The sequence below is a fragment of the Anastrepha ludens genome, chromosome 2 (genome assembly GCF_028408465.1).
Source record: "Anastrepha ludens isolate Willacy chromosome 2, idAnaLude1.1, whole genome shotgun sequence".
In the NCBI taxonomy this organism is placed as follows: Eukaryota; Metazoa; Arthropoda; class Insecta; order Diptera; family Tephritidae; genus Anastrepha; species Anastrepha ludens.
The window spans coordinates 154669894-155246609 of NC_071498.1; the positions used below are offsets into that span (position 1 = coordinate 154669894).

Here is a 576716-nt window from a genome sequence, read left to right on the forward strand (position 1 = left end):
CTGAAGAGCCAAAACCCTGTTGACAAGTCACATACCTTTTTTTTTTAATAATATGTAACAAAAAATATATAACAAAAAATATGTAACAAAAAAAATTGTTTTTGTATACTATATGCTGTCAATTATAACATAGTACCTTAATACCTCTTATCATTTTACAATAATTATACATATCTTGCTTCGTCCGATGTGGTTTAGGGGTTTTCTTTGATACAAAGCTTAATTTTATCACGCATTTAAATTATGCCATCTCCAATTCTCTTGCTATGCTCGCTTTTGTTAGACGTCACTCAGCGCACTTCACAGACCCATATACTCTTAAGATTATATGTACACTCCGTTTGTTCGGTCCAAATTATAATAGATTATGTTGCTTTTATTAGGAGACCTTATCATGCAGTCCATATACATAAATCGAGTGGAGAGGTTCAAAAATTTTTTGTGAGTTTCGCACTACATTCACTCAATTTCTCAGACCCGAAACCATCATCATACGAATCTCGTTGTCGTTTGATTAGTCTCTTTCCATTAAGTGACAGAGGTACTTTTGAGGCCGTATCATTTATCTTTGATCCCATTAATGGCAAAATTGATTGCCCGGTCCTTCGAGAAAGAATGCCGTTAAATGTTCCTTGCAGTAATTTTCGCCGTTGTAAGATTTTTCGCGTTGGTTTTAGTGGGACATTATAAAGGTTGGTTAAATTTCAAGGGCCGGTGTTGAATGTGAACCACACCTAAACGTCAAACTGTTTTTTGCATTTCATTTGACATTTTTTAATTTCAGACTACTTTAATTTGAATCATGGAAAGATACATAATCGAAGAACGCGTTAAAGTTATTCAGGCTTATTATGAAAACGGGCGTTCTAATCAAAATGCATATCGCGCACTTCGTGAAGAAAATCATCTTCAGTGATGAGGCATATTTTCACCTCAGTGGATTCGTCAATAAGCAGAATTGCCGCATTTGAGCGAATGATAATCCAAGATTGATTGCCGAAAAACCAATGCACCCACAAAGAGTGACTGTTTGGTGCGGTTTATGGGCCGGCGGCAACATTGGGCCATATTTTTTCCAAAATGAGGCCGGTCAGGCAGTTACTGTGAATAGTGTTCGCTATCGTGAGATGATAACGAACGTTTTTTGGCCCGAATTGGAAGATATGGATGTAGACGATATGTGGTTCCAACAGGGCAGTGCCACTTGTCACACAGCTAACGAAACAATGACTCTTTTGCGCGAAAAATGTGATGGCCGAATAATCTCAATTGACCGCCAAGATCATGTGATTTGACACCGTTGGACTTCTTTCTTTGGGGTTATTTGAGAAAAAAGGTGTACGCCGATAAGGCAGCAACAATTCAAGAGCTAAAGGATGAGATAATTCGGCACATTAACGGCAAAGAACGGCAATTATGCCTCAGGGTCATCGAAAATTTGGACCATCGAATGGAGGTGTGCCGCCGAGGTCGTGGCGGCCATTTGGCAAATATTTTGTTCCATACGTAATGGAGCCATATCAATAGCATCATAATAAAGAGAAATAATAATAATTTCTTTAAAAAATTGTATTTTATTCAAAATCAACACCAGCCCTTGAAACTTAACCACCCTTTATAATGCCAATGCGCTACTCGTTGAAACATTGTCTGAGCTTAATTATCTCTCAACCTTTTGGTATTTGGACCTTCCTGGGGCCATACAAGTATTTCAAATGCAATTCAAAAATTACTTTCTATGCAAGAAATCAAAATAATACCTTTTAAATATTTGTTATTTTAGTTTCATAATTATTAAGTTCGTTAAAATTTAATTGTAACTTGTATATATTTTTAGCAATTTAATGGTTTCTTATGTTGGTAATCAAATTTTACTACACTTTTTAATATTAAATATTCTAAATTTGTATTTTAGTTCTGAATTTATATCTTAAATTTTGTTAGACATTAATGAATAAATAAATATAATTGAAGCTCACACGCCTTTGTTGGGTATTTGGCGCTTTTCTCCTATTTGTGGTAGGGACCTACAGCTTTACCTCTTTTTTTTCAATTTCAAACGTTTATTAACAAAATGTAACAATTTGTGGATGCCGTGCCAAAAAAATTGGCCATCTTTGGCCGCAAACGAATCATCGAGCCATTTTTTGGCTTCTTCGTGAGAATTAAGAGTGGGTGGCCCATCGATGCAAACAAATGATAGTCGGAAGGCGCCAAGTCTGTTGAGTACGCTGCATGCACCAGCGGTTCCCATTCTTACGTCTCCACCAATTCCCGCGAAAAATTACTTTGTGACGCCGATCGGCATATTCTGGGCGTTTTCGGTGTATAGCACTGTTCAAATCGGCCAACTGTCGTTGTTAGCGGCACCGTCAACTGTTTCACCTGGTTTTAATAGCTTGTACAAAATCATATCACTCTGATCCCAGAAAACACACAGCATTGCCTTGCGGCCGAAGCGATTTTGTTTGGCCGTTGTTTTGGGCTTGTGGCCGGGCGGATCATATGATCGTTACGCTCGGAATTGGAGAAATACACCCATTTTTCATCGCCCATAACGATTCGATTCATAAAAGACTTCCTTTTGAACCGGGAGAAGCGTTTTTCTTCAATTGATAACAGAAAATCAACGATGCCCGCAAATCATAGTTTGAAGGCACGAAATTCGACATTTTTAAGAGCGACAAAAATGCATTGATGTATGAAACGTAACAAACAATGAACTAAAGCTTGTTGACAGATGACAGACGAAAAAAACAACACATGAGGGAAGGTTTAAAAATACTCCTAGCAACATCTATGATAGCCCATAGCTGAAAGTCTCGTTTCATATGTATATACTGCCTCCGAAAGGTAGATGGTTTTTTATGAAGTTGGAGTTTTGCCATGGCCTGCTGAAAGACAAAGGCTATTAAAAGAAACTATTTCTAAAATTTGTTGTTTCGCGCACTGAGTTTCGAACCCCTGCACTACTGAATGGCAATCATGCACCTACCCATTCTACTATGAATTTGGTTTGAGTAATTGTGCACTTGGCGTGAAAAAAATGCACTCGCCGTTTGAAACAAATATAATAAAATCAATAAAATACTTTTTTTCTTATTACTTTTTCTACTCCTTGGCTCTCTGTTATTTATCTACAGCCATTGCTCTCAGCTGCTTGGTTAAATCACAATTTGTTATTTTAGGCATTCCGAAAAACCAGTAGATCTGCATTCATATTTCAGTTCCGCTTAAAATTTTACCAAAGTCAACAAAACTGGCTGCTGTGCAGTGCATTAATTGGTAACTAACAACTGGTTACTCCAGTTTAAACGCACATCAGTCGCTGACAGTTGACCCAATTTCAGCTGCAACTGCAGTTTCATCTTTGGCACTTGTCTCTGCTATTTGACTTGAAAATCCGCGGTCTTGGTCATGGCTAATTTTTTGCTGTTTACCTCTTTGTGAACAGGATTTTCAACACACCAACATACAATAATGCATTTGTCCATATATACATATACGTATACACATGTATGTATTTACATATGTATGCATGTTTGTATACTGCGATTATAATCTTCTCTTACGTTAACGGATAGTTTATAAAGTGATGATACTTTCCAATAAACACATATTTAGTCACGAGTGGTCAGTTTCTTCCACAGACATACAAATACAATTGACTTTTATAGCCCACTCTTACATGAAAGTACGTTGATCTGGTAATGGACATAGATAACAAACATATTTAAATATACATTAATGTGCATTTCATCCAGGGCTTATGTTCAATACTTTCTGTTCGCCATTTTAACGAAATGAGTTACTGACGACAGCGTGAGCTCTGACTTTAACTCTATCTGTCACCTCTGGCTTTAGTGTCATGTCAAGCTTAAAACTAAGTTTTATCGGTACTTTGTTCCCATTTCGAAAATTTCGCTATCTGCAGTAAAAAATATCCATCAACACAATTTTGCTGGAAAATATTTTTCATTTATATTTTTATACCAGCGCATTTGTGCCTGGTAAACAGCACAAAAGAATCAAGATACATATAGACATACACTCGTACCTATGTAGCAAAATGCACATAATAATGAGAGGAACCGATTCAGCCATGTCTATCCGTTTGGCCGTCCGTGCGTACTGTAACTCGAGCAAAAATTAATATATGGTTTTGGAGAAACAGAAATCCATTATTTTTGTGTAAAATGTTTATGCAAATGCTTTAAGGAGTTAGAGGTAGCCAGATGCCCGAAAAAATGATGACTTTCAATATTTTTTTTTTCTCCAGAAGTTTCTTGCGGTGATCATCATAAGTCCTTGGAGATTCATTTAAAATCAATCGGTCAAGAGAAATTAGTTTTATTAATAGATAATCTTCTGCCTGATAGAAACTTTTTTTTTCAAAATTAACAATATGGCGGCATCAGGAAATATTTTTCAGATTTTCAAGAAAAAAACTAACAATTAATTAACGAAATTAAAAAAAACCCCTTCAATCAGGCACGTATTTTTATGTTTTTTACTGCATAAATTTTATTGAAATCTACCAAGCGGTTTTTAAGTTACAGTGATCACCAGTTCAAAAACCATAGAAATATGCATTTAAGGTTTTGCCATCGAGCCCCGGAACGCCCGAGCGCCCTTTGTTGATTGTTAAATAACTCGAAAAGTATTTGTCGGATTCACTTCAGAGTTTCACACATTATTTTTAAGAAACTATACTTTAAGAAAATGCAAAAAATACAATTTTTTGAAAATTCTGACTACCCCCTAACCCCTTAAAACTGTTTTATGGAGAGAAAGAGAGAGAAAAAAAATATATATATAAATAAATTCACACCCTCTGCAGAGAATACAAATAGACAAAATTTACAAAAAACGGGGAAGGGGCGACCGGTGTAGGTAAACGCCGGACACAAACCGTGGCAACAACGCGCACTACTCCGAGCGTTTATCACCCGCACAAACGCAGCGATAACAGGACCGCAGCAACGGCACAAATTACCTCAAGGCAACACCAATAAATCTGACGCCGGAATGGATAGTACTTTATAGTACGCATAAGCACTAGACAGGAAACGAAAATAAGCGGCAAAAGGTAGGCACCAAAACAAAAAAAAAAACGCCAAAGAAATTGGGACCAAAAACGCGCCAAATAGTAGGCACCAAGGAAATACAATGCCAAAAAGTAGGCACCAAAAATATAACTCCTACAAGTTTGCACCAACAAAGAAACTTTAAATTGTTTGTTTGATACTTTATGAGATATTGACCATTTTTTATTTTTTCCCCCTAACTAATATTTGACGGCGCACCCACCATCCGCCCTAAAGAGTTTATTTTTCCGGACGTATTGAAACCTGGTCTCAGCGGCTGCCGGGGCCGAATGGATTGGACAAATGATTGGGAAAGATGTATGCAATAGCGGTCGCATGTAGGCAGGCAAGGGAACACCTATGAGTGAATTTCTGCTACAAAAAAGATACTCATAAAAAGCAATTGGCCGTTCGGAAGAGGCATAAAACAGTAGGTCCCTCCATTTGTGAAAAAACCATCAATTCGTACTCTACTTTGGTATTAGAGAAATAAAAGTTGTGACCATTTTTCGCTTTATTCGTCCATCCATTAAAATACATAGTTTACATTATGTAAATATTTCCAAGCACAAGAAGTATTTGCTAGTTGCTAGTTGCTAGTGCTATATGCTTTCTGATGCTGGCAATCTCTTTGCTAATTTTTTTATTTCAGGCAATACGGATTTTGAGTTTCCTTATGTAGATATCCTGCCTCATTTAGATACTTCCATGAACTTTGGGAAATTAAATTCCACTGAGGAGGATGTCATTGTTGGCATAAATCAGCTTAAGCAGTCCACTAGTACCGATGTTGATGGTCTATCGGTTATTCTAATTAAAAGTTGTCCAGCTTTGATTACGCCTTTAAGCACATATTCATTTTTAAATTAAAACTCATCAAAATTTTGGGGAAAAAATAATATCTTGTTGTTAAAAAATTTTGAAAAATTGCTTAAAATATATTCCGTTTTGTTTTATGGGAAGTTTTATACAAAAAATGTTTGATTTTTAAATAAGAACTAAACAATTTTGGGAAAAAAATAATATTTTGTTTTTAAAAATTGATAGAAATATCTTCAGACTTTTTTTTTAATTTTGATTTTTAAATTACAACTAAAAAAATGTTGTGAAAAACAATATTATTTAGTTGTTAAAAAATTAAAAAAAAAATTGTCTGAGATATATTCTCTTTTGTTTTTTTGAAAGTTTTATAACATTTGTGATTCTTAAATAAAAACTAGAAAAAAATTTTGGAAAAAAATAATGTTTTGTTGTTAAAAAATTTTGAAAAAAATTCCTAGAAATATCTTCGGCTTTATTTGGGCGTTTTTATAAAAAAAAATTGTAATTTTATATAAAAATTAAAAATATTTGGAAAAAAATTATAGTTTCTTAATAAAAAAATTTCAAGAAAATTGGTTGAAATATATTCCGTATTGTTTTTCGCAAGTTTTATAAAAAAAATTTTGGAGTTTTAAATGAAAACTGAAAAACTCCCAAATTGTTTTTCAGTTTTCAAAAGATTTATTTTTTTCTTAAAAAATTACTTGAAATATCTTCAGTTTCATTTGGACATTTTTTATAAAAAAATAGACTTTTACATTGAAAAAAAAAACATTTGGGAAAAAATAATTTTTTTTGTTTTTTGTTAAAAAAATTTCTTTGGCCTCGGACTTTTTCTTATTTTTTTTTCTATTAGTATCTGAAATTATGCTTGTCCTTCCTCTTAGTTTCACAATATAATGCCGACAAAAAATTGGATGATTAATTTTGCGCCACCTTAACCACATAGAATTCATAAGCCTTGTTTTCGCAGACGTATTTTACTTGTTAACAAAAAATAAATATAAATAAAAATAAAATAAATAAAAAAAGTGAAGAAATCTGCGATGTTTCCATTTTTATTAGAAGCAGGGCAAACGTTAGTTGTGGTTGCTTGCAGTCACAAGCACTTTTTTACCGTAGCAATGCAGGCCGAGTATGGCTCGAATCTAAATAAGGATAAAAACCCACGTATACATTTATATTCGAACGACGTTCTTGCCGCCCGCTACAAAAACAGCCAACGAGGTGTGTCAGTTCTAAATAAAGTCTAATACATAAACTATGCAACTAAAAGGCTGGTATCCAGGTCTCGTGAATAAATTTGTAAGCTGGCCTCTATTTCGCTTACTTCTATTACGAATTTTTACTAATTTAAATTTAATATAAAATACAAAATAATGTAATTTCTCTCTATTATCTACTATTTACAGAAAATTGTGAAGTAAAAAAAACGCAACAATAAAACCAAACAGCACAATAACCCAGTAACCCCTGCTGATGGAATATTGGTTGCACAATAAAATCAAGCCACTCCAACGCAATCAACAACGCCGCGGATAACAGCTAATATATCAGCGATAATGCGGTATATAAATACATACATACACACACATATGTACGTGCAATTTATACGAACTCTTATACGAACACACATTTTAAGCCGTTAGACTTATAGCAAAAACAGGAAACTATTTACGCGAAAGCAGCAAACCTGAAAGCTACCGGTAAGTTGAGTGTGGGTACGCAGCGGCAACGGATTCTGTCAACGTAGCGAAAACACGAAATAAGCAAAATTCCAGACAAGTTTATTCCGGCCAAAACAAACAAACGCTTACTCACAGCCGAAGAGACAGCTGTTGCCGCAAGGTGAATACGCAGCCGCCAAAGCTGAGTAGTTAAGGAGTTTGTTGAAAAAGTCAAAGCAACGTGCAACCCAAGCCATTTTCGTTCAACGTGCAACACGCGAGTCGAACTTAACGAAGTTGGTGAATTACTAGTAAGAGCATTAGAGTGATAAAGTGAAAGAGAGAGGGAGAGAGAGCGAGAGTGAGAGAGAGAGTGAGCGTGAAAGAGGATGAGAAAAAGAGAAATTGCCAATTGAACGCACGAAACTTTGTCAGCGAGAGCAGCGTGCAATTTGATCAAACGAAATTTAGCTGCAGCTTTGACAGCTGTTGTAAAGACAGCAACAAGCGAAAACATCTCATGTCACAGCTTCATTGCAGCTAACATGCGGACAGCAGCAATAGCATACTTGTATGTATGTGTGTATGTGGCGAACTAAATCAGCAACCAACTATTTAGTCTTCAAGCAGTAGCTGCAAATTCAGCTGCTCCAACCAGCCGACTCACAAAATGCCGCAGCCAAGTATTAGTTATTGTTTTTGTTACACAAATTGTTGTGACTAGCATTGCTTTTAGGCCACATAGCGCACAACCGCAAACAGAAATATGCGCGCCATGATCTCTACGCGTTCAGTTGCCGGATGACAACGCATGCGCACGCACACGCCAACGCTACCAAGCAGCACAGACTTTTTTAAGTTGGAATTTTGAAAGCACTACGTGTACTACTTGCTTATGTATAAGTAACTTAATAACGGCATCAACTAGCAGTTGGCCTGTTATGCGCCGGTATGCTAAGGTGTAAGAAACGAAAAGTGTTAAATTGTGAAAGTCAAAAAACGGCGAAAAGGTGACAAAAATCAGTGAAGCAACCAGTGATACAAAAAAAAAATCTTAATACACAAACAAAATTTAATAAACGCAAACGGGCGTGCACTTAATTAGCGGCAAGTGTTTGAGAGAATTTTGGCTGTTGTTATTTTTATTTATTTTTTTTTTTTGCTGCTCGTTCACCTTCTAGGCTCAGCTACGAAAAGTTTAAGCGAACAACATCTAAACTACAATAGCAACAACAGCATTCATATTTATGGCACAGCAGTGAATTTCGAAGAATGTGCTAACTGATAGCTATAAAAAAGTATCGAATTTGTAAAAGCGCAAACGTAAAAAGAAAGTAATGAATTCCGTACGACTTTTTCAAGTACACGAAAGCGACAATTGATGGTATGCTGAATAAACGGCAAACAAATTGTGTATACAAAAAAAGTGTTGGCATCCAAGCAGGCGTTTTGTGTTACTTTGTATTGCTTTTTCCCTTTTTTTTTTTGTCTTTTTTTTTGTCACTATGGCTAGCGCTTTAACGCGCATGCGGTGAAATTATTCGAAAAGTGGGTAATATTTTGACACACTCACCCACAATCAACGAACGGCCTTTGTGCGCGCACCAAAGTGAATAGTTAATAGTTGGTTTATAATTATTTTTCTTCTTCTTTTCTTGTCGGTTTCTTTGTTGAAAAGCTGTACAAAATGCGTCTTTTATAAAGTGTTTCGTTGGTTATTGTGTGAAGGTAAACAAAAGCTTAATCTTATTAGACTGGCCATGAAAATATTTCTATGGCCGAATTGTGTGTCCAGAAGGTTTGAAAAATGAGGCAAAATGTTTATGTGACGCCTTTCAATGTTTTCTCCTACCAAATAATTATACCCAATTGAACCATTCTCACTGATAAACTCTTTTAACTGGTCATTAAATTTACAGCGCGCTATAATCTGCATTTGTTGTTTATTGTAACGCACAAAAGACTTAGGCAGCGAACTTGGCAGCGAAGTACCCAGTAAAAGTAGAATGGAAAGATAACTTTTCTTGATTGATTCATTAAAGAGATCTTAGTTCCGGTGGAAGCAACATTTTTACGACAAGTAACTTTGTAATGCCTTCCAAGTTTAGAAAGAACTCTATAAATATTCTCTACTTTTTCTTAAGCAATTTATAAGTGCATTAAGTGATTTTTAAGAGCTTGAGAACATAAAATGAAAGTAGGCAGGGGAAATGGTTGATGTACCACTCCATAAGTAGTGCCATTTCGATACTATTATGAGACCTCCAACAGGGCTGTTGATTAAATGGCGAAGATTGATTTAGGTTGCGCCACTGCCACAGCCATAACTCAAAATCATTTATTTTATTTAGTAAAAAAAAAAATATTCAAAAACATAATTGGAGGATTAATTTTGCGCCAACTTGAACTTATAATACGGAGCACAACTGAGCAAGAGCACATCAAATATAGTAAGTGTCAGCCTGTTTGCAAATTTTTTAGCGAACATAAAGAAGAAATTTGTTGATTTTGGAGGAATTTTAAATTTATTTGTCATATAACAGCTGAGTCAAGTGATCCAAATTTTTTGAACATAGTCATTTGTTCTTCTAAAAATTGGTTTATTTGTAGCGTTGAATATCGCAAGAAGAAAACTTGAAAAATTTTTAAAAAATTTTAATAATTTTGAGATTTATTCAATGTTGAAAATTCCTTGACAGGTACAGAGTTCTTTAACGGTTTTCTTAGGCATTTTTATAAAAATATTTTGCATTTTTAAATAAAAACTAAAACAAAATTTTGGAAAAAAAATTATATTTTGTTGTTAAAAAATTTTGAAAAAATTGCTACAAATATCTTCGGTTTTATTTGGGCGTTTTTATACAGAAAATGTTGATTTTTAAATAAAGACTAAAGAAAATTTGGGAAAAAAATAATATTTTGTTGTTAAAAAATTGAAGAAATATCCTTCGGGCGTTTTTTAAAAAAATATTTTGATTTTTAAATTAAAACAAACAAAAATTTTGGGAGAAAAATAATATTTTATTTGTAAAAAATGTTAAAAAAAATTGTTTGGAACATCTACGGTTTTATTTGGGCGTTTTATAAAAAACATTTTCATTTTTAAATAAAAACTAAAAAAAATTTTGGAAAAAAATTGTATTTTGTGGTTAAAAAAATCTGAAAAAAATTGCTTGAAATATATTCCGTTTTGTTTTTTGGGAAGTTTTATAAAACAAAATTTTGGATTTATAAATAAAAACTTAAAAACTATTTTGGCAAAATAATTATTATATTTTGTTGTTAAAAAATTGCTTGAAATATTCAGTTTTATTAGTTCATTTTTTATAAAAAAAAAATTTTTTGGTCTCGGATTTTAAAAACTTTTTTTTTCTTTCAGTATCTGTATCAGTATTTTTTTCTATTAGTATCTGAAAAATTTCACAATGCAATCCCTAAAAAAATTGGATGATTAGTTTTGCGCCACCTTAAACATACAGAATTATTGGACTGAAGTTTTTTATTATAATCTGATAAATAGTTTCATGGCATTTATTTTTTGAAAATGATAGCCGGCATATGCCCCTGTGTTACAACCCGGCTAATTTGGTAGCAAATATTTAGATAAGAAAAGGCCAATAGACTTGCTCAACATCTCACGAGAGAACGCCTCGAAGGACATGGCTTGTGCCATCGGTGGCCATTGGCTGCTAGGCAGGCACTCTTCTAGGCTAGGAATATTTTCTCATGAATACCGCAGAAGTTGTAGAGACGAGGAAGAAGCAGTAGAACACTTCCTCAGTAATTACCCAGCCTTGGCTAGGAGAAGATAATTAGGAAAATACTAAGTCGAAGGGAGTTGGCTATTTTTAAAACCACCTAAACCTAATCTAACCTAAAATGTTCGCCACGACTACAAGTTACATCCTCCATTCGATCAGTCGAATTTTTGACTGCTTTTTCCAATAAATCTAGCCCTATGACGTCAATGGTGACTTGAATATTCCAATAAAACGATTCTTAATCGTGATGTTTGGCAAGTTGTGCCGTCTTCTTGGAAGCAAATGTTATAAATCTTTAGCTGACGAATTTTTGGAAATGAAAATTCAGTCAGCATGGCACGATGGCTTTCGTTAGTCACTGTAAGGGTAACTCATTTCGAAAGAAATAAGGACTGCCGATGACTTCAGCGTGTAAACCGCTCGTAAAATGGATGAATTGCTCTTGTGAACTTCGCGAACAGCTTTATTATAAAATGTTTTATTCTTTCAAAGTAAATTTCCACAGTTTAGAAGTATTGTTCCGGCATTACGCGATTCATGATGACTTGACAAATCTTACTGAATAGAAATACCAACACAGTTTGCCAGCGATGGCGCAAAATGAATCAGCCTATCCGAAGAATGTCAGCCATATTTGACACTTGTGAATTAGACAGCTGCAGTGTACAAGGAATGGAGCGAGAAATGGTCACAATAGAGGATAAGGTTAGGTTAAGTTAGCCTGGTTGGCATTAAGCCACGCATAGACCTTTTGGTCCCTAGTGGTACCAAATGGAGACCGACTTCTATGAATTCTGAAAGTAGACATCATGTAGAATGTCAACGCTTTTGGCGAATCTAAGCAGAGCTGGAAGATCCGCTTTTGAGACGGACCCTCAAACAATGGGGCTCTCAAGCATTTTAAACGCGTTTTTAATAATGCCGCAAAAATGCACAGAAGCTAAAGTTCTAAAGTTTCCTCTACCTCATCTCTGTATTTCCTGCATTTGTCCGTGTTAGCAATTCCTATCTTGTACGCATGTGCAGCCAACAGATTATGACCGGTTAGCATACCTATAATAGTTCTGCAGTCCTTTCGCGTAAGTACGCATCAGTTACGGAGTCAGAACGGAGTCAGTTTTTGTCGTTAGTTCTACACATAACTTTTGCTGTTTTGCATGTGGTCAAATTAGTAAATAATGCTTTGTGACCAGGTACCTAATAGATATGCAGCCTACTGTTTGCGGCTAACCTTTCTATGGCCTCCCTGCTCCGTTGAACATGTTTGGACTTGATACAAGATGAGCTTATTGTTTTTATTGCTGCTTGACTGTCCACGTATATATTAATTATTGAGTTCTTTCTTGTTCTTGTGTAGGCTAGCTCCTCCGCTTTCCGCTTGGAAAATTCTGCTGCCAGCTTGATAGGCTGTCTTGTCCCTAGTTTTGAGCAGCAAATGCCCACTTCCACCTCATCTAGAGTTTTAGAGCCGTCTGTGTAGATGTGAAAAGTACTATGACCAGGCTGCATGCCTTTGTGCCATCCCTCCTCTTCAATTGTAGTACGAAATCTTTGCTCCCAACTAAAGTACGGAGTTATGTAGTCTGTGCACCCTGAACTCCACTTTCCTATTGAGCTGGGTCCGAAGGTTCTATAGGTGAATACAGGTATAATACAATAGGTGGCATGCTGAGTATCATTTCCAGCGCCGCCATTGGAGTGGTTTTCATCTCTCCTATCGCGAGTCGATGCATCCTTACCAGTGGCATTAAGTATGTCAGTTTTACAATAAAGATTTATTTTATTCAAAAATATTTTTTTTTTTTTGTATTTAGTCAAAAAGTTATTCACATTTAAAACTGGATAAATAATTTTGCCACCTTTTATATATATAAATATATAATTGGCGCGTTCGCCCTTTTTGGGTGTTGGTCGAACTTCTCAACTAAATTCGAAAGTACTTCTTGATAAGGCACTCATTATTTAAATTATTTAAAATTTTAAAATTTAATACATAAATTCCCCAATTAACTTTCAGTAAACATTTTTTTTTTAAATTAATTACAAAAATTTTTTTCTATAAGCTGAACTCAAGGCCAGATTTTAAACAGAGCACAAAATTGTATATTGTTTCATTCAATTTTTACAACCATTTGCCCTTCCCTAAGGGTGACTAATGTATCTTTCATTTAGGAATGTTAATATGCCATTCCAGCTCAAAGTATTTTGGAAAGCCATCGCACTTTATTGAGAAGAAAGAGGTTGGAATACTGAGTATCCATTACGTTTAAGAAGTTTTACAGTCAGAGAGTACAAATGCTATGGATTGAATGCCTTATTAGATATTCAACGATCGGCTCGGAAAAATTACTGAAAATGTCTAGAAAAGTGCCTTTGAAGGTCAAACCTTTTGGATGTCTGGTTTATTCGCCCAGGTAGATCTGAACAGTCGCCTATGCCATTAACAACACTGAAAATAAACGAAAGTGAAAGGACTGCCCTTCTCTTTTCAAGAGATTCTCGATTAAATAGCTTTAGCCGAGAATTATAGGATGGAACAGGCGGCTCAAATCGAAGGAAATGTATTGCTTGTTAAAGAAAACAATTTTCTATCAATCGAGAGTTGGTCGTAAGATCTCCAAATGATAACAGCGTGCTCGAGGTGAGAACGAGTAAGAGACGTAAACAACAGTTTATAAGTATAAAATAAAAATAAATAATTGGCGCGTACACTTCTGTTCGGTGTTTGACCGAGCTCCTCCTCCTATTTGTGGTGTGCGTCTTGATGTTGTTCCACAAATGGAGGGACCTACAGTTTCAAGCCGACTCCGAACGGCAGATATTTTTATGAGGAGCTTTTTCATGGCAGAAATACACTCGGAGGTTTGCCATTGCCTGCCGAGGGGCGACCGCTATTAAAAAAATGTTTTTATTAATTTTGCTTTCACCGAGATTCGAACCAACGACCTCTCTGTGAATTCTGAATGGTAATCACGCACCAACCCATTCGGCTACGGCGGCCGGATCAGAAATTTCAGTTGTGTGGCAACTGAAGGAAAATTTTGTATCGAATAACACTCCAAGAATCTTAAACTCTGGCACACTTTGTAGTACAACATTTGAAATTGTGTAGGATGCGCTAAAAATGCACTGACACCTCGAAATGTTAAATGAAAACATTTTTTAATATTTAAGGACAGACGCGATCTTCTGCACCAACGATGAAGATTGTTCAAGTCGAGTTGAAGCTTCTGAGCATCCACTGAGTCCTTAACAGATGAGAAGAGTTTTAAATCATCCGCGAAGGGCAACAAATTATAAAAAGTAAAACATGTGCTTATGTCATTGAAAAAATTACAAAAAGAAGTGGCCCCAAGATGCTCCCTTGGGGTACTCCTGAAGTGGCAACAAAGTGGTTCAATAAAACTCCATCAATTTGTACCACACACCATCTGCCCATCAGATATGACTTAAGCCATTGCAGAAAGGTGGAGTGAAAGCCTAAGCAAGCCAACTTATTTACTAAAATCTCATGCGACACTTTGTCAAATGCCTTAGAGAAGTCAGTGTAGACGCAATCAACATGGAGCCCTTTAAAAAGCGATGAAATAAAAAATTCGCTAAAAACAGCAAGATTAATAGCTGTAGAACAGCCAGTTACAAAACCATGTTGGTTTGGTAAGAAAATAAATTGTTGTCCTTTACAATGCTTTCAAACAGTTTAGAGATGACTGAACAATTCTTAAGCAAAATAGTTGAAAGACCATCAGCAGCTGTCTGTTTCGACGGTTTGAGAGAAAAAAATTAGATATGAGGATATCTCGGATGAAAAGTCAGCGGATACCTCATCAACTGAAACATAATTAGACATAAAAAAGTCTACAAATAAGTTAGCTACTTCAGCAGGTGTACTTGCTAATTTATTATCTAACATCATCGAAGCAGGTATACTCGAACTCGGCTTTTTAGATTTTACAAAATTCCAAAATGTCTTCGGATTATCTTTGATGTGCCGCTCAGTATTAAATACATAGTTTTTGAAAAACAGATCATCTAAGGACTTAAAATAACAAATTCTTTGTTGCTTTAAATTTCTTCCTTGGTATTTATTCTTAAGATATTTTAATTTCTTGATTTGCTTATATATCCGAGTATATAACTTTATCCAGTAAATTCTCATGTATGTAGAGGGAGCAAAACAAATTTTTGAGACTAACTTCGACTAAAGGATAATACCTTTACCAGGGCTGCTCTTTAACTATGGTTAAAAAGAAAATTATGATGGAGACTTTGGCTCCCACGTCACTTGGGATCATTTCACACGCATTCACACACTCATCCAATCAGTCGTTGCTCAAACGGTAACGAGGCGAACACTAGTGAAGGTTGCGTTGATTTTTTTCGTATATCACCAATACAATCTAATTTTTTTCGTAAACCATTCGCTGGCACAACCCCAGTTACGTGAGCTGACTCGTTTAAATCTCGGACACACCTCTAAAAATATTTTCACCACGGGCTTATTATTCACCACGGCCTTATATTTTCCAGAATATTATAAATAACGCATTCCTAAATGCCGAAAATGAAGACTTGAAACCGATGGTCAAGAAATAATAGCTATTCGTATTTTATTTAGTGCAATTTTCCTCAGAAATACCAGAAGTTATTAATACATTTTTTTTTTGTTTTCTTAATTGTTTTTCGGTGGAATTCCACACTACCAGTGATTAAGTGATTATTTTAATTCTCCCATACTTTGTAGCCTGAAAGAAAGAGTACAACCGGATACTTAAGCTGATGGCAAAGATCTGGACGAAGTAGAAAGTAGTTAAATGTTGAACTAGACTCTATCATTAAAGTATTAGAAAATCTAATAATAAAATAAATGCAAGAAATTCCATAGTGAAGTAAATATTATTGAAGCGAAAATACCAACAAAAATCGACAAATGCAGCAAAACCACAAACAGCTTCAAAAGTTGAAGCAACCACGAAACCAAGAACAGCAGCAAAAAGAACAAATTCACTACAGCCAAGAAGGATTGCTGGCAGCCGCGATGGTGAAAACCACCGATGCAAAAGTGGAAATAACAGCCACAGCAAAAAATACATACCATAGATCAATCATAACGCCAAATTGGTTGGAAAATGCAGCACACGACACCAACAAGGCCTACAGCATCGGCAACAACAGCAGCAACAAAAATAGTCACACATCTGCTGCTACCTTCAACCACAAGCATTGCGTGCGAAATCGGCACAGTAGGGCAGCGCAAGCAAACAACTCATCTGCCACAAGAACATTTCGAACAGCTGCTACAGTCGTCACCACACATTACCAGCGCATGCGAATGATGCTTAATAGCTGTCACTTGTTCGCCGGACGATGTCCAATGGCGCTGCTAATCGCCATCGTGCTGGCGATTGAATTTGTGACGCCAGTCATAATGGTGGACTTGTATGAAAGTACGACGCCAATGCAGCCAAGTAGCAATCATGGCAACAGTACACTGTACTCTGCCTCCAACGAGCATGGCAGCCAGATGGCAGCAATTAACACCAGCAAATGGCAAGCATTAGATGCGACAAGCAATAGCAGTTATAGCTGGAGCAATCATAGTCAAAGTGGCCAAGGTAGCTACAACGGCAGTGACAGCGGCCGCAATAATGACGGCGATTCGATTTTCATGCGTTTCGCGAGACGTTTCTCCACCGGCAACGATTTATGGGATGACATTATACGCGATTGTTATATTCAACCAACCTTTAGTTGCTTCCAGAAGAATGTTTTTACCTATTTGAATGGTGCGCTTGACGCACACGATGTGAACGTGACGCAGCGGCTGAAATTCTATCGCAATCAAGTGGATTATGCGGATATGCAACATGAACCAACGGAGGCGGCAGCAGCAAAGGATGGCAGCTCGGATGAACAAAGTTCTGTGCTGTCCGATGACGAGCATTTGCTCACCAACGAGATTCCACATGAGGAAGGCCGGGCGGCAACAGGTAAGGGATATTTTCTTAATATTACATGTTAATAGCGGAGCTGTTCTTTCAGATGAGTTTTATTATGCTAAAAAGAGAGCTTGGAATGTTTACTTTAAAATCCGTCGTTGCGGAAGAGTGCATTCAAGATCTTGATTGGATCGGTGTAGGATTTAAGCGAACCGCTTAATATTCTAGTTCTAGGGTTTTAAACTGATTATTAGGCCTTATTTATACAAGATGGCGCCAAATTAATCATCTAACTTTGTTATTCAATAACTTTTTTACTAAATGAACAAAATGATTTTTAGTGATGGAATTGTTTATTTCGATCTTTACGCGTTGCATGACTTGTCTGTTTGTCTACTGCAGCTGTCTAGGTCCCAAGTGTCAATTATGATTGACGAACGATGCCATTTCCATAAATTATTAATCCTCTTATAGGATGATTAATTTTGCGCCACCTTGTATAAATAAGGCCTAATAATTAGATAAATAATTTATTTAAAAAAAAACCGAAAATGAAATTTCACCTGTCCATAAAAAAGATATGTCTTTCGGCCGCGGTAGCCGAATGGGTTGGTGCGTGACTACCATTCGGAATTCACAGAGAGAACGTCGGTTCGAATCTCGGTGAAATACCAAAATTAAGAAAAACATTTTTCAAATAGCGGTCGTCCCTCGGCAGGCAATGGTGAACCTCCGCGTGTATTTCTGCCCTGAAAAAGCTCCTCATAAAAATATTTGCCGTTCGGAGTCGACTTGAAACTGTAGGTCCCTCCGTTTGTGGAACAACATCAAGACACACACCACAAATAGGAGGAGGAGCTCGGCCAAACACCCAAAAAAGGTGTACGCGCCAATTATATACATAAAAATATCATTTAACATACAAATTTGAAGCTTTCTAAAAAAATTCGAAGCATCTGCTTGGTTAATAAAATATTTCTATGGAGCATAATTCAAAAAACGTATCGAAATTAAAAAAAAAAATAAGAAAAAATTAAAGATTTGGTAAACAAATACCGAAATTTTAAATAAGTTTAAAGAAAAATTAACAAAAGCCTATTTCTTTAAATTTCTTTAAAAATTTTCGAAAGAAATTTTAAGAACAGAATTAAAGAAAAATTAATAAAAACATTTCAATATTTGTTTGGTAAAAAATTCCGTAATTTTAGAAAATTCAAAGAAAAATTAAGAAGAATGTCTTAAAAAAAGTTAAAAACAAAAACATACCGAAAAAAAAAAATGTAAATAATTTCTTTACGAAAAAAATACTGAAATTTGGAAAAATTAAAAAAAATGCATTCCCAAAATAATACCGAAATTTTGAAAATAAAAAAAGTTAAAAAAAAATACCGAAAATTTAAAAAATGTAAGTAATTTCTTTGCGAAAAAATACCGAAATTTGGAAAAATTAAACAAAAATACATTCCCAAAATAATACCGAAACCTTGAAAAATTAAAAACAAATTCTTTTCATAATACAATGCCGAAATTTGGAACAATTTAGAGAAAAATTATAAAAAAAATATCTATACAAAAACACATACCTAAATTTTTAAGAATCCAAAGAAAAACTGCAAAAAAATGTCTTTACCAAAAAACTAACGAAATTTTTAAAAATTTAAAGAAAACTTAAATAACGAAATTTTTTACCAAAATTCTTTAAATCAAAAAAACATTAACAAAAAAAATTTTTTTATCAAACAATATACCGAAAAGCTTAAATTAGAAAATTTTAAAGTTAAGTTAAGTTAAATACCGAAATTTTGAAGAATTTAAAGAAAATTAAGAAAAAAATTTTGTCTACCAAAAAACTTTTTCAATTCATTTGTTTTCTAACTTTTCATTCACTTTTTCAAAATTTCAGTGTTTTCTACCAAAAAAATTTCATTTTGTTTTAATTTTTCTTAAAATTTTCTTTTGAATTTCTTTACCAAATGAATGTTTAGTTTTTTTTTTATTTGTCTTTAAATCTTTTCTTTATTTTTCTTTTGAAACATTTTTTCGTTTTTATTAATTTTTCTTTAAATTTTTAAAAATACAGACATTTTAAAAAATTTAAGGAAAAATTAAAAAAAAATTCCTTACGAAACTAATAGCGAAATATTGAAAATTTTAAAGAAAAATTCTTTACCCAAAAAAAAATACCGAAATTCTGAAAAATTTTAAAAAAATTTAAAGAAAAATTATAAAAACAAATTCTTCACCAAAAAAATTTTTAATTTTCTTTTTAATTTTTCTTTAAATTTTTTAAAATTTTGTAACAAAATATTTACGATTTATTTAATTTTTCTTAAAATATTGTTTTTAATTAGTTCACCAAAAATTTTGTTCATGTTTTTTAATTTCCCTTTATTTTTTTTCTTAATTTTTCTTTCAAAACAATTTTTTCATAAACATTCGCAAAAACACGTTTCTTTAAATTTTGTTTAAATTTTCGATATTTTTGTACGTTTAAGTTTTTCGAATTTTTTTTTAATTTTTTATCGGAAAATATCAAGGCAAAATTATGTTGAAAAGGTAATAGCAGTAGAGCAAAAGCAATAAGATCAATGTATTTTCTCTTGAACTGACAATTATTTGATTTACAATTCAAGAAAAGAAGACTTACACGAAGAATGAAAAATGTGTAACTTATTAATATTTCCTCCCCCACTTTTACGCAATTTATTCCACTGTACAGGAGAGTATATTTGTGGAACAAAATCAAGACGTACACCAAAAATAGGAGGAGCACCTCAGCCAAACACCTAACAGCCAATTGATTTATTTGTTTTAGTAGAGCATTTCAACAAATTTCATCAAAATCGAAGCAATAAAGTTTTTTGGCGCTTCGGCGCTTCAAAAGATCAAATAGCTGAAGCTTCACGCCTTGTCAGTTTGATCTTGATAAGGTTGTAGTCCAAAATTTTCATGGAAAGCACGTCACAGCGTGGACTGTGAGAGTAATGATTTCGGTCAATGTGTGGGACTGACTTATTGGTCTTAGTCGCACTTAACAATGTGTTGTCTAACAGGAGCAGAAATACTGTCGAGGGACGACCACTTTTAGAAAAAACATAATACTTTGGGATAATTCGCGCCCATCTTCAGCTCACTAATGTGGGCCGAGGCTAACTAAGTTAGTGTTGAAATAGATAAAATAACTGCCCGAATATTAATAATTAAACCAACAGAGGTATAATTTTAGTGTTCATCATAAGTTTTACACTGCATGCGTGGATTCCTTTTATATATAATATATAAAAATAAACCTCTTTTTTGCACCCTTCAACTTCTATAAAAATTTAAATAACAAGAAAAGGTCTTGTTCTTCTTGATTGGCGCGTTAACTGTTTACGTGACTTTGGCCGAGTTTAAAGTGGACAGTGGGTTCTTTCTCATGTTAACCGGTTCCAGTTGGGCACACCAAGTGAAGCCAGATCCTTCTCCACCTGATCTTTCCAACGCAAAGGAGGCCTTCCTCTTTCTCTGCTACCACCAGCTTGCGCATAATCTTTCTCTCAAACACTCCAAGCGTCGCTTCATCGGATGTTGTCATCGTCCACGTTCTGCGCCATACGTTAAGAGAGCCTTGTAGAGGGCTAGGTTTGTTCGTCGAGAGAGGACTTTACTACTCAATTGCCTACTTAGTCCAAAGTAGCACTTGCTGGTAAGAGAGATTCTCCGTTGGATTTCAAAACTGGCTTCGATGTTAATGCTGGTTCCTAGATAAACAAAGTCTAGGGGTGGGTCTTCTTTTTATCTTTTTAATATTGCAGCAACTTTATTTCGTATGGATGTAAAAAAAAAATAATGTAGTGTTGTTTTTCGAGATATGAATTAAATTCCACTGGAACGACAAACTCAACAACTGTGCCACAGCGCGTTTCTTACCCAAACACTCTCGAAAGTTGTCATGCATTAGCCCATTCGGCTTCAGCGGTCTAAAAATATAATATTTTAATTAGAAACGCGGCACTATTAGTAAATCATCTCCTGTAACCATAGCCATCCTAGTAAAGAAATCCAAAGTTCAGTTATGGTCAGTGTCTCCCTAAATTAGGATCTCTCTTATCTGGGTTCGTAGTCAAAAGAGGAAGAAAAAGAATTTTATTGTACTAAGATTTTTTATTCTTTTAATTAAGAGGAGGTTGTCCGATGAAGACTTGCCGCTTAAAACTTGCACTAGTTTTCCTACAATTTCATGAGCGATGTTACTGCCTACACGAAAATTTTCAAAAAATTCAGATTAAAACTTAGATGAAAATTTCTTGAATTGTTTTAAATTTTGTGTAAAACTTTAAAACTTGAGTTAAATGGCTTTAGTTATAGAATGAGCAATATTTACGAAGAAATTACAAACGAATTCTGCCACGAAAAACATTGTAAATAATAGAAAAAAATCATCATGCAAACACTTTTACACGCCTCCCTTCTTCTTCTTCTTAGCGTCACAGTCCTTGGTGAACCACTGCTTGCTTCACAACTTCTTGCTTTAGTTTGAGAAATAAGCAACTTTTATTAAACAATTAACAATAATTGAATTAGTTAACTTCGTGATAATTTTCATTCGGTTTCGTCTAAACTTACGTCTATTCGCTTCTTTTTTTCTAACAAATAGTCAACTAAGTTTTAAGATTACATCACAATTTCATTGGCAGCACTTGCGTAATTTTAAATGGTCTTACCCGCTAAGTATTTCTTTCATTTCCATAATACACACATAATATCGTACATGCATACATACATACACACATAAATACTTGAAGTAACACAGTGCGAATAGCAGCTAATTAAATAAAAGAAATTTAATTGCAAAAATGTCATTTACTATTTGCACACATCTCTATTACGGCCGACGCAATATTTATCTGTCGTTGTGTAATATAGAAATAAAATATAAACATCAGACGACGTTCACGACATGTCCGCTCCATCAATTACTTTAAAGTACTTAAATGAACTCATTTGGTTAGTAAACAAATCGCGGTGAGTGTATAATGAAAGTTTTAACTTGCAGCAATAAACAAAACGAAGCACAAAAACAACAATTAAAATCTTGTAACCACAAATGAATAACTCACTAAATTTGCTTGGCTGACTTTACCACAAAAAAAAGCAAAAAGAAGAAATAAATTGAGCACCAAATAAAAAAGTTAAATGCCTCATCATTGGCAAGATTGAAGAAGCGCGACGAAATCAAAGAGCAATTACCTAAGTGAGGCCTTAGAAAACTCCGTATAACTACTTATACGTCAAAGCATGCACACATATTATTATATGTATATATACGCTGCAGTGAAACAGCCAAATAGTTAGAAATAATACTAGCTTACATCTAGAATTTGCTGACTGAAATCGAACTAGTCCAAAAAAGACAGAAAAAGTCCAGACTTGTACCGATTGCAAAACGATTTATTTGCGCCTATTTTAGTTGACTTTAACACTTTTTGACTTTTATTGTACAAGGTGAAGTCCAAAATAAATAAGACTGAGCTTTGTTCTGATAACTTCGAGTTTATTTATTCAAAATATCCCCCTTTGGCCTCGATATATAGTTTTGCGCGATCTAAAAGCTTTTCGAAAGAGTGTTTCAGGTTATTGACCGGAATCCGGAATGTCCTTTATGATGTCGGTACAAGCCTTTTGGATGGCCTCTACGTACGCAAAACCTTTTCCTTTCATGGCCAAATGCAATTTCCCGAATAGGTAGAAGTCATAGGAAGCCAAATCAGGCGAATACGGTGAGTGATTGATGGTTAAATCAGCCACAAGAGTGGATCGTTGAGATGGTGCATTATCACGCAATAATGGCCAGCTTCCTCCTTCGCAGTACTCAGGGCGAATTCGACGAATGTGATGCAACAAACGCTCCAAAACGCCAAGGCAGGGATACAAAATTGCATTGAAGGTTTGGCCTGTTGGCACGAAATCCTTGTGGACATTCCCTTGGAATCGTAAAAACAAATAAGCATCGACTTGATTTTTGACTTCCCCAAACACGAGTTTTTGGGTGGTGGCTCGTCTGGGGCCTTCCATTCGGCACTTTGATGCTTAGTTTCAGGTTCATGTTGAAAACACCTCGTTTCATCACCAGTTACAATGTTGTAAAGGAAGTTCGCGTGTTTTCTCGCCTCTATAATGAGGTCTTTCGAATGTTGCATTCTGAGCAATTTTTGGTCCTCAGTTACCTTTCGTAAGCCCAAATGATCAGTTAAAATGCGATAAATCGATGTTTTGGAGATATTCAACTCCGATTCCATGAATTTCAACTATGATTTCGGTTCATTTTTGATAAATTTACGAACAATTTCGATGGAGTTTTTTGTAATCACTGATTTCGGGCGGCCCGTATGTACCTTGTCATTTATGTCCTCACAACCATCTCTCAAACGTGTAACCCACTCATGAACTCTGGCACGAGATAGACAATCATCGCCATAAACTTTTTTCATCAATTCATATGTTTCGGTAAACGTTTCCCCGATTTTAAAACAAAATTGGATATCAGCTCTTTGTTCGAAACTCGTTTTTGTAGCGATGACACAATCACTCAGACACTTTAGACTCAATAACTTCGCTTCCGCTGAATCGAATGTCACCAAGCTTTCACTGGAAGTCTACTAGTGATGTAACTTCCAACGCACTAACACAATAAATAGATGGCGCCATCAAAAACATTTTTATGACGCCAGTCTTGTTTATTTTGGACTTCACCTTGTATGTTGTAAATCATTAAAGTGAGTACATTTTTAATTATATTGTAACAAAAAAAAGTATTTAAAAATATTGGGAAACACCCTGCAGGGTAGCATAATAAGGTTTTAAATTTTAAAGTGTATTCCTATCCAACGAGCGTAAGAGTGGGGAGTGTTCAGCGTTAGCTTCTTTACTAGTGAGGGCTATTTGGTCACAATGTTCGAGTGGACGGATGAACAATGTGGGTGCGCAATCGAAGTGTAATTCAAGGCCACTGATTCATGTGCAACTGCTCGTCGTAGATTTTGTTCGCTATTGTAGATTGCACCTCTTTAAAATTCTAATTGGGCAAGCGCTTAATTCTAACAACTACAATTTGCCTAAAAATGTTTACAACACATTGTTAGAACGATTTCGTTATTAGTCACATAAAGAATTGAGCTCACTTTTAAAACATTAGCAGACGCTTCACAGTACCAATATGACGGTTTGGTGTCAGTTGTTGCATTGTCCAACAGTGGAATAATTGGACCACATTTTTTGAAAATTATCGAGGGCAAACAGTTTTTTTTAAACTCGGCCAGAATCGCTTAAGCAGTTATCGCGCCAATCAAGAAGAAGAAATTTGAACGAACTATATTTTTTTAATAATATAATTTAAACTAAAAAAATAAATGCACAAGTAGACGAAATATGCCAATAAAACTTTTCGAAATTGTGCTTTATGTTATATGGAAGAAAATTCTCAACATCCTATGATCGCAAAAAAGCGGTTCAGAAACCAGCTGGATTCTTGAACGACTTCAAACTTACACTTTATTATTCTAGAATTGAATGGGGTATAAAAAAACATGACTTGAAGTTTTATAAAGATTCTGATTAAAAAGTTGGAAATTTGCATAAAATTTTGTTTTTTTAAATACGAAAAAGTTTTGTGAATTTTTTAGAAAATGTGGAGCACAGAGTTAAATAACTTTTATTTTTGAATGTAGTAAACTTTTATAACAAAAAAATTATAATAAATAAACGTTGAATACACAAAAAATAGCTAAAATTTGGAAATTCGTTGCGTTCCTAATATTTCGAACAGAAGTTTATAAGAACAATTATTTTCTGCCAATAACAAGAGCACATCCTTCCTTCAGCACTCACTCATGACTTCAGCAAGTAGGCGCCACGTCGCACATGGCCAAAGAGACCTTAGCCGGAAATGGTTGTAAGGGTCAGGCCATTTGGAATCGGACCAGCTCCTTAGGAGGGAGCAATTGTAGGTCTTCCTCCTCTAGAAGGTACGAGCCTAGAATTCTGTGTCTCCTGTGGCCTAATACCTCACAGTTGGTGATTAAGTGTTCCATAGACTCCTCTTCATCACAGCAGAACCTGCATGATCTTGTACTAGATAATCCTATTGTTATTAAAGTGTTAAGGTGTTTATTGCAGGCAAAGTGATCTGTAAGTGCTCCACAGAGTAATCTGAGACCTTTTTATCTAGGGTTAGAGCAGATTTTGCTCTGTTTGCACTGAAGTTCAAAAACGTTTTGGAGTAATTAAGGGCGCTTACGCCGTTCAAGTGTTCCTTGATATTAGTTTGGGCCCATTTTTTTATTTCCTGTTTTATATTATTTTTGTTGAAGCCGAAAAATGGGGTTGGTCCAATAAATAGCCACTTTTTGGCATAAAAGTCCTTGGTGATACTGCGTTATTTCTTCCCTAACAAACTGATAAGCTCTTTCAGTGACATATTCTGGCTACCGAGGTTGCGCGATGTGAACCATACGGAATTTTTTCTTGTGGGGGTTATCTCAAAGTAAAGACTATGTTTGTTTCCTGCAGCCATCTCTGCACTTAAATAAAATATAGTTTGCGAGCTTAATGACATCCCCACATCACTTCTTCAGTGAGTGGCACGGAGTACGGAGCCCAGAAATAATTAAACAAAAAAAAAATTAAGTTCGCACTTATTTTCTTTGTATGAAATTCTTAATAATTTTTTTTTCTAATTTAGCTTCTAATGCCTAATTCTGCCACTGACCCCCTGTATTCTTTATTGCACTTGAAATATTATGCTTTTGTTAAAATATAATGAAAAATGATTCTATTTAATCTTACGAAGATACAAATTTTTAAATATTTATGTATATATCATCATCATCGCTTCCTGTTTCTCGCACTGGAGCATAGGGCCTCAGTAAAACACCTCCAACTGATTCTATTTTTTGCAAGGAGCTTGATTTCGTTCCATGTTTTTCCTGACGTTTCAACTTCCTTCTGGACAGTTCTAATCCAAGATATTTTTGGGCGGCCAACCTTGCGAGCACCTTGTGGATTCCAATCCAGTGCTTGACGACAAATTTCATTTGCGTCCTTGCGAAACGTATGCCTAATCCACCTCCACTTTCGTAGTTTTATCATGTTAGCTACCGGCTGGATTCTGCACTTCGCGCACAGATGGTCGCTACTTATGGTGTTGGGCCACCAGATCTTCAATATCCTGCGTAAACATTTGTTCACACAGATTTCAATTTGTTTTCGACCCAATTATTTGTGAGCCAGGTTTGCGATCCATACAATAGTACATTTGTCTTAAAGATCTATAATTTTGTATATACGCAGGGGTTGCTCGAAGAGCAGATAGATCGGAGCTGTGCATACGCGCCGTTCGCTTTATTCATTTTGGTGATAACGTCTAGTTTCGCAATGTCTTCAGCGGCAATGATACTTCATAAGTAGGTAAAGGTGTCAAAATTCTCAAACATATATTTCCTTTCCATCAACACTTTGGCAATCTGAGGCTAATATTCTTAACAAATCTAAGGTTACTAAATAAAATTGTGTGATATTACAAATTATACTTAATAAAAAGGAGTTTATCTCTCAAATTAGTGGCATTCAAATTAATCTCAAACTAGTGACATTGGCCCTTAAATGGACCAGTATTTTCATTGTCCATTTTTCAATTAGTATGCGACTGGTATGTTTCAGATCGCAATCGAAATCCGTAAATTGGCATCTCGCAGAGCATGCGCTTATTAAAAATACCAGCTACTTTTAAAAAAGTCAATTATCAGACTAGTTGGGTCTGCGCCTCGTACTAGTCGCGGGATAGTTTACAACTAATACCGTTCACTACAGGGTGTAAACTAAAGTAAAATCTCTTAATCATTTCTTCGATATTTGTTCACTTGGGATTTCCACATAAATTTGGTTTCGGACTGGCCAAGCAATCAGCCATCTACATTTGCACACACACACATACACATACAAATTATGTGCGTAGCACTACTGACAGTCATGCCTACGTCGATGTGTACGTGCATACGCAGATTAGTGAAAGTTTTGCAGCTAAAAGTGAATTTCTGCTCATAAGAAGCTGCTGCAGCAAACAGACAACAGCAACGGCGCTTAGAAGATAATGAAGAAGCTGAAGATGAAAACGAAAAACCAAAACAAAAAAAAAAATAAATAAACAAATTAATGCGAATCACGAATAATGCGTTTGAGTGAAGAAACTAGTAAAGAAGATCAACGTCGATCAGCACGTAAAAGCCTTCACATTCACACTTAGCAAACAGCCTTCCAAACACTAATGTGGCTGCTTGCATATATACCATATAAATGCATGTGTGTGTGTGTGTAGTTATGTGAATGAAGTTGAAATCAAGTGCTTTTATGTGACGCAGATAAAAGCAGGCAGCGTAATAGTATTAGCATAAATTACAATAACAACAACAACTATATACTGAGAGTGAATTTTAGATTAAAACGAAAGTGATTTTGATAATACGAAAGTGAATTGAATGCAGCTTAAAATAGTTTGTTAAATATTAAGTGATAAGCAACAACTATTTCATCTTCGATTCATTCTCTGTTGACGCTAAACCAACCAGAGCGGTCAATTGATCGCTTTTGAGACTTTAATCAAAATTATTCAATTCCAAGTTTTTATTTTTCATGAACTTACTGCATGATTTTTTTTAGAATAAAGGGTGGTTAAGTTTCAAGGGCGGTTTTGATTTTGAATAAAATACAATTTCTTTAGGAAATTATTGTCATTTTTCTTTATTATGATAATATTGGTATGGCTCAATTACGTATAAAACAAAATATCGGCTAAATAGCTGCCGCGACCTCGGCGACACACCTCCATCCGATGGTCCAAAATGACGCTGAGGCATAATTGAGGTTCTATGCCGTTAATGTGCCGAATTATCTCATCCTTTAGCTCTTCAATTGTTTTGCTGGCTTATCGACGTTAACCTTTTCTTTCAAATAACCCCAAAGAAAGAAGTCAAATCACATAATCTTGGCGGCCAATTGACATCGCCGCGACGTGAGATTATTCGGCCATCAAATTTTTCGCGCAAAAGAGCCATTGTTTCGTTAGCTATGAGACAAGTGGCACCGTCCTGTTGGAACCACATATCGTCCACATCCATATCTTTCAATTTGGGTCATAAAAAGTTCGTTATCATCTCACGATAGCGAACACTATTCACAGTAACTGCCTGACCGGCCTCATTTTTTTAAAAATACGGCCCAATGATGCCGCCGGCCCATAAACCGCACCAAACAGTCACTATTTGTGGGTGCATTGGTTTTTCGGCAATCACTCTTGGATTATTGTTCTCCCAAATGCGGCAATTCTGCTTACTGACGAATCCACTGAGGTGAGAATGTGCCTCATCACTGAGGACGATTTTCTTCGATATGCATTTTGATTTGAACACCCGTTTTCATAATAAGCCTGAATAACTTTTACGCGTTGCTCGATTGTGTATCTTTCCATGGTTCAAATTGAATTAGTCTGAAATTGAAAAACGTTAAATGAAATGCAGAAAAAACTTGATGTTTAGATGTGTTTTACATTCAACATCGGCCCTTACAATTTAACCACCCTTTATATAAATAGCTGCTTAATTTTTCAATATAAATAGATTTCTCTTCTTCTTTCGTTTTTCCTAATTATAATATGAACTTGCGTGAATTTTCGTTAATACTTGACCAGGGATGATGAATCATATAAAAATGTCCGAAGCACGTCGAGTTTTAGGCTCCAAATGGAATATACCTTTAGAAGAGTTAGATGCTTTCATTGCAATTTTATATGCACTTGGTAGAATCAGAAATGGAGCCCTGCATTTTTTCAGGAACAATGAACAGAAATCGTTTCAAAGAAATTATGCGATTTATTCGTTTTGATAATATAGAAAAGGCGGGCTCCCCGCGTCTGCAGACTGACAAATTTGGAATGAAATGCATTTATAGAAAATAGTCAAAACTGCTACAAACCAGGTGCAAGCATCACTGTTGCTGAGCAGCTATTTGCGACAAAATCAAAATGCCGATTTACGCAAAATATGCCCAATAAACCCAAAAAGTACGGAATCAAGCACAACAGCACAAAATCTAAATCTAATATATGGCCTGTACAGGTGTTTTTCAACATTCTGTATTTAGCTGCTATAAATGCTTGGATTTTATATAAGCAAACAACTAGAGAAAGATATCACGATAAGAATTTTTATTTGCCTCCGAATACGCTGTTGCTGCAGACACACACAGACTAGAAAGATATATCAAAGACTTAATATAGTACCAGCAAAAGAAATTCGTATGATGTTATTCAATAACATAAAACACCTTGATCAAAAAGTTCAGGGAATACATTCATGTATGTCAGTTTGGTCCAGGTATTAAACAATTTCTATTTTCTGTATAACCACCAGAGTCGCCTTCGATTATTCTATTACTTCTTTCGGCTGTTAAAACGCCGAAGTGGTTCCCCGTAGTGGTTTTTTGACTTGATCAAAGAGAAAATATTGCATGGAGGACAATTCGATTTCTGCTGGTTGGTCTTCCTTTCTTTCTTTTCTTGGATAATGATGAAACTGTGTGCCACGGAGCAAAATCCATGAGTTGTTTTCCCACAAATCCTTTCTTTTTGGCGAATCACTTCACGTAAACGTACAATACCGTTGTAACAAAAATTGTAACCACGACTTAAAAAGTCGTTGTTTTTTTTGTCTTGGTTCATTCGGAGTTCTCCACAGACTCGCCTGATGTCTGGATGACATTTCGTATTCATAAGCCGACGTTTGAAAATCATGAATTTGGCGATATCAACGCGAACCTATATTTACATGCAATTCAAGTCCTATGGGACCAACTTTGCTCTAACATGCCGGAAACCCAAATCATTAACTTAATGCCCTGAACAGATCCATAAGCAAAGTTCAAATATTGATGGTTCATTTACGGTTATTGATCAACTTTTATTTCACTTTATTGATGTTTCTATCACTTTTCGATGTCGGCGGCCTGCTCTTAAATGGCTGTTTTCTTTAGAGTATCATTATCGAAACAGATTTCCAGCATTTCAAAGATTTTCGCACCATTGAATCCATTTTTAACGCAAAATTTAATACAAACTCGTTGTTGCAAAGTGAGATCCATTTTTAAAACTGTAGAAATAGAAAACACTTACAGAGGTAGATTTACTCAAGCCGGCTGCAAAAGCCAAGCAATGGCGATAAATGGTAGGACTGTTAATCACAGAATTGGCAATCTAACAAGGAAAATAGAACTCAAATCAGTTGGCTTAGAGCGTCACCTGGCGATTGCCTTGGAAACTCTGCGTAAAATTATGACGAGTGAAAAATTGAACGAATTTCTATACGCGAATTAGTGTTCCAATGGCCCAGCATCGAATCTTTTTAAATCAATTGGTTACCAGTTAAGAGAAATGGATTTTATAAAACAATAATTTATCTCAAGAAAACATAGTGGATGAAGTAAGTTGAAGCTCCTCAAACAAAACCAATATCAAGATTGATGCAAAAGAAGATGCCTCTGCGTGTTTGTTAAAATCAGAAGAGAATATTTATAGGGGGATATCTATAGTCAACACTTAATAAAATATTTGAGCCAGTAATATGTTTCAAGTGACCAGAATTTAACAGCAAAAGAAGCATGGGATAGCGTTATGACAATGAAAAGACACATAAAACCTTGTTGGCAGCCTCGAAATTAGAATGCTTCTCTCTTATTTGGAGATCTCAACATCAAGAGTACAACAATCGGGTGGAATTGATTCAGAAAGCATTTATGAGGCACGCTCGGTAGTCCCTTGATTTCTCCAAGCCGTTAACGTCATGTTTAACAGGTTTTCAGTTGATCAGCTATTCTTTCAATCAGATGCTAAATTTTGTTTATGGCTCCTTTACTTTTCCATTTAGTACCTTGCGAATATTTCATCTCTAATACCAACTGTGAAGAAATCTGATTTGTTGTATGTAAAATTAGCAAGAAAGACGTTGTCAAAATTTAACTCGATTTTTGAGCCACTTCAAGCTAGCATATGAAAAAATGTCCATTTCAGGTAAAATAAACAGTTGACCTAAGACAGTGCAAGTACGCCTTCAACTTACTAAATGTTGGAAAATTTCTTTACGTGTCTTTATATAAAGATGCTGAGAATGAATTTAAGTATTAATTTCGAAGTAATTGGCGTGAGTGCAAAAATATCTCCAAAAGATGTTTATAAAGGGTCTTTCGAGAGACACGTCTAGATGTTGTTTCAAAATAAAATATGTAAAAATTGACTGGCCGTGCACAAAAAAGGCATCGATGGAGTTTCACCAGACATCTTGAGGACCTGGACTTCGCCAATGATATTTACCTCCTCTCTCACAAACTCACTGACATGTACGTGAAGGCGAACAGACTAGTCAAGCTGGCACGCACTGTCGGACTCGAGGTCAACATCGCCCAGACCAAAGCTATGACAGTCTGTCGTACGGGAATTTAAATATTCAAGGACTCGCCCACATGTCATTGCATTGAGTTCAACGATCCCAACCCGAATATTGTGTTTCAGCTCTGGAATCGTCGTGGGCTTATTTACATAGACTTTGCTAAAAAAAACAACAAAATGCAGTTTAGTGGAGTTACCTCGCATGATAGATCTGGAACTAGTCAGCGTATGTCACCATTACGTGAAATTAGTCGACCGGGAAACTTAGATTGCAATAAGGCAATGTTTTCTCGAACTACATGACTTGTGACTCTTTCCTGTTGGTGAAAATAAAAATCATCTCTGTCTATTTCTTCAAGCTCAAGCGACAAAAAATCTTCAATAAATTGTCTATAGCGAAGTCTATTGACAGTGTGGGGCATTGCCTGCAATTGCATGTACGCACTGTACAACGCATTGATACATCAATCGCAGCGTGTGTGCTGGGCGTAAGGATTGTTGATACAACAAAAGCAGCGTGTATACGTTGCTTTCGTATTTTTGTTTTGAATTATTACTTTTTCGGTTTGGGTCTTGATAAGAGCTTCTTTTTTCGCAACGAATGTTTTTAATAACTGATAACTAAAAATAAGAGAAAAACAATTAAAACTAATAATCGTGGATTGTCGACTCATTCGGCTGATTATTTCCACCAAAAAATTATGAATTTTCCGATATGTTGTTTTTAAAGGGCAACTATTTTCAGAATAGTTGCAATAATTTTAACGCATTGTTCCATAAAAAAATGTACCGTCTCGGAATAATTCACCACTAACATCTAGGCATCTTCACGTGTGGCTTCTCTTCAGTTGTGCGAATAAATCATTTGCTTTTTATTAAAGATTTCCTTGGAGAAGAGCACTCTACTGAGTCTATGTGGCTTCGTTGGTTGGGTCATATAGCCCGAATATAAATAAACGCTCCGGCTCTGAAAGTATTCCATGCCGTACCAGCTGGTGGTAGCAGAAGAAGAGGAAGGCGTCCCCTGCGTTGGAAAGATCAGGGGAAGAAGAACTTAGCTTCACTTGATGTGTCCAACTGGCGCCGGTTAGTACGAGAAAGAAAAGATTCACGCGCTTTGTTAAATTCAGCCAAAATAGCGTAAGCGGTTATCGCACTAATCAAGAAGAAGAAGATCTAGGCGTCACTTTTGATAGACCCCTTACTTGTTTGCATATACTTTGAAAATTGTCTTTTTTACAAGCAGAAATTCAGCAATGAATTGTTATGCCATGAATAATTGCACCTTAGCACTCAGTTTGTTCACTCCCAGCAAAGATGTGTCATTTGCTGACATGCGTTTTTAATTTGCGAAAAACTCACATAGATTCATATGCATAGAAACTTTTTTTTTATTTCAATTTTTTTTCTTTTTTTTTTTTGATAACAGTAATCCGTTACATCTTTTGCAAACAATCAATTAAAAGTCACAAATTTTCTCTTTTAAATCCATTCAAGCAAACTTTAATAAAGACGTCCATAAACATACATACACTAGTTTACTTTTACGTTTCTCGCTTACTCACACATACATATGCAAATGCAAATAGGTGGCACTTGATTTCTGAATTTAGCAGCATTCAGATGTCAGTCACCAGTTGTGAATTGACTACGAACTTTAACTTTTACTTTTCGCCGAACGCGTCATCTACAATCGCCAATTAGAACTAACACTTACACACAAAAGTGCATGTGTATGTGTTTAGAAACTATCTATGCTCGCTCGCTCTTGCTTTATTGCCACGCCAAATTAAGTTTTCAAGTGCACCTCTGTTGTAGGCAACAACAAATGTTTGCCCTCAAGTGAGTGAACTTGTTGTTGCTTTCGCACCGAAAGTAAATCGAACTTTCATGTTGAGCCGCCCATACCGGTCAAATTGCAAGCAAACTAATTGCCGCTCTGCTGTACGAGTGGTGCTTAGCTGGTTAACTTAATTGCTGCAGCCAAGAAATAAATACAATAACGAGATACGCTCGAAGTAGGAAACATTAAGAAGAAAGGTTTACCACCAAGTAAAAGTACTTTAATGCTTTCCGCTTAGAGATCAAATATTTGAAAGAAAGTGTTGCCCGATGGGTGGAGAACAAGAGCAAAAAAAGGCAATTTCATGGAGCAATGGAATGCGTGCAAACCAACACCGCCGAAGTTAATTGAATTGGCAGAATAGATAAATCAGAAGACATAAAAAGACTTTCATTACACATTTTTATTTACATTTGCATGCATATATAAGTAAACATACATCCTTTGTTAGGTATTTGACCGAGGTTCTCCAACAGTTTGCCTCGTGCGTCTTGATGTTTTTCCGCAAATGAAATGCCCAATAATTTTATGCCTACTCCGAATAGACTTAATTCTAATTCCTAATTTCAAGGCGGATCTATACAAGGTGACTTCACTAAAGCAGCTGATTTGTTGTTTTTTTTTTTCTTTTTCTTGCGACTTCCTAGCGTCCTTCCTTTCCTTTTGGTTGTTGCCTTATTTGTTTGTTAACATTCTCAATGAAATTTTGGCAATCAAGCAGTCAATCTGCAAAAACAAAATTATGTATAAGGTGCCTTTCATAATCATAAGACACCCCTAATTTTTGCAAAGTATTTTAAATTATAGATTTCAGAGAAAAATAAAAATTTTACACATCGGTTAAAGTAACAAAAGTTATCTGCTTCATTACAGATTTTAGAACTTTTTTTAATACATAAAGAAAATTTTTAGCAAAAACGCAGTTCCAAGCATTTCAAACCGGCCTTAAAAACCGCGCTGTTAGTTCTGCTTTCTCCAAACTGGATAAAGAAGCAAAGCGAATGGGTCTGGTGGTGAACGAGGACAAAACGAAGTACCTCCTGTCTTCAAACAAACAGTCGGCGCTCTCGCGTATCGGCACCCACGTCACTCTTGACAATTATAATTTTGAGGTTGTAAAAGACTTCGTGCATTTAGGAACCAGCATTAACACTGATAACAATGTCAGTCTTGAAATCCAACGTAGAATCTCTCTGGCCAACAAGTGCTACTTTGGACTAAGTAGGCAACTGAGCAGTAGAGGACTTTACTAACTCTAAACTCGACGAACTAAACTAACTCTCTACAAGGCTCTCATCATGCCCGTCCTATCGTATGGCGCGGAAGCTTGGACGATGAGAACATTAGCTGAAGCGACGCTTGGAGTGTTTGAGAGAAAGATTCTGCATAAGATTTTTGGACCTTTGCACGTTGGCAGCGGCGAATATCGCGGGCGATGGAACCATGAGCTGTATTAGGTTTACGACGACATAGACATAGCGCAGCGAATAAAGATCCAGCGCCTCCGTTGGCTGGGTCATGTTGCCCGAATGGATACAAACGCTCCGGCTCTGAAAGTACTCGATGTGGTACCAGCTGGCGGTAGCAGAGGAAGAGGGTGGCCTCCACTGTGTTGGAGAGATCAGGTGGAGATGGACTTGGGTTCACTTTGTGTGTCCAACTGGCACCGGTTAGCATGAGAAAGAAACGACTGCGGCGCTTTGTAAGCGCGTAAGCGGTTATCGCGCCAACTAAGACGAAGAAGAAGGCGTTTCAAAATGATAAAACACGGTTTAAATAAAGTGATCGCTTAACAAAAGTATAGTTTTTTCTAATTTTTTTTTCTGTCGTCTAGAATATTTTAATATTCTATGGAAGCACCATTTGCTTTAGGGACACAAATTAACTTTTTTTTACCTCTAGAGAAGCCCATTCTGCCTTAATTGCCGCTTTAAGCTCGCTGGCGTTGTCAAATTGGCGATTGTTAGTGTAAACTCTTTTGACCCCAAATGTTTTCTATTGGGTTTAGATCCGGAGAGCACGCCGGCCAGTCTATAGTTTCTATGGATCAAATACTGCCTTGCTTTCCTGCTTACGTGGATTCGGGCGTTGTCTTGCTGAAAAACGAAGTCCACTTCCCGATTATCCTGAATGAAAGAAAGGATACTATTTTTCAAAACGTTTTTGTAGTCTCTATTATTCATTTGCGATGATGTAAACTGTATATGAAGAGCTGCTTTCGATGTAAATGTACTTCAAACCATAACAGAATTTCCACCGTAGTTGCGCTTGGAAAATAAGAGGGGACTCTTGTACAAATCTAATAATTTAAAAACCATCGGGTCCATCAAAGTTCCATTTTTTTTTCATCCAAAAATATAACCTTTTTAAAAAATAATATGAAATTGATGGTTTCCTAGATGGTGTCTAGGTGTTTTTCTGCAAACTGAAGACGCGCCAGCTTGTGCCGTGGCAAAAGGGTGGGTCCTTTTCTTATTTTCGATAATTTTAAAATATTGCATCTCTGTAATGTGTGCCAAATTTTTGTTGTTGAAACCTTATTTTGAACAACAGCGCCCAAGTTGGTGCAAGACTTAGTCGAGTTAGAAGATTTTCTTATGATTGCTCGCTGTTATCAACTTGATAGTGATCATTATCTTCCAACTCCAACTCTTCCAAAATCTTATAATTTTCAGGACTCCGTAAAAAATTCCGGATAGCACAACGACCTCTGCTTGTTTTTATTGCTGGCCAACATTTTTCCACGCTCCTCTTGTTTATAGTATTTTTATAATATTTTGAACCCCTCAGCTTTTTCGGTTAAATTGAATAAAATTATAATTAAAGTCATCCAAAACAATAATCATCTCCTTCAATCTCTTCAGAAGCTTATTTTCGACTAGTGTCTTGTCATTATGAAACGCCGAAAAGACTAGCACAAGGGCAGCTTCTTGGAAAAAGATAACGGTTCTACAAAATAGAGTGAGCTTTCGCACCAGAAACAATTGACTTGAGACTTAAGACTTCGTCTATAACAGTTAAAATGACGCCAAATAAAAGCTACTCCGGAAAGTAAAAGCGAGCTTATGGTAGTTCAAAAATTGTATACCAAAGGTGTCTTATGATTATGAAACGCACCTTATATAAATGTTGTTATTGCTCACCCTCTATGAATTCGCCTCACCTTGTAGTGCACTTTTAATTGTATGTTGATCTGTACGCTGATCGATTGCATGGCGCCGTGGTGGAAGAGTGCGTTCAAGATCAAATTTCAATTATGAAAATTTGTTTCTGCATAAGAATTTAAATATAATTTTAAAGAAAAATGTCTAGCCTTCATTTGGTCACAATTAAAAATCATAATGAAAAATCTTGAAAATGGAGAAAAATTGAAAAAATCTTTACTAACGAATTTTTTAATTTATTTTTTTTATTCTTTTGCCAATAAAAAATTGTTTAATTTACATAATTTAAAAAAAATTTACCAAAACAAAAAAAGTATAATTTTAAAGAAAAATTTCTAGCTTTCATTTGGTCTCAATTAAAAAACAAAGTGAAAAATCTTGAAAATAGAGAAAAATTTAAAACATTTGAAAAAATGTTTACCAACAATTTTTTAAATTTTTTTTTTCTATTATTTTCCAGAAAAATTGTTTAATTTTTGTAATTAAAAAAAAGAATAATTTACCAAAACAAAAGTATTGACTTTTGTTTTTGGGCGGAAGCTACCAAGCAATTAACACTTACCGCACTCAACTCACCCTCTACTTGCTAGCGCATTCCGCTACTCATCAAGCGAAAATTTTCTATGTGAAAGCAATAAAAATTTAGCTATTTTCCAGTGGCTATTTTTATAGCTGCTTACTCACGAAATATTAAGTGGAAATATTTTTTTTATAATATTTGGCATACTTCAAGCGGAATGCTTTGAAAAGCATTGGAATTTCATAACAGTTTGAAAAAGCGAAAATAATGCACTGTTGTCAAATCAAATTCAAATTTGGATTCAAGGGAATTTATTTGTTTTATGCACTACTCGGCATGTGGTTGGTGAATCGAAAGCAGACCTTTTTTGCCAAGTTAATGCTATGTACGCGCCAATCTATACTCGTACACCTTCATTTAGGCAATTAAACTTTTAATTGAGTTATTGACTTTGGTGTTCAAATGCACTAAATTAAGCTAACTTAAAACGCCTGCCGTGGCCGAATGGGTTGATACGTAACTACTATTCAAAAGAGCGTAGCTTCGAGACCGCGGGCATGAAATAGCACATGATAATACGAGTAAAAGATTTTTCTAATAGCAGTCGCTCCTCGGCAGGCAATGGCAAGATTCCGTGAGTATTTCTGTAGTGAAAAGCCTGCCTTAAAAAAAACCATCTGCGGTAGCATAAAGCTGACGCTCCCACCATTTGTGCCAAAAAAAGACGCACTCCACAAATAGGCGGCCAAAGCACCATTTAACACTTTAATAGAAAAAATATGTTAACTAACCGATTATGAGGCATATCTGAACTTATTTACTACAATATAAAAAAAATGTTACTCAATGAACGAAAAAGACGAAGCTCCTTCAACCGATCATACGCCTTTTTACAGGAAAACTATTTCGTCTCTGAAATATTGACTCTATGGCCGCCAAGAGATGAAGAAAAATAGAGTTAAGCGCTTCCACCACGTTAAAAAATACGCCCCAATTTTCTAGAGGACAATTTGGATCTTTTGAAATGAAACTTCTTAGGCGTCGATGGACGAGCGAGAATGGAGAGTAAAATTTCAAGACCATGCAACGTTTTGGGCATTTTCGTTGCGCGAGAGAGAAAACATACATAACGTAGAGGAAAAGGAGAGATAGAGATATACCTTATATATATCTTAGATACACTTTAGGCTATTTTTCCTTGTGGTTGCTAATTTCTAGTGAGAATTGGCGCTTGTTTGTTCGTGCAAACTTGTAGGAAATATATTCTGATGCCTACTTTTGGCGTTATATTTCCTTGGAGCCTACTGTTTGGGGCGTTTTTTGGTCCCATTTTTTTTTTTTTTTGGTACTTCCGTTTTAGCGCTTTTTTCCGTTTCATGGCTAGTGCTTGTGCGTACTATAAAGTGCTACCCATTCCGGGGTCGGATTTATTGGTATTGCCTTGCGGTAATTTGTGCCGTTGCTGTGGTCCTGTTATCGCTGCGTTTGTGCGGGTGATAAACGCTCGGAGTAGTGCGCGTTGTTGCCACGGTTTGTGTTCGGCGTTTACCTACACCGGTAGACCCCGTTCTCCGTTTTTTGTAAATTTTGTCTGCTTGTATTCTCTGGAAATGTTGTGAATTTATTTAGATACATATTCGGTTTGTCTCTCTCTCTCTCTCTCTCTCTCTCTCTCTCTCTCTCTCTCTCTCTCTCTCTCTCTCTCTCTCTCTCTCTCATTCTCTCTCGGGCTTCTCCCTCTTCCTTTGTCTGCCTTGAAAGATTCACTTCTGTTATGTGTACTACGCTACACGCCCTTTTTTTCTTTTTAAAGTTTCTTTGGAAAGGCTAGTTGGATTCCCAGTTTTCTAAAGGACAAATTTTTCTGGGTCGTTGTTTTTCTTCTTAAAGTTTCATAGGAAAGGCTGATTGGATTTGCCAAAAGATATTTTAAGAACATTTTTGACGGATCTAGAGAAATCTTCTTCTGGGTATCACAATGGGCTTCTATGGTGACCCAGTGAATAAAATTAAATAAATTAATGAAATTAAAATTAAATAAAAAATTTAATTAAAAAAATAGCCCATGTAATCTTACCGAACCCACAACATATTTTTGATATGAAAATTAATCACCAGTTACTTACTATCCTTCCTTTATCTGACGAGTCACAGCAATTCATATTTTATGCTTCTGTGCGGCTCTAATTTTAGAATTAGTGTTACTTTTTATTAGGATTCACAACAAATTTATAGAAACGTTTTTCCTACTTTATTTATTTCAATCAATTTAAATTTATCAAAAATTCTCTCCCGCAGCTACCGACACTTCTGAAACCCCTATCGAAGAAGTTACCAATGCACTCTACAGTAAAAGTGTGAAATTCGCTATGACCCACGATCTGGAAGTCAAATTGCCAGAGGTGATGTTCGACGGTGCTACCTTTCGTATTTCTCCGCGCTCATTCGAAGGCAACGGCATTATTGCAAAACTGGAGTTGATACCGAAACAGGAAGTGGAAGCGCGTTTGGCTGGAAAAATTATTATGAAAAAAATACGTAAGTTTCTTATCCACACCAAAAAACGAAAAAAAATTGAGAAAATTAATAATTCTTGACTCCTTGTAAAATAGAGGTGGAGATTAGAAATTTGAATTTATAATTTTTATGTGCAAAAATTGCGAAGTGTGAACTCAATGCGCAACAAAAATGTGTTTTGGCATAATGATTTTATGGATTTCCCATTGCATTTTTAGAATGCACTTATGCTCCAAAGGTCTAGAACACTTCGTTTACACAATTTCATTCAATTTCGAAAATAATACGAATTCGCAGAAATATCATTAACTTCCACCTCCCTCTTTCAATGCGACAAAATAATACAACCAAATCTAACTTAATTTTATAAATTTCGGGTTGTAGGCTAGATTTGTAAAAAAATGACTCATACTGATACAGAAACTGCAGATACCAAATAGTGTGGCATCTCAGTAATCTCATTTGCTCTCTAGCTTCAGATCGAAATTTCGTATTTTTTAACGCACAAATTTAGGGAAGAAAAAACGAAGCTTTAAAATATAATATATCATGATATTAATCAAAATATGGTGCGAGCAATTAAATTAATTTTTCTTATTGATGTATATTTTACCTATGAATACTTGCATGCAAATTTAGAAATTAACTTCTTGGAAAGCATTTGAAGCTCACTTCTCACATAAAATACGATTTAATTGAAATTTCAAATGTCTTATTATGTTTTAATATCGTCCTTATACATATTTTGTCCCTCAAACCCCGCAGATTAAATTTCCAAGTAATTCTAATTAATTATATTTCATTTTCAGAGAAATTCTTGCGCAGCAAATTATTGCTTTCATTCCTGGCACTCGTCCTCATTATAAAAATCATCAAAATTAAATTGTTCTGGCTGTTGCCGTTGGTGATAGGTATTGGCGCGGCCAAAAAGTTATTGCTGAAATTCCTGCTCTTCCTCTTCCCAGCGCTGTCACATCTTTTCAAATTGTGCTCCTACTATCAACAAACATATCATTCGACCAAATATCATCATCACCATCACCTAATCAACCATCATCACACGGTAAGTAAATTAGTATGGGATTCACGAAAAAAAAGACAACAAAGCACCATTACAGAGTACGAGAGTGTGAGAGTGCATGAGACAGTAGGCGACGAGTTCAATTGAATAGAAATTAAAAAAAAAAACAGCGTAACTGCCAAGCAGTGGGTGTTTGAAGTAATTGACCTGCAAGGAAAACAACAAATGGCAATAATATTGTATATATGTAGTTGGCAACTAGTTACATTTACACCGCGCTTTGACCGGTTACATGTACAGCAGTAGAATAAAGACTTGAATCACACATTTACTACATATTTCGACTTTAAATTATTTTGTGAAAAATAAAAACAATTCTAAAGTAAATCAGATCAAGATTCTATATTTACTCTTCATTTATTTGGTATAAGTAAATTGGAATACGCTGCTGTTATCTCGAGATCGTGTCATACTATTCATATACATAAATCGTTTGGAGAGAGTGCAGAAAATATTCCAAGTTTTTAATTTGCACTCCTTAAATTTTTTTGAACCGCTCAATCCTATAATTCTAATTCCTAATTAATTGGCTTATTAACATTAAATAACAGACGATCTCTTTTGGCTTTTTCAGGTCTTCTCGCCATGATTTCGGGTAAAATCGACTTCTCCTCCCTTCTTGGGTTAAATTGATTTTGGATTAATTGATTGATTTTAATGTGCCTTGTAGAAATTTTCGCAGTTTCGATACTTTTTATATAAAGGCTTATATAGGTTAAATTAGGTTAGCCAGGTTGCTTGTCCAAGACAAGACCCTCGGTAGCCATAAGGCCCATTTTGATACATGCATTTGATTTCCATCCCTTAACTAAGTTACTTAAATCACTTGGATCTTTTTAAGAAGGAAACTAGGCCCACCAGTGAGACATTTTGCAAATTTCCCAGGTCTTCAATGAAATAAGCACCAAGATATTTAGCACGGCTTCTCTTAAGTGCAGGACATTCACAGAGGAGGTTTTGTACCGACTCAATTTCTTCGTCATCTTCACAACTCCTACAGAGGTCATTGTGAGATACACCCATTCTACTGGCTAAAGTGCCAATAGTGCAGTGGTCCTTTATAACACCTGTGAGGACGCTGGTAGTTGATCTGTTGAATCCATGCAGACATTTTGTCCTTTTAAGATTCTGTTTTGGCCAAAGCTGCAGGGTCTCCAGTTAGTAGTCAGATTCCACCTTCTATTGGTTTCCGCGTTTAAGCTGAAGTCAATCGCAGTGCATAGCTCATTTAGAGGAATGTTTATGGCTTCTACTACCCGCTGAATGTCAAGCTCAGACTCTTTCCTGGCACACTCATCCGCTCTTTCATTTCCCTCCGCTCCAAAGTGGACAGAGACCCAAACAAATTGCAGTATTGAGTTGTTGGATAAACGAGAGTGACCTCCTGCATTTTGTAACCCATTTTGAATTGATGCTCGCTGAGGCCAGTGCCTTGACAGCTGCTTGACATAAATAAATAAAACCAATAAATAAAACCAAGATTACACGAAAACATGAGTCGATGTATTATATTTCCCTAATTACGGGTAAAACAATCATTTTTTTTTTTTTGCATCTTTCTCTCTTTTTGTTCTTCACTTTTCGCCATCTTTTGAAATTATGACTTTCTGGTTTACACCGTATGAAGGAGCGTCTCAAACTCTATTAGAATGGGCAAAAACTGGGAAACTCTTAATATCCTCTTTCATAGAGCTTTTTTGAGCCGTTTTCTGTGTAAAAGGGAAATGAAAAGTTTTTTACCATTTTCATTACCATTTCACACTTTCGATTCGGGTTCCGTGAAAAAATTAAAGGAAACATAAAAAAGTTTTCACATGAAAATAATAAAGGAGAATGAATCGAGATGTTTTCGCTTTTTCATTTCACACTCGTTAAATTGAAAGCAACTCTCAAAATATTTTCTTACGAAAAATTTCAAATCATTGACAATTTGTATTTGAAGAAATGGAGAAGGAGATCCCTGGCAAGAGTATAAATGCGAGTAAAATTGCGTGGCCACAAAACTATATAGCCGAAAGGTTTCTAAAAATTTTGATTAAAAAATGTAAAATTTTGCGCAAAGTTTTAAACTAGGATTTGTATGGTTTTTGTTGTAGAATAAACTCTTCCTTTTTAAACAGTTAACGGAAAAAAGTGTACACGAAAAATTTTGTAAATATTGTAAAAGAGAGCACTGGACCATTTTGGCTGGGAGCCAGTGTATGCAAATACTCGTATCTAAGATTAATATTTCTTACCAAAGAAAAACAATTTATTTTAAGTATTTTTATTTTAAGTTCAAATATTTTGGTACAATTAAATGAACTTTAAACAACAGTTTCAAACATTTTTGTTTGAGAAAAATTTAATTTTGTAATTGAATGTTATTAGTAAAAGCATCTGCAAAAATTTGCAATCTTTGTATTTTTGCAATTTTCAAAATATCACTACTTGAAATATTAGTAGGGAAACGAATATGTCCTTTAGGTTCCTCAAAGTCCTCTAAATGGGCCTCAAAGTCCTCTAAATAATAATAAAAATGGGTTTTGTTCATTGCGAAGTTAGCGTCTCAACACTTTCAACAAATTCCTATAAATATTAAATTCAAAATAGGACTACATTTAGTAAAAATCATTTTCTTAGCTTTCTTTATCATGAACTCTTTGCTCTAAATCAAGCAAAATAATTATTCGCGAATTATTTTCTTTAATTTTCCTCTAGCTTTACATTTGTTTCGAAATTTGAGTATCACACTTGCAAAAGTTTTATGCCTACAGTTGCAACGGAACACTTTCTTGATGGCACAAACGAGAATCGCAAAATAATCGTTTGAGAAAAGACAGAGTGAAAAGTGTTTATATAAACGAAAACGAAAACTTTTTTTTAATTCACGTTGACAAAGAACAGAATTCACACCCAGGTCACATTTATAAACTGAGAGCAACTTTGATGCTCGTCAATTATGCCCCGGCAATGTTCATCTCCCTTTTCAAGTAAGCAGTTCTGATCAGCCCGTGGTTCACATCGCACTATGGGCTGGCATCAAGGAAAAGCGGCCATAAATCGAAATCAAAACATTTTTTCGTGAAACTTGGTATATAAATGTTTTTGGGGTCGCTGATGTCGAATCTGAAATCAGATTTTAGAAATTCAATATGGCGGATCCAATATGGCGACCGAAAATTTAAAAAATCCATATTTTTATACAAATATTTGCATACATGGGTTTTCGAGGTCGCTGATTTCGAATCTGGACTCAGGATTTAAAAATTCAATATGGCGGATCCAATATGGCGACCGAAATTTTAAAAAATCAATTTTTTTATACAAATATTTGCATACAGGGGTTTTCGAGGTCGCTGATTTCGAATCTGGACTCAGAATTTAAAAATTCAATATGGCGGATCCAATATGGCGGCCGAAATTAAAAAAAATCAATTTTTTATACAAATATTTGCATAAAGGGGTTTTCGAGGTCGCTGATTTCGAATCTGGACTCAGAATTTGAAAAATCTTTATACCAAGCGCCTAAGTTGAAAATTCCAGCACTTTCATAAGCCTGTTATTAGCCTGCAAAGTTTGGTGAACATTTGCAGTTTCCAGAGCCTACCACGAGGAGGTTACAGGTTTAGAAGACTCCACTTTTATTTTTTTTTTATTTTTTTTAATTTTTTTTTTATTTTTTTTTATTTTTTCTTTATTTTTTAAATTTTTTTTTACGGTTTTTTGGTTTTTTTTTATTAAAACGATTTTTTTTTAAGATTTTTTTATTTTATATTTTTCTTAATTTGAAAATTAAAGATATTTTAGGAAAATAAAATTGATTTCAACTGAAAATATTTTTTTTTGCTTTTTTAAGATTTTTTTTTTTTAATTTTTTTATATTTTTATATTTTTTTTATGATTTACTTTTTTTTTATCTCTTTTGAGGAGTGGCCGTTACTCTTCACTTTGCGGAACCTCTGGTAATGCGAGTAATGCAATTACTGCAGATGGAAGAGGCAATTTTTTTCGTTTTTGTAGTCGTGAACTCAAGCTATGAGACGCTATTAGTGGATCTGAGGAATCCATAGAACGCAAGAACATATCTTGCATTGTAGCTTCTCGACTACATTTCCGACTGTGCCGCTCACGGTAACACTTATAATTTTTATTGCGGGCTTCAGAAGCTTCTTCTGCAAACATTCCTACAGGTAAAATACTATTTTCTATAATCGCAGAGCCGTGAATTAATATTTTATGAACCGTCGCAGGCATAAAATACCAATTGTAGTTCGCAACATAAATTCTTGCAGTCTGATGGCACAGTATATTGAATTTATTAGGATCTATCGGCAGATGGCAGGATAAAGCCATTAATATTATTGAAAAGTTGGTTACTAATTCTGTATTCAACTCTAAACAATTTGCAAAGACTTCTGAATTTTGAAAAGCCCGACGAGCTGAATTGCCATCATTACTGTTTCCGCAACCTCTATCCTTGGGCATGTCCACTTTCAATCCCAATTTCTTCCACAAAATATCTTGTATTTCTGCTTTTCTGCGCGAATATTCTTTTTTATCAACTTCGTTTGAGACTCTCCACTTTCTTATATTTTTCCTGTATGAAATATTTAAACAGCATTCCAAAATTTTAATCCAAGCGTGCAATGGACTTATGCCATGCTGCAGGGAGCCAGTAATTGGTAAGAAAACATCTGTCGCAATATTGGAAAGATCATTGAATTGTTTTGGTGTCGCGTGGCAAATTGGACATGACTGTGATGATGTTGTGTCAGTAAGTGCATTTAAAACTTTACCATCTATTAGAGTCATATGCAAAGAAAAATGTAAACGTATACGAAAATGTTGTACCTCAATTTCCAAGCACTCGAGCTTATTAATTTGTTCGTCCATTATTTGCTTTTGTGATTTAATAATTTCAGTAGTTTCTTTTATCCATTTAAGTGAAATTGGGCGACAAAATTTTTCAGATTGAGAAATAGCGTTGTTCCACAAAATGGTCCCATTTGACGTTACTAATCTTAAAGGAATGCATGTACAAGCAAGTAAATTTGTATCAACTTTTTCTACACTTGATTCAGAATAAGGTTGTTTGAATGATGGAAATCCACTGGTTCCATCAAACCCCCAAGAAAAAATAAAAACAGCTTCAATGTCGCAAAAATTAGACTTCTGTGCATATAAAAGTACTACTTCTTGCTGCAACTCGGCAATTCTTCTGGCAGTATGATTTAAAAGCGCTTGAAGATCGCACTTAGCTTCATTCTCATTTATTTGAATGAATTCTTTTAGAGGTCTACATTGCTCTTTAGCTTCCTTTAATCGATCGTAAGGAGGCCAAACATCAGCTCCGCTTAATTTTGTTGCTAACCTTATATTTGTATAAACTGATTTTGAAAGCCCATTATCGATCAAAAAAGCCAGAGCTTCTTCAGGAGATTTCACAATAAGTGAAAGCGTGGCTTTACTGGATTGCTTTATTTTCACGCAATACTCTGGGTTTTCTATGATTTTCTTCAAAACCGAACTTAATTCGCACTCCTGAGACTTTATTGCAGCTTGTCGTGCCGCCAATAATATTTTTAGAGGATCGTTTTCACATTGCTGGCTTATTTTTGCAATTGCCCGCCGCTTCGATCGATCTGACATTTTTTCAAATTCAACACATGGGCGACCACGTTTCAAGGAAGAAGAATCGGAACTAGACTTTATTCTTAATTCTGGAATGAGAAACTGTGAATTAATCCATTCGACATTTTTCTCTGTAAATGATTTATTATTTTTTTTGGTTTTTTTGTATTTAACCTTTCTTTTAGAAATAAGAGACGCAACCATCTTAACTAAACGCTTAAGATCCTCAGAATGTACCTTATTTTCTTCAATTAGTAATTTATTTAAAATATATTTTACACCGCTTCCTTTTTCAGCATCATTGGCATCTAAAATTTCCTTCTTCGTGAATGTCGCCATTATAATGAAACAGCTTTGATTAAATTGCATTTAACAATGAGCCGACCAACTAAGTTTCGAATTTTCTGAAATTTATTTTTGATTTAATGCCTACTATGTTGTTAGAAGCAAAATTCTAGACATTTAAAAAAACCTTCCCCCAATCAGAATTACGTTCTCCCAACGATTTTTTTAATTTATCATGGCTACTTTGTTACTTTTGTAATGTAAACAAAAAAAACATTTCTATTGGCTGTGTAACGATTTTTTAAAAATATTTTTAATATATCAAAAATGACTCAAATCTGTCAATTCAGTAAAACGTTATGGGCATTTGAACATAGACACAGTACAAAAGCTGTTCAGAGCGCACATACGTTTTTACCGTTATCTCTGAAAATACTAAAAAGCGCACATTTGCGCATTAATAGGTAATAATAGATACTTCAAAGAATATTTTCATATTGAAATTTTGTTAATATCATGGAGTGCCAAAAGTTGCCAGCATTCGACGGCTAAAACTTTTTGGTAAAAAACAACATTTTAAGAATAAAATTAATTTTTTTTCGTCAAGTTCCTTTATTTCAAAGCTTTTTCAGTATAATCTGTGTTGGAATATTCTAACTGAATACAAAAACGTAAAATTTACCAAAAATATTTTGAGCGATATTCGAATTTCGCACTGTTTTTAACTATATGACCAAGTGCAAAAAAAGCCGAAGTATGAATGGTTATCGCCCTTTAATGGCAAAACTACTAAACGAAATTCTCTGAAATTTTGCTCATAGCTGCTCTAAAGTGTATAGATATCAAAAATATACTCCATTGGTCCCAGTTCCAAAACCGACTTTTGGCCACCTTTCTTGATGCCAGCCCATAGTGCATCGTTGCGCAATCGCTGCTTCTAAGGTTTCCAAAGTCTCTTTGCCCTTTTTTGGCATCGCCTTGTAAACTGAAGATGTTGAACTCCATGAGCTCGGTTCGCTTGAGAACCATGCTCCGGAAGCGCCCTTATCTTATGCAATTGGATATAATTTATTAAAAAATACAAGTCAGTATTCTACAACAAAGTTCATTCCAAGCTGTGATGATACTCGTATGTCTCATATAAATTTACCAAGCGCATTATGTAATCATTATCCCGAAATCACTAGATCGACACCAGTTTTGTATCAAAAGTTTTCGCTGCAGGGTTATGTAAGAGAATTTGGTGTGTGGGTGTGCGCATCACAGGTGAATGAACGACGTGTCATGCCAATTTCACAATTTCAGAGTGTGAATACAAACATTTGCACGACGTGCAGTAGTTTTTCGGTGGCAAAAAAACGAGCATTAAATTTAAAAAATCGGATGATGCAGTTGTAAGGACAAATGGCTGACTAGAATTGTTTTCTCCGAAAATGAATATCTCTTAGTGAAGTTGTATTTATTTATTTACAATACATAAAATTAGCTTACAACATAAATCTTATAATTATGTAAAATTGTGTTAGGCGTACATATTTCCTTTCTTAAATGTAGATAAATTTTATTTTAGATCCTATGATATAGGTTGGTTCTGTTAAGGAATTTAGTTATTAGGGATATTAATTCAATAGACGCGACCGAAGGCGTGAAATTAGGGTTGTTTTAGTAAATATTTGTTCTGTATAGGTGGCATGCCGTGGTCAGAAGAAGACGAGTAACTGTGGCTATGATATCTGTGTTGCAAGTAACGTACCAGTATATTGGGTTTGTATTAATCATAAGATGGTCGTGCGTTATTTTCGTGTGCACTAACCGAAGCCGTTCGAATTTTATAATATCTAGTCATGTAGGTTTTTTTTATAGTTTTTTGTACGAAGTCTGTTATATGAGTCTCTCTGTAGTTAATGTTTTTGTACCAGGCATTGGTTAGGTTTCATTCCAGGCGTTTTTTTGTTGTAGTAGTGTGGTTTAATATGATTTGTGATATCGAATAAGTTGAAGTTGTCTGTCCTAGTTATTGGACTTTGATGAGCTTGTTTGGCGAATTTGTCGGCGAGGTTGTTCCCAACAATTTTATAAAATATTGTGTCCAGACACGCATATTAAAATAATTTTTGGGTGGTATTGTGCGATAATATTTCTGATGTTAATACCTTTAATCATATCGGCTATGGAATTAATAGCGGAGAGTGAGTCTGACCAAACATATGTAGTAGCAGCCTTTTTCCTCTAAGGCTTTACTAGGTGTATTGCTTATGGCTTATATGGCAATAATTTTGACTGAAAATTTATTTATTTATTTATTTAAGTCTACGATTGCAAGAACCTTACAAAATATTCTTACAGGCTAACATTAATCTAATTTAAATCAATCTTAAAGTTAGGACAAATATAAAGTACCTGAGCTAAGACAAAATACTAGTGATGTGGTGCAGAGAAAAGCATTCATAAATATTTAACAAAGACAGTCCTGATTGCGTGAAATCAAAATCGCAAGTTCCTGATATGGGAGCGTCTTCTAGAAAAAGCAATTTTAAAGAGTTCCGAATGGCGAAGAATTATAGAGTGAATGTTAAAAGCGATATTTTCCAAAAGATAGGAGCAGTCAATGGAGCCAATTATGGTGCTAAAATGAATCTTCTGTCCTCAAATGTAGGAAGGCAAATTAGTTGGCATCGGGAATTGTAAGAAGGTAGTGGTGAAAATATTGTAGAGCGGGAAGCAAATTTTAGAAAAAATTTTTGAACTCGCTCAAAGCGGTTAGATGGAATTTTTGTGTACGACCCCCAAATAAATGCGGCATATTCCAATCTTGACCTACCCAACGCACCGCACAATACACAGATTTAAGTAGGGGTTCATAAACGCTTGACACTTTTGGCGGATAAAAGCTAAAATCGAATAGCGAGAAAATATAACTGGCATGGCTATTAGTGTCAGCTGGAAACAAATACAACACCAAAATTCTGTACTTGGTTCACAGATTGTAAGACAGAGCGAAGTGTTGGTAATCTTTCTAAAAGTTACATGAAAGCATCAACTGATTTTTGCTGCACCATTCATTAACTCTGGTAGTTATGTCGGATTGAAGGTTAATTGAGTCACGTAAATCTGTGATGGTTGCAAAAATTTTAAGGTAAAGCAAGAAATTGGCAAATTTGAGGCATAAGCAATGCCATTGATGAAAATAACAAAAACGAAGGGCCCAAGAAGGCTACCTTGTGGGACACCTTAGGACGCGCCTATCGGTTAAGTTAGATTTAATCCAGGACAAGAATGTTGAATGAAAACCAAAAGAGGTCAATTTCAACAAAAGCAATCGATATGATAATTTGTCAAAAGTCAGTGACGAACATGTCAAAAGTCAGTGACAAACATGTCAAAATTTTAAGAAGTCAGTATAGATAGTATTCACCTAAGACTTATTTTCAAAATCATTTGTGACCGTTACACAATTGGCGATTGATTTGTAGAAATTAGGTTTTTAACGGCAAAGGACAATTTACAATTTATAATAATCTCAAATAATTTGAAGGCTGAAGATAGCTTTGAGATAATTCCGTGCATCATTTTAGTTGGCACTTTTAAAGACAGACGTAACAGATGTTTGTTTCCAATCGTCAGCAAATATACCTGAGGACAGAGAGTAATGAAAAAATAGGGGTAAGAAGCTCAACTTGGCATGAGCAAGTTTTAACAAAAAAGCTAAAAGGCCATCTACATACAGAACTATAATATGGAATAATTGGATTTTGGAGAAGTTACCAAAATATTGCCCAGCGAAAACAAAAATTAATCATTATTTTCGATTAAATTTTTTTCTAAATAAAAAAAAAATATTTTGAGTAATGGAAATTTTCATTTTAATCCTTACTTTAACGCTACACTGCTTGCCATCTTTTACTCTGCAGCTGTCTAGTTGATTGTCATTTGCAAAAATCATAAATCTTCCGATGGGATGATAAGACGTAAGGCTCGTGAACAAGTTTTTTGGAACTAGATAATGTAGTTCAAGAAATGATAATTGATTAATAAAATATTTCTGTACTTTTGGCTGTTTTTGTCTACTTGAAAATTTTTAGGAATTTTTACCAAGGGAACAAAGGTATTTCCTTACCTATTTCAGCCAAAATTTTGGAAGCTAACCCAGCTATCGATTTTGAACATTTTTTTCTTTACTATATTAATTAGTGAAATATCATTTGTTTTTTTAAAGCACCGTTATACATTGGGAAGTAGGCGCGGTTGTTGCCCGATTTCGCCCATTTTTAATACAGTCGGTACCTTTCATAAGATTAACTTATGCACCGAGTTTCGTTAAGATATCTTCTTTTTTCTGCTTAAATTAAAATATATATTTAAAAAAGTTTTACTATATTATAAATGCAAGGGAAAATTTTTTTAACTGGCTTAAGCTTTACATGTAGACAACACTTCAGTATACTTCTATATTTGCCAACAAATTCCTGAAGTTATACCACTGTGCGGCGTTTGACGTTTTCTGCTGCTGACGTAGTAAGCTGCTCGGGCGCTTCAGGCAGTAAGATGGTTCAGTCTTTTTCAATTCATTATGAATGTATACATATATGCACACATACATACATACACACATATTTACTAGCATACATGCATTCACTTATAAGTTAGTATCGAGTCACATTAGAATTTTAATAAAATTTGAATTGGTAAATTTGTAAATTGAAGCAAATTCAATTAAGAAAACGTAAAAATACGGAAAATCAACATATACAAATTCTTTATTTTTTGAAAAAATATTTATCTTGTTCACTCATTGCATTATTTATTCTCCATACATAAACCCTGGAACGTTAAATTGGCACTCCACATGCATACAAAAGGCACAACTCTTAGTCAACCACGAACGAGTGCATGCCTTGCAGTAACAGCTGAAGCCTTGTCATTGAGCCTATTGAACCTATTAGGAATTCAGCTTATTTACAGAGTTTTACTTACTCATTTTAAAATGAAATAAGATTTAGTTGATTTCATGAAAACAAGATTTAGTTAATTTTCAGTACTTCAAAGAGAATGAGTGATTGGATTTTGCAAAAAGAAAATTTATAAGGATAGTGGAAGATGAAAATTCGTTTGATGCACATACAGGCTATGCTTTTTATTTTTATTGAAAGCTACTTATATAAAAAATGTATCAAATTCAATTAAATATTTTTATGTGGGATGAACATAGGCAAATTTCAGCCAAATCGGCTGATCCATTTGAGTGATTTAAATTGTTTTCGATTTTTTTAAAAATTAATTTTCGCGTAAAATTGTATAAGCTGATGCTTGGCAAATCCTAATCTTATTAATAAATAATGCTTTCAAAGCCTTGCAGTAAAATGTCAGCATACAAGCTACCGTTTTTAATAAAACAAAGTTATTTTTGTTAGCGATTTTTATTTCTTCCCTTTTACGAAGTGTTTCCTCTGCCAGTTTGCCAAGAAGTAAATTATTATATTATACTATTAACATCATTTAGGAAACCAAGAGGTACACATTTAATCTTCTATTTTACCCTATCCATTCTGTTGTCACTGCTGGCGCCAACGCCTCCGCCTCTGTCGCAGTTTAATATTGCAATTTAAGTCTCATTCACTTGCAATTTAATCGCAATGTTTGATCATCTGCCTTTATTGCTGATGCAGCAGTTCCTATTATTTCTCTGGAATTATTTTGTGTGAGTGCTTTTGGCAACTGCCTTTACTGTTGATGCAGCACATAAGCAGGTGCTGTTTTTATTATTTTTTAGAATTACGGAAAAGTGAGCTTCAAGCTGGTGTTAACTTACATAGAGGTTGCGTTCGGCGTGCCCTCAAACTCGAGAGTAAAACTAATTAACTTTTATTTTGAACAAAATTGAATGAAACTTCACGAATAGTTTTCACGCTCAAATGCGCACCATAAATAAAGGGTTTTTCCTATATGAGGTGTTATTTTGACAAAAGATCAATGGTTTCGTTGCCTTTGTGGTACGTAGCGTCGTCTTGTTGAAAATAAACATTGTCCAGATCAATACCATCCAATGTCGGGCATAAAAAATCGTTAGTCATCTCTCGATAGCCCAATCCATTCACCGTAACTTTTTTTCCAGCTTCATTTTCGAGAAAGTTTGGTCCAATGACTCCGCCGGACCATAACCCGCAACAAAGAGTCACACGTTGAGGATGGAGAGGCTTTTCAACAATAACTCTTGGATTTTCTGAGTCCCAGATCTGACAATTTTGCTTGTTGACGAAGCCAGCGAGGTGGAAATGGGTCTCATCACTCAAGATGATTTTTCGATGGAATTCCAAATCATTTGTATGCATTTCAACGACTCAATCAGCAAAGACACAACGTTGTAGATGATCGGCCGGCTTGAGTTCTTGTGTTATATATGCAAAATACGGGGTAATGACGTTTGTGGAATGCCTGGAAAAACCTGGGTTTTCTTCAACACTTTCAGCTACAACAGCAATATTTTCGGTTGTTCTTGAGCGACGTGCACAGGTTTTATTCTTCACATCACTAACTTGTCCCAACAGCTCGAATTTTTTCACCAATTCCTGTATTGCGGTCCGACAGCGTGCTTCACGAAAATGTTTGAGTTTTGCGAACCGTCTCTGCCAAATTTTCACCATTTTTATAATGAATTTTAATAATTTCAATGCGAAAATAGCGGGCTATTTCAAATAGCACCTGTTGTTGGAAATCCCTTTAGTAATCCGCGGGAGTATGGTGTAGGGACTTAGGCGGCCATAAGCTCGGTTTTCTACGTCCGGTTCTTACTTATGGTGCTGAAAGCTGGACACTGAAAGTTTATGATATAAACCAGCTATTGCGATTTGAAAGAACCATAATGAGAAAAATCTACGCTCCTACTCGGCTTGAAAACGGCACGTATCGCATCTGTTACAACAACGAAATTAAAAACCTTATTGGTGGTGAAAATGTAATACATTTAATAAAACGCAGCGGATTAGATGGATTGGCCACATCATAAGAATGTTGAACGAAAGAGTCCAAAAAAGGGAGCTTACTTTGCGTCCAATTTCAGGAAGAAGGAGAGGCCGACCAAGAAAGAGATGACTTGATGACGTCAAGGCAGACTTAAAAGCGATGAACGTTCGTAATTTGAGTAATGAGGCAAGAGAGAGACTGAATGGGAGGAGGATTGTTGATAAAGCTATGGTCCAACACAGACTGTGAAGCTAAGAGAGAGAGAGTGAGTTCAGTGTTACGTGAGCTTGGAAATTTTCAGACATCCAATCTTGTGTCGCCAACGCTTTGTCTGAAGGAGCAGAGCCTTGCTGAAAGATAAAACGGGATGTCACTGAGTGCAGCATCAATCCAGGGTTTCACTGTTGTCTCTAGAACCTCAATATTAGCAATAGAACTCACTCGAAATTCTTGAGTAAAGAAGTGTCGTGGCGGTGCGACCTGTCCTTTGTTGCTCACAATATCTAATATCATAACAGTGGCTGGAAACTTCGTAGGCATAACAACAGGAACCTATGTAGGATTCGAACACAGCCATCTGCCATTCTGGTCCTTTCTGCGATTGGTTGTCGTTGTTGTTGTAGCAGTAACTTTGCCCTGTCAGTGTAGTGTAATCACCGGTCGTCTTCGTCTAGCTCATCTAACCGTAGGCCCAGGAAACATGCTGTATCGACAGGTTGGGTCCAGAGGTAGAAGGGTGTTAGATGGGTGGGTTGGATGAGGTATGTGAAAAGGTGGTTAGTATCGTGCGAGGTGCCTTCACATGCCGGACATATGTTTAGTAGTAGTAGTAGTATAACCTGCTACAGTATCCAGAACGTAATTTTGCCAAGGTTACGCGGGACTCTCATTGAAGTTGGAGCTCTGCGTCTGCAATGGGTGATGGTTGGACTCCGAAGACGTCATTCGGGGGTCGGGCACTTAAGAAGGTAGTAAGAGTCTCCCGATGAATGTCGTCTGTATTGTCCGGATCTCTTATCTGTTTTGTCCTGGATCTCGTCCGCGTAGTTAAGGAAGTGCCTCCTAATATGCCTGGGAGGTTGCTTGGGCTCAAGCAGGTGTCTTCATGAGTGTATCCTACGGTAACACCCTAACAGGAACTGCTTGGTGAGCAACTTATTATGCCCCTTTAGAGGGGGCATATGGGCCTCATCATGCAGATGTTGTATTGGAGACATCAGTAGACATCCTGTCGCAGTCCTAATGGCAGTGTTCTGACAAGTCTAAAGCTTCGTCCACTGCAAATCACTGGTTCCAGGCGACCAGACAGATGCAGCATAGTTTAGAACCGGCCGGCCTATTGCCTTAAATGTCGATAGCAACATTTCTTTGTCTTTGCCCCAAGTGCTGCCGGCAAGCGATTTGAAGACCTTGTTGTGACTGTTGGCTTTAGCGGTAATAGTGGTCGTATGCGCTGAGAAGGAGACCAAACTATCGAAGGTAACTCCCAAGATTTTCAGATTGTTAACAGTCGATTGGTATGTCATTGATTTTTGCCTTTAATTGCCGTTTGACCTCCTTTATCCAGGTGGTGAAGAGGATCGCCGCGGACTTTTTGGCGGAAAATTGTAGGTTCCTCGCAGTAAAGAAACGATGTCTATTTGTCTTGCTCAAAATTTGTTTCGTCAGAAAAAAATAGCATCTCACGAGTTTTAGAATGTTGAATTTTTTTAGTAGGCGGTTTCGATCGCATAACTCGCTGTTCTCGTGTTTGCTCCGACATAAAATGTCTTTTGCGCATAACGTAGGATTCTTACCAGAGATTTTCATGGACAACTCAACGGATAAAACACTGAAAAACATTAAGCTCCCTCGCAAGGACCCTTATTGATTTTGAAAGGTCTTCGATTGTTTCCAATTCATGGCGATGCTTATGAACGCATGCAGGGGCGCACTTAAGAAATTTATATACGTCTAAATCGATTTGTATGCATTTAGCGACGATAATTGCATCTGATCTTCATTTCCTGAGTTAATTTGTAGTACTCATTGTCTTATCTGAAAAATTGTAAAATGAAAAATAACACTGCGTTACAAAAACGAGCTTTTTTTCTGTCCTATGAACCAAATATACTTTTTCGGAAAGGGGAGAAAAAATAAAAATATACGTGTATCGGCGATTTTCATGTACACGTCAGAATTTTTTTTTTATGTATAAAATATAGAGCTCGTAGTCCACCTGAGTGAAAAACTTTGGATCACTTTTTACCCTTTTTCCGTGATCCAATCGCGCTGAATTTCTGCAGGCAGACTCGTGGAAATGTTTTTATTATGTAAAATTAAAAAAAAAAATTTTATCTATTCTCAGATTTTCTAGATTTTTTTTTTTTTCTAAATTTTCGGCATAACTTGAAGGGACTCCAAATTTTTAAACACCTTATTAGCCTTTAATTTATTGTTTCATACAAGACACTTTGTGCCGTTTGTGTGCTTGTTCCAGTTCCGGAAGTTCCGATTATCTGACAGTTGCGGTACTAGGAGACGTATACTTGACAATTGTTTTAAGTTCTATTGCGCGAAAACGTCTTTCTGTATATTTCATCTTACGAAAAATGCAGTGCCCGACTCGAAATAACTTTTGTTACGTTTGTGGCTTATTCGCGCCAAGTAAAAGTTTTAAAAATATTACGAAAACAGTGGTTAATTCGTTTCAGAAAATATTAATGACTGCTTATGTGCCTTACTTGTGATATACTCCGGAAGTCGTGTGCGACTATTGCTATAGAAATATTAATGTCGCTAAAGATTCATTTCCTTCACAATCATTTAGATTGTTTCCCTGGTGATTTAGGAGCTTGTAGCGATGAACATGGCGAAAGGTTCCATCAGGACATTGCGTCTATTGAAAAGCGCTTTAAAGGACAAGACATTACGCATATGCTTGGCGAATACTGTTGGTCTATTTGTCGCGATACTGACACAAATGCTTACAAACGCAAAAATAAAAGGCCTAAGTTTCTTTAAAAGCATTACAATTTTTAATGTAACAATTTTTAATTTTAATATTGTATAATAAAACTAATAAAAAAATTCGGGGTTTTATGTCTCCATTGTAATGCGGAGTGAAATACCTTTCTTTTGATACCCACATCGGCACATCTCACGCAATTTTTTTTTTTAATTTCGAACAGGTGGCAACCCTGTGAAACATTGTCAGTGGCGACACCTAGGTGAAAAGTCTAGAAATGTGATACACTATCTGTGTGCCCAATTTCATTCAAATCCCTTAAGCTAATCCTGAGATCGTGTGGCTATACAGATATGCATACAAGAATTGCTCGTTTAAAGTTATAAATACAAAAAAAAAATTGTGACGTGTACATGAAAATCGCCGATACACGTGTATTTTTATTTTTTATCCCCTTTCCGAAAAAGTATATTATATTTGGTTCATAGGACAGAATGTGTGTAACGCGGTGTAATGGTTTCGGGAAGTTGCAACCGCATGTATGCATGTATTCAAAAACCGTACACCCCCTGTATATATATACATTTGATTGGATTTATAATTCTTATTTTCTTCTCGCAAAATTTCTAGTGCCGACATGGCTTTCACTTATTTTATTTTATTGTTTTCATCAATTCACCTTAAACCACTTTCTGGTAGCTGTCAAATATATCATATACATATGTATGTAAGTATGTATGAATGTGCGTACATAATCAGCAATTCATGTCATCAGAGTCTGCGAAAAATCAGAGAGATTCACTTTTCATTGCCAAAGTTTGTTCCTTGGTATCACAAATATACTAAATACATTTCTGTCCATATGCTATACCTACACATGTACGTATGTATGTATGTATGCGTTTTTGCCATAATAATAGGACTATGAATAAGTTCGTTTCGGTTTTACAACAGATGGCGTAACTTGATTATTATTCCATCGATCCACATTTCCAAACATTCATTGGAGAGCTACTGTCGTAAGGCACAAACGTCAGTATAAGTTTTTTATTTGAAGCGTAAACAACAATATTTTTACCACACTTGAAAATGTCGAATTTCGTGCCAAATAATGTGTTTTTGCGGGGAATTCTTCTTCATTATTTTAATATGAAGAAAAAAGCAGCCGAAAGTCATCGTATCTTGGTGGAAGTTTATGGTGAGCATGCTCTATCTGAGCGAACGTGCCAGAAGTGGTTTGCACGCTTTAAAAGTGGTGATTTTGGCTTGGCCATTGGGTGCCGTATGAATTGAAGCCAAGAGACGTTGAACGCCGTTTTATGGCATGCGAACAACTGCTTCAACGGCACAAAAGAAAGGGTTTTTTGCATCGAATTGTGACTGGCGATGAAAAGTGGGTCCATTACGACAATCCAAAACGTCGGGCAACGTATGGATACCCTGGCCATGCTTCAACATCGACGTCGGCGCAGAATATTCATGGCCTGAAGGTTATGCTGTGTATCTGGTGGGACCAGCTGGGTGTTGTGTATTATGAGCTACTGAAACCGAATGAAACGATTACGGGGGATGTCTACCGACGACAATTGATGCGTTTGAGCCGAGCACTGCGAGAAAAACGGCCGCAATACGCCGATAGACACGACAAAGTTATTTTGCAACATGACAATGCTCGGCCACATGTTGCACAAGTGGTCAAAACATACTTAGAAACGCTCAAATGGGATGTCCTACCCCACCCGCTGTATAGTCCAGACCTTGCGCCATCCGATTACTATCTCTTCCGATCGATGCAACATGGCCTGGCTGACCAGCACTTCCGTAATTACGATGAAGTCAAAAAATGGATCGATTCGTGGATTGCGGCAAAACCGACCGAATTTTTCACAAAGGGAATCCGTGAATTGCCAGAAAGATGGGAAAAAGTAGTAGTAAGCGATGGACAATATTTTGAATATTAAATTTGTAACCATTTTACGTCAATAAAGTTTCAAATTTCGAAAAAAAACCGCACGAACTTATTCATAGTCCTATTATTACTTTGAGTTTAGCTCGCGAGAACTTTAGCACGACATCTGTATGTATGCAGGTATTTGAATCAATGTATGAATATGTTTACATAAACACCAAGGCAACACATGTGAAGAAGATGCCACTGTAATGGAAAATTATTTGATTAAAAACAAAAGCAATGCTTGATTTAAAGCATTCCTAAAACAGACTATATTCTTAAGCGTAAATTCTTAAGCACATAAAGATTATTCTGAATATTTGTGTTTGCGAATTTTTAATAGCTCGGAAGGCAGTGGCAAATTGAATGAATTTCTGCCATGAAAAAGCTCCTCATAAATAAAATACCTGCCGTTTGGAGTCGGCTTGAAAGTGTTGGTCTCTCCCTTTGTGGAATAACATCAAGACGCACGCCACAAATAGGAGGAGGAGCTCGGCTAAACAGCTGACGGAAGTGTACGCGCCAATAAAAAATTAAGTTTTTAAAAATGAGAAGTGCACAAAAATGAAAGGTGCACATAGTTTTGTTTTCCAAATAGACTGACTTCAGTTATTTATTGTAGTGTAATATACAGGCTCCGGCCCTCGAAGTGTAACCAAATAAAAAGGTCATAAATTTCGTTTGGAAATTTTTTTTATTCAAATCAAAGTAAAAAATGTGTGAAAATAATACAAAATTGAGAATCAATTCACTTTTGCTCGATATGACCATCTTTTGACTATGGCCTTGATACGGTCTAGAAACGAATCGCAAGCTGCCCGAATGTGACTTGCATTTATTTTGACCCATTCGCGGGCAATGGTGTTTTTCAGCGCCTTGAGACTGAACCTTTGAGCTCGGACCTTTCTCTTCAAAATATCCCAAAGAGAATAATCTATCGGATTCGCGCCTGGTGAATTTGAGAGCCATTGTGTGGACGTTATAAAGTTCGAAACGTTGTTTTTTAGCTATTCTTGGTTCACTCGAGCTTTGTGAGTCGGTGCCGAGTCCTGTTGAAACGTTCATGGTCTGCTAGCGAAATGTTTGGTGCCCATGGCCTCGAAGCAACCTGCAGAATACATTCCCGATAATATTTCGCATTTACCTTGACGCCAGGCTCGATGAAAACGATTGGAGAGCGCCCATCTGCGGTTACAATGGCCCAAACCATTATCTAGGGCAGAGCTACCGCCATACTCGCTAGCGGCGAATCTTACTCGATAAGTTTGTTTATGCTTTCGCATGCAAATTGTTCGTCAAATTAATCGAACATAGAGATAGCGAGCTGGGAAATGGCGAAAGGAAGAAGCCCGTACATACTTACTTATATGGCCTGATCAAGGATCACAACCAGTTACCGGATCAAATCTCGCTAGGCGTCTCTGCTTTTCGCGCGCCTTCTCCAATTTTTTACACCAAGCGATGATAGGGATCCCTCAACTTTATCTTTCCATCGGAGGTATGGTCTTCCCCTACGTCATTGCCTTCTAGCTAGCCATCCGAACACCTTCTTTGCTGGAGCTTCTGCATACATACGCTCGACGTGGCCCAGCCAGCGTAAGCGCTGAAGTTATTGCCAACATGAATAGGATAGATTTCCGAAGAATCTTTCTCTCGAATACGCCAAAGCTGTTGCACCCATACGCTAGACGTGGCCTAGCCAGCGCAAGCTGTTACATCCGTCCACGACACGACCCCTGCTTCAGCACGGAGTAGCACGGACAAGATGAGCATCTTGTAAAGTGTTAGTTTTGTCGCGCGAGAGGGGTCTCTGCCACGCATTTGCTTACTGAGATCATAGTAACACCTATTAGCAAGCGTGATCCGTTTGTTTTTCTCCGGGCTGACATCGTTTGTTGCTGTGACGGCCGTACCAAGACATATGTATAAATTCTTGTCCGAGGAAATTCTGGATCCAAAACGCCTCTTATCTTTGCTAGTGAACAGCATATGCATACTTCGGCTTGCCCTCGTTAACCGCTAGACCCTCTCTTTTTGACTCTCTTTCGATAGCGGGAAATGCTGCGGTAACATCTTGCTTGCAGTTCCCTATGATGTCGATATCATCAGTATATGCATGGAGTTTCACACTTTTGGTGAAAATAGTGCCATTTTCGATGAACACCGGCTCTCTGTAGTACCCCTTCCATTAGGAGCTTGAAGAGGTCGCACAATAATGGATCGCCTTGTCTGAAACCTCGCTTGGCATTGAAATGTGCTGCCTTGACAGAGCTACATGTCTGGAACATCGAAACAAAATCATTTCGTGAGAAAATATTCTATGTTATTTTCGCTCAAATATCAAATGTGATACATTTTTATGGTCAGAAACCACAATCTGTTTTCTACAACTCCGGTGTTTCGCAACGAGTACTCTCCCTCACGTGCTTCTATACTCTCTCACTCTCTTTACTTACTATTCGGAAAGCCGAAAGAAACTTGCAATTGACCAGACCAGGGCAATCAAAACGGTCAGAAATACCTGGATTTTGGATGGAATTTGCCCTCGTCTTTTTAGGTTTTAGAGATGCACTATTCCGTTGATTATTTGTTCGTTTCGATGTGTTATTCATGGAGTCCGCGTAGGGCGCTGTTAACATTTTGAAAACTCACGCACATGATTTTTGAACTTGCAAACCTACCTTTTGTTCTACAAAATTCAGCATGGAATGTAGCAAAACTCGTAGATTAAACAAAGCCATGAATTTATAAAAACAACTGTATGCAATTTTATAGTCCAGTAAATTTTAGAATAATAGCAAATGTGAAGTATTTCAAAATTTGCATTGATTTTTGGTAATATTTGTGCTAAGGCTCTTATGTATTATATTTTCTTCCGTATTACGCACGCATTGAATGGATTTCATATTGAATGTACGAGTATAAGTACACTGTATACACAGACGAAAAGCTTTAAGCCTCCATTCAGTGTGGCAATCGTTTAAAGACTACTAAAGGTTGAGAGATATTCAATTTATTATTACTGTTATTTTGTCTTTAACTCCTATTGGAGCGTCTTTTAAACTTTGCTGAAATATAAACAAAAGCTTATACTACTTCTTGGCTAGTTAAAATTATTTATTGCCGCATACCTACAATTCAATCCATCAAGATTATTTACTGTTGCTAAAATAAGTACACTCTAATCTAATGAAATTTGCATATGTGAATTTAGACTTTATATTTAGATTCTCTTCTATTGTAATACTCAACATTTGTTCAACGTTAGTTCTTGCTGAAGTACTACAAGTAAATATTTCTTATACTCGTATATGATTGCAAATGGTTGTTGGCATGCAAACCGTGCTGGAAAATCCACTAGTACCGCACTGTAGGTAAAATGGTAAGAGTGCCACAGGCACCTTTCAAGTAGCACTTACGTGCCGTTTTGATACTATCATGTGGACCCATTACCTGTGCAAAGAAAAATTATTGAGAAGAGAAAACCTTCTACAACCATCCAGTGCTGTTGATGTAGTGGAGGAGAGAAAAGGGATCTACGCTGGAGAATGTCTTCAAGTCATCCCCAAAGGGCACGCTAAGGAATCTCAAGCGCTTAGCAGCCAGAGCCGGACATTTGCAGAGAAAGTGTTCAACAGTCTCGGTAGGATCCCCACACAGTGATGGTAAATGTAGAGAAAATTCCCTACATGTAGGGGGTTTTGTCGAAAAATGTGGGTGTAGGGAAAAGAAGGACAGAAATTTTTAAATTCTGTAAATGTAGGGAATTTTCAAGAAGGACAGAAAAAATTTTAAATTAGCGGGAAAATTAAAAAAAAATCATTTAAAATAAAAATCCGCAGTAAAATTTCCTGCCAGTATTTTTTTCCTTATGGCAGCATGTTTTTAAAACGTTAATACGGCAACATTGCTATTTTTTTCTTCGTTAACGCTAACGCGATTTTTTCTTCGAAATAGTTAGTTGTCCCGCGTTTTCTGGTGCCTTTCACTTTTAAGTAAATTTGCAATTATTTTAGTTTTAGCTTTTTTTATATTAAAAGTCTTCGACGGACTCTTCGGAGCAACAGTAGGAGAAAAATTCAAGTATCGGAAACAAAAGTTCAATAACAAGTAGCTTGACGACAAGAATTTTAGTGAAAGCTGTGGCTAACGATTCATTCAAAAGCAAATGCGCTGAGTGCGACAAAGTTTTGAACTGCGGCAATTCTGATTTGCAGAAGCACGCCGAAACAAAAATGCACCAAAGAAATATGAAGAAAATAAAAGACACCTAAAATAAACAGTTTTATTTAAGAAAAAGCCGAGTAAACCAAATGGTTCCAGAAATTTCGAAATTAGTCTTAGCATGTTCTTCGCTGCGCATAATGTCGCGCTGCAAGTGGTGGACCATTTAATAGAATAAAAAAATAGAAACTCTGTATTGTTTTAAACAGAACTTAATTTAATGAAAAAGTGTAATTTTTAGTCTTTTTGCTGAATATTTCTTTATAAATGTGTTTATAATATAACAAATATGTGTATTTATATATATTTGAAATACAATTTTTTTATATTATAAAGTGTTAAAACAGCACCAAGTCCAAAACTTAAGCAAACAATTCAATTTTGACGTTGCAAGTACCTCATTTTAGTGTAAACACAGGAGAAAAAAGTGTACGGAATTTTGTAGGGAACATTCTTTGAAGCTTAGGGAAAAGCAGGGAATTTTTTTGGGCTGTGTAAGGATTTTTCAAAAAATCATTTACCATCACTATCCCCACAGCTTCTGCAATAAGGATTGTACGGAATTTCAAGCTCCTCTGCATGAGTACCGATCACCCAGTGACCAGTGAACACCGCAATGAGTTTAGAAATCGAATGGCGGGGGATTCCCATCACCTTAAGCGTTCTATTTCTATCGTATTGGGGACACAGTATTTTCGAAATTCACGATGAGACAGACCTCCATCTGTCTTGCGCTTTTCTTAGAAAGAAGTTGTGTAGTTTCCCTTTAACAACGGACAAAGGGACACCGATGTCCGAGAGGGGGACAGCTGAAGCCGGTTCTGTCGGCCCCTTCCTGGCAAGCTCGTCGGCAATTTCATTTCTCTCTATATTCCTGTGCCCAGGAACCCAGATAAGGGAGATGTTTCCTGCTCGATCGAGATGTGTGAGTTCCTCCTTACAGAAGTTCCCCAGAAGAGAGCTGCAATACGGCGACGACAGTGTCTTTATCGCATAGGAAAAAATATTAATGTCTCCCTCCCAATAGCGATCTTGAAGCATCGCGAAGACCTCTGCTTGAAAAACGCTGCTCGTTTCCGGTAGTTTGAAGAAGACCGAAATGCTGGCTGATTTAGAGAAAACCCCCGCTCACACTCCAGATTACATTTTGGATCCGTCAGTGAAAACAGAGGTACCTATATCCGTGCCGACTCTCCCCTCCTTCCAGTCTTGCCTGGTCGGAAAGATAGCCCTAGCACAACCCTCTAGCGTTTCTAGTAAATTTAGAACAAAGACTAGTGGGCATTCTTGCTCTAAGAATTGGGTGAATCTTTTCACGGCGATGTTCAAGGAAGGTTCATACATTTTTCGAAATTTCCGAGTCATTGTTGGATCCTCGGATCGTACGTGTCTTCCATCTATAACAACATGATCAATCTGGTTTCGCATTTTTCGGTCCACTTAGCTTGGTGTATTTTCTTATGGTGGAATCTCGTGCTGCAGACTACCATATTTCGGGCCCCGGTGAAGTCAATCACCTTCTGTCCGTTACCGGTTGTTTCGTTATACAGGCTGAATTTTCCAACTGTGGGACCAAAAATTGCCTCCTTTCCCACCCTGGCGTTGAAGTCGCCAAGCACGATTTTTATGTCGTGGCGGGGGCAGCGCTCATAGGAACGTTCCAGGCGCTCATAGTAGGAATCTTTGGTCGCTTCGTCCTTCTCTGCCGTCAGGGAGTGGGCGCAAATGAGCGAGATGTCAAAAAAATGGGCTTTGATGCGGAGTATTGCGAGACGCTCGTCCACCGGAGTGAAAGACAGTACTTGGTGACGAAGTCTCTCTTCCACCACAAATCCGACACCGAATTTGCGCTATTTTACATGGCAGCGGTAGTAGACGACGCAAGATCCTATAGTTTTTTTGCCTTGCCCCGTCCATCGCATCTCTTGGATGTCAGTGATGTCAGCCTTTACTCTCACGACGACATCAACCAGCCGGGCAGAGGCACCTTCCCCATTAAGGGACCGGACATTCCAGGTGCATGCCCTCAAATCGTAGTCCTTAGTTCGTTTGCAGGGGTCGTCATCAGTGTAGGAAAGTTCTCATCCGAGGCTTTGTACATGTTTTCATTGGGGGGATTTTTAAGTGGTCTCAAACCCAGCGCACAACCAGCTATCCTAGGATGCTTCGCCTTCTCACGTCGGCGCACTCCCGAACGGTTGCTCGCAAGCTACCCAGAGGATACTTGGGCTAATCTCAGAAGTTGTGAGCTGAACCATTTGCAGAAGAATCGTCCTGGTCACTGCCAAGTAAATGGCGATCAGTAACTTTCCCCACTTGCGTGGACTTCAACATTTGGAACTCCTCCAACTCCTTCAACTATTATTACCAATATTCCAGTACATTTCAATATGCCTATATTCCACTCATTGCCGTTAGGTTCAGTGAACAAAGTTATTAAACACCCTAGTAAGCTAGTCCACAAAGCCATAAATAGAGAATTACTAGCCAAATTAAAGCCCAAACAATAAGTTAGAACAAATATTTTCATGCAGACATCGAAAGAAACATAACCACAGCTCGCACACTTCAAATGGATTATGTAGAAAATCCAAGAAGAGCAAGTACTTGAAGCCATCGTAGACATAAATAGCGCACTTTGAAAAAATTGAAATTGAATGTTGTTTTGTGGATATGAGGGAATAGGAAGAATTTACTTATACAATGGATGGCACATGGAGATGACATACAAATAACCCAAAAGCACTTTGGAAATTCCAGTCAAATACCGACAAATGTATGTGCAAATGCATTGTAACGGCACAACTTCATGCGAGCGCAATTACAAGCAAATGTCTGCCTAGTACAAGAATGTTAAACAAATTTAGTAAGAAAAATATCATATTTTTTATGCACGACTATGCGACTGCGAAAAGAAAAAAAAGAAGTTTAATTGTATTTTCAGCAAAGAAAAGAGATTGAAAACAATAAGGGATTGAAAAAAACTTTCGAAATTTCTATTGAAACAAATCTTTCCGACTGGAATTCGCCTATTTAACATTTATATATGGTAATGTGATGCTTGCTAGCCAGGTTTCTTTGTAGTAGACATCTTGTAATACGTCTGCGTTTTTTGCGAATCTAAGTAAACTTTGGAGCTCTATCCCCGAGAGGTTTTCTAACTTCTCATATTGTAAAGCTTTTTAATCTGGTTCTAGCTAATGCAGAACAGGAACATAGAAGGTGTTCTAGCGTTTCCCTCTCTTCTAGTTCATTGCAAAATCTGCAGCTATCGTGGTTTGTGATTCCTATCTTGTATGCGAGCGCCGCTAGAAAATACCTCCGATAGTTCTGCTTTCCTTTCTAGACAGGGCTACTATGAATCGGACGTATTTATCTGCACATGATTTTCGCGGTTCTGCAGGTGGCTAGATTATTCCACCTCCCGTCTATACGTATTTTCATATTCGCAACGATGCCATTGTAAATTATATTTAAAGGCTTCAGTGTGTCATGTCATTTTCTTATTCAAATGGTATGTGAACAGCGCTTTTGGCAATCTCATCTACAATTTCGTTTCCTGCAATGCCCTTATGTCCGGGTACCCAATAGATATGCAACCGTCTGTCTGCGGCTAATCTCTCTATGGCTTCCCTGCTTTTTAGAGCATTTTTAGATGAAATTGCATATGAGTTTATTGCCTCTATCGCAGCTTGGCTGTCAACGGATATATTTATTTTGGAGTTGATTGATGTGTTTGCGATTGCTACTTCTGCAGCCTTTCCTATCGCAAAGACTTCTACTTGAAAGATACTATAGTGGTCAGGAAGCTTAAATGGCTGTCTGATGCCTAGCTCTGCGCAATAGTCTAGTCATCTTAATTTTTATAAATATTTGATTGAAAAATAAAGTTAAAATTTGGACGCTTATTTTTGACCAACACAAGTAAACGTCAGAAATTAACCTTCTTTCACCAAACAAATAAAACCCAGGTTTTAGCTTTATTTTTGACGGAAGAAATAAAAGCCAGATTTAAACTTTTTTTCAGCCAAAAAAATAAAAGCCCGATTTTAACTTTTATTTTTGATAAACAAAATAAAAACTTGACCTTAACTTATATGTTTGACTGGAAAAATGAAAGTCAAATTTTAACTTTTTTTTGGACCAACAAAACTAAAACTTAAATTTTAATTTTTAACATTTTTTAACAAAAACATAAAACTTAAATTGTAACTTTTTTACACCAAAAGCATAAAAGTCAAATTTTAACTTTTTTTGGACCAAAAAAAATAAAACTCATTTTAATTTTTAACGTTTTTTAACAAAAAAAATAAAAATCGGACTTCAACTAAAATTTTTGACACAAAAACTAAATGTAGAATTATAATTTTTTTCACCAAAAAAATAAAAGTTAAATTCTAACATATTTTGACAAAAACTCAAATTTTAACTTTTTTTGGATCAAAACAAAATACAGCTCAAATTTTAATTTTTAACATTTTTTAACACAAAAAATGAAACTCAAATTGTAACTTTTACACCAAAAACATAGAAGTCAAATTTTAACTTTTTTGGACCACAAAAAATACAGCTCAAATTTGAATTTTTAAGATTTTTTAACAAAAACATAAAAATCAGACTTCAACTAAAATGTTTGACCCAAAAACTAAATGTAAAATTATAATTTTTTTCACCAAAGAAATAAAAGTTAAATTTCAAAAATTTTTTAACAAAAAATTAAAAATCAAATTTTAACTTTTTTACACCAAAAACATAACTCTTTTTAGTCAAAAAAATTAAAGCCAGCTTTTAACTTTTTTCAACCACAAAAAAAAATTAAAGATTGCCCAACTTTCCAACTCTTTTGACTGAAGAAAAAAAGGGCCAGATTTTAACTTTTTTCCACCCGAAAAATAAAAGTCAGATTTTAACCGAAGAAATAAAAGTTACATTTCAACTTTTTTTCACCACTAAAAATCGTACTTAAGCTAACTAAATGTAGAGTTTCAATTTTTTTTAATCAACAAATTTAAAAGTTAACGAAAAAATAAAAGTCAAATTTTAATTTCGTTCTACCAAAAAAGAAAAGGCAGATCTTAACTCTTTTTTAACAAAAAAATTATGTTTGACCGAGTTTTAACTTTAATTTTTGACAGAAGAAATAAAAGACAACTTTTAACTTTTGTTTTTTTTTTTTCGAAGAAAAAATAAAATTTTAATTTTAACTTTTATTAAATTAATTTAATTTTAAACTTTTATGTTTGACTGAAGAACGAAAATTTAAATTTTAACTTTTATTTTTGCCCGAAAAAATTAAATAAAATTTTAGGATTAAAATTTCAACTTTTTTTTTTGTTTAGAGACCGATAAAATAAAAGCCCAATTTTAACTTTTTTTTGTAACTGAAAACATATCGGTAAAACATACAATTATTTATGGCTTTTTCAACAAAAGCCTCACAATTACACTTCCTAACAGAAAACACCTGCGATTCTACTTAGATGAGCTATTCTACTTTGAGATTTCATAAATTTAACTGAATTTTTTAATTTACTGATTATTTTCATATTTTTTCACTATTTGTTGTACTAATTTCTTTGTTCTTCAATACTTTCTACTCTACAGGTTGTTCCCGCTTGGCATGCGCCCGAACACCATTCACTACCGGAAATCATTTATACCAATCCACCAAAGGGCCACCCTTCGGCTTATCTACATGGCGCGCCGATACATGAAACCTATGGTCCCTACTCGCTAGAGCATAATGAGGGTAATTGGGAGAACTCCGGACCAGGGCTGGGCACAGAGTGAGTGAAATTTTGAAAGAGATTTATAAAGAACGAAGTCTATTTACTTATTTTTTAAGAACAATTAATAAAAAGTAGTAAGAAAGAGGTATCGAAAAAATATTTAGTATAATGTTTTTAATACGAGGTGTGTTAAAAAAATGAGGCAAATTTTAATTTTTCTCAAAAAATATTCATTTATTCAGCAATTTCTATTGGATATCCTTTAAAGTAGTCCCCCTCAGATATAATACACTTGTGCCAGCGTTTTTCCAATCCTGGAAGCTGTTGTGATATGCACTTTTTGGTATGTCCTTGAGCTCTTTCAGCGATTCCGAAGTTTTAGCTCCTCAATCGTCGCAAAACGCCGTCCTTTCATGGGTCTCTTCAATCTTGAGAAAACAAGAAAAAGTCGCAAGGGGCCAAATCTGGTGAATACATTGTCTGAGGCATGATAACGGTTTTGCTTTTGGCCAAATAATCTGTCAAACGCAAAGATGAGTGAGCAGGTGCATTATAATGATGCAAATGCCATGCATTTTTTTCCACAATTCCGGCCGTTTTTTCTTATTTCTTCACGCAAACGGCGCATAGCTTCCTTCTTGTTTACCGTACGCCCTTGTGGTAAGAACTCCTGATGCACTACGCTATGATAATCGAAGAAAACAGTGAGCAAAACCTTGACATTTGACCGAACTTGGCATACTTTTTTTGTTCTTGGCTCTCCTGGACTTATCCATTGGGACGATAGGGTATTGGTTTCGATGTCATAATCATATGCCCATGATTCGTCACTAGTGACCACTATGACCCTTTTAAGCAAATTAAATCGTTGCGTAGTTGTTTTTGGTTAAAATTCAGCAATTTTTAAACGAACTTCGTTGCCATACGTTTCACGCCCAAAATTTCTTAAAAATTTTGCATGTCATAAGCCAACCGATATGCCGGCATCCCGACATCCTCAGCAACTTCTCTAATTGTGATTCGGTTGTTGATGTGCTGGGGCGTCCAGAGCGAGCGTCGTCCTAGTTAGTGTTGTGCGGGGTATCTTCACATGCCGGGCATATGTTTGGTATGTCGGGGTCCATTCTGGCTAAGTAGGAGTTTAACCTGCTACAATATCCAGAACGTAGTTGTGCCAGTGCCGTGCCTCACGAGGAAGCTGGAGCTCTTCGTCTGCAATAGGTGCTGGTTTGTCTCCGATTACGGCATTCACAGGGCGGGAGCTTAAGAAGGTGGTGACGGTCTCCCGGTGAATGTCATTTATTGACTGTCTAACTACTGTCTGGTCCTGTAGGTTTCTGTCAGTTTTGTCGTGAATCTCGTCTGCATAGTTTAAAAGGTGTCTCCTGACGTGCCTAGGAGGCAGCTCTGGCTCAAGCAGGTGTCTGCAAGGGTGAAACCTACGGTAGCACCCCAGCAGGAACTGCTTGCTGAGCAGTTTATTGTGCTCCATTACAGAAAGCATTTGTGCCTCATTGTGAAGGTGTTGAATAGGGGACATCAGGAGGTCGCTGTCCGAATGGCAGTATTTTGGCATGCCTGCAGCTTTATCCACTGCATGTCACTAGTTCCAGGCGACCAGACAGGTGCAGCATAGTTTAGAACCGGCCGACCAATTGTCGATAGCAACAGTTCTTTGTCTTTGAGGACCTTGTTGCGATTTTGGACCTTAGGGGCAATTGCGGTTGTATGCGCTGAAAAGGAGAGCAAACTGTCAAAGGTTACACCCAAAATTTTGGGGTTGTTTACCGTCGGAATTAATGTGTCATCAACTTTTACCCTGAGGGACAGTTTGACCTCTTTTGTCCAGGTGGTAAAGAGGGTCGCCGTGGATTTAGCGGGGGAAAATTGGAGATTCCGCGCAGCGAAAAAGCGAGAAAGGTCGGTAAGGTAGCTGTTCACTTTGGAGCACAGACCATCGTTGTCATTTCCCGACGCCATTATCATGCAGTCGTCAGCGTATGAGACCAGACTCCCTCTGGTGGTTGGGAGAGCTTCGAGATGTAGAAGTTGAACAGCACGGGTGAAAGAACCCTCCTGTGGCACACCTTGCTTAATCTTCCTCTGCTTTGATATTTGGTCTCGAAAAATCACTGACGAGTGACGACCGCTCAGGTAGTTTGCGGACACCTCCCTGGCGGGAGTGATAAATATCATCTAGTAGCGTGAAATGGTATCGAAAGCTTTCTTTAGGTCCAACGCTACTAGGACAGTCCTCTCGCAGGGGCGGTTTTGGTTAAGCCCGCGCTTTATCTGGGCGTTTATGGTGGTACACGCAAAACAATTGTCTTCTTAATGCCTCTCACAAGCAAGACGAGTGTACCAACATAGAAGAAAATAATAATCGAAATTCGTACGTAGCTGGGGAAATTTGAAAATTCACCTTATTTTTGAACGCACCTCGCATATAGAAAAGTTTTTAGTTAGAGAAAAATCTTATTTCATTCATCAAATTTCTACATTTTAAGTTATTAAACAGCAAAATATGAAAAATTGAAAAAAATATTAAAAACTAGTAATTAAAAAACAAAAATTTCTCCATCTTGTGCCATAAACACGATACACGTAACACGAAATCTACACATACACATAAACAAACGAAAAATAACAATTGAAAAACTCCTACACAAAACCTAACCATAAGTTTTTCCCTCCATTTCTAAACTGTAAACTAATAATTATCCATTAATATGTATTTCGATGTGTATATTTATGAATAAAAAATAAAAAAATTAAATTGTATTCTCTCTATACTGTTTACCTTTTTTTTATAAAACGATCCATCACTGCGACTCACTCTCACGCTACCACCCATCCACATACATGCAATACACTACACTCCGCTCTGTTTACTCTTCTCTTTTCTCATTGCATGCTCATGTCGCAGTTATATTGGTGAAATAAATCGAGTGGCGCAAGTCGATGAGAATCCAAATTATTTCAAGCCAAATGCCAACAACGATGCGAATGAGATACTTGTTTGGGGTTTGGGCACAACACAACCAACAATTTCTCAACTCCAACAACAACAACAACAACATAAGCAACATCAGCAAAGGTATCGGCCGGTAACACAGCAGCAACAGCAATCACCCACACAACAACAGCAACAACAGCGACCGCCATCACTTGTACAGCAACAAAAAATGCAATTACAACAGCAACAACAGCTAGTACAACAAAAACTGAAAACACAACAGAAACAACAACAAACACATAACCTTCAGAAACCCCACGCCACTAGTCATAGTTTTAATCCATTTTTCAATGGTGAAAATATTTCGAAACAAAGGTGAACTGATGTAATTAAAGTGAAATGAAAGTAATGAAGACTAATTAACCCTTCAATGCATGAGCTCTTGCTAGTACCACTGAAAATTCTACTATACAAATTTTATGTCTCCGAACTCGAATCAGTTGGTACTTTTCCATCCGAATGCCTCTGCTCTAGTCCTTCAAATGCTTACACAACTAAACAGTAGTCGAATTTAGCACTTAATTAAAAATTTATACTAAAAGTTTATTCACGCTCTCTAGAAATACCTAAACTAGCCTAACATTTAAATGAATTCAATTAACATTTCTGCTTTTCAAGCTGACTACTACCACATTGCTTTAGCTGCTCTATCAACCTATAAAAACGTCGAAGCTGCAGAAGATAGTGATTTATAATTTTTCACATTGAAGCTCATATCAGAAGAATCCTTTATTATTTCGGAGGAATTCTGCACTCAATAAATAAATCTCCTACCCCAAAACCAAAGTTCCTGTCGTAATTGCACGTATGGCACTCGAACTCCTGCTAAGATAAGACATCATCAGACGGTTCTTGTTCAAAGAAATTCTGAACTTTGTCTTTCTACAGGTTTTTTTAGCTATTTTGGACCATTGTCGCTTTAAATTAACGTTAATCAAAATATAATGCTCGCCTTAACGACTAAAAAAGTGCAAATTAAGCCTAAAACTGAATTAATTAAAGTGTCCCTTTACTTTTGTAAAACACGGCTTGTAAAAATGTCAAAATTTTTCGATAAATGCGTTGCTTCTTGGTCTAGAAGTCGAATTACACTCTATAGGGTTAGATTAGATTAGATTAGATTAGATTAGATTAGATTAGATTAGATTAGATTAGATTAGATTAGATTAGATTAGATTAGATTAGATTAGATTAGATTAGATTAGATTAGATTAGATTAGATTAGATTAGATTAGATTAGATTAGATTAGATTAGATTAGATTAGATTAGATTAGATTAGATTAGATTAGATTAGATTAGATTAGATTAGATTAGATTAGATTAGATTAGATTAGATTAGATTAGATTAGATTAGATTAGATTAGATTAGATTAGATTAGATTAGATTAGATTAGATTAGATTAGATTAGATTAGATTAGATTAGATTAGATTAGATTAGATTAGATTAGATTAGATTAGATTAGATTAGATTAGATTAGATTAGATTTAAGGAGGGTGGACAAGTCCAAGCACTCAATCAGGAGGCCATTGTACTAAGCCCGGATAGATATCAGTAGAAGGAATAGAGATAGGAAAGATAAAAGGTGGAAGGTAGAAACGGATAAATTAGTTTGAGGCAACTCTTCCACAAATCTCTTGGATTCATTGATGAATCTTAAGAGATCCGGAAGGGGAAGAGTATGAGCCTTATCTATACCCAGTATATCGGAACCCAATATCCAAAGCCTGATTCTGGAAAACGCCGGACAGCTACAGAGAAAATCCTCTGTAGTGTCGTCATCCTCAAGACAGGATAGGCATATCGAGCTGTCGACGACCCCCATGGGCAGGCGTTGTGCCCTATACCCTTACACTCACCAGTACTTTTAGGTCCTTCTTTCTGAGTTTTAGGAGAAAGGCGCGCTTCCTGTTTGGTTCTTTCACAAAGCACTTCGCTACTCTGCACGAGTTCAACCCAGACTAACGTTCTCTATGGGTAGATCTCATAAAGTCGTCAATCCATAGTTGAATTGAAACATAGAAAGGGTTCAGGGCCCAGTGGGATACTTGCAAAGCCCTCATTAGCCAGTTTATCAGCCAACTCGTTCCCTGTAATATTACAATGTCCAGGCACCCAAATAAGACTAACTTTGTTGATTTTTGCACCACTGATCAGTTTTGTCTTACATTCACCGACTAATTTCGAAAAGCAGCGTAGGCTTGCAAGGGCTTTCAGCAGCTTCGAGGATTAGCAAAAGCACTGGCACAAGAGTGTTAAATATACAATATCTGAAGCGGATAAAGCAGCTACTCGTATTAACATAAATAAAAAAAACTAAAAAGCAAATAAAAGGTCACCTTACTTTTCAAAGACATCTCGTATATGTATTTTTTTTTTTTTTTTTGTTATTTTATGTGCCTTAAACAGTTTAAATTTCTCTTAATTTGAAATTCATATTCAAGGATAACGCAAACAGCAGGACCAGTATAAAATTACTGCAGCCCTCAAACATTTCACTGCAAAGTAGCTTAGGCAATTTGAGTTCTGCTCCTATACCTTAGAGATTCCCATACCACTTTGGCATTTACATAGAAACTCCAAAAAATACAATAACAAAAGTAAACAAAAAACAAAAACAAGAACAATAACTAACACGACTACATACACAGGACAATTACCTACATTTGTGTTTGTGTCTAATCTGAAATTAACCAAATTGCTTGCCTTCCCCACATCATCAAACGTCAATCACCAACATAAAATCACTAATACGAAAAAACCATGTATCTCCACGTATTCACATCCTATCCAATAACAAAGCTACTTCATTCCTCAGAGCCCGATACATCTATGTACATTTTTTTCTCAGGCTTCTTATTTTGTGGAGGGAATTACATTTTTGCAGAATATTAATTTTTAATCTATTTGATTTTCTTTATTATGTGCAGCATATTTGGTACAAAATTCAAAAATCCGTTACAAGCACAATCTGCGCCAAATCCGGTTTACGCACCACCACCACCGCCACCACCATCGCATCAACACCAGCAGCAGCCGTCAGCTGAGGCGCTAACCGCAGCCGCACATATAGCAGCTCAATATGATCCGGCGCGCAATAGTCTCGCACAGCAACAGCAAAAACAGGACCAACTTAAGCAGCAACAGTTGCAGCAATTATTACAACAACAAGAACAGCAACAAATGTCGGTAAGTGAACCATGGAGGAAAAGTCGAACAGCAACTTTTTTGCGGGGAATTCAAACCAAACTGGGTAGGAGCTTGGCAATCACTAACTGATTGAAAGGAAGTCAAAAAGGAGTTAGGTTAGGTAAGGAATTTCGGCCCTTACGAGGGCCCACTTGGAGAAATATTCAAAATTCATCCGTTGGGATACCAAACAGGAGGGGACGGAGGGAATGGAGAAGGAAAAGAACAGGGCAAGTGGAAAAAAATGGGCTTTAAATTAGAAGATGACGACCAACAGCGGTTATTTACTTTTGTATTAACCGCCTCAAGCTACTGATGAATTTCGCTATGTGTGATATTTAAAAAAAGTGAGAACCCAGATATCTAAATTTTTAGCTCGATGAGAGCAGGGCAGCTTAGAAGAAGGAGCTGAGATACTTCCACCTCGTCCTCCAGACAGCTTCTGCAGAAAGATCTTGAAGCAATCCCAAGTCTTACCATATGGGCACCTAACGCACAGAATTCGAGAGCTGCGGCTTCTTAGCTTTAAAAGTTCTCTCGAGCGCCCCCGATCTACCCGTGGTCAGAAGGATCTCGCGACTTTTGCGCACTACAAAAAATAGTTACTTTAAAGAGCTGATTTCCTTCGGCAAAAGTAAAAACACATTTTCGTCTAAGAAGTTACTGATAAACCCATTTTAATCGGCCCTTCAGTGACCGGTAGCGCGCAATCCAAGTCAGGTTAAAGACTATTTGCATTACCCGTTAGCTGGAGTTAGCTTCCACATATTTTGAAAAATTGTATTTATGCTTCCGCTGTAGTCGAATCGGCCAACAACAAATGATACAAAAAGTTTTTTTAAACGCGGTCGTACCTCAACGGGCAATGACAAACCTCTGAGAGTATTTCTGCCACGAAAAATTCCTCATAAGAACCCATCTACTATTCGAGGTGGCATAAAACTGTAGGGCCTTCATTTGTAGAGCTCCATTTACACCACAACTAGGAGAAAGGAGAGTAGCTCGGCCAAATAACCAACAACGGATGTAAGCATCAACTAATTTATGGTAAACAAAAATTTAAATATGAATGGCAAAATAAATTATTTAATTTAAAGTGAAATATGACAGTCAAATTTGCGTGACCGTATCATAAATTTTCAAGGTCCTGAGATAAAATATCAGCTTAGCAGTAAATGGCAAGCTCTTCTGGTCGATCTACCATATCTCTCTTCGAAAGACATTTGTCCCATAGCAAAGCGCATTCAAGGCTCTGACGTTGTGCAGGTAACATTTTTCTGATCTGGGCAGGAATATAGATACAAATGAAGGAAATAGATAAATTGGCTGATTTAGAGAACACCCCTGCTCCGACTCCCGATTCCATCTTGAAGCCATCAGTGGGGACAGAGATACCAGCTTCGATGCAGATTTTTCCCCCAATTCAGTTTACAAAAACGAGAACAAATGTTCTTACTTAATAAGAATAATCTTAATATTCGTGCATCTAAAAGTGACAACTGAGTAAGCCAAATTCTAAAGTTGAATTCTATATGTTTATAGGTATGTATGTAAGCCTTGCAGTCACTTTTCAATATAGAAGAAACGCTGCAGAAAGATGTTCGATAGGAAATAGGGCGTCAAGTACAAGGTTGGCTAAGATTGACTTCAATCATATCAGTTTTTTTCTTTATGCAGAAAAATGCGGGAATATACTAAAGAAGCTGTTAAAGAATGTAACCAATCTTGTAACCAATCTTAATTTAAGGAAGGTACATAATAAAGTATTAATACCACTGGCCATAGTTCATATTCGAAGGACACTATTTTTACCAAAGGCCAGTCTAATACTGCAGGGAAACTTCAGCTTGAAGTTGGGAAGTGTGCTATTCTATCTCAAGGCTTAAGAATAATAAAAATTGAATAATTTTAAAATTTATTCAATGTTGAAACCTTTTGGTAATGGAGTTCTTTAAAGTAAAATATCTCTCTATATTTAATTTAAAAAAAATGTTTGTGTAATTTTAAAGGATAGGAGAAGGATTTTACCTTCTAAAAAACATTTTAGAAAATGATATCTAATATTACATTATTATTATGAATATAGGATCTTATCTTCTTTTTTTCTTAAAATTGGTACATTTGTTGGCTTAAGTATAATAAAATAAATTTTCTAAATTTGTTTTTGTAACTTTTAAGAATAGAATATATTTTTTTAAATAGAATATATTATTTACAAAACAAAATAATGAACAAAATAGCTATTTAAAAAAAAAATATTCTATTTCCAAGTTCCAATTTAAAAAAAAATTCCAAAACATTTCCAACAAAAAAAACTTTTTTTTTAATTTTAACAATAGAGTATATTTAAAATATAATGGTGCATTTGAAAATTTCATTTTAAGTAAACTTTTTTTGAAATTAATTTTTGAAAATTTTTTTACGAAACAAAAAAATTTGTTTATCTGTTCAAAATGGATCTAGGATCTTAGTTTTTTTCTGAAAATTTGTTACATTTGTTGGCTTAGGAATAAACAATTTTTCTAAATTTGTGTTTGTAACTTTGAAGACTAGAGAATATTTAAGAACTTTTAAGAATAGAAATATTAAATATTATTTAAAAAAAAAATAGCTTTTTAAAAAAATATATTCTATTTCCAAATTCCAATTTAAAAAAAATCCAAAACATGTTCCAAAAAGATTTCAACAAACAAATTTTTGTTTTAATTTTAACACATTATACTAAAAAAAAAAATTATGTACTAAAAAAAATGGTGCGTTTGGATTTTTTTTTAAGTAAACTTTTTTTAATTAATTTTTGAAAAATTTTTTCCAAAACAAAATTTTTTTTTTGTTTGTTCAAAATAGATCTCGGATCTTAATTTTTTCTCAAAAATTGGTACATTTGTAAGCTTAAGTATGGGTAAGGCTTTCTCAAGTGGGCATCAAAATTACCAAAGTGAATATTTTGCGATGAAATTCGGCCAGGACTGAGTTCTAGCATCCAGAAGCACACTCAGAAAATTTTGTTGTAAAATTCTAAATAGTTTTTTTTTTTATTAACTATCGAAGTTTTTTGCAGCGCTTGAATAATTATCACATTTCTCGTAAAGTAAGTATCCGATTACAACGATTTTTCAACTGCAGACTGATAAAGGATGATATTTTCCAAAAACGTTATTTTTGTTCCGAAACTTGATGTTTTTTTGTTGTAAATAATTTTTTTTAATAAAGAATTAAAAATTTAACTAATTTCTGCGCCTCTGGGATGAAAATTTTTTAAGGATATTAACGCAATAAACATCTGTGCATTTATGTATGGAAAAAAATGCGTGCAATTCGAAAAGGATTAATTACAATTAATTTTTTTGTGCCAGAATGCGCGCTTCGACTTACGCGGACGCGCACGAACACACAAACGGCGACTCGCGGGCGGCTTGTGAAAAACCGTGTTGCGGACACGTCTCAACGCGATATGCTTCCGTAAGATCAGTTTGGTCGACATTGTCATTAGTTGTGTCTAGTCTCCTTCCGACTGCTGTGGTGATGTGTTTCGGTGATAATAAAAACTGTGATATTATATAAATCGCGTACGTCAATGTGTACAAAACTAAGTATAGACTAATATAATGCCACTTGCAAATCGTTGTTATATAAATTTTTCTAAATTAAATTTTTCTAAATTTGTTTTTGAAACTTTTAAGAATAGACATTTTTTTTAAATAGAATATATAATTAAAAAAAATAATATTTAAAAAGAAAAAGCTATTTAAAAAATATATATTTTCCAAATTCCAATTTTTCAAAAGAAAATGTTCCAAAACATATTCCAAAACATATTCCAAACATTTCCAACATAAAAATTTTTATTTTAAACAATAGAATATATTTAAAAAAATTTTTGGAAAATTTTTGTACATTTAAATAATTTTATCTTTTGTTGGTAGATTAATTTTGGTAATTGACTCTTTGAATCTTTTGGAACGTAAAGTACTAAGTTATATTCATATTCGTAAGGGTCTTAATAAAGTTGGACTAATAGGAATTCCTCAGCCGTTTTGTGATGCAATTAAGTTATTTGCCAAGGAACAAACTTATACTCTTTTATCATATAATATTTCTTATTATTTTTCTCCTATTTTTTCATTATTTATTTCTTTAATTATTTGAGATTTTTTCTTATTTTTTACTAATTGATGAGTGAGACTCCCATAACTTTTCGAGTTATATTTCAATATACTAATTTTTAAATAAACCGAATTTCAAGTTAAAGTTCACTTACATACATCACCTCACATAAATAACAAAGCTCAGTACGAATTGCTCTCACTTCAGTGACAGAGCCTCGCACGGTATTTGTATGTTAATCTCAAACCAAACTTGAGCTTCCATTTCACATTCCACACGTGTCGTGCCGTACGTTCTTTCACATTTACATCCAACCGCAGTTGGTATTTGTGTGCAATAAATCCCTCAAATTGAGAAATGTTTGCGCACACACCGGTATTCATTTCCTGGATTGTTCCTTTGCTGTTTTGTTTGTTATCTCAGCAAGTAATTTATGCAGCTGCATGCAAATAAAACAACAACAATGTATAAAGTTTGTGTAGGCAATATAACGGTAACGATTGTACTGAAAGACTGAATTTTCGGGTACCGAAGTATATATGTATGTATGCATATATGTACATATATTCCTGTGGCCAGAACTGAGAGCGTACTGTGTATTCTCTCGTTCAGCTGGCCAGGGCGTATACGTAATGCCATTTAAGATTTATCGAAAATAAGTAAATACGACTATGTCTCCACCTTGCATCACCTGAATTACGGCAAGAGTGACAATACGCGGCAATCGAATCGCTTGCTGGTGTTAAGCAAAACAAAAATAAAACGCTTATGATTGAGTGTAAGTGGTTAGCAAATAAGGTTTTGGTCATGCGTTTGATATTTTCTTCCCATCATCACTTTTTCCACGTAACTGTTATTTAAAATATATATACAAATACAGATATACGCATGCCAAAGTATTAGTGTTTTGAAAGCAATCATTTGTCATTCTAAGCCTAGCTCCAATTTGCCTCTCTCATAGGAGCGCGAAAAATTAGGAAAATCGATTTTCACAAGTTTCGCTTAAGGTAACTTTTTCAACAGTAAAGTACTATAAATTGGTACCATTATATTGTTCAGCAGCTGACTGACGTCTTATAAAATTTTTGTATGACTACAGCTATAACTCTGGCATTTTATTTCAAATACAAGTTGAGTTTATAAAGTGCGATATCACCCACACTACATAAAACACTGCTTGACTTATTTTCGATAATTTTATCATTATAATTTTTTCCATGCAAATAGAAATATGTATAACTTCTACTGACGCCAGAAACTAGACTGCATAAAAATTCAGCGCTTTTGCATTTATATTTTTCTGTGCCAAAATTAACTTCTTTTCGCACTAACCCTTTTTCCAGTTTGATTTTATACAGAAATTTCGTTCATTGTGTTGCAAATGTTGTTGTTAACAGAAAGTAATGATGTTGTACAATTATATTACTTCTGCTGTTTTCCTCAAATGACAGCAAAATATTTAATAACAACAATTCAGATGAAAAATATTTATTTAGAATATACTCACATCCAGGGCAATCCATTATTTCAATCACAATCCACTACAATTCTATGTATTTTAATTGGTATTTAATGTACATATTTTCTTCTCGGACAATAAGCAATCCACAGGAGTTAATAAAAACGAAATATTCAGGAGTTAATAAATTTTGTAAATAAACTTCTATCACTGCCAAAAGAAAAAGATTTAGGAATTAATACTTTTAGGAATTCAGGAATTCCGTTTTAATTATTTTTTGTTTCAAATTAATAAGAGCTATGTGGGAAAAATTAATGTTGTTATGCCTTTTTGCTGCAGAATTTTATGCGAGTGAATGCAATGATATTAATATTTATTATTAAAAATTTATTAATTTATTATTAAAAACTAATTGGTATGCTAATGAATGCTGACACAAATCTGATCTCTCTGTTTAACGTACAAACTGATTACGTTATAATTAATTTTCCAACAAAGTTTCCGACGTAAATTGAAAATAAGAACTTAGATTTATTAAAATGCGAAAATAATTAATAAATCAATGTCAGATTCCATGCAGCCCATAGCAAAAACAGAAGCAAAAACTCATGTAGATGTGCAGAATTGAGTTTTTAGCAGGCTGGGTGGCCTTGCGATCGAAATACTTTGAAAAAAAAGATTTGTTCTCCGATTTGGTTCAAATAAAAAATATATTTTAATTCCATGAAATGAAATATTTTTTCCAAAAAAATATCTTCTAGGACGCACTGGGGTCGAGATGTGTCGAAACCTCGAATGATCAGATTTGGCACACATAAAGTTTTGTATGAGTATTAGTCACAATTTTTTTTTTTGCAGAAAAATTGATTACGTGGCGTTAGAATCGCGGTATTTCAAAATTTGGCTAACCTTTAACTGTTACTACGAAAAAATTGCTTTCTACACATTTCTTAGAACAATTTTTGCATACGATCACAAAGTAATCCTGTGATTTTTTAAAGTATTTCATTTTCCCATTGGCGCCATTTTCGTGTGGCGCCAGAAAAGGAAGAAAAAAATAAATCTTAACTATGTGGCAGCAACACTCATTCAGCAGTTCATTAATCTTTACTGACATTCAGGAGCAGATATTCTCTTCAAACACATACAAATATTACTTTTTGCTCTGCTTCCAATTTACTTTACTTTTTCGACAAAATATTTTTATACGAGTATTTTTATTTTTTTGGCGAAGTCAATGAGTTGCAAGAGAATGAAGCTGAAATGTATTCGTTGTGCACAGATTCCGCTTTAAAATTATTTGCGGCAGAAGTTGAGTGGAATTTGTTGAATTTATTAAATTGTTGTTACTATTGAGGAGAACATGCGTGGTAAATTTTTAGTTCGTACGTTGCTGTTAATTATTTAAGGTGGGTGATTTAAATTTAAAGGAAATTTAAAGATATTTTGATGTACATAAATCTTACTTTAACCCTTTGCACTCGAATTACTCTTCCCAGACACTGCCAATGTTTGGCGTTGCACACAAAGTACGCCTCTCAGACACGCCAATAACAGCCTGCAGTGAACTTTAATAGCGGTTGATTTAATGTTTCGTTGATTTCAGCATTTATCATAGTTAGTTTGTTGCTCACCATGGCGGAAAATGTGATGGAAGAAGCGTTATTTTAAGATGGCAGTGATGGCTGAATTTCGAGTGGATGAATTTGAAAGTGATTCTGATGATAGAAAAAAAAATTATTGCAATATTCTAGTGAAAGTGATGAAAAAGTGCCAGAAAAATTAGATATTGCGATTAGCGAAAAACGTCCATTTAGTAATTGGCAACAAGTCATTGACCATCAACATTACTACTGAACAATTTGATTTTTTAACTGGCTACAAAACATGGGCTCCTCAGATACATAATTTAAATGAACCATTTGATTACTTTAGTTTTTTTTTTTACAAGAAGCAGACAAGTTTATATGCACAACATTAGTACAAAAACTATTACTGACCGTTCTACCTGGAAGAACTGGAAAGATGTAGCTGTGGAGGAAATGCTAGCAGTCATTGGTGTCTTATTGAATATAACGGTAGGATAATCACCGACCCTGTCAGAAAGCAAATAGATTAATGAAACCAACGCAAGGTAAGAGTCTTGTCGAGGCCCTATGCTACCGAGTGGAGTGAACAGGCAAAAAAAAAATTGAATATCGGAACTATGCCTACGTAAAATATGCAGGAGTATTGGTCAAAAGAACTTCAAACACAACTTCCTTTCTATGGACAAATATTCCATCGAGAACGATTTTTTTTAATTTTTTGGGCGTTACACTGAAGGTGAATGCTCCAGAGGCACGTGATCCGAAATCAAGGATGCGGAAAGTGAGCAGCTTTATAGAATATTTTGTGCCTAGTACAAATATCTACACAGACGAAGCTGCAAAATCTGTTTTATAACTTATAATCCTAAACAGCCAACTAAATAGGGTATGCCCATTTGTTATAGCTGATTCAAATATCGGATATATTATATATTGTAATATTGTAATTTTTTTTTTATTTTTTTTTTTTTGTTTTCAACACATTTTTTTTCTTAAGGGGTTAGGGGTGCCAGAGGTCCGAAAAAATGATGATCTTCAATATTTTTTTGTTTGCTAGTCAATTGCTTTATTTTACAAAAATAAAAACATGGCATTAATACATCAAGTTTCGACTTGACTTTAGCAAAATTTAAAAAAGAAAAATTAATAATTGTAAAAGCTATCGCTGTTTGTGTGGAGCCCGTTTCTTCAGAAGTCCCTTGCGGTGATCATCACAAGTCCTTGGAGATTCATCTAAAATCAATCGGACAGGCGAAATTAGTTTTATTAATAGATAATCTTGTGCCTGATCGAAGCTTTTTTATTTCAAAATTACTAATATGGCGGCCTTAGGAAATATTTTCCTCGCTGTTAGTCTTGGTTTGGCCACCGTTTCAGATGGTTATAATATTAATTGGTGGGAAAAGAATTCAATTATTTTTGAGTAAAATATTTGAGTAAAATGTACTATTTAATGGCCGATCTTTAGCTCTTGGGCTATGCTACTACTAACATGCCGGTCAACTTCGATTATTTCTGTGATTTTATCGACATTTTCTTAAGCATGAAAAATGCCTGAACGGAATTGACGAAACCAAGATTTAACGTAATTAGCTATAACAGTATCGGCAGCATAAATACCATTCACAATTTCAGTGGCCTGGCTTGCGTTTTTGCCTTTGCCGAATTTTCTCTTTGTTGATTTGCATTGGTAACACCCTGTAACTCACAGCTGAATGGAACAAACAAAAACAGCAAACGCATTTTTTTAGTGGGAAATGTGACCTTGACAACGAGCAAAAACTTTAGATTGTTTGATCGCTACTTTACGAGATATGAATTACTACAGCCATCTACTGAGAAAATAATGTAGGAAATGAGCAACACCGTCACGGGAAAAAATATCAAAAATCAAAATTTTGAGAAGAGAAAATTTTGAGCCACTTCAAACTTATACTTTTTTATATTAAAACTGAATGGGCTATAGAACTGCATACACAATATTTTTTCAAATTCTGATTAAAAGGTTTTAAATTTTGATAGAAATGTGTCGAAATTTTATAAATTTTGTGTGAAGTCTGAAACTTTGATTTTTACGATATTTGTTGTGCACAGTTTTTTTTACTTTTATAAAAAACTAGCTGTACGCGGCGCGCTTTGCTACGCTAACAACTAAAATAAATTTAAGAAAAATAACTGTAAAGAAAAATCAGTATACAAATATTCAATTCATTCTAAGCCATTTTATTGATTTTGTTTATTTCGAAAAAATTGTGACATTACAAAGTTTAGTTTCAATTCGAAGTTTATTGAAGTGCTGTGGAATACACAATATTTCTTGTTTTTCCATCTGGTGCGTAGAGGAATAAATCAGAAGGTTTTCCGACACGTGAGCAAGCCACATAGAGCTGTCCATGTGAGACGCATGGATTCTCCAAATTTAATCCACACACTTGTAACGATTGTCCTTGTGCTTTGTTAATAGTCATTGCGAGAGCGAGACGCACCGGGAACTGTAAACGTTTGAATTCGAATGGCATATCTGTCAGGATCATTGGGATATGTGGCAACAGTACGTCTTCACCTTTGAATTTTCCAGTCAAAATTGTTGCCTCGATAGCATTGTACATCATTTCCTTGACTAAGAGTCTGGTTCCGTTGCAAAGTCGTGGTTGATTTATGTTTCGAAGAAGAATGATGAGTACGCCAATTTTCAATGTACATAAGAACGTGCGGCGGCATGCCTGGCAAATCAAGCGAATTCAAGAATTCAGTTGGATAGTTGACAACCTCGTCTTGATTCTCCACAGTATCGATGGACTTATATGTTGTCGTTTCACTGGGTATTCCATGCTGAATGGTGAAGTTGATGGTATTCACATCGATGTTTTTGGCGGCTAATATAGCACGCGTACTGAGCCACTGATGGTTTTTGTAGTTTTGTGCAATGTTTGGGAAAACTTTTTGCACCAATTCGTCGATGCTTTCTGTGATCTTACAGAAGATTGCTGGCAGGGTGATACATTGTGTAGATTCATCAATTTCCATTCGCCCATTCGCCCATTTCCAATATCCAATAATTGTTTTTCTAAATTTCCAGCCGATGCATCCCGTTATAGTTGTACACGCATGTTACTTTGTTATCTTCCGTTTGCTTGAAAACCAACACATAACTCAGAACCTTCTCCCACAAAAGGAGAAAACAAATGAAGCAACTGTCAAAAATTGCTTTAAGATTGGAAATACGAATAAGAAGAGCAAAGCGTGTCGCCAGTACAGGAGACAAATTCCCTTCTCTCTTCCGCGGCCGTCCTTCACCCCCGAACAAAATGTTTCCCTTCCAGTCGTCTCCTCGTGTAAATGGGCACTTAGTTTTCAAAGTCAATTACTGTAAATGACGCCATAGAACTGATGATTTAAGACATGCATTAAGTTCATCAGCGAGTGTTGAAATGTGGAATAATGGGCAGTGTTTGTCGAAAATCACCAGACAATAAAAAGAGTGCGCCACCGAAGATCCGTTTGTATGCTCTGAAATATCGCAGTGTACGATCAAGCGCTTCCAATGTTTTCTTGTGAGACATTCTACATTCGTCCCACATGATAATTTGACTCGTTTGGAGTACTTTTCTCATTCCAGAGTTTTTGCTGATATTGCATGTTGGTGCCTCAGTGTTTTGCAAATTCATCGGCAGTTTCAATGCTGAATGCGCTGTTCGGCCACCATCCAAAAGAGTTGCCGCAATTCCAGATGATGCAATAGCCAGTGCAATATTATTTTGTAAGCGTATGGTTGCCAAAATTAGTGAAAGAAGAAGAGCATTGCCTTTACCACCGGGCGCACCTAAGAAAAATAGTGCACCGCGTTTTGTTCTGTGATTGCACGCATAATTCTGCAAACGCAATGCGTTGTTCTAGAATCAACTGCGGAAAATTTGTTCTAACGAATGTCCCCAGTTCGTCAGAATCATAGTGTGTTTCTCGTTGCATATCACGATCGAAAAGGTTGTTTGCAGGTCGGTTTGAAGCAGGCATTCCCAGTTGCGCCAGTGCCTTGTTTGCGATTGTCAAATATATGTATTCAATCAAAATCTATGTTACATCTATGAACATGTCATATTCGTTTGCTCTGTGTAAAAATACATGGTCATACTGACCAATCGGTTCAACGGGGCAGAAGTTACTACTCTGCAGCGCCACCTGGTGGCGAGTGGCATCAATGGGCATATTCTACAAACCTTCTCCGTGGAAAAATACATATATATATAAAAATTTTTAAATATAATAATCAGTCCACTAGTTTTTGAGTTCATCGATGACATAACATTCATTTTTATATACACATAAAGATTAAAAGCAATTTAAAAGACGCAAAAAATGTAGGCAAAACTGGTCAAAATAAACTGGCATATCCTTTTGGTTGATTCTGCCTTCCAAAAGACCCAGGAAATTTCTGCTATTATTCCCTTGTTCACTTTTGCGTAAAAGGATATTTCCATTTGCTGAATTTGATTTTTTTAGGGTTTCTTCAAAACAACCGCCACAGGGCTACTTCCATTGAGAATGTATTTTATGTACAGAGTGAACGATATGAAGTGTTACCAACTTCACACTGCTTGTATCTGCTCATCAGCTCATGACATCAACGTCAAAATTGTTCTAATGACAGTTCAATATATTGTTTATAAGCCATCAAAAGCATTTGCGTCTTAGTTTTTTTGAATTTTTTTTTCTGTGATGGCATTCAAACGTAATAGTGTGATTGCGTTATATTTGTCTGGAAAATCATAACCAGCCATTGTTCGTGAGCTCAGTTACCTCAAAGTGAATAAAATGTTTCTGTATCGCACTATAAAACGTTACAATGATACTGGTAGTATTGCAAAACGCTGTGGAGGTGAACCAAAAAAAACCGCAACAACGCCAGAAATGGTTCGGAAAGTGAAGGCTCGAGTTGAACGAAATTTACGTCCTTCCACTTCGATGGCCAAAGAACTAAAAATATCGCAAGACAGCATTCGACGCATATTGAAAAATGAGCTCAAGGTCAAGGCTTACAAATTCCAAAAAGGGCACGATCTCTCACCCCAGCAAAACAAGTTCGGTGCGAAAAAGCAAAGGAGTTGATGCGATTGCACGAACGTGGCGAATTTCCTAACATTGTGTTTTCTGCTAAAAAGTTCAGTTCATAAACACTCAAAACGATCGTGTTTACTTGACCGAACGCTCATACGAGAATTTGAGCCTTCGTGTGGCTACTTGAAGCAATTTACGATCGCAAGTAATGGTTTGGGCCGCTGATGGACGCTCTCCAATCGTTTTTATCGAGCCTGGTGTCAAAGTGAATGCGACTTATTTATTATCGGGAAAATATTTTAGAAGCTGCTTTAGAGCCGTGGCCGCGCAAACATTTCGGTCGTAGACCATGGACGTTCCAACAGGACTCGGCACCGGCTCATAAAGCTTGTGTGAACCAAGAATGGTTAAAAAATCATGTTCCACACTACATTTCGTCCACACAATGGCTTTCGAACCCGACAGACGCAAATCCGATGGACTATTCCATCTGGTCCATTTTGGAGAGCAAGGTGAGGACTAAAAAATATGCCAGTATGGATACGCTGAAAAAAGCGATTATATGAGAATAGGACAAAATACCTCAAGATCACATTCGTGCAGCATGCAACTCATTTTATGACCGTTTGAAGGCTATAGTCAAGGCAAAAGGTGGTCATATCGAGCTAAAGTGAATACATATATATTAAAATTGTAATCATTTTTGAACAAATTTGTCTTTGAAATCAATAAAAACTAATTTCACACAAAAAAGTTGTGGTGTTTTGAATAGGTAGCACTTCATATCGTTCACCCTTTAATATATATAAATGCATTGTGTGCCATTAGCAGAATTTCTTAGAATACAATTTTTCGCACATAACTAAACTTCGCATCTAGATTCTTCAGCAATTTCAAATTTATAAAGGGCAAGCAATTAGTTTCGCTTTTACTCCCTTCAAACCTACTAACAGCCATAAAAGTGGGCAGCAAAATGCGACGTAGCACTTCACAGTCGAGATACGGGTTGACAATTATGTCCCTTGCAACTAACTCAAAGTGTCAAAAGTAGTTGAAGTGGCACGCACACCTGTCCAGCTCACATGTCTGCTAATTGTCGATGCCATACATTTCCCTGCAACAGTTATGGTAGTGCAAAATGTGCTATTGACACTTTCGTGGCTGTAAATGCATTTTCCATGTACTTCACCTAGATTTGTTGTGTAAATTTCAATGGCTGTCAGTTTGTCACTCGTTGCTACTACTGAGTCAATTTGCTATGTTCCTCAATTTCTAATTTCATACTTTTACGACTTGGATTTTCTATTTTAGTTTATCCATTGTCAATATGTCAGTTGGTACAATAGTTGTAATTTCTTTTGCTCGTCTACGATGGTCGCTTGTTCGTTGTTGAAATGTCGGCATATTTGTTTTGTAGTTTTCTACACATACATATGTATGTGTGTGTATATGTTGTTTACTAAGTAATCAGTTAACTGGGCTATTTGCATTTTCACTTGAAGTTCATACCCATCGCTAATGGTGATAAATATTTACCAGTATTTGTAGAAGGTGTCATTTTGGGTATTTGAGTATATGTGCATGTGAGTGTGTAAATAAATAAATCGGTTTATAAATAGTACGCAGATATTTGGATTGCAAGGGAGCAAACACATTTTTCTTTGCTTTAGCTACTGTCCCTCCAAAGAAGCAGCTTTAATTTATGTTTAAAAGAAATCAATACGCAAGAGTGACTCAGTAATGCGCCGAAAATGAAAGTAAAGTAAATTTCCTTTTTCAGTGTTAGCTCGCTTCATTCTATAGCTCGCAAAAAATATATATGTAGCTCCTCCACATTTTGATAAGTTTTGACTACTAATTTATTTTTCATTGCAAATTATTTAATTTATTTTGTATAATTTTTTCTGTATTTTAATAATTTTATTTTATATTTCATAATTTAAATTATGTTTAAAAAAAACATAGTTTGTTCTGTAATAAACGCCAACTTTCAAACTTTATTCAAGATTTATAAAAAATCGACACATTTCATCACCAAGATTTCAAAATATTTAATCAGAAGTTAGAAACAAAAACTGGGTACGCAGTTCCCTAAATTAGCCTATTAAATTTGAGTTTAATAAAGAGAAGTTTGAAATGGAGCTTTTTCCCCAAACTAATTATAACTATGATATTACCAAGAGAAGTAGCATTGACCTCACAATTACATATATTGTGCCACTTCATAGACTCTGAGCCCAATTTTCTCAATGTATTTGTCCTATTTTATTGAGTTTTAGTTCCTCTTCAGGTAAAATATGCCCGGGCATTGAACAAAACGAATACCAACCATCCAACAGCCATCGAATTCCCCTGATATGGCTCCATGTGATTTTTTGATTTTTTGATTTTTTCTATTTTATCAAATAAAAAACCACTACGGGGAATCACTTCGGCGTTTTAATAGCCGAAAAAAGTAATAGGAAAATCAAAGACGGCCCTGATGGCTATACCGAAATAGAGTTCCAGTAATGTTTGTTGAGTTGAATCAAACGCCGGCGTAAGTGCGTTATAGTTGATGGAGCGTACTTTCATCATCATCATTGTTGGCTGGACAACCCTGGTCGGGTCTTCGGCTGCTGTAGCATATGCCTTCAACTGTCTCGGTTTCATGCCTGTGTCCTCCATGCCCAAAATCCTGCGTATTCTTCTACGCCCGTCATTCCATCTAAGCGTGGGTGGCGCCTTCTTCTTAAGAGAACTTTAAAGGCGATAATATCACTCATATTTTGAATTTTCTGAATATATTCCAGGAACTTTTTGATGAAGAAAATAGGCAACATCGAATTTTCATTTTTTAACTTCATTTCGGAATAAAGATTTTAAATATTCTAGTATTTGTATATGTACATACTCGTATATAGTTTTCAATGCTCAACTCGCTCGCCCCCTCTGGTCTAACCAGGCCAGGCCCTTAACAGAAAGTACTTTGTTTAGTTCTCGCACAAATACCTTCACGAGAATGCTATAAAACGTTTGTTAATCATATAAAAAGCAAAAAAAATACTTAAATATTCACATTTATAGTGATTCTTCGAAATTTTTCTGAAAAGCTTGAAAAATTGTCCACATTAATCAGATAAAAAAGAATAAAAAATAGCTAAAAATCCACAAAATAACGTAGCCAGTGGCCTTCTCAAAACGCCCAATGACTTGACATTTATGTTAACCCTTTTACGGAACGCAATTAATCTATAATAACCGATTTGCCAAAAATAAATAGCTGCAAGATATTCAAAGAAAATTACAGTCTTTATTCAAAAATTTAGCAACGGCAGCAGCAGAAAAAAAGGGACACAAAATCGACGGAAGCGATGCCTATATTGCGGGTCATTAATGAACGGAAGTCAGTTTAGGTGTATATTTATTATGATGGACTTTTCAGCAGCCTCAAGGCGATTGGCCTGCTGCATCTTTCCCCACTTTCCCCACGTTTTTCGCATTAATCACTTGAAGGGCTTGGCGAACAAAGGAGTATTAAACATTTAGCAAACAGCACAAAACAGCAATGTTAGCTTTAGCAGCTCGTAAGTGAGTAAGCAACAACCATTAAGCGGCGCACGAGCAAATTAAAAAGTATGCTAACTTACGTATATGTAAATATGCATAGGTCTATGTAAACATATAAAGGAGAGCGCTAATTGCTGCATAAAAACACTTTGCACTTGAAATCATAAAGCACGTGGCATAAATACTTATGCACTCGTTTGCGCATGTATGGGGTGATTCGATAAGAACACAGAATCAGATTTTATTTTATATGTAAATAAAAGATAAGGAAATTTTGCGAAATGATTTTTTTTTTTGTCTATGGCAATTATATATATGAAACATATTATCCGAAAATACACGACCCTTTGACAAGACAGGAAGCGCACAACACAATTTTCCATAACTTTTTGGCATACCTCGGTCTCTAAGCCATTTATAACGCATTTCTGTCGTTCTTCAGCTCTAGCATCGTTTTAAGCTTCCTGGCGTAGTCTATACTTTTACGTAGTTCCAAAGAAAGAAATCCAATTGTGTCAAGTCGCAAGATCTCAGCAGTCATTAGACCTCGTTAACTCATGAGGTATTGGGTCTTTGGGAACTTCGTTCACTATAGAGCCAGTGTTTCAGGCGCTGCATGGCAAGTGGCAACGGGCTATTGAAGCCCCATGCAAGCCGTCCAAAAAAAATTATCTCAAATTGCCAGGCACTCGTAAGTGGCGATTGCACTCCACATCCTCTGGATTTCTACAACTCCAACAAACAATGCCTTCTGTTCAACTTGGAAAAAGAGGAAACCCATTGGGACTTGTATACTTGAGCTGGATTTTCTGGGAAGTCTTGCCTTAGACTCTTTCCTCGTCTCGGACAGATTAAGACTCTGATTTGCAAGACATTGTTGGGATTTTCAATATGCACCAAAATATTTCAAGTTGTTCGTTATCAGCATAAAAGCCTTGATTGCAGTTTGACTGCCTACAAGGCAGGCTAGTGCTGATGGGGCGAGGTCAATCGGTTCCTTGTCAGCTTTGTCACCTATAAAATGTCCTTTGACTCTTTTCGTTTTATCAGCTGCCTGGCAAAGATAAATTTGCTAGCCCCGTAAATGAAGGGCGACAGAAATTACATAAAAAGAATACAATTTTGTTCATCTATTAAAGTGGCCCAGACCCCGTTCCCTTACCAAACTTAAAGATAGAGCTGGGTTGGATTTAACGTATGTGCCTTCCTTCTGGCGGCAAATGGCCGAGATGCCTCAATCTTCTCCGCACTGTAGCATTGCTTTCAAGGAAAAGGTGCATTGGAGTATTCTGGGATCAGAAACGATAAGAGGCAGTGGACCATGTCTCGATCATATGCAGATGACTGCGCCGTCTGCAATGGCCTGAGCATTCTTAGTTTATCCTTGTGAAGAGGTTTTTTTTATTTTGTAACTAAATGCTCTCATTTAGTTGGTCTCTAACTAAACACGGAAAGCCTGAGTTGGTTTAAAAGATAAATTAAAACTTGATATTTACATAGCTTCTAAACAAGTTAATGAACTAATGCGTAATAATGTGTATATGTATATGTGTATGTTTGTATGTTTGTAAGTATCCCCGTATAAGTTCGCCATATTTACCTCCTGACCCTACCCTTAACTAAAGCTTTAAGTGCTTTTCGTAGAGAAGTCACCATTTGCTCGCATGCGGGTCAGCAGCGTTAGAACAACAAGACAAAGCAATAAAAAAAAACAAAAACAACCGCTTGCAACGGTAATGGTGCGCTAAGTAATTAAGTGAAGCAGTACATAATAGATGTCATTATCATTGTTATTATTGTTATTCGTGCCTTTGCGTTTGCTTTAGCCGCGGAGCATTCGAGTGCACTCAACGTCAGTTAGCAGTAACGTATTTTTCAATTATATTTGTATGTGTTTATCTTATCTGTCTTGCCGATGCTTGCGCTTTTCTTGTCCTTTTACATTAGTGTTGTCACACCAACAATAACAACAATAATAATAATAATCCATGATCAACCCAAGCGCCAAGCGCCAAGCCCCACTCAGCGAAAGTGTGTCACAGTGTGAAGGCAAACATGTCGGCAAACGGTTAGTGGCTCCATGTTGATGCCACATAGCTGCGCATAATACACAATGCTACACCTAACATCAACAGCAGCAGCAACTGCAGCGACCGTTGCAATCATCCAAGCTGCACCGCACATCACGCGACTGCCACTCAACTGTGCAAAAGCGCGACGACGCCATTTAAATGCATATGAAAAGCATCCACGTCTGGTGCCTCATCTTCATCTGCATCATTTATACACAAAAAAATGGTAATATTTTTAGTATGGCTCCATGGCTGCTTGCTGCAGTAACCGATGTGGCAAGCGAAATTCGCTATCTGTCGCCGCAATCTGCAGAAGTGCGTGACTTTACATTAGTTTCGTCTATTCTACCTGAGTAGCTCTGCATCTAAACGCTCACGTATGCTTTTATTTTCTACTAAACATTTCGTTTTCTTGTTAAATTTTGTCAGCTTGTCACTTAGGCTTAGTTGAAATTTGTTGAAAGGGAGACTAGAGTATTGTGTCAATTGCGGACCGCAAATTACCGGAATAATAGACTCAATACAAGAGAATTGGTTTTATAATGGTATTATAGAGTTAAAGTACGAATTTAAGCGAGAGGCCCCATATTTTACCAATAGCGCCCTCGCATCCATACAAGACGACTGTTGCCTTCCTTATGCGCTCCTCAATGTTGGGCCTCCACGTTAGCTTTCTGTCAAGGATTAGACTTAAATATTTCACCTTTTCAGAAAGCATTAACGAAGCGTCCCCTATTGAAGGGAGTAGAACTCTGGGTATTTTATATTTCCTCGTAAATAAGACTAATTCCGTCTTGAGAAAATTTATCAATAGGCCGCAGTCCAACGGACAAATAACAACTGCGGTTAGATCGGGTTCAGAGAGATCTGAAAATTTGTCTACGTTTTGCGCTCCAAGTTTTAAACTTTTCAAAATTTTTACCCGCGTACCGCTCTCGATGTTTGTTGATTGACTTAAAAACACTTGCCAGCAGAAGATCCATGCTATTGTGTTCATTTATTATCAGAACCATTACTGGAACTATTGGTTGTCTTTCCCTTCTTAATTAAATTTAATTAAAAATTCCTAATAAGAATCTTCGACAGTATGAAACCTTAAAAATTGGCTTCTTGGGAACTAATTATGGGGTGATTGCTCCGATTTCTAGGATTTCTATTAGTGATTAAGTTTTCCATGGACTCCTCTTCACCAAACAGGCAAGGTACATTGCTTGCAGTACGGCAATAAGGCAGTGCACTTTAAGCAAGTGGTCAAACACAGACTATGGCCACGGCTTCCCGGACAGGTGGACTATACAGTCCCGCCTATACTTGCCATTACAACGTTCATGATCCTCCTACTTTCGAGGGAACAGGACGAGGTATGACAAAGCGAGTCTATCCATGTATACACAGATGATTCAACGCTCGAGGGCAGGGTAGGCGGAGGTGTACATATATTCCAAGCATCTGGGGATCTGCTTCAGTTTTCGGCTTCCCAGTGTGATGCAATACCTGGAGAGGATACCTACATTTTCACTGATAGCGAGACGGCCCTAAAATCCCTCACAAAACAGTCGACAACCCTCTTCTCGTAACGAGATGGCAGAGTCATTTCCCCTAATGATAGCGTGGCTTCCTAGCCATTTTTAGCGTAACTGCAGAGCCGACGAACTAGCGAAAATCGGTACTAAATTCACTGATGAGTCCATAGACAATGATATAGGTATACCCTCGCAAACATGTAAACTACTTATCTTTGAAGAAATTGTAAGAGCAGCGAATAAAAGATGGCGTAATGCAAAATCGCCCGACAGTTGTGGTCGACTCTCAATGCTAAAAGCACGGAACTTCTATCAAGAAGAGATCAGCACAGTCTTAACACACTAACTTCAGTTATTACGGGGCATTGCCGAATCGGTAGGCACGCCCAGAAAATGGGTAAGCAAACACATGACTTCTGCAGAAGTTGTCTAGACAATGAAGAAGAAGACCCTATTCCTCATCTTCTGTGTCACTGTCCTGCTCTATCCAAACGTAGACTCGCCATTTTGTGTAGACAACCCTTTAATGAAGTGGAAGATCTCGGCTCTGTCGGAATTAAGGGTCTTGCAAAATTTTTGAAAAGTGCACACTGGTTTTAGGAGAGATAAGGACAAGCTCTCCATTTGGCATCACAACGGGTCATGAGCCTGAGTGTGGCCCACAGTGGGCAATCGCTTCAACCTAACCTAACCAAGTCCTAATGTATTGAAAGATTAGTTACAGGCAAAGTGAACTGTAAGTGCTCCCCAGAGTAATATAAGGCACTTTTTGTATAGGGTTAGAGCACATTTTGCGCTGTTGGTATTCAAGTTCAGAAACTTTTTGGAATGATTGAGGCCGTTTGTGCCGTTCCGGTATTCCCTGGTTTTTATTTGAATCCATTCTTTGGTTTCCTGTCTTAGTTTGTTTTTGTTAAAGCCGTAATATGGGGTTGGTCCAATAAATAACGCTTCGTCCCCTTTTTTGTCATAAAAATCTGCCTTCTCGTTCCCTTCGTGTCCTGGTACCCAAATCAGGAAGACCTGATTGAGAGTCGCCAGTTTGTTGAGTGCATTCTTACAGACTATAAAGACTTTTGAATTCAAGGTAAAACTATTTAGAAATTTGAGGAGTGGTTGACTGTCCGAAAGTATTGTACTCTCGTTTGTACTTTTTTGAACCCTCTTTTGGATATCATTTATCACCGCTGCTTTGGCTATTGATCGTTGACGAGCTCCTACAGACTCTCGACGATCTCGGATATGAAGTTCAGGGCTTTGCTGACGATCTAGTCATCGTGGTTAGAGGTTAGAGACAAATTTGACTCTACTTTAACTGATCGCATGCAACTAGCTCTCGACATTACGCAAAACTGGTGTCGGAAGAAAGGACTTTCGTCAAATCCGAACAAAACATGTGTGGTACCCTTCACCCGAAAAAGAAAATTAAGTCTTCGTACCCTTAAGCTAGGGACACCGACTTAACTCCATCTGGGGACATGAAATATCTGGGAGTAGTCCTTGATAAAACCTTAACCTGGAAAAATCATTTCTCGTACATCATAAATTAAGCCTTAAGAGCAATATACGTATGTCAAAGGCTTTACGGTAAAACATGGGGTCTGCGGCCAAAGACGATAGCATGGTCTTATAAGGTAATAATAGTGCCAATGATCACCAATGCCTCTTTGGTATGGTGGCCAAAAGTAGACTAAAACCAGAATAGCCTATCTCAGCGTAAGGGGAACAATGCGAACCTGTCCCACAGCGGCTGTAGGAATGGTCACTGGTCTCATTCCACTATATCTTGTAGCCAAAGGGACGGCAATCAGTGCAGCTCTAAGGCTTTCTAATCTATTTCATCTCAAAGAAGGCAATAGTACAGGATATGAAAGAACTTTGGGTTCAATCCTGAACTCTCCTGACAAGACAAGATGGAAAGAAAACTAGAATTCTCCAAAGAATTCAAAGTGGGCATTAGTGACCGCTCAGGGTGAAGAAACAATGAAATATCCTTAAAACAGGGCGCACAAGTGTGGTTTACTGATGGGTGCAAAATGAAAGACGGTAGTGCTGGAGCGAAGTCGTCAAACCAAATTTCAAAAAAGCAATTGCTGTGGGAAAAACCAATTTTCCAGGCGGAAGTCCCCGCCTTAGAGCTGTGTGCCAGAGAATGACTACGGAGACGCACGTGAGTTACCTACTCTCTTACTTCTAAGAGTAAGATCATTAGAGAGATCAGAGAACTTCCGTTAGTAAGTTTAAATATTACTCTAGCTGTAAGTAAGTTTGTAAGTTTGTAACATAAAAATTGTAATATTAGCTCTTAAGTTTTAGTTTTAGTAGACACTTCTGTTTAAACAGTTGATTTTAGTGACTAATAAAAAGTATTAATAAAAACGGGAATATTTAAAACATATTCCGTTTGTTGGTTTTAGTGACTAATAAAGACTATTAAAACTTAAAAAGGAATATTTAAAACATATTCCGTTAGTCGTGCGGTGCCAATATTACCATTCTCTCTGACAGTCAAGCAGCTCTAAAATCACTGGATAGCATCTCATTCCAAGCAAGGTTAGTTTGGGATTGTTTTAAAATCTCAACACCCTAGCATCAAGATACTTTGTTACATTGATGTGGGTGCCGGGACATGAGGGTCACGAAGGGAATGAAATTGCAGAAACTTTAGCGAAAACACATAACACGTTCTATGCGACTGCCCTGCAATGGCACGACGCAGACTAAATTACCTCGGAAATGGGGCTATAGATCCAAACCTCTTGGTAGAAATTAAGCCCACAGCAGTTTTAGAATTTATTAACAGCCTAAAACTGTTTGAGTAGGCTACATGACTGCACAATAGATCTCTTCAGGTTGCAGTGCACAAACAGCTAATCAATAATAATATCATAACAATAAAACCGCCTTTGGACTACCCTTTCAAGTAAGTAAAGCACCTCAATTTGTTATATGGGTATGCCCGTTTCGAGGCTGAATACCAACTATGCATTTTTACGGGCATCATTTAGGCATCTCATACCTATCCCTTCAGACTTACGCGGGAATTAGATTAGATAATGGCTTGCAATGTTGTCTTTAGTGAGCCACATTACTGGCTTAACCTTCAAGCGAATATCGCCAAATTTCTCCTTTCAATATTATCTTCTCTTACCACAGCTAGCACAGCATTTCAACGTCTATGATAGTTTCCGTCACTAATTTATTTATTTTTTATTTATTTATATATTTATTTAATTACATGAAATATAATTATAAGTAATCATATTATAAAGCCAAAGCAACTAGCAGCAGAGGGTACGAGTCTGATTCAAAAATTCACTTTTCAATAGAGAACTTAAGGCAATGGGCTTATAAAATGTAATTTTTGTGTGTCAAGAGAATTTTTTCGCTCAGTTTCTTTTTCAATTCATTCTTTTAGAATATGTACATAAATTGTTCCATCACCCCAAAATATACCATAAAATCCATATTGACAGCTTACTGATACTCTTTCCCCTCCATTTATGTCTCTTTCAGCCGGAGTTAGCCGCACAAATAAAGGAGGCGCTACGCATACAGGCCGAGCAGCGTATAATCTCTCAACAGCAACAAATACTTGAAAAGCAGCCTTTTGTACAGGATGGACAGGTATGAGTGTTAAATTTAAAAGCTGTACCAAAAGTCTAATTGAAACTTTACTAGAAATTTAAACTTTACTACAAATTTAGGTGTTTTGTGTAGAGCTAAAGCTCTAGTTTGATTGACATAGTTGTCATAGTTTTTTGCAAAATAAAAAATTTTCAACTACTTTTTTGCAATTGTTTCTACATGAAGTCGCTCGTGTAAGTAATGACGATCATTTTGAACCCAGGATTATTAAAATCGGTTCATTTTTGACTAAGTTATGGGCATTTAAAAAAAAAAATTTCTTATATAATTAAAAAAAATCGAGTTTGAGCCGAAAAACCAAATTTCCGATAACTCTTGAAAAAAAATTTTTTCGAGCGAACAAAAAAATACGTATCTCATTATTTTGACCAGAGAGCAACATATTTAAGTTACATCGAAATCGAAGAACATGACCCGAATAGCCCGGTTGAATTGAAATGGAAAGCATCTGTAGTAAAATTTCGAGGCTATCAGTTTTTGTGGAATGTTTTAAACCGCCAGCTTCCTTTTTTATGTGTCAATTTATATGCCATTTTAGAAAAAGTTCTACGGGTTTTTCCGTACCCTTTTCTACGGCTGTAAAAGGTGATCAATTATTTAAATTGAAATTGAAGTTTTTTATTGAAATAAAATAAATTTTAAATTTATTTAAATTTAAATAAACTAACAATAATTCAAATTGATTAGGCAATCTTTACTATTTTTTTGTAGAACCATTCATGACATTTATTTTTGTTTTAAGACAATCCCTTTCAAATGTCGGCCGCAACTACGCCGTAATTCGGTCATCCGTAAAGATGAACTTTAAATGACTCGCAGGAGGGCTTCATTTGATATCTCGTGAACAATTTTAGCGGTGGCCTGGTGGCTAACCGACTGGTCCGAGACGAGAGCTAAATTGCTCACCGAAATGAAGACGTAGTAAATCCATTGTTTCACGGGCTGCATGGCAAGTAGCGCCGTCTTGTTGAAACCAATTGTCTTGAAGATCACGGGCTTCGATTCCCGGCATCAAAAAGTCGTTTACCAATTCGTGATAGCATTTTCCATTCACTGTTACTTTGGCACCAGCCTCGTCTTTGAAAAAATATGGGCCGATGATTTCTGCAGCCCATAGGCCACATCAAACGGTTGTTTTCAATGGGTGTAATGGCTGTTCTTTAATGGCTTCGCGTTGCTCTTCATCCCAAATGCGGCAATTTTGCTTATTGACGTAGACTGGTAAAATACTAATTTTTTATAGACCAAAAATGGACCTCATCGCTTAACAAAATTCGGTTCCCAAAAGGCGCATCTACGGCGAGTTTTTGAAGAGCCCAACGACTGAAATTAAGGCGCTTTGAAAGATCGGCTGGCTTGGACTATATGCATTGTATTTTATACACTTTCAAAACCAGCACCTTTGCATGAAAGCGCCGCAGTAGTGTCATAAGATAGGCCAGGTTTTTGAGATCGGCGCCGAATCCATTTTTCCGAGTCTTCGGAAAACTCTCATTTACAGCCGCAATATCTCTTCACTTCGGACTGTACGTAGTCTAATCAGTAGAGTTTCTTCCAATAATGTAAAATGATTTTCAATTTTGACGACGGAAGGCCGGTAGTACGGTTATGTACACTATACATAGGCTCGAGCGCGCGATGAGCACAAAAAGCATGATTCAATGATAAAAGGTTTGCTCAGTAAGCAGCTTTCTCATTCTGTCTTGACAAATCGGCTCCCTTAGCAAGACAATGGATTGCAAGCTCTAGAAATTTTGAGTAAAAGTGGAGGAAAAGTAAAATTTGTAGAAAAAACATTTCATTTTCAAAATGGTCTGCTTACAAGCAACAAGTCGCTAAAGAGTTTTCATCGGTATGTTCAGGACTAGGGTAGTATGATATGAAATACATACCGTTTAAGTCAGAACATAATAGAGTAATTGACGCAATCCGAGATCGGATGTGGTGATTTAGACGGAATTCATATTTTGCAAAGACTAGCATTTCCCAAAGAGTTACAACAGGGAGAATAATTGGATAGTCCCGAGGCGATCGGTAACATTGCATACTTCATTATAAAAAAGTTGCCATTGACGGAACTTGTTTATAATGAGCCCACCTTCCCCTGGATGGACGAAGTGTCCAGAGGAGGCTTAGCAAAACACAGTACCAGCATGAAAAACCTTCTTATAAAAAACCATCTGCAGGAATCGGCTCAAAACTGTAGGTCCTTCCATTTGTGGAAGAACAAGAAGACGCGCGCTACAAATAGGGGGAGGATCTCGGCCAAACACCTAGCAGAATTGTACGTGCCAATTATTTATTTCTTTTTAACAAAATAGTTGCATATTGGCGAAGCTGCGCAACTTCGCGATCGGTTTTAAATTTAACAATTAATTCACAAAATAAAATCTTGGATTAGGTGAAATACAATAATTTCTTGTTTTAATATTAGACTTGGCAATTTCCGCTAATAACTTCTATTTATACCATTTTTTACATTCAAATATTAATTAAAATTTATTTTTTAAACTGTTCGCAGTTTGTTTCCATTTAAGTAAGAAAATACTTTTTTGCTACCATTTTTACCAAAAAGGATTTAATTTGTTCCACTTTATTCACCTTCTTAAATACAACCTTTTGTAAGGGAGTGTCAAAAATCTATTGTCACTAGTGAACAAACCTTTAATAATTGAATCATGCACAAAAAGTGCATCCAATCTGATTACTTTTTATTTGTCAAAAATTTCCGTACAGCTTATCGAACAGTCAATTCAAGCGTTTACTTGTAATTAACAAAAAATACTCGCCTACTCATAAATAGTGTTTTATTAGAAGAAATGTATAGTACTTTATCATGTACCAGTTATTTCTTTTTTTCTTCCTAATATGCAAAATACAGCATTGAGATGTGAGCATCAAATTCCTACTTGGGTGTTGTTTAGCTAGGTCACCAGCTTGACCTAACCAAATCTAACTGAACAATCCTTAGCAACCAATAAATGTTCGCATAAAATTTTTATTGCATCAACTGTATATTAAGTCGTTTATGACACAAATACTTTCAGGCATTCACTTTTTAAACAGTTCAACAGACGCTTCGATGGCCACATTTGCACCTAACCGGCCCGACGTTATTTTTTCTAGAAAATAATGCAATGTCTTGTTGTTGTCAATAACAAGATGTATTTAATAAAATTCTAGGCAATTACATGGAATATCAACAGAATAGCTTTAAAATTTCTATTAAAAATTTGCCGGCCAGACACAGCCGCCAAACGGTGGATTAACTGCATGTCTGTCCTCAATTGCTATTTAATTTCCTTACGCTCTGTGTACTTTAACTTCCACTTATGGAGTAAATAAAATAAAAAAAGCTTTTGTAATTAATTAAATTAAAATTTTATTTCGCTTATGTTTACACTTTCCAGCCAATCATGCCAAAGAATTATGATCCCTTCTACAGTCCGATTCTATTGAAAATTGAAAAAATCATTGAGCAACTTGGTGTCACAGATGATCTCTGTAAGGAGCGGCTCATCTGCAGCATGTACAAGGATCCGGAGCGTTATAGTCCGCATAGTAATTTCGTATCAGCTGAACTGAGTCGGTAAGTAAACAAGATGGTGCTTAATGAGGAAGTAAATTTTTTCGATTTAACAGTATGCTTCGCAGGAAATGAAAAATTTATTTGCATTGAATCCGATTTTCCGCATTGAATTCACGATTTTCAGGACTTCCCTAGTGCTTAATAACTACTATATATATACATATATATGGTTATTCAATAGGTGCGCTTCAACTTTTTTCCGATAGGGAGGGCGAACGACGCAATATTTTGTCATTTGTAAACTTCATTAGTATACATTTCATCATGGAACGCTATACACTTGAGCAACGATTGCAAATCGTGCAAATTTTTTATGAAAATAATCGTTCTGTTGCGGCTACTTTAAGAGCCGGCGACGATTTGTGAGCTCAGAGCCAATATTGAACGCGAAATTGCTGGAATTTCGGCCGATTTATGCAAAAGAGTGGTCGAAAATTGGGTTCAACGATTGGACTTCGTAAAACGTGCACGCGGTGGTCATGCAAAAGAAATCGAATTTCATACTTAAATGTATATGTTCAAACTCGATAATAAAAAAAAAATTAGTTAAAAAAGTCAAACCGTTTGTGTTTTATTCAAAAAAGTTCAAAAGTTGAAGCGCTCTTACTGAAAACCCCTATACTTTCCCAGATGAAACATAGGGCCTCAATAAACAAGTTATAATTTCGTTTGTTTAGAGCTAGGAGTTCAATTTGCCTCCAGGAACGGCCTGCTCTGTCCGCCTCTGCTGCTCCCTCCGCTGTCGCCTCCATGTGTTGGCTGGCCTTCCGCCCCTACAGTTTCCTTGGGGATTCCAGTCTAGCGCTGTCCTTGCGATGTCATCCCGTAGTTTTCGCAATGTGTGTGCGATTTCCACTTGCGACGCACAATTTCTATGTGAACTGGTGTTTGCTCGGTAGCCACGCAAGAATCTTCGTTGCTTGTAATATCAAGCCAGAATATCCGCACTACCTTTCGTACGCAACGGTTAAGAAAGGATTGCAATGATTGTGATATGCTTTCTGTAAAGATCCATGTTTCACATCCATACAGAACTACCGACTTCACGTTGGCATCAAATCCGCATTACTTTGGTCTTTGCTATGTTAATCCTCAGACCTGTTTATACTACTGCATGGCATGCCGCTTGTAGTTTAGCTGATGCTACCGAGTATTTGTGCCATAGGAAACAAATGTCGTCCGCATAGTCGAGGTCTTCAAGCCGACTGCATAAACCCCAGAAAATTGCCCCTGCTGACAGCACACGCTTGTCGCGTTGCTAGGTCCAGGACTAGTGAACAAGAGTGGAGATAATACACATCCTTGCCTAACACCAGTTTGAACTTCGATACTATCACTTAGAGCATTTTCGTATTTCACGCGGCATGAGGCGCCCGAGTACAATTCTTTTATGGTGGTGATAATTTTCTCAGGCACTCCATTGTATTAGAGAGCTTTCCATATTGCTTTATGGTCGAACGCTTTCTCGAAGTTGATGAAGCAACGGTAAAGAGGCGAGCGCCACACAACCGACTGCTCCACGATCACTCTCAAGGAGTTTACATGATCGACGCATGAACAGTGGGTCGAAAGCCTGCTTGTTCTTTGCGTAGTCCCGGATTCAATGAGTTGTTCACCATGCTTAGCAACGTTACCCAAGGTTAGCCTTCTTCAGATGGTATTCTTTCAGACTTCCAGATATTTTTCAATAAGGATAAAAGGATCCGAGCGCTTATCTTGGGGTCAGCTTTTAGTAGTTCCGGGTTGATGTTATCGGATCCGAGAACTTTGCAGTTTTCTATCACATTTATTATCTCGATCTCATCCGGGCGTATCGTGGAGATGTCACACCTTGAAATGTGACGTTGGTAGCTACACGACAGAGTGGGCTGCAAGAGCGGGGCTGAAAGTAGCTTCTTATAATAGCGTTTCCAGATGTTGACCTGCTTGTCCTTAGATGTTGTTGGCTCGTCAAATATGGCTTATATTAATATAAATAAAGCCCCTTTAAGTGAAGTGTAACTTCTGCTGCTGGCCCTTCATCAGGAATTCGGCAGCAGATTGCATATCACTCATTTCATGCATATTCACGCACTCGTCCAATAAGTCGTTGTTCAGACGGCACCTAAGTAACGTAAGCGAAGGCTGTAAACTAACCCTGTCTAGTGTACCGTATCCCACCAAAGCTGTATTGATTTTTTTTTGTATAGCCCCAGTGCAATCTCAGTTTTCTCGTAAGCAAACCGCAGTCATAACCCCGGTTACATCAGCAAATCCGCTTCTTCCTTGAAATAGCTGAGTGCCTGTAATCAGCCTTCTGTCACCTTGGTTCTGGTCACCATGAATAGAAGTGCAACGTTATTATCTGACCAATTATTATTTCATCGTCTGGGTCAAGGTAACTCAATAACTCTTCATTATTGTTTTTCACCCACTTCTTAGAATTTGTCCACAATCTGAATCTTTTGGGTCAATTTCATGCAAAGTTTCCAAAATATCTTCCTCTGAAAATGGCTGCTTAAACAAAAAGTGATTCATACGCTTGCTTCTCTTTTCCGCCTGGTGATGGTAATGTTAATGGTTGTACGGCTTAGGCTAAGGCCTTTATGCACTGCGACCAGATTGATCTATTGTGCGCCCTTAATTACTTAATTATAATTATTTATTATACCGAGGAATCGAACTAGCTTCTTAGGAGGGAGCAATTGTAGGTCTCCTCTAGTAGGTAGGAACCCAGGATTCTGTGTCCCCTGTGGCCTAATGCCTCACAGTTGGTGATTAAGTGTTACATAGACTCCTCTTCATCACAGCAGAACCTGCATAATCTTGTACTAGATAATCTTATTGTATTGAAAGGTTTATTACAGGCAAAGTGATCTATAAGTGCTCCATAGTGTAATCTGAGGCCCTTTTCATCCATGGTTAGAGCACATTTTGCTTTGCTGGATTTGAAGCTCAAACCCTTTTTCGAGTGATTAAGGCCGTTTGTAACGTTTCAGTACTCCCTTGTTTTTATTTGGATCCATTTTTTTGGATTTCTGTTTTATATTATTTTTGTTAAAGCCGAAAAATGGGGTTGGCCCAACAAGTAGCCCTTCTCTGCCTGACTTATCTTCTAATATAATTCCCAAATACACACGGTGTGGTCGCAATAGTTCATCCTGCCATCATCATCATTGTAATCTGTAATCTTCGCATGCCTAATCAAACCCGAATCATCCCCTCTCATTAGCCTTGCTATGTCTCCCACACGAATTGGGTACCTAATTGTTATTGTAGCCGCATAAACATTCTCCGTACAACTAAACAAAATGCTGTCACATCCCCTGTTACGTGTGCAAACCCGCCTATTCCTTCAAAATCGCTGAGAGCCGGTTAACGGTCTGATGCCAGATGACAGATTTTCTGTATTCTATCCACTGCTAGTTCAGATACCGTCTCGTAATTCAACCTACCCGAAAGGTTCCTAACGTATGGCACAAACGCGTGGGCGATTATAACATCCGATGAAGCGACGCTTGGAGTGTTTGAGAGAAGAGATTCTCCGCAAGGTTTTTGGACCTTTGCACGTTGTCAACCGCGAATATCGCAGACGATGGAACGATGAGCTGTATGAGCTTTACGACGACATAGACATAGCGCAGCGAATAAAGATCCAGCGGCTACGTTGGCTGGGTCATGTCGTCCGAATGGATACAAACGCTCCGGCTCTGAAAGTATTCGATGCGGTACCAGCTGGTGGTAGTACAGGAAGAGGAAGGCCTCCTCTGCGTTGGAAAAATCAGGTGAAGAAGGACTTGGCTTCACTTGGTCTGTCCAATTGGCACCGGTTAGCACGAGAAACTCGGCCAAAATCGCGTAAGCGGTTATTAAGAAGAAGAATAAAAGTTTACGAGCTAAAATCCTGGAATTGTTAAAGTACATTTATTTTGTTACTTTTCGTAGCTTATGGATTTTTTCAAAATTTCTATTTACTGCAGCTTCGAAATCGAAAGTATTATTTTCATTTAAAATCACGGATATAGGATGTCGGGTTTAATAAATAACGCGACTGGCGCTAGTAAAGAAGTAAGCAAGCGATAAACGCCAGCGACCGCCAACTGTTTAGCAAGAAGCCTTCTCTTTCGAATGCAGCATCACAGCCTTGTTCACAGTAGATTCTTCCTGTTTCCACAGTTTAACATAAGAGCAAGACTAAGTGGCGGGTGATTCCATATTGTCTGTCGAGAAATGTTAAGCCAAATACAACATTCCTGTATTAGACTATCCACCGTATCTTGCGATACCCCAGAAGGGTAAAAAGGAAATCTGCCTTAAAAAGCGCACGATTTGATTCCACTGATACGGTGAAAGCTAGGATGGCTCACATTCTGAAAGGGCTGACAGAATCAGCAATGTTTCGAGCAAAAGCTAATACTCACGCGTGGTTGTAGGCAAGTAGGCATATTGAAGGTTCTCAAGCGCTTAATCAGAAACACATGAAATCAATATAAAATGCATCACAACGTTAGCCTTGTTATCTAGTAGCTCCACCTCGTACTCTACTTCACAACTTTCTCAAACATTTAAATGTAATTTAATTTCTCAACTTTTTCCCTATGCACTCTCCATTTTTGTGTTAAAAACTTTCATCACTTTTGTTGCCTCAAATTGAAATTATTGGAGCAAATATGTTGATGATTTTGAAGCGTAAATTGCACGCTTGTCTGTTATTCTTGAATCGCTGCATATTTATGTGCGCATGTATTGGTATTGGTATTGTGAATATGTCGTTTTGGGCAACTTGTGCATTTTGACAAATGATGACAAACTCGCTCCCATTTTGCTGACAGCTTTAAGCTTCGATGGATTTTATTATGCGCGCGTGCAAATGGAAGTATGTATGTAAGAATGTGTGTATGTTTGCATGTATGTATGTGTATGCATGAAAACTCCTACGAAAGGAAGGCAAAATGCAAACTTTCGAATTTGTCAGGCTTCTGCAATGAAATATTTGCTCCGCAAGACTAACAAATGTTCTTGTAAAAATAGGAATTAAATAAATATTTTAAGTCATTACTTAGTTAAATTTGTTCCACGTGTATGGATTAAAATGAACAATTCACAGAATTGGATTATGGATTAAACTGAACAATTTGGGAACTAGAAAGAACAATGTTTTGACGGCATCATTTTAGATATAAATTTTGTCTGTGATAGCAAATTTTTATAATATTTGCCTATCACACACGGTGAAGTCCAAAGTAAACAAGACTGAACTAAAATAAAAACTACAGGAGCTTTGTTCTGATAACTTCTAGTTTATTTATTCAAAATAGTCCCCTCTGCCCTCGATACAATGTTTTGCGCGATCTAAAAGCTTTTCGGAAGAGTGTTTCAGGTCATTGACCGGAATCCGGAATGTCCTTCAGGATGTCGGTACGTGCCTTTTGGATGGCCTCTATGGACGCAAAACCTTTTCCTTTGACGGCCAAATGCAATTTTCCGAATAGGTAGAAATCATAGGGAGCAATATAAGGCGAATACGGTGAGTGGTTGATGGTTAAAATGCGATTTCTAGTCAAAAAGTCAGTCACAAGAGTGGATCGATGAGATGGCGCATTATCATACAATAAGCGCCAGCTTCCTCCTTCGTGGTATTCAACGCGAATTCGACGAATGCGATGCAACAAACGCTTCAAAATGTCAAGATAGAAAATTCCATTGATGGTTTAGCCCATTGGCACGAACTCTTTATGGACAATTCCCTTGGAATCGTAAAAATAAATGAGCATCGACTTGATTTTTGACTTCGCCAAACGCGATTTTTTGGGTGGTGGCTCGTCTGGGGCCTTCCATTCATCACTTTGACCATAAGTTTCAGGTTGATGTTGGAAACACAACGTTTCATCACCAGTTACATTGTTGTAAAAGAAGTTCTCGACTTATCTCGCCTTTTAATGAAGTCTTTCGAATATTGAATTCTGAGCAATTTTTGGTCCTCCGTTAACTTCTGCGGAACGAACGTTTCGAACAGACCTTCGTAAGCGCAAATGATGAGTTAAAATGCGAGAAATCGATATTTTGGAGATATTCAACTCCGGTTTCATGAATTTCAACGATGATTTCGGTTCATTTTTGATCAACTTACAAACAATTTCGGTGAGTTTTCGGTGATTACTAATTTGTTCACTGCCTTTTATGTCCTCACAACCATCTCTGAAACGTGTAAACCACTCATGGACTCTGGCACGAGACAGACAATCATCGGCATAAACTTTTTTCATCAATTCAAATGTTTCTGTAAACGTTTCACCGATTTTAAAACTAAGTTTGATGTTAGCTCTTTGTTCGAAACTCATTTTTGTTTCGATGATTTTGTTTTTTTTTTTTCACATCCACTGAACCGAATTTCTTGTTTATTTTGGACTTCACTGATAATCTGAGATGAAGATGAGGTATGCAATCATTCCCACGACAGTCGGTTATACGTTAAACTAAAACTGAACTGAACTGGGATTATGTTGGTGATATACGAAAAAATTAACGTAGTCTCCGCCCTTGTTTCTTCGTTGGCGTCTGAGCCGTAGATGGGAAGATACGATAATCTTTTCCTCCTGAGAGCACTGCTAAAATGTGCATTTTTTATACCTTTAGCCAATGCTACTACAAAATATAATTATATAATTTTTAAACAAAAATTGAAAGTGTTGCTATTGCTACTACTCCTTCCTCTTCTTAAGCGATTTTGGACCAGTTTAACAAAGCGCGTCAGTCATTTCTTTCTCGTACTAACCGGCGCCAGTTGGAAACACCAAGTGAAGCCAAGATTTTTCCAAAGCAGATGAGACGTTCCTCTTCCTCCGCTACCACCAATTGCTACCGCTTCGAATACTTTCAGAGCCGGAGGGTTTATATCCGTTTTTTTTTTTTAAATAATCCCTTTCAAATGTTGGCCGCAACTAGGCCGTAATTCGGTCATCCGTTAACACCAATTTTGAATGACTCGTTGGAGTACTTCGGTCGGTATCTCGTGAATAACTTTAGTAATGTTGGCTTCCAATACTTCCATTGCAGCTGGTTTATCCACAAAGAAATTAGGCTTTACATACTCCCACAAATAGAAGTCCAAAGGTGTGATGTCACACGATTTTGGTGGCCAATCAACTGGCCCGAGACGACAGCTAAATTGGTCACCGAAACTACGACGTAATAAATCCATTGTTCCGTGGCAAGTAGCGCCGTTTTGTTAGAACCAAATGTTGTGCAGATCATAGGCTTCAATTCCCGGCTTAAAGAAGTCGTTTATCATGGCACGATGGCGTTCGCCATTCAATGTTATTTTGGCGCCAGCCTCATCTTTGAAGAAATATGGGTCGATGATTCCTCCTGCCTTGAGGCCGCACCAAACGGTTGCTTTCAATGAATTTAATGGGTGTTCTTGAATGGCTTCGAGTTGCTCTTTGGCCCAAATACAGCAATATTACCTACAGGGTTGCCAATATTCGACGGGCCCATTTGGCAACCCCGGATCTTTTGACAGAGACGTCAGATCGCTTAATGACATACCGCGTTGGAAACGTCAGTCCTAGCAAATTTTTACCATGGAACAGTACACGTCACGCGAGCGCTCCCAAATTGTTGAAATTTACATTCAACAAAAGAAGTCAATTGTGAAAACTCAACGTGCGTATAAAAAATTAAATAATGTGAAAAGTGCGCCTTCTAAGTGCACCATTAAACGTGTGTACGAAAGGTTTTCGACTGGTGATGCTCTTTCTAATCCAAAGAGGTCAAATCAAAACCGACCAAGGCGTCGCCAAGGAAATCCCAAAATCGACGTTCTCAGCAGTTGGGCATTGCTCGGACCACTTTACAACGAATTATCCGCATTGATTTGCATTTATTCGCGTGTAAGATTCAATTGACGCAAAAATTGTTGCCTGCGGACAAGCCTCGTCGATTGGAATGGGCCCAAAGAGTCATCGAAATCCGTCGGGTCCGTCGAAAATGGGCAACCCATAAATGGGTCTCATCGCTGAACGGTTATGCACACCAAAAGCGTGAGCGTGCGATGAACACTTTTCACAGAGCGTCGGTTTTGGTAATACAAATGTAATTGTAAACCTTCTTGAGGTGTGTGTCTTTCCATGATGAAACAAAAAATAATAATATGCTCGAGAAGTTCATAGAGCACTGGCGCCATCACCGGTCTTTATTTCTTTTCAAATGAGGAAGAAGCTACCGTTTTGTTTTTAAAAATGTATTCGCTAAACATCAACGATCTTGGACTCCAACAAGAGGACTCAAAATGCCGCATAGGGCGCTTAAGAATCGATGTATTGTAATATTCAAGCCATTATTTACGGCATACCGCCAGATTTGGAAGAAGTAGTTGTTATTTGGTAGAAAGTTGGACTGGTCCAATGTGCCTTGAAACTCATAGGTGCAGGGCATTAAGGACCATGAGGACGAAGAGCAAGCCTCCTATAAATCTAATAATATTCAAAAATAAATGCCATAAAATTATCGTCTAGATTATAATGAAAAAACTTCAGTCCAACAATATTTCAGTTTTTTAGTATCACTTCAAGTTCTCAAGCGCTTAAAACACACCCTGCATATAAAATTTACTTTCTTTCGCTAATTCGTTATCAAATACGAATTTCGAACTCAGTAGGAAGCCACAGATTACTATTTCGCATTATCTCTGATTTCAGCAACTTTTCTTTAATAAGTTTTTACTCACTCAGTCATGCATAATTTGTGCATCTGCCGTCAGTCAAAATGAATCATAACAGTAAATCTGTGTAATTTAGCCATTTCATGTTTACAAAAGTATTCCATTTGCAGGGTTGTGCTTTTTTTATATTCTTGACTGCACCGAACGTCGTTGTGAGACTGACTGACGCCAGTAATGCCATTAAGGCACGCAAATTTACTCAAGCGAGGAATCAACAATGACATTAAATAGGAAAATAAGAATAACCAGAAGCAGAAGCAACTAAAGGAAATGACAATAGCGTTGATGACAAGCATTTCATTGTGTTGCGTTGCATTTATCAGTGGAACGGAAACCAAACGTATATACATAAACAGATATATTTTTATTCCGTATACCAAAATAGTTAATTTCGATGATTGCGACAAAGTGAAATTAATTCTACTTGTGCACAACATTGTATTACAAAAAATTTAGTATTTAATTTTTTGCAATTTTTTATTTTTTATATTTATTCATTAACTCTCAAAAAAAATACGCTGTTATTCCCCAATATTAATGCATCAATAATTCATAAATTAATTATTCATGCAGCCGAATTCTGCATGATCATTTCACACTCATCGAATCAGTCGTTGTTCAGATGGCCACGAAGTGTTATCGGTTGATATTTTCCCTATATCACCAACACATCTCCGTTTTTTTGTAAACACATCGCAAGTGACGTCCGCCCTTCAGCTAATTCTGTCAATTTCACTCAGAGTCGAATAATGGTAGATTCAAAAGCATAGCTCTAAAAATCTTTTCGCGATGCAAAATATATATTTTCCTTAAATCTTTCATATATTTTCTTACTTTCTAAGTGATTTTGCACTTGGTACATGAGAAATGGGGTGCCCATCGAGCACACCTCTATAAATCGTTTCACCATGGTTGACAGCTTTGCGTAACAATATTTAGAAATAAAATTTAGTAATAATAAAATGCACAGTAATTTCCAGAACCGGCTTAAATACACTTATGCATAACCTCTTCCTATTTGTGGTGTGCGTCTTGATGTTATTCCACAAATGGAGGGACTCGCAGTTTTATGCTGTCTTGGAGCGCCAGATAGTTTTTTTATGAGGAGTTTTTTTATGGCAGAAATACACTCGCCTGCTGGGCGTCGAACGCTATTAGAACAAACTTTTTCCTTCATTCGCTATTTCATACCCAAGGTTTTAATCAAAAACTCTAAGTCTGCGAAACTTTATTTAATGTATTTTATTGTATTGTGTTTTTTTTTTTTTTGTCTTTTTGGAAGTAAACAAAACATACAAAATCAAATTATTTACAGACATAATTAAGAAGTTTAAAGAGTGTTTAGAATAAGCGAAGTTTGATCCTAATGGATTGGTAAATAGTATTGAATTCGATCAGAGCTTTCACGACTGTTGCATTCTTTGCATACAGAGTTCTTATAAATCCAATATCGAAAACATCTAAATTACAAAGCGCTTGAGATGGGGTATGAAAATAGATTTGCTCCAGAAGGGTGGGGCAATCCACAACTCAAGCAGGGAAGATAAAAAAAGACAAATAGACCGCCGAGGCTGCACAGATTTCTAATTGATAAGCAGGCATCTAGAATAATATGTGGATATAAGGTTATGAAAAAGAAGGGAACGTAGAGCAATGCCAATGAAGACTTATTTTCTACGTTCAGTTTAAGTTATGTGACAGGTATGATAAGGCCTCCAGATGAAGGATACATATTCCACTTGGGAACGAGCAAATAATGTGTAGAGCCATTTAAAAGTATAAGGACTTGCGAATTGTGCACTTTTGCGTCTTATAAACGCTAATATTCTCGAAATTGTATAGTAAAAGTGAACTTTGAGTCAAAAATGACTGCTAAGTCCAATATTTCACTGACCGATCTCAGAGATCTCAAAACAATGAGAGATAAAATAAGATGTCATCAAAGGAGAAAAGCAATTGGCGAAAGTTATGTGGTAGCATTTCAAAATATTTAAAAATAGTTGATTACCAGTAGGCCAAAACAGAACTGTATCAAGCTCATTTTGGAGCATTTGTGAATCGGATAAGTTTTTTACAGTAGAATAGATTTTAAGGTCGTCAGCATAAAGTAAAAACTCGGCATTTTAAAAGCAGTTTTTATGTCATTGATACACAAGGAAAATAGCAAAGGATCCAAAAGACTACCTTGTGGGACTCCAGGTGACCCAATAAAAGAATTTGACTGATGATTGTCAACAACACAACTCCGCTTCAGGAGATAGGACTCCAATCAACGGAGAAATATGAAATGGACGCCAAGTTGCTAATATTTAACAATGATTGAATGTGAAACTCTGTAAAAAGCCTTAGAGAAACATAACATCAACCTGGAAATCTATCTGAAAAGCTGATATGCAATCTTCTACAGGGGAAGCTTCGTATATATAGGAAATAAGAACAAGCTTTCCGAAGAATTGATCGCGCGACTTATATTTTTGAATAATAATGGTTCTTTAATTTTACACAGGCAACCTTCTGGTTGTGATGGAGTCTTAAGACTAAAAACTTATTTTATGTTATACTCTGAAGTTCGATTCAACTTTGGTTGGCCTTGAAGCGGACATATGCAACTAAGCAAATTTTGCCTTTGGGTATTTAGCCGAACCTGAAACCGTCCGCCATGCATAGCATAATCAAAGCAATAATACTACTGCATGGAAATTCTTCTTCTAATTTCTTATTTTATTTTTTGTATTGTTGAATAGTTAAATGATGTACCTCGCTTGCAGTTTTGGCACCACTTACATTGCAAATCTCCCATTTTTGTTTAAAACGCTACAAAATTTCACTATAGGCAATCATGAGAACAACCGCCGAGACGAAAATTGGACTAATCGAAAAGCGAATGCTAATGTTGCGGGGAGAGTCCTGTATCCTTGTCCAATAATGATGCGGTAATAAAATCCAAATATAAAATTCGCTGCTTCACTTTCACAATTACTATTTTTCTCTAATTTATTTTCCAAAATATTCCCTTTATATATGTACATACATATTTCTTTTCAATCACAAGCAACATATTTTCGCAGAAAATTATAACAAATAACAAGAGTTGAAAAACCTTAATGTGTTTATAATAAAAACTAATTTCACAGAAGCACATATTTCACTATGCATGCATGTAGGAGAACAAAGGACTTATTTTAATCGAATACTCAATTGGACCCAACAAATACTGTTTGGAGACCAAGATTTTGAGCAGAAAAAAGTTGTCAGTATCAAAGACTTTACTTATAATTAGCAATGAATCCACACCGCCTTATGCAAGAAATGCTAAGTCACTCGCAAACTCTCCGTAAGTGGCTACCCGCTGCTGTTATAACACCTAAACTAACGGAATGAAAAAGTAGTTCTCCACACTGTTCGATTTTAAGCAAACTCTCAGAGAGAATTACCCACCACCGGCACATTCTCTTATCTAATGTTGGAAAAGATTAATTGTGACGAAGAACTGTTTTCGGCTAACAAATGCGGCAAATTATGGAAGAAGAATTAACTGAGCTTTATGAAAAATCGACATCTGCAGCTCAGTGCATTAGAATTCGTCTCTAACGAACTGGGATCGTATCACCCCTGAAAATGGACGCGATAGCTGCTGGCGCTAATATACAAATGTGTTGCATTCTCAGCGATTCGTGATGTCTCTCTTAGCCTATTTTCATTTTCTAACAATTACATCGTACATAACAAAAAAAAACAACATAAGAAGGTTTTTAGAACTGTATATTTTTGAAGAGAGTTAAACAATACTATCCGTCATACACCGTTTTAAGAGTTTTCGTCTTTTTTTTTTTTTTTTTTTGAAAAATCTAAGTTTACCATGACATAGGCAATCAATAATATAAAATATGTGGATTATGTGGAATATTCCTTTTTTGTAACATTTTAACCCTCTACTCCCTTCTCAAAGAAATATTTTTTGTCCGTTTCAGGAAAACAGAAAGGAACTGATACTTGCATGGGAAGGGCTACGATTGAGTACATAAACGTATAGAATAAAATCAAGGCACCAAATTCTATATATGTGGAAATAGAGAGAATGAATTAAAGCTTTGATTAAAGCTAACTTTTTATGAAACCGACTATTTAAATACAAAGATGGAATTTTGCGCCGTTTTCCCCTGAAAATACAACAAAAATCCTCATATACCTGTATTAAGAATGTAGAGGGTTTATATGTTCCCAGAGAATTTCCTCGCAATATTTTATATGAAATTTAGAAGTAAGAGTATATCACATGCCATTCCTTTCTAATAAGCAAACAACTTTGACACCCTTAAGCAGAAACAGAAATCGTATTAAAAAAAGGTGCAGGACGGAAATGACCCCTAACCTCCTTTGCATTGTTATACGGCAAGTTGGGAGTTTACTTTACAGTGTTATAAATTTTATTTACAAAAATATGAGATATTTCTTCCATCAGCGATAATATAACAGTATGCAACATGTTCCAAAAACTCCTTCCTTTTTCATATTCACATTTAGCTGAGAGACTCATCACATAATCCATTAAGAACTTTTCACTCCTCAAAGTGAATTGAAAATAAGCGATAAAACATGACAAAGCACTTATTTTCTCGTAAGAAATCAAACAAGGATTTTAATATCCCTACAGCAGAACTTGGCGCCATGGCTGCACGTAATTATCCACTTTCAGCGTGTGCAATAAACGGTTGAAGCAATTGACGGAAGAAGGCAGAGGGAATAATCCTATTCATTAAAAAAAATGTCAATCCAGCTGTGAATTTTAATGTTTAACGGAGAATGTGTCACATTGAGTACTCAGAAAATTGTCTCCATCACGTCCTTTTTTTTTTTGTTTTTTTTTTTAACTTACGTGGGTAGCGCTGCCCGGAAGGCAGCACGCATGAAATGCAAAGTTACGTACATGCACATACATAAATGCCCATATGGTTATGTATATATGTATGTGAATATATATGGTCAGTTGAACTTGAAGTGAGGTCTCCCCATGCAATGAATAAAAGCGCGAGAAGAGATGTCTCCGTTATGTACTCTAATGTTATTCATTTTGGAGCAAAAGGGGAGATCTCCACATGCGATGATTAAACGAGCACTCTCCTCTTGATATGATTTTATAGCCATGAATGAGATTTCTCTGTTATTTTTTATTTTTAATTTAGCAATTGAAAAAATCGTAAATTATAGAAAAGAATATTGTGACATTGTGTCTGAAATAAATTAAGATATTGAACCAAAAAAACATTCCAGTCTTATCGCTTACAAATGGAGAATTTTGCTACTTTGCTAGTCTCTCATTGCTCGTTTATGAGGTTTATACGAGTATTCTTAATTGCTTGTTTAGGAAGTTTCACAGATGACTCTTAAATTTTTTATATAGAAGGTTTGAGAAATGATTCTACAAAACTCCCATTGCTTGGCTGAGACAAATGCGAAATTATTGGCAAAAACTATCTCATTGTTCATTTGGGTGGTGAAATGGAGTTTTTCTTTTACGCTTTATGATAGGGCGAACAATGGAAAAAGCAGGTATACAAAAGAGCACGCATATCTAGGGAGGTACTGAATGTAAAGAGGAGTGAGTACTCTCGGATTACTCAACCGATGATTCCTTGTTCTACTGGGTATATGAAGCGTCCATAAGCGCAACTGATCTAACTTTCTCTCATACAATAACAAATTCGAAGCGAGATAAGCAGTTTTATTAGTGATAAATCGCCTAAAAGCCTACACTAACCTTTAAACCCCACAGAAAATAATTATTGATTTTGGTTATGAAACCAATACGTTTTGGGCGATGTGTTGTATAGAAGCAATAAGCAAAAATAATTGTTTATTTTTGAATTTATGCACCTGATAAAAAAAGTAGCAACATGCAATGTGCGCTAAAGTCAAGCCACCTTTACCATCTTTTAAGAGTTTTGCTCCGATACTGCTAGTGTACCAAGGATGACACATTTACAAGATATGGCCAAGAACTATGGAGAAAAAGAAAATTGAGAGGGAAATTCAGCTGACATGTTATGTCATGATTCGGCAGCCGAATTCTCTGCGATAATTTCTCACATATTCACACATCCGTTCAAACACACATCCACACACTCGCCCAATCAGTCGTTGTTCAGGCAGCAATGAAGTGACATTGCATTGAATTCTTTTCGTCTATCACTAACACAATCGCAGTTTTAGTTTTTTTGTAAACAAACCGCTTCGTGACCGCAGTTACGTCAGCCTATCTGATTCTGTTGTACTCGCAGAGAGCGGCATAACGGTCTGTTATTGGCCACACCTTCTCAATTATTTTCACCATGCTTATGTACGGCCGCCGTAGCCGAATGGGTTGGTGCGTGATTACCATTCGGAATTCACAGAGAGGTCATTGGTTCGAATATCGGTGAAAGCAAAATTAATAAAAACATTTTTCTAATAGCGGTCGCCCCTCGGCAGGCAATGGCAAACCTCCGAGTGTATTTCTGCCATGAAAAAGCTCCTCATAAAAATATCTGCCGTTCGGAGTCGGCTTGAAACTGTAGGTCCCTCCATTTGTGGAACAACATCAAGACGCACACCACAAATAGGAGGAGGAGCTCGGCCTAACAGAAGTGTACGCGCCAATTATTTATTTTTTTTTATGTACTGTTCAATACATGTATTTAGGCACAGTGAGAAAATAAGGAAGGCAAAAGAGAGTCTGAGAGAGTATACTTCGGGAGTACGGGGTTTGTCTTAAATATTTGCGCCCCATAACAAAGATAGAGCAAAATAATAATGAAAATGACTTTCTTGATTCTCAAAACATTCACGTTGGGCGTCAATATACTTCTGCATTCACTTCAAACAATTTTCAAAGCACTTTTACCACTCACAATTGGATACCTCCAAAGCCATCTGTTTCGAAACTTTAAAAAGTTTTCCTTGCATTTTAATGTTGATGTTCATTAGCGGACAAATTAGGACTGTGAGGCGGATGGCCCATTAACTCTATCTTTTGAGTACTCCAAAACTCTATTGTGTGAGCTGAAACGTGGCAGCTCGCATTGCCTTGGTGAAGGATGATATGTCTTCAGCGTTTGGTTTTCCTTAATTCTCGGAAAACTTCTGCCACACAAATAGTTTTGTACTACTGTTTTAAGTTTCTGTATTGTACAGCTGCGACTTGACCAAAATTTCCAGAAAGCCGGCAATCATTTGCTTTGAGGTGATTCTTACGCAAACAACTTTTCATGAATTAAGCTTGTTTTGGATTCCCGCTCTATCGATCGCTGCTTTGTTTCCGGCTCATCTGCATACAGCCCAAATTCGTCACCATTTACGATGCCATAGACGTGTCTTGAACCACCACGACTGAACTTCTTCAACATTTTCGTAAACACATCGACACAAGCCTTCTTTTTGGACAGTTGTCAAATTATGCGGTATTCAACGAGAACAAATTTTCTTGAGGATCAAATTTTCATGCAATTTTGAATATATGCTGGTCTCGATATCGCGATATGCCACACGGCGGTCTTGAAGCGCAGCTTCGATTTTTTCTGGCACAACATACCGTTTTCAGTTGTTCAAATTCGAAATTCATTCTGCAAGGGTCGACGGCCGCGTTGGAACTCGTACTAGTACCAGCGTTCCATCGTGGCTAAATATGGTGCTTTAACACCAAAAGTCGAAGATCTCGATCAATCGACGTCGAAAATCGTAATAAATCATCGCACAAAAATTTTCAAGAATTAATTCCATCTTTTGGGCGAGATGAATCTTCTAACTCACTGAAAAAGAACAAATAAAACTCGCAAGTGAAAGCATTATGTGTAGATTTATCCTAAAAAATATCAAATTTGTCGGTAAAAGTAACGAATTGCAGCACAGCGTTTCGATTTACTCCCGTTTCTTGTATATGTCCGCGTCTAATCTGTCTCTTGTGATGTGCGGTTCCTTTCGTCCCCGGTTCCTTTCTCTTTCGCTTTTTGTGCATCTCCACTTTTAATCACTTTCGCTTGCCGAAAATACCCTCCTCAAAACACACCAGTCTCTGTTCACTTTCGCCTCTTGTAATCACCGTTTCGTGTCATATATCCGAATCCAATTTGTTCGTCACTTGTCAGCTCAGTTACAGTTGCGAATGCGCAGAATACAAAAGCGAATCCTTGTAAAATTCACAGTTTCATGTGTGAAATTTTTCCTGGGTAACTTTTACTCATCACACCATTACTACCATTTCCGGTATATACTTGTAATGAGATTTTTTTTAATACGCGATTTGTTGTTAGATGTTAAGCTCAGTTCTCATTACTCACCTTAATGGAAATTTCCCACTAAAATTTCATCAAGGTCAATACAACCAGATATATTGTACTTACTCGCACTTCTTGTCTATCATTAATCATTAATCTCTATTTTCCCCCTCTCTTTACATGCAACAACAACAACAATAACTTCATCAAATTCTGAAATGCTGATAATCAAATTTACGCAGTGATACAAGTGAATTGCAACCCGTGTCGAATCCAAATGGTGCCGTTATTCGTTTCTACCGTTTCATACAAGCAGCTCGTGATGGTCAGGATCAAAGAGATTGTCTACGCCTGTATCCGCAATGCAGCATTAATACGGAATGAGTAGCTTTTGGTGGCGTATCGGACAAGTGAATGGCACAAAATCAATCATTTCGCATAGAAGAATGAAAGATATTGGCCTTTGTAGAGAGCGCCCAAATATTACTTAGTAGCATTTCAGGCGCCAAAAAAAAACATCAACAAACAACAAAAATACCAAAACTTTAAATTGACTAACTGCCAGTGTTGCGCGTGCTACAAAAACAGCGTAAACAGCCAATACAGTTTGCTACCCGGCAGCGTTGAATAGTCAATGGATTTTCAATTTGATAGTCTTTTGTTTACTACTTTTGCTTTTGTACATAGGATTAGTGCGTAAGTTGATTATTTATTTATTCATTTAGGTATTTTACGAGTAGGCATAAATATTCATTCACTTTGAAGTCGTTTCGTATTGTTTTGGAAAACTATTAAGTTTTCATTTTGTTTTGTTTTCTTGCTGTAAGGAAATTCATTTTCAATATTGCTTTCGTGTACGTATTTTCGAAACTTGAGCGCCTGTAAGTATGCAACGATACATAAACACATAATCATGCCGTAATAGCGTTCAAGTTCTAATGACTTTGCATCACTTTAGAGTTTGCATACTTCCCGGCACTAGAGTAAGCGTCCGCAGTGAAAGCAATTTCTGAGAAGAATAGCTGTAAATTGCACTTTGGAAAAACTTAACTGGTTGGCAGTAAATTGGCTAAGCAAATTAAATGTTCTTGAAACTTAATGCACCTTTTTGTGTTAAAGTTTGTAACTGAAGTACCAACCACTTCAATAGTCAGTGGAGGTTGCGCGATTGCTTAGAATTTAAGTCATTTAAGAATGTGAAGGTGGAAAGCACTAAATACCTATTAATTGTTAACCGTTATGGAAATTCAATGCTAGCGGCATATTTATTATTAATATTATTTATTTTACTTGTAATTAATTTAAAAAGTATTTCATTCGACACATAATTTATTTTCTATTTGTTAATTTATGCGATTTTTTATTTTATTATTAAGCTTTTTTTAATTGTAAAAAGTTTCTATCAATAAATATATTGAAATAAAAAAATAAAAAATTATTTCGAATATAAGTTAACATCGGCTATGTGCTTATTCACACAAACTTGCAGATTCCTTTGGTGGCTGACACTTGTCATTCCAACTTATTTTGAAATAATAAGAAACTGCACCTGCTTATGTGCTGCTACAATAACCAAATGTGCTACGTCAATATCAAGGGCAGCTACCCACAAATTATTTTCCCACAAGAAATGCTGACGATAAGTCTGCTATGTTAAATTGCATTAAACAACTGTAACAATAGCGGATGCGCTGGAAGAGGCAATGACGGCAGCGCAGCAGCGACAGAAACTGTAAATAGGGTAGCAGTAAGTTAGAGCAGGGTAGAATAGAGATCAGTAAATAATAATGTTCATGGTTTTGGTTGATTCGAATTGTTTAATTAAAATTGTAGCAGACTCGCCACTGCAACTGTTCATTAAACCGGTAACCCCTAAGTATAGGTCAGCCCATAAGTTCGTGTTGTTTTTAAAGGTGGTTTTAAAATTTATAAAAAGGATGTTTATTAGGAGGAATAAATAACTTGTAATAAAAGTGAACAAATTAAAAATCGTTATCATTATATTCTAAACAGGTTAATTTATATCAAACAGTATTGCGCTTTACGGTTCATTGGTTCATTGGTGGCTTAAAGGATGGATGAAGAACAACGCGTATTTTTTTTATTTTTGAAGTCAAACTTCTTAGGCGTCGATGGACGAGCCAGAATGGAGAGTAAAATTTCAAGGTCAAACAACGTTTTGGGCATTTTCGTTCCGCGAGAGAGAAAACAGATATAACATAGAGGAAAAGGAGAGAGAGAGCTATACCTTATATATATCTTAGATACACTTTAGGCTATTTTTCCTGAGATTTTCCTTGTGGTTGCTAATTTCTAGTAAGAAATAAAACTGCCTACTTTTTGGCGCTTGTTTGTTGGTGCAAACCTGTAGGAAATATATTTTTGGTGCCTACTTTTTGGCGTTATATTTTCTTGGTGCCTACTGTTTGGGGCGTTTTTTGCTCCGAATTTTTTGGCGTTGTTTTCTGGTGCCTACTTTTTGGCGCTTATTGTTGTAGCAGCATAAACATTCCCCATATTTACATACGGAGAATGCTGCTGGAGTGGCAGTCCTTGGCCGGATATAAATCCGGGTCGTTTCGGTAACGTAGAACCGACTGTCGTGGAATCGCTCTCATTATTTCCGTTTCCTGGCTAGTGCTTGTGCGTACTATAAAGTGCTATCCACTCCGGCGTCGGATTTATTGGTATTGCCTTGCGGTAATTTGTGCCGTTGTTGCGTTCCTGGAATCGCTCGTTTAGTTTCGTTTGTGCGGGTGATAAACGCTCGGAGTAGTGCGCGTTGTTGCCACGGTTTGGGTCCGGCGTTTACCTACACCGGTCGACCTTGCTCCGTTTTTTGTAAATTTTGTCTATTTGTATTCTCTACAAATGTTGTGAATTTATTTAGATATATAATCTTTCTCTCTCTCTCTCTCTCTCTCTCTCTCTCTCTCTCTCTCTCTCTCTCTCATTCTCTCTCGGGTTTCTCCCTCTTTCTTTGTCTGCCTTGAAAGTTTCACTTCTGTTATGTGTGCTACGCTACACGCATTTTTTCAACTTACGCGATTTTTTATTTATTTTTTTAGTTTCAGGTAAAGCGAATTCATTAAAGGTGGTAGCATTAGACCAGCAACAATATTTTGTACGTTTGATTGCCCTGGCAAAGTATTGGTAAAGTAGAAAATGAAAGATTGAAATAAATAATGAATTCACCTTGTTTTGCTCTATGCTGACAGCCACTTGAACACGGCGAAAAACAAATCAGCTGATTCACTGATACCACTTTTAATTGATTCGCTATACGCTATCCCAACAACAACATTGTGTACATTAAAATATCACGTCAAAGTGGAAAACAAAGAAGTGATTTATTTATTTAAAAAAAATCGGGCACTTTCTCATTATTTTATTTACTTATAAAAAGCCTTCTGAACTTAAATTCATTACAAAATTTCGGTTTTCAAATTACAAATTTGAATGTAAATAATACGATTCGTAATTTAATTTTGTGCTGACATCCGAATGTACACGGCGAAGGAAAAAAACAAATCAGCTGGTCTAATGCTACCCGCTTTAATAGATTCGCCTTGAGTCTAAGGCGTCGCTACAAAGGGTAATATAAAAAATAAAAATGTCATAATTCTACGTTCCTTCCATTTTTAGATACTATTTGTCAATGATAGCTTAATAGTAAGCTCAGTACAAATCAGAATTCTTCACCTTTATTGTTTACTATCGTAGTAGTCATGCTGGCGACGAAAACGAATGGTTCTGCGGAAGATTTTCGGATCTTTGAACGTTAGTGACGGCGAGTATCGTAGGCGATGGAACAATGAGCTGTATGAGCATTACGACCAGCTCCGTTGGCTGGGTCATATCGTCCAAATGAATACAAATGCTCAGGCTGTGAAAGTATTCGATGCGCTACCAGCTGGTGGTAGCATAGGAAGGTCTCGTTTGCTTCTGAAAAGAGAATCTGAAAGAATTTAGAATCTAAAATAAATTAGAATCTAGAATTCTGCAGCTCAAATTAAGGGTTGAAACATAGGCTACATTTCAAAAAGAGATTTTTATATAATATATAATAAATTTTTTTTTCGTTTTGTTGCACTGTGTAGTGTGAGTATATGATGAAAAGTTTTATTGACGGATTGGTATTCATTTAACACTTTTAAAATAAAAAGAACTAAAATTGAAAATATCCAAAGCATACAAAAATGAAATGACCAAAACTAAAACACCCCTCCCTTAATTTAGGGTTTTTAACATCGTAAGAGGTGTTATTTTGATATTCAATGAAAAATGCTTTTTTTGATATAAATGATCGGATGTTTATTTCATTATAAAGAGGAAGGTATACCGTTAATAGTGGAAAATAACACCATACAAATGGCCACCACGACCACGCTTACAGGACAATATCCTTTTCATGAAATTTTCCAAAACTGAATTGCAAAGTGGCTGCCCTATGTCCTCGATAGCCTCACGAACTCCATCTTTGAGGTCTTGAATCGACCCTGGACTGTTGGCGTAGATCTTCTCTTTCACGTGGCCGCAAAGAAAAAAGTCACAAGGTGTTAAATTACAAGATCTCAGTGGTCAATTGTGATCACCACTTCGAGAGATAACACGGAGAAACAACGTTTTACAGTACCTAGTCGTATGTTTAAGATCGCTATCCTGCAGGAACCTCCGTGTTATAGCTTTCTGTGTTCGATGAATAGAGAAGTATCCCCAGACCAAAATATTTCCCCCGCTTAGTCGTTACAACGCATTACCTAGGATTTAATCGTTGTTGTATTGACCTTCTTACTCGCCTTATATCGTCTGAATCTTTTATATTTTATTTGGATTCATCAAAAAGGAATAAGGTTTTTCATTTCTGAACTATCCAGCTCAGTTGAGATTTTACAAACTGAAGTCTTGATTTCTTGCTTTCTCGCTGTTCGCCGACTGACCAGTTCGGCCTACACTGCTCGTCTTTTAATGCTCCAAGCTCTTACTGGCAAAGTAGGATCGCTTTGAATTCTTTTTCTAATTAGAGAGTCATCTCCGGTAGATCTGCAGGCAAAAGATATCGCACGTAGTACGGCAATAAGGCTGAACACTCAAATAAAAGCTACGGTCGGCAACCTCCAAGATAGGCATGAAATGCCGCACATCTCTCAACGATATGGCCGAGTCATTTGGGTTCCTGGCCATCGCGACATTGAGGGTAACTGCAGAGCCAATGAACTAGCGAGACTCGGCACCAAATTGACCGATGAGTACAAGGGTATACCCTTACAAACATGTAAGCTACTCATCCTTGAAGAAATCGTAAGGAAAGCAAACGAAAGATGACGTAATGAAGGCACTTGCAAAATCGCCCGTCAACTGTGGCCGACTCTCAATGCTAAACGCACAGACAATTTTTGAGCGAATTGGAAGATGTCAGTTCTTCAGAAATAGGAGGTATTCTAAAATTTTTTAAAAGCACACACTGATTTTAGGAGAAATAGGGAAAGCTCCCTACGAGGCATCACAATGGGCTATGAGCCTGAGTATGTCGCACAGGACAACCGCTTCAACCTAACCTAGCCTACGTAGTCATCTTGCCTTTAAGTTTTTCGTGGTCTTCCTCCTTTATGGGTTGCATAAACATAACCTGAAACTTTTTAATAAGTCAGAAAATCACGGCATTTTGACGTCCACGATATAATAGAGCCCTTAAACCGCACAGATTGGATATAGTCATGCTGTAAATAACCGCTAAACAAGTTGGTAGCGAGGATGTGGCAACAAAATGGTGCGGAAGCGCTAGTTGGATTCCGGATGAATCCCCACTTGAACCAACCAACCAAGCAATACTGTAACACATGGGCTGAAAAGTTTCGGGCCTAATAAATATGTGGCACTAGTTTTATTGCATACGCCTTAAACCTAACCTTAAACCAGCTGTTAAAATTTCATGATATTCTATTCATTAGTTCGTCACTTAGTGTGCACTGTTTCTTGATTGGATAAAATACCATTCAAGCGAAGCAATGGCTTGCAAAGAGTTATGGGAACTCCGCTTCATCAGAAGTAACAATAAAACGATGGTTTGCTCACTTCAAATGTGGGCGTAGAGACACCGATGATGCACAACGCAGTGGACGTCCAAATGATGCGGAAAACATCAAAAAAATCCATAAAATCGTTTTGAATGATGACCGAAAAATAAAGTTGTGGGAGTTAACTGGCATCGTAAAGATGTGTTGGATTTATATTGAGCATTTGAGTATGAAAAAGCTCTGTTCAAAGTGAGTGCCGTGTTTGCTGACTGTTTACCAAAAATAATAACGAGTTGGTGATGGCAAGGCAATGGCAAGCCTAGATGAATTCGAACCTCGAATTGCTCCCACATCCACGTATTCACCAGATTTGGCTTCTAGAGACTACTGGCTGTGCGCAGACCTATAAAAAGCTCGTCGACAAGAAATATTGCTGTAAAAGGTTATCACTAAAAATTTTAAGGCAGAAGATAAATCGTTCTACAAAAGAGGTATTGAAATGGTAGAGCGGCGCTGGAATGATTGCGTTGTTCTGAATGGAAATTACGTTGATGAATTTGATGTATAATTTTGAACAAAAACAACGTGTTTTCCACGTTAGGTCCGGGACTTTTCCGCCATGTGTAAATAGGTAACCTTATGATCGCAGCCGCCGTAGCCGAATGAGTTGGTGCGCGACTGCCTTTCGGAAGGGCAAAGACTCGAGACCACTGGCACGAAGCGAAAAAGTTTTTCTAATAGCGGTCGCTTTTTAGCAGGCAATGAGCAGCCTTACAAATGTATGTTAGGATAATGCTAAACAATCTAATTTTATCATAACTTTGTAAACTCCTATGTTAAAATGATTTTGGGCAATAAATGAAATGAAATGAAAATGGGCAGTCTTCGAGTGTATTTCTGCCATAAAAAAGCTCCTCATAAAAAACCATCTACCATTCGAAGTCAGCATAAAATTGTAGGTCCTCTGTAGGTCAAGACACACACAAGGCGGCCAAACCCCCAATGAAGAGCGTAAGTGTCATTATGCATATAAGGTACTAGCAAACTCGGCCCGCTTCGCTGGGCACACTAAAATAGAATAGATATGGTTTAGAACAGAAAAGATATGGTTTTTATATTATTTATTTCTTTATTCTTTATTCAAGCGCTTTGGCATAAACAATATTTTTTGTTTTTCTATTTGCTTTTGAGTAAATATATAATGTTGTTGGTTTTCCAACACGTAAACAGCCAACGTATAGTTGACCATGGGTGAATACTGGTTCTTCTAAATTCATCCCGCATATTTCTAAAATTTGCCCTTGAGATTTATTGATAGTTATTGCAATTGCTAAACGAATGGGCAGTTGCAAACGCTTGAATTCAAATGGCAATTCAGGTGGAATCATTGGAATTCTTGGTATTAGAACGTCTTCATTCTTGAATTTGCCAATTAAAATAGTTGCTTGGATAACATTATTCATCAATCGTTTGACTACTTCATTTTGTTCTTGACGTTCTTCTGATGTCGCGTTATTCCGGGCATTTCTCATGCGCCTATTATTACTTGTCGACCAATATGATTACGTGATTGTCTTGGTATTCGTACTGTAATAAACATGATTGTAATTATGGTATTCTGAGATTTTAAAACATGTCTTTTTTTCAATTTTGTGGATTATATTTTCGATGCATATGTGCTTAAAAGCCCGAGTCCACATGGTCAGGATTATTTTATTTTGTTGTGATTTTCTTAAATCATCTCTTTTCTTCTGAAAATTGTTGACAATTTGCATGATAAGACTATTAATTTTTTTATCAAAGTTACGCATTTTTCGTGCTCTTCTTTTGCATCCTTTAACAATTTCTTTTGTTTTTTCATTTTTTTTTACCACATTTTTCACTCATGGTGTATCGTAGCTTATCGCATATGAACCGAAAAAATAAATCCACAAAACATAATTTCATTTGAACATTCGGATTTCACATTAAATGGCTCAAAATCACCAAGGTTGCGAATTTCAAAATCGGTTTTATGACAAAAAAAATTGCAAGCTATAATGATGACTATTAGTTTATACTGTTGCTTAATTTGTATATTTTTAAACCTTTACAGGGCAGCGCACAGAATTCTTTATTTCTTTAGTAATATTGCTTAGTAGTAAATATCTTGTAGAAAACCATCATTTCGGGAAGTTTCATAAAATCCGCCAAAACCAAACAAAGCGCAGAATTTGAGCTTTGTTTAAAAACATGGGTATATTATGTATCTTTATTGAATAAGCAATAATGAAATCAATACATTCAAAATTTTCTACAAGCAAAATACGTCAAAAAATTACAGAAGTTGCTATTATTCCGCATAAAATTTAAGAAATTTCAAAATATTTAAAACTCTTATAATCGAATTAACGTAATATGTACAGAACAAAAGTTCTGTAATCTAATAAATATATAGTTATATAATATTTAATACCACCATTTATGCGTATTTGATTGAAATATTGTAATGTTCCCGAAAATGATCAACCGTTCCCGGAATGTCAAAAATGTTCTCGAAATGATGATATTGATATAATTAGGTAGAAATAAGGAAATATTTAAATTATAAACAACCGTTTAAAGAACTAAGTTATTTATTTATTTATTTTTTTACAAAACTTATTATTTTTCAAATACATCAATATCATTATCAAAATAAAAATATTCTTGACTTTTTTGTTTTTTTAGCGTCGGTGTTGGAATTTTATTTGCTCAAAATCAATATATGATATATCCTTTGATTCCAGCTTAAATTTTCTAATATTGTTACGTACAGATCGTCATCGACAGCTAAGCTAAGCTAAACCAGCTAAGCAAAAACTCATCACAGATTACATCAGAAATGCTAACCCTACAAGTATGGAACCGCCTGCATAACTATCTAGATCAGACGTGTACATTTCCTAAAGTGACGAAAGTGATTTTACGCCAAATCCTAAACGAGCGCGCAGCAACATGTGGGTATTGTCTGATTCTATTTCTGACTTAAATTTATTTTTCGATTCTGACGTTTCTTAAATAAAGATATAATTTTCAAAAATACAATATTTTGTTCATGCGATTTTATTTAATTATTTCAGATTTAAGCGGTTTTAGCATTTGAAACGTATCTAAAGTTTTACTATAGAACTAGTAGCATTTTTTATGCTGTTTTTTGAAGTGAAAACTTCTTTAGAATCGTTGGGAGTGATTTGAGAAAAAGTGAAACGAAAAAAGCGACACTCTTGGCTACGAATATTACATATACACGTAGTGACGAACTAAATAACTTTTAGGCCAGCGCCGACAGCATGACGCGGTAGCCGAGCGGCTAGCAATGTGGGCTTCCGATCCAAAATCCTTGGTTCGAATCACAAGAAAAAAATTTTTTTTATACAGTTATTTTATTTTTTTATTTTATGATATGTTTATGAGGGGCTTTTTTTCATGGCAGAAATACACTCGGTATTTTGCCATTGCCTGCTGAGGGGTGAGCACTATTAGAAAAATAGTTTTCCTTAATTTTGGTGTTTTCACCGAGATTCGAACTGACGTTCTCTCTGTGAATTCTGAATAGTAGTCACGCACCAACTCATTCGGCTACGGCGTTTGTTTAATTTTACTGATGCAAAAATGAGGAAAAATATATGAATAAAGTTTGCTTCCTGTTTACACATTTTCCAAAGGTGACGGAGAACCAAAAAAAAAAAGTCGATTTTCAAACAAATACGAGTGCATATGTGTAATTGTGTTAGAGTTTCGGTCACGCCCCAGCAAAACCTGCGTGCATATGTGTTTGTAACATTCAAAAAAATGTAATTGTGTTAGAGTTTCGGTCACGCAGGTTTTGCTGGGGACGCTCATAATAGCAACCGCGTGTGTATTTTTATATTCGTAAATATTTTCATTTTTAAATATTTACCGCAATTATGCCGAAAAATAATGCAGAAAAGTGTCGTGAATATCGACAGAAAAAAAAATCAATAAATAGCATCACGGAATTCATTCACGAAAATTTAATAAAGTATACACCAGAAGTATCGCGGATACTTAGAAAAGATTACAATAAAGTTCCAATGATTTTAAGTGGCGATTTTAACGTAAATTTTGCATTGGACACAGCGGTTCCTTTAATTGACGTTCTCAATACAACATTCAATTTAAAAATGTGTAACAATCGCACTGAATCGACAACACGATCAAAAACAACCATTGACGCGGTATTTCAAAGACATGTTGACAACATCGAAACCAAAGCATTTGTATCATATTTTAGCTATCATAAGCCACTCGTATCATTTGTTGAAATTGAAAACATTGGGGATGAATAATAATAAAATGAAGAAAATAAAATATGAACTTTATAGCAATAATATAATGAACCTATAATTATCTTGCTCCTAATGCTGCTTTCGTCTCATTCTCTCTCAGTTTGACGTCTATGACGTCTAACCGTTAGACTGGTGTTTTTTTTTTTTATGCTGTTTCTTGCGGAACGTATCTACCGCATAAAAACAGAACCTACTGTATTTGGCTTCTCAGTAGGAACTTTAACAAGCAAGAATTTCCCAGGGGATACGAGATTTGGATGTATATTTTCTTTGCAATAAGACGTATTTGCTTCAACATCAATCTGTTTAACTTTAATCTGCTGACGACGAGATATTGTCTCTAAATCTTCATTGTCCGAGGAAGATGACCAGTATTCAGATTTATAAATATTTACTCTATTTTTAAATCTCAAATCGTTATCTGTGATCATGGGCTCTTTGTCAACAGGAGATTCAATTGCAGGCATAAAAACTTTCTCAGGTTCAACTGCACTCATATTACAAAGGCTAGAAGGTCTCGATAGTCTTAGCTCTTTATGAAAATGTTCGTATCGATATAATTGTATTAAAATGTCTGGTCCTTTTTGCCAGTACACTTTTGTGATATCCATTATACCTGGAATATCATCCAGAGACTTTGGAACGCGGTTTTTCTCCTCAATCACGTTGTGTTCTGGGATTACTTTTACTTCGGTAGCAGCATTTTTGAACAAATCGGCGAATTCTGAGGCTGTTCTAACATCATTACCCATCAAGACATGTCTGTCAGCTGTTCTTTTTAGGTATCCTCCTACACCATCCATTGGGCCTTTACCATGACTACTCTCGCCTTTTTTCCTATAATATTCTCTCTCCTTAGCCCGTTTAATTTCTTTCTGCTCTTCAGTCATCTTATCCAAGAACTTTCTTCTTCTAGCAATCACTTTTTATCTTTGGTTATTTGCGCTGCACTATCCTTTTTAAGCCTTTTTTGAGATTTTTTTTTTTATTTGTTTCTTTATCAGGAGTTTCCATTATGCTGTTATTATAAAGAAAAAAAATGTTAAAATAAATTTATTAAAAAATTTAAAATTATTCGCCCTTAGAAATAATAATCATCATTCCGAGAACGCAACAGTCATTTCGGGAACGTGTCATCATGTCCGGGAACGTTTCCGAAATGACCGTTCACGAAATGACGATTTCAAATAAGCGCGCGCTTTGATTTGACGGCGGCTATCTTAAATGCGATCTGGGTTTGCCAATAGGAAAATATGTGAGTTTACTTTGTTATTTCGTGTCGTAAAAAAGAATTTCATCAATAATTAAGTGTAATAATTACGTTCACGAATTGACGGACTATTGATGTACGCTCTACGAATAATGAATTGAAAGGTACTTACCATTTAGATTTATTTTATTTGACGATAAATACTCTGACAGCCCGCTTTGTTATTGTTTTCTTCCTCGACTGACGTCAGACACCGAATGGCTGCATTCACTTAAAATTATTTTTGATCTATTATCGATACGTTCACTGAAATGACTTGTGCGGTATCGGACAACTATTGGATATTTTTATAGTTAAAAATAAATAATCTTTTAGTATCCTTTCTAAAACTAAATTTTGTATAAAAAATACGATGTATTAAGTAATAAAATGGGTAACTTATCTCAAATTTGTATATTAAATTTTAGACTTGTTGCTGAAGATTGTACATTAGGTTTTATTTAAAATTGATTTTATTTAAAATTTGCTTTATTGATTAGTTATATTGTTTGATGTACACACAAATCAGGTTAGTTGAAGTAATTTATTAATTTTTTTTCTCAAATAAGTCAAGATTTAAGACATTAAATTGCTAGCAAAGCCAATTCTGCACCTTGGTGATTTTGAGCCAAATTCTCAAATTTCGTAAGAAATTATTCACTGTTCCAAAATCCACTCCAAAAAAATTCACAAAAAATGTTTACACTTTGCACTTACGTCTTCTCCTTATGGCGTCCAAATCAGAAAGAAATATTGACACATTGTAACTCACACTGTCAATTTGACAGTTCAGTTCCGCCCCAAGCGTTAAAAAAGTAAACGACATTATGGCTGGTTCAAAAGAACGCTGTACGCGTTGGCGATGTTCCGAATTACAACCAAACTTTACGAAACCCATTTTCAATACTTACTTAACAATGTGTGTAAGTTTGGTTTAATTCGGTGCAAAGACACGGCGGGTCCACGTTTTGGCATATATTTCCAGACCCTAGTCATCAATAGGTATGAAAATTACCCCGTTTTAAAGCACTTATCAACAGCTTTCATTTGATACCCATATTGTACATACACAACCAAAGGTTACCCGGGTCCACGTTTTGACCTATATCTCGAGACCCCAGTCACGGAGCGGCATGAAAAATACTCTGTACTGAAGCATTCACCAACAGCTTCTATTTGATACCCATATTGTACATACACGTCCGAAGGTTACCCGAGACCACGTTTTGACCTATATCTCGAACCCTATCTACCAATAGGTATCCAAACTATACGGAAACCATATTCAATACCTACTTAACAATGTGTGTAAGTTTGGTTTAATTCGGTGCAAAGACACGGCGGGTCCACGTTTTGGCATGTATTTCGAGACCCTAGTCACGGAACGGTATAAAAAATACTCTATACTATAGAAATCATCAACAGCTTCCATTTGTTACCCATATTGTGCAAACACATCCTAGGGTTACCCGGGTCCACGTTTTGGCCTATATATCGAGACCCTGGTATCCGATGCTTAAAATTTCAAAACACAAACCTTCTCCACATATGTCTCTTCAATGTGGCAAAGTTTGGTTAAAATCGGTTGAGCCATTCTCCGTAAAGTTCATCACAACGCGAAAAACGGCTGAATATTTATATATATAATATAGATGTATGTGTATAACCTAATGAACGGTACAAAATAGTTTTTGATAAATAAAAAAATTAATTATTTTTGAAAAAACAAAAAACATCTTTTTCAGCAGTCCCCTTCAATTCATATGAAGCGCTTTGCTATTTTTCTGCCTCATAAAGCAATGAATTTATGAGCGCATAACAAAAAAAAATTATATAAATACCTTTTTTACAAGACAAATCAAAATAAATCAAAATAACAAAGGCAAAGAGCAGAATGATATCCAAAAAAAACACAACTAGGGCCAATTTCACCGCACGTTTAACAAATATTTGTTGGCAACAGCGCACAGCTGGTGCCAGTCAACGAAATCAAACAAAATGGCAAAACATTCCGGCACATGCGAAGCGGAAATATAAATTATTGGCATCCCTTGGCAAAAATAGGCAAGCAGCAACAAAAAAGAAAAATTTAAAATAAAATTTAAAAAATATTATTTAAATGTTTAATGTTATATGTAAAATGGCAAAATGTAATATAAAACATAAAATTTGCCAAAAATACCGAAACGGCGGCGTAATGCCAAAAATGCGGTCGAAATTGTTGAAATGCCTCGTAATGTGGCTGGCACCCTTTCAGCAGCAATCAATGGAATTGTTTGCGCAGTTGGATAGCAAAAATAAAAAGGCAAAAATTAAATTTCGTTATAAAAGTGAAAACAAAACAAAGTGCACAGCAGCCTACGAGGCCCAAAGTGTAGACCTCCCTGTGGTATCATTTTCATTTCCGATAAACAAGTTGATATCCACGTATAAATGTATTTGTGTATGTATGAGGTATTTTTTTATATAATTTTTTGTTTTTTTGTTTTTGTTTTTGCCAACTTTTTTTAATGTTGGCATATGACTACTTGTTGGCAACAGACGACTGCAAATTAGCTTTTCAGTGAAGAGGAAGGCAACTTCGTAAACAAATTTTCCTCGAAACCTCTGCCGGCGCACCCACCACTACTAGCGAATAGTTAACCAAAAATGCGTTACAGAAGCGAACATTAAGCGACAATTTGATTTTCCGAGCACGTTTTGTGTACAACTCCCGTGCACATCATGCGCACCCACGCAGCTTGATTTCCCTATTTATTCGAAAATATATTTTTAATGCCTACCCAACGGCTAACCAAGCAAACATAACGAATTAAATATGTATAAATGTTTTGCATACATGCACAGCCGCCTTCCGACTGGCAACCACGTGTAAAAAATCATTTGCCAATAAACCCATTCGCATGTCAAGCTGTCAATCCAAAACACCAAGCTTAATATGAATATATATATGTATGTGTGTGTGCGTGTGTGCTTTTGTGGGTGCGAGTAAGTCTATACAAATATGACTGTGTTGGTAAAAATTGAGTCGTTGGGGTATTAGCCGCTTGCCGCTCGCACCGGTTACGGTGCTGCATTTATTTTGTTGCTATGTGTGCGTATATTTATTTTCATGTTCAAACACGCAATCTTCATCACCAACCACTGCCATCAAAATCACATCAGCTCGTTTGCACGACATACATTCACATTTTTCAATGACCTTAAATTTCAATTTTATCTTAGTGGGTGTCATTTACGATCATTAATGTGAGAAAATTGTCAAATGCCAGAATTTTTATTATGAACGTAATCGGTTTTGGGTTGCACACAACATTGGGTTCAAATATTATAATTATTGATTTAATTTTCACCGAAGGCCTCTTAGTCCTTGTTAAATTTCATGAGAATGCTGAAATTGAAATTTGAATTGGTCGAACCAAGGAGCACCAAGAGATTTGTTGGCTCCTAAAACACTCGGGCTAAAAAGCCCATTGTATTTAAAGCTCTGGAAAGAGGGTAGAATAGTCAAGAAGGCAAGGAGAAAAGTATCAGAGAAAGAGATAGGAGAATAGAGACAGAGACAGAGACAGAGGTAGCTAGTCTTATGAGAATTTTCCAGATTTTTTTGGCAAATCTGTAAATATCCTCCAGTTTAATAGAACGAATATATTAACGTTATTAAAACACAAACTCACTTCTTGGTGTCTGCGAAATAACTCAACTCCTTTATTCAAATTTATTTACAGTAAACCTTATTTATCAAAAGCTTACATCTAACGAAATCTCTTAAAGTTCTACTCTTACTCTAATTTCTCTTATTGCTAAATTTAAGATTAATATTTAAATATGTAAGTTAATATGTTTGTGTATGTAAGTATGTACGTATGTAGATATGTATTCAGGTATTTATGTGTTATACATGTATGTAGGTATGTATCTTATGTTACACCTCCACCCGTAGACTAAGCAGTCCCTGCTTATTCAAAATGAACATATTTAAAGTAAATGTTTAATCATATTTTTTTTATATTGGTATACATTATTGCAATTATTTATTTTTATATTTTTAAACATTATTCACATTTTCTAGTTTTTCTGAATGTTTTTTTTTTTTTTTCTCCTTCATTTTTTTTTTCTGTTTTTTCATGTTTTTCGTTTTACTTGGGATTTATATATTTTTTTAAATTTATTATCGTTTGATACTAAGTAATTTCCATCTTGTTTATAATTAGTAATTTTCTTATATTTTGGTTTTGATTTGCTAACCCTGTTATTATTAACAATGTTGTTGGCAAAATTGTCTGTGTCAACTCTATTGCCTTTCTGATTCAATAAATTTATTTTATTAACTTTCTTTTCATGTACTTTTTGTGAAAGCTTGGATATTTCTTCTTGTGAAATCATATTATTCAAAAGATCGCTGGGTCGAAAATTAGTAGTAGTATGAATTGTATTGTTGTATGATATTATGGCTTTATGTACATTTTCGGCAATATCATCTTTATTATTTGGATCCGCATTAAAAAGACGAATGTGCTCATTAAGGGTTCCATGTAGCCTTTCTATATCTGCGTTGCCAGTTTTGAGATACGCTGTGGTAGTGTGAAATTTTATTTCTTGTTCCTTTAAAAATTCTCTTATTACGGCAGTATCTAGTTCGTTGTCGAATACTAATAAATTTGGCTTTCCTAAATATTGGATTCTTTGCTTAAGTGCTTTTAGTATTGACACCCAAGTTCTATCTTCTAAATAGTACGCAGTTGCGTACTTCGTTAACTTATCTATGCTTGTGAGATACATGGTGCCTCGTTGTGGGTACCATATATCTGCATGCACAATATCATTGTGCTTTACAGGGGTGGGCGTAATATTTAAATTATATTTAATCGGAGACCTGTCGTGTTTTGCCAGCTTGCATGTTTCGCAATTGTTTATGTATTTCTGAATTTCTTTTTGTAGTCTGGGATAAAAATACAATTTTCTTAATTCTTCGTAAACCTCATTGATACCCCTATGATTATTTTTAATGTGTGTTGTTTCAATTAATAGGACTATGAATAAGTTCGTGCGGTTTTTTTTCGAAATTTGAAACTTTATTGACGTAAAATGGTTACAAATTTAATATTCAAAATATTGTCCATCGCTTACTACTACTTTTTCCCATCTTTCTGGCAATTCACGGATTCCCTTTGTGAAAAATTCGGTCGGTTTTGCCGCAATCCACGAATCGATCCATTTTTTGACTTCATCGTAATTACGGAAGTGCTGGTCAGCCAGGCCATGTTGCATCGATCGGAAGAGATAGTAATCGGATGGCGCAAGGTCTGGACTATACGGCGGGTGGGGTAGGACATCCCATTTTAGCGTTTCTAAGTATGTTTTGACCACTTGTGCAACATGTGGCCGAGCATTGTCATGTTGCAAAATAACTTTGTCGTGTCTATCGGCGTATTGCGGCCGTTTTTCTCGCAGTGCTCGGCTCAAACGCATCAATTGTCGTCGGTAGACATCCCCCGTAATCGTTTCATTCGGTTTCAGTAGCTCATAATACCCAACACCCAGCTGGTCCCACCAGATACACAGCATAACCTTCAGGCCATGAATATTCTGCGCCGACGTCGATGTTGAAGCATGGCCAGGGTATCCATACGTTGCCCGACGTTTTGGATTGTCGTAATGGACCCACTTTTCATCGCCAGTCACAATTCGATGCAAAAAACCCTTTCTTTTGTGCCGTTGAAGCAGTTGTTCGCATGCCATAAAACGGCGTTCAACGTCTCTTGGCTTCAATTCATACGGCACCCAATGGCCTACCTTTCGGATCATTCCCATGGCTTTTAAACGTTTGGAAATGGTTGATTGATCAACTCCCAAAGTTTTTGCAACCTCTTCTTGCGTTTGAGCCGGATCTTGATCGAGCAATTCCTCCAATTCGGTATCCATGAACTTTGGCGGCGCACCCTCGCGTTCTTCGTCTTCCAAGCCAAAATCACCACTTTTAAAGCGTGCAAACCACTTCTGGCACGTTCGCTCAGATAGAGCATGCTCACCATAAACTTCCACCAAGATACGATGACTTTCGGCTGCTTTTTTCTTCATATTAAAATAATGAAGAAGAATTCCCCGCAAAAACACATTATTTGGCACGAAATTCGACATTTTCAAGTGTGGTAAAAATATTGTTGTTTACGCTTCAAATAAAAAACTTATACTGACGTTTGTGCCTTACGACAGTAGCTCTCCAATGAATGTTTGGAAATGTGGATCGATGGAATAATAATCAAGTTACGCCATCTGTTGTAAAACCGCACGAACTTATTCATAGTCCTATTAACTCTAGGAGCCTGTCTCTATCAACTACATCTTCCAAAAATAAATTTGCTTTTAATATTTTGAGATTTTTGTTTCTGGCAAAATATTTAATATACAAAGTTTGGAATTCTTTGTAGAGCTCAATATTTGGACAAAAAACTACTACAAGACCTTTTGAAGAAAGCTTATCTTTCAAAAATTTCAAAATACCGTCTGTATTTGCTATTTTTAATATGTGTCGAATCTTATTTTTGAACATTATTTTCGTCTTACAAGAATTTTCATTTGACGTTTGTATAAATATTTGATTTTTAAACATATTAATAGGACATTCCGTGATTTTAATAAAGTCAGCATCATCAGTATCTGCGCTGTGAACTGTATTGGCATCTTCGTCAAACAATTCATTTAAATTAATATCAATTTCACTATTTGATGACTCATAACCTAATCTACTAAGGCCGTCAGCTATTACATTTTCCTTACCTTTTATATAATTAATTTCGAAATCGAACTCATTTAGCTTGATTTTCCATCTTTGGATTTTTGCATTAGGTTCTTTTATATTATTAAGCCAGACTAAAGGACGGTGGTCGGTTTTAATTATGAATCTACGGCCAAAAAGATAAGGGCGAAACTATTTTGTTGCCCACACAATGGCTAATAATTCTTTCTCAATTGTGCTGTAGTTTCTTTCATGGCCGTTTAAAGTGCGACTTGCAAAGGATACTGCTTTATTTCCCTGCATAAGTGCTGCTCCCAATGCAAAATTACTTGCATCGGTTACAAGTGTAAATGTTTTATTAAAATCCGGATGAACCAGTATAGGGTCATTCTTAAGTAATTGTTTCAATTTTTCAAAAGCTAATCTATAATCTTTGTCATTTATATTAATTTTTGCTCCTTGCTTTAAATATTTAATAAGGTGATGAGCTACTTTTGAGTAGTCTTTAATAAAACGCCTATAAAACCCAGTTATGCCTAAAAATGACTTAATTTCTTTTTGTGTTTTGGGTAAAGCTATTTTCTCTACCGTTTTAAGTTTTTCAGGGTTTGGTTTGATACCTTCGGCAGTGACAACATGGCCTAAGAATTCAGTTTCTTTTGCCAGAAACGTACACTTATCTACTTGCAATTTCAAATTGGCCTGGCTTAAACGTCTTAATACTTTATCTATTGCTTCTAAATGTTCTTCAATACTTGTCGAAAAAATTAGAACGTCATCTAAATACACTAAACAGATTGAACCAATGTATTCTTTCAATACGTTGTTAATCAGTCTCTGAAACGTCGCTGGCGCATTACGGAGGCCAAAGGGCATGCGCAAAAACTCGTAATGGCCAGTTGCTGTCGAAAACGCGGTTTTTGGAATGTCGTCTGGATGAACTTCGATTTGGTGAAATCCAATACTTGAGTCAGTTGACATTGAAACGCTCCATAGTTATTTAGCCAAAAGTTGTATAACTTGTTGTTGTTGTTGTTCTCGGGTTAACTTTGTTCGAAGTCGACCTGCTGTTTATGAATTAATCTTTGCTTACCTAATTTTATTTCTGCTAAACACTTTAATCAGCATAATCGATTCTACGAGTAACGGTACTTGGAGTAAACGAAAGTAATATAATAAAAATAAAAGCAAAAAATACGTGAATGAATTCTCTTTAATATTCATCGCACATAAACAGAACTTCAAGAAATGAAAATCAATTGGCTAACGACTTAATTGTGAGAACGACATTCTTAGCCAAAAAAGTGAAATAAAAACAAAAGACATTCGGAACACTCATTGCATTGCAACGCTAGTGAAATCACACGAATTTGGCTATTGGTCAATTATAGCCATAATAGCCGTACGGTTAGCGGACATAAGACCAAAACAAATGACGAAAATGCGTAACAAACGAACGAATGCGCGAAACAAAAGAAATGCACGGAGGAGAGCCCCAATGTGAAGGAAAGTTGCCAAGCCCGCAGAGAATGGATGAGCCGCAACGCCAGAGGCAGTGGCAGCGACAATTTGATTCGATGACAAAACGCAAATTAATTGATTAAAAAGTACGATGTCGTATAAAAACCACAAACAGCTAAGACACCATTTACATACCCACTTGGATTGTCTGTGCGAAAAGACGCACTCACCAAACAACCGACCAACCAATCAACTAATTTAGTCAGGTAGCAAACTTTTGAAACAGTCCCCAAGGGTAACAAATAACGACGAGGATGAGGATGTTCGCCATTGTTTTTGTGGTGGCGCTAACCACAGGCGCTGCATACGCTGGCACTGCGCAAGTGGTGCCCACCCGCTCAGCCACCGACCTGGCATTCGACATGTACAACAGCTGCTTGAAGGACTTCAGCACCAGTTGTGTACAGCCGAAGGCGATGCAATGGTTCAATCAGGCACTTCAGCAGGACGAAATTCAAATCACCGATAAGCTTTCGATTGTGCGCACTAGTCGCGTGGCGCCCACACAGCAACGCTCTTACGATGCACAAGAGCAAATGTTTAACGATATCGACAACTTTTTAGCCACACACGCGTTACGCGTCAAAGCGCCGGAATTCTTCAGCAGCGAGGAAGCGCGCTCCTATGTGCCCGACTTTTTGTTAAGCAATGCCTTGACTAAGGATTCTGTAGTGCCGTTGGCGGATCGTGATCCCAATCAAGGTAGATATGGATGGAGTGTGTGGATGTTGAATGTAGTGTTTAGAGTTTTAAAAACACCCGTTACTTTGTAGGTCGCGGCATGGTTCGCAAAGTGCTGTTGCCCTTCCTCATTGGCTTGAAACTGAAGACTACCGTTTTGGTGCCGCTTGCGCTGGCCTTGATCGCGCTCAAAACCTGGAAAGCCATGACATTGGGCTTGCTGTCGTTAGTTCTCTCTGGTGCTTTGGTCGTCTTCAAGATTGCCAAGCCAAAGGTAAGAAGCGCAATCGTGCACTCCACTCAGTGTTAAATGTTTGCTTGTTTCAATTTCACTTTCTAACTCATTGCCTTGCAGATCATCAACTATGAAGTGGTGCACTACCCACACCATGTCGAGCATGTGGAACATATTGAACACATTCCTCACCATGTCGATCACTTCCCTCATCATGTGGAACATATTGTGCCGCATCACATCGATATCGTGCCACACCATGTGGAGCGCCATGTCGAACACCACTTGGATTTGCCTCAACATGTGGAACATGTTGAGCATTTCGAACATCCGTCGCCCGCTTGGGATCCACATGCTTGGGCGCGTTCGTCACAAGAGCCACAAGATGCACAGGATATGGCTTTCGCTGGCCAAAGGCAACCTTAAATGGCGGTTCGCTGTTATTTAATTGAAAATGATTTCGAAACTTTTGCATTCGAACGCTAATTGACGACAATGTGGCGCTTTTATTTATTATTTCGTTTAGGTTTAAGTATGGCACAAGTTTCCAAAGAAATTATTTATTGAAAAAAATAACAAAAAAATACTAGAAAATATTATTTATTTGCTCCCTTGTACAAAATTTGTTATTATTTATTTCTAGCGAATACGACAATTTATTACAGAATGAGAAATCTTAAGAAAATAAATAAAAAAAACTAAAATTTTTGTTGAAAATTGAGAACTGTGGAAGCTATTTAAAATACAAGGTGGCGCCAATTAATCTCTCTCTCTCTCTCTCTCTCTCTTAGCTTCACAGTCGCCAATTTATCACCCAATTTTATTTTTCCATAACTTTTTTACTAATTTTTTTTACAAAAAACGAATTTAGTGATAGAAATCTTCATTTCGACCCTTACGCTCTATTGCTTTTTAATTAATTTAATTTAAAGTGGTGCAAAATTAATCATCCAATTTTATTTTTCCATAACTTTTTTACTAAATTTTTTTATTAAAAATAAATTTCAGCGATAGAAATCTTCATTTCGACATTTACGCGGTCTATTCCTATTTAAAATTGGAAGTGGCGCAAAATTAATTATCCTATTTTATTTTTGAATAACCTTTTTACTAAATGAAAAAATAATAACATAATAATAGAAATATTAATTTTGTGGGATTGCAGCTTTTTAGTTCACAAGTCCCAAGCACCATTTTCAAAAATTATAAATCTTCCGATGGGTGATTAATTTTGCGCCACATTGCATTCTGGTTAAATGTGATTAATTCAAACTCTCAATAAATTCCCTGTGTTCGGTATAAATAAAGAACTCAGCCGCATCAAAATTTCTCACCATTTTAACCCTCAACCATTTACCACAAATTATAGTCTCATAACCACCACCTAGCACCCAGTTTTGCGATCCCAGAGTAAAATAACTGAAGCTTGTAAAAATTAGCAGACAGATATTTTGCTTTTTATGTGACAGTTTTCTGACATATTCAACTCTTTATTTAAAAAAGCACAAGAAAATTAACTTTTCTAATTTTGTCTCCAATAATTAACACTATTTTGGGCTTAAACTAACATACTTGGAATATGAGATGCAAACAAATTGTCATTGTGAATAAAAATAAAAAAAATAAAGCTTAATAAACTATAAACGTAAGCAAATATTTATATTTCTCAATTAAATCCTACATTAAATTAAATTGCAGACTCTATATTTACTATACACGGCTTGATGGAGTATTCAAGGCATATCGGTGCTTTACATTCTAACTAACTTTTATTCAGCACTGGTGCCACTAGGTTATTCAATAAGTTTTGCGGTTCAATAAGAAAAACACAATTTTATGATTTCCATTATAGTCTCCCAGTATAGTCTGACTACACTTCAATATACTTATCCTGAAGTGAGAATCTGGAAGGGCTGCAAAATACACTTCCACAGCAGTTATAACCTCTTCATTTGATGAAAAACGCTTTCCACGCAAAAAGTTTTTAGGTTTGGAAACAGATGGAAGTCGCTAGGGGTCAAAGCTGGTGAATACGGTGGATGCTCCAAAAATTCGAGTTTTAATTCGGTGCATTGCCCTGATGAAAACTGTAAACTGGGTCTTTTCTCAGCTGGTGTAAAAGGTTGGTAATGGTAATGGTTGAAAGGTTTTGCTAAAACTGAACACCAGCTCCGCGAAAAATGGAAAAATTAGCCAGGAAGGTGACCGCATCAACTTTGCCAGTGATGATTTTTTAGACTCTCTGATGCTGTGGTAATTGTAATGGTAATGGTTGTAGGGGTTAGGCTAAGGCCTTTATGTCCTTTGACTAGATTGATTTATTGTGCGCCTCTAATCACTTAAGGCCGGCGGGCCAATTAGATGTCCTAAATTCAGTAGTTTTCGCTAAGCGTTGTAGGATGAGAAAAAAAACAATTAGCCAAATGAAGTTTTGGGGATAGTTTAATATATATTTGAACTAAAAAAAAAAATTTGTACAATCTCCAACAATATATTATAAGCCGAGTTATCAATAGATTCCCAGAGCGCCTTGCCACTGAAGTATCCAACTTCTGTACAAGATACAACTTGCAATTTTCATCTGAAAACAAAAAAAAAAAAAAGATTATTAATTTTGATGTAATTATCTTCTATGTGAACTAAAAAACATCCAAAAACTTTTTTAAGCGACTTTTTTACCCAGTTGAAGAGTTTTTTTTTTCCTTGAAAAACCACTTTTTTTTCTAATATACCTTCCCCAAAAATTCGAATTTTACGTGTTTCTTAGTTCACATCGAAGATAATTACATCAAAATTAATAATCTTTTTTTTTTTTTGTTTTCAGATGAAAATTGCAAGTTGTATCTTGTACAGAAGTTGGATACTTCAGTGGCAAGGCGCTCTGGGAATCTATTGATAACTCGGCTTACAATATATTGTTGGAGATTGTACAAAATTTTTTTTTTTAGTTCAAATATATATTAAACTATCCCCAAAACTTCATTTGGCTAATTGTTTTTTTTCTCATCCTACAACGCTTCGCGAAAACTACTGAATTTAGGACATCTAATTGGCCCGCCGGCCTTAACTAAAATTATTTAGTATACCGAGGAATCGAACCAGCTCCTTAGGAGGAAGCAATTGTAGGCCTTCCTCCTCTAGAAGGTACGAGCCTAGGAGCCTGTGGACTAATACCTCACAGTTGGCGATTAAGTGTTGCATAGAATCTTCTTCATCACAGCATGATCTTGTACTAGAGTTATTTAGGTATATTGTATTAAGCGGCCGCCGTACCATTCGGAATTCACAGAGAGAACGTAAAATATTTTTCTAATAGCGGTCGCCCCTCGGCAGGCAATGGCAAACCTCCGAGTGCATTTCTGCCATGAAAAAGCTCCTCATACAAATATCTGCCTTTCGGAGTCACCTTGAAACTGTAGGTCCCTCCATTTTGTGGAACAACATCAAGACGCACGACACAAATAGGAGGAGGAGTTCCGCCAAACACTCAAAAAAAGGGTGTACGTGCCAATTATATATATATGTATATATGAAAGGGTTAGAAGAGATTTTGCTCTGCATTGAAGTTCAAAAACTTTTTGGAGTGATTAAGGCCGTTTGTAACGTTCCAGTATTCCCTGATTTTTGTTTGGATCCATTTTTTTGTTTCCTGTTTTATATTATTTTTGTTAAAGCCGAAAAATGGGGTTGGTCCAATAAATAGCCTTTCTGACCCTTTTTTGGCATACATGTCTGTCTTCTCGTTCCCTTCGTGTCCCTCATGCTCTGGTACCCAAATCAGTGAGACCTGATTATGAGTGGCCAGTTCGTTGAGTGCATTTTCACACTCCAATAGAACTTTTGACTTGAATGTGAAGCTATTCAAGTCTTTGAGAACCGATTAGCTGTTCGAAAGTATTTTAATTTTTACTTTCTCGAACCCTCTTCTGGATACGATTTCCACTGTTTCCATTATGGCGATGAGCTCCGCATAGAAAATTGTGGTATCTATTCTTAGTGTTAGGGATTTGCGTGCTTTAGGCCCCACTATTCCTGCTCCTACTTCTTGGAGCGTCTTGAAACCATCTGTGTACCATTTTTGTGAGTCATCATTTATCCATGTTGGGTTAGTGTTGCACTCTTCCCTAGATGGGAAGATAACCTTGTATCTCTTAATTAAATTGAGTACGGGTCCCGTGTGGTCACTTGCCTGGGTTATACATCCTGCACGTTGAACACTGTTCAAGATATTGAGGTGTCCAGTAAGATTCCCTGTTTAAGTTTTTCTTTGATATGAAATGAGAGTGCTTGCATAGTAGCTCCTCTTGTATTTCAAAATGTAGCGGTGGTAAATTTAAAAGCGCTTTAATGCCAGCAGTTGGGGTACTTCTCATGGCCCCTGTTATGCTTAGGCACGCGAGCTTTATAGTTTACACAGTTTTGATATAGCAGTAGTTTGATTTGTTTTAACCCACCATACCGAAGCCCCATATATGTAGTACGATAGGTCTTACCATTTAGATCCAGAAGGTCATTTTAATGATCAGACCCCAGGATTTACCCAAGAGTTGTTTGGTTGTCCAGAGGTTTTTCGTTACCTTTTCTATTACTGAGTTGAGGTGGACCTCCGAAGTTAGTTTTTTATCCAAGATAATTCCTAAATATTTAACCTCTTCCTTTAAATGTACGTACATTACATTTATTCATAACCGTCTTGAAAAACCTACGAGTTAAGAGCTGGAAGTTTATTGCTATGAGCCGTGCAGATTGGAAGAGGGTTGCGGACGAGACTTAAGCTCAGCCTGAGCTGTAATCGCTACTGGATGATGATGATGAGTACTTGATGTCATGATTTCAAAAACATGTACTAAATTTCGTCAAGAAATTAGTCGCTGAGCAAGATTCAATGATAAAAGGTTTGCTCAGTAAGCAGCTTTCTCGTTCTCTCTTGACAAATCGGCTCCCTTAGCAAGACAATGGGTTGCAAGCTCTAGAAATTTTGAGTAAAAGTGGAGGAAAAATAACATTTGTAGAAATGGTCTGCTTACGAGCAACAACTCGCTAAAGAGTTTTCATCGGTATGTTGAGGACTATGGTATGTTGAGGGCATGGAATACACACCACTGAAGTCAGGACAGTAATATAGTAATTGACGCAATCCGAGATCGATGAGTGGAGAATTTACAAAGCTTTATTTCTTATGATGTGGTGATTTAGACGGAATTCATGTTTTACAAAGAGCTAGCATTTCCCAATGAGTTACAACAGGGAGAATCATTGGATAGTCCCGACGGGATCGGTAATATTGTATACTTCATTATAAAAAAATTGGGTTTGACGGAACTTGTTTCCAATGAGCCCATCTTCCCATGGATGGAAAAGGTGTCCAGAGGAGGCTTCGCAAAGCACAGTACCAGCAGGAAAAAGCTCCTCATAAAAAACCGTCTGCTGAAATCGGCTTAAAATTGAAGGTCCTTCCATTTATAGAATAACATCAAGACGCGCGCTAAAAATAGAAGTAGGGTCTCGGCCAAACACCTAAAAGAATTGTGCATACCGATTATTTATTTATTTTGCCCTAGGTCCAATTTTGCAAATTTCCAATATCAACTCAAATATGTGCCTGCCAAGATAGCTACGTTTTTACTTGATGTACTTCTCGGGGGGACGAAGAGTCGTACAACCACCAATCCTGTAATTACTCTCATCATTCTGAACATTTTCCCTTACATACATACAAATGTCTTTATTTATAATACATAGCTTCCGTTACACTGTTGCAAAAAACCGTTGTGTGAATCAAGTTATATTACCCTTGCACACTTGTCCGCTCGCTTATACATAAAACTGCCTGATTTTCCATTTTTATCGTTTAGTCATAAAAATTTAAATTAACACTGACCTTCCTCTTCAACAGTCAAGTTTTTATTATAATTGTTTTCTTGTGTGTATGTGTGTATGTGTGTATGTGTATTGATCCAGCACTTCAAACGTTTCATGTCATCTCCACTTGCGCGAATCAGATTTACTTAAATTGCTGGCGGTGATAAGAAATTCACACGCAGTAGCTCATTTTCATTTTCACACCCTTCTGGGAGTTGTTTGTCTAAATTTGCATGGCGTATTCCACGTAAAAAATGTTTAAGTAAGGGCCGTAAGCCAAGGTAATTAATTGGCAAATATTTGGCACGTGAAAGCTAGAAGCGAAATTCGATTAAGTCCGTAGGTAATCGTATGCAAAGTAGCTTCAGTCGAAAAGAGAGTTTGGCCGCCTTTGGTTAATTTGTATGCTAGCTTGCTTTAGTAAAAAATTTCTACTAAACTTTTCTCAATGAATTTAAGTAAAGGATACAAATTATAAAATTATGCGAATGGGCTAGTAATTCGAAATCTATCAAGGAAACAATTAAATTTTTATTTTAAGGGCAAAGATACCTGTAAAATTTCGAGAAACAAAAAAGATTTTTTTTTCTTACAATGTTAATATAATCCTCTAAGAATATGTCAAAAAAATTTTAGAACATAAATTTAAGTATTTCTTATATTATAGATCGTCAACCGTGACTATCTCTATTCTTTGCGTTCGAGCGCTGGGAGAGGTATAGTTACGTTGTATTCAAACTTTATACGCGTTTTTTTCAAAACTATATTTTTCGAATTGGCGTACACGACAACTCAAAAAGTTATTGACCGATCTCCCTGAAATTTTGCATACGTCGTTTTTATGATATTACTTTCTATGTGGTTAAAGCTTTCGAAAATTTTTCGAAAAAATAATTTTTTCGAAGCAAAAGTAGTAGGAAAATTCGCCCCAAAGTTCATTTTTTTTTTTTAAGCATTTTATTCCTCGAATTTTTTTCATTTGTTTTTATTTCATATAGAAATTATGACATTAAGAACCAAAAAAAAGTTTGGGTTTTTGCATTCAGGTCACTGGCGCCAATGCTACAATGCCCGCCGATTGAAAAGCCCCGCTGCGACCTTCCTGGAAGAATTGAGTGTACATCCGCCATTTTAAATGATTAAAATAAAAAACAAATTTTTTATATTATTTTAATATATAAATAAACTGTATGCCAAATTTAAAAAAAATACATTGACTCCTTCATTTTAAGTAATTTTACTGAAAATCAGGGAAAATATGGCCGTTTACAGGTATCTGTCCCCTTAAGTCGACTTGAGCTTATTTGATAAACGACCACTGAAAGGATTAAAATTCATAATTCTTGGGATTTGGGCGTTAAATAACAGTAAATTACAATCAATGATAGTAAAGAATGTTCATCATGGATATGAAGATGGCAAAAACTATTATATTAATATATATTTCATGAGTTTTTAATTTTCAGATATGTAAGGTGAGGATGTTTACTAGAAAGTACAAGGTCCTCATTGGAAATGACATACAAAATACCTATGGAAATTATTCAACATCTTGTTGCACTCTGTGCTACAGGGGCAATGAGAACTACTCCAAACGTAGCAGTTGAAAGAATGCCCAACCTGCCACCGGGCAACATTGTGGCAGAATGTCTAATGTAAATTCGGGCATATCTCAATAGGTATGAGTTATCGGACCATTACGGATTATATGTCTCCGAAATGCAATTGGATGTAAAGATTCCGAACAACAATAGAAGAAGAAGGGTGGAAAAGAAACATGAAGCCTAGCTCCAATAAGCTTCATATATTCAAAGTGGCCTCGGTAGTCTAGCTCAAGTGCACTAGTCTGCCATCCCAGATGTTGTGGGTTCGAATCCCGCGTAAAGCACGGTCCTCGCACTTTTCTAAACTTACCTACTTTCCTAGTTTCTAAAAAACAAAAAAACAAATTGAATTCCTCAACCCCAAAAACCTTTTCCTTTCAATCATTACTCCCGAACAAAAGTCAGAGCGCATTACTTGCGAAAAAAAAGACACAGTTACACATAGCATCAGTAGCGCCAGCAAGAGGAAGCGGCCAATCGCGATAGTAGCGCAGACACACGAAATTTAGCGAAGTCCTCAACCATCTGTGTGACCCTCCTGACAGAAAAATGTGACACACAGATGGCGCTCCAAGCAGCAAGAAGGCGTTGTTCCTAAGCAACGGCAGGTGGGCATTACCACTACTTTGAACTGATAGCGGCAGGCTAATCACCTCCCCTGTTAGAAATCAAAATAAATTAACGCAAGACTGAGTCTTGTCGAGGCCCTATGCTTCCGAGAGAAGTGAACAAGAAAAAAAAAATACTTTAAGAAAATGCAATAAAAAAAACATTTTTTTGAAAATTCTTACCACCCCTTACCTAAGGCAATCTGCGGTTCTGAATTGTTTGGGTATATCATTAATAAGTAATAAAAACAGAAGTGGGCCTAGATGGGGTATGCCCGACCAAGCATTCATTGATGTTAATGGTTTCTGCGCCACTCTTCTTCTCCTTAATGGGCGTGATTACCGATATACCGATAACCGAATACTCACCATTGCTAATGTGTAAAGGTTCAAATATAAATCTACTTGACCTTCGAAGGAATCTGAGTAAATCTTGGGATGCCAAGGAGCTAAGGTGGTCGCTTCTTAGCACATCAGTGCCAAAGACCTCAAGCCTTGTTCGAGCGAAGGCGGGTCAGACGCACAGAAAGTGGTCCGCCGTCTCACTGTCTCAGATGGCTACCTTTTCCATGTGATTTGCCCATAGAAAGTGGACCGTCATCAGTCCAACCAGTCTCCTATCGTTAGTTCGCGTCAAATAGTTTTGCAAAATTTCTCTACTTCACAATGGGTCTATGATTGCTGACGTCAACGGTTGCCAGATTTGAATACTGGTAGGATTGTGCAGAGCTTCCAAGAGTTAAGAAAAATAGCTTTGCTTAAGCTTTTATTAAATAAGTACGCAACACGGCTAAGTCTGAATAACCAATTTAGCTTAAAAAGTATTTAATACTTACTATTTACGGTGGATGGTTTTTCAAATGCTTCAAAACTTATTTGCACACCCCATATTTTGATACTCATAAAAGTGCGGAAATAACAATAAAACGAAAAATAAATCAAGGAAGGAAATCAGCAAAAATTCTCGCCAGTCAGTCAAGTGAGTTTAATAAATCTAGTGGAACAAACAAATCATAAAACTTATGAAGTTTATTGCTTGGCCAGCTGTGAAAATTCAATAAAAGACACACATTCGCTTGCTAAAATACTCAAAATGCCTTCTTTCCCGCAATTTATCAAACAACTCATCCACTGCTTTGCCACAAAATCATCGCGCTGCTCATCCTGCACGCAGTTATTAAAGAGAAAGTTGGACATTGGTCATGAAACAAAACGTAAAAATCAGCCATTGGCGGCGCCATCAATGCGTTTAAAATGCCATCAAATGCGAGGACGTCGACGACGACTGGCTGCCAACGCCACACCAAAGAAAATGCAAATGAAAGCGGTCGAGCGCTACCCAACTGCGAGCTACGCAGCAACCCCCAAATGAAGTTGGCTACAAAGCTAATACACGCTTTGGCAGAGGGGCTTGAAGGGTACAAAAAAAAAGAAACAAAAAAATTTCAGAAAAAATATAAAAAAATTAAAAATTGTTGAGTTACAATCAAAATTTCGCTATCGCTGCATTTATCGAAATGATATGCAGCTTGGCAACTCGACTGGCTTTTTAGCAAACTGTTGGCCTAACACCACCAATTTGCAACGTGCAACAATTCAAATGGGCGCCGCCGCCATTGTGTTTATTCAGTTTCAATACTGAATTTCAACAATTTATTTTTTTATTTTTTATTTACTTTTTTATGAAAGCCATTTCAGCCAAATAAGCAGACGACCGCGAAAGGGTTCAAGCAATCTTTAATGCATAAACAGCCTTAAAGATATGCCATTAGAAAATACTATTAACAATTCAAATGCCAAATGCAAAATACCATTTGAAAAATTCGAAATTAAGTGCAAGCAAAAATCAAAAGAAAAATACTTTACGCGTATTTACTTTTTTTGATTTGCATCCAAATGGCGGTGCGGTCTACGCACGCAACCAAAAAGAAAGAAATAGCCACAGCAAACCTCAACTCATAGCCATTGGCGGGACTTTTAAGCGCTGCAAACGGCGTTTTTACCATTGAATGGTTTTAGCCTGATGCTTCTGCGCCCACTAAGTCAATTGAAAATGCGTTCGTGAGTTGCTTGCGCGCGCCATCCGGACTATACACTTGACGCCCAACGGCAACTATACGTCAATATGCACTCGGAATTCTTAATGAATGCTATGGTCCAAAGTCACGTCACTCAAACACACCAACTGCGCTACACCCCACCCCCTCTAACTGTTGCCATATATGCCAAGCAGCCCTGCAGGGGCAGTAATGCCCTGCTGCGACTTTGGTGAAATTTGTTTTTTTTTTTTTAATTCAAATTTGAAATTCATATTTCAGTATCAACAGCCAACCAATAGTAAGTGTTGTTGTTGTTCCTGTTCGTTTTCGTCCACCTCAAACTCATAGTCATTGCATTTGGTGTTTAGTATTGGTATCGCCACTCGTTGGTAGTGATTATCTTTACCTCTGCGTTCGCATTTTTAATTCGAAATGAATTTCGTGACTTTTCGGCAAATCAAATTTCGATTCGAATCTAGTCGATTTTCAATTTCACTTTCGTTGCCGAATAATATCCAGTTTCGTGACGCTGCTTAGCAAATAAGCAGCACTTACACTTGCACTTAGGTCGAAGTGGTATTGTGTGCACACACACACGTGTTACGCATTGCTTCATATGAAATCCGAATTTGTGGTCTATTGCCTTTATTTTTATTGGCTTTATTTTTTTTATATTATTTTATTTTTTTTATTCTTTTTTTTTTTTGGTTACTTTATATAATATTATTTCTTTGCGGTCACTTTATTTTGGTAAACACTTTCTATTTCATTATCATTACTCAATCGTCGTTTCATGCATTTGCTCGAATACTGCCAAAAACACTAAAAAAACTAAAGCAAAAGCAACAACCGAAAAATCAAACGCATATTTTATGTTGCCCAATTTTCAAGTTAGTTTCACTTGACCGATTTGTAGGTTGGTCAATGCCTGTCCGTCCAATTATTTAACGGGGCGCGTATTTGACATATTCTGATTGACGTATCGCTTTTGGCTGTCGCTTTGATTTTAAAATCCACTGCCGATTACTTAATTTCCTTGCCCGATTCACTGAGAAATCTTGCAATGGCACTCATAAGCAATTGCAGGAGAAGACACTGGCGCTTCCGCTCGTTGCATAAGAAATTATGATATCCAATCAATTTTTTATTTATGGTTAGAAAAAATTTAAATTCAATAGTTACTGTCTACAAGACGTTTTTATTGCACTGCTGCATATGAAATCAAATGGAACTGAGTAAAGTTGCATACATTTCCTACGAATTACTTAATTCTGAGTTACTTAAAAGTATTAGATCTTTGCTCCCCTTTTTTTAACTACACTAAAATTTAGTTTTCAGCTCATGATTTTGGTGAGTATGTAAATTAGGTGAATGCAACTCTAACGGCTATCAATAAAATAGCTTTTCTTGCTGCTCTATCTGCCTCTGGGTGATCTAAATGTTTTACCATCAACTTAGAACTCTCACCCAAAGCTTTGTGGATGCCACCCCTGCTTATTATTATTTTTATTACTATGCCGGGATTCAGCACTGCGACCTATTCTTGTTGTTGAAGTGGTTGAGTATTTCTAGTGAAATAATCCTCATTAGCGACCAGCACCGTTTTACTACCACTGTTCTCTTTTTTTTTTTTGTTTTTTGTTTCTAAGTCGGATCCATTTTGTGAGCTCCAAGTATAGCAGCAAAATCTTTAGCTCGATGTCTGAGATCTCATTAATTTGCTGTAAGAAAGGCTTATCGAAAGACCGAAGTCGTGGCCTAGATAGCCCTGGACATTCACATAAGTAGTGGAAAAGACTTTCCTTCACCCCTTCCACTTGACAGCTTCAGCAGATGGGATTGAAAAGTCTGGCTACATGACCCTACCTTTCAATGACCTGAAAGGGTTGCAGTGATGCGTGAAATGTTTAGTCGAGAACATCCTAACAGATGATTCGTTCTTTGGATTTTATATGACGGTCATGTGTTTTTGTTGTAATTGATGTAGTTAATTACTTCCACCTTCTTTCGACCTGTAAGATCAGTTATGTGCCGTCATGGACTCAGAGCTCAACTTTCTCAATCAATTTTAGGGTTTGTTCTATTTTACTAAGTTTTATTTCCTCCTCTGGTAAATTGTGTTTACCCGGGTATTGCTTCCGCTTATGCCAGCACTATTTTGGCGGTTTCATGTTCCTCCTTAGAGAACCTGTAAGTTTCATTGGAATATATTCACAGAATAGTAAGATGATAGCTCTATCCACAATGGATTGTTAGAATTCCTGTGATGAGTCTTAAATTATTCTTATTTCATTCCATACTTTCGGTTTGAGTTAAAGCTACCTATCATTGATTTAAGACCCGTAGATTGTCCTAGTATGATCCCTTTGACTTTCCTCTAACTCCCGAAAGAGAAGAGTAGTTCTCTTCTAGGCACTTGAGTAATAAAGTCCTCTCTCGACGAACAAATCTAACACTCCATAAGGCTCATCATGCCCATCCTAAAGTAGGGCACAGAAGCTTGAACGATGACAACATCCGATGCGGCGTCCTTTGGAGTGTTTGAGAGAACGATTTTTCCAAAGAGTTTTGGATCTATGCACCTTGGCGATAGCGAGTATCGTCGGCTATGGTACAATGAGCTGTTTGAGCTTTATGGCAACATAGGCTTAGCGCAGCGAATAAAGACCGAGCGGCTTCGTTGGCGGGCCATGTCGTCCGAATGGATACAAACGCTTCGACTCTGAAAAAGAAATTCTCCCCTGCGTTGGAAAGGTCAAGTGGAGAAGCACTTGGCTTCTCTTCGTGTGTCCAACTGACTAAAAAGAAACACGAGAAAGAAACGACTGGTTCGCTTTGTTATACCCGGCCAAGATCGTGTAAGCGGTTATTGCACCAATCAAGAAGAAGAAGAAGTCACCTGCACAAATAATTTCTCAGTAAAACGCAGAAAAGATGGAGCTCCATTTCTTCATGTACTATTTCGAAAACCCTTTGGCCCCAATACTATATACGAAGGACTCAGAAAGTCCCTTGGACTCCCCGCCATTAAATTTCCAAACTCGTGGCTGGGTTTACCGGTCACTGAACGATCGGCACATACGCGGAAAAGCTCGGGTTACCATTTAACTCCCATTGCAGAAGCTGTGGAGACCTTTCAGAGAAGGAGACTGTTGAGCACTTTCTCTGTAAATGTCCGGGTTTGGCAGCTAGACGACTAAGGTCACTGTGCGCTCCTTTCTTCGACAGCCTGGATCAGTGCGCCAACCCAAATCCCATCAACCTTCTCCATTATATCAACAACTCTGGCTGGCTGTAGATATCTGCCTGTTGGAGGTCTCATAATGGTATCAAAACGACGCTTCAGTGCTACTAAGCGCCAGACTGGCACTTCAACCATTTTACCTACCTACCTTTTCCTAGGACGCAAAATGGTCTTGGTTATAGGAAGACCACCTCTTTCCTGACTAATTTATCTGCCATTTCACTACCAGTAATCTCTATGCGCTCTGGGGCACATAGAATACGTGCTTAATTGTGCTGACCTAAAATATTCAGCTTATTAGGACATTCCAGCACCAGTTTTGATATAAACTGGGAAGAATTGAAGGCCTTGATTGCTCGTGGCAATCAGTAAGGATAGTTACGTTTCAAAGTTAAAATGACAGCATCTTTAACACATATTTCTGGAACCTTCGAATGTACTTGTATTCTTGCTTGGTGATTCTGAATATATTTTCCTCGGTTCGCAGTCACCTGTCCGTGCGATTTTAGAAAATCTAAAAATGCATTTGGTAAAGGAAGAAAGAATTTTTTTTAATTTTTAAATTTTTAGTAACACTTGGAAGTCAAAAGCCCGGTTTTCGGAAATTATTCCCAAAAAAAAAAAAACGGAATCTCCCGGAGTTACCTGGCGAGTTATGTGAAAGGGTTCTTAGCAAAATTTCAACACAATTGGTCTAGCAAATTTGGAATTGTGGAGTTGACACGAACTTCAAAAATAACAAGTTTTAGGAAAAAGATTTACAGCTTTGCAGGTTTATAAACCCGGCTTGGAGCAACGGATGATTAAATAATCATAACTTCTTCAATTTTATTCCATCATAATTTTAAAAAAATTAAATAAATGCAAAAAATATTATATACCTCGGCCGAGACAAAAAGTCAAAAAAGGACCTGCCTCAAAACCAAATTATTTTTACACTATTTGGTGAAGCACGGTGGCTCTTATCTTTTCTTGCAATCAACTGCCACAATAACATAAGTACTGAATCCTATACTACAGAATACAGTGCAAACAAAGCACGCTGATGAATATCAACCGTAGTGCCAACAAGTAGTCAACACTTCAGAATTTTGGGCAAAGTCATTAGTAATAATATTTTAAAAATAGCTAGGATATCATTCTAGAGCTCTTTAAGGAATTTATAGCAAAGCACCATCGTATGGAATTGAAATTAAAATAAAGTTTATTTTTAGAATTAATGTTTTCTCATATTTTTGTACTCCTATAACAAAATATTCCATATTATATATATTATATAAAGGGTGATTTTTCAGCTATTATCTTTTCACTGTCAAACATCTTCAGTTTGGTCTATAATTTAACCATGAATCATCTTACAAACGAACAACGCTTGCAAATCATTGAATTTATTATAAAAATGGGTGTTCGAAAAATTGTGTTCAGCGACGAAGCTCACTTTTGGATCAGTGGGTACATATATTAAATAAGCAGAATTGTTGATTTTGGAGTGAAGATCAGCCAGAAGAATTGCAAGAGCTTCCAATGTATCCAGAAAAGGTCACAGTTTGGTGCGGTTTATGAGCTGGAGGTATCATTGGACCGTACTTCTTCAAAGATGCTGCGAACTTTTTTTGCATAAAATGCAAGAGCTTGACTTGCATGACATGTGGTTTCAGCAAAACGGTGCCACCTGCCACACAGCACGCGTAACAATGGACTTGTTGAGAGGCGAGTTCGGGGAACATTTTATTGCACGTTCGGGACCTGTCAATTGGCCACCCAGATCGTGCGATATAACGCCTTTAGGTTATTTTTTGTGGGGCTATGTTAAAGCTCATGACTATTCAGACAAGCCTGCTTCAATTAACGCATTGGAAGACAAAATTAAAGCATTTATGTGTGAGATACCGGCCGAAATATTGGAAAGAGTATGCCAAAATTGGATTAAGCGGATAGACCATTTGAAGCGCAGTCGCGGTCAACATTTGCATGAAATAATCTTCAAACATTAAATTATATGGATTGTACTATCGATTTAAATAAAAATTTCATGCATTTTTCTGAATTTTACGTGTGTTTTTTTTTTGAAAAACTTTCCTATAGCTCTTAAAAAATCACCCTTTATATGGCAATGCAGTTTTAATTCAATTTTATTTTCAAATTAAGTATTATAAAATAATTGAAACTATTTTAATCCAGTAAATATTTATTTAGCAATAATAAAACGCAAAACAATTGCATATGATTTTATGGCATTTCGAAATAACTTCACTTTTGTGCAAGTGGGTGGAAAAGCGGAATTGAAGTGCGCGTATTCATTTTCAAAAAACGATAACAGCGTAAAGCGTAAGTACTTTTTGACAAAAAAATATATTTTCATGCAGTCTATATACTCATCCTTCTCGACGGATAATAATTTTTCTACCTTTTAACTGTTTTCTATACTTTATCGCTAGTTGTTATACTGACTTACTTATTTCTTACCTCTGTGAAAAAAAAAATAAAAATATACAACTTTTTCCCTGCTTTTCTTTTAAAATGCCATATTGATAATTACAATAAATTTTCACCGCGAAATAATTTATTTCAACATTTTTTTTAATTCATGAAAGAGTTAGGTTAGGTTAGGTTGAAGCGGTTGTCCTGTGGGACACACTCAGGCTCATAGCCCATTGTGATGCCGCGTGGGGAGCTTGTCCCTATCTCTCCTAAAACCAGTGTGTGTTTTTCAAAAATTTTAAAATATCTCTGATTTCTATAGAACTGAGGTCTTCTAACTCATTAAAAAATTGTCTACCCAGAATAGTAAACCTGCGTCTGGATAGAGCAGGGCAGTGGCACAGTAGGTGCGAGATTGTCTCTTCCTCGTCCTCATCTAGACAACTTCTACAGAAGTCATGTGTTTGCACACCCATCCTTTGGGCGTGTCTACCTATTAGGCAGTGCCCCGTTATAACTGAGATCAACGTGCTAAGACTGTGCAAGAGTTAATTTAAATTTTTTTTTTTATCAAAAAATAGAGTTAAGACCATAATTATCCAAGCTTCAAACTTTTTACAAAATTGATATTTATTTATTTATTTATAATACAGGAATTAAGCGATAAAGGAGCTCGAGTGACTAAGACCTTCGGCTCAAGATTTATATAATTCGACTGGTTTTCATACAAATTTCAAAATTTTTCATCAGAATTTGTAAAATAAAAATTTTAGTACACAATTTTATAGTCCATTAAATTTTAGTACAACAAAGTGCTAGTTTGAAGTCGCTCAAAATTTGTATTGATTTTTGATCATTTTTCCCCTAACGATGTTCCGCATTTTTTCCGTATAAAAAGAAAATGTCGTGCATTCTTAATATTGAGGGTAAATCATTATGAAAAATCAACGGGAATTTATTAAAATATATTTTTTAGTTCTATTATACCAATACTTAATGGGCTATAAAATAATATAAAATTTTGATTAAAAAGTTTCAGCTTTTGAAGAAAATTTACCGAATTACAGTCTCCTTATTATTATGGTTTTTGTTATTGAATGAAATACATTTTTATGAAAAAAATAATACAAATTAAAAAATAAATAAGTAAGTAAGTGCCTTTATAATAATTTCGAGGCGTGCATTATCTATGGAATAAATAGTCCAGCAAGCCACCATAGCTAGCCAAAATTACCGGGCACTAAAATCTCACTAAAGATTCGACAAGTTTATCAGAAATTTCTAGTATTCAATTATTTAATTATTTTAATTATTTTTTGATAATTTCAAATGTAAAATTATTATGATATTTTTTATTATTTATATTAATATACAAAAAACTATCTTAGTGATAATTTTAATTCAATCACTTTTGACGCCATCTAGGTACGTACAAATGTATGTATGCATGATACCAATTTTTGAACGCATCATTAGTGCACGTGCAGTGCATACCTAATGCGTGTATAAAAACATTAATGAAATCGATAGCAACAACAACAAAACCACACTTTTGCTTTGAGAAGAGTGTCAACTATGTGCAGGTTGCTCATACGCCAACGCGTCTACACACGTGCGATAATCTACTGCGAAGCTCACGCACACTAATTAACACACACCAACGTTACTGCAATGTGCAATTGAATTTTTGTTTTTGTTGTGTTATTGGTTTTGTTATACACTGAGCGTCGAAAATTGTGGCCGTGCGAAGCCAGGCAACAGGTGCGCTCGCGCATGATTTCTGCGCGGCAGCGTCTGTCAACTGGTATTGGCTTTTATGTCTTCTTCCGCCATTTCTTCAGCGACGCTTCAATTGCTTTTGTTTTTTTTTAATCAATTTTTTCGTTTATTTTTTTTTTACAGCCATGCAGCTAAAGTATGCAGTATAAAAATCGTGGACAATAGAAAAACAATTATTATTCGCAATTCTTCCTTCAACGAGGCGAGTAGTAGCTGGAAGTCGCAAACGACTTGAGCGAATCGACCAAAGTAATTTAGTTTCACACATTTTTCACATCGATCCAAAAATCAAGAGTAAAAATGGCTTCGATACGGTATTTGGTCCTCGTCGCACTTTTGAGCTTCGCAACAATGGCGAATGCAGCGCGAGCAGTAAGGCCGACGAACATGCAGGGCATGATTGCCGAGGAAAATGCCAAGTGTGAGAGTGGTGAAGATTCGATGGCTTGCATTAAGGTGCGCGCCATGCGTTTTCTCGACACAGTGATCAATAATGATAACTACAAAGTGAGTGAAAAATTCATGAAATTAAACTAAGTGTGATGGAAATTTATGTAATATTAAAAATTGTATGAAGAGAAAGTGAGAAGGTAATGGGGCTTAAGAAGTGGTAGATTAGAAGGTGGAAGGTGTTGTGGAAGTAGTTGAAAAATTATTGTTGCCAAAAATGTTCGTAAAATGAGTAATCAAATTAAAGTGAATGGATGAATCAACTACAACAAAAAGTAGTTTGGTGATTGTGGAAGAACTTAAACTTTTGAGGTCTTACAAATATACTAGAAAATATAATAAACAAGAAACATTGTAAGGAAGATTTTACTATGTATACAGCAGTAAGAATCAGAGCTTAATAGAGAAATATGTCTTGTTATTGTCCTGTGTAGACAGTAGCTTCTAAGCCGCAAGATAAGTTTGTGCCAGCTTACAAGAATATTATTTGAAAGTATTACATTGTAGTTGTGAAATTTTTTTTTTGCAGAGGCAAAGGCGATAAATATTTAAAAAATTCTTATCAGTTACTTTAGAAATTACACAAACTTTCTATTATTTGCGGACGAATAAGTAGAAGTATTTACAAAATTGATACAAGCACTGGGCTCAATGATACCAGTACTGGTCCTCCTTTAACTTTTATGTATTTTTAAAACATTTTCTGATCGTTTTCTTTCTCACCATTTTACTCATAACAATTTTTTTTATTATTTTTAAAATTGGTATAAGAACTAGTCTTAATGGCTCCAGTACTGGTCCCTTTTCAGCTTTAATTTTTTATATTTTAAAACATTTTCTGATTCTTTTCTATCAGAAATATTTCTAAAATTTGATCAAGAACTAGTTTCAATGATCGCAGTACTAGTTCCCATTACAGCTCTAACTTTAAAAAAATTTCTGATCTTTTTCTTTCTCACTTTATAACATATAATATTAATTTTTTATTTTATTTTTGAATTGGTTTAAGAACTAGGCTCAATGGTCCCAGTACTAGTCCTCATTTCAACTTTGACTTTTATGTATTTAAAACATTTTCTGATTTTTTCTTTGTCATCGTTTTACACATAATTTTTCTCGATTCGCTTTTAAAATTGATTTAAGAACTAGTCTCAATGGTCCCAGTACTAGTCCTCATTTCAACTTTGACTTTTATGTAATTAAAACATTTTCTGGAAGTATTTCTAAAATTGGTTCAAGAACTAATTACAATGGTACCACTACTAGTTTTCAACTTAAACTTTTATGTATTTTAAAACATTTTCTGACCATTTTATAGCAGAAGTATTTCTAAAATTAATTCGAGCTATGGTCCCAATGGTCCCATACTAGTCCTCATTTCAGCTTTAACTTGTTTTAAAACATTTTCTGATCTTTTTCTTTCTCACTCTTACTCATAATATTTATTTTGTATGCTTTTCTAAAATTAGTTTAAGAACTAGTTTCAATGGTACCAGTACTAGTCCTCATTTCAACATTACCTTTTATGTACTTTAAAACATTTTCTGATCCATTTCTCCTTTCCTTTTTACGCATCATAATTAATTTTTTTTTTCTTTTTTTTCAACTCTTTTTCTTCACCCCAGTTCGGCGATGTGGAGGTTCGCTCAAATGGCTATCAGCCCGCAGCCGCTGATGCTAATAGCGCACGCTCCAATGACGATGAACGCGATTTATTCGATGATGTTGCCGATTATTTGCAGGGACACGATGTTACCATGGACTTGCCTCTGGGTGATGCCAAGGTCACCGTCTCTTCACGCAATTTGGCCAACGATGAGTTGAGCCTTAATGTGAAATTGGCCGGTGATGGTGTGGTTGAGGGCAAGGGTAAGAAGGGCAACTTCTTCAAGAAGGGTGTGTGTTTGTATTTGCATGCGTTTTTTGTCTACACTAACATCGGAACAACACAAGTGAAAAAATCTAAATAATTAATTTTCTCTTCTCTCTGTCGCGCTCGCACGATATTCGATTTAGGCAAGAAACATCGTTTGCGCAAAATGATTATGCCATTGATGGTGTTGATCCTGCTGAAAGCGATGACTGTCATCCCCATGGCCATTGGTATACTGAAGATTAAGGCATTCAATGCTTTGGCGTTGGGCTTCTTCTCGTTCATTGTGTCGGTTGGTTTGGCCATTTTCCAATTGTGCAAGAAGGTAAGCCTAATCGTATATTCTTTTTTTATTTTTCTTTGCAACGCTTCTAGGCTGTCGTGGGCTGTTAATTACATAGGCAGGATGTACTGTCAAAGCAAAAACAAACTTAAAAAAATATTTACTTAACCACTTTATAAAGAAATTAAATTTCCATCAAAAAATGTTGTAGCAAAAAACGTGAGCAAAGCAAACCATTAGTGAATTGAAGGTTTATTGGTAATATTTCTTTTGGGTAAGTTTTTCGCCAAACTACCCCGAGCCCCCTTTTCTATATACCCAACAAGTAAAAACCATGCAACCGAACACCATTCCAAAATGTGTTTGTATATATTAACCCTTGTCCGTGCACCCTCAAACTCAGAACCCGTCACACTTGTTTTTATTTTTAAATATTTTTATTACAATTTAAACACAATTTTAGACTTGCCAGTTGATATTTTCGCAACAAACCCCACGGCAGTAGTTAGACTTCGAAGAGGAAAATAAAAAAACTCGGTTACTTTCTGCCTTCCCATATCGCTGCGGCCACTGGCTAAACCAAGCGTGCGGTAAATTTAGAATAAAATTGCTTTTGCATTACTGGTATAAAATTACCAGCAGCAAAGAAAAGCCACAATAAAGACAAATTTGCTGCCCTAAAGAAAGCCCTCACTTTATTTTTTCTACTTAAATTTATGCAAAAGTTTATGAATAAAAAAATCAATTCCTACTCCTTCTGAGCCTCTGCGTATAAATTCACTAAAAACTTGCAATCCTTTCTTTAAATAATAACACAAAAATGAAGAATGCTTCGAAAGCATTTACAAACCAAAATTAGCATAAATTTGCTGAGAAAAGGTCTCAGATAAAGCCTTATTTTTTCTTCCGCTTTCTTCCTCTTTCTTCCTTTTTCTTCCTTTTTCCTTGCTTTTTTCTTATCCATTGGTCAGCAAGATTTTGTTATCAGTTTTAGCATAGTGTTTCCCTTTTCACTGTAGAAGTGCTTTAAGGAATTACTCCACTTCTGAATGCCGCATAAGTTTTCATAAGCCACCTTTTCAAGCAGAAATGAACTGGAATATTTGCAAATGCCCGCAGAGGGACAAAGAAAAGTTTGCAAAATTAAGTATATAATAAAATACTATTAAAAAATTATGTCCACGTTTCGCAATTAAACAGCCCTGTTGTGCTCTCTTTCCAAACCTTCTGCTACTGATACTGAATACCTTATGTTGAGCTATGTTAAGTGACCTATGTTAACTTTAGAGGCACACAGAGCAAAAGCAGCAGGTGAAAGTGTTTTGGCAAAGCTGGATAATAATATGTAGATAACGGGCCTCCAGTTATATATTAGTTTGGAGAAAAAGATATGAATTATTTTTGCGTAAAATTTTTACGCAAGTGGTTTAAAACTGTTATATGGTCGATCTTTAGCTCTTGGCCGATCAACTTCGATTATTTCTGCTACTCCTACTTCTACCCCTCTTCGCCAAAGTGCTCGGTATTGTGCTAGCGATCTCAACCTATTCCATGTTAGGCCGAGAGATTTCATTTTTGCATCTGTAGAGCATCGCCAGGTGGTAGGTGGTTTATCAATTCCTCGGGCGACTTGCTGAAAAGGTTTCCTGGCTGTTTATCAACGTTGGCGGCGCTCTTTCTCGGCGTCTGACCAATCCACTGCCATTTTCTTTTTCGAATGCCTTTTGCTGCATTCACCTGTGAGGTTCTCCTCAACAAATCGGCATTGGCTATTGTGCGCGGCCAGAAGATTGGCAGAACATGCGCCGAAGATAGCGGCCTCCACTTGCTTGACATACAATAAATCAGAGAAGTAGTAAACCATTTTTATGATTATTTCTAAAACTTCAATTGACCAGTGAATCCATAAACAAATAAATTGTAAATCGATAAAGCTAAACAAAGTCGCAGGGTAACATAATCACGAAAGCTTCCAAATCCCCTTGTATTCATATGTACAAAATTAGTCACTCAATTTCAGATTACAGATTACATTTTACAAATGGCGTCTTACGTCAATAATATTTGACACTTGTGAACTGGAAAGCTGCAAACAGATAAGCAAAGGAGCGCGTAAAGAGCAAAATTAAAATTTTCATCACTCAAAATATTTTTTTGTTTTATTCAGCTGAAAAGTTGTCTAAATCCAAATTGAATGATTAATTTTGCGCCACCTTTTACAATAAAAATACCTACCGACAACTACTCAAATGGAATGCAGACTTTGGAATTCAAACTTCTCTAGTCTTTTTAAGGTCTCAAGAAACTCTTATCTGGGATTTCGAACAGAGTGTTTAATAAACTGTGTATGTTCACATCCAAACTCTTTTAAAAACCGTTGTATGAAGCTAAGGACGCAGAGATTATATGTTCCATAGTCCAGTGTCTTCTTCTTCTTCTTGTTTGCACGATAACCGTTTAAATGATTTTGGCCGAATTTAACAAAACGCGCCAGTGGTTTCTTTCTCGTGCTAACCGGCGCCAATTGGAAACACCAAGTAAAAACAAGTCCTTCTTCACCTGATCCTTCCAACGCAAAGGAGGTCTTCCTCTTCATCTGCTATCTCCTACCAAATGAATCGAATACTTTCAGAGCCGAAGCGGTTGTGTTCATTCGCTCGACATGATTTAGCCAATGAAGCCGCTAGATCTTTATTCGCTGAATTATTTATGTTATATAGTCCAGTGTCTCTTAGTAAATATATCCGGAGATATATTTTTTATTGGCTTCCACTGGCTTTTTTTCAATTCCATTTCTTCTTCATTCAAAGAACGTTTGCCAGAATAAAGAAGAACCTCAAATTTGCAAGTTGACCAACTAGGCATTCCCTGTTCGCAACGCATTATTTTCATATTTGCTTTCCTTCCCGCTTACGGGCTTAGTATAGATTGTAAACTGTTGAAGCAATAGTAGTTAGTTTTAAAAAATTCCTATATAGAGGCCGCCTGATCTTTTGAAATGCTTAAATAAGTGGCTTTTTCAGCATAAAAGCAGCCTTGATAATCTTCATATTTTTGTAAGTTCAAGCGGATTGGCATTTAATTGAAAATTTTATTTGAGAGATCAGTAAAAAAGAACGGAAGTTTAGGTCAAGAGATCTATTGGTGAACATCTCGGAAGCCGTGTCTTGTACCACCGCTCACTGCCTGTTGGGTAGGCGCTCTTCTAGGACAGGCTCATTTACTCATGAAGAGAAGGTGAAGAGACGAGGAAGAGGAAGAGGAAGAAACAGTAGAACACTTCCTCTGAAATTGCCTAGCTTTAGCTAGGAGTAGAGCGAGGTTGTAGAAAAATACTATTTTTGACTCTCTTACCGAACTATTCGGTATTAGGATAAAACCTCTCCTACGCTTCATTGGAGGGTCTAAATGGTTCCGAGTTAAAGAAATACTACCGTGCTACACAGTGGTACCATAACGGGCCTGCATGGTCTAAAGGAGTTGGCTATTCTAACCTAACCTAACTGATGGATGAGAATATTCACTTAATTTTTTTTTTAATTTTCCCATAAGACGAACGATAATTTGAACAGATCTATCGAGAATTTTTGTTATAAATACGTGAAATTTCCATAAAATAATACAATTTGACTACTTAAATATGTAATGTAATTAACTTTAATAAGCAGCTCTGGGCACTCACAGACCAGAACTAGTCCCTAGTGTTGCCAAGAATTTATGTAGAGTAATACTTAATAAAACTGAATCGAACTTCCTTGAGACTAAGGCTTCGATAATATACATTTTTCGAAATATTTAGAATATTAGTAAGAGTCTTATCTGGGCACTGTCTTATAGGAAGACATGCCAGTAGAACTGGGGCACCGTATTTTGACTTTTACAGAGGCTGTCAGGATGTAGAAGAGGGAGAGACAGTTGAGCACCTTATATGCGGGTGCATGGCTCTGTGTTGAAGAAGGTTGAATTTCCTCGGTATTGCTTTTCTGAACAGCATCGCGGATGTTGCATACATAAAATTAGCTAGACTAACTAGATTTATAAAGTCCAGAGAATGATTCAAGGAGAACCAAGGGGAAGAAGCTATCTCATCCGTCTTTCCAGTAGTAAGACAAGGAGCCTCTACTTCGCCTAGGTGCGAATGTAAGACACTTTACGTAACCTAACCTAACCTAAGAGTTTACTCGGATTTTGCATAGTTTATTTTATTTTTTTAAGCTCTGCTACTAATTTGTAAAATCAATGAGTTCGAAACATTTTAAGCAGGAAGTCAAAAAGTTACTTCAAAAGGTCAAAAAATTAAAAAAAAGTACATCACTTTCACGCACTTCTTACGATTTTGGCAACGTTGAACTTAATGATTTATTTATCAAAACAGGTTAAATAAGATTAGGCGGGCTGCTATTCAAAAAGAGTGCTGCTATTCCGTCTATTGTGATGAAAGGAAGGGATTTCTGCAGTACTTTTATTTAATTAACCCTCCATTAGACACCTTTTTTAAAACCTGCGGTTAGGCTCCCAGGTCTGCCTTGTTTCGTGCTGTCCGAAGATCCTTTTTAAAAGGTTGTATCCATATATCGATATAAAATTAACTTTAGGAAGCTACCTGAAAGCTCAACTAGTTAGCTGTAATAGAAATATTTTGAATTCACGTCCAAAACCGAAAAATGTTGGCCAAACCCAACGAGGGGTTCAACATAAAACGGTTTACTTTTGATTTTTGTTTTTAAATTAAAGATAGTAGCTTTTTTTACCGGAGGAGGACCTGTATACTTACATATTTATATATAATTTATTTATTTCGCGCTTCCAACCTTTGTTGGGTGTTAAACCGAGCTCCTCCTCCTATTGTGCCTGTGGTATGCATCTTTACAATATATTTTTCTACAAGCCGCCTTTATCTGCTTGTGATCGGGATATGATTCACTGTTTCTTGTAGTTCCTCCGATCAATCCCAGAAGACTGCAATGCACCTTCTCATTGAAAGCAAAGCTACAGCGCGGAGAAAAATGATACATCTCGGCCATTTGCAGCCAGAAGAAAGGCAGATACGCTTAGCCCAACCCAGCTCTATCTTAAGTTTAATAAGGGAACAGGTTCTGGATGAGGTACTATGATGAGTAGAGGACGCAAAAGAGCATTAGGTCGAAGTGCAACCCTCAAATACATCTACTCTAATTTAAGCCGCCTCCGCACGGTAGTTGGTGTTTTTATGAGAAGTTTTTTCATGACAAAAATACACTCGGGAAGTTTGCTTTTGCCTCCCGCCATTAAAAAAAACGCTTTCATTTGATGTTTCATGCCCGAGATTTTGAGCATCAACCTATTTGGCTACAGCGGCCTTACACACATATATTATATAAAGCACATGGGTTGAAAAGTCCCGGACCTAACAAAGAAAACACGTTTTATTTGTTCAAAATTACGCTTTATTTATTTCCATCAAGAACAACATAATCATTCCAGCGCCGCTCTACCATTTCAATACCTCTTTTGTAGAAAGATTTATCTTTGGCCTCAAAAAAGGCCTCAGTTTCAGCGATAATCTCTTCATTCGAGCGAAATTTCTTACCCGCGAGCATTTTTTAGGTCTGCGAACAACCAGTAGCCGCTGGAGTTATATCTAATGAAATGAAGACACTAGAAAATTCTTGTAAATATGTATATATCAGCTTGGCACAAGCAATCCGTAAGCCGAAAAAAAACAAAAAAAAACTCAAAACTATTTAGTTAATTTAATCTTAAAAACTCGTTTTTAAAATTTTTTTTTTTTTACTTCACTAGAACACCTCGGTAGCATTAGTCATCTTCATGCCTGATGTACCAGCGGAAGCGCTTAAACCGAAATTGGCCATTGTGAAAAGACAGAAAAGAGTAGGTCCCCTGCAGTATTTGCCATTTTTGTCCCCCACGTTTTTTCGCCCCACTCATATTTTTCTCCATGCACCCCCACAACATGCTGGTGTTGGCTTCAAACATAAGTCCGCTTATAATAAACTTCAAGGAAAAAACAAAATTGTTGACACAAAACTTAATTGAATTATCCATACAAAATTTATGCATCATGCAACAAAAACTACATGAAAGTTAAAAATTAATTTATGCTGTAGGTAAAAGCACAACTGTTGTCATGGCATAGACATGAATAGAAAATATTTAGTAGTACACAACTGCAAGCAAAGTAGTTCCGCTTGTTGCTACCCCACACACTTTCTCCTGCCTGGTATCCGTTTGCACACTTGAGCGTAGTAAACTCAAGTCTACACATGAAAGATGTTAAAGCAAAACTAGTGTTTTCCCCCACCATTCATATATGTCTGTATATATGTGTGCTTCCCTGAGACATTTAAGCTTATAAAAATAAGTAAGAAGTAATAAAAGTATGACTGTAAAATATTTACTTACGTTTGTTTTTTAAGCGATTTTTAATGACGATTTTTAATGACAAAAATACCAATTTTTTATACCTGTCCTATTCCCCCCTCTCTCTTTCTTTTCGCACAATATTAGATCGCCGCTGAACACCATTCTGCGCACATCACCGCCCATGGCCCTTGGGATGGCCGATCTGTGGGTGTGTCTGCTGCCGTTGTCGAACCTGCATACCAACAAAACGTGAACGCACAAGATTTGGCCTACAACGCTTATGCCTAGAAAGTAGCTGGTAGCTACTTTTAAGTATAAACACGTACATATACATATGTACACATGTAACGGAAGAAGCTGAGAGAAAGTAGAGAAAAATGTCTAAACCAAAAATAGCTAAACAAATATACGTATGTTAAAAATCCCTAAGAGCAAAGCAGCGAAGATGAAGAGATAAAGCGAGCAACAACCCTCAGCGGCGTAATCAGCAGAAAAAGTCAGCGCATGCAAAAGTTTGTGGCAAAAAGGACACTTGAAAAGGAGCGAACTGGAAACTATACAAAATGCAGCAGTGACTTGTGTGGCCGAAGTTTGAAGTTTTTTATGTTAATTGTTATCCGAAAATAGCTGTAATTTCGCTTGCTATCACCGCCACTAGCTGTAGACGACACCGGGGCGTATGAGTGTTCTCGCTGGGGGAAAAATCGCGAAATGCCTATTTACAACTAATGGCATGCAAAAACAAATACGAAGACAAAACAAAACAAACAACAGCTAGCCACAAACAACTACAACTTCTACCACCTAAGCATAATTTTGTTAATTGTTAGTAATTTATTTATTTATTTATACCATTATTTATCAGAAAATATATGAAAGGAGAACATCTTTTTTATGTTGCTAAAAGCGAAGAAAATTGTAAACCGAAGCCAAGAAAAGCAAATGCAAAATTTAAAAAGATTTGGAATCGACAAAATACCAAACAAAAAACAACAAAAAACTGAAGTTATCACTCCCACTTAAAGTGCAACAATATTTATGGGACCCCTGTCGTGGTTGGCGGGGACGATTAGCGTAAAAATGAAGGGTCGTATAATTACGACATTTTAAAATAAAATATGGTACATTTGCGGCGTACGAGTATTACATAGAAATAAATTGCTAAGGGTTAGTAAATTTCCCGCAAATGCATAGAAGTAGCAAAAGTAGTCAAGCGCATAAAATGCGGCCATTCACTCATTCCGTACCACCCCGGCACCAGCGCTTGTCATGCAAATTTGTTAGCCTATTTAGTAAAAGCCATTTAGCTTTATTAATCAAAATCAGTGTTTTCACATTTTTCTTGCTCACCTCAATGCCTGCGGCACATTTTCCGCTATTATACTGCAATTTTTTTACATTCAACAAAAGGGTGAATTCGCTTGGTAGTTACTTTTTTTTATTTAAATTTCTTTTTCTTTCTTTACTTATTTATTTTATATTTCTTTATTTTTGATTTCCCATTTAAAAACTTACACACGTGCGCACAAATCCCAACATTAGTAAATTAGCATGGAAAAAATTTCACTCACAATTGAAATTTCACCAGCTGCCCATATTCAGCTAATTGTTTTGTCTATGGTTTTATTTAAAAAAGAATAAAGATTTTTGTATTTTATGTAATGTATTTTTACACCAGCGCACGTGCGCCCAAGGGTATCACAATTTTGTTCACATAACGGTTGTATGTGACAGAATAAAAGAAGCAGAGTAGATGTAAGCAAAATAAAGACAAATCGGCCGCCATAGCCGAATGGGTATATGCGCGACTACCATTCGGAATTCAAGAGTGCTTAGGTTCAAATCTCCGTGCATGAAATAGTAAAATGTTAGCGAATGTTTTTCTTATTAGCGGTCGATCCTCGGCAGGTAATGGTGGACCCCCAAGTATATTTCTGCCATGAAAAAGCTTCTCATAAAAAACCATTTGTCGTTCGGGGTCGACTTTAAAACTGTAGTTCCCTCCATTTGTGGAAGAATATCAAAACGCACGCCACAAATAGAATGAGGAGCTCGGACAAACACCTAACAGAAATGTACACGCCAATTATTATTTTTGTATATGTAAATACGCAGATTAATGAGCGAGTCCGTCCATGCATACGAAAATTTGAGCAAAAATTAAAATATTTCAATGCCACTTGATACACATATTGCAATTTGCCCAATGTAATTTGGGAATATAGGCAAAATCGGTCATTAACCACGCCCACCTTGTATATAACGGTTTTTCTCAAAAGAGAAAAAAACGTAGCATTTCTGTTACAAAGGAAGCAGCATCACATAAATTTACGATGAAAGCAAAATTTAAAATTTAAAAATTTAAAAATTTAAAATGTGGTGCCACACCTACTTTTGGATAAGTGTGCGCATCTCGATAACAACTTAATAAAACTAGCCCAAATTTTGTACACGCATTGCTCCCCACCTCATTTACATAGTTATATACATACATACTTTTAGGATCGAATAAAAACCACGCCCACTCTTTGTATGCTAACAAAAAATTTCACTTCGCTCATCTCATGTTTTCCAAGCTATAACTCTAATTGTCTTTTTGGATTAATTTAGATAACTGTCTTCGATGGATTCCAAAAATTAACAGCCAGCGCAAATAAAATTTTACTAAAATGTGCGCGAGTATAGAAACTTCGGTGCGCATCGAATTTAGCGCTTCCTCACTTGTAATTTTTGTTAATTTTTTTTTTTAATTTTTGCATTTCGCATTCATTCATGTCATTGCATTTCAGTGCTGCGTTATGTGTAGAGGGAATTCAAAATTTCACTTGTCGCTCCAAATTAATTGACGCTATTCGTACATATCGACAAACGCACATAAATATGTAAGTCTGTATATGTACAATATGCCAATTTACATGTGCAAATGCTTACACGCTTCCACTTGGTCGCGCACGTTCACTACCATCGCACACACACGCACACTTTTAGTGCATGACTTTAAATAGAATTGTTGATACGCTCAAACGAAATATTTTATCACACCCCCACACACACACGCGCATGTATATTCACACATTTTGATTGCCATTAACTCATAAAAATTTGGGTATGGCAACTCGTTACACTCATTTGCGTCCTAATTAGCCTTTTACAGCTCAATGCGCTTTTCTTCTTTCCCTTTGCATTCATAATTTCTATTATTTGATTGACGCTTTCATTTGATTTCTGCTTTAGTAAAGTAATTAAATAGAATTTGTCGTTTTTTGCGGTCAATTTCATACATTCAGTAGGCAAATTGAAGCATTAAACGACTTCGGCTTTCATCGCTTGCCTTGACATCACTAAACCGCTAGATTCACGCATACTACTACAATGAAAAAAGCCGACACATGTGTTAGTATGTGGCTTGAACGAAGGCCCAGACAACATATTAAACGTATTTGACGTGCTTAAAGAGAAAAAACATTTAAATTTAATGAACTACCCATCTTGATCAAAAAGTTCCCGAAATAAAGGGTGGTTAAATTTTAAGAGCCGATGTTAAATGTAAACCACAGCTAAACGTCAAGCTTTTTCTGCATTTTATTAGACATTTTTCAATTTCAGACTAACTCAATTTGAACCATTGAAAGATACACAATCGAGCGACGTCCTAAAGTTATTCAGGCTTATTATGAAAACAGGCGTGCAAATCACAATGCATATCACCCACTTCGTGATTTTTTCGGTCAATTTAATCGTCCAAATGTGCGTACAATCGAAAAAATTGTGGAAAAGTTCGAGCAAACCGGGTCTGCAGGAGATGTGAAAACACCAGTGCATGCTCGTACAGCTTGTACTGCAAAAAATATTGCTGCTGTTCGCGATAGTGTGGTTGAAGAGCTGTCCTCCTCAACTCGTCGTCGTGCCCAACAATTGCACCCCTCACGCTCGTCGTTGATGAACATTATGCATAAAGACTTGCATTTACATGCTTACAAGATGCAATTGACTCAAGAACTAAAGCATCTTGACCATTTCAAGTGTCGTCAATGGTCAGAATGGTGGGAGGAAACGGCAAAAATGAATGACAAATTTTCGAAGAAAATCAGCTTCAGTGATGAGGCATATTTTCACCTCAGTGGATTCGTCTACAAGCAGAATTGTCGCATTTGGGCGAATGATAATCCAAGAGTGAGCCGAAAAACCAATGCACCCACCAAGAGTGACTGCTTGGTGCGGTTTATGGGCCGGCGGCATCATTGGGCCGTATTTTTTCCAAAATGAGGCCGGTCAGGCAGTTACTGTGAATAGTTTTCGCTACCGTGAGATGATAACGAACTTTTTATGGCCCGAATTGGAAGATATTGATTTGGACGATATGTGGTTTCAACAGGACGGTGTGACTTGTCACACAGCTAACGAAACAATGGCTCTTTTGCGCGAAAAATTTGATGGCCGAATAATCTCACGTCGCGCCGATGTCAATTACCGGCAAGATCATGTGATTTGACAGCGATGGATTTCTTTCTTTGGGGTTACTTGAAAAAAAAGGTGTACGTCGATAAGCCAACAACAATTTAAGAGCTAAAATATGAGATAATTCGGCACATTAACGGCATAGAACCTCAATTATACATCAGCGTCATCGAAAATTTGGGCCATCGGATGGAGGTGTACCGCTGAGGCCGCAGCGGCCATTTTGCCTATATTTTGTTCCCCAATTAATTCAACTATACCAATATTATCATAATATTTTATATTGTATTTTATTCAAAATCAATACCGGCCCTTGAAACTTAACCACCCTTATTCAGAAAATTCTAAATACAAAACGTTCGCTTCCACAATTTTCATTTGTGCTCTTGAACTTTCCATTCTCATTACATGGCCTAGCCATCGTATTCGTTGCGCTGTCATCTTATTCTTTACTGCATTTTCGCCATTAATAAGTTCGCCCAGTTCGTCATTCCATCGTATGCATAATTCGTCTAGTGCAATTCTCACTGCACCAAATATTATCTGAGAACTTTCTTTTCATATCTTTAATTTTTTTTATAATTTTCACTCAACGTCCATGTTTCAGCGCCATAGCGCAGCACCGGCCGAATTACGGTTACGATTACTATATAAAACGTATCAGCTTGCAGAGTTTTGATTTAAAAAGTTTTGGAAGTGATATGTACGCTCTATTAGCTGCTTGAATTCGTTCTTCTATGGTAAGACTCATCGAATTATCTGTCGTCAGTTTGCAGCCTAGACATGTGAACGTGCTTACTACTTCAAATTCGTGCTTTCGACTGTCAATCTCTTTTGATGGATGTTTGTTCTTTAGTCATGTATTTGGTTTTTCCGTTGTTTGTCTTTAGTCGAATTTTTGCCGTCCGAGAAGGTTGATACTAGCGCACTCTCGGTTTTACTGACTATTGCTATATCATCGGCGTAGGCATATAATTGAGTTGTTCTATGCATTATATTATATTATATGTCGAGTTCTTTTGGCATCATTTACCTCGTCCATTACACAGCACAGCATTTGCTTAAAAATTGTTGATGAAAGTGTGTCACCCTGTCTTACACCACTCTGCATGTAAAAGCTTTCAAATTTATTATCCTGCATCATGATTTTCGATTCAGTGTTTCGTAGGGTCACCACTATTAGTCTGATTAGTTTTTCTGGGATTTTGTGTTGTAAAAAATATCTGTTCTAAATATGTACTTACACTGCGGTCGGCAGCTTCGCAGGATTGGAGTAATTTCTTATAAAACGCCTCTGACGGAGAAGGTTAGCCTGCAGCACCACATTATAACTACCCTTGATATAAACCGTTATTAAACATTTCCGCTGTTCAAATTCCAAGTCGTATATGTATTTTTACACCCAACTTTTTTTTACACGGTAGATACGTTCCTTAGAAAAGCGGGTGAAAAATTGTGTAAAAAAATACATGCGACATGTGGCATATTTGGGGATATGTTCCACAACTTTAAAAAATTGCGTAAGATGGAAAAGTGCGTGTAGCGTAGTACACATAACAGAAGTGAAACTTTCAAGGCAAACAAAAAGAGAGGGAGAGACCCGAGAGAGAATAAGAAAGAGAGAGAGAGAAATAATATATATCTAAATAAATTCACAACATTTGCAGAATTTACAGAAAACGGAGAAGGGTGGACCGGTGTAGGTAAACGCCGAACACAAGCCGGGGCAAAAACACGCACTACTCCGAGCGTTTATCACCCGCACAAACGCAGCGATTCCAGGAACGCAGCAACGGCACAAATTACCGCTAGCCAATACCAATAAATCCGACGCCGGAGTGGATAGCACTTTATAGTACGCACAAGCACTTTATAGTACGCACAAGCACTAGCCAGGAAACGGAAATAAGCGCCAAAAAGTAGGCACCAAAAAAAAAAACACCGAAAAAATTGCGACCGAAAAACGCCCCAAACAGTAGGCACCAAGGAAATATAACGCCAAAAAGAAGGCACCAAAAATATATTTCCTACAGGTTTGCGCCAACAAACAAGCGCTAAAAAGTAGGCACTGTTATTTCTCACTAGAAATTAGCAACCACAAGAAAAAACTCATGAAAAATAGCCTAAAGTATATCTAAGATATACATATAAGGTCTCATTCTCCTTTTTCTCTACGTTATATCTGGTTTCTCTCTCGCGGAACGAAAATGCTCAAAACGTTGCACGGCCTTGAAATTTTACTCTCCATTCTCCATAATTCATTTTTATTACAACAAAAATTAAAATAGTGTACAGTGAAAATTCAATCCATTAGTACAAAACATAAAGATTCAAATTGAAATTAGGAATAAGAATCAATTTTGCAACTATTCATCGCTGCTTGAATAAGTGTACACGTTTATGACGGACTGTTCCAGAAATGCTATAATCAGTAAATATGTCAGATATGTCTAGCACAACTGTCGGGTTTGATTAAAATCAAGAATTTCGTTTGATATTAACGAAGTCTACCGGTTTTTATGTTGTTATAAAGTATATTATTAGCAGCTGTTTTTTTAGTTTCTTAGGTAGGTTATACCTATAATTCTTGATATCCTGCTACACAAAACTTAAGATTACGTTGAAATTTTAATGCACATATCATGTCTGGATCATGAGTAAGAAAATGTTGTTCCATACTTGTAGCAAATTTTAAGCCCTCCCGAATTAAACCAGCCGTTAATAGCTGAACTTAACCTTCGTTTTCATCATTATCGGCTTCTTTATTATCACAAACTGTCATAAATTCGATGTTCGAAATCGTCCTCATCCAAAGGGCTTTCTCGCGTTAATTCATCGATGTCAGCCGTTTGCATGTTGTTGAAAACTTCGCCACCAATTGCTTTCGATATATTTATAATTTCAGCACACGGCTGATTTTTGTGCTACAAAACTTCCACTTTTGACGCATGCTGGCAAAATTTTTTTCCACAAAACATTTAAGGTCGATGGGTGCAACTGTTTGATGGCAAAAGAAGCACTTTTCAATGCTTCTATAACATTCAAATTTCTTTCTTCTACTCAATCTAAAATATATTTATAATAAATATATAACGTTTGCTTGATGTAGTACATTTAAATTCCTGTCATAATACCCTGATCGAGTGGCTGAATCACCGAGTTGGTATTAAGCGGCAGAACAAGCAATTGAGTATTTGAAAGATCCAGCTCTAGGCGCATTAGCAACGAGCGAAAATATTTTGAATTCAAAAACTTTATTTTCCATATATTCCTGGACTTCAGGAACAAAGCAGTTGTAAACAGATTAGCCATCATCCACGCATTTGTATTCGCCATCAAATGAACTGGAAGGTGTTTAATGTTCTTACTTCTTAAAGCTCGTGACATAAGAGATTTGTTGATTAAGAGAGGCTTTAACATTTTATCACCAAATGCGTTAATGCAAAACAAAAACGTCATCCGATCTTTGGTCGCTTTAAAACCACCAGCTGACTTTTCAGATTTTGCTATGTATAATACGTTCTTTCAGGCATTTTCTTCCAGAACAATCCTGTTTCGTCGGCATTACATATTTGATCTACAATATAACCGCCCTGTTCAATTATTTTTCCTAATTTATCCGGAAAACTTTTTGCAGCATTTTCGTCTGTTGATGCTACTTCTCCTTTTATTTTTACATTGCGAAATGCGTGTCTTTTTAGAAAAGCTATCAGCCATCCGCTTACTTGCATTAAATACCAGTTTCTTCGTTGCATGAAGTCTTGTTGATGGTTCAAATTTCTGAAGTTGGTTACAACACTTAAAATATATTAGCTTTCTCTTTTATAAATTTCCCATTAACAGGTATTTTTTTTTTTGCAAATCTTCCATCCAAAACACCATATGTTTTCCCGTTTTGTCCAAGATAGGATTTCAACTATAATAAGAAGATACTGTCAAAATTAAAATTAAAAATTTGTTTAGGGATTTGTGCTATATTAGAACAAGAAAAAATTAGTGTAAAAATGTGTTTAAATTCTTATTGGTGAAAAGCGTTTTTTCAAAATCGTGTAAAAAGAGAGTTGGGTATATTACCTACATAAATGACACAAATCTCAAATGGAGATGAACTAATTTATTTTTCTTAAAGGTCAATGACATAAGTCCGACGAATAAGTTGATTCGCCACTTACAATGCCGATTTTAGAGGTGTTCGCCACATTGGTTCGCTTCGCAAGTGACAATACCAGCCTAAGTATTATATTTGTAGCCCTGAAATATGCAATGACATTTGGAAAATCTCACCGCTTGTCTTTCCTAGCTCACTCAACGTCACAATAAAAATCGTCCTTACCTAACACCGCCGTGCGGTAGGTTGATTGTTGCATTTATTATTATACAAAAAATAAAGACTTCCCATCAATATTTGAAAAATACAGTTGAAATTACAGTCTTTGGTTAGAAATAAATCTGGGTCAATAAGCCAATAAAAATCGCATTTAATTTGTCTTTACAGAGCTTAACTACGCACACCTCGCATGAGATTGCTTTCAACCCAATTCGCAATTAAGTCGCGCCAGCCCCATGATACAATTACAAATACTTTTTCGCGACCCAGCTTAATCTACCTAAATACGCGCCAGTCTGATCGATATTTTGCATGTCCGTTTTCAATAAATTAAAGTGTGTTTATTTGTGGATTGACATTTCGAGTGGTACCATCTTCACATGTAATCGAATGTCTGATGACAGCTCAATTTTGTTACCATTCTCCGGAGCATTTGCTGCGCTATATGAAAAAGGCATAGCTACATAAAATATTGAAAGCATTACAACAAGTCAGACACTTATAAGGATTTCATTTAGCCATGAAGAGCCCTTCCAAAAATTCAAATCATATTTATAAGTAAGTAGAAAAAAATGTTGGTTTCGGATCACGAAGGAAATTTGTAAAAGAAAAGTGAGATATTTTAGGTAGCAAAGTACAGTGTCGTCGATGTAAATCCGGAATACATTTAAAGCAGAGACATATTTTTAGTGCATTGCTTGCTAACAGGTAATAGAGTGCAAGTTGTTACAGAGTCTGGCATCGAATAAATTTAGTTTGGAAAATTACTTTTATTCAATTCAAAGTAAAAAATGTGTGGAAATAATACAAAATTAAGAATCAATTTACTTTTGCTCGATATGATCACCTTTTGCCTTGAGACGGTCCCGAAACGAATCGCAAGCTGCCCGAATGTGACTTGCAGGTATTTTGGCCCACCAGCGTACAATGGCTTTTTTCAGCGCCTCGAGAATGATGAATCTTTTAGTTCGGAACTTGCTCTCCAAAATGGCCTAAAGAGAATAATCCATCCGATTCTCGTGTGGTGAATTTGAGAGCCATGTGTGGACGTTATGCAGTTCGGAACGTTGTTTTTTAGCCATTCTTGGTTCACTTGAGCATTGTGAGACGGTGCCGAGACCTGTTGAAACGTCCATGGTCTGCCACCGAAATATTTGTCTGAACACGGCTTCAAAGCAACCTCCAGAACACTTTCTTGATAATATTTCGCATTTACCTTAACTACAGGCTCGATGAAAACGATTGGGGAGCGCTCATCTGCGATGACAGCCAAACCATTACGTCTGGCGGATGCCGCTTCCTGGTGGCCAATCGATGACTCAAATTCTCGTATGAACGATCGGATGCCCGTGCATCAGCTGCGCTAACGGCCTGAAGTTCGTTACATTTCGAGTGCCGGACCCTGTAGAGCAACGGTGAGTCGAGAGTAGTGTAGAAGTGTTACGATATTGGAGCGCGCTGGCGTCCTATGAAGACAATTTAGTAGTTTGGCTACAAAAATAAGCCAACACTTTTTGATAGGTCAATGGCAAGTATGAAGTGTCGTTTAATCGGGCTGCGATCATAGGTTTAAAGGTGGTGTGAGCAGTGATAGTAATGTTGTGCCGCCTTATTTCTTCGAGCAGAGCCTATGGGTTACCGTCGACGTTTACGTTCCAGTTCTCGAAATAACAACCTAATTTTCGTGCTTCAGAATGAATCCGTACCTTCTCACAAGACAAGGACGATTGAGGCTTAGCTCCAAAGCACTCTTCCTTACCAATTGCAATCAGATTTGAGCCCGCCTTCATGTTCGAATTGCAAAAGGATTGATTATTAGAGGTTCAGCCTAGTTGACAGACACAACTGAGTCCATTGAACTGCACTCGGGTTCCCTTTTTAATTTTCTTTAAATCTACTCGACCTCCAAAGAAATCTGAGTCGATCTTGTGGTGCCAAGGAGCCAAAGTGGTCGATTCTTAACACATCAGTGCCAAAGACCTCAAGCTTAATTCGAGCGAAGGCGGAGCAGATGCACAGAAAGTGGTCCGCCGTCTTATCCTCCTCTTTACAAGCTGGGCAGAGTACACTGTAAGAGTTGCCCATCTTTTCCATGTGCTTCAACGTGTGACTTCCAAAGAAGTTTGCTACCGAGGATTACTCCAAGATATTTGATTTCTTTGGGTAGCTGGATTGCGAGGAGTCGCTTAGCTTAGCTTAGGCAGAACGAGTCCATCAAGCTTACTCCTTCTGGTAAAGAGGGCAATACCAGTTTTGGTCGCCGATAGCCCATTAGCACAGCACCAAGTGTCAATTATATCCACAGTTTTCTGCACTTTTCTACAGAAGTTCATAAGCGAAGGGCCCGTTATCAGACAGGCAACGTCGTCCGCATATGCTTGTGTGTAGACTCCAGCATCATTTAAGGTGGTAGTAGAGGATCGATCACCATGCACCAGAGCAATGGAGACAGTACACCACCTTGGGGGTAGCCGCTATTAACCCCGGACGACACCAGCAGATTCTCCTCCGCCCGCACCGTGACGATTCTTTGGGCTAGCACTGAACGAATCCAATTCATCAGGCACCCGGTCTACACCATGTCTACGGGCAGAACTGCACATACTGTCAAAAGTGGCATTTACAAGAGCCCCCTCCATATGCAAAACGATCCCCATAGCGTAGTCCCTCCTGTCGATGGCCTGCTCTATCCTAGCAACCAGGTTTTGCAGTGAACCTTCAGCGACCTCTGACGCCTATGCAACTCCACTAGCTGTTCGAGACTTTTCAGCATGAAAGAGGTCATGTTATAGGTCTAAAGCTTTTGGGCCTGTTCTAGTCATCTCTCCCAACCTTGGGGATTAAAGCGACCCTTCCTCACTGACTCTATGCCTTCTTTCAACATGTCAGGATAAATGCCATCTGGTCCGGGAGACTTATAGCCTCCAAAAGATTCGATAGCAAATCGAATGGCTCCTTCATTCACCACAGATCTGGCAACGTACCAGTCACGCTGAGAAGGTGTAGCAGCTCTGACAGTAGCCTTTTTCGTTAGGGGCTGTTACCGGCCAATGCTTATCTGATTACCTGGGAAGTGAGAGTCCATCAGCAAGCTGAGTGTCTCACTTTGCTTCTCCGTGAAGGAGCCATCAGATTTCCTAAGTGACCCCATCTTTGCTGTTGGACCCCTTTTCAGGATCGCGGAATTCCCTAAAATAAGACTCACGAATTAGCTTCTTGTAGTTCCCCTGAACATGACGGTATCGCTCCCAGTGCTCAGCAAGATTAGTATTCTGGGCCCGGTTTCGAATTTTCTCGACTAACGCCTCAATGCTCTCGGTTCCACCACAGAATGGAAGTCCAATCAAGGAGAAGTCGATGGGACAGGCTGACTCCTCGCCACACTGAAACTCAATATACCTGTGTTCCAAGCACGAATCTTCGGCAAAGACTCTCCAGTTCCTGATTGGCCACCCAAGTTTTGAATTTGATAAGGTGACATCAATCACCTCCTGCCTTCTAGCAGTAACAAACGTAGTCAGCCCTTTTTGTGTATGTTTAGGCAAGAGGAAGCGATAAACTCAAACAGCCGAAACATAGTTCAGCACCTCTGCCAGCTAAGTCATATCGTCTAAATGGACATAAATGCTGTAACTCCAAAAGTATTCGATATGGTACGCGCTAGTGGTAGCAGAGGAAGACGAAGGCATTGTAAAGATAAAGTGGGGAAGGTCTTAATTTCACTTAGTGTATCCAACTGACGCCGCCCGCTTAGCAAGGGTAAGAAACGATTGGCGCGTTTTTCAACTCGGTCGAAGTCTCTTAAGCGGTTGTCGCGCTAATCAAGAAGAAAATATGTGTACTCTCTTTGTATATCTTTCGTCTTATGTTAGGCAAGTCTCAGTAGACCGCGTTTATACAAAGCAAATGTCGTTTGATTCATCTTTCCGAATTCTCATTTGGTGTTACCCGTCGTGGTCATATACCTTGAAATTGTTAGTTTTTGGTCTACAGTCTACATCAACATTGAGAAGAAGAAGAACTCAGAGCACGAACATCAAAAGTAACGAATTCAAGGTACAAATGTTAGCCTGTCTTACTAACACTAATTAGTATATAAAACAATAATTCGGCGTATTATTTTCTACCAACAGTTTTAGTTTTATTTCCCAGCTCAATATTCCGGATTTACCTCTCCGACTCTGTACCTGACTATGAACATTCAGAAATTCTTGTGAATGGAACTTTCTTTTTATTTAATGCAAATACAGACGTTTTATTGATTTTTTTTTTTTTTTCATTTTAACGTTTACACTCTATAAATACATACATTTGTGCTTTGTTGCAATATTTTTATTTCGATATATCAAATATGTTCAGACATCTGCATATATGTATGGGCATGCATACGAATTTTCAATTGGCAAATATTTGTTTTGCACAACAACATCTTTTAGTTCAATGATTTATTTGTGCAGACGCATTGAACTGAGAATGAAAGTGAACAATGCAATTTATTTGCTTGGCAAAATACTTTTTTTATTATATTTAACTTTTGTTTCAAAATACCGACACTCCAAATGTTGTTTATATTCAAATAGCGTCGGGTTATTTGGCTGTAAACATTGCGCGCGACAGGCGGCTACATAACCACACAATTTGTATGTATGGCGCTAAGCTGCCCTGCAGCAAAACCAATTCGACATATCTTATATGCAATTATAATTTTAATCAAATGATTTTAATGATACGCATGCACTTACGCACATACACAAATACATAAATTAGTATGTCTACTGGGAATAAATTTATATGCAGCTTTTTCCGGTTTTGCATAGCAATTACGTAATTCCTTTGCGTTGTTGGCGGTGACGCAGCGGTAAACAAAATTGAGCGATTCCATGTCAAGTGATCAAAATATATCGGATATTGTGGCAAGTTTACATAAAAATGGGTTTATTTGTAAACTTGAATATAATAAAATATAAACTGAATGAATTAGAAAAAATGAAGCGAGCTCACAATGGAGGAGTGTCACACATGGGCATTCAACCATCTTAAACTCCTACACGGATATACCCAGTGACTGTGATTATCACCCTTCCATTCTTTGCTAAGGCGGCGGCCGTAGCCGAATGGGTTGGTGCGTGATTACCATTCGGAATTCACAGAGAGAACGTCGGTTCGAATATCGGTAAAACCAAAATTAATAAAAACATGTTTCTAATATCGGTCGCCTCTCTGCTTCGAAAGGAATTTCCTGATGAAAATCCCTTCTAGACTGGAATGGCTCGAAGAAGATCCAACACCCAACACACCCGTTAAGATCTAAACGGACGAATCTAAAATGGACACCGGTGTAGGATCAGGGTTATGTTGGGAAGAGCCTTCTATTAGTGAATCCTTTAAGCTACCGGATCACTGTAGTGTTTTCAAGCGGAAATAAACGCTATTCATGAAGCCTTAGAATGGTTAAAGATAAACAGAATATCATCAACGGATATCTGCATTTTATCGGACAGCCAAGCTGCCCTACGAGCAATGGATGCAATCCAAACAACATCGAGGAATGTCTTACATTGTCGCCAATTTCTAAATGAGATGGTCAAGTAATATCATATAATCTTATGCTGGGTTCCAGGCCACAGAGATATACCAGGGAACTGTAGGGCAGACCAACTTGCAAGAGAAGGTACCTGTATGCCAGACATAAGTAATTTTATGGAGATACCCTTTCGCAACTTGTAAGCTTCTCATTAAGGACGCACTTATCAGTTCTGCAAATCAAAGATGGATTAGCGTTAACACCTGTGAAATTGCTAGCCAAGGCTAAGCTTACGTCTATCCAAGAGTATTATAAAACTGAGTAGACTTCAAATCAGGACCTTAGTAGGGGCCCTCACAGGACATTGTCTCATAGGAAATCATGCAAGGAGATTAGGCGTTTACACTCATGATTTCTGTCATAGCTGCAGAAATGAGGAGGAGTTGGAAACAATTCAACACCTTTTTTGCACATGCCCAGCTCTAGCTAGAAGCATGAACCGATTTTTAAAATCCTACTTTTTAACGAATATAGATAATCTATACACTTTAGGTATCAACAACCTTTTACGCTTTGTCAAAAGCTCAGGGTGGTTCAATATGGAGAGGGGAATGTAGCCCAGCCCTCGCAGCTCACAACGGACCCATTTCGTAGTCTAAGTGGCATCGTTGTCTCTATGTACTATGCCGCTGCCAAACCTAACTTAACCTAAGGTTTATTCAATGTTGAGAAATTTTGGTGTTAAGTTAATATAGTTAAAGTGGAATTTCCTCGTTCCATTTTACATTTTTAAATCTTTTTTTGACGTGATAACGTCTTATAATTCGATTTAACAGGCTGCACGCACGAAAAAATGTGTCGTTACCTTGCTCATTAGTGTTACCTTGCTCTTTAGTGTTACCTTGCTCATTAGTGTTACCTTGCTCTTTAGTGTTACCTTGCTCATTAGTGTTACCTTGCTCATTAGTGTTACCTTGCTCATATGTAGTTACCTTGCTCATTGCCGTTACCTTGCTCATTTGTCGTTACCTTGCTCATTGCATTGCATGAACTGCAAGCGAAAGCGCGGAACGAACGACAAAGCAAACAAAGCAAACGAACGGCAACGTTCGACATCTTGCTCTCTCCTACTTAAGTGAGCGTATATATGTATGTATATGCGCATATGTACATATATAAATTCACGTATTTGTATTTGCATATGCCTTCTTATTGATTATTATTAATTTGATTCACTTGAAGAATTTAAAATAAAACCAAGTTTGTTAATAATACCTGTTGTTTTAATGTTATAATTATTAATTTTTTTATTAGATATGAAGGAAAAAATGTATTTTAATATTTACCATATACCTTATAAGATATGTTGTCTATACTAATATTATAAAGAGGAAAACTTTGTTTGTTTGTAATGAATAGGCTCAAAACTACTGGACCGATTTTAAAAATTCTTCCACCATTCGAAAGCTACATCATCCACGAGTAACATGGATTATATTTTATTTTGGAAATAGGGCTCGAGATATAGGCCAAAACGTGGACCCGGGTAACCTTCGGATGTGTATGTACAATATGGGTATCAAATGGAAGCTGTTGGTGAATGCTTTAGTACAGAGTATTTTTCATGCCGCTCCGTGACTGGGGTCTCGAGATATAGAACAAAACGTGGACCCGGGTAACCTTTGGTTGTGTATGTACAATATGGGTATCAAATGAAAGCTGTTGATAAGTGCTTTAATACGGGGTAATTTTCATACCTATTGATGACTAGGGTCTGGAAATATATGCCAAAACGTGGACCCGCCGTGTCTTTGCACCGAATTAAACCAAACTTACACACATTGTTAAGGAGGTATTGAAGATGGTTTCCGTATAGTTTGGATACCTATTGGTAGATAGGGTCTCGAGATATAGGTCAAATCGTGGACCCGGGTAACCTTCGGACGTGTATGTACAATATGGGTATCAAATGAAAGCTGTCGGTGAATGCTTTATGATATGTTATGTTATGTTATGTTATGTTATGTTATGTTATGTTATGTTATGTTATGTTATGTTATGTTATGTTATGTTATGTTATGTTATGTTATGTTATGTTATGTTATGTTATGTTATGTTATGTCATGTTATGTTATGTTATGTTATGTTATGTTATGTTATGTTATGTTATGTTATGTTATGTTATGTTATGTTATGTTGTGTTGTGTTGTGTTGTGTTGTGTTGTGTTGTGTTGTGTTGTGTTGTGTTGTGTTGTGTTGTGTTGTGTTGTGTTGTGTTGTGTTGTGTTGTGTTGTGTTGTGTTGTGTTGTGTTGTGTTGTGTTGTGTTGTGTTGTGTTGTGTTGTGTTGTGTTGTGTTGTGTTGTGTTGTGTTGTGTTGTGTTGTGTTGTGTTGTGTTGTGTTGTGTTGTGTTGTGTTGTGTTGTGTTGTGTTGTGTTGTGTTGTGTTGTGTTGTGTTGTGTTGTGTTGTGTTGTGTTGTGTTGTGTTGTGTTGTGTTGTGTTGTGTTGTGTTGTGTTGTGTTGTGTTGTGTTGTGTTGTGTTATGTTATGTTATGTTATATTATGTTATGTTAATGTTAACTCATTCTCAATATCCATACAAAATATCTATCAAACAAATAAAATTAAAATTTTCTTTTGAAAAAAAAAAAACCATTCAATCAGTATTTTCTTATGACGTTATCACGTTAAACTATCGTCAGTAAACCGACTTTACAGACAACCTCTTTTTTTTAATTTTTTTTTTTAATTTATGAACAACTTAATTAACCATCAAAGAGCTGGCGGCCGAGGACTTAAACATTGCTTATGGATCCGTTGAGAACATTTTTGCAATGTTGCTACAAAGTTAGTCCCAAAAAAGGGACTACGTTGATGTCGCTAAAGACATGATTTCCAAAGCTGAATCCGGCCTAACATTCATCAAGCACAGCGTTTCTGGAGACGAGGCGTTGGCTTATGATTATGGCACTCAATCCAAATATCAGGTGAGTGAGTGGAGAACTCCAAATGAATCAAGACCAAAACAACCAGGGCGTTTTCAGTCAAAAGAGGAAGCGATGCTCACGGTTGTCAGCCGAAAAGAAGTAATAGAAAAATCGAAGATGACTTTACCGACAATAGAGTTTCAGAAATATTTCGAGAGCGGAATGAAATGCTGGCATAAATGAGTTGCATTTGTTGGAAAGTACTTTGAAGGCAATAATATCACTTTCGAGAATAAACTTGTATTTTGAATTTTCTGAATATATTCCGGGAACCTTTCGCTCAAGGGGGTATACATAGTGTTCATACACAGAACGATACCCATTCGCCAAATACATTTGTTTTTGCCTAACAAAATTTTATCCTACAAAAAATTATTATTAGGAATTTTCGGTTGTTCTTCTATACTAAAATTTAAAGTCTAGGTTTTGTTTTGAATTAATTTTTGAAAAAACGTTAAATTCACCATTTTCATTTTCATTTCTCAAAATTATGTACGTACATGCGTCCATACATTTTTATGATAAATTGTTGCAGTTCGTTGTTCAATGTAGACATCAGAATTGATCGGTCGGTTGGGTGGTAAGAGTTCAAAGTTGTATACTTTCCTTTTGTTCCTTGTAACCCCATCAAACTGATAACAAAACCTTCTTTTGATGATAATCAGCTTTTCATGTTGTTTGAGTTGGTTCACCTGGCCTGTTCCACGATCTTTTTCGCTTGATTTTGTTGTAAACAACCCATTTTTCATCGCCAGTTATCAGTCGTTTTAAAAATGGATCCTTTTCAAATCGCGTTTTTTAAGCAAATCGCAGCTGTTAATGCGTTGCGTTAAATGCGTTTCTTTCAGTTCGTGAGGAACACATATATCGAGTTTTTGAACATCATCTTTTGGCTCTACAGCTCTTTGTGAGCTTTGGCCTGCTGCACGTGGGGCCTCCATACGTCTCGAACGCTTGCGACTTTTTTCCAGTTCGTTATCCTAAGTTTCTTGATTTTGTCCTCTAGTTCGTCGATCCATCTTGTTCTCGGTCTTCCTCTTGCTCTAGTGTTGAACGATCTGGCTTCTACGATTTTCTTCTGCGCCCTCACCCCGTCCATTCTTGTAATATGACCCAGCCATCTTAACCGCTGCGCTTTGACGAAACGTATAACATTTTCGTCCTTTTTCAGTTGATCTAGCTCGTCGTTCCATCTTATCCGCCACTCGTCGTGATCTTTGATTGCTCCGAATCTGCTTCAATTAGCGTCCACAATTCAGCTGGATAGCATAATACTGGTCTAATGATGGTTTTATACAGAGTTAATTTGCATTGTCTGTTTAGTAGTTTTGATTTGAAGAGTTTCGTTAACGACGCATACGATCTGTTCGCTGCTAGAATTCTCTCATCGATGGTGAGGCTCATTGAATTGTCTCTACTCAGTTTGAAGCCTAAATAGGTAAAGGATTCAACGATTTCAAAAGAAAAATAGCCAATTTTCAGTTTGCCTGATGTTGGCTTATTTTGTCTGGACATCATCATATATTTCGTCTTAAATCAACGAAGACCAATTTTACTAGCAGCAATTTCAATATCTGCGAAGGTTTTGGTTAGGGCGTGGATATTTTTGCTGACAATTTTTATGTCATCTGCATATGCGAATAATTGGGTAGTTCTGTTTAAAATAAGTCCAGTCCTTTTTGCGTCATTTAATTCATCGATGGCACAGCATAGCACAAGGTTGAAGATTGTTGATGAGAGCGTATCCCCTTGTCTCCAGTTTTAATTCTGAAAAGGTCGGATTTTTTATCTTGTATTATTACTTTGGATACAGTTTCTGTCAGAGTCATCTTCACTATTCTGGTTAGTTTGTCTGGGATTTTGCATTTATGAAATATTGTGCGGATATCCCTCCTGTTGATGCTATCGAAAGCTTGCTTGAAATCAACAAACAGCATGTGCAGCCCAATATTATGCTCAAAACATTTCTCCATGGACTGTTTGAGAGAAAAAAATTTGGTCTATTGTTGACCTTCCAGGTCGAAATCCGCATTGGTACTCTGGAAGTTCTCTTTCCGAGTGGCCTATAAGCCTTTTGTTAACAATTCTTGTGAAGATTTTATACGTTGTGTTGAGTAGGGAAATCCCACGATAGTTTTTGCAGTTTAATTTATCGCCTTTCTTGTGACTGGGGAGTATTATTGCAGTGTTCCAGTCGCCTGGCAGTTTTTGAACATAGCCAAGTTTTTTTAAGTGATTTTCAATGCATGAAGCTTCTCTGCAGTCTCACGTGTTATACTGTGACGATCCGAATCGATTATTGCTTTGATTAGGGTGTCATCAACTTCAACTGGACGACCAGAGCGTTTTTCATCTTTAAGTCAAAAATCACCAGAACGAAATTTGGCAAACCAATATTGACACTGCCGTTTTTTAAGGCACCTATGAGCTTGTGATGCGGTTTCCCTTTGCGGAAATAGAAGAGGCAAATATGACAAAAATGTTCCTTTTGATTTTCCATTTTTCAACGAACGCCAACGAAAACTACGCAAACGATCACAAAACTTTTTTTACTCTTTGACAGCTGAATTGCTAACTATCAAATAACGAAATGTGTTTTCCATTTTTACTACGTCTGCAAACTTAAAAATTCAACTGAAGCCATATATGAGTGAAATCCGCAATTACTTAGTTGCCAAGCCAATAATTCTATTTAAATTTAAATTAATTATATTTAAATTAAAAACAGTTGACAACAAATTGGAAATACAAAACTAAAAATCTCAGGTAATGGTATAAAGTTTATTAATACATAGCTGTGTAAAATTTTGTTTATTTTTCCAAATTTAATTATACGAATGGCACCTCAAAGCGCCAATAATTTGTGATTTTTATTAAGAAAAAAATATATTAAAAAAAATCCATATACTACCGCTCCACCTTAATGTGCTTATAGACATACACCTGAACATCAATTAAATAACTACCGCGCAGTATATGTGTGTGTGTATTAATCAAATAAGTGTTGTAGGCGCCTATCCGCTATTGCATCGACATTGCGATACCTAATATTGATATTAAAATTAAATATTTTCAAAATATCCGCGTAAATATATTACATGCAAACATTGCATCACAGGGACTTACGTAAATTACAAAATGTACACATTTTTACACAAGCACACAAATATTTACATATTTTACCAGTACTCATGCGCTCGTGAAATGTTGTTCATGAAATAATATGAATTTTGAATTTAACGCCACAAAATGAGGTGCAACTACGAGCTTTAGGGTAAATAGCCAACACGCAATTTATGCGTTTGGCAAATATTATATTTGTTAGTTTGTAGTGCAAATATCGCATATTTATATTTTTCATAATCCTTTTTACAAATAAAATTAATCTAATAATATTTGAATTTAATGCAAATAGGTTTTGTTTTTACAAATAAAATTTATCTAATAATATTTGAATTTAATGCAAATAGTTTTTGTTTGTGCTTTTAATAAATAGTCATTGATTATTATTTTTAATTAGCCATTACCGGCTTACTTTGCATTGGTTAAAATTATTTACTGTTGAATAACTCAAAATTACACTCGCATTTGAAGCTTTACTTGCTTTTAATGCAATCACACAATTGTTATTTTTGCTTAACTTTTTTGTCAGCAAATGGATTTTTTCTACAAAAATATTACAAATTCATATTTTATAAACTCGTAGATGTACTTATTTAAATCAAACATAAATTCCATTAACGCTGATTCAAGAGAAGAGCACTGAAGTTAGAGGTGCAGAATATTTAAATTTCAAAGGAAATAATAATAATTAGTAAATAGGTCCCAGCCACAAACTAAGCCTAAGTAGAAAATGAAAGGAATATATTCCTTATTATTTCTGTAAGCCGATTTTGACAAGATATATTTGGCCTGAAATTCTTGGTAGTAGTTTTGCAGATAAGTTGATTGAAACGTACAAACAGCAAGATAATCAATTTAAGGGATTATAGGTAGTCAGAGGCTCGAAAAAATGATGATAGTCATTTGCTTTATTTTACAAAAATAAAAACAGCATTAATACATCATGTTTTGACTTGACTTTAGCAAAATTTCAAAAAAAAAAAAATTGTAAGAGTTATCCCTGCTTGTCTGGCGCCTGATTCTCTAGAAGTCCCTTGAGGTGATCAGATTCATTTAAAATCAATCGGACAAGAGAAATTAGTTTCATTAATAGATGATCTTGTGCCAGATCGAAGCTTTTTTTCAAAATTAAAAATATGGGTATCTCAGGAAATATTTTTCAGATTTTCGAAAAAAAAACCGACAATTAATTGTTTAATAAAAACGAAATTAAAAAAAAAAAATCCTTTTTCAAAAGCAGTATACATTTTATTGAAATATACTAAGCGGTTTTAAAGTTATAGTGATCACAAGTTCAAAAAACATAGTTTTGAGAAAAATGCATTTAAAGTTTTGCTATCCAGCGACGGAGCGCACGAGCGCACCTTGTTTGTCGGATTAACACAATATTTTTATACTTTAAGAAAAGGCAAAAAAATCCAACTTTTTGGAAATTCTGGCTACCTCTAACCCCTTAACTTTTTCTTACATTTCAAGGGGTGCACTATAAATTGGAGAGCCATCGACTATCACAAAGCATTATGTTACTCTTTATTTGAAGGTCAAGGCGCGTCCTAAATTCAAATAAATTCCTACAGGTTTGAGCTCTTCAAGCATGTTGTTATCTCATTCGCCTTTTTTCCTCGAAAAATAAGTCTAAAACCTCTAAAATCGATACACTACCTATGGTTTAATCATTTTGTGAAATATCTCCGATGGTTCTATTAGCTACCGGTACTGTTTTCGCATTATGAACTTAGCTTGTGCAATAAGTTTTGCTGTTCAATAAGAGAGGGCATTGCTACTTCTTCTTCTTAATTGGCGCGATAACCACTTACGCGCTTACAAAGCGCACTAGTCGTTTCTTTCTCATGCTAACCGGCGCCAGTTGGACACACCAGGTGAAGCCAAGTCCTTCTCCACCTGATCTTTCCAACGCGAGGAGGCCACCCTCTTCCTCTACAACCACAAGCTGGTACCGCAGCGAATACTTTCAGAGTCGAAGCGTTTGTATCCATTCGGACTACATGACCCATGCACTATGTCTGTGTCGTCGAAAAACTCATGTAGCTCATCGTTCCATCGCCTGCGATACTCGCCGTCGCCAAGGTGCAAAGGTCCAAAAATCTTGCACAGAATCTTTCTCTCAAACGCTTCAAGCGTCGTTTTATCGCTTTGCCATCGTCCGCGCCAATCGTTAGGACGGGCATGATGAGAGCCTTGTAGAGTGTTAGTTTTGTTCGTTGAAAGAGGACTTTACTACTCAATTGCCTACTTAGTCCAAAATAGCACTTGTTGACAAGAGAGATTCTTCGTTGTGTTTCTAGGCTGACATTATTATCGGTGTTAATGCTGGTTCCTAAATAAACGAAGCCTTTTACAACCTCGAAATTATAACTGTCAACAGTGACGTGGGTTCCGATACGCGAGTGCGTCGACTGTTTGTTTGAAGACAGGAGATACTTTGTTTTGTCCTCGTTTACCACCAGACCCATTCGCTTTGACTCTTTATCTACAATAGTTTGGAAAAGGCAGAACTAGCAGCGCTGTTGTTAAGGCCAATGACGTAGAAGGCCACGCAAGTGGGGAAAGTTATTGATCGCCATTCACTTGGGAGTGACCAGTGACTTAGGCGAAGTATCCTCTTGGTAGCTTTCGCACACCCGTTCGGTAGAGAGCCAACGTGAGAAAGCGAAATATCCCAGGATAGCTGGTTGTGCACTGGATTTGGTACCCGCTACACGATATCACATTGGAAAATCGAGTGACTGAAAGCGAGAAAGAGAGGAAACCCTCTTATTGGGCAGTTTATGTAATATTTTGACTAAAGTATTGGGTTTCAAATAGATGGGTGCCGCATTCGCTAACAATGAAACAAAAACACATTCGAAAAGGACTTTCTCAGCAATATTTAGAGCGTTTTTGAAAGGATCCTCTTTGAATTCTGTGCGTCGATTCATCACTATGGCTGAGACTTGAGTCTACCACCACGATCCTAAATAAAAACAAGATGCAACAAGAGTGGTGTGAATCTGGTTCTTCAGCTCTGAAACGAGTTTGCGTACAAAAATCGGTAAAGACGTTGTTAGCATCAGTTTTTTGGGATGCGAAAGACATTTTTTGGCGGATTAATTGAAAACTGGTAAAACAATAAATTCTACATATTCTTTAATAAATTCATTAGAAAAATACCGAAATCTTTTTTCCCAAGGGCATTTTGATAATGACTAAAATCCATGAATTAAAGTTCGAATTGTTGGAGCATCCGTATTCACCAGATTTGGGCTCTAGCGAATGCCATCTGTTTCCGGATCTAAAAAATTCATGCGTGGAAAGGGTTCTTCATCAAATGATGAGATCTTAACAGCTGTGGAAGCGTATTTTGCTGCCCTTCCAGATTCTCATTTCAGGGATGGAATTCACAAGCAAAACAAGTGTAATGATATTCAGGCAGACTGTACTGATTAATAAAGTGTATTTAAAATTATGAAATTGTGTTTTTGTTATAAAAATGCAGAACTAATTGAAAAACCTATACTATAATTAGCACTTTCACCCTTTAGTGGGTGTTTGGCCGAGGTTCTCCTTCGATTTGTAGTTTTCGTCTTAATATTTTTCCACAAATAGGGGGACCTAGGGTTTTATGGCGCCTCCGAGCGGCAAAAGATTTTGTATGAGGGGTTTTTTCATGGCAGAAATGCACTCGAAATCGCCATTGCCTGCCGAGTAGCGACAGCTACGAGAAAAAACGTTTTCTTTCATTTGATGTTTCATGCTTGCGATTCCAACCCCGTGCATTTCCGAATCGTTGTCACATACCAACCCATTCGGCGACGGCTAGTGGTGGTTCACTTGTATAAAAAAACTGTAGAGATTTTAAAAATTTTTTATATGATGATAAATTCTGGATAATAACTTATTACCGCTGCATACTCTTCATCCTCTCTACTACTCTTCACGTGTATTTATCCTCTCTTCTTCTACTTCTCCCAATCCCTTCTCCCCATCCGAGGCGAAGGGTTTTCTCCTATTGAGGTAACCAAATTTTGAGTAGTGTAATTCCAGTACAGTTAATAAATAATAAATAATACAGTTTGAAAAAAATTCTGATCCGAGCACAAACTATGCGATCATTTTTTTTTTTTTGTTTATTTTTTTTTTTTGTAAAATTATTTGTTCACACCTAGTGAATATTTGCTTTGAATATTTAAGAGTCCAAACGAACGAAATATTTCATCGCTACCAGCTGCCCCTGTTAAAAATTTCCATATAAAAAGTGGCCTATAACCAAGAATTTATTTATCCACTTGTAAAATCTCGCCTTTCAATGTGCTATAAAACTGTGTACTCGAAATTTTTGATTGAATTTCCACTTTTTTCATTTGCACAATGTTTTAAACTTGGATTTATAGATTTATTTCTGACTACCCCAGAGGCCCGAAAAATTAATGATTTTCAATATTTTTTTTTTTTGCTAGTCATTTGCTTTATTTTACAGAAATAAAAACAGAGCATTAATGCATTATGATTTGGCTTGACTATAGCAAAATTTCAAACAAAAAAAATGTATAATTGTAAAAGTTATCGGTGTTTGTGTGGAGGCCTTTTCTCCAGAAGTCTCTTGTGGTGATCATCACAAGTCCTTGGAGATTCATCTAAAAGCAATAGGTCATGAGAAACTAGGTTTTTTATATACTCTTGTGCCTGATCGAAGCTTTTTTCAAAATTAACATTATGGCAGCCTCAGGAAATAGTTTTCTATTTTCGAGAAAGAAACCGACAATTAATGGTTAAAAAAATCTCGAGCAGGCACGAGTTTTTTATGTTTCTCAAAAGCTGTCTAAATTTTATTGAATTCTACCATGCGGTTTTTAAGTTATAGCTATCACCAGTTCAAAAAACAAATGTAATAGTTTTGAGAAAAATGTATTTAAAGTTTTGCGAACGCTCCGGAGCGCCCGAGCGCCCTTTGTTAATTGTTGAATAACACGAAAAGTATTGGTCGGATTGACTTCAAAATTTCACACAATATTTTTAAGATATTGTACTTTAAGAAAATTTTATCAAAAATCCATTTTTTTTTTTTAATTCTGACTACCCCTAACCCCTTATGTGGAGAACGAGTTATGTTTTCATAAAAAAATTCAAAAAATTAAATAAGAAACAAACAAATTGTCCAAACTGGGAATAAGTCCCTGTGCCACAATATCTAATCTACAAAATTATAAATAATAGTAACTGCCGCAACTCACACCTTTGATGTTTGAAGCCTACCCTTCAATTTATGTTATACGTGTCAATGTTTTGTCTCAGCTGCTTATATACTCGTATACAGTTTTAAGCCGCCAACCACAGCAGTTTATTATTAGAAGATTTTTTATAAAAGAAATGTGTTCGGAGACTTGACATTGCCTACCCACCAGGGGTGGCCGCAATTACAGCAGAAAAAAATATATAATAGTATCCATTAAATCTTGAAAAATCTACCAAAGACACGCGTATGCCACTCCGCCACTTGCAAGTAAGTTTTGCGAACGCCATTAAAAAGAAAGCGCATGCTCTTAATTATTTTTCTGCAGTTATTAACTCAGTGTGTTATTTTTGAATAACGCATTCTATGCGCGTTCATACAGGATGAATGTCAGAAATAAATTTAATCCCCTTTTTATGATTGTCCATTTGTAACAGTTTCCTTTGCTTGTCCTTTCATTAACGCCTTAATGCAGGCAATTAAGTTCGTCGGTGTTGTGACGTTTGCTGGTGGCCATTTTTTATTTTGAGTTTTAAAAACTGCAGAGACAGACAATCCCGTCATTTTGTCCATTACAATTGAAATATGTAAGAAAAGATGTGTGTGGCCGATCGACAAAGGTATGTGAATAAATGTCAACATGCCATGTGAAGCCCTCCGTTGCACTGTGAAGTAGAATACCGCTTTTGACGGCATAAACCACATTATTCGCCTTCTGAAGCCTCGAAGTGAAAGTGAAAGTATTTGGGTGGCAATGCTTTAAATATTTGGTTATTCAGAAATAGGTATGTGAGTGATGGATCTTAGGTTATTTTATTTAAAAAAATGCTATAAAAACACTGCAATATTTTAGAATAATTTTTACTCAAAAAGTCTAAACATTCCGTTTAATTGTAGAGCATAGCTCCATTCACATTGTTTGCTTGGCTGGCTCTGCCGTGACCATCCTGCCAATACAATTTTGTAGCACATTTCTGAGAGAAGTCGCACAGCATAAAATCTGGCGATTAGCCTAACACTTAGGTACTGTACTTGGCTAGAACCGTCTTGCCAGACAATACCGAATAAGCCGCCATATCGTCTAGGGGTAAACTTGTCAGAACTTGTCTTCGAGTCCTTTTGTTTTTTTTTTTATACTTCACCAAGTTCACACGAACCAATAGTTTGGCTTTCAGAAATCATATGAAGATACAATACCGGCTCAGTCTAAAAATTTCCTCTCTATTGTTATCCCTTTAAAATATGGAATCCCGTCCAGTACGCGAATCAGCTTCAAAATTTGGTCAGTCATGAGAAAATGCTTATAACTACAAACATTCGAAACCATTCCCTTCTTTAAAAAAATGTATACGGTTCAGTAGCGATTTGAAGGTCTCTGTGAAATTTCTAAACGATTCGCTGCTCTATTGGCCCTCTTCGTTTTACCAATCATTAGCTACCTATACCAGTTCTATGAGGTATAACCATACTCGTTAGTAAAGAATCTTGCTCGATAGTAGTTTTAGTTTTCACATGCAAATTGTTCATCAAGTGAGCAGAACCCAAAAATAGCGAACAGAGAATTGGTGAATCGAAGGCTCGTATTGTTATAGTCTGGACAGTAGTGAAGACTCTTGAGGCCCTCCTACTCGCACTCTACACGAAACACCTGACCACAGCCACACATCAGCTAGGATTCCGTCGAGTACGACCTGCAGTACTATCACAGGGTTCACCACCATTAACACCAAAATTAACCGCGGGCTTAACCAAAACCGTCTCTACGAGAGGACTGTCCTACTAGTGTTGGACTTTAAGAAGACTTTTGACACTGTCAGCCATTCCACGCTGCTAGACGATATTATACAGTCGACCCTCCCACCCGGACTGAAGAGGTGGTCCCCGGCCTATTTTAGTGGTCGGCATTCGTCAGAGGAGGATAAACCAAGGTGTTCTGCAGGGTGGTGTCCTTCTTTTGCATTTCAACTGCTATACTTCTGCTCAAATATGAACGAGACTGATTTAATAAAACACAAACGATTAATTATTGTTCAATTTTTATTTTATCTCCTTCAAAGTAATCACCATTGGAGACTATACACATATGCCAACGTTTTTTCCAATCATCATAGCATTTCTGGAAGGCCGATTTCGGTATGGATTTCAGTTCCTTCTTCGAATTCTCTTTTATGACTTCAATTGTCTCAAAATGTTTTCCACGGAGCGGCAACTTGAGCTTGGGAAACAGGAAAAAGTCACATGGAGCCATATCAGGAGAATACGGTGCTTGCGGAACGATATTATTGTAACATTATTTTTGTTCAAATAATCGCGAACAAGACGTGATGTGTGAGCTGGTGCATTATCGTGATGCAAGAACCATGACTTGTTGTCCCACAATTCCTTCCTTTTAAGACGAATGTTCTCGCGCAAACGCTTTAAAACATCTAAATAATATTCAGCGTTAACCGATCGGCCTTGCGGAAGGAACTCCGAGTGCACCACACCTTCGTAATCGAAAAAAACAGTCAGCATAACCTTAATTTTTGAGCGGCTTTGGCGTGGTTTTTGGGTTTCGGCGCCTCCGGGGAGCGCCATTCCGATGATTGTTGGGCTGTTTCGAGGTCATACTCATAAACCCAAGTCTCGTCACCAGTTATGATGTGCCGGATGTCCGTATCAGTCATGGCGAGCATTTCCTTAGCGACAGTTTAGAGTTGTTCTTTTTGAAGAAAATTCAACATTTTTGGAACAAGACGCGCGGGCACTCGTCTCATGCCCAAGACATCATGAATAATAGTATGAACGGATCCATTTGATATGCTCAGCTCACTAGCTATCTCTCTTTCGGTCACACGGCGATTTTCAAGCACAATTTCCTTTACTTTTCAGATGTTTTCGTCGTTTACTGATATTGCTGGACGACGTTCATGAGGCAAGTTTTCAACCGATGTACGGCCCTCTTTGAACGATTTGTACCACTGGAAAACACGTGCACGCGATAGAACAGAGTCCCCATAGGTTGTCTGCAACATTTTTAAGGCGTCTGAAGCCGAAATTTTGTTGGAATAACAAAATTTCAAACAAATTCTTTGTTCAACTTGAATTTCCATCGTTAAATTCGAAAAACACACTCGAGCTTGACTTGCTTATAGTAGCACAGAAAACAAACTATGTGACATATCACGCTGAAATTTGCCATGTAAGCTTATAACAGTCCTACCATCCAACCAAACATTTATTTTTGCCATATGTCATCCGCGGACCGTTTTATTGATAAAGTCTCGTTCATATTTGAGCAGAAGTATATCAAAGCTCCCCCAACAGGAGTTTGCCTGGTCTCCTATGCTGACGGTTGTTCGATAATGTCGTCGGGCAATGATATCGATTGCTTGTGTTCCAAGGTGAACGATTATCTCACCAGACTTTCTCGCTTTTTCACTACGAGGAATCTTCAACTTTCCCCCACTAAATCTATGGCAATCCTCTTTATCACCTCGACGAAGGAGGTCAAACTACAGCTAAAGGGAAAAATCGACGACACAAAAATGATGGCATTAAAGAACAACGAAATTTTGGGGGTCACCTTTGATAGTTTGCTCTCCTTTTCTGCGCATACAACCGCAATTGCTGCAAAGGTCCAAAAACACAACAAGGCCCTCAAATCGCTTGCCGGAAGTACTTGGGGCAAAGACAAAGAAATATTGCTGGCGACATTTAAAGCAATTATCCGGCCGGCTATAAATTACGCTGCACCTGCAGACAGCTAGTTGAGCTCGAGCCACCTCCCAGGCACGTCAGGAAACATCTCTTTAACTACACTGATGAGATTCGGGTCAAAATACATTTACAACTACTGGCCCGGACAGTGTTAAGACAAACACTAAACGACATTCATCAAGAAACCCTTACCACCTTCCAAAACTCCCGACCCCAAATGCCGTTATCGGAGTCCAATCACCATCTATTGCAGGCAAAGAGCTTCACCTTCCACTCGAGGCCAGCCTCAGCCCAATTGCATTCTGGATATTGTAGCAGATTAATCTCATACCGAAGCAGAATCGACCGCGGCATAGCCAACATATGTCCAGCATGTAAAGGCACCTCGCACGATACTACCCATCTCTTCACATCCCCTATTAAACCGGCTCACCTAACACCACTCTCCGTCTGGACCCAATCTGTTGAAACGCTTTCTGGATCTACCGTTAGATGGGTTTAGTAAGCTGCTACAACAACAACAACGGCGGTGTTAATCGGGATTACCGGTGCAGTTTAGTCTTATTAAAATTGTATGCAGTGTGTCAGACGGTTGTTACGCTGATTAGCGATCAACTGATTTGCTTATTGGATAGTTGTATCAGTAAAAAATGGACCTCAGGCAACAAATGTGGGTAATAAACTCCGAAACTCCTAAATGACTTATTTAATGCAAATTATTTGAAGCATTTGTTCTTTTAATAAAAAAAATTTCAACAAAAACAAAAAATGGAAAAGCTATTATTTTGGACTTAACTCACTATATAACCTTTTTCGGTTTCAGTCCTTCAAATACAAAACCTAGTTATTAAAGTCCATTCTCCTAATTTCGTATAAAATATATATACTCGAGGTCGTAGGGACTGTGGAAAAATCTCTGGAAGGCAAACAATTCACTTTGGCGGCCTTAATAGGTATAGAAGGTGATTTTAATAACATCAGGGCGGAGTCAATTATCACTACGTTAGATATACTAGAGGAAAGACCTGTCTGTCTCGGGATCTGGTCCCTACTTGACTGCAGGGAAGTTAATACGGTCGCAAGAGCGGGTAAAGTCACTAGATTCGTTCAGAGGGGGGCGCCGCATATACTTTCACCCCTACTTTGGGTGGTTGCTATTGACGAAGTTCTAATAATGCTAAATAAAGGTGGGGTTAAAGTAGTAGCATACGCCGATGACTTGGTCCTGATGGTATCGGGACCATTTCCCTTAGTCATGGCTGAGATTTTGGAAAGGTCATTCATTGGCTGTACTCAGTCGCTGGGCTACCCCTTGCGGCCTCCCAGTCAACTCTGACAAAACGGAGCTGGTGTTATTCACCAGAAAATATGAACCTCCACCATTTCGACTTCCCAAATTAAGAAACTACGTTCTCCCGCTCCCATCGGAAGTTAGGTATCTTGGAGTGATACTTGACTCCAAACTCCATTGGAAGCTACACATTGAAAATCAGGTAAAGAATGTTCGGTAAAAAATGGGGACTGAAGCCACAGGGCGTGCTGTGGATTTACAACGTAGTGGTTTGTCCAATTTTAACGTATGGATGCCTAGTTTGGTGGGAAGTTCTTCGGAATGGCTATAATAACACTAAACTGGGGAACGGGCTGCATGCATTGCTATCACCGGAGCATGTAAAACTTGCCCCAGTGCTGCCCTGATTGTCCTTTTGCACTTACTTTCCATCGACTTTTCCATCATTTCCATCGCAGCTCAAAGTGCTATCAGGTTAAAGGAGATTACCTCTGGAGGTAATCTATCAAGGGACATAGCAGTATTTTCGGGCAATTAACAGCGTATTTCTCTGGATTTCGAACAGATCTCTCTATCCGCAAATCCATTTCTTCATGTGCTATTTCGAAAATCCTTTGGCCCCACTAAGATATACGGAGGACTCAGAAAGTCCTTTAGACTCCTCGCCATTCAATTTCCAAAGTCGTAGCTGTGTTTACCGGTCACTGGACGATTGGCACACACGCGGAAAAGCTGGGGTTACCATTTAACCCCCATTGCAGAAGCTGTGGGGACCTTTCAGAGAAGGAGACTGTAGAGCATTTTCTCTGTAAATATCCGGGTCTGACAGCTAGACGGCTAAGGTGCTGGGCGCTCCTTTCTTCGACAGCCTGGATCAGTGCGCCAACCTAAATCTGATCAATCTCCTCCATTATATCAGCAGCTCTGGCTAGCTGTAGATATCTGCCTGTTGGAGGTCTCATAATGGTATCAAAACGGCGCTTTAGTGCTACTTGAGGAGTGCCAGACCGGCACTTCAACCATTTTACCTATACATACATCAATTGTACAAAACAGGCTGTTAACACAACAAGCTGTTAACAGAACAAGCTGATAACGCAGCAGGCTGTGAATAAGTACAGCGCAAGCCAAGGCGTTTGCATGCCACGATGTATCCGAACAATTTTTATTTTCCTACTTTGATAGGAGTACGAATAATATCCCGTTCCATATGTTCTTTATACATATGTAAGTCTAGCATCAATCATGACTGCTAAATACGGTTTCATATGCATTTGAGCTTAAAAAAAATGCTCCCCACAAAATGCTCTTCAATTATTTACTTAGCACACTTTTTAAGAATTCCTAGCTATACAGTCGCTAAATTTTGTATCAATATTTTCTTCGCCTATTGGTAAGCTTTTCTAAGGCAATATTTATAAATTTTCTCCACTTTTTGTTTACATTCCGCTATCATTAAAAAAATAAAAGCCATGCACTGTGCCCCGGTAGAACATAACTGCGAGTCTCGCCCCACGCCATGAGCCTTTGCATTAATAATTATAAATAATTCAATTTTTTGCCTGTAGTATGAGAAAAAGTAACGCCAGAAAAGTGGGCATTTCATTAACATCTATTTTTGGTGCGAAAGCTTGGGTGCCGTTAAAAGCTTATGCAGATATTTTTATTCCTTTATGCCACAAGCCATGGCATTCGGCACCATAGCGCAATAAGCTGAACGGAACATAGGAAGGAGGACGTTAGGGTGTTTCATTTGACGCATAATTACAAACACATGCCAAAGAGCATTTGCTTTTGCCATATTTTCAGAACTTGTGTTGACTGAAACATGTAAATGTCATTTCTCATTAAAATACCATTTCGCATGCAAATGCCCTAAATTCAAAAATATTTTTTCTCCCAATGCATGTTTATGTGCAGACGTACATATATGGGAAATTATCAAGCAGTCCAGCAGTCCACTGGTTGTTGTAATGTCGTTTTAATGGCTCAAGCAGGAAATAGCAATCACCTCACTCACCCCTTTTCCCTGGCTTATTGTTGTTTGCTTTCCATTTATAAGTAGTTATCTTCAATATTTTGACAGATTTATCAGACATTCCACTGAATGTTAAAATTTGCAGCAAATCAGTTTACATTATAGCCACAACAGAGATTTCGTATTGCCTCTGCGGGTGAACCGACTGAGTGGTTCTAAGGTGGAAATTCTTAGTTTTGGTTGGTAATTTTTTCATAAAATACTTCTGAATTTGAAACTTATTTGCAGGTTACAGATAGATGTCCATTTATGCAATTCGTACAATGCAACTATTTAGGAACATAGCATTCATTATGCTTAGCACGAAATAAAAATAATTACTAGAATTGTGAATGTACTGGGACGCGTAACTATTGAGTGTTTACGCATGAAATCAGAAATTTACTGCTAAAGGACAAATAGAGTTGCGAGCTGTTTGACAAATATAATAAAAGAACTTATCAACATATATACATACATTCCTTATTAGTTCTCTAATACCCAGGACCTACTTTTAGCGTGGTCAACAAAAATTCCTCTAAAAACTACATAAATAAAAAATGTATAAAAAGGGAATTCCCAAAACTTAAATTATATAACAGGACGTTCAATAATGTGTGTGACTGACACATAGTACTAAACCAATATTTTTTCGAAAGTTGGCAACCTTTTTAGGCTTACTGTCAAAATCATATGTTAATCCGACCATTTGATTACAAGTTACAGTACTTTAAGTGACGCTACTTTTGAGTTTAAAAAAAAAATGAATTCAAAGCAATTCCGTGTGCTGATTTATCATTGTTTTTTTAATGAAAAAAAATACTGTTCAATGCCAGGAATGGCTTGAAAAACATTATTCGGACTCTGCTCCATTAAAAAGAAGCATTTATTATTGGTATGCCGAATTCAAGCGTGGTCGTACAGACACCGATGACATTCCATCTACTGGAAGGCCAAATGTCGCTGTTATTCCGAAAACGTTGAAAAAACACTGAAAATCATTATGTCCGACAGTAAAGTGAAAGTGAGGGAGATTGCTGACATTCTAAAGATATCAGCAGACAGTGTACACACCATAATACACGAACATTTGGGTATTAAAAAGGTGTTTTCCAAATGGGTGCCGCGTTTGCTCACACCGGAGCAAAAACAACAACGAATCGATGATTCAAAGAGTTCTTTGGACATGTTTACGCGCAATAAGTCGGAGTTTTTGCGTCGGTACATCACAATGGATGAAGCATGGATCCACCATTTCACTCCAGAGTCAAATTGGCAGTCTGCTGAGTGGCATGCAGCCGATGAAAGCCGCCCAAAGCGACCAAAGACGCAGCAGTCGGCTGGCAAGATTATGGCGTCTGTATTTTGGGATGCGCATGGAATAATATTCATCGACTATCTCCAGAAGGGGCAGACCATCAACAGCGACTATTATATAGCGTTATTGGAGCGTTTGAAAGACGAAATCGCAAAGAAACGGCCTCATATGGCGAAGAAAAAAGGCAATGCACGGTGTCACAAATCAATGATGGCAAAATTGAACGAATTGGGCTTCGAATTGCTTCCCCATCCACCGTATTCTCCAGATTTGGCCCCCAGCGACTACTGGCTCTTCGCAGACCTCAAAAGGATGCTCCGGTAAGAGATTTGGCTCAAATAATGAAGTAATCGCCGAAACTGAGGCCTGTTTTGAAGGCAAAGAAAAATCGTTTTACAAAGGCGGTATCGAAAGATTGGAAAAGCGTTAGGATGATTGTATCTCCCTAAAAGGGGACTATGTTGATGAATGAAAACGAATTTTGGCAAAAAAATGTGTTTTAATTAATTAGTCACACACATTATTAACGAAGTTAGGAAATGCTGTTGGAATATTTTAATACAAAAAATACTATTTTTACAAAATGCAGATGTTGAGTAAATGTAAGAGATCTAGTTGTTGTTGTAGCAGTATGAAGTTCCTTATACATGCACAGGGAGTAGAGCTGGAGTGACAGTCCTTGGCCGGATGTAAATCCGGGTGGTTCCGGTAACGTGGGAGCGAAGAGTTCCGAGTGCTTTAGACCAGTTAAATAGTCGATAGGTTACACTTCTTTGGATGCGATTATTTGTTCGCTCAAACTAGAATAGTGAATATCTATTCGAATTTATTTGTCTGATGTTCTTTGATTCTAGAGGCTCGCCAAAACCCTAAAATCTGTCCTATCATAGAGGGAACATATTTCTAAATAGTTTCTGCTAAGGTCACCGTGAGCTTACCTAAGTATAAGCCGTTGCTGATTCGCAACCATAAAAGAGCAGACGATTCATTCACCACACGTAAGGCGGGTTCGATGACAAAAGTAGGAATGCTATAATTGGTTGTGTGTTGAAATCTAAGTGGAAAGAGTTGCACAAAACTCCGTTGGAGGTTATAAAGAGTCTTCGAATCTTCTTGAAGCAATATTTAATGTTTACTAAAAAAAAATTATAAATATATTTTATTGGCTACCATTGTGGAGTTTGGCTTTTCAGCTATCAGGACTGTAGATATGTATTCGTAGCATATTGTCTGATATGGAACATTAACTATAGAAAGTATTTTCTATTAGATATCAACACATCAAAAATTGTTTGTTCTCAGGCCATGGGTTTGGCTTTTTTCTATTCGCGAAATTCCATTCGAAAATACATTTGAAAGCCAAATTTGGCAGTGCTCGGACATAAAAAAATCAATTTATTGAAACATACTTTTAAAAAAAAAATAAAAAATATGTAGTTAATTTCAACGTATAGAACTAAAAAACTACTGGTGAGTAGGAAATGTAAAATATTTATTAAGGGGTTAGGCCACTCTAGGATTTTCAAAATATCGAAATTTTTTTTTTTTTGCTTAAAAGATGCTTTAAACTCTTTAGAATATAAAACAAAAAGTCCTATGCGTGAAAAAAATGTTTATCTCTAATATTTCGCACTTTTGCGCGAGCGCCTCTGACGTCTCTGACACGACTATTCAAATTTAAACCGTGTTTATCTCAAAACGTGATTTTTCAAAACTGCACGCAGCATAACACAAACAATTTTTAATATTTTCACTTGTAATTGTACAAGGATCTTTAGAACATTATTCCGCACTGAAATACGTACGGATTTGTTTATTAATTAATTAGAAAAATTTTTATAAACAATTAACGGTTCCATTTTAGATGAAAAATTCTACTTTTGACTTCAAACATTTGCAAAATACACAAATTTCAATATTTCTAAAATCCCGTACGTATTTCTACAGCTATACTCACGTCGATTGAGAAGAATTTTTTAAATTTGGTTTAGGTGGACATTTACGTCAGTTGTACTGCGTGCCGTGAAGTGCCTTTTTCGCAGGGCGCGTTCAGAGATTCACTCCAAAGGCGCCATTTTGTAATATTTTTCAATAAAAATATTTGTAATTACACTTAAATACATGCTTAATAATATACTTAAAAAGTTTTTTCCTAGCACCTTTCTTTCAATGTAAAAAAAATCCTTAAAAAACTGCTTTTTTTACAGTAGCGAGAGTGGCGTAACCCCTTAAGAGATGAAAAATATACTGGCATTTGTAAATTAAATGTATTAAAATCGCTGCGAAAATTAACGCAGAGTTGGGCATTGCGCTCAAAATTGGTCGGCACCGAGTGCTTTTAAATGTTCGTGTTTTTTACGCTTTGCTGTCTTTCATAGTAATATCGCGTGAAAAAATTCCGAGAAAGAGATTTTGGCGATGATGAATGAAACTCCAATCGAAAAAATGCGCTTGCGATGATGACGATGATGAGGCTGCAAATGACTAAATTTTTTACAAGGACATCAACGAATTTCTCAACTCTAGATATGCATTATTTAATGCAATAAATTTGAGTATCCTGCATGACTTTTAGGCAAATGCAACTTCAAGTGGGACTCTTTCATCAGAGCAAAATACTGCACCCGCTTTCGATCCGATTGGTCCAACTTCAGCCGGTGCTTCTGTTGCTCTTCCGTCTCAGTCAAGCAAACGCCGACGTGAACCTCCCCGTGCAGCTCCCTGAGTTACTGTTCCAAGGAGTGGTATTTTTCTTGGTAAAGCAAATGAATGAAAGAACAAATAATTCACCCACTCTCAAATCTATTATTAAGAAGAAGAATCAATTGCCTCTATATGCGAATGAGCTTGTGTTTCAAGACTACAAGGAAATGACAGCAGAATTCAAAGTACTGAAGACGCCGTATGATCGCTTCAAATATTTCTTGACAGATGAGTTTCTAAATGTACGGGTAGTTTAGTAATACGTCACTTGCTGGAAAACTTCATACATACTATATATGTTTTTTCGTGTTTAGCTCTTGGCCGAGCAAATGAATTTATAGCTGGTCAAAATTTTTTTAATTTTTTTAATAAGGATATTGTTTTAGTATTTAGTGAGTACTAAAAATTGTAATTTAACTTAATTGTCTTTTCTGCTAAATTTACTTTTGTAGTAAGTAGTCAGTAAGAACAATTGTTTATTGATTTCTGATTGATTAAATAAATAAATAAATAAAAAGATGTCAAAACGCGATTCGCAACAGATGGCGCTGAACTTCAAAAATTTATTGGCATCAGGTTCTTCATGTCAGTCTATCGATATTCAAATGCTCGTTCGTATTGGGGAAAACATTCGTTTGAAACAATAAGGAATACGATGACTCGAAATAGATTTGCTGATTTTCATAAACGACTGTATTTTAGCGATAATTGATCCACCATTCCCAAAGATCACCTTGGTTATGATCGATTATTGGAAAAGAGGCCACTCATCAAGAACTTTAGTGAAAGATTTCAAACTGTTCCCATGCTTCAAAGACTGAGCGTCGATGAGCAAATGTTCTCGAGTAAAATGCAAAATTCATTTAAAAAATTTAGAATAAAATAGGAATTAATATCCAACTCAAAAACAATTATTCATTTAAAAAATTTAGAATAAAATAAGATTTAATATCCAACACAAAAAAAATTATTCAATTAAAAAAATTATTGTATATTAGAATAAAATAAGATTTAATATCCAACTCAAAAAAAAATTATTCAATTAAAACATTTAGCATAAAGTAAGAATTAATATCCCTTCGCGATGGCAGACACCTTGCCGTGGTGCGGAGGCTTAGTCGAATCACTAACCAGACCTTACCAATGGATGATAGTGTTGTCACTTGAATACATTCCAGTATTGAGCGAATGCACTTCATTCCCTTGGTTCGGCTGCTTTTTGAACGATGACCAAGCTCTGCCCTGGGTCGGAACAAGGTGTTATATGACCCGTGCCGAGGTTCAGCCTGGCTGGGGACCCAGGAGGTCGGTCCTCCCAAAAAACCAACAAAGGTGGATTCAACTACTGCTACAGCTGAGAGCAAGGCAGTGGTCAGACCGCCGCTATTAGGAGCTAGAGGGGGCATAAGCGAAAGGGCTGGTCCCAGCACGAGCACTGCAGGAGGCAGCGGGGGGCGAGGAGGCTTGGGTAAACCGGCCTCAAATCAGTCAATGGCAGAAGCTGCGGGGGCAACGTTGCGTAGGACAAATAACCCCCATCCCACCTCAACCTCTTATAGAGGACGGGGGTCGGCACCTGCTTCCAGGATTAACCGGCAGGTTGCCATAGAAGGGCCTAGTACCTCTAGGCAGTTCATAAGCGCAGAACGGGGGGGGGCCGGCTAAACATGTCCGTCCCTCCAAACAAAACTATTATGAAAAGAAGGCGGCCAGCAGGGTCTTATTTAGACTAGGAGAGGTAGCAACAGACCAGCTAACCGAAGACCAGGCTAAATCGCTAGAGTGGGCAAAGGGAGTAATATCCGACTTGGGAAAACCGGCGGGTGCTACTCCTAAAAGACAACGGTCTGCAGAGCAGACAATGGAAAGGGCCGCCAAAAGACAGAAGGCAGGTGGCCAAAAATATCCAACCTTTAGTGAGGTGGTAAAAGGCGGCGGTGAGATACTGGCCGTCATCGACAAAGGAGAGGAGGAAGGAGTGATTCCTAAGGAAAAATGGAGGTGGATTGAGGTGGCTATCGCCGAAGTGTACCTCCAGATCCTAGTGGAACACCCCGGACCCCCTCCCCTTTGTCATGACGCAGGCTGGTATCAAGGTAGAGCTAAACTCATCGCCTGCGAAGACACTAGGTCAGCCACGCTCTACAGGTTGGCCGTAAACAAGATAGGAGAGGTTTAGCCGGGTGCCAAACTCGATGCGGTCAGCAAGGATGAAATTCCAAGCAGACCTCGAGCTCGAGTTTGGATTCCGGCCAAGCCGGCAGAGCCAAACAAAATTGAAGAAATTTTCAAGTCCTGCAACAGAGACCTGCCAACACATAATTGGAAGGTAGGTAGAATAGAGAAGCCAGTAGAAGGTAGGCGACAGGTGATGCTCATCCTCGATGGAGAATCGCTCGGCCCACTGGCGCAGAAAAACAATGTCGTGAGGTTCGGGTTCGTTGACGCAACCATTCGAATCTATCGCAGCGACGAGCCAGCTTTGAACTCAGATGAGGAGAGTGACAAAGCCAGCTTGCGGAGCGATACTGCAGAAGGGTTGGCCAACAGCCAATGCTCAACCGACTCGGAGAGGCTGACCGGTGTGGGGCCGCTTTTTAACGAAGATGATCTCCTCGCTGACATTGAGGGTGGGGAGGTCTCGGAGGAGGACGTCGAGGTCACGATGGTGGAGATGAAACGGACGGATTCTCATGAAGCTGAATTAAATTAATCTCCACCACTCCAAACTTGCGTCCGCGCACCTTTCCGTCCGCTTGGCTCCCGTGGACTTGACATAGCCCTCATTCAAGAGCCGTGGATATACGGCAATAAAATCTGCGGCCTCGGAGTGAAGGGATTTAAACTGATTGCCGTACAACACAGAGGTAAGATCCGTAGCTGCATCCTCGCTAAAAATAATATAAATATCTTCTTGCTCCCACAGCTTAGTAGCGGCGACATGGTGGCGGCAAGCATCGAGCTGGGGAAAACCGGTTTTTGGGTAGCCTCCGCCTATATGGCCTATGACAGGGACGCTCCGCCGGACGAAGTCCGTACTCTGGTGCAAGAGGCAGCCCGGAAGAACAAACATTTGGTTGTCTCTTGCGACGCAAATGCTCACAACATCCTGTGGGGGAGCAGCGACACTAACTCTAGAGGTGAGTCACTACTGGACTTTATCTTAGAAAATAAAATTAGTGTTTTGAATTTAGGCTCAGAGCCGACTTTTGTTACTATGAACAGAGAGGAAGTTTTGGACATCACCCTGGCTTCCGACATGTTCTCTAATCACATTAAAAGATGGCGAGTTTCAAACGAAAATTCGTTCTCAGACCATCGGTATATTGAATTCGAAATCGGCACTAGGTCTCCCCAAGTTAGTCAGTTCAGGAATATACGGAAAACTGACTGGGGAGTTTACAATAAAAAGATAAGAGCTCTACTGCCAAAGAAAGCCCCCAAAAACCCCACTACTTGTGGGGAGTTGGATAAACTGGTTAATCAGGTAACTAAAGCAATGAATAGCTCGTTAGCAGCCAGCTGTCCGGTTGTCCGACCCAGAGGGAAGTCTAAACCACCTTGGTGGTCCAAGCAGCTAACCTCACTACGAGAATCCCATAGAAAACTATTTAATCTGGCCAAGGCCACGAGAAGGTCAGAGGACTGGCAAGCCTATAAGGCTGAATTGAAAAACTACAAAAAAGCAGTTAGAACTGCGCAGCGTGAATCATGGCAAAATTATTGCAAAGAAATTGAAGAGACTTCAGAAGCGGCCAGATTAAGAAAAATTCTCTCAAAGACGCCATGCAACTTAGGCTACCTACAAGGTCAAGGGAATACATGGACCACGTCAAGTGAGGAATCGTTAGGTCTTCTCCTAGACACACACTTTCCAGGAAACCAGCCGGTGGAACAAAACCATTCCGCCAATAATGAAAGGCAATCCGACCTAGGAAATCTCTTAGTTACACACTCAAAAATCGAATGGGCTATTAATACTTTTGGTCCTTATAAATCGCCAGGAATGGACGGTATCTACCCCGCTGAACTGCAGCAATCACGGGGCATTGTACTACCGTTTATCAAAATTGTCATTAGAAGTTGTCTTAACATGGGCTACATACCGCTAGGATGGAGGGAGGCAAAAGTCTCCTTCATACCCAAGGCAGGTAGGTCCTCACACACTAACCCTAAAAACTTCAGACCCATTAGTCTAACGTCTTTTCTTCTCAAGATCCTGGAGAGAATAATAGATGAATACATACGGGGTGTCGTGCCTCTAAATAGGCTCTCTTCGGCGCAACATGCCTATACTAAAGGGAAGTCCACAGAAACCGCCTTACACTCACTCGTCGGGTTGGTGGAAAAAAGCTTATCAGACAAAGAGTTTGCATTGGTTGCTTTCGTAGACATAGAAGGCGCCTTCAACAATATAAATGCAAACGCTATAGTAGATTCATTAGAAGATTTTGGAGTTGAACCACATGTCGTAGCCCTGATAGAAAATATACTCATCAAAAGAAAGGTAACGGCTAAATTAGGAAGCACTACCCTAAGCAGACAGGTCTGCAGAGGCACACCGCAAGGTGGAGTCCTCTCCCCTCTTCTTTGGATTTTGGCAGTAAACTCCCTGTTACTGACCCTGGAAAGAGGGGGTTGCCACGTCACAGCTTACGCAGATGACGTAGCAATCGCCGTTAAAGGCAAATATCCTAATACCCTTATGGATATTCTGCGCTCTAACATGGCCACGCTTAGAAGCTGGACTGAGAGCAGGGGACTCGATATAAACCCCTCAAAAACTCAAATAATTCTCTTTACAAAGAAACATAGGCTCCCTATAATCTCCCCGCAAATTTTTAAGGGTGTGGAGATTCCTTTGAAAGAGAATGTCAAGTACCTAGGACTCATATTAGACAGGAAACTCACGTGGAAATCTAATATTGAGGATAGAGTAAAGAAGGCCAACGTTGCATTATACACTTGCAAAAAAGCGGTCGGTATCAAATGGGGACTAACACCCCGTATTACGCACTGGCTCTATACTTCGGTAGTTAGGCCAATCTTAATGTACGGAATACTTGTATGGTGGCCATCTGCTCAAAAGGCGACTTACGCTAAAATCATGAGTAAGGTCCAAAGAACAGCTTTTTTATGCATCTCTGGCGCTCTAAGGACTACTCCAAACAAAGCGCTGGAAGTGCTAATCAACTTACCTGCCCTAAATCTGGTAGGAAAACACGTGGCCGCCGCCTCGGCGCTCAGACTAAAAAGTATGGCGCTATGGAAAGACCGGTGCTTTGGCCACGCTTCCATTTTGCACTCTCTGAATAGTCATAAACAAGAAATAGACTACTCTATCCCTAGACTCACCTTCGAAAGGCTCTTCAAGACGAGTATACCGTCAAGAAGGGAGTGGCATACAACAAGGCCATGGAGAAGGGGAGAATTAAACTTTTATACAGATGGCTCCAAGCTAGACGATAAGGTTGGCTACGGAGTTTTCTCGAAGGAATTAGGACTGGAACTATCCGTTCGACTACCAGACTACTGCAGCGTCTATCAGGCAGAGGTACTAGCTATAAAAGAAGTGGCTACATACCTAAATACGCACGCCGTAACAAAAACGACTATAAATATATTCTCGGATAGCCAGGTGGCCATCAAATCAATGAATGCGGCTTTACTAAGATCGAAGGTTGCACAGGAATGCCGGGCAGCTCTAAATGATATTAGTGACGTATTCAAGGTCAGCCTTATTTGGGTTCCGGGACATAGAGATATTGAGGGAAACTGTAAAGCAGATGAGCTAGCCAGAAAGGGTACCGCTCTCCAACTGCTGAGTGATAAAAGTACCATTGGAATACCCATGGCCACGAGTAAACTAATAATAAAAAACCACTTTATCCAAGAGGCCAATAGGTCATGGAGAAATGAAGATACGTGTCTAACAGCTAGGCTACTATGGCCGCAAATAAACAAGAAAAGAACAAAGGAACTGCTTAGTCTCTCAAGAGACAATATCTCGAAGGTCGTGGCTTTTTTAACCAGTCACTGGCTATTTGGCAGGCATTCCTCGAGACTAGGAGTTTTCTCCCATGAATATTGCAGAAGTTGCAGAGATGAGGAAGAGGAAGAAACAGTTGAGCTCTTCCTTTGCAATTGTCCAGCCCTAGCTAAAATCAGAGCAGGTTGTCTAGGTAAATACTTTTTTAATTCTCTTACAGAACTATCTGGCGTGGGGTTGGCATCAATACTACGCTTCATAAGAGCCACGAAATGGTTCCACGAAGGAAGATAAATGAGGTTCCCGTATAGCACAGTGGTATCACAACGGACCTGTAAGGTCTAAGTGAGTTGGTCGTGCAGACCGACTACCACCATAACCTAACCTAACCTAAGAATTAATATCCAACTCAAAAAAATTATTCATTTCAGAAATTTAAAATAAAATAAGAATTAATATCCAACACAAAAAAGTTATCCATTTAAAAAATTTAGAATAAAATAAGATTTAATATCCAACACAAAAAAGGGTAGTCTTACTTGTGTAAGGTAAAGTAAGAGTCTAATAAAAAAAAAGGGTTCAAATTTGTTCATTTTGACCAAAAATTAGTCTAAACTGATTATTTGAACGCAAAAGAAAAATCAGGCATTTGAGGTTACTCTGAGGTTCACTCTGGGGTACTAATGTTAGTCGATTCAACTAACATAGTTTACATTTTACATCAGCACAGTTTTTCTCTCATTTTGCCAATCGGCTTCATGTAATCCTCGTGTATTCTTATTTGACGATGATCCCCTGTTATTAACATTCACATCATTACGAAAGTGTTGTTATTTTGTAGTTATGAAGCTCATGTTAGACACTTTGACTCATAATTAGCATTTACGTATCTTACAGACTTTTTAGCAACATTTGGTTGTCGAGTTAGAGGTGAAGAGTTTTTGTTTTTTGTACTTTGGTTTTGAAATAAAAGTTTCCATTATAAGTTAACGAATTTAATATGTATATTACTTTTTGCATTTTATATTTTGTATTAACATATTCCACTGTTCACTCTTCATTCATAAAGAAAATATTTGAATATGTAAAAAAGAGGCAAAAATCAACAACATAAATTGCTTTCAAAACGGCTTTCACCTCATCGGAGTGACCTTCAGCATATAAAATTGCTTCATGTGTAAAAAATATGTAAACAAAAGCCAATGTGCAAAGTTTTTTGCCCACACTTAGTCAGCCATCAGCCGTGACCTTTTTGAATACAAAAGCATACAAGTAAAAAAAGAATTTTCTGCTAAATGGGCATAGATAGATACACTTACATATATGGGCATGTGGACCTATAAGCTGAAATGTTAACAGCCATATTTTATGGGTTGCTTTTTATTAGGGCATCATTCAGGATTTATTGGTTGTCAGCAATAAGTAGAAGCTGGCCACTTTAACATTTAATAGCGTTACTATAACGAAAACAACAATTCCAATTTCAATTTAGATAAAAAATATGAAGTGTTTATGGGTTGCTGATTTCATTGGCTGAAAGCGGAGCATAAAATAAAAATATTTCTAAAACTGGGCGTATGCAAATTTGTTGCTTATAGGGCACGCCGTCCAAATGGATTAGCTAACATATTTCACCGGAAATCGTGCTCAAATGTAAATAAAATACAAAACAAGTAAGGATGGTTAAATTCGGTTTGGATCGAACTTTATTTAAGTTTACACCGGCTGCATGCTCATACTCATACGCTTAAACTTGCAATCGCTCGGAAAACGAAAACTTCATATTTTAATTAAATTGCATGCATTTTAGCCAACAAAAATAAGAATAAGTCGAGTGTTGACACTCTTCATTGGAGATAATTTTTAAAATATCAATAAGAAATATGAACCAACAACGAGAGCAGTGGTCCAAACATTCCTATCCCACAGAAAATACTAACGACAGGTCTGGACAGCAATGCATATTAAATTACAGCACATCAACAACTAAAGCGTTTTTCAGTGAGAGCGCTTCAATTTTTTTTTTGAATAAAACACAAACGGTTTGACTTTTTTAACTAATTTTTTTTTTATTATCGAGTTTGAACATATACATTTAAGTATGAAATTCGATTTCTTTTGCATGACCACCGCGTGCACGTTTTACGATGTCCAATCGTTGAACCCAATTTTCGACCACTCTTTTGCATAAATCGGCCGCAATTCCAGCAATTTCGCGTTCAATATTACCTCTGAGCTCACAAATCGTCGCCGGCTTGTTACTGTAGACCAATGACTTCACATAACCCCAAAGAAAATAGTCTAGAGACGTCAAATCACACGAGCGCGGTGGCCATTCGACCGGTCCATTTCTGGAAATAATGCGCTCATCGAACTTACTCTTCAACAAATCAATTGTAGCGTGTGCTGTGTGGCTTGTGACCCCGTCCTGTTGAAACCACATGTCGTCTAAGTCCATACCACTCAATTGCGGCCAAAAATAATCGTTTATCATGTCGCGGTATCGATTTCCATTCACAGTAACGTGGCGTCCGTTCTCGTCAACGAAAAAATATGGGCCAATTACGCCGCCGGCATGTAAACCGCACCAAACAGTGATTTTTTCGGGATGCAACGGTGCCTCATGAATCACGTGGGGATTGCTTTCTGCCCAGTAACACATATTTTGCTTGTTGACAAAGCCATTGAGCCAAAAGTGAGCTTCATCACTGAAGACCGTAAAATGGCCGTAATGCTCTTAAAGTAGCAGCAACAGAACGATTATTTTCACAAAAAATTTGCACAATTTGCAATCGTTGCTCAAGTGTGTAGCGTTCCATGATGTAATGTATACTAATGAAGTTTACAAATGACAAGCGAAAAATAAAAAGTATTGCGTCGTTCGCCCTCCCTATCGGAAAAAAGTTGAAGCGCACCTATTGAAAAACGCTATACAACAGCGGAGACGTTAACAGCAACTATGTTAAGTTAAAAGTAACAGTAGTAACAGCGCAGCAACAATTGAATAAACAGGGCGAGAATAGGGTAACAGTAAGCTAGAGCAGAGTAGCAATAAGAATGGGTGTGCAATGGTGTTGTTTGTTTAGTCGAGTTATATCGAAATTAGGAAAGATCACTCTTTAGCAGACTCACAATTGCAACTGTTCACTTTGCCTACTACTCCTACAAAGTAAAGGAATAAAATATAATATAATTTCGACAGAACAAATTATTTCTACTCGTGCACAGTTAAGTTGAATTCAAAATGGGCTGGCTGTTAATTTTTGGAACCAAACAAACTCATAGAAAATGAGAGTTAGAGCTCGTAACATCAGAAGAGCGGGCGGTAAAGTAGTCTCAAAATATTAAAAGTGGGTGCGGTTTTTGTCCGATCTCAATAATATAATATCTACATCGGATCTAAATTAGGTGGGGAGCAATACAGGTACAAAGTTGTTTTTTTCTTGCCTCATATTGCTTTTCTTGGGTTGAGCATTCTTTAAAATTCTAATAATATTAAAGAAAATAAATAAATAAATAATTAGAGCGTACAGTTCTGTCAGGTGCTTGGCCGAGCTCCCCCTCCTATTTGTGGTGTGCGTCTTTATTTTGTTCCACAAATGGAGGGATCTACAATTTGAATTGGACTCCGAATGGCAGATATTTTTATGAGGAGCTTTTTCATGGCAGAAATGAACTTGGAAGTTTGTCAATGCCTGCCACGGGGCAACCGCTCTCATTATATACGAAGATTCGAACCTACGTCACGCACCAACTCATTCGGCTACGGCGGCCGCCTCTAAAAATATTGGTTCGTATTAATATTACAGAAATATCAGGGTTTTTTATTTATTATTTTTTTTTTTTTTTGTAGTTATTGACCAATTTCGTCCGTTCAAATTTTTTTGCTGAGCTTTGCATTTTTCCCCCGTATAAAAAGTATGATGCATACGTTTTATGGGGAGAATGAAAAAGATCCGCGTGCAAAAAAATGGAAAAAAATCAAGGAGAATTTTGAGTCGCTTCAATTTTGCACTTTATTGTACTAAAATCCAATGGGCTACGTAATTTTTTTTTTTCTGTTTAAAAAGTATGAAATTTTGATGAAATTTTTTGAATTTCTAAAAATCTTCTACACAGTTCGAAACAGACCATATTTTTATTACATATTCATGAAATTTAAAAAACACAGAAGGAAATAGTCGAAACTGGTATACAGGGTGTGTCAGTCAAATGAGGGCATGTGTGAAAGTGACCGTAATAGCGTAGACAGGCGATGGCGTTAAGTTTTTAGAGTTTTTTTAAATGAATAATTATTTTTTATAATTTTTATAATTATTTTTGACATAGCGCAGCGAATAAAGATCCAGTGGCTACGCTGGATAAACGCTCCTGCTCTGAAAGTGCTCGATGCGGTACCAGCTGGTGGAAGAGGAAGAGGAAAGTCTCCTCTGCGATGGAAAGATCAAGTGGAGGAGGACTTGGCTTCACTTGGTGTGTCCCACTGGCACCGGTTACCATAAGAAGAAAACGACTGACGCGCTTTGCTGAACTCAGCCAAAATCGCGTAAGCGATTATAGTGCCAATCAAGCAGAGGAAGAAGAATACGCATTTGTTTATTAACCCTGTCCAACCCGTGGCTAAAAATTCTTGTGAAAATTTTTCAAATATGGGTCAATAAATAGTTTTTATGAATCTAAAACATGAGTCGACACTAAATTTGGTCCGTCATATGTCCTACATTATTTTAAAGGGCTAATAACGAAAATATTAATGCGGCGAAAGAGAAAAAACAACTTTCCTATAAAATTAAAGTGTAATACAAGGTGGTTCGGTTTATTTTTAATGCAGCAAAAATTACTGAATTTTCTTGTTTTCATTTGCAAAAATTATAAATCAGCTGATAGAATGATTAATTTTGTGCCACCTTGTAGTATTGGGAAATTCGTTTTTTTTAATGAAAAAGCATCTAAATTTTCTCCTTTTCATTTGCAAAGATTATAAATCATTCGATAGGATGATTAATTTTGACCACCTTGTAGTATGAGGAAACTCGTTTTATTTTAATGGAGCAGAAACCACCGAATTTTCTTTTTTTTCATTCGTAAAAATTAAAAATCTTCCAATAGGGGGACTAATTTTGCGCCACCTTGTATTATGGGGAGTTCGATTTATTTTTTAATAGATCAAAAACCACTGAATTTTCTTCTTTTAATTTACAAAGATTATAAATCTTCCGATAGGGTGATTAATTTTGCGCCACCTTGTAGTATGGGGTAATTTGTTTTTTTCTTTAATGGAGCAGAAACCGAATTAAAAAAAAATGTTACCAATGTGCAAAAAAGATTATGAAATAAAACTTTTTTATTCAAAAGAATTTTGAACTAAATAAATCGATTTTTACATTGTCGGCGCACATTTGCAGTTTGCTTCAAGTTTTGTATGCCTCAAATATAATTTTTCCTTTATTAAATTGTGCTACTTTTCAACCTTAAAACTCAATTTGGCACACTTCCCGTCTCAACAAAATTCATCAATAATGCAAAGTGAATTTTAATTATAAAAAAATTTACCTATAAAATGCGACGGAACGCTGCAGATTATTTTTTATTAATATCAAAAAAAATTAAAAAATTTTGGGTAGCACCTAAACCAAGGTAGATTATTGACAAATTTCTTTTTTGTTTTTTATTTTATGTCAATGCGTTGCTTCTGTCATACGCACAAATGTCATGAATGATGTGAAACATAGCTGTCGACTTACATGCATACCTATTTAGTGTGTGCTAGTATGTAATTTTCGCTTTCTATGCGTGCTTATGGATAATGGCTGCATTTTTGTTTTTCAATTTATATGCACAAAAGCGCACATTCGATTCATATAAAGAAGATACACAAAGCCACATATGGAAATATGAATAAAAAAATGTGTAAATATGTTTGTACATTTATGCCTTGAAGCTTGTAACTAATGTATGTATTCATAATAAATGGCATCGGAAATCGTTTTTCACCCCTAAAACGAAAATGAAATAAACATATTTCTACACTTTTGAATTTGTAGTTCACATATTTTTGGTAAGTAAGTTAAGTTTCGATTTCATAACCAAAATTGATAAACAAAATCCAATTCCGCATGGCCTGCAGAAAAAATTACATGTCGCTGCGAATCAACGGCACCACCAAATGATGGCTACAAACACCCACAAATACAAACACCACTTGTCTGCCCCCACTACCCATGCATGCACATGTGTATGTGTATATGTGTGTGAATGTTTGTACACTTTTAATTGTATCGCAACAGAAAATTGGCACAAGCAGCGTCGATTGACAAAAGTCAATCACAATACGCTGAAATATGTACATGGAACTCTCATACATACATACACGCATACACCTATACTCTAGAGTACTACACATAGATAACTAACGAAATTTGTTGTTATTGTCTCACGCATTGCATTTCTTTCGATTGACGCGCAATTTCTTCATTTGACACGTTGGGTATTTATGTCGTATTTGTTGTTATTGCCGCAGCGGCTACTGGCGGCCGCGTAAGAGTGCCTCCCTTGCATACCAATTAGGCTGAAAACAAAACACACACACAAGCGGGCATATGCTAGTTGCATATGTTCGTCTGTCTTAATTTCTATTCGTTTTTTGTTGAATTTTTTTTTTTTTGCTATGGACTAATGTTTTGGCCAAAACCGTACATGCTGGCAGTCATCGCCACTCTCAGCCAAGTTTAAGTTTAGTTGTGGACATGGAAAAAGTGTTATTGGCAATGGAAATGTATTGCGTTGTTGAAGAATATACACCCTTCCAGTCTGCATGCTTTACTCCGCCACTCTTCTCTCCCCTCCTTCTTCTCCTGCTTCCCAGGTTGCGCTCGGCACAAAGAAAGCTAAGCTCAATTAAAAAACAACAAAATTGACAAATTCATAGCCAAATTGATTTCAACGCGTCGGTTTTTTTTGGGCAAACCTTACAAGAGTGGCGCTATTGCCACACCAATCGTGCTGTCGCCGTTGTCCAAAAACGTTCACGCGTACCTGCAACGTTTAACTTATCGCCATGTCTTATTTGTGGCTTAGCGCTTGGTCGTTCCTCCCAACTCCCAACTCCCACATTGCCCACCTTCTTAGCCGCTAGCCAAATGGCTACCTCTCTGGCCATTGTCCGCTAATGTTTGGTTTCTGGGGAGCGGCAGTATAAAACCATGAGTACACAACCAAGTGGACATCATTGTCTCATTATCGATTCTGTAGTGAACACACAGCAATCCAAGTAGCCAGTCATCGCATAACGATCACTGATAACGCGTCGTTCACTATTTCAATTTCATTTGTTTTTTTCCTCCTTTCAAAGCGCTTTACGTTTGCTTCGAAAATGGCTTTCCGTTTTACGTCCTTAATCGCGTTCGGTTGTTTGCTGCTCGTTGCCGCTACGCCAATCAATGCTGCCGCCATTGATAATTCTGTGGCTGAGCCACGTATTCGCAATACGGATGAGCTGTTGACCACCATTGTGGATAAGTGTTTCCATTCTAATGGACTGCATTGCCTTAAAGAGAAAGTGTTAACCTATTTGGATGGTGTGGCCGGTGTTGAGGATGATATTAGTGGACGCGCTTTCAGCGAGGATGTCATCGATAAGGTGATCGTTGATCGTGTTTCCAGAATCTTGAACAACAATGAATTCCGCCTACGCTTGCCTGAAACCGGATTCGGCAGCTCAGTGGTTAGCTACAGTGCCGCTCGTGGTTTTGATGTCGAAGTACCTGAGACTGGAGGTGAGTAAGAGCGAATGTGTTGGTTAAGGTAGTAAATAAATAAATTACTATCAGATCTGATCTGTACAGTGTTAAAAAAGCTAAACAAAAGGCCTTGCAGAGGTGGGAAAAGAATGTGAAAGAAAGTGCAAACAAAATTATAATGTGAGTGAAAATTGCAAACCGGGGAAAAGTGTTCTCTTTAACTACGGTTAACTAAGGTTAACTACCAAACAAAAGTTCACTGAGGCTAAAAATGTTTGGTTTAAAAAATTATATTCCACATAAAATCGATTTCCTGTTTTGACAAGTGAAAATTCATGCTTTGGATTGAAAACTTAAAACTGCAAAAAAAACGAAGCTATTTTTTTACTTTTGACTGTTTTGTTTTACTTTTACATTGACAAAAATCAATTTCCTGTTTAGAGGCAACATACTTTGGATATGGCTTCGATACACCCGAACTTCATAAAAGTGAAAAAGAGGGCTTTTTTGAAACCAGATTAATTTCATATTTTTTTTCTTTTTTTGCAAATTCGCACCAATTCAAATTAGATAGAGAATTAATTGATGCAATTAAAACCCAAAACTATATTAAATCTAAATTAAATATTTCAAACTTAAAATAAAATTTTCCTTTTTTCAAAAGCACGTTATTGTACCTCGAGCGAACTTTTGAATGACTGTTGGTTAAATTAAGAAAAACAAATTTTTTTTCAAAATTTTTTCAATTTTTTTTATCAAAATTTTTTGAAATTTTTTTTTTTTCAAAATTTTTTTTTTTAATTTTTTGGATCACTGCTCGTTAAATTAAGAAAAAATTTTTTTTTCAAATTTTTTTTCAAATTTTTTTTTCAAACTTTTTATTCACAATTTCTCACATATTTCTTCATGTTAGTGTGAAATGACACGTAAATTACAGAATCGCATTTTTTCTTTTCCTTAAATATGGTATTAATTAGCTTTTGCTTTAAATTTTTCAGAAATAAAATTTTTCCAATTGAAAAATAATCATATAAATTTGGTTGTTTCGAAAATAATGTTTTTCTAATTGAAAATTAATTTTCTTAATTTGGATCTTTCGAGTAAATAGTGATTTTTTATTTAATTTCCTTCATTTGCTTATTTTTTCTTGCTATATTTTTATAAGTTTTGGTTCAACCGCTTTTTGACTCATGCAAGAAATAAAAATTCTCAACACAATTTGGTTTAAGTGCTCAAAAATATGTTTCCCCTCCGCCTATTACATTTAGATTTCAATAACTCATCTACATTTTGCTATGTTACTCAAACACTTTTTACATTTCTACTCAAGAATAACTCTTTAACACTCTAATTTTTCGTATTTCTCTTTGTCTTCTCTGTCTCTCATCCCTTCTGCTATGGGCCATCACCACTATTAGCTCGCGGTGAAAAGAAGAAGGACAAATTGATCCTCCCTCTGTTGCTGTTAATGAAATTGAAATTGAAGGTCGTACTGCCAATCCTTATGGGCCTGATTGGACTCAAAGCATTCAAGGCTTTGATTTTGTCGAAAATCGCCATCAAATTGGTACTTGGCTTCCTCATCTACAACTTGATCACCAAATTGTCGGGCGCTAAGATGATGATGATGCCCGCACCTATGCCAGCGCCTGAATATGGTCCACCCAGCACCACTGCCTCCTCATACGATCCAAGCAGCTGGGAACCAGCTAGCGGCGGCCCATATGCCCGTTGGGACTCACAGAATCTCGCCTACAGCTCATACCATCCCAGCTCTAGCTCGTACAATTCCGGCTCCAGCTCAACTGGATCATCGTCCAGCTACAGCTCATCGTCGTAAATTTTGCGAATGCAGCCGACGCATTTAAGGACCTTATAACCCCAAAGAAACTGAATCTCTATTGTGAATGTGAAATAAGATTGCGCAATAGAGGAGATGAAAATGAGAGAGCACAACAATCTGTACATAGAAAAAAACACTGCAAAACCAAAAAGAAGATGGGAAAAATATCGAAAAATCGGAAACTAGGAAAAGAAAAGGACTAAGACAAAAACGCTAAGCTAACATTTTATCCGTGTAGGATATTTATTAATTGTAATTTATTTGTATTAATTTAAGTATTTAGTCATTCTTTCATTTCTATTTTATTCTGCTATTTCTCGACCTACAACTTACTGACTCACTCACTTTCACTTTTCCGACTTTCACTTTCCTATTGCCTATTACTTTGAACGCTACTTTCATCTTCATTCTTTTAGTCAACTAATTTTCTTTAATTTCCTTCGCTTAAATTTTTCTTTTTCTCCTATTACTACTCTCCTACTCTCCTATTACTATTTATTACCTTACTCTTTGTCTTATTTCTTTCACTACTTTTATTCTAGTCCTATATTTCTGTAATTACCTGAATTTTGTTATACATTTTCTTTATTTCCGTTTCACGAACTTCGACCTAAAAGACAAACAAATCCAAAAAGCTAAGTTAATATTTATTTTAATTTATTGAGAAGCAAACAAAAAGTAAAAAAATAAAAAAAGGAATTAAATTTTTACAAAACTTTGGAATTTTACTTCTTTGAGTAATAGACAAAATTAGCTATAACTACACATCTTCGAGTCATTGGTTGGTTGATTAAAATGGTGATTCATCCAGAAGCGCTTCCGCACCATTTTTTTGCCACATCCTCGCTACCCACTTGTTTAGCAGTTATTTACAGCATGATTATATCCGATAGAGAAACCTTATAAAGTTGTTGACATATAAGTCAGCCAGTTGCACGAAGCTCTCGAACAGTGGTTTGCCCAGGGTTGAAATGCTCTCCTTCCATTCACAGAGGAAATTGAGAATCTTTAAATAACAAATCCGAACAGTGCGGCGGATGACTCATTAATTCGCTCTTTTGAGTGCTCAAAGACTCTCAAGATTGAGCCGATACATGATACCATAGATCACATTGTCTTGTTGAAAAATTATTCGTCTTCGCCGGCTGATTTCCCTTAATTCTCCAAAAGCCAGTTATGACAGGCAACCCGTGGTTTCATATTTATCAATATTGACGGTTGTGGGCCATAACTTAATACTAATTTTGCATGTCATCTGGTCTCACCGCGATTCTCGGAAATTGCATTCTTGATTGCATCTAGTGGTGCGAATACCGATTTTGCAAGAACGTTATTCATGACAGATTCCCGTCTTGCCAGTTAAACTGCTTTTTTGTTACCTTGAATGTTTCCATGGCCCGGCACTCAGATTAAGGTGAAGTTATGGTTTTTACTCAAGATGGTAAGGCTATTGCTACTTTGTTCCACCAGTTTAGAGGTTGTTGTAGCCGAAAGAATAGCGATATTGCCCGTAAAAGAGAAGTCTGTGGTTAGTGACCTACAACCTTCCCCTATTGCCAGTACTTTCGCCTGGAAGAAAATAAAGGCATTAGAAAAACCTAAAGATTTTTCAATTCTAACAGCCCATTGTTTAGTGAGAGTCCCTTACTCCATTCCCGCTGAGATGGAAAGAGGATGGCAAAATTCCTATTGAATGTTACCCTCGGACGATGTAATTAGTCCTCTCCAAGGAGCACTGAGTTTGTCGCAATAATAGACTGGCATGACCATAAATTTTTCTTGCCAGCGAACCGCTTCATTTAACCTAAATGCATTCAAGGTAGCCATCTTCTTGATGTACAGATCTATCGGAATAACGCGTGTCAGTGCATTAAGAGCCTCCGTAGCTCTTGATCTGATTGCACCGACCGTTATTGCGCAGGCTCATCTTAGCATTCTGTCAAGTAATTTGATATTGTAACCACACCCTAGCGCTTTCCCCAAACAACCGATCCATGCGATAAAATGGGTCGTATAACTGCCTTTTTCAACCATAAAGTACTCGTATACTAAGGTTGAAGACATGTAGCTCGTAACCGCGGCGGACATATGCCGGATGTCATATTTAAAAAATAAATCCCATTAAATTATCTACCAGATTATAATAAAAGCAATTCATTCCAACAATATTTCTGTTTTGTCCTATCGATTTGTATTATCGTCGAGCCATTTCGAAACAGGAAATAATCGCAAGTAGCTAGAACTGGTGCGCAGAGATGCCATCCTCTTCAAGATAATTGATGTGGATTTACACCCACAAAAAACAAATCGTCGCCATGACCCAGCTTTAACCTCTTTCGACCTCGATTCACCACGTAATTGGTGTATTGTGATTGATGATTGAACATAGCCAAGCATTTCTTTGAATTTATCTAAGAATTGCGTTCATCGAAGCTTGGAAACAAACGCGGCACCCAAATTGTCGATTTGAATAGTTTTTCATTACCCAAACGCTTATAAAAAACTGAATTCATTCAATTGTGTGATAAGTCTGTAGACTTCTGAGCTTCGAACACCTTCATGAACCAATCGTCCCACATCATACCGTAAATTTTATCGACCATTTAAGAATGGGTGGCAACCACAACTGGATGATCAGAATGTTCGGTGTCACTTGAGTCAAATTTGTAGGAAAAACACTAAGATTTCGAATGGTGTGCTTATTAGCAAAAACTTGATCAATCAGATGGTCTGTCTATCTGTCTGTATGCGATTGAATGCATCCTGACATACCTACATCAAAACATCATTAATAATTTTTATACTTCCAAGCTAGTTATTATTTCCGACCGACTGTCGCAGTTCCTCCTGTCACTATGGGCAAAGCACATGAAAAAGGTGGGCATCTCAGACCCGGAATCAAAAGTATTTGTCGGATTCACTTCAAATTTTCTCACAATATATCTAAGATATTACACTTTAAGAAAAATTAAGTAAAAAAATCAAATTTTTTGAAAATTCTGGCTACCTCTAACCCTTTATGTAGTTACCTCCTCCATGCAACGCCTCCTTGTTGCAAATTCGGCCACGATTATGAAATTACAGAGCAGTGTGGACTAACGGCTAACGAACGTCAGTATGCTGATTACTCCATTAGTACCTCAGATGCGCCCTCCGGTCCGGTTGAGCGGTAGACCATGGAAACACTTACATATTGTTACAAATTTGTTACGTTTTCTCTAAATAAACGTCTCTCTATAATTCCTCTGAGCTCGATCATTGATTTGCTAAATAAGAGTCAGAATTATTTTAGTAAAAGTAATTTTAAGTGTGAGGAGCTGTTGCACTGCTATTTTTATGAATATAACTGTACATACATTTGTATGAATACTGAAAAAAATCAGCTTTAGCTATGAGCTCCGATTGGAACTTCATAGTTGCAACATAGAAGAGATATTAACACGCCTTCAGCTTTGTTATAAACTTGTTTAATATAAATTGAAACTAACCCATCTGCGTGCGTAACAGTTAATACTTTAATATTACTATTATTAATATCATACTTTGGCGGAAATCGATCTGCCCTTTCCGGTTCTGAGTTGAGAATAATTCATTCAGCGGCATTAAACAAAACTCTCATTTTGATAATATAGTTATTATATGCATGAATTAAATTAAAAAGCTACTAAGAGAACAGAAAACTTTTAAAAATACAGCTGCAGTCACAAAAATACGAATAGGCACTAAGTTTGCATTTAAAATATTATTGAGCCCAACTCACTGAGTTGTAATTCGTAAGATTTAGCGAATAAGCTATTTTTCCTAAAATAAATGCTAGGAGTATGAGGGTGAGCCGATAAATCCCTGAAAATTAGAAGATATTGAGGCAAAACACGAAAGTTCGCGTACCGACTGGAAATAAAACCGAGCGAATGAGATACTGAAAGAAAAACATGAATTCGCCTTGTCACCAGATGACAAGACTGAAGTTGCGTGCGAACCCATCTGGGATGTACATAAAAAATTGACGTTCCAACAGAACAACGCACTAAAGCATACTAGCAAACCAGCTAAGGTGTGATTTCGATTAGAAAATATTAACGTGATGCCATGGCCAGCCACACAACACCAACATCAGCGACCCATTCACCACCAACGCAGACGTAAGGCGAGGTTGTGCCCTGTCACCTTTTCGCTTCGGCATCTTCTTGGACGACGTTATGAGCCAATTGACCCTGCACAAAAGAGGCATCATATGGAGTTTCACCAGACATCTTGAGTACCTGGACTTCGTCGATGAAATTTTTCTTCTTTCTCACAAAGTCAGGCATGCAAGTGAAAGCGGACGGACTAGTCACGCTGGCACGCACTGTTGGACTGGAGGTCAACACCGCCAAGACAAAGGCTCGGTTGTACTATCACGATAGACAGCGGAGCAGATGAAATAATTGGGAGCTATTTTTCGGACCGTGTACTTATGTTTAGAACTGACAAAGGTATTGAGGAGTATAATGCAACAGCAGAGGTTCTCCCAGAATCAGTTTAAGGGCACCACTATGGAACCTTAAGTATGACGGTGTTCTAAGACTGGATATACGTTCCCACGACAGTCGGTTCTACGTAACTGGAACGACCCGGATTTATATCCGGCTAAGGACTCTCACTTCAGCATCATTCCCCGTATATATATGGGTCAGCTCGGTACTTTTGTACGCGGCACCGCGGCTATAAACTAATAGCCGTCTATCGTCTAAGCGCTTTGCAAACTATCTGCGGCTTCCGCACAATTTCCGATGACGCATCCTTCGTCATTGCAGGACTAGTTCGGATAGCGATTCTGGCAAAAGAAATGAAGGCAGTACATATAAAGCTATCCGAACAACGAGGTGTAAATAAATTGCAGCAGGGAAAAGGCGCCGTTCGATCGCCCTGTAAGGACCGGTGGAACAGATCACTTAAGCGTAGGAGTGCGCTTGAGGGAACCATGTGGGAACAAACTAGCACCTTACCCAAATCTTTTCAGAGCAGAAGGTATTTAGAAAATACCTCCATAAATTTGGTCATGACAGTTCACCAAATTGCCAATCTGCGCGGAGAGGGAAGAAGAGGTTGATCACGTCTTATTCAAATCCCCACGCTATGCTTCCGAAACCTTAAAAAATTTAAGCGGAGAAAGTATTATGGGTTTTGTTCTGATATCAGCTAATAACTGAAAGAAAATCCGCGTGCATGTAACACACCATGTAACACACATTCATAACGAGCTGAGAGGCGCGGAGTTTCGTAGACTTCAACAATAACTTGGAGTCTTTGAGCTAACCAGCCACGTGAGGTAATTCCTTTGTAGCAGTTCCAAGGGGCAAGTGGTAGATAGTGGAGAGTTGTTTAGTACGTTAGGTTAGGTTAGGTAGTGATGGTTGCCCAGAGAGTAGGGCCCACTTGGACGAAAAAAGTTTGGTTCATCCTTTGTGATACCATTGCAAGAGGGAGAAAGGGAAGGGATGGGGAATGGTGAGTGTTTGTGGACTACGAACGGTGACTAGTATGCGGTTGTGATAACCTCTTTATGCTGCTGATGAAGTTCATCAGATTTTTCTTATCAACACCTGCTATATCAGCAGGCGCAGAAAAGAAGTGAGATCCAAGATGCTTGAATCTTAGTCCCGCGAAAGCTGGGCACATTACCTCACAGGTTTCTTGTCTGGCCAGCTCGTCGGCTTCGCAGTTTCCTGCAAGGTCACTGCGACCAGGTACCCAAATTATCTTAATGTCGAAGAATTCTGATGCAATCGAGAGGGAGTCCAGGCATTTCCTGACCAGTTTCGAATGCACCATAATAGAGCCTAGGGCCCTAATTGCCGCTTGGCTATCGGAGTATATATTTGCCTTCTTAACAGTTAATACGCAAGTAAGTAGCCAGTCAGCTGCTTCTTTAATTGCGGCCACCTCTGTTTGGAACACACTGCAGTGATTCGGTAGCCTGAATTTGAGTTTGTTGGGGAGCTCTTTGCAGAATACTCCTCCTCCAACCCTACCGTCCAGCTTCGGGCCATCCGTGAACAGGTTAACGAGGCCCTGTCCCCAAGTGTTGCCCCCGGTCCACTCCTCCCTTGGTGGAATATCGGTGGAGAAAGTTCCGCTTGGACTTAGCGAGGGTACACACTGATCCGTCGACGAGGGGATGCACTCGAAGTTTCTGAGGATGCTTGAGTACCCATAAGTGAGATATAGCCCAAGCCCCTCAGTCTGATTGCGGAACGTGCAGCAGCAATTCTGCCTGCGACGTCTATAGGTACCACATTTAACATTACATTAAGCGCCAGAGTAGGAGTAGTTCGAAGCGCCCCACTGATTCCAATGAGTGCAGACCTCTGGACACTCTCTAGCTTTTTAACTGATGTCGTCCTCTCCAGTGAGTTCCACCAGACAATGACTCCATATAATAAGATTGGCTTTATTATGGTATTATGAAAATACACCTCTAGGCGAGAGGCCCCATCTTTTGCCAATAGCGCCATTGCACCCATACAAAGCGATTGTTGCCTTCCTTACTCTCTCCTCAATGTTGGGCTTCCACGTTAGCTTACTGTCAAGGATTAGACCTAGGTACCTCACCTTGTCAGAAAGCACCAGCGGAGCGCCCCCCATCGAGGGGAGTTGAGCTCTGGGTATTTTATATTTCCTCGTGAAAAGGACGAGCTCCGTCTTAAGAGGTTTCACCGATAAGCCGCAATCTGCTGCCCATCGAACAACTACGTTCAGATATGCCTGCATTAAATCGTACAGGGTATCTATAAACTTTCCTCTAACAATTACTGCCACATCATCCGCGTTGGCAATCACCCTACAGCCCCCTCCTCACCAGCTCCTCCGGCAAGTCATTGATAACAATGATCCAGAGAAATGGTGAGAGAACCCCGCCTTGCGGCGTGCCTCTACTCACCTGCCGGCGGAGAGAGACGCCGCCCCACTCTGCCACGACCGTTCTGTCGCGGAGCATTCTGTAGATAAACCTGGAAAGGTCGGCTCCGACCCCCAGCCTACCCAGAGATTTAGTGATTGCCTCCGGGAGAACGTTATTAAAAGCCCCCTCATTGTCGAGGAAGGCAACAACTGCGAGTTCTTTCTGATATAGGGATTCCTCAATATCTTTAGCAATTGTGTGCAGAGCAGATTCCACTGATCTGCCTTTACAGTAAGCATGTTGGGTATGCGACAAACGCCCCCGAGGAATTTGCTCTTCTTATGTGTAGGTCAATCAACCTCTCAAGGGTTTTCAGCAAGAAAGATGAGAGACTGATTGGCCTAAAATCCTTAGGGGAGACATGTGAGCTCTTGCCAGCCTTGGGTATGAACACAACCCTCACAGCCCTCTAAGATCCCGGTACATAGCCCCTGGCTATGGAGTTCGCTTAGATAGAGCTCAGCCAACGGCATGACACCACTGCAGATTTCTGCAGCTGGGCAGGTATAATGCCATCAGGACCAGGCGACTTGAAGGGCCCGAAGGAGCCAATGGCCCAGGCCAAGCGGTGCTCATCCAGCAGCCAGCCCCGGTTCTGAAGGCAGATTGGTGTACTTCCAAGCTGGTGTTGCTAGTACGTAGTCCGAAAAAAAAATCGCTTGAATTAACAGTAAAAACTTCAAATTTTATTTCTTAAAAATAGTGAACAAAGCGGAGAGTGTACTCTTCATTTGAAATAACTGTAAAACCCCAGCGGCTGTACTATTTTCAGGAATAGGGCTGTATGTGCATTCGGCTACAACCAGCCCACAAACAGCTGTTTAGTGTATAATTAATTGGAATTCACACACACACAAATTACACGTTAGAAACAACTGTTTATTAGCAAAGAGATAAAAGTCATTATTCAAATTAACTTTATAATCATTTTTACGTGAGCAGATACATATCTACATACATACATACTTACATACATACAACTATGTTAGCTCGATAGGCAATAAAAAGCAGATTATTGACGCTGAATTTGAGTAAAAGCTCAACGAAGCTCTGCTCAGCTTTGACCTAATAGCAACAGCTTCAGTGATCATAACAGTTTATTCACAATTAGAAGCTCAACGGCTGTGAACGCAAACGGTGTCACTGAAAAGCAAAGCACAAAAACAACGTGTAAAATGTTTAATCTGAAACAATTATTGCTCCTGAGCCTGATGTGCTCCACATACGCTGAGGATTCGGATATTACCAAATTCATGAAGCATTTGGAAGTAATACCAGATCTCATCAGTGAAGGACCAAAGGACTTTTTGAAGGTAAGTTTAAAGAAAAATTATTTGAACTATTCAATGAGCTTAATTTTTTAATTTTGCAGGTGATCTATGACAGTGGTGTCATGGCCGATAAGGGTGTAGAGGTAACACCCACACAAGTGAAGCACCAACCCAAAGTCGAATGGAAGCCAGCCTCTGCTGACACTTACTACACACTCCTTATGACCGATCCGGATGTTCCCAGTCGTGCCAAGCCAGAGTCTCGTGAATTTGAACACTGGTTGGTAGGCAATATACCCGGCGATCAGCTGAACAAAGGTGAAGTAATATCGGAGTATGTCGGCTCGGGTGCACCAAAGGGCACGGGTTTGCATCGCTATGTTTTCTTACTTTTCCAACAAGCAAAGAAATTGGAATTTACCGAAACGCGCGCTACGAATAAGAGTATGGAAGGTCGTCAGAAGTTTTCCACGAAGAATTTTGTTGAGAAGTATGGCTTAGGTGTGCCGGTGGCAGGGAATTTCTTTCAGGCCCAATATGATGACTCTGTGCCGGAATTGTACAAGCAGTTGGGACTTTAAAAAGTAAATGGTGAAGAATGGTGATATGATAAATTCGGTGAAGATCGATCGTAGAAAAAAACTGGTTTCAAAAATTTTAGATTTTCGTTTTTTTGTTTTTTTTTTTCTTTAAAACTAGCTAATAAAGCCGTTAAGCACGTTTCCACACACGTATGTAGATGCATATGTACATGTATGTGTGACCGATTGTCCACGTATGTATGTGTGTGTATGTTTGCACATTCACATTGATCAACAGTTACCAAAGTAGTGCTTAAATTAAGATTTGAATATTTATGAAAGTTGGCGCTAATTAAAGTGAAAATATAGATTCCACTCACCAGTGACCGGTTGGTTGGCTGCTTACTGTCTGCTGGCTTGATTGGCAAGGTTAGCCAGACGACCTGCTGCATAGACGGCCATAAATGAACGGACAAGAGAACTGCTTTAAATAGTAACTATTGTACACTTTTTATGCACATTGTAATTAATTAAATGTTTGCAAAACATATACTTTTGTGTGTGTATTTGTTATGTGGAGAAATACTTTGCAGGTGAAATACATACATATTTATAAGTTCACTCGTTGTTGTGTTCGTATAAGCACACAAATCCGTAAACATATTTACTTAATTTTCTTTGAGGACACCGACCATTTGCGGATGTATTTGAACAGCAGAACTGCAAGAGTGAACGACTGAACCTCTGAGTGAATGCGTTTTTGCAGATTTTTAGATGATCTGCCGTATTTGATGGTCCCTATTTGTGTGTCACTATCATTCGATAGGTTCAATGCTAACGGCTCAGCCTTCAAAGATTACATAAAACTGTTACACCCTTTATTTTATATAATAACATCGGACAAAGGATAGATAGGATAGCTCGGCTAAACACTTAAGAATAGGTATAACACATAGGCTGAAAAGTCGCGGGTCTAACAAAGAAAACACGACTTTTTCGCTCAAAATTATACATCAAATTCATCAACGTAATTTCCATTCAGAACAACGCAATCATTCCAGCGACGCTCTACCATTTCAATACCACTTTTGTTGTTGTTGTTTTCATTGTTGTTGTTGAAGTGGTTGAGTATTTCTACTGAAATAATCCTAATTAGCGACCAGCACCGTTTTACTACCACAGTTCTCGTTTTTTTTTTTTTGCTTCTAAGTCAGAACCATTTAGCGAGGTCCAAGTATAGCAGCAAATTCTTTATCTCGTGCCCTAGCTAGCTCGGAACATTCACATAAGTAGTGGAAAATGCTTTCATTCACCCCTTCCGCTTGGCAGTCTCTGCAGATGAGATTGAAAGTGAGGCTGCATAATCCCCTACCTTGCAATGCCCTGTAAAGGTTGCAGTGATGCGTGAAATGTTTGGTCAGGAACATCCTAATTCGTCCTTTGGATTTTGTACGACGGCCATGTGTTTTTTGTTGTAATACATGTAGTTAATTTCTTCCACCTTCTGTTGGCTAAAACTTGATAGTGTGAAACAATGGATATTTTTATTATGTTGAGTAGGGTGGCGACTGCCACCGCCTCTGCTATGTCTAGTGTCGAACCTTTTTTTGCTAGCTCATCCCCTATCTCATTACAACGTATGTTCCTATGACCGGGAACCCATATCAGAGTAATTTTAAGTCAATGACTAAGTAATTTTAGTTCCTCTCTACACTGTGAGGCTAGTTTGGATGAAATGGAGTTAGAGTATAAGGCCTTGATAGCTGCTTGACTGTCTGAAAAGGAGGCTACTCCTGCTCCAACTTCCTTGTAGAGTTTTAGTGAATTACATGCTTCTCTGATCGCCAATAGTTCTGCCTGGAACACGCTGGTATAGTCAGGAAGCCGAATTGACTGAGATATGTTGAGCGGCTCCGAATGGCAGCCAGCTCCTACACTATAGTTCATCTTAGAACCTTCAGTGTAGATTTTAATATCGTATCTTCCAATCATCTTCCCTTTGCCCCAATCGGTTCTCGGTGGAAAACGTACCGTAAAGTCTTTCTTGAAGTTAAGGTCGAAGACTGTGTAGTCTGATTTGTTTTTGAGCAGCGAGGGTCCCTGTAACCGTGCGATCTGATTGTCCAGCTTCCTACCTGTATGTCTCTGAGTCCACTTTTATAGAACGATTTATCTTTTGCCTCAATTTCAGCGATAACCTCTTCACTCAAGCGAAATGTCTTACCGGCGAACATTTTGTTTAGATCTGCGCACAGCCAGTAGTCGCTGGATGCTGACACATTCCAAGATCAATTCATGCAGTTTTGTCGTTGTCTTGCCATCATCAACACGTTCTTATTTTTCGTCAACAGTGAGTAAATGCGGCACCCACTTTGGATAGAGCTTTTTCATAGTCAAATGCTCCTGCAATATAAAGCCAAACCATTCTTTTGATATCTTTACAATGTCAGCTAACTCACGCAACTTCACTTTTCGATCATTCAAAACGATTGTGTGGATTTTTTGATGTCTTCTGGTGCTACCGCCAGAAATGAGCTAAATACCATGAAATTTTAACATCTGCTTTCTTAAGGGGTCCCGGTGGTCGAGAGCTCGAAAATTAAGAGACTTCTTTTATAATAAAAAAAATTAAAAACGATATTTAAATTGTTAAGCTTTTTATTTAACTTTTTTTACATACGAGAATGAATTTTTTTTTTAATTTTAATAATTTAAAAAATGGCGATGAAGTTGAGCCTCCAGAAAAATTGGACCTGAACGGTTTTGTCCATTTTGGCTTTTCTATTTATCTGAAACACAAATACAAAAAAAAATATTAATCAGTATGACTGTAGTCCCGTTCTATGTAGAATAAAAAAAAAACAAAATGGCGTGGTTTTGAATTTGACGCTCTAAAAATCGGTTTTTTTTTAGTTTTTTAATCCAAAAAGTACGAAATAATTGAAATAATAATATGATTCTAGTACCGGCGATAACCATTGATGTTGCGATCAACATGAATAGTTTTTTTTTTTTTTTGACAACACCAAGCCGAAAAAAGTCGTTTCGAGATAAATGAGTTTAAAGTTTGAGGTACAGGAGCGCGCTGACCGCTCTCTACCTAGTTAATGGGCTGTAGAAGCTATAATATTGGGAAATTCCGGATAAAAATTTCACAGTACGAGGTGTGTTCAAAAAGTATCGCGAATTTTGAATTGTCGCAGGTTACGTATACTCGCATTTCGATTTTTTTTGTGGCGATATGTTAATTGTTGACAGTTGCTTTGCTTGCACGTGTTTCGGCTCGTCTTCGATTTTTACCTATTCAAAAATATGGATCAAAGAACCTGTATCAAATTTTGTGTGAAAAACGAAATTATAGTAAGTGCGCGGATGCATTCCGAACGTTGACTGTGTCATACGGAGAAGCTACTTTGGACCAAAGTAACGTTTATCGGTGGTACAAAATGTTCTCAGGAGGCCGAGGAGATGTGAACGACGAAAAGCGTGCCGGACGCCCGAGCACTTCAACAACAGACAAAAAAAATTGATGAAGTGAAGAAAATGGTCAATGGCCAATCGTCGAATCACCGTTAGAGAAGTTGCTGAGAACCTAGACATATCAATTGGCTCGTGGCATTCGGTTTTTTTCAACGATTTGAGCATGAGACGGGTCGCCGCAAAATTCGTACCAAACTGTTCAATTTCGAGCAAAAGCAGCATCGCATGAACATTGCTAAAGAGATGTTGGACTCTGTCCGCGACGACATAACTGGTGACGAATCGTGGGTTTATGGTTATGACGTGGAAACCAAAGCTCAATTATCTCAATGGAAAGTGCCGCACGAACCAAGACCGAAAATAGCGCGCCAAGTTCGGTCGAATGTAAACGTTTTGCTTGCCGTTTTCTTCTATTGCAGCTGCGTTATGCATCATGAGTTTTTGCCACAGGGTGAAACGGTCAATAGGGAATATTACCTGCAAGTTATGCGCAATTTGCCCGAAGCAATCCGCCAGAAGCGCACGAAATTGTGGAAGAATAAAAATTGGCTCTTGGATCACGATAACGCCCCTAACGCCGTCACACATCGTTGCTTGTGCGCCACTTTTTGGCCAAAAACAATACACCAATGATGCCACAGCCACCGTATTCCCCAGATCTGGCCCCCTGTGACTTTTTCTTGTTCCCGAAACTGAAGAGGCCCATGAAAGGACGACGCTACGCTATGATTGACGAGACATCGAAGGAGGAGCTGAACAAAATAAAAAAAATGATTTTTTGAAGTGCTTCGAAGATTGGAAAAAACGTTGGCACAAGTGCATAACATCTCATGGGGATTACTTTGAAGGGGGTAAAATAGACATTAATGAATAATGATCGCGATTCTTTTTGAACACACCTCGTTTAATCTTAAAAGCCTATGCTTTCGACCTATCAAAAAAAACGAAATTTCTAGACCACTATGTGTTAAGCCCGGCACTTTTCAACCCATGTATTTCATATCTACTTGGTCAAAAAGTTCCCGTATTGTAGTCAAAAAAATCAAAATACAAGTTTATTGCTCAAAAGTGATATTATCGCCTTCAAAGTACTCCCCATCAACTGCAACGCACTTATGCCACCATTTGATCCAGCTCTCGAAACATTTCTGAAACTCTATTTCCGGTATAGCTATCAGAGCCGTCTTCGATTTGTCCTTTCTTTCGGCTGTTAAAACGCGTTCCCCGTAGTCGTTTTTTGACTCGATCAAGAAAAAAAAAAAGAAATCGCAGCGAACCATATTAGGTGAATTCGATGGCTGTTGGATGGTATTCCTTTTTTCTTGGTCAAAAATTCATGGGTAATGATGGCACTGTGCGACGGAGCGTTTTCATGGTGCAAACCCCACGAGTTGTTTTCCTATAAATTCTTTCTTTTTTTGGCGATTTGCTTAACCCTAAACGTTTCATAACGCCCAAATAATAGTCCTTATAAACTGTCTGACCTTCTAGCAAAACTTGGTGGCGTACAATTTCGTTGTAATCCATAAAAACCATGACTATCGCTCTCTTTTTTCACTGAAACCGAAGCGGTTTTTTTGGTCTCATTCGGAGTTCTCCACTCACTCGCTTGATGTCCGGATTGCGTATCGTACTCATAAACCCATGTCACGTATCCAGTAATGATGCGTTTGATGAATGTTGAGTCGGATTCAGCCTTAGAAATAATGTATTTGGCAATATCAACGCAGTCCGTTTTTCTGCATGAAATTTAGGTTCCTGGTCCAAGAAAACTGAGACCAACTTTGGAGCGACAATGCAAGACTCTCTTGAACGGATCCACAAGCGATGTTCAAGTCCTCAGCCAGCTCTCTGAACAATCAAAAAATGGGCCCACTAAGTAACGCTGATAACTAGATCGTGAAAAATCTTATTTATGTTCCAAGATTATTCATAGTCACTTTAGTCAATTTATCTTTTTATAATATTCGTTCTAATTTTCATGCCAAAATTTGGTCGTTAATTTTTTATAAAAATAGATTTCATTGAATAACAATGTTACGTTCGATTTAGTCGTCGCCATTTTCCACTGCGGTACACACTAAGGCTTATATCCCATTGTGACGTCGCGTTGAAAACTTGTCCTTATCTCTCCGGAAACCAATGTGAACCGTACATAAACTTTGGAAGGCCCCTAATTTTCAATGAGGTGAGATCTTCCAACTCATTGAAAGATTATCTACCTAAAATAGTAAGCCTTCGTCTGGATAGAGCAAAACATCGACACAGAAAGTACAAAATCGTCTCTTCCTCATCCAGACAGCTTCTGAAGAAGTGGCTGCACGTTCGTCCTCTGGGCGTTTCTGCCTATTTGACAGCGCCCCGTTAGAACGTAATTCTGGGCGTTAAGTTTATGCTTATTTTGGCTACGCCTTTAGCGCTAAGAGTCGATCACAATTGTCCGGGCGATTCTGCAGATAGGTTCGGTTACGCCCTCTTTCATTATTGCACATCTGCTCTTACAAGTTTCTAAAAAAATAAGTAGCTTACATGTTTGTAAAGGCCCTGTATAAGAGGTCTGTATACTCATCAGTTAATTTAGTACCAAGTCTCGCTAGTTCATCGACCCTGTAATTTCCCTCTATGGTCCCTTTTGAGGTAGCAACCTTACCCTTTAAATTTATTGGTCTCAATTTGTATGAAATTTAAGACGTTCGACTTTTAATATCAAAATACCTGCATTAATCTGGTTCTTTTGCAAGAGGTGAGGCTTTTATTCTAATATTGATAAGATTTCGCATAATTTAATTAACAACAGCTATATAACTGGTGCAAAGAAATACTAGAAATCTACTGATGCAAAGAAATATTTGTTGTCTAGAAAATATAAATGGTTAATTTGCATGCCAGTATACATGCAAAAAACCATACATACACACGTACATACATACAAGTTTATTATGGCACATACATTCTGTCAAAAAGATTTCGGGAATTGTTCATTTAAAAAGCGTTAAACATAAGTCTAACTTTTTTTTGCTGGAATGTTGGTACAACTGTCCTCTATAGTGTCGCAGAGTTTTGGCGTGATCCGTCAATTAGCTTGTTTTTGGCATTTAATTATATCAGTTAAGCGCAGGTGTGCTCTGCGATTTTCCCTATGGATAAAAATATCGAATATAGAATTTGTCTTAATTTTTGTGTTTTGAACGGGATTTCGTGTTGAAAATCGTTGAAAATGTTGCCGAAAGCCTATAGCGAGTGTGCTTTGTCAAAAACACAGGTCTACGAGTGGTATAAGACTTTTGCAGAGGGCCGAGAAGTCGGGGAAGATTTGCCCCGATCTGGTCGCCCATCAACGTCTTCAACGGATGAAAACGTCTACAAAGCCAAAGAAATGTTGCCATCATCTAAGTTTGAGGGAGGTAGCTCGTGACCTTAGCGTTTCTGATGAATCAATTCGCAACATTTTACACCATCAATTGGGCATGAGACACGTGACTGCTCGACTCGTTCCAAGAAAGCTGAATTTCTTTCAAAAATCTATCGGAAGAAGGTGACTGAAGACGAAGATATGCTTGAGCAAGTGATTTCGGACCCAACGTTTATCCAGCACATCATAACAGGTGAGTATATGGGTATATGAGTTTGGCATGCAAACCAGTCAACAGACGGCTGGATGGCGCTATCCACATGAGTCGAAACCCAAAAAACCACGTCAAAGTATGTCAAAAGTGAAAGTTTTCTTTGATTATCATTGTATTGTGCACTCGGAATTCGTTCCAAATGGTTCTATGGCAAATGAAGAATATTATTTGGGGGTTATGCAACGTTTGAGAGAGAATGTGCGCAGGAAACGGCCTAATTTATGGAAAGAAAACTCATAGATCTTACACCAGGAAAACGCACCGTCTCACAAGGCTCATATTGTGAGCACTCGAGCATGCTCGACAAATATCATCGAACAACCACCATATTCACCGGATTTAGCCCCCTGTGACTTTTTCCTTTGCCCAAAACTTAAATTGCCACTCTGCGGACGCCGCTTTGAGTCGGTAGGAGCTGAAGAAGATCTCTTCAATCGCGTTTAAAAGATGAATTGATGACTGGACTAATCGTTGGCATATGTGTATTGCTTCGAATGAAACCTATTTTGAAGGCGACATTAATAAATTTTGATGATTAAACAATTATTTTGCGTTTTATTGAACAATTCTCGGTACTTTTTTGAAGGAATGTATTGCACTGAAACTCGCAACCGTCCAAATATCTGGGTCATGCAATTATTAATGTTTATAAAATAGCTTTTTCTGTTATTTGATGCTTCATGCCGCTTTAGGTATCAGACCCGTAACCAACCCGAGTCCTGCTAATAAAGGGTTGTTATTTTGATAAAAGACCAATTGGTTTCGTTGCTTGTGTGGCACGTAGCGCCGTCTTGTTGAAAATAAACGTTGTCCAGATCAATACCATCCAATTCCGGCCATAAAAAACCGTTAATCATCTCTCGATAGCGCAATTCATTCACCGTAACTGTTGATGCAGTTTCATTTTCGAAAAACTAAGGTCCAATGACTCCGCCGGACCATAAACCGCACCAAACAGTCACACGTTAAGGATAGAGAGTCTAACCCGCACACACCGGTCGGACGCGAATTGGATGGGGTTTTAGTCTGATTACCTTAATTTTCAAACTCTTGATTGATAAGAGCAAATACGGTCAAATGCAATGTGAATGCCAAGTTTAGCTGATTTGATAAAGAAGTTTCATAGATAAAAATATTTACTCAAAAGTAGACAGCAGTGAATCCATTGTTTCATGAGTTGTATGGCAAGTAGCGCCGTCCGCCGTCTTGTTAGAAAGAAATGTTGTTGAGATCACGGCCTTCAAAGAGTCGTTTATCATAACGTCATTCATTGGCGATATTGATTGATTGATTCCCCCAGTCCATAAGTGGCACCAAACGGTATTACCTACTTTTTGAAATATTTGAATGTGCGTGTTAACAAATGAGTAAAAATGTCACACCCCTTACAACGGAATAGCCCTAATATAAACATTTTTTAAACTATCCTTTGTTTGCTCAAATAAATATGGTATATTATATAAAAGAACGTTCATATTTACATACATATACCCTATGATCAAAAAGTACAAAAAAGTGATGTTGACTGTTTTCTTCGATTGCCAAGGCGTAGTGCACCATAAGTACCTTCCATGGGGCCAGACAGTCAATAAAGAATAATATTCATCCGTTTTAAGGTGTTTGAGAGATGCTTTACGTCGCAAACGGGCGGAAATTGTGCTGAATTATTTGACCAAACACCAAGTAAATACCGTCGTGCAAGCACCGTATTCACCTGATATGGCTCCGTGCGACTTCTTTTTGCTTTCCAAGTTGAAGTTACCACTTCGTGGAAGGAGATTTCAGTCGATAGAGGAGATCAAAGACAATGCGACAAAGGATCTGAAGGTCATCCCTTCGTCGGCCTATCAAGGGTGCATGGAGGACTGGGTTAAACGTTGGCACATTATTGTTGCTTTATACGGGTAATATTTTGAAAAAGAAAAAATAAATTTGCCTGAAATTTAACTCTGTTTTGCTTAATTTAAACATTCCTGGTACTTTCTGATCATAGGGTATACATACATACAAACGTACTGGCTTTCATCTTCTCAACTAAATTGACAGCCTATGGAAAACGCAAATGCCTGTATTACAGTGGGAGTTAAAATATTGAAATTCAAAAAAATGGTTCAAACCGTTGCTTAGTAAGTGCCAGCACCGAGTAAAGCACAATAATTAATGGGTCAGCATAGCCCAATATATGAAGGAAAATATTTTGATTAAAATTCAAGGAATATAACATTTTTTTAATTAATAAATATAAAATTAATTTATAAAAGTACAAAATATAGAGCTCTTACGTTTATTTAAAAAATTTAACGCGTCTGATCGATGTCTCAAAATGAGCTTTACAAATGAATTTTTTGCAGTTAACACATGGTGCGATATAACACACTCTATGCGCTGTGAGGTCAGCTCTTAAGATGGATTCATCCGTTTCAATGATTGCATAGGAAACACCTGTCGTTAAGTGAAGTAATTCGTTTATGGAGTAACCGATGTACTCAGACATTAGAAATCTTGGGAGTGGAGGGGCTTAGGCAGTCTACTGGAGGGTATGATAAGAGTATTGTGGTCTCCACTAGTCGGAGTGTCGAAATGTTAGGGCAGTTTACGCGTAAAGTGTTTAGATAATGAAGATAGTTTGTAAGTTCAATTGACTATTTGGTTTTGGTGTGATTGAGGTGTGTAGTAGTGGAAAATATCAAAATCTAGCGGAATAGTGGATTTCGGATAGTGGAATATGGGCATCAATCCCGTGCGTTATGTGAGCTCAACTGGTAATAACTTCAGCTACGAAGTATGGCCGAATACTTATTTTTGGTACCAAGAGTAACAAAAGCCCTTGGAGTCCACTTTAACCTTTTCAAATCGAAGAATTTCATGAAGACTAAGGTTTAACATCCCAGCGCGGGTAGAGCGTTGCTCTCTTTGAAATTGCAACGCAAGTGGGATTTTGAACTTGACTAAAGGTTTCACCCTTGCAGACACCTGCTTGAGTCAGAGCCGCCTCCCAGACACGTCGGAGACACCTCCTCAATTACGCCGACGAGATTCAGGACAAAACGTACAGACAATAAACGACATTTATCGGTAGACCATCACCACCTTCTTAATCTCCCGACCCCTAAATGCCGTAATCGGAGCCAAACCACCACCTACAGCAGATGAAGAACTCCAGCTTCTTCGTGAGACCCGCGTAACACGTTCCGGATATTGTAGCAGGTTAACCTCCTACTTATCCCGAATTGACCCCAACATATGTCCTACATGTGAAGGCCCCGCACGATACTAACCACCTTTTCGCATGCCCCATCAAACTTACTCACTCACCTAACACACCTTTGGCTCTGGATCCTACCTGGCATGTTTCCCGAGCCTACATTTAAATGAGTTAGACGAAGACGGCCGGTGATATACACTACACTGACAGGGCTTGTATTGCTGCTACAACAACAACTTGACTAAAGCCGTTACTGTGTCAATTTGGTACCGCCAATTTTTAAAGCAAAAGGCTTTTATATCCCATGCCACATAGCAGCCTTAGTAGGACCTATTGGAAACTTTTTTACCGGAGCATTCTGCAAATTCGTCGTTGATTTCATGGTTCTAAGCGATCCTATATTTTTTACAATGCACGAAATTCGGCGCTTATCCTGTTCTATAATTTTCGATGGTGGTCTGGTGCACAGATTTTGTATCACCGAGAGTTCACAAATTCAAAAGAATTTTGGCTGCCACTATAACTTTGAATTATTTCGATTGACAAATGAACACATCCACTTATGGAATTTATTGCCAAACAACCAAATGGGAAAAGAAATTCAATAGAATTTTACATTATAGCAAACAAGAAATAATTTATTTTCAATTTTACTTTATAGGTTTACAGAAAAAAAACTGCGCAACAAAAAGATTAAGCCACTGTAAGAATGTGCAGAACAAAACAAATATTCCCGGCCTTTCAGATCATCTGTCTAATTCTAATAGGGAAAACGTTTGGGAGAGCACCCATGGCTGTAGCGTCGACTGCTGTCAACATACAGGAGATTTTCAAACAGCACCAAGTTGTGCCGGACGTTATACCTTCGGCGCCAAAGAATTTTCTAAAGGTTCTGAAACTCGAGTTCGCTCGATTTGTGTAAATAATAAACTGCTAATTCCATTTTAGGTCACCTACAAAGGTGTGGTGGCAGAAAATGGCATTGAACTAACACCCACACAAGTGGCCACACCACCGACGGTAGAATGGGATGCGGAAAGTGATGCCTTTTATTTGCTCGTAATGACTGATCCAGATGCACCCAGCCGCAAGGACCCGAGATTTCGTGAATTTCATCACTGGCTGGTTGCCAATATACCAGGCGCAGAAATAAGCAAAGGAGATGTGTTGACCGCTTATGTGGGTTCTGGGCCGCCCAAGGGAACAGGACTGCATCGTTATGTCTTCTTAATTTACAAACAACCAACTAAAATACGATTTCAAGAACCGCGCATACCAAAAAACAGCAGTCAAAATCGGCCAAATTTTAGTGTAGCAAAATTTGCAAAGAAACACAAATTGGGTGATCCAATTGGTGGTAATTTTTTTCAAGCGGAATGGGATGAGTATGTGCCGACAGTGCACAAACAATTAGCGGGCAAGAAGTGATGAGGTTTAAAAATGATTATTTCTGAAGTAAACTGCATCCTTCCCAAACAATAATCCACAATAGCTTAACTACATCAACTTGTAAGTTTAGCGTATCTACTTAATAAATACGCAGGCATGCATACGTATGTATGTGTACTGCATATTACTTAAAAAGAAAAACAAAAAATTGTCAGAAGCTTAATAGGTTGATAGCTTTCTCCGGAAAGCTTTTATAAAACGAGTTTTTTCTAACTAGTCAACATTTTACTAAGTTGGTGCATTTTGAAGGCAACAGGTATGTTTTATACACATTTGTAATGGATTATATTTGATATAGTATATGAAATACTTTGTATTTGTTTAATAAATTCTGCTTAGATGCACAATTTCCACTTTTGCTTCACAATTAATGAATATAGAGGATACGTCTAATGTCGAACTTTAAGACTATAAAGGCATTGTGCTTTTTGTGCATCATGGCCAGCATCAAGGCAAAGGAATCTAGTGAAGTAAAACATATCTTTGAGCTACTTGAAGTGGTTCCCGATGTTATACCAAGCGCGCCTAACCAGTTTCTCAAGGTGTTTATGAAATCGCACAATTGCATAAAAGTTTTAAAAATGTTTTTTCCCCCATTTTGAAACAAATAGGTGACATATGACAACGCCTTAGAAGTACAACCAGGCGCAGAACTAACTCCAACACAAGTGAAATCGCAGCCATTAGTTGAATGGGCCGCAGATCATGATGCTTTTTATACTCTCATAATGACAGATCCAGATGCACCAAGTCGTAGGGAACCAACATTTCGCGAGTTCAAACACTGGCTAGTTGGTAATATTCCAGGCAATGATATTTCCCAAGGTGAAGTTCTGGCCGCTTATGTGGGATCAGGGCCACCGCAGGGCACCGGTCTGCATCGATATGTATTTCTACTATACAAACAAGCGGGTAAACTGGAATTCCTTGAAGAACGAGTGGGCAATAATAGTCGTAATGGCCGTCCGAAATTCCGTGCTGCCGGTTTTGCTGAGAAATATGGCCTCGGTGAGCCCGTGGCAGCAAATTTTTATCAAGCCCAATGGGATGAATATGTACCCACTGTTCACAAGCAATTATCCGGCAATTAAAAATATTAATAGTTGCAGTGTGGAAGACAGGAACACAATTTAAAAACGTTACAACTGTTACAATTAACCATACAAAATACTAAATAAAAAATATACCTTTTTACTGTTTTTTTATCAATTAGTACTGAGTTTATTCACTCCCAGTTAGACTTAGACCTAATTATTTATTCACTAAATATGCTTCATTAAGCGACTCTCACTTTCCAGCGGCAGTAGCCAAGGGATTTCGTAATACCAATATAACCGAATCTCCGCGCAAAAACATTTTTGATATGAACCGGTCTTTGTTAACCGGCTTAACTTTTTTCTTCCCTTTGCCTGTGCGCGGCAACTCAGTCCACATTTCCTTCACACTCTCCAATACCATATTACAGTGGCGATCGAAAGCCTTAACGCGTCCAAGCAGCTTTTTGTTATTGCGGCAATTAATTAGAACTTGTGTATTATTCTTCACAGATTGTGTTAGTACGGATAGTGGGCCAGTATTGAATTCTTCCTCCTCCTGGCGTGCCAGTTCTTCAGGCGTCAATTCAGACTTTGGTTTTACGAGTGCCCTGTGTAAACATTTGAGGTTAAGTATTTAAAAATACATAGAAAAATTAATAAACAAACATTTTCTTCCTATAAACGTTTTCTGTAAAACAGCTTAGAATAAACCTGTGGAAAAATACTTTTTTATACAAAACTATGCGGTAAACGTTTAAAAATAATGTTCCCAAAATGAAGTCGTGCAACTTTGGCAGTGTCGAATATGAAACATTAGCGTATTGCAGGGCGACTCAAGTAAACAGAATTCTTTCAATTAGTAGGGTGTTCTAATTTGAACTGTTGCCGAATTTTGACTATGAAGAACAATGCCTGTTCACATTCTTTTATCAAAATAATAACAACTGTTTTTCTTCGGAAGGAGAAATTGCGTCAAAAACGAAGAACTGTAGATGTTTTAAAAACATACCTATATCTGAACTATCGTAAACTTAATAAATCTAGCATGAACAACATCTATCTAGACGGTATGTGAAGTAGTTTCAAGTTTCAAGTGTATTGAAAAAACTTCTTTATAATCATTATATAAATAAACTTTAATGTGTACTCAAAGATAGTCCTAAGGCTTTTTGGAATGTTACTCGTTCTAAATATGAGTGTTTCTATATTGCGTCTTGCTTGAACTACAACAGAATTTCAGTTTTTGTAAATAATCCGCTGTCATAGCCCCGCTTACTTCAGCAAATCCGCTGATTCCTTCAAAATAACTGAGAGCAGTCTAATGTTGGTCACACCTATGCATTCTGTATATCGTGGCACGGTCCTATACTGATTTCTCGATAACTTTCTCGTTATTAAGTATCTCCGCAAAATATTGTACCCTACTCATAAAGAATGTCAAAGAAAAAGGATTTAAAAGTCCTGACGTTCCAAACAAAATAAGAGCGCCTTTTAGGAAAAATTCTAATATATTGGGTAACTTTTGTTAGTAAAGTTGAAAAGTAAGAAGTGCTTTTATCATACAAAGTTCAGAATGTTCTATACAGAAATTCTAAAAGAAGAAAAAACAGCCAAAAATCGGAGCTCACGCGCAGAGAGATTTTAATGGCCAGACCAACCTAAAGATATTGGGATCTAATAAAGAGAGTTGTTCTTGCGCTGAATGCACTAAATAACGATGAAAATTACTGTATTTTTTTCAGTGTTCTTTTGCAATAACTTGAACCAATTTTCCAAGTACTTTTGCCACTCCGAAGTGAACGAGTTGTTTGAAGGCTTCAACAGCATTGTCCTCAAATTTTATTTTTGATGTTAGGAAAAGAAATAAAATTACGGCTATTAAGCTGATGACCCATTAATTCTATTTTTTGAGTGTTCAAAAACTCTCTTATGTGAGCCGATACCTGAAAGTTCGCATTGCCTTGGTGAAGGATGATTCGTTTTCGGCGGATGGTTTTCCTTAATTCTCTGAAAACTTCTGGCAAATAAAAGGTTATGCACCACCAGAACTTGACTGTTTTAAATTTTTCTAGTGGTACAGCTGCGAGACAACAAAGTTTTCCGAAAAAAAAGGAGCCAGTTTGCTTTGAGGTGCTTCGCCCTCGAACTTTTGTTGGATTCAGCTCGTCTTGAAACACCCATGCGCAGATCCAAGATTCGTCAACTGTTACGACGTACTTTGAACCACCGACGCTAAATTTCTTCAACATAACTTTATACCAATTGACACGAGTCCTTTTTTTGGACAGTTGTCAAATTATGCGGTATCCAAGGAGAACAAATCTTTTTTACAACCAAGTAATCATGCAATATTGAATGTGTCCTGGCCCTTATAATGCTTAGGGATGCCTCTATCTCGACAAGACAATCTTGCGTTATCAATTGACGCACAGCATCGATTGTTTCTGACACAACAGTTTTTGGACGGCCTTCACGAAATTCATATTGCAAGGATAGACGGCCCCGTTGGAAGTCGTTTTACTAATATTTCACAGTGGCTAAGTGTGGTGCTTCAACGCCAAAAATTGATCACTGCACTCCTCTCTCAAAAAATGACGTTGAAAATCGTAATAAACGATCGTATGAATAGGCCGAAGTGTCGGCCATTGGGCACACTACAGATATAAAATTATTACCGTGCGAAAATGTTTACGAGTTCATTAAATCTTTTGCGCGAGATGAATTTTTCTACTCCAAATGATAGCGCATTTTTCGATAAAAATATTGAATTACAGTTACGTGTTATAACACTGTTGCAATGGTGCAATATTCGATGTGAATATTTGTCCAGAAAAAGTGTTTTCAATATTTTTGATTTATCAGTCGTTTATACCAATCAAACTTTTAAACCCAGTATTTCCAGCCGATTACTATTTGCAAAACAAGGATCAAAAAATCGATAATGCTATCAAATCTAGTTAAATCGATAATATACTGTTCTACTGCTCCGCGATGTTGTCACTCAACATTGGACTAATACGTGAAATTCATTCAAGTATTTTTTAATGGTGATTTACTTTAATTTAAAAAAATGACAACTCCTCAAGTAATGCGTATTATGGCTTTATCCATTAGCACTGCAACGCGCGCAGGTTCAATTATTCGAGATGTGATGCAGCGTGGAAATCTAGGCATCGTGGAAAAAGAGGTACGACGCTGCATATTTTTATATATGGATATGTATGTATATACATATAATCCTAGACATATGCAATATGTATATCCATACAAGTGGGTAAATAAATGTATGACTTAGTAAACGTGATTGGCAGGGTAAGGATGACTTACAAACCGAGGCTGATCGATCGGCACAACAATGCATCATTGCATCGCTTTCACGGAAATTCCCAAATGTTAAAATTATCGGTGAAGAGGGAGACTCCAACTTAGATGTCAAGGCCGAGTGGCTCGTTACAGAGGAAAATGAGGAGTTCTTGTCGCACAAGTGCCCTGAGGAATGGCATGAAATTAAAGAGGAAGATTTTGTAATATGGGTAGACCCCTTAGATGGCACATCCGAGTACACACAGGGTAGGGGTTTTTACATTGGTGTTTTAGTAACTTAATTAAATATTGATTTTTGCAGGCTTATTAGAACATGTGACTGTGCTTATTGGTGTGGCTATTAAAGATCGTGCGGTCGGGGGTGTCATTTATCAACCCTACTATAAACAATCGAATGGTAATATAGGCCGAGCAATTTGGGGTCTTAAAGGTCTAGGCACGGGTGGATTCGAGCCAAAGAGTCCACCAAAAGACCAGATGATTATTACAACAACACGTTCACATTTAACTCCTTTAGTGCAACAAGCACTCGATGCGCTCTCACCAACAGAAGTGATCAAAGTTGGTGGTGCCGGGTATAAAGTGCTGCAGTTGTTAGAAGGCAAGGCTCATGCTTATGTTTTTGCTAGTCCCGGTTGTAAACGATGGGACACTTGTGCACCTGAAGCAGTACTTGAGGCATACGGTGGCACTCTCACCGACCTAGCCGGCAAGCACTATTCATATGCAGCTGATGTAGATTATAAAAATCGATTAGGTGTCTTAGCTACCATTCCCGAACTTTCTCATTCCAATATCGCTGGTCAAGTCCCAAAGGAAATTTTAGATGTTTTACGCTCATAAGCGATTATGAGTTATAACGAACGACATATTATAATATGGGCAATTCTATTGTGGCTGTAAAAAAACATGGATTTAGCTTACAAACGTAATCAAATTATTTGGTGCATTTGTTGAAATTCGCGCATGATCTTAGTTATTAAACAGGCTATTTGCGACTCAGTTTTATGACTTTTATTTACATTAAAAAAAAAAAGATAAAATTAAAATTGATTCAATACTGTACCTAAAATCTATATGACGAAGAGTTATTATTATAAACAAGAATTAATGAAACTTTGAAAATATAAAAACAAAAATGTTGTTGCCGTAGCAACATAAACATTCACCAGACAATTACGGCAAATGTTGCTGACAGGCATTCGCCGGTTATAAATCCGGATCGTAGAACCGTGGGAACGTCGAACAAAAAAAGAAATCTTTTGAGATGCCTACTGGTTTATTAAAAATTAATAACGTAAAGTACAAAACTAATATAAAAGATTAAATGAGTTTCGAAAAATGTGCGGAAAATAGGAGCAAGATAGAATTTTACAACAACAAAAAATATTAAAAGTTAATAAATATAGCCGTGACACTATTCCTATAGTAAATTGTTGCTAGATGTATTCAAATAACGATTACGTTTCGCCTTAGCCATTTTACAAGAATTTACAGAGGCCGCAAAACGCAATGATTTCACAGACTCCACAAAACAATCTAGAAATGGTGCCACGTTTATAAACATCAAGGTTTTTGAATTTCCGCCTAGTGACGGCATTAGTAAATGTGTTAATTTAGAATTGCGGTAGGGTATATGATCCTGTTTTTGCAGTAACGCCAATATGACATTTGTCAGCTCGGAAAGCGAACGATTTATATTTTTCGTTTCGTTCATGCGTATACTAGTCTTGGGTGACTCAGAGCCGGCCAAGTCAACGAGATTGATCGTTCCCACAGATGTTTCGTTCTTCTCAGCATGATAGCCAATAAGTTCAATTTTTGTGACAGCATGTGAACGCGATGAGCGCTCATTACCGACGGTGCAAGCTGTAGCTCTATTCATTTTTGCCACTTGCATCAGCTCACGCAAACGAGCCGCCGTCACAACGGTCTCCTGTGTTATATTTGAAACATATATGTCATTCTTGTTATGTTTGGCCATGCGGATTTCCATATCCTTTTGATCGTTGCTTAACAGATCGTATAGCACTTCATTGTAGATTTCTAGAAAAGTAACGCGGATTTCGTAGTCCCAACCAAGGCGTTTATAATTCTTGATAGAGTCGAAAAGTAAATCAACTGTACGCGGAATAACACCTACGTTAGTTGGAATACCATCCATAGTATAGGTTTTGCCACTGCCTGTTTGTCCGTACGCAAATATGCAAATATTGTAACCATCCAATGCAGATTGTATTAAAGGTGACACCATTTCGAAAATATCCTCCTGCTTCGAGTTTGGATGAAAAACATGATCGAATGAGAAGGTATGCGCGGCACATTTATTCTTATTATCATAACTCTGTATCTCAACTGTGGACTCATCGATATAATTCCAACCACAAAGTAATTTTTCTCTTTCAAAGTCCAATGGCGGTCGGACACGACAAAATACACGTATGTTGCCGCGCAAATCCATAATTGTGTTATGTAGTTCCTTGCGCTCCAAATTGGCATGGAACAATTGCTCTTTGCAAGCGGTCAAATCTTCCTGTAATATTTTATTCTCCGCTGCCAAACTTATCGATCGCTCACGTAACTCTATGACTTCGTTAGTAATTGTGGTGTGTGCGTCTTTTAGTATCTATAAAAAAAAAAAGTGCAAGTCAAATAACATTGTCGGTATATTTTTTGTACATTTAAATACTGACCTGGTGCTCATTAAATATAAATTCCAATTCCTCCTTAGTCTTGACAAGGGAACCCGAAATCGAGTCAATCTTCAAATTCAGCGATTTGATTTGCTGGCTCAAACAGTCACGCTCGGTATAGAGATTTTTCAGTTCCTCTTTAGTTTTAAATAACTGTTCTTGAGACTCCTCAAGTTGTTCAGGTACTCCTTCCATTGAACCCATTTGTTCACACTTTTCTTCATATTTCGCCTTTAGTACTTTGTACCTTTCTAACAAATCGTTATACCGCGCCTTAAAATCATATGGAGGTATGCGTTTGTTAATGGGTTTCCCAGCTCCGGTGGTTGAAACAGATGTAGCAGTACTAGGCGCCGTACATTTCTTAGTAGTTGAAAGCTTTGTTGCAACTGTTGTCGTCGTTGTATTCGTAATTGCAGTGCGCCCTGAAGTGCTGCTTCCAACATTCGCTCCTGCTAGAGGTCGTGTTGTTAATTGTTTTCTATTAGTTACTGCTGATGAGGCTGTACAGTTTCCAATACGCGGTGGTTTTGAAGCTGCACTGTTTGAAGAAAATGCGAACATTTGTGTTGGTAGTGCTGTATTATTCGAAGCGCCTGTATTTGCAAGGCGTGTTGTCTTGGCGGGAATGGGTGCAAGCGTCAATTCGGGTCGTTTCATTGGTCTCATGTCACGGATGTCACAGGCCGACCGGCTACGGCGCAATCTATTTCGCGACGCACCAGTGATATTTGCAGTATTGGGACGAGAAATATCTGGCGATCGTGCACGTTCTTGAAAAGAAAATAAAGATTTCTTATCTATTTTAAATGTATCTACCACAAGAGATAAAAATACAACGAACATAGATGTCGGTGACTATAATGTTCGTATTCCTTCACCTCTAGTGTTTTTATAGTAACCGAAAGTGAAATGTTTTACTTTATAGATTAATGTCATTTTATATTTTCCGAGCAAAAACTTGTGTTCATTTGTCTATAAATGGAGAAATATATACCTCTACGTTGAGAACCATTAGGTAAATTAGTAAGATCACGAGTCAGTGGGTGGAAAATGTCCATTCCACTTATAGACAAATTTGCCGTTTTTGAACCAAACCCCAACGTTGCTGTTTTTATGCGATCCATTGGAAGTATATTTCTTGTTAGCGCCGTTGGTCGCTTAAGTCCCGATGGCTTTGGCAATTTTGAGCTCATTGCTTTTCTTTCACACTTATTTACTATACTCTATTTATATTTCCAATTATTACAACAGCTTCTCAGCTTTATAAAAATATTCAGTAGGTAAACGCAATATCAAAACCGAGAGAAGAAAACCGCCGTTAAATTGTACTAAATGTAAGCATTGTTTGAACTAATAATATGATGTTGGGAAACATTCGGAAATTACAGATCAGGGTTGATATCATGGCGACGCTGTGTCAAATGTTAATTTATAAAAGGGAAGATACTTGTTCGGTGAATGGCTTAGTGAATATGTGATTTTTAAATTAAACAAAATAATAAAAATGAAGCTTGGCAGTTTATTCACAAGAATGGTAGAATACAAGAATGTACTTTCTTTCACTTATAATAAACTTATAACATATTGCTACCAAATAAGTGCAAAATCATTTCAAAAAAGTATATTATGTTTATTTTTTTTTCGTAATAATGTTGCATTTATTCAGCGCTATCAAAATATTATGTTTTTTTTTCAACATATTTATAGCGTTGCGTGTTGCATTTTCTACCCTTTAAAAAATAGACTGAACATTGTCCAGCTGATTTTAATTTATCTAAGTACACAAGCTCGTCAAAGATGTTGGGCGAAAACCTTATATATATTACTATACAGTATGTCAAGAATGAGTTTTGACATTAAAAATAAATTAAATTTTTCGATTTCAATAGAAAAAAATACCACTCTTTATTTATCTTTGACTTCTTTTTGTGACAAAAAGAAAGAACACACTATTTCGATACTGCCAATGAACTGTTTTTACATTTTTCCTTTTCCATTTCTTTAGAATGTATTGCGTGATTAACTTCGATGTACCGTTATCTCTGTTTTGCAATGATTACTTTGATGCTGTCGTTTTATCATTCAGCGAACAATGTTTGCTTTATTCGGACTCCAGATTTAATTACTGTGATTTTAAAATGTCTGGCAAAAGATTATCCTTTGATATTATTATGTTATAACTCCCACTTAGGTTAAAAAGTTAAGGAATATTCTGCAATGTTGTCGGTAACTCGCCAGATAACTTATAATGTTATAAATCGAGCGGAAGACGAGGGTATATTTGACCAGAAGCGTGCAGGTGGGCCTAAAACTAAAATTACTGGGCATGCAGAATGCTTGATGATTCGAAAATTGGATGAAAACCCAAGAATTCCCTTGAGAAAAGAGCTTAACGAGGAGTGTGGTATTGTTGCCTCTCATGAAGCAGTACGTCAAGCCATACTGTACCACAAATATTCATCGAGATCAGCACGCAAGAAACCATTGCCGTCTGCAGAAAATGTATAAAAAGGCCTGTCTTTTGCTTTGAATCACACATCTGAACCAGAAGATTATTGAGACGACGTTATATTTTGCCACGAGACAAAATGTAAAGCTCTATTATAGCGATGGACCGACTAGAGTATGGCGCAAGCCCTTGACAGCTTTACAAAATCGAAATAAAACTCCCACGGTTAATTTAGGAAAATTTTCCGTTGTAGTTTAGAGGTACATTTCTAGTAGAGGAGTACGAGACTTGGTGTTTTTTGACGGCACAATGGATACCAAGTAAAATTAAATATATTGAAAAAAAAACTTAGTCGGCAGTCGGCTAAAAAATTTAGATTAATCACTCAGAATAAACCAAATTTTTAATTTTACCAATATATCGATCCAAAGCATAAGGAGCATAATAAGCAGATGTGGCTTCTCTACAATTGAGGTAAAGTTATAAGAACATCAGCCAAGAGTTCCGACATAAACGTGTTTGAAAATTTGTGGGCTTTTTTGAAGAAAAGAATAGCTAAAAAGTATCTAAATCAATAATGGAGGAATGGTAGAATATGTCGAACGTATACAAATTGGTCCATTCCATGAAAAATCTAATTGAAAGGCCTGCAAAATCTAATTGAAACTGCCGGTTATCATACCAAATATTAAATTAATCAAATTAATTAATTGTTGCCTTGGTTGTTGTTTTTCCAAAGAATTTGAAGTTTTTTTTATTAATTCCCTTTAAATGAATTAATATGAATCAGTACAAAAAAGAAGTCAAAGATAAATATCGATAAATATCTATTGAAATTGAAAAATTGACATACTGTATATAATTATTATATTTAATATGTAATTTGGGAAGAGGTTGTACCTCACTTATATGAAATATGCAACATTTTCACAGGGTGTATGGCAATACGTTCGTAACGTTGGCGTATAACCAATGAGATGCGCCTTTGTAAGGATCGTGACATCAGTACAGTAAATAAAGAGAAAGAGAAATGAAAACTTTCAAACACAAGAAAACAAAAAGAAAAGAAAAACCAAAATCAACTCTTGGAGGTTTTAATATCATTACTAATTTCACAATCTAATACGCGAAACTTCACTTAAAATTTTTTTATTTAAAGCTAACAAATTTTAAAAACAATATTCATCAAGCCATTAACCAAATATTCACAACATTAACCAAATATTATAAACAAATGTTTGGTTATTTTCTGTACTGATGTCACTCAATTGTCAAATTCGCCAAAAATAAAATAGTCCTTTTCAAAATAGGCCATATCTGCATTCTCTACATCACTCTGTGTATTTCTGAATTCGCGCTGAATTGCTGAATTATACGTACAAAAGGAAGAATATAAAATAAATGGGTAAAAAAATGATAAAGCATAGCAGAACGGGTGGTCCAAAGCAGGCGAAGAATCACAGCTGAAATTTAGCAAAACGAAAAATACGCATTGTGCATTTCTGAGTGTCGCAAAATTGATAAGGAGTAAAAAAAGGTTACGACGATAGTTAATTGCATCTGTCATTGAACTTATAGGAAATTTCCAAGGTAAGAGAACACAGGAAAACAAAAGTGAAAGCGCCAGAAAGACGAATTACGATCAAACATGCAATAGCTGCTTTGCAGCCATTTATTACGTTGGTGCTATCGCCATGACCTTCGTCTTTTGCCTTCCATGCATTCTCATCAACTTGCCGTTCGTAGCCCAGTCATTATCGACAGCAATCGAGAAAACAGCGGAAACCCACGATGTAGTATTCTATCAATCTTCGCGGAAATCCTATTGCTTGTAATCAATTAATTCATTGTATTTGCGACCATAACATGCATAAATATGAATTTGTAATATATTAGTAAGTGGGTTTTGTATTGCTGAATTGTCATTTCTTGACAATCGCTAATTGAAAACTTTGTCAAGGTGTGTTCATTGTCCATATTAACCGCTTGCGGTTTAACTTTTCTACTAATGGCTGCATTAGGTAGTGAAAAATAAGTTTAAATAGTGCGTGCCTATGCAAATGGTCTTAAGTTTTGAAGATTTTCGCTTTTGTGGTTTTCGTTATAACACTTGACACATTTATTACTAAAATGTATACCTGTTATACGATGTCACGTACGCAAATCTTTAATATAAGTATTATATTTTCCATATGGTAACAATGAGGCTATGGAAAAATACTAAATAACATAATAATAACAATACATAAAAAAATGCAATAATTGTGGTATAAGATAGTACAGTGGTATTTAGTTTCGAAACAAAGCATATGTACATCGATATTGTTGTGTAAACTTTCCCCTTTCCTTATTACTAGTTAAGAAAATAAGTATTATGAGGGGGTGATGTGCTGTATAGTTTGCGGCCAAAGCCCATTACTCATTTTCGTTGTTTACTCTTTTGCCAATTCGTATGTGTACTATATATGAGTGTGTGTACATATAATGTATTTTTCATCTGAAATGAGGAAATCTTGCGAAAATGTGGAAAGTTGATGAGCGCCAAATGAATAAAGAAGTAAGAAGAAGTGAAAAAAAACATTGAATAGCGCAGAAATAAAAGAATAAATAACTGTTGCTATTTTGTTTTGATCGTGGTTTGCGAGGGAAATTGTGATGCAAGAAAAAAGAAAACAAATGAAATTAACAATTTGAAAATTTTGGGGTCTAACAAAACTTTTTTTCATACGAAAGAAAACACAATACATATGGGCGAACATTATAACTACAAAGACTAAGGTTCTAAGCCTATTGTATACAACGATTGCAATTCTGACGTGAGAAAAGTATCGGTTGCTTGGAAACGGGGTTAAACTGAAACCTAAATCTTTACGATCTATGTAAATAATTTAAAAAAAAATGGACTTATTAAAAAAAGTAAGGATTGTTATAACAAATTCCTCAAATGAATATCTGTATAATTAATGTGAATTAAACAAAATATACTCTACGATGTAGGACTGGAAATGTAACATTTACGCACCGAAAGGTCTTAAAAGCCGTTAATTCATAAATAAAGAATTTAAAGCCCTACTCTCCCTCGAAGGCCATTGTAAATGTCAAAATAGAGTTTGTATGAGACCGAGTTTGTTATAGACTTTAATATTAATTCAATAACTATATTTGTTCATTAAATAATCATGTGCTTTCAGACAGTGAGCGCGAGGCAAAAGGCTTCATCAAAAAACATGGATTTTTCGAATGCTATCAATCGCAATGAGCCGCATCAGCGCACTATCATTCACCTAGATATGGATTGTTTCTATGCTCAAGTTGAAGAGATCCGAGATCCCACACTGCGTACTTGTCCACTTGGTATACAGCAAAAAAATTGTTTGGTCACTTGTAATTATGTGGCTCGTCAGTTTGGTATCAAAAAATTGATGGCTGTTGACGTGGCAAAGCGTCTCTGTCCAAAACTCACTTTGGTCAATGGTGAAGATCTGACTCCCTATCGCCAAATGTCTCAGCGTATATTTGATGCACTCTTGGCTTTTACACCATTGGTGGAGAAATTGGGCTTCGATGAAAACTATTTAGATATATCGGAGCAAGTGAGTAGTCGTATTGAAAAGAATCAATATCAACGTATGGAAGGATCGCCGTCTTCATCTACTACATTCCCGGCCGTCGAAGGTCATATCTATCCCGAAAACGCTGATTTTTCGTCAAGCTGTGACTGTGGTTGTGCCCGGCGTTTAGCTGTTGGCACGCAAATTGCTAAAGAAATTCGGTTGGCTTTGCAAGAACAACTACATATAACATGTTGTGCTGGAATATCATACAATAAATTATTAGCAAAATTAGTTGGTTCTCAACATAAACCCAATCAACAGACTGTCTTGTGTACTAACTATGCGGAACAATTTATGCGACATTTGAACGGTTTGGATAGAGTTACTGGCATCGGTCAAAAAACTGAATCTTTGCTACTGGAAAGTGGTATTGCTAATGTTACCGAATTGCAAAATTGTAATATGAATTCGCTGCGCAAGAAATTCGGCTTTGAAACGGCCACAAAATTGAAAGATTTGGCCTTTGGAAGGGATGTGAGCTCGGTGCGTCCGTCAGGAAAACCTAAAACTATCGGACTTGAAGATTCTTGCCGTCCAATATCGGTGCGCACCGATGTTGAAGATCGTTTCCGTTTATTGCTAATGCGTTTAGTGGAACAGGTGAGTGTTCAGCTTATAAATACCCTTTTATGCCACTAGCTGCTTGTAGTATAAATTTATATTTATGCGTGTAATAATATTACAAAAATGTAGAAAGTTTACGCATCGGTTCTTGCAGGTTGCGGAGGACGGTCGCATACCCGTCGCAATCAAAGTGATTTTACGCAAGTTTGATCCTCAGAAGAAAACAAGTCATCGGGAAACTAAGCAAGTAAATATATTACCTTCGCTTTTCAAATCACTGCCATGCACGGAGTCTAGTGGCCCTAAGGTCATACTTGCTGAAGGCGCTCAAGAAAAATTGTTGAAAATCATATTGCGCCTGTTTGAACGCGTCGTTGACCTTACCAAACCGTTTAATATTACTCTTATTGGTCTGGCTTTTTCAAAATTCCAACAACGCAAGCTCGGTTCATCGTCCATTGCAAACTTTTTAATAAAAAAAACTGATCTAGAAGTACAGTCTATTACATCGTTGACAAACACAGATATGCCTACATCGTCTGAAAGTCCAACAGCTTCAATTTCGTCGACGAATAGTGACGATGCCTTTCGTTCATCGCCTACTACATTTCAGCCGAGCGATCAGTTTTACCGTCGGCGTGCAACTGCCGCTTCGCCCATACCAATGTTGATTGACAACGGTTCTGATACTGCGGCCACCAATTCGGACTTTTCCGATTTTTCCGAGACCGAAATCGAACCTTCTCCCAAAAAGAGTCGCATTGGACGCCTATTAATGGCAAAACGCCGTTGTCTTGGCAGTTCAGCCGTTTGCAGCTCAAACGATGCCGCCGATGTTGCATCACCAAGTAAGCTGCGTGTTTGCGATCTGCGCTTGAATTCACGTGACAGCGAGAAAGATTTCATCACCAATCCGACCAGCGTTTCAACAAGTGCTAACAATTCTACAGTCACCACTTCAACATCCCCAGCTCCAATAACGTCATTCACACCCCTGCAACGTTTTCGTACAATACAACCTCCCTCCACGTTACTAATGAAAATTAACCGCGGAACAATAGGAAATCGTTCTTGTACAACGCAACGTCAAATCTCATCGACACCTTCGCCAACCACTTCATCACCATTACCGTCGCCTATGGATGAGACGGGCAGCGCCGCTAGCACACCGATATCTGGCGACATTTCAGAACCACATTCAGTCGATATTGTGCCGTCCAGTGATCTGCTAATGGAGACTTTTCCCGAAGTATCAACGACACCCGAAGTGGTATCCACCACAACCACCACTACTATCATTGGAAATCTATCGAATATTCCGTGTCCGGCCGGTGTGGATACGGCAGTTTTCAATGAGTTGCCATTGGATGTTCAAAATGAATTAATTGCATCTTGGCGCAGTTCACTAGCGGCTGCCGCAGTTGCTGTCGCCAATGGCAATATTAAACCAACCAACAGTGCTGTTTCACCTGGTGCAACACATTCCAGTCAGTCGGCTAGCGCGGTTGCAGCTAAAGCTGGTGGCGTGCCCCCAACTGCCAATGGTGCACAAAAAAATACTTTATACCGGTATTTCCTGCGAAACAAGTGATACCTCTTTTAAGGCTGTTATTCGACAGTGGAAAGCATTTAATTAACTTTGAGATTGGCAAAATACGTACATACATGTGTGCGTATGCGGAAGGACAAGAACTTGAGTAACCTTCATTTGCCCATGGTTTTCAAGTTGTGCTATAACTTTTTAAAATTCTTTACGTCATCCGTTGATTAGCTGACCAAACATTTGTTACATTGAAAACTTTGAAAACGAAAATTGTGTTTTTATTAATAAAAAAATAAAAAATTATCAAAAGCGTATTTACTTAATTTTAAGAAAAATTAATTTTTGAAGTGATGATATCTAATAGAAAATACTTTCTATAGTTAATGTTCCATGTCGCAGAATAAGCTACGAATACATATCTACAGTCCTGATAGCTGAAAAGCCAAACTCCGCAATGGTGGCTAATAAAATATGTTTATAATTTTTTTTCAGTAAACATCAAATATTGCTTCAAGAAGATTCGAAGACTCTTTATAACCTCCAACGGAGTTTTGTGCAACTCTTTCTACTTAGATTTCAACACAAAACCAAATTATAGCATTCCTACTTTTGTCATCGAACCCGCCATATGTATGGTGGATGAATCGTCTGCTCTTTTATGGTTGCGAATCAGCAACGGCTTATACTTAGGTAAGCTCACGGTGACCTTAGCAGAAACTATTTAGAAATATGTTCCCTCTACGATAGGAAAGATTTTAAGCTTTTGGTGAGCCTCTAGAATCATAGAACATCAGACAAATAAATTCGGGTAGATATTCACTATTATAATTTGAGCGAACAATTACTCGCATCTAAAGAATTGTAATTTATCGACTATTTAACTGGTCTAAAGCGCTAGGAACTCTTCGTTCCCACGTTACCGGAACCACCCGGATTTATATCCGGCCAGGGACTGTCACTCCAGCACTATTCCTTGTGCATGTATAAGGAACTTCATACTGCTACAACAACAACAACTAGATCTCTTGCATTTACTCAACATCGGCATTATGTAAAAATAGTATTTTTTTGTATTAAAATATTCCAACAGCATTTCCTATTCCAGTTGCTATAATACAACTGACTTCTTAGTTATCCTATATTTTTAAATTTAAATGCTTGATTTGCGCCAGGTTGTTATGGAAGCAGTTTACCAAGCTCTGCCGATCGTCATCGTCAATATCATCTAACGAAAAATTCAACAGACGTGCTGTGTTGTTGTTGTAGCAGCAAAAAGTGTGTAGTTTGCACTATAAATAAAAAAAATAAATAATTCGAACCAACGACCTCTCTGTGAATTCCGAATGGTAACCACACACCAACCTATTCGGCTACGGCGGCCGCCCTATGCACTATCGCTGCATAAAACGCGCGCCAAACATTTTTTTGGAAAATGCTGCTGGGGTTTGTCCTTGATCCGGTCGTTCAGATACTGTCGTAAAAACAATCTGACTTGCTTCTCCATTTCAAATCAATACTTCATATGGCTAGTAATGAAAAACACATACATTTTACAGCAATATTTGGAACTAACATTTATTTACATTGCTTATTGTGTCTTTAATATATCCGTCAATTAAAAGAATAACTATCTAAACGTATTATGCAAATCGAGTTTACACCAACTCATATAATGTATTTTGTTATTCAGTTCAATTGTTTAATCCCTACTCGGAACAAAAAGCGTGGTTGTAGGAAACCCAAAATTGAAAACTTGATACAAGTAAGCATTTAGATATTTTAATTAATTCTAGAAGTTATACTAAATATATTTATGTACGGACGCGAAACTAGTGTTCATGAAGAAACCTTTTGAAATATATGGGAATTAATTTTAATTATTATACAATTATCGCCAGCAAGCATAACAAATGAATATCTGCTACACCTAATTTTTAAGCATTTGTGTACGCTCTTTCACACGCACATACACAAAAGTTTGTTGTTATAGAATCATAAAAGTTTCCCATAGTCGTTTCTACAAATGCGCTTTTCAGTTTTTTTTTTTAATCTAGTGACTTAACCAACCTACTTTGATAAAGTATTTTCGTAGGGAATTTTCAACTGGCGACAAATTGTTAACAAGTGGCGCTCCGCTTAGCAGTAATGTCTTCAGTGACAAATATGTTGTTGGCGGTAGGTTGAAGTCTTTGCAAACTTGTTGTTCGTTGCTAGAGAGCAAATCGCTTCCCAACGCTTGTGGGAGATGTTTCAGCTCATCCAATTGTGCGCGCAAAATGTTACTCATGGGTATTGTAACAGGCGAATGCTGCGGCTTTAGATCAAAGTTATTGCTATTATTATTATTACTATTTTCCTGAAACAGCAGCTGATGCAGTTGTTGTTTTTCGCTTACGGCGACGTCGTTTATTTGTAGCTGTGGTGGTTGTTGGTTTTTCATTGTCATCATTGTTGTGTGTTGTTGTGTTGCAACCAATGGTTGTTGGTTTCCGTTCGATAACTTTGCTGTTGTCATCGTCGTGTTCATCATGCCCGCTCCCACTGTCATCCCCACTGGCGATATCGTCGTATGAACCGACGATTCCCGACAGCTATCCAAGTAGTTTCTGTTGTGCAATGATGCGCCGGAGGAGATCAGGTCGCCGATGTGGGGCGTGTTTCTTGACGCGATTGAATTTAGATTTGCCTCGCTTCCGTTTGACAGCTCGCTGCAAACAAATTTAAAATTATATTTAAGAGTAAATATCTTTATAAACTCTCGATATGGGAACACTTACACTTTTCTGCTGTTGGGCTGTGGAGAGTGTAAGGAAGAGCCTAGCTGCCGACGACTTCCAATGCTGAGATGCGTGTTGTCCTGTGGTTAAACATTGTCTTATACATCCGTTCAAACGTTCGCCGCTTGGTGTGCCGATAATACACGCAAACTGAATATCGTGGAAAATAAACGAAATATTAAAAGTTCTAGACAAACCAGCTAATTTTTCAAGACAAAGTCGTACAGAATAACTACGATAAGCTATTTTAAATACGACACGATATTCAATCTTTTGTGTATTGTCAGTTTAAGCGAAAACTAACTTACTAGGAACTATTATTATTTTACATATATTAATAATAGAATTATATTATGTCTAGACAAATTCACATAATTCCATTACTTTCAAAATATAATTTTTCACTTCTATTAATTAAAATAAAATCAAAGTGGCCACTAAACCCTAAGTAATCTAGATCACCAAAAATCGTATACTTACAGTCTTTCCATGGCCGTATGGTCCAGTTGAGCGATTCAGTGCCATTGCTGCGTGCTGCTCAAAGTGTCGGCATTCATCGATTTTCGTTAGTCCGTTGTAGCGATAGCGACATAGTTCTGCTAGTCGTATTCGCAACTCTTTTTCACGTTCAAGTGACATCAATAGCCGTTCATATTCGTTGGCTGTATAAAATTGCGCGAAAACTCGAAAGCGATCACGAAATTCTTTTTGCTCCCGTGTCATGCCTGGATGTTGAGCATAGTTACGGTTGCGAAAGAAGTTCGCTACCAACTGATAATCACGCACTAAGCGCTTACGTCGTACACGTTCACGCAATCGACGGGTGTACATGTCAACATGTGCCAATTTTAATAAATAATCAGCCTCGGTGTCTTCGGTGCTGAGAGCCATTGTTGATATTAGCTGTTCGGCTGTCGGATCATATTCTCGTTCGAAACCATCACGATTTGGCATGTATCCCAACTGAGCGGCTTCCTCGGTGGTAATGTCCAAAGGCGGTAGACGTTGTAATGCCGTGGCACCCAATGGACCATTGTCTTCAGACGTGTGATCCACCAAGAGGGGCCGTTGTGATTGTGCGGGTGTCCATGTGTGAAGACCGATCGTCCCATTAACGAAACGCTTCACGTATTCTTCTTTGGCATCTTCTGCTGATTTGGTTTCAATATGTTTACTAATATCTTCCCAGTTACCAAAGCCGTATTGCTCTATGGCATCCAGCAGCCTTATTTCCTCTCTAGCCGTCCAAGCACCCTTACCACGAAATACAGACAAAATTGCTGTCCCAGTGTCCATAAATTGATATGCATGATTGTTTTGATGTGCACCAATTTCTGCACCAGAAGCAAAACACTGTAATTGCAAAAGAAAAAAATTTAAAATCTATCTGTCAAAAGTTGTCCAGCTGTTTAGTGACAGTAATAAAACAAATACATATTCCAGTAAATGGAAGATGATTCAACTTTCCAATCAACGAAAACTTCGTCACGAATTGAACCGAATACATGGCTTTTTCTTCTTTCTTTAACGAATGCCTCCGAACGCTTCGACAAAAATGAACACATTCCAAAGAATTTGTCTACTCACCTGAAGACATAAATCGAAATTTTCACATTCCGCGCAATGTACACGAATGCCAGAGATATCGTCCTGGCAATTAGTACAATTATATTTGGTAAAAAGATCTCCGATACTGGTCATTCTTCGTAAAGCAAAAATAAACTTCTGCAGATCTGCTTCCACAAAAATTTGCTTTACAAATGGCGACGACAAAACAATGTTGCCACATCATATAATTTTCTCACCTGTTCTAATAATTTTCTTGAACATTTTGAGATCAAAATTTGTCAAATAGTAAATTAGCAATAACCCTTGTATGTAACACAAGAAAGCAAGCGAAATAGATATAACACATACATATATATATAGGGTTATTCAATAGGTGCGCTTCAACTTTTTTCCAATAGGGAGGGCGAACGACGCAATATTTTTTATTTTTCGCTTGTCATTTGTAAACTTCATTAGTATACATTTCATCACGGAACGCTACACACTTGAGCAACGATTGCAAATCGTGCAAATTTTTTATGAAAATAATCGTTCTGTTGCTGCTACTTTAAGAGCATTACGGCCATTTTACGGTCCATTTAACAAGCCGTCCCGTTTTGGGGTTATGTGAAGTCATTGGTCTACAGTAACAAGCCGGCGACGATTTGTGAGCTCAGAGCCAATATTGAACTCGAAATTGCTGGAATTTCGGCCGATTTATGCAAAAGAGTGGTCGAAAATTGGGTTCAACGATTGGACTTCGTAAAACGTGCACGCGGTGGTCATGCAAAAGAAATCGAATTTCATACTTAAATGTACATATATGTTCAAACTCGATAATAAAAAAAAAAATTAGTTAAAAAAGTCAAACCGTTTGTGTTTTATTCAAAAAAGTTCAAAAGTTGAAGCGCTCTTACTGAAAAACCCTATCTATACCAAAATTTATGAGAGGGCTCGCCTGTATCCTCAAAACTTAATACATTTCAATGAAACTTGGTGCACATATGATTTATCCAAGATTGGTTAGTATTGAAACTGGGCGAAATCGGTCAATAACCATCCCCAACTTCTGTATAACGTTAGTTTTCAAAATATAAAACACCTCATAATAAACGAAGAAAAATACTCAAGTTTGGTACAGACGATGAACCCAAGAAAGAAATACGACGCATTTAAATGCGTGTATTTCGATAACGCCTTAATAAAATTCGCCCAAAACTTAAAGAATACAGTGATTGGGCAAAAAACACGCTCAATTTTTATGTGCTAAGCAAAATTTCAGTCCGTCCGTTCGATAAAAAATAAATTTCAGCTAAAAATATGTTCAAAATAGGCGAAATTGGTAAATAACCACGCTATATTAAAAAAAAGAGTAAAACCTGATATCTCTCTTATAAATGATGCAAAATTACTTCACTTTGATACAAATGATGAAATATTATACTGTTTATATCATATTATACTATTTATACCAAAAAAATTATCTTTTCGTTTTTAACGTAAACTAAGTCCAATCCTTTACATTAAAATGTTAAATTTAATGACTTGGCGTGCCATAAATTTGCAATCTATCTGACGAAAAAATTGCTTGCCTCATAATAGACAACAGCTCATTTTTTGTCAGGCGAATTTTCAAGCAACTATCCCTATTATATAAGAGGGACTCATTTATAATACGTTAACATATAAGTAGATGATCCACTTTTTCGTGCTTAGCTCCCAATCCGTAATTAAAAAGAGATTTCTCATTCAAATCTGAGGTTATAAAATAATCCTGTGTTTTTTGTGTAATAGGTTATTATTTTTATGAGTATAAAGAAAACTAAAATAAAATGGATGCCGGCAAAGAAAACAGGTTTGTAGACATAATTATAATAAAATGTTTGTTAGGTATTATTAACTATGTATTCATATAACAGAAAAAAAGCGTGTGTTCATAAACGTTGGTCCTCTTATCACTTATTATAAAATGTAATATCGAATTTCGAATGCGTATTCCTGCCATAATTTTTTGAAACTTCAGTAAGCATCGCTTACGGATTTCCTCCAACTTTTTGTTACTAGCAACCAATTGCGCAATTAAATTAGTTATTTCTTTCCATCAAAATAAACCTTTCACAACAGCATTAACAGCTGATTGTCAGGTAATCCGCCATATGTGAACGGATAGATTAATTTTTTGGATTTATTGGTAATTAATGCATATGTGAACGTACTCTTACTGAATCTCTAATATTTGTAAGATATATGTGTCTCTCTGTTTTAGGTATTAATGAGTCTACCAAACTGACAGAAGAGGCGTATATTTTGACTGCACTTACATAGGTAATTCAGACAAGAAGTGTACACAGGAATGCGAAAATACACCAATGTAATAAGTAAACAAAAGTTAATTCAATTACCGAGATTATTTATTTTGTTATCTTAAAATACGGTTGAACTTTGCAAAATATTTGATCATTCATTTCAGCAAAGCGATATGTGATTCTGCAAATATCGTTCAGTGCGCTTAATAAACACCGTGGAAAAAGTGTTAAACTATTAACTTAATTAAACGAATTTAGCAAATCTCAACTCGAATATGAAGCCGTCCAAGAATCGATTGTCGAGCTTGGCTGAGGATATAACTATTCCGGAAGATGCACCATTTCGCGCACGATTACATGCACTTTTTGGACAGATTGAGAAGGAATTCGAATTATTGTACTTGGAAAATTTAAACTGTAAGAATTCTTATACATATTTCTGTTTGTATGATCAAATAACTCTTTTAAAAACATGCAGTGCAGGAAAGGCTTGATAACTGTATGAATAAAGATCATATATCATCATATGAACGATCGGCAGGAGTCATTGCTGCAGGTGGGAACAGTGCCGGTGTAATTGGCGTCAATGCACCAAATGCAGGCCTAACTAGTGCAACTCAAACCAGTATTATTTCCGCTATTGGACATGATGATGGCGACACTCCTGCGCTTGCACCAATTATTGGAGGAGGTGGTGGCAGTAAGGGTCTAAAGGCTAAGTTTACATCAAGCAGTGGTAAGGTAAAGGCCAGTAATAAAATTAAAGCACAGACCAGCCGAATAGTATCGAGCTTCAAAGCGCAAACCGTAGTTAGCCAAGTGACCCGAGAATTCTGTGGACATAAAGATGGTGTGTGGCAAATAACAGCTAAAGTTGGTCAGCCAATTATTGGCACTGCATCAGCAGATCATACTGCCTGTATTTGGGGCATAGAGAGTAGCCGATGTTTGTTACAGTATCAGGGGCATGCAGGCTCAGTTAATTCTGTGAAATTTCATCAAAATCGCGACCTTGTACTGACAGGTAGTGGTGATGGAACTGCACACATTTGGCAGGCAGCTGTTAACTGGGATTCCTCCAAGTATGATAAATTATTTTTTATGCGAAACTCAAAATATTTTCTTTGAAAATTTAGCAGTATAATTAAATAACCACTTATATTTCAGGAGAGGTCATTCATCAGAAGAAGAGCTGGAGGATAGTGATGAACAAGTGGAAGATCGAGATCGCGTTGACACATTGCGCACACCCTTGTGCGAGTTCACTGGCCCAGGCGGTCACTCGTCCGTAGTGGTAGCTGCTGATTGGTTGCCAAGCATGGATCATAGGCAAATAATTACAGGAAGCTGGGACCGTACAGCAATTTTATGGGACGTGGAGTCACGTGAACCAATACAGACTCTCACCGGGCACGATTATGAATTGACACATGTATCTGCGCACACCAATCAGCGGTTGGTTGTGACAGCTTCGCGAGATTCGACGTTTCGTCTTTGGGATTTTCGATATGAAATTCCCGCAGTATCTGTTTTTCAGGGGCACACAGAGTAAGTGCTTTTTTGGTTTAATGAAACTATTTGTTAAAAATTATACAACGCATGTTTAGAAGTGTTACATCGACGGTGTTTGCACGTGACGATAAAGTGGTGTCCGGTTCGGATGATCGCACGGTAAAAGTTTGGGAATTACGCAATATGCGTTCCGCTCTCGCCACAATACGCACAGACTCATCCGTGAATCGGCTGGCGGTTTCAAGCGGAGGCATTATTGCCATACCACACGACAATCGGCAAATCCGATTATTCGATTTAAATGGACAACGAGTGGCGCGATTACCAAGAACAAGCCGACAGGTGCGGATTTTAATTTTTGAAAGCATGTGAAATTATATATTGACAAAGAACTCCGCCTTTCTAGGGTCATCGCCGTATGGTATCTTCTGTGGCCTGGGCTGAAGAACCGCTGACTAATTGCGATTTGTTTTCGTGTGGGTTTGATCGGCGTGTATTTGGTTGGTCGATAGTTTTGCCGAAAGAAAATTGAAAATTACTAAAGATGGCAAAGTTTTAAAAACACATTTAAAATTAATCTATAATTCATTGCGAAACTGTTAGCTATGAATGTGCTTGGGAAAGCAAGCTGGTAGTACAGGAATTTATTTATTAAAACCTCTTTATGTAGATAAACAGTAGTAGTTTAAATATATTTGAATGTTAGTTGAAGGACTGTCGTCCGAGTATCTGATAACATTATTATTAATTGCAGACGGCATTAAACTGAGAGCGTAAACACTATTTTCTACATACTCTCTAAAAATGATATTGCATATTAATCAATAATTTTCTGACAATCATTTTTTTGTTTTTGTTTTTTACATGCTGCTTTTAATGCAATAATTGAAACTAGGCCATCGATCGATATTATATATCTATATTGTGTATATAAATTTCAAAGCGTGTAGAACTTTTTTTTGTAACTGACTTTCTTCATGCTCCAGCAAAGTTGTGTACTCCTTGAAGATTTAGTGAGTTCAGCGATTTATTTTAAATTGTCCTGAAGTGCCAATGTTAGTTGCTAAAAGTTATTTGCTATGGAATACTCCTATTCAGACAAGTTTTTGTTGAATGACCATTAACAATGATTGATTTTTGAACAATTATGCATGAGTCAGAAATTATAGCTCGTTTTATGAAAAATATACACGCATATGCACATATATTCACACATGAATTTAATAAGCGTACCGGACCGATTCAATCACACGATGAAGGTGAAGTACAAAGCCAAAAATATCTAAGAAAATCTTGTTATCATTTTTGTGTATTTATTAAAAATATATATATACCTAAATCATCTATTAAATATTATAGTTTTTATGCGAATACATATACATATTATATTTACTCTAAGTGTGTATTGATCACTAATCAATATTTCATAATATAAATATAAAACTCTCCATATGACACGTAGACCTGTTGCATTACCATTTGCGTATATCACACCTTTATATAGCTTATGCTCTAGGAAAGTTGTTATTTACAAAAATGTTAAGCAACCTGACATGGAAATGTTTCGAATAAAGTTTACAGTTTACATCTTAAACCGAGCTAATCAATTCGTGGTGTACTCGTATAGAGTGTGTTATCTGTACACATACATATCAATATATAAAATTAAAAGCGTACAAATTTAATAACTATTAATCCGGCCAAAACACATATTTCCAGAACGATAATTAGCACCAGTATGAGTTTGTTGTAAAGCACTTCACGACGCAATTTTCTTATAATGTTTCTTGATTGCCGTATATCTGCGTCTGCATCCTGAAGTCGCCGTGATGAACGTAATAAAGATTCTCGTTGTTCGTTGAGTTCCGTTAAAACCTTAAATGTTTAAATAAATGTGAAAAACTATTTTCATAACAAAATAATTTCTTACTTCCGTGCCAATTTGCTCAGTCTCTATAGCAACTTGGTTCGAACGTTGTATGCTCGCCGAGCTTCGCTCAAGTACGTCATAAGTGTTTGTGACTAATTGGGACTGGGCAGTGTTTTCGCGCTCTGTAGCGGTTTGCCAATTATATCCTCGCGACATTGCTAATAAATTTTCATTTAATTTCCCGCTTTTGACGCAATTAATTAGATAAAGAGTGAAAAATTAAAAATAATAACAAGCAGCTGATCTGTGTTGTGCGCAATTAAGTTCACAATAGTAAGTGATTTCAAAATATACTGATAAAATACAAGCTCATATAAGGTGATGTTACTGGAACAGCTTTCTTTTGGTTTTGGTGGATTGAATGTCATAGTGATCTAATTGGTCTACATCGGCTGGTTTTGCCGTGCTACCACCTTGTATGAGTTCGCCTTGTACTAACGAAGAAAATTTAGCAGGGGTGACCAAAATCAGATCCTTAACCGACCGTTAGAGATTTTGAAGGAATCAGCTGATTTGCTAACGTAACAAGCGATGTGTAAGTGGCTTGTTTAAAACACACAGCTGAGATTGTGTTGGTGATATAAGAAAAAATCACGGCAACTATTGCTCATGTTACTTCGTTGCTGTCTGAACAACGACTCATTGGACGAGCGTAGGAGTAAGTGGGAAATGAAAGGTCTCAATTTTGCTGCCCCTATGACGTACCAGCCGAAGTTCTCACAATGTTTCTTCGGATGGGCAAACCTTGTGATTTATCATCCTTGTGTTGTACATATCGCGTGACTCAGGGGTTAACCTGACGAAATTTTAGATATTTAAAAACATTTTTAAAATACAAACAATTTTTTCTTTCCATTATCTTTCATGGTTAAATAAACTTAATCCAAGAAAAATAAAAACAAGATTGCACACTACGTCTCACTGGTGCAGTTAAGTGAAAGAATTGCGAAAATGCGAACAAGAATAAAAATTACAAAAGCAACACACGAATAAATTGCACAAGCGTGACGGCACACATACACTTATTCTTACTGTGCAGCGCGAACCTAACATTTCAATTTTGTTTGGAACTGTTTCCATTTTCTCACACACCTCTAGAGAGTAAATAACACTAGATTATCATTTTGCTATCAACAGCTGTAAAAAAGAAGAAACACGATCATTTTTCAAAAAATAAAATCACTGATTTCTAAAATCTCTTCCATAAGTAATTTTGTTTAAGTTTTCTCATGTTATTCTTAAATCTAAAATTTGACGTCATGTATAAAAATACTTATACAAATTTTTGACATTGTCTAAAGAAATAAATATAATGAATTCTTAACAAATGATCCGTTATATAGAAAAACTTTTTGTATTCTAGTAAAAATATTAAAACACATTTTTTCAGCTTAAATTATATTTATGTGTATTCATAATGGATTTTTGTGAATTCTTTACACCTGACAGTCGGTTTTACGTCATCGGAACAATCCTGGGGGATGTTATATTCTGTTACAACAACAATAAAACGGTCCGAAGTTACGTAAAATAATATACACAAAACTCAGCTCACATTGAAAGCCAAAACTAAGTTATTTAAAGCTATCCTTTCTTAAACTGCTTAGTAGTTCCCCAGGATGATAGAATGCAAGGTTTGACCAGTTGCAGTAAAATTGTGAGAGTAACTTTGGCTGTTACGCCACGGGCGTTTTGCCAACAGCATTGTGTCCGCTCATTTCAGACGTATTCGCTGTTCTTCAGTCGTTGTTTAGACGTAATCTATGGCGCAGACGACAATGAATTAACATAAGACAGTGGCTGCGTTGATTTTGTCGTGTATCACCAACCCAATCTCAGTTTGCTGTCATAATTGATTTTACGTCAGAAAATCAGCTGTCTCCATATAATTCGTTAAGAGCTGAGTAACGGTTTATGTCGGCCAAACTTTTGCATTCTGAACATAGTGTTTATTCCATACTATCCTGGGCAAAAACTCTCTGAAAAAATAAAATACAACACTGTAATAGTTTAACCCTTGGCACGACACTGTCATCAACAAAAAAGCCGTGTGAAGTAAACAAAAATAATTCTTGACACATTTACATCTTTTATACCTTTGGATAAGTGGAATCTTTGGCTCTGCGGGGTAGCAGAAGCAGGCAAATACTGATCGAAATATTGAGGCTCGTTTCGAAAAATCATCACAATGCGGAAGACTTGGGTCAAGCGGGAGAATATCTACTATAAACCATTCTATAAGCAAAAGTCAAAGATGTTCTTATTGGGAGTATTTCTGTTAGGCATCGTGTTTATAATTTATCAGGCATTTTCAATAAATCAGCTACCAAGTGCAAGTACACCATGGAGCTTTGAAGGAACGATGAACGGACTTCGACAAAAACATAGGGAAATGATACGATCTCTAGGACGCAAACAGAGTGATGGCTATGATGGAGGAGGTGACGGCGACGGTGACGGTGATCAAGAAACTGACAGCAAAGCTGTGGAAGATGCCATAAAAATTATACGGTAAATTCAATATAAAAAAACGAGTCATTCTTATTGTTTATCAATTTGTCTGTTTAGTGGCATACGGCTATTCGACTACGATTCGTATAAACCCAACTTCGATGGCAGGTTTCGGTGTTTGGATGGTAGGGGCGAATTGTTGTTTGAACGTGTCAACGATAACTACTGTGACTGCATTTCCGATGGCAGTGATGAGCCTAGTACTAATGCTTGCAAAAATGGTCGCTTTTATTGCAAATTCCAGAAACGACACATTACGGGCCGCGGTGTCGATATATACGTGCCGAGCAGTCGAGTGAATGATGGTATATGTGACTGCTGTGATGGCAGCGACGAATGGCTGACCATTAAGTGTAAAAATAGATGTACATAATAGGTATAAAACACTGCTATAAGCAGCTGAAATTTGGTTACTTTAAGTGTAGTCGAAGGACGAGGAAAAAACTCGAAAAAAATGCATACAACTCTATGACAGGCTAGATATGGATAGCCAGTTAGATAAATTAGGATAGAATTAATACAAAAAATTATGGTTATGTATTTAAAAAAAAAGTACATTTTGAATCGAATTTGTTTAATGATGCTGTGCATCAAGAAATCGCCTTAAAAGTCTATATTTTGCATTTGTGAATTAGCTTCTATACTCAAAGAGGTTATTAATTTCATACGGCATTCCAAAGTTCTACAAACTGTTAGGCGATTAATCTCGAAAATATAACTAAATTTTGTAATTGTAATCAAATTGATTGTATATTGACTTAATTATACGCAATTTTTGTTAACACAGTGCATACTACAGAGGAGCGGCAACGACTGGATCTTATTTATACTAATAAACAATCTGTCTAATTTTTTCCGAGCCATTCGCGCCAAAAACATAAATGCAATTATTCTTACTTATGGCAAAACATTTTTAAGGGCACCCACCCAAAGTAAATATTTCATTACTTCTTTAAAATATATTTTTGGTTTCCAATATAAATTCTTTAAACGGTGTGGTTAATAAACATTTTTGTTGTTGTAATAACATAAAACTTCACATATATATTTTTAGGAAATGCTGGTGTAGTGACAGTCTCTGGCAAAATACCTATATGTAAATCTAGTTTTCTTCGGTAACGTAGAGCCGGCTGTCGCAGGACGGGATATGTTATTGCATTTTTCACTTCTGAGCTTAGCTCCTCTTGGTTATTGAGCTTAAGTGCTGAAATTTTTTAAAACTTAATATGTATGTATATAGGGCGTTTTCCAAAACGTATACAATGTAAAATATCGTATCAATACCGTATGTACCTACACATGCATCAGTAAAATATTGATACTTTGTAAAGTAGTAGTATTTTTGTTTTTCAAAAATAACAAATAAATAAAAACAATTATGGTAATAATTTATAAGCTTGTGTGCCATACAAAGAGAATGTGTTAGCCAATTTAAAAAAATTCATTTACAATGAGGTCCCTGTATTTAACACTGTCAGATATATATTTGAATAACGCATAATATATAAGGGTGTTTTTTTAGAGGTTAGGTTTTCAAGATGAAATAAAACGTATATAATTTAATGTTATGGCCAAGAATTTAGCTTTATTATAAAGATAAGGATTTGCCATTGTTTTAAAAATGATTTCGGGCAAGTGGCCGCCGCGGCTGGCTCGAATAAATTCCAGCCGAGAGGCCCAATTTTCGACCACTTTTTGCAGCAATTGGGGCCGTATGTCAGCAATAACGCGCCGAATATTCTCTTCCAAGACGTCAATCGTCTCGGGCTTATCTGCGTAGACAAGCGACTTCACATAGCCCCACAAGAAATAGTCCAGCGGTGTTATATCGCACGATCTTGGAGGCCACGCCACAGATCCACGGCGCGAGATAATGCGCTCACCAAAAGTTTCCTTCAATAAATCGATTGTTGCGTTGGCTGTATGGCATGTAGCGCCGTCTTGTTGGAACCAAAGGTCGTCCACATCAACATCGTCCAATTCAGGCACGAAAAAGTCATTAATCAGGGCTCTATAGCGCTCTCCATTGACTGTAACATTATGGCCGGCTTCATTTTTAAAGAAATATGGACCAATGATTCCCTCTGCCCATAGAGCACACCAAACAGTGACTTTTTGAGGATGTAACGGCGTCTCAGCAATGGCTTGTGGATTATGTTCACTCCAAATGCGACAATTTCGCTTATTGACATACCCATTCAACCAAAAGTGAGCTTCATTGCTGAACAAAATTTTCTTGTGAAAATCGGGATCGGTGGCCATCTAGTTTTGGGCCCATTCACCGAACGTGCGATGCGCTTGATGGTCGTTCGGCTTCAATTCTTGCACGAGTTGGATTTTGTAAGCCCGCAAACCAAGATCCTTCCGCAAAATCTTCCATAAAGTGGATGGGCACATCTCCAATTGCTGCGCGCGATGGCGGATGGACTCATTCGGGTCTTCTTCGATACTCTGCTCCACAGCAGCAATAGCGTCTTCGGTGTGCACTGTACGACGTCTCTGAGGATGCGTATTATCCACTAGAGCAAACGTGGTGCGAAACCGATCCATGGTTAATCGAATTAGTGACTCTGATGGACGATTATGTCGACCGAATATTGGACGCAGCGCGCGATGCGTCATTATTTTCGTAATAAATTTGCACGATTTGCAAACGTTGTTCAGATGTAAGTCTATTCATTATGAAATGGCAAACCAAGCTGAGCATAAATCAAGTGACAGCTGTCAAAAAGACCATATACGAAAAAAGTAGTGCCAACTTAAAAACCTAACCTCTAAAAAAAACACACTTTAGTTGTGTTCCCCTAAGTGGGTTACCACTTTCGCTAGAACTAAAACTTTTACACCAAAATACAGTGCACGAATGTTTTTGTAAATCGGGCAAGCGCCAATAAAGTAATATATGCTTTCGGTATCGCCAAGGTTGCAACCTGGGCAGGTCACGGAGAAAGTATTTTTAAAAGTTCTTGCGTTAAGGTTGAGGAGTGACTTTTTCAGCTCGAAAAATTTGACTTAAGCAGAGAAATCATATAAGATAAGGCACATTGAAAGCTATAAGGTGCGGATAAAGTTCGTAGCAGAAGCTCCTTGAGTGAACAAAGTAAATTAGGCATGAACTCTATTACATGAGCGGAGAAAAAATCTGAAAATGGCGACATGTCAACACTACATGCTAGCTCCTTCATTTATTAGCTTAGGAGAAGATTACTTTCGTAATAAAAAAAACTTAAAAACTTCTTAATTTGCGCTCCATAAAACATGATAGAACTAGAGGCTGCCTCAAAGGTTTTCAGTTTCTTTGAGGCATTTATCCTTGGATAATTAATATATTTTAACCATGTGGCGTTTATGGTAGTTTTCATTTCAGCTCCTCTAGCACTTTTAAATTTTCCATTTTATTTTTTCTTTAGAAATTCATTTACAATCTAAAGAATATCTTTCCAATCTTTTAAGCTTAATAGAAAGTTTAAAAAGTCCCTATCAAGTCAGTGAAGTGATGATCGTCGAACGAGAAATGAATAAGAACGAAAACTTTAGTCGCGTTTTTCTCGAAAAACGTTTTTTCCAACGCTGCCGAATATAACTAACAAGGATAATCCAGATATCAATTCAAAATTTAACAGGGAGCCAGGGGTCATTTTGACCTCATCATTTCATGCCGACTGATTTTAATACTGAAGGCAGACGCCATCCAATGGATGACGAAACCAACCGTCAGCTGGTCCAGTAGTGGTGGGTACGTGCGTAGGATGCTGCGAAACGTGTCGAAAAAAATTGTTTAACAACTCATTTAATACCGGATGAAATTTTTTTTGTGCATTGTTGACATTTAGTAGAATAAAAAAAAATAGTCAGCTGCACCGTAGAGAGGGGGGAAAATACGTCAGCTGAACGCAATGATACATTCTTGCTTCGGCTGACGGTCTTCCCACCGCTATAAACGCAACTGACCATCATTATTATATTTTCATATCTAAAATTATGTAAAAAAATTTCAATCGGCAAAAAGTAGTTTTACTTTTCTATTTTTTTAATTTATTTTTTATCTATTTTTTAATTCTACTAAATGTCAAGAATACATGAAAAACATTTCAGCCGGTATAAAATGAGTTGGTAGAAATTTTTTTTAGACACGTTTCGTATCCTCCCACAATCACATCCACGCGGGTGCGCCAGCTGACGTTAACTTTCGCTATTCATGAAAGCTAAATCACTAGTATAGTCAAGAATTTAACGGTATAAAAACGCAGTCCAAAACCGACCCCTGGCTCCCGGACTATTAACATATTACATGTACCTCTAATTTTATAATAATTGTCAGTAAAAATATTGTTTTGATTAATTTGTTTATAAAAAAGTGTAATTTTTTCTCTTTTTCACTTAAAATTTTAATTTTTTTTTGTCGTTACAAATATGTATGTAAGTTCAAAGTAGAATAACTTATTTTAATGAAACGTTTTTGTCTGGTTGATTTCAGTTGAGTACAGAATGCCGTACATTCTGCGGTGCAAATTAAAGGAGCCACGTTTGAGCAGCTGTAGCGCCGCCATTTTTTTAATTTAAAATTTTTGTATATTAATTAAAGCATGAATATTATTATGTAATTTATTTTAAGACTAAAAGTATTCTCAGTTTTTCCCAAATAATTATTCAAAAACTCGTTGTCTGAAGAAGCTGCTCCCCATAAAACTTACTTTTCTTCGTTCTCCGCCATTTTTTCCTTTGCACACGTACACATATTGCATTTGCTTTTTTAGTGATGGTTTAGTTGCGCATCAAAAAAATCAAGGATACTTTTGGTTACTTTGTTCGAATACAAAGCAACAGGTGATTTGGGGAACGCCCATACTTACATCTTGCGGCATTCCAGCAAACGTTTGAAAAAAATACAAAAAGTTTATACTATGAATAAGTTATATTTGAAATATTCTGCAAGTTTACTCAAACACAAAATAGTCGTAACTTAGCATTTTTGTCGTTTATTTAGCTTACAATTTTAACCTACATACATAAGTAGTATTTTTTAATTTAATAAATTCTTCACTTTTGTTGCATTCATTTACATCATTTCGATTTCTCACATGCCCTTTAATGCTATTATTGGTTTTTTATCCATTTTTTATTTTATTATTTGCAATGTGGTGTTGAGTTCCGGAAAGAGCTAGGAACCACTCTGTAATGTGTAGTTCGTCGATAAGTTACTCGGAAAAAATTACTTGCAAAGGTCATTTGATATTTTTTTTTGGAAAAACCACAAACATACTAGATACAAATCACTCCCGCTGATAGAAAATCAAAATCAAATCCAAAGCAGTATAAAGCTCTTTTCGAAATTCGCAATTTGGCAGATGACAGTACCTCACTCTTTTCCACATATTCTTTTTCGTGTTATTCGCATTAGTTATTTGTTTGTTAAAACGAAACAGCTATTGGGTACATATGTATATGATGATCTAAATTTTTGGTTTCTTTTTTTGCAATATTACCTCGACTGTTACTAAAACTATGCTTACAATTTTGTTAACGTCCGAAGTCAAAATTCCGAGGTGCCAAATATGTACACAAATCAATACATACGTACAAATAACGTTTAACAAAAGTGTATACATACATACAGGATTTTTGTTTTAGCATTTTAAATGTGGCAAAATTTTGAACTGCAATTCGAGAAGGTACATTTATCATGAAAGTTAGCTTTTTTTGTTTTAAATGTTTTCCCAATTATGGTATCTTATAATAATTACTATTAAGTTACTTTAGTATCCTACATTTCCAACTGCAAATAAAACTAACTTTGAACTTTTCACAAAAATTCTTAGTACATATTGATACTGTTCCTTGCAGAGATTTTTTATATGAACTTTTTAGACATTTAGTTGAAGAAACATTTGTTTTTATATTTACTTACTATTTGTTTTTTGTATAGCATCGTTTCACGTACACATCTACTTGTATGTGCGCATTTAGATTTGTTTACTTGGTTTAATTGTTTTTTCTGTTTTTTGTTTTTGTTATAATAAGAGAATATTATATTGCAAGCGAATTTGAAGAAACAAAAGAAAAAAACGTTTTATTTTGGCGAATTATTATATAACAAACTTTCACAAGTTTTCACAAGCTACACGCAATGAGTATAAAGAAAACCAGCTAATTTAAGGGGAAGCTTGGTAAAAAGCAGCTCATGTATTTTGAAGCTTTTGATTTAATTCTATTTTTTGTTCCATTAAGATCTATCAACTCTTTATTCTAATTATTTTTTATATTTTATATGAATGTATTTGCTGTATGTCATTATTAAAGAAAATAATAGATGTGAGTCTAGAAGAAAATGGGCTATTTTAACTTTCGTAATAAACTCGTAAAGGTGAATCAACACCAAAGTCTAATATTAGACGCTATGCGCTCTTCCGACAGTCGATTCAACGTTAACGGAATTGCCCGAATTTAAATCTGGCAAAGGACTATCACTTCAGCAGCAATGACAAAAAAAATGATGCTGCTACAACAGCTTTAGACGCTATTTGGTTTAACACACTCGCTACTTTTAATGGATTTCGTAATATTCATCGGCACTAACGCAAGCAAAATGAATGAACGCTTTACAAGCGTAAGGTACGGTGCACTAGAGAGGGTTAGTTTGCTGGGACGACGAGATCGAGGACAAAATTAACAGACAACTATTGAACTGGACAGTGTTTAGACATACGCTCAACGACATTCATCGGGAGACACTTACCACCTTCCTAAACTCCCGACCCCTGAATGCCGCAATCGGAGTCCAACTACCACCCACAGCAGATGAAGAGCTTCGCCCACCCCGAGAGACCCGTATAACTTTGGCACAATTACGTTCTGGATACTGTAGCTGACTAAACTCCTACCTATCCATGTAAAAGCATTCCGCACGATACTAACACCACCTTTCACATGACCCATCAAACCTACTCACTCACCTAACACCCCTTTCCCTCTGGACTCAACCTGTTAAAACAGCAAGTTTCCTACCTATGCCTATATTTAGCTGAGCTGGAGACGAAGGCGATTGGTAACTCCATTGCACCGATAGGGTTTAGTTAGCTGCTACAATAACAACAAGGGCTTTACAAGGATTTTTTCGTTCCCACGACAGTCTGTTCTACGTAACCGGAACGATCCTAATTTATATCCGGCCACGAATTGTCACTTCAGCAGCATTCTCCGTACATGTATGGGAAATGTTTATGCTGCTACAACAACAATAACAACAGAGTTTTTACATTGTCATCGTAGAACTTGATATGCTCCCCTGTGCCTAAATAAAAAAAAAACAAAGTCTAACTTTTAATTATTTGTTGAAGATTTATGTAGTATCGGGTGTTTTGCTTTAAAGAACTTGAGAATTTAAAATGATAATATAAAACAGAAATATTTTTGGAATTAATTTTTTTTTCAATACTTTTTCCCCCAATAAATCTGGCCGTTTGGCGTCCATTTGGTGGCTTGAATATTGCAAAAAATTTATTAAGCGCGTTGAATGGCAAGTCCAAATGTCATTTCTGTTGAACTGATTAATTTTAAGAAATTTTTTAATTTTGCCATTCACCATAACGCCAGCTTCCTCCTCATTTTGATGGAAATAAGGCAAGATGATGCCGCACCAGTGCTTTATGAACCTTGAGAACAGATTTAATTTTTTTTTTTCAAAGTAAATTTGGGAGCGTTGTTCGGGTGCTAAACGATTTACGATGACTTGCCAAACCTTACTGAACAGAAATGTCAACACAGTTTGCCATTCTCAGCTGTCAAACCATAGTTCTCGATATCGATAATTCTTATGCTTCTAAAAAAACACCCGATACATTGAATCATAACAATCAAATCATATCTACAATTGGCGATCTGATGTATGTACATATTGGAATGATCAGGACATACATACATACAACATATACGACTAAGGACACTAACTACTTTAGCCTTCGCCACAATCGATTGAACATTAAAAAATTTGCTTACACATTTCAATGTTGGCAATATATGGCGCATACATACAATTTTTTTATATATCCCTTTTTTATTTAAAAAATAATAATACTTTTATATTGAAGAAATGTTTAAATTGGCTGTTTATGAATCCGTGTAAATTTGTAAAGAAACGATTGGGGGTTTGCGGTAGACAATGGAGTGGCTAATAAGAAATGAAAATGCATGGCCACTGCAAACTAAAATTGTACATAGTGACGTGATAATTTTATTTAATATATTTTCTTTCAACTTATTAAAATAGCCAAGGTTTTTACGTCGTAAAAAAAAGTTGGTAAACCAATAGTAAAAAATCTACAATTGAATTAGTGGAGTACGGAGTGCTCGTATCAAGTAAGCAACCTTGACCAGATATGGATTAAATAACCGAATTTTGAAAAACAGTTTGAGCAGATGCTATCACATTATGCGCCTTTATATTTTCTAAGATTGACTTTTGTTATAAAAATACCTTCATCAATTTTGTAGGCCGGCATTAGAATATCGTTCGGCAAACTTTCGAGTGTATTTATATCACCAAGACACCATCTGCCGTTCAAATTGCACAGCACTTATTGCAGGATAAGCACGGTCTGAATTTGATATGGTTGAAGAACTCGTTGCGTTATGAATTATATAAAAATGATATCTTTGACTCTAGAAACATAGCTTTGGCAACACAATGCACCCTTGGGGGTTTTTACAAATCAGCCAGCGCTGCCTAGGTTTTTTTTTAGAATAATCTGCTATATAACCTTGGACCCTAGTGCCTTAATAAACAGGTTCGATGGTTTAGGTAGAAGTTATGGTAAAGCTACATATTGCTTAAATATTTTCTGCAATTTTTTACTGAATAATGTAATTCTGATAGGACATGGAACAGATCTAAGAAGGCCCAGCCTGGATAAGCGACTGCTGATATAAATATAAAATAAATAATTGGCGCGTAAACTTCTGTTAGGCGTTTCACCGAGCTCCTCCTTTTATTTGTGGCGTGCGTATTGATGTTGTTCTACAAATGCTGACCTTTTAATTTGTTAATAGATAATATTCACTTAACCGGTTTTTCCACTTGTTTTTCAACCTATGCATTTCCTATTCCATTTTCCTTTATGATTTTCGGCTGCATGTAATGGAATCTTTTTTATTTGCTTATATGGTGGGTTTACACTAACACTTCTACTTGCCCTTTTTGAGTTCTGACGAAACTTTACTTTAAACTAAACTTTCTGACAGCTTTTACTAATCTCATAAAAATTATAAAATAATATATAATAGATTATGAATACATTTGGCTATCGCTTAAAGAGGCAAGAGCAACTGGGATAAAAACGCCCACTTACACTTCTCACTTACAGAACTTCGAGAACTAAAATGACATAACCTCAAAATTGCTCTCACTTGTACAGATATATGGCTTATTCAGAGCTCGTTTATCCAGATTTAATCATACCTTTACATCTTATAAAATATAGTCACAAAATATGCATGCACGCTAATAACTATGCAGAGAGTGTTCCGATTTGCACAGGGTTTTTTTTTAATTTTGAAGCCAATCCTCCCTTTTTCAATATTAACATATAAAATAGGCGTGTCTATAAGCCAAAATGTGCACACTCGTAAAATAAATCATACAATTAGTTTTCAAACTGGAAAAAAAAAAAAAATTTTATGAAAAATGACTCAACCGATTATAGTAATTTTTCTGCTGCTACAAAACTTTGAAATGTTTACTAACACTCTGCATTAATCAAATTCATAATTTATTTCCTATTACTGCCAAAATTTTGAAAACAAAGGACTTTTAAAAAATCAGCTGTTTGTGTTTATGTTCGCTGTGTGCCAAACTCCACTAAGCGAAAATAAGCAGGCAAAGCAAAGATGTAAAATGTATGCTTCTGATATCTATTTAGCTGCTGATTTGTTATCGCTCTGTTCACCACTCTTTCATATATTCTTTGCCTTGAAAGCAGTGCACCGCCTGCCGGGTATTTGCCACAATGTTTATAGAGTGTAACTTAAAAAAAAAAATCCTCCATTAGCGCTACTGGATAGGAAAAATAAATTAGGCATAAATATCTTAGCAAGAGAGATATTAATAAGTGATCCATTAATGTTGTATACTTTGGTCAAAATAAGCTGTGGGGTATTGCATTAAGATTTGAATTTTTTAATTTAGCACCATCATTAGTGTGAATCGTGCAGCGTTGTTGCTTGATAGCTGTAATGTGTGAGCATTAGATTGAATCATGGAGAAATACGCAGATCGTTCGAAAATGTGGTTATATCTCGCGGCGAAGCGATGTGAATTGTCTAACAAATTTTTGTTTTTATTTTGAAATAAGGGACCTCAATTCAGCTCTCTTCGGCTCGAGAATGTAATGTTTAATTCTATATATTTTTAATATAGAGAAAGAAAGAAGTAAAAACTTTAACGAAAACCCTGATGTTAGGCTAAAAAAGTTTTTTGGTTTTTTGGGAAGTAATCAAAATAGTATATCCTGATTGGATAAAAAAATCCAACTTCGTCTTTAATAAGTCACTTAATATGAAATCACTCTAAATTAGAGAAAAATAAATTAAAGCAAATTAAAATAAATATAAATGTCTAAGAGGATTGCACTGGTTAATGGTGATTTATGTGTATAAAATATTTTTGTCTGTGAAGATTTTATCAAATTTACCATGGGTATGAGTTATAAATAGCAACTTAAAATATAATCATCGCTTAATTTTACTGCACCAAATTCGCTTTGATGGCAATAACTAAATTTAGTTTATCCTTTTATAAAAAAAAGTTACATAATAAATTATACTTTTCTCTCCTCCAAAATAATAAGAAAACATATAATTATTTCAATGGAAGAAAGAATTGTACAGTACTTTTAGATTTAAATAGTTTTTACATATGGAAACGGCAGACAATTTCAAATTCTAATTTTAATTGGAGTTTAAATTATGAAATTTCTTCTACTCCTATAATTCCTGTTTGCATAATAACTTATTCTAACACATTGAATTCAAATACAAAAAGATAATAATCATAATAAAATGTATCAATGAAAATAAAATTTTGCTTTAGAGATGTATGAATAAATATGAACAAGAAAAGGGCACCGGACGTATATATACACACACCAGCATACAATGTATGTATGCAAGCTTTTTTCGCCGCCCCTAAAACTCAACGACAAGGCTGATGTTGTAGAAGCCTACCTTTTGCCCGGGAATAGTGGTGAATTTTATTTGGCTGCCCTCTATGATGATGATGGTGACGTTGATTCGGCCTTGGTCGGCCCCGCTGCAAGTTGGGCGCTTTTTGGCGCTGCTGACGGCTATGCACTGAAGCTGCGGCTGTTGTCGCTGTGCTGCTTGTAACTGTGGCCGGTGTGGTGGTGTTTTGTGGAAAATGTCTCGTATAATTATTTACAATTGATGTGGTTGCTATGTCGAGCAAGGTAAAGTTTGATGGTGCAGCAACTACAGATTGATGCTGCAGCAGATGTTGTTGCTGCTGCTGCTGTTGCTGTAGCAATTGCAGTTGTGATTGGGGCTGTACGTGCATAATTTTCTTCGATGTCGTTGCCAAAGTGCTGCCCGTTGGTGCCGCTACAGCTGTCACCCTACGCAAGTGTAAGCGGCCAACATTGCGACGCCTGTGGTGTCACTTCGGTCCGCTGGTGCTTGTCTTGCCCAACTCTGAGCGATTCGAACTGTTTTGCTGTGCTTGCTGAAGTTGTTGTTGCTGTTGTTGCAGTTGGTCATTCATTTGAATGTTGCTCGAAGATTGCTGCAAAGGTTGTAGAGCTGATGTTTGCTGCTGCTGTTGTTGTGTGGTTTGATGTTGTTGTTGCATTTGTAATTGCTGTTGCTGATTTAGCGCATGAATGTGCTGACAAAAGGCTTGCAAAACTTCGAAATGTGTCATCAAATTCGCCGTTTGACTATCATAGTGCAGATGACGTGTAATCGGTGCTCCTAAACGGCGAAGCATATCTGTGAAGATTTTTTCTTCTTTTCGTATCCACGGCCGACGGTCATCTTGCACCTGATACGGGGTCAGATGTACATGAATATTCATGCCTAAATGAGTAACCATTACAATATTATTAAAATAGTTAATCTTATGATAAAGTAGACGTACCCATTCGCGTAAGCGTTTCTAATAGGCTTCTAGACGTTATCCATGTGTTCTTTTGACCACCATGCCCACCATCCAGCCAATACATGTCTTTGATACGTGAAAGCAGGCGTATCATTGTACTATCATCCGGTGTAAGAGTTTTTAAGTAGTGGAACTCGTAAATGAACTGAAATGTATTTGAAAATTGTTAATGTTTGACAAAATCGTGCAAAAAAGCTATGCAGTATGTCTTATATATAAATTTATTTACGCGTTTTAAAGGCAGATACATAACTGTTATAAGAAATATAAAAAAAAGTGCCATATTCTTATACAGGTGATTCTAATTAGATTAAGAAACTTTCATGTTAAAATCATTCTAGTTGTAGATACAAATTTTGAAGTACTATTAAAAGACCTAAAGTCTTAATCTGTGCTACTGATATAAATAAAATGAAATGAAATATTGTAGATATAATTTGTTATTATTTGCTCTTCTAGAAATGTTATTGAAAATATTTTTTTAACCTTATTTTATGCCCTTTATTTATTCCATATGTTGGATCACCCTAATGGCATTCACAACGAATATTAAAATACTCAAATATTCACGCATAATGTTAACTGAAACAGTATATGACATATGGCATGAGTTATTCACTTTAAGTTTTATCACCACTTGCTATTTGTGAAAATAAGTTGGCTCTGTTTCTCTGTGAAATAATATAAGTAGGCTCTGTTTTTCGGTAGAAATAAGTAGGCTTTGACTGACATTTTTTTTGTATAAAAAGGGGAATATTTTTTTTAATTGGATGGAAAAAATTGTAAATCGTAATTTGAAGTGAATAAATTAACTGATATTTTTTGTGGTCGTTTCGTCTGGAGCTGCAGGATTTTGGTTTCCTTACCGCAGAATTGCCGCTTGTCAACATTTTTGCACCCCCACTACCTAAGTTTTGTGCTGCCTTGGAAAATAATCCTTGGTTCAACAACATGTTTTATAGTAAACTAATTTAACTTTACTATAATTTATTTTATATGATTTTAATTTTTTCGTCTTATTATTAATTTATTTATTTTTCTAATTTCTTTTATTTATCTTATTTGGTTTCTATTTTTTTATTGCTTTTTAGTTTTTTATAATATTTTTATTTAAATTTATTTGATTTAATTAGTTTTACTACTATCCTTGTTTTTTATTGTATGTTTTATTTTGATTTAATTTTTTATTTTATTATAAAATATTTTAATTTATTTTTTTATTTTATTATAACATATTTTAATTTAATTTTTTTTATTTTATTATATATTATTTTAATTATAATTTTTTATTTTATTTTATTTTATTTTTTCCATTTATTTTATTTAATCTTCATGATATATTCTTTTTATTTTATTGCATTGTCCTTTATTTTTGTATAATTATTTTATTTCATTTTTAATTTCATTAATTTTTCTTTACTTTAATTTGTTTTATTTTATTTTAATTTACAATATTTTATTTAATTTTTATTGTTATTATTTTTCTATTATTTCAAACTTGAAAAAATATTATTTCATCTATGGTAAATTTTTTCAATCTCGAAAACACAAATAACAGTTATTATTGGTTTCTGATTAATGGTGCATTTCTAAGTTAAAAATATCTATCGCTCATTTGCTGCAATAGTTTAAAAAAAATATTAAGAAAAACGGCTTCAATTCAAAGCTTTCAATTTACTATGCCTTCCTAAGTAGAAATAAATATTAGTTTCGGGAAAAAGAAATCCACTATTTTTGCGCAAATGATTTAAAACTGTTTTATGGTCGATCTTTAGCTCCTAGGCGATGATACGACTACTAACATGTCGGTCAACTTCGATTCTTTTTGTGATTTTATCGACATATTTGACATTATCGACATTTTCTTTAACATCAAAAATGCATAGACGGAGTCCACGAAACCAAAATTAACCACATAATTAGCTGTTGCAGAATCGGCACCATAAATACCATTCACAATTTCAGCGGCCTGGCCTGTACTATCGCCTTTATCAAAGAAAAACTGTAAAATGTATGCAATTTTCGTTTTTTTTTTTACTTCCATTGCATTTTTTTTATGACCATTGCAACTTACAACTGAATGGCACCAAGCAAACAAAAAAGAGCAAAATAAATTTTTCAGTGTGAAATGCCACCTTGATAACGAGCATAAACTTTAAATTGCTTGATCGATACTTTACGAGATATCGATCACTACAGCCATCTACCGAGAAAATAATTAATTTTTTTTGTTTCGCACTACCTAATTAATTGATATCTATTTTTTTTTTTGTATTATGACTTTCTTGAAGCAAACGAGCGATATGTATTAAAAAATTGTATTCCCGATTTTTACACCAATTGTGACTCACTTGATTCAGGACCACACAGCCTTTGCTAAAGCCAATTAAAACCAACTTTGCTTTATCCAAATTCAAATTCTCTCGCCACCATAAAGGATTGCTGTTTTGACGTGTAAGTTGTTGTTGTTGCTGTGTTAAACACTCATTACCATTGTTGCTATTATTACCAATATTATTAAAATGCTGTGCGTTATTGGACTGCGTTTGCTGGGTGGTTGGTTGCAAAGGAGCAGATTGCGTGCTTTGTGAAGTTGTGATCGTTGGCGACATGCTAGTGTTTGTAACGTTGTTGACTGATGCCGAAATACTTCCACTGTTACTATTACTGCTACCAACAACACCGCCACCACCACCACTACCGACATTTGGAAATATTTCAGCACCATCAGCATCAACAGTCACATTCTCTTGAACTTGCAATATGTCAATATCCATGTCCTGATTATTATCATTCAACGTTGACGAAGAGGCCGACGAGTCTGTAGATGCTGTGGAGAGCGTGGATGATACCAACGCAGCTGCAGCAGCCACAGCTGCGGCAGCAGCAGCAGCCTGTGCAGCTTGATCCATTATTTCATTTTCGGGTATGGAAATCAGTCGTTGAGAAAGATTTTGTAATAATCTATGGTAAAATGAGTTAACAAAAAGAGTAATGGTAAATTACTGTTCTGTAATCTGTGTATGGATATGTTTGGTACTCACTTTTCTAAATGTTGCAACGCATGATTCATAGGGGTATGATCAGGGACACCGGCGTTGTTGCCACGTACAAAATTATCAAAACAGCTGAATGTTTTGAACTCCATTCTGTAACAAAAAATCATTAGTGAGTGAGTTAAAAAATATATGGTTTATGCTACCACAACAATAACAAATTTAATGTCAAGTGGTTGTTTACCTTACAGGCCGGATGACAATGATGTGTGCGCGCGGAAAAGCCTCACGTAGTAGGATAGCGGAGTTCTCTAAATTGTATTTCATATAGCCGCGACTATCTCGATTCGTTTCCATGCTCTCCGGAAAGTCCTAAAAGTGGAACGTAAGCAGGTAAATATATAAAATAAATATAAAGAAGTGAGCTCGTAATATGTTTCAATAGCTCAAGTGCACTAATTTGGGTTAATGCGGTTTTTAATGGGCGTTGGCATTTTGCCAGAGAAACAATTTTTTATACTCATACGAACATTGTACGAGCAAGATTTTATTCAAACTTGTAGAGGCATTTAATTAAATTCAAATTTATAGCGGCAAGACGACCATTTGCGGCGGGGTTCTAAATTATATTTTAAAAACAAAAGAACGCAATTATTAATTCGGCAACTATTTTAAATAGTGGTATTATAAAATATACACAAGAAACAAAATCACTATTCGACTGATGTTTATGTATGCACACCTTTGTTCGCAGTAATAGCAGCGCGACATACTGCAAAGTTTTGACTATTTAATTATTTTTTATAAAAATATAATTCATACTGCAATGAAAACCATATGACTGCAATTTTCACAAAATTTTACAAAATACAACAAAATGTCAAACTTTTCGCTCAGAACCTTTAGAAAAACTCTGGATACGCAGTTTTGTAGCCCATTCAATTTTGCTATAGAAACATATGGGCTAAAAAGTCGCGGGCCTAACACAGTGTTAGGTTTTATTGCATTCACCTACTTTTCAGTTAGTACTAACCTTAAAAAGGCGGCTGTTAAAATTTCATAATATTCAACTTATTAGTTCGTGAGTTTTTGTGCTAAGAGTGGCGCTACTTTTTTATTTTTAAACCAATGGATCAAAAAGAATTGCCTGTTTTAAGTTTACACTGCTTCTTGATGGGGAAAAATGCGGTTCACGCGAATGCAATGGCTTGAAAAGTGTTATGTTACGTTACACGTAGAGTAAGGATAAGCTCCAGTGGTATCACAATAGACCTGCGAAAGGTCTAAGTGTTTCTTTATGACAACCACCCCACCTACCTACCTACCTACGTTCCGTTTCCAGGCGGCAACACCAGAAAACATCAAAAGTCCACAACATCGATTTGAATGATCGAAAACTGAAGTGGCGTGAGTTAGCTGGCATCGTAAAGATTTCAGAAGAACGTATTGGTTTTCTATTGCATGATCATTTGACTATGAGAAAGCTCTGTTCAAAATGGGTGCCGCGTTTACTCACTGTTGACCAAAAACAAGACAACGCACCGTTTCAAAAGTCAATCAAAATTAAAACTACATGAATTGAACTTCGAATTGCTTCCACATCCACCGTATTTGCCAGATTTGGTTCCCAGCGACTACTGGCTGTTCGCAGACCTAAAAAACTGCTCGCCGGTATGAAATTTCGCTCGAATGAAGAAGTTATCGCTGAAACTGAGGCCTAATTCGAAATTTGCGTTGGTTTTTGATAGTTTTTTTTTGTTCACGGTGTTATGCATTTTATTTCATATCACGAATGCTGAAAAGTTTTTTCAAATACTTTTCTAAAAATTCTGATTAAAAAGGTTGAAAGTTGGATGCAATTTTTTTTTTTTAATTTTCTAAAATTTTGTAATAAGTTGAGACTTTAAGCTATATGATTTTTAGTGATATGTAGTTATGTAATATATTAATAATATTAGTATAAACTGTATTTTTATTACTATTTCAATTCTAGCAAGCAAGAAATATAATTCAGAAAACGTCAAAAGTACTTCAGAATATTTTTAATCTTCTCCTAAATTTTTTATTTTTCAACTAACATTTTTTTTTATAAAAAAGATTTATATGTGTTCCTAGATTGTAGTACATCTGTTTATTGGTCAACTTGTGTATGAATAGGAAGAACTAAAGAACGAACTATTTTCACAGTCCAACTTACACATTATCAAGTGTAGGTGAAGCAGCGAGAAACACCGTAGTGTGATATTGTTGTTGTTGTAGCGGTGTAAACACTCAACATAAATGCACGGGCAAGCTGCTGAAGTGAGACCTTGGCCTTGGGATATAAATCTGGGTCGACCCCATGGTAACGTATAACCACCTGTACCGCGACGTATTGATCTGGCTCAATATATATATATATATATATAATTGGCGCGTACACCCGTTTTGGGTGTTTGGCCAAGCTCCTCCTCGTATTTGTGGTGCGCGCCTTGATGTTGTTTCACAAATGGAGGGACCTGTTGTTTCAAGCCGACTCCGAACGGCAGATATTTTTATGAGGAGCTTTTTCATCACACTCGGACGTTTGCCATTGCCTGCCGAGGGGCGACCGCTATTAGAAAAATGTTTTTCTTAATTTTGGTGTTTTCACCGAGACTCGAACCGACGTTCTCTCTGTGAATTCTGAATGGTAGTCGCTCATCAACCCATTCGGCTACGGCGGCCGCAATATTCACCAATAATATTAACGACAGTGTCTTTAATTAAGCCTTTTAACTACTATTGAACTACCTTTGTTTAACAAATTTCCAGTATTATTTCTATTGGGTTAAGCGTAGTCCAATAAGGCCACAGGAGCAATAAAGTGGCATCCTGGTATGCCTCGTGTAGCTTCCAGTGACATGGCGTGTTGTCCCATATATTTACATCATCGTTAAGCTGAATTCCAATTTCGCACCACCTCTCCAAAACAATGTTAAGTAAAGCATTTGCTTCCTCAGTTTTGAAACACCTTCTTATGGTAGTAATTTCGACTACACCAGACGGGGGCATGGATTCAAAAAGGTGGACGTGAGTCTTTTGTCAACTGTGCCGCACGTTTTCCAATTTTTGTCCGACCTCGCGTACGCCAACGAAATAAATTGGAATTCGTCGCAGAAAGACATGAGCTTCTTCTGAAAGTTTGGTTAAAATTTTTTTAAAAAGGGATAGTGGCTCTTTTATTTTTCTTTTACACCGCTTCGTCTTGGTGTCTCAGGAGTGCCAGCTGACACCTATTCCCATCCACATTTAGCGATTCGGCCAGCCGCATCCTATCAAGGCCTTTGTTGGCTGCCTATACAATTCGCTTGCGTCGCCTAACTGATTCGGACACTGAAAGGAATGTAAATTTTACATTAATGAAATAATGCGCTGCTTACACGGTGCATCGCCTTGACAAATGGGGCAATTTTTTTTGCGGTTGGTATATCTTGAAAACAGTCTGCGTCGCTTAATGGAGATAAGGCAGTGTAATGTGAGAGATAGTGTAATGTGCATTTGTCCAGAACTTGCATTGTAATTACGTGTACATACGTAATACAAATATTCTGAATATTTATTATATTTGAAACTTTCTAAAGTTCACCTGAGATGTTCTGAAGTACATTTGTTGCTTTCTAAAGTACATTTGTCACATTTTAAAAGCGAAAGAGAGCTTTTTCAAGTGCATTTGACTATTCCCAAGTCCTTTCGATATAAATTGAAATTTTTTTTAAATATCATACTTGTTATTTAAATTTTTATATTTAGGTTTCAAATTGTACCCTCATAACATTATATGACATAATGACCAACTTACCTGTACATCCCCTCCGAAGTAAACAACGGCCGTCGAATCCTCGGCATTCTCGCTGCCTGTCGGTCGTATCGGTGGGCAATAGACAATATCATTTGCCCGGTTTTGGAAACCTGTAACGGCAAATATACGAAATGGGCCAGCTGACGTGCTCGGTGTGCATAGACGATCCGCACTGCCGCCTAGCATTACCCCGAAGTTTGTGACCCTTTTTTGTAGTTTCAAAAAATGTTCAATGATTGCCTGCAATAACAGAAAAAGGTTATAAATATTGTTAAGGTGCGATCGCCTATAGCTCATTTGAAAGGGCATGTTTAAGGCTTTGTTTTTGATAATACTTTAGTTTTTTATATTGGGTTGGGGAATAAGTTCATAGCGTTTTATCTTTTCTTTTATTTTACATCGATTTGTTTGCTGTTTAGCAAAGGGTAAGTATTCATTCGATAGAACTCTTTCTGTTCTACGAAAACGGAGTAGCTAGGAGGCAAAAATCAACATTTTCTTTGCTTTTCATCGAGGTCAAAAAGCTGCCGAATCAGCTCGGGACATTTGCGACGTGTATGGAGAAAGTATCATAGACGAGTCTACAGCACGAAAGCGGTTTGCAGTATTCAAAAAATGGCGACTTAGACGCCGATGATACTTTCCGCAGCGGAAGGCCTTCTGAATTCGATGAAAAACGTCTCAGATGACTTTTGAAGCCAAACCAGTTTCGAATTGGCGAAAAAAATGTGCTGCGATCATAAAACGATTTTCAATCACCTTCATTCAATGCCTCATGAGCTCAACGAAAAAAATAAAAAAGTAAGTCGCCTTCAAATTACTTCTCAGCATCTCGTCCGTCATGGAGCAATACGCGGTCATGAACAGCGCTTTTTGTACCGAATCGTCACGGGAGATGAGAAATGGTGCCTATACCTCAATATGAAGCAACGAAAGGAGTGGGTGGCTCTAGGAGATATGCCAAAGCCGGATCTTCATCCAAACATGATATATGTTTGGTGGAACTGGGAGGGCAGGGTCCACTGGGAAATACTCTAAAAGAATGCCACGGCCAACAAGGAGCTCTATATTGCCCAACTGGCTATTCGACTGAAAAGACCTGATCGACATGGTCAAACCATACTCCTTCACGACAACGCCAGGCTCCATGTTGCACAAGTCAAAGCCGCACTCCAAGAGCTCCAATGGGAAGTCCTTTAGCATCCCTTGTATTCTCCGGACGTTTCACCGACCGATTAACATCTTTTCCGCTCCCTGTCAAAGGGCGTTACCTTCGATAACAAAGCGGCCCTTAAATACTGGGTCAAGAGGGGAAGAGATTGTATACGGCAACGGCGAATATATAATTGAGTAAATAGATAATAAGAAAGACAAATCGACAACGCACTTGCTTTGTGTCGCATTCTTTTTGCGTATACGAGCAAGACGTGGTACTGGCCAATTAGAACTTGTCACGATGTTTTCCCCTTCCTCTTCTTTTCACTCGACCGAACGCATAAATAGGTCCGTTTGCCAAGAATTGGGTGGTTGTGACTCTATCTCATTAGTTACTCAATGGTGCGCTCTCACAAATAAGTTTCGACTGAGCCGCAGCTTAGATTTTTGAAAAAGTGCAAAACATAGAATGCCATGACCAGCTTCTGGCGTTACAAAATTAAGTTTCCAACGGAAATATAATATATTATGAGTTTATCCGTTGTAATCCATTTAGTGAAGAAACTGTTATAAAACTGCGTTAATATCAGCACTTTACAGCGATTTAATAAGTTTAATAGATGATTAAAAATATTAAAAAAAAAAAATATTCTAAATTTCTTGGATACCAGGATAAGAAAATGTATGCTATTAACATTGGAATAATGTAAGCTTATACAACCAAACAAAAAAGGCTAATACTTTTATAAAATCGAAGAATCATTTAAGCATAATCCCTAGCTGACGATGGGCATAGACAAACTATTCGCAAATGGTTTATCAAGCTGGTGGGTCGCAAGGAAAATTCCGGATTTTAGCGAGCTCAATATGAAAAACAAGGATGAACTTTTCCAAATTCATTCTTTGATGAACCACAAGAATTCTGGAACTAAATACTTTGGATTGTTCATCTATGACCCTATGACAGGGTCTACGTATGGGGGGAATGAAAAAAGGAAAAGTGAGTGCTAATATTTTTTTAAATTTCTTTAAAGAAGTTGAAATACCTGAAGGAAGAAGGGGTAGCAATTTCATATTCCAGCAGGGTATTGCTCCGATCCACAACAAAAAAATGTGATCAAATATTTAGAGAAACGCAATAAAGACATTTTGAAATGGGCAACTCAAAGCCTTAGCCAATATTGAAACTGCTTATATCGCAACGAGCACCTCAATCAATTGAAGAAATGTATTCATGAATCTTGAGCTAAAATTACTTTGGAGATGAATTCAAAAAGCTTTTCAATACGCTAAACGATATTTAAGCCAAAATGTCTTTCGTGAATGGTTTTATGTACAAGACTTAACCATATAATGGGAAGTATTTTAAGTTTTTTTTTATACTTTTGGAACCAATAATGCTTATGTTAATAATTAAGGGGTTATGGGCAGTCAGAATTTACCAAAAAAAGGGATTTTTTTTGCATTTTCTTAAAGTATAATATCTTAAAAATAATGTGTGAAAATTTGAAGTGACCCCGATAAATACTTTTCGAGTTATTCAACAATTAACAAAAGGCGCTCCGGAGCTTTCGAGAGTAAGTAGCAAAACTTCAAATGCGTTTTTCTCAAAACTATGTTTTTTGAGCTGGTGATCAGTGTATGTACTTAAAAACCACTTGGTAGATTTCAATATAATTTATACTGCTTTTGAAAAACATAAAAAATTCGTGCCTGATCACAGGCATTTTTGACAATTAATTTTCGGCTTTTTTCTCGAAAATCTGACAAATATTTCCTGAGGATACCATATTGTTAATTTTGAAAAAAAGCTTCGATCAGGCACAAGGTTATCTAATAATAAATCTAATTTCTCTTGTCCGATTGATTTTAGATGAATCTCCAAGGACCTGTGAGGGCAAGGGACTTCTGGAGAAACGGGCTCCACACAAACACCGATAACTTTTACAATTATAAATTTTTTTTTTGTTTGAAATTTTGCTAAAGTCAAGTCAAATCATGATGCATTAATTCTATGTGTTTATTTTTGTAAAATAATGCAATTGACTAGCAAAAAAATTATTGAAAATCATCATTTTTTCGGCCCTCTGACTACCCCTAACCTTAGACGAAGACACTAAGTACTCCTATGCCACAGGACAGATGGCCACGGTATTCCTTACGGAAGTCTATGCCATCTTGAATGTGGCGTACTGGCTAATTGAGAAAAAGTGGCGGGAAAGCAGTATTGGAATTTGCAGTGACAGTCAAGTTGCACTGAAAGCCCTTGCTAACCCACGCTGCTCTTCGAAGTTAGTCGGTGAATGTAAGACAAAACTGAACAGTGTTGCAAAACACAACAAAGTTAGTCTTCTTTGGGTACTTGGACATTGTGGTATTGCAGGGAATGAGTTAGTTGATAAATTGGCAAATGAAGGCTCTGCAAGTATGCCACTAGGCCCTGACCCCTTTCTAGGTGTCAATTCCGCATCGATTCAACTATGGATTGAGGACTTCATGAGGTCTACCCACAGAGGTCGTTGGTCTGAGTTGAACTCGTACAGAGTTGCCAAGTGCTTTGTGAAAGAACCAAATAGGAAAACAGCGACCTTTCTCCTAAAACTCAGCAGGAAGGACCTGAGAGTACTGGTGGGTGTTATCACAGGGCATAACGTCTGTGGTCAGCATATTGCTACCATAGGGGTCGTGGGCAGCCCGATATGCCTACCCTGTCTTGAAGATGACGACACTGCAGAGCATTTTCTCTGTAGCTGTCCTGCATATTCCAGAATCAGACTTAAGATATTGGGTTGCGATACACTGGATATGGACAAAGTTCATACTCTTCCTCTTCCGGATCTCTTAAAGTTCATCAATGAATCCAAGAGATTTGTGGAAGAGTGACCTCAAACTAATTTATCCGTTTTTACCATCCACCTTTTGTCTTTCCTATCTCTATTCCTTCTACTGATATCTATCCGGGTGTAGTACAATGGTCTACTGACGGAGTGCTTAGACTTGTCCACCCCCCACGAATCTAATCTAATCTAATCTACCCCTAACCTCTTAATGAAAATTTGGACATTTGTTAGGGGTAGTTGTAAAAAAAATACTAGATGGAATATAATTTTACTGGGTGGAAACTTATTTATGTGATATACTGTAAATGCAAAATACGGAAGTTGCTTTTTACAGCTTGGATTACTGGTAGATATTCCGAAGCAGTTTTTTCCACAACTGAAACAACATCAAGGCGCACACTACAAATAGGAGGAGGAGCCCGGCCAAACACCTAACAGAAGTGGACGCAGCAATTATTTATTTTTATTTATTTATTTTAATTTTTATATACCCTATCCTAAGTATGTCAATTGTTTTTGTTTTAAAAGCATTAATACTCCACATAAATGATTTGGGAATACTGTGTTAGTGGCAGTTCTTGGCCGGAAATAAATCAAAGCCGACTGTCGAGGGAACAATGGGGAAGCACTAATTATTGGCATTCAAGCGTAGTATTTTTATTTGGTAATAAATCGATCCTCACCTTTTGGTCCTGAGTAATTTAGCAACGAAAATGCCAAGTGATTTTTTGTTTAACACATAAAATGATAAATTATATACAACGAGCATCAAAACTGTGTAACCATTGCGCACAAAGTAAATATTTATATTTATGCACACATTTCATTTTATATAATGGCCAATGGACTTGACCACCTAAGCACTAATGTTAATGTCGATAAAAAGTCCAAACACACTATAACACACGCTCGCTTTACGCGCCGGTATCCATCCACTTAACATACTAAAAAAAAGTGTTATCGAATGTCTTTAAATAATTGAGTTTAATAATAGTCTTCGTCATAGTATTCACGCGTCCCACAGCATCGCATAAAACGTGTGCGTGTGTCCTCAACGCATAATTTTGTATCCTCCGTTATCTCTTTGATTTTCATGCGCACAGCCTCACGCATCAGATTATAGCACATGGATACCAGCCCCATGCCAATTAGCATATAGAAAAAATTGATTGCCAATTTAGAATTTTGATCGGTAATTAGTTGCATATTGAATATCTCTTCGGGATCAGCAGCTGAGTCTTCTCTTATTTTCAGTGACGCTGCATCGATATCAGCTGCAGTAATCAAGGACGCACCAGGCACAAAATCTCCAAACCCAATTTTACATAGCGACGTCATGCAGAAGTAGAAGGAATTCAGAAAAGACCATTTCTCCCAATTGGCAAACATAATGGTGCCGGTTATTATGTAGGATATAATTACCCATAGGCAAGCGGTGGATGGCACGATAATTTTCTTGCGTTGTAATGCGCCTAAACTGCCATTTTCAAGTGCATCCAAACGTGATTCGTAGACTGTACGCTCCTGTGCACACTCATGCATGCTGCGGTATAGGAATTTAAAAGAGCGCGCCAACACTTTGCCCATATTCAGGAAGTAGAGTATATAAAGTGGTATACCGAATGTGGCGTAGATGACTGTGAAGCCTTTGCCCCAAGGTGTACGAGGCACCATATTGCCATAACCGATCATTGTGATGACAGATAGGCAGAACATCAGGGCCGCAGGAAATGACCAAATTTGTTCTGGCGTACGGCCCACATAGCCATTTTTTATCAACATGGCTATCTCTGTTTGATATTGCCGCAATATGACGTCCGTATTGTTTTGCCACTCGCTGCGATCGAAGGTATTGAACTTTTCTGTGATGTTCCACAATTTCTCGGCGCAATTATGCCGTAACTCACTGACTTGATCTGTTGTCTCATCGATATATTCACGCTCTATATGCATAAACGAAAGAGCACCAAAGATGGCATAAAGTACTATTAATGCGCCCACGCCCACTTGCGTGCACATAAAAGTGACGAAATTACGGCAGCAGCGCTTGACACGCTTTCGTGGTTGATTGCTGGGGGAGGATGATGAATTCGAGGAACCGGCGCGGCTGGTGCGACGCGAACTTCGCACGGATTTCGACATTTTCGTTTTGGTATACGTCTTCTAAAGGCACAGCGTGGTGGCATCTACTTTATTTCATTTGCCATTATGTAATTGACCTACCGTGAAGGTAGATTTTTATATTTCCCCTTATACGAGTATATATCAAAAGGCGATATTCTTCCACTTTGAATTGCACACATTTCAATGATTTATCATAATTTCGACATATTTTTCCATAAATCACAGAAAGATTCCCAAAAATAGCCCACAGCACGCCGCGTTACACACTAATGTTTACGTGAACTACACTTGAACGCACATTCAACCGCTCCGATCTGTTCGTTCTCGTATACCAAATGCGACTAACGCTGGCGTATTTAAAATACATTTCCCTGTCCAGTATGGCTCAACTACCAACACTTTCTCTCTTGTTGCACATAATACACATATGCACATTATATTTTGTTTGTTTTAGCACTCTCGTCATGTTTGATGTTTGTTTACATGCCGATTCCACCGTGCAATACCAAAGCTTAAAAGCATGCCACAACTATTCCATTGGCTCGGGAGGTATTCGTGCATCGTGATCGCCACTGCAAGGTGTAGAACAGCAGTTCTTAATTTATATTTGTGAATATTGTAAGGTAGTTTTCTGAAATTGCTCATTTTTCATGATTCCTTAACTCAATAAAAATTTCAGTAGTAAATATAAAAGTACCTGCATACGCACGTGCATATTTTTATACCTGACGAGAATGCGTGCATGGTATATTATATACATACTTATGTATGTACATAGTCTTCGTGTCCCGCTTTATGAGGAAATTTTATATTATTATCTGTCAGGCCTTAATTAGTAATTGAAACATTGTGTGCCAAATTCTGCTCTGTTACAATTTCAAATTAGTGTAAAAATTTAATGGAAGTTTAAGTACTAGAATGAAATAATTTGCCTTAACGGTAGAGCAGCGCATTCTGAATATTCTCTAGTATCATTATAAATATAAACCATACACCATATACAGACCTCACAAAAGTATTCGGATATGTAATTTTCCTAGTGGAAAGTCTACAAAAAAATTATTTTATCATGGGTTCACATCAAAAAACAAATTTTTTAATACAGAGAGAAATAATTCAATATCTCAAAAACAAAATTATGAGTGTAAACCGCTATAAACATGAACTATGTAACTTGAATTCACTTCACATAGTAAGTCGTCAGAATTTTAAATCGTAATAGGTTTTGCAAAGGTACCGTTACCACACAAAAGCGCGTCGCTGTCGGTAGAATTTAACATGCTTTCTCTTAGTAAAATTCGATGGTTTCGGTAGTTTTCACTTAATCTATACTACTATTATATTACTATTTGTTTGTTTGTTTGGTTGTAATGAATAGGCTCAAAAACTACTGGACCGATTTTAAAAATTCTTTCACCATTTGAAAGCTACATCATCCACGAGTAACATGGATTATATTTTATTTTGGAAATAGGGCTCGAGATATAGGTCAGAACGTGGACCCGGGTAACCTTCGGATGTGTATGTACAATATGTGTATCAAATGGAAGCTGTTGGTGAATACTTTAGTCCAGAGTATTTTTCATGCCGCTCCGTGACTAGGGTCTCGAGATAGAGACCAAAACGTGGACCCTAGAATGTGTTTGTACAATATTGATATCAAATTGAAGCTGTTGGTGAATGCTTTAGTACAGAGTATTTTTCATGCCGCTCCGTGACTGGGGTCTCGAGATATAGGTCAAAACGTGGACCCGGGTAACCTTTGGTTGTGTATGTACAATATGGGTATCAAATGAAAGCTGTTGATAAGTGCTTTAATACGGGGTAATTTTCATACCTATTGATGACTAGGGTCTCGAAATATATGCCAAAACGTGGACCCGCCGTGTCTTTGAACCGAATTAAACCAAACTTACACACATTGTTAAGTAGGTATTGAAGATGATTTCCGTATAGTTTGAATACCTATTGGTAGATAGGGTCTCGAGATATAGGTCAAAACGTGGACCCGGGTAACCTTTGGTTGTGTATGTATATTACAATATGGGTATCAAATGAAAGCTGTTGATAAGTGCTTTAATACGGGATAATTTTCATACCTATTGATGACTAGGGTCTCGAAATATATGCCAAAACGTGGACCCGCCGTGTCTTTGCACCGAATTAAACCAAACTTACGCACATTGTTAAGTAAGTATTGAAAATGGGTTTCGTAAAGTTTGGTTGTAATTCGGAGCACTGCCAACGGGTACAACGTTCTTTTGAACCAGCCATAATGTCGCTTACTTTTTTAACGCTTGGGGCGGAACTGAACTGTCAAATTGACAGTGTGAGTTACAATGTGTCAATATTTCTTTCTGATTTGGATGCCATAAGGAAAAAACGTAAGTGCAACATGTAAAAATTGTTTGTGAATTTTTTTGGAGTGGATTTTGGAACAGTGAATAATTTCTTACGAAATTTGAGAATTTAATGTGAAATCCGAATGAAATTATGTGTTCGTGGAAAAAAAATTTTTTTTCGTTGTTTTTTTTGAAAAATATAAATGGATAATGGTTAAAAAAGCTCCAATGCTTAATAAAACATATAAATTGAAACGAAAAATTCATGGATGATCAGGAAAAAAGACGATTGTTTATTCATATGCGTTGATTTGAAATTTAAAAACAATCTTCTTTTTTCCTGATTATTTATATTTTATATTTTTTATTTACTCAAAAACAAATGGAAAAACAAAAAATATTGTTTATGCCAAAGTGCTTGAATAAAGAATAAAGAAATAAATAATATGAAAATCATATATTTTCTGTTCTAAACCATATCTATTCTATTTTAGTGTGCCCAGCGAAGGGGGCCGGGTTTGCTAGTGTGTAATAAAATACAAGAAGTTGTTTAAAATATGGGTAGAAAGTCAAAAGAAACTACTTTGGAGGAAAAATATATATTACAATTTACGAAATGAAGGGCAAACATTAAACGAGATTTCAAATTCCATAAAATAAGCAGGGAAAAATTTAGTATAATGTAACATGCTTTGGAAAAAAGGTTGAAAGGGGGCGATAGAAGGGTGTATCTTAAAACTGAAAACTGTACCGTCCGGAGGCTTTAGTTTTTAAGTAATTTATTGTTAAAGTTGTGTAATTTGGCGATGAGTTGGTGTTGCCAGACACCTAATATAAGAACGAGTCTCGGATGCAGACACGTTCAGTTTCTAAATCTGCAATATTTTTTGCTTTAGTTTAGAATTGAGAAACATTTTCTAAAATATAAACATATAAAATTGAATTTTACAGGAACGTCGACTAGAAGGGTTTTTGTAAATTTGTAGAACTTTTGCTTAGAACTTATTTCGTGGCTTCGGCCGCGCTTCAAAAAAATAACCCTCATCAGTCCAACTCCGGCCACGCTATCCACAGTATTTTTCCTTTCCACTGAACTGAAATACTTAATTTTTGTTCATATTTTTATTTTTATTTGCAGGCATCCGTCAACTCTAACTGTTGTCAATTCCAATTTATTCTTATTCGCGTTTAAACTTGGAAAGTGATGATATGGGTAAATGCATTTACATTTAATTTTCATTGAAATATTTCGAATACGAGTGTATATTTTGTGAATTTAAGTGAAGAAAAAAATATATTATAATTGGAAATAATATTGGAAAAATATATATTATAAAGTGCGAAACTATAGTAAAGTTCCCGAGGCCACTTTTTCCGGAATAATTGGGAGTTATAAAGGTTGTTCCTGAACCACTCCCTAACACCTCCACCAAGTTTCATTAAATGAGGCATTATATTTAGTTTGCCTAAAATTGGCGGCCGCCGTGGCTGAATGGGTTGGACCGTGACTACCATTCGGAATTCAGAGAACGAACGTCGGTTCGAATCTAGGTGAAAGATCAAAAATTAAGAAAAAGTATTTTCTAATAGCGGTTGCTCCTTGGCAGGCAATGGCAAACCTCCGAGTGTATTTCTGCCATGAAAAAGCTCCTCAAAAAATATCTGCCGTTCGGAGTTGGCTTGAAACTGTAGGTCCCTCCACTTGTGTAACAACATCAAGACGCACACCACAAATAGGAGGAGGAGCTCGGTCAAACACCCAAAAAGGGTGTACGCGCCAATTACATATGTATGTATATGTAAAATTGCCCATGTTACATTAGAGCAAATCCCAGCCAATAAGCATTTCAACAATACATAATATTTTGCAGAGGAATTCGTTGAAGATAGGACAGCTACAGCAAGTACTTCTGTCCCAGAAATTATTAGGAATCTCGTTGAGATTAGCAGAATAAACAGTAGTGATGAAACTGTGAGAAGAAAGGTTAGACCTGTGGGATATAAGGCGCGATCTGCACATATTAAACCACTTATAATTAAAAAAAAAAGCGTTTGGAATTCGCAAAAAGTACATTGATTGTAACGAGTTTTGGTCAAAAGTAAAATTTAGTAATGAGACTAAATTTAGCACTTCTGGGCCAGATTGTGGTTATAAAGTGGGGCGAAAAGTGAACTTTGAAATGCACCCTAATAATGCAATATGTTCAGTTAAGCACGGGGGTGGCAATGTAAGGTTGTGGGAATATATGAGTCCAAAGGTGACGGTAACATGCAATTTACCATATTAGTAATAATATGGGTCATCGGTGTTATATTCAAATATTAATGGAGAATTTCAGCGCTAGCGCCTGGACTTTCGGGTTATTAATATATCTTCCAGGAAGATAACAACCCAAAACATACAGCTTACAATACGCAGCTTTAGATATTATATAACATCCTGAGTGTTTTGGAACCACCACTTCAGTCGCCGGATCTAAATCCCATCGAGCACTTGTGGGCAGATTTATAGGAATTTAAATCAAGGGACAGCCTTAAAGAAGCGATACTCAAAGCATGGCAGAGATATCAGCTGTGGGAACGAGCATGTTGGTTTTCTCAGTGCAAAATAGATGAAGAGAAGTTATTAAAATGAGAGGAATTGTCTTTCGGAATTTCTTTTGTGACATGAATTCACATACTTTGTAAATTGACCTTTTGCAATTGAGGCCTTTTTCGCTTGCGGGAACTAGTAACTCGTGGCGATTTCGCCCGAATTAGGTAAACACTTTACAGGTGCTTTAAAAACATTTATAAACAAACGAACGTATACAAAGAATAAAATATAACCAACTTTTCATTTATATGTCGAAAACATATGCTCGAGTTCATACTTGCAATCGGCCGCCCACCATATCGGCGGTGCACCACCTTGTATAAGCTTCCAGCAACTAAAAGTATATACATATATGGGTATATTTGAATATGAGAGGACTCTAGCTTTCCAACGGCACCACATTTACTTCCAAAATCGGTTAATTTCAATTCAAAACCAGCCCAAAAACCACTAAGGATAGTTTATCCAACTACCATGAAGCATTTTTGGGAATGTTGTATGTACATAGTTACAACAAGAACAATAGTGAACATTTTAATGCAAGAAACTCTCATGTAACAATCCCATCGCGTTTAATTAAAAAACTGCTTACACATCGAACAACGTGTTTCCTGTTTATATACATATTGGCCAAGCAGCAAGTTTTCTGGGTTCTTCGATATGGCGCCTGAATTGGTAATCTGAAATCTTGCCACTACTATTTTAAATTCTCTTCAAAATTTATTGCTTTAGTGCGATGTTGGTTAACACGGAACACGTAGTATATACGGTAATTAACTACTTTACAGCCCGGTTGCCAAAATTTTAATATTCCAAAAAAACGGAGCGTAATTCTTTTAAAAAATTCAATTGTTTTTAAGAAACAAAAATTTCGTAAAAGTGGTATTTTTTACCACTAATTATTAATTCACTAACACACTTAATCGCCGTAGTACACCACTTGAACAATAATTGCACTATATTCTTTATATTTTCAGTAAAATATTCTGCTAAGTACTGTTAATTATTTCATTATTCTAATAACAAAAATGTAAACACAAAATGGGTGACTAAAATAAACTCTGAATAAAAAAAAAAGTGCCGTTGGCGAAAGTTTTATATATTGCAGTACCATTTATTTCCAAATATTAATTTATATTCGAATCACAATAGTATTTATACATTAAGATTTTAATATAATATATAGCGAAAATTTGTAATAACCAATAGTGCCCATTTACTTTCGACACCCATTTTGTGTTTACATTTTTGTTATAATTGGCACTTACATCCTTTACTGGGTGTTTGGCCGAGCTCCTCCTCCATTGATTTTTGGCGTGTGTATTGTTGTTCCAAAAATGGAGGGACTTACAGACTCCGAACGGCAAGTGGTTTTTGCATTTTTGGCAAAATGCACTCGAAGGGCGACCACCGAAGGGCGACCGCTATTAAAAAAACGTTTTCTATCATTTATGATAGTCACGTACGAACGCAATCCGAATATTTTTAGAAGAGTGAAATAATTAAGAATATTTAGCAAAATATTTAACTGAAAATATAAAGAATACAGTGCAATTAGTGTTGAAGTGGTGTAATACAGCGTTCCGGTGCGTTAGTGAATGAGTAATTAGTGGTAGAAAATACCAATTTGACGGAATTGTTTTTTCGTTAATAACTTTTGCACGGTTTTGAACGCAAGAACGATTGGTACCCATATCGAAAATTTTTGCCACTCGGGCTGTAAACTAGATAATTATCATAAATACATATGTATACGTCAGTACATTTCACAAATTATACACAAAAAAGGACATTAAAACGCAATATTTTATATAATATTTACCATCGAAATTTAATTTGAATAAAATATTATTGATGTAAACAAAAGCCAGCTGTTGAACGTGCACTGTTCTCTGGTACAATCTTCTTTCGTCGTTTCTTTGCCTTAGTTTTCGCACACAATTCAATTGACGGATAATCAATGCTAAAATAGTTCGTCGAAAAGAGATTACACCAATAACCTTTTGGGTGTTTACGTAAAATTAATAAAATTGTTTCATATAACGCCTAAAAATTAATCCTCTTCGTATGTGAACGTGCTATGTCATTGGAAATCTCTATACATATGTATATTATTTTTTATTCACTCGTCACTGCTCTGCTTTTCCCACTGCACATTCGATTGAACTGCAGTTCTTCTACACTTGTATCGATATTTGTACGTCTAAATATTCATCAAAATTAACTTGCATATGCCATTTATTAGCCGATTTTGAGAGTAATCCGATTGTTCATAAACTGATTTGGCAGATACTGCTGATAAATTTCTAGCGACACTGGGTCACAAAAGCAAGACTAGTAATAGCTACAGCACGGAACTTTTTGACGGCAAGCAGCACAATTAAATTTTTCTACTGAAGTGGTGGCGCGCTGTACTTTTCACTACCCACTAAAACGTACAAGGAGGTGCGCACCGATAGACGAAATGCAAGTAAAGAAAACGAAGAACGAAGCGAAAACGAAATACGGACAAACAATCTTTTTACACCATCAATGAGCAAATTTCCGCACCATAAGAGGGAGGGTGTAGCAGGTTAAAGATATATTAATGGATTATTGTGAAGTAACTGTATTATGTGGAGTTTTCTATAATTGGCTAATGCTCACAGCCGGTATTGGTAATGAGATGCAACGCAAAGTTAATATGTAAATAACTTACAGCGTTTATTGTACACCGATGAGAATAATCTCTGTATGCGCTCCGACCTTCCTTTAGATGAAGTCGAAAGCAAAAATCACCAATGCAGAATTACTGCAAATTTCACAATAAATACTCAAAATTCTCTCTTCACTTCATATGTAGTTTATAGTTTTCAAAAATTTTGCACATTAATAAACATTAATTTTTATTTTTATGAAATTGCGGCATTTTTCACACAATTTTGCGCCCGAATTTCAACAAAATCTGCAGTTTTACTTTTTATGAGCTTTTCTCGTCTCCTTCTGCTGGAAATAATGCATCGCATTTTCCAAAATACCGAAATCCATCGTTTTCTTATTTGGCTTTTATGCTGTCAACTGAATTGCTGTGTTATACGGTACACTGCAATACCGACATCTACGCCTTCCGTTCATTGCAAAATTATTTGAAGCAAGGAAACAACGCTACAGTATTTTTAGCGAAAGTGCAGAGAAATTAATTAAAACTATATTCGCCGCATTATTGGCATATTCGGAAGAGTAAACATTCCCATTATTTCATGAAATACCGTTTAATTCATTGTAAGTAATTCAGTCTGACTTACCTTGCTAATTACGAACAAATCGTTGCCCTCTCTAATTTTTATCAGAAATTTATCGAAATTAGCTCTCAAACCAAAATGAAAAAGTAAACCAAAACATAGTAACAAAGTGAAAAATGTAGAATAATAATCAGAAAGTTTATTTTATAATAATGGGACCAAAAAAAAAAACAAAAACTCAAATTGTAGCGAAAGCAAGTGGAAAATGCTAAAAACAAGAATTTATATATACGCTTGCCTCGACTATATATTTTCTTGCCTCGACGCCCTTTGAGAAAAGCAAAAATACTGTATTTGTAGGTATTGTTACAATCTGGGTTTTTACAATTTAACAAGTGGCACTTCACTTTTATTATTTTATTTATTTCCATTCATTGAATAACCACAAACTACTAACTTGCAAGCAGAGGTATGTTTATTTTCTCTATTGACGTCATCCGTTGTCAGAATCGCGAAATAGAAAGTAGTGGTTTTAAAAGACTCTACCTTCGTATTTTGTTCACCGTGAACTGTTCTTATTCACTGCATTCCCCACATATTCCAATGATTTATGACTTTCATCTATTTAAGTAACACTTTAGATGATATCGCACACAGTTTTAACAGCAGTGTTGTTAACACAGGCAACACAAAACAAATTACTGGTAGTTCATTTATAGGCCGCTTCTTTTCGCTAAGATTTAAGCAAGTGGCGAATAGATGAAGCAACTGGTAAAAATGAACATATATTGGCAACGCGAGAAGAGAGCTGCCTTAAATTAAATGTGTTGGTAAGGCAGTGCGGCTCAATGAGCTATAGCCATATTCGCTAGCGGCGAATCGTACTCGATAAATTTGTTATAGCCAAAATTTTCGTCAAGTTAATTGAGCATAGAGATAGCGAGCGGGGAAATGGCGAATAGAAGAAGCCTTTTTTGCATATTTCATAGCTTAGATAGCTATAAAGCCGCACTCGCGCAAACTATGGTTTAATAAATACATACATATGTATGTATTTCATCCTTATGGAGCCTTTTCAAATGCAATTCGATTATTACAGTATTGGAACAAAATACATTTACTTACCATGTTGACTATTTTATCTGACTTTCTGTTGGTTTTTAATAATTCCTTTTTAATTTATCGTTTATTTGAACATACATATGTATGGTATATGAAAACATTTTTAATTTTTTTACAAAATTTTTTTTATTGAATACGATTATGCATTATTGATTGACAAACTAGATTAACAAATCATAATTTTTCATAGAAAAATGTAATATTTTCATTTAACTTTAATTAAGCTACAGCTGTGACTGATATATAAATATTCTAAACGTAGAGAAAAATATAAATATGATTGTTCCTAAATCAATAACAGTTGTTGTACCGCTTCATAACTTTGAACAACACATGAATTAGGTCAAAATAAATAATTAACGACATATTTAAAGTGTCAAAATGTAAGAGCTGCATTATGCTTAAAAAAAATAAAATATCGACACGGAACATAATTCAATTACAGGGTCCGGCACTCGAAGTGTAACTACTTTTATTGATTACTTCTGCTCGATATGACCACCTTCACTGTGGCCTTGAGACGGTCCAGAAACGAATCACAAGCTGCCCGAATGTGACTTGCAGGTATTTTGGCCCACTCGCGTACAATGACTTTTTCAGGGCCTCGAGACTGGTGAATCTTTTAGTTCGGACCTTGCTCTCCAAAATGGCCCAAAGAGAATCATCCATCGGATTCGCGTCTGCTGAATTTGAGAGCCCCTGTGTGGACGTTATGAAGTTCGGAACGTTGTTTTTTAACCATTCTTGGTTCACTCGAGCTTTGTGACATGCTGCCCAGTCCTGTTGAAACGTCCATTGTCTGCTACCGAATTGCTTGTCTGCCCACGGCTTCAAAAAAAGCTCCAGAATACTTTTCCGATAATATTTCGCACTTACCTCGACGCCAGGCTAGATAAAAACGATTGGAGAGAGCCCATCTGCGGTTACAGCAGACCAAACCATTACCTGTGGCAGGTGCTGCCTCCTGGTGGCTAATCGATGACGCAAATTCTCATATGAACGCTCGGTAAAATAAACCCTATTGTTCTGGGAGTTTACGAATTGCTCAATTTAAAAAATGCTCTCGTTAGAAAACACAATGTTCGGAAATTGACCGCTTTTGGCCAAGCGCAGCAACTCCTTCGTTCTCTCAAGTCTGACTTGTTGCTGCTTTGGTGTGAGATCGTGCACCTTTTGGATCTTATAAGGCTTGACTTTGAGATCCTTTTTCAGTATGCGGCGGATGCTACGGTCAGATATTTTCAGTTCTTTCGCCATTTGATTGACACTTCGTCGGGGATTTCGCTCAAGTCGCTTCTTCATTTTTTGAACCATTTCACGTGACGTTGTAGTCTTTTGATGATCACCTCCATGACGTTTCGCGATGCTACCGGTATCATTGTAACAAGTAATGGTGCGGTAAACAAAAACTTTATTTACTTTAAGGTGTTCGAGCTCATGAACCATCGCTGATTGTGATTTTCTAGCATATTGCAATCACACTGTGATTTTAAAATCCATTACTGATTTTCTTTTTTCGCGTTTACTCTCGGCAAAATGATTCCGCGCGCTTGTAAACAATGCTCTGGACTGCCATTTAGACAACTAACAGACAGCTGATGCCTAGGCAGTGGCCAGTTTGCACTTTACTACGAGCAGCAAAACTTGCGGTGTTGCGGCCTGTGATCAATTACATATTACTTAATGTACTATTCTTGATAACTTTAGTATTTTTAAAGTAACTTTACCTAGTAAGTACTTCCGCAATCTATATTGGAAATGCAGCGGGCTCGGATTGCCATGCCACATTGGTCCTGAAAATACCGTTGCTAGCTCTTGTCTGAGTTGTTGCTCATAAGCATACCCTTTTGAAAACAAAATATTTTTTCAACAAATTTTACTTTTCCTCACTTTTACTCAGAATTTCTAGTGACTTGCTAAGGGAGTCGATATGTCAAGAGGGAACGGGAAAGCTGCTTACTGAGCAAACCATTTATTATTGAATTACGGACACGAACTATGCACATATGTAGCTGTTTTCAATTTAGACATGGGCATAGACATATGTATGTATATTGATTCTAGGTTCGCACTTCGACCTCATGGTCTTTTGTGCCTTCACAGTACCTCATCCAGACCCAGTTCCCTTATTAAGCTCAAGATAAAGTTGGGTTATGCGTATGTGCCTTTCTTTTGACTCCAATTGGCCGATATGACTTAACCTTCTCGGCGCCTTCATTGGAGTTTCTTGAGTTTAGTCGCAGAAAGGACAAGAATCAGTGCACCATATCCCAATCATGTTCAGCTGACTGCGCAGTCTGCAGTTCTCTCTCTTTTTGTTGTACTAGATGTAGATGGTTGGTTGTTGTACAAGGTGTGTTTAAAAATGAGTTTCGAACAAAGAGCTAATTAAAAGTTGGTTTTAAAATCGGTAAAACGTTTATCGGAACATTTGAATTGATAAAAAAAGTTTATGGCGATAATTGACTACCTCGCGCCAAAGTTCATGAGTGGTTTACACGTTTGAGAGATGGTTGTGAGGACGTAAGTGACAATAAACATACGGGCCGCCCAAAATCACTAATCACCGAAAACTCTATCGAATTTGTTCGTAAATTTATCAAAAATGAACGGAAGTCATCGTTGAAATTCATGGAATCGTAGTTGAATATCTCCAAAAATCGATGATCATTTGGGCTTACGAGAGGTCTGTGCACGTTTCCTTCCGCACAAGTTAACTGAGGACCAAAAATTGCTCAGAATTCAACATACGAAAGACTTCATTAAAGAGGCGAGAAGAGGCAAGAACTTCCTTTATAACATTGTAACTGGTAATGAAACGTTCCTGTCGTGGAAGTTGGTTGTAAAATATATTATAAAATGCTTATTGAAGCGAAATACGGTTTTAATAGAATTTATGGTAGACGGTGGGTGCAACCAAAACTTCGAGATCGGGACTCATATTCACTTTTCAGGGCCACTTGGTTATGTCTAGTCCTTTCTCTACTCTTTCAAGCTTTTATTGAAAAGCTAAGGGTGCATTTCAATTTACTCAATTACTTTAAATTCAATTTATTTTCTGCATTTAATTTGGTATAAAAAACACCATCGATAAAAATTTGCGCTAAACAGTTGCCATTTTCGCACCATTTGTCGTGCGGTAAAAGTAGAAAGTTGCCAGTTTTTGTGCATGCCGGCAGGGGCGTACGGCAAGTATATACATATGTGGCGCCTTACTCTCAAATACGCTTAATCTATTTTGCTGTCAGTCAAATTTGTTGCCGCAACGGACCCATTGTGATGGGCCTGTTATGTGTATGCAGAAATGTTTTCAATTCCTTGCCATTCATTACCAAGGATGATCGATTTATTTACAAGGTTCGGGGGGCACGGGGGACTCGGCAGCCGAATATTGCACGACCACTTCACACATATTCACACATCCGTCTAAACACATATTCACATACTCCTCCAAACACACATCCACACACTCGTCCAATTAGTCGTTGTTCAGACTGCAATGAAGTGATATTGTGCTGTTTTTTTTTCTTACATCACTAACAAAATCTTAGTTGTTTTGTAAACAAATCACTTCGTAACCCCAGTTACGTCAGCCTATCAGTATATTTTGTCAAATTCGCTGAGAGCCGGATAACGGTCTGTTATTGTTATTATATTGTTATTGTTATACCTTTATCGCACGCCGCCTATGTAAGTCACGTTCTTCTTCAAAGTAACCTGTTTTTGTAATTTGTTTTAATATACGTATTTATGTATTTCATACCACATGTGTTTCGTTAAAATAATATTTTCGCTATATTTTATACAAACCCGTATATCAAATAATTCTGCTGAAGCCCAACATTGATATGTCGCACATGCAACTCTGCTGCTCTGCTGCGCTACTGCTCTGCTGTTCTGCTGCCCTACTGCTCTGCTGCTCTACTGCTCTGTTGCGCTCAATCTACATTTTGGAATACTTACTGTGAAAAAGTCAGCGACTCTGAAATCTCTCCAATAGAGCCTTAGAAAATATTTGTTATTAGAGAAATTTAATAACCTTTACACTCAAAATCTATGTTCGAAATTCTGAATTGTGCTTCCAAACGACGACTGACTTCTATATTCATCCCAAAATGCATATTTTTGAGATTAATGTATAAAAAAAGATATGGGGGAAAAATTGTTATATTTTTGTATTTCGCTACGCTCATAGCAAATTTGAATCATACTATTTTCATTAATACTGTTATTGTGGAATTATTTTATTTCGAAAATACTAGAATATATAGTATATTTAGGTATTATGCAAGAAGTTTATTGACTATTTACTTTGATATTCATTTCTATAAAGTAAATAAGCATTATCGTATAGAAAATAAACAATGGCTATATTTGTAGGTAAATTTTCAAATTTTATGTGTTCGAATGTTACAATTATATTATATAATAATTATATATTAGCATTAATTTTTGATCTTATTTATTTAAAAAATATTTGTTTTTAATTATTTTTTTTCCGTTTTTTTATTTTGTATTGTTTTTTGTTTTTTTTTTTTTTGAATAATTTTCGTATCTTTTCACTATTGCATTAAATACATTCGCGTGCATTTACTAATACATTTACACATTTAAATTTGCACACAAAATTACAAAAATTACCATGTAATAGTAATTAAAGTGTATTTGTGTACGCTGAATAAAAAAATTGTTTTTTTTTTGACCCCGAAAGTATTAGCTATTATATCGTTATAAAGTAATTATGTATGTATATTTTATAAAATTGAAGCTATTTTATGTTCATACATTTTTTTTATTCGGATCGTTGCTTTTTATTATACACACACATTTATATTTTTTAAAGGAAAAAACAAGTTAAAGTGGAGTTTGTGTTCTGCACAATTACCAGTGTCAGAGATTTTAAGTAATTTGAGAAGTTGATTTTTTTAATAGGAACTAATTTAACATTTTACTTTATAATCTACTTTATTTTTTAGTTTTTGAAACACTGTTTTCAAATGTACATATAAAAATATATTTAAAAATTCTAAAAGTTTTCATATGTATGCATGAATTTCTAGTAAGCCTCATACTCGTTTGCATTTGTAGTTACTAAATCGTGTTTTGTGTGTACGTGTATGTGTTAATTTCCTTATACCTATGTTCATTATATGAACATCTCGTTTAGCCCTTTTGCATCGTGCGACGGAATAATACCCGAACAAAAACTTTCTCTTATCACCAAGAGGGGAACAATCGCGCGAACAAAAACTCTCTCCTATCACGAAGAACGGAGTAATCCGCAATAAATAATTTTTTGGTTAAAGCTTGAGGAAAATAAATAATTTAAGTAATCTTGTAACATTCTTTTTCATTAGAACGAACATTAAAGGAAAGTCTTGCCGATGCAAGGAATTATGGACGCTAGGTATTTTGTGAGTACATCGCGCATTTCGAGCGGTGATGCAAAAGGGGCAAATGCTGACAGAATTCACAAGAAAATCAAAGATTATATATATATAATTGGCGCGTGTTAGGTGTTTGGCCGAGCTCCTCCTCCTATTTGTGGTGTGTGCCTTGATGTTCTTCCACAAATGGAGGGACTTACAGTTTTAAGCCGACTCCGAACGGCAGATATTTTTATGAGGAGCTTTTTTCATGGCAGAAATACACTCGGAGGTTTGCCATTGCCTGCCGAGGGGCGACCGCTATTAGAAAAATGTTTTTTTTTTTTCTTAATTTTGGTGTTTCACCGAGATTCGAACCGACGTTCTCTCTGTGAATTACGAATGGTAGTCACGCACCAACCCATTCGGCTACGGCGGCCGCCGAAAATCAAAGATTAAGTAGGCAAAATAAAGTGAAAAATTAATTAAAAAGTGGAAAGATATCTTTTTTGGCAAAAACAAAAAATATATGATATAAAATAAAAAATTAAATCGCTAAAGCCGTTAAAAAAAGAAAAATTAAAGAATGAGAGATTCCCGAACTGGTAAATAATTCCTCATCAGTGGCGTCATACTCAAAGTCAAATTAAAAAAAAAATTGCATGCTACTTTTATTTACCAAGAGAGAGAGAGAGAAGGTTTTATTGACATTAATAGGTTACATTGGCTGGATCGCAAACGTATTGGTGGGTGAATACTGCAAACGGCGGCATACAAATTTGCAGTAAACGCATGAAAGAGGCGGATAAATAGCATTTCGTGAGCGGAATGGTGAAAAGTCCGAAAAAGTCGAACACACTTCCACTGGTTTTTCTTTGAAATGCTATAAAACAGATTTTTAACAAAATTGCATTTTATCTCGCTAATAACTATAAAAAATGTGGATTTTGGGAATAGTTGACGCAGAAAATTAGGTGTATGTTACCGCTAATCTACTGCTAAGCAACAGGATTATGAAAATCTAGTCTTTCAAGATCTAAATCGTTCTAGCTTAAAACAAAAAAAGGAGCTTAGATCTCGTACTATATACGAGCGTCGTTTGAAAAGCCCTTGCAAAGTCAGAGACATGACACTATTGGCGTGAATCACGGTGATGTTTAGTTAGTAGCATCTCTTCGAAGAACACACACCAAGTGTTTATAAACCTATAAGCCATAAGGAGGCTATGTTGAAAAATAAAAAAAAGTTTATATATGTATATATAATTGGCCGCTTGGCTATGGCGGCCGCTCCAACCTCAAAAGTTTACCTCAAACAATTAAGGGGTTTCTATTTGTGCACCGACTTTTAAAACGACCAATGTAAAATTTTATTGCAAAATGTAAAGGTGTTTATTAAAAAAAATTTTAAGTAATAAATAATAATTAATTTTTGAAAGGTGTTATTTAAAATTCACTTAATTTTCAATTTTGTATAATATTTGAATATATGTAAAAAACTATAAACACATTTCTGTTTTCATAATAAACCAATAGATGGGGTTATGTTTTTTAAAAATATTTTTTATTTCAAAATTTTTTGGTACATAAATTTTGTAGTTTACTGTGTAACGCCTTAACAAAAGTAAAACTCACGTTTACTTACTTGCATATAATCTATACAAAAATAAACATTAACGAAAAGTATCATCTCTTAAACTAAAAGAAAAATAAAAATTAAAACACGAAAGCTAAATCGATAAGGACAAATGTTATACGATTCTTAAAATATGACATTGAAGGTGACAACGTAATTTTTAATTCATACACTTTTCAAATTTTTAACCGTATATATATATATTTTTTTTTGTTTTTGATAATTATGATAATTAAACATTTTTAGATTTGACATTTTGTGCTAAAGATGCGGGCCAAAAGGGAATTTTGTTACAAAAATTAATGTTTTAAACATTTTTTAAGTAAATTTTAATTCATTTATTTAAAGCTTCAAATAATTACTTGTATTAGGTTTGACTTAATTTAACGCCAGAATTTCAATATGATTTTTTTTCAATTTATTATTATTATTATCTATTTTTCCGTTCTTCGATACCAAAAATATCACATTAACAATTCTTTTGGGCTAATTTTGAAATGCTTTAAATGAGTTTTCAAATGTGATTTCTATAATAATCCATTACTTTAAGTCTTAACTAATTTCCAAAAATAATAATTTTGAATATCACAAAATGTTTAATTCGCAGCCTTAACGCGCTACCTTTTTCTTAAATTTTTTAGTCACTTTCATGTGGTCGATAAAGGATTACGTTTAAGCTTTACCTCGTTTTTTTAATAAGTTTTTAACAGACAAATTTTTGCAAACGTAAAAAAATTTTTTATTAAAGCTACAAATAAAATTTATAATTGAAAAAAGTAAACGTATTAATAAAAACAAAAAAATATACAATATTTAATATGACTTATGCGCTTTAGTACGTAGATTAAAACCGAAAATTAAAAAAAAAAAAAAAAAGAAACTTAAAGATTCACAGTAAAATGTACATGCTTATGTTATAGGATTATGTTTGTATGTATAAGTAAATATTTAATAACCAACTTAGTGTACATATATTTTCATGTTGTAGTAAAAATAGGATTCTGTATAGCGAGCGCATATAATTTCTGCCGTTGAACGAAGTTTTTAAATTAAAAATAATTTTCTTTTTTTTTTAATTTTTTACAGCAAATTGGCACTTTGCATAAATCTAAATTATGCAACTAATAGTACAAATTAAGCCAGTGAACATACATACATACTTAACTGTAATGCATGAAGTAGTATTCTTACACTTAAAGCAACTTGCATGAGTTGAAAGGAGAACTTGTTTGCACATACGAGTATGTACATACACACACATGCACAAATATTTATGAGTGTATGCATTTTGTGAAATATTCTCATTTAAAAGTTGTTGTATTGGCTCGTTTTTTTTGTTTGGTTTCTCTAAGGCGTGCGCTCTAGCATACACTTGCACATAAATGCTGTGTGTGTGCGTATTGGAACAATGTTGAAAGCCACGGTCGCTTTACAGTATTTAACATAAGGCTCTGCGATGTTAATGTTAACAGAGCAAATTTTGATTAACATAATTTAAATTTTACATTGAATGTTCATCTAGAAACGCTAATTGAAATATATAGCTTTTTTTTTGTTTTTTTTTTTTGATTTGTCACATATTAATTATTATAATCGTATTACTTAATAACCGCACATTTTCTAATTCTACCTATGCAACGAATTTCAATTTCAATGAAAGGAGGAAATATACGTTCATATATTTTTGCGTTAATATGTAGTTTCCAACATTAAATCCTAGCTATTGGCGTAGTGTGCAAAAAAAAATAAAATAAAATAAAAGTTAAAAACTAAAACTTAACAATACACTACCGAACACTTTTTCTCAAATTTTATTTGCACTAACTTAAAACAATACATAACATATATACGTACATAGGTATTTTAGCATGCAACTAATACGTTTACATACGTTTCGTATTTTTACTTTATTTCATATACATAATTTTAATTAAAAATATATATTTTAAAATTGAAATGCATTTGAGGTATATTGATTTTTGTTTGTAGTTGCGGCAAAATAATGTTTGCTTTGTTTCACTTAAAAGTAGGTACGATTTTTTTATATTTTTATTTTTGTTTTTTAAATAGCAAAACTTAAAATATCTAAAATATATAATAGCTTATAGTAAGTAGTTAAGCGAAAAATTGAGCGCATAACTTATGTATACAAAGCTCAAAAAGAACGAAGAAAAAACAAATATCGTTGATGTAGTCTACAACAGACGGGCTGAAAAGCTTGAAACTATTTGTCGTAATGAAAGATTTCCGTCACCGCGTCATAGAAATTTGCATTGACATTGCAATTGCGGAGATGGTAAATCGCATTCGCTGAGTTAGTTTGGTTTGCGAATTTTTTACTTTCTCAAATTGCGCGCGAATATTTCTTGGCTGCAGCGCTACAACTGCCGCTTGTGATACGCACGAGGATCTGATATGAACGCAAGAAGCTTCCGCTTCTGAGAAAGCCAGTCATCGTGGTGTAAGGAACAAGTGTTTGTTGCTTTATAATATACGTATGTATGTATTTATATTAAGTGTATGTATGCTTTTTAACATTACTTTCTGCAAAGTCTCGACTTCTAAAAACCATCGCGAGTAATTAATTGATTTTTTAAGATTAAGTTAAAATTTTAAATTTTCTATACATTTTTTACAATTGGATATTGGTTTTTTATGTATGTAAATATGTATGCAGCATGTTTTTTGTTTTTGCTATCAAAATGATTCACACCAAGCGTTATATACAGTCAACGTCAAAAGAAAGTGTACACTATATATTTTTTGATTATTTATTTATTTCAAGTGGAGACTGAGACGGCGGACCACTTTCTGTGCGTCTGCCCGGTCTTCGCTCGAATCAGGCTTGAGGTCTTTGGCACTGATGTGGTGTTAAGAAGCGACCACTTTGGCTTCTTTGCACTACAAGACCTACTCAGATTTCTTCGGAGGTCGGGTACATCAAATTAAAAAAAAAACAAAAAAAAAATATTTCAAGTGGTTCGAAAATTGCGTTGATTTTTAACAATTTTTTCTGCTGATGCTGTTGGGTGTTTTCTCCCATATAAAAATATGTGAAGTAGGTCTTTAATGGACGCACAAGACCGCGGCCAAAAAAACAAAGATCTCAAAAACCATATTTTTGTTTGCTTGAACCTTGCACTTTTCTGTACCAAAGTTGAGTGACCTACACAACTGCATACCCGAAATTTGTCTAAAAATTTCGAGTAAAAAGTTCGAAATAAAAATGAAAATTTGGGGATTTTTTTTTAACACTAAACCTACCGATACTTTATGTATTCCTATTCCTACCAAAGTGGTTCAAATGACCCGTTACGGTAGTTAGAGCAGATCACATAAATTTTTTGGTAAAATAACTAGGAAGAGAGGAGTATTTTTTAATAAAACTCGTGAAGGCAAACGGCGATTTAAGAATGTTATTTCTAAGAACTTCTGACAAAAACTTTAAAATGGGTCATTTGACCCGTCATGGTAGGTTTAGTGTTAATTTGTACAAGGCTCGAAACTTTGTTTTATATGGTTTTTGTTGTAGTATGAACTGTATATTGTTTTAAAAAAATAATTGAAATTACAAAATAAATAAATAAATAGCCAAGATTTATCAATATATGGTGTACACTTTCTTTTGACACTCACAGTATGCATGCATTTTACGAATCTTAATCGTAAAAAAGCGAATACAAATGAATTTAAAATGGAACCAAAATACAGTTATTTTTTTTAGTTCTATTCACGACTTGATGCAGAATTTGGGAAAATGTTTGCTATTTTTAACGCGAAGTGCTAATAGCCACCGTTGATGCACATTTCCACGGAGACACAACCCTTAAAAGCAACAAAAATAATAATAATAATAGTAATAAACTCAAAATAATAATAAATTATTATTCTATTTTTATTAAAATTATTATTTTCTATATTATTATAGTTTTCATTATTTTGTATTAACATTATTTTTAATTTATAATAATTACAATTTTTATATTTTATAATATGCTCCTCTTCCTATTTGTGGTGTGTGTTTTTGTGTTTGTGAAAAATCAATTTGCAAGTACATCTGTGGGAAACCGTTTATTTTGACCATTGAAACACTTTGTTAAATTTAATTTAGTATTTTCACATTTAAATATTAAAAAAAAACACTTATTTTTGGTTTTTACTTTGACAATTATGACATTTACGTATTTTAGTTAATTATTTCTCTCGTTTCTTTGTTTTGTTTTTACATTTCTTACTTTTACTTTTTACGACGCTTCTAATCGATGTTCTTAACTTCATTTTTTGTGTTATTATTTTTAGCTAAATTGTTTGTTTACTTAAATTTTTTTAGTTTTAACTTTTATTTTTATTTTTATTTTAATTTTTATTTGTATTTTTACTTTTACTTTTACTTTTCGTTTTTTTTTATATTTTTACTTTTATTTATACATATATTAATATTCTTTTCTGCTAAACAGCTTATAGCTAAATATGTTATTTTGAGTTGCTTCTTATCTTTGAGTTGAATTGATTTGCAAATATTTAGTTGCATTTAGTTTGATTTGCCATTTCTTCTTCTGTCAATAATTGCCTTTCCTGAAACCATCGTTCAGAAACCTTAATTATCGCTAATTTTTCATCGCCAAAAATTTATTAGAGAACCAAGAACAATACAGTACACTGTGAAACAGGACAAATGAAATTCTACAGGCGTCAGCAAAATACGATATTTCAGAAATAAATATTGAAAATGTTCAGTGTTCTTTTTTCTATGAATTCAAAATGTGTACAAGTTTGTCTATACGCTCAAGAATACTGCATCATTGGGCAGTCTATTATCTAGCTAGCCTATGTACTCGTGGCGTTAAAAAAACTCACCTGTCTACTTTAATTAACAGTAACATAGAACCAATTACTTTGTACGAGTTCTTTTTACATGTATAAGTAGGCAACTAAACGGCATCTTTATTTGACGTATTATTACAACTTCATATGAAGTTTGCTCTATGCACTTTATCGATGACCTGTCATCAGTCGACGTTGACAGTGCAGATCAATGGACATCGCTCTGTTATCTCTTACTCAACATCTCGACACTCAATTATTCATTTTATACAACAACTGTCAAATTTGATTGAATGCGATGGCAATTTTTAAGGGTGAGGATTGTCATGTTATGCTGTCGTCGTCATGCTGAAAATGTCGACAATTAAGCTAGCGTTGTGTCGGCGCTCTGAATTGTTTGAAAGCACTGTTTGACTTGCACGATGGAGAGTAAAGGACGCCAAAATTTTGGGTACAGGTATGTAGAAAGAGGGGTAATGTACAGTCTAGAAAACTAACATTATCAAAGATGTTGCCAATGTGAGCGTCACCGAAAATACCAAATGGCCGCCAAGCATGCAAAATGGTCACTCATTGCTGCACAGATGTTGGCCATATATAGATATGCCTCTTCTAACGAAAATTTTGCATGCGCTCATTAGACTGGCATAACTCACTGTCGTACAAACACGTGGTATTTAAGGCAACTTTCTTCCCGCGTTGCCAGTATATGTTCATTTTTACCAATTGCTTCATCTATTCGCCCCTTGCTAACACTTAGTGAAAAGAAATGGCCAAATGAATTAAAGTTTTGTCTAACATAAATTGCCAAACTTATGCAATTTGCTGTCTTGATTTGCAATTTCATTGAAAGTCATCCAAAATTTAGTGTCGAGACGTTAAGTTGGACAGAGTATACAGCAGAAAGGTTAAATGCAACCGCTCCACATGAAATTTACGACTATCCGCAGTTGACTCTGTTAACAAACTATTAGTACTTTTAATGTTCTGTCTTTAACAGAAAGGCTAACAGGAACTTCTCCACTTGAATTTATGACTCCGCAGTTGAGTCTGCTAACAGCTATTGGTAGTTGTAATGCTCTTTTAGTCGCAGGGTGTACTCGTGTAACAAGAGGTGAATTCAATTATTAACTGACTCTAAACTGATTGTGTTCATTTTTTACCACTCTTTGGTGTTATTTCATTCTCAGAATTACATTGCTTTGTGCATTTGTGCACATTCAGTTTTTTTGATATTTACTATTTTGTTATTTTCATTTAATTATTTTGCAGCTTTGCTATTGACACAGACCTGCTTTTATAATTAAGTTTATGGAATCACAGCTAAAAGATTTTTTTTATTAATATATAATTTCTGGAACATGTCCCCGCCACAGCAAAGGCATTGGGTGAAAATCAATTTTATTTTATTTCAAGATACTTTTCAATGTTATTTTTTAAGTGAAACTTAAAACCGATTATGTTGCGGTTTTCAGCAGATCAGTAGAATTAGAATGGGTAAAGAATTTTTTTTGATGTTGATGCGCGCCAGCGCGCAAATCCACCCACCGACAGAAACAAGATTCGTGATTATGCTAAATATTATAGCCGAAAACTTCTGCGCAGGCCAGTCGATATACATAAATATTTCATAACTACATCGAATACATTTAGGGTTACTCACTCATGCGTTGACTTTTTGTTTTTGATTTTCCCAAAGGCTTAGCTCGCTTTTTAGACTGCTTAAAAGTAATTTTTGCATTGATTTTGGGCTTAATAAAATGTTTTTACCGACCTTAGTCATTTATTATTGGTGTTTTGTTTTTGTTTTACATTCAATTATTTAGAGTTTTTGAAAATATCTTCGAATGTACTGTTTTTAAACGAAATTTATTTGGCATTTTTCAATTGCCAATAATGGAAAGAGTAATTAAATCAAGGCGAATCTATTAAAGTTGGTATCTGTAAATCAGCTAATTTGTTTTTTTTTCCTTCCGCCCTTTCCATGTGGCTGTCAGCCAAGGCGAATCTATTAAAGATGGTGTTGGTAAATCAGAACTGATTTGTTTTTTTTCTTTCGCCGTGTCCATGTGGCTGTCAGCTCAGAATGGAACAGGGCAAATTCATTCTTTGTTTTATACTTTGCCAATAGATATAAAACGCGATAGATATAAAACGCTTGGTTGTCACTAAATTTAAACTTTTTGATAGCTAATAATTTTGATAAGTTTAAGTTTTTTCTATACGAAGTTTTTTCTTTTTTATGAAAATAATAATTTTTGATTAGTTTGATCAGTGCATTAGTGATCAGTGTCGATGTAGTATTTCGATTGAAGCATTCACAACGCGAAAACTAGCTTATGTCAATGTGTAGTACTTTTTATTGTTATAATTATATTATATTATTTATAATTTTTTACATAAACAAACGCAGAATTTAATTATTTCCCGAAACTGTACAGCATTGATTTCTTAGTTATTAACTAACTGCAGTTCGGTTTCATCCTATTTCAGAATATTTGCAATTTTTTCAACAAATTTTGAACTTGTTTACGATATAGTAGCTTTATTTCTTGATATTTCACGGAGTTTCTTATTATTTGTTTTAATTATTTAAGGTTCTCATATTTATTTAATTTTTTGTTTTTATTTTTTTTTATTATTTGTTTTAATTAATTGTTATTTATTTGTTTTAATTAATAGTTATTGGTTTTTATATTTATTTAACTTCTGGTTTATATATTTTTTGTGTTTATTTATTTTTATTTTTTTAAACTTAATTCTCTTATTATTTGTTTTAATTATTTAAAGTTTTCATATTTGGTATTTATTTTTTAATGCTTTTTCTTATTATTATTTTTTAATTATTTAAGGTTCTTATATTTATTTAAGTTTTTGTTTTTATTTATTTTTATTATTTCATATTTTTTTATTATTTATTTTAATTAGTTATTATTGGTTCTTATATTTTTTTTAACTTTTGGTTTACGTATGTTTTGTGTTTATTTATTTTTTTATTTAATATTGCATTTTTTCTTATTATTATTATTATTTTTTAATTATTTAAAGTTTTCATATTTATTTAATTTTTTTATTTTATTTCATTTTTTTTTCTTATTATTTGTTATAATTATTTAAGGTTCTCGTTTTTATTTAATTTTTTGTTTTTATTTATTTGTTATTTAAAGTTCTTATATTCATTTATTTTGTGTTTTTATTTATTTTTATGCTTTTATTTATTTGTATTATTTCATATTTTTCTTATTATTTTCATATATTCCAATATTTAATTATTAAATTTTTGTATTACGAATTAAGCAAACATATTTGAATTGTTGTAGATCTGAAATGGATTCCTAGTAATTTTGTTTTTTAATTTTAGCTTCAATGTAGACACATAATTTTTGTTTAAAAAAGGGGAAATATTGACTTTGCACTAAAAATAAATCAAAATTCAACAATAATTTTTCATTTGCTAGTAAAATTTGTTAGGTTAGGTTTGTGAATTGTTTAATTTCATGCTGTTTCGCAGCTAAATCAGTTTAGCTTTAAGTGGTATTTACCCTAGAATTGTTTAAAACATTAAAAAAAATTTTTTAGTGCTGGACTCAATCAACAAATATTGTATTAGCAAACCCATGCCTAAGTAGCATATTCCGAGAAATTCTTCATAGATACAAAAAAATATATAGTATATATTGACATTGAATTTAAAATTTCTTCTGCAAACATTACATATCTACATATTTATCCTTACAACTACAATATATGCCGACCTTAATATCAATTACGTCACCTTAAAAAAGGATAGTATGACATTTTAGGAAAAATATGCAATTACAAATTGTTTTTGCTCCTTTGTTTGCCTTCTTAATTGATATCATTTGTATATATGCTTTATATGTACATATACATAATTTTAATAGGACCGCTTGGTATTGATTGATATTCGTTTAAAACAAGAGCATCGCTAATCTGTATTTATGTGTGTAGCTATAAAATCTATTTAATAGTATTTTTAGTATTTTTACATATATCTAAGTATATACATTTACATATATATATATTAACAATTATGATAAGAGTAGTAGCAAACATAAATATATATGTAAGTAAATGTGTATATCCGTGTGTGAATGACAATTGATTTCGCTAGTACATACATACATACATATATTTATGTTTAGTTGGTTTTGTGTTTGGGTGGAAAAGTTAGCGGTTGCTTGCTTTCGGTGGTGGCTGCTGGTTGACTTGATGCTGACTTTTACATTGGGCATTTTGCTGTTACTTTGTTGCTGCTTCTCTCCCAACATCTTCATACATACATATGCATGTAATCGATCGTGATCAGCATCAGCATGCAGATCTCGCAGTAGGTATGTTCATCAACATTTTGCTTTCTGAGTGGCTCTGTATGTGCATTTTTACCGACTCAGTTTGTTCTTCTTCTTCTTCTTAATTTTTTGGTGTTTGTATGTGTGCGTATATTTTTTACTGCCTCTTTTGCTAATTTTTGCCTTAATTATGTGCTCATTTTCATCGAATCATTTTATTTGTTTTCTGTTTCAGTTAGTGTACCCCATTAAGCAGAATTGCAGCGTTGCATCTTTTTTAAATTAAAAAATATATATAATTTTTTGTTTTTTTTTTTTCTTTTTTCACCAAATATCAATATTTTATTCACTCATTCATTGAGCTTGTTTTTGTATAGCCCCCTCCAGTGTTGCAGTTCAGCCTCTGTTCGCGTCGCCGTCGCAGCAGCAGCAGCAGCAGCCTCTGCTTACAAGGTTGGACTTAATTTGAGCAATCTTTCGGGATGTTTCACCCGTAGGTGTGAGCGCAATGTATCGATGCGACTGTATGTGGCCGGACAGTAGGGGCATAGTGAACGTTGGGCGGTGTGTGAATGAAAGTGATGCCATCGATTGGTAACCTCCTTGCCGCAGGAGCGACAACGCCACATTGTGCCCGGTTCGCGTGATTGTGTAAACATATTGTGATAGGACATTTGATGATGTGAATTGTGTACAATGGCGCTATTACCTCCTTGACCGTTACCTAGACCGCCTTGGTTCGCCGATTGATTGTATAGATGTGATGCTTGGCCGCCGTTAGTGTTGTGATTGCCACCGCCGCTGCCCCCGCCCGCTCGTATATAGTCCAATGGATGATATTCGTTTTTTAGCGCTGCACTCAGATGCATGGTGAAAGCGTGCGGCGGTGGTGGTGGTGGCGGTGGTGAACAGGATGATGTGGTCGAAAGTGGTGTGCCGGATAGATGATGACGTCCCACTTGCCCTGTAACCAACGAAAAAGAACACACACCACGCCATGGAGGGCGATAATCAGCCCGAGAGAAACAAATAGAGAGTAAACAGAGAGAAAGATAGAGAAAAAAGAGTACATAGGTATTTGCATGATGTATGTATGTGTGTGTGTATGTTTGTTTGTATGTAACACGTATACTAGCATGTGTATATAGTTATTATAAATATTTATTTGTAGGTAATTAAGTATAAAGGCAGAATAGAAGTGCTGTAGGGAATTGCTTGCTTAAAGAACTTTAACGCGTTTTATCGTACTTGCTGTATTTTATTTTCGTGTAATATTTTTCTTATATTAAATATTTGTATGTAATTGCACAACGAGCACAAGATACATATCAACAAAATTAAGGTATATACTTGTGCGTATGTATGTGTGCATACAGAGTGAAGTATGCATGATTTATCAATTATTGCTCGTGTAAGCTTCAATAAAATTTAATTGAGAACAAAAGCCAAAAAGGCGCCTAACTTTATGTAACAATTTCCCTTTTCCACAAAGTGACAGTGGCCAAAGCTTAAAACATTTCAAATCAGCGGTGGTATTTATGTGAGCAAGTGCGTATGAGTATAAGTTAAATGCTTATAAAAGTAAAGTGTACGGAATGGAAAATGTGCATAGGAAAATAAAATAAAAAAGATACAAATTTTACAAGAAAAAAATTAAAGTTCATATAAAAACATATTTAGAGGTACATTAGAGCAGGTCGATTATCATATATGGTATTTAAATAAATTTATTGGTTTTAAAACTTTTATCGAGTTTTGGCGTTTTGAAGTTGGAATTTAAATGTAAATGTGTATACCTATGTTTAAGCAATATGTGGAACAGGAAAAAAATATTTTAATTTTATTTTTAATTACTCCACCCTTTTTATGCTCGACATGAATTTTTGAAAATTTTTTGCGTACAACTTGTTGTGGCAAGTGTTCATCTAGCGCTCAGGCAAACTTATGCTGTTCAGTGATGAGACCCATTTTTGGCTTCAGGGCTATGTCAATAAGAAAACTTGTTGTTTTTGGGCTGAAGAGCAACCGGAAGCCATTCAAGAAAAGCTATTACTTCCATTGAAATCAACCGTTTGGTGCGGCCCATGGAATGGAGAAATCATGGGCCCATATTTCTTCAAAGATGAGGCTGACGTTAATGTAACAGTGAATGGTAAACGCTATCGCGCTATGATAAACGACTTTTTGATGCTGGAAATTGAAGCTCGTGATCTCCACAACATTTGGTTCTAACAAGACGGCACTAATTGCGATACAGCCCGTGAAACACTGGTTCTACTACGTCGTTGTTTCGGTGGGCAATTTATGTCTCGTCTCGGACCACTGGATTGTCCACTAAGATCGTGTGATATCACACCTTTTGACTTTTATTTGTGAGGGTATGTAAAGTCTAAATGCTTTTTGGATAAACCAGCTTCGATTCAGGCATTGGAAGCCAACATTACTAAAGCTGTTCACGAGAAACCAACCGAAGGCCTCCAGCGAGTTATTCCAAATTGGTGTTTATTGGCCAAATTACGGCACAGCTGTGGCCAACATTTGAAAGGGATTATCTTTAAAAAATAAATGTTATGAATGGTTCTACACAATAACAATGAAGATTGCCCAATCAATTTGAATTTTCGTTTTTTTTATACCAATTTAAAATCCGATACCCCCAAATTGATCAATGATAATGAAATGTTCATTAGTACTCAGTAAATACAATTGGTACGAGAAATAGTGAATAGAACTTCAAAGTATTTTGCGAAAGTAAAAATCAATTGTGTTCTTTCAGGTTATAGTTAAAATTAACATCCAAGCACTTTGTCCTTGAAGGCCTATCGAATTATTTTTTATAGGAATCATAAATAAAATTCACGTCATCTTTTTTTGGCAACCTTGCTAAAGGTATAGTGTGTATTATAGCTACATTAAATGTATGCGTCTTTTACTTTTTACTCCCTATATATTCTAAATTTTTTAAAGATATTAGCGCCTTGCTCCAAGGTTGGTTTAGAAATACTATTTTCTGAAAGTTACTAACATATAAATAGTACACAACAACCGATCCGCCCTAATGTACATTAGCAAATATGTGTGTAATTGCACTTGTGCAGCATATTATTGTTGATTATAGATAAAAACTTTAGGCGTATATTCTAACTTTTGGAAAGAAGTGAAAGAAAGAAAAGTTTTAATAAAAATAATTTACTTTTGATTTCGAAAAAAGCGTGTATGCAACAACAAGAAAGTGGCATATAATGTAGAATGTATGTATGTATGTACGAGTATATGCAAACAGATACGAATGATAGAAATGCGAAATGCAAAATTTACTGCTACAAAGTAAAAAGAAAAAAACAAATTTTCAAGAAAAATTCAAAAAGAATATTGTAGAGTGTGGAAGAATAATTAGGAAAAATGATGCATAAGCGAATTGATAAAACTAAGAATGCTGAAAAACTAAGAATGTGAGAAAAAATATAATATTGAATGTGCCTAAGTTGGGCCTGAAAAGCGGTTAAAAAATACTTAAACTCACTTTAAACGCGACTTTTTTATTTTTTACGTGCTGTTTTTGGGAATGAATAAGGTTTTTGTAGAAAATAAGATTTATGAAATTAAAAAATTTAACAATTTTTCAAATTTAAAATTATTTAAAAAATGTTTTATTTTTTAAACAGGCAATGAACTCAGGGGAAAAATACTTAAATTTATTTTAAACGCGATTTTTTTTAAATTTCTTTCTAATGGAAAGAGTTTTTGTAGAAAATAAGATTTATAGAATTTTTAACATTTAAAACCTGTTTAATGTTTTACCTCGCCTGAAGGCCTCGTAGCAGGTGCTGCGTTTTGATATTTATGTAATAAAATAGTTTTGTTATATAAATTTAATAAAATAAAATAAGAAAATAAAATTTTTTACCTCACAAGTTTTTACGTTTTTTATTTAATATTTTTAAATTTTTGATTTGAAATTTTGAAACCATTAAGCCATTTCTTTTATTTAATTTAAATTTTTCCGGTAAAAAATACTTAAATTCACGTGATTTTATATTTTTTACGTCCTTTTTACGAATGAATAAGGTTTTTGTAGAAAATAAGATTTATAAAATTTAATATTTTTGAAATTTAAAATTAATTAAAAAATTAATTGTTGAATTATTTTTATTCAATAAAAATTCTTCTTCACATATAAGCTATCTCAAATTTACTTCATTTTATTTTTTTTATTTTGAAACTAAACTGTTTTATTTTTTATGTTATAAAATTTGATTTACTTATCAAAAAAATGCTAAGCATTACTTTCGATTTTGCAACCTGAAGATGATGGCAAATTGAATATGAAATATCGAAAAACTGTATAAAACGAAATTCTAATAGTTTTTGCTCAACCTGACCATATTTTTTAGTTTTCCTTTTTTTATTTATTATTAATTATTTTTGTTTCGAGTCCCTTCGAGGAAAAGCGTTTGGAAAATGCCGCCATTGGTTATCATACTCGCACTTCCGTTTATGGTAGCCACCCTCTTTCAGCTTTTTCTCTTTTTCACGTAATACCTTATTGTGTAATTGAAAGTAGCTAAATATAAAAATATAAGAAATAAATCATAGTTTAGCAACTTCATACTTTCGAAGTCGAGAATTCAAAAGAATTTGCAAATAAATATGCAAACCATTGGAATTGGATTGAATACTTGTCTGGAGGGATGGCGAATTTATGGTGCTAGACATAGTAAACTCGTTTATTGTCCCACCAAATATAGACGAAAATGATAAGAGCGCGACGAAAGATTATTTGGAAAATGCTGACGAGTGCTGCTCAAAATCAAAAGCATCTTTCGCGATTTCGACGTTGCGCTATGGAGGAAGAGATGCTGCTACCGCAAGCGGTTTTGTCATAAGAAGGGCACGTGGTAGTCACCTAGTAAAAAGTACAGGGTGACCAGTGTTTAAGATATACATTAGGACATATTTCTAAATTGCAACTCTAGGAAGCCATAGGACCAAATCTCCATTGAATTTGTTACACCACAAAAGATGTTTTTTGTTTCAAGCGCAGCGCAACCCAATTGACATCAGCGCATGCCATGCGTAGACAATTTTTTGAATTCGCTTAAGGTGCTTAGACGTGGTGTTAAAGGGTGAATGAAATTGGAGAGCTGTTGATTGGTTGATTCTGATAATTAATTGCTGCAAATAGGGTGGCATCGTAATTTTCCATTTGTATAGCAAAGAACCGTTATAAATCAAGTGTAAGAATAAATAAGCAATGAATAGTAATTTTTAACAGTAAAAATACGAACTTAATTGTCGTTTAGGTTCTAAAGCGTGAACTAATATTATTTGCAGTCTACGCAAGTCTACCATTTTCACATTCGGAACAGTCTGTATTAAGTAAAGCATAAATTGTGTAAAAAATGATTGAATTACATATTATATTGTATATAAAAGAAAAAAAAAATATTTTCGAACCTTAATAAATATTATATAAAAATTATGGGAAAATTAAAAAAAAAACTGTTTAAAAATCATTTATAAAAATGGTTATATATAGTATAAGATATAAGAAGTAGATGACTTAATAAATAGCAAAATCTTTAATGTTTTCGTAGATAAGTTCAGTGATATTGAAGAAGTTATTTATTTATAATAAACAGGGAATTGAGCCGATGGTTTTGAAAATTCGCTGACTGACGATGGCACAAAACACAAGAAAATGAATATACATTTTTAGTACCTCTTTTTTTTTGTAAAGAAATATTTATATAAGTGCATACTTTTGTTTCCCTAATAATGTTGCAGATATTTTTGTTGGGTTCGAAATGCAGAGTTTGGAAGCACAATTCATGGACGCCATTTTTAGCTTGCTAACCTCAAAAAGCAAGTGCAAAACGGCGGTTGACACACAACTACTAACACTAAAGTATGGTAATATATAATATTTGGTGTTTTTTTTTTGTTTTTTTTTTTTGTTTTTTTTGATAATTGTTTTTGGAACCTGCCTAATGAGTGTTGAAGAAAGAAAAATTGTTTTGCTTAAATTTGACGAAAAATTTTCGATTTTATTCATAACTATCCCACTGTTTCATCTTTTGTGCACGTTTAAATTAATTGCAGTTGCTGCAGCATTTTTTTAACCTCTTTTTTATTATTTTTGTTTTTTGTTTTAGTTTATTTTTGGTTGCGCTTAGAAATTTGCGCACTAGATTGTTGAAAAAATGCAGCTAGAAATGTGATTGTGAATTAGAAAAAAAGATAGCGCTATTTTCCTTAAATCTGAAAAGATATATCAAATAATAAGCCACTTTATATAACTTAGTAAATTATTTTATTTGAATTCTTTCAATTTTTTTCACTCATATTTGTTTTTTTTCTTTATTATCATTATTTTTTTATGTTATTATGTAACTTTATATTTTACTAACTCCATTCGCACATCAAACAAAGATCTTGTTATGTTCTTTTTGTTGTAAAATATTTTTAATGTAAAAAATTGGGTAACAAATGCTTACGTTTTTTATAAATTTCATGTTTTTGTTTTTTGTATTTATTTTGTTTCAACAGCTAACAGCTAAATTGCATTAAAATTTAATTAATTTTATATAAATAAATTTCTTAAAGTTACTTTTTACTTATACATTTAAAGTCTATGTTAGAAAAGTTAAAGTCGTAATTAGTATAAAAAAGGCGAAATTCTTATTAAAATATAATAGAAAAAATTTACGTTTCCTTTGCTTTTTTTGGCTTAAACCCGCTGATTTCATGAATATAATTGAATAAAAAAATTTGCTTGCTTGTTTGTAGAGTGAACAATGTGAGTGTAAGAAATGCTAAATTGCAATTTTTTTCATAAAAGTTTTTTTTTCTCACAAAAAAGCAAATAAAGCGCCTTCTTGTCATTAAACATTTTTTTGCTAATTTTAAGTTAGTATTTGCTATTGTTTTTGTTTTTTAAATCATTAATACATTCATTTCCTTTAACTATCTTTTATGGTCTTGCACATTTTATGTTGTTTAAAAGCTTGATTTGCACTATAAAAAAATATTGCAATAAATAAAAAATGCAGTACTGTTATTTGCACCAAAAATTTTACAACTGAGTTAAGAAATATTTTTTCTTTGCATTTCGTACAAAATTTAATAGTTGCCGACTAAATACAATTCAATTTTCCTGTTAACTAAAGATAAACTCTTATATTCAGTATTCAGTAAAAAAAAATTATTTTTCTATTATAATTATTTACCTACATACATAATATGATTGCAACAAAAATAAGTTTTACAAATTAAAAAAAAAAACAATAATACACACTAAACGTTAAACAGAAAATACATACATACATAATTAGTTCGCCGGCTTAGTTTAGCTAGTTAATATATTTTTATAAAATTTAACCTTTTCACTTAACATTTATAGTTAATAATTATTTCTAATTAATTCTAATTAAACAAGAACATATTTCTATAGATTTATTAAAAAACAAAAAAAAAAACGCATTTAAATGTATAAACTAGCGGTTATTGCACATACGGTTCGTTCTCTTTCAAGCAGTAGTTTGCCGTTATTTTCCAAGCAATTTTTATTTGTATACTCTTTACTCTTGCAGTATTTCAACTTATGTGTTGCACACACATATACACAAAATTAATTGCAATTCTCTCTTTATTAATAACTACATTAACAATTGCCTTTAAGTTAATAAATTGAAAGTTAAAAATAATAAAAATTCTTTAATCTCGCTGTGACTTTTGCTTAAGTCTTCAATTAACTGTACTTATAACAGCTAACAGCTAACATTCGCTATAATTTTTTTTTTGGATTTAGCACCATAAAACCTAGTTATAAGTTTCTATGCATGTATGTATGTATGTATGCATGTACGTAATATAATTCTCTCCTACTCCACGAAATGCGCACCTATTTTTGCTTGCGCTCATCACCAGCAATCGTCAATGTAAAATTTTTTCTACCTTTATTTGTTCATATCCATAGCTATCACATTATTTAATGATAACTATTTAATAACTACTTTACTTAGTTACCATAAGTAATGCCCTCTGCCCTGCTCAACGAAGTTGAATGCCTCAATTGCTGTTATATTTATTATATATGTAAAAGTGTATGTATTTGTTTATAAAGTTTATGTGACTCTAAACCATAAAATCGAATTGAAAATATGCGTTAAAAATATTGTGAAGATTTTGCTTGATTTGGCACTGAATTTGTGAATGGTATAAATTGTGGGTTTGAAAATTAAGTTCAGTAAAATATAAAAATTTGGACAGTAAAAAGGTCTCGCGCGCAAAATGTGGTGTATACAATACATATGTATGTAGTTATGAGAGGGTTTATGCAGAGCTTTACATATCCATATAGGTGAGAAATGTTTCTTAAATTTATCACCCACTGATCTTCGCTGTGTTCTTAAGCAGCACATCTTTGCTCTCTGCTATTCGAAATTGCGGGAAATGTTGTTCCGTTGGATGAATGCTTAGCATACACACAGATATTTAAAAGATAACATTGTAAGCCTTTTAAGCGGAATCAACTAATGCGAGGCACGAAAAAGTACGTATTCACATCTAAATAATTAAATGTATATATAATTGGCGCTTACACCCTTCATTTAGTGTTTGGTCGAGAGGTTTTGTGTGGTAGTCACGCACCAATTCATACGACTACAGCGGCCGCCTCATATTTACACCTGCTATATTTTTCATATTTAGAATAGGAGAGTTTGGTTAAAAAGAGACTGATTGTATTTCGATGAATATCGATCCGAAAGTTCTGTGGTCAATATCTTTAGAAAATGGTGGAGCAACATCTATGACATTGTATGGCGCATTATAGTTAGAAATATAGGATAAAAAAGAAATATGTAGCCCCTTATGCAACGGAGAGTATGCGAATGATTTCGCGAACTTCAGAAGAGAAACATTGATAGTGAGGCTGTTAAAATTTTGTTATGGCGTATCTCCACAGGAAATCAGTTATTACCGATCAGCTGTCATTTGAGTCATATTAGAACAAATTTTATTTCATATGCATATAGTATATAAGCATTTGTGAGTTGGCGTCAACCAAATATGTTTGTTGAGGCTGACGAAGAAAATCAAATAAGGCAAAACTAAAATTTGGAACAATCAATTAACGGGCGAGCATATTGGAGGTACTTTTTCCAATAGGTTTTTTTTTGAGAGATCACGCGTGACTATTGTCAAACTAAATACATACTTTTTTCCAGTAATCATTTGACATTCCATCATGGAAAGACTTACGCCTCAACAACGTTTACAAATTGTACAATTGCATTACGAAAATGGACACTCTGTGAAAAGTTTTCAAGGCCCATTTTTGGCTTAAAGGCTACGTCAATAAGCAAAATTGCCGTATTTGGGCTGAAGAGTAACCCGAAGCTATTCAAGAACAGCCATTACATCCATTGAAAAAAAAAACTGTTTGATTCGGCCTATGGGCTGGAGAATTCATCGGCTTATATTTCTTCAAAGACAGTTCATGGGCGGGTAATACTTTTCACCATATTTTTTAGCCTGATATTTTGCTCTTCATTGGCAATATACTGACTAATATACATAAATGTCAAGATATACATTTTTCCGCGTTTAGAAGTGGAGTTAGGCGGCAAGACCCGAAGTGTTTGCAATCAAAGGCAGAAAAACAGTAAGCAGAGTTTAATAAGATACAGGATGCGATGTGAGTTGTTGGCTGAGTGTAGTTTAAATTTTTGTTGGAAAATGGACGAATATAGAGTGACACATGAGTAAAGTAGGATTTCTAGCAAAGTACAACAGTACTTACTATACACAAAGTTTTGTTATGAATAACAGTAGTGGACTCTGTTAAGTATATTTTGAAACAAATATACATACAATGCAGGTGTATATACATACATATATATATATACACATGCACATATATATATATAATATAACACATATGTAACATAATATATATTTATGAACATACATATGCATGTATTTAAACACTGTACTTTATTTGTGAGTGCAATAAATAGTAAAGAATTATTTGTAAATAGGTTTGTATGTCTTTAAAAAAGTCAATTCAGTATACCATAAGTGATGTATGTATGTGTGTTTGCATTGCATTGCCGCCGCATTTATGGCTATGTGGTGTATAGTATGTGTGCGTGTATGTAGGTGTGTTTGTGTTAATAAAGATATTTTGTACATTGGTTTTAGTAAAAAAAAAATATTTTTATATAAATATTAGCTGAATCTAGTAATTATTTTGTGGTATTATTTTCACTTAAAAAATCTTAACAATTTATTTAAAAATAAAAAATTAATTTAATCTAAATACTAATCATTTACATATTTCTAATTATTTTGTGTTGTTGCTCATGTTTCATGTTTTGTGTATTCATTCATTAAAACCTAAACAAATAAGTTTAAAAGACTTTGGGCTAAATATTTGTATGTTAAATTAAAATTAATATTATTTAGTAGTTGGCAGTAAGTTCAGTATGAAAAGTCAATATTTCATAAATAATAGCTATGTTTAGCTCACGCTAAGAGTGGACGCAGCACGCTTGAGTTAACTGAAGCTTTGCAAATTAAACATTAGTGTGTCGAGTGCTGAGTGCTGGATCAGGGATTTGAAGACTTCAGAAAAGGTTGTAGTATCCAGTGTTAGTAGGGGAATTCATGTAGTAAAAAATAAATAACTAACTAATAAATAAATGAAAGGGTGGTGATACCAAATAAAATTAGCGAGTACTTGCTATGCACTTTCCTATTTCAAACACGTTTCTAATAAAATTTAGCAAAAGTGATACCTCGACATGGGCGCTTTAACTCCTAACGTTCAGTGAATACCCTCATTAAAAAAGAAGAAAAAAAATTATGTAAAGTTATAAATTAACATTGAGCGCTGTTACTTTCCAATGTCGTTTCAAAAAAAAAAAGAAGACATTTTTTTATTTGAGTTTAAACTGTGAACACAAGTGTAGTATTAGAGTTTTCAAACGGCATTGCGAGTAAATAATCTATAATAATTGCAATTAATCAGCAAACTGCAGAAATGCTTAAATATCTGCAAAGCTAAGCAAATATAAACTCTAAAAAAATACATACATACATATGTTTGCATAATTAATTGGTAAAACTGCTATTGCCTGCTTACATATCATACATACATATGCCTATATACTATAAATAAATTCTTAATATATGTACATAGCTAATAAAAAAATAAAAATAAAATAAAATGAAACAATAAGTAAAAATAATAATAAACTTATATTCTGCTAGTATAACAGTTAAAATGTAAAAAAAATCTCAACTGATCAGCCTGTTGATGCTGCGCGACCGCTTACATTGCACGTTAGTTTCTATATGTAAATGTTTCTCTTTCTTTTGCTTCTTTGCTTTGCTTAAATTTCTATATAAATACAATAGTTATTTTTCACTTTTTAAGTTAAAGTTCCTTCCTAATATTGATGACAATTTGAAAATATTTCTTGTTTTAATTTTTTTTTTGTATTGTTTTTTTTGTATTACTTAGGACGATTAGTGGACACAGTAGATTTGATTTGCTTGTTTGTATATGTGTTTGCTTCATTTGTAAACATTCAGATAAAATGCATTGACGTTTTGTAGTGGTTCATATACATATATGTATATGTATATATATTTAATACTTTTTTTTACAAATTTGTTTTTCAATATTTTTTAAAACAATTCTCTCTTCGGCGCAGCTTTATCTATGGTTTGAAGTAGTGGTGTGTAGTAACACCCTTTCAATTGTGTTTTCCATTCATTTATGTATGTATAAATTCTATTTAAATATTTTGCTATAAATTCCTATTTTTCTCAAACGCGTGTATGAGTATTTACACCAATAAAGAGTTGAAATGCAAAGTTTTTGGTTAGTAGCGTGTGTGTATGTGTTCGCTGTAGGGATGTAATAATAGAAAATGCATGCGTGGTACTGTGGCTTTCAAACTGCAGCTTACGTCGGCCGCTCACGAGTAGGAGTACCGCAATTTGTATGAGAGTGGTGCTGCGAGTATTGCAATTTGTGTGAAAGAGATTTGCTATGGTGCCGTTGCCTAATGCAAGCAATGAAAAATTTCAAATAAATTCAACATTTTGAGTGCAGAACGGTTGTTTTTTTACGAGTATAAACAAAAACAAAAAAAAAGTCTATATTCCATTAAAACCGAAATAAAACTTGAAATATTACTATGGGACTCAATAAAAGATCAGTTGTATCAGTTGTGGCGTACGTCTTGATGCTAACCTACAAATGGAGGTCTTACAATTCTATACCACCTCTGTTCGTCAAAATGTTTTACTGAGCAGTTGTTTTATGCCAGAAATGCAGTCGGCGGTTTGCAATTAATAAATTGATAAAAAAAGGAAATACTAAATGCTTTATTTAGAAGTTTTTTTAGGTTAGGTTAGATTGAACCGGTTGCCCTGTGGGACCCACTCAGGCTCATAGCCCATTGTGATGCCACGTGGGGAGCTTGTCCCTATATCTAGTTTATTTACTGTTACATGAATGCATCTGAAGAAATTTTTCTGCACTTCCTTCAGACATGGTTGCTTTCTTAATTCGCTTAAGTCTGAAGTGGTCGCTTAGACTTACGCAATTTTTGTAGACCATTTCTCATGATTAGAAACCCATTACTTTTTATTTTAAAAATGCCACTCTGTGACTAACATATACGCTAAAACTTCACATTAAAAAAAAAAAAATATTTCTCAAAAAAAATTTTTTTTTTGTATGACTCTACCTTTTATGGACTTCTATTAATCGCGGAATACGAGACTTTAATGCCGCTCACGAATGCAAATAAGCTTTTTCTTGATAAAAAAACAAAAACCACATAATTGGCCATAAACTTCATTGCTCTTCAATCGTGTAACTTGCCATGATGATTTGGCATAAACAACTGAATAATAAACAAAAGATTTGACAGATGTCACCACAACAAAATGGCTGCCACAGGGCGCCAAACTCGACCCGCGCCAATTGAAAAACCCTAAAAACATTTTTCTAATACCGGTCGCCCCTTAGCAGGCAATGGCACACCTCCGAGTGTATTTCTGCCATGAAAAAGCTCCTCACAAAAATATCTGCCGTTCGGAGTCGGCTTGAAACTGTAGGTCCCTCCATTTGTGGAACAACATCAAGGCGCACACCACAAATACGAGGAGGAGCTCGGCCAAACACCCAAAAAGGGTGTACGTGCCAATTATAGGTATATACATACATATATAATAAAAAAAAAATTGATTATTTAAAAGTTTTAAGTATTTAATAACAACATTAAAGTTTTTATTAAGAAAAAAAAAATTGGAAGTAAAATTTTATTGAATTTTAATTATGCGTTTTAAAAATACAAAATAAAGGATTTTTAAAATAAAAAAAAAGTACAATATTTAAAATTTTATTTAATTTTAAGCAAACGCTTTAAAAATAAAAAGTAATTTGTTTACTAAAAAACCTCTAAAAATTGCCTTCGTCCTTTCGAATGTTAACTTAAAAAAATGCCGGAAACCATTCTGACTCAATGAAGGGTCCTTCAAAAGATGCGCCTAGATGTTTTTTTTTAACAGAAATGTAAAAATTTAGATTCTTTCATGCTTCACTATTTTCATTCAAAATGCGGCTCTTAAAAAATATGTGTGAAAAATTAAATCAGTTAAAGGTTCACAGGCTGCCATACGAGAATCGAAATTTTCATGGCCTTGCTCACACATCAACCCTTTGGGTTCAGCAATCTCGATTTGATTGTTGGGATTGTTAGCTTATTTACATAGACTTTACTTATCAAAAAGCCCCAGTCTGCTCCCCCAGTACTTTTTTTATACTCAACAGAACAAGATTCTTGAAATTCATTCAACAATCTTTGAATTGTCGACTAATTTTACGATTATTTCGACCAAAAAAATCACGTAGTTTGCGATATGTTGTTCTTAAAGTTCGACTAATTTCATAATAAGTTTGAATCATTTTAACGCGTCGTTCTATACTTTAATATTGTACATCTGTCTACTTGACAAATGTTAAAGATGACATAAAAAGTTATCGTCGAGAAATTATTCACTATTGACATCTTTGCATCTCTTTTGAAAGACCTTTTACTTGGGCCTAAGAAAAATCCTGCTTATTGCTCTCTATTGCGACGAGTTTTATATGAAATGCATTGACATAAACTCATTGGACCCCTTGCTTTTTGCAGCATACGTTTGTTTTGTGTAGAAATTATTGAGATGTTTCAGTACATTTGTTACTCGCACAAGAAAGTATAAATCATATTTGCCGAGTGAAATGCAAATCTATTAAAATCGCGCACACACAAAGAAGCCTGCTACTTATGGTATATGTATGTACATATGTTTGTATGCATGCACACAAATTTATTGCCATTTCATTTCAACATTGATTATTTTTATTTTTTTTATTATTTTTTAATTACCACTGAAAAACGTCAAACTTTAAAAAGTTCAAATGCATATTTATGTATGTATATATTTTTTGTCTGGCAACTCTTTTGCAGCTTACATTTAATGTTTCGATTCTCATACACACACATTTTTTCTAAATTTAATTGGCAACTAATACATGGTTTGTTTCTTTTGTTGTTTAATTCTTTGCTATTTTTATTTTTTTTCTAATTTATGATTTTTATTTTATTGTTTAGGAAACCTACAGGTTACTGTTTGTTTGTTTGTTGGTGTTTTTTGCTAATTCTTACATACATACATATATAAACAACATCAAGATATTTCAATAAATATTTTTTTAAATTTAATTTCTTATATATATGTATGTAAATTTATACCCGAATATGTGCTTTGTTCTATTGTTTTGAATATAACGGTCCTTGATTTTTGTTTCGAGGAAAATACTTTCGATTCTTCAAACACTAAATACTCTTATGACGCTAACTGATGCATTTTTGTGAAACCTTTGTAATAGTGATGTGCTGCAATGTAACGACATACATACATACGGTGGATACGTTTGCTCAGCACCCTCTTGTAAATACTTGCATATATATACTTGTACATATATATATATATATATATATGTTTATAAAGGTATGTATGTGTATATATGTACATATGTATATAAGTTAATAATATATTTTGCACGAATTTTCAACAATTCATTGCCTTTGTAGTCAATTTATTGGACAAACACCTACTGTGTTGCTGGCATACTTGTATGTGTCTATGTAGGTATATACATATACATACATACTTCTTGTTCTAATTGACATATAAAATTTGGCTTGCCAACTAACTGTTTTATTGAAAGAGTTACCAGGAATAAGTTGATTTCTTTCTAAGTGTGCGCCTATGTATGCGTGTGTGTGTTTGTGTATGTGTGTGTGTGAGTGATCATGGGTGCATTATTTCTTACTGTGTGATGCATATTTGTGTGAAAATTGAATTATTTTCCTATTTCGCCTGCGACAGCTTACTCCAGTGCCGCCTGTGCAGCATGTTGCGCAACATTTTCGGAGCTGGCAACATTTTTTATCGATGCATTCTCGTTCTCAGCGCACGGTGGTGTTATGGACATGGGCGCGTTGGTGGGCATTGCATCCTCGTTATTGCACTTATTATTCATTGTTGTCTGTTGTTGACATTTTTCGTCTTCATCGGATTGCCTTTTTACGGCAGCCTCCTTGTCCTCGATCATTTCCGGTGCCGCAGCACATGCGTCTGCTGATTTCACTTCATCCTGCTTGTTTGACATTAGCTTCGCCTGTTCGCTGTTTGCGCTACCCAAGCTTAGGAATTGTGCAACAGCCTTGCTATAATTCGCCATTTTGACGCTTGACACCTCGTTCTCGTTCTCGACGTCGTCGTCGTCGTCGTCGCTGTCGTTGCTTAGCAAAATTGACTCTGTGTTATTATCATCGACGTGTGCATGCACATTGTTCTTGTTGCTTTTGCTATTGCTGCCATTGTTACGATCTCTCTTATGCTCTGTGCCTTGTAGGCGGCGTTCAAATTGTTGCTGCTGCTGTTGCTGTTCGTAGGCGAATGGTTCGCTGCGTCGATAGAACTCAAAATTGCGCTCGCGTATTGTCGCATTATGGCCGCCAAAGTGTTGATTACTGGCGCGTGCGTAGAAATTAAATGGCAGCTGCGACGTCGGCGCATTCGAGTAATTTGGCAAATGTTTCTGTTGCGGTTGTGGCTGAGTATTAGTAAGTATGGATGCTGGCGGCTGAGGTGGTGGCGTATGTTCGTCGAGATTCCATAGGAAGGGATTTGCTGTCGCTGCGGTTGTTACTCCTCCTGCGGCGGCAGCAGCGGCGGCGGCTGTTGCAGTCGCAGACGGCAATGAGCTGTTCAACATGTTGCCATAATTCCAGCCCAAATACTGGCTGTATCATTCACTTGTCGCGTTGTGTTGCTGATGTGGCAGCACTTGATACTGTTGTTGCTGCTGTTGCACGGATAGTATTTGTTGTTGTTGTTGTTGTTGTTGTGTTAAATTGTGCGCATGCTGTTGCAATTGCTGTGTCAAATTGTGCGCGTGTTGTTGCAGTTGTTGTTGCGTCTGCACCTGCTGCTGGTGATGTTCACGTTCACGTTCGCGTTCGCGTTGCTGCTGTTGCGTCTGCTGTTGTTGTTGCTGCTGCTGTTGTTGTTGTGCCGCATTGAATGCCGCTGCTGCCGCCGCCGCCGCCATGGCCGCTTGTGAAGCTGCTGCGATTTGTGTGGCCGTTGGCGATTGCGCCGCTACGGCTGCACTCGCGGCAGCCGCCGACATCAGATTCTCGAATTTACGCGTATCCGGATTGTACATCGGATGCTTGAACTTGCAGTGCGTTCGCAGATTATCGCTGCGTGTATAAGTGGCGCGGCAGAGCGGGCACTCGAAGCGGCCGGGAAAGTGGACGTGGTAGTGGTTGCGTATGTGGGTGACGACCTTGCCGCACAGCTTGCAGCGGTGCAGATTACAGCCGCCGGACAGACGTTCGAACGTGAGACGCATATGCCAGGCTTTGGAACCTGTAACCAGTTGGAATGTGGAATTTACAGTAGTGGGCAACAGCGTTGGACGGTATTTGAGGTTTGCAAATTTATTCAATATCAATTTTGAATTTTTTAATTAATTTTGTTTTTGTGTTTTTTTTTTTTTGGATATGATTTGAATATTGTGGGGCTCGAAAATTGTTTGCATTACATTTGTCAAATGATACGAGTTTATATGTGAAACGAAATTCGGTTAATAATTTCGCAAATGGTTAAGTTATTGCACGCGTTGATTAAGAAAAGAAGAAGAAAAAAACAATACGAATTTGTTGGTGATTCACAGAAACAAAAATATAACGGTATGTAGTACCAAATCTTGAAAAAGAAAATTGAATAGAGTGCGAGACAGACGACAGTGGGGTTGAGAAAGAGATGGAGTAAGATGAAAAGAGAAATAGAGAGTTAGAAAGAAAGAGAGAGAGAGAGTGGAGTGAGGCAATGGAGGAGCGATGAAAATTGTGGGAGGGGTGTTACACACAAATATATACAAATCGAAAAATTATTTTTGTCATATGTATGAATAATTTTGGATTTAGGTTTGGACGTAATTGGGAGATTTTTAAATAACAACCGTAATTTGTACATACATACATACATTCGAACATTTATGTGTACATACATTTAATGAAGTTATGTGGAATATTTAAACTCAGATTGCTTGTATTTGGGTTTCAAATGCAACTTATTGTACATATGTATGTATGTGTCTGTTGGATAAATTGAATGGGTATTGAGGTGATATTAAAAACATATAACTATGTATAGTTTGGAATTGATTTTTAAAGTTATACAATAACAAAATTAAAAATATAATTTTACCGAAATTTAGTAAAAAAAAAAAAATCAAAATTATTGAAGAGTAGTTAGAAAGTTGTTAGCTAACTTAAAACTTTTACCAGATATTGCGAATATCAAATAATATTTACACATTTTTAAAGGGCAACAACAAACCACTCCAGAATTTTTAGAAAACTCATTTTTGTGAGAGTCAAAAAAAGTGCAGAGCCTTAAAAAATACCCTTCGGTTGGTTTTAGAGCAAAAAAAAATATTAAAACGTTCACTGAAGAATTTTGCAGCAGCACATTGGAGTTGCGCGCAAGTGAGAGAGTAAAACTTTTTACCCGCTTTTCTCAAAATAATTTTCTTCACTCTTCAATTGGGTCTTTTTCAGAAATAATATTCTATTTTCCCTTTTTTCGCCACAACTCTAAAATTTTTTAAACAAGCATCATTTCTAAAATTTTTTTTATTTTTAGTTTACTTGAACAATAAATATATTTTCTATAATTGCAATATAACTCGACTAAACATTTTATTAAAAAAAAAAAAAAAACAAAAAAAAAACAGTGTAAAAGCTGTAATATACAATTTTTTTGTTCAGCATTCCACTTTCGATAAACTCCGTCCGGCCGCGAGGAAGTTAAAAAAAATTAATTTCAAAGATTTCGCATCAGAAAATCAATTTTTTTATACTCCACCATCTATTCAATAAACTCACTAAAACCAAATCTTTGTAATTATTCCGAAGTTGAGATTTTTTTCGGTGGCTGGAGTGGTGTTGCCTCTTAAATATTATCAATAACTTGAGTAATTTTTTGTTGTATGCCGAAGTAAAGTTTTTTTCTTCCCTTAATAGTGGTTAATGCTTTACGATTATATAAGATATGGGCTGAAAAGTTACGGACCTAATACATGGATGGCACTAGCTTTATTGCATTCACCTCTTTTTCAGTTAGTACTAACCTTAAGACAGCTATTAAAATTTCATGATATACAATTCTATGCTAAGAGTGACGCTACTTTTGTTATTTTTAAAACAATGGATCAAAAAGAATTTCGTGTTTTAATTTTACACTGCTTCTTGATAAGAAAAAATACCGTCCAAGCGAAGCAATGGCTTGAAAAGTGTTATAGGGACTCCGCTCCATCAGAAACAACAATAGAATGATGATTTACTGACTTTAAAGACAAAGAAACGTAGAGACACCGATGATGCACAATCCAGTGGACGCCCAAATGAGGCGGTAACACCAGAGAACATCAAAAAAATCCACAAATCGTTTTGGATGATCGAACACTGAAGTTGCGTGAGTTAGCTGGCATCGTAAAGATATCAAAAGACGTGTTGGCTTTATACTGCATGAGCATTTGACTATTATAAATCTCTGTTTAAAGTGGGTGCCGCGTTTGCTCGCTGTTGACCAAAAAGAAGACAACGCACCCTTTCCCAAGTCAAACCAAACAATGGCAAAACAAACAAACATCCACCGTATTCGCCAGATTTGGCTCCCAGCGACAACTGGCTGTTCTCAAACCTAAAAAAGTGCTCGCCGGTAAGAAATTTCACTCGAATATTTTTTATAAACGTCCAACATTAAACCATTACAGATTGGGAAAGAGTTCACTTGGATTTTCTGAGAGTTGATTTTGTATCGGGAGAGATCCAATGGACGCACCTATCAAATAACAAAGTAGGCATAAGAAGCGAGGTAAGTATTGCCGCATACTCGTTTGGACTCTACAGTACTCGTTTAAACCTCGTTGTTTCCGCACTTTTGAAGCTGTTGTTTACACCGCACAAAGGTTAAAAACCTATGAAGGGAGTGTATGCACCACTTTTCCCTAAAGTGTCCGCAATTTCATTCCCTTCGTGCCTCTCATGTCCCGGTACCCACTTCTTGAGTAACAAAGTTTCTTGATGCTAAAGTTTCGAGAATTTTAAAACATTTCCAGACCAATCTTGATTGGAATGAGAAGCTATTTAGCGATTTAGAGCTGCTTGACTGTCAGAAAGAATGTTGATAGCTCTAAGGCGTCGACTTCCGTCTGAAAAATGGAAGTCGTTTTTCCCATTGCAATTGCCTTCTTGAAATGTGGTCTGACAATTCCAGCCTCGGTACTGCCGACCTTCATTTTGGAACGTGAAAACCACACCTTTGCGCCCTGTTTTAAAGATATTTCATTATTTCTCCACGCTGAGCGATCACTGATGGCCACATTGAATTTCTGAGAAAATTCTAGTTTTCTTTCCGACTTTTCACAAACCGTCAGCCAAGGAGATTTCAGGATTGAGCCCTGAATTCTTACATGCCCTGTAAGATTGCCTTCTTTAAGAAGACATAGATTTGGAAGGCTTCGGATTTTACTAGCTGCCGAACGTTTGGCTACAAGGTGGAATGAGTCCAGTGACCATTTCTAAAGCCGTTATGGCGCAAGTTCGTATTGCTCCCGTTACGCTCAGACAGGCTATTCTGTATACCTTGTTAAGTGTCATCTGAGTCTTAATTTGGTCCACATTTGGCCACCATAATTTGGTCCACATTGGCACTATTATTGTCTTACACCATCATCTTTGACCGCAGACCCCACTTTTTACCGTAAAGCCTTTGGTACGTGCATATTGCTCTCAAAGCTTTATTTGTGATGTACGATAAATAATTTTTCCAGGACAAGATTTTATCAAGGATTACTCCCAGATATTTCATATTCACGGATAGAGTTAAGTTTACATCCCCTAGTTTTAGGGTCCCTAAACCTAGCTTCCCTCTTCGAGTGAAGAATATCAGACATGGTTTGTTCGGATTTATCCAGAGTCCTTTATTGTCCTTATTCCATTACAACTTTAGAGTAGTGTTTTTAGTGAATATTCGAAATACATTGGTAAATTTTTTGCCTAGGCATGCAGACAAATTTTGCGGAAAAATTAATATCTATTTAAAAATTTATATTATATCAGTAAATTCTTATAATGACCAAGATTTAAAAAAATTTTTTTACAAAAACATTTTGTTAAAGGTTGAATTTTGTTGGTAAGTTTGAATTTTGTTAAAAAAAAATTTTTTAGAACCATTAAAATAAAAAAGATAATTGAACAAATGGGGGGTTTACTCAAACAACTGAGATCTCAAAAAAAAAAAATGTTCGAATATTTTTCAAGTAATTTAAATGATTTCCAACCCTATTTATATATCCCTGGTGTAGAGCTAAAAAAAGTTTACGCTAGAAATGCTCGTAGAGTACATTTTAATTGTTTTTAGTTCATTTTTAAGGTTGAACCATTTTTTAAGAATATTTATCGCTATTCAATACAAAAAAAGCTTCATTTATTTACATATTTGCTTTTTGTTTAATAAAAATTTACTACATTTTTCATATTTAGGTGGTCAATTGGAAAAGAACTTGACCTCATTTGCACTAAAGAAGGAAATGACAAACAAACTTTATTGAACTCATACAAAATCGCTTTGTTGCCTACAACGACACAGAAGTAAAATAAGTCTCCAGGATTGACCGAAGCATAAATACCGTTGTCAAAATCATTGAGAACGAGCTCGCCTTTGAGCTTCAATTCCTCTCCCGTTGAAACTCAGATTTTTTTTATTTGGATTTCAAATTATTTTACATATGTATGTATTGAGAAATATTGAGAGTATCTTAACGGAGCTTTCGAAAAAGCAGAAAGAGCGTAGTCATTGTAGTTGCAGTAGTAACCAACCTGATGTAGAAGTAGTTGGCACAGGGCCTATCAAGTGCATGAATATTAGTTTTTGTTAGTGAAAAGATCCATAAACTTTAAGTTCAGCCTCTAACGGGGGTAGTTTCGATTCTGTTATGGATAAAACAATATGTTCATAACAATAAATGCTATGGACTTATATTCCACAGAGCATTTTGTATCATAATTTTCTTATTTTTTGCGCGAACCCATGAGATATTTATGTCAGAGGTGTATTCAAATTCAATGTATTTGCATCCAAAAATAAGATTTCAGCTCATATTTAGATTTTTGCTTGCATTTTGCTCTCATAAAATATGATAATTATCCGCAAAAATTTGCTAAGTGGTCCAAATCTTACATCAGAGCTAAATATACATAGACGTCGTATAATTAAATACATAGACAACTTAAAATTTTTTTTTTAAATTATGAGTAATAATTAGTTGTTATAAACTTAAATAAACCATTCGAGTTACATATTGTGCGTGTTGTAGTTATGGGAAGTTATAGCGGAAGGCAGCGGGAGGAATGGGGTATTCAACGAATTAAATTTTTTATTAAAGAAAATTAGTTTATTTTAAGAATAGCAGTAATTGAAAGAAAGTTGAAAATATAATTAATTAAGTTGTGCGCATGTAACGGTTTCGAGATGATTATACATGATTTAAATATATTTTGAATTTATATATGAATATATTTTTTATGCTTAATGACAACAAAATATTTTTAGCTACTTATATGCCAATTAATTCCAATATTTTTCCCTTGTGTGTTACCCAAAATTTTGTAATTATTTACAATAGATGAATGAGTGTACTTTGACAAACTCTTTTTTTTTCTTCTAGTAAATATGCTTAATTTTTGTTTTGTTTTTGTAAATAGTACAAGTATTTGTTACCAAAACCATAGTAAATATGTGCATATTTTTTTTATATGTTGCTTAGTACTATTAATTCGGCAATGATGTGTGTACTTGAGATGTATGTATGTATGCATGTAGGTAAGTATATTATAAATGTGCATGTATTTAGGTATTTATGATATATAATGTGTACGTGTGTGTGTGTAAGGCCTTAATATGCGCTTTCTTGGGGTTATATCGATAAAAGCTTTATGTTACGGTTAGCTTTAGTGTCAATTGAGACTTGCATGTATGTGTGTACATACACACATGCAATATGTGTAAGTGCTTATAATCAACCGGGCGGCTTGCCCGACTTGTCTTTATGATTTTTGTTACATATATCCTTACAGTTAGTTGCTTTGCGTTATTTGATTTTATTGCCTTGTTCTTTCTTTTGCTTTTTAATAACTTAACTAATGGGTGTTAACCGCCACATAAGGAGTGATTATATGTAAATAATTAATTAATGTTATTTTTAAAATATTTTTGATTTTTTGTATAAATATGTATTTAAATTTTCTCGCTCCAATTTGCTTATTATTAAATTTTTTTATTGCAAGACAGTTAATTTCAGGGGTCTCCACACACATTCCGTTAGTTTTCGTAGACTATTAGTGGATATTCATTAAAATTATTTAACTATGAGCGTCCTTTTAGACGGTATCTGCCCATAAGTAGTACTTAATTAAAAATACTAAATTTTTTTTTTTTTTTAAGTGAAGAAAAGTGTACAACTTTAAGGGAACTATTCGAGAGAACAAACCTGAAAAGTTAGTTGAGGTTCATCAAAACACTGGCAGATAATTGTAAAGAAAAGCCAAAAAAATTAAACAAACCTCTAAACGGAGTAATTCTTAACAAGTAATTCTGTCAAATCAATTGAGAATCGCGTAGCAGCACTGCCATATGCACAATATTATGCTAGCATGAAACATTTCAAACACTTGCCACTACTAAGTATAACAATTTGTTGCTGTAGACTCAAATACTCGATAAAAATTAACAAAGTAGCACAAAGACAAAAGTTTTTCGTGTAAGTCCCTATTTGTAATTTATACTCTTCATAAAAAAAAAAAATAAAATTAAAAAAATATATGCATATGTTTGGAACACCCTTTACTTCTTACTTACTCATCATTCATTAAAACAAAAAAGCAAAATAAACAAAAATTTAAGTTAAACAAAATATGCATGTGTTTGGAACACCCTGTACTTCTTACTTATAGTTAAGAACACCCTTTGCTTCTTCATTATTTATTAAAACAAAAAAAAAAAAAACAAAAAAAACTAAATTTAAGTTCAAAAAAAATATGCATGTGTTTGGAACACTCTTTACTTTTTACTTATAGTTAAGAACACCCTTTGCTTCTTACTTATAGCTAAGAACATTGTCCATAAATTATTAAGTATGTGTGCAGTTATGTATTTACAATTATGAATTTAAAATGCGTGGAGAACTGAGTAAGGGGTAGCAGAAATAATTTGAATTAATTTTTTTCTAAGATTTGCCCTTTTCTCAAATCTCTTTGTTAATATGTTATTGTATTATTTTTCATAAAATTTGATATGATGTACATGTATAGTATAAATAAGGGAGTAAGAGAGAGAGAGTAAGTTGCGCTATTAGAAATACCCTCTAACTGATAAATATAATAAGAGTAAAAAAATACTAACAGTAAATAATGTACGAGAGTAGTGGAATTTAAAATTCGCCTCGCTAAAATTTCACCACTTACCAACTAACTTAGTCTCTCGAATGCCAGTAAGATTCACGTGAGAGTGTAAGATATTTAGATGCTATGTGTAGCCTACTAATAGGCTGATAAGGAAAAGCGTAATAGTATGCATTTCGTGTTCAATGGTATCGTCATTTTCTTTTTTTCGCTATCCCAAGAGATATAGAAGTATTGGAATACCAAAATAGGCATGAAACACCACTTTAAGATTTCGGCTCAAAAATTATTATTTTAAATTATTTCATAAAATATGATAAATTGTATCAAAAATTGTGGACCAGGTGGTTTAAAACTTCTACCTTTTATAAAAAAGTGTCTTTCAAAAGTGACGCCTAGCAGTCAGTAGTGAATAATTCCTAGACGGTACCTGGTTTTTATCCTATCTTTCACTTTTGCTAAATAGACTGATGTACAATTTTACACGCTTTAAAATAATTGAAACTTATTATGAAAATGGTGGAATTTTTTGTTGGAAATATTCGTCTGAATGAGTCGACAGTTCAAAGGTTGGTGAAAAAAATCTTAAGAAATATGGAAAAAGGATTGACAGACTAAAAACTGGACGTTATGTTGGGAATATTGCTGCTGTAACGCAAAGTGTTGCCGAATAACCTTCAACATCGATATCTCGACGACTCGACGTTCTCAAAAATTAGGCATTCATCAATCGACTTGCTCATGGGGGAAATTTAATGAGGCCATTTTTCACATGCATATAATTGTTAAGAGCCATCTGTTTTGACTGTTTGACCGAGCTCCTGCTCCTATTTGTTTATGCGTCTTGATTCTACAAATGGAGGGGCCTGTAGTTTTAAGCCGACTCTGAACGGCGAATGATTTTTATGAGGAGAAAGGGCAAGGCAGAAATACATTCAGAAGTTTGCCATTGTCTGCCGAGGGGCAAACGCTATTAAAAAAAAACTTTTTTTATCATTTGAACAAAAATAGCAACAACCTCAAAGAATTTAAATTTTTACATGTCTCATTTTAAACCACCTTCTAGGCGCGTCTTTTGAAGGATCTTTGGTTAAGTTTTCGCATAAGTTTAACGCTTCTAGATAACACATAAAAGTATGCAACAAATAATTATGGTGGATTGTCGTTCGACGCATTTTGTTTCTTAATTTAAAAACTTAATAAACTTTAATAAACTTAAACTCCAGCTGGTGCATCAAATGTTGCGAATTTCATATTTTGCGTTTTAAGCACAAATTTAATTTGTTGAGCAAAATTTGGCGTTGATATTTTAGCATGGCGAATTTCTTAATTCCACTGCGGCGAATTTAAATTGCGATTTGTATTTAAAAAATATGGGTAAATAAAAAATACTCGCATTCTGAAATTTATTACGTAACGTACGTAAGTAGGTTTCTAAGGCTTTATAAAAATATTATTTTATTATTTCCAACAGTTTTATGTTTTTTTTACCCATTTATCATTAAATTCGTATGCATAAAATATTTAAAAATTTATTTTTGTTTTTCAATACAGAAACAATCGCCCAAAGGGGCATATTTATACTATGTAGAAGAAGACAAATGTTCATATGTATGTATATATGTAATAATTTACGTTTGATATTGAGTTAGTTCATTTTCAACACCTCTCCTTCCTGCAATAGAATTTTATAAAATATTTGTGTATGTATGTATGTATGTATGAGAGAAAGGTCCACAATCTAAAGGAGGCGAATAAGAAAATTTCCTATTTGCTTGGGCTTTTGGGCTTTAGGTTAGACGATTTGGAGATGGGTAATAGACAGTTTGTGTTATTGTTGTTTTAGTGTTTTCATCGTTAGCTAAAAAATTTTCAAATTTGTCGGCCAATTCCTGTTTTTGATTTTTTTTTTTCATTTTTGATTTTCTTAAATTTAGCAATTCAAATTTTTGGAAAAAAAGAAATATATTTTCAATAGATTTTTCACACATTTGTTACTTCACTGGGCACACACATCAGAAGGGGAGAATTAAGGTGATATTTAAAATAAACAGTGTTTGAATGTTATAGTTTATGGTACATATGAATAACCTTAAGTGTTAATTTTTAGTTAATTTTTTAATTTTGTATTTTAAATAGTCTAATACTAAAAGTTTTTGCTTCTTTTTTGTTTGTGTCTATTTTTATTATTTGTTAAGTGACGTGTTGTTATAAACGAAAGTAGAATCGTACAAAGCTGCAGAAAGTTGTAAGACTTACCGTTCGAAGTTTACTAGAGAAACAGTTGATCATATGCATATGTATGTATATATTTTTTTATACACACACCTATATGTATTGTATGTGGTGTATATATTTGTTATATGTGTATACATACATATTTTCGCTTTAATTTCAAAGCTTAAGTTTACTGAAAATAATGACACCCTATGACGTAGAAACGAAACTCAAGAGATCAATACTAAATAACTCAGAGTTAGCTAGAATGCGCGTAGGTTGGATGCGCTTAAGGCCATCGCGGCCACTGGAAAGTACATTGCAGCGATAACTGCGGTTCGTGATTGCGTGCGGCGTTTAGTTTGCAAGAGAGAGAAGACGAGTTTCAGTAAGTGTAATAGCCTAGGCAGACGACGGCGTTAATGGGGATTAGCGGCGCAGTTAATTCTGATTAAAATTCCAGTGTGTCAGATGGTTGTTACGTGGATTAGTTAACAGTTGATTTGTTTATTGGAAAGTTTTGACAATAAAAAATTGACCGCAGCCCACAAATATGAGCATTAGCTGCACTGATATTAAACATTTCTTTATTATTTGTTTATTTATTTATTTAAAAAGAAACTTAAATTGCAATTTCTCAAACTTCTACGCAATATCAACACAATTAATGTAGTTTCGAAAGTTTTAGTGCTAACTATCATTTCTTGTTCTTTTATTTAAAAGTTTCATTATTTTTCATTCACCATAGATATTAATTGTAATTTTTCGGCAATGTTGCCATAGAAAACGCTCCTGAGTATTAAGCGTAGTTGTCAATCCGCATTGCAGTTGCACTTAATTTCTGAAATAATTTCGAATTAAGTCGTTAAGCCCCTTTAACGCCACCGTCTGTCTAGGCTATAGGAGATTTAAAACAAAACTTATTGTCGCAAAAAAAAAAACACATGTTTTAAGAAATATTTTTTTAAGAAATTTTGTTTAACCCTTTGCAGGCGCAGCTATTTTCAAAATTAAAGTTTCATTCAACGTTACACAAACACAAATATTTTTAAAAATTACATTTCTAATTTATAAAACCAAATAAATGCAGTAAATACGATTTGCTTTTGTTCTTAAGATATGAACTGAAAATTTTATTTATTTATTTAATTTTTGTGTTTTTTAAAAGCTTAAATAACAATAAAACTGTTAAATAAAACAAAAAGTTTATATACATCGTAGAAGATCGAAATCCTTCAGATGATTAGAGATTTTGGAAGTGTTAGAAAACTGAAAATTACTTGCATTGCTTCCATAGCGGAGTCGTCGAATTCGGAGACAAGTTTTAAATGGCTCCGCTGCGGAGCTTTCGAGTGCAAAGGGTTAATAATCGCTTTAAAAGTGAATCAAGTTTCAGTAATGCTGAAATGCTAAAAAAAATTTCTTAAAATTTTTCGTTGTCTCAGTGCAAAAGGGTAATATTCGCTTTAAAAGTAAATCAAGTTTCAGAAAAGCTGAACTACTAAAAAAAATTTCTTAAATTTCTTAAAATTTTTATTTGTCTCAGTGCAAAGGGTTATTAACAGCTCCAAAAGTGAATAAATTTTCAGTAATGCATATTTACTCAAATACATTTTTCTTTGTCTCAGATTTCACATTTTTATGCCGTCAATAATTCTTTAAACAAGGCAAATCTATTAAGTACCAACACCACCAAAAAGCTGTTTTTTTTTGTTTTTATTGTATTTTTCTATGTCCATGTGGCTGTCAGCTTAGAATGAAACAAGGCGAATTCATTACTTGTTTTCTAGTTTCTTAATACTTTTACTTTGACAATAAAACGTACAGAATATTGTTGTTGGTCTAGTGTCAACGCCTTTAATGAGTGCGACTTGGCTTTAAAAAATAATTTATTAAATTTCGGCGCAAAAAATTTTTTTTTGTCTCATATTTCTCATTTCGCTGCCGCCAATAATGTTTTAAAAAATAATTTATTAAATTACGGCGCACGAATATTTTCGCTTCAAAAAATTTAATTTCGCTTCCACCGCAATTTGGATCCCTTTTTAATCACAATTTGCATTGTCTCCATAGCGGAGCCCTCGAGCTTGAAGACAAATTTTAAACACGGAGCTCTCGAGTGCAAAGGATTAATATTCGCTTTAAAAGTGAATCAATTTCCAGTAATGGAGAAATGCTAAAAAGAAATTTCGTAAAATTTCTGCACATTTTCTTAAAATTTTTCTTTGTCTCAGATTTCTCATTTCGACGCCGCCAATAATGCTTTAAATTTCGGCGCACGAAAATTTTCGCTTCAAGAAACATACTTTTGCTTCAGCCTCATTGGCAAATGACAATTTTTGCTTCAACCTCAGTTTAGTTCCCTTTTTTCAATCACCTTGCGCAGTAGTTTTCCATAAATCACACCCATTTTTAAGTCGTTTTGTGTTTTTGTAATAATATTGAAAGTTTTATTTTTATTTCACATTTCATTTAGTATAACTACATACAAACATTATTGTATACCTAGCTGAAGAACCATTTTATTACCGTTTACGTTGAAACCACATTTCTACTAGTATATTTAGCTTTAATCTTTAATTTCTAAAAAATCGTATCTTGCCCATATAATTGTAGTTTTTTTAGTTTTGACAAAAAATAAGAAACTACACATTCAACGTTGTCCCATTTGTTTACACGAAAGTCAATGTGAAACCTTTTTTTCGATCTGTTATAATAACTATGAATTTGAAATCGAACACAAATTTCGAAAATAATTAATTGTTTTTTTTTTGTGTTATTTCTGGAGCTTGTGCTGCTCTTAAGATCGAGAGTGTTCAGGCAATGGCGCTAATAATAAGCAATTTTGTATAAATTAACTTTTTTAGTAAAACTTGGAGTAAAATTTCGGCCCAAAACCTGTTAAGGTTACCATGCTAGAATATTATTAAAATTAGCTGCAAAATTCGAATGGTACGGTGTCGCTGTCAATTAAATAGCCTGAAAACAGACAACATTTCTATAGGGAAAATCAAAGGTTGATTTTTACGGAATTTATTTTTTCTATAATTGGAACCATTAAAAAATTATTTGAAGAGGTGAATGACTACTCGAAGGCGTAAAAGTACCCAATCGAACCAACTTCGAAAGCGAAAATAGTGGGTTTAAGTGTAAAAAAAAATTAAATATAAAAAATGTTTCCATACTCTACAGGCAGCTAAGAACTGAACGGTTTGGTTAGAGCCTACATCGACGCTCATTTAATCAAGGACAACTCGGTTGCAGACTACAGCGACGCTGATCAAGTCAAAGATATATATATATATAATTGGCGCGTACACCCTTTTTGGGTGTTTGGCCGAGCTCCTCCTCCTATTTGTAGTGTGCGTTTTGATGTTGTTCCACAAATGGAGGGACCTACAGTTTCAAACCGACTCCGAACGGCAGATATTTTTATGAGGAGCTTTTTCATGGCAGAAATACACTCGGAGGTTTGCCATTGCCTGCCGAGGGGCGAACGCTATTAGAAAAATGTTTTTTTTTATTAATTTTGCTTTCACCGAGATTCGAACCAACATGCACTCTGTGAATTCCGAATGGTTATCACGCACCAACCCGTTCGGCTACGGCGGCCGCCCGCTTTAATTATTGAGCAAACTGTGTAGTAAGATTTAGCGGGTTTTCTCTTAATTCTTATATTGAGTTGGTTGTTCTTATCCAAGGATCCTGGTATATAGGTTTGCTCGTTAGGTATGGTGAAAAAAAATTATTTTTTGAGGGGAACTTTGGATTTTACGTCATTCGTTTTGTGTTTCATAAAATTTAGTTTTAGCTATAGCTTAGTGAAACACAAAACGAAAGGCGTCGGCATATCTGCCAAATTCGCTCAGAGCCGAATAACGGTCGATGATGCTTAAAGAAGATTTTTCCTGATTCTATCTCAACTTATCTCTCATCTTCTATGCCCCATCTTCTTTGCCTAATTCAGTCGATCAATCCAAAAAGACGGCACCCAAACTATGGAGAGCATCAAAGAAGAAGTGGTCGCCATAAACGTGAAATACCTTTTGCTTATCATTTTGCTATCGCAGTACTTGTAGAGCAGATATTGAGGTAAAATTTGAAATCGATTATATTCGAAATCGTTGCGAATAATTTGGAGACGAAGCTGTTGAAAATTGGAGTCGCAAATCTTCTGAATCTCTGTCTTTTGAAGGCTCATATATATAGCTCTATTAATATGTGGGTCGCAAATTATTAATCAAAGCATGAAATGGCAATTCCATTGGCGAAAAGAGATAGAAAAGGAACGAAGACTTCAACATAGTTAATTAAGCCTAGCGTCCCTGGCTGTAGTTGGAGTAGAATTCTCTCAGAAATAGGTTTGGTGAAAACGAAATTTAGCGAGTAACATCGGCTGCCGCGTCACCGTGTACTCTGCAGCACAATTCTGTCCGCTCATTTCGCACGCATTCACACACATTTCAACAATCTCAGTTTTTTCGTAAACCGCTTTCATAAGTGGAGATTTGCATATCTGATTCTTTCTAATTCGCTGAGCGCCGTTTAACGGTTTGATATTAGCTACCCCTTCTAAATTTTTTCACCATGTTGATTATACAAAAATTTCTCCATTTGACAGCTGGCACAATATATTTTGAACAAAATCGATGTATAGGTATTTAATACTGATGTAGAACTTGACTTGTAATTTGTTATAAGAATTTTTTTAAAATGAGATTTCTGAGTTCGCCGAGCTCCAAACAAACACGTGCAGGAAGGCCTTCGTTGCGTAAATATCGCTATAGGTCGTCACTTACAAAAGCCACTTCTTTTTACAATCAACTCTATACTGAAGGTCCACTTAATCATGCCGCTCGAAGTTGAGTCACATTTGCGCGAAAAAATGTATGATTTTACCCACTTGCATAGCTCATTAAAGAAAAGGCACTTACTATATATCGCATTCGAACATATTTTCCCATGGATGTTTGGTGCCTAAATCTATGCAACAATTAATTTCAGAATGAGCGCATTTCACGCGAAAATGTAAGTCGATTTCGTGATACATGATAGGGTGATTTTTAGTGCTTTTGCACGTTTTCCAAACGAAAGAGTTGCATATTTTTAGATATTCAAGCATAATTTAAAATTAGAATTCTCGGTGATAGCTCTTTAGCGTTAGCAAACATTAGTTCAAAAGAAGTAACCTGTTCGAGTTGATGCGCCTCTAAAATTAATCACCCTAAAGCCATATGTGGAGTGACCATTTCACTTTTTATTTCTTATAATTATAGCATCATCAAGAAAGTTGCTGTTGATAATAATCGTGACAATTCCAGCGTGCAATTTATTGCATAATTGCGCCAACTCTTTCATATACCTATTTTTTTTCGTAAAAAAAAAATTGCTTTAGTTATTGTTTTTTTTAAATACAGCATATAAAATATTATTAATTTGAACTAAATGGTCATATTGTGTCTAGCTCACTAAAAATTAAATATGGCAGGACTTAAAAGCGTTAATCTTGATTCACTACCTGAAGTGTTAACTTATCGCGTTTTTTGTTTTGTTTTTGGAATTCCTAGTATAATACTTGTTCGCTTGCTCCAAACGTAAATAAATAAGGTTTCGCATTGGTAAAAATACTACATTAAATTGTAAACATTTGCTTTCATTATTACAATAGATATTCGAAAAATTTTCATTTCTGGTTTTTTGGTCGATGCCTACATAAAATCGAAAATGTATGTAAATTAGCGTAAATAAATAAATTTGACTAAGTGTAATTTTTTTTTGTAACACTCTTTTGTTTTTCTTTTCTCAGTACCATGACTTTAATAATAAAACTAAAAAAATACTAATGGTAAATATGCAATGCTACAGTCTACTACGAAATCCACAATTTGCCCGGGTGGGTTAATACTCGTACTTTGTTTTGTTAAAATCGCTTGATCGTTCAAATTTTAAATACTAATTATACTGACTTCTTTGCACAATTATTCATTCGAAAAATCATTATTATAGAGAATTATTATATTTATAATAAATATGAATATTTGGTGATTTCTTTGGTGTTTCTGGTTTTTTTTTTTGTTTTGCTATTTTCGATGTTTTACAACTACATATTTAATAAATACATACATTCTGTTTAACTACGAGGAAAATGTAAAGTTATCTTATTATTTTAATATAACATTAAATCGTACTATATAAATGTACACATATGACGTTAGTGTGAATGCAGCTTAATGCCACTGTTATGGGCGGCAACTGAGCGCATGATCTCTATCGAAAGCCTAGTTAATCTATACCCAATAGGAAATTCTCACGAAAATATGATCAGTGATTTTTGAGCTCGCAGCATCTAGACTTTGAAATACTTTACGCCAGCGCCAAGATTTCGCCGGCTACATGAATTAATGTTTTGCCCTATGCTTCTATGCAACACATGCTTCTTCTTCTTACTGATTGACGAAGTAACCGCCTCTCAGCTAATCTTAATAAAATGCTCGAAAGAATCGTTACTCTTCCTCGTGCTGTAAAGCCAAAGCCTACTGAGGTACCCAATATTTTAAGGCTTTTTAAAAATGTTTGTAAATTCTGTTGTGTATTGTTCCATAATTTATATGGAGGCACGGCAATACCACCAATTTTTCTCAGGTAGTGGCTACAGTGACCTGAAAAGTAACTGGTTAGATGTCTTAAGTCTACTCTGCTGCGTCGGAAGTAGCTTATCAGAAATTTCTTTCCCCGGCTTTGGGAATTCTTTCATTTGTCTCCTCCCACCTCCTGAGAAGTTCGTTAATGTGGTCCTTTGGCCCCCCGAAAGACTCAGGACCAATTAAAGGCATGTTTGTCCCTTTTTTAGCTAGATGGTCCGCTATTTCATTTCCCTCATGTCCCTCGTGTACAAGAATCCAACTTAAAAAATCTGTGTTGAAGTTCCCTAATATGTTGCGAAGGTTCAGGCAGTCACATACCATTTTTGAGGTGATTGTAATTGATAGAAGGGCTTTCAAAACAGCCTGAATATCTGAAAGTATGTAAATGTGTGTTCCTTTTATTTTTTCTACGGTGGCATTTCCTCAGATATATCTCAATGGCATGTATTTTTGCCTGGAAGATTGATAGGTAGAGACCGATTGGAATTATATTTTGAATTTAGGCCCCTTGATTCCCGCCGCTGTTTTACCATTTTCTAATTTCGATCCATCAGTTGGACAGAGGCCCATTGGAATCGATTTTTTGAATTTAGGCCCATTGATTCCCGCCCCTCTTCTACCATCTTCTAATTTCGATCCACCAACATATCATATCTGGGATCCGGGTTTGAAGGTGATAGAATTTCTCGTGCTAACTGAATGCAATAAGGACAAGATTTTTTTCTCTTCTTCTGCACCGCCAGCAAGTACCACATCGAATACTTTCAATACCTTGAAATGAAATAAAGTACGTAATTATTCTTCTCAAAGATGTTTTATGTACACAAATTCCACGAAAATACGAAATAGCAATTCTCCGTTTGGCAGATGATTCTGACCAACAGGTCTTTTGAGATTTGCATTGTAAACTATTGCGCTATCATCATAAAATTTCATGTGTGCATAGAATCGCTCAGACTCTCATTACAGCCCCATTTCCCTTTCTGCACAGAATGCTTAAAAGCAGGCAGTAAGATTTTTATAGCATATACGCAAAGAAATCGACCACTTCCTTATTTGTATTTCGAAGTAGAGTCGCATTTTCCTGTGTATCATATTAAAGAGCGCGAATTCTATGTAGTATTCCAAAGCATACATAGTATAAGTACAACAAATAATTTCGGGAAATTCTCATATCACAAGCTACACGATTTAGAGATGCACGATTCGACTTTTGGGCACATGTCGCTCAGAGGCCGTTGTACCAAAGCATATTTGTTGCAGAGTTGCCCTCCGTAACAGTAGATAAGCTACATTTGAGAGTGAAATAGTAGAGATGAGTTCTCTCTGTAACTTGAGTTTTTATTACATATATTTGGAGTGGGAGACGTAGTCGTATTTAAGAATTTTAATTGGTTTAAATTTATTTAAGAGTGTGTATCGCATTGGAGGTGGTTAATGTGTGTCACTTGTGGGCTGTGCATTGTTGTTTTCATGTTTGTGTGAGAGAGTGCCTAAATTTCTCTATATGTTTGTGTGGCATTGGTGGAAGTTTATAATCTTTAACTGCTTATTTGACCACATAAAGAATTGATCACATATGTACATAATGACTGAAGAAACGATCTTTAATATCGGCGTGTTTTATTTTACAATGGGCTTTCATATTGTCTCGACGTGTAAACTTTTGCCCGCAGACAGGACACTCATGACTCTGAGGCCGATGAATGTTGGCGTGATGCCAACGATTCGACACGATTTTGTTGCAGCTTACGCAGCGATACAGGGTGGGCAGCGTGCCGGACAATTGCACAAATAGCGTTGAGTAGTCGATGTTATGATCGCGACGATTAGCGGCAGCTGCCGCCGCCGCTGCTGCTGCTGCTGCGGCCACGGCTGGGCTGCTGTTGGTGTTGGCATTGGGTGTGTTGGCGTTGGCCGCAACAAGTTGCAGTTGTACGTCGTTGCTGGTGGGCGTGGCGGCACTGTACGGTGGGGCATGGATGTGTTGGGTATGGTGTTGCTGGTACTGCTGCTGTTGCTGTTGATGCTGATGATGGTGTTGCACCAAGTTGGCAGCTGCCGCTAGAGCCTGTTGTTGTTGCTGCTGCTGATGCTGATGCTGGTGTTGATGTTGGTGTTGGTGTTGATGATGCTGTGGCTGTTGATAGTTTGCTGCAGCAGCATGTTTTTGCTGTGCATATGCAAATTGTTGCTGGTGCTGTAATGTGGCCGACGCTGCCGAGGCATTCGAAGAGGCTGGCGAGAGCGCAGCTACTGCGGCTGCAGCAGCGACCTCTGCAGAGCAAAGCGCATCTAAAGCGCTGCCACAACGTCCCAGATTTATAACAGTTTGTGGGTGCAGGTGACGATGTGTCGATAGGGGTAGTGGTGGCGCCGTCGTCGTGAGGCCAATAGCATCATTCAATGGACCATTACACCCGTGCAACATTATCTCGGCAACATGCTGCTGGTGATAGTGTTGCGCATGTAAATTTTTCTGTTGCTGCTGCTGCTGTTGTTGTTGCGCCTGTTGGCTGCGCATGGCCGCCTCTTGTTTGCAACGTTTGTAATGACAATTGTAGTTGCTGTCTAAAATCTTGTGATCACAATCGCTATGACAATCATTGTCATAATCGTAATCCTCATCTTCGCACATATTTTCCGCATGGCTTTCGTTGGCTACGTCAATATGACCATCCGCATGTGGCTGCGATTGCAAAGCACCGGCTGCACGAATCGCATGCCTTCGACTGTTATGATACGCAATGCGACTGCGATGCACTTCAGCAACAACATCATTATCCTCACCTTCGTCATCAATATTGTCATCATTGCCATTACGAATATCACCGCCTACTCCGATATTTTCATCATCATTTGCATTATCACCAACACCATCATCACCTGTAATCACAGTTTTGGAATTATGCAGTCACCTGACACTTTCATGGTTGGGATTTTGATTGCGCTAGCATTTTTGCTGGTGGACGTAAGGTAAGAAACTACAAACATACGTACGTTCGGCATGGAATATAATTGAATTCTTGGAAAGGTGAAGCGCAAAATGAACAAAAAAGACTCATTGAGGAGGGGCTGATGATTGTGAACTCAAGTAGCGAACTCAGGGGAAGGAAGGTGATTTATTTTATAAAAGGATCAACAAGTCATTATGCTGAAACAAACTGAGCGTATGACCAACTCAAAGCTGCTAAGTGATTTTAAAAAGCTGAAAGCATTAAAAGGAAAAGCAAAAACTTCTAAATGGTGTCGTGGTCGTGGAAGTTGTTGGAATGAACTGTGGTATTCAGAAAAGCCTATAAATGTGCGAATGATCTCACGAATCAGAGAATGAAAAATAATATGTAACTAAAGCTGTGCAGCAGCTTTCCGAAATGTATTTATGTTCTGAGGAATGGCTCATGCAATATAATAATAAAGGCAACGGAGAGTGAGATAAGCAACAACAAAAGAACCCAATATGTATATTACGCCAAGCTATCACGCTGATCAGTATTCCTCTGGATGAGATTTTTTACTTCTAGACCAGAAACTTACATAGGCCAGATTGAGGAAGTGAAAGTAGTTCAAATCCATAAATGGGGCTGACTGAGCTTCAAGACTCCAGACATTTTTGGTACATTTCATAGCAGAGTTTTGAGCTATTTGAAGTTTTAACTTGTTATTTGGTTCATATACGCGTAGAAGAATATTTATCCTAGCAAGTGTTAAGCTGAGTATTTTGCTAAGCCATTTGCGCATAAACATCATATTTGCAATTCAAAGGGCCAAGGGCCAATTCACACTACAGATGAATAAAATTGCCATAAATTGACAACCAGAGAAATTTTTGCTTTTCTGTCCACACAGATCTACGAATGTGTGTTTAACTTCTAAAATACTACGTACTATAGAAAGAGTGGTAAGATTCTGGAAAAAGTTCAAAAATATTCTCAACCTACTTTTCAAAACTCATGCCCTGAGCAATCTTCAAACGTTTTATAGATTTTTAAGGAACTACTCACAGCTTTGGTCAATTTAAAAGCCAATCGACCGTCGTAGCCGAATGCTTGGTGCGTGGCTACTATTCAGAAGTGCACCAGTCCGAAATCCCAAGCCCCACACACCAAATGGTAGAACAAGTTTTTTTTAATAGCGCTCGCCGCTCGGCAGTCGAAGACGAACCTCCGAGTGTATATTTGCCATGAATGAAATTTCTCATAAAAACCAGCTGCCATCCGGAGAGCTGTAGGTCATTTCATTTGTGGAAAACATCAAGCCTAACACCACAAATATGGGGGAGAACGGCCAAAGACGACATAAATATTTGAGTGATGCATTTTTGTCTTAGAAAACTACACAAATCTTGCAACAGAAAACAGCACACAAACAAAATATCCGTTGCTGCACCGTTGCCCAGCTCCTTTTGACCTTTTTTCAAAGCATCAAAGCAGAATGTTGGCTGTTTTATCTTAATCTAGCCGCAGTGTAGCCGTACAAAACCTGTTATATCGCCTCATCCTACTCAAGGCGGGCAAGGCGAGTGGATTTATCCTCTTTGCCGATTATTTTCAGGTGTCTCGATAATAGAAATTTACCAGTCAACAACTTCTTAATCATTTGGAACTTCTCGAGCACTCATAGTGATCACCGAGCAAAATAAGTAAAGTGATTTTGGGCTTTAAAGGAAACCAAGGAAACCTCAGTCAAATCCCCGTTATGTTTATCGGGGACCTATAAGGATAGCTTTGCTGTCACTTCATTTACTTTTCAAAATGTAGTTTATAGTCTCAAAGACTATGTAAACAGTGGTCCATATAGTGGTTTCTTTAAAAATTCAAAAACAATGAGCGAAAAGGAATTTTTTCGGCATGTTATTGGTTTATGCGAAAGAGCAAAGATCCTGATTATTTATGGAATACGATTTATATAATGTGGCTGCCTCATAAACATAAAAATTTAAGACAAAAAAATAGCTAAAACTTGGTAACTCGTCGCGTATCTATTATTTTGAACGCAGGTGTACCTGCTGCTGAGCGGGTGGCCTAATAAAATCAACTTAAATACACAAGAAAAATATTTTTTTACAAAAACTCGATTTTCAGTTGTAATCGGTCTTTATTTATGCATTTTATGCATTAATTTTTTTTTATCCAATACGAGTGGAGCAAAGAGGCGAACTCAAATATCTACAGCAACACAATTATATTCCATGTACGAGCGAAAATTTTGATACTTTTCTGGCAGAATTTTTTTAAATTATTTTTCAATTTTTTTTTAATCTTAAATGAATTCGACACATAACGTACATATGTAGGTAAACCGCTTAGTATATGTATGTATATGAGAAAATACGTATGTGGTATTTATGGGAAGTTCTAAACTAAGATAACTAGGGTATGTAACTATGCAAACAACAACAATCAGCTACAATTGGCATTATATTTTATTGTTTAATTAGGTTTGTATAGTAAAGGTAGATATGTATCTAAGTATGTATTTAATTAAATGTATGCATTTTTTAATACTAAAATTGCTTTTTTCTGATGTTGTTTCTTGTTTTTTTTTTTAATTAATTTTCACGTCAGCATATTTATTAACTATGCAATGAATTCAAGCTAGGAAGAGTTGGTCTAAAGTAAAATTTGTTCTAAAATAAAATATTATTAAGTAAAATATAAGTAAAACTAAGCTTTAAGTTAAAATCTGTTTATGAAAAAAAAACATTTGTTTTTGGTTGAACAAAACAAAGTAACGAATCGTAAACAGCTCGAGGCATTTGTGTATAACTCAGTTTGAGGGCAAGGGACAATTTGTGGCATGGTACGAGCAGGAGGGGTGCAGGTGAATTCAACTGATAATAACTCAGAGTGTTCTTTCTAAAAAATTAAATAATGCAACTGTGAATGGTTTGGAAGAAAAACTAATGTTTGCTAAAGCATAAGAAACAATAAAATAAACAAATAGAATTGAAAACTTATTAGATTAAACTGAATTGAATTGAGCTTCACAACTTTGGAAAAAGAACCGGTAGAAAAACAAAAAAAAAAAATATATATATAAAAATAATAGCAGATACTTATTAAAGCGTTTCACATTTTTTAAATAATTTTTACAAAAAACTGTTTGTAAACAAATCGGACTGCGATTTGAAAGCCTCACAACAGATCATTTTTGGTATATCAATATTTAGCCATAGTTCATTTAATGTTGCAACAAATTTTCGCAATCGTTAAGTAGAAAATTTACTGCAGTTGTTTAATAAACACTTCGCTCACACTAAACGCGCACGCAATCGACGAAAATGTGTCATCTTTTAAAATCAAGAAACGGACAGTTTAGTTCTGTATGACGAATCAAAGGTTGGTTACACGAACGAGTAATTCCGCATTTCAGCAAAATCATTTGCTATTGGAATTTGCGTTTTACTCATTCTTGTTTGCCTATTATTACCATGCGTTTGCACGTTACACTTTTATCTTTCCATTTCTGCGCACACAAACGATTAGTTAAAAATCACTTGAATTGACAGTTATGTAGTTTGCAGCCAATCATTTGAGGGGTAATTTAATTTCGAAGATGCCATCGTCAAGAAAACAATTACAAACTCTCACTTCGCTGAAAGTGCAGTTTGGCAAAGCTAAGCACAGCTGTTTAAATGGAACGATTGCCTATCATAGTGGAAGAAAAACTGTATACCAACTGATAGTTATGATTTGTAAAAATTTCAATGTAGTCTCAAAAAAATGTGAGTGTATTGGAAATTTAAAAACAGATTGGCTGCAAGTATGTTGTAAGTTGAGTATATTGCTTTAACATTCTTGGATTGGCTGCAAAAATTGTACGTAAGAGAGAATACAGAAGGTAGCGGCATCCGCGTACCGTTATCTCGGTATTGCACTATACTGCTCTCAGTGAATTTGAGAGAATCAGCTGATCTGCTGATGCAGTAATTGAATATTTGTTTTCGTTTTATTGTTGTATTGTTTTTTATGTTTATTGTCACCTGCCGAGCGTATTTATCGTACTACGAATTTATCCCTTTCTTGTTTATTCAATTTTCACGTTACAACTATAAATACTTGCACAGATGTCTCAATCTTGTAATCTATCATTCTCGAGTGTAAATCACTCACGCGATGCATGGATTTCACGAATTGCAAAGACTTGTATTTATTGCAAAGACACAACAACAAAATGCAAGCGGAAAGATTTTTACAATATCCGTAATGTAAGCAACAGCGCTACGAACAGTAGCATGCAACTCTGCCAGTAGTTTGTTGTTATTCTTTTATTGTAATTTTGCTGCGTGTACTCCCATACTCAGTATACCATAGTATAGGTGTGTGTTCGTACTCTCGTACTCAACATATGTAAGTTTTCTGCACACAACCGCACAATCGTGCTAGATATAGAGTATCGCCTATTGCATGTTATTGGCTGCTTTGGTTGTGCTCTCCATCGCTGTTAACGCATGCACGACGCAATACAAAAGTGTTCGCCTGCTTTTGACGAACAGTTGTTGTCGTTCGCCAACACTTGCATATCACACATACACTACAAAGGAAGAATGAAATCATTTTCAAGCCTCTCGTTTTCGCAAGTGGCGAATAGATGAAGCAACTGGTATAAATAAAAATACCTTGACAGCACTGGAATAGAGCTGCCTAAAATAAAATTACATTTGTTCGTAAAATACTGAGTTTTACCAGTTTTATGAGGTGTAAACATACTCGCGCTTTATTGTTGCTTTTACATGCAACTTTTTCGTCAAATGAGCCGAGCAGAGAAATAGTGCGCAGAGACGTGGCGAATAAAAGAGGCCGTTAGTTATCAACGAATGTTTGTTTCGTCATACAGAATAAGACTGTTAATGTACAATGATACAATTTATAAAACAAAAATAAAAATAAGGCCTAAAAAATTTTTTTTTTTAATTTTAGAGTAATTTACATAGAATAGAAAAAAACATTAATAATAGGCATATGCGCAGAAGCACATAATTGTAAAATTGTATTCATAAAAATACGTGAAAAATATTTTTTATCTTTATACTTTTAAAGCGCACCAAGTTAAAAAAGTAAAACCTGAAATATTATTTACGATCAAGCGGAAAAACTATGAAAAAATTTAAAAAAATAATATAATTATTTAAAACTTTTTATATATTGCTTATATATATTTAGTATATATGTATGATTTATTGCTATACACTTTAAAGAAATACTCTCCAGCCCTTTTCTGGGCGTGCCCTTTTCTAAATTTTTAATTCTTCTTTAAATTGATTTTGCGCCTTGAAAAAGAAAACTCGAAATATAATTTACAATTAAAACCAAAAGTTAGTTAAAAAATATTTGAAAATTATTAAAGACATATTATACATATAGTACATGTATATAGTTTATCGGTATACAATTTTTTCTCATAAAAAAAAAAAACTACTCTCCAGCCTCCTTTGGGATGAGTCTTTTTAAAAATGTTAGTACTTAAAAGCACATAAAAATACCTAGGCGTTGCTTTAAAAATACACAACTTCATAAAATTGTTAAAAATTTACAAATTCAATAATGTACGTTAGGCATATTCTAAAAGAAAGTGTGCAAAATAAACAGAAATACCCATCGTACGCGTAGACACATGATAAATATAAAAGTTGTGTTAGCTCCTTTGGAAAGACAATAATTTTTATTTATTTTTTTAATAATTTTTAACTATTTTTTAATAATTTTTATTTATTTCATTAATAAATTTAATTAATTTTGTTAATAATTTTTATTTATTTTTTTAATAATTTCTATTTATTTTTTTAATAACTTTTATTTATTTTTTAAATAACTTTTTTTTCAATAATTTTAATTAATTTAATTTTTTTAATATTTTTTATTTATTTTCTTAATTTGTTAATTTATTAATTATTTTCTTGCAATAAATAAAATTAGAAGCACACTGAGTAAGTATTTTTAAGATTTGATTGCAAAATCTTGTTTTTGTTCTTCCAAATATGTAGTAAATTTTCTGGATACGACTCGAATAGCTAATAAGTTGCAACATTAAAGAAATAACGAAGAGGTGAAAAAGAATTTAGGAAAAAATATCCTTGAAAAAGAAGACAATGCAGATTAGTTCGTGAGTTTGCGGTTTTATTTGCTATTTTATGATCGCTGGGACTTAGAGAAGCAGTTCAAAACATATTTCGTGCCTAAAAAAAGACGTTGGTCATATACTTCGACTAGCAGCAGAAGTATGCATTTTGTAGCAATTAGACGGGGCTCTAAACGCTAATAAAACAACAGAAGTTCCCTATAACAGAATTGGTCGTCTAGATGATAGCGAATAAATTGTCCCATATTTCCTATTAGAATGTTCGGGGTTTGCTGTATGACTAAAGAGGATGCTAAGAGGCATTGGGTGCGTCAGCTAAAACACTTATTGAGAGACCCATAGTAGGTGAATTGAGCGTCTTTATAAAAGTCAAGCTGGTTTGACCTCAGGTGGCATTCGGATATCATCACTCCCGAAAAATCAATGAAATTGCGCCTTCACGTGCTAGCTAACTGCTGCGTACTCATTTGAGAAGTACTACAGCCAGTCAACAATATTTCGAAGAAATTGAATGGTATTTAGTAATTTAGTATTCGGAATTCATTTCTTTTTTTTCAAATATCTTAAAACGCAATTTTGGCAAGAAAATTCCACTGCTCCAAGGCAAACATTGCTACAGTGGTACGGATTTCATGGAAAATAGGTTGTACTATTAAGCTGCTCCTGAATATAGCTGGTACTGTGCAACCGCTTCTAACGGACACCTCTATTAACCGGAGACCTCCCTTGAGCAGAGTTTTTTCTTCTATACGTGGTGATTACCTGCCCAAGGGAGGTTTCTCTGTACATATATGGACATACGATTTAAGTGATTAAAAATATTGTATTAGAACCTTAAGATTTTTTGAGAAGTGATTTGCTCACACAAAAAAGGTAAGCACATAGGTCACCTATCTACTTATGACGCTGAAAAAGTGTTCCGTTACTCTTAACACGCTGAGTGCCATGTGAGTCCAGGTTGGTCTCACAGTGCGAAGGGACTTTCAGGCCTCGTGGTGACACTTGGTCTCACGGTATAATGTGTGAGATTTCGGTTTGTGCTGATGCAGCTGCTTCATAGAGGCTATTAGTAGTAGTGTATTCACGCCATACTAGAGCCATTGCATTGTTTATGCTGCTTGGCCTATGGGTATGAGACCAATGTGGCATCATATGGCCTATTCAAAAATTCAAATATTCTATTGTATTATGTAAAAAAAAATCGTGGCCGGATGAACCCCATTTTTTTTGTTGTATGGTGGCACTCAACGTGTTAATTGTTAACTGTTTTCATAAGTTTAGTTATTGGTAGGAAATGAAATTCAAATTTCAATTATTGGTAGGAATGACAAAAAATTTTTAGTACTCGATTAAAGTATGAAATGATTAACTGCAAGGCAAAATAGTTAATTGCGATTAATAACAATATAATAATCGCTTAATCAGCATTTTCCATTATTTTTGTTTTTTAATTTTAAAATAATAAAATAACTCTGCTACAAATTTTTCTATTGATTATATTCGCATATAAAAGAATTCACTTACAATTTTTGATTTAAAAAAGTTTGCAAAAAAGTAAGTTTTATAGCTTTTTGGCTGTTAATCTGCGGAATTTTGCGGATACTGATGCAGCAACTGACTTTTACTCACAAGCAGTGTTGTAATTTTTGGTACATTTTGAAGCGATATTAAATACGAATTTTGAAATGAAGAAAAATTGTGAGTGTAAGCAATCTTTAAATATTAGAACTAAATTAATTTCGTTTCAAATCGATTCGATTAATCAGAACAGAAAACTCGAGTTTTGAAAAAAAAAAATTGATCATCGATCGAAATGCTATTTATTGGATTAATCTTGCCATCCCTAGTCGTTGATATAATATAATAATAGTGCTTACTCTCCTTTCTTGCCACTACAAGCCTTCAATGACTTTTGCCACAGGATCATAGGCGAGAAGGAAATAGAGTGTCTCTGCCACGGAGAGTCAAGACGTTGAGCGAAGAAAAGACGTGCTATACTTAGTATCAACTGAGAAGGTGCCAAATTGGTATCATCGCCAATGTATTTTCTTGCATAAATTAACAGAATAACACAGATAATTTTACAGACATTATATGTTCTCATACGGTTTTCATGTGATTATGATGGGAAATTGTATTAAGACTGAAAAAGTTACACATTTTGTCCTAAAAACAGTTTTCTCAGATTTAGGTTCCTCAGAACAAATTGATAGTTTGAAGAGTAGTAATGAAGCCATATCCTTTCCGCATCTATGTATTTGCGGCAACTTATTTTTAGCACCTATATATTTAGGCACTGCGTTGGAAAGGTTAGGTGGAAAAGAACTTGGCTCCAATTGGTGTGTATAACTGGCGCCGGTTAGCACTAGAAAGAAAGACAGGCGCACATTGTTACATCGCGCCAATCAAGTAAAATACGAAGTTTTTAGGCTTTAGATATACCCGTAATGTGGAAGTAGCTAATATATTAACTAATGACACTAGCATGGCGCATATATCCTTGTCAGTTGTTTAGGCCGAACTTATCTCCCAACACAAAATTGCTTGTTATGTTTTCCTACAAACCGTTCGCCTGTTTGTCCTGGCTCCGAGCAACGGTGGAAAAATAGCTTTTAAGTGCAACATTTTCGTTGTATGGTAGAAATGTTTGCGTAGGCTTCTCTTCTTATCTTATTCCAAATTCACAACTAACCTAAAAGCTACCTAGTACTATTGGCTTGAGCAATAATTTGGTTCTTCATCAAAACATTAGGCGAACGTGAAGATGTGCTCAAGGCAATCAATCCGGCCTATCTTACGGGAATTACAAGCATTCGAATGCCGTCTCTCCAATGACATTTCTCAGAGGCAAGTATATTTTGCTGTTGTATAAACAACAACCACAATAATATGTAATAATTTCTTACGATAGGTGGTTAATTAAATGATGAATAAATATTAAAATAGGCTTAGTGATTGCCATCACATTTGGGGTATTCACAAAGATGTCGTAAGTGCCGTATTGTTGTATTTCGCAAACTGTGAATGGCTAAAAATATATTTAGGTGATTCACAAGGCAGCATACAAGTTGTGTTATAAATTTCGACACGGTTAAAAAGTAGTTGAACGTGGTTTCAAGTCCGCTAACCATTTATTTAACCTTTAAAAAGTTTACGGCATAAGAGAATACGACGCTTACGACACTTTGTGAACCACCTAATTGTTTTTTAAGGTTTTCGAAAGAATTTGTACGAACTTAACAGAATTTTTAAATACTAGTACAAGGTGGCGCAAAATTAATCATCCCATCGGAAGACATAATTTTTGCAAATGGCGTCTTATGTCAAACGTATTTGACACTAAGGAAACCGGAAAGCTGCAGTCTACAAATAGATCATCAATGGCGCGCGTAAAGTTTAAAATAAGGATTTTCAATATTCCATTACAAAATATTTTTTTTAAGGAAAAAGTTATGCAAAAAACAAAACTGTTTGATTAATTTTGCGCCACCTTGTATATGAGTATTGTAGTTCACTAAATTTTGTAAAGTATTTTCAAATTTAAAAATATTTACAGGGTGGTCCTTTAAGCGCTTGGAATTTAATTTGGCTGTAATGTTTTTGTTTTGTTTCGGCTATGCTTTTTAATGCATTTTTTGCTGATTAGACAAATTATTTCAATTGATTGGGTGAATTATGAATTTGTGAGGCGAGCCATTTTGTCAATCTCTAATTATAAACCAAAAAACAACATCGCCAAAAATTTCGGCCAAAATGGCATAAGCGGTTAGCGCGCCAATCAAGAAGAAGAGAAACCGTAAACTAAATCTCTGACTGTTCACGGTCATAATTAAGCTACAAAAAACAAAAAGAAAAAATTAATATGTTCAAATTCCGCACGCTTAACGGATCAACCTGTAAAATGAAATAAATATTTGACATCAGAGTTAAATACGCGTAATATTTCTTGCTTCTTCGTATTAATTTGTTAATATTGGTGTTAACGATTATGATAAACAGAGGCACACTCCATTGTGCATTTTCAAACGCTTTGCTTAAAACCAGTAGTAAGTAGGGTTATGTGTATTTCAAAATATTTCAAACCCATTTTTTTTTTTTTTTTTTTCAAAGTGGAAATACTTTTGGTAGGGTAACAAAAATATGACGGAAATTAATAATAAAAATTATAAACACAAAATGAATTATGAATTAAAAAGAATAAAAAAAAATAATAAAAAATAAACAAGGCTCAAATTGAATAAAAATATTAAGAAAAAATTTGGAAATTGCTTACACATCGACCCAAAGGTTGAAATTCAAACTTAACTATTTATGTATTGGCGAAGTATAGAAGAAAAATGTGCTGCTATGAAATGTATTGCAAGCACATAAAAATAATAATAAAAATAAAAAAAAGTATACCAAATGAATTGAACTAAAATGTATTGAGTGCGTAAGGTGTAGCAGCGAAAGGCGGGACATGCAAACAATCATGCGCTCTACTAAACATTGCTCTCTTTATGCAGCAAATGCATTCAATATAAACTACGCTCATCGCATACTGCTTGGCTCTGTCATTTGAAGCAGCCGGAAATTATTCTTAACCAAAAGAAAGTCATGTAAATAAGTTTCTACTTAGTAAATGCTAGGCAATTTATTCAGAACTAATAAATGAAGGTAACTGGTTTATTGCTCGTTACGTTCTAGATGTGTGTGTGTGTATGTAAGTAGCTACTCGTATAACAAAACGTCCGTTTCAAATTAAAAACTTCAGTTGGAGAGGTGTTGAATTGTTTAAATTTAAATATTGTTTTCATACTAATATATATTTTTTTTGTTTTCTGTGTATTTCTAGGCAAAAAACTATGCAGCAGATTTAGTTATATTAATTGTCTTATATAAGTTTGGGAAGAAATTAGAGAAACAAAAAATTAATTAAAGCGATCGTTTTGCCGTTAAAGATATACCCAACACATCCAAGGTACACGTTTCAGCAAAATTGCCATTTGCTGGGAATATAAAAAAATATTTAATATTAAAGCGAAGAGACAAAATTATCGAATATCAAGTTTGCTTGCACAGGGTCTTTCGGGTTCAAGTTTCGCTTTAAAACACATATTTTTAATGCGAAATTTGCTACATACCCTATGACCAGAAAGTACCGGGAATGTTTAATTTAAATGAACCGCGCACGTGGGAACCGGTCCATATTTTTTGTTATGTTGGTAGGACTGTAAGACACAGCTCTGCTACTTCTTAGCACCATCGAATCATAAGTGTCTGCCTGGCTGGCTGGAAATGTGGGCAAACAGTTCTTGGATTTTGCATGATCATAACGCGCCATCGCACCGAGCCCTAATTGTGCTGGATTATTTGACCAAATACCAAGTAAAGACCGTTGGACCGCCGAACCTTGCCCCTCTGTCTTCACTGACGGTTCCGAGATGGAATCGGGAGTCGGAGCAGGGGTAAGCTCTTGTAAGGAAGAGAACAAATCTCTTGGGTATGCAGGTACAGGTAACAGGAACATAGAGGGCAATGAAATTGCTGATAAGCTTGCCAGGTCCCCTTCCTGAAAAGGCCTCAGAGACCTCCTATCCGGTCATCGGCATCCCCATGACAATTGTTAAAGAGGACTGCATAAACTATTTCTCAGGAAAGCGCAGAAAAGGTGGAGCTCCATTTCTTTATGTGCTATTTCGAAAACCCTTTGGCCCCAGTACAATAAAGTCCTTTTGACTCCTCGCCCTTCAATTTCCAAGCTCTTAGCTGCATTTAACCCCCATTGCAGAAGCTGTGGGGACCTTTCAGAGAAGGAGACTGTTGAGCACTTTCTCAGTAAAGGTCCGGAATGGGCAGCCAGACGAATAAGGTGCTCCCTTCCCTGGCTGTAGATATATGCCTGTAAGAGGTCTCATATTGGTATCAAAACGGCGCTTTAGAGCTACTTGAGGAGTGCCAGACTGGCACTTCACCCATTTCACCTACCTACCTACCTATAGCAAAGTTAAGTTAAGTAAGACTCGCTAGCTCTTTTTCCGTGCTACCAACATACAGTTTGTTTAATGGAAGAGAGGCAAAATTCAAGCTTAGAGTTACGTTATAAAAAACATTTAAATACTGCTAAAAGGGCAACTTTTCGCGATTGGCGATTCGTCAAGTTCAGTTTTGAAATTTTATAGAGCTGCTAATATACGACCGCATCTGAGAGTATTTAGAAATTTTAATTTGAGGAAAACACACTCATAAGCGTACTTGTGTGAGCTCTGTGGCACAAGGAGCCAGCATTAACACCGATAGGAATGCCAACCTTCAAATCCATCGGAGAATCTTCTTTCCTACAAGTGCTACTTTGGACTAAGTAGCCAATTGAGTAATAAAGTCCTCTCTCGACGAACAAAGCTGACCGCTCATTTCACACGTACTTACACACTCGTGCAATCAGTAGGTGTTCAGACGGTAACAAAGCAATATGAGCGGTGATTGTTTTGATATTTTTTCGTATATCACCAACACAATTTCAGTTTTTTTGTATACAAACCGCTGGCGTAGCTTTAGTTACGTCAGCCAATCAAGTGATTCCTGCAAAATCTCTGAGAGCCGGTTAACGGTGTGTTGTTGGCCACATACCTGCATTCTGTAATTCCTTCGTATACTCAGTTGCGTTATTACTCAGTTGCTGTTATATTTGTTGAGTTACTACTTTTCAAAGAGAATTTAAGAAGAAGAAAAAAAAACATTTAGGAAAGTCGCGAAGGTATTCATCAAGGATGACACTTCTTGGTGGACAATTATTGAAGACAAACTATATGTACTGCTCGTTTGGTGGCGTTAGCATCTTAAATGTGTTGGGCATAACGTTAACGTATTTGGCATTTCCCGAACTTAAAATTTTATTAATTAAAAAAAAAAAGTTTTTTAAATTAAATTTTTTTAAATTATATAATTTTTTTTAATTAAAAAAAATTTTTTTTTTTTAGTTTGGTTTCAATTTGTTTTTTCAATCTATGCGATCAAGGTTTGTATAGGCATTTCGCTCCTCATTAAAAATACTATTTTCGGCTAACAAACGACAAAGGATTACATGCAAAACTAAAAAAACTAAAAAGGCAGGAAAGTACTAAAAGTTCGCTAAATAATATAATTACATATATATAAATAGCATTATAGTCATTTAAAAGTTATTTTTTAGCTTTTCGTTTAAGTAGTTAATTATTAGAAAAGTTGAAAAAAAATACATATATATTAATTAAGTAGGTACTCTTCACACCCTGTACAAAGTAATAGGTAGTAAATTTTAGAGAACATTTTTACCGAACAAAAGGAAGCTGGAGATATGTAGACCACGCGCGCCCGCTTTTTTTTATGTAAGTAAATATGTGAGTATGCATGTAAGGAATAAGTATGTATGCATATGGGGTAGAACAAAGGAAAAGGGTACATGGGGGGTGTAAAAAAGGAAAACAGTAAAAGGTTAATGAAACGCCAATTAGAATGTGAATCATTGGTGTTGATAAGCAGCAACTCGTCGGAGGGATTTGCAACGACTACAAAGAGCAAATTGCGTTTTTTGTTTTTTATTTTTTTGGTTTTTGTTTTCTGAGAGCTTAATGTTATATTAAATTGCTGGCATCTCATTTTATGTACATCCATTCTTGAATTCCTAAAAATTTGCTTACAATTGGACGAGTGATATACAAAATGGGTACAGAAGCACGAAATAATATTATTTGTTAATTGTGTATACGCAACAAAAAAAAAAAAAAAAATTAGTTGCACAATAATTTCTTTAATGGATAAAAAAATTAAATTCTTATGCAGCTTTATTTTTGTTTAAAATTTTTCTATATTAACATATAGTATGTTTCGTGTCACGTGAGGACGACGGCATTCATATCTGGTATTGTAGTTTTTTATTTTCTTTTGCATCACATCTACTTTCGTTTATCGATTATTATCTATGTATTTGAGACACTGTATTTAGTTAATTTTATTAGCGAAAAATTAGTAATTCAACAAAATTTGTTCAAACTTTATGCCAATATTATATATATGTAGTATATTATCAAATGCTAACTAAAAGCAAAAATTGTTTACTATCAACTAAATAATAACAAAAAGAAAGTTCAACGAAAAATTAGGAAAACCAATTACTATTATTACGTAACTACTACAAATTAAGAAGTTAACAAACAGAACGCTTTTTGCTTTACAAATACATTCAAATACTTTAACGGTAAATTTTATACACTATTTGTTTTTATGGTTTATTAACTGCAATAGAACGTTAACCGTTTAAATATTTAAAAAAATATTTGTTTTTAAATAATTTTTGGCAAACTATAAAAGCCTGTAGGTATTATTTATGTCAGATGTCAGTTATATAAAAGGAAAATAATAAATTTTTTTCTAAAGGGGAAAAAGTAACTTTCTAAGTGGTTGAGTTTGGTATCTATATATATATGTATATATGTATATATAGTACAGTAGTGGCTCATATGCATGAGCGAGAGCGATACAAACTGATTGATACGAGAGATAAGAGTTATACGAGAGAGATAGAGAGAGAGAGAGAGAGAGAGTGTGGAAAAGCAAAAACAAAAAACGAAAATAAGCAAAATCGGTACTTTTGTACTCACCATCAATGTTGTCCGACTGATCCAATGGTAGCTGCTTGCCATCATTCTGATCCTCTCGACCATCTTGCTGCAGGCCATGTGTTGATAATAATTGGGACATTTCCTCGGGATGTAGCTTTAGAGCACCGGGCTGGGCGGTGAATGAAATCGATTTATTAAGATTGTATTTTATGCTAAATTAAGTTAAATTGTTTTTTTAGAAAATATCATGATATTGCTTTAATAGTCTTCCAAATTCTAATAATCTTCCACTGAGCCTCAACTGCAGCTATTGGTAATGATTTAGTGCAGTTAAATATTGCTTTTAAATGCTCTAATTCTCTAGAAATGTTTGTTGTATCAAAGCGCGTGAACTATCCTTGAGAACGAAATCAGCTCAGCTGAGTTAACTCAACTCTGCTAGCCTAACAGGAAATGTTAATATTAACAACAAAACCTCATTTAGAAATTAAAACATTTTTATAGTCGCAGCCCGTGGAATAACAGCTATGTATGGGCGAACAAACAAAAGAGCGATGATTGATAGGGTTTTGGAATTTCCAACGAGTCTCAACTGCGGCTAATGCTAATGGTTAAGCACAGTTCAATATCGCTTTTAAATGCTCCAATTCTCTAGACATTTTTGTGGTGTCAAAACTCATGAACAATCCGTGAGAAAGAAATCAACTCAGCTTAGTTGCCTCAACTCTGCTAGCTTAACAGGAAATGTTATATTATATTAACAGTGAAAACCTCGTTTAGAAATTAACACAGCTTTAAGGTTAAATTAGAGGTGCCATATCCATAACTTCATAAATCGGCTGATCGAACCAACACTGTAATCGTTTAGAGGTGACATTCCATAATGCCGTAGTCATAATCGTAACCGTACAGACCAATTGCATTTTGGTTTTTTTTTTTTTCTAATATCTTTATGTATCAGGTTAATCAATAAGTTTTGAGGTTCGATAAGAGATATCGTTGCTACTAATCTAAATTTTGTTTGTTATGGCGGTACACTTTTCATATGAGCCTGTGTGGAGTTTCATTTCAACCTTTCAATTCATTCTTGGTTTACAAGCCGTATTTTCTACAATGGAAAAGATAAAGTATCGTGCGGTGATTGAATTTTTATTATTGGAAGGTTTAAAAGCAAAGAAAATTTATGAACGAATATTGACAATGTATAAGAACTTTTCGCCATCAATTAGTACAGTAGAAAGATAGGTTACTGAATCTAAACGTGGTCGTACAAGCCTTGAAGACAATACACGTCAAAGACGTCCAAAAACAGCAGAAATCGTGGAGGAAATAACATATTGGTCAATTGTCGAGTGACTGAAAAAGATTTAGTAGAAGAACTAATCATCTCATTGGGCAGTGTAAGCAATATTTTAACTGAAGTGTTGAGTTTTAGAACAGCAGAAATCGTGGAGGAAATAACATATTGGTCAATTGTCGAGTGACTGAAAAAGATTTAGTAGAAGAACTAATCATCTCATTGGGCAGTGTAAGCAATATTTTAACTGAAGTGTTGAGTTTTAGAATACCGGGTGCCGCATTCGCTAACAATGGAACGAAAACATTTTCGAATGCGACTTTCTCAGCAACATTTACGCGCTTTCGAAAGGATAAAATGGATTTGGTGTGTCGATTCATCACTATGGAAGAGACTTGGTCCATCACTATGCTCTTAAACCAAAACAAAAGGCGAAAGGGTAGTGAGAAATGGACCAATAAGGTTTTAGCATTAGTTTTGTTTTTGGTGGGATGCAAAAGGAAATTTTTTTTGTGGATTACTTGCAAAGTGGTTAAATAATAAATTCTCAATATAATTTTAACCTTTTAGATCAGCTGAAGGAAAAAAATCGTGAAAATATACACAGTTTGCAAAAGAAAAATTTTTCTTTTTCATCAGGACGATGTACCGTGTGAAAAGGGCATTTTGACAATGGCTAAAATCCATGAATTTAAGTTCGACTAGTTGGAGCATCCACTGTATTCAGCAGATTTGGCGTCTGTTTCTAGATAAAAAAAATTCATGCATGGAAAACGTTTTTCAGCAAATGATGAGGTCATAACGGCTGTGGCCCTTCCAAATTCTCACTTCAGCGATGGAATTCTTAAATTGAAATCTCGTTCAAACCAATGCATTGATGTTCAGAAAGATTATACTGAATAATGTACTGCATTTTAAACCATAAAATTGTGTTTTTCTTATCGAACCGCAAAACTTATTGAACGCCCTAGTATGTACGTAATGCTATCACCAAAAAAAAAAAACAACACGTTATTGGAGCGAACCTGCAAAATTTCTTAACCTAATTTTTTCATCAGTCAAAGATCGTTGAGATGAAAACAAGGTCAGATTCAAGTCAATTATAGTTTGTTCAAAATGTTTGCTCCAATTTTGTTAAAAATGTTTCTACTACTCTTTTTGAGTTCACAAATGTCGGGATAATAAAATAAATTTCGTATAGTAATTTTATGCCTCTTTTTACTAGCCCCCTGCCTAATCCCTGAAGTAGTTTTTTGTCTACTTATGCCTACTGTCACATTTATCACAAATTGTTATTTTTCATTTTATTCTTTTATTTAAATAAACTGTCTGCTTTCGGTGTTCAACTTGACAAAGAAAATGCTTCAAACTTATCAACTATTTTGTGCTTGCACGCTAGGTATGCACATATGTATGTATATGGAACAAATGAATCACTATAAAATAGTAGTAGGAGAACAAAATTTTTCAAATTTCGTAAAACAATGAATAATTTTAAATTACTATTAATACAAAAATAACCACGCAGTTAGAGATCTTATAAAGTAGTTTTTCTGTTTCTTTTATTTTAGGCCCGCCTTCACTTGGGTAAGCGCGAATTTTGCATTTCCGCTTCGCGCGTATAATTTCTCCAAGCATCCACCAGTGATGCTCACTCACGCGCTATCCTCTCCCACATTGATAGTGATCACTTCAGGTGTGTTGTTGCGTTTTGTCATTGTCTCACGTAAAATGGCGCCAAGTTCGTTATCCATTGCCATGCTACTGCGTTTACCACCACTCTGAGCAACTCTTGCACTCTCCGAACCACCATCGGCTTTGCTGCTCGGCTGCAATTTATCCACCTCCAGCAGTTCGCGTTCATAGCACAAACGATGTGATTTACATTTATTGTGATGATTGACAATCTCCAGCCGAAAGTTGGAGTTGCCTTCCACAAAAGAGGTGCGTATATCCGGTATATCATTTGACCATTTCCGGCAGAATTTGCAAAACATTGTATTGGCGATCTCATCGTATTGCAGCCATTCAAATTGAAATAGCCAATTGGAACGAAAGCGACCACTTTTGCGCAAAGTACCTCCGCTTGCGGTGTTGCCACTGCTGCCAGCTTGTGCGCCAACCGTTGCAGCACTAAAATGCTTAGTGGTTGAGATGATGTCGTATGCATTGTATTTGGCGGTGTTCGTGTCTGCAGGCGTTAGCGGTCGTTGGAAGTTTTCGGTGGCAGAGAGTAGATATTGTTGTTGCTGCTGCAGTAGTCGCTGAATGGTCGCAGTCGCTGTGGCGGTGGTCTGTGCGAGCTCGAGATCGGCACTGAGTCGGTGTGTAGGCTGGGAGGAGAGTTGTGTTTGGTTTTGCGATGCATACCAACTCTCTTCGCTTCGCTGTTTTTGGTTTTGCTGTAATTTTTCGCGCTGTTGTTGTTGTTGGTGTTGCTGTTGCTGCAGATTCTTTAGCTGCGCTTTGACGGCCTGCTGCAGCAGCAGATTTTGTTGTTGTTCACGCTGACCTTGCTGCTGTAGGAACTCAAATTGTTGGCAGGCCTGCTGCAGTTGCTGTTGCGCCGGTGTCACTTTAGACGCTGACGCTGACGACGATGACGAAGACACACGACGCTGGCGCTCAGGTGACTTGCCGTACTTTGGCGTGCGTTTATTCTATTGCGAATGCGCAAAGGCCGCAAAGATTTTGCGTTTTTTTTTCGATTTCGAGAGTATTTTTTGTATTTTGTTGATTGAGTTGTATCAGAGCAACGATGTTGCGTCGTGTTCGATATAGCCGAGTGGTGGTTGTGGTGTCGAAATAAGTTTCGAGAAAATTAAAGATAAAAGGAAACAAACAAAAAATGTAAAAAAAAAATAAAAGCAACAAGAACAACTTAAGAAAAGTGGTGAGTATTGGGAAAGTGGAAGGATTTTGTGTTTATATTTGTATTTCAGTGTGTTGCGTGGAGGGGAAGGTAGTATGTGGATGTTTTAGTTTTTCAGTGTAAGAAACCAAACAAATCAATGCTTTGAGAGTAGACAATGAAACATATAAATATGTATGTACGAAAGGAGTAGGAGGGGAGCATATTAGGCAGGTGGACAAGTTAGACGGTTAGCAGACAAGTGAGTGCGGCATTTACCAAAGCAAAGTTGTTCAGATTTTTTCTTTTTCTCGGCCGATGCATATCTATGTTGCATTGCAAGTATCTAAAAGGGTTAGCGTTTATATTTCTATTAAATAATCAAATAAACAGTAAATTGCATTTTCGTTCTGCTTTTTTGTTTGCTGTAGTTTTTTTTTTTTAATAAAGCGACAAAACAAAACCTTCATCTTTACAAATTTGGGGGATTTTCCACATTTTCTTAAGCTGCGCTACATAATGTTGCCACACACACAGCATATTTAGGCGTAGTTTGAAACATTTTCTTTGTATTTAATTTTTTGTTGAACACCATTAAATTATATTTTTTTACATGTTTTTTATTTTATTTTATTTTTGCCTGCACATTTGAATTTTGGGGCTCAGCGCTTAATATTTAAAAAATATAAGAGAATTTTGATTTTCTTACACAAGTATGTACGTACATATGTAGTATATACCGGAATTGGAACCATCGTACCGGTCCAAAGAAAAAACCTTAACAATCGATAGTGCTTACGAATATGTTTGTACTTATGTAAATCAAAATTGGACCTAAGACCTAAATACTGCCTATTTGTATATGTATAAAGAAATATGCTAATTTAAACACTGTGTATATATGCATGTATGTACATAAAGACCAGAAAAAATGTTTATAAACATGTTGATAGTTCTAACGAATACATACAAGGTGGCTCAAAATTAATTACACAAATTTGTTTTTGTCCAAGAAGGGTGATACTGCAATATGTGGCAATTACTGTGGGATTAGTTTTTTAAATGTCGCCTATAAGGTTCTATCGAGCGTATTGTGTGAAAGGCTGAAGCTCACCACCAACCAACTGATTGGACCTTGTTAGGGTGACTTAGACCTAAAAATCCACAATACGTCAAGTCTTGGGAAAGACCCCTGAAAGAAAACACACCATTTTTTTGCCGATTTTGAAGCTGTATTCGACAGTACGAAAAGAAGTTGCCTATGTGCCGCAATATTTGAATTTGATATCGCTGGAAAACTAATACGGCTATGCACGACGACGTTGCTCAACACCTGCAGCGCCATCAGAATTCGGAAGGAAATTCTTCGAGCCGTTTGATACCAAACGCGGTTTCAGACAGGGTGACTCTCTGTCGTGTAACTTCTTTAACCTGATGCTGGAAAAGATCGACTGCTCAGGCACAATTTTTTATAAGAGCATACACTTGCTGCCGTATGCGGCTGATAATGAAGCGAATCGGCTTGGTGGTGAACGAGGACAAAACGAAGTACCTCCTGTCAAAGAGTGGCGCATTCGAGGTTGTCAAAACTTCGTTTACTTAGGAAGCAGCATTAATACCGATAACAATGTCAGCCTTGAAATCCAACAAGGAATCTCTGGTGCCAACAAATACTGCTTTGGACTAAGTAGGCAATTGAGTAGACGAACAAAACTGACACTTTATAAGTCTCACGATGACCACATTCGATGAAGCGTCCCTTGAAGTGTGAGAGACAGATTCTGCGCAAGATTTTTGGACCCTTACACGTTGGTGGCGGCGAGTATCGTTGGCTGGGTCATGTCGTTTGAATGGATACAAACGTTCCGGCTCTGAAAGTATTCGATGTGGTATCAGCTGGTCGTAGCAGAGGAAGAGAAAGACCGCTTCTGCGTTGGAAAGATCAGGTGGAGAAGGACTCGTCTTCACTTGGTGCTTTCAACTTTGTTAGACTCGGCCAAAATCGCTTAAGCGGTTATAACGCCAATCACGAAGAAGAAGAAGAAGAAGAAGAGGAAGAAGAGGAAGAATATTTGTTTTTTAATAAAGTGTTTTTTAAATAAAAAAAAACCAATTGTGTGATGGAAATCTTCATTTTGACCGTTAAGCGCTTTCTACGTGAAATGGCTGCCAAAATCGATACAAATTGCATTGTCGTAAAATTTGCGTGGAATTTCGTATGTATCTCACGAAAAAGTGGTATTCAGTTCATGCCGTGAAAACACCCTGCAACATGCCAGCAACATGATGCTGGCAACATTTTTTCACACCTATACAAAATGCATATGGCATTTAAAATGGAGCGAAAGCCGACAGTCCGTTTGCGAGTGAAGTGCCTGAATTGAAATATTCGGCATTTTTAAGCGAGTCGCCTTCGCAAAGAGTGTGAACAAATTTTCTCTATATTTTTTTGTGTCAAATCTTCTTTATTTTTCTTTTCTTACCAAAACTTGCCAATTGCTTCTGGGGCGACGACACTCATAAATTTGACGTTTCTTCTCATTTGACAACCAATGTTGCTAGCAACATTTCACGGCAAGCCGAATGCATGTTGCTGGCGAAATTTCATGGCTGTGAAGTTAGTACTAAGCTTTACGCCCTTCATTGCTTGTTTGTTTGTATACTGGAGCTGTCTGGCCCACAAGCTCACAAATATGACGCACGACGTCATTTGCTAAAATTATAAATCTTCTGATAGGATGATTAATTTTGTGCCACCTAGTATGTATGTGCATCATTTTGACCAATAAAGAAAATTTTTCACAAAATATACTCTGACTCTTTCTATTTGTAGAAAGTTCACTTTTTTTCTAAATAGAGTGAATGTCGAGCCTTTACGACCTCTAACCCGCCCTTAAATAACCTGGAAAATACTGACTCAAGAATATCTACTTTTTCCAAATACACCGGAAATCAACATGTTTATAAACACTTAACTTAACACTTATAACACAGAACACAAGAAAATAACACAAAAAATGTCTCTCTTTTTTTATCCTTTAAGTCTATTGAAAATTCTTCAATTTTTTTTTTTAACTAAATTTCATCACTTACCGGCAAGTATTCAGTTGGCAAAGGTACATGGGTCTCACGTTGTTGTTGCTGCAGCTGTTGCTGCTGTTGGTGTTGTTGTTGTGCTTCAATTAATTCTTGTTTAATACTAAGCGCTTGACTGAGACCAATACTACTGGGAATCGCACTAACACTGCCGCTACCCACGCCACCCAGAACACCACCACTGCTACTCAATTGACTGGCGGAAAGTGGTGAATCGCGTCGATCGCCAACGCCTGTGATGATCGCGTCCTCCGATTCGGACGTGCTGCCGGTTTTTGGCACGGGACTCGTTTTGAAATTGCTGCGTGAGGATGCCTGAAAATTGTGAAGGGTGATTATATTTTCGGGGTTTCGAAGTGAAAATATTTATCGAACAACAACTAAAGGGGCCAAAATCGGGGGGATACTAAAAATGTTGCCAAACTAGGGTGGTTCAAGTAAAAAAAATTTAATTTTATTAAATAAAAAAAAAATTATTTAAGTTTGATTATTTAATTAAATATATATATTTTAATATAATTAAATTTTTTTTAGCCCAGTATTGCATAAAAACTAGCTAAACAAAATGTTTGCCTGCGAAAGATAAATTAGTTTGACATCTCCTTTTTTCCATTTTTTAATTAAATTTGTTTTTAAATTTTTGGCCAGTATTCCATAAAAAATACCAAAAAAAAAAATTGTTTTGTCCGCGAAAGATAAATTAATTTCATATGGAGCTATTTTTTAATTAATTTTTAATAAAAATTTTTTTTTTCGCCCAGTATTGCATAAAAATAATTAAAAAAAAGGTATGCCCGCGAAAGAAAAATTGGTTGGATATTTTTATTAAGTAGGCGAAAATCGCTTAGGTGGTTAAAGCGTCATTAGAGAAGAGAAATATGACCTCAATATGACCCCAATTAGTTGCTTTGAATCATATGCAGAGTTCTATGGCATCGATCCCCAAAGTTCAAGTTACTAGAATCTTACAAAAACAAAAAAATGGCAATGTGTATTCCTACTGTGCCCCAGGATTACATCTCTGGAAGGAAATATTAAGCAAGAAGCCTTTTGTTTATTTTGTTACTAGGGCATAGTTGTAGAAAGAAGGGGCTAGACGACTAAAAACTGATAAGAGGCATTTGTGGATTGATCAAGGGATCAAGGATTGAGTTTGGGATTGAGACTCCTTCTAGCGCGTATTCTTTTGTTTATTTTTTGCTAGAGCAGAGTTTTGGAAAGACGATGTTAAGTGGGCCGGTCAAGGACACCAGTATTGAAAATCTTTCTAGCGCGTAATTTCACGAAATATTTGCACTAATTTGGTATTTGCAAAGGTTGGAAAGGTTTAAGACGCTCGTATTTGTTGACTAAATTCAGCTATTTCCAACTTACAAGTAGCGGTTGTGATTGGAAATTCGACCAATAACAAATGGGAATTGTTATTAGCTGTTTTTATTAACCCTTAACGGTCGAAAGGCCCCGCTACGGGGACATAGCACTTATGCGATAGAAAACGAAAGGCCCCGCTATGGGGACATGAAAATAATTCAGTTTTCATTTCATTTATTTATCATCGCTGTAGTTTTCTTTAACAAATATTGCAACTTTGTACATCCCTGGTTTGCTGATCATACAAAATTATAAATCTGGTAAATATATTGAACTCATATCTAAATAAATCAGTTTAAATGTTTAGTTTAAGTTTTCATCCTTATACACGTTTTAGAATTTCACCTAATTTTAGTCGTCTTATGGGCGAGTATTACAAAAACAAAGTTCTCGGCCGTTAAGGGTTATATATCAGTTTTGTCTCTTTCTTCTTATCTTTATTTCTATTCCTCTCTCTATACAATCTTTGCCTCTGTTTCTATTCTGTTTTTTACCTTTATCTTTATCTTTATTTTTATCTTTATCTTTTTCTTTATCTTTACCTTTCTCTTTATCTTTATCTTTATCTTTTTCTTTATAGTTATCTTTATCTTTATCTTTATCTTTATCTTTATCTTTATCTTTATCTGTATCTGTATCTTTATCTTTATCTTTATCTTTATCTTTATCTTTTTCTTTATCTTTACCTTTCTCTTTATCTTTATCTTTTTCTTTATACTTATCTTTATCTTTATCTTTATCTGTATCATTATCTTTATCTTTATCTTTATCTTTATCTTTATCTTTATCTTTATCTTTATCTTTATCTTTATCTTTACCTTTATCTTTACCTTTATCTTTATCTTTATCTTCACCTTTATTTTTATTTTTATTTTTATCTTTATCTTTACCTTTACCTTTACCTTTACCTTTATCTTTATCTTTATCCTTATCCTTATCTTTACCTTTATCTTTATCTTTATCTTTATCTTTATCTTTATCTTTATCTTTATCTTTATCTTTATCTTTATCTTTATCTTTATCTTTATCTTTATCTTTATCTTTATCTTTATCTTTATCTTTATCTGTATCTTTATCTTTATCTTTATCTTTATCTTTATCTTTATCTTTATCTTTATCTTTATCTTTATCTTTACCTTTATCTTTACCTTTATCTTTATCTTTATCTTTACCTTTACCTTTACTTTTATCTTTATCTTTATTATCTTTATCCTTGTCTGTAGCCATATCTTCATTTTTACCTTTTCCTTACCTGAATATTCACCTTCACCTTTGTTGAGTATTTAAATTTACCTTCACTTTTGTCTCTATCTTTAGGTATCTTTATTATTTTTGTTTTCATCTTTGCCTCATGCTTGTATTGAAATCTTATTCTTAACCCGCTGCTTAGCTTAACAACTTCCTTTAATTCGGTATCAATAATAAAGCATACATTTAGGAGGCATATGCACATGATTTCGAATTTCCCTTAGGATCATTTCATATCGCTTAGCCACACATAGGACTTAAAGAAAAGATACCTGACTATTTACCTATTTTACCTTGCCTATTTATAAAATCATCGAGTAGATTGTAAAAATTAATCAAATACAGACCCTAAAGTAACTCAAATGTTCGAAAGAAAGAAGCTATTGCTCAACCAACTCACCTGAGAATCCTGAGTATAGTGCCTGTCCTGTACATTTGCGTTATGTGTCGAGGTCAACGAATTATCACAGTTGGATGAGTTCTTACGTCTTCGCTTATTACTACCTATATGATCCACCGGCGTGGTGGACATCTCTCTATCACGATCTCTGTTATCCTTGTTACTATAGTCTAGCTGCATGAGTTCATCACGACTGTCGGCGCGATCGCGACCAATGCTGCTGCTGCGCCCGCCACTGCTGCCTCCATTTCCCGCACCACCACCACCGCCTCCACGCTCACTATTCGCATCACTATTGCGACTATTTAACACTCCACCACCAACGGTACTACCGCTACCGGTGCAGCCTGTATTCGTCGAACCGCCTAGCGCATCAGCGCTGGCGCTACGTGTAGCCGCAGCCGCCACTGCAGCAGCCATTGCGGCCGCTGTAATCGGTGAACGTTCGCCTAAACCCAAAGCTACTGCGGCGGATTGTAAACTGGCACTCACACTACCCACACTGGCAGTAGCAGCTGCGACGGCATTTCGGTCCGGAAGACTGCTGCTGCGATGTGCATGCAAATCGTCGCGTAGTTCGCGTTCGGTGGCACGACCACGTAGCTGTTGATCACGTTCGCGTGTCTCACATTCGCCGATGCCGCCGAGGCCGCCACTACTGTAGGGTGTGCGGCCGGTGGGCGAGGATATGGGCGAGTCGCGATGCTCCGTACGATAATTGAGGTTGTTGTTGTCCGTGAGACCACGAACCTGAAAAAGTTTAGAGGTGGATGAGTATTAGTGATATATATTTTTAGAAAATATCTAAAATATTTTGTTTACCTGTAGACTCTCGGCTGTTTTGAGGAACATCGGCAGCGAACTCTGTCCGACGTTGACTTCGCCTTTGTACATGAAGTCGAGCAGGGAGCGCATTTCTGAGTATCTGACATCTTTCAAATAGATGATAGGATGTGGATGGCGGTTTTGCAGGAAAATTGTTTCGAAATAGGGGCTGCATGCTGATAGAATTGTTTGATGCGCCTATTCATATGCAATGGTTATTAGTGTGTGTGCGCGTGTGTTTGCAGATTGGCAAATGTATTTTACTTAAATAAAATTTATGTTAAATTACCTTGACTGTTTCACCGTCGCATGCCAGCGTCACATCGCAGAGTGCCTCCCGTTGCAGCAACGATGTTAGCACACCAGTTAAATTTGTCGGATGATTGTTCCAGCGTAGACAGAATTGCTGGTCCATAGCTCCTTGATCAGTGTTGTATCTGGGGAAATAGAGAGAAAATGTTATAGTTGCTACATATTAAAAAAAAAAAATTTATTACAATTAAATAAAAATTAGATTCACGAGCAATTGGTATGGGATATCAAATTGGATTCCTTAAAAATAAAATGCGGATAGTCAAATTATTGATATTAAATTGATATTTCGCCAAAGATATTTTTTCTCATTAAAATTTAATTTGTTGGATTGAAATGCAGAGCGGAGAAATATTATAGCTTATAAATACCGCTTTTAATTATAAATGCTATAAAATATAACCAAATCACATAGAAAAATGAAAGCGATTTTAAACGCTTATGAAATGTATCGAAAGTCTTTTGTAAATCGATAAAGATAAGATAGAGGGGAAATGCCATTTAACCGATTGTTCCACGTGAAGATAGTAATTTTGAGTAATAATTTGACCTTCAAAGAACCACAGCGAAAGTGTCCCATTCGACCGGATTACGAATTTTTTTGCTACTGTCACACCGGGCAAGAATTATCTCCTACGTTCTCTCGGCTATCTTGCACATGCTTAAGTTACTTAAAATTATGTTCACGCGATAAACATTCAATGTCCTACATACATATGTTTCAATAGATTATTAGATTCAGTAGCGGGTTTTCCAAGTATTAAGTGAAATTTCACAACAATTTATTGCTTTATGAAAAAAGCAACAAAAACACACACTAGCATGCGAAAGATAATGATTCACGCTAAACTGTAAAAAAGCCTTTCCATTACGACAATCCAAAGATAAATAAACCATGATGCATTGCACGCTTGCAGGAATATTCAGGATTCGAAATATAGGGCATAAAGTAGATGCACGGAAAGTTCCGAGTGCTATGTTGTAAACTATACAAATTTGGCAAAACCAATATAACAGCTTGTGACCAAACAAAACTAACGCGTTGGAGCCGAGCATTGAAGGGGAAAATGGTCACGATGAGAGGAAATATACGAGAAAATGATTTACCACCACGAAAACACTCGGCTAAATATTACTGAGATCGTTGAAAGGGGAAGTCTTACCCCAGTATTAATATTTTTGACATCCATCTGTTGCAATCGATGACGCACATGGCCTGACTGGGCAGCGCTTCCGTGTTTACGAAGAGTTATCGTGGATCGCCTCAAAAAATAAGGAATTCGTTAGACGCGACAACCGCCTTTTAACAAAAAGGAATATGCCTAGCGATGCGCTGTACAAAGTATCAAATTTTGAAAAAGCATTTTTCCCTCAGTATAGCCAATAAAATTGTAAACTAGCATAATTGCTACTTTGTAAATAACACAAACAAAAAAACTGTTATGTTTTTCTACACTGTATAATTTGTTACATAAATTATGGACCCTACCAAACAGCTATGTAACATTGAACAGGAAGTTCCAGTGACCCTGACCTTTCCGCTCAAAGTGTCACGCGTAATAATTTCTATCTGTCCATTGTCACAAGTGTAATAATAAAAAGAAACAATTAATAGATATACATACATACACATACATAGTATGTAGATACAAATGATGACTGGAAACAAAGTAGAAACAAAACAAAAGAGTCATGCGATTTTTTTTTATCTACACATCCAGTGAATGTGCGAAAAAATATTGTTTTCGCAAAATAAATATAATGAAATCAACAAAAGATAATATGTAAATATGTATAGTATTTGTCCAAGAGCATGAACAAACATCATGTGTATGTGCGAGTATGTGTGACATATTAATAAATTCGCACGAGCACGAGCGGCTGAGTATGAGGTAATAAGTTAGGTTAACAACAAACAATAATACTGTAATAAATAAAAAACTCTGAGAAGCAAACTCATTCGTCTATGGTTGGCAATGCCAAAGCAAAGACAAAACAATCAATGTAGCGACAACAAAAACTAGTACAACAAAATAACAGCGATTATTAATTCAATACAGTGCACTCGCGATAACTCGAACTAATTAAAACAGGCGCTGTTCGATTTATCGAATTTGTTCGACTTATCAATTGAGTGTGCTATGTTAAAAAAACAGTCATCGATATCGATTTTTCGATCGATTGTCGAAAATGGAAGCCAGTAGAAAATTTCTGTAGTATAGTTTCGTTATACGAATTACATTTTGGTCCATTGGCTGAATCAATGGTGTCACATTCGGCGGCATAAACATAGTTAAAATTAAACCATCCTCGGACTTTAATTCGATTTCGTTGGGATGTGATGGGGCATTATCAATTAGAAGAAGAGCCTTCTCAGGTAGTCCCCATCTTTCAAATTTTTTCTTACCTAAATATTAAAGTCATTTAACTTGGTTAAAAAAATTGTTTTAATGAATCTGGATTTTACCTGCGGCACGAACGAATTATGAAACCAGTCTTTGAAAATCGCCGAAGTCATCCAGGCTGATTTGGAATTTTTGTACTCCACCGGACAGTTAAAATTTTTGAAAACACGAGGATTTCTTGCTTTGTCAATAACGAGAAGTTTAAGCTTATGGTTGCCGGTAGCGTTAGTGCAAGCCATAAATTGCCTTATCTTTCTTTTTTATAAGACTTATGGTGGACTTGGCTACCCCATATTCCTTCGCTAGAGAAGTAACACTACGTCCACGTTTAATTTTGTTAAGGTCTTCAGCCCTCTCTTTTAATGTTAAACACTTCAACCTTTTACGATCCATTACTCACGTGCACTGTTATACTACAAATGACAAATCTAAGCAATTTGGTCAATGCAAGATGTTGTTCCCAGAAAACTAACGGGATATTAACGCCGAAATATTCATATGGACAATACACTAGTATACATATAATTTATATACATATACTATTACATATGTATCTATGTACAAAATGTACATGTTTGAAAAGAATGTGTGTACAAATAAATTTGTTTTTTTGTTCGAGTTATAGCGCTTTTTTATTGTTCGAGTTACAAAGAAGTCAATAGGGGAAAAAATGTGTTCGAGTTAGCACGTCGTTCGACTTAGCGGCTATTCGAGTTACCGCGAGTGCACTGTAATTACTTCATTCGCCGGCAATCCCGACGTTAATAGACATTGGCCGATCGATCGGCAAACGAAACGAAACGAAAGCGAAAGTCAATTGGAATGTTTGTGTAGTCGTATGAATATGAATTTATTCGGTATGTAGTTGAGTAGCAACTGGAAAGTGAATGTGAAAACGCAGATGACAATTGAATTATTACTAAGGAATAAAAGTAAAACAAAAAAAAAAAAAAACAAAAACAAAAAAACAAAACATGCAATAGAATTATCAGAGTTGGGAGTGACGGGGAAAGAACGCAAATGTGGCGCGAACTAATGCATAAGTGAATATGTATGAATGTATGCACATTTGTATTTGCTTTGGGTTGCGTTGAAAAGTGTTTGCAGAAAACTATAGATATTTATACTCATATACTGTGGAAACTCTTAAAACGCAACTAACTAATGAAAGCAAACGCTTTGTAGAGAGAGCAACTTGTTGGATGCGTTAAGAGACCTGTTAAAATTTTTAATCTTTTAAAGAGAAAACAAAAGCAATTTAATGAACTTTGTGAGGCTTCGCGTTGCTTTGCCGCTGGTTCAGAGTTAAAAAATTACAAGATAGTTGAAAATTATTTCGCAAAATAAAAACCCTAGCTACCCTAAACAGCTACCTCGCACTAATTATGAAACATTTATTTGTACTGATTTCATTTTAAATGAAATATGTAAATTTTTATTCTATTTTGCATATAAAAAACTCCTCCTCCCAATAAAATGTGATTGCACTAAATAAGTGACGTTTTTAAATCCATCCAAAAATGCAACTTTTCGCTATTTGCAATCAGCCCTGGAACAATTTGAGGGATTCAAATGTATGTTCATATGTATAAACGTAGAAATATTTTTGCATATTTCTGAGTGTAGTCTTGTGGTTTGTTGTTTAACAATTTACATGGTTATGTATGTATGTATGAATGCAAATCGTAATTTTTGTACGTTGAAGGGAAAAATGATGAATTAGAAATTAAAAAAAAAATTACACATTTTTTATTTTATTTATATTACTAATTTTTTAAGTAGATAATTTTGTAACTTTTACAAAGTAGCGGTACCACGATCGGCGCAATCTTATTATTCTCTCTCGTGGGTTTCATCATAAATTATGAGAAAGAGAATTTCCTAGCAGTACATGTTTCATCGGGAGAGCATATTTCAATATAATGTTTCTAGTGATTAAACTAAAAGTTGGGGAGCCATTATTGAGAAAAATCATAGAAACCTAACCCAAAGCTAAGAATTATTAAAGAAAATAATTACAATGCAGCGGCGATTGGCGCAAGATTTTGGTAGCGACCAAGACCGAAGAGCGGATGTCGTTGCGAACAAAGTAAGTAAGTAAGTAAGTAATAATAAACCCATTGTTCTGACTGAAACTTACATACATCCCTAAGGTCATCAGTATCATTCAAGAACGATGAGCCAAAGTGTCTAAACCTAGTTGCATACCACGCAGTGACAAAGATGAAAACTTGAACTAATTTTTTTTATTTATTTAACCTAATAATTTAGAGGGTCGCCAGCAGATTTTTCACGAAATTTATTCATAGTAAATTATTATATAGTTGGTTTTAAAGGAAGAAATGAGAAGTTACGGAAAAAAGTTTGAACTAAATCTCGGCAGGGTGACCACCTGCAACACAGCATTTATTTAAAAAAAAGAAGTACAATTTTTGAAAAAATTTAGAATACATTTTGATAGGATTGCGAATAACTTTCTCTTTCTTTCTAATAAAATTTTATAAAAATGGATTAGAAAAAATTATAATTTACCTACCGAAAAAAGCTAAAACTAAATTTTACACTGTTTGGCACCCGATTTCTAACAGGAAAGTAAAAATTTCGCTTTAAATATATTAATATATTCAAATCACGTACAGAACCTTTTCAAATCATTGAATACTGATTAATTAATATCTGATGGCACAGCAATTTATTTCAAAGCAGTTTCGATGATTTACAGTTGGATGAAAACCAGGTTTACAATGCTGACGAAACTGGATTATTTTTGAAATTACTGCCAGACAAAACATACGTTAGCTCAAATGAAAAAAATGCGTGCGGAAGAAAAAGTGAAAAGGCGCGAGTCACAGTTTTAGTGTGCACTAATGCAACTGGCAAACACAAATTAAAGCCATTAGTAATAGGTCAAGCCAAAAACCACGACCATTCAGAAATTTTCAGCTTCCGTTGAACTACAGGTGCTCAAAAAGAGCATGGATGACTGCGGACATTTTCGAAGAACGGTTCCACAATGCCTTTGTACCAGAGGTAAATTAAATTATTAAATCATAACATAGGTAAATAATAAATTGAACTAAATACATTTTTTTTGTTTTTTAGGTTACCACATTCCTAATACACGAGGGTCTACCAGTCAAAGCTGTTTTGATCTTAGATAATGCACCGTGCCATCCAAAACAAGAGTTATTAAAAACAGAATGTGGTTCAATTTTCGTTTTATATATGCCACCAAATGTAACACCCCTTCTCCAGCCGATGGACCAGAATGTAATAAGGTTAACCAAGTTGCACTATAGAACAAATTTATTAAAATCAGCTATTGGTAAAGACGAAATAGCCGACTTTTAAAAAAAAATTCCTTTGAAAGATGCCATTAGCCTTTTGACCCAAGCATGGCAAAAAGTCGATGCCGCCGTTATTAAAAAATGCTGGTGTCAATTACTTGACTATAAACATCCGATAGACAATGATGAGTGTATCGAGGATAATGTGCCTCTCAGTGTTTTAAGACAGCAGATAGTTGCACAACATTCCGAATTTGAAGAATTACTCAATTTATGTAACTGAAACTGCATTTTCACAGGTAAAAAACACAATCAATACAGTTACACGTGCACTTAACATTCCATATTTTTTTTATTTCAGTCAAACCTAAGTGTCAACGAACTAAGAATATGGACAGGAATAGATGACACTTGCGCTAATGGTACTGAGGGCGTTATTGATGATGTTAATCAACCTGTTGAGGCATCTGATGAGGATGAGGATGAGAGGCAGCTGAAGCCATTAAAATTTTTGACAAAGCAATCCACTGGACCGAACACAATACCAACTCGCTCGAACACATCATTTTTCTTAACAATATCAGGGATATTGCAGTGAAAAAATCACTGGAAGCTAAGAAAAAACAAAGTGCTATATTGGACTTCTTTAAATAATATGTTTTTATTATAGGAAATAAATACACTCACACTACAAACTATGTACCTCTACCTTACATACAACAGAATTAATAAAATATTTATAATCCGCCCACTTCTGTCCATGTATAATTTCAGTCTCAATTGAAGGGAAAGTCTGGGTTGAGGGGAATAGCCCTTGCACGAATTAGTTCCCTCAACCCCGAGTCTACTGTATATCTGTAACTTGCAATTTTTTTGTTTAATTTATCTGTAATTAAGCCAAATGTTTACTACACTGTTAACTTTTGCAAATTGCTATCTCCCATTAAACCACTTCACCTACAAGAATTTAAGTGAGTAGAAATGTTCCAAATAATAAGGAACGCGCACGTGTTTACCCAAGAGCTGCTACTACAATGTTGCCATATATAAATAACTAAATTCAACAAGTAACAACACTAAATGTTATCTTAAGTGCATACAACAACTACAATAAAACAGCAGAAAAAAGGTACTAAACACATTAGAAATATAGCAACCCAAAGCCACAATGACAGCGTAAGTGTTGAAGTTAAATGCCAGCAAGTAAAAAAAAATAATAATTTTTGCACAGAAAAGTACGTTACAAGCGAAGTGACGCGCCGCGGCCCGGATCGGCGCCGCGCGGCCTGGCGCTATCAGGCGTTATGCGCTGTCACAGAACACTTAGAAAATAATAATTAAAGTCAACGTTGACGCTTGCGTCCGCGTTTCACTACTCTCAGCGGCACTGCCTTCAACAACGTTAGCTGACTATGCTGGCTTCGACGCTGGCTGCGCGGCTAAGAGCGCACCTCCTTCGCAACGCCAGTTTGCGAAAAAGTTCTTTGACGTTTTGTTTGTTTTGTTATTTTTCCTTCATTCCTTCTCCAGCTGCTGACTATAGTTTACTCATTTAATTTTATTCGTTATGTTGATTTTTGGTATATTTCGCTTACGCCTACATATTTGCTAGAAGAACGTAGAGAAAAAGAGCAATCGCGCGCGCACAAGCATACAACAAGAGAGCATATGTACGGCAATTGCGAGTGTTGTGTTACAGTTAGAGCGGCAGGAGAGCGGCATGTGTGAATCGCAATCACGCGAAGGCAATTAACATTTGTTGTTATTTTTTTTGTATTTTTATAAATAATGCGATTACATATACACTTCGTTATTGTTGTTTTTATTAAAATTTTGTTCTTTAATTTTTTGCTCTGCTCTTTCTATTGGCTTTGATGGATTTGAGCAAGTGAGCACGTAATTTATACGAGAATCAGTAGCGTACAAAGCGCAGCGCGTTGGAAATGCATTCATATGTACATACATATGTATGTAAGTAGGTGTATGTTTTTTGCTTATAACGATGTAGGTGTGTGTGTGTGCCGATTTGTAATGTAAATATAATATGTGTGCGTTGCCGGTATGCGGCCGGCCGGATGGGCGGTTTGACCTCATTTTAGGGCGCGCATATGTGTGTATGTATGTATGTACATATGCAAATATTCTTGATGTGATAATTTCTCAATTGCGTATATTCGTAAGCGATTTATGTAATTACCGAAGCAAGTGACTGTTAGTTCGTAGTAAAAAAATATGATTAAGAAAATATGAAAAATAATTAAAGCATGCGTACTTAGCTATGTATATGTAAACGTATATTGTTTTTTATAAAGTTGCTCCCTTATAAAGAGCAAACCATTCACCAATCATCTGTGAAATCTAGTGCAAGACATTACCCCGATAACGCACTTTATGGAGGGAAATTTTACAAACTATTTTTTCTACAACATATGGTTATGTAACTTATACATACAAGATGGCGCAAAATTAATCATCCAATTTTGTTTTCGAATAACTTTTTTACCAAAAACAGAGCAAAATGTTTTTGAGTGATGCAAATCTTTATTTTGACCCTCCATTGCTTGCCTGTTTGTATGCAGCAGCTGTCTAGTTCACAAGTGTCCCAATATGATTGACGTACGACGCCATTTACAAAAAGTATAAATCCTCCCAAGAAGTACACATGTATGTGTGTATGTATGTGAATCGCTTACATGAATGCTGTGCTTCATTTATTGTCACATTTTCGCTCCGTCAAATTGATGCCAAATTTTCGTTACAAATAAACGAGAAATAATTTCGATTTTCATTTCCTTCGGCAAACTTATTTCTATTCCTAAAAATTTACATAATCACCTATAGCAGACGACTTACTGGCCTTGCATGCACATACAGTCGAACTTCCATATAGTGAATTCGCACGGGACCTGAAAATCACTTCACTATATAGAAACTTCATTATAAAGAAACATTGATTTTTTATGTAATTTTATTTAAAATAATCAGTGAGTTTGGTTTGAATTACAGTCTTCCATTTTTCATTTTCAATAAAAGCTTCCAAATCATGTAGAGAGTTGAAAACATTAATCGGCACGTCATTCCTCATTTCCACAAAGGCTCTAATTACGCTAATGGATGAAGCAGCTTGTATCAACGTAGGTAATGCCTCCTCAGTTTCTGCCAATTCTTCAACGGTCAAATCGTGTTCATCGTTATCTGAAATAATATTTACATATTAAATTTTTGTTTGACTATAAAAAGATAAATGCTTACCAGGTTCAGCTGGAACTCCGCGACTTTCAAAAATGCTGTTGAGAATATCTTCTTCGGATGGTTTGTCCCAAGTCTGCACTCCATTATCAACATTTACGTAGTCATCAAACGATGCTTCGATATTTGCTACTTTTTTAAATGAAGACTGTAAAGCGGCCTAATCCGATATTAAAAGAAGGTCCTCTTCATCCCAATGCTCAAATGGAATCTGCATAACATCTTTTGAAAATCCAGCCTTTTTAAAACAGTTGGCAACTGTTTCCGGTTTAACATAGACATTCCATATATTGCTAAGATTTCGAACTGCTTGCAGCAAGTCTATGGCCATAACAGAATTTCCCTCATCCACTTGAGTCAATATATTCGTTAAAATTCGTTTTCTGTAATGTTGTTTCATGTTGTAGATAATGCCTTGGTCCATTGGTTGCAGTAACGAAGTCATGTTGGGAGGAAAATAAGCGAGATGAATGTTTCTTAACTTGTCTCTTACATCTTTAGGGTGGGCAGTGCAGTTATCAACAAAAAACAACACCTTTCTGTTTTGATCACAAAATTTTTTGTCGAGTTTTACAATCCATTTCGTAAAAATCTCACTGGTCATCCATGCTTTTTTGTTAAACTCATAATCGACACCTAAAGATTTTATTCCCTTGAAGTACCTCGGATTTTTGGCCTTTCCGATTACCAGCAATTTTAGCTTTTCTGATCCAGTCATATTGCTTCCCACCAGGACAGTTATTCTCTCCTTGCTTTGCTTCCCACCAAAGCATTTTTCATTTTTGAATGCCAGTGTTTTAGTTGGCAAGCATTTGAAAAACAAAGCAGTCTCGTCGACATTAAAAATGTCGTTAATGTTGTAATTTTCAATTAATTTCGGTAAGACGTTCGTCACCCATTCATCACGGTTTTCTATGTTGGTGTCAGCACTTTCCCCACATAATGTCTTTTGAATAACGCCATGCCGACTTTTGAACTTGTCTAACCAACCTGTACTTGCCTCAAATTCGTGGTGTCCTAGTGCTTCCGCAAAATCTTTGGCCTTTTGCTTCAATAATGGTCCAGATAAAGGGAGATTCTTACCACGTGCAACGAGTAACCATTTCAGCATTGCTTCGTCAATATCCTCAAAATGACAAGGTCGAAGTCTTTTGCGTTTGGTATTTACTGCCACATCCTCCGCATTTTTTAAAATCACTTCCTTATTTTTTAAAATATTTGATAAAGTGCTGGGAAGAACTCCGAACTCATTGACAATATCTTTTTTTTTCTTTCCTTCATTAACTTTGTTAATCATTAATAACTTTTTTTCAAGCAAAATGCTGCTTCGATGCGTCATTTTAACTTCAATCACTGAATAAAACTGTAATAGCTCAGCTCTTTCTGTTTTAATTTTGGGATTCCCCTCATTACAGTTTGTCCACATCAAACTGTAATTTTTTGCAACAGAAAACTTTTGAAAAAATTCACTATATGGAGACAAAAACTTAGGACGCTTGAATTTCCAGCTGTAAAATTTGTTCATTATATAGAAAACTTCACTATATAGAAATTCATTATAAGGAGACAAAAATACACCGAAAGTAGAACGAAAAAGCAGTGTCTTCGAAACCAGTTCATTATAAGGAGAGCTTCATTATATGGAAGTTCACTGTAGAGAAGTTCGACTGTACATACATGCATACATACTTAAGCACTTGTGTTGTTGTTATTTATCTAAACGCATAAATACATATAAATTTATATATGTAAAATATGTACATATAAACATAAGCCCAAGCAGGAATGTGGAAAAGCTCAAGGTTCAATGAACTCAAAATCAACACAATTTGTGCGTAGGTAAAAAGAAAAAAAAAAAACAAATTGAAAACAAATGTATTTACGCACATTATCTATGCACATACATACATACATACATATGTACATACATATGAACGCATGTGCGTAAATTATTTGGAAAAGTTTCGTGATAATAATAGCGAGCGCGGTGAGATGATTGTACCGTTTATGCATGAATAAGGGCAAGTAAGTAAGAAGCGAGTAAATAGAATAAGGTAAACGAAATGTAAAACAATAAAAAGGCGATTAGAACGTAGTCGAGTGAGTGAACAATTGAAAAAGATAAAGCCAAAGCATTAGACATTTTTAGTGCAGCCATTAGAAGTGTCTAATGAATGATACTGAGATAGCGGACATATCTACATAAATACTTGCATTATATATGTATGTATGTACGTGTGCACACATGTATGTATGTATGTTTATTGACAGATAAGCAACTGAAAGTGAAACGAAACTTTGTTGTCTCTTTTGTTTATAAATGCAATTTTGCGAACTACAGCAAGTCAGTGTGAAATCAAATAATGTTGGAACGCACTAAGTACCATAAATTTGTAACATCAACATAGTTTGTGCACTGCAATAGGAGTATGCGTGTGCGTGTGCAGTTGACTGAGTGGGCGCTGCTTCGTCCGATAAGAGTGATTCTCAGCAGTTGAAGGACATTTGATGTGCAACTCGCAGCGGATAGGATTGTAAAACTATTGAAAATTATATGCGTACATGAATTAAATATATGGCATCTGGTAGGCGGAGCATCGCTTTGCATCTTTTGAGTTTATATTATTAAATAGTTAAAAAAAAAATTAAATAATTAAAAAAAAAATTAAATAATTAAAAAAAGTTAAATAATTTAAAAAAAAATTTAATCACTAAAAAAAATTAAATACAGTCTAATCTTGGTAATTCGGACACTTGATAATTCGGACAGCGCGGTAATCCGGACACCAAAACGTTTTCTATTGAAGTCTCTGTAATCCGGACACCATGTATTCATGTACCTCTAAAATTCGGACACTTCTTTATTTTCCAGTGAATATGCTGAAATAAAAAGGAATTCCGTTATTTTTTATTTTATTTTATAAAGGGGACTCCCCTGCTAACTACTTTGCGTGAATAGTGCGTTTAAGTGCTCGTCAGGCTCCTAGTTCATATTCATAAGCATATTTGCGTAACGTGTAGTTCAGTAGCTAATTTCAAACATTAACTCCATAATTTCTTTAACTGTGGACTGTATAAATTTAACTATGGCACCAGCAGCTAAGAAAAAACATACGTTTTTAACGATAGAACAGAAAAAAGAAGTTCTTAAGAAACTAAGTGAAGGACAGTCAATTCGACAGCTAGCTGCGTAATACAATGTAGGTAAATCTACAATTTCGGACATAAAATCAAGTGGATTAAAGATTGATAGGTAAGACACGAAAACATTTTGTAAGAAGAGTTTACACTCCTTTGATTATATTTTGCAGTTACATTGCTAGAACAGAATGTGGCCTTGGAAAGCATAAAACTATGCGACCTGCGGAGTTTGAAAAGATGGAAGACCACTTGTATAAATGGTTTGTAAACGCAAGACGAAACAATGCACCGATTTCCTCGGAAATCATCAAAGAAAAGGCCAAACAATTCTGTTCCCAAATTTACGGACAAAGTGTGGAATTTGTGGCTGGTAATGGTTGGTTTAGTAATTTTCGCTCCCGATATGGAATTAAATTCTTAAAAATATCTGGCGAAAAACTTTCCAATGATTCTACTGCTGTGCAACCCTTTATTGAAAAATTGCGAAAGAAAATTGCAGGAATGGGCATTACGTATGATCAGGTTTATAATGCAGATGAGACTGCTTTGTTTTGGGGAAAACTTGCAGAAAAAAACCTTGCATTGCATAATGAAAAATCCGCACCCGGGCGCAAAATTGGAAAAGAAAGAGTAACACTTCTAGTTTGCTGTAATGCAACCGGAGAACATAAACTTCCATTATTCATGATAGGGAAAGCCAAAAACCCCAGAGCGTTTAAAAAAGTAAACCTTCCGCTTGGGTACTCCCATACCAAAAATGCTTGGATGACAGAGCAAATCTTTAAAAATTGGTTTGAAAACTCATTCGTTAAAGAAGTAAAGCGTTACTTAAAGGAAAAGAATTTACCAGCCAAAGCCATTTTACTGCTAGACAATGCAACTTGCCATCCCTAATTACTGTCGGATGCCGATAAGGACATATATGTTATGTTTTTGCCACCAAACTGCACGGCTCTTATACAGCCAATGGACCAAAATGCTATTCGAATTTTAAAGACAAACTATCGGAAGAGTTTTTTGTCTCTACTTTTTCCAGCCCAACGAGCAATCTCCCGGAATCTTTAAAAAACTTTACATTAAAAGATGTGGCTTTTTTATCGTCTAATGCTTGGAAAAATGTGGGTGAACGCGTGCTCAGAAAATGTTTTAACAAAATTCTTTATGACGAAGAATGGGACTCAGATGAGGATTTGCCTCTTGCGATGCTACGGCCCAGCAGCTCAACTAAAATAATTGATCTTCTTGTTGAAATATCCCCTGATGTACATATATAATGATAACGAGATTACTGAGTGGTTGAATTACGACACTGATTTCGATATCAACGAGATTGAGGAAGAAGATGACGAGAACAGCCGTCTTGACGAAAATGAAAGTCAAGATCGTAAAATTTCGCACTCTCAAGCTATTGTCGCATTTGATAGTTGTATTAAATATGCAGAGGAACAGGAATTTTCATCCGGAGACATTTTAAAACTTGTGAGTCTCAGAGATATTGCCTTCAGAAAGAGAAATGAAACAAAATTGCGGCAAACGAATATATTGAATTATTTTACGGCCGAATAAAAACTAATATATGTACATATAACTCATTGAATATTAATCAATTTAAGATTAAATAAAAGTTTATTTCATTTAATTACTGATCTACTGATTTCTATTAAATTTTTTACCCACTCGATAATCCGGAAAATTCGATATTTCGGACAACCTCTGGTATTTAATTGTCCGAATTATCGAGATTATACTGTAATAAAAAAATAATTAAATAAATACAAAAATTAATATAATTAAATAATAAATAAATATCAAATAAATTATTAATTAATAACATAAATATAAATTATTAATTAATTAAATAAATAAAATAAAACAATTAAATAGTACTTAAATATCAAATAAATAATTAAAAATAATAATTAAATATCAAATAAATTATTAATTAATTATATTATATAAAAATACATAAATTAATAATTAATTAAATAATAATAAACTTAACTAGCTGACAATGCTATTCAAATATAAATAGAGTGCACTCTCAACTAACGGACACCTCCCATAAGCGGACACTTTATTCAGTACATACCACATTTTTTCCCCCCGAGTGGAAAACCCATAGCATATTATTAACTTTTTTTTACACTTGTCTCATAAGCGAGCACCTCCGATAAGCGGACAAATTTTTCTGCCCTTAGGTGTCCGCTTAGGAGAGAGTACACTGTATTTCTATTTAAAGTTATTCAAAATAGCCTTAATTTGACACCCATTTTGTGATATTTTACTTACTTTTGAGTGGTTTGAAACATTTGGCAACCTGATGCGAATAACCACAGGCATGTCAAACTTTCTTACTTACTACTTACTATTGACGTCTCCATGTGCCTGTCGTGCTTGGAGGAGGCGAATAGCACTGAGCACTTTCTTTGTGAGTGCTCTGCCATTGCTAGAGCAAGGCTGCGAGTTTTGTGTTCCAATGTCGTGAGAATGAGTCAGATTTGTTCACTCAAACTGGAGGATGTTTTCAGATTTGCCAAAGAATCTGGAACATTCTCATAGGACTAACCATCTCTATCTTTATCTCTATTCCTTCCTATCTCTTTCTCTGATACTTTTCTCCTTCCCTCCTTGACTAATCTACCCTCTTTCCAGAGTTCTAAATACAATGGGCTTTTTAGCCTGAGGGTTTTAGGAGCCACCAAATCTTCTGGTGCTCTTTGGATTGACCTTTTCAAATTTCAAAATAAATTAGTTAAATAAAAGTTGTAAATTGAAAATTAGATGACAACGCCACAACTGTGATATTCTATTAACATAAGTTATAGAAATTGAAAAAGGTGGCAACCACAAACGTATAATTTAAGATAGATAGGAGACCTATCCGGATAAATATTTTTAAGCTATTGCATTTTACTTCTTACCTACACATACATATGTACATACATATGGGCATTTTCACGGTAACGGACGCGACATTTGTACGCTTTTAAGTGCGTCCAAAACAATGAAGACAAAGTAAAAGTTTATATATATTGATATTGTTTTAAAGGGCTGACGGAGTGCTAGATTTTAATATATACGGGAAAGATCTTTTACTAATAAGTACGTAGTTATAAGCAATTATAAAGTGATACGGACGCGACAAAAAATAGAAGTCTTTTTGAGACGCATTCAGAAATATACAAAATTCAGCAAATTAAGGATTTTTATATATATACAATATATATGTTAATAAATGCGAACAGATGACTGTTATTCGTAGGTTTATGAAATATGATAATTTTCTCTTCGTTTATTTAATTGAGTATAGAAGAAATACGGACGCGACATAGCGGACGCGACAAAATTTTCCATGAGCTAGGAAATAGAATTTTTTTCATTATAACACTTCAATTTTATTGAAAATAAAAACTCAAGTAATATTACAGTAAAAACGACTTAAAAAATTAAGAAGAAAGTTATTAGTTTTTAGGATGGTCTATTTTAATTATTTTCTTTAATGAATAGGCCGTCCGAGCAACTTCAATACATTTACTGTCGAAATATGAAAACCAATGCATACTTTTAACTCCTTTGATATTTGGAACATTTTGCCATAACTCTGACAGTTGATTAGAAAAACTATATTATCAATTTGTGTTCCAGAGATATACAAAATTTTAACTCCATCAATGTTGTTCTTAGCACATTCATAGAAGCATAAGGCATCACCGAGAATGATATTTCTTGCTTTAACGATTTGCCAGACTTTTCGTTTAACTACGGCACCTATTCCGTCTACAGCACCTTTGCCATGTGAAGTGGCGAAAAAATTCCACTCTAAGATTCCGCAATGAAATTCAGCTGCAAGTCTTGGAATACTAGAAAGAATAAATTTATTTTTGAATTGGGAAGTGCTTCCATCAGAGAAAATATAAATGCTGGTAATTCCTTTGTACTGGTTTTGTAAGATATTGATAATTTTGGAAATACAGCAGTAAACGTCGAATTTACTGTGAGTCAATCTATCACTGATAACAGCATAGGACTTGGTTTCACCAAGAACCCAAGCTACGCACGTAAAGTAGCTTATGCGATCGTCTACTTTTCTCCACTATTTCCATTTTATTTGCGTATCAAATTGATTAATAAACTGTATTGGAACTAGATCGTCTTTAATATCGCATACACAGCTGTCACAAGTATTAGCCATGCACTTTTCATTCATAACGTCGCAGCAAACTGATGTAAGAAATAAATCAGCTTTGGCAGGAATCTGCGGCATAATCTTTGCACAGCCTTCTAGTAAAAAAATAAAATTTGCATGGTACTTACAGATACACATATTGTGTCGTAAATTATTAATTAACTGAATGTAAGTTGGCTTAGAACGAATAAAAATAGTTTTGCCGACTTTTTCCTCGGCATATTCGGCTTTGAAGAGTTGATATGCTTCTGTTAAGATCATAAGCATAAAACGTTTTGAGACTACTTTCCCATTGATTAGCATTGTATCCTTTCTCCCAGGAGCTTGCTGCCTAACACGGTCCTTTTCTTTCTTCTTTTCTAATAAATTGCTATCACTTTTCATTTTTTGCGATAATCTTTTTCGGTACTCTTGCTTTCGTTTAACTTCTTTCTTCTTGTATTCCTGCCATTTCTCGACGTTTTCTTTCATTTTCTCTCTATATTTCGTTGTTATTGCTTTTCTTGTTTCTTTTGCCGTTTTTGTATCTCTACGACTTTATTTAAAATTTAAGGTTCGTGGTAACGGACGCGACGAATTTCAAACACCAATAAATTTTATTAATCGTTTTTGTCGAGAGTTAGCCATTGATTTTCTTAAGTGATATAAGTTATTTGCTTAAAGTCTGAAAGCAATTTATACTTCAACACTTTTTGCACTAATGAGAACAATAAATGCTATTTTTCGGTAACGGACGCGACATACGAATATAAGCAGAAGTAATCAAAAAAAAAACTACCGTTATTCGATCTCCACTAAGTCTCTCTGCTTGTTAAACATTATGTTACTATCAGTAGAAGATTTTTAAATTATAAAAACATCATAGTATTGCTTTGAATACGGGAATATTATACGGAAAAAAGTTGGTATATTTGGGCAAAAGAGTTAGATTTTTGTAAATTTTGTATATTCGTTGTATATTTCGGCTCAAAATTAAAAGAAAAGAAAAATTCTTTTATATTTATAAAGTAAACACATTTGAGATTTATTATTCATCAACAAAAAGTTTTCAGGAACAGTTTGAGTTTTCCACTCGTGGTTGACCTTTTTGTGAAAATGCCCATATGCGGATACAATTATTAATTAAATCAGAATTTTCTTTTCAAAATTCGGTGGTAACAGTATCCAAAAACATTTTTGGACTAAAACCGTTAAAATATCTTTCATATTAAAAAAAGGTGGCAACTACGTGCGTATAATTTTAGAGACATATGAGCTATGCTATTAAAAAATATCTTTACTTGAAAAGTCATACTCTGATATTTTATTTACGTATTTTTTATAAAATAAAAAGGGTGGCAAGCACAAGACAATTTACATTTTACATTTTACACTTATCTACTTATAAAAAAAGCTCGTTTAACAGCCCTCGTTTGTTACCCAAACATATGCATGTGTTCGGACCAATCCATAATCTTAACCACTTTGACGACACTTTACTCGTGGATTTGGGTTATGGTTCTTTTGGGAAACTGAGAGTAGTGCCACTTCTTAACCGAGCATAAATTTCGCTTTGATTAGTTTATAGTTGATTTATAGTATGCAGATGTAACGTTTCCTTCATCTAATAAATTCGTCTAACTCCAAAGAGAAAATCGCTCTCAAAGTGAAAGAGAGAAAAGTGCTCTCCAATCTATCACATAGTAACCCCCACGTCTGCTAATAGCTTTGATTACGAATTCATAAAACACCCCATTGTTCGCTTATTAAAGCCGCTACTTGCATATGCACTTGTATTTAAATATTATATATAAAGCATATACGAGTATAAATATCGTTCGATCTCTACAGGAGAAACTTAGTAGATTTTTACAACCAGTAATAGGCTGCATTACTATTACCCATATATGTACATACATACATACATATGCATACATAACTCTCTATGAGTCTCTCTGCGAAATGTCAATTTTAATTCATTATCTCCAACCGTCTTATTGTAGTTGTAATCATAAGTGCGCGTATCATATATGCACATAAATATGTGTATAAGTATGGGGTGTTTTTTTAGCTGCACTAGAACTATCGATATCTCAGATTGACAAACTGTTTTGACATTTATGTTCATTAAGGTTTGGCAAGTTATCATAAATCGTTTAAAGCCAGAATAACGATTCCAAATTGTAGAAATGTACTTAGGAAAAAAAAAAAAAAAATAAATCTGCTCGCGAAGCTCATGGAGGACTGGCGCGAAATAATTTGCCTTTATTTCTTTCGAAATGAGAAAGGAGCTATCGTTACGTTGAATGGCGTACGCTATCAAGCCATGCTGGCTGATTTGTTTTTTTTTTTTAATTTATAAACTAAATATCGACGACGTTTGGTTTCAACAAAATGGGCAACTTACCCTACAGCGCGCCTAACAATTGATTTATTGCTATATTCAAGCCACCATTGAAGTCATACGACCAGATTTATAGGAAAAAGTTGTCAAAAATAGGACTGTCGCATGAAACTCGTATGCCGGATGTCATATTTATAGTAAAAAATAAATTTCATGAAATTAGCTATCAGATTAGCTAATCAGATCACGAGTACGAGGTTTGATTGAAAAGTAATGAGACTTATTTTTTTTAAGCAGTTTTATTAAAATTTTTGGCTTATACAACTAATAATCTTCAAAATAGGACCATTGAGCGTCAATGTACCGCTGGTAGCGGTCCTTCTACTGCAGGAAACATTTTTTAAACTCATCCGCCGGAATCGCGTTCTGTTCGGCTGTCACAGTTTTTTGGATCGCCGCGATCGAGTCGTGTGCCTCTCCGTACTCTCTCTCTTGCCCTCAGGATCGTACTCAAAGCACCAGGTTTCATCTCCTGTGATACAATTGTCTAAAGTATTATCCTGTGCGTCACTTTCCAATACTGTTACGACTTTTTTCCACACGCAATTGCTTTTGTTCATCAGTCAAAACCCTTGGAACCAATTTGGCACACACTTTGCGCATTTCAAGTTTTCCGGTCACGATTTCCCGCACATTGCAATAAGTTAAATTTAACTCTTCACTGATCTCACGTACCAGATCAGACCGTCCGATCAGACCGTTTTACCTGGGCACTGGACAGAGATTAGTCCCCGTAAGCCTCCTTGAGTAGCCCAATGGTTTCGGTACTCCTTTGTTTAGCTTTACGTAAAATTTGATCGAGTAACGTTGCTCCAACGATCGCTGCATTTTCGCCACTGCAAAATCCTAACACACTTTTAAAACAGCTTTCACGCGCGGAGCGATGTTGACTGCACCGCTGTTGCTAGCGAACTGCGACCGGTTTCTAGTGGAAGGAGAAGGTCCAACTACCATTTTCCCATACCAGCCGATTCGGTTGATCGCTTGGCAGACGCTCCGCGCGGGAAGGGTTATTACTTTTCAATCAAACCCTGTATATTAAAAAAAAAAATCCTTCCAATAACATTTATGTTCTGTACTGCCATTTTACGTGCTCAATCTCTTAAAAATACACCCGATACATACGTTTAAAAGTAGAACATTTCTACTGATTACTATTACAAATTCCAAGAGGGAGCCTACATTCATATTTGCACGCGCAATCTATTAATTCTATTTATTATGTAAGTGCTGGCGTTTTGTGTTTGAGCACCTCGTTGTTGTTGTTGTTATTATTTCATATTTGCACTTTGCTTGTGCGCCTGATATTGTGCGAATTGAAAAAGATATCGCGCACATTTTTCGTGCTCTCTTCACCGAAGCTACTTAACACTACTCGTCTGTGCAATTCGGTATTTGTATGCACAAAAAAATTATTTTAATATACATTTTTGGTTTTTGTTCTTTTTAATAAAAATACTTGCAAGTGCACAAATGCATGTGGAGCTCTTTTTTGCGCTGAGGTATTGGTACTTCCCAAAAATTTTTGGACTTTTTGATTCACAGTGTTGGACCAACCGCCTTATTCGCCGGATATTGCGCTGTGCCACTTCTAAATGTTTCTGAAGGTAAAATTTTCATGAGAAAGAAAACTAGGAGTTCAGTGAAGCTATGGGGCGTTTTTCCGAATCCTGAAGATGCTAGCAGAAGAAGAAAATGTCCGCCACTGTGTATCTCGAGCAATGGCGTATGTAAGTCAAATAAAATATTAGTTTGGGGAAGAAGAAATCCATTATATTCTTGGCAGTTGGATGTAATGATCGATATCTCGTAAAGTATCGATCAAACCGTTTAAAGTTTATGCTCGTTGTCACACTAAGAAAATTCTTTTGCTGTTCTTTGTTTGCTCCATTCAGTTGTGAGTTACAGGGTGTTGGATGTCAATGGAAAAGTCAACAAAAAGAAAATTCGGTACATTTTACGGTTCTTCTTTGATAAAGGCGATAAGGCAAGACTGCCCGCTGAAATTGTGAATGGTGCTTAGGGTGCCGATAATGTAACTAAAAATTACGTGCAATTATGATTTTGTCAATTCCGTTCAGGCATTTTTGATGTTAAAGCTGCACGTCTCACATGAAGGCCCATCGTCGAAAATGTCGATAGAATCACAAGAATGATCGAAGTTCACCGACACGTTAGTAGTTGTAGCATCGCCCAGGAGCTAAAGATCGACCATAAAATGGTATCAAACCATTTGCGCGAAAATTTTTCGCAAAAATGATGGATTTCTTCTCTTCAAACTAATACTTTACTGCTTCCGTGACATAAAAGCCACAATTCGTGTATTAGATCAAATTAATATTGCAATTAGCGAAATAGCGAAAAATTAAGTTCACTTGAAAGACTCTACTAATTTCAATCAGATACCCAGTGAATCCTAAAATATGCCCTACATATAAGCAAGTGATTGAATTTATATTTTACTTAGTAGTAAAATATACCTGCGGTCTGCTGCTGGAAAGATGGGCATCGGGCCGATGCAGCGAGCGTTGGGCAAGTACACAAACTTGTGAGGTCGCAAAACCATTCTGGCCACGTGTGGTCCGGGGGCGCTCGGGTGAGTTTTTCTGAGGTTGACAAAATATCAGCTCTCGAATCTGGTGGGTTTTCTCACAGGTCACCATGCGCGAGGAATGCATGCTGTGAGACTTGGAATCACCTCGAGTCCTTTTTGCGCTGAATGTATGGAGGATGAGGTGGAATTATCTCAGCACCTTCTCCTTAACTGCCCTGCTCTGGTGGGACTAACATCCAGGCATCATGGCTCTTACTTCTTTGCTAAGGTTGCTCAAATAGCTGGCGCTGACATTAAAAATCTGATGAATTTCATCAGCAGCACAAGACGGTTGACGTAAATGTAGCATAGTCATCGTTCGTAATCCACACACTCTAAACCTACTCTCCTAACCATTCCAGCACCACCTCTCCCCGCCCTCTCTCTGTACCCCATCAGTCTGTCACTTTCACCTCACCTCCTTCATAATTGTATCACAAAGGACGAATCCACTTTTCTTCGTTCGAGTGTGCTCATTCCTTGGGCAACCATACCAACCTAACCTAACCTAGTAATAAAATCGTTTTTGTTTTTGTTTTTGTTTCACTTTCTATTACATCAGCAACCCACATTGCCTCGAGTACTTTTCTGCTCAGATAATGCAAACAAAAACACAACTATAACAACAAAAAGTGCCACATATGCGAATCAAATACTCTGATAAACTTACCTTACGTCTAACCCCCGTGCCCAGTAGCCGCGACACACTGCTGCGTTAATTTGCGATCACAGCATGTGCGTTGAGCTTTTGTCGACTTTAGCGCCAATAAAAATGTATACATACATACATGCAGAGTACACATGTATATACATGTACACACGTATGTATATGTATACGCGGCAGCTCGTATTTGATGCTGCCATCCGCGGCGTATAAGTAATTTAACAATTTACGCAAATGCCGGAGAAGAAGAAGTAATCTGTATCTGTAAAGCAGACACGTGCTACTGCACACACACCGCGCCCACAGACAATTAATATATGCATGCATGCATGTGTGTGTGTGCGTATGTGAGCTTGTTTGTTTGTAGGCATGTAAGCATTCTATGTTGGCCTGACGGCAGTCATGTGCGGGCCGCGGTGCCCAAAGCTGCTGTACAAACAAACAAAGAAAGTGAAAATGAATTATCAAGTGAAACTAAATAAAAAAATGCTAACAAAACTTACACACACACACATCATTCACACACCAGTTCGCATGCATATTCACATGTATGTATGTATGTACATAGATCGGTCGACAATATAAATAAAAAGCGTGTATGCAATAAATATTCGCTAAGCACAATTCTATTACGAAGTTTGAAGCAGTAAATATTGCTTTTGCAGAAACAAATAAAAATGCGCAAAATATTAACACAAAAGCAAATTATTTATTCTTAACATTTTTTTAATTTTTATTTTTTGATTTTGCGCACAATGCCGCCGCAGCGTCACAAAAGCAACGCCCGCCGCTGCCCGCTAACTGCAGCCACAACAGTTCATTCTCGATTTCGCAATTCAATGGCGCTGACGTAGTAGCCGATTGCAAATGCGATTTCTCATATTCACTTTCAATTGTCTAAGCAGAGGTATTGCGGCGCTGCGAGTGCAAAATCGAAATCGAAATCGCAAACGAAAGCGAAAGTTTATCTGCTATGTGCAAAGCGATTAGCCGGGTTAGAGGAGGCGGCGACGGAGACGGAGATAACGTTGCAGCCGGTTGGCAAAAGTAAATAGCTTAGAACACAACTGTCTCTCGCACGCTTGATAGCATTTGCACAGCTGCGGCGCGCCAATTGACGTTGCTGCTATCACAATTTGTTGTTGCCCCTGTTACTGGTTGAGTAAATATTTTGCATTCAATGCATTCGAAACAAATTAACTATCAATAAGATAAATTGGCATTGGATGAGGAGATAATGTGAGGTGGGTGCAAAAACACAAAAAGTGGACACGAGAATTTCATACTAAAAATATATTGAAAAATTTACTTTAAATTTAAAACAGCACTTATTTTCACGACAAATCGCGCACATTTTTTTTGTCTGAATTTTTAAAGAAAAATTAAGAAAAAGATGCCTTCCGTATTAATGATTTCAGCTCGTCAGTTCCAAGTGAACTTAAAATTTGAAGAATTAGCGAAAAATATGTGACGAAGAGGAACCCGCAAGGGAGCAGAGGTCACGGTGGGCCAAAGATGTAAAAAATTGTGTCGAAGATTATTTCCTGTGCGCTGATAGCAACCTACTATGAGTTACCATGCGTCCTGAGCTTTGGAAACTAAATACGTACGGAAATACGATGGAATTCTTTGAATAGAGATGGCTGAGGATGTTCATCTATAAGTACTTGGATACGCAGACGACACTGCAGCTGAAATAACTGTTCGGGACACTGTTGAAGATAAAAGGAAGTTAAATCAGGTGATGATCCGAGTACAGACATGGCTAGAGGACCACGGATTAAAATTTGACACAGAGAAAACAGAGCTATTAGAAGTAGATATGCAAGTACTCGGTGTCACTTTATCGACAAATAGAGTTCAGAATACCTAGGAGTGCAACTAGACTCAAGATTAACTTACTGGGCGTACATAAATCATGCTGCTATACGAGTTGAGGGATTTGTAAGTAAACGCAGGGCAAACCTTCGAGGTTCAATTCAAACCAAGCGAAAACTTTTAATGGACATGAAGAACTCAATTCTTCTATACAGACGGGGATGCGACATATGGGGAGATTCGCGAAGGGTTCAATACCGGCGAAATACTTTACAATCTGTGCAACGTACCTGCACTCTCAGAGTGGTTTCTTCATATAGAACAGTAGCAGCGGCAGCAGCGGTTTTAGCTACCAGTGGAACCCTATAGATCTGTTAGCCCGAGAGCGCATACGGAGATTGCAGGCAAAAATTTCAAGAATTCCACTACCATGCCTCTCCGACATTAGAACTCAAACGCTCACACTTTGGTAGGCAAGATAGATCTCTGAACGGTACGGTAGATGGAGAGCGAGACTAATACCCGATTTAAAGAAGTGGGTAGAAAGAAAGCACGGTGATAAAGTAAAGTAAAGTAAAGTAAAGTAAAGTAAAGTAAAGTAAAGTAAAGTAAAGTAAAGTAAAGTAAAGTAAAGTAAAGTAAAGTAAAGTAAAGTAAAGTAAAGTAAAGTAAAGTAAAGTTAAGTTAAGTTAAGTAAAGCCGTACGGCAGATATATTTTACGAACTTTTCATTCGAATTTAGCTTAACAAATAAAAGCTAGGTGTGGTTTTTATCTGATCTCAATAACATTTATGTTAGATCTGAATGAGGTGGATGTGATACCGCCCACGATGAAAAGATTTTTAGAGGTGTGCTCTTTAGCAGACTGTTATTCTGCTCCGAGCGAATTTGACATAATCAGTTGGTGGGCTGCTATCATCCTTGGATACCGTCGATTGTTTAATTTTACTTGAATCATATTTCTTATTTTGGGGTTCATCATATTATATGGCAGCTGATTATAGATCGATTTCGCGATTTCAATTTTCAAAACCAAACAACCTTGGATAAAGGGTAATATGTGTAACAAATTTCTTTGAAGTACAAGATGGTGCAAAATTAATCACCGTATCGTAAGATTTGTAATTTTTGTAAATAACGTCGCACGTCAATCATATCTGACACTTGTGAGCTAGAAAACTGCAGTATACGAACAGGACAAATAAATTAAAAAAAAAATATTTCCATTATTCAAAAATAAAAAAAAAATATTTGCATTATTCAAAAAAAAATAATATTTCCATTATTGAAAACTAAAAACAAAATATTTTCATTATTCAAAAAAAAAGAACTATTTCCATTAGTCAAAAAAAAAAAAAACAAAGTACAGTATAATCTCGATAATTCGGACAATTAAATACCAGAGGTTGTCCGAAATATCGAATTTTCCGGATTATCGAGTGGGTAAAAAATTTAATAGAAATCAGTAGATCAGTAATTAAATGAAAAAAACTTTTATTTAATCTTAATTGATTAATATTCAATGAGTTATGTATACATATATTAGTTTTTATTCGGCCGTAAAATAATTCAATATATTCGTTTGCCGCAATTTTGTTTCATTTCTCTTTCTGAAGGCAATATCTCTGAGACTCACAAGTTTTAAAATGTCTCCGGATGAAAATTCCTGTTCCTCTGCATATTTAGTACAACTATCAAATGCGACAATAGCTTGAGAGTGCGAAATTTTAGGATCTTGACTTTCATTTTCGTCAAGACTGCTGTTCTCGTTATTTTCTTCCTCAATCTCGTTGATATCGAAATCAGTGTCGTCATTCAACCACTCAGTAATCTCGTTATCATTATATACATCAGGGGATATTTCAACAAGAAGATCAATTATTTTAGTTGAGCTGCTGGGCTGTAGCATCGCAAGAGACAAATCATCATCTGAGTCCCATTCCTCGTCATAAAGAATTTTGTTAAAACATTTTCATCCACATTTTTCCAAGCATTAGACGATAAAAAAGCCACATCTTTTAATGTAAAGTTTTTTAAAGATTCCGGGAGATTGCTCGTTGGGCTGGACAAAAGTAGAGACAAAAAATTCTTCCGATAGTTTGTCTTTAAAATTCGGATAGCATTTTGGTCCATTGGCTGTATAAGAGCCGTGCAGTTTGGTGGCAAAAACATAACATATATGTCCTTATCGACATCCGACAGTGATTGGGGATGGCAAGTTGCATTGTCTAGCAGTAAAATGGCTTTGGCTGGTAAATTCTTTTCCTTTAAGTAACGCTTTACTTCTTTAACGAATGAGTTTTCAAACCAATTTTTAAAGATTTACTCTGTCATCCAAGCATTTTTGGTATAGGAGTACCCAAGCGGAAGGTTTACTTTTTTAAACGCTCTGGGGTTTTTGGCTTTCCCTATCATGAACAATGGAAGTTTATGTTCTCCGGTGGCATTACAGCAAACTAGAAGTGTTACTCTTTCTTTTCCAATTTTGCGCCCGGGTGCGGATTTTTCATTATGCAATGCAAGGTTTTTTTCTGCAAGTTTTCCCCAAAACAAAGCAGTCTCATCTGCATTATAAACCTGATCATACGTAATGCCCATTCCTGCAATTTTCTTTCGCAATTTTTCAATAAAGGGTTGCACAGCAGTAGAATCATTGGAAAGTTTTTCGCCAGATATTTTTAAGAATTTAATTCCATATCGGGAGCGAAAATTACTAAACCAACCATTACCAGCCACAAATTCCACACTTTGTCCGTAAATTTGGGAACAGAATTGTTTGGCCTTTCTTTGATGATTTCCGAGGAAATCGGTGCATTGTTTCGTCTTGCGTTTACAAACCATTTATACAAGTGGTCTTCCATCTTTTCAAACTCCGCAGGTCGCATAGTTTTACGCTTTCCAAGGCCACATTATGTTCTAGCAATGTAACTGCAAAATATAAGCAAAGGAGTGTAAACTCTTCTTACAAAATGTTTTCGTTTTTTACCTATCAATCTTTAATCCACTTGATTTTATGTCCGAAATTGTAGATTTACCTACATTGTATTACGCAGCTAGCTGTCGAATTGACTGTCCTTCACTTAGTTTCTTAAGAACTTCTTTTTTCTGGTCTATCGTTAAAAACGTATGTTTTTTCTTAGCTGCTGGTGCCATAGTTAAATTTATACAGTCCACAGTTAAAGAAATTATGGAGTTAATGTTTGAAATTAGCTACTGAACTACACGTTACGCAAATATGCTTATGAATATGAACTAGGAGGCTGACGAGCACTTAAACGCACTATTCACGCAAAGTAGTTAGCAGGCGAGTCCCCTTTATAAAATAAAATAAAAAATAACGGAATTCCTTTTTATTTCAGCATATTCACTGGAAAATAAAGAAGTGTCCGAATTTTAGAGGTACATGAATACGTGGTGTCCGGATTACAGAGACTTCAATAGAAAACGTTTTGGTGTCCGGATTACCGCGCTGCCCGAATTATCAAGTGTCCGAATTACCAAGATTAGACTGTATTTCCATTATTGAAAACTAAAAGCAAAATATTTCCATTATTCAAGATAATTTTTTTTCCTATTTAGTAAAAGTAAAAAAAAGTTATTCAAAAAAATTATCTTTTTAAAACAAAGAAATATGTCGATTTTTATTTAGTAAAAAAGTTATTCAAAATTTTTTTTTTCATTAAAAATTATTAGTAAAAAAGTTATTCAAAAAAATTTGTTATAAAAAAAAATATATCCATTTTCATTTTGTAAAAACGTTATTAAAAAAAAATTTTTTAATTTAATTTCATAAAAAAAATTTATTTTTTAACGTTTTTGGGGAAAAAATTTGTTGTTGTATGACTGTTGAAAAAAAAACAAAATGCATGAAATTAAATTAAATAATTGTTTTTGAATTACTTTTTTACAAAATAAAATTTATTTTTTTTTTTGGAAAAATAAATTTTAAATTAAATTTTTTTTCTTTGAATACCTTTTTTAAGAAATAAAAATGGAAATAGTTTTTTTATTTTAATGAATTTCTTTGTTACTCTTTTTAATAAGAATAATTTTTGTTGAATAACTTTTTTACTTACTAAAAATATATTTTCATTTTTGTTAAGTTATGGAAAAAGGAAATTGGATGATTAATTTTGTGCCACTATGTACATTAATTTGAGACAGATGTACGTATGTAAGTACATATTGGTCTCGATTCCTTTAAGCATACAACCTTTACAAAGTAAATTAAATCAAGTAAATTAAATCAATTAAATAATTTTTGTTTCGAAAACAAGACCAAAAAGGTCAGGCATTATGCTCATTAATAAATATTATATTAGAAAGTAAAATAAAGATAAGGAAAATATAAAATAGATTAAAATAAAATTTGATTCAGTAAAACGAAAACCAGCAGCAAATTTCCTTTACAAAATGTTACACAATTTTTGTTGCTGGTTATTCGATGTTAAAACAAAGAGAAAAAAACGTCGATAAAATCAGCTATTACATAAATCTGTTTTATAAACTATTACTATGAAATAAACGAAATGAAAATTAAATAAAATCAAATGAATAAAAAAAAGTATTTATAGTAAATAAATAAATAAATAAATAACTTTTTTTTCAAAAAAATCGTATGCAATTTTGATTGCCATTCATTCAAAGCAAAAATGCAAATAACAAAGCCGAGAATTCTTCACTTCTTGCCTCAATTTGATATTTTTTCAACTGTTTATCAACAGAATACCTACGGCTACAAAACACAAAAGAAACAAAGACGAAGAGAGAAAAGTAAATAATCATTGTGATTTAGCAAAAATAAAATACTGAATATTTATTAGATAATAACAAAAACAAATTTCACATAAAAGCGAATTTGTATAAAAAAAAAATTATTAATAATAAATAAATACGAAAGCAATGAGCAACGACATTGGGGTGTTAAGCGAGTGTGTGTTTGTTGTTCTTGCTGTTGTATGACTCTTTAGTCATCATTAAGCGGGGCAGTGCAGCAATGCAAATGCGAAGTAATTGTAAATAAATGTGGGGAAAGTGAAAATTGAATAAATTGCTTTTAGTTGCATATTTATTTTTATAATATTTATTTATAAGAAAATTGTAAAGTGCTAGTGCGACTAAGCGATAAATAAATGAGTAAATGTAAATAATGGCCTGGTTTTAAGCAAATATTCAATATTTTTCTTTAATAATTTTGGCGATTACGCAAAAATCTCCGCAAACGTGCAATTCTCAGGTAATAAATTTTTCATTTCTTTTGAATGCTAATTCAATTTTAATTTCAATAGTCCTTTTGCTACTTCCTTAAATACTGTATCACTTGAAATTGCCCCAACTCGAATTTGACATTCCAAATCCTTTCTCCTCCGGTGGGTAAACTAAGCAATGAGAGGATTTTCTTCCCCACATCAAAGTTAGCGGTAAGTTTTGAGTAAATCTGGTAGAACTTTGCCTTAATACCATAACATAAATACACTTAACCAAGGTTCACTTGTGCATTTTTGTTAATTTGACAACAAAAGTGGTCAACTATTAGAGTGAACTGCCATGTCGTGCAAGTTCAATAGCAATTTTGTAATTTCATAGAAATTAATAACAAATTAAAGCACGCAACTGAGTGCACGTGCCACAGCAGGATGCTAACACACACACACGCACACGTTAGCTTACCATTTACTTTGCACACTCTTGCACCCACATTTGATGCTTTATTGAGCTATTCGCCCAATGTTTGTCGAGCACGTACATATACATACATACAGGCTGCATGTAAATGTAATTCAACAGATGTCGTTGATGCTGTTGTTGGTTGGTGTTACTGTTGGCTGCAGGTCACTGGTTTTACAAACTTGTTGCTTGTCTGTCAAACGCAATAAAATATTTGTAATACTAACTTGCTGTTGCAAACTTAGCCCGCATTTGTTCTCGGCTGCGCTGCGTAAAATATAAAAATCTGGGTAAACTGGGTAAGAGTGGAGGTCGCAGCAGGTGTGAAACTTTCTTCCATGAATATCTAGTCGCGTGCTGTTGTGTGTAACTTTAATTTCCAATGGGCTTAACAAATATTTTACAGATACGTAAGCAGCTCTTGCAATGCAAAGCTCATCCTGGCAACATACAGACCCTCCCTACCAACACGTCACTGTGCGCAGCTATAGTTTCGAAATGGTGAAAGAACTTTGTTTACTTGAGAACTAGTGTAAGTACGGCTAACAATGGCAGAGAGCAAGCGAATAATACCCCCTGTTAACAGGTGATATTTATTTTGAGCTCACAAGTAGATATGTGGACGAAGTCGAACAGAAGAAACCTCTAGGAACATTTGAGAGCTATCCTATGCAAAATGTGTGAATTTTTCGCGTTTCCTGATGACATATTTTTGCTGTACGTATTTCAATATAACTCAAAAAGTTAGGGGAATACCACTAGGAAACTTCCATACATAGATAATTGAGTACAGTTTCAGTAATTAATGAACAGAAAAAAAATTAAGAAAATTTTGTTTTTCAAAATGACTAAAACGTTGTTCACAAATCTTTTAACAAAAAAAATTAAATTTTTTCACAAAAAATTTTTAACAAACAAAAATTCACAAAAATAATGAAAAAACAAGAAACAAATTTGAGTTTTGTTTTTCAAAATGACAAACAAAAAACGGTAGTTTCAGAGAAATTTTTAACAAAAAAAAAATTAATTTTTTCATAAAAATTAAAACAAAAGAAATTTTACAAAAACTTTAAGCAAAAAAACATTTAATTTTTCCACAACAAAAATTTAATTAAAAAACTAATGAAAAAAAAACTAGAAAACAATTTAAGGTTTTCCTTTTTCAAATTGACTAAAAACAAAACAGTTGCTTCAGAGAAATTTTTAACAAAAAAAAAATACATTTCTTTCACAAATATTTTTAACAAAATACAAAAGCAATTAAATTTTTTCAAAAAAACAAAAAATTATGTGTTGCATAAAGAATTAAAAGAAACATTTTGTTTTACAAAAACGTTTAATAAAAAAACAAAACGTTAAATTTTGTTCACGAAAAAAATTTACTAAATTGTAAAAATTTAAAAGTTTGCAAAAAAATAACGAAAAAGAACAAGAAAAAATTTGAAGTTTTGATTTTCAAAATGACCAAAAAAGTTTTTATCACAAACATTTTTAACAAAATTATATTTGTTCAAAAATATACAAATTTTTTACAAAACAAAAAAAAAAAAAAAAAATTTTAAACCAAAAACTTTTTTTCACAAAAAACTTTTAACAATAAAACAAAACATTAAAATTGTAATGAAAGAAACGAGAAAAAAAATTTTAGTTTTGTTTTCTAAAATGACAAAAAAAGTTGTTCCACAGAAACTTTTAACAAACAAAAAAAAATGTTTCCCACACATTTTTTACAAAATACAAAAAAAAAATAAAAATAAAATTTTTAACAAAAAAGAATTAAATTATTTATGAACAAAAACTAATTTAAATTTTTTCACAAAAATTTTTACCGAAAAAAATTATTTTCCCACTAAATGTATAACGAAAAAAAATATTCATAAAAATAATGAAAAAAAATAAACAAAATGACAAAAAAAAGTTATTTCATAGAAATTTTCAATAAAAAAAAGTTAGTTTTTTTTTATTGTACAAAAAAAAAAAAAGAAAATAAAATACAATTTTTCCTAAAAAAATTAGAAATAAAAATATATATCTTTCACAAAAATTAAAAAAAAAATACATTTTTCACAAAAATTAAAAAAAAAAGTTTCAGAAAAAAAATATAAATATTTTTTCACTTAAAACAAAATTTCATAAATTTTTTTAAGAAAACATTAAATTTTCTCTAGATATTATCCTAGAAAGTTTAAAATTCAAGCTGCTTCACTTGAAAGAACGCTATACAAAAAGTTTCAGCATCGAAAAAATATCAAATTGTTTTTGAAAATTTTATCAACTTGTTTCTTATTATACTCACAAATAAACCATTTTCAGAAAAATTGTCGGCAATGTCCGAAATACTTGTTACGTGACATGGAATCACTTCATAGGGACCGCGGGGGCAACGCGGCAAAAAAACAGAAACAAAAACAAACAAAACATGGTCATCTTGTCATTTTATTTTAGATCCCACTCTCGAATGAGTCAAAATTTTAGCACTTTAAGTCATCTAGAAACGTCCGATATCATTTTTCTCTTTCTGACAAGAAAATTCTAATAGAAATATCTAAGTGCTCAGAGAGGTCTTTTTTTAAAAGCCCAACTGATTTGAATACACTTCTAGCAGCGAATTCCGATAAAGTGACGATACCAGAGAGATGCCAGAAGAAAGCATTTCAAAATGGTGCAACATTCATTAAGTGGGTCGTGGATTAGTGACAAGCTGTCCTGCAACAACAATTTCTTGCAGCACCGCTGAATTTTAATTCAAAACAGACTCTTGTAATTTCACCACTTTGACGAGTTCTCATTTTCACTCCCTCTCTTTCTCTCTCCAGAGATCTCACTTTGTCAGTGGGTAGAGTTGGTGTATAATTCTGATTAAGAGCTTGTAATAGTTAACAGAGATGTGTATATCTAACATTTCAATTGGCTAACAGGTGGTTTCATAAAGAGAGCACCACCTCTTGAGTTAAGGTTAGTTAAGAGGTTATTCAAGCGGTGTATTCCTTCCCCACAAATGCCTGCTCAATTTAAACTAATTAAGTCCCATTTATGAAATTTATTTATTTTACTGTGTTTTCCTAGAAAACTGGCTGCCTTTAAATGTCAACAAAATTTTTGTAAACTAATTTTTTTTCTATTCGCTAACACAAACTACCACAAATCAACCGTTACATAAAACAAAAGCTGACAAAAACAAAAAGAAAGCAAATTGACACAAAAAATAATCACGTAAATGTCACGTGCGCTGTGCTTATGTGCACATGTCTGTATGTAATGGATATGCATAGGCACATATACATACGTACGCCACATTCTATTGTAACTGAGATGAGTTTTTGCCATAAAATCTTTTCTCGTAATTGTAAGTTGCTGCTAATTTGCTCGAAAAACTCAAGCGCCTTTGATTTCTGAAAAGCAATAACAATTTTAAACCAGATTGCCAACATGTCCACATGTAAATTTTATTTCCACACATACATATATGCATATATATCTATATGTGTATGTGTGAGAGCACTCATAGCTACATATGTATGCATGCCTGTGCTTGACTAGTTGAACATTAGAAGGGTCATAAAGTTCAATTTGCTCGCAAGCGCTGACAATTTCAATGCTGGGCCAGCACTTGGAGGTGAGGCAGAATGAGTGATGGAGCAGATTTTTGTAGTGCCAATTTTTATTGTTGCTTTAGCTACTTTTCCTCTAGACAAAAATACATGTAATTTAAATTGAATTTGCACGCCAACGTACCATTACGCTGTATTCATATAAAACAAGAAACCCAAAAAATATATTTATATGTGCACGAATGTAACACAATGATGTCATTTGCTATTGTAAAATGTTCGGTTAGATTCAAATGTACTTGCGAATTGAAAAAAATTTATACAAATCAACCAGTCAGTAAAACGAATGCTATATTTCAGTACGGCGGGTACTTCGCGTAGAGCTCTGCAGGAAAATCGCTACGTTTGAGTTGTGTGCGAAGGAATCAGAATATGTTGAGTGACCACAAAAAACAGAACTTTTTTAATGGAAATGTGGCAATAAAGGTATATTAAATCAAAAATATAACAGAAAAAAAAAAAAATATAAATGAAAAAAAAAAATAAAAAAATTTAAAGCAAAAATAAAGACATAAAAATTTAGAACAAATAAAAATTGGAAAAAACTTAGATAAAAAATTGAAAAAACATTAAAGACTAGAAACACAAAATACCACAAAATCAAATGCGACAAAGTTATATTAAATACAAAAATAATAGAAAACAAATTAAAAAATATAAGAAAAAAAAATTTAAAACAAAATAAAAAAAGGTTAAAAAACAAAATCTGAAAAATATATAAATGTAAAAGAAAATTATAAAAATAATTAAAACAAAATTATGAAAACGAAGACATAAGAATTTAGAAAATAAAAAAAATTTAAAAAAATTGAAAAAAAATAAAATAAAATATTTATTAAAAAAGCATTAAAAACAAGAAACACAAAAATACATCAAAATAAAATGCGACAAAGTTATATTAAATAAAAAATAATAGAAAACAAATTTAAAAAATATCAAAAAAAAAAATATAAAAATAAAAAAAAAATTCGAAACAAAATAAAAAAGGATAGAAAAAACATAATTTTGTTTGAAAAAAAAAAATTGTACAAATAAATTATAAATAAAAAAATTATGACATAAGAATTTAGAACAAAAAAAAAACTTAAAAAAAGTATTGTAATAAAAATAAAAAAAAAATAAAATAAAAAAATAAATTTAAGAAACATTAAGAACAAGAAACACAAAAATACAACAAAGTCAAATGCGACAAAGTTATATTAAATAAAAGATAATAGAAAACAAATTAAAAAATATAGGAAAAAGAAAATTTAAAAGTAAAATAAAATAAAAAAATTATTAAAAAAGCATTAAAAACAAGAAACACAAAAATACATCAAAATAAAGAAACAAAGTTATATTAAATGAAAAATAATAGAAAACAAATTAAAAAATGTAAGAAAAAAATTAAAACAAAATAAAAATAATTGAAACAAATTAAAAAAGAATTATAAATGAAAAAGAATATTAAAAAAAATTAAGAAAAACATTAAAAACAAGAAACACAAAAAAACAATTAAAATATTGTTTTTCTTCCTCTTTTCTTTGCTAATACGATACTATTTCAGTTTAACGTCTAGACTCTACGGGTATACTAATATAATATATACAGTAAAACCTCTCTTGGGCGAACACTCACTGTCAGTCAGCTTTTGTCTCTCCAAGAGAGGTGTCTACTCGAAAGAGAGTAACTTCTTCTGATACATACGATTTGGTATAGAAAAAATGTACGCTCAAGGGAGGTATTCGGCTAATAGAGGAGTCCGTTAGAAGAGGTTACACTGTATTTATATATATATGCTTAGCCTTCGCTGGGGTACGCGTCTTGGTAGTTTTCTACAAACGCACGCACCTACAGTTTTATGCCGCCTCCGAACGGCAGATATAGTTTTTTATGAGGAGCTTTTATATGGCAGGAGGTGCGATGGCCATTATCGAAAACTTTTTCTTTATTTGCTGTTTCGTGCCTGATGGTGTTCGGGGTTTTGAACTTGGATACTTCCGAATGGCCGGCGCAATAATCGAGATAGGCATAGACACACTCATTGCCTATGAATTTATTTGATTGAACAGCCTCAAAAAGTCTAAACTAAATTTGACCTAAAACATCCGCGAGTGTGGACCGAATTAGACCCTTCTTACGAATATTTTTGAAACTAAAACTTGTTCAGGTTCTCCCTACAGGGTACCTGCATACAGACATACAAACATACAACGATTCATATTTACGAAAATAATTTTATATGTACATACATACGGCACTCGTGTGCTATGCTTCTAAGAGTGCTGGTACCAACAGTTTTGTAGTTAATGCATGCATACAAATTTACAATACGGTTATTCGCGCCCTTTTGTTTAGGTGCTAATGTATTAGGTAGGTCTTCAAGTCCGTATGTGCTTATTTGCACGCATGTGTACTTCCTCTCGTTCCCCACGCTACCCTCTTAACACCCACTCAGTCATCTGTGGGCAATTGTTATTACAGTCAATCATTTTTAGTACTTCTACGCTTTAGGGTGGTCCATATATAGTATATTGGAATTTCCAGTATAGAATTTTTGTTTTTAATGTAGTAGCTATTTTCTGCTGTCAATTTATCCAATATGGACAGGTAAAATTTTGAAAAAGTGGATGGTATGGTTACGTCGATTTTGTATAACTAATCATGTTTACTCTGCACTTTTCAGTTCACGGAGAAAATTTCTTAGAAAATATATCTTCAAATAACATTTTAGAGACAAGTATTAATTTGGTAGATGTTACCGATAAATTATTAATTTTTACATTTCATGGGAAAAGGTACTATTTTTGCTCAAATTATCAGTTCAAATGTAATAGGAGGTACCTAATATTTTTAGGAGTTATTCGGAGTTATTGGTGCATTTGCTGAAAGAAGAATTTTTTTTTTTTATTTATTTTGTTTTAATTAATGGAAAATAATATTCGGAATTATGTGTGAGCTTGTAGCAAGGTGACTATTTCAAAATTTTTTTTCAAACATTTCTTAAAGCATTTTAAAGATTAAAAGAAAATTATTGGAGACATACATATATCTGATCAATGCTTTTCATACGAACAATAATTTAGGAGTTAATCGGAGTTAACGAAAAATTACTATTCACATTGCACAGAGAAAATTAATTGAAACAATAGTTATATTCATATTCATGATAAATAGTTATTTAACAATTTTTCGGAATTATGTGCGAACTTGCAAGATGACAAAATTCTCGTCGTTTGTTTGAAAATTCGAAAACGCATATTTTGTATAGAAAACTGAGAAACAAATATAATTGATTCATACTTTTTACATGCACAACAGTTTAGAAGTGAATTAGGAGTTACAGAAAAATTGCTAAACTATTTTCATGTGGAAAGTTACCTAAAAAGGGAATGTGATAAAGCACTATTATTCCAAAAAATATATTTAGGAGTAATTCGGACTATTGTGTGAATTTTCAGAAAATCTGTATAATTTTTTGGCACTACATAATTTAATTGGCACCACATTTTATTACGAATGCACATGTTATTATAATTTCTACATGCATAACAGTTTAGGAGTAAATTCGGAGTTACATAAAAATTGCTAAACACTTTTCATGCGGAAAGTTACCTATAAAGGCAATGTGGTAAATTAAAAAAAAAAATCTTTAGGAGTTATTCGGAGTAAATTCTCAGAAAATCTGTATAATATTTTCACTAAACATCAACCACATTTTATGGAAAAGTTACCTAAAAAGGCAATATGGTAAAGCAGTGTTTGAGCAAAAAAATACATTTAGGACTAATTCGGAGTATTGTGTGAACTTGCAGAAAACTATCTAATTTTTGCATTAAAAATCCATTAACTGGTACCACATTTTATTACGAATGCACATTTTTTAATAATTTCTACATACACAAAGTTTAGGAGTAAATTAGGAGTTACATAAAAATTGCTTAACACTTTTTATAGGAAAGTTACCTAAAACGGCAATGTGGCAAAGCACTATAAATTCCAAAAAAAAAATATTTAGAAGTTTTTCGGAGTAAATTCTCAGAAAATCTGTATAATTTTTTCACTAAACATCAATTAATTGGCAACACATTTTATTACGAATGCACATTTTATTTTGTAATTTTATTACGGTATACATTTCTATATAAAAAAACGTGTTCCCATATAATGAAGGACAACCCTAGTAAATATATTTCTATTTGCGCGTATATTCGCTTTTAGTGTGGCACTTAATGTAACATTTACAGTTATACGAGTATTGATCTGGCTGTAGGTGCCGACTGTCATATAATTATGTGCATATGTATGCGTGGCTTTATGTTCATATGCCCATAGTATGTTTGAATACGTACAATACGTCCATTTGTATTTGCCTAAGCCTTAACCTCCACTACCTTCAAGCGCTATTTCCATTACATAGTAGAATTTCACATTTGCTTCACACACTCACTCACTCGCGAGCGGCGGTGGGCGTGCGTGTGTTCAGGTGTGTAGTGCAAGTATGAATTGCGACTTCTTGCTCTCGCCTTGTCTCGCTTGTTACTACTCGTTATTATTTATGTTTCTCATTACTGTTTGACATTCCCTTTTTCGTGTAACGACATTTTAGACATCTTCAGTATTTCTATTCTTGCTTTACCGCACACAGCTTCATTATACATATCAATAGCTTTGCTTATGAATGTGTTTTTTTTTTTGTACAGTGGTCGGATTTGGAAAAATTTAGCATTCAAGAGACAAATGTAATTCCATATATCATAGAATATTTTTTTTTTATTAAACAGAAATTTTGTTGGCATGCATTTTTTTGTATTATAATCTGGCAGACACTTTCATGGTATTTATTTTTGATCGCCGTGGCTGGAATTTACATGGTCCATTCGATCAGGCCAAGTTTTGGCTATCTTTTCCAATAAATCTGAATAATAAATCTAAATAAGTCCAATCAGCCATGAAAAAGCTCCTCATAAAAATATCTGCCGTTCGGAGTCGGCTTGAAACTGTAGATCCCTCCATTTGTGGAACAACATCAAGACGCACACCACAAATAGGAGGAGCAGCTCGGCCAAACACCCAAAAAGTGTGTACGCGCCAATTATAACGACGAAAACGGTTCACGATGACTTGTTAAACCTTACAGCACAGAAATATCATCACAGTTTGCGATTCTCAAATGTCAAACCATAGTTATCGATATCGATAGTTCTCATGCAGTTAAACAAATCGCGAGATATCAGAACAAAACCAAATGCAGCGATGGATTTGACTGCGCCCCCCTCAACCGCTCGTGAGAATTATCTTAAATTGATAAAAAGCGCTTAACTTGTATAAATTTGAATGTGCAAAGTGGCGCAAAATTAATCATCCAATTTTGTTTTTTCCGCACTATGCGCAAAAGCCAGTACGTTAACAACTAATATTATGAAAAATAATTTTGTTTTTGAATAAAATTTTTGTTAAATACACAAACAAAAAATATTTCGCGTGAAACTAATTTTTATTTTACCTTTACGCGCTCCATTGCATGCCTGTTTGTATACAGTAGCTGTCTGATCTCCTCAAAAACAGTACAGCCTGCCGAGGGGCTACCGCTATTAGAAAAAAATGTTCCTGCATTTTGTTCTTTCACCGAGAATCGAACCAACGTACTCTCTCTGAAATCCGAATGTTAGTCACGCACCAACACATTCGGCTACGGCGGCCTCCGTAAATATTTATAATTTAAATAATATTAGCAAAATAGTTTTAGCAAAAAATACGTTGCGGGGCTAACAAAAAAAAAAAAAAAATTAAATAAAATAAAATTTACGTTAACAAAAAGCTGGATTTTAAAGCTTTCATTAGCTAACAGGGTTGCAGTAAAAAATTAATTACCACACGGTTTAGGTGCCCCATTTTGTTTTCTATCAGGGTATCTGAGTATTTTGCATAGGATCAAAGGTCTTTTTTGTGTGTTATTTTATGCCAAAATTTTTACGATCCCGATAATTGTTCAACTGATCGCCTACAATACGTATTAAACAAGCAAATATGTATAATATTTTAAGTAGCAAAGGTAATAATCATTTGGAAACACATAAAAAGTGAGCACTTTCGTTGAGTTCCGCACATACTGTAACCGTCAAAAGCAAATGTACGCCACTCATTGATAAGTTTTGACTATTTATTTATTTATATTGCAATTTCAATTATTTTTTTATAAAAATATAGTTCATACTACAACCAGAGAACCATATAAGGCAAAGTTTCGAACTTTGTAAAGGGTGGTTAAATTTCAAGGCCCGATGTTGAATGTGAACCACACCTAAACGTCAACGACACCGTTGGACTTCTTTCTTTGCGGTTATTTGACAGAAAAAGTGTACATCGATAAGCCAGCAATAATTCAAGAGCTAAAGGATGAGATAATTCAGCACATTAACGGCATAGAACCTCAATTATGCCTCAGCGTCATCGAAAATTTCGCGGCCTCCGCGGCCATTCGTCCGATATTTTGTTTGAGCCATACCAATATAATCATAATAAAGAGAAATGACAATAATTTATAAAAAAAAAAAAAAAAAAAAAAAAAAAATTGCCAAATTTTCAAATTTTTTATTTAGAATTTTTAGAAAAATTTGGGGTACACAGTCTTTTGGCCAAGTAAATTTTTGTATATGAAATACAAATCTCAAGAACCTCAAAAAGCGCGTTTTGAGAAATAATTTTAGAAAACTTTGCTGAAGCCAAGCGATGAGGCGAAATCAAGTTAAAGTTTTTTTTTTATTTACAAGCGTCTAAATGTCTTTATTTGTTCCATTATCATTTGCACTTAATTTGTTATAATTAAAAACAATATATTCTTTGTGTGTATGTCTTTTAAATGCATAAGTGTGTATGTAGTTATGCACCTAAATACCATTTTTGAAATAAATATTTACCTATTTTTTAAACTTGAGAGGATTTAAACAAAAATTCGCCTCCCCTTAAAAAGTCTTTGGTTACGCGCCTGGTAAGTATGCATGTGGCTGTGTGTGTGTGTGTCTGTGTCTGCGTGCGCGAGTACCTAAGTACCTTATTAGCACTAAAAATTTGCACATTACATCCGCGCAAGTGGTCACTTTATGCCAAATAAAATAAATGCCAGTAGTTGTTTGTTTGTTGGTATGTATGGCAATTTTTTTTATTTAAATTGCTTTGTACCCTTTCTTCGGTCATATTTTGCTTATTAGTACCTTTTAGTACTTTCCGCGCCTGTTACTGTGCGCACTGGCTAGATTTGTAAATTAACCAGCTTTTATTGCTTCGCTCGTTGCTGCTCTTTACAACCTTTGCTGCTTGCAGTTTTTCTCAGAAATATATGTACGTACATTACCTTTGTAATTTCTAATAACAATAAGAATTCTAGGTGCTACTAAGCAGTGCAAAATACTTATAAGTAGTCGGTTTGTTTTTTTGCAATTCCGGGGAAAATTTACATTTACATTTACAAGACTCGATTTCGTGAAATACTTTAGGTATTTTGAAATTTCATTCGCTTACACTTTTCTCTTGGATTTCTCAACCATTTTATGGAATTAATTGTATATTTGATATGATGCACCTATGTATGTATGTATAGTGGTGGCGCTTGGTCAATGAAGGTAATTTGGTAATAATGACACAGCAACACAGCGGCGACAGTTTACTCACATTAGAAATATCTCTGAGCTGTCGCACGAGTGTGACTGGGATAGATCATTATAACAGCAAGAAACGCCGCAAATCATGTGTAAAGCCAAGCCACTCCGGCACCCGACTCCAAAGTCAAATATTCATAGGCCGAAGATGATGCTGTGTATTTCGTGGGTTCGGAGTTGTCGCATATTTGGGTGAAATTTATTAATAGGGAACGCTCGCATTAGCAAGTGATGAAATTGAACGGATGATTGAAATAAAAACGGCCGGATGGGGTCACCAGCCACGTGACATTGGTTCACCACCAAGACAATGCTCGACCACATGTTGTGAAACCCGTGAAAATCAACTTGGAAAATAGCGGATAGGAATGCTTATGCGTTCGTATAACCAGAAATTTCCTTTCTTGACTACTTTTGTATCGAGCAATGCAAAGTACCTTTTCTAAAAACCGCTTCAGTTCAGTTGAGAGTTTCAAAATTCTAATTCGGAAATCAGTCAATCAATATTGTTGAGGAACGCCAGCCGCCGTAGCCGAATGGCTTGGTGTGTGACTACCATTCGGAAGAGCACAGGTTCGAATATCCGCACATAAAACACCAATTGCTAGAAAAATCATTTTCTAAAAACGGTCACCCCTCGGGAGGCATGACAAACGTCCGCTTGTATGTCTGCCATTAAAAAATTCCTTAAAAAACAAAAACCATTTCCCGCTCAGAGTCGGCTTAAAACTGTATGTCCCTCCATTGATGGAACAAGACGCACACCATAAATAAGAGGAGGAGCTCTGTCAAATCCGTAATCAAGGAATCGAGGAGTGGTTTACCAAAACCTCGTAATCTTACACTTGATAAACCCTGATTATTGCAAAGATAGTGAACAGGAGTTTTCTTCTCCTCCACTTCTCTACAATTCCGGCATGAATTGTTGTGAGTTATGCTTAGCCACGGCGTGTGGCTTCCTACTTTCCAGTATCCTGTGAGAACCACGGTTAATCTTGAGATGTTGGGTCGTTCTTACCCAAGTAGTGGTTCGGTCTTTAATGCACTCTTATAGCTCTTATAGAAAGGCATGCCAGTAGAATTGGGGCATCATATTTTGACTTTTGCAGAGGCTGTCAGGATGTAGAAGAGGATGTCGACAGTTGAATACCTTCTATGCCGGTGCACGGCTCTGTGTAGAAGAACGTTTAATTTGCTCGGAATAGCATCGCGAATGTTGCAGACATAAAATTAGCTATACTAACTAGATTTATAAAGCCCACAGGGTGGTTCAGAGAGGCCAAAGTGGAGTAACGATGGAATAGTTTGGATGGTAACACAAGTGGCCTCCATTTGGCCGGGGTTCGTCGTAAGACAGCCATTTTACCTAACCTAACCTTGGTCTTTGATACGTAATAGGTCATCTATTCTTGGAATGGCACAGTCGCTTCCATTGTCTACATGCAATGCTGTCTAGTGAGACTTTAGTTCCGCCTTACGCCGGCTGAAGGTAGTTTCCATTGCTTGTGCTTCGGTCGCGCTTAAGGAGGGTTCTAGCCTAGAAAACTCATTCACCTTCTCGTTACCTTTGATGTTGCTGTAGGCTGGAATCCACACTAGAGTGATATCGAGCGAAAGACTGAGTGAGTTGAGTACCTCTGTACATTACTTGGCAATTTTGGAAGTCATGTTGTTCGAGTTTACCGCTTTTATAGCAGTCGGACTATACGTGAAGACACGTGAACTATCTTAACTTCAGCTTGCTTGACGTCGGAGATGGGCTTGCCGGCTTCACCGATTGCTAGAAATTCTGCTTGAAATATAATAACTTTCAGTAGAAACCTGTCCTGATGCCGCAGTTCATCTTGGACACGTCGAAGTTGATTTCTATATAAAAATCTCTAGAGATTTGTCTCTGTCACCAATCTGCTCTTGATGGGCTTAACTAGAAAGTGCATTTTTTTTTAACAGTTGCAGGTATTCAGAGTAGAAACCTGTCCTGATGCCACAGTTAATCTTGGGTCCGTCGAAGTTGATTTCTGTAATCAAACCTCCTCGTCTCCGAAGATTCTTAGATGTTCAAAGTAGTTCAAAGTTGTAGGTATGCGGAGTAGAAGCCTGCTCCGATGCCACAGTTCATCGTGGACCCGTAGAAGTTGATTTCTGTATGAAAATTTATAGAGATTCGTCTCTGTCTCCAATCTGCTATTGATGGGTTTAACTGGAAGTTTTAACAGTTGTAGACTATTCCAATGCCGCATTCCATCTTGGACTCTCAGATGTAGAATTCTGCATGGAAATCTCAAGAGATACGTCTCCATCCCCAATCGACTATAAATGCGGTTGACTGATTTGGACAGTTATAGGGATTCAGTGTGGATGGACCTCGGAGCAGGTTTCTTACAACCTTCGATGAAGATTTCTGCATTCAAATCGCTAAGGATTCACTTATTTCTCCAATCTGCTCTGCATGGCAATACCGCAGAGAAAACTTTAATGCAGTCAAGGATTGGTGATAAGGAATTCGTTGCCAGTTTTAGTATTAGTAGAGCTGGTATTTGCAAGTCATATTACAATATTGTTTTTGTTTTTAAATAATGTTTTTGATTTTCCATTCTTTTTTGGGAATTTTTTTATCACACATTTTATTAGACATTATTTCATTTTAGATTTATTTAATTTTTTCTATGCCAGTTAATGATTTGTACATCCCCTCAATAAACTTATTTTTATTAACTTGATATTCGTGCATAATTCAAAGAATTTATGCATTCTAAGCCAAAAACAAGTGCAACCACAGCGCCGGAAAGCTGGTTATTACGATATTTCACGCTGCACACACACACACACACACACTTACATACACAATTATAATACTTTGTAATCTTCTCCTAATTTGATAAGATAAATGGTTATTAATAAGTAGCACATGCATACATACATACATACATACAAATAGGTAGTCATGAGGAATGTTACTCATACGACGCGTAACACGCTGACACCACCTATAAACTGAGGAATGATTTAAAACAAACTGCAATTAGTTAGCAATAAGTTGTAGAGGAGCCAGCAGTAGCAGCAGCAGCAAAGGCCGCGCTATGTCAACGATAATAATAAAATACCAACACCACTTAAACAACACAGCGAATGCAACAACAAGTGCAACACCTACTCCAACTACCCGGCACAACACTTCCACACATATCTAAAAAGCGAATTGCAATAATTTGTAATGAATAGTCGACGGCTGCCACTTCGACGCGTTGACCCACTCTGACAAACGTACGATGCGATGAGTGCGTGCCAGTGCCCGGCAGCGAGGCAGCCAGCAAACGCTGACGCTCAGCCAGATAGGCAAATAGACGACGGATAGGCGGAGAGGCGTATAGGCAGCATGACAGTTGCGTTGGCGATTCTTATGCTGTTTGGCAACTACACCGTTCAAAAAGATTTGTGCTACGCCTACGCATACGCAAATTTGCAACAAAAACAACAGCAACAACAACTACAGTGCCGCAATAGCAAATTGCAATTTGTGCTCAGATGTGTTGTGCAAATATTGAAATTATGAGTAATAAATGCTCAACACCCGCTGGCTGGCGGCTGTTAGTTGTCATTAGTGGCGACGAAGGCGGTGCATTGACTGACTAACAACAAATGCCTGGCAAACGGAAGGGGTACAGCGACGGTGTTGCTTCGTGTGTTGTAAAAGTGCACTGTGATGCGTCTAATTGCAGCCAAAGAGTAGCGCTCAAGTGATTTGTGTGTACGTTTACACGAGTGCGTGTGTGTGTGTGTGATGTGCTTGTTTGCATGCTGTGTTTATGTAACGGTGCAGCTGTGTTTGTCAACTGTGTGCTGCGAGAGCAGCATTTGTGGCAATTAAACGTGCTAATTTTCGTCAGCGCTTAAAGACGTCATTTCACTGTGGTGATTAAATTTACTAATTCTTGCCGATGGATATAAACGAAGAAGCGAAAGGGCTATTTGTTGAGTAAATATGTACTTCAGGTGCTGAATATTGTAGCTGTATATACATGAATTTAAGGCCAAGTCAAGTGAAGATTGGTTGCGGGAGGTAGAGAGCAAAATGGAAGGTGAATGTTTTTTCGTATTTTAATGAAGCATTTTTCTATTGATTTACTTGCAAACTAAAGTTAAAAATAATATGTCTTCAAATCTTAAACTAATATAACTGGCGGCTGGGCTGTAACAAGGGGCTTCTTTAGATTCACGGACGTATATTTACATCGAACAGAAGGACGATCTCTCGTTTCCAAGGCAGTCGGTTCCGAAACGACCCAGATTTGTATCCGGCCAAGGATTGCCACTCCAGCAGCATTCCCCGTATGTACGAATGGGAAATGTTTATGTTGCTACAACAACAACAACGATCTCTCTTGTGCAGCACAGTTAGACTAGAAACAGTTGCTAGCAGTCGGGTGGCAATCCCTTTGTTTGATAGCAATACTACGGGGTGGCCATTTTATTTAGCCAATACTATATAAAATTAAAATGCGGCCTCGGCAGTGTAGCGTAAGTGCACTAGCCTGCCATCCCTGTCTCTAAACAAACAAAAAAAATTCATTCCTAAAACCCAAAAACTTATCCTTTCCATCCTTACTCCTGCCCAATAGTCCGCGCATTATTTGCATTGTGGGTACTAAAAACAATCAAAAACATCGCATCAATGGCGCCAGCAAAAGGAAGGGGGCAATAGCGATAATAGCGCAGACACACCAAATTTAGCGAATTCCTCAACCATCTGTGCGTTCCTTCTGCCAGAAAAATGTGAAACATAGATGGCGCTCCAAGCAGTAATACGGCGCTGTTCCTAAACAATGACAAGTGGGCATCTCCACCACTTAGGACTGGTAGCGGCAGGCTAATCACCTACCCTGCCAGAAGTCAAAGAGATTAACGAAACTAACGCAAGACAAGTCTTAACGAGACCAAAAAACATGAGCTACAATAAAACGTCGATTGCATAGAATAATAGTCGGTGAGAGCATAGAATAACCGAGAATACGAAAAAAATAACAAAACTGCTGCTAATATTGCCTTGTTGCCCTCTGAATTGCTCATACGATTAAGCTCTGGGCAACCTCGACCTAGAATTTGTAATGTCAGTTATGCATTTGTTTGACTTTTACAGCTAAATTAATACCCATGAGTTGCCAGGAATCCAGTACATAGTTAGGGACTACAAAAACGGTCGTTTTGGCTTGAATAAAGTCATATTTACTCTTCTACCCTTTTAGTGAGTGTTTGGCCGAACTCCTCCTCCTTACGCTGTGCGATTTGATATTTTTCCACAAATAAGGAGACCTACAATTTTATACCACCTTCGAATGGCGATAGTGTTTGCCGAGGGGCGGTCGCTATTAGAAAAAACGTTTTCTTCATTTTGGTGCTTCACCGAGATTCGAACTTATGTTCTCTCTTGATTCCGAATGATAGTCACGCACCTACCCATTCCGCTACGGCGAGAAAATAAAAATTCAAAAATCGAATAATCAGCCGAAACGGTACATCACCGACTCCATTTGACTTTTCTTTTTTGGAAGACGTTAAGCATAGAAGTTACAGCAACCATCCAGAGGCGATTCTAGAGTTAAAAATGCGAAGACGAAGTTCCCACTTGTGCGATTAATGCCGATAAATTTAATGAGGTAAATTTAACGAAGAATTGGGGATGACAAAATGGACTACAAGTATTGCGGCTGAGCTTCTTTTTATTGGGCTAAAGTACGCTGCGATCTCGAATGTGTTTTATTGTACTTGGCGGTGATCCTATTAACGAAGGTTTCGAACGAATTTGAACATTTTCTCTGGCTTTATGTCTCATTGCACCAATGGATTTCGAGTCACACCACCTAGGCGTGTAAGTCTTCATCTTGCTAGAGCTGCATATTCGTAGAGGATGTGCTTTGGTGCTTCATCTCCCAGCTAATAAAAATGGCAGATACTTCGTTCTAGTGATCTCACTGCCCTGAAATGATAACGAAGACTACAATGCCCCGTAGAGCATCAAGTGAAAGTTTGTAAGTCTTCTCAATCCAGGTTTAGGTGTCTATTTGATCCTCAAGGAATAAATTCTTTTGTCTGCCTCTCTCTTGAACTTTCCATCCAGTGTCATATGAATTCCATGTATTTTCAGTTGTAGATAACTTCCTTTATGTGGGCTTTGGTAGGCGCCCAAAGAAGTTCAGAATCATAGAATTTTTTGATGTAGCGCTTAATTGCACTAGGCAGTTTGTCTGCTCATTGCTGTTATAATCTTCTCATTCTGGTAACGCGGCTAAGACGCTCTTCCTTGGGAGCGTTCGCGTGGCGTGTCCTGTTCCATGGTAAAAATCTGCTTGGACTGGCGCTTTTAACGCGGTATGCCATTAAGCGATCTGACGTCTCTGTCAAAAGATACAGGGTTGCCAGATGGGTCCGTCGAATATTAACAACCCTGTATATGACCTGTGAAATTTCTGTTGCTTTGTTCAGAAATATCATTAAGTCTTAGTGCTCCTTAGGTAGCTTCCTTCTCTGTCATGATAGGTTAGGGAGGTATATGTACAAGTGAGTTTTATTGTTTAACCCTTTTGAATCATTCGACGGAATAATCCACGAACAAAAACTCTCTCTTATCCCCAAGAGCGGAATAGTTTGCGCGAACAAAAACTCTCTCTGATCACCAAGAACCCAATAATCCGCAATAAATTATTTTGTTGTTAAAGTTTGAGAAAAAGAAATAATTTTGGTAATCCTATAACATTTTTGGTTTTAGAACAAACAGTAAAAGTTTTGCCGATGCAATGCCTGTTACTTTGTAGACAAGAAGTATGTGTGACACACTCGAAAGGGTCTTGCAAAAGAAAACTTCGTTTTTGATATTTTTATTTTTTGTACATATATTTCTGTGCATTTGCGATGGTGTAGCCAATTTATCTGGAATATATAGTACCTCAACTGAAGAGATCCAAAATTGATATGCAAATCTTTTGAGCTTTAAGCATTAATATTTTTTTTTAATATAATATAATTCACACTTCGAAAAGGGTTGCTACTTTTGATGCTTGAATGTAAGAAAAGTAGTAATAATTTTCAACTTATTCGCATTCCCAAAATGTATTATTTCTCACCTATTTACAACAAGATAAATGCATGTATGACAATGCGATTATTTATATCCTGTTTATACAGTGAAAGTATGTTTCATGTCCCCCCTATTTGTCATAAATATTTAGATAAAACTGGCAGCTTTCAGTAAGAAAACATTTGCTGACTTGCATATAGACAGAAATCACAGTTTGTCACAAGGAAAATGACAAAAAAAAAAAAAAACAAAAAAAGCAAAAAAAAAAAACAAGTAAATAAATAAAGGAAAAGTATAACTAAAGCAAGAAAATGCACATAAAAGAGCACTCATACAAATATTGCGCACCTTCAGCGACGTCCAGCGTACGTAGGCGTATGAGCAACCTTTCGCTTAACACGTTGAGTGCCACCATACAACAAAAAAATGGGGTTCGTCCGGCCACGATTTTTTTTTACATAATACAATAGAATATTTGAATTTTTGAATAGGCCATATGATGCCGCATTGGTCTCATACCTATAGGCCAAGCAGTATAAACAATGCAATGGCTCTAGTATGGCGTGAATACACTACTACTAATAGCCTCTATGAAGCAGCTGCATCAGCACAAACCGAAATCTCACACATTATACCGTGAGACCAAGTGTCACCACGAGGCCTGAAAGTCCCTTCGCACTGTGAGACCAACCTGGACTCACATGGCACTCAGGGTGTTAAGGTAGGTAAATATTTATTTACATAGTTAGAAGCAAAAAAGGTTGAGAGTTAACAAAAATTGCAAGCTAAAATATTTGTTAACATAAATAAAATATATAAAAACTAGATATTCTTAACAAGGTTTGCTATGCTCGTAAATTTCTCAGCACTTAATATTGAAAGTAAGTGAAATATGTTTTAGTGTAGGTACATATGAAAGTCCAAGAACCAGAAACAAACTAAGGTAAAAATAAGATGTGGAAAAGAGAAAAAAAAAAAAAATAAATATATTTTTTGCAATTACAATGACACTTTGTATTTCTCAGCGTGTTTGGCATGACCTAAATTTAGAATAGACAAACAAGTGAGCGAAATAACAACAGCGTCAACAAAGCCAACAACAATGACAGGCACTTATACTACATACAATACAATCAGCACAATACTTCTATACTCATTTTCACGTATGAGTGTACCGCTAAAAAGTACAAAAGAAAACGAAGATAAATTTCTTTTGCAGATGTGCTTGTTTAAGTTTTACTCAGCCGGTAAAAATTCGATTGAGAACTGAGTTTGAGTGAAATGGCAGCAAACGAAAGGAATAGTACATTTGCTAATCCGAATTGTTGTTATATTTACTAAACTGCGAAGAAACCAAGGAAAAATATGCGTGGGCGTAATGCATATGGACGAATGGTTATATGGAGATGACAAACTAAAGTGGGAGAGCGGCAAATGAGGACAGTTGTGCTCAAATGTAAGTTCTAACGGCGCGTGTTAGAAATGGCATACGCTTCTGATTAAGAGGTGAGAACGGGTAGCTAAGTATATACATACATACGTATATAGCTTGCCTAAGATGCAGGCTAAAAAACACACACTACCATAATTAAGGAGAATTATATCCCTTAAGAAGAATGAAAGAAGGTATCGCTTAAGTGGAGAAATTCCTCTCACTGTTGATGGAAATATCGAGAGCGCTCATTTGCAGTTAATTCCTTCTAAATTAGACCAAGGGCGGATGGTCGCCAAAAATATGCTCAATTTGTTTTTTTCTGAGCTGTCTACACACGCGCGACTTTTTTTGTTTTTTGAAACGGGGAGTTTTCCAATTTCGAACGAAACAACATCAAGAGGCACACCACAAATTGGAGAGGGAGCTCGGCCAAACACCCAAAAAGGGTATAAGTGCCAATTATGTACATATGTAAGTATGCAATTTTCGATTTTTTTTATTTGTTACGTTGCTGCACATGCACGTGCATGCATGTTCACATTACACGTATCTCCCATTTAGCATTTATTTTTGACAGATTTTAAGGTCGAACGTGAATGGTGTGATTTGCGATTTTTGCTATTGAAAAAAAATGACTAAAAAGATATGTATTTCCTGGGAAAAACAAGAACGTAATCATGGCTCAGTTCTAAACCATTAGTGGTGCTCTGCATCTTTTATCTGCTCCTGAAACTGTTATGATCCATGAAAGAATGGATATTAGCAGATGGCACATATCGTTCCCGATACAATCTACAACTTGAACTCCTTATTAAAGGGCGAGACATCATAAAATACATCAATGCTGCCAACGAATATGCTGACTTGGAAAGAATGCGAGAGCAAAGAACACTAAAACGAGCCTCACATGAAGCAATCGTATGGGAAGCGAACTAAGTGAAGTCCAATGAAAAGTTAGATAGATCGATGATCTCACAGAGATGAACATACAAAACTAGTGGCGATTGACAGCGGATCGAGAAATCTGGCGAAAGATAGTTGCGGAAGCAGTGGTCCTCAGGACTGTGATGCTAAGAAAGAAGAAGGAGATTAGAAAGGCAGCGCTGGATGAGTTTAAGACCACACCAAAAGGCGCATATTAGAAGTGACTCGAAGATAAAAAAATCAAATAATATCTTATATGCAGTAGTAAATAATTTATGAAAAGAAGTCTGAAGAAGAAATAAATATTTTTCAAAAACAAAAAAAAAAAAAAAATAAATATTTTTCAAAAAAAAAAAAAAAAAAATATTTTTCAAAAAAAAAAAAAAAAAAAAACAGAATAAAAAATATCACATTTTCTTCGCACAAATCTCGTCCAGAGTGCTTGGGCGCCCGAGCAATATTTTTTATAAAATTTATTCAACTGTACTTATTTATTAATGTACTGAAACATAAAAGGTGGTGCAAAATTATTCATCCAATTTTGTTCTGCAATAAATTTTTTACAAAATAAAAAAAATAACTGATTTTGAGTACTGAAAATCTTTATTTTGCCCTTTACGCGCCCCATTGTTGTCTGCTCGTTTACTGCAGTTATCTAATTCACAAGTGGCAAATATGATTGACGTACAACAGCAATTAAAAAAATTATAAATTTTCCGATAGAGTGATTAATTTTGCGCCATGTACATACGTACTATAGCTGTTCGTTGTTATATAGATTAACTTCATTTATGTACTTACGGCACCATTTTAGTCACAGTGTTAATTTTCTTAAATATTTCAAGACGTGTAATTTGCTTACCTGAAAAGAGAGAAAAGTAAATACGGATTAGCCGCCTACTTCATTGAAAGTTAATTTATGTGTTGTAAATATAAGATTTTTGAAAAATTTGATGCATATGACCGAATGATTCTGAATATTACCCAATTAATGTAGATAAATAATCTCGTTAAGGTTATGGAAGACCGCACAAGCCAAGACGATTATGTATATACTAGCTTTAAACCGCGGCCCCGCTCGCGTAGGAGTAATTTTGAGGGATTTAGGATATGTATATAAAAGAATTACAAACAATAATTTCATAGAAAATACTTTTTTATTAATAACCACAATATTACAATGCCCGGCATCCGTTGCTATGCCTCGTTGAATAAAATCAAAATAACCAATCAGAAAAATAACAAGAAAAATTATTTTTATTAATTTTCTATCTCAAACCGTTTTTGAACTTTGCATTCGGGACATAGTTGAACAGCTTATGCGGATTATGAAGTCTAGAGTGTGCTATAAATAGTGGGAAATAGGAAAAACTAAGATTTTTTAGATTAAATTTAAGCAAATATTCGATTATTAGTGACGAATGAGAGTGGTGGCGCGGCCTGGGGGCTGTGGGAAGGGAGTTCCATCATAAAAGCATGCATGTAACCTTCATTGGGTGAAAATATGCTTGTATACAATTTTTTAGGTCACTTGGTGTTGTCGTTTCGTAGTGATGCGCGGACAACATACAGACATTCACCCTTATGGTATAGAGATTTGCCGCTTTTGTTGGGAGTTTGGTCGAGCTCCTCCGGCCATTTGTGGCATGCGCGTCTTGATATCAATAAATAAATACTTTACACATCTTTTTTATTAACTTTAAAACCACCTTTAAAAAACGCACGAACTTATGGACTGACCTGATATTTCTCAACTTCACACATTTAAAGACTCTACTCTGGCAAGCGGTTATTGGTGAAATTACTGCATCACAGCTCTACATGCGCGATGTACTCAAAATACCTCGCGCTCATACTGTTTGTTCTAATGGAAAGGAAAGTTAGTGGATCGCCTAAATTATTTATTTCCCTCAAACTTCAACAAACAAATAATCTGTCGCGGATTATTCCGTTATTGGTGATAAGTGAGAGTTTTTCTTCGCGGACTATTCCGTCGAATGATGCAAAAGCGTTAAACAGTCGTTGCCCCTATGTTCCGCAGTTGACTTAGACACCGCTGGTGGATAACAGGAGTAAAGTACTTTTGCCGCTGTTGGTTTTTCATATACTTCCAATTGTTGTCGTTTAATATTTTGAAAAGCCATGATGGAAAGAATAATGAGATGTCCCTATTACTTTGCTCTCAGCGAATTTGACAACGATTTACGTGATTTTAGCACCAGTATGGCAGATTACCATTTTCGTAACTTGATTTAGCATTTTTTTTTTTGTTATTTAGTCTCGGAGTTTTTATTCTTCCTTCATGACATTTTTCTAGCCGGCTCTAATTAAAATGTGATGTTTATAATTTTGCAAAGTGTACATTTTTCAATAATTAGTTAAATAATTCACTCAGTTTTATTTAGCTTTGTTTTTAAATCTGGTGGCATTGCCCGCGACTGCAGGTGTTGTTGGTGTTCTTCTGCTTTCGGCAGTCAAATCTCTCTCTCGTTACTGCAGTGTTGCCTAGCTTTGGATATAAAAACGCATTAAAATGCCCATTTAAAGAAAATAAAACACCAAATTTTTATAGAATCACTTAAAGAACTTTGTATGCGTGACAAATTGCCTTTAGAATGTGCGTTTTAGGTTATGTAACTAGATAAGGTACTCTGTTTGTAAAAATGTCAGTATGGTTTTAGTATTTTCTGGTATTTTGTGGCTTATTTTTACAATGAATACACCTCTTGATGCCCTATGTCCCACTAAAGATTGATGGCCGGAAGAAACGATTACACCTCTATGGTTTTAATTCGCATTCAGCAAGTTCAAACGTTTTTTAAAATGTGTAAAAAGGTTTTCAATCTTAACAGTTGAGGGAAGAAGATTTCATATTCTTGCATAACCTTAAATGGAGCCAAAAATTAAATTTACACTTTCAAATTATCAAATTTTATAAGAGTGACCTTTTTTAACCTTTTTTTGTTTAATAATATAGTTTTTTTTTTTAACTTAAAGTTTCGGTAGCTTTAAATTAAAAAAAAAACGGAAAAAACACGAAACTTCAAAATTTTCGCATTTTGGGTATAAAAAAGCACTAAATTTATTGTGAAGAGCAAATGGTTGGCAACACTGCACAACTCGGAAAAACGTGACGTTACGCACTCTTGATGGTCACAATCTTCTTTCTATCATTCTTGTTGAAAAGCCACATGTGTTGTTGTTATATTATTTATTTAATTGGTGATCGTCATTTCGTATTTCTTTATATTTCATGTGATTTACTTTCTCCCCTCTCCGTCCCACTCACACTCTCTTTTCTTTGTTACTTGCCTTAATTCTCTCTCTCTCAACATATTTCCCTTTTTTCTCAATTTTAATTACAAACCTTGCATTAAGCTTCGTAACAAACTGTATTGCCTGTGTTTGAGACGTTCATTGAAAGACTATTGGCTCTGATAATCCAATGTGAACGACTCGAATTTCAATATGTAGTACAAACTATCAGCTTTAATTTAAGTTAAATAGTTATTTGCCAAGTAATTTTAATTTTCATATCAGTTTACTTAAAAAAAACCTAGAAATTTAACTGAGCTATCCAAAATAGCATTTTTATACACGAATATATCAGATTAGACTACATTTCATATATTCCCAAAACTCATATTTAAGGAAAATTTCTCATTCTTCTAAAAACAAGGGAACAAATGGAGTTTTCACGAGTATTGGAGTAGGACGAACTCATTTAAATGTTTGAACAACAACAATCGCACAAATTGGTTGCAGTTTCAGCTGTTGAGAGTGAGCTTTAGTTAGCTTTTGAGATGGAGGTTGCCGTGACTAGGCGTGGGATCGTTAAAATTAGTCCTCTTGCGGTACAAAAAAGGAAGATTCTTCCAGAGAAGGTATATAATACAGTGAAGGTACATTTAAAAAAGATAAGTGATTTATGACATGACATCATTCTATAACAAAACATTGTAAAAATCAGGGTTACATATTTTGTTAAAAATTTATAAAAATGGAAAAAATTATCGAAAATTTTAAGCCGCTTCAAAATTGTACTTTATTTAAGCATAAAGCTGCGTACCCATTTTTTTTTAATCTGGTTAAAAAGTGTCAAACTTTTATGAAAATTTGTCGACACAAAATAACTTCTTTTCAATGCCAATTAAAAAGTTTAAAATTTTGATACAATTTTTTCGCCACTAAATAACTGGGCTGAGTTTTCGCAATTATGAACACATCTTTAAGGTATATTTTTTGCTAAGAAGCCTCAGAGTAAATTTTTATTTTTGAAATTTATATACCAATAAAATATTATCAATATTTTATATTATATATGAAGAATACTTAATTTTTCGTTGACTAAAATATGCAGTGTAATGCTCGACCCTACCTAATGCCCTTCAGTTATTTAAAACTATTCACTGCTATATAAAATTTGGCTAAATGGCTAAAAATAACGCAACTAAACTTAATATTGTTTAGAGGTGCCGAAAATTGATGATACCAAAGATTTGCAATTAAAATTAAGCAAAAGGTGAAACATTTTGAGAGAGAGGGAATTAAGGCTGGGAGCGACAAACAACCGCTAGGTAAATAGATGCAGAGTGACAGGGAGAGCGAGAGCGAGAGAAAGTGAACCACATAAAATATAGAGGAATACGCAATGTCGATCAACAAATGAAACAAATAATACACCAACAAGAACAACAAAACAGATGCGGGTTATAAAAATATTTAACGGCAACAATTGCAAAAACAATTACAAGTACAAAAAAAATAGCACCGGCAAAAGTAACAACAAAACGCAGCGACATGTGTAAGCAGCCCACACGTCAGCGATACATAGAAAGCAAACAGGCAAGCAAGAGAGAGCGAGTGGGTGGTGGTGGTGGCATTGGTGGAGACGAGACAAGGAGCAGTCAAACAAATATATGTATAGACATTTGAAAAACAAAAAACCCACCAACGTCATAATGATTGAATGTTTTAATGTGTGACTGTGCATGCGTTTAGGCTAAGGGGTAAGCGCGTGCAAGTAGGGCGGCGGGGAATCGCATGTTTTTTCGGTCTTTGCACGTATGCTCGCTGTAAAGATAAGAACCGTACACATAAATACAACAATGGCGAAAATAAAGGTGTATGTAAGTACACACACATACATATACACACTTCTAACTAGACATATACATGTACATACGTGTGCATGTGAGTGCGTATGTGCGTGGAGGGTATCGCAAAGGTTTTTATACGTTACTCTAATTAATTCCATATGATATTTTCGCTTAGTGAAGATATAATACTTAAGCTAACGGCAGGTTGTGGCAGAGGGGCGTGTCGGGGCCGTCTTATGTGTTGGCACAGTTGGACGAAACTTGTTGACGCTCACACGAGCACTGCTCTTGGCTTCTATTTGCCCTTCGTCTAGGCGAAAAATCGTAAATTCCAAATTTTTCCGATTTTATAATATTTTTCGCCTTTGTTGCCGCTATTGCTGTATAATTTGTAATGTTATTGGCAGCATACACACACTCACACAATGAAATAACGTTATAAATATGTTTGTTGACAAACTAACAATTGCCAGCCACTTTTTTGGGCATTACAAATACAAATGTACTTATTTGGTATGCATAGAAATATTTACATAAACAGTGAAACATCGATTTAATGAACTTGAAGCGGATGTACAAATATTGAGAGGATTATTAGATCAAGGCTTTGTGAGGAAATTTTAAGAAAATTAAACAAATGAATTATTTCTAGCTTTACTTTTATTTTTTGTGCTTGTTAAGTCTAAATTAAAATTAAAAAAAAAGACGCATTCTTAGTTCGATACACAAAGTGGCGCAAAATTAGTCACCCTTTGGCAAGATTTATAATTTTTGCAAATGACGGCGTACGTATGTAAATCATATTTGGCACTTGTGAACGGCGCAGCTGTAGTATACAAACAGACAAGCAACGGAGCGCGCAAAGGTTAAGATACAGATTTTCATCACTCAAGATTATTATTTTTATTCAGTGAAAAAGTGGCTCCATCCAGAACTTACTTTGCGCTATTTACAAACTTTTGATAACGTGCAGGGTTTTGTTCAAATTTATTATTAATTTGAAAATTTCGTTATTAAAGAGGCTTTTAATGCAGAAAATGTGTCTGCGCACATATCTATGGACTACCTTTTCTATAACAACACTTGGAAATGCTGGACTTTTTTCTCAAAGGGCACAAAAAAGTACCTCAGATGATTTAGAGATTTTCGTATTAGTGACGTTCGTTATACCGAGGTTTTTGTGAACGTTTATTTGTATGTTCGAATTTATGTGTATTTGATAGAGTCCATATCTGCTGTTTGGAATCTAGCGCGTGCCTTTGATATATTACATATACTATGTATATGTGTATGTATGTGAAGCCATTCGCACATACATATATGTATGTGTCTACAATTGTTATTATTAGCATTTATATTTGCATATGTGTGAATGTATATATGTTTTATTTGACCGCAAATATTTTGTATTGCTTTTCATTCATGTCAAATAATATTATACATATTTGCAAGTCATCCCCCACATTTTTTGTTTGTAATTGTTTTTATTTCATAATTTTTTTCATGTCATCGCATCTCATATAAGCTATGATATTTGTGGTTTTTTGTACCGTTTTTTCAATTCATAATTTATTTTGGTGTTTGTCTGGGAAATTTTGTTTTTCATTTCATAATTTTTTTTATATATAATATTTATATTTTTTTTTTAATTTCATCGCATCTCATAATTTAATAAAATTTTTTTTTGGAATCGTTTTTCTTCATATCGTACTTTTCCTTAATTTCATCGCATTTCATAGTTTATCAAAATTTTTTTTTTTGTAACTTTGTTTTTTCATTTTATAATTTTTTTCATATCATATTTTGATTTAATTTCATCACTTCTCATAGTTTATCAAAAATTAGTTTTTTGCTCAATTTTTTTCCAATCGCATTTTTCCTTAATTTCATCGCATTTCATTGTTTATCAATTTTTTTTTTTTTTAATTTTTTTTCACTTCGTAATTTTTAATTAATTAATTAATTTCATCGCATTTCATTGTTTATCAATTTTTTTTTTTTTAATTTTTTTTCACTTCGTAATATAATTTTTTTTTATATCATATTTTTATTGAATTTCATCGCATCTCATCAAATTTTATCAAATTTTTTGTTTTCTTTGTAAATTTTTATAATTTTTAGCTTTTTTTGTACATTTTTTCATTTCATCAGTTTTTCTGATTAGATTTTTTTGCTTCTTCTTTTCATATCAGAACGCTCTTTTAATTTTTTCGTAGTTTTTTTAAATAAACTTTTTCTCTAATTTCACCGCATTTCATCATTTATCGAATTTTTTTTATTTTATAATTTTTTTTTCATTTCTTAACTTTTTTCATATCATATTTTTTTGCTTCTCATATAATTTAATAATTAAGGTTTATCTCGTTTCATACTTTTTTTTTAGTTTTACCGCATTTCATAGTTTAGCAAAAGCTTTTTTTTTGTCATTTTCTTCATTCATAATTTGTTCTTTATAAATTTAGTTTTCATTTCATACTTTTGGTGTATAAAATTTTCTTGCTTCTCATAGTTTATTCCATCTAGTTGTATACTTTTTTATCTTGTTACATATATTTTTTTTAATTTCATCTTTTCCTTAATTTCATCGCTTTTCACAGTTTATCCAATTTCGTTTTTGTTTTTGTAATTTTTGTTTTTTATTTAATTATTTTTTTTATATCATTTTAGTAAATTTTCTTTTTTTTAATTTTTTTTCATTTCATAATGTTTTTCATATCACATATTTCTTTAAATTTATCGCATTTAATAGTTTATCGAAAATTTATTTTGGTTTTTTAATTTTTATTATTTCATAATTATTTCTTTTGTAATTTTTTTTTTCATTTTATAATTTTTTCATATTAAATTTTTTTGCTTTTGCTTTTCATCTTAGAGCGCTCTTTTCATAGCTTTGTTTTACTTCCCCTTTTTTTAATTTCACCACATTACATAGTTAATAAAAATTTTTTTATTTCATAATGTGTATTTTTGTTGTAATTTTTTTTTCATTTCTTAATTTTTTTTCATATTAAATTTTTTTGCTTCTCATAGATTATTCCATGTAGTTCAATATTTTTTTTTATTTTGTTTCATATATTTTTTTTAAATTTCATTTTTTCCTTAATTTCACCGCATTTCCGGTTTTTGGAATTTTTTTTTCATATAGTGTTTTTCCTTAATTTCATAGTTTACCAAATTTTTGTTTTTGTTAATTTTTTTCCATTTCATAATATTTACATATATTTTTTGCCTTCCATACTTTATTCCATTTTATTTAATATTTTTTTTTATGTCAGGGTGTTTTTTTCATTTTTTCATAGTTTTTTTAATTTCACCTTTTCTTTAAATTAATCGCATCTCATAGTTTATTTCCTTCTCTTTTGCGTTCATTGTGTTCGTGACGTCAAACGTTTTTCAGCAGCTTTCAAACTAACATACATATACATACACACATAAATACACCGGCCTACCCATGTTGCTATGCGCTCTCACAATCCCAACAGGAGAACAAACATCAAACAACAGCACATCTAAATGGGTATCAGAAAATATGAAAAATTGTAAAAATTAAATGTCTAAATAAATTAAATAATTGTTCTGACACATGTGGCGTCGTACCTTGCGTACCGCAAAGTTAGCCATACAGTTGTGTACAAATTAATAGCCGCGCTAAGCGGAAGAGTTAAATTAAAGTGTCTTTCGTTCGCTCTAAAGCCCTACAGAGATCTTCGAAAATTGAAATATTAAATGGAACTCGGGTCAATAAATTGTCGCTTATTTAAATTTCACTTCTGAACTCTGGAATTCTGCTGCCACATTATAGAATACATGGAAAATAATATCCAATGCACATAATTTTTTACTTTCTTCAATATTTCTCTAAGTAATAGCACTCAGTTCACAAGAAAATTTTTTATATAGCTGTAGCCCTTCTAATTTAAATGCGCTTTCCTATTTTTTCCAAACAATTCTGGTAAGAGAGTCATGCGTACTATTTCAATTCTTTGAAGGCGCTTCAGATAATGTTCGCGGTCCCATGTCCGGTTCTATTAGAATTTAAGTCCAGACTCGTAGCTTGCTGGAGAACCCATCCGTAGACATATGCCACTTGTATCTCACTCTGAGGTACTCTGAGACTTCTGCACATAATGGAATAGTTTTCCCAGCGGCGCAAGATGAGTGAAGTTATTTGCTCTTTGGCGCCTTGGCTACATGCGCAGGAAAAATTGCTCTGGCTCACTTAAAAACGATCTTCTGCTTCTTCATAAGTTCTCTGTACCAGTGCTTAGCTTTTCGAGCACTTCTCGAATATTTTTCGACCACTATTGCTTTGCTTGCTGACCAATTTCAATTAGAAAAAAGCAAAAAATAATTGGCGCGCACACTTCTGTTAGGTGTTTGGCCGAGCTCCTCCTCTTATTTGTGGCGTGCGTTTTGAAGTTATAGTTGTGGAGCAGTTTCCCCGTGAAAGCAAAGGATTGGGATTTCTTTGACAACCGGCGATCTACTCCTGGAACGATAGGCTTCGCGTCACCTCAGCGAGATCTGGGCAAGTACACAAAATTGTAAGGCCGCGAAATCCTTCTGGTCACTTGTGAATCAGAGGCGTTCGAGGTATCTTCTGAGGATGACAAAATTTCAGCTCTCACACTTGACAATTTAGCCAGTGCAATTACGGTTCTCTAGGAATTACTTCCATTATACAGTCAATGTTATGTAGTCAATACAGGCATGGAAAGTTATAATATCGAGGATTAGATTTCGATCTATAATGTTGGGATAAATTTTTGTGAAAGATAATAAAAATACATTTTGATGAGAGCGATGGCCCGATGGTTGAAGGATTTATGTAATTTTGTTATCAATTCATTTCAGCAGCCTATAAACAATAAATTCTTACAGACCAACTACTCATATTGCTTCGAGTTGTTGATCCTCAAGGTAATGAAAAGTGAGTTCTAAGAAGTTGACGTTTTCTTAAAAAAAATAAAAAAATAAATAAATATAAAAATAAATATAAAAAAAAAATTTAAAAAAATTTAAAATTAAAAAAAAATTAAAAAAATAAAAAAAAAAAAATTAAAAAAATAAAAATAAAAAAAAAATTTAAAAATTTATAAAAAATAAAAAAAAAATTAAAAAAAAATGTATACGAGTAGATATATTTAGATAATATCATCGCGCACATTTTATCAGTAGATAAAAAATGGAAATTCTTTATAAAATTTTGTTTCTTAGCGAGTGATTCCTCCATACCTAAACTTCATAGTTCCAACTAATGCCAGTTATTATATAATATTTCTCCACTTTTTTTCAGACAATTGGAAATTCTTTGGACATTATTTTTTCTTAGCGGAAAAGTTTTTTCCAATACCTAAATTTCACAGCTCCAACTAATGTCAGTTACAAAAGTACAAAATACTAAAACTATGGGTATATAGTTTTTTTTCCTCGTTCACTCCTCTCGGGAGACTCATTCTTGCGTTGGTTTCGTTAATCTATTTTGATTTCTGACAGGGTAGGTGATTAGCCTACCGCTACTAATTTTTTCTATACCGCGTTGCTATTTATTTGCTCACAACTGTACATATTTATTAAAATTTAGTCACATGCATGCTTACAAAGTTACACAAAAGAGTAAATGTATACAAAAAGAGTGCTTACCGGCTATTCAAATGAATAATACAACAACACTGTCATCATTGCCTCGCCGCTAACGCCGCCTCGTCACTTACACAAGCCAAGTATGTAGTAATATTCTGTCGGCTTGTGATGCTAAAAGTCATAATACTAAGTACAAATATTTGAGTGCACGTACTCACAAATATTTGCTGTGTTCATAACATCAAATTACATAATGCAGAGGAAACTTTGACGAATTTGTGATTTTTGTTGAAACAAAATTTGGGAAACTTTAATAGCCAATATTTGGCAGCTTCCATAGAAAACTCGAATCGTGATTAGAAGCGCCCAAGTAAGACACAAGTATAGTTGTAAATAATATACACATAGTACTGATTTTAAGCTTAAATCTACATACAGAAAAAATTTCAGCTTAAATCTACAGCAGAATGTTTTGCCTGGGCAAAGTGTTTACTGGTATATGCGAATTCATTCAAACACTCTCCAGCGGTATAAAAATTAATATTTCTAAATACCCTACGTTGCTTACGCCCTACACTCTTGAGGGTTACAACACTCTTTGTTCTTTTTCCTCCGTTTCAAATTATCACAATTTAAAAAGCTTGCCGCTTATCACGACAAATTCAATATGCCTCGGAAAAACTGTTGCCGTTTTGTAATATTTTTTAAAAATTTTGTTATTTCAATACTCAAATGACCCATCAATGACTCAATAAGCCATCATCCAAAAACCATTGTCTCTTAAACTCTTCAAAATTTGAAGTGAGAAATACTGAAAGTTCAGTCCTCGCCGCAGGCAAAATCACTGGTTATCTTAGCGGCACATTTCTTGCAGGGTAAATACTTCAAACACCTGTATGTAAGCTAAGTACACCCTTTTGTGCGCGTATTTGTGTAAGAATTACAAAGTTGATAAAAGTACAAAGTAGTACAAAGTCTTGAAGATACTTGACAACAACACTTTACGCTTTTGATAAAATTAATTCACTGCACTTAAAGCGTTCGATACAAAGTTGTGTAATTCTTTGAGTGCAACACAAAAACTATAAATAAAAAGCGTGTAACGGCAGTGCAATGATAACATATTGAACGTGTGCTTGATTACATGCAATTCTTCTTTTTACGATTTCTATTAAGGGTTAGACGATTCAACAGCGTCAAAAAGTGTGCTAGTTTCAAAAAAAAAAAAAATGTATAGGAAAATATTTAACGAAATGAAAAATATGTATATGGGTTTTTATTACCTATACTTTGAGGAGTAAAAAATACTAAAAAAATTTAAATTAACACAAAAAAAAAAACAAAATTAGGAAGAACAAAAAAAAAAAGAAAGATATATAAAAAAAATTTTACGAAAAAATATTACAAAGAAAAAGTTTAGAATGGCATTTGTGAGTGACGGAGATCTGCTAATGACATTTTTCAAGGTAACAAAATTTAAAAAAGAACTAAAAACATTAAAAGAAACTAAAAAAAATTAGAATAAAATTTAAAACATACTAAGAAAAAAAGAATTGTAAAATAAAAAAAAAATTAAAATGAAACTTGTCAGCGACAGAGCTCTACTAATGACACTTTTCAATGTAAAAAAAAATTAAAACAAAATAAAAAAATTAGAATAAAATTAAAAACACACTATGAAAAAATTTTAAAAATTAAAAAAAAAAAATTTTAGTAAAAAAAGATTTAAAATGGAACTTGTCAGCCACGGAGCTCTTCTGATCACATTTTTCAGTATAAAAAAAATATTAAGAAAAACGAAGAAGAGAAAAATTAGAGATATATTAAGAAAAAAAAGGTTTTTTTTAGTTTAAAATAAAACAAAAAAATACGATAAGATACAAAGGAATATTAAGAAAAAAAGTTTTGAATGGCATTTGTGAACGACGGAGATCTGATAATGACACTTTTTAATGTAAAAAAAAAATATAAAAAAAAATTAAAAAAAATAAAAAAATAAAATAAAAATAAATTTAAAAAAAACTAAAAAAAATGTTAAAAAAATTAAAGAAGACTGAAAAAACTAGAGTAAAAGTAAAAACACCCTAAGAAAAAAAAATTTAAAATTAAAAAAAGTTTAAAATGTACGGAGCATTATTAATGACATTTTTCAATGTAAAGAACAAATTAAAACAAAAAACTAAAAAAAAGTTAGAGTAAAATTAAATACATACTAAGAAAAACAATTTAAAAATAAAAAAGAAAATTTTTAAATTAAAAAAAATTTAAAATGGCACTTGTCAGCGACGAAGCTCTTCTAATGCCATTTTTTCAATATAAAAAAATATTAAGAAAAACGAAATAGAGAAAAATTAAAGAAATATTAAGAAAAAAATTTAAAAAATATGTATTAAGAAAAAAAAAAGTTTAAAATGGCACATGACATTTTACAATGTAACAAAATTAAAAAAAATATATATATAAAAAATATTTAGAAAAAAGAAATAGAGAAAAATTAAAAAAGAAAGAAATAATACGAAAAAAAAACAAAAAAAAAATACTAAAAAAGTTTTAACAAAAACAAAAAAAAAAATTGAGAAAAACAAAACAAAAAAAAAATAAGATAAGATAAAACTGAATATTAAGAAAAACAGTTTTGAGTGGCATTTGTGAGCGACGGAGCTCTGCTAATGACATTTTACAATGTAAAAAATTTTAAAAAAGATATAATAAATTCAGAAAAAAAAAAATCTAAATGGCACTTGTCGGCCACTGAGATCTTCTAATGACATTTTTTAATAAAAAAAATTAAAACAAAAAAAATAGAGAAATAAAAAAATATTAAGAAGAAAAATCAAAAAATATTTAAGAAATAATAAGTAAAATAGTTTAAAATGGAACTTTGAGCGTCGCAGGTCTTCTGTGGCATTTTTCAATGTAAAAAAATTTAAAGCAAAAAACGAAAAAATAAACAAAAATTTTATTTAATTAAAAAAAATTTAAAATGGCACATGACAGCAACGTATTTCTTCTATTGACATTTTGCAATTAAAAATAAAATAGATAATAAAACAGAAAATAGAGAAAAATTAAAAAAAAAATTATAAGAAAAAAAAAATCAAAAAAATTTTAAAGAAATAATAAGAAAAAAGTTTAAAATGGCACTTGTGAGTGACAGGGCTCATTACATGTTTCAATGTAAAAAAAACTAAAACAAAAAACCGAAAAAAATGAAGTAAAAATATATAAAAAATTAAGAAAAAAATATAAAAAAATTGAGAATTTTTTTTTTTAAATTAAAAAAAATATAAAAAAATTGAGAAATTTTTTTTTTTAGATTAAAAAAAAATATAAAAAAATTGAGAAATTTTTTTTTTTTTAATTAAAAAAAAAAATATAAAAAAATTGAGAAACATTTTTTTTTTTAAATTAAAAAAATATAAAAAAAGAAAATTAAATGGCACTGGTGAGCCACGCAGGTTTTATGTGGCATTTTTCAATGTAGACATTTTTTTGTTTGTTCTTGCTTTTAAATTATTATGAAATTAAAAATTTTCCTTTACAATATTTTTTCCAACCCACTCATTTCGCAGGAAGTTCTAACAACTTATTAAATAAACGAATACTTTTGATAAATTTAAAAATTATTTTTAGTACCCCTCATAAGCGGACAAACGGCTTAAGGGGTTATACGCAGTTATGACTTTCAAAAAAATCGATTTTTTTTATTGCATTTTTGTAACGTACATATATTCAAAAGTATACGCACGAAATTTGAAGTAGATCTAAGCAATACTTTCGGAGTTATACCTAAATATGTAGAGATGCCTCGGCACGTTTTAAGGTAGGTATTGAAACTTTAAACGTGTTTTTTTCAAAACGGCATTTTTCAAGTCGGTGTACACGATATCTCGAAAACGGCTTGTTTGATCGGTCAACCGTTCTAACTCAATCTTTAAAGATACATTTTCTAGTAATTAATCGTTCCTTTTGTAAATCTGATACTTATTTTCCATTTTATAATCAATTTACGGCCAAATTTTAACGTAAAAATCGAAATCATTTCTTTTAAAAGCTGCCATTTTGTGAAAATTCACTATTTTGATTAGCCGAACGATTAATTACTAGATAATCTAATATATTAACAAAATTTGTTTGGTTTTTTGATTTCAGATAATCCAATCCTGAGTTACGATGTACACCGTAAATCGTCTTTTTTTAAAGGAGGTTCCAGAAATCGCCTGCAGCGCGCTCTATAATCAACATTTTCATAAATAAAAAATTTTGTTACGTTCTTGAAGGATGCTATTATAACCGCCAAAAATTTTCAAATTAAAATATTCTGAAGTTTCTTCAGGATAAATCCTTGACAACCCGTCTTTTATTTGCTTCATAACTGCGTATAACCCCTTAACCGAACAAAGACACTGTAACGATGAGTATTAGGAGAAACTTCACTGTCTATTTCTTTAAAAATTAAGCATAAAAAAAAACAAAAAAAAAAAAAGAATTTTTTAATCTACTTCTACGGTTACCGATTTATAAAACAAAAGTGGCATGAACTCTGACTTACATTCCCTATGATCAGGAAGTACCGGGAATTTACTCGCAAGCTACGAACATCAAACTTCAAATTTAGCTTTAGTCGTATTATATTCTCATTTTGAAAGCTCGACTATCAGCAACAACATAAATTAAAAGAGCAACATTTTCTGTCAACTCCAGTTTGCAGGAAAATTTTTTTATATTTTTTGTGCCATAAAAAAGTTGGTGCCGCTTAATTAATCACCCTGTCGGGAGATTTATAATTTTGGCAAATCACGTCACACGTCAGCCATATTTGTAAACTAGATAGCTGCAGTATACAAAAACAGAAATGAAGCGCGTAAAGATTAATAAAGAATTCTATCACTGAAAATGATTGTTTCTAATTTAATTTTAGGAGAAAACTTATTCAAAAACAAAATTGGATGATTAATTTTGCGCCATCTTGTAGAATAAAAATATTTGTGAGTACTCCACTCCACATATACATAGATAGTATATCCCACGTATCAAATAATACGAGGGTTGCTATTCATATTACTGGTTTTGGGCACTTCTGGTGCTATCAGGGGCCACCTGATATTTCCATTGGAAAGTTTCATATATTTTATCACATCACATTTCGATGTGTGAGCCATATTAGAGCTGCTTACAGTGGTTTTAAAATTTCATCTCGGCGAAAAAATTGGAATCGAAATTGAAAAACTGAAATTTTCATGCGACTGTTTTTCACAATTTTCCATGTGGATTACCAAGGCAAGAACGCATCGATGAACCAAAAATTATTATGCAGCGGGAAAGTACCATCCTTTCGCACCGTAAAAAACTGATACAATCAACTTTCTTGCCATCGCTGGTCGCTCATCGACGAGTTCCGGGAAGGAGCCATGCTGTGCGCGAAATGATAGAGCAAAATTGTCATGTCACATAACGTGCGACTGAGATATTCTTGCACATTAGTTTTATTTATCTTATTTAAGCAAAACATACAACCATTGGGGAGTTTTGCAATGATTGATCTTAAGAATACTGATTGATCTTACATATTTCCTAGATCCTAGAAAAAAAAAAAACAGAAAAAGATTCATACGTGAAACATAAATAAAATTTTAAGATTTTGTATGATCACTTTGTGGTAACACTTTTAAGCCGATTCCGAACGGCAGATATTTTTTATGAGGAACTTTTTCATGGCAGAAATACAGTCGGAGGTTTGCCATTGCCTGCCGAGGGGCGTCCGCTATTAGAAAGAAAAACGTTTTGGTGTTTCACGGAGATTCGAACCTATTTTCTCTCCCATTCGGCTGCGGTGGCCGCACATTTATTAATATTTTTTTAGTTATTACATAAATAATAAATAGAAAAATAAATAATAAATAGCAAAATAAAAGAAAATGGAAAATAGAAAAATAAAAGAAAATATAAAAAATAGAAAAACAAAAAAATGTATTCAGAAAAAAATTTGTCGGAAATTTCCCCCTCACAATTACATTACATTACAGGCCTCCTGTACTCGTATTCGTGTCTATAAACAAGTATATTTAATTTGCCCTTACACAAATATTTTGCATAATTACGCATTAAACAAAAAAAAAAAAAATAGAAAAAAAGGCAACACGCTAACGGCAAACGCCCTCTCTCCACAGCGACAACCTTCATAGCCCAAGGAAGGTCAACGTAAACTTTAAGTTATAATAAACACATAGCTAAATATTTGCACAAAGTTAAATCAATTGAAAAGTGGGGAAGTGAAGCACTAAAACATAAAAAGTAAACAAAAGCAAAGAAATACAAAAACCGAAAAAAACAAACTCAAACTCAAGTGTGTCCGCAGTAAACGAGTTCATGGCGGTTTGTGAATATTTATGCTCGTGTTTGCTAATTTTTTTTTCTGTAGGAATTTTCTAAGCGTTTTTTAATTCACTTACTGCACCAGTCCGAAAGAAAAGAAAAAAAAAACAAAAAAACATAAATTCAAAGTAGATGAATTTGCGTGATTTTTGCTTTTTTTGAAGTTTTTCATTAGTTTTTTACTAACCTTCCCAAGCAGTGTGTCAGCCAATAGGCGTAGTAATCCAGTTGTGTGATGGTTTCTTGCACCGTCGTTTCGTCGCTGTTGTAAGCCAGTGTGTAGGTTTTTAATTTGACTGGTTCTCAAGTGTAAATAAATCCAATGCAATCCAATTAAAAATAATCCAATGTGATGGAGTGTCGGTAAGCCAATTCAAAAAATATGAGGAATTCTTGAAGCTGAGTTAAGATTTTTGATATGTTGTCTGATATGAATTTCCGATTATATAATAATATATTTTTAAAATATTTTTGTTTTTTTAATAATTTGAAAACTTTGTTTAGAATTTTGTTTGTGTATGCATATTTTTGTGTGTTTTGTGTTATATAGTAGTTGGTTTCTTTTTGATTATTCTTTTGTGAGCACACCTCTACACTGTTACTGTAACCTCACAGTAAGTTTGCTTTGCTCAGGCCAATACATTTTCACGATTTAATGTTTTTGCTTTTTCCCCTTTTTGTTGTTCATTTGTAACGCATTTTTGGTTGATTTGGGGGAGTTTTGAAGTTTTAATTTACTTTTTTTTTGGCGTTTTGTTCACTTTTATGCACGCATTTATTTTTGTTTTAAATTAATATAATTAGTAAACTTTAAGGCACTATTATTTGCTAGAATTGTAGAGGGAGAATTATAAATTTTTTTTACACATTTCATTTGAAAAAAATACAAAACAAAAAAATTAAAAAAAAAAATTTGGCAGGTTCTTTCTACAATCGCTTGCATTTACAGTGATTTCCGAAGATTGCGAAAATTTGAAAAAAAAACTAATTTAATTAAAAAAATTTTCACACAGCTCTTGCAAGATTTCTTAAATTATATTAATTTATTTTTGTATTGCACGTATTTTATTGATTTTCGTTTAGAGGATGAATTGGTTGATTAATTCACATTATTCAGGGTGAGCCAAGCACAAGTGTCTGACTGACATTGCAATAAAGGGAATAAAATGTATATGCAAAGGGTGGGCCAAACACAAGTATCTTTCCGAAATCGCAATTAAGAGAACAACCTATAAACACAGGGTGGACCAAACACAAGTAACTTTCTGAAATCGCAATAAAGAGATTAACACCTTTAAGACCCTCCCCCCTGGGGCAATCACAAGTATCTTTCTGAAATTGCAATAAAGTGTATAAAATTTATGTGCACAGGGTGGGCCAACCACAAGTATCTTTCTGAAATCGCAATAAAGAAAACAAAATTTATAAGCACAGGGAGGGTCAAACACAGGTAACTTTTCAAATTGCAATAAATTTAACAAAATTTATGCGCACAGGGTGGGCCAACCACAAGTATCTTTCTGAAATCGCAATAAAGAAAACAAAATTTATAAGCACAGGGAGGGCCAAACACAAGTATCTTTTCAAATCGCAATAAAGTGAACAAAATTTATGTGCACAGGGTGGACCAAACACAAGTATCTTTCCGAAATTGCAATAAAGTGAACAAAATGGATGTGCGCAGGGTGGTAGAGAGTTTTGAAATTGAAAAAACTCGTAACTTATACAGGATGGTCCAAAAACATGAATAGTTTTAAGAATGAAAATTAAAAAAAAATGTGTTAGACCGAATTATCTAAATCTGTGTATAATTTTAAAATTAAAATAAAACAAAGCAAAAAAAAATTATACAGGGTGGTTCAATCACATGTAAATTTCAAAAAATGAGCGAATCTTTCTTTTATTATATTAAGTGAATTAAGAAGAAGAATCATTGCAACTTTAATTATGTCGCTAGTTGCTCTACTTATATCTCACGAGTGGCTCAATACTCGACTTTTCTATTTGTGTTCTTAAAAATGACAGTATTGTGAATATTAATGACACTCGCCTGGGAGTAATTCAACTTATAAGGCATTTATCTTGATCTTTGGGGACGTTTTCTACGACTCACGGATGCGATTTAAACTGATGCCCCATTTTCCATTAAAATTTACGCGCTACTATACGAATTAGGTTTCTGATTGGGTTAAGGCCGGGTGACTGAGGCTTTCGATTGGGTTAAGGTTGGGAGAACAAGCAGGCCATCCGAGTTCGCCTGAAGTTTATACTACAACAAGACCCAGGTAACTTAAAGTTTCAAAGTTTGTACAAATTAAAAAAAAAAATCAATAAATTTCCACAAAAAGCAATAAAAAAAAGAAAAATTTTCACAAAAATAAAAAAAAAATAATAAGAGACAAATTTTGAGTACGCAGTTTTATTGCCCATTAAATTTTGCTATAATAAAAAAACAAAAAAAATTAAAATTTATAGAAAAATTTTGGGTACGCAGTTTTATTGCCCATTAAATTTAGGTTTAATAAAAAAAAATCTAATTTTTTCATCAGAACTTCTAGACGCAGTTTTATTGTCCATTAAATTTTTGGAAACAATAAAGTCCGAGTTTGAAGTGTCTCTACAAAAACAACAAAAACCAATCAACATCAAGTTTTAAACTTTAAAACAAGTTTTTTAAAAAACAAAACTCAACAAATTTTTATCAAAAAACATCAACTACTTTTTATCAAAAACAAAAAAAAAAGTTCAACAAATTTTTATCACAAAAAAAAATTTGTATCAATTTTCATGGAAAAACCAAAAAAATATATACATTTATATATTCATGTTTTCTTATGAGAATTCTAGACAAATTTTGGATATGCAGTTTTGTTGCCCATTGAATTTTGCTACAAGTGCAAGTTTGAAGAAGTTCAAAGATCACATTGATTTCCAAAAATATCTTTTTTTTTGCGAGTGGTCCTGTGCATTTTTTTTCACACAAAACAATTTCTAGCATTCAAAAAAAAAAAAAGCCCGCCTAACTCCAGCCTTACTAAGAACCAGACCATACCTGAGCTTTCTCCATAATTCAAGGTGCCTTTACGCTTTACGGTTACCTCAAACTTAATTTTTGTATGAGTGATTTATTTATATCAAATATAAATAAAAATAAAGCAGCGCAGAATATGCAAATAAATGGCGTTCCCGTTTATTGTTGCGCTGATATTACAGGCTAAATATCCTGATAATGCAGTAGACGAATCGAAAGGCTACCTTTGAATTTCGCTCATAATTGTTCGGTCCCTAGGTATGTCGTGAAGTTTTTCATGGCCTTTGTTATTCCAAAACGATTGCACTTATCGTTAAATAGAACACAAATGAAAAACTTCACATGTAAGAGCGATGCTGTGCTCTCTCATTCAAGACGACTTTAACGTGCCCCATCATAGAGCCGGGAGGTATGGCAATAGAGTGAAGAATTTTTTAACTGAATTTCGGGATATTTATATTGAGAAAGAAAAAGTTTTTTTCTAATAGCGGTCGCCCCCACGGCAAACCTCCGAGTGCATTTCTGCCATGAAAAAGCGCCTAATAAAAAACCATTTGTCATGTTCGGAGTCGCTTAAAACCTGTAGGTCCCTCCATTTGTGGAACAATAACAAGACGCACACCACCCACATATACAATAGGAGGAGGAGCTCGGCCAAACACCTAACAGAAGTGCATGCGCCCATCATTTACTTATATTGAGCTCTTGCGTGTGCTTGATTTTTGTGTGTCCTTTTGTTTGGCAAAAGAAAATCCTGAGCCGTGGCATTTCTACCTAGTATCTGCACTACGCTTTGAAGGGCCTCTCAATGGGTCTCGAGTTAATTTTTTTTAATGCCTGGTCACCCTGATATATGTTCATACATAATTGTAATTTTTTTAATTATTTTTACTAAATTATTTTCATCATATTGCTATTGTAATTTTTTATAATATTTTATTATTTATTTAATTGTAATTTTTTTCATAATTTTTAGTAAATTATTTTCTTCATATTGTTATATTTTCGGGTTTGGTTAAAGCTTAAAGCTGTATTTCCTTTGAATTTTTTAAAGATTTTCCACACAAGTCAACTGTTTTTTACACTTTAACTGTTTCATATAAATTTTTTTATAAATAGAATTTATATCGAATATAATAAAAACCATTGGCAGATTTTTTTATTGTTTTTGTTTTTTTGTATTTACGTAAGTTTTTAAATTTTGTTCCAACTTAGTTTTGCGCAAACGAAAATCATTTGCTAAATACATTTACTATATTTTTTTGCAATTATACAAGCTTTTTCGCACTTTTTTTGCAATTTTACAAGTTTTTAAATTTTGTTAAAAATTTTTGTTTGTGGCAACAAAAATCTACACAATTTTTTTTAATACTATTTTTTATTTTATTTCTGTTATTTTTTTTGCATTTATTTCGCTTTTAAATTTCTGCCTAAACTTATTTATTCTTTGTTTGCATTCGTTCCACGTTTTGGAAAACTTAAAAACCTTTGTGCACAAATTGATTTGTTGCTGAATATTTGTTTGCATATGTAAATGTGTGCGTATGCATGCACATTTGCTAGAATTTTGCTTAAATTTTTTGCATGCAATTTGCCTTTTCAAAGTAAATCTATTTTTTAAATTAAAATTTATTTTTTTTTTTTTCGTTGATTATCAAATTTCTGTTATTTCACGTTTTTGATCACTTGCTTGAATTTTTGTAAAACTTTTGTAACAAATTTACACTAACGATTTCGCATTGTAATCCACATAAATCTATTCCATTTTTCACTTTTAATTGCCCGCCGTAAGCACGTCGAGTTTGTATGTGTGTGTGTGTGTTTGAATATTTTCCTAACTTTTCCGCAGCGAATTCACAAACCTAAAAACACATGTAAATATGTAAAAAATGCGAATTTTCATCGAAAGCCATCAATGTGCATCCGCATCCGTATCCGTTCGTTGGCGATTGCGTTCGTTGCCTTTGCCTTTGCCGTCGTATTAGCCGCGCGCGCTACAACACATAAATGTAACTAACGTTTGCGAATGATTCGGTCTCAATGTCTCGATTTCGGTTTGTGGGTTAAGAGACCGCGCGACTGCTACTACATGCCTGCATACGAACATACACACACACACACACAAACATATGCGGACACATGCATGCCAACCAACTACACGCATACATACATACATACAAAGTAGCGCCTTAAGGTGCCAGCAACTAGCTAGGGTACAACATTGAACTAACTCATACTACAGCAATCGAATACAACAACAAAAACATAGGCGAATAGTAATGCTAACGTAACATAACGCAACGTAATAGCAACAACAACAACACGCGCACCATTGGAGGGGCGCAATTAATATCCCCGACACACATACACTCACGCGCGCAAAAGAACAAGTATTTGGCACCCTTACATATTGAACACACACACACACATATCCACACCGAGAAGAAGGCGAAGCAGACAAAAAAAAATGGCCAAAGACGCGCGCTCACACATACCCTTGCACCAACGCAACGGATTGAAAATGAATTTGAATTCGCATTGATGAACGCAACGCAGCGCTTCAGCAGTTTTGGAGTAGCGCGTGAGCTCGCACAGACACTATTATCCCAGCAGGCTGGTGTATACCCACACACACACACACACACACGCGCGCACATATAGACGAGCGCTGATCAGCGCCTTGCAGTGATCTTGTCACACTTGTATTCACCGATCCACTCACTTGCTTGCTTTGGTCTTGTTGTTGTTGCTGTTGTAGGTTTTGTTTTTTTTGCACAAAATATATATTGCAATAATGCGAAGCTTTTTAGCAAAGCAAAACTTGTGATAAATATACAAATATTTTGTATTTAAAATAAATTAAAGTTTATACTGCATTATTATTGTTTTACGTTTTTTTTTTTGTTTTTGCTTTTGTTGCTTGCATATGAAATAGAAGACGATTGATAATCGCAATGTTGATCTGCGATGACGACAATGAAATGATCACGACGACGACGACGACGACAACACAGCACGGCACAACCTACCAACCGACTAAAGTCGCAACCGCGAACTGAATTGCCAAAAACCTTGATACCGATCGCAGAAAACATCCACACACACACACCCATGCATATATGCCCCTACACGCACACACTATAGCACACATAAACAGCACAGCGGCGAACCAAATCCAAAACCCAAAATACCGACTAACATGAAATGAGCAAAAATAGTAATAAAAAGTAGAAAAAAGCAAACAAAGAACCAAAAAGCTCATAAAAAATTGCGAGCGACGCAGTGGGCGCTGTGGAGGAGCAGCGTAGGTACTTACCTACCTACCTACCTACCAGCAAACTATACGCAGAGTCATACACAGGTTTGTATGTTTGTATGTATGTACACACGGAGCTTACACGCTACATAAATACATGCATACATACATAGAGCATCGGCTGATGGTAACAATGTGTGGGCCACATGCGAAAATGAAATTCTGCAAACAACGATCGATAGCGTGGCGACGACGCATCGGAAGGCGTTGACAATGGCGCTGGCGACGACGACGACGACGTCGTAATACTTAGATAGTTAGGGCGACAGCGACCATATACAAGCACACGAACACATAGCGACAGCTAAGCTCTCGCGTTGTTTAGGTAGGTAGGCAGCCGTAAGCCCATCTGCGGCGATATGTAGTATAGGTACCTACGTTGTTGGGGCCTTTGCCAAAAAATTGGCAATGAGCTGACGTTTGCTTGTACTTGTGCATGCCTGAATCTACGTCAGCAGCTGCGCGTAATGTATTGACTGTTGGGCGCATTGTTACAGTGAAGATCAGTCGCTTAAGGGAATGGTCAAATCGTTTTTTTTTATATTATAAAATGACTGTTGAGAGTTTTCGGGTATATCATTTTTTGCTTTTCTTGAAGGTCCGCTGCCGAAATTGCCAAAAGTTGTGGTATTACCTGGGTTTCACGTGGTTTACTCAATTTTGCTTTCTAAAAAGCTGTCAAAACATTCCTCTACTGGATTTTTATTTAATTAAACACTATTTTTTTCGCTATTTTTCTTACAAGTTAAAGCAAACTCGGCGTTTTCATACTTATTTGCCTGTAAATTCTCACAGTGATCACTTTGCATAAAAAAATGGTGCACGATGAGAAGTTGACTGACCAAATAAATTTGAAAAATATATTGAGGTTCTACCATTTGTTACTTTATCAATCTCTATGAAGCTACTACAAAAATGCATTATCAGCATACATACATTGACGAACCTGTATTAAATAAATAAATAATTGGCGCGTACACTTCTCTTGGGTGTTTGCCCGAGATCTTCCTCATATTTGTGGCGTGCGTCCTGATGTTGTTCCACAAATGGAAGGAGCCGACTCCGAACGGCAAATAGTTTTTTTAAGAGGATCTTTTTCATGACAGAAATACACTCGGAGGTTTGCTATTCATTGTCTGTCGAGGGGCGATCGCTATTAGAAAAATCTTTTTCTATCATTTTGCTATTTTATGTAATCACGCACCAATCCACTCAGCTACGGCGGTCGCATGTATTCGGGATTACCCACAAGTAGATTGCAGACTAGAAGTAGATGTAGTTAGTGTGCTACTGCCCCACATCATCTCAGCTCATAAAGCTTACACATTCATACAATCGCTTGATTAGACTAGGGACCAGTTCTGCTCTATGTAAGGTTTTTGTTGACTAGCCAAGTTCACCCAACCTAACCCTATTTCCATGTAAACTCAGAATTTTTAACACGACCAAGAGGGGCAAGGATGATAGAGTACCGATTTTGGCCATCGTTGTCATGATCCATGTGACGTTGGCCAATCAGCTGATTCTTTCAAATTCGTTGATAGTCGGTTAATGGTCTGATCTTGACCACACATTCTCAATTCCTTTCAGAACACAAGAAGGGTCCATATGTTCCAGAGATAAATTCAGCGATGACCGATTAATAAATCATTATTATAAGCACGTTATAAAATCTTAATTTGGCTAGTCAAATATTTCGCATGACTTATCAAAAGAAAATTTCGAATTTTGATACCGAACACGAAAATTAGCTGATGGTGCATTTTATGGTGGCCTCGCTAAAGCTCTTTACGAAACTTGCTTGCTGTGTTTTTATATCCATAATTATTTACAACCGCTGCACTCGTAACATTATGGGGAAGCCAAGTCCGTACCGGTAAAGTAGAAAAGATTGTCGGCTGCCTGATTTGCTTTTTACAACAATCAGACAAACAATAGCTATCCTAATCTAACCCAAAATAATAGATTACAACAATGTAACATCAGTGAGAGTATTTCTGACTGTGACATAACAATTAATAGAAAAGAGAGAGAACGGAGAGATTTAACAAAAAAAATAAATAAAAAAACAAAAATTAAAATAAAATTAAAAAAAACATAAATAAAATAAATATAAATAAAAATAAATAATAAATAAATAACAAAATTAATGAAATTAAAATAATTAAAAAAAAAACAAAGTATTAAAAAAACAAAAATAAGAAACAAAAATATAAAAAATAAAAAAGTAAAACAAAATTTTAATTTAATATAAAAAGAATTAAATTAAATTATTAATAAATAAAATTTTAATTAAATATGAAATAAGAAAAAATAAAATTAAAATAAATGAAATAAGAAAAAGTAGTAAATAAAAAAAAAAATAAATAAATAAAATAAATAAAAAAATTAATAAACTTAAAATAATAAAAAAAAACAAAGTATTAAAAAAAATTATAAAAAATAAAATTATAAAACTTTAAAAAAAAATAATATACAATATAAAAAGATTTAAATTAAATTAATAAAAAATAAAATTTTAATTAAAAATGAAATAAGAAAAATGAAATAAAAATAAATGAAATAAGATGAAATAGTAAATATGAATAAAAAATAAATAAATAAAATAAATAAATAAGTAAAAAAATTAATAAAATTAAAATCATTTAAAAAAAAAACAAGTATTAAAAAAAAAATAATAAAAAATAAAATAAAATTAATTGAAAAATTAAATTAAATAAAAAAAACAAAGTACTAAAAAAAATAAAAATATAAAAAAAATTAAAATAAAACAAAAAAATTAAAATAAAATATAAACAGATTAAAATTAATAAAATAAAAAAATGAAATAAGAAAAAATAGTAAATATAAATAAAAAAAAAAAAAAAAAAAAAATTAAAAAATTAATAAAATGAAAATAATAAAAAAAACGAAGTATTAAAAAATAAACAAAAAAAAATTAAAATAAAATATAAAAAGATGTAAATTAAATTTAAAAAAAAAATAAAATTTGACTTAAAAATGAAATAAGTAAAAATAAATTAAATAGCAAAAAATAGTAAATATAAATAAAAATAAAAAAATAAATAAATAAAATAAATAAAAATAATTAATAAAATTAAAAAAAGTAAAAAAATTAAAAAAAAATTAAAATTAAATTAAAAAAAAAGTAAATAAAAAACAGAAAGATTTAATTCAAAATGAAATAAGAAAAATAAAAAAAGCAATAAATAAAAAAATTAAAATAATTAAAAAAAAATTAAAATAAAATATAAAAAGATTTAAATTGAATTAATAAGAAATAAAATTTTAATTAAAAATGAAAAAAGAAAAATAAAATAAAAATAAACAAAATTAACACAAATATTCAATTATTACGTCAATAAATCAACTGATTCTGTCAAATAATTACGAGCAAGCTATGAGCGGTTCACGAATTCTGCCACCCGCTGTATTCTCTTCACCGTGAATTAATCAAACTGTGTTCTTCAGTAATGATGAGTTCGTGAGGTTATATTTAAAAAGTGCATAACAGAAATGAGATTTGGTGGAATCTGGTTGCTGGCGCTGTTGCGAAATGATTAATCAATTCTAAATTTATGGACTAAAAACATAGATAACTGTGCCCCAAAAAAATATAGCAATACAGATGGCGCTAGTGCCGCTAATTGCGATTTCACGGTTAAATTTGCGCTCGCTCTCATAATAAGTATGTAAACAGTCCGCTAGGTAGCGCTAGTTTCGACATATGTACTACTTGAAAGAAATACTTGGTTATGTTTGGATCGTACTTCAGGTCTTATGAGAGAGACATAAGAGTGAATATATGAACTGTAAGATGGCAGAAGAATTGGCATGTAAGCTACTTATAAAAAGTTAACTCAGTGCGTATTTGAAATAAGAAGGGAATGGGAGTCGAACCTTTCGGTTCAATACCTTCTTTGATAGTCCCATTAAAAGCCTATTTAAAATGAACCCAATTGATCTTTTGCGAATTCAGTATACTAGTTCAAGTAAGCCCTTTTGTTATTGGGGATACCTTGTATCCTAGATTTTATCTTGTATTTTAGACTGCGCGCCCTTCAAATAGGTGTGACGTCACACTGTTGCAGTTACCTTGGAGAAATGTGAAAATAAGAACAAGTACGAAAGAATAAATTACACAAATAACACACGAATAACTCACACACACAGCGACTCCATCGAATACACAGAGAGCGGCATAGCGGCACGCGATGGACGCCACCTTTGTAACATATTCTGTACATAATGGCGACAAGCTTCTAACCTTACTAGATCTACATTATTTGCTGTAGTCTTTGGATGTCATGAGGCTTAAAACCATAGTGGAGTTATTCGGCTTGTTTTTTATAATTAAATGATATGCCAATTCATTTTATTTAATGATTTTTAACAAATATCGGATCTCATACCAATTGACGACAGTTCGTTGTTAATCATTTTGTCAATGTCAACGGTATTTCCATCACGCTTGCCTGAGTAATACGATTTTCAATTTTCTTTTCACGTTAAAAGTCAAAGTTAAAGATAAAGATTAAGGTATCAAATTTTGATTCTTGTTAATTTACCAATCACTCGATCTTCTGTAATTTAAAGTTGTGGTTCAACATACATATGTTCCAGAGCTAGAAGCTACCGCCAAAGAAATGTACTGCTAGAATGGCTTTGAGGTATTTTTGACATCATCATCATTATTGAAGTTTTTACCGCTCAAGGAGTTTTGTAAAGATCGAAACAAAAAGTAATCAGATGGTGCAAGGTAAGGACAATATGGTGGATGCGGCAAAACACCCCAACCAATCTCCAATAACTTTTGCCGAGTGGCCAAAGATGTGTGTGGTATGGCCACATTGTCAATACATATTCGATTTGTCAATTCGGGCCACTTTTCTTCAACTGTATTGTTAAATTTAGTTAGTTGTCGATACCCAAATCGTCTTTGATGAATATCAGCGTTTGATGTTGCCTGAGTTGGTCCACCTGGGCCGCTCCACGTTCTTTTATGCTTGATATTGTTGTAAACAACCCATTTTTCATCGCCAGTTATCAGTCGTTTTAAAAATGGATCATTTTCTTTACGTTTCTTTAGCAAATAATTGCGTTAACTGCGTTTCCTTCAGAGAAACCCATGAATCGAGTTTTTGAACGCAGCCAAGTTGTTTTAAGTGATTTTTAATACATGTATGTATGTGATACATCTTCTCTGCAGTCTCACGTGTTGTACTGTGGCGATCCGAATCGATTATTGCTTTGATTAGGGCGTCATCAACTGCAACTGGACGACCAGAGCGTTTTTCATCTTTGAGTGAAAAATCACCAGAACGAAATTTGGCAAACCAAAGGTCAATTTGAACACTGCCGTTCTTTTAATGCTTCGTCTCCATAAACAGCCCATAATTTTTATGAGCTCGCGATGCGGTTTTCCCTTTGCGGAAATAAAAAAGCAAAATATGACGAAAATGTTGTCCATTTTTCAACGAACGTCAAACGAAAACTACGCAACCGATCAAAAAACTATTTTTACTGATTGACAGCTGAATTGCCAACTATCAAATAACAAAATGTGTTTTACATTCGTACTACGTCTGCAAACCTAAAAATTCAACTGAAGCCATCTATGAGTGGAATCCGTTATTACTTAGTTGCCGACCCAATATTGATACTCCTTTTTTCGAATGCTTGACTGTTTAGCTGATGTCGCGATCGATCTTTGATGCTATATTTTAAATAATGTTTAGAATTATCTCAAGAATATTCATCTCTAAAACCCAACTACTTATCTTTATAATCTCAAAAGGTTTCTAATCTAAAATTGAACAAAAGTAGCTTCTAAATTTAATCCGCCTTCATATCGAACCAGAGATAAGTTGGATGAATTTGATCTTACATAAAATTGCGTATGTGTTCGCAGTCGACTAGTGGCTGCTTCTGAAACAATGTTGACTTGTTCGTTTGAAACAAGTTATGCATGTGCAGATGCAGGTATTTATGTATGGATGTGTATCGATACTTCAACTATTGATTAGCCCATCGCTTCGACGACCAATAACTGCGTACTTACATACATACACGTATGTAGATCACTGTTTCCCACTCACTTAGCTAATCGCACACTCTCAACCATTAGATCATTTTAGTGCAATAAGTTGACTGATGAGTTTCGAAATCAACACCAACACCACCACAGACAAGATACACTCCTTCCTCTCGCACAACCGCCGCACAAAACCATCAGCAACACTCGCATTGATCGCATTAGATGCGTGATGAAGATCGCTATACGCAGCTGTGCACTGCATACATACACACATAGGCACAGCTAACTGTGATGCCGGGATGTTTGTACATATGTATGTATGTATGTACGAACATTTCTATGTGTTTGCATCATAAGGAAGTCGGCCAGTGCAGCAGGGCAGTAAAATCAAACAGCTTTGGTGCTTTTCTTATTGTGCTTGCAAATTCGACAACGAATTGTTGAGTACCTACTAATAACACTCAAAACAACACAAAAAACACACAAACAAAAAATAAGAAAAAAAAAAAAACAAATCAGTAACAACAACAAACAAGCGCAATCAAGTGATCGTGTAAAACGGACAAATGAGCGAAATGGAACGAAAACGTCCAAACTGGGCGAAGCCCGAGACAATGGTGAATAGTACAGAAATGAAAACGAAAAAGTGCACAAAACATAACACGAGCACTACTGCGACTGTCGCTGCCGCTGCCGCTGACGCGCTGCAAAAGCACAACTAAAAGGCAAGCCCAGAAAGCGAAAAGATAATGAAACCAAAAAAAAGTAAAGTAAAAAATAAAAATCAAATTCAAATAAAAAAATGTTGCGAATTTTTGTTTTCGGCAAATGTTGCTGTTTGAAGGTCAACTTTACGACCCATAAGAGCGCAAGGCAATCGCATGTTGTTGTTGTTGTACTAAATATGTAGCAGTAGCTACACACACACACATACATATGCCTGTAAGTGTGTTCGCATGTACATAAATATACTCGTATGTTGTCGCCGCTACTGCGCTTGTGGTTGTTGTTGTTGTTTGTATTACTCTTATATTATTAAAACTTTGTTCCTTTATTTTCGCAGCGTTGCGGCTGTTCTTTTATATTTTTGGCATTTTTTCGTCGAATTTATTTGCATGCGATCGCTTACGATCCGCACTCGCCTGCCTGCCCCTGGTGTGTGAGTGTATGTGTGTGCGTGCGTGTAAATTGAGTTCTGTGCGCATTTGCGCGCGGGTATTTGTGTGTGTGCGTGTTTTCGCATACATCCCTACTACATTGTAAATGTTGGAATAATCTTCAAATTTTTATATTTAATTTTTTCAAATTTTTTTTTTTTTTTTTTTAACTATTTTTAGTGTGAACACTTACGAGTTCCTTCGCTTGGCTCTCTGGCTTTTTCTATTTTTTATTTATTTAAAAATAACTTAAGTAGAGAGCAAAAGAAGGGCAGCGTGTAGCGAAATTCGCCAATTTATAATTGAAGGAAATTAGTTGTGCGCTGCTGTTCTACTGACAGAATACTTTTGTAGACATACATATAAGTATGTTTGTATGTAATTTTTTACACTTCGCTGAACTTAATAGCTGTTGCCGTGCCATAGAGAATGAAAGTTGTGAAGCGGGTGTGGCCAAGGTTTCCGTCTATCGATTGTGCAACAAATTGTTACTTAACGTTGGTGGAATAATTTTTTCTAAAATATTATACAGATATGTTATATTTTTGTAGCTGGCACTGTTGTATGCACAAAACGTGTGATTACGAAGTAATGAGATTGATTTTGGAATTGAAAGCATAGCTTAGGCGTAACAGCCGCTTCCTTTGGTTCATAATTCGCACTATAGAATGGCAGATCAGCTGCTATGAAATGTCTTACATGTATGCATACCTTTATATATACATATATGCATATATAATTGGCGCGTACACCCGTTTTGAGTGTTTGGCCAAGCTACTCCTTCTATTTGTGGCGTGCTTCTTGATGTTGTTCCACAAATGTAGGGACCTACAGTTTAGAGCCGATTCCGAACGGAATATATTTTTAATAAGGAGCTTTTTCAAGGCAGAAATACTCTCGGAGTTTTGCCATTGCCTGCCGAGGGGCGATCGATATTAGAAAAAAACTTTTTCTGCATTTGGGTCCTTCACCGAGATTCGAACCTACGTTCTCTCTGAACTCCAAATGGTAGTCACGCACCAACCATTCGACTACGGCGGCCGCATACCTACTTTTGATTATTTTCGTTTACGTTTTCATGTGCATACCCTCCATGAGCAAATCTTTTCTGAATAGAAAATAATTTTATCTCCCCACCTTCTAGCCCTCTCTTAAGTTAGAGAGCAGCGAAAGTCTCTTAGTATATATGTATGCCCGTCTTCCCACTAGATCATATTTTTAATGGAACATAATCAAACGTCCTAAATTGGAAAAGGAGCTCTAGAAGGTGCCGCAGCAACGGTATGCCCAGTTTTTGGTTTGCCAGTCCTTTTTCCATCCCCGAGAGAACCAGTTTATTGAAATTTTTTCTCCACCCTTTGAATTGGCGAACCAAATAGATCACGAATTTTGTGACTAGTTCTTCTTAAATATGAATGTAAACTCCGCTTCTATCAGTTAATAATACTGCCGGTGCGCTCGTACGGCTACGATTGCTGTACAATGAAAAGCAAAGACGAAAGAAGCTTAAGAGTGTTCGAGCGAAAAGTGCTCCGAAGGGTGTTTGGCTCCATACGCTGCAATGATGAGTTGCTGAACCTATGCCGGGGCGAAGATGTCGTTAAACACATTACATCCAAAAGTCTTCGATGGTTAAGACTGGACAGACTGTGCGCATGGATAGCATCCCTCAAACATCATTTTTAACAACAAACTCTCTAACGACCCGGGACCTAGGACCTCCAGGGTTAACCTGACTTGACCAAGTCGTAGCCGATCTGGAAAACCTACGTGTTAGGAGCTGGAAGTCTATTGCCGTGAATCATGAATATTGGAAGTGCATTGTGGACGAAGCTAAATCGCACCCTGGGTTGTAATCGCTACTTGTTGATGATGATGCTGTTCTTAAAGATCGAAATAAGTTTCAATATTTCCAATGCGTTTTTCTTTTGCTTGAAATTGTACTTCTGTGAAATTGTATTCATGTGAAAATGTGCATCTGTCTACTTGAAAAAGACTTAAGATATTGGGTTGCGATACACTGAGTATGGATAAAATTTATATTCTTCCTCTTCCGGATAACTTAAGATTCATCAATGAGTCCAAGAGATTTTTCCAAGAGTGACCTCAAACTAATTTTGCCGTCTTACCACCCAAAGTTTATCAATCCTATCTCTTTTGTTTCTACTGAAATCTATCCGGGTGTAGTAAATTGGTCTTCTGGCTGAGTGTTTGGACTTGCCCAACCTCCCACAAATCTAATCTAATCTTATCTACTTGACAAATGTCAAATATGACATAAAAAACGGTAACGTCTAGAAATTATGCACTACTGACATCTAGGCGCCACTTTTAAAAGACCCTTTATATAGGGGTTTCCAATAACAGGTGTTATGGATTGCGCAATCGAGAAATGGTTAACGATTTTTTGCGTCCGGAATTGGATGGTATTGATCTGGACAACGTTTATTTTCAACAAAATGGCGCTACGTGCCTCGAAACCATTGATGTTTTACGGGAAAAGTTTCCGGACCGTGTTATCTCTCGAATAAATGATCACAATTGGCCAACGAGATCTAGTGATTTAACACCTTGTGACTTTTTTCTTTGGGGCCACGTGAAAGGGAAGGTCTACGTCAACAGCCCAGGGTCGAGTCAAGACCTCAAATATGGAATTCGTGAGGCTATCGAGGACATAGGGCAGTCACTTTGCAATTCGGTTATGGAAAATTTCATGAAAAGGTTATTGTCCTGTAAGCGTGGTCGTGGTGGTCATTCGCCTGATGTTATTTTCCACTATTAACGGCATACCTTCCTCTTTATAATGAAATAAACATCCCATCATTTATATTAAAAAATAGTATTTTTCTTTGAATATCAAAATAACACCTCTTATTGGGAAACCCCTTATATTCATATGTCGAAATTTTTGTACTGTCAGGCAATTCAAAATTTCGACCTTTTTAATACTAACATCTATGGATCACTATACAATTAAGAAAAAAACATAGTTTTGGCTTGAATTTTTACAATCAACATTCCGTTGATCCTCTGTTGGAGAAAAATTTTTGTTAAGAATTCATTTCTCGATTTTGTCATAGTGATAAATGACCTAAGCGTTTTGGCTCTGTCGCCGCGCTTTAACGTCAGAATAAACAACAATTTTTTCAGACTTTAGTTAGTATTAAATAAAGCCTCTAAAAACAATTCCTAGGCGTTTGCGGTTCAACAAAACACAACAAAAAAAGTCATCAAACCTACGCACGCGACCTCTGGTGTGGTGTCACCTCTTTATGCTCTACAGGCCTTAAGGCATAAAAACATTATACCATATTTGGAGTTGAAACAACATTTTTAGTAGAGTCCAAATTGTGTGTAGGGTTGCCAGATTTTTTTGGGGTTGCCAGAATTTTTTTTTTTAATAAATCAATTCATCATGAGTTTTCTATTCATCAAAATCAGTACTTTGTTTAGGGTTGCCAGATTTTTTTAAGAGTTGCCAGATTGTTTTTTTTTTGTAACAAATCAATTGATCGTGAGTTTTGTATTCACCAAAATCAGTACTTTTCAGGACATTTATAATTAAATTAATAAACGACAAAGTTATTCTTTTGAGTAGCAAAAATTAATTATTTAAATTCAAGGGTTTTAAAACTCAAAATTAATTAAGAGGTTGGGGCTAGTCAGAATTTTAAAAAAATTGGATTTTGTTTTTGCATTTTCTTATAGTGTAATATGAATCAATCTTATAGTGTAATTGAAATGAATCTGACAAATACTTTTCGATTTACTCAACAATTAACAAAGGGCGCATGGGCGCTCCGGAGCAGACAGTAAAACTTTAAATGCGTTTTTCTCAAAACTGTGTTTTTTGAACTGGTGATCACTGTAACTTAAAAACCGTTTGGTAAATTTCAATAAAATTTATACTGCTTTTGAAAAATATACAAAAACAAGTGCCTGATCGCAGGATTTTTTCTCAAAAATTTGGATTCTTTTAAACAATTGTCGGTATTGCCAATTTTGTAAAAAAAAAACCTTCGATCAGGCACAAGATTATCTATTAATAAAACTAATTTCTCTTGTCCGATTGATTTTAGATGAATCTCCAAGGACTTGTGTTGATCACTGCAAGGGACTTCTGGAGAAACGGGCTCTACACAAACTTTTAATATACAATTATTACTTTTTTGGTTGAAATTTTTCTAAAGTCAAGTCGAAACATGCTGTTTTAATGCTATGTTTTTATTTTGGTGAAATAAAGAAATTGGCTAGCAAAAACAAAAATTATTGAAAATCATCATTTTTATGGGCCTCTGACTACCCTTAACCCTTTAAATTTTTTTTTCATGTACATACATATTATTTTTAAGCAATTTTTTTCTTTGTCTTATCCAATATTTATCATATATTTGGGATGGCACTAATGCGATTTTTCCGTTTTCACCTTTTAGGAAGTCGTAAAATTATATTTCATTTATATATAAATCGCTTTCCACAGTTTTAGTAAGAAATCGATTTAATTCTTTGCCCCAGAAAATTAGCACCAAATTGCTTCAGTTGCTGCATTTGAGTGAGAAACATTGAAAAAATAAAACTTAAAAATTTTTCAAAATACGAACATGAACAACTATTTATAAATTTCACTCATTTTCCTTAAATATTTATAGAATTTTTTTCTACTGCGCAATTTTTTTTTTAATTCAGTAAAAATAACTAAATTTGTATGTTAACTCAGGAAATTAGCGCAATGTTTTATGGCATGAAAAAAAGAAAATAGTCCTACAATTCGAAAATCAGTACTGTCGTGATCAAAGCAGCACATCTGGCAACCCTTAATTTGAGTGATCGTTGCATTAAATTACCACTTTTACTTATATTTGCCTCTATGCAATTTACCGATGGATCGCTGGAAATATCACGCAAATATTTCCGTTGATAATCAGCTGATTTATATTAGAAAAAAAACTTTAGTAGAAAAATACATAAAATACAGCTTATTTCATATATATTTAGTATATATGTGAATATGTGTGCACCATAAATTCTTATAATCTTTTGCATGATCAGTGAGTATGTATGTGTGTGTGCGAAAAAGTTATCACAAGAGGAAGGCAATAAATGCAAATGCACGAATTTTTATTTGAATCTTACCAATACAAGGCAAAGAGAATAAGCCTTATTTGTTAGGGCATATTTCGGAATATTTAGCGATAAATGCATAGCAAAAAAAAGTGGCGTAATTTCTATTTTGAAAGCATAATTCCAAGATTTGAGTATAATTAGAGCAGCAGTTGAGCACCATAATGAGCACCACTTCTAGAAAATTTTTAGAAATTTCGATCAGACGGTGACCACTTGCCGAAACTTTCAAATTAATCCAAGCGATCCGTGTGGTTGATAATAAAATTTTACTTTGTTAGAAAACCAAATATATATTAAATGTATTAATTAGAGGCTATATGTCTTCCTAAGTAGCAAATTGAATTTTAGTAATCCAGCCGATAAGCTTTTTCTAACCCTAAAGTGTGCTTTAACTATTTGATTTTGAATAACTGCTGGATAAAGATAAATTTGATAGTCTCGAAACTACAGAAAAGGAATGAAAATGTACAATTTTGCGCAAATATTTTCAAAGCTTGTTAAATCGGTTAGCAAAACCAGCTGGCTTTTAAACCTAACCATTATTTATATAACAGAAATCAACTTACTTTTCAATTTATCGGGCAGAGAGCTTAGAAAGATTTTAAGATAGCAAAAAAGTGTTTATCGGCAAGAAAAAATGAGCTTTAATGATGAATCTATGGCTCGCGAAAGCAGGGCAGCTAAGCAGTAAGTGCGGAAATAATTCAACCTTATCCAGACGGCTGGCGCAAAAGCGGCTCGAAGTAATGCTAACTTTCACCCTATAAGCCCCTAACGTATAGTCCCCCGATAGGTTTTGTTAGCCTTAGGAGCTCGCTCGAGGGCCTCCGATCCATGGATAGTAGCTAGCGCGACTGTGCGATCTTTAAATAACACGATTTCCCGAGAGTTTTAAAATATTATAATAATTTGTTATGATAATCCTGTAGCCTCTGCACCTCTACGACTGCTTCAAAATGACAGGAAACCGGTGGTCAGTGGCTCTAAATGATGGCGCCCAAAACACACAAATTCACTTTTTTACCTCATTTTTCTAAAAGCTGCCATTACAAAATTATTAAACAGCGCAGCTAAGAGATTAAGTTGTGCACATTTACAAGAAAAATATTGAATTGGATCTCTATTGGCTCATTCTCGTATTGAGGAAAAAAAATGAATAAAGCCACATTCTATGGAAATAGACGGTGTTTAGCCTAGCCAAAAAAAAAAATTACTTCGATCACAAAAGGAAACAATTTCGATACGACGGCAGACTATGAATTGTTTTTAGAAATTAGTTTTGGATACAGTAGAAAATTTCCCATAAAGCGTAGGCCGGCAGATGGTGGAGCAGATGAAGATGTCAACTGCAGGCTAAAAAAAGCATGGGCGGTATTCGAGCGAATGCATACAGTATGAGGGAGTTCGCAAATCTTCAGGCGTACTAAACTACGAATATTCGGCTCATGCATGGCTGGTATCCAACACCAGGTGTGAGGCTATAATCCTTCAACAACAAATGCCTCATCTATAGAATATTCTCGCCAAACACCATCAGTAACGATGCACTGTGGCGATGGATAGATCACACATTGAGAAAACCATCAGGTAGCATTACGAGAATGGCAGTGGACTGGAACCCGCAAGGGAAAAGTGATCGCGGTCGACCAAAAAACACTTGGAGAAGGTCGATGCTGCGCGAACTAGCAGATGCCGACATCTCATGGGACTGTGCAAAAACAATAGCTCAGAACCGTGTACGATGGAAGAGTCTTGTGGAGGTCCTATGCTCCAGAGAGAAGTTAACGAGGGTAATAAAATCAAAGCCAATTTCTTGGGCGAACAAAATTCTTTTTTATTATATTACTTTATAAAAACGGGGGAAAATTATGCTTCCCTATCTTTGAGTAATAAATATGGTCTATGATTTTTAGCTTTTGAAATTCGATAGATCGAAAACGAAAATTGATATTAAAAAGTTTTGTCACGCAACTTTGTTGGCTTTTATATGTCGTTGTTTTGGCATAATAATAAAAAAAAGTATGCTCAATATTTGTTAGGCGTTTTCACTTTGTTTCGAAGAAGTTTGAGGTTTTTTTTTCATAAATCGCAGTCACGTTTTTATCCATATCTTGTTGCGATTGTGGCAATGTTTTTTTAAATATTTATTTTTATATATGCTTGGAAGATTTTTTAAATTTTTTTTCTTTTGTTTTTTGATGTTTTGTGTTTTGGTAAAAATATTTTTTTTAATTTTATTTTAAAATATTATTTTATTTTATATTAAAATCCATTTTAATATTTTTATAACTAATTTACTGAAAGAGCCTCATAATTCAAACAAAATTGTTGGTACGTACGTTGAATCTAGCTTTACCAACTTGCCTTAATCTGGGTCCCGGGACAGCGGAGCATTGAAGGAAACGAAAAAGCAGACGAAAGGAGAGGGATCTGCCATTAATAGCATTCATATACATAGAGTTGGAATGCGCACCACTGGTTGCAATCAAGAAGGCAATCTCCTCAAAATACATACGAATCGCGAATAGTCGAAGGAGAGTTCAGACGACATGCAAAGTCACAAGAAAGTTATGGCCCACCTACAGCCACAAACAAATGTCAACATGGACCAAATGAAATGAGCCAAGCAGCCAAGCAGCCAAAATGGGGGGTATATTCTGTCAGAGTTGTAAACAACCAGAAAAAGAGGAAACTCTTTTCCACTTCATTTGAAGTGCCCTATGAAAGGTGAAATGGTAAATGGCTTTTTGAAAACCTCGAAGAGCCGGCTGGTATAGACGTAAACAACCTTATGAGATTTCTCAATCTCACAGACTGATAATAGTGGAGAAGGAATAACCCGTATAAGAGGTTGGTAGCGAGGTTGCGGCAACAAAATGAAGCGCAAACGCTAGTTGGATTTTTGGATAATCACCACTTCAAGCCTAAAATTAATTTTGTGTTAAATAGCTAATCATACGGGTATACAAATTTAAAAAATAAATATGAAAAATACTGTATTTTAAAGATGACGACAACTCTTGCATCAACCAATGTTTTGGAAAAGTTAGGAACGCATGAAAAGTGCATCTAGTTTGCCGAAGAGGTTGGTCTCTTAACCAAGCGAAGTTGCGTGTGGTGCATAAGGTAAACAATAAAATCTACTATAACTAGGTTAGCTTTATTGTGTACTCCCGCGGCTAGTGTAGATCGAAAAGATGAATCTCCCGAGCCATAGTGAGTGGGTTCGAGAATGCACACGACCGCTCTATGAAACTTTACAGCGGGTGTACTTTGTAAGGAAAAGCTCCCTGATTTTAGTCCGAATAGCTTCTGCCTAGTATAGCGACTGCAGGGAATTTATGGTATGTCAGCCGGGGGCTCATGAAAGAAATGCCGAAATTGAAAAGATCGTGCAGATTAACGACAGAAGGCTTGACAAGAGGAAGTATAACAAAGGTAATATAGCTTAATAATGAAAAAAAAAAAAAAAAATGGTTACACTATTGTCATCTGACTGGCTTTTGCAGTGAGGAAAGCCGCTGGCCACTGGGTGCTTGGGATGAGCGAAAAAGGAAAGTAAGATCTACGTTTGGAGGTGCATCTGGACAACGTTCGGTGGCCAAATATTCCGATCACATTGATAAGGAAACAAGCTGTCGAAGGCAACGCCTTTAAAACAAATGGTTGGCGAGTGTGCGTCTGCTTGTCGTAGTTATTCACTAGAATGCGTTTGGGGCCAAAGACGGTACTTATTCCCAGCGTACTGAATTGCAATGGAGGCTAGTAAAGCGAGGGTTTTATAAATAAAATTACAATAACAAAGGCAACTTTACTGATGGGAAATTACAACAACACGGACAACTTTACTGATGGGAAATTACAACAACACAAACAACTTTTCTGATGTGATAGTGGCGCTTATGGGGAGACTCGTGAGAGAAACTCTATATAGCAGATAATGATTGAGCTCACTCCAAGCCATAAACTATGTTTATAATACAAAATAAAAATTATATTTTTTGTGCATTGATATATGCATGTAAATTCACATAGCGCAGTTTCGATTGACTATTTGATGGTTTGTTCTGATAATTTATTTTCTTTTCTGTCTCTGCTACTCAACGCTATTCACTTATTTTGAACGACACTTCAGTGCAATAGGCAAATACGGTCGCGACATTTTTCTTATTAATTTTTATGCTTTTCTGGGGGTTTTCTAGGGAAGGTTATATATATGTATAATTGGCGCTTACACGCCTTTGCTTGGTATTTGGCCGAGCTTCTACTCATATTTGTGGAGTGCGTTTTGATGCTGTTCGACAAATGGATGGATCTACAGTTTTAGGTCGCCTTCGAACAGCAGATGAATGGAATGACATGCTCCATGTGCACATAATGACACGTTTAGCACACAATTTGCCTCTATTTTTTTTTTTTTCAAATACTCGAAAATCACTGTAAATGCAAATGAAAACAATTTCTTCCACAGGCGTGCTTAAGTGTTATGGGTTCATTTTGTTTTAAGCTTATTTATTTATTTATTTATTTTAAAATTTCACTTTTTCACACATGGAATCTGTTTCAATTTCACTGTCTTTCTTCCGTATCGCTGCGTGTTGATTAATACACAAAAAAAAAAAAACTGCCTGCGGCCGCGCGACACAAACATTAGCAGCGGCGGTTTTGATATATTTTTCACTGCACAAATATTACTATTTTTTTTAATTCCTTAATCAATTCATTAACGGCTCAGCAATTAACCAGTTGCTCGTACATACATATTTGCATGTATATCCTACCGGTTCCAGCAATACATATCTACATACATACATGTATTTATGCATACGCAGAACTGACGTTAAGGTATCAATGCAGTTGCTTGTTTCTATTTCTAATATTTTTCTAAAATTGTACTTGGCTAGTAGTAGCGAAACCGTACAATGATGCGATGCGAGTTGAGCTATTACTCAATCGATTTAGAATTACACCGCGCACCGTTTAGAAAAGAACTGAACGCAGCGTAAAATTGAGCGGACGCCGCAGCCAACTAAAAATTCTTCATTATGAGCAAGAAACGTCGCGCTGCCACACTACAGCAGAACAACAACCAAAGCAGCCAGCATTCGCCAATATGCGAATTATTAAATAAACATGTTCAACAGCAGCGCACAACAACACTACAATTACCAATAGCAACAAATAAGACACACAGAAAAAACAAAAAAAAAACACGCAAAATGCGATGCGAATGACGCCAGAATTTTACAAAAATAGTTGAAAAAAATGGCAAATGCCGTTTGAGTGCCGCAAAGCGGTCGCTTGCAGCGAGAGGGGTACGGTTTAGAGAGCGGGAAGGAAGGGGGAATACACGAGATATGCGGCGAGCACCACCGCCTAGAAACTGAAGGCGCGCGCGCGTATGTACCAAAACTGAACCGAACAAAACTGAATTGCGCCGAAATATACGAAACAATTTTGCAAAGAGTAGCAGCAGACAAAAGCCTCCAATGCTGCTACAAATGCTACGCAATATAGCGACGTCAACGCTAAAGCCAACAGCGAGCAAGTCTATGGATATACAATACAAACGTGTATGTACGTATTATCGCTAGCGGCGACAGCGTGCGCTGCTGACTTTTAGCAAAATTATTCGCAACGCAACAGTAAAGTGTAAAAATGGCACTTTAGTAATGCGAAAATTAGGACACGAACAACGTGCGCGTCGACAGCGTTGCGCTGCAGCACAGCAATAGCAACAGGCGATCGGTCGGCAAAGCAATGTGGAGAGCGCATGGCGACGCTTACGCTCGCTCGTATACGCGAAGTGTGCAAAAAGTAATGTAACGTGCTGATGGAGTAGCGAGAACCGACACGATAGCAGTGAAGAGCTTTTGAAAAGAGCGCGCCGCCGGCTGTAGCAATAAGTAGGAAAGCTGCAATGCGGTGCGATGAAATCAATGAGCATAAATGGGAAAAGGAAAAAAGAGAGAGGGGTGTGGAAAAATTTGCGCATAACAAGCAGTGCGGCGCGCAGCGATGAGTATCTGCGATCGTCATTAGTTAAGTGGAGCGATTGGGAGAGTTGTTGCCAGACTGTGCGTAGTTACTTTGTGATGGCGGCTTTTTTCATTCCTGTACCTAGCAAATTATTTATTTATGGGGAATATACATAGTTACAACAACAGTAAATACGTTTTTAAGACTTAGTTGCGCGCTTGCTACTTTCTTGCTGTTATAAACAGAAAAAAATTAAAAACGAATTAATATTTTATATAAAGAATTAATGCGATCATTTTTGCCCCTTACTCAATTACCTGCAAAAGATCTGGCTAATTTAAAACTTGTCATTACTAACGATTCAATTGGATGAGTGCGCGTCATCAGCGCCACGTTAGAGTTGGCACGGCGAGAATGAGTGGCGCTTTTGAAGCAAGAGAATTGCAAAGTTTTGAGCAAATTGTTTACCAAGTCTTGCAAATCGTGTAAATATGCGCTCGTGAGTTATAGAAGGCCATTCGGCTGCATGTGCCGTCACCGCCGTCGTTTTGGCCTCGAACGCAGTTCAGCTAATGGGGCGGTTTTACATATTCATAATTTACATATTTCAATTCGTGCGGATTTCACGGAAGAACGTGAAATACTACAGCGTTCGAAAGAAAATTAGATAAAATTAGTTTTAGGCACAGATGTGAATGAGGGAATGTTTTGTGTAGTTTGCAATACTCGCCATCGAAAATATGCAGTTCCGCATAATTCTCCTGAAGAATATTTCTCCTTCGCACTCTCTGGAAACAAAAAATTTCTTCTGATACCAAAGCGACAATCAAAGCTGTAGACTCCTTCTTGGTGTGATCGAAATAAGTTGGAGAAATACCTGAATTAACTGAGTTAACTTCGACTCGCATTTGAATAAGCTAAGTTGGACACCTAGTCATACGTACATCGCAGGAAACTGGATGGTTAATTAAAGAAATAAGTAATGATTTGTGTTTTACTCAAGAACCAAACCACCCGATCTAAAATAAGTCCGAGAAGTTTCCGAGAATCTCTAAAATTTTTTTCGTCTAGTTTTCGAGATATGGCCAACTAACTGTTTTGGAGGAAAGAAACAAGGCTGATCATAAAAATTGCTAATAACTGGAGTAAGCGTTAACCAACCAAAACAGGTGGCATCTCAAGGAAGGGTTAGCGCTGGGCGAGAACATTGACTCGGAAGTGATACAAAGCCTTTCGGACCACGGATGGCTTGAGAGTAATTTTGCTGCTAACAAGCCTCATCGTTGGTGGTGGGAGTCTTAACCGGATACTGTCGAATATAAGCCATGCAGTGAGACTCACGATGGCATAGACATAGGGCAGCGAATAAAGCTCTAGCGGCTACGTTGGCTGGGTTATGTCGTCCGAATGGATAGAGAAGCTCCGGCTATGAAAGTACTCGATAGCTGGTCGTAGGAAGGGAGTAGGAAGTCCCATTCTGGGTTGGAGAGATCAGGTGGAGAAGGACTTGGCTTCACTTGGTGTGCCCAACTGGCGCCGGTTAGCACGAGAAAGAAACGACTGGCGCGCTTTGTTAAACTCGGCCAAAGCGGTTAACGCGCAAATTAAGAAGAAGAAGAAGTTAGACTCAACACAACTTCAAATCCCTTCTGTGGTAATTGTACGGAGGGTGTCGAGGTAGAATCATCTCAGTTGCCTTTAGGTTGGCACTTGTCAAACTTTCTTATTAGAGAAGAAGACTTTTTTTTTAATTTTTTCATTATTTGGACCGTCAGAGAGTGGCCCAATTAAAACTTATATTATTTGGAATGATACTTTTTTTCTTTCGGCAAATGAAGTATATATTAAATCTAAAGCCAGTAATTGTTAAAAGGCAAGAAAATATTCCGCATTTCGATATGCTCATTTCTAGTTCGAGCCATGATGCTGACCCGCACGTTGGGCGAAAGAGAACCTATGAGATCTTCTAACGCTACCTACGGAGGGCTTTCTATAAACTGTTTCACATGAAACTTTTGATAGTTTTTAGGTCTGCACTTTATTTACATTATGTCCTATACTAAGAAGTCGAGCAGTGTTGTATCTGGAGATCCCATCTTCCCACCATTGCATTGTACACTTCTGTTAGGTGTTTGGCCGAGCTCCTCCTCCTATTTGTGGTGTGCATTTTGATGTTGTTCCACAAATGGAGGGACTTACAGTTTTAAGCCGACTGTGAACGGCAAATGGTTTATAGGAAGAGCTTTATCATGGCAGAAATACACTTGAAAGTTTGTCTTTGCCTGCCGAGGGGCGACCGATCTTAGAAAAAACGTTTGTTATCATTTTGCTGTTTCATGCACAGAGGTTCGAACCTAGGCACTACTGGCTGGTAGTCACGCACCAATCCATTCAGCTAGGGCGGCCGTTTGTCGTCATTAACGGAAACATAACGAACTCAAATTTCTACTATGCCACTTCTCGAGTAATGAAACCTTAAATGAATCAGCGTTTACTTCATTTTCGCGCTTTGGTTCAACGTAAACCCGATGGAGCACTAATTAGGAGAAGAATAATGACGTTTTTGATGAGTAAGGAAAGATGCAAAGACACATTTTCAATAGACTCTTCTTCTTGACGCCTGCGATGGTGGGCATTGTATGAGAGCCTGTGTTCGTTTCAAGAGTCAACTGCCCAATAAAGACGTCTGAGATTAATAAGAGCCTTGGATCTTTGATGCTCTAGCGAATTTCGTCCACATGTGCGATCAAAAGTTGACACCAAAAGCTCGTCTAATTATTAACTTTCCGAAAGAGGGAAAGAAAGTGGTGGTGATAGACGGCGGGAAAGGTATTTAAAAAAAAAAAAACGGGATAATCGCCTTATGGGCCGAATTTATGCCGCTTACGTAACGAAGAGTCGACTTTGGGCAATGTTGTCGTTTCTATGACTTTTTCTCCAGCCTCGCAATACGTTTTGGAGTTGCAAACACCAGTTTTCGGTGAGCGGGTCACGTTGTGAAAAACTGGCGCTAGCGGACACTATTTGCTTTTAACTTTCCTAGCATCTGCTGTGGTAGGAAAAATTAAATTAATTAAGGTTCCTAAATCATCCGTTAGAAGGTAGTGAATTCACTAGGTGTCAACTTTTGGGGTCGACGAAACAGAAGAGTGTGTCACAAGTTCAGTTATTTTGCAGTTCATTTTAGGATTTCCTTCATCTACATTTTTTTTGTGCGCTTTGGAAATTAGAAATTTCTGTGAGAGTCATTTCTTATTTTCGGGAACAAGAAAGTGAGAAAAAATGTTATTGCATCCTACGGGAAGGAAATTCTAAAGTGATGTTCAAACTCATACACACACACACACACATGTGAGTGTGGTTAATGTGTATGGGTATTTTTAAGTATCTACCAAATTCATGGTAGTTGTTACTATATGGTTGTTGTTGTTGCCATTTAAATATTATAGTTTACACAGTTGTATTTGCTTGGTGGCTTTATTTTGCTGCTATCTTTTGTTGGCACGCCTTTGTTGTTGTTATTGCTACTGTTGCTTTGCTACTTTTGGCTATTTCAAGGCGAAGGGTGTGTATGTTTTTTGCACACGTAAGTTTTGCTGACTTGTCTGATGCTTTTTGCGCAGTTTGTTGTATTATTCGTGGCGCCAGTTCGTGTTCTTACATATTTCTTGCTTTCTGCTCGCATACATTTTTCGTTTTATGAATTTTGCAAAATTGTTAAATTGTTTTTTTTGTGTTTAAGTCTTTGCCTGCCTTTATGTGTATCTTCCCTTCCGCCAGTCACTTTGTATAAGTTCTTGTTTTGTTGATCTTGAGCTTTTCGCTTCACATTTTGCCATCTTTTTTGAGTTGAGTTACTATTATGTGAGTGTTGTTTAGGTTGTGTTAGGTAAGGCTTGTTTGGTCGGGCTGTTTGAGAACAGAGTGCACTCAGTGATTACCGAAGATCATTATGATGTAGAGCAAATATATCCCCAATTTTATGTATTCTTAAACCACATCGATCGTTTGGCAAATGCTGTAATAGTCAAAGACTCTGAGGAATATTCGTGGAAGCGCAAGGCATTCGCTTAGGAAGTGTTGAGCTTACACAAGGGGAAGTCCAAAATAAACAAAACTGAGCTAAAGTAGAAACGACAGGAGCTTTGTTTAGATAAATTCGAGTTTATTTATTAAAAATATTCCCCCCTGGCCTCGATACACTGTTTTGTACGATCTAAAAGCTTTTCAAAAGAGTGTTTCAGGCCATTGACCGGAGTGTCCTTCAGGAAGCCTTTCGGATGGCCTCTACGCACGTAAAACGTTTTCCTTTCATGGCCAAATGCAATTTTCCGAATAGGTAAAAGTCACACGGAGCCATATCAGGCGAATACGGTGATTGATGGTTAAAATGCGATTTCTAGTCAAAAAATCAGTCACACGAGTGGGTCGTGAGATGGTGCATTATCATGCAATGAGCGCCAGCTTTCTCCTTCGCGGTATTCAGGGCGAATTCGATGAATGCGATGCAACAAACGCTTCAAAACGCTGAGCATCGACTTGATTTTTAACTTCTCCAAACGCGACTTTTTGGGTGGTGGCTCATCTGGGATCTTCCATTCGGCACTTTGACGCTTAGTTCCAGGTTCATGTTGGAAACACCACGTTTCACCACCAGCTACAATGTTGTAGAGGAAGTTCTCGTCTTTTCTCGCCTCTTCAATGAGGTCTTTCGAATTCTGAGCTCTGATCAATTTTTGGTCCTCAGTTAACTTGTGCGGAATGAAGCGTGCACAGACCTTTCGTAAGCCCAAATGATCAGTTAAAATGCGATAAATCGATGTTTTGGAGGTATTCAACTCCGATTTCATAAATTTCGCTGAAGATTTCGGTTCATTTTTGATAAACTTACGAACAATTTCGAGGCAGTTTTCGGTGATTACTGATTTTGAAACGTGTAAACCACTCATCACGAGATAGACAATCATCTTTATTTTCCTCAATCCATATTATTCCATTTCCTTTCTCTCGGGTGAGGTAAAGCCTCAAGACGAATCCAAATAGACGACAAGTCGATATCGATTAACGATATTGCAATTCTTCGATGCCCCATTGCTGAGAAACCAATGGATGCTATCGATACCGTTCCTGGGTGGAATCAGCCGAGAAGGGAGGAATATTATAGGGTAAGTGGGAGCATGCCCCACATACCACTGGTGTTATGGCACCTTTGATGATGTTTCTGACATTTTCTATTTTAACCTCCTTGCAAAAAAAACTCCTTTCTCAGAGGTTTTCTACGCGTACACGTATGCTTCCTCGTTTCAACTCCACACTGTATTGTCAAGAAAATGGCAGAGATCTTTGACATTCAAGAACACGTTTAGAATTACTCGTTACTATGGATGCAAATTTTTTCTTTTTCTTTCAGAATGCCCTTATTGTGATCTCGGGATTCGGGAAACAGTCTCGGGATTTAGATATTAATTATTTTGCGTATAATTTCCTAGTACAGTTGTTCGATTTGTGAACGTTGTTGAAGCGTAAGTCTGTCCACGATGAAATGTCAATGAATACTAAAAAAATGATGTATTTGGTTTGACAGTAGTCGCGCGTGATTTGTCAAAAAAAACTTTTGGAAAAAGTACCTCCAACCTCTGTTTTCACTGACGGATCCAAAATGGAATCTGGAGTAGGAGCGGGGGTTTTCTCTAAATCAGCCAACATTTCGGTCTCCTTTAAACTGCCGGAAACGAAAAACGCTTTTCAAGCAGAGGTCTTCGCAATCCTGCAGACATGCAAAATGCTTCGGGATCGCTGTTGAGAGGGAGACATTAATATTTTTTCCGATAGCCAAGTTGCGATCAAGGCCCTGTCGTTGCCGTATTGCAGCTCTCTTCTGGTGAACTCTTGTAATGAGGAACTCAAACATCTCGATCGAGCAGGAAAAATCTCCCTTATCTGGGTTCCTGGGCACAGGAATGTAGAGGGAAATGAAATTGCCGACGAGCTTGCCATGAAGGGAACGACAGAACCAGTTTCAGCTGCCCCCCTCTCAAACATCGGTGTCTCTTTGTCCGTTGTTAAAGGGGAACTACAAAATTTCTTTCTAACAAAACGCAAGACAGATGGAGGTCTGTCTCATCGTGTGCTATTTCGAAAACACTATGACCCCAATACGATAGAAATAGAACGTTTAAGGTGATGGAAATCCCTCGCCATACAATTTCCAAACTTATTGCGGTTTTCACTGGTCACTGGGTGATCGGTACTCATGCGGAGAAGCTTGGAATTCCATACAAGCCCTATTGCAGAAGCTGTGGAGATCCTGCAGAGAAAGAGACTGTGGAACACTTTCTCTGCAAATGTCCGGCTCTGGCGGCTAGGCGCTTGAGATTCCTTAGCGTGCCCTTTGAAGAAATTCTACAACCTAAATCCCTTTTCTCTCCTACACTACATCAACAGCACTGAATGGCTGTAGAAGGTTTTCTCTTCCCAAACATTTTTCTTTGCACAGGTAATGGCCCACATTATGGTATAAAAACGGCACGTAAGTGTTACTTGAAGTGTGCCTTTGTGTGCCAATCTGTTCACCCTTTATAACTTCTAACGCCTTCTTATTTCGTGCTGATACCCTCGGGCAGGCGCTTTAGAGCAAATTTACTTGTAGATCGAGAATTTGCCGATCAATGCTTTAAAGAGACATTATGCGTATATTACAGATAATTCAATTCTTTCGCGCTTGAAGTTCATCGAGGTGGAAGATCTCTTAATCTTAGGTAAAGAATTCCCAGATGTTTGCTGGCGCAATGATTTGTTGTAGTTTGCTTTCGCAAAACTAAAAATCGCTGAAGTCAACAGCAGCAACGGCAACGGCGGCGTAGGCGCTAGTGAAGTCAGCCACAACTTTTTGCACGCCAAGCCCAGTTGCGTTGAGCCCAGCTAAATGAAGTCAAGTCTACAACCCAGCTGAAGAGTCAGCCAGTCAGTCAGTCATGCGCGTGTTGCGCTTAGGCGCTCGACGAATATGCTAATCGGAAACTGAATTAATTTTGGTATATTTTGCAGTTGTTGTCACAGTTTTTATAACTTTGGAATTTTGTTGTGTTGGTTTGTTTGGTTTTTTGCCATGCTAATTTTTGGCATACAATCGAGAGCAAGTAATTAAATTAGGAATGTAAAAATCATTTAATTAATTGTTTGGCTTGTTTTAGTTGCTATGTACGCTCGCTTACCTTTTCGAAGTGCACACACACACACTAGCACTTAGTGATCGATGTGCAAAAAAAAAATAAAAATAAAAATACACCAGAAAAAAGGCGAATAAAAGAAAAACAGCCAGCTGTGACAGCGATATTAATCGAATAACTCCTTTTTCAGCAGCGAAAGCCTTGGCACACTCTAATCCCAGCGCGCCACCGCACCCAAGCGCAGCCCACAAATGTTAGCTGTATGTGTGGTGTATGCATTAGGCCGGGTCGATTTGTGGGGAGGCAAAAAAATCGCCCATTGCTCTGTGAAAATCATATTTTAGGGATCAAAATAAGAAACTTTGCCGAAGGAACCATACCCCAAAACGAATTCTGATGTCCCCCAATTTGGGTCGAACTTTTTAGTTTCTTTTCTCATGTAAAGGCCAAAAATGGTGATATTTTGAAATGATTGTATGGGGAACCCCCCAGGGGAGTTCCAGGGGGAGTGCCACTGGCATGGGTGGATCGGCCGTCCAAAGTTAGTGGGGGTCGGTCAAACATTTGGATTCGATTGGAGCACTCTAAATGGGTCAAAGTGGGATTTTTCGTTCAACCCAAATTGGGGGACATCAGAATTCGTTTTAGAGGTATGGTTCCTTCGCCAAAGTTTCTTATTTTGATTCCTAGAATACGATTTTCACAGAGCAATAAGCGATTTTTAAATCGACCCGCCCTAGTATGCATGTATGTAGGTATGTAAGTAAGTATGAGCTGCTTACATACATACTTGTGTGTTACTATTTTAGTAAGATCGATTTGCGCCACCAACAACAACAATGCGCAGTTTTTACAAAGCAAACCTTAGCGAACGCGCCCCAAATGCACGAGTTACTACGGACACACACACACACACATACGCGTACGTAAGAATGTAGTAGTTAGTCAAAGGTGATTACCTACATACAGCCAAACAAATATTTAAATGCACACACACACACGCGCACACACACACATTCATCCATGTAAACTTAAATAGTATTATCGGCGAGCGTGAGAACTTGCAGGGGACGCCAATTTTTGCAACTTTTTGCACCGGCGGCAGCTGCGTTTTACACCTTAAATGGTGTCGCATTGCCGTTTTTCTAACATTATTTTGTCATTTTCTCAATTGGCGCTGTGAACGCAAAGAAAAACGAAAAAGCATCAATTATAAAATCACAGCATCACACACACACACGCGCATGCATTCCCTTTTGTGCGACTAGCGACTGCGTCGCATGACCTAATCTACAATCGCACGCTGCTAAATCGTAAAATCACCGACTTACAATGCGCACCTTAGCTAACTATTTAGTAGCTCACTATCAATGTCGCCAAGGGGCGTTGAACACTACCTACCCCGCTACACCGCTGCCGCGCTTCACCGACTGTCGTTGTGCATTGACTTTGAGTACTTTGACACTTGACTATGGCTCGACACCGGGCGGCTCGTTTTCTCGCCGCGCGCGTTTACTGCATCACAAAATGTGCACAAAAAATAAGGAATAAAAAAAGAGAAGCGAGTGAGAGAAACCGAAAAAAACGCAATTTTAATCGAACTATTGCGCAATGCCAGCAAGTGCCAAAGCTGCTTAGATCAGAAGTGAACCTTGTAGTACCAGTTTTGGTCCATGAGCAGTGCGCTTCTATGTACTTGTAGTAAGAATGCTGTCTGTCGGTTGCTGCGGCTAATCAATGTATACAAATGTGTGTGTGTGTATGCATGTATGTATATATGAGTTGCATGTGTATGTGTTTTAATGCCTTAATGGGCATGTATGCAAGTGCATATCTATTTATGTGTTTGTGTATGGCCCATTTTAAGCGAATCAATGTTGGCCTTTGGCTTACGAAATTCTCTATGTTTTGTGTTTTTGTTTTCGTTTTGGAGACACAAAAGAATTTTAGCACTGACAATGCCGCTGCGCTCGAATCTGCGCTTTGACTCTAATTTTTACACGTGAACTACGTTTACTAATCCGAAATAAATTGACGATTAATAATTTTAAAGGAAGTGCGGAGACGAATGCGAATGAAAACGGATTGAAATATGGATGTGAATAACGAATGACGAATAAAAATACAAATACTAATAAAACAAAATAAATAAATGATTGGCGCGTAGACTTCAGGTAGGTGTTGGGCTGAGCGCCTCCTGCTATTCTTCTCACAAACGGAGGGACCAACAGTTTCAAGCAGACTTCGAACGGCAAATAGTTTTTATGAGGAGCTTTTTCATGGTTGCAATACACTCGGAAGTTTGCCATTGCCTGCCGAGGGGCGACCGCTGGTAGAAAAAGCTTTTGTTGATACTTGCACGGAGTTTCGAACTTACGCACTTCCGAATGGCAGTCATGCACCAATCCATTTGACTACGAATACGTAGTCTGGGGAAATGCAGAAAGCACTGGCCACTGTCAGATATACCACCAGTTGTCGGAGCGGTGCACACTGTTCTCGCTGCCAGTGGACAATCGGGCGACTGTCGTCAGCTTCCCAGATTGAGATCAATGGTTATGTCCAGAGAACCTGTTAACGGGATATCAGCACACTTTCTACACCGACGAATCCAAAACCAGTGATGGTAGCACATCTGGATGGTACTTAGACAAATACACTAAGTACTCCTACCCGTAAGGAGTTGCCTGATCTCCCATTGGGCGCGTCCCAGGTGGTGGATAGGGAAACCCTGACATCACACGAGTGGCCTTACCTGATGGGGTGGGTTCAACACTCGTGTGATAACTCAAAGTTAGCATAGCATCAGGGTGCCATCCGCGAACCAAACTGGCTAGGGAGGAGTCCCAAATAAAAGCCATTCTTGGTAATGGACAACACAATCCACACAAGTGCCAATCCACCCGCTTCGAGGGCAGGGGCATGGATTCTGGAGGCCTCAACCATTACCCAAGTTTCACAGCTCTATGAGCGAGAGCGCATCCTGGAGGAGACGGGGGTTGCTATTACAATCTCCTTTTCTTCAGTGTTTGAAAAACGTTTCCCTGTTTCGGAGGGCCTGAGTTGTGAGGTCCTTTGGGTGGCGGCACGACCTCCCAAAGAAGCCGGGAACTCGGAGAGCGTGGCAAGGAGGGAGAGAAGAAAGGGGCGAGCAAGGCTCATACGGGAGAAATCCTCATGTGGCTCTGCCGGCCCTTCTGCGCCTGTGTCTTCCAAAAGACCTCGGTTAGCGGATGTGACACTCACGGAAGCTACGGAATTCTCGGTGGGCACGGGCGATCCCAAGCTGTCTCGCTCTCGACGTAAGCGGAGAAGGACAGTGGCTGAAAGCAGTACACCTCCCTTCCCTGCAGCTGCCACTAATGGGCGAGCCACGAACCCCTAAGGTACGAGCGCGGTCTTAGCGCCAGGCAATGTGGCGGGAATAGGTTCTGCTGAGCCACGTCCCTATGGGATGATTGTCTGACATGCTCAAAGATTGAATGTATCTCATTTCGACTATTGCAGAAGCTGCAAGAATTAGGCTCACAATTATTGAATGATACCGATGACCTTAGGGATATAAAAGTTAGCCAGATCAATTGGTTAGCACTTAAAACAAAATGGTTTAACGAGGAGTAGCAGGTAAACTGTTACTGTCGTGTCACAATGGATCGACAACGCTCCAAGTGAGTTGTCTTTAAAGACTGACTACCACTTCAACCTACTTCACTACCGCAAATTAATGCAAACATCCCCTTTTGAGATTGCAACCGATTTGATTGGCTCCACTGAGCATCTAGCTTTAAGCCATCTTGAATTCATCCCTTCTCTACTCGCTATGCTTGGACTCTGCTCGGCAATGCTATGGCAATAAAATTGCACTTAGTAATAATAATGTTTTGCGATCCCGCAGGCACGCAAAATGCTTAGGGAACGCGGGAGCGAGGGAGAAAGAGACTCAGAAAGTCTTTTGAACTCCTCGCCATTCAATTTCCACACTCGTAGCTGTGTTTACCGCTCACTAGACGATCGGCACATACGCGGAAAAGCTAGGTTTACCATTTAACCCCCATTGCAGAAGCTGTGGCGACCTTTCAGATAAGGAGACTGTTGAGCACTTTCCCTGTAAATGTCCGGGTTTGGCAGCTAGACGATTTAGGTCACTGGGCAGTGCGCCAACCTAAATCCCATCAATCTTATCCATTATATCAACAGTTCTGGCTGGCTGTAGATATCTGCCTATTGGGTGTCTCATAATGGTATCAAAACGGCGCTTCAGTGCTACTTGAGGAGTGCCAGACTGGCAATTCAATCATTTCACCTACTTACCTACATGTTTGAGAAGTAGTGAATACAAGTCCTATTGACTGGCACTACGACCATTAAATGTATTACATCAGGTTATATTTAACCTCGATGTTCCCTGCATCAGGCTGGGAATTGGTTGAAAGCCAAATTATTTCAGTAAATTTGCGGACAAATTTCAGAATACTTGCAACAGATCCATTTGATCTCGATGAAAGATGTGTAGTCGTGTCTTTGCCAAGGCAATACAGCTGTACAAGATATACCCTGCGATTTCATCATCCTCCAGACAGAGTTTACATTCTGTCTTATTCCCAATTTGAGTTTTCGAGAGATGGTGATTTAAGTGTTACTTCAGATACTAAGTAGGCAATTGACTTAAACGCTAGTAATAAGTATCACTATTATCACTATACTATGGGAGAAATGGCAACTGTTTTTCAAACGGAAATTTTTGCCATCCTGAAAGTACCTGAATGGATAATCGAGAGGAGATGGAGCGGGAAAGAGATCGGAGTTTTCAGTGACTTTCAGATTTGCCAAAGAATTTGGAAAATTCTCACAGAACTAACTACTTTTATCTCTGTCTCTATTCTTTCCTATCTCTATCTCTGATACTTTGCTCCTTCCCTCCTTGACTATCTACCCTCTTTCTAGAGCTCTGAATACAATGGGCTTTTTAGCCTGAGTGTTTTAGGAACCACCAAATCTCTTGGTGCTCCTTGGCTCGATCTATTCAAATTTCAATTTCAAGTAGGCAATTGTCCTCTCTCGACGAACAAAACTAACACTCTACAAGGCTTTCATCATGCCCGTCTTATCGTATGGTGCATATGCTTGGACAACATTCGATGAGGCGTCCCTTGAAGTGTTTGAGAGAAAGATTCTGCGGAAGACTTATATTTCTAAAACTATTTCTCTAAGACTATTTTCCTGTTCTCTACTTTACGCATTCTATGTAAATTCCTATTGTAGGTAAAAGATCTTAGTCTTAAGCCTGTTATTGGCTTGACGACGAAGTTTTTGTGTGACTTCCCAATGGGTAATTCTTTGAGTATTCACCAGCAACACCTAGGTTAGGTTAGGTTGAAGCGGTTGTCTTTTAGGACACACTCAGGCTTATAGCCCATTGTGATGCCGCGTGGGGGAGCTTTCCCTATTTCTCCTAAAACCACTCATCGGTCAACTTGGTGCCAAGTCTCGCTAGTTCATCGGCTCTACAGTTACCCTCAATGTCGCGATGGCCAGGAACCCATATTATCCTTAGGCGAAATGACTCAGCCATCTCGTTAAGAGATGTGCGGCATTTCATGGCTACCTTGGAGGTTGTCGACTGTTTTGTGAGGGATTTTATCGCCGCCTGGCTGTCAGTGAAAATGTAGATGTCATTTCCGGATATCGCATCACACTGTACCAGTGTCGTGGCTTTCGTTATTGCCATCAGTTCGGCCTGAAAGACACTACAGTAGTCGGGGAGCCGAAAACTGAAGGAGATCCCCAGATGCTCGGAGTATACACCTCCGCCCACCCTTCCCTTGAGCTTTGAGCCATCTGTGTATACATGGTTAGACTCGCCCTGTCTTACATCGTCCCGTTCCCACTCTTCCCTTGAGGGTAGGAGGGTCGTGAACGATGTAATGGCAAGTGTGGGCGGGAGTGCATAGTCCACCAATCCGGGGATCTCCGAAGTGCCAGCCAGGATTTTGCCGTGACCGTAGCTCTTATTTGACCGCTTACTTAGAGTGTTCAGCCTTATTGCCGTGCTGCGCGCGATATATTTTGCCTGCAGATCTACTGGCAGGAAGTTTAATGTCGCATATAATGCTTTCGATGGTGTGGTTGACATCGCGCCAGTTATGAGAACAGATGCTAGTCTCTGAACCTTGTCAAGTTTTTTGATGTTCACCCCCTTCTCAAGGGCATTCCACCATATTACAATGCCATAGTAGAGAATAGGCCTAACCGCTGCTGTGTACAGCCAGTGTACCATTCTGGGTTCCAATCCCCATCTCTTTCCAATTAGCCTTCCGCAGGAGTACAACGCCATCATACATTTGCGTACTCAGCCACACCTAACCTATACATCACTTTTGTGGCATCAGAGTGCAGTATTGCCTGATAAAAGTATGCATAGCTGCCGACTAAGGTTGACAGACAATTTGGTCTTTATAAAAATTAAGAAGATTCTACTGCTGGACTATAGGAGATTGAAAATGAAGTCATAAAACAACTTTTTGTTTTACTTCACGCTGAGTTTCTCTATGCATTCTAAAGCTTTTTGTGTTACTTTAAAAATTTCTACATATAATATTTTTTTTATTTTATATTTTTTTTTTTTGTAATTCGCAAGAGATCGTAAATGACATTTAATAGTTCAATGAAGCGTTACATTTGTAATTCCTCTTTTGTTGCCTCGTCATTTCGCGAGTGATCTCTTATGTATGCCTACATAAGTGCATATGTGTATGTGTATAGGTATGTAAATAGTCTGGCATTTCATTCAAGTACGCCCTCTACATACCAAAATGTGTACGAAGACGCCCGCGTAATCGTTACTTTGGGCGACGCAAAAGGTAATGAAATCGTTTATTGTGATGCTTATTTGCAATTTTCAAACAGTAATCATTAACTTGGCTATTTGCATTTGCCGCACGCTTTTGCCGACTGTCACACATAAAAGCCCATTAGGGTCGAGCGGAGAGCAATCGCCATTCACTTGTAAAACCAGCAACTGCCAGCGGTAGAAATTTTATTACATTACGAAGCAGCGGGAAATGTACGAGCACAGCAATTGAATAATTGAATTGGGCCAATTGATTTACTAAGAATAAATGCGCTAAAATGATAAAATTCTCGATGTCAAAGGGTTAATTAGTTTTCAGTGTAAAAATTCTTTAGAATTGGCGTTATTTAACTCTCCGCTGGACGCATTTTTTAAATCTTAAATTTAATCTTTTCGTCCTGTTCGAGGAAAGGTTATATCCATAAATCGATAGAAAATTGAATTTTAGGAAGCTAACTGGAAGCTAAGGTCGTTACTTATAATTGAAAAAAACATTGACCAGACTCGGATGCCCAACGCAGCGTTCAAATTTAAGATTCATGAATTAATCTGTGGTGCGTATTTTCGTTAAGCACTGGAACAAGGCATATTCCGAATAGGCCAAAATTTTCAAAACTTCATCCACAAATTAAATTTGAGGCTGTGCTGAGCTTTATTGATTCCCATGCTAAGCGCGCTAGTTTCGCAAAGGGCAGTAATGGCACCTTGAATACTGATCTTGAGATATGTTGCATATCACCTCTTACTGTCGATCTCCCAACATGAATCTTTCTAGCGGTGAAACTCTTAATCCCAACCAGAGACTGGGCAGCTCACTAGATGAGAAACCTCAGTGGAAGGAAAGGGAACAAAAGAAGTGGGTGATCTGAGTGTTCTAGAGGGGACGGGTCCTAAGGCTGACAACCTTATACCAGTATTTATTGTCGCAAATACACAACAACAGCCTCGGATATACTGTAAAAAATATATGGTCCCTTCCGTAGCGATGACGGAACAGAAAACATATAACCTCGAACTTGCTACATTGATTCAAAATGGAAAAGCAATGGGATTTATAAAAAGTCAACGAATCAGATGGCTGACGCACATTCACAGAATGCTCAAATGGAGAGCTGCCAGTATCACATTCCATACGAAAGTGGTTGGACGGAGAGGTCGAGGGAGACCAAACAAACGCTGGATTGATGGGGTCATAGCCGACTTGCGGAAAATGGGGATCGCAAACTGGAAAGGCGTAGCAGAAGATCGATAAAAGTGGAGAACCGTAGTTGTGGAAGCAATGGTCTGCACAAGACTGTAGTGCTATTGATGATGGTGAAAATGATGATGCTAAGCGGCTGCTTTACTTTCAAGAAGCCTTCGCCATAAATGACATCTAGCCTCGAAACGATTGGGCGAACTAGTGCTCCCTGTCTTGCAGCTTTTGGAGACTTAATAAGACTTCATATGATAGCGTTGGGTAATTTAGCTCAGGCAGTCAGAGTTTTATAAGAGACTATACACGGCCGAGATTTAGGTGCACGTGAACTTCATTTGCGTAAGAAGATAAATTCGTACCTTAATGTTTTGCAAATGACTGAGGTTAAAGCAGTGGCCACTGATTTAGGCTAGGTTGACTTCACTACCTGAAAACCATCATATAGACCTATACGTTCTTAGTGTTACCAGATGGAGCTACCTTTACCTTTAAGCCTTTGTAGTAGATATCTTGCCATACGTCTGCGTCTTGTGCGAATCTAAGTAAATACTGAAGCTTTAACCCTGAGAGCCATTCTAACTTCCCATATGGTAGAGCTCCTAAGAATTTGAATCTGTTTATAGCTAACGCAGGGCAAGAACACAGAAGGTGTTCTACTTACTGATTTATTTTGGGCTAAATTTCAGAGATGGTATTTTCCAAAAGGCAAAGGTTTCCGAGCTTGTTGAAATTGGAATTTGAAAAATACGAGCCAAGAAGCGCCGAAAAATTGAATACTCCTAAAACACTCAGGCTAGAAAAGCTCATTGTATTCAAAGCTGTGGAAAGTAAAAGGGTACATAGTCAAAGAAGGAAAAGAGAGCAGTGAGAGAGAGAAAGAGATAGGATAGGATAGAATAAAATAGAGACAGAGACAGAGATAGCTAGACCTGTGAGAATTTTCCTGATTCTTTGGCAAATTTGAAAATATCATCCAGTTTGAGAGACTTTAAGATTAGGATGGATGCTATTCCCTGGGACGTAAAGGATGACAAATTTCTTACTAAAAGCCATCTCATTGGAAAAATTTCTTGTCGTAACAAAGTTTTCTGTCATAAAAAAGTTTCTTATAAAAACCGTTGTTCGTAGGAAGATGGATAGCATCAATACGCAATCGAAGAAGGCGAAACTCAGCAAAAATCGGCTAATTTTATGTATATATTCATATATAGCTTTCTAATATGTAAAGTCTCTCGAAAACCCAGCTGGATTAGGCAGCATACCGACATATCTAATTCGTGCTTACATCTTTTCTTGGGTATTAGGTCGAGCTCCCCCTCATGTCTGAGGTGTGCGTCTCGATGTTGTTTCACAAACGGAGGAACCTACAGTTTTAGGCCGACTTCGAACGGTTAATGGTTTTTTATGAGGAGTTTTTCATGGCAGAAATATAAGTACACTCAGAGGTTTGTCATTGCCTACCGAGTGGCGATCGCTATTAGAACAAATGTTTTCTATCATTTGGTGTTTCGTGCACGGAAATTCCAATCTGTGCACTTCCGAATGATAGTCACGCAGCAACCCATTCTGTTACGGTGACCTACTTTTGTGAGATGGGCGCAGGCTATAATGAATTTATGGTACTTGCCAGATGTATGCTGCGACCTTTTTCAAAGTGAGTGGGTGTAGGTAATGCTTTTAAAGTAGATCCCGAGAAGGTGCAGGCCAAGCAGTAAGCATCGGTATTACGAGAGGCATATGGACGAGTTGTCTAAAAGTTACTGGGCACTTCATGCTTCGTTGTCTACGATTGTTATTCAATCTACTCACGAGCACGTTTCAGCTATGAACTGCTTGATCGAAATGCTTGGAAAAACGCGTTCCCATAACTCGATCCCATTCCATATATATATATAATTGGCGCGTACACCCTTTTTGGGTGTTTGGCGGAGCTCCTCCTCCTATTTGTGGTGTGCGCCTTGACGTTGTTCCACAAATGGGAAAACTTCGACTTGGGTTTGTGTCATGGATTTGCTCCTAAGATCTCCGCCGCTAGTGGCCTACTACGCTCTAAGCTGAGGTGCTATAAACCTCAGGATGTGATAGCATAAAACCTGAAGAAGATTCAAGACCCACTAAAAGCCAGTGATAACGTTCGGGCTTGTTAAGAAGTGCTACCGGACTCTTCAGATTCTGGCAGCAAAAACACAGTGATGCTGGTAACGGGCCACAGATACTCTACTTCTTGATTGACGCGATAGCCGCTTACGTGGTTTTCGCCGAGTTTAAAAAAGCGCACCAGTCGTTTCTTTCTCGTGCTAATCGGCGCGAGATGGACGCACCAAGTGACGCGAAGTCCTTCTCCACCTGATGTTTCCAACAAGAGGAAATCCTTCTCTTCGTCTGCTACCACCACTTGATACCGCATCGAATTCTTTCAGAGACGAAGCTTCTCTAAGTGATCGGACAACATGAAGAAGCAGCCGGATATTTATTCGCTGAGCTATGTCTATGACGTCGTAAATTTCATACAGCTCATTGCTACATCGTCTACGATACTCACAGTTGCTAACGTGCAAACGACCAAAAATCTTCCGCAGAATCTTTTTCTTAAACACTCCACTGATATAATGAAAGGTATTTCTTCGCCTGACGAAGGAAGCTCCAGCAACTGCTTAAATGGGACTGAAACCACTTTTCGACTGGCTATCTGACAGAGATCTTATAACTGAGTGGCTCAATTCCTAACATTATAACTGGTGGCATATGTTCGGGCCTCTCAGACGAAGATTACTATGTTTCATTAACCATTTTGTAGAAAAGAAACATCAATTTGTTAGGCGGGGAGTGGACATTAAATTGCTCACTGGTTGCCTAACCAGCCACAAAGGAATGCTCTTTTATACGCCTCGGATATGTAGGCTAGTCAGCCGAGACAGAGTGCTGTCAGATGCACTGTTATGAATTTGTAAGCTAAGATCTCTTAACTTTCTTTAGGGAGGTCATACGGTTTATATATATATTCATTCCTTTCGCTCCATAACGAATCATAAGACCACCACAGATTTATGATAAACGGTTAAGTAGACTAGTTTAGTGGGGCGGCATCCCTTGGTCGGGAAAAACCGGTGTCATTCCGATAACGTAAAACCGGCTACCATGGGAATGCGACGAGATCCAGGACAAAACGTACAGACACCTACTGGACCAGCCAGTGTTTAGACAGACAATAACGACATTCATCGGGAAATCATCACCACCTTCTTAAGCTTCCGCCCACCGAATGCCGTAATTGGAGTCCAACCATCACCTACGGCAGATGAATAGCTCCAGCTTTCTCGTGAGACCCGTGTAACACTGGCGTAATTACATTCTGGATAAACTCCTACTTATCCAGAATTGACCACGACATACTAAGCATACGTCCAGGATATGAAGGTATACCGCACGACACTATCCAGTTTTCCACATGCCTCTCAAAACCCACTCATCTAAAACCCCTTTCTCTCTGGACCCAACCTATCGCAACCGCATGTTTCCAGGGCCTGCCTTTAGATGAGTTAGATGAAGACGACAGGTGATATACACTACACTGACAGGACTTGTATTGCTGCTACAACAATAAAAACCAACATAGGTTTAGAGGCTTAGGGCTGCATTATTAAGATATACGTTTCTATCGAACTATTTTCCAAAAAAAAAGGCAAAATGTTGACAATACCATTTCACAATCAAGTTGAACATTTACTCTTTGGCCCAGCTTTTCCCGACAGGGTATCCCAAACAGGTATAGAACCAGCCGCTACTCCGTCACAACCTGGCACTAGTACCTTTAATATGTTGAATGGGGCAAGCCTACGCATATGAACGGTACCATGGATGGTGAACTATAATTATAAGATGGCATGCCAAAAAACAAAAACCCTTACAACGCAAAAGGTAAGCAATAACCATAGATAGGAAAGCTAAAAAAATTGTGGTGTTTACTTTCAATACTTCGAAACTGCCTACGAAAATCGCGATAAACACAAAATGCACAGTACAGCACTCGTACCACACAAATGGGTCACTCAAGTGTGTAAGAGCACATAAATACATATGCAAAAATGTATGTTTGTAAGTAGGGATGTTGACGTCTAGCTATGCGGGAATATGGGCGCTATTGTAAGTGAACGAAATCGGCTGCTAAAAAAACAAAAAATTATATCTAAATATTCGATGATCTCCAGTAGGTGGCTGGCTATACCTATGTAGGTGTATGTAATTGAAGTACATTAACCTCAGCGGAAAAAGTGGAGCAACTTGAGTAGTTTGTAAACAAAGTAAAATGCTAAATTGTGTGTGTATATGTGTGCATGTAAGTAGTACTCGCGTGTTTATATACGCGAGTATTTGGGGTCAACGTGAGAAGGTGTTTGATGGAGATGTGCGTACAAGAAAACCTATGTACATATAAATGCACATACAGTTACTTTTATACAAGAAGTTCTCATATTTGCTTGTAATTGAAGGGAGAAATTCGCCAATCAATGAGTTAATGACATCTTACACATACGGAAAGTCATAATTACACGATTGATTTCGAAGCAATTTGTTAGTGTGGAAATGTGTTTAGACATGAGGCTAATTTCTAGTTGAGTGATTATGCGAAATTTGCGTGTTTGAAGTTAGAACGATTCTCACGAGATACTCGATGCCACAAAAATGTGTCGAAAGAGTTACTGTTTGGTGGCGTAAGCTTGCCCGAAGTGTAACTGGACGCAAAATTAATCATCAAGTATATTTTGAATTTGAATTTTGAATTTATTTATTACTAGTATAATAATACATTATAATTTACAATAAACTGTAAATCCTACAGAGACTATTAAAAGTCTGTTCGTAGGCTAGTAGCATTTATAATAAAAATCTTACAAACTAAATATGACATTTAACACATACATTAAACTTTATGTTATAACATACTTACTTATATCTAGCGGTTCTATGAAGAACATAAAATACAATTTTTTATTTTTTTATTTTTGTTTTAAATACTTAATTAATTTTTAAAGTGTCAACCGTTACAATGAGATAACGCGATATAAACAAATATCATAGGTTTAAATAATTTTTTGTTAACCAGATTTTTATATCTTTTTTATTTTTGTCGTTAATTACATCATAGGCTTTTAACCTCTTTGGAAGCTGATTAAATATTTTTTAATAACTTTTTTTTCAAAACTAAAAAAGAACAAAAAAAATAGTTTGAGTGGTGGAAATCTTTATTTCGACCTTCACGCGCTGCGTTGCGTATCTGTTTGAATACTGCAGCTGCCTAGTTCAGAAGTGTCAAAATAAGATTAACGTAAGACGCCATTCGCAAAATTATAAATCTTCTCATATGGTGACTAATTCTGCGCCTACCTGTACTAAATATGAAGTCTACAAGAAATTTTCCACCCGAACGTAAAATCAGCACTATTATACGCATGCGAAACATGGAATGCAGGACCAAAAGGCATACAGAAAATATCATATCAGGTCAGTCCATAAGTTCGTGCGTTTTTTAAAGGTGGTTTTAAAATTAATAAAAAAAATGTTTAACGTATTTATTAATCAATAATATATTTTCCTTCATTATTTACAATGTCTTCCCAACGTTTAGGCAAATTTTTAAGTCCCTGCTTAAAAAAATTTGTTTGTCCTTGGAGCCAAAATACGCTTCGATATCCCTTTTTATAACTTCTTTTGAGGCGTAGTTCTTGTTACTCATATGGGATTGAAGTCCACGGAAAAGGTGATAATCACAAGGTGCAATATCCGGAGAGTATGGTGGATGCGGCATTAGCTTCCATCCGAGCTCGTTCAGCTTGCCTACTGTTTGTCTTGCGGAATGAGGTCTTGCGTTGTCGTGGTGAAACAAAACTTTGCGTCTATTCACTAAAGACGGTCGATTTTTGTTAAGTGCCCCATTCAGGTTTGTTAGCTGATGGGAATAATAATCAGCAGTTATCGTCTGGTTTGGTTCCAGAAGTTCATAATAAACAATACCCACCAAATAGACAGGAGAGTCTTCTTGGAGTGAAGGCCATCTCTAGGGGTCGGTTCTGGTGTTTCATCTTTATCTAACCATTGGCGTTTGCGAACAGGATTATTGTAAAAATAGGTCCTTATTTTTCATCACCAGTAACGATACGGTTCAAAAAACTTTCATTTTCAAGCCGTTGGAGCAGCTGAGAAGCGCATTCACTCTCTGCTGAAGGTTGGCGACGGAAAGTCTATGCGGAACCCATTTTCCCAGCTTTGAAACCTTTCCCAACTGAACCAGGTGCCTGTGAACTGTTGCATGCGATGAATTTAACCTCTGAACTATCAAATTGACTGTCAAATTTGGCTCAGCTTCCACGAGTTCGAGCAAGGCGTCGGAGTTAAAGACTTCAGGATGACCAGCGCGCAGGGCATCCTCCACGTCGCAGTTACCACTTCGGAACCACTTTTGCGCAGTCCTAACACTGACGGTATCCTCTCCGTGAACAGTGTTTATTTCTGCACCAGCAGTTGTTGCATTTTTACCACTTTTATAAAAAAATACAAAATATGTCTCTTATACGCGTTCGAAGATTCCATTTTATTTTTTAACAACACGTGCTTCTATCCGCGATTAAAATCACTTGTTGAATGCAGAATATATCAAAGAAAATATAAATAGTTCCTTTATATTCCGCGAATGATTTTTTGTATGCAAAAATCCTACAAAAGTGAAATTATGGATAAAATACGCACAAACTTATGGACTGACCTGATACAAGTCTTTGTCAATAAGTGCCTTCGTCAAATCATAAAAATCTTCTGGCCCAAACCAATAATAAATGACAACCTATGGCACTTGACACAACAGCAACCGATCAATAGAGAAATTGCAAAGTAGTAGAATTGGATGGGCCATACGCCACGCTAACCTTTCGACGCATTCGCTAGACGAACCATTACGTGGAACCCAAGGCAGCAGATGTAGAGAATGACCAGCTTAGACGTGGAGAAGGCAGCTGGAAATCGAAATGTAGAATCTCCAGCTAAGTTGAAGCGAGATAAAAATGCAAACAAACGACAGAACAGCTTGGAAAAAATATGTTACGGCTCTTTGCTCCTTAACGGAACGATAGGAACTTATAACTATATATATAAAAGAAAGTCATGTTAGTTACACTATTTATAACTCGAGAACGGCTGAACCGATTTGGCTGAAAATTGGTGGAGAGGTAGCTTAGAACCAGGAGACGGACGGAAGTCACTATAAAATGCGGTATAACAAAATCGCATCTGATATGGAATAATAAAACGCAAATGACAGATAAACGTAATTTTGTCTATGGTTGAGTAGAAAATTTGATAATATAAATATTGTCAGAAATATTATATATAATCACAGTAATTTGTATTCTCTTTGAATCATCATTATCAATGCCGCGACCAAGACGATCGAATCTTTCCCGACAAAGCCGTAATGCAAGAAGGATACGAAACATTGCGAATGAAACGACTGAAGAAGCGCAAGGAATTGCCCGTGAAGAGCGGTGCGTTAGTATGGCTCGACTTCGTGCTTCTCAATCACAAGAGCAAAGCGAGGCAGCCCGTGAAACGGCTCGGTTGGTAATGCGAAATCGCCGAGCGAATAACAGAGATCAACAAGTAGATCATTTTCGACGGACAAGAAGATAATTATCAAATACTGATTTGAATTGAGCAGCGTTTCGATATGATTGCAACACTGATTACTGCTTGCATCCTAGCGTTTGCATTTGGCCAATGAACGTTGTTTGCGAGTATTTTGGCGCATTGAAGTTTTCCGGAGAAACGTCCGGATTGTGCTGCCCTAGTGGAAGAGTGAAATTGCCATTATTGACTTTTTTGGAGGCGCAATGCTTTTACTGTCTGGCGACTTCCGCCAAACACTGCCAGGATTCCAAGATCAACGGCTGCTGACGAAATAAACGCTTGCCTCAAATCATCGAATCTATGGCGCTATGCGAAGAAACTTCAGCTGACAACAAACATGAGAGTTGCATTACTTAATGATTAATTTACTGAAGATTTCTCTGATCAATTACTGACTATCAGTAATGGTCGAGTACCGGTCGACCAATCGAGCGGATTGATTTCATTTCCTCAGAATTTCTGCAACTTTGTCTCATCGAAAGACGAACTTATCAATAAAGTATTACCAAGCATCATTAATAACTACAAAAATAATGAATGGTTGAGTGAGCGAGCAATTTTAGCGGCTAAGAATAAAGGGGTAGTTTGAGTTTAAAAGACTTCAATTTCCGATCTTGCATTCGCCATGACCAATAACAAATCACAAGGCCTATCCTTGAAAGTTTGTGGTCTGAATCTAGAAAATCAATGTTTCTCACATGGTCAATTATATGCGGCATGTTCACGGGTCGCAAAACCATCTGCGTTGTATGTTCTTGCACCTGATAATAAAGCAAAAAATGTCGTGTGTCACAAGGTGCTTAACTGAAAAGTGCAATCTATTAAAGCTTCATTGAAATACTTGATTAATAAAAAAATTAACTTAATAAAATCAAAAATCTGCCTTTTTATTGCCTCTAGGGCGGAACAAAGTTCACCGGGTCAGCTAGTATGTATATAAATTGTTTAATATAAAGTCTATATTACCGCGACATTTTGTATCTCCAAAGCAAGCTATCTGTATTTGCGATTGACGACCATTCGGTTGATCCCGAGTTAGAAGGCCACTGATATCATAATAGACATCAAGAGATGTAGAAGTCGCCTCTTGGCAAGGAAAGACAAACCGTGTAAATTGTCTGTCTTCTCAAAAGGTTCTCATAACAATCGTCTGCCATGCGGAGGTGGCATAAAACTGAGGAATGCATAGTATTTGTAGGACATCATTGAAAAGCACACAACAACATGGATGAGAAGCTCGGGAAAACACCTAACAAATGATGTACAGGGTGTTCTGTGGAAGAATAAGGAATAAGAAGCTAAATTAGAAAAGAATTACTAATAATATAAGTTTATTTCCCTAACAAAGAAGACAAATGCGAATTTTATTTCTTTAATCAATTCTACTAAATGTTGACTGTAATGTCGGATACAGTCTTGGAATCTGGCCTCCGTACTCAGTGCATAGACTTTATTTCTGATGTAGACCTAGAGAAAAAACCAAAAAAAAAAAAAAAAAGTTTATAGGGGTAAGCTCGGGTAACCTGGCTGGCCAGGATATGGCTCCGAGACGGCTGAACAGTTTGAGAGGGAAGAAATCACGAATTATCTCTCTGGCTGTGTGTGGCCTGCCGGAATCTTGCTGAAATCATGTGTTTGTACTGAAGGAAGGATGTTCTCTCATTATTGCTGTAAAATAACCGTCAAATTGTCACTTTGGTCCTGGTAGTGGTTCGGTCCTTTAGGTGCCTAATAACGACAAGCTTGTTTATGTACACTTCCATTTAACTCCAAAAGAGAATGTTTACCGCACGATATCGCCCTACATTGTATGGCAGAAATATTTACTCAAATTGTAATCATTAGGCTTAACCGCTTGCATGATTCAAAATTTGAGGCGATGAAGTCTAAGGTCCTTCCTCAATATTTTATACACAATACGTTTCAGAAATTGCAGGGTCCGGTTTACTTAATATTTGGAATATACCTGCATATATTAACTATATAAAAAGAGAAGACATGCGCCGGTAGGCGGCGCTGTTGTCGATATGGTTCTATAGCTAGTTCGGTTCACTTTTTGGTCATTCTCGGTACGTATACCAATAATTTTGAGAGTGACCTAAAAAAGGGAGGTAAAAAAAAGTTATTTATTGATATTTTTTCCTGCAATGTCCACGGGTGCCATATTCAGTATAATGTTAAGCACTCAAGTAGGTGTGGCACGGAGTGCCCCACTGATTCCAATGAGTGCAGACCTTTGTATCCTCTCCAGCTTCTTAACTGATGCCATTCTTTCTAGCGAGTTCCACCAGACAAGGACTCCGTACAGCACGATTGGTTTTATAATCGGTTTATAAAGCCAAAAAGTGACTTTAGGCAAGAAGCCCCATCTTTTGCCGATAGCGTCCCTGCAACCCTACAAGGCGACTGTTGCCTACCTAATTCTCTCCCCAATGTTTCGCGTCCACGTTAGACTTTTTTCATAGATAAGTCCCATTTACTTCGCCATGTCAGAGACTACCAACGGAGCGCCCGTTGTTGAGGGGAGAAAAACTCTGGGTATTTTACATATATTTCCTCATAAAAAAGACAAGTTCGGTCTTCAGAGAATATATCGAAGGGCCACAATTTGCGGTCCAATTCACAACTAGAGATTCAAATAACCCTGCATCAATTCCATCGGAATATCTAAAAACTTCCTCCTAAGTAAGCAATCACTTTACAGCCCCTCCTCTCAAGCTCCTCCAGCGTGTCGTTAAGTACGTGGTATTCCGGAAAATCGTACATAAGAAGAGGCTTGGAAAAAGTTCTGAATATATTTATTTTGTAATTAGATAATAACTTTCTAGTGGTCAGACATTGGAAATCGAGAAAACTGTGGACCCTGCTTTTATTGAAAAAAAAAAAAAATTGTTTCTTGTCTCATCAACAAATGTTCTGCGGAATTGCTATGCTTTCTTAATGAGTATTACAACTCAATTATTCTACTTTAAACTATTAATTTTTGAGCAAAATTCATTCATGTACAGCATTGCAGAATATTAATTGAATTTTCTCAGTTCATTTCCCAGGCATGGGATTTCATTAATTGTATAAACAATTTGCTCGGCCGCAATATTTTGTATTGTGTTAAAAATTAAAGTCCTTGAAAACATATTTCTACTCATACATACATACATTCACATTACTTACATACTTACACACACTTTGTGGTATTTTTTGCTTACAATACAAAATAAATATTAATTTGCGTTGATTTTTCAGTATTAATACGAATTAATTCAACTGCATTCCGCACCATTTAATCCACAATTACGTGCTCGTAAATTACGGTTATAGTTGTTTAAGGCGTTTTAATTGATTTTTCACACGCTTATCAGCTTTGCTGACTGCTCGTTTGACATTAATTGTGCTGTGTTCGTTAAAGAAAAGTGCAAAAAAAAGTCAATTTTTATCGACGATAAATGTTGGTCATATTTTATGCAAACATACCTCTACATCTTTAAAGCAAATCTTCCGGGAGGAGAGACGATATCTTCTTGGAGGTTTGTGGTCTAGTTTCTGGTGCTTTTAAAGCACGCAATTTGAAAAAAATGTGAGTAATAGTGAGTCATTTAAATTTAACTGCCATACCCATATCAAGACAGATATGGACATGCATGGATATATTAAAATGGTTAGAATGATGAGAGGAGTCGAATTATCAAGACTCGTCCGTCCGTGCCTCGATAACTTGGACAAAAATAAATGTATTTTAATGAAACTTGGTCCACTTATTACTCGTTGTTCCAACACTGCCTTACTGAATGTTTTGAGTCAGCCTGTCCAATTCGACCCCTCCTTGACTGGACTCCCGTTTCTTGGTGGAATCGAGAGTACCAGGTGTTGAGGCATGAATCAAGAAAACTTCTAAACCGGGCCCTCAAGACTATTCTTGTTGAGGACTGGGAGCGATACCGTAATGTTCAGAAAAACTACAAAAAGCTTATTCGGGAATCGAAAAGAGCTTCTTATAGGGAATTCTGCAGCAGTACTGAATATCTGAGTGATACGGCGAAATTGGTTAGGAACCTGAAAATGAATCCAGCAAAACCGGTGTCACTTAGGAAATCTCATGGCTCTTTCATGCATAGCCAAAGAGAGACACTCAGCTTGCTGATGGAATTTCACTTTCCGGATAATCAGATAAATTCTTATTGAAAAGGCTGTCAGAGCTGCTACACCTTCTCGGCATGGCTGGTGCGTTACCAGATTTGTGCTGAATTAGGCCGCCATTCGATTTGCCATCAAATTTTTTGGCGGCTACAAGTCGCCCGAACCAGATGGCATATATGCTGTCATGCTGAAGGAAGGCATCGAATCCGTGGCCTTAAAGAAAGCCTTCACTGCATGCCTGGCACTGGCTTATATACTCCGCTCTTGGAGGATGATGAGTGTCGCCTTCATCCCTAAGGTTGAATGAGATGACAACACCAGATCCTCGCCGTGCCCCTTAACTCCATACCATCGAGAGACGTACATGAAAAGAGATACAGAGTGATGCTGCCAGAGGTTCAATTGTGAGCAAACTCTGAAAATGAGTCCGGCAAACACATTTTTCGTATTCTCACGGATGGCTCCAGGACTGAACACGATTTTGGCTCTATTGTTCACGTGAAATTCAGCGCGGCGAAACTACACTTTTTTCTGGAATGCACGCGCCTCTATCAAGTGGAAGCAATGAATTTTGTTGCCACAGATGGAGAGGCATACCTTTGCGTGTCTGCCGCGACAGCAAAGCTGCGCACGTGGCCTAAGATAGTCTTCCAACCACTTCAAGTGTAATGGAATCCTGTAAATCCAGGCTGAACTATGTCGGTAGAAAGAATATCCTGAAGCTAACATGGGTCTTGGGTCACGTGAGTGATTATAAATAAATAAACTCTGACTCTTTAGCTAGGATGGGCTCTGAGGACAAAATCTGTGACCCGGAGCTCGTTCTGCCACTTCCTTCTACAGCCATCAAAGTCACGGTTAGAAAACGGGTTACTTCAACCCACAAGCGAGCTTGGCAGGCTGAGGGAGGCTGCAGACGTCCGACAGACTGTCGCTGATCCTCCTGTCATTAGACAGAAGGGACTTTGGGCAGCTGGTTGGACTTATGACGGACCACTGTCTATAGGCGAAGCACATGGAAAAGGTATGCATCTCAGACAATGCACTCGGCTCAGCATGTGGAGAGGGGGACGAGACGGCGGATCACTTTCTGTGCATCTGCCTGGCCTTCGCTCGAATTAGCTTTGAGGTTTTTGGCACTGATGTGTTAAGAAACGACCACCTTGGCTCCTTGGCACCACAAGATCTACTCAGATTTCTTCGGAGGTCGGGTTGGTCTAAAGAAAATTAAAAAGAGAACCCGAGTGCAGTACAATGGACTTAATTTTGTCTGAGAGCTGTATTTGCTAGTCTGTCCCGACAAAAAAAATTCAAAATAGGTAGGTTGGCATTGAAAATAGCCACAATCTGTTAATAAACACACACCCTTTTTAATTTTTTTGTTATTTAAAAAAATACCTTTTCTCAGATTTTTCGTCTTAGGTTTTTCATTAATAGTTGATCTTATCCTCAACAATCGTTAAAAAAATATTTGTTTTTATCTCTGCATTTTTTTGTTGTAGATAAAATATACTTTTTTTTTAATTTTGTACAATAAAATACTTCTTTTTGTTTTTAAATGTGTTTGAGAAAAATTTAATTTTTTATTCCAAATTTCTTTTAATTTTTTTTTGCCTGTTTTAAAAAGCACCTCTCAGATTTTTTGTCTTATTTCCTTCATTAAGAGCTATTACTAAGCTCCGTAATCCCTATAAGTTTCTTAGTGGATTTCTCGTAACTTATCGAGTTATTTTAATTTTTTTTCTTGTTCACTCCTCTCGGTAGCATAGGGCCTCGACAACACTCTTCCACGTACACGGTTCTGTGCTGTTGTTTTTGCATTATCCGGCATCCGGCAAATGTCGGCATCAGCTAGTTCGCGCAGCATCGACCTTCACCAAGTGTTTGTTTTTTAGTCGACCGCGACCTCTGCTCCCTGCCGGGTTACTTTCAAGTACGTAGAGAGAGTGTAAAATACTGATTACTACGCACATTAGTAAATGGGTTCACGGTGGATTTCTGGGGCTTGAAGATGATCTTTTTTGAATTCGTACTTTTCATTTCATTATTTCGCCGTTCATAAAAAAAAATAAACAATGCGGCACAGATCTCTTGCACTGGCATCTGGTGACCGATACCAATACTTTTAAACACGTACTCTTGAACATTCGGAGGAAATTTGTTAAACGGGATGGACAGTTGTATAGTCAGCCGTAATAGTATCGGAAGTTTATTCATTCTAATAAAGTAAACGTTTTTAAAAAATATTGAAAAGGGGTTTCATCAAGAGCTCTAAAAGGATGCCAGCCGAGGGCTCACAATTACGTTAGGTTTTTAGTCTAATAGTTCTTTTCACACCATTTATGTGAAGCTTTTTCTTGCCAAAAATGCAATCGGAAGTTTGTCATAGCCCACCGAGGCACGACCGCTTTTAGAAATATCAGTGAACCAACCAAGCGATAGCCGCGCACGAATATTCCAAATGAACTCATTTAAATTACAGATTTGATCAACTTTAATAAGGAAATGAAAGGTTGCGTTATCTCATTCCCAAATCATTCCCAACTGCCTTGTAGTTATTTATTTTTGTAGTTATTTCTTCATTTCAACAAAACATTGGAATTTTATGATTTACCAAATAATTTTCACTTATTCATTTTTATTTTTATTATCTGCGCATTCAAATTACACTCAAATGAAGTGGTAAATTACAACAAGTGCCCCATAATTACTTGCCACAAACAATGCACCATTGTGGCAATAAATTAAATGCCATGAAAAGGCAAACAAAAGCAAGCGGACAACTCTGCGTGGCGGAAGAGCTGGAGACTGTCAATGTCAAACCCATCGGAATTGGCAAACAATAAATGAAGCACGGAAAAAATTGATGTCATAAAAAGTGATAAATATCACTCGAATGCATATTTACTGACAAACAGAAGAGGAAAGACTATTGAAATTGACCCATCACCGTGGCGCATAGCGGATAGCTGCTGGCGAATAGCGCCTGAACAAATTAACATAACAATGCAGCTGGCAGGCGAAATGCAGTTGGTGCGATGTTGAAAGTGTGCAGCAATTGAAATTCGTCCTTACGAACTTGAAAACAAACCCTATATACGTACGTATGCATGCACTTATACAAACAATGCAATACGAAGTAAGAAAGTAATAATAATCGTAATAATACGGAGGTGTATAAATGTATTTGTATTTGCAAAAGTTTAACAGGAAAACAAGTCAGCATTCGACGCTTATTTACAGCAAAGGATTGCATTTTCTTTTGCATGACAAGCAACGACAGAGCGCACACAGATAAATTCTGGCAAATAAACAAAATTTCCATTGAATTCAAACGAAATACTTAACTTTTCATTAATGTAAGCAATTATGGCAGCTTGCAGTGGCAATAGCGGCTATTATGCGTGCCATTATGACACAATTAAGTTAAAAAACAAAAAATAAAAATAAAAAATAAAAATGTCAAAAAGACAACAAGCCAAAAACAATGGCGTGGTGGCATTGCGTATACGCAGTGTGTGCCAATATGAGCCGTTTCATGGCTCGCCGCAGTGGGCACATCTGCAACACTTGTCTTCATTTTGGTAACTTTGAATAACAATTTTATCGTTTGCATTTCTTAATTTACTCGTTTTATTTACTTAATTGGTGAAAAATGCGCTTTCAATGGTGACGGCGGCAGCAGCAGTAGCAGCCACCACGGCAATGGCAATCCAAGTGAATAGCTGCGTCCATTCAGGGCACTGCCTGCACCATTAAATGTTGTCAATTGGCGTTTGGTCGTGCGGAGCGCAAGAACAGTGGGCGATTGTGTGCAATTGATGATGACTGCCGGCTGTATGCAGTGACAGCCAGCATTGCCTTCATGACTGCACTGGGGAGCAGTTTCTGCTGATCGTTTGTAAGTGAGGCGAATGTTAAATGTACACAAACGCACACAAGTATGCGTGTTTGTATATATGTATGTAGTTTATGACACAAGCTGGCTATCTTTAATGCTTTATTTGCGCTACCCTGCTTTCCTTCTTCCTTTTAGTTTTATTTTTTTATTTTTTGCCTTTAATGCATTTGCCATGCTTTCGCGCGCTTCGTAAAACATTGCAATTGTAATTGGAGCTTCTGTTTGTGATTTTTTTATATACACTTATTTTTGCTCTACTGTTTTTAAGTCAGCATTTTGATTAAATTTCATGACACTTTGTAGATTTTTTTTCTTTGGGATTTGTGGTGAAGTGGTCATAAAAGCAGCAGATCTTCTTAATTCTCATTACATTTGAAGCTGCGTAAATTTTGTAAATCTAAAGCAAGTGATGGGTTTTAAGTTACGCAAGCGAGAATTTGGAGCGCATTATGGTTTTAAAGCATTTTTGTGCATAAAATAAATAACATTGTAGGAAAACCAACGATTTTAACAAATGAGATATGACTGGGTGCTTTGAAGTTTAAAAGCTCAGCAATAGACGAATAAAAAAAAAAATATTTGAAATACTGATTTTAAAATTTAAGTCAAAAATATTGGGCGCAAAGAACTAAAACATGTCTGTGCATAAATAGCATGCGCAGCCTGTATGAACCAGCACTTTAAACATCGCCGAACTGACTCAACCCTCGAGTGACGTAGCAGTGTTGGGGTAATGCCACACTGCAATGAGATCCAACGAAAGTGAGATGAGAAACTCTATGCGATCTTGAGGGGCAAGAGATTGCATTTACTAAGTTAATTGGTAAGAAACTTGCCCAAAAATTAAATCACATACAGGTGATTTTTCAGGGCGAAAAATGTTGAGCGGAAAAAAATATTGTTTGCTTGGTTTGTATTTAATTATTTTTTCAGTCTTACAGATGTTAATATAAGTGCAGGTTATAAGCAGTAAGCTAAAGGTAAAACACAAAATATTGGTTAACACATTTTTAGATTGAGAAAAAGCAAATAAGATAAAGTGTGAGACTAAATTATAATCATTGAAAGCCCAAGCATTAGGGGTAGTTCGTGGCGTGATATTAAAATTAATTTTTTCCAGTAAAAAGAAGGACAAACTACACCTGTAACAATGTTAAAAACAAAAAATTAAGACAGCACAGATCTTTTAGCTTCCCATGACTAGGCTCAGCAAATTTTAATTTTCGTTTAATTTTGTTTATTATTATGGCGCAGTCGAGCAACCCAGAATGCATGCAGGGAGTTTTGACGGATATTTTCTTTACCGATGGGTCCAAGACTGAAATAGGGTCTGGAGCCGGATGGTACTTAAACGATAGTAATAAGTATCACTATGCTATGGGGGGAACGGCAACTGTTTTCCAAACAGAAGTTTTTGCCATCCTAAAAGTAGCCGAATGGATAATCGAGAGGAGATGGAGCAGGAAACAGATATGAGTCTTCAGTGACAGTCAGGCTGCATTGAAGGCCTTGGAGAACGCGAAGCAAACCTCAAAGATTGTTCAAGAATGTAAGAAGAAGCTTAATTCTGTCGCAAGGCAAAACAGGCTTGTACTTATATGGGTTCCGGGACACTCCGGTGTTCAAGGATTCGAAATTGCCGACGAATTGGTCAACCGTGGATCAGCGGTGCCCCCACAAGGGCCAGAGCCAATAATCGGAATCAGTCCCGCAGGAATCAAGAATTGGATCAGCAATTATGTGGGCAATCTACATAAAGAGCGATGGTCCGGTCTAGAACGCTGCAGAACTGCAAAGTGCTTTGTGACAAGTCCGAACAGAAAACTGTCAAACTTTCTACTAAAACTTAGAAGGAAAGATATTCGGTTGATGGTCGGCACCATTACAGGACACAACCCATGGGGTCAGCATATGACCACCATTGGAATCATCGAGAACCCGGTATGCCTGTCATACTTGGAGGAGGCGGATAGCACTGAGCACTTTCTCTGTGAGTGTCCTGCCTTTGCTAGAGCGCGACTACGAGTATTGGGTTCCGATGTCATGAGAATGAGTAATATTCGTTCTCTAAAACTGGAGGATATTTACAGATTTGCCAAAGAATCTGGAAAATTCTCACAGGACTAACTATCTCTATCTCTGTCTCTATTCTTTCCTATCTCTTTCTCTGATACTTTTCTCCCTCCCTCCTTGACTATCTACCCCCTTTCCAGAGGTTTAAATACAATGGGCTCTTTAGCCTGAATGTTTTAGGAGCCACCAAATCTCCTGGTGCTCCTTGGCTCGACCTTTTCAAATTCAAATTCATGGCGCGGCCTCCAAAGAAATGCCACATATGCCAGAATGGCGTGTACAAAAATTGCATTTGAACTCCATCAATATTTTGTAGTGCTGAATTGGAAATATTGTGGGATGTCAGGGAGATTAAGGGAGTTTTTGCGTAAGCAACTTTAAAACTAATTTTTATATTTGGTGAAAGTTTAAATTTAATGCACGAAAGATTAATCTTGAGTTGATGTGCTATTAAAGATAATAACGCGTCCCCTTGTTTTACACCAGATATAAATTGGAATGGGTCGGACAGGCTTCCTTGCACCAGCAATTTACTTGTTGTGCTCGACAATGTATAGGGTGCGCTATCTTTTATGTCGGTATGAAAACATTGAATAACTTTGAAAAACAAAAACAACTGATTTGTATAAGTGAGGTATTTTTGTTTGGTTTGGTTATTTACAATTTATTGAAACTATTTCTTGAATACAATATCAATCAAGTGGCCACCTTTATTAGCAATCACAAACTCTGATCTTTTTTCTGCGTTCGTCATCACCTTGTTAAGCATTTCGGGTTTTATAGCGCCGATTTCGGCACGAATGTTTGCCTTAAGCTGGCCAATAGTGTGCGGCTTGTTGGCGCAAACCTTACTTTTCAGATAACCCCACAAGAAGAAGTCCAGGGGGGTTAAGACAGGTGATCTGTGGGGCCAGTCGATGTCGCCTCTTTTTGACACTAGACGTCCCGGGAGTTTCCGTTGCAGAAATTCAATTGGTGCATTCGCAGTCTGACATGACGCACCGTCTTGTAGAAACCAGTAGCCGTCTAAACCTTTCTGACGCATTTGCGGACAGACATAATGAGCTAACATCCATCGATATCGGTTTTCATCGACCGTTTCGTTTTCTCGGTAAAAGTATGGTCCAATGATGATTTTGGCACAAATGCCGGCCCAAACAGTTGCTTTCCGGTCACACAATGGCGTTTAATGGATCTCGTGTGGATTCTCAGTTCCCCAAATGTGGCAATTTTCAATTCATGCTGCCAGAGAGGTTAAAATATGCCTCGTCAGTCATTAAAATTTGCTTCCAAAAATTGGGTTCAGTCTCAACCATTCGAGCGACTGTTTGGCCGTATTCAAAGCGGCGTCAGTGGTCTGTCGGCAATATTCTTTGTGTCAATTGCACTTTATACGGAAACTAATTTAAATCATCCTTTAAAATGCACCGCATTGTGGTTTCACTGACGCCAAAATGCTGAGCGCGACGACGCAACGACACTGTTGGCTCCTGGGCAATGCTCTCCCTCACAGCTTCAACAAGCTCATTGGAACGTCTTGGTCGTTGATGAACGACACGTTGACGATCTCCTACTGTCTCGTGCTCAAAAAAATTCGACACTACTCGCGTCTGTTGAATTGGGAGCCATTGTATGGACGTTATAAAGTTCGGAAGGTATTTTCTTAGTCATTATTGGCTCACTCGAGGTTTGTGAGACGGTGCTGAGTCCTGTTGAAACTTCCATGTCTGTCCAGGTCAGTCCCCGGCATTAGGATCGATGAAAATGATTAGAGAACGCCCATCTGCAGTTACAGCGGCTCAAACCATTACCTGTGGCGGGTGCTGCCTCCTTCTTGTAGGAACGGTCGGGCAAGTAAATTCTGTCGTTTTGGGAGTTTTCGGAAATTGACCGCTTTTGGCCAAACGAAGTAACTCTTTCGCTCTCTCAAGATGACTTGTTGCTACTTTAGTGTGAGATCTTGCGCCTTTTGGATCTTGAAAGGCCTGACTTTGAGATCATTTTTCAGTATGCGGCGGATGCTACGGTCAGATATTTTCCATTCTTTCCCATTTTATTGGCACTTCGTCGGGGATTTCGCTTAAGTCGGTTCTTCACTTTTTGAACCATTTCACGTGACGTTGCAGACCAGCTCCATTACATTTCGCGATGCTACCAGCATCATTGCAACGAGTAATGGTGCGATAAACAAAAACTTTATTTACATTAAGGTGCTCGAGCTCACGAACTATCGCTGGTTGTGACTATCCAACCAAATCTAAATGCCCGAACATCAACTGCGCGAGCGGTCTGAAGACCATCAAGCTAGTTCAAAAAATTTTTAGAGTGAACAATTCAATTAGCCAACAATTCATAGACACGCAAGCACAAAAGTATAAATATTCCAAACCTATTTCTTGCGATGTATTCACTTCCTGTTTTCGTCTATTTAAGTTCTGCTCTGCTCTCTCTATCTTTAATATCTACATAAATATTTCTACAAAAGCAAAGCTTTAAGTTATGTGGTTAAAAGCGTAAATGGATTTCAACTAAGTCGAAAGGCAAGCGATAAGTTACATTCCCCGTAAAATTTTACTAAAACCTTGTCATTTACTGCTTGCCTCTAAGTGTATACCCTCCTTTAGGGTACAGTATCTGCAAATAATTTGCCCCTTCAGTGCCACTTTGTGTCCGCTGTCATCTGCATTTCCTAAATACGTCCCTTTCCATGTGGATACAGCTAAAGAAACCTGAAAAGTTAGGTGCACACCAGCACAATCTGACTAGCAGCGCAAAACCGATTGGCTAATAAATGCTCGCCGCACGCTTCTTAAACTTCTTAAATTTCTTTTTAAATTTTTTTTTTTTTACATCTGCTCTCTGCTGCACGTAATTGAGCTATTTCTTCTACGTCCTTTGATCTACGAATTCAAGTTTTACTTTTCACACCCGAAATCCTTTAACTGCTGCCAGAATAAGACGAAAAAGCAAACGCCAAAAATAATTGTAATCTCCGTTACGTAATCCGCTTGCACACATAATCGCACTCACACATACACGTGCATACATACACTAGTGTAGAATCATCTCCTTACACACACATTTGCTGCGCTTTGTCTTTTGCGGCATTTTCTTAAATTAGTTTGAGCAGAAAGTGCAATTAATGTAAGGATACGCCAGTGCGGCGGGAAGCATAAAGCTGTGCAAGTGTGGGTGAAAGTAAATAGAATAATTGAAAGCAAAGAAAAAGTTGTAAAATGCGACTTCCATTTTTGGTTGAAAACAATGAAGCTCTTAAGTAGCTGTGGCTTTCGTATTCATATGGAAGCATTGGGAACTCGAATCCCGGCATATCGGGACACGAGAGATTTTTAGGTACCGAAAATTTCGCGATTAGTTGATGCCATTGGCGGTATAAGTTTTTTAACATTTTCAAGTTAAAGTGTAAGAAAGGTTTCGAATAGAAGCTTAGTGTGAGAAAGGTGACATTAAACTAAAATACAAACATTTGTTTTTTTTTTGCATGAGAAAAACCGAGCAACTAACAAAACGTGGTTTTCATAGGTAGTTCATTTTGTAATAAGCCCAAGTCACGGCTAGAGTACTCAACTTTAGGCATTCTGCTGTCCTAAAAAACACATTTTAACTCTCCGTTCGACACTTTTCTTAAAACCTTCGGTTGGGCACCTGGGTCTCGCCGTTTTTCGTCCTGTTCTTTTTAAAAGGTTATACCCCTAAATCGATAGAAAATAAAATTTTAGGTAGCTACCTGGAATTTCAATCCGTTAGCTATAATAGAAATATGTAAAATTCACGTCCAAAGTCAAAAAAGCCAGTCTGCCCAGGCCCGGGTGCCCAACGGGGTGTTAAATATAAAAAACCAACAGTTTCCAATTCATCTTATTCGAATTAGGGGCTTCTTTCAAAAAACAAAAATTAGAAAAAAAAGTTTTTGTTACGTACATAGGAATTTTAGGTTAGATTAGGTTGACTTGGTTGACTTGCAGTCACGCATAGAGCGGTTCGGTCCATAGCGATACCAGATGGAGTTCATAAGTTATGATTTTCAAATAGTCCGACCGCCTGATGGCTGATTCTGATTCGCTGATTGCGAGTTTGAGGAGACATTTCCAACCTACTGCTGAAATGTCTTCAAAGCCGTCAAACAGTGGAGCCCCAAAAATTTTAAGCGTATTTGCAATAATGCAGGACATCCGCAAAGGAGATGCTCTACAGTTTCCTGAATCTTGCTCACTACATTTCTTGCATTCCCCGCTGTTCAAAGACTATGTTTCGTCAGCATGCCTATCATAGTTCTACAATCTCTTCGTGTCATCATTATTATTGTTTCCATGAATCCCTATCGGGGCGTTGGACACCAACAACACCTACGAGCCATCTCGTTCGACTACTGCATAACGCCTCCATCTGCTTTCAGCTTAACCCGAGTTGAGCCATCTCGCGATCTACCGTTCTTTTCCAGGTTTCCCTTGACCTGCCAGGTGCTCTTCCTCTCGCTGTGAGTGGGTTCCATTACATTGCCTTCTTCGCTATGTGACCGTCTTCTTTGCGTAAAGTGTGATCAAGTCACTTCCATTTCTGTCTTCTAATCCCAATGCCTACCGGCTGGTGGTGATTAGTCAGATAGAGCTACCTTTAACCCCCCTCTCTCTCTCTCTCTCTCTAATCTTTCCCCATCTGTTCTACTTATACTTGTACTTCTTTACATTGTGAATCTTTACAAGGCATCCAAATCTGTAGTGACAATAGTTCAAAATAGAGAAACTGGATCAATTATGGAGCGAATATACTAATTTGACTACAATTCCTTGTCTTGTCCCGTCCATCGCTTCTCTTGAACTGCAATGATGTGAGCCTTTGCTCTCACGACGTCATTAATCAGTCGATCAGAGGAATCTTTCCTCATTAAGGGACTGGATATTCCATACTCCTTAGTTCGCTCGCAGTGGTCGTCATCAGAGTATCCATTTCTCATACCAGGCTTTGTTTGCTTTTTCCGTGGGGGAGGGCTTTAACGTAATGAGTCTCAAGCCCAGCGCACAACCAGATATACCGCATTATTTCGCCTTTTCACATTAGCTTTCTCTCGAACGGATGTTGGGAAGGTAAAAAGGGTAATTGAAGATTTGAAAAAAAATTATTGTAAGTTCTTTATTACCCTTTCTGATTAAAAACAATAAAAAGGATAAAAAGGAATGAGGAAAAAAAATTTATAATTTTACATTTTTACTTACATTTTTATTTACCCTTTTTAGCTTTCGAACACCCGGAACAAAAAATTTCAATTTGTAATTAACCTTTTTAGCATCCGTTTGAATTTTAAATTTGTAAATACCTCTTTTAAACCTTATTAGCCTCACATTTTGTAAGTATTGATAGAATGGAAAAATTCCGAAGATTTAATAAAAGCAAATGCTATCAAAAGTAAAAAACTTCTAGTACAACAAAAATTTATATTTCCCAATAATATTAATGATTATGGCAACATCATTGCACTGATAGTAATCGGAACAAATGTGGTACTTTCCGGACTAGTTCGATTTCAGTCAGGAAACTTTAGTTGTAAACTTGTATTTTTTTCTAACTAGTTTGCTGTTGCTCTGTAGGGTAGCCTCATGCTCACATACACACACATACATGCTTCGGCCTGACAGTATCTCTCCCACTTACATTTGTATCTTGAAAACCAAAGTTTTAATCAGAATGAATTAATTTACTTAGTTCTTTCTATTTGAGCTACACACATGTTAAGTATGCGTGTGTATTTTACATATGTATGTATTTTTATTTTTTTTTATGTATGCACATACTTTCATACATATATATTTGAACGCTTGTATGCGAGTATACTTTGTGCCAGTGTAATTGAAACGGGAATCTTAGATAGGTTGTTGAATTTGTCTGGTTGTCCGTATTCAATATACCACATACACACTTATATACTAGCATAACTGTTAACCATTACAGCTTACTTTCTTTCAAGCCACTTTTGTGCATTTTCTTTGAAGAAAAAGTATTTAAATTTGTTTAAGAGCTTTCCTTTTGATGAGAGACCAAAAGGTTAGAAGAATGACAGTGCTGTTATGCAACTATTGCGTTATCTCATACATACATGCATGCATACATACATACATACATACATATATACATACAATGTAATAGTCAGTTATTGTATTTCCTACCCAGATGCCAATATTGTAAATTCTATAAAGTTTTTTCCTATTGCAGTAAGTGCTGAAGTGCAGTACATAAGACAATCGTAATTTTGTATGAAAGTACTAAGATTACTGCTGAAGGGTACTTAAGGGTTTTATCAATTCTATTTCGACGTTCAAACGAGCTTTAGTCTGTAATACGCTTGTAAGTATTATGTAATATTAAGTCCCTTCAGTATTTGCGACATTGGCGTAGATTTTTCTGGAAATTGGTCCATTTTTGGGCTTATATATATATTAGGGCGGGTCGATTTGAAAATCGCTCATTGCTCTGTGAAAATCGTATTCTAGGGACCAATTTGGGTCGAACGAAAAATCCCACTTTGACCCATTTAGAGTGCTCCAATCGAGTCCAAATGTATGACTGACTCTCACTAACTTTGGATGGCCGATCCACCCATGCCAGTGGCACACCCCCTGGAACTCCCCTGGGGGGTTCCCCATACAATCATTTCAAAATATCACCATTTTTGACCTTTACATGAGAAAAGAAACTAAAAAGTTCGACCCAAATTGGGGGACATCAGAATTCGTTTTAGAGGTATGGCTCCTTCGGCAAAGTTTCTTATTTTGGTCCCTAGAATATGATTTTCACAGAGCAATGGGCGATTTTTTTGCCTCCCCACAAATCGACCCAGCCTAATATATATATATAATTGCAGCGTACACCTTTTTTGGGTGTTTGGCCGAGCTCGTCCTCCTATTTGTGGTGTGCGTCTTCATGTTGTTCCACAAATGGGCTTAGGTATAATAAAAAATTAATAAATTTAAAAAATTATTGGGAGGTTGAATTATGTCTGGACTATACGGCGGGTGGGGTAACACTTCCCAGCCAAGCGTTCCAAGGTATTTTTTGACAGGTTGAGCAACATGCGGCCGAGCGTTGTCATGTTGCAAAATAACCTTGTCGCGTCTTTTTACCGTTTCCGGCCGTTTTTCTTTCAATGCCCGGCTTAAACGCATCAATTGCAGTCGGTAACGATCCCCCGTGATTGTTTCGCCCGGTTGGAGCAGCTCAAAATATACGACGCCGACCTGATCCCACCAAATGCAGAGCATGATTTTCTTGCCGTGAATATTCTGCTTGGCCGTCGACTTTGATGCGTTGATCAGCAATTCGCACGTAAAAAATCGCCGTTCGACGTCGCGCAGCTTCAACTCGTACGGGACCCAATGTCCTTGCTTTTGGATCATTCCCATCGCTTTTAGACGCTTTTAGACGCTTGCAAACGGTTGATTTATCAACGCCCAATGATTCAGCAAGCTCTTCTTGGGTTTGGCACGAGTCCTCGTTTACCAATTCCCCCAATCCCGCGTCCTCGAACTTTTTGGGCTGGCCAAGACGCTCCTTGTCTTCGGTGTGAAAATCACCACTTTTGAATCGTCGAAATCAGTACTCACATGTTGAAATCGACGGAGTATGGTCTGGGTAGGCCTCCTGCAGCAATTCACGGGCTTGGGCTGTATTTTTTTCAAATTGAAGCAGAAAAGCAAAGCTTCCCGCAAATTGCGTTTCGACGGCACGAAAGTTGACATACTCGGAGCACGAAAACACTGCGTTGTTTATACTTCAGCGAAATGACAGATACTGATAAACAAAGCCTAGGGATGAGGCTTTGTCATGAATATATATTCAGTATTGCCAACGCGATAAAGTGATAAATAGCGCCATCTGTGTGTCACCTTTAAAACTAATTCAACCTCCCAATAAAAAAAAAAAATAAGTAAATAATTTTGTGATTTATTCAATTTTGTTTACAGTTTTTGATTTTTTTTTATATTTTTGAAATAAAATATACTAATTAAAACCTAAAATGTCCTAACTAAAATGTTTGGCAAAATATGTGTTTTCTATAAAAAAAAGTTTTTTTCCGGCTTATTTTTAGGGTTTAGCGTAAGAAGTCAGATGAAAAAATAATACTTTTCACAACTATTCCCTGTTGAAAAATTGTATAGTTTTTTAATTTTTTGGTTTTTTTAATTTTTGAGAATAAAATTTATTATAAAAACATTGCATTTTCTTTATTGATGCTTGACTACTCCTACGGAATTCAGATGGAACGTAGGTTTGAATCTCGGTGAAACACCAAAATTAAGAAAAACATTTTTCTAATAGCGGTCGCCCCTCGGCAGGCAATGGCAAATCTCCGAGTGTAAAAAAAAAGTTTTTTTGACTTATCTTTAGACTCGAATATAATAAGAAGTAAACTGAAAAGTGAGATTTATTTCAGTGTTGAAAAGTTGGGTATAGAGTTTTTTTTTAATTTTTAGCATTAAATCTTATATAAAAAATAATAATTTTTTTAATTAAAGTTTTCGGGAATTTTAAAATTTTTTCCGGTTAGGTTTGAGTATAATAAGAACTAAACCAAATTTGAGCAAAAAAAAAAACAAAATTTGTTTTCCGATTTAATTTAGGACTTGCGTATAAGAAGTAAATTGAAAAAAGTCAAAAAAAAAGAAATTAATAACTTTGAGATTTATTTAATGTTCAAAAATTTGGTATAGAGTTTTTTAATTGCTTTTTTTTTAATTTTTAGGATAAAATACTATACCTACTATATAAAAAAAATTTTTTTTACTTAAAATTTTTTTGAATTTTATTTTCTAATATTTAAAAAAAAATTTGCGATTATTTTTAGACTTAAGTATGAAGTAAATTGAAAAAAATAATAATAATTTTGAGATTTTTTCAATGATGAAAGATTTGGTACAGAAGTAAAAAAATTTTTTGTTTTGTAATTTTAAGGATGAATATTTTGGAAAATTTGGTTTGGTATTTAAAAAAAAAATCACATTTTTGCCGGTTTATGTTTCGGTGTGAGTATAAGAAGAAGTAAACTAAAAAAATATAAAAAAAATTAATAAGTTTGAGATTTATTCAATGCTGAAAAATTGTAATTAAAATTATTTTAAATTTTTATAATGAAATATACTATTTAAAAAATTAATCCTTTTATTTAGAATTATTGGGAAAATATTTTTTAGTAATTTTGAAAAAAAAAACATTTTTTTCCAATTTATTTTTAGGCTTGGCGTTAATAAGAAGTGAATAATAATAAAAAGAAGTAAAAAATAAGTTAGTCAAAAATTAATAATTTTAAAATATATTCAATGTCTAAAAGATTGGGATAGTGTTTTTAAATTTTATTTTTCCTTTTATAGGATAAAATATGCTATTTAAAAAATAAATGTTTTTGTTGAAAATTGTTTGGCATTTTGTTTTTGTAATTTATGAAAACAAATTTTTTTTGTGAATTTTTTTTTAATTTGTTTATAAAAAAAAAATTTTGTTTTTTATGAATTTTTTTTTCAGGCTTATTTTTAGGCTTGCGTATAAGAAGAAGTAAACGGAAAAATTTGGAAAAAAATTTTAATAATTTTGAGATTTATTTAATTTTGAAAAATTTACTATAGCTTTTGAATGAAAATAAATATTTTTTATAACTTTAAAATTAAAAAAATAAAAGAAAATTTTAATAATTTTGAGATTTATTTAATTTTGAAAAATTTACTATAGTTTTTAAATAAAAATAAATACTTTTTATAACTTTAAATATTAAAAAAAATATAAAAGAATATTACAAAAATTGTGTTTTAAAATTTGTGGAGACATTTTTTCATGTAATTGTTAAAGCACAAAAAGATTTTCTCGGATTGATTTTTAGGCTCGAATATAGTAAGAAATGAACTTAAAAAAAAATCAAAAAAATTAATAATTTAGACATTAACTTAATGTTGGAAAATTTGGTTTAGAGTTTTTAATTTTTTTTTATTTTTTAGGATAAAATATATTATTTAAATAATATAATAAAAATAATGATATAAGTTTGGTTTTTTTATTTAACATTTTTAGCTCGAATATAATAAGGAGTAAATTAAAAACAAATTTTTTTTAAATTTAGTAGTTCTGAGACTTATTCAATGTTCAAAAATTTGGTATAGTTTTTCTCTTTTTTTATTTCTAGTATAAAATATACTATTTGAGAATTTTTATTTTTTATTTAAAATTTTTGGGGAAATTGTTTTTGCAATTTAAAAATAATATAATATAATAGGACTATCAATAAGTTCGTGCGGTTTTTTTTCGAAATTTGAAACTTTATTGACGTAAAATGGTTACAAATTTAATATTCAAAATATTGTCCATCGCTTACTACTACTTTTTCCCATCTTTCTGGCAATTCACGGATTCCCTTTGTGAAAAATTCGGTCGGTTTTGCCGCAATCCACGAATCGATCCATTTTTTGACTTCATCGTAATTACGGAAGTGCTGGTCAGCCAGGCCATGTTGCATCGATCGGAAGAGATAGTAATCGGATGGCGCAAGGTCTGGACTATACGGCGGGTGGGGTAGGACATCCCATTTGAGCGTTTCTAAGTATGTTTTGACCACTTGTGCAACATGTGGCCGAGCATTGTCATGTTGCAAAATAACTTTGTCGTGTCTATCGGCGTATTGCGGCCGTTTTTCTCGCAGTGCTCGGCTCAAACGCATCAATTGTCGTCGGTAGACATCCCCCGTAATCGTTTCATTCGGTTTCAGTAGCTCATAATACACAACACCCAGCTGGTCCCACCAGATACACAGCATAACCTTCAGGCCATGAATATTCTGCGCCGACGTCGATGTTGAAGCATGGCCAGGGTATCCATACGTTGCCCGACGTTTTGGATTGTCGTAATGGACCCACTTTTCATCGCCAGTCACAATTCGATGCAAAAAACCCTTTCTTTTGTGCCGTTGAAGCAGTTGTTCGCATGCCATAAAACGGCGTTCAACGTCTCTTGGCTTCAATTCATACGGCACCCAATGGCCTACCTTTCGGATCATTCCCATGGCTTTTAAACGTTTGGAAATGGTTGATTGATCAACTCCCAAAGTTTTTGCAACCTCTTCTTGCGTTTGAGCCGGATCTTGATCGAGCAATTCCTCCAATTCGGTATCCATGAACTTTGGCGGCGCACCCTCGCGTTCTTCGTCTTCCAAGCCAAAATCACCACTTTTAAAGCGTGCAAACCACTTCTGGCACGTTCGCTCAGATAGAGCATGCTCACCATAAACTTCCACCAAGATACGATGACTTTCGGCTGCTTTTTTCTTCATATTAAAATAATGAAGAAGAATTCCCCGCAAAAACACATTATTTGGCACGAAATTCGACATTTTCAAGTGTGGTAAAAATATTGTTGTTTACGCTTCAAATAAAAAACTTATACTGACGTTTGTGCCTTACGACAGTAGCTCTCCAATGAATGTTTGGAAATGTGGATCGATGGAATAATAATCAAGTTACGCCATCTGTTGTAAAACCGCACGAACTTATTGATAGTCCTATTAGTTTTTTTCGGTTTATTTTTAAGTTCGCGTATAACATATTTCTTTTAATTTTTAGGATAAAATATAATATTTAAAAAACTAAAATTTTCTTTTTCACATTCTTGTGAATTTTTTTTTTGTAATTTAAAAAACTCTGTTTTTTTCGGAGCTTAAGGATAAGAAATAAATTAAACAAATTTAAACTAAATTAATAATTTTTAAAGTTATTCAATGCTGACTTTTTGGTATAGAGTGTTTTAGTGCTTTTTAATTTTTTGGGATAAAATACATATTTTTCCTATTTAAAATATTAAGTTTCTGATCTAAAATTTTTTTCGTAATTTTTGAAAAAATTATTTTTTCCGGCTTATTTTTAGACTTGAGTATAATAAGAAATAAACTGAAAAATAAAAACAAAAACAATAATTTTGAGATCTATTCAATGTTGAATGGTTTGGTACACTTTACTTAATGCAGTACAGAGTACAGATTTACTCAATGTTGAAAATTTAGGGATAGAGGTTTTTATGTTTTTGTTTTAAATTTTTGAAATGTAATAATTTTGAGATTTATTCTTTCTTGAGCTGCTTGAAATTTGTACAGTAGTGTATCGAAAGTGGATGGTCTATAAAACTACGTATTTGTAAAAGTTAAGTTACATGGCTGCTGCAAAGGTGGCGCAAAATTAATAACCCAATTGGTAGGTGTATAATTGTTGCAAGCGGCGTCGTACGTCAATCATATTTGACGTTTGGGAACTAGACATCTGCATTATACAAGCAGACAAGCAATGGGGGGCCTAAAGGTCAAAATAAAGATTTTCAAATTCATTTTCATTTATCAAAATTTTCAAGTCAAACTCAATAAATTCTCACCATTCCTCAAAATAATTTTTTCCATTTATTAAAAAAGTTATTGGATGATTAATTTCGCACCATCTTATAGAGTAAAGTATGTTTTTTAGCGGCAGGCTAATCACCTACCCTGTCAGAAATCAAGATAGAAACCAACGCAAGACTGAGTCTTGTCGAGGCCCTATGCTCCCGAGTGGAGAGAACAAGGGGAAAAAATGAAGTTGTTTATAAAGATGTAACATTTTATACAGAAAAACGAAATTAAAAAAAGTAAATAAAGTACAAAGTAAATAAAACATCGAAACTTTGCAATACGTCGCGCGTCGATCATTTTAAGACCATTGTATATTAAGTAGTTGAAAACAGCTTCCTTTCTTGATTTTGAATAAAATAACACTAGTCTACAAGGAAAAGTATCCGAAATAATTTAAACTAATATCTGCTTCTCTGTCCATGCAAAATTCGGATTGATAACTAAAATTAATTTATTAGTTTGAGTTTTCGAGATATCCTAACCTAAAAGTGCAAAAAACCCCATTTTTGCCCATATTTGAGGTTATGTAGCCTTGCAGATGTTTTCTTTCACCAAAATTAAAGGATGGCATCTTTAAATACAATCCTTCTTTTTTCAAATGGCGTTTTGTTTGCTCAAATATCATTTTTTTTCGCAGAGATATCGCATTTTGAAATTTTCATGTTTCGAAATTTTCCTACACCTGAAAATCGATTAAGATAACATAGACATGATATAGTCGATTACTAGTTTTCTTGAATTGAGTCTTATTTTTCTTAAAATTTTGACTCACCACACCCCTACACTATCTAACCTTTGGGTACCGAGTCACACACAGCCCTAACCCCTAGAAACCACCCCTATCATACCGCGAGCAGGCTAACTCACTTAACCGCAAGCAGGCTTACCCACAAACTCCAAATTTACATACTATTAATCCATATATTTCAGGCCCTCAAACCCAAGAAAATTAGTAAGCGACTATATCATGTCTATGTTATCTTAATCGATTTTCAGGTGTAGGAAAATTTCGAAACATGAAAATTTCAAAATGCGATATCTCTGCGAAAAAAAATGATATTTGAGCAAACAAAACGCCATTTGAAAAAAGAAGGATTGTATTTAAAGATGCCATCCTTTAATTTTGGTGAAAGAAAACATCTGCAAGGCTACATAACCTCAAATATGGGCAAAAATGGGGTTTTTTGCGCTTTTAGGTTAGGATATCTCGAAAACTCAAACTAATAGAGCAATTCTGAGGCCAGATTTGGATTCAGCGCATCATAAACCTTCGGAAATATATAGTCTGGTTTCTGGGTCTGAATGTTGGTTAAATTTTGTCGGCCTGTGTAATTAGTGCTTAATATAGAAGTAAACCTTGATCGCTAACATGGACTAAATAGCGACCTAAATTTTTCGAAAAATCGGCAGTAGCTGGCTGTGAAAAGTGTGTGAATTACTTACTATACAATAGAAGGTGTATAGCCTGCGGCATTATCAATTACTTTCACCTAGAAATGACTCACAAATCAGGCACACACCACAAATAAACCCAATGAGTGAGCAGATAATAATTGACTGATGCTTGGCGGAGCATTTATGAATCCAAAGGGTATTCAAACTAAATAAGTATACAAAACTATTTGAATACTGTGGCATATTTTAACAGGTATGTTTGTAGGCGCGTATTCATATACTTATGCATGCAGATACCCTTTGGCAAAAACGAAACATTACGGCTAATACGATTTATTGACGTCGCATCCATATGAGTTGCTTTATTGAAAGCTCCTCACCAGTTTAGATTCACTTAAGGCACGTCGACTCAAGCAGATGCATCTATGTATGTGCATATGTGTAAGTGCCTATCAAGATACACGCATACATATGCACTATTTAGATGTGTACGTATGAGCAATTTCTTTAATAAAATAATTACACAGTAGTCAATTAGATTAATTGTGGCATGCGCCAAACGACGTTGCAGTGAAAACTTAACTAAGCAAATTTGTATGTAAGTACATACATGTGTTTGTATGTATATGTAGCTCAATCAGCAATGAATATAGAGTTTGTATGAATATTTCACACATTTTAGTGAACGAATCTCCACAAGAATTCATATGTAAGCTTCGATGCATTAGCATACCAAGACAAAGATTTAATGTGTAGTATGTGTATGTATATTTGACTGCATACATACATACGTTTTCATCATCATATACATATGTGCATGCACCTATGCATATAAGTAGTGCTCAGACTCTGAATTACTTAGTTATGCGAGCATTTACACTCGGCGTCATTAGATAGTCGGCAACTGCTATGGTTTTATTACAGTCGGAAAAAAATATAATATTAAGAGTACAGCAAAGTGTTCTATAGGCAATTGCCTATTTTTGAGCACCAAGTCTGTGATTTGCGTTACACTTTGTTCATCAACTGATGTTGATAGTTGCCTTTTCGTAGATTTTTTTACATTTAATGCGTGCAGTTTTATGTAATGCTTGTAAAAAACTTTATGTGACACGACCCGATCACCAAAGAACCTCTGCAAATACTCAATGTTTTCGCAGCAAAAATTTTATTCAATAGAAAAAAGTTGCGTGCCATTTTTTGGATCAACAAAACAAGAAATTGAACTACTAAATTCCCTTTATACTCTTCATAAAATACGTGCGCAAACACGGCCGAACGCCAATATTTACATGAAATTAGATACAGATGCCCTTGATAATATTACTAATGTCAAAAACATGGCTCGGATTGATGAGTTCACTAATTTTAAATTAAGCTATAAAAAAAAATTTTGCAGCTCTCGCGCGCGTTTCAACATCGGCAGAAAAAATTTGGGTATAGAGTCAATCTGCTCGTTAAAAACTCCCTACCAACGAACTATGAACTAGAAGTTCCCCATAAGCGGCGAAAATTTATCGAAATTAAGTCTGAAATTGGTTAAATGGAAAAGTGTAAAAGACAAACCCATCAGCTAAGACCGAAGTGAAAAAATTGTAACATACATACATATCATATAAAAATCATGAACTCTATAACTATATATGTAAGCTGATGTATATGCAAAACAGTTTTCTTGGTTGGGGAACATAAGACAGTGGACCGGTATACAACGTGTGTGTCCCCGCTTCCTCTTGCTTCCAAAGCTAGAGACCGCGAATTATTCTCATATAAAGCTAAAAATTTAAATTAAAAAAAAAAATTGTATTACTTTCAAATTGTATAATCGCTTACATTCGATTACGAATAGCAAGTAAAGAAAAAAGAAGAAGAGTTAGCGATCGGGGAGATGGCGAATAGAAGAGACCTAATATTTGAATTACAAAACTAATAATAAGCCTCCATCCATGCTTTTTTCTAAAGAATGCTATTTTTTAATATGCAAATGATTTTAACATTGAACTGGTTGCTGTGAAATTTATGTGAAAGTTATGTGAAACTTTATTGTGAACTTATGTGAATAATTATCTGTTACCATTTGTAGCACTTGGCGTTCTACTAAATACTACACTAACCTCCATTAGCAACGATATTGAAATGACTTTGGAGTCATTTTGTTCCATAGAGCTTTCAGGCTTAATGGTAATCTTGTCAATTACAAGAAAAACAGTATCCCCCTTTAAGCCACCCACTCCAAATGTACAGTCCCCTACTAGTACAGTCACATGTGAAGTATTTTGATGTCATTCTTGATAGGAGTCGGAAGACTGAAGTCTTTCACTATGCTCAGTTTGCAACTGTAGAGGCGTTATACAAAGAAAATCTGACATGAAGAAACATATACATAGTATATTGATTGTAAACTACGGTTGCAAGACCAATGCTCTTCTACGGCATATCCGTATGATGATCGCGCTAGATGAGATCTCTTCTAGCAGAGTACATAGAAAGAGTGTAATGAATTGCTTCTATGTTTGTTACGAGTACTTCGTCTTCTACTTCCACAGAAGCTTTGAAGCTCGATTTCAGTAGTGAACCCAAGGCAAGTTACAACGAGACGAAATTAAGTACAACTCAGTTCTGGAAGGATTTCAAAGTTGGATACATAAACATTATCTGCTGCATATTGTAAGTTGAACCAACTGCAATAAAGAAGCTCGCTCTTTGTCTCAAATATTATTCCCCAACACAACAATATTTTACAATTCACCAAGTTAATTAAGTTGTATTTAAATAAAATTTAGTAATATTTCATTGAGTTGTATTAAGAAGCTGATGGAGCTTGCCACCACATCTGATATACTCCACGAGTATTGTATCAACTTCTGGGCGTAGGGCAATTCCCGGAAATCGCACCGTGGAAATGTTAGCAAGCAAAGAGACCGAAGTATTAGGGTCGTTCTCCCGTCAGTCGGTTCTACATTACTGAAACGACCCGGATTTACTAAATATTTGGTCAAGGACTGTCACTCCAGCAGCACTCCCCGTACGTGCATGCTCCTACAACAACAACAACAACAACAACAACAACAACAACAACAACAACAACAACAACAACAGTATCAGTGAGCTCTGCTCCAAATGTAGGCATCACACGCGCCACTCCCAAGTACCGAGGGAAGAAAGGTGGGTCATGGCTCCCAATTGCCATATAACCAGACAAACCTGAGAAAACAGGTCTAAGTTGCTAATTTACATTGATCATATCTACTTACGGTAAGTGGTTGGAGTAAGAGCTGGATACTAAATATTGAGGCCGCGCTAAGGGGATCGATTCCACACCAAATTGTAGATAAGCAGATTTTGGCGTCTATTCGCCATATATGCCGCTATATTAAAAGAACTTGGTTAAAATTTGCGGAGTGTTTAAAAAAAAGAAAGAAATTAGAGCTGTCATTATGTGGTTTTACAACCTAACCGGATCAACGTAAATAAATTATATCGAAAATAATATCTCCTGAGTTTTTGTTCTTTTAAGGAGAATAAAGAAATTCCCGCAAATACTAAATCGAATATGTGACCGCTCAACGCCAAAAAATTATACATCATGCCGTGCACCGCTGCTAATGTCGGCAATTGTATGTAACTTTGGCTTTTCCTGTTGCATTTAAGGGCGGAAATTAGAATGCAGTTCAGTATGAAGACAGAAAAGACTAAGAATTATTTAGTGAAATTTTAAGGAAGATCAAGTTTTTAAGCCCTTTTTTCACTAAAGTAAAAGTTGAGAAATTTAATTTCAAATATCTACTTATAGAAAAAATGCTAAACTTTAATAGGTTCAATTGCGAAGCTCTTACTGCATTTTTGGTTTCTACTGCGTGCGAGTAAGTGCTCCGCTATCCATTCACTGCATAACCTAGTAGCTTATTTAGTGTGTCTTTCATTATTTCCAGGTCATAGCTCGATAGTGTAGTTCAGTTATTAGCAGTCGTAATATAGTATTCGCCACTGATGTTGGATTACAATCGAAAATTTGCATACCCTTTATGTTTTGACAGAAAACTTAGCATTGGATTGAATTGTGGTGTAAAGAAGAAGAAGAAGTTTCATCCATATCCCCGCAAGAGAGGAATGGGTGGGGTACAGCTCTTAGCAGTTATAAAGCTTCATGAACCTATTTGTGGAGGGCGCGTAGTTGACCACTCCCGTGAGTGCCAAGTGAAGGAAGCTGCTTTCAAAGAAGCAGTTAACTGGCTGCTCGTTAGTATAGCAACTGCTCAGGAAGTAAACATTAATTCCGGCAACCAAAAATAATTTAGGGAACTATACTCGATAATGTGGCGCTCGAAACTACTCGGAGAATGCCTGGCTTCTCTGTCAATCACAGCCGAATAATTTGAAATTAGGTTCATTTGGATACTTGATCTCACCATATTGAAGAAGCTCACTGAGTGAGCAGTGCGCAAAGAAAGTTTTTGGATTCGATTGATTACCTGTGGTCTGATGCTGGGGAAGTACACCCACCAATTAGCAAATTTGCGGAGCTGGATACATGTCCTCTGCCAATGCCCGAATCACTCCAACATTAGGAATCTTGGTAGTATTAGGAATCGTGAAGTATTTAAAGAACGAAGGATTTTTTAGGCGTCACGTTGATTAGCTAAAGCTTGTGAATGCTGTTGTGCGATTTGGGGTATGACCATCAGTCCAGAGCTGTATGGAAGCTCAATTGGTACTAGTCTTGGCTACGAAGTCTGACCGGAGACTTAGATCTGCTACCACGAAAAGCACGAGCCCTAGGATCTCGCGTCCATTCTTCACTGCCAATAAGAACCGTAAATGCGTTTTGGGGCGCTGATCAACGCATTCGGTTGATCCTTTGTTCTTTTGAGCATCGTGAAGTCACACCGACGTCGGTAGGTATATATATATATAACTGGCGCGTACACCCTTTTTGGGTGTTTGACCGAGCTCCTCCTCCTATTTGTGGTGTGCGTCTTGATGTGGTTCCACAAATGGAGGGACCTACAGTTTTAAGCCGACTCCGAACGGCAGATATTTTTATGAGGAGCTTTTTCATGGCAGAAATACACTCGGAGGTTTGCCATTGCCTGCCGAGGGGCGACCGCTATTAGAAAAATGTTTTTTTTTTTCTTAATTTTGGTGTTTCACCGAGATTCGAACCGACGTTCTCTCTGTGAATTACGAATGGTAGTCACGCACCAACCCATTCGGCTACGGCGGCCGACGTCGGTAGGTAACCACGTAATAACACACACTGGGCGCTGACCTGTGAGGGAGGGGATTAGAATTTGCCCGCGGTAAGGTATACCTGCCGTAAAAGGTGACTAAAATCCAAACAAGGCTAACCAATCACGGGCTGTATGCAAGTTCAACTGGTAGTAGTCTTCGGATATAAGGTTTGATCTTGGGACGGCCCTTCGGAGAGTTTAGTACGCAAATACGTGTACAACCTTTTTGGTTCATTGGTTTGGATTGCAGGTAGAATCTTTTTGGTGCAATGTGGAATTGAATTGGAACCATGTGTCGGGACGTAAATAAAGGCAGATGGGCCTTGAGTTTATTCCACACTACTAATTAGTATCAGTTTGGGTTTTGATAAATATAAATGATCCAAGTGCTTTTCGGCACCGTGGGGTTAGGTCGTCACCGGCAGATACCCACGTTAAACATATCGGACGTTGGCCAGAGGTGAGTTGGAGGCATACGTGAGAGCTTGACTAACAAATACTCAATTCTCTATTGATATGAGTTAGGCGTCTATGCGATAAGACTGGGCATTACTTCGAGTCCCATTTGTGACAGGTATCTCGGCACCTTCTTAGCATCGACTGTCTTGTTCACGGGACTAAGATTTAGGTCTCACCAACTAAGGTAATTTTAAATTTTTTGTCCTGTTTTTCTGGCAATTGGAATTTCTAAAGAAATTTTTTGACCTTAAGCGGTATACTTTGTAAATATATAGTATGTGCTCAAACTCATCTCTACTTTGCTATTGGCATTCCCTCACTGTACGCAATCATCGGCATATATTATTGGGATAACGAATGTTAAGAGAGGGATGCTTCGACAGACAGCATACTAACATAGCAAACAACAAAATAAACGGTTTGGATTTACTTTTGTTTCGCAATGGCAAAAGGCATCTTGCCACTAAGATGTCTGTGGCAAGAGTTACAAGATGTTTGGAGGAAATGTGCGGTAATGAAGTAACACTGTATACGTGAACTGTATGTATGCCCCAAATTTATTTTCACTTACTTCGTTCTCAACTTACATACTTTGAAATTCATGACTTTCCCTTCGAAGAATTTTTCTATTTGCTTATTTTTTTCCCGTTCCTTATGAACTGACTCATGATTTTGTGCGTATTTAAATGGATTATTCGACTCAGATAACTTTCAATTTGTATGAAGAGGTAATTAAAATGCTTTTTTGTTCAATGGCTCTACTTTCGAATATACAAAAACTGCATTTGAATTATGTTATTTTCTTGGTAGAGTATCTGGCTAGAAGAAATTTTCAAAGCGTGTCACCTTCATACCAAAGGTAGATAGAAGGGGGCATGAATCAGCGAAGAATTTTAGGCCAATTAGTCTTTCGTCCGTCCTTTTCAAAACTTTTGAATGACTTTTAGGTATACACATTAGAAGCTCGCTGCAGAGCTCTAGTATATCAACAGCAAAACTCGCATACCTCAAAGGCAAATCTATGGAGAGAACGCTTTCCGAGGTTATACGAATAATAGAAGGAAATAAACAGTATGCCATGACAGTTTTCATGAACATACAAGGCGCTGTTTATAACGTTAGCACTGATGCCATCCACAGGGCGTTAATAGACTTAGAGGTGGACAATTTTATCATATCTATGCTAAAATGGTTGGTTAATGGTTGTAAAGGGTTAAGGTGTGGCCCTTTAGTACTGCGACCATATTGATCTATTGTGCACCCTATGCTGTCTATTGACTGTTAAGTATGCTTATGAATTGTACCAGCTCCTTCTGAGGGAGTGATTGAAGGTCTTCATCTGTAAGCATGAACTTGTTTAAAAACCTTTTCCTTCTATGCGTCAACCCCGGACATTCGATGATGAGATGTTCTATAGACTCCTCATCTTCGCAGCAGAATCTGCAGGTGCTGGTGTTAGTTATGCCTAATTTATGTACGTGTTTGTTGCAGGGGAAGTGACCTGTGACCTAAGACCCTCTACGTTGTTCCAATGCTGATTTAATAGAGATTTGGCCCAGTATTTTACTTTTTGTTTCAGGTTGTTTTTGTTAAGGGGGGGGGGGTAGGGTCACAAAATCGAAATTTTTTTTCTTCACTCATCTTATAGTAAATCATTTCAAGAATGTTGTGTCAAAATTTTAAGTGGATCGGAGCAGAACTCTCAAAGTTATAGCCTTTGTGGGCACTCTACCTCGAATGCGAAGCATCGATAATTTCTCAGAGTCATTTTTTCAAACGCGTTTTTCCCGAAACGACTTCTTAAAAGTCGGTGCCAATCACAACTCCGAAACTACTCTACCGATTCCTTTCAAATTTGGCACATGTTTTCTAAATCAAAAATACCTCCCCCCACACTGTTTTTTTTTTATTTTTTTTTTTTTAAGGTTGTTTTTCACTTACAAATATGGCGAAATTTTTCGCCAAAAATGCTCGTTTTACGTTTTTTTGCCACCAAAACTACAAAAATGAAAAAAAAAAAATTTATTAATGTGGGGGGGGGGGGGGGGAGCATTACGTCATACTTTAACTGAAAAATTCGACTTTTTTAGTTTCAGATGATTCTACGACGAATGCCGATTGGCACCGCAGAGCACCTCTCGAAAAACATATCTCCAAAAAAACTCTGTCATGGGCTTATTTGTCAATATTTTATTATTAATATTTTTTAAAAACTTATTGAAAAGATGTATATTACAATAACATGCAACTGATTTTATTAAAGTATCTTAAGCCATATTTCTGTAAAAAATTCAAAAAAAAGTGTTTTTTTTTTAGCGCTAAACCCTACCACCCCCTTAAGTCCGAACATAGGACTAGGTCCGATGAAGTTTTCATCTGCCCCTTTTTTGGCTTGAAAGTCTGCCTTTTCGTTGCCGTCATATCCCTCATGTCCCGGTACCCAAATTAATGAAACATTGTTTTTGGATGCCAGGTTATTGAGTACCTTGTGGAATTCTAAGAGGGTTTTTGAGTTGTAGGTATAGCTATCTAAAGCTTTTTGAACTGATTGGCTGTCCGAGAGTATTTTGATCTTTACTCTCTTGTGGTTTTTACGTTGCATGATGTTTACTGCTTCCATTATTGCGTATAGTTCCGCTTGGAAGATAGTGGTGTCCCTGGTGAGAGTGTATGATTTGTGGATTCTGGGCCCCACTACTCCTGCTCCTACACCATAAGGTGTTTTTGATCCATCAGTGTACCATTTTTGTGAATCATCATTCATCCATAAAAGCAGGATCATGGGAACTAATGTGGGTAATAGCAACATAATTGAGAGGGTCCATTATCTTTACTTCCTGGGCTGTGTCCTTATACGATCAGTGGGATCATCCAAAGGGCATTAGGCGAGCTTAACTCTTGGACCAGAGGTTGTGGCCTAAGTGTAAACCCGCGTAAAACAGAACTTATGCTTTTTAGCACCGATACAAGGTACACATTTTTAACCTATCTCACTTTCACCCAGTGCAAATTACTTAGGACAATTCTGGACTCGAAACTTAGCTGGAAATGAAAAATTGAAGAACGCGTAATGAGAGTAGAAAGTGTTTTATATGCCTATAAACGTATGCTTGGAACAAGATGGGGTCTTCAACCTAACTATACATTATGGTTGTATAAGGCGGTCCAATTTCATCGTATGGATCGGTGGTTTGGAGGAAAGTTCTAGAGAGAGATTACAACATCAAATTATTCGGCAGAATACAAAGATCAGCCTATGCAATAACAGCCGGTGCAATCAGATCATGTCCTAGGGAGGCCCTGAACGCTTTGACACACGTTATTCCGGTAGATGTACATATCAAGAAGATGGCAGCCATGAGTGCATTTAGGTTAAATGAAGCGGGTCGCTGGAAGGAAAGAAATTATGGTCATGCCAGTCTACTATGGCGACAAGTACACCTAGGAGAGGAATGATTACGTCATCTCGGCGGTAAAACTCAATAGAAATTTTGTCGTCTTAATGTTTTCAGTATTTTCCAGGCGAAAGTACTGCCAATTGGGGAAGCTTGTAGGTTACTAGTCGCAGACTTCCCTTTTAAGGGCAATATCGCTGTTCTTTCGGATAGCCAAGCTGCAATACAGGTACTGGATTCTGCTGCAAAAACTTCAAAATTGGTGGAACAAAGTAGGAATAGCCTTACTTCCTTGAGAAAAAACCATAACGTTATTTTAATCTGGGTTCCGGGACAACAAGAAACGAAAACACGGACGAACTGAGATGGGGATCTGTCATGAATAAGATTCTTGTAGAATCGGTATTCACACCACAGGGTGCAATCAAGAATGCAATTTCCTTAAAACAGCTACAAATCGCGAAATGCAGATGGAGATATCAGACAACATGCAAAGTTAACAGAATATTATGGCCTATCTACAATCAAAAAAAAAAAAAAAAGTCAATACTGACAACTATGAAATCAAGGGATGCCTGCATACTTACGGCAATGATAACAGGCTTCTGGTCTATCTTAGAACAACAGCCAAAATGGGCATCCCTCGAAACACACACTGTCACAGTTGTAAAGAACCGAAGAAAAAGGAAACAATCTCCCATTTTCTCTGTGAATGTCCTGCCCTATGGAAGAATAGAACGCGCTGCTCGAGAGTCTCGATCAACTGTCTGGCTTAGATGTCAACAACCTAATTAGGTTCCTGAACCGTACAGACTGGATATAGTCAAGCTGTGAGTAACCGATAAATAAGCTGGTAACGAGGGTCTGGCAACAAAATGGTGCGGAAGCGCTAGTTGTACGACTCTAACCAACCAACCAGAAAGCCTTGCAACCTAAAGATTTTAAATACCTACTCCGATAACCAAACGGCAGTTAGATCTTTGAGTCCATTGTTTGTGCGCTGTAAATTAGTCGGGGAATGACTGATTTCTCTCTCGATTGCATCCGAACACTTCGATATTAGGCTCATTTGGATTCCCGGCTATAGCTGCATAGAGGGAAACTACTGGGCTGATGAGTCAGTCGGCTCGACAGGGGACACTGGAGACAATTTCAACGCAAACCGAGAGGATTGGGATTCCCTTGAGAATCTGTGGTATACAAAGTTGTCAGATCTTTCTGACCACGGTTAGATCTGAGGCACTTGAGGGAACTTCTAAGGCTTACAAAGCCGCAGATCTTGAATTTGGTAGATATCCTTACCGGACCTTGTTCGTTAAGTGTCCATGCGGCGAGACTTGGGATTGCTTCACGTCTTTTCAGCAGAAGCTGTTTGGAGGACGAGGTGGAGTTATCTCAGCACCTACTACTCAGCTGCCTTCCTCTCTACGTCCAAAGATTTAGACATCTGGGCCCTCACTTCTTTGCTACACCTGCGGATATTGCTGGTTTCAATCATCTGGTGAAATTCATCAGTAGCTCGAAACGGTTAATATACCGTTGGTCATCATCCTATAATCCAAGCCACTTCTTCCGTTTTTTCACCTGTGTGGTTCCTCCCGCTCCACTTTTCCTCTTCCTTTCCACTGCATGGTAACACAATGGACGAATTTTGAATTTTTGTCCAAGTGAGTCCCTCGCAAGGTCAGCCCTTTACCACCTAACCGTACTAAACCTTGCAGCGAAAATCTGCAGGAAGACTAATGCCCTAAACGAACTCTCATACAAGACCTATGCACATTTCTGAATAAACTTGAACTGGTTCCGGCTTTTAAAGGCGGAAAAAAGGTTGAAGAGTAGTATCGAAAGAGAAGGATTGCGTAATGTCTTTAGCTCCAAACGCAATACACTTAACTTTTATACGGACGGTTCTAAAATGACTAGTAGCGAAGGCGCAGGGATACGAGGGGTGCCTTTTATATGTCGGGATTAGAGAACAAGAACAAATTTTAATCATCGAAAATCACTTTATTGTTTTTCAAAATATTCTCCATGAAGATCTATACACTTTTGCATGCGTTTGAACCAATTGTCGAAGCACTTTTGCCACTCTGAATGAGGTACCTCCAAAACATGCATTCTGAATGTCGCAACCGCTTCTTCAGGTGTCGAAAAACGTTGACCTCTCAGTTTGTTTTTTACGTACGGGAATAAAAAGAAGTCATTCGGTGCCAAGTCAGGACTATACGGCGGATGACCCATTAATTCGATGTTTCGGGTGCTCAAAAATGCAGTTGTTTGAGACGATGTGTGAGAGCTCGCATTGTCCTGGTGAAGAGTGATCCCTCTTTGACGATTGGTTTTTCTAATTTCTTGGAAGACAACTGGTAAACAAATGGTTGTGTACCAATTAGAATTTACTGTTCTGCGTTGTTCTAGTGGTACGGTTGCGACATGTTCAGTTTTTCCGAAAAAACAGGCGACCATTTGCTTGGAAGTGATTCGTGCGTAAACAAATTTTGTTGGATTTGGCTCATCTTGAAACACCCATACAGTCGCCTGCTGTTTACTTTCGGGCTCATACGCGTAAATCCATTCATCACCTATCACGTTGTCTAGACGTGTTTCGAAGCCCCGCGATCGTATTTTTTGAGCATTTCCTTCCACCAATCGACACGAGCCTTTTTTTTAGCGATTGACAAATTGTGTGGGCTCCAACGCGAACAAATTTTTTTGACAATCAAATGTTTATGCAATATTGAATGTATGCTGGTCCCACTAATGCCTAAGATTGTCTCAATCTCACGATAGGTCACATGACGATCTTGCAATATCAGTTCGCGCACAGCATTAATGGTTTTCGGAACAACAACTGATTTTGGACGACCTTCACGAAATTCGTCTTGGAGTGAACTACGACCACGATTGAATTCACCATACCATCGATAAACACTGGTCCTTGATGGAGCTTCATCGCCAAAAAATGAATTAAGTTCATCCATGCAATGTTGCTGAGTTAATCCACGTCGAAAGTTGTAAAAAATAATCGCACGAAAATGTTCACGATTTAATTCCATTTTTGGATCGAGATGAATCTTTTAAGTTACTGTAAACAACACAAATAGCGCTGGTATTTCAAAACGTTCTGAGTACGTAAAAGCCAAAAAATGTCAAACTTTGCGATACAGCTGTCAGTTGCCAGATTTTCCAGAGTTAGACCTAAGGAAGTTGTAGTGGGAGGAGCTCGGCCAAGCACACATTAAAGGGTATAAATGCCATTTATATATATACAGTTATTTATTTTTAATTATTGTTAAATGATTTCACATCTACTTGTTGAAGCTATAGCGCCTTCGGCTGGCGATTTCGTTACAATATATTCGGCAATGCATCTTTTCGACACAGAGCACTGGCTTCGAGAACTAGTTTTGAATTTTCCTCGGACTTCATATTGCAAATTATTTTATGCCAAAGATTTTATTCCAAAAGAATTTCCTTCTCTTTCTCCTTCACTATAAAAAGTATAACATGATTTTTTTTTCATTTAGAATAGAATAGCACGATCGTCAAGACTCAAGTTATTATCGGTGCAAAAAAATAAAATAACGCTTATTGTATCCGGCTATTGTATTTTATTTTGAGTCTACATACAACAACTGCCTCTCATTCCTTACCTCGGAAGTAAAAAAAAAGGCTCATTCTAAATTTCATGAATTAACTGGCCATCTTCGCTCGTTACAATGAAATTTTATGAACCTCTACTTTTTTATAAATACTGAGTCAGCGAGATTTATGATATGCAAAAGTTGCCATGTACTTAACAAATATACACATAAATACATACAACTTCTTTTTTAAGCCAACAAGCAACGTACACTAAAAAGCCATCAGAAAGTGAAGCACAAAAAGAAAGCTTCTTTAAAAAACCATGTATGTACATATACATTTATGCATGTATATATGTATGTATGTGCACCAGATCACCACACGCTCAAGTAAGTGGCTCTAAGTAATAGTCATTGGCGCCAGCGGACACGCTTTTTGAGCAGCAACGCTGAAAAACCAAAACAAAAACATTAAAGCGAAAAAAAAGTAAAACATAAAAACAACAATGCCCAGCCGCACACAGAAAACCTCGGCGATGGGCAACACTGATTGCTAGGTGAAGTCGATTTTAGCGCGATTTGCGGTTGCAGCGCGCCCTACAAAAGCCAAATTGCACTTCGCTACATCTCGCTATCGGCATGCCCATCAGTGGAACGACGAACGGTAAGCGCCCTTCCCCTTATCTTGCAAGTGCAATACCGCACATTGGTAACATACACACACACACATACATACATGTGTGCATATTCAAGTGTATGCAAGTGCAAGCGCGCGGCTGCTCACTGGCTAGCCACATCCCGCGCGTCGTCAGTGGTGCATCATGGCAATTGGCAGACAGTTAGCAACACTCTTCACACACCGCAATTGCTATCACTGCGCTTTTTTGCTTATGTTATTGTTGTTGTGGCTGTTGTTGCTGTTGTTTGCTCTTGCTGCTGCTGCTGCTTTTGTTAACTGGTTTCACTGTTGAGGCAGGTTACTTACGCCACTCTACTCATTCGCGTACTCGCACTCGTACTCGTCGTGCAGTATCCGTCCATTGCTATTCACTTCATTGTTTGTTCAGTCATTCGCGCAGCCAGTCGCGCGGTTTGCCCATCCATCGCTCATTGCTGCTAAGAGTATTTGTAGTAATTGTGGCTATGGCTGTGGTTGTTCTTGTTGTTTCTTTGTTTGCTTGCTTGCGCGTAAGACCAAACGCCCACCCGCCCTCCTGCCTGCCTGCCTGATTGCTTGTTGCTTACTCTTGTCGATTTATCTGTCCGTCTGCCTGTCTGTCTGTCTGTCTGTCTGCCTGTTGGCGTCCGCGTCAACTTGCTGCTTATCCGTAGTGAATGAATTCATTCAGCGCACAATGTAACGGTTTCGAAGTGTATACTCGCAGCGATAGCTCTACCTTTCCTTCCGTTCGTCTGCACATCTTTCCGTACGTATGTATGTATGTATGTTTGCCTATCATCGCATGAGTAATTGCCGACTGTTTGGCTGTTGATTGTTGTTGTTGTTGTTGCCTGCACTTGCTGCCGCTGCATTACCGTGCAATTGGTGCTTTGGGTGACGGCTGGTTGGTGGCGGCGCGCAGCGCCAAGGCGTGCAATTCAAGTCAAGTTGTTTTCATCGCTACCGCACACAGCGTCTTACGGTTGCTTTGCTTTTAATTCGTACACTTTTTGCTTTGGCATTTATTTATTTTTTCTGCTATTTGTTGTTGTTTTTTTTAACACCTCAGTAATTAACGTTTATTATTACGTTTTTACTTGGTGATTTTTGTTTTGCTTGTTGTTTTTGCCTTATTGTCTGTTTAACTGCACTTGAATGCCGTAATTAAATTAAATATAACAACAACAGTAGCCGCACAAGAAAAAAAAAAACAAAAAGAAAAACAAAAAACAATTAACTTATAATAATTCGGTAAAAAGCGTGAAAAATAAAAAAGCAACAAACAACAAAGAAACACTTGGCGATTAAAAGTGTATACGAATGTGCGATAAATAATTGTATCGGTTAACTTTATGATTAATTGCCACTTCAGAAGTTGCACTTAATTTTTGCTCTGCATTTTATTTATTTATACAACTAAATATTTGCGTCTATAAATTTTTTGCTTACTAGAGTGTGAGGTTTTCACACGTGAGTGACATTCGAGAGCTTAGCAAATATTTTTACTATACTGTATATGAAGGGTACACGCCATATATACATATAAAGGGTCATTCAAATGTGATGCGACAAATTTTTTAGGTTCTAGTGACTATGTGTTAAAGCATTGCTTGTGAGTTTGCTCAAAAGTGTCCCCAACTAAGGAGTGCCAGGCAGCTGTGGAAATCATTAAATTTTATTTTCCTGAGAACTGCTTGGTTTGAGAATAGTTACGCAGATTGCTTGATTTTTATCCCCACTATAATTGGTCGGCCATTCGATGGTTATTGGCGGCTTCCGGCCATAACTAACTAACATACAGGGTCCGGCACTCGAAGTGTAACCAACTTTAGACCGCTCGCGCACGGGCATCAGCTGTCTGTTACTTGGCTAAATGACAGTCCAGAGTATTGTTTACAAGCACGCGGTAGCATTTTGCCGAGAGTAAAGGCGAAACAAGAAAATCAGTAATGGATTTCAAACGTAATAGTGTGAATGGATTTTATTGGGCTGGAAAATCACAGCCAGCGATTGTTCGTGAGCTCGAGCACCTTAAAGTGAATCAAGTTTTTGTTTATCGCACTCGTTGCAATGATACTGCTAGCATCGCGAAACGTCATGGAGGTGGCCATCAAAAGACTGTAACGTCTCGTGAAATGATTCAAAACTTGAAGAAGCCTCTTGAGCGAAATTTCCGACGAAGTGTCAATAAAATGGCGAAAGATCTGAAAATATTTGGCCGTAGCATCCGCCGCGTACTTAAAATTTATCTTAAAGTCAAGCCTTACAAGATCCAAAAGGCGCATGATCTCGCATCAAAGCAGCAACAAGTCAGACTTAAGAGCGCGGAGGAGTTGCTCTGTGTTTTCTGACGAGAAAATTTTTCAAATTAAGCAATTCGTAAACTCCCAAAGCGATAAGGTTTATTTGACTGACCGTTCATACGAGAATTTGAGTCATCGATTGGCACCCGCCGACAGCATAGGTAATGGTTTGGGCCGCCGTAACCGCAGATGGGCGCTCTCCAATCGTTTTCATCGAACCTGGTGTCAAGGTAAATACGAAATATCATCGGAAAAGTATTCTGGAGGTTGCTTTGAAGGCAAACATTTGGGTGGCAGACCATGGACGTTTCAACAGAACTCAACACTCCCTCACAAAGCTCGAGTGAACCAAGAATGGCTAAAAAACAACGTTCCGAACTTCATAAAGTCCACACAATGGCTCTCAAATTCACCAGTCATGAATCCGATGGATTTATGCTCTTTGGACCATTTTGCAGTGCAAGGTCCGAACTAAAAGATTCACCAGTCGCAAGGCGCTGAGAAAAGCTGCTGTCGGCGAGTGGTCAAAATACCTGCAAGACACATTCGGTCAGCTTGCGATTCGCTTCTGGGCCATCTCGAGGTCATAGTGAGGGCAAAAGTGGTCATATCGAGCAAAAATAAATCGATTTTTAATTTTGTATTATTTTCACACATTTTTTACTTTGAATTGAATAGAAGTAATTTTCCGAACAAAATGTATGGGCTTTTTAATTGGTTACACTTCGAGCGCTGAACCCTGTAGGGTCACAATCGTGAAGAAAAATGATTATGTGTGTGGGGTGTTAGTACTGACATTATCACTCAAATACTGTACGTCTCCTTTTTACGTAAAGTAAGGAGTATGGGAGGAGCCGCCGTAGCCGAATGGCTCTTTGTTTTGCTTATTTTGTATGACATGGGGGGTAGGGAAGTCTAGATGATGATTACGTCATCAGTAGTTATTTACTTTTTTACACGAATGGCAATCCTCACATTATCTATGCTTGAAAACGAAACGCATTTTCGGGGATTCCCGCAAATATACACGCATACGCGATTCGGGGAATTGCCGCGCGCTGTTCACTATTGTCTAATCATCACTAGTGTCTAAATTTTTTCTGTTAGTATATTGTTTTGTTCGGATACAACGCATCTCAACATTTGTGTTACCGTTGATTCCATTAGCCAAAGTTTAACGTTTAAATAAGATGTCGTTTCAAATAGACAAATCCAAGTTATACCAAAAATTGTTTGAAAGTTTTAAAAAATCTCATACAAGTACGAAAGTACAAAATGTACAAAAGTTTGTTAACGAAGTGTGGCGAAATTATAAATTACGAGCAAAGTCCGACAAGGAACTAGATATCATTGTATCTAAGAGAATTGAAGAAGAATTGCAAGCGGCGACTAAGAATAAATCCAATCTACTAAATTTTTTTTCCAAGGTGAGTAACGAAATCATTTTAGGGACCTATGAGTACTAGAAATATTAGAAATTTATGCGAATTTTGCAATTTCCCTCTGGGGGAAGTTGATACACGTAAATGACGGGCTAGGGCTTTAAATAATCTTTAAATGCAGTTTTTATTGCATACTTTGTATTTATGTAGCTTAATAAGCGAATCTTTAGCAGAACCAATAGAAAGTTTGTACTTTTAGGCAACGACTACCTGTAAACCCGCAGAAAAAACACAAATTATACAGCCAGCTTCAAATATTAAAAAACAGGAAGAAGAGAAAATAATATAAAATCCGGTAATGAATCACAACAGCAATGTGAAAATAATGAAAATCCAGAAATAAAAAAAAGACTATCTCTGAGGGATTCAGTGGGACATCTTAATCTTGAAAGCAATCAACCATCACTATTGAAAACAATTGCGGAGATAGCTTTATTTGGGAGTGCAGCAGATGATAGAAGACGAACGGAATCTATTCGCAGCGTAAAAACTCTTGATGAACTCACACAAGAATTACGTAAAATAGGATATGACATTAGTCGCAGTGGGACATATCATCTTTTGATTCCCAGAAAGTAGAGGGACGAAGCAGAGGGACGAAGACATGTATCGACAGTCCCTGTTAAGCTCATTCGGGCTCAAACTGATCACCACAGGAGCCACTTAGATATGAAGTTCGCTGAAACATCAATCCATTATTTAGAGAACATAGCATCCATACTTGGACCAGATCAAGTATTTTTCATATCTCAAGATGATATAGCTCGAGTCCCTATTGGCGTAACTGCGGCAAATAAGCAAGCACCTCTTCTAATGCACATGGAATATAGAATTAAATTACCTGACCACAATTGGGTAATCGCTGAGCGTAATAAATTAATACCATCTGTTTACGCTGGTATCAAAATCACTTCCAGTATGCTAGGACAACCGCAAGCCGTTGGATATTCTGGACCAACATACGTCGCTATTCGAAGTGGAAATCATAGTTCATCTACTGCTAATACTCATGCTCAGAGTTTCGAGAGTTTCGACCATTAGCTAAAACTGACCATGGACTAGTAAAACCAGTGGTAATCATGACGGTTGATGGAGGGCCAGATGAAAATCCGCGTTATGAAAAGGTCATAGGGTTTGCTATACAACACTTTAAGCGACATGATCTCGATGCATTGTTTTTAGCTACCAATGCTCCTGGAAGAAGTGCGTACAACAGAGTAGAGCGCAGAATGGCTCCTCTTAGTCGGGAACTGGCTGGTTTAATATTGCCTCATGACCATTTTGGGTCTCATTTGGATGAACGTGGCGTTACAATTGATGAACATTTAGAAAGATCTAATTTCGAATTTGCAGGAAATGTATTAGCTGAAGTATGGAGTTCAATGGAAATTGATGGCTATAATGTTACTGCAAAATATATTGGGGCAGGTCAACAAGATGTTCCTGATTTTCCAGATATTAAATGGTATTCAGAACATGTGCGTGAAAGCCAATACTTGCTTCAAATTGTAAAATGTAGAAATACAGAATGCTGTCGTCCAAGAAGTGGCATATTCAGATTACTAGATAACAGGTTTCTGCCACCACCTGTAAAAGTAAAACAAACAGTTGATGACTTGGTTTTGGATGAGGGAGGGCAATTTCTTGATCTTCCACTCAATTTAGCTCTACGCTTAAGTGCTTCACTCAAAGATTTCCTGTCCGACGGTAAAATTGAGGCTATCAAGTCGAACATGCAAAACGTGTGGTCTTTATCATGCTTCCATCAAGTCACTAAATCGTCACATCGAGAAGATCCATAAAAAAGCAAACACGCACACTGATAGGAAAGTTAACCCTGTAAAAGTCGCTGCTCGTCGTGCTAATGAACTGATGTGCATTATTCAAAATTTAGAGCACCATGATGTTGAATGGCTCGATGAGAACGACGTAGACATTCCAAAATCGGATGAAAGTGAGCAGATTCTCAACACTGAGCAGCAATCCAAGCAATCCAATTTCATCGAAAACTTAGAATCATGGATTCGGGTTTCATGGACTGAAGACTGTTAATTTGAATTTAATATATGTACCAAAAATTTAAAATAAGTTTGTTATGTTCGTAAGATTATAATACCTATTTTTGTCCCTTACTCTATGTTGAATACTGCATCAGTAAAATCTAATCTCTATTCTAAATCTATTTTCTTATACATTATAATTATAATATAAAAAAATACATTTTTTAATTCAAAAATAGGTTGCTCACGACTTTCAAGCTGCAGAAATTCTGGAAGTTTTTGAATGAGAGATGCTATCGCATTCGGTAAATAGTCTAAATCTGGATCCAAGCAATTGTTATCTTTTGAAGTATTTGAAAACTTTTCTTGATGGTATAAAACTCACCTCAATAGAGGTTTGTGAAAACCAGGTGGTACAATTGTTTAGCGATAGGGACGAGGACTTCCTCGTGGGACTGGCGTTCCCACGACAGTCGGTTCTACGTTACCGGAACGACCCGGATTTATATCCGGCCAAGGACTGTCACTTCAGCAACATTCCTCGTATATGCACGTGGAATTTTTATGCTGCTACAACAACAGGACTTCCTCTAAAGCGATTTTATGAAATTGGTTCAAAATAAACAGTATAAAAAAAGTGTAAAGAGGATCCTAAATTCTTACTTGAACAATACAAGAAACGCTAGAAAGAGGACTTGGGGATTCAGGCTATAAAATGAAAACTCAATTTAAGCTACTTCCAGTCATTCAACTTAGCTGTGCGCATCTTAAGCATTTAGCAGCAGCTTACGCCTTGAACAGCTGGTTTTTTCAGAGTAGCCAAAAAAAAAATTAAATACTTTCTCAGCGCAGTTAAACACAAAAAAGTGTATCCTTTATTGCATCACCACACTTCCGGTGCACCCCGGGCCAGGCCATGATTAAGTAATAAAGTTTATTATTGTGCATAAATTTTCATCGTCTTCTTCGGCATTTCTATCCACATTTTTTATACGCTTTTGTAAACTGAAATAATAATGAGCGCGATAATTTTTCGTTTAAGCAAAGTAATTCGTAAAATGTGAATATGTATTTGGTGGAGACTTCTTACATTTTACGAGCTTCACGTTGCGTTGCGTTGCCTTTATCAACATTTTTGTATTTTATTGCCAAATTGATATGTTTTTCTTATTTGCCCAAACTCTGCAAAGTTTTCGACTATGAGGAATAAAAAATTGAAACGGACGACCAGAATCCGCAGCTTGAGCAGTTGCCTTTGACTACGCCAATGCTGAAATGCATTAATGCAATACGGTTTAATGGTGGAAGATAAAAAATGCGTAAGTATCTGGACGCGGTGTTAATTCACCAAAATGTGCGCCAACATATTTTAAGTACGTTGCGCCACCGAGCTGCGATGCAAATTACAAAAGCGAAACTTGACTGCATCGGAGCGGGTGGCAGAGCTTCTATCCTGTCAACTTCCAAGCCACATAAAAAAGCGCACAGACACATACATACGAGCACATATACACAAGCGCTTTTATGCAAATGCATTTACGCGATAGTTCAGCGGTTTGTAATGACAATAACAACAACAATGCCATCGTTTAATAAGTCTAATAAAAACTTTTCGGCGTAACGCCATACCAGTAAGTGTGCCAACATTAGTGACGACGCGAGGGAGGCAAGCGAGTTGGTGGGATGTGGTTTGTGTATGATGTCAGCGGTGGCAAATAGCAGTTACCGTGGCATAAGGCAACAACAAAAGCGATTAGTTTACAGAAATTATAGAGACAACAAGAAAACAAAAACTAAAAATGCAAACGAAAAGTGTAAGTCAAAGTTGTAAATTTTCTATGGAAGCGTTGCACCTTACATTATTAATACTTGCATGGCGCAAGGTGGCGCAAAATGAATAATTCATTTTTTTTTTTTTTTTAATAACTTTTTACTTAATAAAAAAATATTTTAAGTGATGGGAATCTTTATTTTGACTTTTACGCGCTCCATTGCTTGTCTGTTTGTATATGGTACAGCAGGTGTCAAGTTGAGAAGTGTCAAATATGACTGACGCACGATACTATTTGCAAAAATTATAAGTCCTCCGATAGGGTGATTAATTTTGCGCCACTTTGTATAAATACTTACTAGCCAGCAGTAACACAGATACAAAAGAGAACCTAATAAGCCATTCACTGATTGTTGAAAAGCTATGCGAAAGTACGTTTTTGATTAAAGTGTTTGCGGAAATTCTTAAAAGAAGAACTAATTTGTGGGCACACGAAATTATATGGCATATTTTTAATTGGCGCTTACGTCCTTTTTGAGTGTTTGGGCGCGCTCCTCCTCCTATTTGTGGTGTGCGTCGTTTACGTTCTTCCACAAGTGGAGAGACCTACGGCGCGTACGTAACTAACGAGTGATCTTTTAGCTATTATCTTTTAAAACAGTTGGTTTAAACAGGTGGCGCACGTTTCGTGTTTTGTTTCTCTGTCAAACATCTTCAGTTTGGTGTATAATTTAACCATAAATCGTCTTACAAACGAACAACGCTTGCAAATCATTGAATTTTATTATAAAAATGGGTGTTCTGTTAACAAGTTTAAAGTCGAAAAATTGTGTTCAGCGACGAAGCTCACTTTTGGATCAGTGGGTAGGTAAATAAGCAGAATTGTCGATTTTGGAGTGAAGATCAGCCGGAAGAATTGCAAGAGCTACCAATGTATCGCGAAAAGGTCACAGTTTGGTGCGGTTTATGAGCTGGGGGTATCATTGGACCATAATTCTTCAAAGATGCTGCGAATCGTAACGTAACTGTGAATGGTGAGCGCTACCGTGAAACGATGTCCAACTTTTTTTTGCCCAAAATGCAAGAGCTTGACTTGCATGATATGTGGTTTCAGCAAGACGGTTCACATGCCACACTACACGCGTAACAATGGACTTGTTGAGAGGCGAGTTCGGTGAACATTTTATTTCACGTTCGGGACCTGTCAATTGGCCACCCAGATCGTGCGATATAACGCCTTTAGATTATTTTTTGTGGGGCTATGTTAAAGCTCATGTCTATTCAGACAAGCCTGCTTCAATTAACGCATTGGAAGACAACATTAAAGCATTTATATGTGAGATACCGGCCGAAACATTGAAAAGGGTATGCCAAAATTGGACTAAGCGATGGACCATTTGAAGCGCAGTGGCGGTCAACATTTGCATGAAATAATCTTCAAACATTAAATTATATGGACTGTACTATCGATTTAAATAAAAATTGCATGCATTTTTCTGACCTTACGTGTGTTTTTTTTTTGAAAAACTCTCCTATAGGTCTTAAAAAATCACCCTTTAGTTTTACGGCATATGAACGGTAGATTGTTTTTTTTTTTTTGAGGAGCTTTTGCCATGGCAGAAAAACATTCGTAGTTTGCCATTGCCTTCCGAGCGGCGACCGCTATTTGAAAAAACATTTTCTCTCAATTGCTGTTTAGTGCCAGTGGTTTCGAACCTGTGCACCTCTGACCTACCGCAAGTAGATCCTAATTTCAACTTCTATTCAACTGCCACGAATGTGTGGAGAAGCATAGTTTAAACACCAGCAGTTTTTATCTCGCTAATACGTTAAAAATTCGAATATTTGCAATCTTCTGGAGCCCAATTTTTAAAATATTATTTCCATAAATCGATAAAAATTGAATTTAAGGACGCTACTTGGAAGCTCAAGTCGTTAGCTGTAATACAAATATGTCAAATTCATGTCGAAAAATTTCTGGCCAGACCTGGTTGCCCAAAGGAGTGTTAAATCATCACGATTTTTGAGCCACCTTAAACATGCACTTTATTGTCAATAAAATTCAATAAGCTTTAACCAATGGACATACTCGACCGTTTTTTTTGAAATTTGATAAAGAAAGGAGTTTGGATTTATATAGGCTTTGTAGTAGATCAAACTGGGTATATTTTCGTAAAAAAGTGTTGAAGTTAAGAAAGAAAAAATAAATTGTCCAAACTTGTGAAAAAGTACCTTGCTATAATTATTTAGAATTGAACAGTTTTTTGTATCCAAATTTCTTTTCATTTTAATGTCTTCATATTGCGTCTTTGATGATTATTTATGAAAAACGAATTTTCATTTTAAAGATAAATCTTCACGTCTGGCAACATCGTTTCAAAGTCACGCAATAATTTTTGGACTGATCAGCAAGTACGCCAGACAAAGCTGCTCTTTGGCAGGCAAAAGCGTATCTCTAAAAATCTAGGCTGAACCAAACAGCTTTACGATTATTAATAGAACAACTACAAATAAGAATCGCTGCTCCCATAAAATATTGACCCCACTCATTCTAAAAATCTAGCCTGTATCAAACGGCCTTAAAGTTATTTATGGAGTAACTCCAAGTAAGAATCGCTGCCCCAATAAAATATTGACCCCATAACTCTCTTAAGTCTCTACCAAATGCAATCTCTTTGCGAATAAATTATCAAAAAGCTTCTAAAGTTCAAAAAGTAAAGACCAAAGCGCTTAAATTTCATATAAATACATAAGTAGGTTTGTATGTGTGGGACATAAGCACTTGTGTGAGTAATGTGTATACTCCATAATCAGTGTGTTTGCTGTTATTGCAGCGGCGTCACAGGTGTATTGCCACTTGCATTAAGTCGTTAAGTTGCTTAAGTATTAATAATGTACGACGCTTTACAACGCCATTACACATGTAGAACCGTACGTACCACCGTAGTTATGCGTATATATGTATGTATATGTATGCATTGCTTGTGGAAATGTGCACACATATACACACATACATTACATGCCTGAGTGGAATACCGACGGTGGCATACGAATGTAAATTCCTGAAATATTAGAAATTCATATGTAACTACTTCGAACAACGCCTACAACGAAATCGCAACGGTACCAAACGTAAAAACATGCATTCATACGTTTGTATGGCAATCAAGTGGCAACAAGCCATAAGCAAAGAGGGGCAGCGCAGAACTTCGCTTGACTAAGCGATAGCAGCATAGGAGGTTGGGAGAGGTTGGTAGATTGGACGCTTGACAGGTGTGCTGGTAGTGGGCATCAGCGCGACCAGAAGGCCAGCAACATGTGATCATGCGCAGAAATACATACCAACTCGTGAATTTAGCTGCACACGAGGGGGAGTTACTCAGTAAATTACTTTATTATGAAATGATTTGCATTACAAGACTTGCTTGCTGGGTCCGATTTTTTGCAACTCTTCAGCTAAAGCATTCTAAATTAGAGTACCAGAGAGTTAGATGACTCAGAGAGCATGATGACTATGGATCAATGCGATACTTCTTTGAAGAGATATCGACGTTCGAAGACAAAAGGATCCTTTTTTCGGTTCAAAGTCCGATATGTCGGTCGTACTGAGGTCTACACAAAAAAAAAAACAAAAAAAAAAAAACACAAAAAAAAAAAACAAATTAAGCTGGATAAATAAGTTAACCAGTCCATGTAGTGGTTTGATCAGCAACATTTTTTAACGTCCGGTGACGCAAAAAAATTACAATAAAAAAATCTTCGCATTTAATTTTTCTTTTTAAATCCCGTAAGGCCCTTTTTAACTGAGTTAGAGCTATTTAAAAATTCTCATAAATTGTGAAATTTTATTGATTTTAATTCATTCCACTTTCAGCATTTTAGTCAATGGTGGAACTTCGGAATCTTAGCTTACAACTAAAACAACCCAAGAAGTACATCATCTGATTTCTATGTAAAATCGGGAGCTGTCGTTGAAAATTCACATAATTTTTAGGAAGGCCAGTTCATTACTGTGACGCCATTGTCTTGATTTATTGTTTTTCAATGTGTTTTTCTGAGAGCACTAGTTTTGATGATGTGGGATGGTCGGATATGTTCGTCTCCTTCAGTCGTCGTTCGATGGTGTTGAAGCTCATATCTGATCGCAATAACTGATCGTGCTTGGCGTAGTCAAAAAGAAGGGTCCTGTTTAAAAAGTTTCACGATTACTTTATCCTGCTTTTTTGTCGTCACTTGCTTCAAGCCATGCTCGGAAAAGTCCACAATATTTTTGTACACTTCGTACCGCTGATTCCACATCAGAGCTACCTTTTTTGATTTTTTTATCACTTTTGCAGCTGCGGCGTAAGATAATTTCAGCCCTTTCGAATGCGTGCATAAAAATACCGCCTCGAAACGTTTCGCGTACTTCTCATTCATTTGAGTTTGGTTGCGTTTACGGGAAAGTTTCGATCGACACTAACCTGAGTTAGCAATGGTGTCGTAGTCCTTGAGTGGGACTATTACGCAGCAAAAAGCAGAAGGAAATATATCTTGAAATTACATGAAAAAACCGGTTCTTTTCTTCTGACACAGACTGTACGTACATAAACTTCTAATCTCTGGAATAGAAAGCGAAAATATTTCATGTCTTAAATAAAATACTTTTTTAACTTATCTTGGAAAAGTTGAATTCTTACGAAAAATTCAGTAGCAAAGTTAAAAAAGGATTTTTTAAGGTATGAAAAAATTTATGAAAATTTTTGTTTGACTAATTTCCTAAACCTTACTCATTTAGGAAAAGTGAACTCAGTCCAATGCAAGAGTAGATAATATGGCAGCTTCTAAGTTCCATTGACTTATCAGATTAATTTAAGATGGAGTTGGGATTTTGGCTCCATGTTGTATTGTAGAGAGTTCATTAGCAGGCTTATTTTTGTTGGAAAAATTGTTTGCAGCCACCTCAACCTAAACTGATCTAAGCGTGCAGCCAGTTTTAGTCACGGACCTACCGGCAGTGTGACATATGCAGGAAATCAAGACTAGAGTGAGCGAAACTGTTCCTTTTTTTCCATCACGAAACGGAGGGCAGCGTTACAGAGTTCTTCCTAAATACCCTCCATCATTAGTTGATTTGGGAGCTGTTGTGAAATAACCATTGAAGATGCTAATGTAATTGGATTTTCCCAATTTTCCTCTCTCGTCTCTCTAAACCATCTTTGTCATTTTAGAAGTACTATAACTGGGCTCCGATGCCAGAAAGACTTTATCTTATATCTGGATTGGTTAAAGGTCTATCCTTTTCTTGAAAAACAAAACCATTAATAGCTGAATTTCTCTACACTAAACTCTTTTTTTTTCAAGAAATAGTCCAATGCCACTATCTGTTAAGGTTCAACACACAAAGGAATTCCAGCTGTCTGTGTCTGCATCACCTCACAGTGAAAAGTAGAATACCTAAAAATATTGGGAGCGAAATGATAGACAAATTAGCCAGGAAAGGGATAAAAAAATATTAATTAGCGCATACACTTCTGTAAGGTCTTTGACCGAGCTAATACTCCTATTTGTGGCATGCGTCTTGATGTTTTTCCACACATGGAGGGACCTATAGTTTTAAGACGACTTGGAACGGCAGATATATTTTTAATGAAGAACTTTTTCATAGCAGGAAAGGCATAGCCATCCCATTTATAAGCTATTTTGACATTTTGAGACCTAGCAAAGGGTAATTTCTTCACTCTTATTTAGGAATTCGAGACCAGAAGTAGAAGATCAAACTGGTTAAATCTACCGGTTGTATCACAATAAGAATCAATGACAAGTAGCTTTAATCTTAACCGATTTAAAGATTGTAAGGAATTAAACAAGAACAATTTTATAATTATCACAGAAGTTCTAATGGGGCAATGAAGATTGAGTTATGAATTTACTGACCTGGAAATATGCTTCGATGGAACTTGCAGATTCTGTAAGAAGGACTCTTTAGCTGGGATGGGTTCTGATGACAACTTCTTTTGGTCGAAGCCCGTTCTGCCACTCCTTTCTGCAGACATTAAAGCCACAGTTCGCAAACAGGTTACTTCAACCCACAAGTGAGCGTGGCAAGCTGAGAGAGGCTGCAGATAGACAAAACTAATACTATCTGTCAACACCGACCGATTGTCGCAGACCCTATCATTAGACAGAAGGTACTGTGGGCAGCTGGTTGGACTGATGACGGGCCACTTTTGATGGACAAAGCACATGGAAAAGGTAGACATCTTAGACAATGCACTATACCCAGCATGTGGAGAGGAGGACGAGACGGCAGACCACTTTCTATGCATCTGTATGGCCTTCGCTCGAATCAGGCTTGAGGTATTTGTCACTGATGTGTTGAGAAGCGACCACCTTGACTTCTTGGATAAGATTTCTTCGGAGATGAAGCAGATTTAAAGAAAATTAAAAAAACGGGCGCAAGTGCAGTACACGGGACTTTATGTTGTCTGGGTGCTTTACTTGCTAGTTGTCTAACAAAAAAGAAAAAGAAGGAACATGAAAATGCTAAATATTCCCAGCACTCCATAAAATAGAACAAATACTAAAATTTATTGAGGAAGAAGGGCTCAAAGTAATACTCAGAATGCTTGAAGGGGCACAATAGGTGATGGTGATAAACGGTTCACTAGACAGGACTAGTTTACTGGGGCGGCAGCCTTTGGTCGGGAAAAACCCGAGTCATTCCGTTAACTTAGAACTGGCTGCCATGGAAATGGGGTGCAATAGACCTTCCAGGTCCACGAGCTAAATCCTCGCATAATGTACTAAGCGAAATAGCTACACGGGATATTGAATTAACATTTTTTTCTTGGTAATAAAATAATCAGACCTTAAATATTTTCACAATTCGGCATAAGGGACGAAAACAAACGTGAGAATAAGGCATGTTAAAGAATTTATTTCATTTTATTGTAAAAATTTAATAATTTTCAAGGGCGTAAAAGGAAATATGGGACAAGACTAATACTATACCTAAGAATCTAAAAATCTTCAGAAAACAGTGTAAAATAATATTATAAATGTAATATCTTTTAGGTCCTCCATTATTTATTGTAACTGACACTACTCGTCGTGGAATCGAATTTACGAGTGACTGAAGGACACTAAGACCGATTATTGCCAATTCCTATTTCTAAGGTCCTATGTTCCGCACTGGAACTCTAGGAATTTATGATGACGATGCTTTCTAAGGTGGTTATTAAACTGGCGTCCCGCTCTATAAACTTGCACTAAGAGAGCTTACTAAGAGAGCCACCGTTGAAGTTTCTGGTGAGACGCGTTTGTCGTAGCTTGCGAATATCTCTCTAATCATTCTGACAACCATCAGGCACATTGAGACACAATTGTTTTTGCATCGCTAAAAATGATGGATTGCCATTTATCATCCCAGAACTTATGATTATAGGCGAATTCTAGTCTAGCTGTTGTTTTGGGGTGATGTGAGCTTCGGTTAAGCTAGTCTATTTTGACATTTTTACTTCGAATCTTCACTCAAAATGTGCTGTATTTTTCTCTTCGTAACACTGAGAGAAATCCCGTGTCCAATTTGGTTAGGGCTGATGTTTTTACTTGACAGCCAAACCTCTTATCTCTCTTTTACACCTGTCGTCAATCTTAGGCAACGGACCAATTCTTTTAATTTTTCCATATCCATCAGGATTTTTCAAAAAGTTGTGGTTGGTATTTTTATTTTGACTTACTTTTAGCGCTATGGCTGGAAATGATACTCAGCATGCCACCTATTGACCTTATGGCACCAAATCTGGCAGCGAAATCCGCGGAGAGGTTAGTGACTGCAGAGATATTCACCTGTAGAACCTTCGGACACTGCTCAATAGGTAAGTGGAGTTCAGGTTGCACACACTACATGACTTCGTACTTTAATTGGGAGAGAAGGTTTCGTACTACAATTGAAGAGGAGCGATGGCACAAAGGCATGAAGGCTGGCCATAGGACTTTTCACATCTATACAGACGGCTCTAAAACTGTAGACGGGGTGGGAGCGGGCATTTACTGCTCAAACCTAGAGCAGCCTATCAAGCTGCCAGAGCACAGCGGTATTTTCGAAGCGGAAGTTTTTGCCGTGGAGAAAGCCGCGTCACAAGCCTACACAAGAACAAGAAAGAACTCAACAATTAATATATACGTGGACAGTCAAGCAGCAATAAAAGCAATAAGCTGATATTGTATTAAGTCCAAAAATGTTCAACGGAGCAGAGAGGCCATAGAAAGACTAGTCGCGAACAGTGGGCTGCTTATCTACTGGGTACCTGGTCACAAAGGCATTATGGGAAACGAAATAGTAGATGAGATAGCAAAAAGTGCTGTTAGACTACCTTTTGAGCAAGAGAATGTCATACCAAAACCGCTAAATACTATTCACAACGAAATGGACATGAAAAGCGAGTGGAAGCTAGGCAGACTAATCTGACCAAATGTAAAACAACAAAAGTTATGTGTAGAACTAACAACAAAAAACTAACTAAATTCGTACTTACGCTCTCGCGAAAGGACTGCAGAACTATCATAGGTATGCTAACAGGTCATAATCTATTGGCTGCACATGCGTACAAGATAGGCAATGCTAACACGGACGAATGCAGGAAATGCTGAGAGGATGATGAGGAAACTTCAGAGCACCTTCTTTGCGTTTGTCCGGCATTATTAGCCCCACTGTTTGAGGGTCTGGAAGACGTCTCAAAAGCAGATCTCCCAGCTCTGCTTAGATTCGCCAAAAGCGTTGTCATCCTACATGATGTCTACTTTCGGTATTCATAGAGGTCTGTTTCCAGCTAGTATCGCTAGGGACCAAAACGGCCAACCAGGCTAACCTTACCTTTAGCGCTATTTTGCGAACTGAGGCTCCCGATTTACTATAAGTTACAATACTATCACTTCTATTTTCGAAGAAAAATTATGAAGTTGGCTTGTCCCATTTAACTATTTCGCTCAGTGTAAATAAAAATAATAATTATAATAAATTAGCGAAAAAGCTATTCCAATGGTAGTCACTCCAAGAGCCAAAGCTGCAATAATTCACCCTCGTAATCACACACAGAAACTAAAAGCAGACCTAGAAGCTGCCACGATTTGGTCGTAAAGTTCCTATAGCAATACAATTTTTTCACTCTTTATTCTTTTTTTCCTTGCTCGCGTTGACCTATAAAAATTAATTTAGCAATAAAATCGTAGTAAAACGAAAAAACGATCGACAAACGCTCGTTGCAATGAGGACAAAAAAGTAGACACTTAACCATTGGGTAGCGATGTCGTCACTAGTTCACTTGCTGCTGGCCGATGCCAGTTTCCTTGACTCTATTCTGCGCAACAGTGGCAGGCCATGCCAGCGGACAGGGGAAACGCATAGTAGCAGAGGTAGTCGTACAAAAGGAGAGAACCTTGTCGTTTTGTCAGTTGCCACCGATACGTTGCATTGCACTGTGCAGCTAGCCACCCACCTAAAGGCATACAAACATACACACTTATCGATGCGTTGTGCTGGCGTACGGTAGGAAAACGGATGGTGTAGTGAAGTAGATTTGTAGGCATGTAAGTGTGGCTCAGCGGGTGAGCGACGGGTGTGCAGCAGCAAATCGTGATTTGAATGTGTTGCGTTACTGGCATACCAATTGGGAAAATCAATACATACATATGCACATGCATACGTACGTTATGTGCGCCTAGCTGTCCATTCACCGGCCGCTTGCACGATCGTGGGCCATGATTATGCGATTAATGTTGTTTTTGTTGTTGGTTTTGTTACTAGAGCTTTAGTTGGCATGCACTGCCTGCCGTTGTTGGACTTTTGTGAGTGCGAGTGTGTGTGTGTGTGTAAGTGTACTTGTTTTGTAAATATGTTGTCGATATATTTTGTCACAATTTTATTTTTAGAATTTTTGCATACACGAATACAGGCACACTTTTATGACATTATACGCTACATATGCATATGCAAATGTGTTGGTAACTGCGCGCGCAGGACTAACTAATCGTTGAGGCGCATGCGCGTAGGTTTTTTTACACTCTCTGAGCAAGTAACGCGCGCTGTAGCGGCTGTGGATGAGTTGTTGTTGATTAATGTTTCCACAAATGCACAATTTTTTGCACTGCCTGCTTTCAAGCTTTTTCTGTTTTTTGCAGGTTTTTTTTATTTTTTGTTTTGGTGCTTTGTTTTTTGTTTTTTTGCTGAGTTTTTTTGACATTTGGTTTATTTGTTTTTGCTTTGTTTTACGCTCAGCCTTGTTTTCGCTTGCAATTTACTCTATAAGGGCATTTTGCTGCATTTATTAGCGAATTTCGTTTGTCGTTTGTGAATTTTTAATTCTGCTGTTTCTATTGTTGTTGTTGCTTTTGCTACCACTACGACCGTTCGTTTCACTGGTGTTGCTTTTGTTATTCGAGGCGCTGCTATTGTCATTGTCCGTTGTCATTACTCACTTTTGGCCTTATTCTTTTTCACCTTAAATGGCCTTTTGCTGTGGTCGCTCGCTTAGTGGGGTATAGTTTCCATTATTGTAGTTGAGTGGGTGTCGGCATGATCTTTGTTGGTACGAGTGTTCGCTAATGTACCTGTACTTTTTATTACATGCACATACATATATACCTATATGTGTGTATGTGTGTGTGTGAGTTTGCTACTTTTTGCCTTTTGTCGCATTAAAGGAGTTGCTTCTGTGTACCGAAATTTATTTGTTTCAGTTAGTTCAGTTGCTTCTGTGGTGACTTACATTGTTTATGGTTTGGCTACTGTTATTTGTCTTTATATTGTTGTTGTGATACTGCTTGTCTGTTATTTGTCATATTCAAAATTGGAATAATAATGATGTTTGCTGATATTGCCACCTGATTCGGTTGATTGTTAATTCGTGCTCGAAAATATTATTATTTATACAATATTATTTGGTTATTAAATAGCGACAGCTTAAATTTGAAAATTTAATTTAATTTATTTATATTTATATGTTATACAAATTATTATAAGAATATTTTGAAAAACAAAAAATACTTTTTCATATTCATTATTATTTTACTGTTTTCATTATTGCGCGCAAAATGTAAAATACCACCCTCGTAACAAGCAGCTTGTTTTTAATAGGAAAATTAGCGAACTTTTTTCTTAAGCGACCTCTTTTTAAGACAACTTAGGTGGAATAACTTAAAGCACCCTCTTGTCACAGCGCCATATCTGCTGATAAGGCACGAGGTGTCTTTAAGGGGTTAGGGGTAGTCAGATTATACAAAAAATTGGATTTGTTTGCATTTTCTCAAGGTATAATATCTTAAAAATATTGAAGTGAATCTGCAATTAACAAAGGGCGCCTGGGCGTTCCGGAGCAGATAGAAAAACTTGAAATGCGTTTTTCTCAAAACTATGTTTTTTGAACTAGTGATCACTGTAACTTAAAAACCGCTTGGTAGATTTCAATAAAATGTATGCTGACTTTGAAAAACATAAAAAACTCGAGCCTGATAGAAGGATTTTTTTTCAAAAATTTCGATTTTTTTTAAACAATTAATTGTCGGTTTTTTCTCGAAAATTGGAAAAATATTTCCCGAGGCCGTCATATTGTTAGTTTTGAAATAAAAGCTTGGATCAGGCACACGATTATCTATTAATAAAACTAATATTGATTTTAGACGAGTCTCCAAGTATATACTTGTAATGATCACCCGAAGCCCGATTCTCCGGCTCCACACAAACAGCGATAACTTTTACAATTATTATTATTTTTTGAAATTTTGCTAAAGTCAAGTCGAAACTTGATGAATTGAAGCTATGTTTTTATTTTTGTAAAATAAAGTAATTGTCCAAAAAAAAAAAAATATTGAAGATAATCATTTTTTCGGGCCTCTGACTACCCCTAACCCCTTATAAAATATGCGTTTTTCAAATGTCTGTCTTATGCCTGAACATGCACTTTTTTATACGAGAGTTCCTTTTTAATCTAATATCTTTGATATCTCTGAAGTTCGCGTATAAATGCGTTCATGCTGCTTATAAATACTAAATACCAGAGAAGAGAATACCACATGTACCAAGAACTGTCTAGTGGACTTTTGTGTTTTGTATCTAGCAGCGAGAAGTTTTGAGTTTCTCACTGCCTTCGTGGCAGTTATTCTGAGGGCGAGGCACCCAGATACTCTCGAGTTGTAGATTTTGTGCACAAGTAAGAGACCTCTGAATTCAAGGAGTAGATTGTGTTAGCGACATTAGAAATGTGGTATCTTCCCTTGATCCTGAACACTTAACGAGTAATATTATAAAACAGTATATTAAGCTTTTGTTTACACGCATAACCACAATATACTAAGATTTCACAACCAAACAATAACGATGGCTTAACATATGTTTTAACAGTTAGGATCCGAATGCGTAGAGGAGTAAAGTGTTGCGTAGTCCAGAGCGCACGAAGAATTTCGTACAACTTACCTGCGACTAAATTTATGTGAATATCGGAAGTTAATCTTTGGTAGAAAAAGATTCAGAGATATTCAGCCGTGCGCACATAGTCGATAGTAATGCCGTGAAGTAAGATTTTTGGAAAAGTTGAAGTGTCGAGGGCCTTTTCGGAAAGAACAAGCACTTGAAATTTCTTTGGGTTAAGAGTTAGTGCATTGTTGGATGCCCATTTGTTAATGCGCCATAAGTTTTTGTTGATTTTAAGAACACAGTTAACTATTTGATTGAGTTTGCAAGATCGATAGGTCCGAACATCATCTGCATACAGGTGATACTTGCGCGATTCACCTGTGTACTTTTTAAACATATGATGTCAATGGCCCACTACAGACAGCTTGTGACCAATTTTTTAGAGAAGAGGCAAGTTAACTCTATAGAATTAAGGGAAAGCCCAAAAAATGGTCGAGTTTTTCCAATAAGATACCGAGGTAAACTCATGGAAATACCTTCAAGTGGTCAAGTAGGGTAGGAAATGTTATTTTTTCTTCATCAGTGAACTCACGAATATCTTCCATAACGCGAATGAAAGCAGATATACAATAATACCCCTTTCAAAAACCGTATTGTCGTTTGTGTAAAAGAGAGTTCTTAGAAATCAAAAATTGTCTAATCCATTGTCTTAATTGCCTATCCATGACTAATTCGAATACCTTTGAAAGTTAGGGTAAAATTGCGATTGGCCTGAGTTCACCGTCGGCTTTAGGGATGGGCAAAGTTTAAGCGGCTTTCCAACATTTTGGAAAAATGGACAATGTTAGTATCATGTTAAAATAGAGTATAATACATGGAAGTGGAATCGGCAAAACAGCTTTTAGAAAACAGGGTGTATATCATCCATCCAAGCGGCATTTGACTTGACAGAGAGAAAAAATTCAAGGACGATGGACTGATCAACATACGAACAGCTAAGTCTTAAATAATTTGTTAGAGGACAAGAAAAATTGTCGTTAGTGTTCGTGACACGAGGTGCCGAAATATTTACAAGTTTTACATTTATAGAAGCAAGAACTGGCAAGTTTTGACAATTTTTCACTTTGCTTTTTCACAAGCTAATGGATTTGATTTTTTGCCAAGTTTCTTTGCTGCCGATTGCCTTTGTAAAACTGTTTGTATTGGAATTTCTAATAATTTCTTTCCTCATAACTAAAAACTGATTGTGAGAGTAGCATGTTTTGTAACTTTTTTAACGGCCACACATTCTATTCCGCCTCTCTGTAGCTTTTTTAATGAATGAATTGAACCAGATGTTGTCATAATCTCCCTTAATCCTGGTCTTCGTTGGAATGTGAGTGTTAAATACATTTATGAAATTCTTCTGCAAATTGGTGGCCGGTAGATATCAGAGTACCAGTCAGTTGTAGTGACACAGAAGTCAAACGTCAAGAAAATTAAGTCATGTTTGAAAAAAGAAGATGAGATGATGAGATGAGTAATTTGTTTTTATTTATTATTATTTTTTTTTTTTTATTTTCTTTTATTATTATATTAGTATTATTTCCTATGCTTCCAAATTAAATTCATAGGGTACGGTGCGTTTACGGCTCGTGTTAGTTCATCACTTTCACTAAGAAGGGCTTGGCCAAACGTGGCCTATTTTCTTCTACAAATCTTAAGGAGTATTGGGGTTTGCTGAGTTGTTCTCCACAGATCAACACTCGAGGTGTTTGGTCAGAATATTTTCAGGATTTTACGAAGGCATCGATTAGAGAAAACTTGCTGTGGGTTTATATCGGTGGTACTTTTTAGCATAAATTTATATTTAACGTTTTCACTTACAAACTTTATTTGTGAAAACCATTTGCCGTTCGAAGTAGGTTTACCATAAAACTGTAGGCCCCATCATTTGTGGAAAAACATCAAGACGCACACTACATATAGTTAGACCAAACACCTAACAGAAGTGTACGCGCCAATTATTTTTTTTTTTAAGAAAAAATTAACTCGTAAAAATTTTCGTGCGATGGTTTTGAGATTCACGATTTTCGACATGAACTATCGAGACACAAATGCATTGATCAACTTATTTTGAGTTCTGGCATTAAAACTCTGCCACAGTGAAACGCTGGTATAACGAGTTCCTGCGTTGTCATTGGTTCTTGCTGGTTGAATATCGAATTTGAACAACCAAAATCCAGTGGTGCCACAAGCAATCGATACTGTGCGTCTACCGATAACGCAAGATCATTATGTGGTATAGGTATCACAAGATAGAGGCACCCTTCGAAATTTTTTGAACTACGATGCATTGAATATTGCATGAATTTTTGGTCGTCAAGCAGATTTTTCTCGTTGGATACCGCAAAATTTGACAACTGCCAAAAAGCGGACTCGATTCGATTAGTGTAAAGAAATGTTGAAGAAATTCAGCTACGGTGGTTCAAAGCACGTCTATGACAACGTAACAGACGAAGAAGCTTGGATTTATGCATATGAGTCGGAAACAAAACAGTAATCGGTAGTAAAGGTGTTTCAAGGCGAGCGGTATTCAACAAGGTTGTAAGTGGAAGAAACATCCCAAAGCAAGTGGTCGCTTGTTTTTTTCTGAAATATCTGATCGAGTCGCAACCATACCACTAGAGAAATATAAAATTGTCAATTCTGAGTGGTATACAACCATTTGTTTGGCAGACGTTTTTAGAGAATTAAGGAAAACCAACCTGGGAAGACGAATCATCTCTCGCCAAGATAATGCGAGCTCTCACATATTGGCTCATGCAAGAGAGTTTTTGAGTACTCAAAAGATTGAGTTAATGGACGGCCCGCTTTACAACCCTAATTTGATACCTAGTGATTTGTTTTTTGTTCGCGAACATGCAAAATAATGTTTTTCAAGGTTTGAAGATGTTTTCGAAGCCTTTAAAAAGCTTGTTTTGAAGATATCCACTTATGAGTGCCGAAACCGCTTTGAAAATTGGTTCAAACGAGTGCAGAAGAAGAAGAAGAAGAAGAAGAAGGAGAAGAAGAACAAGAAGAAAAAGAAGAAAAGAAGAAGAAGAAGAAGAAGGGAAGAAGAAGAATTTAATTCCAATGAGAATATTTTAAAAAACAATAAAGCCCTTTTCATTATTATATTTTTTCTGATTGCATATTAAAAGGCTGCTCTTGTATCAATATATATTTACTTTGTAAGTGGCTCCAAAAAGCAGTTCGCTATTTATAGAAAAGTTTGCGAAGTTTTTTCTAAGCCATCAATTTTCAAGAGAATTTTGCTGGAGTTACTAGAAGCGCCCTTTTCGTCCAGCAAACTGTTGATAAGGCACAAGGCTGGTTTAAAAAACATATTTCTTTCAAATTTCATTCTTATTATCAAGATTCCCAAATGAGGTCATTTACATAACAGCTGCCAAAGCACCATGAAAAACCTTGTCCTAAGCACCACAAGATCCACAGAGCAGCTCTAGCGATTTAATTTATGAAAATTTGTATAATTTCATGGCGACTTTGTGCTGTACTGCGTTTTGAAATTTAAATTTGTTAATTTTTGTTGTTTTTTCGTTACTAAATTGAAGATTGCTGCATTGAACAAACAGCTCAAATAGCGAAAAAGCTCATTGCGCACACTTATGTATGTATTTACAATCGCTGGCCGCAGATAACGAGCCAAAATAAACATTTGGTCGAAATGGAGAAACGCCGTTAAGACGCCACCGGCGACAACGTTGCCCTGTCTGCGACCTTTTGTGCATCAGCGCCCATGCACTCGTACATAAATGTGTGCCGACACAGCGATCAGCAATCACCTGCCGCCATGCGCCCACCAACCATCTACATACCCGTCCGCCGATGCTGCCCAATGGGCTTAAAGTGCATGGGGTTGGCGTGAGTACAAAGCGTAAATATCATATATACGTACATACGCTAAGTACGCAGCTCACCAGATGGTTGCATACTACAACCACATGCAGCCACGTACATAGCGGCATTCTACTGGTAATGGATATGCACATTTGACTATTAAATGGTCACACTGTTTTTGGCCAACACCACTTTTGGCCTTTTCAGCCACATTGTAGATGGTGATTGTCGGCGCATAACATATTGGATGCTTAGTGCTTCTTCTTGGCTAGTGAGCGCACTTTGTATTCCTTTTCTTTTGTTTGTTCTTGTGTTTCTGCGAATCTTTCGAGCGGCTTCGATTGCTAGACAAATCAGGCTTTGATGATGAAAATACTATTACTGTGAGAATGGCTATAATTTCCATGCCTATTTTTGGTTATTTATTTTTTTTGTGTTTGAATGGCTGTAGTGCCGGTTGATTCAAGTTTTGAATATTCTAATAGTTGTGGTTTGTTTGTGGTAAAAATATGTTTGATTTATAAAATCCATTTCTTAAGTTTGATCAAACTTTGTAAAAAATATTCAAAAAATAATAAAAAATATTGGGATATAAATCTTTGAGTGAGCTTTAATTTAAAGATATTATTTGAAGAAGACTTTTTTAGACTATTATTTTTTTTTATTCCTTTGTTATTCCACTTGGGAACATATGGCTTCAACAAACCATTAATGCCTTATTCTGTTAACCGCTGTTCTCTTTACTACATTCCACGTTTGTTTAACTGCTTCTAGTTCACGAAGGTTAGAACGCCTCCAATTATTTCGTGGGTTGTCTGTGTTCTTGTCGGTTCCATTCCAATGCTGTTCTGCTAATGCTTTCTCTGTCATTTCTGAGAGTGTCTCCGATTCATCGCCATTTACGATCACTTATCCTCTTTTGGATTGGATCTTGCTCGGTGATCTGCCTAAAGTCCGTATTTCGGATAGTGTTCGGCCAAACCACTTTACATAATATCCGAAGGTATTTATTTGTGAAGCTTTGTAGTTTCTGCGTAATGCTTCTTGACAGCAGACACGTTTTACTGCCATAGAATAGTGTGGATTTTCTGCGAAATTTGTCGGGTTCTCCAAATTGGCTGCAACCGTCCAAAGGCTGACCTAGACGGTTTTTTGCGTCTTTTTCAGCTCCTCTATTGGATAAAATTATGCTACCGAGATTAGATTAGATTTGTGGAGGGTTCGACAAGTCCAAGTACTCAGTTAGGAGACCATTGTACTACACCCGGATACATTTCAGTAGAAAAAATAAAGGTAGAAAAGATAAAAAGTGGGTGGTAAGACGGATAAATTAGTTTGAGGTCACCTTCCGCAAATCTCTTGGATTCATTGATGAATCTGCAGCGATCCGGAAGAGGAAGAGTATAAACTTTATCCATACCCAGTATATCGCAACCCAATATCCTAAGTCTGATTCTGGAAAACGACGGATGGCTACAGAAAAAATGCTCTGCAGTGTCGTTACCCTCAAAACAGGCAGCCATATGCTGACCACAGGCGTTGTGCCCTGTGATTACACCCACCAGTGCTCTCTGGTTCTTTCTGCTGTGTTTAAGGAGAAAGGTGGCTATTTTCCTGTTTGTCTCTTGCACAAAGCACTTGGCTACTCTGCACGAGTTCAACCCAGATCAACGTCCACTATGGGTAGACCTCATGAAATCGTCGTTTTCTTGCTGTTTATTTCCAGATCAACGTTTCGTGCAGCGGTGACCAGAAAATCTATTTTGGCCTGCTAATCGGAATGGCTGTGTGAAAGCAGGCAGATATCGCCAGCATAGGCGAGGTCGTGTACTTGGCGGAATAGCGTCCAAGTGATGCCTTGGCTCCTCTTATCAACATATTGCATCACTTCGTCAAGTCTGACCGCAAAAAGAAGTGGCGACAGGGGGCAGCCCTGTTTCACGCCGCATGTTGTTCTAGATGGAGTGCTTGTGGCGCCATTGTGGAGAACTGTTAGCTCTGCAGCATAGTAGAGTGCATTTATAATCTGTACAATTTTTGTAGGAACTCCTTTTTTTCCTAGGGAAGACCATGTTGCAGTGCGCTTGATGGTATCAAAAGCCTTCTGGAAATCAATGAACTCCATATAAAAAGGGGATTTCCATTTTAAAGATTGTTCAATAATTATTCTCAGAGTATTCGTTTGATCTACGCAACTCTGGTGGAGACGGATGCTTATTTAAAGAGTTGAAATATAAGAACAACAAATAAAATATTTTTTTTTTTTAAATTCACGTCACCTGTGGGAGACACAGTGTATAATTCTGAAGGAATCCTTTCTGAGCGCACCAGAAGCAGGCACTCAGGCCATCGAATTGAATTTGTTTAAGAGCTGGTCTGACTAAATCTAGTCTACACCTTTAAGATATTAATTCATGACAAAGCACTTGTCAGCTGGGTTTTTCAAACAGCCGCGCATAGTCTTGTGTCTAGTAGTCCCCCTATTGTGCTGCTACAGTCCATTATTATAACCGACTTTTTATAAAGTAATTAAGCGCCCTTAAATATTTATTCTCCGTTTTTACATAATTGCACGTTTTACTCGTTGCATTCGTGTGAAAAAACAGTTTGGCGGTGGTTGTGGTTAACACTGAAGTAACTAATTAAGTGGCTATTAATACTGAATATTAGTCAATAATTATTATGTTTTCCACATATCTGCATTGCACTCATTTAAGTAAGATAAATATACAGCTTTTGTTATATGCACTCTGTTGTAAGTGTTGATTTAGTAATTAGTTTCAGTATCCAGTAATTGGTTCGTAATTGTTTAATTGAATTTATTCATAATGCATTGTATTTTGTAATTGATTTAAGTCAAATAAAAGCTGCAACGTTTTTAATTTATATGTGCTAGGAGTAAATGTACAGCATCTGTGCACCATATTATGAACGAAGAGAATATTTCATTAAAAACTCTAATTTCGGCTGTCAGTATAAATGAAAGAATTGAGTGAATGTTAAACAAGATTTTATTTCGTGTTTCCATTTAAAGAAATTTTTAATTGTATAGTTTATTTTTTTATAATTTCCTTTCGAAGTTTTCTTTATTTTCGTGTTTCACGGAGATTCGAACCTCATAATCATCATTGTTGGCTGGATAACCTTGGTCGGGTCTTCATCTGCTGTAGCATACGACTCCTATTGTCTCGGTTTCGTGCCTGTGTCCTCCATGTCCGAAATCCTAATAAACCTGCGTCTTCTTCTACGCCGCCTATCCATCTAAGCTGCGGGCGGCCCCTCTTTTCTGTCTGTGGCATTTACCGAAGAGTATTTTTTGAGGTGGGTAATCTGTGTTAGCCCGCAATATGTCTCATATGCCCATCTCCAACTGTTGATCATGATTGTGGTTATCACTGATGGGTGCGCATATAGATTTTTGAGTTCATGATTGTAGCGTTTCCGCCACTCGTCTTTATCGCATATCGAGCCAAAACTTTTTCGCAGAACTCTCCTCTCGAAAATCAGCAGTTTCTGTATATCTGCATCTTTCAGTGTCCGCGTCCCACTACCGTATATTAAGATGGAAATTATAATTAAGCGATACAGTGAAATCTTTAATTTTCTATCTAGGAGGCGACTCTTAAGGTGTTGACACAGCGAAAAATAGCAGCGGTTGGTCTGCAGAAATTTTGTTGCCATGATTAATGATTACCCCAAGGTATTTAAATTCCTTCACTACTTTGAAATCACCGATTTTTAGTATTTGACCCGCATTTTGTCTGACAGAGTCCGATATAGTTGAAACTAGCGCTTTAGTTTTGGCTTCGTTTATTTCTAAACCCATACATTTTGCTGCTCTCTCAATACTTGCGAAGGCTTCTTTTAAACTCGGAAGCGAGGATGCGATTGCGTCTATGCTGTCCGCGTAAGCTAGCAATGGAGCCGAAATAGTTCCCTTTGTGTTTACGGCAGAGTCCCTGATAACCTTTTCAAGGGCAATATTAAAGAAGATACATGAGAGCCCATCCCTGCCGAGGTCCGCTCAAGGTGGTAAACTCTCGCGACGGATGGTTCTGAACTGTTACTACGTTCCTTACATTCTGCATGGTCGAGCGTGTTAAACGTATTAGCTTATCGGGAATACCGAATTCAGCCATCGCTAAGAAGAGCTGGTTCCTATTTATGCTGTCGTAAGCTGCTCAGTAACGACGCACTGTGGAGATTAACGAACGAGGACCCCAAATCAAACGCAGAAAGTGGCAATGGAAGGGTAACATTCTGAGAAAACCACCAGATAGAATGACGAGAATGGCACTGGACTGGAACCCGCAAGGGCGCAGAGATCGCGGCCGATCAAGAAACACTTGGAGAAAGTCGATGCTGCGCGAACTAACAGATGTCGACATCTTATGGGACGGCGCAAAAACAACAGCACAGTACCGTGTACGATGAAAGAGTCTTGTCGAGGTCCTATGCTCCCGAGAGGAGTGAACAAAAAAAACAACAAAAAGTTGCTTTTAAGTCTATGAAAAGATGATACGTCATCATGTCGTATTCGCGAGACTTTTCTAAAAGCTGTCTTCGTACTAAGATTCGAACCTACGTCTCCTTAAATCTGTTATTTTCGATACCTCCTATGTTTTCCTTAAACTCTTTACGGAGCATAAGACGTCAACCAATTTGAGTCCTATTACTGTAGTCGAAAAGTTGTCACGAGGGTTTCTGATTAGCTTGGTCTGTACTAGCTTGGTGATAGTTAAACAATCTACCTACACCGTGCGCGTGTTGCCAGTTGTGGACCGCGAGTGATATTTTATTTCCCACCCGCCCTGCGTATCTGACGAGCGTTCTCCTATCCGCCACCTGGGGACGCGACCGATGGGAGACAAGCAACACTATTATATTATATAATTTAAGTCGGATCAGTTTTGAAGAAACTGTAAGTTCAGTAAGAAATTCCTATCGCTCGTATTTTGTGGAACAGAGACTGTAGTTGCAACCAGGTTTGCTGATGAAATGTAACTAATTGCTTGATTAATGGGCTGTTATCTGGGTGATTCAATGATTAAATAAAGTGTTAATGAAATAATCATTCGTTAGCGCCGAACTGTGTTAAAAATTTGCTGTTCATGAGCAAATAAGGAGGGGAAAATAAATTATATGACTTATTACAGATGACATGATTAGAGATGCAAAAAAAAAAAACAGATGACAGATGCATTTTAGTAAAAAAGTTTCAATAAGAATTCATTAAGAAGCTTTGATGCTTCAAAAAAATACCAACACAAATCGAGGGTAATCGAAATGCAACTAAACTCTTCATGCGGAAGAAGTTAATAGAGCAAATTTGTGGTAATACGATCCCTATGCTATGAAGAATTTAATAATTTGAAGAACTATGTAAATTGTTTTTTAACGGTTATTAGGAACTTTTGAGAGATTTGCGTGAATGTTGCATATCGATGGAACCACGAGCTGTGCGCCTACATCGTCGTAATTAGACGCATTAAAATACAGCGGCTGCGCTGGCTAGGTTACGTTGAGTGAATGGACAATAACGCTCCAGAAAAGAAGGTGCTCTGGTGGAACACGCAAAAAAAAAACATCCTCATCTATCATACGTTGGAAAGACCAAAACGACGACGTTCGACCGCCCTTGGTATTTCTAACTAGCGTCAACGCGCGCAATGCAGAAGCGATTGGCGCAACATTTTGGTCCGGCCAAGACCGACCATCGGTTGTAGTTGCCAGCTAAGTAAGTAATGTTTGTTTTGCCACTAAGATATTTAATAACTAATGACCAGCTTTAAATACATTCTTTAAAAAAAAAAATACAGGGAATTGTTCATTTAAAAAGCGCGCGATACACATAGAAGTATGTCTAATTTTTTTTTACTGGAGTGTTTGATACAACTGTTCTCTATAGTGTCGCAGAGTTTGAGCACGATCAGTCAAGCAGCTTGTTTTTGGCATTTCAGGCAGGTGTTTTGCGATTTCCACTATTGATAAAACTATCGAATAAAGAATTTATCTTAAATTTTGTGCTTTGAACGGGCTTTCGTGTCTGAAAATATTACAGAAAGCTTATGGCGAGTGTGCTTTATCAAAAGCCTTTGCAGAGGCCCGAGAAGTCGTGGAAGATTTGCCCCGATCTGGTTGACCGCCAACATCTTCAACGGATAAAAACGTCGACAAAGTCAAGGAAATGGTGCTGGAAAACCATCGTTTAAGTTTGAGGGAGGTAGCTAGTGACCTTTGCGTGTCTGACGAATCAATTCGCAACATTTTACACTATCAACTGGACATGACACGCGTAGCTGCTCGACTCGTTCAAAGAGAGTTAAATTTCTTTCAAAAAATGCATCGGAAGAAGATGGCTGAAGACGAAGACATGCTTGAGCAAGTGAAGTCGGACCCAACGTTTATCTAGCGCATCATAACAGGTGATGAGACATGGGTATATGAGTTTGACATGCAAACCAGTCAACAATCAACAGGCGGCTGAATGGCGCTGTCCACATGAGCCGAAACTAAAAAAACCACGTCGAAGTCGGTCAAAAGTGAAAGTCATGGTACTCGTTTTCTTTGATTATACTGGTGTTGTGCCCAAATGGTTCTACGGTAAATAAAGAATATTACTTGGAAGCTATGCGACGTTTGAGCGAGAATGTGCGTAGGAAACGGCCCAATTTGTGAAAAAAAACTCATGGATTTTGCACCATTATAACGCACTATCTCACAAGACTCGAAAAACTCGACAAATATCATCGATCAACCACCGTATTCACCGGAATTTGCTCCCTGTGACTTTTTCCTCTTCCCACAATTTAAATTGCCACTCTACGGATGCCGCTTTGAGTCGATAGAGGCCATAAGGAGATTCCGCTGAACGAGCTGAAGAAGATCTTTTCAAACGCGTTTAAAAGATGCTTTGATGACTGGACTAATCGTTGCTATTTGACTTTGGTGTATTGCTTCGACTGGAACCTACCCGCTACTTTTTTGACAGAATGTAAGTTTCGTGGCCTTCAATAAAAGGTGTAGCACAAATTTACATTTACATATACCAGCTTTTACTCCATAGATGTCGCTAGGAGTATTTTTAAACCTTCCCAAATGTCTTGTTTTTTTCGTCTGCCATCTGTCAACAATATTCAGTTCATTGTTTGTTACGTTTCATACAACAATGCATTTTTGTCGCTCTTACCAAATCGCTTTGGCCGCAAAGCAATGCTGTGTGTTTTCTGGGATCAGCGTGGTTTTGATTTAGTACAAGCTATTAAAACCAGGTGAAACAGTTGAAAGTGCACGCTATCAACGCCAATTGGTCGATTTGAACAGCGCTATACACCGAAAACGCCCAGAATATCGCCCGATCGGCGTCACAAAGTAATTTTTCTTGATGACAATGCAAAGCTACATCGAACAAGAGCGACCCGGGAATTGGTGGAGACGTACGATTGGGAACCGCTGGTGCATGCGGCTTACTCACCAGACTTGGCGCCTTCCGATTATCATTTGCTTGAATCGATGGGCCACGCACTTTCCGAGTAGCGTTTCAATTCTCACGAAGAAGCCAAAAAATGGCTCGATGAGAGACGGCCAATTTTTTTGACGCGGCATCCACAAATTGCCTGAGAGATGGGAAAAATGTATTGCTAGCGAGGGCTATTATTTTGATGATTAAATTTGTACCATTTTTTGTTAATAAACGTTTGAAATTGAAAAAAAGTCTCATTTCATTGGTATACACCTGGTAAAGTAAAATTACATGAACATTACGAGTTTCATGAATTTGGACTCATTTCTTAGGAAAAGGACAGATTTTTATTAACCTTTTGGCACGCAGGTGCTGATTTTGTATATATTTAGATATATTTTTGAAAACAATTTCGATGATTTCTTATGTAACTCTTTGATTTTTCGATATGCAAGTCTCAATTTTGCAGTTTAGGTGCTTTCGCTTAAAAATTTTCTAAAAATATTTGGTAAAATTTTTAAGCGGTTAGGGGTAGTCAGAATTTCCAAAAAATTGGATTTCTTGTTTTTACATTTTCTTAAAGTATAATATCTTAAAAATATTGTGTGAAAATTTGAAGTGAATCCGACAAATACTTTTCGAGTTATTCAACAATTAATAAAGGGTGCTCGGGCGCTCCGGAATCGAGAGTTAAACTTTAAATGCGTTTTTCTCAAAACTATGTTTTCTGAATTGGTGGTCACAGTAAGTTAAAAACCGCTTGGTAGATTTCAATAAAATGTATACTGCTTTTGAAAAACATAAAAAACTCGTGGTGATCGAAGGATTTTTCACAAAAAATTTCGATTTTTTTCTCCAAAATTTTAGAAATATTTCTTGAGGCCGCCGTACTGTTAATTTTGAAAAAAGCTTCTATCAGGCATAAGGTTATCTATTTACAAATCTAATTTCTCTTGTCCAATTGATTTCAGATGAATCTCCAAATATAGGGGTTTTCAGTAAGAGCGCTTCAACTTTTGAACTTTTTTGAATAAATCACAAACGGTTTGACTTTTTTAACTAATTTTTTTTATTATCGAGTTTGAACATATACATTTAAGTATGAAATTCGATTTCTTTTGCATGACCACCGCGTGCACGTTTTACGAAGTCCAATCGTTGAACCCAATTTTCGACCACTCTTTTGCATAAATCGGCCGAAAATCCAACAATTTCGCGTTCAATATTGGCTCTGAGCTCACAAATCGTCGCCGGCTTGCTACTGTAGACCAATGACTTCACATAACCCCAAAACGGGACGGCTTATTAAATGGACCGTAAAATGGCCGTAATGATCTTAAAGTAGCAGCAACAGAACGATTATTTTCATAAAAAATTTGCACGATTTGCAATCGTTGCTCAAGTGTGTAGCGTTCCATGATGAAATGTATACTAATGAAGTTTACAAATGACAAGCGAAAAATAAAAAATATTGCGTCGTTCGCCCTCCCTATCGGAAAAAAGTTGAAGCGCACCTATTGTCAACCCTATATTTGTGATGATCACCGCAAGGGACTTTTGGAGAAACGGACTCCCCACAAACAGCGATACCTTTTACAATTATTACTCTGTTTCTTTTTTTTTGAAGTTTTAAAAATTTTTTGAAGGCAAAACATGATGTATTAATGCTATGTTTTTAATTTTGTAAACAAAGCAGTTGACTAGAATAAAAAAAAATGATTGAAAATCATCATTTGTTCGGGCCTCTGACTACCCCTAACCTATTAACTCAATTTTTAGCGAGTTGCCATACAGCTGAAATAGATATTAAATAAATTTAAAAATTTTTTGTACACCCACTAAAATCACGTGAAAACGCCTTTTGCAGTTTGTTTTGCAAAACAAAATTTTTGATAAGAATTTAAAAATTAGCTTAATTTTCCAAAGAAGTGAATTCGCTTTCGCTTTCTATTTTAAATTACGATTTTAAGCTTACCATTTTTCGCGTGCATGTCAAATTAATATCCCAATTAGGCAACTACCAGAAAATTTGTTTTTCGATAATGTAAAGCGCCAAGTCAACTGGTGCTTATTGATAAAATTGAGTGCATTCCGCAAAATTTCGCCACCAATAAATTCAAATGAAATTCAGCTGACACTTACCTGCAAAGAAAGAAGAAAAAATGTGGGAGAAAAAAACCCAACAATTAGTAAATTAATCAATTAATGATGAGTGTGAAGAAAAGAATTTAATATTGTACGTATTTTATTGCTTTCTCGTTGGTGAGCGTGCGATTCGACCGGTGAGGCGAGCAAACGTATGCGGCAGTCAATTGAAGATGCATTTCATGGTTGTCATTACTACAGTTAACCGAGGCAGTCTCGCATATGCAATATTTATATTTCAATCTGTGTGTGTGTATGTGCATTTGCACATTGCAAGCGATTGACGGGGGGAGGTGTATGAAGCAATTATTGCAAATTTATGCATGTATGTATGTATGTGCATTGCGCTTGCTTGGTTAGTTAATTTTGACGGTATTGGTGTGTATTTCTATGCATTTGCAGGTTGGCTAAGTAGTAAATTTGTACTTTTGTGATCTATGTAAACTACATATATTTGTATGTATGCGTACTATTTATGCATATATTTATTTTGAGTATTCATAGGGATTGTTTTTGCATATCATCATCATCCATGGCATATCTCATTACTCTATTCATATGGAAATACTTATTTAATTACATTCGCAATCCTCATTCTTAGCATTATTATTATTATTGTAGTGGTTATAGCAAACCATTCGATTTTTTATGGCATATCATACTACACTATATGTCATATGTCTGTATATACATTTTTACTAACTATGTATGTATGTATGCATGAACTTAATGGTGTTTTTAGTAATAAGAGCATAACCGCTACTGTTTATGTGTGAATATGCATTTTAATTACAGCATAAATATTTTGTTTGGTAATAAATATGTTTTTTTGGTATATCCATATTCAATAAAATATGTAAATTATTACTGAGTGGAGTCTTATCTTATATAGAGGGCTTCCCAATAGATATATAGTATAACTTTGGTAGCTACTATTTGTTTCGAATAAGTTTACGCCAATTCATGCCAAAAGGAGTTATAACCAGGTGGCGCAAAATTAATCATCTTTTTTTTATTTTCGTTTTTTCTTTTTTGTTACTGAAAATTACCCATGACGATGTGAAAATAAGTATCATAATTTGATCAGGCCAGTGCCTCTCAATCATCTTTCAAGGTCTTTCGCAAAGGTGTATTTTGTTAGCCACTTACATAATTTTTTAATTAAGTTAATAGGCGTCTAAGCGATTAATATTTATTCAAGATGAAGTCCAAAATAAACAAGACAGAGCTAACATAGAAACGACAAGAACTTTGTTCTGATAACTTCGACTTTATTTATTCAAAATATTCCCCTCTTGCCTCGAGACACTGCTTTGCGCAATCTAAAAGCTTTTCGGAAGAGTGTTTCAGGTCATTGACCGGAATGTCAAGGATGTCAGGATGTCGGTAAAAACCTTTTGGATGGCCTCTACGCACGTAAAACGTTTGCCTTTCATGGCTAAATGCAATTTTTCGAGTAGGTAGAAGTCACAGAGAGCCATATCAGGCGAATACGGTGAGTCATTGATGGTTAAATGCGATTTCTAATCAAAAAATCAGTCACAAAAGTGGATCGATGAGATGGTGCATTATCGTGAAAAAGGGGCCAGTTTCCTCGTTCGTGGTATTCAGGGCGAATTCGATGAATGCGATACAACAAACACTTCAAACGCCAAGATAGAAAATTGCACTGACGGTTTGGCCCATTGGCACGAACTGCTTCTGGACAATTCCCTTGGAATCATAAAAATAAATTTGCATCAACTTGATTCTGGCTTCTCGAAACGCGATTTTGTGGGTGGTGGCTCGTCTGAGGCCTTTCAGCTTTGGCCTTTGACGCTTAGTTTCAGGTTCATTTTGGAAACACCAAATGTCATCATCAGTTACAATGTTGTAAATGAGGTCTTTCGAATGTTGAATTCTGAGCGATTTTTGGCCCTTAGTTAACTTGTGCGAAATGAAACGTGCACAGACCTTTCGTAAGCCCAAATGATCAGTTAAAATGCGATAAATCTATGTTTTAGAGATATTCAACTCCGATTCCATGAATTTCAACAATGATTTCGGTTCATTTCTGATAAATTTACCAACAATTTCGATAGAGCTTTCGGTGATTACTGATTTTGGGCGGCCCGTATGTCCATGTCATTCATTTATGACCTTACAATCATCTCTGAAACGTGTAAACCACTCATGAACTCTGCCACGAGATAGACAATCATCGCCATAAACCTTTTTCATCAATTCAAATGTTTCGGTAAACGTTTTACTGATTTTAAAACAAAATTTGATATTAGCTCTTTGTTCGAAACTCATTTTTGTACCGATGACACAAACTTACTGACACTTTAGACGCAATAACTTCGATTCCACTCAACCGAATGTCACCAAACTTTCACAGACAGTCAGCTAGGGATGTAACTTCCAATGCACTAAGTCATTAAAAAGATGGTGCCATCAGAAACATTTTTATGGCACCAGCCTTTTTTATTTTGGACTTCACCTTGTAATTATTAAGGTCAATGGGAGTTTTACGCTTCACCCTTTTTTGACCGTCTTACAAATTTGGCAGATTTCTCATCGATGGATTTGGGTGTGTTAATCAATCATTTGCTTGTTTTGCAATAGTTTCTTGCAAAACAAAAAAAAAGGTCTTGAGTGACAGAAATCTTTCTTTTGCCTTTATCCGCTCCATTGCTTGAATGTTTTGTATGCAACTGCCTAGTTCCCATGTGTCCAATATGATGGACGTATGACGCCATTTGCTAAAATTGTAAATCTTCCGATAGTATGATTAATTTTGCGCCACCTTCTATGTAATTACTTTAGTCGCTCGTGGATCACGACAAAAGAATAGTAATATAATATAGGTAGATAGATATCTACACTCTTTTCTTTATTGTGAAAATATACATAAATATCTTAAAAACTATTTATTAAAAAAAAAAATTGACTGATCCAATTGGTCATCTGTCGGGAAAACAGAATTAAATTGTCATTGACAACCAAATTTGTTCCAAAAAACTACGTAAAGCTTAATTTTATTCGTTTACATTAACTGTCTATATTTTAAAAGACTAGTAATAAACCAAACCAGACTTCTCCATCCGCCTGAACTAATTCTTTTTCTATTCCAATTCTTTAACATCACAATTTTATGTAAATTAAACTAAGAGAGAAATCGTTCAATCGACCGAGTGACGAATGGAATCAAAAAACTTCCAGTACATAATGTCAACTAGTAAAGCTTTTATTCATTCTTTTTTAACCCAATGCTAGAAAAACTAGTTTATACTAATCAGCAAAAAGTACTAGCTTCAACTGAACTTTGTATCCAGCTCCAAGTTAGTTTGAACTCCAAATTTGCTACCAATCTTTTTAACTACCTTTTTATTCACATCACCCATTATTACTGCATTCTTACAAAGCATCTCCCTTAACTGTGTATCATAATAGATATTACGACTTAAGGTTACTGTTTCGAGTCTATTGAAGCTATAAAACAAAATTCGCTGGCTAGTTTTAAAGGCGATAATAAAAGCCCATATAAAAAATATTTAAAAAAATGCCAAACATGCAAAATGGAGGATAAGAACAGTCTTTCCCTTCTTAGTAAGGATATGTTGCTGTATTGTGAATGCCTTAAAGAAATCAAAACAGTAATGACTTATCACTAAACTCGTTATTGCAAATCGTCTGATATTGTGTGATATTGTGAGTTTTTACCTTTCTGACAAAAACAAAAATTAAAATAAAAAAAATTCAAAAAGTATTTTCGGGTTTCCAAAAATTAATTATTATTGCAAAGGAAATCAACAAATTTGAAAATAAATTTAATTTTTGATTAAAAAAATAAAATTAAAAAATAATTATATCGGTTCAAATAAAATTTAGAAAGGAAATTAAGTTTAAAACATAGATTTGATATCTAATAATTTCATGTTCAAAATAAAATAAAATTTTTATTTTCAAAAAGTTATTATTTTTTTATTTTTATTTTAAAAAATTATTTTATTTTTATTATTTTTATTTACAAAAATTTTTTTTATTTTTATTTTAAAAAAATTATTATATTTTTTATTTTTAGTTCCAAAAAATTATTTATTTCTTCTTTTCAAAAAAATATTTTTATTTCAAAACTTTTATTTTCAAAAACTTATTACTTTTTATTTTTGTTTTAAAAAATTATTTTAGTTTTATTTTCAAAAAAATTATTTTATTTTTATTTTCAAAAAATTATTATTATTTTTTATTTTTAGTTTCAAAAAATAATTTATTTCCTTTTTTCAAAAAATTATTTTTATTTCAAAAAAATATTTTTATTTCCAAAAAAAATATTTTTATATTTTTTATTTTCAAAACAGATATTTTTATTTTCAGAAAAAACCTATTTTGGATTTTCAAGAAATTATTTTTATTTTTATGCTCAAAAAATTTTTATTTTTATTTTAAGAAAGTAATTATTATTTTTTTATTTTTAGTTTCCAAAAATTATTTTATTTTTATTTTCGAAAAATAATTTTTTTTTTATTACTAAAATTCGTTTTAATTATTTTTATTTAAAAACTATTTTTATTTAAAAAAAAGAAGAAATTTTTATTAAAAAAAAAAAAATTAATTTTCAAAAAAAAATTCTTATTTTCAAAAAAATATTTTTATTTCTAAAAAATATTTTTATTTATATATTTATTTATTTTCAAAAAATAGTTTTACTTCCAAAAAAAAACTATTTTTATTTTTAAGCAAAAAAAATAAGTCCAAATATTATATTAAGTATATTTTTGAGAAAGAAGTAAAAATCAATTATTAATTCTTATGTATGATCAAATATATAAAACTCAACATATAACTATTACTATTACCCAGTTGTGACGCAGGCCCAGTTGTGACGCAGCTAAATATTTTTGACATGCGGTATGAAAATGACAGTTTGAGCCCTGCCAATCATGTTCGTTTGACGTTCAGCAGTTTTTGTGCAGACACCAACGTTAGTAGTCGCATTGTGTATACACGCACCAAACATCGTGTTGAAAATCGTGCGAAAAAGTTATTTTGATTTTTTTCAAAGTACCAAAATTTTGTGAAATTAACAGTGAAAAGGCGAGTGTAATGCATCAAAATATTGTATTTGCCGTATATTTTGTGATTCTATATGGATTTATGTGATTATGTGGTGTCTATAAAAAACTTGCTTGTTATACACAAAATAGCATCGTGACCCGGTTGTGACTCAGCGGGTGGCCCAGTTATGACGCACCTGAATTCCTACATTTTTGTTGTTGTTTAAAAAAAACCAACTGCCAACTCGATCAATTGCAACGTATGCAAGCGTCCAGTTCATTTGAAGTGCGCCAACATGCAGGCAAGTTATTTCACTTGCAAACACTGCGAAAGTGACGTGGACGACGACTAGGAATATTTAGATGACGATGATGAATAAAAATCGTTGTCATTTATGGCCATTGAAGGACATTTTCTTTTGTATTTTTCATTATTTTTGCCATTGAAAGCCTTCAAAATAAATAAATCATTAAATCACAACAATTGGTGTGACATTCCTTTCATATTTTCTCATTTCCAGTAAATTTCTTGAGGTGCGTCACAACTGGGCCACTTTTCTTTTGTCCTAAAAAAAGTTATCCTGAAAAAATTTGTTCCAAAATTTTTTGAGTAACTCAAATAAACATACTTTCTTTGGAGAAAAGTTGCATTTGGTTAATAGTTAAATGTTAAACTTCTTCATTTTTCAATTTGCGGAACTGAGGAAAAAATTTTAATTTTTTTCAAAACCCGCGTCACAACTGGGCCCCCTCCCCTACTGTTCTGCGAGAAGTGTAAATATTAGGATCAAAGATCATTAAAAAATAAAACCCACGAACTTATTTTTATTGTATAAATAAAAAAAAAATAAATAAAAAAAATTATTTATTATTGCCAAACAAAAAAACAAAAAAAATCGTAAAATAACTTAAAATGTAATTATTACTGCTGATCATACAAGTAGAGTAAATTTGGTAAAAAGTAGTGACGGGAGAGCATCGCTGAGGACGAGAGGTACTGGAGTGCGCAGTGAAGAAAATAAAAATTAAGGTTTTATTTAACACAAGACAAATTTTTCATAAAATCAAAAAATAATTATAAACAAACCGCTAATGTTGAAATGCCTGAGTGGATTCCGTATTGCATGGATTTCACTTCCACTTGACGAAGTAATGGTGTCATCTTCCGTCTTATCAGATTTAAAGTAATATTCGTCAGAACTGTCACTTTCTAACGTATCATCTCTAGATCGCTTAGCCATCGTGCGTAGGATAATATATAAAATATATAAAAAGTCTGCTGGTTCCTCTGGCAGTGACACTGAGAGACTGAATCGAAGAACTGAAATTCGTTCTTACTCTACCGTCGTCTCACATCGTAAGTTTACATTTTAAGGAAGATAAGACTTCATCGCTAATGGCCCCTAATATCTTTGAATGAAAACGTGACTTTTTTACTATACTTATGCGTATCTTATCGCTCAGAACGACAGACGCCGCGAGCCTTACAACTACGAACAAATTTGGGCGGCTATATGCCGACACTCGTCCCCAAAGGGTTATTTTTAGGGATGTATGGGATGTGGTGAACTTATAACCTCTCCATTCAAATGCTAACCTGAACTATTCGTAGTGCACCCTACTTTCGCAAACGAGGCTTTAGCGACCCATCTCATAAGTGAATATTTTTTAAAGCCGGATAAAATCATTGTAACCACTAGTGTCCGTCCCCCTGTGGGAACTTCTACTGAAATTAGTTTTTTTTAGATAAAATTTTGGTTAAAAGCTGAACTGATGCACATAAATCGGATTCCTTTAAGCATTGCAAAGTGGCATTGGAAGTATTGAGCACAGCACTGAAGTAAAACTGAAGCTCCTCAAGCAAAAAGCAATTTATTCTTCTAATCACAAATAATGTGGATCATAGCAGAATAATTGCTACTATTAGCAGCCGCTGCCAGAAAACGCCCAGCAGGAACGCTAATTATAGTACTACACTAACAAGTTTTACTGGCGTGGCTGTACTCCAACATATACAAGTATGTACATACAAGCACATATACATAGACATACATACATGTTTAGCTATTTCCTCAAATACTAAATCAGTCAATCAAATGAAAATTACAGCTATTAGAAGTTGCAATTCACAGACAGCCTAACTGTCATTGTCGATAAGCATGCACTTGTCAATCGGTGCTGCCACTAAGCCACAGCAACTGAGACAATTGAGAGAGAGTTTGCTTGCCTACAGCAATCATCAGCATGGATATCCGAGACGGATGTCGACCAACATGACACACCATGACACCTTCGGTAGGCTTCATAGAACACCTCTGGGATGAGCGGAAAATTGCAATGTGCAACAGTTGGCAGTTTGCACTTTAGTAGCGCAGTAAACAGTTAGTCAAACCAGCAATTCGTCAAGCAATAAAGCCAGCAGTCAATTTGACAGCCTAGCAGTTAGGCACTCATGCCACCACACACAGCCGGGCGCAACCTAGCCACACTCAACTGCATGATCCGCACATTTCAGTTCATTGTAGTTTCGGATTTTTCTTCTTACCTCAAGCCAACAGAAGTCAGAAGTTGCCACGCTTCAACAAGTGATGCTGCAGAAGTTTGACAAATTTCTTGCACTTGACCATAGAGAAGAAGTGCAGCAAATTGAAAGCGAGCCACTTGTAATTGCCTGCAAACAACTGATATTATGCTTGTTGTTATTTTTGTTGTGGTTGGTAGTGCTGCGCAGTAGCTGTGCTTTTGATGGAGCGCAAAGAGTGGAAACATAAAGCACTGGTCGACAAAAATGAACTTTTAATTTGCTACGTGCATTTTTAGGAATTTGTTTTACTTCATTTTGACTTCCTAAACAGTTGTGGAAAAAATTTGGTACCCGAATTTGGTAGTCACATTTTTTGTGGCAGGAACTCTTTTATTTTATAAACAAAAAATTTGAAACTTTAGGTTAGGTGAGGTGAACTGGCTGTCCTTGCGAGCACCTAGGCTAGTTAGAGACCCCTTGTTCCCATCAGAACTATCCTATCCTTGCCATACCGTTGGCCCTGATATCGTTTTTTCATGTTGAACATATCCTGCTGGAGCCTTTTTCCATGCTTCTCGCTAATGTATTCTATGCTCGCGGGAAAGAAGCTCGACTTAATGGGAGCATGGGAGTATAAAAAGTGAGTTTTGGGTGACAAACTGCAACCCCACATATTACGTCGACAGTGGTTCTTCCACGACTAGTTACTTTGTGGTGGCCCAAATAATTTCCGCCATATTTTTAAAACTTTTCTAAGTTTTAAGTTTTCACTTAAAGAACTCAACTTTTCAACTGAGCGATTGCACGTCAAGTGATTCAGATATTTTGACCATTGAGGCACACTTTTCTGAAAGCTGCTTTATTCGTAGAATTGAGTGTAATCTATACTAATATTATAAAGAGGAAAACTTTGTTTGCTTGTAATGAATAGGCTCAAAAACTACTGGACCGATTTTAACAATTCTTTGACCATTCGAAAGCTACATCATCCACGAGTAACATGGATTATACTTTATTTTGGAAATAGGGCTCGAGATATAGGTCAAAACGTGGACCCGGGTAACCTTTGGTTGTGTATGTACAATATGGGTATCAAATGAAAGCTGTTGATAAGTGCTTTAATACGGGGTAATTTTCATACCTATTGATGACTAGGGTCTCGAAATATATGCCAAAACGTGGACCCGCCGTGTCTTTGCACCGAATTAAACCAAACTTACGCACATTGTTAAGTAAGTATTGAAAATGGATTTCGTAAAGTTTGGTTGTAATTCGGAGCACTGGCAACGGGTACAGCGTTCTTTTGAATCAGCCATAATGTCGCTTACTTTTTTAACGCTTGGGGCGGTACTGAACTGTCAAATTGACAGTGTGAGTTACAATGTGTCAATATTTATTTCTGATTTGGGTGCCATAAGGAAAAAACGTAAGTGCAACAGGTAAAAATTGTTTGTGAATTTTTTTGGAGTGGATTTTGGAACAGTGAATAATTTCTTACGAAATTTGAGAATTTAATGTGAAATCCGAATGAAATTATGTGTTAATGAAAAAAAAAATTGTTTCGTTTTTTTTTTGAAAAATATAAATGGATAATGGTTAAAAAAGCTCCAATGCTTAATAAAACATATAAATTGAAACGAAAAATTCATGGATGATCAGGAAAAAAGACGATTGTTTATTCATATGCGTTGATTTGAAATTTAAAAACAATCTTCTTTTTTCCTGATTTTCAATTTATATTTTATATTTACTCAAAAACAAATAGAAAAACAAAAAATATTGTTTATGCCAAAGCGCTTGAATAAAGAATAAAGAAATAAATAATATGAAAATCATATATTTTCTATTTTAAACCATATCTATTCTATTTTAGTGTGCCCAACGAAGGGGGCCGGGTTTGCTAGTAAGAAATAAAATGAAGAAAGTAAAAATTATTAATTGTGGGATTTACTCAATATTGAAAAATTTTGTATACAATTTTTTAAAGGGAAATATCTTTGGTTTTTTTTTAATTTAAGAATTTTCTATTTATTTATTTTCTACAAAATTTACTGAAAAAAAATTTTATTGAAATTAAAACACAATATTAATATAATAATTTGAATTTATGGAAAACAAATTGAAATTTAAATTTAAAAAAATTGAAATTTTAAATACCAAATAAAATTTTCTTTCGTTGGTAAAAATAGTTGGAAGAAAAAAAATTTGAATTTATATGAAAAAAATTTTAAATTTAAATTAAAAAAATTTTAATTTTAAATATTCAATAGAATTTTCTTTTGTTGGTAAAATTTGTTGGAAAAAATTGTTTCCATAAAAATTGTATATATTATTATTTGTAGGCGGAGTATAATAAGAAATAAAATGAAAAATAAAAAAAGTAAAAATCATTAATTAGAGAATTTTTTTAATGTTGAAAATTTTGCTATGGAGTTTTTAAAGGGAAATGTCTTTGGTTCTTTTTCAACATTTAAAAACTTATTGTTTTAAAATAATAAATTTGTTTTAAAATAAAAATTTTTGTTTTTCTATGAAATGTATATTACTTAAAATTTTTTTTCAGTTAAATTAAAAGAAAATGTTATTTTATTTGTTTTGTTAAAAATTTTTTGGAATAATTTATTTTGATAAAAAATTATATATGTTTTTAATTGTAGACTTGAGTATAAAAAAGTAAAAGTTAATTATTTTCGCAATTTATCAATGTTATTGGACTATGAATAAGTTCGTGCGGTTTTTTTCGAAATTTGAAACTTTATTGACGTAAAATGGTTACAAATTTAATATTCAAAATATTGTCCATCGCTTACTACTACTTTTTCCCATCTTTCTGGCAATTCACGGATTCCCTTTGTGAAAAATTCGGTCGGTTTTGCCGCAATCCACGAATCGATCCATTTTTTGACTTCATCGTAATTACGGAAGTGCTGGTCAGCCAGGCCATGTTGCATCGATCGGAAGAGATAGTAATCGGATGGCGCAAGGTCTGGACTATACGGCGGGTGGGGTAGGACATCCCATTTGAGCGTTTCTAAGTATGTTTTGACCACTTGTGCAACATGTGGCCGAGCATTGTCATGTTGCAAAATAACTTTGTCGTGTCTATCGGCGTATTGCGGCCGTTTTTCTCGCAGTGCTCGGCTCAAACGCATCAATTGTCGTCGGTAGACATCCCCCGTAATCGTTTCATTCGGTTTCAGTAGCTCATAATACACAACACCCAGCTGGTCCCACCAGATACACAGCATAACCTTCAGGCCATGAATATTCTGCGCCGACGTCGATGTTGAAGCATGGCCAGGGTATCCATACGTTGCCCGACGTTTTGGATTGTCGTAATGGACCCACTTTTCATCGCCAGTCACAATTCGATGCAAAAAACCCTTTCTTTTGTGCCGTTGAAGCAGTTGTTCGCATGCCATAAAACGGCGTTCAACGTCTCTTGGCTTCAATTCATACGGCACCCAATGGCCTACCTTTCGGATCATTCCCATGGCTTTTAAACGTTTGGAAATGGTTGATTGATCAACTCCCAAAGTTTTTGCAACCTCTTCTTGCGTTTGAGCCGGATCTTGATCGAGCAATTCCTCCAATTCGGTATCCATGAACTTTGGCGGCGCACCCTCGCGTTCTTCGTCTTCCAAGCCAAAATCACCACTTTTAAAGCGTGCAAACCACTTCTGGCACGTTCGCTCAGATAGAGCATGCTCACCATAAACTTCCACCAAGATACGATGACTTTCGGCTGCTTTTTTCTTCATATTAAAATAATGAAGAAGAATTCCCCGCAAAAACACATTATTTGGCACGAAATTCGACATTTTCAAGTGTGGTAAAAATATTGTTGTTTACGCTTCAAATAAAAAACTTATACTGACGTTTGTGCCTTACGACAGTAGCTCTCCAATGAATGTTTGGAAATGTGGATCGATGGAATAATAATCAAGTTACGCCATCTGTTGTAAAACCGCACGAACTTATAAATAGACCTATTATATTAAAAATTTTGTTCATTTTTAGAAAAAAATTGTTTTTGTATAGGTTTTTGCTCTAAACTTTTAACGAAAAAATTTTCAGATTTTTGTATTATTTTTTCGCGAAGCTTTTAGGAATCGCTTTTATAGAGAAATATAAGGAAAAAATCTGAAGTGACCAAAAACAATTTTTTCCTCAAAAATGTTGGATACAAATAAAATATTTTTACAAAAAACTTTTTTTTTAAATATACTTTAATCCAGTAATTAAAAAAAAACCAAATTCCACAATAATTTTTAACAGAAATAGAATTTATTCCACAAAAATAATTTTCCAAGTTTCCCAAATTAAAATAAAAAAATAATAATAAATGTCTTTTTTTAAAATAATTTTCCACAAAAATAATTTTCCAAGTTTCCCAAGTTAAAATAAAAAAACATAATAAATGTCTTTTTTTAAATGTTAAAAAGAATCGAACATCAAAAACTCTATACCAAAATTTTCTACATTTGAAAACAAGGCGAATCTATTAAAGGAGGTATCGGGAAATCAGCTGATTTGATTTTTTTCTGTCGCCGTGTCCATGTGTCTGTCAGCCTAGAATGAGTCAAGGTGAATTAATTTTTTCTTTTCTACTTTTCCAATACTTTGCCATGACAATCAAGCGTACAAAACATTGTTGTTGCTCTAGTGCCACCATCTTCAATGAATACGCCTTGATTTGAAAAGCTAAAAAAATATAAATTTGTGTTCAAAATTTTTTCGCTTTACTTCGTTTATATGCAACCTTACAACTAAACCAATTTCACAGAAAAATGTATGCCAATGTCCGAAATACTAGGAGCACTTGGCCTAGAATCGTTCAAATATTATCTTTGAACAATCCCCTTATCTGAGAACCACCAAGCATTCCTCACTTTATTTAAGCGCCTCTAACCTTAGGAAACTTTTCTTTCAAAATCCGCGATCAATTGCGATCAATGGCTTTGTAAACATTTTTTAGCAAACCAAATTTTATATGCGATGGTGTAAAAAGTACTCTGATGGGCTCGACAAGAATCGGATGTAAAACATTTCGATTCACAGAAGTAAAGTAACCGCGCATTGGCTGATTGTTTC

General features: G+C 36.1%; 18 protein-coding genes across 41 annotated transcripts; 11 read left to right on the plus strand and 7 right to left on the minus strand.

The window, feature by feature from the left end:
* The first annotated feature begins 16105 nt into the window (after positions 1–16105).
* Positions 16106–119677, plus strand: LOC128855637 (uncharacterized). The gene is made up of 9 exons (XM_054090693.1): positions 16106–17327; positions 39572–39811; positions 40600–40853; positions 68456–68637; positions 71507–71911; positions 74527–74785; positions 97656–97766; positions 101198–101376; positions 118569–119677. Exons 1-9 carry the CDS (start codon positions 16268–16270, stop codon positions 118708–118710), a joined length of 2832 nt encoding a protein of 943 aa, XP_053946668.1. The 5' UTR covers positions 16106–16267; the 3' UTR covers positions 118711–119677.
* An 18662-nt stretch (positions 119678–138339) lies between these two features.
* On the plus strand, positions 138340–139746 carry LOC128860110 (uncharacterized). Its single transcript, XM_054097377.1, has 3 exons — positions 138340–138885; positions 138957–139138; positions 139220–139746. The coding sequence occupies exons 1-3, from the start codon at positions 138438–138440 to the stop codon at positions 139523–139525; spliced, it is 936 nt and encodes a 311-aa protein (XP_053953352.1). The 5' UTR covers positions 138340–138437; the 3' UTR covers positions 139526–139746.
* A 17109-nt stretch (positions 139747–156855) lies between these two features.
* LOC128860118 (uncharacterized) lies at positions 156856–166603 on the plus strand. 2 transcript variants are annotated; one of them, XM_054097388.1, is made up of 4 exons: positions 156856–157163; positions 158732–159002; positions 159123–159304; positions 165770–166603. In XM_054097388.1, exons 1-4 carry the CDS (start codon positions 156957–156959, stop codon positions 165911–165913), a joined length of 804 nt encoding a protein of 267 aa, XP_053953363.1. In that variant the 5' UTR covers positions 156856–156956; the 3' UTR covers positions 165914–166603. The 2 variants fall into 2 exon arrangements, with proteins under 2 accessions (XP_053953363.1, XP_053953372.1); XM_054097397.1 differs by having other exon boundaries at positions 158732–158975.
* Positions 166604–215538: 48935 nt separating this feature from the next.
* LOC128860130 (uncharacterized) lies at positions 215539–218523 on the plus strand. Its single transcript, XM_054097409.1, has 2 exons — positions 215539–216067; positions 217450–218523. Exons 1-2 carry the CDS (start codon positions 215665–215667, stop codon positions 217869–217871), a joined length of 825 nt encoding a protein of 274 aa, XP_053953384.1. The 5' UTR covers positions 215539–215664; the 3' UTR covers positions 217872–218523.
* Positions 218524–225860: 7337 nt separating this feature from the next.
* LOC128860141 (protein D2-like) lies at positions 225861–227161 on the plus strand. The gene is made up of 2 exons (XM_054097421.1): positions 225861–226130; positions 226190–227161. Exons 1-2 carry the CDS (start codon positions 225993–225995, stop codon positions 226667–226669), a joined length of 618 nt encoding a protein of 205 aa, XP_053953396.1. The 5' UTR covers positions 225861–225992; the 3' UTR covers positions 226670–227161.
* Positions 227162–237346: 10185 nt separating this feature from the next.
* Positions 237347–238399, plus strand: LOC128855638 (protein D2-like). 2 transcript variants are annotated; one of them, XM_054090695.1, is made up of 3 exons: positions 237347–237623; positions 237666–237809; positions 237869–238399. In XM_054090695.1, exons 2-3 carry the CDS (start codon positions 237711–237713, stop codon positions 238346–238348), a joined length of 579 nt encoding a protein of 192 aa, XP_053946670.1. In that variant the 5' UTR covers positions 237347–237623; positions 237666–237710; the 3' UTR covers positions 238349–238399. The 2 variants fall into 2 exon arrangements, with proteins under 2 accessions (XP_053946670.1, XP_053946669.1); XM_054090694.1 differs by having other exon boundaries at positions 237349–237623; positions 237688–237809.
* Positions 238400–238542: 143 nt separating this feature from the next.
* Positions 238543–239581, plus strand: LOC128855639 (protein D2-like). Of its 2 annotated transcripts, none has more exons than XM_054090697.1 (3): positions 238543–238625; positions 238709–238911; positions 238981–239581. In XM_054090697.1, exons 2-3 carry the CDS (start codon positions 238762–238764, stop codon positions 239458–239460), a joined length of 630 nt encoding a protein of 209 aa, XP_053946672.1. In that variant the 5' UTR covers positions 238543–238625; positions 238709–238761; the 3' UTR covers positions 239461–239581. The 2 variants fall into 2 exon arrangements, with proteins under 2 accessions (XP_053946672.1, XP_053946673.1); XM_054090698.1 differs by having other exon boundaries at positions 238572–238625; positions 238750–238911.
* On the minus strand, positions 239558–240239 carry LOC128855640 (probable small nuclear ribonucleoprotein Sm D2). Its single transcript, XM_054090699.1, has 2 exons — positions 240073–240239; positions 239558–240014 (listed from the first exon to the last, which is right to left on the minus strand). Coding segments are annotated over exons 1-2 (360 nt in total). The 5' UTR covers positions 240075–240239; the 3' UTR covers positions 239558–239656.
* A 2137-nt stretch (positions 240240–242376) lies between these two features.
* LOC128855642 (3'(2'),5'-bisphosphate nucleotidase 1) lies at positions 242377–243733 on the plus strand. Its single transcript, XM_054090701.1, has 3 exons — positions 242377–242593; positions 242718–242976; positions 243032–243733. The coding sequence occupies exons 1-3, from the start codon at positions 242477–242479 to the stop codon at positions 243571–243573; spliced, it is 918 nt and encodes a 305-aa protein (XP_053946676.1). The 5' UTR covers positions 242377–242476; the 3' UTR covers positions 243574–243733.
* Positions 243734–243802: 69 nt separating this feature from the next.
* On the minus strand, positions 243803–246759 carry LOC128855641 (protein claret segregational). The gene is made up of 3 exons (XM_054090700.1): positions 246421–246759; positions 245424–246196; positions 243803–245356 (listed from the first exon to the last, which is right to left on the minus strand). Exons 1-3 carry the CDS (start codon positions 246617–246619, stop codon positions 244154–244156), a joined length of 2175 nt encoding a protein of 724 aa, XP_053946675.1. The 5' UTR covers positions 246620–246759; the 3' UTR covers positions 243803–244153.
* A 2614-nt stretch (positions 246760–249373) lies between these two features.
* LOC128855643 (DNA polymerase iota) lies at positions 249374–253893 on the plus strand. Of its 5 annotated transcripts, XM_054090705.1 has the most exons (4): positions 250238–250791; positions 250873–250987; positions 251067–252089; positions 252208–253893. In XM_054090705.1, the coding sequence occupies exons 3-4, from the start codon at positions 251103–251105 to the stop codon at positions 253642–253644; spliced, it is 2424 nt and encodes an 807-aa protein (XP_053946680.1). In that variant the 5' UTR covers positions 250238–250791; positions 250873–250987; positions 251067–251102; the 3' UTR covers positions 253645–253893. The 5 variants fall into 5 exon arrangements, with proteins under 5 accessions (XP_053946678.1, XP_053946679.1, XP_053946681.1 ...); XM_054090703.1 differs by lacking the exons at positions 250238–250791; positions 250873–250987 and adding an exon at positions 249374–249465; XM_054090704.1 differs by lacking the exons at positions 250238–250791; positions 250873–250987 and adding an exon at positions 249374–249465 and having other exon boundaries at positions 251071–252089.
* Positions 249378–263333, plus strand: LOC128855646 (WD repeat-containing protein 37). 3 transcript variants are annotated; one of them, XM_054090711.1, is made up of 7 exons: positions 249378–249465; positions 260188–260299; positions 260392–260644; positions 260706–261309; positions 261395–261775; positions 261835–262081; positions 262146–263333. In XM_054090711.1, the coding sequence occupies exons 3-7, from the start codon at positions 260503–260505 to the stop codon at positions 262269–262271; spliced, it is 1500 nt and encodes a 499-aa protein (XP_053946686.1). In that variant the 5' UTR covers positions 249378–249465; positions 260188–260299; positions 260392–260502; the 3' UTR covers positions 262272–263333. The 3 variants fall into 3 exon arrangements, with proteins under 3 accessions (XP_053946686.1, XP_053946685.1, XP_053946687.1); XM_054090710.1 differs by having other exon boundaries at positions 260188–260292; XM_054090712.1 differs by having other exon boundaries at positions 260188–260246.
* Positions 255589–258152, minus strand: LOC128855645 (transcriptional adapter 2B). Of its 2 annotated transcripts, none has more exons than XM_054090707.1 (4): positions 257961–258151; positions 256854–257726; positions 256374–256453; positions 255589–256304 (listed from the first exon to the last, which is right to left on the minus strand). In XM_054090707.1, the coding sequence occupies exons 1-4, from the start codon at positions 258072–258074 to the stop codon at positions 255647–255649; spliced, it is 1725 nt and encodes a 574-aa protein (XP_053946682.1). In that variant the 5' UTR covers positions 258075–258151; the 3' UTR covers positions 255589–255646. The 2 variants fall into 2 exon arrangements, with proteins under 2 accessions (XP_053946682.1, XP_053946683.1); XM_054090708.1 differs by having other exon boundaries at positions 256088–256304; positions 256374–256523; positions 257961–258152.
* Positions 263033–263940, minus strand: LOC128855647 (vesicle transport through interaction with t-SNAREs homolog 1A). The gene is made up of 2 exons (XM_054090713.1): positions 263670–263940; positions 263033–263614 (listed from the first exon to the last, which is right to left on the minus strand). The coding sequence occupies exons 1-2, from the start codon at positions 263823–263825 to the stop codon at positions 263405–263407; spliced, it is 366 nt and encodes a 121-aa protein (XP_053946688.1). The 5' UTR covers positions 263826–263940; the 3' UTR covers positions 263033–263404.
* A 1687-nt stretch (positions 263941–265627) lies between these two features.
* LOC128855648 (uncharacterized) lies at positions 265628–267568 on the plus strand. Its single transcript, XM_054090714.1, has 2 exons — positions 265628–266180; positions 266238–267568. Exons 1-2 carry the CDS (start codon positions 265858–265860, stop codon positions 266551–266553), a joined length of 639 nt encoding a protein of 212 aa, XP_053946689.1. The 5' UTR covers positions 265628–265857; the 3' UTR covers positions 266554–267568.
* Positions 267569–271143: 3575 nt separating this feature from the next.
* LOC128855649 (putative uncharacterized protein DDB_G0271606) lies at positions 271144–300005 on the minus strand. 6 transcript variants are annotated; one of them, XM_054090718.1, is made up of 8 exons: positions 298042–298651; positions 297488–297747; positions 285163–285402; positions 281587–281714; positions 281391–281495; positions 280698–281310; positions 278326–278491; positions 271144–278264 (listed from the first exon to the last, which is right to left on the minus strand). In XM_054090718.1, the coding sequence occupies exons 3-8, from the start codon at positions 285346–285348 to the stop codon at positions 277846–277848; spliced, it is 1617 nt and encodes a 538-aa protein (XP_053946693.1). In that variant the 5' UTR covers positions 285349–285402; positions 297488–297747; positions 298042–298651; the 3' UTR covers positions 271144–277845. The 6 variants fall into 6 exon arrangements, with proteins under 6 accessions (XP_053946693.1, XP_053946695.1, XP_053946692.1 ...); XM_054090720.1 differs by lacking the exons at positions 297488–297747; positions 298042–298651 and adding an exon at positions 299987–300005; XM_054090717.1 differs by lacking the exons at positions 297488–297747; positions 298042–298651 and adding an exon at positions 298918–299191.
* On the minus strand, positions 290081–291632 carry LOC128855651 (TWiK family of potassium channels protein 18). Its single transcript, XM_054090721.1, has one exon. It carries the CDS (start codon positions 291297–291299, stop codon positions 290142–290144), a length of 1158 nt encoding a protein of 385 aa, XP_053946696.1. The 5' UTR covers positions 291300–291632; the 3' UTR covers positions 290081–290141.
* Positions 300006–313733: 13728 nt separating the features above from the next.
* Positions 313734–469709, minus strand: LOC128855652 (sex determination protein fruitless). 9 transcript variants are annotated; one of them, XM_054090731.1, is made up of 8 exons: positions 469291–469702; positions 446053–446693; positions 378712–378859; positions 378420–378620; positions 377598–378347; positions 374576–374893; positions 367374–367503; positions 313734–317664 (listed from the first exon to the last, which is right to left on the minus strand). In XM_054090731.1, the coding sequence occupies exons 3-8, from the start codon at positions 378835–378837 to the stop codon at positions 317147–317149; spliced, it is 2043 nt and encodes a 680-aa protein (XP_053946706.1). In that variant the 5' UTR covers positions 378838–378859; positions 446053–446693; positions 469291–469702; the 3' UTR covers positions 313734–317146. The 9 variants fall into 9 exon arrangements, with proteins under 9 accessions (XP_053946706.1, XP_053946705.1, XP_053946703.1 ...); XM_054090730.1 differs by lacking the exon at positions 313734–317664 and adding an exon at positions 333088–333713 and having other exon boundaries at positions 469291–469706; XM_054090728.1 differs by lacking the exon at positions 313734–317664 and adding an exon at positions 345456–352560 and having other exon boundaries at positions 469452–469709.
* Between the last annotated feature and the right edge of the window lie 107007 nt (positions 469710–576716).

Bases quoted from the DNA above. Each gene is read 5' to 3' on its own strand.
- LOC128855637 (XM_054090693.1), top strand. From the start codon at position 16,268: ATGCAGCAAAACCACAAACAGCTTCAAAAGTTGAAGCAACCACGAAAC. The intron at 40,854-68,455 runs GTAAGTAAATTA...TCTACTCTACAG, and splicing joins TAATCAACCATCATCACACG to GTTGTTCCCGCTTGGCATGC. The intron at 71,912-74,526 runs GTGAACTGATGT...TATTATGTGCAG, and splicing joins GAAAATATTTCGAAACAAAG to CATATTTGGTACAAAATTCA.
- LOC128860110 (XM_054097377.1), top strand. From the start codon at position 138,438: ATGAGGATGTTCGCCATTGTTTTTGTGGTGGCGCTAACCACAGGCGCT. The intron at 138,886-138,956 runs GTAGATATGGAT...GTTACTTTGTAG, and splicing joins GGATCGTGATCCCAATCAAG to GTCGCGGCATGGTTCGCAAA. The intron at 139,139-139,219 runs GTAAGAAGCGCA...ATTGCCTTGCAG, and splicing joins TCAAGATTGCCAAGCCAAAG to ATCATCAACTATGAAGTGGT.
- LOC128860118 (XM_054097388.1), top strand. From the start codon at position 156,957: ATGGCTTCGATACGGTATTTGGTCCTCGTCGCACTTTTGAGCTTCGCA. The intron at 157,164-158,731 runs GTGAGTGAAAAA...TCTTCACCCCAG, and splicing joins TCAATAATGATAACTACAAA to TTCGGCGATGTGGAGGTTCG. The intron at 159,003-159,122 runs GTGTGTGTTTGT...TATTCGATTTAG, and splicing joins GGGCAACTTCTTCAAGAAGG to GCAAGAAACATCGTTTGCGC.
- LOC128860130 (XM_054097409.1), top strand. From the start codon at position 215,665: ATGGCTTTCCGTTTTACGTCCTTAATCGCGTTCGGTTGTTTGCTGCTC. The intron at 216,068-217,449 runs GTGAGTAAGAGC...CACCACTATTAG, and splicing joins CGAAGTACCTGAGACTGGAG to CTCGCGGTGAAAAGAAGAAG.
- LOC128860141 (XM_054097421.1), top strand. From the start codon at position 225,993: ATGTTTAATCTGAAACAATTATTGCTCCTGAGCCTGATGTGCTCCACA. The intron at 226,131-226,189 runs GTAAGTTTAAAG...TTAATTTTGCAG, and splicing joins GACCAAAGGACTTTTTGAAG to GTGATCTATGACAGTGGTGT.
- LOC128855638 (XM_054090694.1), top strand. From the start codon at position 237,467: ATGAACACATCCACTTATGGAATTTATTGCCAAACAACCAAATGGGAA. The intron at 237,624-237,687 runs GTAAGAATGTGC...TAATTCTAATAG, and splicing joins AACAAAAAGATTAAGCCACT to GGAAAACGTTTGGGAGAGCA. The intron at 237,810-237,868 runs GTTCTGAAACTC...ATTCCATTTTAG, and splicing joins CGCCAAAGAATTTTCTAAAG to GTCACCTACAAAGGTGTGGT.
- LOC128855639 (XM_054090697.1), top strand. From the start codon at position 238,762: ATGTCGAACTTTAAGACTATAAAGGCATTGTGCTTTTTGTGCATCATG. The intron at 238,912-238,980 runs GTGTTTATGAAA...TGAAACAAATAG, and splicing joins CGCCTAACCAGTTTCTCAAG to GTGACATATGACAACGCCTT.
- LOC128855642 (XM_054090701.1), top strand. From the start codon at position 242,477: ATGACAACTCCTCAAGTAATGCGTATTATGGCTTTATCCATTAGCACT. The intron at 242,594-242,717 runs GTACGACGCTGC...CGTGATTGGCAG, and splicing joins TAGGCATCGTGGAAAAAGAG to GGTAAGGATGACTTACAAAC. The intron at 242,977-243,031 runs GTAGGGGTTTTT...TGATTTTTGCAG, and splicing joins CACATCCGAGTACACACAGG to GCTTATTAGAACATGTGACT.
- LOC128855641 (XM_054090700.1), bottom strand. From the start codon at position 246,619: ATGAGCTCAAAATTGCCAAAGCCATCGGGACTTAAGCGACCAACGGCG. The intron at 246,197-246,420 runs GTATATATTTCT...TTTCTTTTCAAG, and splicing joins TAATGGTTCTCAACGTAGAG to AACGTGCACGATCGCCAGAT. The intron at 245,357-245,423 runs GTCAGTATTTAA...TTTTTTTTATAG, and splicing joins TTATATTTAATGAGCACCAG to ATACTAAAAGACGCACACAC.
- LOC128855643 (XM_054090702.1), top strand. The intron at 252,090-252,207 runs GTGAGTGTTCAG...CGGTTCTTGCAG, and splicing joins TAATGCGTTTAGTGGAACAG to GTTGCGGAGGACGGTCGCAT.
- LOC128855645 (XM_054090707.1), bottom strand. From the start codon at position 258,074: ATGACCAGTATCGGAGATCTTTTTACCAAATATAATTGTACTAATTGC. The intron at 256,454-256,853 runs GTAAGTATACGA...GTTTAACCACAG, and splicing joins CATACGGCCATGGAAAGACT to GACAACACGCATCTCAGCAT. The intron at 256,305-256,373 runs GTAAGTGTTCCC...ATTTGTTTGCAG, and splicing joins CAGCCCAACAGCAGAAAAGT to CGAGCTGTCAAACGGAAGCG.
- LOC128855646 (XM_054090711.1), top strand. From the start codon at position 260,503: ATGAAGCCGTCCAAGAATCGATTGTCGAGCTTGGCTGAGGATATAACT. The intron at 260,645-260,705 runs GTAAGAATTCTT...AAAAACATGCAG, and splicing joins GTACTTGGAAAATTTAAACT to TGCAGGAAAGGCTTGATAAC. The intron at 261,310-261,394 runs GTATGATAAATT...CTTATATTTCAG, and splicing joins GTTAACTGGGATTCCTCCAA to GAGAGGTCATTCATCAGAAG.
- LOC128855647 (XM_054090713.1), bottom strand. From the start codon at position 263,825: ATGTCGCGAGGATATAATTGGCAAACCGCTACAGAGCGCGAAAACACT. The intron at 263,615-263,669 runs GTAAGAAATTAT...TAAACATTTAAG, and splicing joins CTGAGCAAATTGGCACGGAA to GTTTTAACGGAACTCAACGA.
- LOC128855648 (XM_054090714.1), top strand. From the start codon at position 265,858: ATGCGGAAGACTTGGGTCAAGCGGGAGAATATCTACTATAAACCATTC. The intron at 266,181-266,237 runs GTAAATTCAATA...TTGTCTGTTTAG, and splicing joins GATGCCATAAAAATTATACG to TGGCATACGGCTATTCGACT.
- LOC128855651 (XM_054090721.1), bottom strand. From the start codon at position 291,299: ATGTCGAAATCCGTGCGAAGTTCGCGTCGCACCAGCCGCGCCGGTTCC.
- LOC128855649 (XM_054090715.1), bottom strand. From the start codon at position 296,844: ATGTATATAAACAGGAAACACGTTGTTCGATGT. The intron at 285,403-296,811 runs GTAAGCAGTTTT...CTGTTATTGCAG, and splicing joins GGAAACACGTTGTTCGATGT to GCAATCATTGAACATTTTTT. The intron at 281,715-285,162 runs GTAAGTTGGTCA...TTCCACTTTTAG, and splicing joins ACTTCGGAGGGGATGTACAG to GACTTTCCGGAGAGCATGGA.
- LOC128855652 (XM_054090728.1), bottom strand. From the start codon at position 378,837: ATGGACCAGCAATTCTGTCTACGCTGGAACAATCATCCGACAAATTTA. The intron at 378,348-378,419 runs GTAAACAAAATA...AAACTTTTTCAG, and splicing joins AAACAGCCGAGAGTCTACAG to GTTCGTGGTCTCACGGACAA. The intron at 352,561-367,373 runs GTGAGTACAAAA...CTGTGATTACAG, and splicing joins TCAGTCGGACAACATTGATG to GTGATGATGGTGTTGGTGAT.